The sequence below is a fragment of the Nomascus leucogenys genome, chromosome 7b (assembly GCF_006542625.1).
Source record: "Nomascus leucogenys isolate Asia chromosome 7b, Asia_NLE_v1, whole genome shotgun sequence".
Taxonomy (NCBI): Eukaryota; Metazoa; Chordata; class Mammalia; order Primates; family Hylobatidae; genus Nomascus; species Nomascus leucogenys.
Window position 1 is genome coordinate 86,217,385 of NC_044387.1, and position 576,716 is coordinate 86,794,100.

At 36.0% G+C, this 576,716-nt stretch overlaps 1 protein-coding gene across 3 annotated transcripts; it reads left to right on the forward strand.

Annotated features, from left to right (window-relative positions):
* Positions 1 to 61,984: 61,984 nt before the first annotated feature.
* TLL1 (tolloid like 1) lies at positions 61,985 to 299,692 on the forward strand. Of its 3 annotated transcripts, XM_030816299.1 has the most exons (22): positions 62,365 to 62,821; positions 109,875 to 109,980; positions 177,421 to 177,531; positions 181,032 to 181,112; positions 182,607 to 182,759; positions 183,286 to 183,403; positions 191,619 to 191,797; positions 196,185 to 196,290; positions 202,712 to 202,836; positions 213,519 to 213,634; positions 227,485 to 227,587; positions 230,184 to 230,300; positions 231,443 to 231,588; positions 243,020 to 243,215; positions 245,117 to 245,242; positions 247,964 to 248,124; positions 254,083 to 254,263; positions 263,404 to 263,529; positions 266,429 to 266,556; positions 286,369 to 286,582; positions 294,538 to 294,788; positions 295,985 to 299,692. In XM_030816299.1, the coding sequence occupies exons 2-22, from the start codon at positions 109,959 to 109,961 to the stop codon at positions 296,117 to 296,119; spliced, it is 2,895 nt and encodes a 964-aa protein (XP_030672159.1). In that variant the 5' UTR covers positions 62,365 to 62,821; positions 109,875 to 109,958; the 3' UTR covers positions 296,120 to 299,692. The 3 variants fall into 3 exon arrangements, with proteins under 3 accessions (XP_030672158.1, XP_030672160.1, XP_030672159.1); XM_030816298.1 differs by lacking the exon at positions 109,875 to 109,980 and having other exon boundaries at positions 61,985 to 62,821; XM_030816300.1 differs by lacking the exons at positions 109,875 to 109,980; positions 227,485 to 227,587; positions 230,184 to 230,300; ... (8 more) ...; positions 294,538 to 294,788; positions 295,985 to 299,692 and adding an exon at positions 218,628 to 219,128 and having other exon boundaries at positions 61,985 to 62,821.
* Positions 299,693 to 576,716: the final 277,024 nt, after the last annotated feature.

Genomic DNA, 576,716 nt, shown 5'->3' on the forward strand with positions numbered 1-576,716 from the left:
GTTCCAATAAAACTTCATTTACAAAAACCAGTGGCCAGTTGATTAGGCTGTAGTTTGTTTAATCTACTGTGGTTTTTAACACCATAAATGATCAGTATTTGCCCTTATTTTTAATATGCGGGTAGAATAGAACTTGAAAATAGTAAAAAACTTAAGAAATGGAGTCTATATCATTCCTGCATATTAATTTCTCTGTGACTCCCAGCTGTTCTTAGAACCTAGAGCCTGGCTGAATGCCAGCTTGTCATTATTAAATTACTGAGTACTTGCCATGAGATGGCACTTAATGTGTACGATTTCATTATGTCCTCACCTCATAGTGAGAAGCTGAGTCATAGTGAACTTGGGTTGGTAACATGCTCAAGACTGTGTAGCCGATGAGAAACAGAGTATCTAACCCAAATCATTTGGTCTTGGAAGCCTAACCTTAAATGTCTTTCCCCCAGGTCTCCGTTAAACTCAGCTTAAAGATAGTCTTTTAAGTATTAAAAATGCCATCAGAAATATTTCTAGAATAATATGAGGCAAAATGATATATCCTCAATCTTTAATTCTAAATATTAAATAATGCACTCTCCAACCATATCCATGACTTTGCTTTCTGGGTTACTAATTACTGAATCAGAAAGAGTCACCAGAGGTTGCTCCATTCTCAGCGAGTACAGAATCTTAGTTAATCCTCTTTTATTCTCTTCAATAAGGCTTGTTATGACAACAGAAATTAATAGTAAAACTAAGACTGCCAAAATTATGATGTAGTTCAGAAAGCATCTTTCATTTTATTTTTCCGTTAATACCTATTAAACATTATTAAAATGGGCCTACCTACACACACATAAACAGCATTGTAAAATCATGAAAACCTAGTGGTTTTCCATATTGGAGATCTGTCACCTAGGACTTAATAATACAAAAGAATATTTTCCACCTTTCTTTTTTTTGTGGGGGGGTGGGGGGAATAATGTTAAATACCAAATTCTGTTTTAGTTCTTCACAACTTAATTTTCGTTTTCATTAGCCTTCAAGTAGAAAGTGCTTGGGCAAGATAGAGGACCAAGAAAATCCCAAAACTTGTTGGTTTTCATGCTTCAAGTCTAGTGATAGAAAAAATGATAATTCTAGTTGCCTCCTAGGATTGAGCAAGGGAAGGAGAATAGAAGATTCAGCAAGAGAAAGTTGTTGTTACTCTCGAAGTATCGAGAAAACAGAGAGACAGAGTCAAGCAGGCTAGACGTCACTATACACAGTTTGACTCTGGGTTAATCTAAACTTGTTCTTTTTTTTTTTTTTCCAATATGACAAGATCCTGTTTTTTAAAAGTATTTACTCATAAGATCTACTTTCCCTTATATTGACCACTTTGATTGATTATTTTAGGAGCTGTGTCCAGTTTTCCTATATGCCTTTAAGTTTTCTGAAGACAAAACGCACCCAAAGGAAATTGATATTGGCTGCTAGAAATACAGGACAATATTCACAAGGTGTGTGGACTAAGCCCCTCATCTTAACATTGTGTTCTCAGAATCCCAAGGGCTATTTTGATTTGGTTTTGCCCAGATGTTCTATTTCCTTATTCCTCTGATGTGATCTTTTGTTAGTTTGCATGGTGTTTTCTTCTTTATTTTTCAAAACTAATTTGGGGTTCTTTTTATAATCTGGATATCCATGCATCTTCCATTATAGGTGTTAAAACTGTCTTCTCCCCATTTGTGGGTTGCCTTTCTTTAAATTTAGGGGTTTTAAAAATATACTTGAAGTGCTGGGGTACATGTGTAGAACATGCAGGTTTGTTACCTAGGTATATATGTGCCATAGTGGTTTCCTGCAACCATCACCCCGTCATCTACATTAAGTATTTCCCCTAATGCTATCCCTCCCCTAGCCCCCTACCCTTATAAAGACACATACACATGTTTATTATGGCACTGTTCACAATAGCAAAGACTTGGAAATTTGAGTTTTTTTTTTTTTTGAGAAATATGTTTTTGGATAAACAATGGGGAAAGGATTTCCTATTTAATAAGTGGTGCTGGGAGAACTGGCTAGCCATATGAAGAAAGTAGAAATTGGACCCCTTCCTTACACCTTATACAAATATTAACTCAAGATGGATTAAAGACTTAAATATAAAACCCAAGACTATAAAAACCCTAGAAGAAAATCTAAGCAATACCATTCAGGACATAGGCAAGGACAAAGATTTCATTACAAAAAGGCCAAAAGGAATTGCAACAAAAGCAAAAATTGACAAATGGGATCTAAGTAAACTATAAAGAGCTTCTGCACAGCAAAAGAAAGAAACTATCCTCAGAGCAAACAGACAATCTACAAAATGGAAGAAAAATTTTGCAATCCATTTGACAAAGGTCTAATATACAGAGTCAACAAGTAACTTAAACAAATTTACAATAAAACAACAAACAACTCCATTAAGAAATGGGCAAAATGGGAGGGGAGCGAGGGATAAAAGACTACAAATATGGTGCAGTGTATAGTGCTCCGGTGATGGGTGCACCAAAATTTCACAAGTCGTCACTAAAGAACTCACTCATGTAACCAAATATCACTTGTACCCCAATAACTTGTGGAAAAATAAAATACAAAAGGGCATGAACAGACATTTCTCAAAAGCAGACATTTATGTGGCCAACAAACCTGAAAAAAGCTCAATATCACTGATCATTAGAGAAATGCAAATCAAAACCACAATGAGATACTGTCGCATGCCTCCAGAATGGCGATTATTAAAAAGTTGAAACAACAGATGCTGGAGAGGTTGCAAAGAAAAAGGAACACTTTTACACTCTTGGTGGGAGTGTAAATAAGTTCAACCATTGTGGAAGACTGTGGCAATTCCTCAAAGATCTGCAGGAAGAAATACCATTTGACCTAGCAATCCCATTACTGGGTGTATACCCAAAGGAATATAAATCACTCTATTATAAAGATACATGCATGTGTATGTTCTTTGCAGCACTATTCACAATAGCAAAGACATGGAATCAACCTAAATGTGCATTAATGATAGACTGAGTAAAGAAAATCTGGTACATATACAAACATGGAATACTATGCAGCCAAAAAAAGAAATGAGATCAGGGCTTATTCTTTTTCTTTATTGTAAAGACCTGTTTGTTTTTATTTCAAGTTTGTGCCAGACTTAAAAAAAAAGTGTGGGGAAGTCTGTGAAAAATTGCTGCCTTTTCGATGTTTTAAAATTATTTTGTCTACTTTTAGGATAATTAAGTCCTTGAGTGTTTGTTAGTATATTCCTAGAAAACCATGTGGGTCTATGGTTTTTTTTTAATGCAATTATGTTAATAGTTATAGGACAGCATGGGTTTTATATTCTTGAGTTAATCAAGTTACACTTAATTTTTTTCCAATTTAATATTTCAAATTTATTGGTATAAAAGTATTGATGACATATGTTTTATCTTCTCTGAATCTGTTAGTATCTACAGTTAGATATGTTTATTTATTCTTTGTCATAGATCCAACTTTGGGGTTTTTGAATTTTCTCTATTGTATGTTACTGTTCTATATTACTGCTTTATTATTTTCTCATTTTTACCTCCTTAGCTTTATTCTACTGTCCTTTTTCTAACTCACAAACTGAGTAATTATTTTAATAATTTTTCCGCTTTTCTTCTTTTCTAAGGAAAATGTTTAAAGCTATAAATTTTCCTTTAAGAATTGCATCAGCAATTATCTCTCAACTTTTGGTATGGGTACTTTGAAACTTTTGTTGGGTTTTGAAGTATTCTGTATATGTTCTACTTTCAATGAGTTCTTATTTGACTATGAGTTGTTTAGGATTTTTTTTCCTTTCTTCTTTTTTTAGTGATCATTTTATTCAACTCAAAGAAGTAACATCTTTAATCAATTATGGAAATTTAACCATTTAATTTGATCATGGCCTCTGCTTTATTCTTTCTCTTTGTTAAAACTGATTTTGTATATGTTACTGATTTTTAACCTAATTGGATTGTGGCAGATAATATAATATGGAACATTCTAATCCTTTGATATTTGTTAGGATCTGTTGATGGCTTAGTTCATGGTCACTATTTCTGGGCCTAAAATGAATATGTTTTTCTAAGTACAAGGTTTATACACACAGACACACACACACACATATACACACACACACACCCTTTAGATAAACCATGTTTATTACACTATTGCAGTCTGAGATATCTTCCCAGATTATTTCTTCTTGCTTGGTCTACCATTTTTTGAGAGATCCTTCAGGTATCACCACACTGTCTTCCACAATGGTTGAACTTATTTACACTCCCACCAACAATGTGAAAGTGTTCCTTTTTCTTCACAACCTCTCCAGCATCTGTTGTTTCAACTTTTTAATTATCACCATTCTGATAGGCATGAGATGGTATTTCACTGTGGTTTTGACTACAAATATGGTGCAGTGTATACTGCTTGGGTGACGGGTGCACCAAAATCTCACAAATCGCCACTAAAGAACTTACTAATATAACCAAATACCACCTGTACCCCAATACCTTACAGATAAAATAAAAAATAAAATAGGGCCAGGCACGGTGGCTTATGCTTGTAATCCCAGCACTTTGGGGAGGCCAAGGCAGGTGGATCATCTAAGGTCAGAAGTTCAAGACCAGCCTGACCAACAAGGTGAAATCCAGTCTTTACTAAAAATACAAAAATTAGCGACGGGTGGGTTCCAAGATGGCCGAATAGGAACAGCTCCAGTCTACAGCTCCCAGGGTGAGCGATGCAGAAGATGGATGATTTCTGCATTTCCAACTGAGGTACCAGGTTCATCTCATTGGGGCTTGTTGGACAGTGGGGACAGGACAGTGGGTGCAGCCCACTGAGCATGGGCTGAGGCAGAGCGAGGCATCACCTCACCCAGGAAGCACAAGGGGTCAGGGAATTCTCTTTCCTAGCCAAGGGAAGTGGTGACAGACAGCACCTGGAAAATCGGGTCACTCACACCCTAATACTGTGCTTTTCCAACAGTCTTAGCAAACGGCATACCAGGAGATTATATCCCATGCCTGGCTTGGAGGGTCCCATGCCCACGGAGCCTCGCTCATTGCTAGCACAGCAGTCTGAGATCTAACTGCAAGGCGGCAGGGAGGCTGGGGCAGGGGCACCCACCATTGCTGAGGCTTGAGTAGGTAAACAAAGTGGCAGGGAAGCTCGAACTGGGTGGAGCCCACCACAGCTCAAGGAGGCCTGCCTGCTTCTGTACACTCCACCTCTGGGAGCAGGGCATAGCCAAACAAAAGGCAGCAGAAACCTCTGCAGACTTAAATGTCACTGTCTGACAGCCTTGAAGAGAGTAGTGGTTCTCCCAGCACGCAGCTGGACATCTGAGAACGGACAGACTGCCTCCTCAAGTGGGTCCCTGACCTCTGAGTGGCCTGACTGGGAGGCACCCCTCAGCAGGGGCAGACTGACACCTCACACAGTCAGGTACCCCTCTGAGACGAAGCTTCCAGAGGAATGATCAGGCAGCAATATTTGCTATTCAGCAATATTTGCTGTTCTGCAGCCTCCGCTGCTGATACCCAGGCAAACAGGATCTGGAGTGGACCTCCAGCAAACTCCAACAGACCTGCAGCTGAGGGTCCTGACTGTTAGAAGGAAAACTAACAAACAGAAAGGACATCCACTCCAAAACCACATCTGTACGTCACCATCATCAAAGACCAAAGGTAGATAAAACCACAAAGATGGGGGAAAAAACAGAGCAGAAAAGCTGAAAATTCTAAAAATCAGAGCACCTCTCCCCCTCCAAATGAATGCAGCTTCTCACCAGCAACAGAACAAAGCTGAACGGAGAATGACTTTGACGAGTTGAGAGAAGGCTTCAGACAATCAAACTTCTCTGAGCTAAAGGAGGAAGTTTGAACCCATTGCAAAGAAGTTAAAAACCTTGAAAAAAGATTAGACGAATGGCTAACCAACCAGTGTAGAGAAGTCCTTAAATGACCTGATGGAGCTGAAAACCATGGCATGAGAAATACATGATGAATGCACAAGCCTCAGTAGCTGATTCGATCAACTGGAAGAAAGGGTATCAGTGATTGAAGATCAAATGAATGAAATGAAGTGAGAAGAGAAGTTTAGAGAAAAAAGAGTAAAAAGAAACGAACAAAGCCTCCAAGAAATATGGGACTATGTGAAAAGACCAAATCTATGTCTGATTGGTGTACCTGAAAGTGACGGGGAGAATGGAACCAAGTTGGAAAACACTCTGCAGGATATTATACAGGAGAACTTCCCCAACCTAGCAAGGCAGGCCAACAATCAAATTCAGGAAATACAGAGAATGCCACAAAGATACTCCTTGAGAAGAGCAACTCCAAGACACATAATTGTCAGTTTCACCAAAGTTGAAATGAAGGAAAAAATGTTAAGGGCAGCCAGAGAGAAAGGTCAGGTTACCCACAAAGGGACACCCATCAGACTAACAGCGGATCTCTCAGCAGAAACTCTACAAGCCAGAAGAGAGTGGGGGCCAATATTCAACATTCTTAAAGAAAAGAATTTTCAAGTCAGAATTTCATATCCAGCCAAATTAAGCTTCATAAGTGAAGGAGAAATAAAATACTTTACAGACAAGCAAATGCTGAGAGATTTTATCACCACCAGGCCTGCCCTACAAGAGCTCCTGAAAGAAGCACTAAACATGGAAAGGAACAACCGGTACCAGCCACTGCAAAAACATGACAAATTGTAAAGACCACTGATGCTAGGAAGAAACTGCATCAACTAACGAGCAAAATAACCAGCTAACATCATAATGACAGGATCAAATTCACACATAACAATATTCACTTTAAATGTAAATGGGCTAAATGTTCCAATTAAAAGACATAGACTGGCAAATTGGATAAAGAGTGAAGACCCATCAGTGCGCTGTATTCAGGAGACCCATCTTACATGCAGAGACAAACATAGGCTCAAAATAAAGGGATGGAGGAAGATATACCAAGCAAATGGAAAACGAAAAAAGGCAAGGGTTGCAATCCTAGTCTCTGATAAAACAGACTTTAAACCAACAAAGATCAAAAGAGACAAAGAAGGCCATTACATAATGGTAAAGGGATCAATTCAACAAGAACTAACTATCCTAAATATATATGCACCCAATACAGGAGCACCCAGATTCATAAAGCAAGTCCTTAGAGACCTACAAAGAGACTTGGACTCCCACACAATAATAGTGGGAGATTTTAACACCCCACTGTCAACATTAGACAGATCAATGAGACAGAAAGTTAACAAGGATATCCAGGAATTGAACTCAGCTCTGCACCAAGCAGACCTAATAGACATCTACAGAACTCTCCACCCCAAATCAACAGAATATACATTTTTCTCAGCACCACATCGCACTTTCTCCAAAATTGACCACACAGTTGGAAGTAAAGCACTCCTCAGCAAATGTAAAAGAACAGAAATTATAACAAATTGTTTCTCAGACCACAGTGCAATCAAACTAGAACTCAGGATTAAGAAACTCACTCAAAACTGCTCAACTACATGGAAACTGAACGACCTGCTCCTGAATGACTACTGAGTACATAACAAAATGAAGGCAGAAATAAAGATGTTCTTTGAAACCAATGAGAACAAAGACACAACATACCAGAATCTCTGGGACACATTTAAAGCAGTGTGTAGAGGGAAATTTATAGCACTAAATGCCCACAAGAGAAAGCAGGAAAGATCCAAAATTGACACCCTAACATCACAATTAAAAGAACTAGAGAAGCAAGAGCAAACACATTCAAAAGCTAGCAGAAGGCAAGAAATAACTGAGATCAGAGCAGAACTGAAGGAGATAGAGACACAAAAAAACCCTTCAAAAAATTAATGAATCCAGGGGCTGGTTTTTTGAAAAGATCAACAAAATTGATAAACCGCTAGCAAGACTAATGAAGAAAAGAGAGAAGAATCAAATAGATGCAATAATAAGTGATAAAGGGGATATCACCACCAATCCCACAGAAATGCAAACTACCATCAGTGAATACTATAAACACCTCTATGCAAATAAACTAGAAAATCTAGAAGAAATGGATAAATTCCTCAACACATACACCCTCCCAAGACTAAACCAGGAAGAAGTTGAATCCCTGAATAGACCAATAACAGACTCTGAAATTGTGGCAATAACTAATAGCTTACCAACCAAAAAAAGTCCAGGACCAGACGGATTCACAGCCGATTTCTACCAGAGGTACAAGGAGGAGCTGGTACCATTCCTTCTGAAACTATTCCAATCAATAGAAAAAGAGGGAATCCTCCCTAACTAATTTTATGAGGCCAGTATCATCCTGATACCAAAGCCTGGCAGAGACACAACAAAAAAAGAGACTTTTAGACCAATATCCCTGACGAACATTGATGCAAAAATCCTCAATAAAATACTGGCAAACCCAATCCAGCAGCACATCAAAAAGCTTATCCACCATGATCGAGTGGGCTTCATCCCTGGGATGCAAGGCTGGTTCAACATACAAAAATCAATAAACGTAATCCAGCATATAAACAGAACCAAAGACAAAAACCACATGATTATCTCAATAGATGCGGAAAAGGCCTTTGACAAAATTCAACAGCACTTCATGCTAAAAACTCTCAATAAACTAGGTATTGATAGGACGTATCTCAAAATAATGAGAGCTATTTATGACAAACTCACAGCCAGTATCATCCTGAATGGGCAAAAACTGGAGGCATTCCCTTTGAAACCTGGCAGAAGACAGGGATGCCCTCTCTCACCACTCCTATTCAACATAGTGTTGGAAGTTCTGGCCAGGGCAATCAGGCAGGAGAAAAAATAAAGGGTATTCAATTAGAAAAAGAGGAAGTCAAATAGTCCCTGTTTGCAGATGACATGACTGTATATTTAGAAAATCCCATCATCTCAGCCCCAAATCTCCTTAAGCTGATAAGCAACTTCAGCAAAGTCTCAGAATACAAAGTCGATGTGCAAAAATCACAAGCATTCTTATATACCAATAACAGACAAACAGAGAGCCAAATCATGAGTGAACTCCCATTCACAATTGCTTCAAAGAGAATAAAATACCTAGGAATCCAACTTACAAGGGATGTGAAGGACCTCTTCAAGGAGAACTATAAACCACTGCTCAACGAAATAAAAGAGGACACAAACAAATGGAAGAACATTCCATGCTCATGGATAGGAAGAATGAATATTGTGAAAATGGCCATACTGCACAAGGTAATTTATAGATTCAATGCCATCTCCATCAAGCTACCAATGACTTTCTTCACAGAATTGGAAAAAACTACTTTAAAGTTCACATGGAACAAAAGAGGGCCCGCATTGCCAAGACAATCCTAAGCCAAAAGAACAAAGCTGGAGGCATGACACTACCAATCTTCAAACTATACTACAAGGCTACAGTAACCAAAACAGCATGGTTCTGGTACCAAAACAGAGACATAGACCAATGGAACAGAACAGAGCCCTCAGAAATAATACCACACATCTACAACCATCTGATCTTTGAGAAACCTGACAAAAACAAGAAATGGGGAAAGGATTCCCTATTTAATACATGGTGCTGGGAAAACTGGCTAGCCATATATAGAAAGCTGAAACTGGATCCCTTCCTTACACCTTGTACAAAAATTAATTCAAGATGGATTAAAGACTTAAATGTTAGACCTAAAACCATAAAAACCCTAGAAGAAAAGCTAGGCAATACCATTCAGGACATAGGCATGGGCAAGGACTTCATGTCTAAAACACCAAAAGCAATGGCAACAAAAGCCAAAATTGACAAATGGGATCTAATTAAGTTAAAGCGCTTCTGCACAGCAAAAGAAACTACCATCAGAGTGAACAGGCAACCTACAGAATGGGAGAAAATTTTTGCAATCTACCCATCTGACAAAGGGCTAATATCCAGAATCTACAAAGAACTTAAACAAATTTACAAGAAAAAATCAAACAACCCCATCAAAAAGTGGGCAAAGGATATGAACAGACACTTCTCAAAAGAAGACATTTATGCAGCCAACAGACACATGAAAAAAAGCTCATCATCACTGGCCATCAGAGAAATGCAAATCAAAACCACAGTGAGATACCATCTCATACCAGTTAGAATGGCGATCATTACAAAGTCAGGAAACAACAGGTGTTGGAGAGGATGTGGAAAAATAGGAACACTTTTACACTGTTGGTGGGGCTGTAAACTAGTTCAACCATTGTGGAAGTCAGTGTGGCAATTCCTCAAGGATCTAGAACTAGAAATACCATTTGACCCAGCCATCCCATTACTGGGTATATCCCCAAAGGATTATAAATCATGCTGCTATAAAGAAACATGCACACGTATGTTTATTGTGGCACTATTCACAATAGCAAAGACTTGGAACCAACCCTAATGTCCATCAATGACAGACTGGATTAAGAAAATGTGGCACATATACACCATGGAATACTATGCAGCCATAAAAAATGATGAGTTCATGTCCTTTGTAGGGACATGGATGAAGCTGGAAACCATCATTCTCAGGAAACTATCACAAGGATAAAAAAAACAAACACCGCATGTTCTCACTCATAGGTGGGAATTGAACAATGAGAACACTTGGACACAGGAAGGGGAACATAAGGGGAACATCACACACTGGGGCCTGTTGTGGTGTGGGGGAAGGGGGGAGGGATAGCATTAGGAGATATACCTAATGTAAATGAAGAGCTAATGGGTGCAGCACACCAACATGGCACATGTATACATATGTAACAAACCTGCACGTTGTGCATATGTACCCATAACTTAAAGTATAATAAAAAAAAAAGATTGGATAAAAAAGAAAATTAGCCAAGTATGGTGGCATGTGCCTTTAATCTCAGCTACTAGGGAGGCTGAGACAGGAGAATTGCTTGAACCTAGGAGGCAGAGGTTGCTGTGAACCGAGATCGCACCACTGCCCTCCAGCCTGGGTGATGGAGTGAGACTCCATCTAAAAATAATAATAAAATAAAACAAAAAAAAATTGAAAAAGGACATGAACAGACACTTCTCAAAAGAAGATTATTGATCATTAGGGAAATGCTTCTACCAAAACTAGACAAATACGTTTTCTTGCTATATATCTCTCTTCTCAGTTTTATTTTGGGTTTCCCTTATTTCAAAAGCACACAGTTCTTTGTGTTCTCCAGTTTAGTTCAGTGTTTCTGTTAGCCATTTTGCATTGGGAAGCCTATAGAAGTTGTTTTCTCAGCCTTTTAACACAAAACCAGTGCCAAAAGTCTTCAAGAATTGGTGAATGGTCTCAAGTTAGAAGCCACCTTCAGAGCTCACTTACCTCTCTGGATCCCTGCTTTTACCTTATTTTTGTCCTCTTGCATTTCCTTCCTTTTTGTCAATTTAGCAATAAATTAAGAATCTTTTTAAATATTCTGTCACTAGCATCACTTAAGCAAGCAAGAAAGAAAGTAGAAAAAAAAAAGGAAAATATTACAGGTAAATTTCCATTCCAAAGAATGACTGAACTAGGCAGAAGAGAGAAACAATGAAGTACAAAAGGAAAATTTGCTGTGGAATATCAAGTGATATGGTTTGGCTCTGTGTCCCCGCCCAAATCTCATCTGGTAGTTCCCATAATTCCCACATGTCGTGGGAGGAGTCCAGTGAGAGGCAATTGAATCATGGGGGCAGGTTTTTCCTATGCTGTTCTCATGACAGCAAATAAGTCTCACAAGAGCTATTGGTATTATAAGAGAGAGTTTCCCTGCGCAAGCTCTCTCTGTTTGCCTGCCACCATTGATTTAAGATGTGACTTGCTCCTCCTTGCCTTCTGCCATGATTCTGAGGCCTCCTCAGCCACATGGAGCTGTGTGTCCAGTTAAACCTCTTTCTTTTGTAAATTGCCTAGTCTTGGGTATGTCTTTATCAGCAACGTGAAAATGGACTAATACATCAAGTATCAGTGTTCTTTAATCTGTCCCATTTCATAGTGGAGAAATATTCCTAATGAGACTGCCATTGATCTGTTTATCCTACAATCTTTACTCCACCCACAGAACTCACATAGATTTCCCTTCAGTGTCCTTGTGTCTTGCACTTGAGCATATCTCTGGGAGCTGTGGCAAAGCCTGTGGTGTACCCACAGCCACTCTCTGCTGTTAACCCTGTAATGTTGGACTTAGAAAAACAGAGAAAGCGTGGAGGGGGTGGAGGTGGAGGTACTGAGAGAAGAAAATGAGTCACATGTAGGTTTTCAACCTTCGTACTATATTTATTATTTAACCTCAATGTTCCTCCCTCCCTCCCCGCCTTCTGTCCCACCTATCCCATGTTCTCTGAGACCTCTAGCTCCAGGGATTATTCTCTTGACTACACCCCAATTTAAGTCTATTTTGCATATCTAACCTGACCAGAGGAACACATGCTGCTTTAAAATATTAACATAGTCCTTGTTTCTGTTTTCTTTGATGTCTCATAATTTTTGAGATTGTAGTTATCTACACTGAAATTGGAAAGAAATGTAGAGGGATTTAGTCCAGTGGACATTGCCTCCCCACCTCCTTCCTATTTTCCATTTTATTTTTATGGGATGTGTAATGTTTAATAAATAAAAAAAAATCTGCATTGTTTTGTTTTGTTTTTGTGTTGTTAACCATTTCTTTAAAATTCTAACTAGCAATTTTACATGTTTTGGGTGGCAAGGTTTTCAGGGACTCTAACTCTCCTTATTACTTGAATCAGAAGTCCCCGCTACATTTTTCTCAAAGAGTGTTGCTTGTCCCCACAGAGAGTATTGACTCTCCCAAATGTCATTTTGGAGACCGTGACTTATATTTATAAGGAACTTACCAACTGGCAAATATAGAAAACACCGACATGGATAATTTAACTGGGTAGTTCTGGTAGTTCTTCCAATTACTTAAAAAGCCATCAGAACTCAGAAGGGCCCTGAGTAGATCCAGTCCTGTGGAAGTTACTATATTTCTGAGGTTCCTGTTAGGAACAGGAACACCCTGAAGCCATTTGGGAGCTACAGGGACGCAGACCTGTCTGACAGCAAGCACTGAGGACTAAGAAGCTGAGATTTGACCCCAACTGGGCCTTTTTGGCACTCTGTGTTCGTGATCTCATGCAGAAAAGATCGGTTTACCTTGATTTATTCCTTTGTAGCAGAGAGTTGTTACAAGAAACAAATAAAATAATAATGAAAAACACTTCGGAAAAGGAAAAAGTTCCACAGACATGTAAAATAATACAAGAGCTGTTATAAATACAAATGAAGTCCCTTCAGACCATTTAAACTACTGCAGGGGCCTATGGAATCCAACCAGCACTGAGGTGACTTTGGAAACTCAGCCAGGTCAACAGTTCCTCAGCAGCGGCAGCCTGGGGTGGCTCAAATCTTGCTTGCATTTTTGTTGCCCTTCCCTGTGAGCTGGGGGTTGTTAGGCTGGTTAAGTTTAAGAGTTAATTTCTAAACACCTTAAGAACAATGTAACAGTTTGTTAAACTACTGTTTATTAACCAGTAGTGTAACACTGTTTAATAAACTACTGTTTGTTCTCCAGCAAATGGAAATTTCATTCTAATGTCCTCTGTTCTCCAGTCCTTTGCAATGATCATCTGAACTGATTCTCTAACAAGCACTAAGCAACAAGAGCAATTTCCAGGGCACTTCCCAGATTGTTCTGTAATGTTACAATTGCTACTCAAAGATTCTAGATTTTGGTTAAAAAGGAGTTTCAGCAAAAACTGGTTTGCACTGCACATACATTCAACCTGCCAATAGCCTTGTTTTTCAACTAGTTACTGTGTACACAGATACAGAAAGAGGCAGAAAGAACATGGTGCTGAGGAAGGGGGTGCCTTCCCAATAGAGAGGAAATTGTCAATAATTCACAAAAGTGGAGCCTTAGAAAGTTGAAAAGGTCACTCTCCAGGCTGTGACAATAGGAGGCATTTGTTTTATACAGGAGTTATGCTCAGTGTTATCTGTTATATGCTATCTGTATAAATCATTTTGACCCATGTTACTTCTTGAACAAAATTATCTGCTTTACAGTTGCTTCCTATCCTGATGTCATCAATATTTATAGCTTTTTCTTAAGTTAAAATTGCAGTGTAATTTTAATACACTATTTGTGAAGCTACAATTTTTACTCTCAACATTTTCATGTAATGTGTGAATTTTAAGGCAAATTTGGAAGTTTTATGAACCAGATTTTAGGAGTAGGAGAATTAACCTCTTCTGTGGATAAAATAGAAATAGAAGCTTTCCAAAGCTACTGCAGTTATTGTTAAGGTATTAAAATATTAATTCAATTAGGAGTCAGTTTTAAACTCAGAAGCAGCACAGTGCAGATTTAACACTTAAAAGGCCTTAAAAACTATTCTACCTAGTAAGTCATTTACTGTGAACAACAGTGCTCCTACCAGATGATGGTATACATAAAGAAGTATTTATTAACTTGGAAAACTTTCTGCTTTTTTTTCAAAGAACCATATTAAAAAGGTATCTAATATGTAAATTTGATTATAATTACTAAAAGTAAAATTGAAAAAGAAGAAAAGTGTAGTTATCCTACAGTAGTCATTTTCTCTGGATATGTATAAATTGTCTTTAATACCTCTTGTAGAAAACATATGTCACAAAAAACTCTTGACAAGTGCTTGTCAGAATAGTTTACAACAAAGGCACATTTTCCTTTATAGAAATATAGGCATTGCCTAAACTGTTCCTTCTAGAAATCGTTTTATTGCATATTATCTTCAAATGTTGTGAGAGTAAACACCTCAAAAGTAATGTTTTGTTACCTATGTCATTTGTCTATTTCTTCTCTATCTTTTCATTGAATGTCAATTAGGCTATCCCCTAGACTGTAAGTGTGAACATCTTCCTCGAGGATAGGATTCTGGCCAAGTGCCACCTTCTTGAGCATGCTCTGACATATTCTAAAATGCCTTCTGATCTACCAAGCCTTGAGTTCATTTCATGAGAATTATTGCTCTCTTTTATGTTTGTTTCTTAATTTATCTTTCATAGGCCCTTCAGGACATATTGTTCATTAGACCATGACTGAAAATAATGTGATTTCTGGTATAATTATATTTTTTTCACATGCTATGTTTAATGTCCTTTAAAGAGCATAAAGAAGTGCTCCAAGACTTTCTTTGTTTTTTTTTTCCTTTCTCATCTCTTTATATCTTATGTCTTCTTCCAAGCATAATATAAACAGGCTGAAAATTGAGCCAAGTATTAATAACATCCAATAATAATAAGGTAATTCTATCATTGTTAGGGTTTTTTGTTTTGATTGTGTTCTGAAATCCTCCATCTTTTATAACTAGTTTCTATTGCAAAATTTAACATATGTGTTTGTGTATATGTGTGTAGATGTATTTAATGGAGACATAAACAGAAATGTTAGAACCATTCAAATGCCCACTGATGTAATCCGCATAAGATACCCTTATAAATCTGAGGAAAAAAACGGGAAGAAAAAATCCATTACAGTGTCTCAACAGGATCATCAATTATCTGTTGAACATAAGGAATTTAGGTCATAGCATTTATCTTGTCCTTCTTCATGTCCTTCTCCAAAAGATTTATTCAGTTTACTTTGTGCTTAGCAAAACTTAAAAACGCAATTTGAATTGTATCTGCTTGGCAATAAATACCAAAGGGAAGAAATTTGGATTACTAATTGCAAACTACCAGCCAAACCTAAATTTAACAGACAGGGTTGTTTCTGTGAGTTTTGTTTGCTCCAAGTTTGTTTGTGGGGACAGGCCAGATAGAAATGAAATGTTCATTGTTGATAAAAATAAAACATTTATCTAAAAACGGAGGCAAATAGAAGACTCAAAGAAATGTTATATTTCAAGTGACTAAACTATCAGACCAAGTTACACTGCCCCATACTGTGATCAGCAAGAAGATAAGGTCTTCACCATCTGTTTTCTGGGGGTCTTGAGTTTAAATCTCAATGGGAGACTACTGCAGGATGCCAGGGAAAGGAAAAGGTAATTTGGAAATTTTGGATTTTTTATGCCAAAGCAATAAGGATTCTTACATATATTTATTTATAAGAACAGATAGCATTCCATCCCAACACTAATATTAAACAGGCTACCATTTAATAAAATATGGAGATCCATTTCAACTTACATTGTATGTTTCAATTTTCACTTACAATGTCTGGGATATATCATGTACGCACAAAATAGGTATCAACAATTATACTTAAACTGTTTAGTTAGTCCAACCATAATGCTGTTGGATTAACAATGTTCAAATTGGAACTAGCTGATCAACTTTAAAAGCATTTTAAACTTCATCAAATGTGATCCTATATTTTTTCCTCATGTCTGATGATGGGATAAGAGTTCACAATCAGGTTGAAGTCACTTTAGTATTAAAGCAAAGCAAACACTTTTAGATGTGATGTGAAATAACCTCAGAGACGTTGGCATCTGGTTCTATCTAGACTATAATACAGCAGAGTGATGCAGTTGCAGTGGTTGTTATAGGTACTCAAAAGGAGAGAGTGCATACATCAGGTTCTTTGTATCATGTCTATTTTAGTTTTCTATTATTTCTCCTGGTTTCCTGGGGAGACAGCTTTTATGTCTCAAAAAAATCTTCAATACTGAAAGCATTTATGGAAAGCATAAATAACATTTTCTTTCTCAAAACAATAAATGCCCTCAAAATGCAAAAGCCTACTCCTCTTTTCCTCTTCTTTCATAACTCACATCCCTCTCCTACCTCCATGCTACAAGTAGTCATTTCATAACAAATAAAATGATTGTGTCCAGACAACTACGTTGGATGTTTAAAGAAAGTGTTTACTGTCTGTACAACCCAGCCCATCATGCAGTCCCTTACACAAAGAAACTAAAGGAAAGGTCTAATCTTTCCTTTGTCCTGAACACTGCAACCAAAACCACCTTAGTTTGGTAGCTCTTTGGTCAAAGCCTTATTTTTGCACTGCCTACTATATTTAGTACATTCCTCCATACCTGCAGGGGATTGGTTTCAGGCCCCCTCCTTGGATACCTAGGCTTTCATATAAAATGTATTTGCATAGAATCTACACACATTCTCTCATATACTTTAAATCACCTCTAGATTACTTATAATAACTAACACAATGTAAATGCTATACAAGTAGTTGTTATACTGTATTGGTTTTTTTTGTTTCATTATTTTTTAGGGTCATTTGGTTATTTTTACCTATTTTTTTCCCAAATATTTTCAACCAGTGGTTGTTTGAATCTGTGAATATGGAACCCAGTGGATATGGAGGCTGACTGCACAGACATTCAAGGCCTTCACAGTCTGGCTTCACTCGCTCTCTCCCAGGCTATTTCTAACTTTTCACAGACGATTCTCCTGCCAGCCAGCCATCATTACTGTAACAAGTTATGGCTTATCCTTCCTTTGTGATTTTGCTCAAATTTATTCTTCCTGGAATGTCCTTAGGACCTTTCTAACAGTTCTGGTGATTGACATTCTAAAAATTTTTCAAGGCCTAGGCCAAATACCACTTCATCCATGAAGACTTACCAAATCCCAAATGAGAAATGATTTCTCCTTTTTAAATATTTTTAACTATCTTTTCTTTCCTCGTAACTTTCATTTTAGGTCCAGTGGGTACATGAACAGGTTTGTCATGTGGGTAAATTAGGTGTCCTGCAGGCTTGGTGTACAGATTATTTTGTCGCCCAGGTAATGAGCATAAGTAGGTTTTCAACCCTCACCTTCCTCCCATCCTCCACCCTCAAGTAGGCCCTGGTGTCTTATTTTTTCTTTCTTTGAGTCCATGTGCACTCAATGTTTAGCTCCCACTTGTGAATGAGAACATCCAGTATTTAATTTTCTGTTCCTGAGTTAATACACTTAAGATAAGCAAATTTCCATGTTGCTGCAAAGGACATGATTTTGATCTTTTTTATGGCTGTGTAGTATTCCAATGTGTTGTAACTATCTTTTAGCATTTGTCTTGTGCAATACTATTACAGTAAACTATACATAACTAATTTCATTAAAACAAGTTGGCCAGGCGCTGTGGCTCATGCCTGTAATCCCAGCACTTTGGGAGGCCGAGGCAGTCGGATCATGAAGTCAGGAGTTCAAGACTTGCCTGGCCAAGATGGTGAAACCCCATCTCTACTAAAAATACAAAAATTAGCTGGGCATGGTGGCAGGCACCTGTAATCCCAGCTACTCGGGAGGCTGAGGCAGGGAATTACTTGAACCAGGGAGGCATAGTTTGCAGTGAGCCGAGATCATGCCACTGCACTCCAGTCTCGGTGACAGAGCGAGACTCCATCTCAAAAAGAAAAAAAAAAAAGTTATTCCATTCATCTTAACCAATTGTTTTCTATTACCTTGCATATTCCTTTATGAGAAAGAACTCAATGATTTTTAAACTGAATTTTCTAAAGATGAAATAGATGTTGCCTGTGAGGTTCTAAGTGCTAAAAGTATAGAGGGCAATCCTGGTTTCTTGTCTCGGTTGTCATTCATTCATTCTTCCAGCAAATATTTATCAAGTGCTTGCATGCCACTTTGTGAAGCAATAGGGATACAAGAATCAATAAAATAGATGTGGTCACTCCTTTCACGGAGCAAGCCTCTCTGGATTTACAGATTTTATAGGATTTCAGTTTCTTTATCTATAAAATAAAAAGTTTATATAATTTCAAAGGCTCCTTCCAATTTGAAAATTATGAAGACTCATAAGCAAGACACACTTTGTAATATTAAATATCTATATTAGAGACACGAACTAAGTTATACATTATATAGAGTTTTCTATTATGTGTATGTTTTTCACACATACTATGTCATAAAACATGATAATGATAAAACTTGGAGTTTGGGAGTGGAAAACTCACTTGTTATTTAGGTATGGTAGTCAAAGACATTATCAGACATTCCCTCCATCTTTTTGAGGTTTTGGATAAAAAATACTACCTTTCCTTTTAGGAATCAAGAATTTAGATGACGTTCAAAGATGGGGAAATTTGCATATTATCCGTTTTTGTTGTTATTGGGTGTCTGTAATCTTTCTAGGCATCACGTCAACTTCACCATCATATTAAAGTCCTTTTCTGATACGTATTTTACAAATAGCACTGAGAATGTTTCTGGTAGAAAATAGGGTAATGTTCTTGATACAGTGGGATCTGATTTAGCTCTTAAATCACTTATTTCAAGTAGAAGTTACATGTCACCAAGTCTTCAACTGAGGAGACTTTGTAAATTTTCTTCACGCTTTTTTTTCATTATACTTTAAGTTCTAGGGTACATGTGCACAACGTGCACATTTGTCACATATGTATACATGTGCCATGTTGGTGTGCTGCACCCATTAACTCATCATTTCTTTTACAGATGACAGTGTCTACCACCTTGGATGTGGTTAGAAATACCCTTCGGCAATGAGATTTTCTTTAGCCAGTTAATCTTGCTGTATAATATAATGACAGTTAATCCTTTTAAATCTTTTAAAACACCTTCCAATGGGAAGACACAATGCATTTCCAGCTATGTATTAATGCTGATTTCCCCATTGTTCAAAAACCTTTAGATGACTTCAGTATATTAAAAATGAATAAAATTATTATTTTGCGAGCTCCATAATCTTAGAACTAGGCAAGATGAAGAATGGAGATCCAGAAATGTGATATCATGATTATTTTATCCTGTATTGGAGGAATGTCTTTGGGGAGAGCTAACTTTGCTTTTGATTGGGTAATCTGGACATAGCATATTCTCAGTGGAAGCGAGGTAAAGTAGCTAAAGAAAAACAGTGAAAAGGGTAAAATGGAAGAATTACTTCAAGTCAAAATAAGATCAAGATAATAATTACATTGTTATCATTTAAATATAATATTTACACTATTATGAGAAATGACCAGACTGAGTGAAGGGTGAATACATGTTTATGCAGATGTGAATGTGCTGTCCAGGCCCACTATCCCATCGCAATTCAGTAAAATCATACTCTCAAAGGAGAGTGATTTGTTATATTTGTGAACAGGTGGCAGCTTCATCTATTCAGAGACCAATTATGTAAAGCAGCATGAGAATAACCAGGGTGCCAATGTTGGCAGAGAGAGAGGGAGGGAGAGAGAAGAGAACAAATCTGTCACATGTTACAAAAGCAATAGTGATTTAACTCTTGAACAAGGAAGATTCTTGAAAATAGAACCAGTGAAATAATTCCCTGCATAAGTGTCTATCATGTGAAATCCCTCTGAGTACCTGATAGTGATTCTATTAGCGCAGGTAGTAGGAATGAAGTTTACCTCCATTATATTTCAATGATATTTTGCTTTAAAGTATGTTACTGGAACTCATTTTGAGAGGTGACAGCGTGCCGGCAGTCCTCACAGCCCTGGCTTGCTCTCGGTGGTGCCTGGGCTCCCGCTTTGGCGGCACTTGAGGAGCCCTTCAGCCCACCGCTGCACTTTGGGAGCCCCTTTCTGTACTGGCCAAGGCGGGAGCCGGCTCCCTCAGCTTGCAGGGAGGTGCGGAGGGAGAGGCGCGAGCGGGAACCGCGGCTGCGCGCGGCGCTTGCGGGCCGGCTGGAGTTCCGGCTGGGCGTGGCTTGGCGGGCCCTGCACTAGGAGCAGCCGGCCGGCCCTGCTGGCCCCGGGCAGTGAGGGACTTAGCACCCGGGCCAGCGGCTGCGGAGGGTGTACTGGGTCCCCCAGCAGTGCCAGCCCACCGGCGCTGCGCTCGATTTCTCACCGGACCTTAGCGGCCTTCCCGCGGGGCAGGGCTCCGGACCTGCAGCCTGCCATGCCTGAGCCTCCCACCCCCTCCATGGGCTCCTGTGCGCCCGAGCCTCCCCGACGAGCACCACCCCCCGCTCCAGGGCGCGCAGTCCCATCGACCACCCAAGGGCTGAGGAGTGGGAGCACCCGGCGCGGGAATGGCAGGCAGCTCCACCTGCAGCCTCTGTGCAGGATCCACTAGGTGAGGCCAGCTGGGCTCCTGAGTCTGGTGGAGATGTGGAGAACCTTTTAGCTTAGGGATTGTAAATACACCAATCAGCACCCTGTGTCTAGCTCAAGGTTTGTGAATGCACCAATCGACACTGTATCTAGCTACTCTGGTGGGGCCTTGGAGAACCTTTATGTCTAGCTCAGGGATTGTAAATACACCAATCGGCACCCTGTGTCTAGCTCAGGGTTTGTGAGTACACTAGTCCACACTCCGTATCTAGCTGCTCTGGTGGGGCCTTGGAGAACCTTTGTGTGGATACTGTGTATCTAACTGATCTGATGGGGACGTGGAGAGCCTTTATGTGTAGCTCAGGGATTGTAAACACACCAATCAGCACCCTGTCAAAACAGACCACTCGGCTCTACCAGTCAGCAGGATGTGGGTGGGGCCAGATAAGAGAATAAAAGCAGGCTGCCCGAGCCAGCAGTGGCAACCCACTCGGGTCCCCTTCCACACTGTGGAAGCTTTGTTCTTTCGCTCTTTGCAATAAATCTCGCTACTGCTCACTCTTTGGGTCCACACTGCCTTAAGAGCTGTAACACTCACCGCGAAGGTCTGCAGCATCACTCCTGAAGCCAGCGAGCCCACGAGCCCACCGGGAGGACGGAACAAACTTCAGACACGCCGCCTTTAAGAACTGTAACACTCACCGCGAGGGTCCACGGCTTCATTCTTGAAGTCAGTGAGACCAAGAACCCACCAATTCCGGACACAGTTTCAAAGAATGCTGACCCTTAATATATTAGACTAGATGTTAAAATTAGGAAAATACTGACAGATCAGAGTCCTGACTGCATTGTACCTTCCTTATTTAGGGTTAAAACATAGTTCATCAGTAGCCCACCAAAGCTACTATTTATATGCAAATGTATCTGCTTAATAAATATTCACCATTAATTAATTAATTAATTTATTTATTTATTTATGACAGGGTATGTGTCACCCAGGCTGGAGTGCAGTGGCTCAATCATAGCTTGCTGCAGCTTCAAACTCCTGGGCCGAAGTGATCCTCCTGTCTCAGCCTCCTGAGTAGCTGGGACTACAGGTGCACACGCCACCACACTCAGCTAAATTTTATATTTTTTTGTGGAGACAGAAGTCTCACTATTGTCCAGACTTTTCTCAAACTCCTGGTATCAGGCGATTCTCCTGCCTTGGCCTCTGAAAGTGCTGGGATCACAGATGTGAGCCATCACACCCAGCCAAATTTGCTTATTGAATTAACTACTTATCTCCTGGAAACGTTGGGAGAAGAGCCCCTAGAGAAATAAGGAACAAGTTTAGTTTAATGTGTAGATGGTACAATGATCAGAAAAGATGCTGGGAGATTGACGATTTCCTAGGAAATAGGTGCAGGGTTGAGTGAAACTGCCTTCAGTTAGAGGAAGAAGTCAACTGTTTCCCAGAGTCAACAATGACTGGATCTGCAGACAATTAAAAGAAATCTTTCTATATTTTTTCTTGGTAAAGGCTGTTTATATTAAAGTTTGTAAGTTTTGGTGGGGAATTAATTTATTTCATTGTCTAATAATTTTCCCACAAGCCCAAAAATGAGATGACGAAAAGCTACTATTATTCATTAAGCCTTGAAATGACTTAGAGAATGGTAAACAAGTTAGAATTGTAAACGTATTTAGATAATTGAGCTTTGACCTAACATTTTTTTTTTTCTAGTTGCAAAGCTTTCCTTCAGGAAGCAAAAATATGAGCAATAATCAAAACACTGTTTGTTGTGAATGTTGGGTAAATAATGAAGTTTCTCCATTTTGAAGAAAGTATTTATTTCAATATTTGTTTGGGATTCAAATTCTCTACTAAATATATTGGTTTCATAGAGTCAGCATCACTGAATTTTGGCCAACATGATATGACCACATAGGATATTTAAAATGTATCAGGAATCCTTCTGATTGAGGTCATCTTGACTTTGCTGTGATGTTGTGTGTAATCATGAGCTTCTAGGCTTGGGAAAAAATTGAGTTTCTAATGGAAAATTTTTTGTGAAGTGAGCGATATAATTGCAAACTTCTCTGATGACAAACAGTTTCTTCTGGCATTTGGGAATGAGGTACAGCTGAGTCTGGGAATAAACATCCAGGTGCACCTATCTAAACACGTCATTAGCCTGCCTGAGAAGTCTTCAGGGTGATCTGCATTAACTGAGTGTCTGTGTTGTAGCTAGTGTTGACTAGCTCCTTAAGGTCTTATGTGTCTTTAAGCTTAGGTTAATAGGCCACTGGTTAAAGCTCCTTTACTATACAGATGTTTATACATCATTTAGATTATAGCCTACATTCAAGTTTAATTTGCCTGTCTCTGAATGAATCAAAATTTCTATCTATATTTGGCTTACATTTAGATGTATTTTTTGTAACTACTGTTGTCTCAGCTTTGTGTTTGCTTTTCCACGATGCTTACCAGAAGTCTCCCCATGTGGCTGTTTCTGCATAATTTGGGATAAATCCCTAAGATCTATTAGAGATATAGCAGAGGAAATGTACAGAATTGAGAATGTGAGAATAGAATGTTTTTCAGTCTTTAGAAGTTAGATTAGTCAGACAAGAATTATTAAAACAGCCTTTTTAATCTGCCTACAAAATTAGTTGGGGTGGAAAGCAAGCTAAAAACCTTTGGGGTTTGTAATGTCTGTTAATTTCGCGTTATTTATAAATTTAATTAAAGTGCTGCTTACCTTTTTAGACAAATTTAAATACAATTAGGCTGCTCTCATCCCTCTGACAGCACCTAATTATCCCCTCATTTTTCATTACCTATTATTAAGTCCTTCACTCCAGTCGTTTTTACTCATCATTGATGGTTTAGACAATATACCTTCTTTTTTTCAAGTCTCTTTTATCTTTTCATTATGTTCCATTTCAAATAATTAATCTTTAGTTACATATGCCAATCTCCAGTCTACCGGTTTGTTAATATGCAGACCACTCATTCATTTGAATTCTGTGCATACTAGAAAACTGTTCTAATGCAAAAAACAATCAAACAAAAAAACTAGCAGCAAATACCTGTTATAAATATGTTTTGTTTATTTATTTACTTATTTTGAGACACTATTTCACTCTTGTTGCCCAGGCTGGAGTGCAATGGCACGGTCTCAGCTCATTGCCACCTCCGCCTCCTGGGTTCAAGCGATTCTCCTGCTTGAGTAGCTGGGATTACAGGCGCCTGCCATCACGCCCGGCTATTTTTTTGTATTTTGAGTAGAGACAGGTTTCACCATGTTGGCCAGGCTGGTCTTGAACTCCTGAATCAGGCGATCCACCTGCCTCGGCCTCCCAAATTGCTGGGATTACAGGTGTGAGCCACGGCGCCCAGCCAGAAATATGTTTTGTTTACAACACCAGAGCAGGAAACTCAGGCTACTGTGGAATATTTTTTCAAGTAAAGCAATTGTGAGCTTTAAAGTATTCTTCAAAGTATTTTAAGTTTCTATGAGTTCTAAACTTTCTTTTGTGGGAAAATGGATATAATGTGTCAGGGAATAAGGAGGAAAGAAAACTTTCCGGGTACTGCTTTTCTCTCCTGAATCTGTTTGCCTGATTCACCAAACTGTCTTTTTTTTTTTTTTTTTTTTTTGAGATGGAGTCTCGCTCTGTTGCCCAGGCTGGAGTGCAGTGGCGCGATCTCGGCTCACTGCAAGCTCCGCCTCCCAGGTTCACGCCATTCTCCTGCCTCAGCCTCCCGAGTAGCTGGGACTACAGGCATTCACCACCATGCCCGGCTAATTTTTTCGTATTTTTAGTAGAGACGGGGTTTCTCCGTCTTAGCCAGGATGATCTCCATGTCCTGACCTCGTGATCCGCCCACCTCGGCCTCCCAAAGTGCTGAGATTACAGGCTTGAGCCACCGCGCCCGGCCCAAGCTGTCTTAATGCCTCATGAAATACAATCAAGACCTCTGTACAGCTCAGGTCAGGTTTTCTAGCTGGAGTCTGTGACAGGCATGAACATTTAGATTTAACATACTCTCTCTTGTAAATACAAAGAATGACAATGAGTATGCTGGTAAGAGAAAACTTTGCTAGGGATTTAAACATATTCAGGATTGCATGGATAATATTATATATGCTAACCCTTTTATCTTGTCAAGTAAGTTTTGTGCATATACAAATAACATTTTCCTATCATTCTGTACATGAAAAGTATCTCTTTTCTTATACTATGGATACCCTTCCCTATAAAAATTAATTGCATGGAGAATCCAAAACAGTCTTTTTCAACTTATTAGACAACAATGGAATATAAAAAGACATATATTATAGCATTTTTATCAGGAAAAAGGACAATTTCCACATAGTAAAACAACAATTTTTCTCAAGTTGTGGAATCTCATTTATCAAAGAACCAAGGATCTAGTAAGCCATGAACTAAACATATCAATGTCTGAAAATTCAGTAACTAGATCAATTTAAAAAATTACATAGTTAAAAAAATTACATTCTAGATGATATCCAGGAGTATTAAGCATACTATGACTTCATACAGATCTGAACCATAGCTCACTTTCATATTCAGTCTCATCTTCAAGTTGCCCTCCAAACACAAAGTTTAACTGAACTCCATTATCCATTCATTTCTCATAATTATTTATAGCTGCAGATATGGGAGAGCACAAATTTCCAATGCCTGCATTTCCACAATTTATACTTAGCCTCCACTCCAACTTTTCATTTTTCTTTATTTTCCTTTTTTTTTTAAACAGAGTCTCAGTCTGTCACCAGGCTGGAGTGCAGTGGCGTGATCTCAGCTCACTGTAACCTCCACCTCCCGGGTTCAAGGGATTCTCCTGCCTCAGCCTCCTGAGTAGCTGGGACTACACTAATTTTTGTATATTTAGTAGAGATGGCCATGTTGGCCATATTTAGTAGAGATTCACCATGTTGGCCAGGATGGTCTCAATCTCTTGACCTCGTGATCCGCCTGCCTCTGCCTAACAAAGTGCTGGGATTACAAGAGGGAGCCATCACGCCCAGCCCATTTTTCTTTTTTAACAGCAGCAACAACAACTATAATAACGATACCCCTCCATTATGGGAAAACGTATACATATTACGATATGTGTATATGTCTGTGGGGTACACATACACACAGTGTCCTAAGATGTTTTTATTCATAAGCTTTTTTTGTGTATATATATTTCTTGCCCTTTTTTCACCAGACATCTAAAACTCTCAGAAAGTGAAAGACTGATTTAACTATTTTATTTACTGCACACTAGAGCTCCATCTCATAATGAAACACACTTTCAGTTCATTTAAATGAGACAATGCCTTTATTCAGTCTGGAGAGGATATACTATCATGGAAAGCAGCCAATTGATTCTGCCAGAGAATTCTAACTCCACAGTCATTGGAAATTTCTCAGATAGAGATACCAGTATCCCCAGTGAGGACAATGATGACCTGGCTTAAAAAAAATGCTAGCTGTGATTGGTCAGATTCGGAATATATCACGCTGTTTACAAATTGTTCTACTAATATATCTTCCATGAGCATAATTGGGAAGGAAGTTACGCAGGCTAATAGAAGTTTCCAGGATTTCCCTGTTCTCCTTTGTTTGGCCTTTGCCTCCATATTTGTTATTTTTTTAGTTGCTCTGACTCCTGCCTAAGACTTTTTTTAAATGTAATTTAAAATTCTCAATGTAAAAATCTTGGGTTGTTAGATTTGCTTCTAATTCTCTTTTTTAATTTACTTCTCTGTGTCAAGATAAAACGAAATTATACATCACTGTATTTATGAAGTCTTTTATATTTTATTTTCTCACCCTAGGATTTACCTCCATTCTTCTTTCTGTATTTAAGATGATTACACTCTTTTATTTTCCACATTCTTTCCCTTTTCTAGGCCAAAAGAATGATACTTTTTCTTAAGTTTTTCATGTAATAATCACCCATTCTTTACTATCATTATATTAATAACAATAATTTCTATTTTTGCACCACTTAATATACATGAAGCTAAATGTTTTGTGTTACTTCCTTCAACCTCCGAAGCAACCCTTTCATGTGGGCGCCGTTTTAAGATGGCAACACTGAGGCACAGAGCATAAGCCATCCACCCCACATGTTCGGTTGTTCTCCAACTCACCTATTCGTTGGTTCGATTTTTGCCGAAGCTCTCTTTTAAACAATGATTTTCAACCTCTGCAGCTGTCTGGGGCTCCTTTTCCTTTGCTGGCTGTCCTCTATCTTTTTCCTGCACTGACTTTTCCTGACATGATTCCGTAGTTATGCTTAGTTCCTTCCAAATCCCCTTTCCACTTAACTGATGAGTGCGTGTGTGTGGTTTTTTTTTTTTTTTTTTTTTCCATCTCATACATCCTCAGCATTATCTGGGAATCCACACTAAATCTGGAAGTACACAAGGCCCCGTTTACAGGTGTGTTATTAGATCACAAGATAACTGGAAGCTGGGAAATTAGTCATAATGAGTGTTTCTGTCAGTAGAGGGCAGGAAAGCATGTTCCCTCCGTCATGATCATGTTGATTACGACCGCCTGGAATTCTTGCTGGTACACAAGGCAAAAACAACAAATTGTTATTTGATTCATCCTTTTGGCCAATTAGAGTTGTCTTCCATTGAAAATGTTTGTTATATATGAGTCTTCCCTCTTGTTTGGTAAATGGTGGGAATAGGGTGAAGAGAGGGGAAGTAAGTTCATTTTGTTGTCTTTCCCTTCCTCCAAACCTGGTGTGAAATTCCACTTGGCATAGTCTCTAAAGTTTGGCCCGAGTAGCACACACAATGATACATAGTGTATACAGGAAGCAAAATTCAACAGAGCACCTTTGGCTACCACCCATGCTTATACAAAAGAGGAAATGGGCCATTATCCCACTCTCTACTTGCTGAACTTTGGCTACCATTGCTGTGAGGACAATATTTATCCTCATCTCACTTCATTCAAACTACTGTATTGTTTTCAAGACACAGTGAGAGGCAACAGGAGCAAGACCCAAGGAAAACAAAAACCTTACCTACCACAGCCAGACAGCAAGTAAGACTAAGAGAAACTAACTTTACTAAATCAGATATACTTAAACCTTGCTGGCATTTGGAGACAAGGTAGTTTGTAACACAGGAGTGGATAAACCACCAAGATTTACTCCCTCAAGGCATTTTAAGTTTCTCACATCCTGGCATTTATAAAGGGAAAGGACATTAGGAGTTGTCTAATTATTAGATAGTTTATCGATTTTACAGATGTTCAGAATACAGAAGTACAGAAATTCAGATTCAAAAGGATGAAATCCATTACTCGGTGCTAGGAGCTAACGAGACAGAAGCAAGACCTGGACCAGGATCTCTGGATGCTGAGACTAACATCGTTCACACATCTTCTGTGCTTCCATATTGCTCTCCGGAGTAAGTGACAGGCAGTCTGAGTAGCTATGGGATGTAGTCACCTTTTGCTTATCCACATTTAACACATCCCATTTGTAAATTTTCTACCACAAAATTCTAATCCTGTGCTAATCTCCATGACGGGGCGCACATCATACCACCTCCAACTCCAACTAACATTATTTCATTGTAACAAAATATTATAATTAATATACTCCTTCAGCAGAAATACAGAAGGATTATTTCTGTCTGGAGGAAATTGAGGGAGCTCTCATGGAGTCTAGCTCAGGATTCAAGAAGAGAGGAAGTTTAACAGAATAAGAAAGAAGGGAAACATGAACTGAGTCAATATTTTGTGTGCTTAAAGTCTAGGACGATGGCCAGCCCGCTGTAGGTGTTAATTGGAAAAACGCAAGGTTGTAAAAAACTACCTTACTGGAGGAAGGGAAGAAAGGGGGAGAAACACAGATAGAGATAGGATTACTAAAGGGGGTGGAGGGAGAGGGAACATATGAGAGAGAGAGAGAGAGGTGAAGAAAGAGGAGGAGGAGGAGGAGATGCAAGGGAGAAGAGAGGGAGGGGGAGATCACTGAAGAGAGAAGACAAGAGAAACAACAAAAAATCCAGAATGTTGTGGCAGAGGGAGAAAGCAGCTATTTCAATCATTGGTGATAGAATCACTCTTAGTGAGAAAACCTTATGGTTTATTAGTATATTTGTGTATTATCAAACATTTTCTTGGGTTACTTCAGTGTGAAATTATTGACCCTGTGAGACTAGTTTCTAGAAGGAGCTGGCATAACATTATATTCAAAAGTAGGTATAGTTACACTGCCTTAAAAAAGAGAGAAAAAAATCACAAGAGGTATTAGACAAGAAAAAAAATCTTAGAGGAATCCAAAGTTTAATTTATATGATAAAGTCAATGGAGAACTGAGCAATGACAAAAAAATAGTACTGCAGTGTCATTTCAGTTCTGCTTATATGTCTAACAATATTATAAAATGCAGCAATAACAATGACATCAAATTAGCATTATTTAAATTCCCGTGTAACCAAAGACACTCAATGATATTTAGCTCACATCTAGGATTAGAAGGCAGAAAAACGTCATTCACATACTGAATGCTTGTACTGTGGAGTCATAACTATAGTCTCATGTGACCTATGAGCAGCAAACAGTTGTTTCTGTGGGATTGTATAATACAGCATGATAGGCAGAACTTCTAATAGCCATCATAATAAATTCTAACAGAAGCTCTTTGAATTTAAAACACTGTGCGCAAATAACCTTCTCTATAACCCTTAGTTTATTTAACTATAAAATGAAGATTATAATGCTTACATGTTGCTTTTCGGAGAACTAAATCAAGTAAATTATGGGACGCATCTTGTGCAATTCCTGGCATACACAGAGTATGTTCAAGTGTAAGCTCTCTTTCCTCTTGCCTGTCTAATCTAAAAACTGATATTCATTTTTTTCCTATATGGAGAAAAACATAATTCAAAAGACTCATGAAATTGTTACCTAGTAAATGTAGGCTGGAGAAGTATTCTTCTATCTTTAAGAAAATACAATTGTATCTAGTATTAAAAAATCAATGCCAAACATCCAGCTAACTTGGTGCTGCATAAATCCTCAGGTTATTTTTCCGAATGATCCCATAGTCATTGGATACTAATGCAATTTTCTTTGTGACTAAGAAATTTTGCCCTTGAATTAATGCACTAATCAGTGTAAGAAACTGCCAGGAGGGACAAACATAAGCAAACGTAAAGCAGGCAAAGTACCTGGTAACCCGATGTCGTAGCTTACCTCCCTTTCCAAATGAAATAGATTCCAAATACATGGGCTTATATTGGCCTATTGCTCATTCTTTGTAAAATCGTGAGCAAGAAAGCACTAAAAATAGATTCAGATCCTATGTAGGTAGTTTCTCTGTTAAATGGATATTTCACAAAATGTTGGCTCCTCCCCATCTCTACTCCCCACCAAAAAAATAAAAAATAAAAAGAATAAGAAAGCCTCCTCTGCTAATATTTACCTGAGTTTTTTTTTCTGACTATTAATTCAGCTTAGGTGAATGGAATGGATCATCAGCAGGTTAATGTCACACAAGGGCACTCTAGATCTCTGAATACACTTCCATCACTGTCAAGGAAGAATAAATGCCCTCATGGAAAGTGACATTTTTGCTGTCTTGACTGTTTTTATTCTAAACTCAATTGTTCTGAAGGACAGAAAAAGGGTGTCTGATTTCTCACTACGGGTGTTAAATATTTTATTGACAATTTTGTAGATTACATTTCTGGTTAGTTACCATTCTAAGAGAAACGAAACTCCTAATATCATGTGTGTCCATTGGATCAAGACTCCTGCAAAATTCAAACCTCTCTTTTTATTTGTGTAAAGGTTTATAATGAAAAATCAATAATGGTAACAATAACCATATTGAAAATGCTATACAACTAACCTAATAGGTTTTCTCCTCTGTATTTTTTCAAGTGTGAGTGATAGTGAGTGAAAGTGTGTGTGTGTGTGTGTGTGTGTGTTTAAATGCCTTGGTTTAGGCTTACTAAGCCTCCTCAAAACAAATAAGGTTGGAAAATGAGAGCCACAAGAAATGTGAAAGAAAGACTGAAAGTTATTATTGATGGGATAGAGGAATTCACAATATACCTTCTGGATCATGGTTTGACTTCCTGTTATCATTCTCGGAACTACTTAGATAAAGAAACACAGTCTTCCACATCTCACATACCATATGCCTCACCGCAAACCAGGACTAAACACCTTCTCTGTTAGAACCATTCAACTCAGAACCAATTAGTTCACTTTTTCTCCCAGAAGCAATACCCCTCTGTTATGGGAAAGCTCCACTCTTGTTAGCATGATGTCTGTGCCACTCACGGCGTGCCTGCTGGCCTCCAGCACCTTCTGCACCTCGGAGTTCCCTTTCCTAGTGCCGCAGTATCCAGGATTACCCAATAAGTAAACTGTGCTATGCCAGGAGCAACAGCAAAGCACGGGTACCGTTTTTAAAATTTGATATTTGCTATTTCAAAAAAAATAAAATGTTTTATTTTTAGAAACAAAATATTTGATGAATATGTTTAAATTAGTTTGGGGTGACTATTCACATTTAGTATTTTCAGGCCTTCATTTAGCCCAGTTCCTGCTCCTGAATGCCAGAGAAGCACTTGACTCCCTCACTTCAATCTTAAGTCCTATTCAGAACGCTCTGTTCTTTTGTTGACACCCCATTGTATCCTCTTCCTAGCATGCAAGCCCTTCTACCTCCCATTATTGCCTTTTAAAAAATTTACACTGGATTCCAGCTAATTAAAATAGAAAGATTTATTTGTATTATATTTTAATTAATTTTATATACACATTGCTTGAAAAATGCTTTCCTTCCTACATAGACATTTTTGGAACATTTCTCAATCAAATTTTAAAAATTTCCTAATAATGTAAATTCTGTGCATCCTTTTTCTTTAATGTGAAAAACATCAAGCCTGTTTTCTGACTTGTGTCTGGCCCAATGAATAAAACCATGTTTGACTCTGCACTCTAATTAATGGAGTTCATTTTCCGGCCAGGTCTCTATTGGCAGCCCAGGATGGATCAGAGCCAAATTTCTGAGGTTGATTGTTCGTTGAGTATCCTACACAGACACACACACACGCACACACACACACGCACACACACATACGCTCACATACACACACTCATATACACACACACACACACGGCATCAGAAAATCAGTTTTAAGGTGGTAGTATTGCAACAGCTTCGTTGCAAATGATAATTTCTTCCTTCCTGCTCTTCAAAAGCTCTACTTTAAGTTATATTTAGGTATAAAAACCTGCTCCTAAGCTCTCATGCACAATCAGAGGAGATACTGAAAACTTGCAGTGTATCTCCTCTCACTTACCCAGATATTTGTTCTGAGTAATTTTGGACTAAACTGAAACCTTTAGATGGCAAGGAACAGGGTGGTGGTGAGGAGTGCAGGCTTCACAATGGACAACATTTGCTCATGATTCAACTGTTTTTCGCTATATGATGAGGGCTGTTACTCAACCTCTATAAATATTAGCTCTCCTATCTAAAAAATGGGAAAATTTTAGTGCCTACTGCATAATGCTGTTACGTAGATTAAATGAGATATAGCAGTATCTAAATACTCAATAAATAGTAGTTGATATTTTATTATTACTATTATCATTCCTGGTTTTTAGTGTTATCTTTATGATGAAGACAAGGACTACAATTAAGTGTGTATTGTTTTAACCTGGCTAAAAGCGATCATCAGTCCCATCTAACTTAGAGATATTTTAGCTGCCAGGATCTCTGAAATATTTATAGCAGCTAGGGAAATTCTACCCAGACCTTCCAGGAGACAGGAGCACAGCTCCATGCCTCTCTGACAGACACCATAACCTGCGATGCTTTTTGTTGTTAATAATTTGAAAAAAGGCTATGTCCTATTTAAGAACAAAAATATTTAATTTTTTTCTCTCAGCAAAACCATTTTAGAAATTTTACAAGGCAAAACATTTTTTTCTCTCAGCACAAATGTTTTAGGAATATTGCAGCTAAGTTAGGACTTTAGTAAATGCGTTATTTTGAATCAGAATCAAAGATAATACATATTCTTGGGGGAAAACACCTTAGGTAACCGTATGGAACAGTGTTTCTGCAGCAACATGGACAAATGTATAAGCAAACTTGTATCCCTGAAAGCTTCCAAAGACAGTGAATTCAGGTGATACATCTTCAGATACAGTGTTACGGAAGAATGGCTTGCCAGAGTTCAATGTAGTCTTGTACACAAAAGTTTGGTGGCTGAGGCAGGAGAATTGCTTGAACCCTGGAGGCAGAGGTTGCAGTGAGCCAGGACTGTGCCGTTGGACTCCAGACTGGGCGATAGTGCGAGACTCCATCTCAAAAAAATGAAAGTTTGGAATTAGCACAATATACCAACAGGCAAAAGTTTCAAAATATATAGAGAGACTTCTAAGATGCACCATTGTAATTATTGGTCCTTCCCAGAGGGTACTCAAAACATAACCATGTGAAATTGAATGCTCCTGAAATTTCTTTATCTTCAAAGTAAAGATTTGAAATGAGTCTTTTCTTATTTATTCTCACTATTTTCCAAGATCCTTCTGTCTCTGGAGTATCAAATTTAAGGTTTTAAAATATCAAAAATATAGCATTTAATTATAAAATGATAAAAATAACTTGTTCTATTTCAAGCACAAACAACAGGACAAAAAAGAGAATGACCTAACTAAAATTTATCCTGAATTTCAGTGTGTAGACTCAAGAAACATGGCAAGAATTTACTTATTTTGAAGTCCTAAGCAACAAAATTTTTTAGTACTTAACTTCTTCCTCCCCTGCTTTCTTAACCATTAGCCAGAGTTCTGAAACTTAAGTACAATCAAGAGATATATTTTAAATTGTATTCAAATTTGGAGACATTAGGAACTCCAAATTCTATCTTCCATAATAAGTTTAATTCACTATCTCTTTTGGAAATTCCAGATTTTGTAGCTAGAAACTAAATAACACATTGAGATGTAAACTATTAACTCAGGAATGGTCATTTATAAAAAGTAATAAATAAAACGAAAGCGAAGTACTAGGTTTTATATATTTTAAAAATTGGTCTATACTTTCAACCTAAAAGGAAAGGCTTGTACTTTAAAGAATCTGTTACTGATCAATAAAACATTCATCCTCTGCATGAATTACTGCCATCATTAACATTTTCATTCTAATGAAAGAGATACTTAAAAAGGTTTTATTTTTCTTAAGCAATAAGACATAGAGGTACTTGTCAAATCGTACTGGGAAATAATTAACTCATATCACTAATCTAGGTCAGACTGAAAATCTTTAATAAAACAGTAACGACTCAAGATCATGGATTTGAAGAAGCAACATTTAACATTTGATAAAACTTGACATTTTGGCATAGAAAATAAGATTAAAAATACTCTTAAATTAGTCACTTTTCTTTCCAATAGCATCAGGAAATTGTCCTCCGTGGTGTCATCTCCACCTGCATCTGGACTTTAGGCCTCCAATCACATTTGGGAAAAAATCCATTTCCTTGATGCCATACTGTTCAGGCTTTGACAATATTAAAGTCCAATTTTTTGGAAGAAAAAATGTTTTGTGAGTGGAGGTGAGGAGGAGTGGACATAACTGACATTTAAGATTTTCAAGTGTCAGTCGGGCACGATGGCTCATGCCCGTAATCCCAGCACTTTGAGAGGCCAAGGCAGGCCGATCACCTGAGGTTGGGAATTCGAGACCAGCCTGATCAACATGGTGAAACCCTGTCTCTACTAAAAATACAAAATTAGCCAGGCGTGGTGATGCATGCCTGTAATCCCAGCTACTCGGGAGGCTGAGGCAGGAGAATGGCTTGAACCCAGGAGGCAGAGGTTGCTGTGAGCTGAGATCGCGCCATTGCACTCCAGCCTGGGTGACATGGCGAGACTCCATCTCCAAGAAAAAAAGATTTTCAAGTGTCAGTCTCCATGGCTGTTATCATTTGCCTTCTCTCATGCCTGACCTAGGTCTTCTATCAGTGGCTGTGTTCACAGCATGAACTCAGTATTTTCAAAACTCAGTATTTTCATCTGGGGCCAATATGCACTCGGATTTTATCTTCTGGCTTCAATCATGTGTGGGTTTTGACTACTTGAGGAAAGAATAAGAAAGTGAATTCAATACACTTTGCAAAACATTTTTATAAAGGATGTACATCCATTTTGATCCTGGTTTGTTATCAGATCTTCTTGAGCCAAAATGTAATCATTGATCTTAGAACAGTAATACCCTCTTGAAAACTCCAGAAGACTGTAGGCAAGCTAGTGAGAACTGCCTGAAGAATATCTGACTGGCTCCTCCGCGTGAACCACACATGACTGTTGACAAGTCTTCTGTTTGTGACTTATGCACATACGCACTCACATGAACAATCACAAGAGTGCACACACTTGCAAAACCATAGGGATGCCCAGCCATGGGAATCTGTTTATATGTCCTGTAGATCACACACGCACACACACGTACGCACAATCTGCTTCCCTATATGGACATTTGAAAAGTTAGGCTTGCTATTATTCCTTAAAAGACCTGTAAATTAAATAGATTAGATAACAAAATAAAACAGGAAAGAAGTGTACTTGACATTCTTCTTTCAGCAATTCAACCAAATTCAGTGTGAGGTGCTGGAGTCTTGGTTGTGTATGATGTGGATTAATCATCATCACTGAGAATTCGTCAAGTACCTACTAAGGACATGGCATTATTGCAAATTGCTTTTCTTCAGGCCGTGGTTCCTTAAGAAAACCTTTAAAAGTATCATAAACAAACAAAAATAAACAAAACAATATTCACTTAAAAAATCCTACTTAGTCTAAAAAAGTTGATCTCATGGCAGTAGCAAATAGAATGGTGGTTACCAGAGGCTGGGAAGGGGGCAGTGAAGAGAGGCTGGTTAATGCTACAAAAAATACAATTAGATAGAATAAATAATTTCTGGTGTTTCATAGCACAGTAAGGTACCTATAGATATCAATAATGCATTCTGTATTTCAAAATAGCTGGAAGAGAAGAGGTGGAATGTTGTCAACACAAGGAAATGATAAATGTTTGAATTCTAATTACCCTGATTTCATCATTATACATTGCATACATTGTATGCATTTTTCAAATCACATCTACCCCATAAATATATACGATCATCATTATGCATCAATAGGAAATGTTTTGCCAGAAGAATTTCAATTTAGAATTGTATTACCTTGCCTTTTAAAGAAAATCTCAAAATTTTTAAATCAATTTATAAATCTTCTGTTCTCATGGGTACAAATAAAGTAACAGTTTTGAAAATATGTTTCTATTATACCACAACTCTATGAATAAATAAATGTATGTAGAGAAAAATATTTACAATAAATTTGTTGTTATCTTTAACTAGGTCAGAAGCTTCTGGCTTCAAATTTGCCAACTTTGGAGCAATTATTAGTCTCAGTTTTTCCAACAGATAATTAGCTGATGTTGAAGGCTAGAAAATAGTGTGTTCTCAGCATAGTCTAAAACATTTTACAGATTGTGAAAATGGATTACGATTTGCTATTAGATATTTAAATTAATTAGATCTAGAATTATTTCTTAGTGAAAACTTAGCCATGCGGAGTATGTTAATTGAAAGAGTCCCTGTCTTTCCAGAATGGACTAGCCGGAACTTAAAAGCAGAGAGAAAAACAACTACCTTGTTGAATATTCTAATTTAGTAGGTTTTTGTTTGTTTGCTTGTATGTTTTTTTAGAGACAAGGTCTTGTTCTGTCATCCCGGCTGGAGTGCAGTGGTACCATCCTGGCTCTCTGCAGCCTTGGAGTCCTGAGCTCAAGCGATTCTCCTGCCCCAGCTACCTGAATAGCTAGGACTACAAGCACATGCCACCACATTGTCTAATTTTTTATTTTTATTTTCTGTAGAGATACTTCTCACTATCTTGCCCAGGCTAGTCTCGAACTCCCGGGCTCAAGTAATCCTCCTGTCTCTGCCTCTCAAAGTGCTGGGATTACAGGCATGTTTTATTTTACATAGAATAGAATAGATTTTCCCATGTTCATTAAGTTAAATTAAAACAAGGTCACTTCTCTTATGTTAGGCTAACTTACAACACATTCTCAAACATAATTTTTGTCAATATATAAATGTACAAATAAATACTATATTGATATACATTTAATATAGTGTGCACATACAATTAGTATAATACATGTTGATAGACATATTAATATAATCAAGGTTTATATGATAGGAAAATTCCTACTTTGAAATATCAGAAGAAGCTCTCTAACCCTTCCTTACTAGACTTCAACAAAAAGATAACTATTCATTTTGTTTGCAGCAGAGTTGTTTGATGCTTATGGACATATGGAATATTACAACTATGATTGCCTAATTTTCTAGAAAACTTAAGCCCAAAGTGTCCACTTTATCAACTCCCAAGTTCAGAGTATCTACCTCTCCTTAGCTAAGCAGTGAGTTGGAAAGCAGTGGAAGGGAAAAATGATGCCAGGATTTCTCCCTGTGGCCTGGATGAAAGCCTAGGGCCCACTATTGAGAAGGTTCAGAGCTCAGACCAAAAAGGTGTAGATCCAGGGAGCAGGTACACCCACATGAATTTAGGAACTTAAGGCGAAGGCCAATTGTCTTAGTCCATTCTCACACTGCTATAAAGAGCTACCTGAGACTGAATAATTTATAAAGAAAGGAGATTTAATTGGCTCGCAGTCCCTCAGGCTGTACAGGAAGCATGGGTAGGGAGACCTCAGGAAACCTTCAATCATGGCGGAAGGTGAAGGGGAAGCAGGCACGTCTTACATAACTGGAACTGGAGGAAGAGAGTGAGGGGGGAGGTGCCACACACTTTTAATCAGCTAGATCTCATGAGAACTCACTAACTAGCCTGAGAACAGCAAGGGGGAAATCTTCCCCCATGATTTAATCATCTCCCACCAGGCCTTACCTCCAACATTGGGGATTACAATTCAAAATGAGATTTTGATGGGGACACAGAGCCAAACCATATCACAAAGTCGGTTGCACCCAAGTGTGTCAGGACTACCTGGCTCCCAAGGAGACCACAAGGAGCCTTAAAGGGAAGACCAAGTGTGCACAGATTTAAAAAATAAGTTAAAATAATAATTAAAATCTTAAAGAAAGCATTAAGATAATTTAACTATATAGCTTCTATTTAGTAATCTCTTAGATATTGCGATACTCATCTTTTCTTGTTTTTTTTTGTGCTTTACCTAATCTGGATACCTCACCAGATTAGAATTTTCTCTTTATTATTAGTATTCATTTTCATAATTCTGCTTAGAGTTTTAGTAACTTAATGAGGGTTGAAGAATACTGAAAATCATGCAGGCTCAATATTGGGCAACAATCTGAGAAAAGAATACACTTAAAAGAGGCCAGGTCATTTGCTTGATGCCATAATTTCTGGGCCAAGCAATGAAGGCAGTGTCACAGGCCATTCAAGTATATAGCTTTGTTTCTCCTCTTTGCACTTAGGGAAGCTGAATCCCAGTATTATCTCTTTGAAATGCGAGGTCCTACAAGTGCATATCCTCATATTAGCCTTAAGTTTAATTAATCAAATGGTCTCTCCAGTGTATGGCTTGATTGTATTGTAATTCCTTGACAGAGATGATATTTTATTTATAATTCGTTATTAACTGTAAGGAATTTAATTTTTTCAGGTTTCTAATTGAATTCTGAAAAATCATACAGTCCTCTAATTGAGTCTCTTATGTGACGTTGATATGGCACCAGTCAAATGAAATATTTTATCATGAATTTTCTTAAGCAATATGAAAAATTACATATAGATTCTTTTTTTATTTAAGGATATATTATACCAAAACTATTACTGTACATTAACATTTTAATTGTATTAATTTTTTCTGTCATTTGTATCTTCCTTTGTATCTTCCAGCTTGGAAGGGAAATCCTTTTTTCCTTTTAAATCATTTCTTGCTCCGTGAGCTACTATGGTGGTTAGGTTGGCAAGAGCCATTCCAGGTATGTGAATATGGTTAAAAGCTTATTTTTTCTTTCTCTCTCTTTCCCATATACACACTGTCACATATAGCCATACACTACACACACACACACACACACACACACACAGAGAGAGAGAGAAAGCCACTATTAATCTGTAATGATCCGGAGGAATTCTAGATATAAGAATGTTTGGGGCCGGGCGCGGTGGCTCACGCTTGTAATCCCAGCACTTTGGGAGGCCGAGGCGGGCGGATCACGAGGTCAGGAGATGGAGACCACGGTGAAACCCCGTCTCTACTAAAAATACAAAATTTAGCCGGGCGTGGTGGCGGGCGCCTGTAGTCCCAGCTATTCAGAGAGGCTGAGGCAGGAGAATGGCGTGAACCCGGGAGGCGGAGCTTGCAGTGAGCCGAGATTGCGCCACTGCACTCCAGCCTGGGCGACAGAGCGAGACTCTGTCTCGAAAAAAAAAAAAAAAAAAAAAGAATGTTTGGAATGCCCCTAAGATAATGAATTTTTCATTCATGATCTTTTGTGCCAGGACTGCTGTGACTGCTAAGACACGCCACACAGCTTCATGGGAAGAAACAGTGCCCCTTTGCCAGAGCCCGGTTAGCAGCTTAGTATTATAATTATTATCAGCCATCTTACAACATCCGGCAGCAATTGAGGTATCATTTTTTTCTCCTAAACTGCAAATTAAACTGCGTAATTACATATGGTTCTATGAATTATCTTTTACTATCAACTTCGATCATCTCCAAACCTCAAGTTAAATAATTCAAGATTATAAGCTCAAGTAACTTAATATATAAAAATCAACGTATTACTAATTTTTAAAGTAGTCCTGACAGAGAGCCTGATGTAAACGAGTTATTTTTACCATGCTTTTTGCCGACTGTACTGTCTGAAGATGCTGGCCAATGTTTGAAAGCTCTTTTAACTCAGAACTCCCTCACATGTTCTTTTATGATAAGGAATAAAGGAAAAAGCAGAAAAGCTTTGTATCTGTGGTAATGAAGGAAGGTCAGAAACTATAGCGCATAGATTTTTGGAAAAGAGTCAGAACTTTTTAGAGAGAAAAGACAAAGATTATTAGCAACACTGACCTTGCAATCCACTGTAATCATTCCTAGGCTAAACTGAAGCTTTTATGGAACAAATAACATGTTGACCCCCAAAATAACCTCATTATGACTATGAACAATAGTAAAGTACATAGGCAGAAGTGACAAGAGGTTTTGTTTTAAATTATAGCAGCAATATCAGACTCACATAAACTCTAAGCAGAACCTCCTCCATGTTTTACCTTTTTTGAACATAGGAGGATTGTATATACTGTACTTTTCTTGTTTGCATTATCACTATACTGATCATATATTATCATCTTTTGATAGTGACAGGGATGCTATTATTACTATGCAAGAAGAGGAAGAAACCGAGCCTGTCTACGGGAAGTGAGACTACATAGTCATCCTAGGAATATATTCATGATGAAGAAAAGATGTTATTACAGCATATGTGCCCTCTGGGATTTGAATAGTAGGTTCTAGTTTGTGACACAATCTAACAATAAATAAGTTCAACTGGCAAATTGGATTAACAGAGATTTGTTGCCAGGAAAAAAAAAGTGATCTATTTTCACCCAAGTTTTAGCCACAATGTTTTAAAAGTTATGTTCAATGGAAAGTGATAATATGGTCTAACGAGTATCAGAAATGGAGTCTCCTGTATGAATCGCAAGTATAATAAAACATGCTGGTGTCAATATAGGTCTATCAGTAGAATTCTCTTCGGGTGCAGTTTTTGTTTTTAAAGACCTTCAGAACATCGTGGGAATTCCAATAAAATATATGTATGGATCCCCACACAGAAATCCCAGTATGTTTCTGTTTTATAGAAGGATATTTAACAATCAGTCTAGAGAATTCAGTAGTCATAATTAATGCTATTGAGAAATCATTTAGGAAAAAAGAAATTTCTGTCAAAAATAGTATTAAAATACACATAAACACCAAATATTAGGCCCAATTTAGTTATTCCTCCAATTGTTACCTTAATTTTTAAGGCTCCTTTTATGTGAAACTGTGGTATTTCACTAAAATATTCCAAAGTTAGTTTATTCTATCTAAGGGACAACTAGTAAATACGTACATCTACTTTGAGTTTTAATTGAATAAATTATTTAAAACACCTAAACCCGTTGTATCTAGTGGTACAATCTGACTCTGTTTAGACATTCCAAGTCTAAAATTGATCGATAGGTTCCTGGGATCAATGAAAATAATACTGATATAACAACCAGGAGGCCTAGCTGGACAGAACTAGTCTTGTGAAACTGTGGCTGAATGGTTAAGTCTCTTTGAGAGTTAGTTTTCTAACCTATAAGAAGGAAAGAACTGGATTAGATTGTCCCTTAGGTCCTTTCCACCTCTGACATTGTATACTTTCTGTCCCAGTGATTCAAACTACCAAAACTGTTTTACTGTTATCTGACCATTAGTCTCTAGAAGATGATCCTCTTACCTTGTAAGCGTTTATGAGTCAGAAAATGGCTCTCATGAAAATGCATCAAAAGTTAACTGTATTTAAATGAATACTAGAAAAAAAAGTTTTTTGGTTTGGATTTCAACCTAGAATGATAGTACCTTTCCAATAGTTTCCCTCCAAATACCTTCTTGTTGGCAACCAGCTGCTCTGAGTGGCATTATCTAAATACTGTGTTTCCGTATGTCACATTTTTTAATTTCACTTTTCTATGAGAAAATAATCAAATTTGGTTCATAAGGATTCAATTTCTGGGGAAATTTGGCGGAAATTTCTAATTTTTTTTTCTTTGCAAAAGCATCTCTGCCAGCTACAAGTGAGAGTCCATATGTTGTGTGGTATATAAAGAGAAACTGCTCCTGATTTTTTTTCACACCTGAACTACTCTATTGCAGATGTTCCAAAGAATGTCTACCTCAGAAGGAGCTGCAAAATAGATTATAAAATTATTCTGGCATAATTTACTGAAGAAAAAATGGATAGTATTTACTAACATTTTCTCACACCACTACATAGAAGAAGGCAGCTAGTAACTTTGCTAGTTACTAGAGTACCGTTTAAAGAAACTGGGTGAACAGAAAGGCTTATTGTCCCTTACTAAAAATGATTTCCACACTGAATAGTTACACCCGGCTATGTGCTTTCTGAGACCTTGATTTTTCTCTGTTACATTTTTAATTACAGTAGTCATTTACAATTTATATTATACAATCATTTACAATTATAAATACCTGTAATCTTAGTTTTGCAAGTTGGGTTTCTTGTAAGCATTGTGCCTCCATAGTAATTCCAACATGCTTGTATTATCCACCATCCTGTAGAGAATGAGAGCCATGGCCGGGCGTGGCAGCTCATGCCTGTAATCCTAGCACTTTGGGAGGCTGAGGCAGGCAGATCACGAAGTCAGGAGTTCGAGACCAGCCTGGCCAACATCGTGAAACCTCTACTAAAAATACAAAAAAGAAAAAAAGAAATTAGCCAGGCATGGCAGTGTGCACCTGTAATCCCAGCTACTTGCGAGGCTGAGGCAGGAGAGTCACTTGAAACCGAGAAGCAGAGGTTTCAGTGAGCGAGCTGAGATTGCGCCATTGCACTCCAGCCTGGGTGACAGAGCCAGACTCTGTCTCAAGAAAAAAAAAAAAAAAAGAGAATGAGAGCCATGTACACAATGAATACAGGTCTCATGACAGAGGCTGTCCATAGCAGGACTGCTTGCAGGTGCAAGTTCGTATGCACAAAGCATTCAGATTCTACCACTTTAGGATTTTATTCATCTAAGTCTCTGAATCAGAAAATTGCCCCAAGGATAGATATCCTCCTAGTGTGAACATAAATTTGTGTATGTCTTTCCTTCTTAAATAAACACTCCCTATATTGAATTCTAATAATTTTATCCAATAAAAAGTCTGTGTATAATTAGTTCAAACTGTGAACACAGTGATGCAGTGGTGTCTGCAATCTAAATCACTCCGTAGAATGCTATGTTAACTGTTCTCCCAACAATAAATAATGAATGTCATTTTAAAATATGCCAAATAGAATTAGGTTCTGTGTATGCTGTATTGTATATTTTCAAAGCATCTTATTTTAATATCCAGAGGATGCCACGTAAAACCTTGAAAGTATTTATCCATGCCTAAAGAAAGACAATAAATATCCATTTTTTCCAAGCTGAAATTTAATCATTCAGTCACATTTGTGATTAAGAAATACAAAATAATCCAGGAGATGTCTTAGAGACTTAGAGAGGCCCTTCTGGTGTTTAACTAGAATTTAACATGAAAGTTACATCCTATGACATGATGAAAACACAGTTCTGTGCATAAGACTATTACAAAGCAATGCTGACACCTACAGAGAATGTATGCAAATATCCAAGTTTAATTGGTATATGATTTACTGACTGGTGTTAATACTTTAAATCACAACTACCTCGATAAATAAAAACAAGACAAATTAAGTTTGATGTGGTACATTTAAAATGACATTTAATTTGTAATGAAAATGCTCATTTTGTTATCCTTTCAATAAACTTCACATTGTAACATTATTGTTTGTCAATATTTTAATAGTCAAGGGTGGGGCCTACCTGAACAGCTCCATTGCTGTGGACCCATCTGCTGACGCAAACCGATGATATATGTAAAAGAGATAATGAGAAACAAATATGTTTTTTCCTTTTTCTCCTACATTTGTGTAGTATTTCTAGCAAAGGAGAGTTATTGTCTTCTCACTGGGAGAGCTAAGATAGAATGTTCCAGAATAAGTAACTGGAGGCCAAGGAGAAGCACAAACTACCCTTGTCCAACGTCTCCTCTACTGCCTCTTAATTCAATATTGTAATAGAACTAGTCTCGAGAAACTTAAGGCAGAACATGAACTTGGTCCAAAGAATACTTTTTTGTGTGTAAGCAAAACTCACTACCCTTTTAATAAGCATTAACTAAAGGAAGGCAAAAATCATATCTTTTATTATTTATTGAGTGCCTCGTAATCACATGAAGAAATCAGGCTGTGACAATGATGAAAAATCAGAGTCCACAGATTGTAATTTAAAGCTGAATATGCTACCAGCAATTCTGTTAGAAAATATCCCACATATTTGCAATAAAAATTCCTAAGAATAACTTTAATCAAGAAAGTTCAGTGACTCTATGAAAAAAAGTATGAAATTTTTCTGAGAGACAATAAATCTCACTTAAATGAAGACAAGAAACATGTTCCTGAATAAAAATATTAGAATAGGGATGTTGATTATCTCCTAATTAACTGTAGTTTTATATAATTAAAAAAAAACTCCATGGATACTTCAATAGCTTAAACTTGTTAGAAGTTCAGGGACAAAACAGCTAAACGCATTTTTAACAAGAAGATTAAAAAGTGAATAGTGCTAGCAAATAACTATATACTGAATAAAATGTATATTCTATAATATATATGAAATACCAGTGGTCCCCAACCTTTTAGGCACCAGAGACTGGTTAATTTTTCCACAGACGGGGTGGAGATGCTGGTTTCTGGATGAAACTGCTCCACCTAAGATCATCAGGCATTAGTTAGAGTCTCATAAGGAGTGTGCAACCTAGATTCCTCACATGTGCAGTTCACAAAATAGGGTTCGTATCCCTGTGAGAATCTAATACCCCTGCTGATTTGACAGGAGGAGCTCAGGCAGTAATGCTCACTTGCTCTCCCCTCACCTCCTGCTGTGCAGCCAGGTTCCTAACAGGTCACAGACAGGTACTGATCCACAGCCAGGGGATTGGGGACCCTATATATATTTTTCATATATATTTATATTTATATAAATATAAAAATATATATATATATTTTTTCAGATGGAATCTCGCTCTCTCGCCGAGGCTGGAGTGCAATGGTGCAATCTCAGCTCACTGCCACCTCCACTTCCCGGGTTCAAGTGATTCTCCTGCCTCAGCCTCCCCAGTAGCTGGAAATACAGGTGCCCACCACCACGCCTGGCTAATTTTTGTATTTTTAGTAGAGACGGGGTTTCACCATGTTGGCCAGGCTGGTCTGGAACTCCTGACCTCAGGTGATCTGCCTGCCTCGACCTCCCAAAGTGCTGGGATTACAGGTGTGAGCCACCACGCCTGGCCCTGTATACCATATTAAACATGTATAATATGAAGCCAAAATAATTAGAACAATATAGATCCAGAATTATATGGGCAGGTACTTCCAAAGAACAGGATCTATAGTTGAAAAGTAGACTTTAATGTGACAAACTATAGTGAAAGGAAGAATATTTAATAAAAATGTGTTAGGAAAATTGATTTCTCAGTTTATTCAATTAGGAAAAACACAGAGAATGCAGAAAGCAAAGTGCACATGATATTTGAACTTTAGCAATGAACATTTTACTTTCATGAAGTAAAATGAAATCACAAAGTAAAGAGCAATTAAATGGAGATCACAAATGAAAATTTCTGTATGTCACAAATATGTCACACAAATTAAAAAGAAAATAACAAACATGGGGAAAATACTTGCAGTGATTATGTAAGAAGTACAAGTCCTTAAGGAAAATCCAAAAAATTCAATTGAAAACTAATCAAGGATTATTAAAAAAAGGTCATTTCCGGAAGAACTAATACAAATGTTCAATCAATAAAAGAAAACATTGAGCGTGGTGGCAGGTGCCAGTAATTCCAGCTACTTGGGAGGCTAAGGCAGGAGAATCTCTTGAAACCAGAAGGCGGAGGTTGCGGTGAGCCGAGATCGCGCCACTGCACTCCGGGGTGAAAGAGCAAAACTCTGTTTCAAAAAAATAAAATAAAATAAATTTTAAAAATAAAAGAAAACATCGTTCAACATTACTGTTTTTCCCAATATACAATTCTATTCCAGAAAACCTGTATCATTAGATTCGGCAAACATTCATTATATTGTCACAAGCCCATCGTTATTTGTTCTCATGGGCTGTAACTCCTCCTTTTCTGTAATCTCAAATGCTCCTATTTTAAATCACATAAAATATCTTGTCCTATATGGTGCCTTTTTCCAATCCCCACAGACAAATTTTTTTTACAAAAATTTCTTGTTCCCTATTATTACCTTTTCAATTAGATTTACCTCACACCAGCCTATATTTTGCTCATATGCTAAATGTTTTACTTTGTTTCTTAAGTGTAAGTCATTTTTAGCAAAATTGGAGACATTTACATGTCCCTGTCTTTAAAAGATCTGTCATGCCCAAAACAAAACAAAACAAAAGGCAACAACAACAAAGCAAGACCAAAAACAACGGTGCTGACAGTTTGATTAATGTAAATAAAGACATTCACACATACAAATTCAGTTTTTTATGCTACTGCAGAAAAAGACCTGTTCCATTCACATGCCCATGGGGCTTCTGAAAAAGCTGGTTGTATTTTGACTACAAAGGAAATGTAAATGTATTCCAAACACGCAAAAATGTGCAAGACTACCTTATTTGATTACAACACAAAATATAATAAAATAAGAATTAATAAATTGGTAAAGAAAACTTAAAATTTTAAATGCAGTACTTGGAAGTTAAAAAAATAAGCTCTCTGGAGGATTAAAAAATAAATATTCTAAATAATTTTGGGTAAATAAAATAAAATTAGAATAAAACTACATAGTATCAATGATCATTGCAATGAGAAAACTAAGTTTTAAACCTCGTGAAGTATTGCCCGAATTTTTTCCTAAAAAATACTTCATGTGGGCCGGGCGTGGTGGCTCACGCCTGTAATTCCAGCACTTTGGGAGGCCGAGGCAGGCGGATCAAGAGGTCAGGAGTTCAAGACCAGCCTGACCAACATAGTGAAACCCTGTCTCTACTAAAAAAATAAAAATAAATTAGCCGGGCGTAGTGGCAGGCACCTATAGTCCCAGCTCGGGACCTATAGTCCCATTCTCCTGCCTCGGGAGGCTGAGGCAGGAGAATGGCGTGAACCCAGGAGGCAGAGGTTGCAGTGAGCCAAGTCCGCTACTGTACTCCAGCCTGGGTGACAGAGCGAGAATCTGTCTCAAAAAAAAAAAACCCAAAAAACTTCATGTGGAAGATATAGTGGCTTAGCACACTCAATATATATCAGCTTCCAGTTAGGGGGATTTTTCTGAAAGACAGAAACTAGAAGACTAAAATCTACTTTTCCATGACTTCGTTGCACCTAAATTTTTAGGTGTGAAATTAATTTGGCTAAGAGATGTGTTCTTATGAGCTCCAGAACAACACTGCCCAGTTGAAATATAGTGTGAGCCACCTATACAATTTTAAATCTTCTAGTGGTCACATTACAAAAGGTAAAAAGAAAACAGACAAAATTAATTTTAAGAATGCATTTTATTTTACCCAATATATTTAATATTGAATACATTTCAAAATATTTTCATTTCATTATGTCATCAAGATTTTAAAATGGGGATATTTTACCTTCTTTCTTTCTTTTTCCTCATTATGTCTTTGAAGTCTTGCGGTATTTTAAACTTAGAGCATGTCTCCGTTTGGATTAGTCCTGTTTCCAGGGCTCAGTAGCCACATGTGGTTAGTGGCTGCTGTGTTGGGCAGCAGCGGTCTAGAAGATGAAAGTCGGGGAGGCCTTTTCCTGGTGCTGAGGCAGTTTCTCAGGGTAGAAACGATTTCTACAGCAGTACTCTAGAGTTCCTTCAGAGGAAGATGTGATGGTAATAACAGCTTCCTGATTTTCTGCATCAAGGCTAAAGGGGTGTGTTCTTGAAGTCAACCTTTCCAGTGATAGCTTAATTCTTCCTTCTCTGAGTCTATCCAATGGGTGCCTCCCTTGGCAGGCCAGGTTTGTGATCTTATTCTGGGGTCATTCTTGAATCAGAATCAAGCCTGTTTCTCCACGCCTTCCAAGATCTTTCTAAGCATACAATTCCATCACATTTCCTTCTGCTTAAAATAGAACAGTTTTTGCTTCCTGCAACTAACTCCAAATGTATACTACATCATCATAAATCTGCTCATTCCTGAAGAAATGGAAATAAATGAACTGGAGACTTAAGATGTTGAAAAAGTTCAATAAAATGAACATGAAATTAAAAAGAATTAACAAAGAAATAGATAAATTAACTAGAAAAAGAACATTTTTTTGACTAGTTTAAAAAGTAAAATAGGAAATTTATAAAACTGGGAATGAAAAAGGCATGAGAAGTACCAAAACAGAGAAATGATAAAACACTGTACATATAAGTATTTACAAACTTGAAAACATTGATAAAACAAATGAATTGGGGTCCATACTTTTCTAAGAAAAATAAAATTTTGAAATTTGATTCAAGTCATGAGGAAATCCTAAATATCTGTGAAAGAACCAAGCATCTCAGATGACAAAGCATCATCTTTCTAAAAAAGAACTTCCACTGGTGGAAAAATCACTCTTCTTAATCCCTGTACAAAATGAAAAAATCTGAAAAAATTAAAAAATAGTCAGCTAAGTCTTTAAATTGTTTAGATTCCATATTGCTAGCCTTGACACTTAGTACACTTAGCACTTAGAAATATTTATCAAAGGTAGCAAATAAGGCCAGGCGCGGTGGCTCACGCTTGTAATCCCAGCACTTTGGGAGGCCGAGGCGGGCAGATCACGAGGTCAGGAGATCGAGACCACGGTGAAACCCCGTCTCTACTAAAAATACAAAAAAATTAGCCGTGCATGGTGGCGGGCGCCTGTAGTCCCAGCTACTCGGAGAGGCTGAGGCAGGAGAATGGCGTGAACCTGGGAGGCGGAGCTTGCAGTGAGCCGAGATTGCGCCACTGTACTCCAGCCTGGGCGACAGAGTGAGACTCCGTCTCAAAAAAAAAAAAAAAAAAAAAGAAATATTTATCAAAGGTAGCAAATAAAACCATAATTTTAAGTGATAAAAAGTATGATCCAAACAATCAAAAAAAGGCTGAACATTTTATTTTTCTTGTAGCTGTTTAATACTTATGAGCAAACACTGTTTGACAGATTAATAGAAGCAAAATATTTTCTCCAACATTGTCAAATTGAGTGCACCTTTCAATTTAGCTAATCAACAAAGTAGATGATAAAATTACTCTAGAAGGGAGATTGGATATCTAGCATGTGATTTATGTAGCATAATGTTTACGAACTACTCTTTAATTATGAAGGATGTAATACAGAGAGCCTGTTCTACCTAGTGTTGTGTTCATGAAAGAACGAATTAAAACAGACATAGAAAACATCAAATTTAAAACATACTTTTCCTTTTACTCTTCATTTTATGGTGATGAATCCATTCTGGATTTCCATGGCAGTCAAATAATTAGCTACTAGGTGACTATTTCTATGTTATAAAAATGTACTTTTCTTTAGGTCAGAAACCATGTCCATGCTGGTTGACTTGAGTTGGAAATAAAATAAAACTGAATTTACTTCACAGTATTGGTTTACTTTATGGGTCAGTTTCTTCATAGAGCAGTAAAATAACTACAGGAACAAATTATGCCATATAATCTTTGAATAGCATTAAACTTGTTATCAATTTCTTTCTGCATCATAGAGAGCTTGCAAGTGACCAATTCTGTTTCAGGCATAAGATGACTTAATAAATATGAGAAATAGAGAATATAATGCCATTGCTCAGTTGTCCCTTATCAATCATATAAAAGAAAATATCTTTATCCACCTCTTTTTGCATGTGGAGACATAGCTAAGTAATGCTGCTCCCTATGGCAGGCTGCATTGAGCCTCAAATAATTTCGAATATTCACGTACATTATAAAGAACTTGTGATGAATGAAGACTCAGTCATCTAGCTCAGATCCTGACTCATAAACTTAAAGGAAAAAATGGAGCCTAAAACCAAAGAACATGAAAATAGCTAAGATTTTTACTGGCTACCTGCCACTCTTGCAGATCTAGAAGGTATTAACAGGATTTCAATCATTTTAGAAATGAGGAAGTTGAACAAGATCATTTTAATTGCTATGATTCTGATGATCCATGATAAAAAATTATTAAAAGAGTCAAATAACTAATGTTTTTAATTTAAATGTAACTTTTGATTCTATGTCCCCTCATTACATACATTGTAGTTTAGTTGAATTATATTGGGTGATTAATTGAAATTATTTTCAAAATTACTAATTACAAAATTGGAAACCAGCTCAGTACTGCCAAATATTATAAAGAAAACAAATGCAAATCTCTACTGTTTCTTACAATATTCTTATTTAGTTTAAAACTGAATTTTTAAAAAGTTTAGAATGCTAGAGCCAAAAGAATATCTCTAGAACTATTTAGACTAAATTCCTTACCAAAAAAGAAAACTAAAAAAGAAAGGAAAGAAGGAAGGGAGGGAAGGATGGAGAAAGGGAGAAAGGGAGGAAAGAAGAAAGAAGAAAGACAAAGCACTCAAGTCACAATATGGCCCAATTTAATCAATAAATTTTGTATTCTATTGATTGACTAAATGATAAAATATTTTGTCATTATATTGGTAGCGTTTATCTAATAGAATCTTTAGGACATAATGATATCCCCATGCTCAAGTCCCCTATACTGAAATCTAAGCAAAATTACATTTCCAGTAATAACTACATACCTACATACATATACGTATCTATTTTTACTTAGTTATATAATTATATCAGAACATTATAAATATATTGTGTCATATGTGTACGTGAGTATAAAATATTACTGCTGTGTATAAATATCTATAGGCATGTTTCCCAAAAAGTCATCACTGGAACAGAAATTTTAAGAGATTGTCAAAAAGTTTGAGATAATTAAATACATTTAATGTATATAATACCTATTAAATATAAAATATATATCTTATGTATATTAAATATATATATCTTACAAATTTCCAGGACAAGGTTTATTTGACTAAGAAATCTTACCTTTTTTCTGGAAAAATCTTTGAACTCATGTTTTTGGAACACTGTTAAATGTGATAGCACTAAAGAATAGGTATGAAGTGTTCCAGTTTTTCTAAGTGAAGATAACATTTATAATTTCCATAGCAACTGTAGTTCAGAAACATTGAAAAACTATTTTTAAGTGTTTAAGTGTAAAATCCATTTTCAATGTGTATTATTTATACCAAATGTCCTGGTGCACACAATGCATTAATATGTTCACTGTTATTAACAACAAAAAAGTGAAAATGCAGAAAGTTGAGAGTCTAGGTAAATTTGGGGAAAAATATATGATTAGTATCCAAGGTATATTTTCCGCATTTATCTTACAGATTAAGTGAGGCTAAAATAAGGCTGAAAAGGATGAGCAGAATTTAGAGAGCATCAAAGAAGGCAGAAAGTTACTTGCTGCCGCTTGTTTCATTCTCCCTCATTCTCCTTAGTCTCTATTTAGGTCCAAGTCATGTAGCACCTGCTATATAAATCCTTCCCTCATTTCCTAAAGTGAAAATGATCATTTTTCTTTCTTTCTTTGTTTTTTTCCTCTTTTTTTTTTTTTTTTTTTGAAATGGAGTTTCGCTCTTTTTACCCAGGCTGGAGTGAAATGATGCAATCTCGGCTCACCGCAACCTCCTCTTCCCGGGTTCAAGCGATTCTCATGCCTCAGCCTCCCGAGTAGCTGGGATTACAGGCATGTGCCACCATGCCCAGCAAACTTTGTACTTTTAGGAGAGACGGGGTTTCTCCATGTTGGTCAGGCTGGTTTCAAACACCCGACCTCAGGTGATCCACCCGCCTCAACCTCCCAACGTGCTGGGATGATGCCCGGCCGACAATGATCATTTTTCATAGAACATACAGAATTCTTCATTTGTTCCTCGTGTCAGGTATTTATCACATTCTGTGAAGTTATATCTGTCGTCCACCCATTAGATTGTATGTTCAGTTTGGGTGTTGATCATGTGTTATTCATCTTTCTGTGTCTATATTTTATTGTTAATAAATACACGTTGCCTTTAAGCAACTAGGCATTTTTATAAAAGTTATAGCTATTGCAAGGAAACTTTTCAGAATGAGCAGTATATCAGGTACTATGCTATACATGCTTTGGGAGTTAAAGTCAGGACAGTCTCATTTAATCTTACGTACTTACTTTGTATTGAAATCCACTTGTTTTGTATCTTATTTTCAGTTAATAATACTATGCTTTTAGGATTAATCAAAAATATTGTATAATTGAACCATTCTAAAATTTGAGCATATAATTTGTAAAAATGTTTACTGAAAAACATACGTGAGATAACAGTCTACTTTTGCTTATTTGTAGTATATAGTTGAGACACATTTTTTTTTACCCTTAAGACTTACTTCATGTTTTCATTGGACTTTTCACCCTTTTTTATTTTTACTAACTTTAGAGTAGTAATTGAAAGTAGTGAAGTAATAATTGAAGGTACTGAAATAGTAATTGAAGGACTGCAATAAAATTTCTAGAGATTTTGAGGAAAAAATTTAAAGGTATTTAAGAAAATAGTTTCACCCTCTCAAACCCAAAAAAAAACGCTGTGATCTGAAAAAAAGCAAAAGTATTCTATGAGCCTAGCTGAGGGGCTTTTCTTTATCTGCTGCTCCTATAGAAACTCAGACTGGGCAAGGAAATTTATGTTGGCTGACAACTTCTGGTTCTCACTAGAGGTCGCAGGATGTCAAAAAACTGACCAGCCAACAGGGACACAGCTGCCAACCTTAGTGTACATAAAGCATCGTTTTTGTACATCTGGGTAATGCCTCAACAGCGTGCCAATTAGAACACCATACTCTAAAACACATTAGGGCCAATTAGTGTCCTGACTCCTGAACAGCTTCTTTGAAATTCAGAGTTTCAGTGCCATGCAGCCTTTGAAGGCCCAGTAGAAAAACAGGATCTGAAGGATTGTTATAACATTCTCCAGAGCAAATGCTTCAATCTGGGTAAGGTTATCTGATGACTTAATTATTATCATGTTCTCTCCCTTTTTAGGGAGTGTTAGAGACATTTAATTAGCATCACTCTCAATGTTATAAGTTCAACACTTACAAAATCAGTATTTCTTTAAGAGTTCTAATCATTTTGCTTGAAGAAGAGATAATATTGTCCTGTCCTTAACACACTTAGGTTCCACGCGCAAATATTAGTATTCCTTTGGTAATCTTAATTTTCAAGATTCATTTTATACTGTATTTTCAATATTCAAACTTTAATGTGGAGCTCATACTTTTAGTTTTTTGCTCATCATATTAATTAGAACATTAATAAAATATTGCTTAAAACCATACAAAAATCCCTCACGATTGTGATATAGAAGTATAAATTATAAATATAGAAGTAGAAATGATAAATTATAAAAGTACAAAGTACTTTTCAACAGAGAAATCACTTTGAAAACTTACCCTGAGTGACATAGTTAAATAATTAATCTTATGAAAAAGTATATTATAAAACTTGAGGAAAAAACAGATTTTCACCTTTGGTAGAAATTCAAAAACCATAGGGAATCTTATAGTTCTAAAATATAACCATTACTTTAGCCTATAGTGCTTGATATTTGAAATAAGAAGCAACTAATTTTGCAATAAAATACATTCTATTTCACTAAATTAAAATTTATCATCCCATTATTCACTTTGATGTTTATTATTTTGGGAAATTATTTATTAGTAATGAGTCAGATACTGAGGTCAGAGCAGTAAATGTTGATTTAGATAGGAGCAATTTTAATTTAATTTAATTTTAATTTAATTTAATTTAATTGGGGTGTTGGAAGAATTGAAGTTAGAAACTGATCTACTGTGTCATGCTTTTTATATAGTTAAGATCATTAACAGATATGTTTGCCAATTTTATGAAGTGCTTCTTGTTTCATGATAATTCTATTTATTTTTGCTGGGCATGTCCTGTGAAGGGAAGCATTTATTTACTATATTAGAATAAAAATGGCTAATAAAACGTCCCACTACATATTGAATTAATTGCTCTAATAATTGCTTTACTAGTAATTAAGAGCGAACAGCTTCAGGTTCTCTGCATGTGGTCTCATGGTTTTAAAAGAGTAAGCCATAAACTTTGCACTGATTTTATAGCCAAACACATGACAATTTCCATTCCTCATAGCAATTATTACTATAGAGCAAGAAAACAAAGGAGAACCAACTAATTTTTACAGGTTTTCTAGAAATGTTTCAATCTAATTCCTTGAAATTATTAAAGTGTTTTATTTTTAAATGACAGCTGTAGTAAAAAATTATCCTAGCAAAGGATTTAATTACTTTTAATGTTGATGTTGGAACCCAAATGAATGAGCAGACTTTTAAAAATTCTTCTAAAGAGCAGTGCGCAAGAGAAAAAAGACAGCAACGCTCTGCTTTTATGTTACAAGCAGAATACTTAATAGTGAGGTGTGAGATATGAGGCTCAGACTCACAGATGAACTGTGACCTCAACTCACAAGTGGTGGTGTTTTTAGAGGAGTGGTAATAATTTACAAAGCACCGGTATAACCTTCTGTTGAATACACGCGAACTAAAGTAGAAAGCTGAGGAAATTATCCAGATATGTCAGCACTTTCTTGCTAGGAAAAATTAAAACACCACACCCGTTTTCATCTGAAATAGCTAGATAATTGAGGATCAAAACCTTGTCTGAGTAATTAGCTCTTGATAACCCAGTCTCTTGTGTACCCTGGCAAAAGCACTGTGGATGTGCTAGTGATCTACTGACCTGCGAGACAGTGGGAATCCACTGTTAAGATGGTTGACATCCCTGCTGGCCCAACTGTGCCTCTATTTTCAAGATCTCTTTCTTTCTCTCTCTCCCTCTTCTTTTTTTTTTTGGTTGTCAGACCCAGAGTAAATATGAATGAATTCTTTCCCCAAGAGGTGAAGAAGAAGAAAACGATGAAGGAAATTGTTCCTTCTGAGTTGTAGCCACTTCAATGTCTCAGGCTTTTAGAGTCGATGTAATGAGCCTAGAGAAAACCATCTTCACCTATTTTAGGGACCATTAGTTCATGTTGTTAAAGTGCTTTGGAGATGAAAAGCAATAAACATATAAATAAACACACTTCAGATGTTTCATATTGATTGGAGGCTGGTTTTATAGTGCAAAACTATTGCTTTAATGGTTGGAAAAGCCACCCAAAGTGAGTTATAATGCTGGAAGATGAGGGCCAAGGTCATTAATTATTGCCACCTGAAAGCCCAGTGCAGCTTACAAAATAAATTTGGCTGGATCCCGGAACTAAGCCCAGAGCATAATGGGGAGTTCAGAAATACAGAAAAACTGGTGTTCAAGTGCAGCTGCAAATTATGAATAGAGTTAAATTAGTTATAAAATAACTTGGTGATTTTACAATGCATCATAAAAAAATGAAATCACACAAGTTTTAAATTTATGCCAACCAATTACCAAACAACGTATTCAAGAGGTCAGTAAACAATATCAGCCTTTTCAGTTTAACTTATTTCAGCACACTGTGTTTTTATTTACTGACTGTTAAGATGTTTGTTCTCATAGATCCAGAACAAAATTTATTTTATCAACTTATTTTCACAAGGTTTATTTTGTGAAGGTAAATTAATAAAGTTAGCAATAGGGTATTACTATTATTTGGACATCTAGTTATTTATGGGTGGGAATGGAAAGGAGAGATGAAATCCTCAAGTGAATGAGTCCTGTTAGAAATTTAAACCTTCTACTTTCTTTACTGCTTTCTTCATAATCTTTTATTACCTGCCAAGGAAAAATCTTGCTTTTCTCAACCGTTTCATAAATACTTATTAAAAGTTTCATAAATACTTATTACAAATTTCCTTTCAGATTGGATTGCTGGTGCTCTGGAATTCCGCATCAGTGGGCAGAAGAAGAGGTGAGGACTTCATAGCTACGGGGTCCTGTCACGTGCCAGGCTGCATGTGAAGTGATTTACATACTTGATGTGTTTGCACTGCAAAATAACCATATGAGGTAAGCATTTTATTTTATTTTATTTTAAAGATGAGAAAAATTGAGCTAAGAAAGGATAAGTGTCCAAAGACATCTAACAAGGAGAGCAACAAGGACTTAAACACGTTTTCCCATCCCAAACCCTGCTTTTATACTGAATGTATAGATTTTTTAAATTAATTTTCACTGGTATTCTAGTGTTCAATGTTTCCAGTGATGGAATCTTTTAGAATACTAGTTAGATTATAAAATCGAGTTAATTTTATTTTTGTCCATAAAAAATTATTTTGCATCTTGTATGTACAAAGTATTTTGTGGGATTCATTTATGGAAAAGATGTGGCTCCTATCCTCTATGAGATGGACAACTTGAATGCAAGGCAAGAGTAGAGGGACTTCCTTGTAGACTATCATCTGGGGAGCCAGGAAGGATACAGTGCAGCCAGGCTGGAAGGAAGAATGGGCTTTAGCTGGGGATGGAGGTCATTGGCCATTGTCAGGCCCATAGCTCTCCACTGCCCAGCACCTGTTTAGCAGGATTAGTAGAACTGCAGGCTTCCAAAAAGTGGCCAGCCAAAGGAGCCAGGGGAGGGTCAGGGGTTATAAGGCAACCGTAATATGTCCATGAATCACTCACTCATTTCAACTCCCTTTCCCCATCTTCAAAATAGCTTAAGACCTTAAAAACCTTGGCAAGTGATTGACCTGGATAATGTGCCTTAAGGAGTTGAGTGTATTCCTTTCTTCCAAGAAGCTGATAAAACTCCATTATTATAGTTTTAAAACTAAATTATTCTCATTGTGTTGGAAGTATATAATACGATCCATCAAAGGTTTCAGAGTCTATTTTTTAATCACCTATGAAGTAAGTAAAATAAAATACAAATTCCATTTTATAGGGAAATTGCTTAGGAAATCTTGGGAGACATACTTTATGCTCATAATATAAAAATATGAAAACAGTACTGTATTAGCTAAATAAAGGGGACAGAAAATGGCCAGATGAGAGGCATTCTAATGTCAGTCACTATATTATTGGGGAATTTATAAAGAACACCACTAATGTTTATTTCAGTTTGAGGGGTTTTGTATTATTAATGGAATTTTTCAAAGAAAATTGTCCTAGTTTTATTTAATCTGTAGCCAGATTTGCGTGTGTGTGTGTGTGTGTGTGTGTGCTGAATTTCTTGCCTGCCAGTGGAAAAACTATGTATAGGTTTTGCCCGATCACTAGAAAAATACCAATTAATAATAATAACCAACTTTTTAATGTTGCTAGCTTACATCTGCTAGGGAGTACATTACATGCATAATTTTATTTAATTCTCAGTTTAACCCTATTAGGTATTTCATTTCTGTTTCAAAAACCAGGAGAGTGTAGTTAGGGAAGTAACTTGCTCAAGGCAAGATAGCTACTAAATGGGAAAGTCAGTATTAAGTCTGTGTTTTCTGTGGCTGAATTCTGTGCTGTTAACCAATTTGTTCATTGCTTCTCTCCAGCATCACTTTGAGTAAGTTATTCTGCTTTAGGTCAAGTGAAGAAAGAGAAGCCTCTTTTCAAATAATGTAGTTAGAGGGACTGGAAATAATTTGACTTTTTAGAACTCACTTAAAATGATAATGATAACAAACAGTTACCAAAAGTTCTTATGTACTAGGAACTAGTATGCACATAGTTTCTATATATGAGGAACCATAAAAAGTATCACATATATTAATTAACTTATTCCTTGTAACAACTCTATGAAATATCATTATCCCTAAAATTATCTGCGTTTTATGAATGAGAAAACTGAGGACACTTGAGGTTACAAAAGCAGGTACAAAGTTACCAAGCTAGGAAGTAGAGAGCTGGAAATTGCACTGAGGGACTGTTTCCAAGCTCCATACTCTTGTGCCTCCTTAACTAGGTGTTCAGGGCACAACAGTGAGGATTCAGTAAAGGAGCAGAAGTTACATAATTGGAAACCTACTAGTGGACTCAAGCCTTTGAGTCCCATTAGGTTGGAAATGGGAAGACCTCCTTGTTATTCCATTCCATTGCCCCCATTTTACTTTGGCCAAGCTGTTGCCCAAAGGAAGAATGCAATCATTTCTGGATGTCATTAAGCAATTATATATGTTTTTTTAATACACAAGTCAGTGGATATTCTAAAGAGTGATACAGCAAGTGATTCCTAAAACAGCAAACTAATCCAAAGTGTCAACAATGAATACATGCAGCTTCCCTGTCCAGACTCAGACCTTTTGTATTGAAGGACTGGGAGTGAAAATGAGTGATAAGCAGGTATGAGAAGGAAGCAACTGTGGGACGGGTGTGACGGAAGAGGCAAATGGCAGGAACCCACAGGCAGTGTGGTGTAGCAGAGGACAGGAGCTGAACTAGATCAGTGTTTACCAAACATTAGTCAACCTTCACCTGCTACCTTCATCACTGGCTTAATTTCACAAAGCAAGTGCCTTGGTTTTTAGCTTAAGCATGATTGTAAGAACTATATATGCAATGGCAAATTTAATAACTATTTTTTTCTGATACATATACACATCTATATGTAGTTTATTACTACATTACTTAAAATCACTTCATGTACTCTCAGCAATTTAAGTACCACACTTTGGGACACTGAACTCTAGAATTAGGAGATGCCATGTAGAACTGAAAGAAAGCTCATGAAATAAAGCTGTATGTATCCAGTAGAGGGTCACATCAGAATGGGGTGAAAATAAGAGTTAAATGTTCCGGAGTAGCTAAAAGCCATAAAAACAAAGGACATCTCTGTTTCCCATAGTGAGGGCCAGTCAGGGCATGGTAGAGAGAAAGACTGGTACAGTAAACTATTAAAGAATAACCAGAAATTCAGTTTAGGGGCCCCTATTCAGATTAGAATCCAGAATCCATTGCAGAAAGAAAGCTCCTTTTATCCCCCAGGGGAGGTGTATGTCTTTTTCTTAACAAACAAAACTTTGTTCCACACCTTTGTGAATGAAGCAAATATGGCCCTCTGATTACTTCTTTCATTTTTTCTCAGATACTGTATTTGTTCTTTAGGAAATAGCAATAAGGGCAGATTTTGATTACTGTAGGATCATCCTAATTCTGAAGAGTTGGGAGCATTCATCAGTGGTGAGATATATATATATATAATAATGCAATATAAAAATCATATAATGTAAGATTTTAAAAAAAGAAAATGTGGAAGTCAAAGTCCATCAAGTCTCTAAGAATCATCTCTTCACTTAAAAGTATTTGACTGAGTTGCATATAGATTCATTCAGAATAACAGTAGCATTAACACAAAGAGGACTTTTTAAAGGTTTGAAGTAATATGAAATTGCCAATATTTGCTGTTTTTGAGAAGTCAATCTATATACATGCTATTTGGTTAACAAGTTAACAGTTTTTAGTTCAGAGGAGGGAGTGAGACCAGAGGGAAGAGGAAAACTCACATTTTATTTCATATATGTCTGAATTATTTTTTTTTCCAAGGAACAAAAGGGAAATATATTCATTCATGGATTACTTGGTTTTATAACACAAAATGATCACATCTAGCTTTGCCCAAATCTAGATTAGAAAGCATACATGTCTAATTGATATTTTCTACAAGGGAAATTTATTTTAATTGGTATTTCCAATGTGATATACCAATTGGCATAGAGCTTGCATTTTGCAGCACTCTTGGTTGGCTTCATTCCCTATTATTGCTGAGAGTGATGGGGTCCTGTTGCAGGTGGCAATGGTGATCAAGAGAGCTTGTCAGCTAGAAGCCAGGGCAACATCAGCACATGTCTTACTAAGGGAATCAATTTCTCCTTTTTGTCTTCCTGAGATTGAATTCACCTACTGCGTGTCTGCAGCTGTACTATGATAGAGCAATTAACTCCTTGCTCACATACATATTCTTGCAAGTTTATGTTTCTTTCATGGACAAGGAAAAATCTATTTTTAGTTTGTAATCATAACAACTATAGAGACAAAATTAGTTTAAAAAATGAATTTTCTTATTACAAACCTAGAGTTAGATTTAATATTTAAAAATAAATCAGGGATTAAGCCTGGGTATTGCGATGTAGGTATTCTCTGCAAGTATATTAGCTGTAAAGAAACATTCCTGTATTTTGACTTGAAGTTCTACTATGATAATCATTCTAACTCTCTGGACTACAAATTCATAAAATTATAAAACCAAATAATAGGTGTCATTATACGTAATGAGGCTATTATCCCTATACAGTACTTTTTCTCCCAGAACAAATGAATAAAACATATTTATTCCTGCAAAGTAAGTGATGTTTAGGCAAACCACAGGTAAAACTTCTTGCAAATTTACGCATGATAAAATAGTCTAAGGAGATGTTTGCAGGCATTTAGATTAACAAGGGACATTTTTAAGGTTTGGGATGGGGAATGGGAACACTGTCAGCAGCTCAAGAGCAGGAATCCTCTAGATGACATTTGCATTCTCTAGGCTTTTAGATGGGCTAAGCAGGATACATTCTTGTTGAGCTCTGCACTAGGGCAACACTATTATTAATTATGCAAACTTTTTTTTTTTGGATAGGTAAGAGAATTTGAGAATGACTCAGCAAGAGATTTCAAAATCAAACGTCTCTACCTGCTTATTGAACATGTTCTTTTTAAAAATCTACTTCTGCTCTGTATCGTGGGCATTAAAAGCTTAAGATCTATGGAAGGGAAGCTCCATCATTGCAGTGGCCTCTGAGAAAGACCCAGTTTTGCAAAGAACATTTGGTCAGTTCAGTTCCACCTAGCCTTCCTGTACTTTTAGTTTAAGTTGAAAATACTTCGTAATTTTTCAAGATTGGCTTCTTACTTTTCTCTAACAAACATGAATAAAACCTAGTAAAATCTCCAAACCAAAGATGACTTTATCTGTCAAAGTTGTGTGCGCGCGCGTGTGTGTGTGTGTGTGTGTGTTTACCTTCATACATTCCTCTAGATGATGACTTGGATGGGGGAACACTAGTCAAATAAGATGTAAGGCTTTTTTTTTTTTTTTTTTTTTTTTTTTTTTTTACAAGTCCTTGCTAAAGTGACAGTTTTAAAGATTTAGTTGGAAAAGGAAAGCTCCTAATCACCAGTCCCTTGGAAGCTTGTTGGGGGAGAAGTCATCTCACCTATTTTGGAAACTACTTGCAGATGTGGGGAAACCTCGGAATTGCTCACAACAGGGGTTTTGCAGAGATTTCCTCTGATTTTTTTCCTCCCCAATTTCCCACAACCTGTGTTTGTCTTGAGTCTGCTCGGCTGACATGTGGTTTACCTCGCTGACCCTCCTGCCAGGTTTTACACCCTCTCCTCTGAAGAAGTAAAACATTACTGAAGCCGAAGGATACTGAGCAACTCTGCTCATGGGCGCCAGAACTGTCACAGAAAATTTGCTTCCCGAGTATTCCATCCAGCTTCCCTTCCTGCGCCCACGTGAGCCATAGCGCCAGCCCATCGGCAAGGTCTCAGCGTTTCCTGCTGCTGCAATCTGTAACTCGATTTTGGATTTTTTTTTTAATTGCAGTTCTGAGGATCTTAGTTCTTAGCAAAACTTTGTTGGTTAGGAGACTTTTACAGTAGTCTGTTTATTTTCTTACCAAAATCGTGAAGACTCGCACACTTTTCCTCCATTCCTGCACTGCTCTAAGGTTAAACAGCAGCAAAGGAAAGAAATACACACTCGCTGTTTATTTGGGGGGAGGGGAAATACGGATTTGCAGCTAAGTTATCACGATCCTTCGCTCCACCCCCGGTCTGGCACTCTCAACTGACACGTACATCATCTATTAATTGCTGTTTGCGTACACAGACACATAATATATTCATTTTTATCTTTGGTAAAATATAAATGGAATTGTCAGCACGCTCCTGTCTGTTTGTTTGTCTAAGGCTATCAAAAGAAGTCAAGAGAGGAGGCTGTGGCCCGGATCCTGACCCTGATTGTATGAATAAGTAAGCAGGATGCAAGTGATTGGGTTAGATGGTGCGAATATTTTTTTTTTTTTTCAAGTTAGGAAGAGGGTAAAAAGACAGGCTGGCGGGGGGAAGGCAAACAGTGCATCCCCAAATCCTCACACTTTTGCTCTCTTGCAGTCAGTTGCTTTGCTGGCTTCTGCAGGCTTTTAAGGTCTCGCGGCGTAGAAATGCCTGGCCCCCACCCCCTTCCTCGGTCTCCCCTTTCAATTCAGATGTGCTGATGTGCAGACGGGATTCATCTTCTCGGAGCTGCGGCGGCGGCTTTGGGCTCAGGCGGCGGCGGCTCGCGCTCGGCCGCGGAGTCCTGGCAGCAGCGGGGACGCGGCGCGGGAGTCCGAGCTCTGGTGGCAGCTGAGCCCGCCGGGCGCCGCTCGCCGAGCCGCGGCCGCGGGAAGTTCGGCAGCCAGAAGGACGACCTGGCAGGCTGCGAGCGCCAGCGCCGCCAGAGCCGAGTTTGCCTGCGCCCTTCCCGCCTCCGAGTGCAGAGTTCCTTACCTGCCCTCCGCCCACCCGCGGGCCCCTAGCCAACTTCTCCCTGCGACTGGGGGTAACAGGCAGTGCTTGCCCTCTCTACTGTCCCGGCGGCACCCACATGTCTCCGGACACCTGAGCACCCCAGTCCCGCCGAGGAGCCTCCGGGTGGGGAGAAGAGCACCGGTGTCCCTAGCCCCGCACATCAGCGCGGACTGCGGCTGCCTAACCTCTGGGTCCCGTCCCCTCCTTTTCCTCCGGGGGAGGAGGATGGGGTTGGGAACGCTTTCCCCGAGGATGCTCGTGTGGCTGGTGGTCTCGGGGATTGTTTTCTACGGGGAGCTATGGGTCTGCGCTGGCCTCGATTATGATTACACTTTTGATGGGAACGAAGAGGATAAAACAGACACTATAGATTACAAGGACCCGTGTAAAGCCGGTAAGTGGCTCTCCAGGTTGGGACGGTGGCGCGCCGGGGGCCGCTGCGCTGGGTTTCCGATGGGTGGCGGTGGGAGCTCACCTGTTTCCTTCCCTCCCGCGTCAGCCCCTCGGCCGCCCCTCCTTCTCTCCCCCTCCTTTTCCTTCCCTTCCCCACCCGCAAGTGGCAGCCGCTGCGGCCCCAGTTGACTAGAGTTCTGTGCTAGTGGGATCCACTGCCAAGCTCCCATCTCCCAGTTTGGGAATAAGGTCCTAGAGTTTCTGATCCCTCTCCCCTCCCGCAGCAAAACGAAACAAGTCGTAAATACAGCTGGCTGCTGTAGGTTTTAAATTCCAACACTCAGAGGGCTTTATGTATCTGGAAGGGACACTGTCTTCTTTCCCCCGCCCCAGGGCGCGGTTTCCCAGCGCTTGTTCGAGAGCGAGTTGGCAGGGTTCCCCAAAAGATACAGGAGGATGGCACTGCTACCTCGAGACACCGTGGCTCCCTCTTTTACCAGGAATTTCAAGTGTGGGTTCCAGGCTAGAAAGGGATTGTGACAATCTCGGAAGAACTCACTTCTAGATGGGATTCTGATGCATTTGCCCATTTAAAATAAACTGAAAAGAAAAATGTTTTTAAGTTGCTATCCCATTCAAATTTGTGTCTTCCTTCCTGCTAACACCCCAGGGAAATGCAGTCGGACCGGCACTGCCTGAAGCTCAGCTTCTCGCCTCGCAGGTTCCCCGAATGTCCCAGGTCCTTCCCCTCCCTTCTACGCCTCTGGCGCCGCTGCCAGCCTCTCTCGCGCGCAGGGCGGCGCTTCCCTCTCGCCGCCTAAGGTCGGAGACGCACGTGCCCGGGGCCGGTACCACGTGAGCGCAGAGCCGGGGGACGCCCAGCATTGGCCGCGGCTCCTGTCTGGGCTTCGGGGGCTCCTGTCTGGGCTTCGGGAGCTCCTGGTTCCTTGCTCTATTGGGCTGTGGCTGAGGTGATCCGCGCTCAGTGTGGACGCACGAGTAACTTCGTAAAAGTTGCACGGAGGTTGGAACTAACCTAGTAGAGCTGTTTGTAAGCGGAAGGCACGTTGGGTTCCATCCCAAGAGGTGTGGGCTTTAGCGAAGCGTAGAGGAAGGGAGTGGACAAAGTCAAATATATCTAGGGTTCTCCAGATTCCGTGCGGGGTTGCTCTGTGACTAGGTTTTCTTCCATAACTAGATAAGCATTATTCACCCTCTCTTGGGCCTGGAGGAAGGAGAGGTGTACACAATAAAGAAAAATGCTGGAAATTCCCTAGTTAATTTTTACCTTTGATGACCCATTGTTCTAACAAAAAGAGTATGTGTGTTGTGTTCACATTATCACGTCTTTCTCGGTGCATCCTTAAATGCAGGTACTTATTCAAAACTCAGAGTAGCTTAGCAGGAGCCTGTCAGGCTGGAACTCAGAATTCCGATTTAATTCAGTTTTGCTGATAAGTTCCCTGCTGTCACTTTTAATAACTGTATCTATTATCCCACTGAAAGTTTCTTGGGCCACCCCGGATGGTTTGGAAAAGGAGATGCAGATTGCTGTGGTGGGTGACAAGTGGCTGGGCATTTAGAATCTGTTCTCTACAACTCCTTAAATGTACTTTTTGCTAAGAAATTTATTTTGAATAATGTTGTAACTTGCTGAAAATTGTGCGTTTTCTTGTTTGTGGTAAGGTAGAGATGAAGTACATTATTTCAAAAGATTTCCTAGGAAAACATCTACTTTGATACCCTCTTCTGTGAAAGATTCAAGCAGATAAGTATTTGCACCATGTGTATTGAAACACACCTCAGACATTAATGTTTAGATTCCCTCAGCAAATAAACATCTAGGCAAGGAAAAAACTTTAATAGCATTTACTTTTTGGTTCCCCTTTGATGCTGGTTTATTTTTGAATGTAGCTGTTGAAGGTAAAGCAACAACAAAACCAATGTGGAACGGATTATTACCCTAATCTTATTTCTTCTCTGTTTTTGAGAAGAGGCATACCAGTGCACACCTGTGTGTGTGTTCACACGCATGCATGTGTGTGTGTAATAAGAAAGAAATAAGAATGGAGGGCTAAGATGTATGCACAGAATGTGAATCCCTTTTAAAATTATCCACCCTGTTTTGAATTTAGGCTTCAATTTACCATCTTGGCTCAAGACAGGCAAAATTTTAGTGCCTCCTTTTTAGCACTGGGAAAGTCAAATCAAAGTTCCAATAACAGGAAAAAAATGAAATAATACATTGAAATCTCAAGCAAGAGTCAAAAAAAAAAAAAGATCACTGAAACAAGGAAGATGGGGACGGGTCTGTGAAAGAAAGCCATGCAAAAGCAGAAGAGAAGGTACTTTCCAGACACTTGGGGCACCTTTGATCTTCCCTTTCCAAATAACAGATTGGAGCGCATGGCCCATGAAATAAAAGGCCCTTTCTGAGCTTCTCTAACAGGGTCTTCATATTCCTCAAAGTACACAGAGGCTTGATATCACAATGACAATCATGGCTTTGTGGTTTTAAAGCACTTTTGAGTGCTGGTGTTCACAACAGCTCAATATGGTAAGAGTTTGTTACTCTTCCCATTTTACAGATAGGAAAACAGAGGCCCAGTGAGGTTACATGTCTTTGTTAGGATTACTCAGAACTTGATTCCAAGTTTCCTGGCTGAAAAGTCTAGCTGTATTTAACAATTACACTGCATTCTTAGTTGGCCTTTTGGAGGCTTTCATTGAGATGATAACAATAGAAATTAGTCCAGGTTTACCAGGAGTCCAGACTAATAGAGATGCAATTACTTGCATATCTGATATAGGTGAAGCGAAGAACATAGCTTCATATTTTTGAAACTCAAATCCTTGGGGACAGAGATCATAACTGGTTTTTAATGTTTATCACAGGGATGGATTACTACTGTTAGGAATTTAATATGTTCTCAATACCTTCTCGATATCTAGAGACTGTTGATACTGCCGTTTACAAACCTTTTTTCTAAACAAGATCAAATGTGTGTTACCCAATGAGATTTGTTTCTGAATTACAACTTTAAAAATTGCACTATCCTCAACACATTTGGGAAGTAGAATACAATTTGTTTACCTATTAGAACTCTGATTTCAAGTTCATGAAACTATAGGGTAGAAAGGAATCTTTGTGTTAATTTGATAGGATTTTTACTCAGAAAGACATTATAGGTATAAGTGATAGTAGGTGAGTCAGTGCAGCACAGCTGCAGATATATTTATATAGCCAAATCCATTAGGACAAAATATAGGTACTTTATTTCTCTATGTAAGTAGATAAACACAAAGATACAGATAATTCAAATGAATATCTGTCTTTCATCAGTGCAGTACACAATCATCTGAATATACAATCAGGTTTATCTTACTCTCTAGGTCAGGAGGGTCCCAAAGGACATTGGGAAGCTGATGCTGCAAGAGCTCATTCCAGAACAGAGACTGAGGTGTCCTGTTTCGTTGTTGTACTATAGAAATAAGTGTTAATCTGAGTATTAATATCTGTGAAGAGCCTGGGCAAATTTAGTTTGTAAGTTAATCTTCTGCCAAATATGTGTACAGATTACATGGGAAAGCAGATACCTGATGAACTAACTGTGTGTTAACACATACCCTTCCTTCTCTTCTCTCCTTCTCTTCTTCCCTCTCTTCCATTCCTTGCTTTTTCCCTCCCTTCCCTTCTTCCCCTTCTTTCTTTCTCTCTCTCTCTCTTTTTTTTTTTTTTTTGGTATTTATGGGAATAATAGGAAAGCTCAGGCAACTGCAAATGGAATATCTAATAGGAGAAACTGAAGAAATTAGTATTTTTAATTTTGGGTAGAGGGGTATAGAATTGGTGGAGTAAGATGTTTATGCAGAATGATATCCTTATTCTCTGTAGACATTTGTGAACACCTGACAAAAGACTTTCTACCTAGAAGCTCCTGAGTAAGTGACTCCTAATCTTGGAAAAAAAAAACAAACTCAAGTATGATTAAAGGTCAGTGCCTTGCAAGGTGAAATTTGCCTGCAGAGGAGCATCTGCAAGCCTGTCTATATAGAAATAGGCTTTTGGCATTTTAGAAAACTCTTCCACTTTTCTTTATAGTTGGTGTGCCAGGGTCCTATATGCTAGGCCTTGTGATAATTTTCCTCAGTGTATAATTGCTAGGTAACATTGCCTCATTCTTTTGGCCCTCAATGTTGCACTTTCTAGCTGAACTGGCCATTTTCGAATTTGATGTTCTTTTCCCTATCTTTATTCCATCATAATTTTAGATATCCAAACATTTATTTCTTAGTCGGTGCCTCTCTAGACTGCTGCACTCTCATTTAAAAATGCATTTCGTAGAGCTGCTTCTCCTAATCAGTTTCTTCTGTTGTAGTTTTCATTTCCTCAGATCTTGATTTCTTTTTTCTCTTCTTGCCTTGGGTGCCAACTCAGAAGTGGCCAAAATACAGTGTTTGCAAAAGGGATGGATAAGGCATTATATTCCATACACTTGAATTCTGCTCCTGGTTTGTCAGTAGTAATTCCTTAGTCCTTGTGTTGAGGGCCCAGATCCATATTTGGTCCACAATGGCAGTTACTGTTGTTAGGTGTGAAGAAGATAGATTTTTTTTTTTCCTAAATATATTCCCTCAGACTGAGCAAGGTCAAAAGCTCTTCTTTTCTTTTCCTTTTTGTTTGTTTACATAGTCTCCTGAGATCCTCCCACGTTTTGCTTCTGGGTAGTGTCATTCACAAATTCAAAACCTAAGTGGAACCTCTTCTCTTAGCTAGTTGGTGTAATAATGCATAGAATTCTTAATTCAAGTAGGTGTCCAGTCAACCCTGCTTGACTCAGTGTAGGCCTCCTTAGACCACGGTGAAACAGTTCGTATGTGTAGAGCCTAGAAAAGGCTTTTTGAAAAAGTTAACATAATTCCACAGCTTTCCCTCTTACCCTGATGATGGCTTCCCTTTTTTTTTTTTTTTTTTTTTTTTTTTTCTGAGACACGATCTCACTCTGTCATCAGGCTGGAGTGCAGTGGCACGATCTTGGCTCACAGCCTCGACCTCCTAGGCTCAAGCAATCCTCTTACCTCAGCCTCTGTAGCAGCTGGGACTGCAGGTGCATGCTACCATGCCCAGCTAATTTTATTATTTTAATTTAATTTTATTTTTTTGTAGAGACAGGGTTTCACCATGTTGCCTAGGCTGGTCTTGAACTCCTGAACCAAGTGATTCTCCTGCCTCAACCTCCCAAAGTGCTGGCATTACAGGCATGAGCACCCGGCTGACAGTTTTCTTTTCTATGAAAGCCTAATATAAGCCATGTATGGTTCCTCTGTCAGAAACCATATCGTCTTCCTCTATTGTGTATGCAGGAATCCTATTTTTGAACATCTTAGCAAATTTCTCTCATGTGAAATTGAGACTTACTTGCCAATAGTTAAAACCATATTCTTTGCAAACCTTCTTATGGCTATTAGTCACCTTAATCATCCTTCAGACCTTTCAATTATTAACGCCTTGATATGATCACTTACAGAAAAGAGGTTAGCCTTTAAATTCTTCTGGAACTCAGGTAGGTAGTATCAAGTGCTGATAATTTACCATCATTCATTTTAGAATATTACTTATTCTAATAGTTCCTTAGACCCATCTGCTTAAAATATTTAAAACTAGGACCCTCCTTAAGCTTTTCTAAGAATGCTTAGAGAAGACAGAGGCAAATAATCCATTTAAAATGAGGCATTGCACATCCTGCTGAGACCATCTGGTGTCTAGGGAAGTGGTGGGGGTGGGGGAGCCATGTTGCTCCCCTGAACTGTGAGAACTCCGCCCTGCAGCATCTTGAGCTCAGACTTAGGCCAGGACTCAGGGGCCTGGCAAGGTTCCTGAGGATGTAGGATTTCCTCATCCTCAGGATGAGGGGAGTTTGGAAACCTCTTACAGTTCTTTCATATTCCAGGATCTGGAATTAATTGTGGACTTATCCTTCCTAAATTGAGGAGTGCAGAGTCCTCTCCCCAACCCTGGATATGGCAGAATGATTTAGCAATATGGCTTTAGTGGTTTTTGTCTTTAATTATCTACTGAATACTAACACTTGGGGAGGAAAACTTAAAAACTATATAACCTCAAAGGTATGGAATGAATGACATAGATTGTGTTCTTTTCCAGAAAGCAGGAGGAGGGAATCCCTTGCTTATTTATTTCATTCTTGTCATTGTGAGCCCTAAAAATGGAATACTGACAATTGCACTTTGAGATATTGTGGACTGGCTAATGGACTGCTAGTTTTGTCAACTCTTTATAGAATGTGTGCTAATCCTGTCAAGCTGTTCTAAAGAGCTCAACTACATATTTTGTATTAAGAAGTCTAGTAAATTAGGTGTTAATTGAAATCCAGAAAGTGAAGCAAGGTGGTATTTATCTTACTCAGCTCTTCTCCTGCCACTTACATTTAGAGTTTAAGCTAAAACAAATGCTATCCATTATATTTTTTAAAAGAACTTCCTTGAATGATAATAATTCTAAAAACCATATATTAAATGGGTCAGAAGTGCTCTAAATATATTATTTTTTCACAGCCAAAATCTAGTTTTATGTATTGGTATGCCACTCAAAGCATTTGACTCAGTGTTTAAAAAAGACTTCAACAGTTTTTAACACACCGTACCATTTTACAAGTCAGGGGAGTTGTTACGGATGTGGAGATAAAAGCCATATATTTACTCTCAGCGTTTTAAATATTCTGTGTTGTTGAATTTTCCATTGACGACATTTAATTTGTGTGATGAGGGAGGCAGAGATGGAGGGGTAAAAGGGTGGAATAGTTCCCTCATTCCTCACATTTCTCATCTATGTTAAACTGTCAGCACATGGATTGTGTACCACAGAGTCACCTCTGGTAGCTCCTGGCCCAGTTGCTGCTCTAAGTGTCTTCTGAGCTCTCTTCTTTGGCTCTGAGTGTATTTGAAGAGTTTATTGGGATAATCTCAGTTTCTTGTAAAGTGTTGGAAACCACCTTGGCATTAGTTCAGTTGACTGACCATCCAGAAAAGATGGAACTTTGTTCCTCTGCCCTATTCTTTTCAGAGCACAAATACCTAATAGTTGAGGCATATGGTATTTTGTGTTTTGTACTCAGATTAAAGATAATTAAGTATATGCCTCATTGCATGGAAGTTAAAATCTTTCAAATATCCCCGGGAGGAACACCACGAATAATTAGGAAACACCAAATGGAGAATATTAAAGAAGGGAATGAGTCCTCACCTATCTCAAGTACCTCGCATAACTAGGAAGTCTCTTCATGGCTCGCATCATAACATAGTTTACATTTTTGTATTGAAATATCTAGAGTCTCCTGTCTTCACCATATCCCCATCAATTAACATTATCACTCCTTCTGGATACGTGAGGAAAACGGGCAAGTGGTGAGGGCTTGAACCTGAGTTTCTATATTTCTGATGACTTTCCTTTTTCAAATTTCTCCCACTTGGCTCTGCAGCCAGCACAAATGTCGTGAGACTGTTGATTTACATGGTGGTGGACATCCATTCGTTGTGATTTCTTTGTTGAGAATGCCTCTTGCTTTTCGTGTTCTTGCATTTTTATAAGACATGTACTGTGTTGTCAGAGTAAGACCAGTATTTTATAATCACATGGAGTTTAGTGCAGTGCCTCCTCCCTCCTGAGAGCATTCTCTTAGTGTGAGAAGTTATGAATGAAATACCTACTTATGGATGAAACAAACAAGAATGCAAATGACTAATTTTAATAGGATTAGAGACATGTTTGAGGGTGAATAGTGTAGGGGAGGCAATGCTGTGTGTAGCCTCAAGTATATGCATTGTGACAGCAGGCTTTCCATGTCCATTAAGACAGGAGCTGGGTTGGATGTGGGTAGAATTTAGTCATGAGTGCCCTGCTGCTGGCACAGGCTCTGACATTTTGTGTGGTAATGTGTTGTTTCACACTTTAAATTTACTCTGAGTATTCATTGAATTCATGATTATGAGCCCATACAGAGTGCAAGAACATCCTTTCAAATGCAGGTGAAAAAAATTCAGGAAAGTGGTTTACGGTGTACACTATGTATGTAAATTATGTGTGAATGCCTTTGAGGAAACAAATATGCTGTGTGAAGTTACTTAAATAACTTCACCTTTTTCAATCCTAACTTGTCTAAAAGCCTAAGGTCAAATGCTTGAAAACTCCTAGAGATAATAGGATCAAATAAACTTCTTGGAACTCTGGCCTGGTTTCCTAAGAGGAGGAAGTCTGGCAAATTCAAAATATATACCATATGTAATATTTACTATACGGGTATTATAATTTTTTTGAAGAAAACATATTATTATTTAGCAAATTATCATGTTTTCTAGGATGAAGAATTCCTGCTTGTACTTGTTTCCTAACAAGTGGTAGAACAAAATCTGGTAAAACAGGCTTCTCATTATTTTCTTGCCTCCTTCTTTTCTACCTAAGACCTAGTGGAAAATTTTCTTTTATATATGTATATTCTTTAGTCCCAAGAGAAGAAATAGTATATAACTAAACCTGAATGCAGTGTAGCTGGCAGGCAGTCACCAGGGTCAGAATAATTGGGTTTTGATATCTGGAACAGGTAAAGGAAACAATGACCTAAATCAGGGTCCCTGTGTTGCTTTATGTTTCTTTCATTTTTTTTGAGACGGGTTTTGCTCTTGTTGCCCAGGCTGGAGTGCAGTGGTGTGATCTCGGCTCACTGCAACCTCCGCCTCCCAGGTTCAAGGGATTCTCCTGCCTCAGCCTCCCGAGCAGCTGGGATTACAAGCATGCGCCACCACGCCCGGCTAGTTTTATATTTTTAGTAGAGACAGGGTTTCTCCATATTGGTCAGGCTGGTCTCGAACTCCCGACCTCAGGTGATCTGCCTGCTTCAGCTTCTATTTGGAAGGAGATTTGTGAGCAGTTTGCTGGGTGAACTCCTGACCAAGAGTTAACACACAGAAAGAAGATACATGTTCAAGGATGAAAATAGTTACAGTAAGAACAGATGAACTAGTGACCAAGAGTTAACGCACAGAAAGAAGATATTGATTATAGGATATACTTCCAGTTTGTTCCAGGATGAAAATAGTTATAGTAAGAACAGATCTCTGGCACATACAATGGAACTCAGAAGTAGCATGGGGCTTCATACACAAAACTGTATGCTTCAAAAACAAGTGTCCTATATTAAATCTTATTCTTGTATTGAATGGCACTTGTAGCTGAGTGTTTTAAGGTAACTTGGTTTATATCTCCCAGTGATAGAATCAGGTTTTGAATTCAAAACCCTGGACTCCATGAGCTGCCATGGTCTGCCTTTCATTTTCTTTCTTTTTTTATATGGGTACTTGTTTGCAAATTGGAGTTGGTTTAAAAAAAATACTATAGTATGAACTAGCTTTATATTAAATATGACAGTAATATGCAGTTCTAGAAGGTATTGATTTAGTATTTTAAAGGTTATGAAATTACAAAATAAAAATTTTTAGGCTTTTTATGCTATAGAAAGGGATGATATCAGAGAAATATGTTTATGTTTTCTGTGAGATAGGTTCTGTGAGAGAACCATAGTTCTGTATTGTACTAGTTTTTACTTATAACCTATTAACCTTATAAATTGTTTTGTACATAATAAATAAGACTAATATACTTTTTTTGCTTATCCAGTTAGAGGCTTTTTAAATATGTCCCTTCTCACCCCCTAATGATCAGTATTCCCTTCCTGTGTTCATTCTTTTGATGTTTACTGCTGAATTAACCAGGTTTTAGTCTTTAAAGGTCCTTTGGCATATTATAGAAACAACTTCTGTGATAATGTCATTGAGGTACTTTTTGCAGAGTGGGGCAAGGGAAGGATATATTGATGAATAACTCTTAGGAGAGTTGCATAAAATATTTTCTCAACCTATTGAAGTTAGTTTCTAGTAATGTCTTTCTTAAGGAAAGAGTTTGAGCACAGTAAAATAAATGTTTGCACTGGTTTTATATAAATTACTAAGATAAAACATTAAAATGGTCAGAATGCTTGTGTCCTCCTAAAATTTGTATGTTGAAACCTGATCCTCATTAGGAGGGTATGAGGAGCTTGGAATCTTGGGAGGTGATTAGGTCCCGAGGACTTCAGGAAGGGGACTGGTCCATGATGAAAAAGAAGGCTCCTTTGCCCCGGCTGCTGTGTGGAGACTCAGGGAGCACAGGGCTGTGTCTGAACGAGGAAACGTGCCTTAGTAGACACTGAATCTCCTGGCACCTTGAACGTGGATTTCCAGCCTGTAGAACTATGAGATAAAAATTTCTGTTGTTCGTAACCCACCCCGTTTATGGAATTTTTTTATAGCAGCCCTATCTAAAATATGGGGCAAATAAATAAATGATTTTGCCAAAGTCTTAGGGAATTAGAAATCACTCCCCCAGCTATTTATAAAAGAGTATATGGCTAGAGTCTTCAATTCAATTTAATAAGTATTTACTGAGTACCTGCTATGTTTCTGACATCAGTGCTTTATTATTAATAATATAAGATACAGGAAATTCACTACTAACTATATACAGTGTAGTAAGAAAGTAAAAGCAACAGTTTTTATGATACTGTAGCTCATATAATTTAATAAATATTGACCAGTTACATATACAAAATTATTTTTTCAGGTTTCAAGGAGGCAGAATAATGATCTATTAAAAATGTGGGCTTTGGAGTGAGAGGGCCATGAGTTCTAATACTAAATCCCCCACATGATAACCATGTGTGGCTTTCAGCAAGTTATTTAACCCCATTAAATTTCAGTTTTCTGAGCTATAAAATAAAGGTAATATTACAATCCTCATGATGTTGTTATAAGAATGAAGTAATTGTAAAGTACACATCACTTTTTCTGGAAGATAACAAACACTGTATTATTTTATCCACAGGAGTATAAATATATAATATGTGGAGGATCTTTAATCACAACTACTTATTTGTGGAGAGATGATCTTTATGAAACCATTTGTGGGGTAAAGGTCTTTGTTTCTTCCCATGAGTAAAAACATTTTCATATCTCAAGTCCTCGGAACTTTTCAATTGAGAAGATAAATCCCCCAAATAGACCTTGTTTTAAAAGATACCAGAGGCAACTAATAGAAACATTTTCCGTGTGTTGTTCTCTTGGCTATTTGCTCATATGCCTAATACACTCAAAATATATTGACAATTTTCAATTCACGTTGACTAAAGTGTGAATAGAATCTTGGCTATATATATAGTCTTTCGGTAATTTCTGGTTCAGATTTTGTTTGCCATCTGGATCAATTTGAAGAGCTTAGATATTCACAATCAATGTTTACTCAGAGCTAAGTTTGAGCACATGGCTCTAAACTACAAATATTCATTAATTCATTAAACATTTTTTGAACATTCTTATGAAGGAAACATAGATTTATCCTTGGGGTTTATAGAAGTATCCCTCATCTAGTATAGGCTTCACATTGCCATTTGCAGGTACATGATTGCTCATGTGTAAATAGTTGTTTATGTATTAATCACATAATTGCATGCTAAAGTTATTTTAATTTAGCATTTGAAAATAGATACTACTATAAATTATGATAATCTGAATATGTGTTCTTATACATTTTTGCTGGATTTTTCTTTACTCAAGATAAATGAAGATTAATATAATATTAATATAATGCTTTGTGGGGAGCACTGCAACTTTTAAGTAAGTACTTTGTAGGCTTTGTTATTTGGCAGTGGACTAGTACAAGTGTAACCAATAATTACTTATGCAGATATTTGGAAGCAGTCTGTGTAAGCAGCTTGGTTTTAAAATCACACAACTTGATTTTAAAATTTCAACTTGTGGCCGGCCGCAGTGGCTCATGCCTGTAATACCAACACTTTGGGAGGCCGAGGCAGGTGGATCACCTCAGGCCAAGAGTTCGAGACCAGCCTGGCCAACATGGTGAAACCCTGTCTCTACTAAAAGTACAAAAATTAGCCAGGTGTGGTGGCGAGTGTCTGTAATCCCAGCTACCCTGGAGGCTGATGCAGGAGAATTGCTTGAACCTGGGAGGTGGAGGTTGCAGTGAACCGAGATTGCACCACTGCACTCCAGTCTGGGTGACAGAGTGAGACTCTGTCTCAAATAATAATAATAATAAAATAAAATAAATAAAATTTCAACTTGTTTCTCGTGTTCTCCCATATTATTTGGTGGAGCACAATTCTGTTCTTCACACTATATCCTTATTCTTAAATACATTTGAAGTTACCGGGTTCACTTTTTCTACATTTACCGGTCAGTGGAAGCAAAAATGAACAGTAAAATGAATGTTTATTCTTTTTACTTCTCCTGTTCTACTGTGATTTTGAAAACTAAATATAAGCTTTGCTTTTTAAAAAATAATCGTAACTGGGTAGTGATATTAAAACTGGAAAACAAACTAGACTGGTAGTCAAGAAATGGAAATTCCAGTACTGGCTCTGTGACTGTATTTGTGGTGCCCTCAGGGCATCCTTTGGTTTTCCTGGGCCTCAGCTGCTGAGGCTTGGAAATCTCTAAGGCTGTTTGAGGCCTAAAGCAATCTGAATCCTGGTGTCTCTGACATCAGAAGCAAGAGCTCCTCTCAAGTGGTACCAAGAAGTTGCAGTGCCAGGGGGCATACGCTGTACACCGAGAGGAAGGGGAAGGTGTTCACACCTCTCCTGGGGTCACTCTTGATAAACCCTCAGGTTTCTGACGGTTTTGTTCATATCATGGCAGCCACCATAGGCCCTGAAGTAGGCCATGCAATTTCATGACTTGTCTGCCAGAATTAGCCCCGAAAGAAATTTATGCCTAAATTGCCCTCCCTCTTCCTATCTCATTACTTCTGAAAACAAACAAACAAAAAAAACTACCAAAGATAGCAAGGTATGTGAGAATAGCAGATATCTTATGTGTGTATCAGAGCATGTTAGTGTCACATTACCATCACAATTGAAGGTTGTTCAGTCGGATTTTTTTCACAGGAAAAAAATGGATTGGTATATTGGGATGAGGGAAAGCCTATTCTGTCAAGTTTGAGGTCAGTGTTCATAATGGAGAGAACAAGAACTATAGGCAACAAAACTGCAGGAAAATTGTTCTGGCTGAAAGCATTTTACCAAGTACATGACATGTTAACAGATATATCCTTATATTAATTAATTACTTGAATATATCCTTGAAAATATACTTCTGCTTGGCACAATTGGATATTGTTATTTATCTTCATAAAATTCAGCTCCACAAACCTTTAATTTTTCTTAAAGTGTCTAGTAAGGAACTATTCTTGTTAACTCATTTTATGTATATATTTTTTGATGAGTTTAAATTTTCAAATCATCACCAAAGCAAGTTTCACTTTTGTGGCTTTTATAATAGTAAGAAGGAAGTCCAGTAGAAATCAATAACATGAATCTAGGTAGTGTAATTGAATTAGAAGAGCACTGGATATTCTGTAGGAGACTTAGGTGCAAATGTTGGCTGTTCTGTTTAATTATATTATCTTGGTCTACCTACACAATGCTTCAGAGCTTAAGTTCACACATTTGTAATGTGGGGATAGTGATCCCTAGTCTATGAAACATGTAATGTTTACATGTGTAAGGTCTTGGTAAACTATGATGCACTGTACAGATTTAAATTAATACAAGCACTATTTTGCATATGATATGTTTCAGGAATGTGCTTGGGGGGTACACAAATAAGATGTGTTCTCTTCCTAAAAGGATTTCAAAATCTACTAGAAAAAAAGTAACAAATACTTTAACTATCAATATAAAAATGCAGTAAACAAAGTACAGTCTCCCTTGGTATTCATGGGGGATTAGTTCCAGCACCCCTCCAGGTAGCAAAATCTGAGAATGCACTAGTCCCATATATAAAATGACGTAGTATTTGAATATAAACCATTCAATCCTCTCATAAGTTTGAAATCATCCCTAGATTCCATAAAACACTTAATACAATATAAACGCTATGGGAATAGTAATACTGTATTTTTTTTTTTTTTTTTTTTTTTTTGATATGGAGTCTCGCTCTGTCGCCCAGGCTGGAGTGCAGTGGCGCAATCTGGGCTCACTGCAAGCTCCGCCTCCCGGGTTCACGCCATTCTCCTGCCTCAGCCTCTCCGAGTAGCTGGGACTACAGGCGCCCGCCACCACGCCCGGCTAATTTTTTGTATTTTTAGTAGAGACGGGCTTTCACCGTGGTCTCGATCTCCTGACCTTGTGATCCGCCCGCCTCGGCCTCCCAAAGTGCTGGGATTACAAGCGTGAGCCACCGCGCCCAGCCGTAATACTGTATTTTTAAAATTCATAACTTTTAACCATTGCATTTATTTATTTATTTTTGAATATTTTCCATCTGTAGTTGGTTGAATCTGTGGATATGGAGGGCTGATTGTTTTATGGTAGCACGGAGGAGGGAATGCATTAATTATGCATCTCAGGGAAGGTGACATTTAAGCTGGATCTTGAAGTCCTGTAATGTTCTTCGTGGAGAAAAGATGGGGCAAAACTTTAGAGTCAAATAACTAAGACAAAAGTTGAAGCTGTGAAAGTTCTTGAATTTTATGAAAATACAGGAAGTGGCAAATGGTCTAATGTGGACAGAGCAAAGGATGTGTAAGAGTTAATGCTTTGGCAAGAAATGATTCTGAAAAATAGTGTAAAGGGATCTTTAAAGCCCAGGGTGTGACCTTGATCCTGTTGGCAGTGAGAAGTGAGCTTACTGAAAATTTAAAGCAGATCGTTGGCTTGATTATAGTCATATGGTATAAAGATATGTTAGGAGGTAAAGAGTGAGCTGGTGTAGTTGGTGGAAGAAGTAATGAGAAAGTGGGAGGAGGGAGGCATGTTAGGTTATAGTAGAAGTAGAGGCAAGCACTGGATGAGTGCTTGCGTTTGCACCGTGTCAGTAGCCACAGAGAAGAGGGATTGGAGGTAAGAGACCAGTGACCAGCTGGATGGCCTTGGGGTGAAGGTCAAGAAAGTAAAAGAAAAGAAAAGAAAAGAAAAGGAGGAGTCAAAGATGACTTCATGGCTTCATACTTTAGTGACTGGATAGACAGTGATACAGACGAGCAAAGTATAAAACAATAAAAAACTAAGTTTGTGTTTTGTAAAGCAATTGAATTTGGTTTTGAGAACCCTTTGACTTGCATATAATCCTTTATTTGGTATCACAGGTCCCCTCATGTTGTTTTTCAGGTGTATATAGGTTAAATTTGGACTTTGTGTGCCATATTAACTTTGAAATCAACTTGTCAAGCCTCAACATATACATTTTGATTGCCATGGCATTGAATCTATGGGTTATTTTAAAGAGAATTATTTTTATAATATTGAACCTTCTAATCCATTAACATGGTATATATCTGTATTTGTTTAGGCATCCTTAAATACTGTTTAATATTTAATATTTTTATCTGTAATTTGTGCATGCTTTTGATATAGATTTATTCATATATTTTTATTTTTTGATGATATAATGTAGCTTTAAAAATTATTGTTAAGACCAGTTGTTGCTATTATGCAGAAATGTGTTTGATTTTTTATATTTTTACTTTTTATCCAACATTCTTGACAGTCTTGTATGTTTTAATAATTTATATGTATATTCTTCATATAGGCAATCAGATTATCTGCAAATAAACATGTGATTTTATTTCTTCCTTTATAGTCCCTCTGTTTTTAATTTAATTTAATTTTTTTTTGCTGTGCTGACAGCCTCCCAGTGTTGCACAGAAGTGCTGACTGAGGGCTAGCTTGCTCTGTTCTTAATTTTAAAGGGAATGCTTTCAATTATTTACCAATTATTCTATTTGGTATTTTTTTAAACATAGGCACTTTTATCAAATTAGGAATTCTGTGTTTACTACAAATGATATAATTATCCTTATTTCACCATTTAAAGTGATAAATTAGAATAATTAATTTACTAATATTAACCTACCTTGCATTCCTGGGAAGAAGACAATTTAGGCATAATCTATTCCTTTTCTTACATCTCTGGATTCAGTTTATTGTTACTTTGTTTCTGTGTTTATCAGTTTAATTGACTTAAAACTCTCCTCATTCTACTCTTCCTGTTGGGTTTTATTTATTCCTTTAATACATTTGAAAATATTTTTATTTTGCCTCCGTAACAGCACAAGATCACTTTAAACTAAATTCTCTGCTTGAGTGTATTAGGCTTCTGTCGTAATATCAATTCAGAATGCAGACATATTACCTATTTTGGGTATGGTTCTTGCTTATGTGGTCTCAGAAGATATTTGTTTTTCTCCCCTCTACTTAGTTTCAAGCTTCCAGAAAATTATTGTGTGCAAGTACCTGGGGTGGTATGAGTTTAATTTTCATTCTTCCTTATACTTAGAAGCCCCAGATGCAGGAATCCCTGATTTTTGGGGGATTACTGTATTATACTTTCCAGCCTGGGTGGGCCTTGCTCTATGTCTTCTATCCTTAAAGCCCTATGAGACATCAAAATTCAATGGTCATGCCAACAAATTTTGGCAAATGCCCTCAGTTGAAAGCTGGTTTTAGTCTTCTGCTTATCTCTCTGGATTCTCTCATTCGCTCAGCGATGAATATATTTCACTCTTCTGTCATCTATTGATACATTCAGGGCTTTAAAAAATACTTTATCTAGCATATTGAGTTATGCAGGAAGCTCAGCGCCAGTACCTAGTCTGTCATTGTGACAGAAACAGCAGTCATTAACATGGACTTTTAAATGTTAAACATCATCAGGGCATTTTGTTACAGAACTTAGATGTTATGATGATTAAATGGCTTTATTTGAAACTCATTTATCATTATATATCAAATATAACCCTAAGGTCCTCTATGAAAATATATCATAGATCTAATTTGCTTAACATGGGGATTTTATAATAATCAAACTACTATTTGTTTAAGCTGACTTTTGAGGATATTCATTCAGTCCTGTGTATGTGTGATAAATCCAGAAGTTTCTTGAATTATTTGTAAACATTTCATTGTAAGGGTAAAAATTTTTGTACCTTTCACTTGAAAACATTCAATTCAAATTTCTTGGGAGAAGAACATCCAAATGTAACTCAAACTACCCATTGTGATTTGCAAAGGAAAGACAGTGTTTGCATAAAGTGGTATCACAAGTTACCTGTACTGACTTGCTGCTTTCAGGGAGATTTGATTATTCTTTAACTTTGTAGAACAGCTAAGTCGGATTATGCTTTTCTTTGTCAGTGAGGTGGATTGGAAATATGTTTCTGCATCTTTTGATGCTTATTTGATACTTATTGCATTCTGTTTTATTGATATTAATAGAGAAGCAGCTCACCATCATCAGTCATTTCAGTTTTTTGAAAACAATTAATAAGGTTTCCATTTTTCTTTATTCAAAATAAGTTGAATTGATTTACCTTGTTGAATGGTTATTAAGACTTTTAATAATACAACTTTGACCTCAATTAATGTTTACACTCTATTAGTCTGTTCTCATGCTGCTAATAAAGACCTACCCAAGACTGAATAACTTATGAAGGAAAGAAGTTTAATTGACTCACAGTTCATTCAGTATGGCTGGGGAGGCCTCAGGACACTAACAGTCATGGCGGAAGGGGAAGCAAACACATCCTTCTTCACATGGCAGCAGCAAGGAGAAGTCCAGAGCAAAAGGGAGAAGGCCCCTTATAAAACCATTAGATCTCGTGAGAACTCACTATCATGAGAACAGCATGGAGGTAACTGCCCCCATGATTCAATTGACTCTCACCAGGTCCCTCCCATGACATGTGGGGATTATGAGAACTACAATTCAAGATGAGATTTGGGTGTGGACACAGCCAAACCATATCATTCTGCCACTGGCCCCTCCCAAATCTCATCTTCACATTTCAAAACACAATCATGCTTTCCTAATAGTCCCCCAAAGTCTTAACTTATTCCATCATTAACTCAAAAGTCCACATTCCAAAGTCTTATCTGATATAAGTCCCTTCTGCCTATCAGCCTGTGAAATCAAAAGCAAGTTAGTTACTTCCTAAATATGGCGAGGGCTCAGGCATTGAGTGAATGCACCACTTCCAAATGGCAGAAATTAGCCAAAACATAGGGGCTATATGCCCCATGCAACTCTGAAATCAAGTGGGTTAGTCAAATCTTAAAGCTCCGAAATGATCTCCTTTGACTACCTGTCTCACATCCAAGTCACACTGATACAAGAGGTGGGCTCCCATGGCCTTGGGCAGCTCTGCCTGTGTGGCTTTGCTGGGTACAGCTTCTCTCCTGGCTGCCTTAATGGGCTGGTGTTGAATGTCTGCACCTTTTCTAGGCACAAGGTGAAAGCTGTCGGTGGATTTACCATTCTGGAGTCTGGGGACTCCCTTCTCACAGTTCCACTAGGCAGTGCCCCAGTGGGGACTCTGTGTGGGGGTTCTGACCACACATTTTCCTTCCGTACTGCCCTAGCAGAGGTTCTCCATGAGGGCTCTGCCCCTGCAGCACACCTCTGCCTGGACATCCAGGCATTTCCATACATCTCTGAAATCTAGGTAGACGTTCCCAGACCTCAGTTCTTGACTTCTGTGCACCCCTAGGCACACCACCACATATAAGCCACCAAAGCTTGGAGGTTGCACCCTCTGAAACAATGGCCTGAGCTGCATATTTTTGCCTTTTAGCCACGGTTCAGATGCAAGTCACTAAGTGTTGAGATGCACAGAGCAGGAAGGCCCAGGTCCTGGCCTGTGAAACCATTTTTTCCTCCCAAGCCTTCTGGCTTGTGATGGGAGGGGCTGCCATGAAGACCTCTGACATGCCCTGGAGACATTTTCCCCATTGTCTTGGAGAGTGACATTTGGCTCCTTGTTACTTATGCAAATTTCTACAGCTGGCTTGAATTTCTCCTCAGAAAGTGGGTTTTCTTTCTCTATATCATCATCAGGCTATAAATTCTCCAAACTTTTATGCTCTGCTTTTGTTTTAAACATAAGTTCCAATTCCAAGCCATATCTTTGTGAATGAATAAAACTGAATGCTTTTAAGAGCACTCAAGTCACTTCTTGAATGCTTTGCTGCTTAGAAATTTCTTCCATCAGATACCCTAAATCATTTCTCTGAGGTTCAAAGTTCCACAGATCTCTAGGCTGGGGGCAAAATGCCACCAGCCTCCTTGTTATAGCATAGCAACAGTCACCTTCGCTTCAGCCCAATAAGTTTCTCGTCTCCATCTGAGACCAATTCAGCCTGGACTTCATTGTCCATATGACTATGAGTATTTTGGTCAAAACCATTCAACAAGTCTCTAGGAAGTTTCAAACTTTCCCACATCTTCCTGTCTTCTGAGCCCTCCAAGTCTCTAAGAGTTTCTAAATTTTCCCACATTTTCCTATCTTCTTCTGAGCCTTCCAACCTCTGCCAGTTACCCAGTTCCAAGGTTGTTTCCACATTTCCAGGTATCTTTACAGCAGTACCCCACTCTACGAGTACCAATTTACTGTATTAGTCCTCATGCTGCTAATAAAGACATACCTGAGACTGGGTAATTTGTAAAGGAAAGAGGTTTAATTGACTCACAGTTCAGCATGGCTGAGGAAGCCTCAGGCAGCTTATAATCATGGTGGAATGGGAAGCAAACACATCCTTCTTCAAATGGCGGCAGCATGGAGAAGTGCAGAGTGAAGCAGGGGGAAAGCCCCTTATAAAACTATCACAGCTCATGAGAACTCATTATCATGAGAACAGCATGGATGTTACTGCTCCCATGATTCAATTACTTCCCACCAGTCCCTGCAATGACACATGGGGATTATGAGAACAACAATTCAAATTGAGATTTGGGTGGGGACACAGCCAAACCATGTCAACACTGATTCAAAATTTCCTCTAATAACTTTCAGTTACAGGGCCTCAAAGGAAATCTTACGCTTCAATTTATGGCAATGTACCTTTTAATGGACTGTTAGAGATTATAACCCCAAATTCCTCATGTAAGAGGCACCATAATGTCATTCTGAAGTCATAAGCCAATTCCAATTATCATGCTTGACTTGTATGTATGAATAGAGATGCCCTACAAGGTGCCATTCACTAATTAATTGTGGCTTCCTGAAAAATATGCCATTATTGATTTTTTTTTGAGTTAAGCATTGATCCCTTTATGCCTCTTTTCTTTTAAAATTCAAATACTCTTTTCTGAAAAACTATTAAGTCATTAACCTGAAAATCAGGAATGTGAAAGATCCGGCCCATTTCATAAATGTGCTAAGAACATATTCACTAGGAAGGCAGGAAAGCAACCCTGAGAATTATTCTAAACTACTTCACATGTTTGTTTTGGGACAGCTTACAGTCTGAGCACCTCAGTGACTCTCTTATCCTTTAAACTCTTGCATTCCTTATATTGAAGCCTTTGCATTATGTTCATTCTTTGTTAGCCTTTATCTGGTTACAGAAATTTTTTTTCTGTAAAGAAATTATTCTGACCTTATATTGGATTTCATTTTCAAGATGGTAGCTATTTCCCTCAATGCCATTCTTTGATGTAAATCCAAATTTACTTGCACTGAGTCATTAATGACTGCATGTAAGTCAGCACTGAGCATTTGAGTGAGACTGTCACTCTATAGGCACATTAGCTCCCAAAGAATGATGATAATTTTTAAACTCTATCTTTAATAAGGATTTGTAATTGAGTGTTTGCTAAAGATATTTGGTCCAAATTGAGTTATTATATTTCTTGATATAGGACTACATAAAATCTTAATAAATCCAAGCAATGTGAACTTCTGCTTCTGTACAGGATGGAGTAAGAGGGACTACATTTATCATTGTGACTGAAACAACTAAGAAGCTGGACAAAATATATGGAGCAATGGTTCTCAAGACACTGGGCATCAGGCAGCAAAGAAAAGTTATTGCTGGGAGATGGAAAAGAAATAAAGTGAGCCCTGTGATTGCCTCAGTTTACTGTCTATAGAACAGCGTTGAGGAATCCAGGCAGAGACCAGAGTCTCCTTCTGTTGAAGATGTGGAGCTGGAAATTCAAAGAATCCAATGCAGCTAGAATTTCCAGGGTGAAGTGTCAGAGCTGCATAGAGAAAGAACTCTGGAGACATGCAGAGAATCCCTACCTTGTATTCAGAATATCCAACCCAAAGATTTACCTCACTACTGATTAGTACGTGCATGGGAGAACACTCCCTATGGCTGAGGAAATAACTACCAAAAGAAAAAAGAAAAAAAATTCCTTGGGGCTCACCCAGAGCAGGTAATGGTACCTATTCTCATGCAGTACACTTGTACAACTTCATAATTTATTGAGCATCATGTAGAATATTGAGAAGAGTTTGCCACAGTTAATGAGGAGATCTTAGCCCTAATTTAAACACTCTGGTCCCACCTAAAAAAGCTAGAAAAAAATACAGAAGGGATTTAAGCAACTTTACTGCTTCCTAGGATAAAACTCAAGAAGATTTATTGAAATATAAATATTTCCAGCAACCAACACATTGAAATTCAATCATTGTTGTCTTGCACCCAATTAGTATTATAGCATCATTTTAAGAGTCAAAAAATCCTGGAAACAATGGAAATGTTTATCATTAGACAAATGGTGGCTAGAATATCTTATAACACTGAAGTAATCAGAGTTTCTGGAGAGGAGATAGATTGGAGCAGGGGAGGACAAAGTATAGAAAAATGTCTGAAGAGATAATGGCCAAAAATTCCTAAATTTAGTGAAAACAGTAGATCTGTGTGATCTAATGATCTCAACAAATCCCTAAGTACAAGGAACATGAAGAAAACTGCACCGTGTCACATTACAATCAAGTTGATTAAATTCAGTGATAAAGAGAAAATATTAGAAGAAGCCAGAGGGAAGAACACACTACAGGGGAACATACAGAGGAGTTACTCATGGAGAATAATAATGACAGCAGATTTCTTATTGTAAGCAATGCAAACTGGTACATAGTGGAGTCACATCTTAAATAATGAAAGAAATGCACTGTCAACTTAGAATTGTCTACCCAGCAAAAATATCTTTCATGAATTAAAGTGAAATAAATACTTTTCTAGATATACAAAATCTGAAAGATTTCATTGCCATCCAACTTAACCTATGAGAAATGTTAAAAGCAGTCCCTTACGTTGTGGCAAATAACAGATTAATGTAGATGTTAAATAGATTAGAACCATGTTTATTGTTGAATAGAAGTTGTGAGAGCAGACATTCTTATTCTTTTCCTTATCTTTAGGGAAAAGCATTCAGTCTTTCATCACTAAGTGTGGTATTAGCTGGAGAGTTTTCATGGGTGACCTTTATCAGGTTGAGGAGGTTCCTTTCTGTTACTACCTTTCTGGAGCTTTTAATTAGGAATGCTAGATTTTGTCAAATGATGAGTGTGTGTGTGTGTGTGTGTGTGTGTGTGTGTGTGACATTAACAGCTTAAATGTAAAATGTGATGTATACATGCACATGCTTTTTGTAAAAATTGACTATATAATTTTAAAATTATGTAATAAACAGATTGTGTGACCATGATTCAGTATAACTTACCACATTTACATGTTTTATATGTAATCTATTAATGAGATAAATTACACTGATTGGTTTTCACATGTTAATTTGTTAAGGCCTGCTTGCATTCCTGGGAAGAACCACACCTGATCTTGTGAATGTAATAAGTCAAGTTCTAGTTAATGCAGTAAGCCAAGAATAAGAAATCAAAGGAATACAGATTGGAAAGGATAAAGTAAAATTCTGTTTGCAGTCAGTGTGATTGTCTATGTGGAAATCCAATGGAATTCCCAATAGAGCAGTTCTTATAAACTGCTATGTGAGTTTAGCAAGATTGCAGGATATATGATCACATACAAAAATTGGTTTCACTTCTGTATAATAGGAGTGATCAGAAATGGAAACTGCCAAAACTGCCATTGACAATTGCATTAAAATATGTGATTTTAAGGATAAATCTTTCAAAGTATGTGCCAGGTCAGTACACTGAAAACTACAAAATATTGCTGAGAGATTTTAAAGAAAACCTAAGTAAATGGGAAGATACACTTTGTTCATCAATTGGAAGACTCAATATTGTTAAGATGTTAGAGACAATGTTCTCTAACTTGATCTATAGATTCAACACAATCCCCCCAAAAACTCAGTAAGACTTTTTGTAAAAAAAAAAAAAAGACACTGTAATTCTAAAATTCATATAGAAATGCAAGGAATCTAGGATAGGCAAAATAATCTTATAAAAGAAGAAAAAGTTTGGAGGACTTATAGCTCTTGCCTTCAAGACTTATTTTACAGCTACAGTACTCAAGACAGCACGTTTTGGCATCAAGAGCGACAGATACGTGAATAGAATGAAAGAGAGAATGCAGAAATAGGTATATACTTCCATTTCTGTTGCTTTCTGATAAAGTTGCAAAGAAAATTCGGCAGAGAAAGTATAGTCTTTTCTTTTTTATTATTATTATATTTTAAGTTCTGGGATACATGTGCAGAACCTGCAGGTTTGTTACATAGGTATACGTGTGCCATGGTGGTTTGCTGCACCCATCAACCCATCATCTACATTAGGTATTTCTCCGAATGCTATCCCTCCTCTAACCCCCTAACCCCAACAGGCCCTGGTGTGTGATGTTCCCCTCCCTGTGTCCATATGTTCTCATTGTTCAATTCCAGCTTATGAGTGAGAACATGTAGTGGTTGGTTTTCTGTTCCTGTGTCAGTTTGCTGAGAATGGTGGTTTCCAGCTTCATCCATGTCCCTGCAAAGCACATGAACTCATCATTTTTTATGGCTGCATATTATTCCATGGTGTATATGTGCCACATTTGGTTTATCCAGTCGATCATTGATGGGCATTTGGGTTGGTTCCAAGGCTTTGCTACTGTGAATACTGCTGCAATAAACATACATGTGCATGTGTCTTTATAGTAGAATGATTTATAATCCTTTGAGTATATATCCAGTAACGAGATTGCTGGGTCAAATGGTATTTCTTTTTTTTTTTTTTTCAGACCGAGTCTCACTCTGTCACCCAGGCTGGAGTGCAGTGGCATGATCTTGGCTCACTGCAAGCTCCGCCTCCTGGGTTCACACCATTCTCCTGCCTCAGCCTCCCAAGTAGTTGGGATTACAGGCACCCGCCACCACGCCCGGCTACTTTTTTTGTATTTTTAGTGGAGACAGGGTTTCACTGTGTTAGCCAGTATGGTCTAGATCTCCTGACCTCATGATCTACCCACCTTGGCCTCCCAAAGTGCTGGGATTACAGGCGTGAGCCACCGCGCCCAGCTGTCAAATGGTGTTTCTGGTTCTAGATCCTCGATGAATCACCACACTGTCTTTCACAATGGTTGAACTAATTTACACTCCCACCAAAAGTGTAAAAGCATCCCTATTTTTCCACATCCTCTCCAGCATCTGTTGCTTCCTGACTTTTTAATGATCACTATTCTAATTGATGTGAGATGGTATCTCATTGTGGTTTTGATTTGCATCTCTCTAATGACCAGTGATGATGAGCTTTTTTTCATACGTTTCTTGGCTACATAAATGTCTTCTTTTGAGAAATTTTCATATCCTTCACCCACTTTTTGATGTTTTTTTCTTGTAAATTTGCTTAAGTTGCTTATAGATTCTGAATATTAGCCCTTTGTCAGATGGACAGATTGCAAAAATTTTCTCCCATTCTGTAGGTTGCCTGTTCCCTCTGATGTTGCTGTGCAGAAACTCCTTAGTTTAATTAGATCCCATTTGTCAATTTTAGCTTTTGTTGCCATTGCTTTTGGTGTTTTAGTCGTGAAGTCTTTCCCCATGTCTATGTCCTGAATGGTATTGCTTAGGTTTTCTTCTAGAGTTTTTATGGATTAGGTTTTACATTTAAGTCTTTAATCCAGGTTGAGTTAAGTTTTGTATAAGGTGTAAGGAAGTGGTCCAGTTTCAGTTTTCTGCATATGGCTAGCCAGTTTTCCCAACACCATTTATTAAATAGGGAATCTTTTCCCCAATGCTTGTTTTTGTCAGGTTTGTCAGAGATCAGATGATTGTAGATATGTGGCATTATTTCTGAGGCCTCTGTTCTGTTCCATTGATCTATATATCTGTTTTGGTACCAGTACCATGCTGTTTAGGTTACTGTAGCCTTATAGTATAGTTTGAAGTAAGGTAGTGTGATGCCTCCAGCTTTGTTTTGTTTGTTTGTTTGCTTGTTTGTTTGTTTTTGCTTAGGATTGTCTTGGCTATATGGGCCCTTTTTTGGTTTCATATGAAATTTAAAGTAGTTTTTTCTAATTCTGTGAAGAAAGTCAGTGGAAGCTGGATGGGGATAGCATTGAATCTATAAATTTCTTTGGGCAGTATGGCCATTTTCATGATGTTGATTTTTCCTGCCCATGAGCATGGAATGTTTTTCCATTTGATTGTGTCCTCTTTTATTTCCTTGAGCAGTGGTTTGTAGTTCTCCTTGAAGAGGTCCTTCACATCCCTTGTAAGTTGTATTCCTAGATATTTTGTTCTGTTTGTAGCAATTGTGAATGAGAGTTCACTCATGATTTGGCTCTCTGTTTGTCTATTATTGGTGTATAGGAATGCTTGTGATTTTTGCACATTGATTTTGTATCCTGAGACTTTGCTGAAGTTGCTTATCAGCTTAACAAGATTTTGAGCTGAGACTATGGGGTTTTCTAAATATACAGTCATGTCATCTGCAAACAGACAATTTGACTTCGTCTCTTCCTATCTGAATATGCTATATTTCTTTCTCTTGCCTGGTTGCCCTGGCCAGAATTTCCAATGCTATGTTGAACAGGAGTGGTGAGAGAGGGCATCCTTGTCTTGTGCTGGTTTTCAAAAGGAATGCTTCTAGCTTTTGCCCATTCAGTATGATATTGGCTGTGGGTTTGTCATAAATAGCTCTTATTATTTTGAGATACATTCCATCAATACCTAGTTTATTGAGAGTTTTTAGCATGAAGGGCTGCTGAATTTTATTGAAGGCCTTTTCTGCATCTATTGAGATAATGATGTGGTTTTTGTCATTGGTTCTGTTTATGTGATGGATTATGTTTATTGATTTGTGTATGTTGAACCAGCCTTGCATCCCAGGAATGAAGCCCACTTGATCATGGTGGATGAGCTTTTTGATGTGCTGCTGAATTTGGTTTGCCAGTATTTTATTAAGGATTTTGCAATGATGTTCATCAGGGATATTGGCCTGAATTTTTCCACTTTTTTTGTGTTTCTGCCAGGTTTTGGTATCAGGATGTTCCTGGCCTCATAAAATAAGTTAGGGAGGAATCCGTCTTTTTCTATTGTTTGCTATAGTTTCAGAAGGAATGGTACCAGCTCCTCTTTGTACCTCTGGTAGAATTTGACTGTGAATCCGTCTGGTCCTGGGCTTTTTTTGGTTGGCAGGCTATTAATTACTGCCTCAATTTCAGAACTTGTTATTGGTCTATTCAGAGATTCAACTTCTTCTTGGTTTAGTTACTTTTTTTGTCTTCTGCTAGCTTTTGAATTTGTTTGCTCTTGCTTCTCTACTTCTTTTAATTGTGATGTTAGGGTGTCAACTTTAGATCTTTCCTGCTTTCTCCTATGTGCATTTAGTGCTATAAATTTCCCTCTAAACACTGCTTTAGCTGTGTCTCAGAGATTGTGGTATGTTGTTTCTTTGTTCTCATTGGTTTCAAAGAACTTATTTATTTGTGCCTTAATTTCGTTATTTACCCAGTAGTCATTCAGGAGCAGGTTGTTCTGTTTCCATGTATTTGTGCAGTTTTGAATGAGTTTCTTAATCCTGAGTTCTAATTTGATTGCACTGTGGTCTGAGAGACCGTTTGTTATGATTTCCATTCTTTTGCATTTGCTGAGGAGTGCTTTGCTTCCAATTATGTGGTCAATTTTAGAATAAGTGTGATGTGGTGCTGAGAAGAATGCATAGTCTGTTGATCTGGGGTGGAGAGTTCTGTAGATGTCTATCAGGTCCACTTGGTCCAGAGCTGAGTTAAAGTCCTGAATATCCTTGATAATTTTCTGTCTTGTTGATCTGTCTAATATTAACAGTAGGTGTTAAAGTCCCCAACTGTTATTGTGTAGGAGTCTAAGTCTCTTTGCAGGTCTCTAAGAGCTTTATGAATCTGGGTGCTACTGTATTGGGTGCATATATATTTAGGATAGTTAGCTCTTTTTGTTGCATTGATCCCTTTACCATTATGTAATGCCCTTCTTTGACTCTTTTGATCTTTGTTGGTTTAAAGTCTGTTTTATCAGGAACTAGGATTGTAACCCCTGCTTCCCCTGATTTTTTTTTTTTTTTTTTTTTGGTTTCTATTTGCTTGGTAAATATTCCTCCATCCCTTTCTTTTGAGCCTATGTGTGTCTTTGCTTATGAGATGGGTCTCCTGAATATAGCACACCAATGAGTCTTGACTGTTTATCTGATTTGCCAGTCTTTGTCTTTTAACTGGGGCATTTAGCCTGTTTACATTTAAAGTTAATATTGTTATGTGTGAATTTGATCCTGTCATTATGATGAAAGCTGGTTATTTTACCCGTTAGTTGATACAGTTTCTTCATAGTGTCAGTGGTCTTTACAATTTGGTATGTTTTTGCAGGGGCTGATACCAGTTTTTCCTTTCCATATTTAGTGCTTCCTTCAGGAGCTCTTGTAAGGCAGGCCTGGTGGTGACAAAATCTCTCAGCATTTGCTCATCTGTAAAGGATTTTATTTCTCCTTTGCTTATGAAGCTTAGTTTGGCTGGATATGAAATTCTGGGTTGAAAATTCTTTTCTTTAAGAATGTTGAATATTGGCCCCTACTCTCTTCTGGCTTGCAGGGTTTCTGCAGAGAGATCCTCTGTTATTCTGATGGACTTCCCTTTGCAGATAACCCGATCTTTCTCTCTTGCTGCCCTTAACATTTTTTCCCTCATTTCAACCTTGGTAAATCTGACAATTATGTGTATTGGGTTTGCTATTTTCAAGGAGTATCTTTGTGGTGTTCTCTGTATTTCCTGAATTTGAATGTTGGCCTGTCTTGCCGGTTGGGGAAGTTCTCCTGGATCATATCCTGAAGAGTGCTTTCCAACTTGGTTCCATTCTCCCCATCACTTTCAGGTACAGCAATCAAATGCAGATTTGGTCTTTTCACATGGTCCCATATTTCTTGAAGGCTTTGTTCATTCCTTTTCATTCTTTTTTCTCTAATCTTGTCTTCATGGTTTATTTCATTAAGTTGATCTTCAACCTCTGATATTTTTTCTTCTGCTTGGTTGATTCAGCTATTGATACTTATGTTTGCTTCGCGAAGTTCTCGTGCTGTGTTTTTTAGCTCCATCAGGTCATTTATGTTCTTCTCTAAACTGGTTAGTCCAGTTAACAATTCCTCTAACCTTTTTTCAAGGTTCTTAGCTTCCTTGCATTGGGTTAGAACATGCTCCTTTAGCTCAGAGGAATTTGTTATTACCCACCTTCTGAAGCCTACTTCTGTCAATTCATCAAACTCATTCTCTGCCCAGTTTTGTTCCCTTGCTGGTGAGGGGTTGTGATCCTTTGGAGGAGGAGAAAATACATTCTTGTTTTGGGAATTTTCAACTTTTTGCACTGGTTTTTCCTCATCTTCATGGATTTATCTGCCTTTGGTCTTTGATGTTGGTGACCTTTGGATGGGGTTTTTGTGTGGATGTCCTTTTGGTTGATGTTGATGCTAATCCTTTCTGTTTGTTAGTTTTCCTTTTAGCAGTCAGGCCCCTCTGCTGGAGGCCTGCTAGATTTTGCTGGAGGTCCACTCCAGACCCTGTTTGCCTGAGTATCACTAGCGGAGGCTGCAGAACAGCAAAGATTGCTGCCTGTTCCTTCCTCTGGAAGCTTTGTCCCAGAGGGGCACCAGCCAGATACCAGCTGGAGCTCTCCTATATGAGATGTCTGTTAACCCCTGCTGGGAGGTGACTCCAGTAAGCAGGCACAGTGGTCAGGGGCCCACTTGAGGAGGCAGTCTGTTCCTTAGCAGAGCTGGACTGCTGTTCTGGGAGATCCATGGCTCTCTTCAGAGCCAGCAGGCAGGAACATTTAAGTCTGCTGAAGCTGCGCCCACAGCCACCCCTTCCCCCAGGTGCTCTGTCCCAGGGAGATGGGAGTTTTATCTGTAAGCCCCTGACTGGGGCTGCTGCCTTTCTTTCAGAGATGCCCTGCCCAGAGAGGAGGAATCTAGAGAGGCAGTCTGGTTATAGTGGCTTTGCTGAGCTGTGGTGGGTTCTGCCCAGTTTGAACTTCTGGGCATGTTTGTTTACACTGTGAGGGGAAAACCGACTACTCAAGCCTCAGTAATGGTGGATGCCCCTCCCCCCACCAAGCTTGAGCATCCCAGGTTGACTTTAGACTGCTGTGCTGGCAGCAAGAATTTCAAGCCAGTGGATTTTAGCTTGCTGTGCTCTATGTGGGTGTGATTTGCTGAGCTAGACCACTGGGGTCCCTAGCTTCAGCACCCTTTCCAGGGGAGTGTACAGTTCTGTCTCACTGGCGTTCCAGGTGCCACTGGGTTATGAAAAAAAAAAAACTCCTGCAGCTAGCTTGGTGTCTGCTCAAATGGCTGCCCAGTTTTGTGCTTGAAACCCAGGGCCCTTGTGGTGTAGGCACCTGAGGGAATCTCCTGATCTGCAGGTAGGCAAAGACTGTGGGAAAAGCACAGTATTTGAGCCAGAATGCACCGTTCCTCACCTCATGGTCCTTCATGATTTCCCTTGGCTAGGGGAGGGAGTTCCCTGACTCCTTCTGCTTCCTGGGTGAGGCGACGCCCCACCCTGCTTTGGCTTGCCCTCTGTGGGCTGCATCCGTTGTCTAACCAGTCCCAATGAGATGAGCTGGGTACCTCAGCTGGAAATGCAGAAATCACCCACCATCTGCATTGATCTTGCTGGGAGCTGCAGACTGGAGCTGTTCCTATTAGGCCATCTTCCTAGCCACACACCAAGTATAGTCTTTTCAACAAATGAGGCTGGAACAATTGGATATCTATGTGTAAAATCCACCCCCAAAATGTTGATACATATACAGCACCATATAAAACATTAATTCAAAATGAATCAAAGACTTAGATGTAAAACCTAAAGTTCTAAAACTTGTTTAAGAAAATATTGGAGAAAATGTTTGTGACTTTCAGTTGGGCAAAGATTTAAGATACCAACAACACTGTGCATAATTGATAAATTATACTTCATCAAAATTAATAAGTTCTGCTCATCAAAAGATACTTTTAAGAAAGTGACAATAGGCCAGGTGTGGTGGCTCACACCTGTAATCCCAGCACTGTGGGAGGCTGAGGCAGGCGGATCACCTGAGGTCAGGAGTTCGAGGCCAGCCTGGCCAACATGGGGAAACCCCATCTCTAGTAAAATACAAAAATTAGCCTGGTGTGGTAGTGCATGCCTGTGGTCTCAGCTACTCAGGAGGCTGAGGCAGGAGAATGTCTTGAACCCAGGAGGTGGAGGTTGCAGTGAGCCAAGATTGCGCCATTGCACTCCTGCCTGGACAACAGAGCAAGACTCTGTCTCAACAACAAAACAAAACCAAGAAAGTGACAACACTGTATTGTACACTAAAAATTTTTCTAAAAGGGCAGATCTTTTTTTTTTTTGAGCTGGAGTCTCCCTCTGTCACCCAGACTGGGAGGCAGTGGCACAATCTTGACTCACTGCAACCTCCGCCTCCTATTTTCAAGCGATTCTTCTGCCTCAGCCACCTGAGTAGCTGGGACCACAGGTGTGTGCCACCACGCCTGACTAATTTTTGTATTTTTAGTAGAGACGGGGTTTCACCATATTGATCAGGCTGGTCTCAAACTTCTGACCTTGTGATCTGCCTGCCTCTGCCTCCCAAAGTGCTGGGATTACCGTTGTAAGCCACCGCGCCCAGCAGAGGTTAGATCTTAAGTTCTTATCTCACACACACACAGACACACACACACACACACACGCAAATAACAATAAAAAATAATAAGGCAGAAGGACACTTTTGGTGATGACAAGAGGTTTATGGCACATATTGTGGTATAATCTATGGCACAGGTTTCATGGGTGGATGCTTACTTCCAAATTCATCAAGGGGTATACATAAAATATATAGGGATTTTTTTGTATAAAAGTAAATAAAATACATTTATCACCATTATATTTCAGGAAAAAAATCTCATTTAGTCTTTTTATGTTATACGTTTAACAAACGGTAGTTTCTTGCTGCTAATATGTTAGAATTTTGCATGTATCTTTCATTATTTTGTGATTTTTCTTTTTATATGGCATCTTTTTTAAAAAGTCTGTATTAATGTTACAGTCGAGTTTTCCTTCATTCTCTATGCTCTGGAGTCTAGAACAGTTAAAATCCATGAAATGTTTCCTAGAAAATGGAAGAACTTGACTATGAATACAATCTTATATTGATTACTCAGCCAACTACTTGCTGTGAAGTCTAATAAGATTATTACCTCATGATTCCTGGAAAAATGCCATGTTTTCTCAATCATCCATTCCTACCTGTGTCCAGGTCTCTTGGTTTCTAATTTGGTTTCTGTCCCTGTTTGTTTGACTAGTTCAGTCTTGGTATTACACTAGCTCTTGTGGCATTTGTTCTTAGTTCTGTGAAGGTGAAGTTCATAAACTTTATCGATATGATGGGCAGGATATTTTGCCCAAAGTGTACCCCTTATAAGCAGGCAGGGAAGAAGGAGGAATTAGAGGAGACAGAATGAAGATGTCAATCATTTGAAACCTTAGATAATTCTATGATAAATTATAATTTGTAGAATATTTTCTGATATGTAGATTTATCTATCACCTAATTAATTACTTCTTAATTCATAAAAGCACCATGTTTTGTTTTCCTGTGTAATAACAAATATTTTCTAATTTCACAAATTATTTCAATAAATGCAAATGTAAGCCATGGATTTAAGAAAATCTTTTCAATTCACATCTTTGATGAAGACTTGCATATGCAACCTATAAAGAATTCTCAAAATCTAATAAGAAAACTAGCAACTTAATAAAAAATAAGCAAGGTATTTAAATGCTTTACCAAATACACTTCATCAAAAAGAGAAATTGGATGGAAAATAAGCACGTGGAAATAAGCTTAACATCAGCCACGAGGAAACTGCACATTAAAGCCACAGTGAGATACTTCTTTAACCTATTAGAACATCTCAAATAGACAGACCATTAAGCAAAAGAAGGGCAATTTACAAAATACTGGACCAGTACCCCTCAAAATGCCTGATAATAAATACCAAGTGTTAGTGAAGTAACTGCAGTGCATATACAATACTGTGGGAGTGTAAAACAATACAATCTTGGAAAACTATTTGGCAATTCCTAAAGAATTTAAACTTATACCTGCTATGCGATCCGGCTATCCCATTCATATACATTTACCAAAGATAAATTAAAGCATATGTCCCTACAAACCTTTATTCACAATAATTTTATACCTAATGGTCCCAAATTGGAAACAACCAAAATGTCCATCCTTAAGTGAATGAGTAAACAAAACGTACACTTTAGAATGCGGATTACTTTATGTTGATTTTATTCAATAAAACTGTTAAGATTGAAATTCAACTTATGTTGGATTTTAATTGAACAAAAATTTACATATTTCCCTCATCTGATTAAACTTATATTAAACTTTCCTTTAGCCCTGTATTATAATGTCTTGATTCACAAAGGATTTCGTGTACTAAATTCTTCCTGGTTATTGTGATGTTCTGTTGACTTCTGTTTAGATCTTATCTCCTGGGCCTTATTCACCTCGTCATCTTCTCCTCCTGTTGTCTTCCTGTTTACTGGCATGCCCTGCTTGCACCTCCTCCCTGGAATTACACACACTCCTACTTTTATAGAGGTGAAATTTGGTTGAAATTAGCATCACATACAACTTTGAAGTGAGCATAGAACAATTAAGAGTGATAATTTTGGAACTGGTTAGGATTAGGGGTTGAAGTGAAGAGAAAGTGTCTGAATGTGTTAAAACAAACATTAGGATTCCTAATCTATTTTTGAAAAGCATCATCGGTTGCTTTTCTGACTCATTTCCCAGTCCCTCACCAGTGAGACACCCCACACATGTCTGGTGAGGCAGATACCATCATTACATTCTAAGAATGATTCTGCTTGCCTTTTGAGAGTCGTAATGGCATAGTTCATTTCTAGGATAGGAGCAGTTTTATATACATTATAATTCAGGAGTCAGCAAACTAAGGCCCGATGCCTGTTTTGGCAAATAAAAGTTTCATTAAAAAAGTTTTATTGGAACATAGCTGTGCTCATTCTTTTTTGTATTGTCTGTGGCTACTTTTATGCTACAACAGCATATTTGAGTAGGTGCAGCCACTATAGATAGTGTGAGCCTCTAGAAAGCCTAAAATATTTATTTTTCGGCCCTTTAAGAAAATGCGTGTTAACCTCTATAGTTAATTAAAATTAATAATAACAAACACTTAATACGCACTACGTGCCAGGTTGTTGTTGTATATTAAGTAAAAATATTAGTTTTAATACTCTTAATAACCTTATAAGGTACATATTGTTCCAATACCAATTTAACACATGAGGAAACTGAGACACAAAGAGGTTAATCTTCCCTGTCACAAAGTTAAGAAATACAAGGGCTAGGATTTGAACAAAAGTGGCTTGACTCCAAGCCTGGGCTTTTAATAGCTTCTTGCACTGCTGCTCCATTTGGAGAAATAGAGGAAATACAAACTATTTTAATAAACAGTGAAATTATAATATACAACCAACCAGTTTGGTGAAAATCTCGGAAATATTTAAATTATAAGAAAGGAGATAAGATATACTTAATTAGTTTTAGATTAATTATTGCAGTTTTTCAGGCTCATCCATGAAAGAATTGTGAGTAGACAATTCTTTTAAAATTTGGTTTTATTTACTCTTAGTAAATTGTCTCTTTGAATTAGGCCTGTATCTTAGTATAGTGATTTTATAGGATAGTAGACTACAGATCCTTTTGTCAGCTTATTTCTCCAGTTTTTTTTTTTTGATTCAGTCTCATATCCAAGGAACTGTTCCACCAAGGAATCAGAATCATTTCCAAATTTTTAGTTTCATAACTTTGATTTTTCTTTAAGCCCGTTTTATATTTTCTGCATCATTGTAATAGAGAAATCAGTCAGCATTTATTTCAGTAATTGTTTGCAACTAAAACATGTGAAACAAAACAGGCTCAAGAGATTCTGACAGCTTGCTTATTTTTCTTGAAACTTCAGTTTGTTTTTGACATACATATATCAATGGTCTCAAAAAAGTTTAAAAATTAAGAACATACAGTTTTGTGTTTGTCCTCATGAAGATTACACTTGTGACCCCAGTTTAGCATGAACAAATATTTAAGAGTATGTCATAGTAATGTTTTTGTTAAAAGACTGTCTTTGGACTCAAGCCACATTTTTTTTTTGTTTTTTTAGGGCCATAGTAGACATTTCTTTTAACATGGGAAGCATGATTTTGCTCATCATGATACATTGAATCCAAATAGCCTGTTCATTGAATTCAAATAGCCACAATGGCTATAAAAATGTGTGTATTTTATTTTACTAGGTATGTGTGGAATAGGTGAGGAATTAAAAGGGTAACTTGTAGAAGGCATCTTGTCCTATAAAAAGAGTGTGTCTGGTCAGGAGTAACACAATAAGTATACAGATTAGTTTAATAAAATGTAGAGTAAGATTAATTTAATGCAAAACTTTTTTTTTTTTTTTGAGACGGAGTTTTGATCTTGTTGCCCAGGCTGGAGTGCAATGGCACGATCTTGGCTCACTGCAACCTCCGCCTCCCGCGTTCAAACAATTCTCCTGTCTCAGCCTCCCGAGTAGCTGGGACTACAGGCACACACCACCACACCTGGCTAATTTTGTGTTTTTAGTAGAGACAGGTTTTCACCATGTTGGCCATGGCCGGTCTCTAACTCCCAACCTCAAGTGATCCACCTGCCTTGGCCTCCCAAAGTGCTGGGATTACAGGCGTGAGCCACCACTCCTGGCCTTGTAAGGCACTTTTATAAACTTCTGATAAGCAGCATTCTAATATTGAAAAATCTGTTCAGGACAATTATATCAATTGATACAAAGTATAACAAATGTTTCAACAAACAGTGCTCTAGGCCTGTAGGAAGAGATACTCTTTACCAGTTCACCAGGGAAGTGCTTCACAATAGGTGTGAGCTGGGTTTAGAGTAGACAGGAAGGATGAGATTACAATGAATACTAAATATTTCTCTGGCACTTGATGTTTTTCAAAGCAATTTCAAATATGTAATTTGATTTTACAGCAACTTGATAGAATAAGTAGTAATTATTATTCTCATTTTAAAAATAATTTGACATTTAGAAGAGTCAAATGACTTTCTTACACAGCTGGTAAGTGGTGGAGGTGCTACTTATACCCAGGTCTTCCAACTCCAAATCATCTAAGTTTCGCATTGTAGCACCCCTTAAATAGAAGGAGGGGTCAGGCATGGTGGCTCATGCCTGTAATCCCAGCATTTTGGGAGGCCAAGGCAGGAGGATCACTTGAGCCCAGGAGTTCAAGACCAGCCTGGGCAACATGGCAGAAACCTCATCTGTACTAAAAATGATCCAGGTGTGGTGACATGTGCCTGTAGTCCCAGCTACTCAGGAGACTGAGGTGAGAGGATCAGCTGAGCCTGGGAGTGAAAGGCTGTAGTGAGCCATGGTCGTGCTGTACTCCAGCAGCCTGGGTGACAGAGTGAGACCCTGTCTCAAAAAGAAAAAAAAAAGGAAGCGTGGAAAGCACTAAACTAATAGCAGTCTGCATGGAATTCAGGTAAAGGAGGTTGGAGATACAGCGGCAGAGAGGGACTCAATTTTTAGCTTTTTAAATGGCTGAGAAAATACCTGCGATGGGAAGGGGTAGGTCAAGCACAGAGGCAGGAGAGACTGTGAGTAGGCAGTAATCCAGGCCAGGCATGGTTGTGGCACGGGCCAAAGTGTTAGTTATGGAGTTGGAGGGAAGTGTATGGATTCTGGATGTATTTTGAAGGTAGAGCCAACTGGATATGTTGATGAACTGATTGTAGGGCTTGAAGAGGAGGAATCAAGAATGGCTCATGCCTGTAATCCCAGCACTTTAGGAGGCCGAGGCAGGTGATCACTTGAGGTCAGGAGTTTGAGACCAACCTGGCCAACATGGTGAAACCCCATCTCTACTAAGAATACAAAAATTAGCCGGGTGTGGTGGCACATGCCTATAATCCCAGCTACTCGGGAGGCTGAGGCAGGAGAATCACTTGAATCCAGACAGCAGAGGTTTCAGTGAGCAGAGATCGTGCCACTGCACTCCAGTCTGGGTGACAGAGTAAGACTCCGTCTCAAAAAAAAGAAAAAAGAAAAGAACAGCTCCAAAGTTTAAAACATGAGCAACTGGAAGTATAAAATTATGGTTGAATGAGATGAGAAACAACTGAGAAATGAGGAGGCCAGGGGTGAGTTAGACATGTAGAGTTGAGATGCCAATTAAACATTCAAATGGTAGGTTCAAGTAGGCAAGTGGACACCGATTTAAAGTTCAGAGGAGAGTCATGAATTTAGAAGCCGTCAGAATGCAGGTGATACTTGTAGTGGTAAGATTAGGTGGCATCACTAGGGGAATGATTGTAGACAAAGAAAAGAGTTCCAAGGACGTACATCTGGGACATTTCAGCGTTTTGAGTTCTTGGAGATGAGGGGGAACCAATAAGGAGCCTGATACTAATGCAGTTGCTTTAGAATGAGCCGAAGTGAGGCCACTGAATGTGAGAAAAGCTATAAGGGTTTGTTGAAACATAACTTCAAAGCAACCCAGTGAGTTTTGTCTGTAGACCATGCTGTGGGCCTCATGGTATGATAGGCATTGAATTGTTCAAGAAAAGTCCATAATAAAACACTATAGTGATCAAACATTTTTATTTAAGGGATTAAACCGTTATTTAGTTCTCATAACAGCAGAGTGAGAAGTAAGTAACAGGGATCATTATCCTCATTTTTAACATAAAGAAACTGAGACTAGAGGTGAGAAGGTTACATGTAGTTTTGCGAGTAATAGTAGCACAATTTTTTTCCCCAAATACCTACTGACAAAGATCTTTATAAATTTCTAGAGTGATATATTTTATAAGCAGGAAACAGAAGCCAGAACAAACTAGAGAAAAGGAGCTGCCATTAAGGAAAACAGGAGAACACTTGGAACCCAAACAGAAGCATGATCTACAAGGACAGGAGGAATCACGGTGTGGTGAAAAGCACTAGCTGAGACTCAGGAAACTTGGATACCAGTCCTGGCTGTTTCACTTTCAGAAAGCCTGGAAGCCAGTTTCTTAAGGCTTAGTGAGTTTCTGAGAACATGACTTTCTTACAGGATGGATTCGTAAGCTCATTAAAAAGGTCTGGGAAGATGCCTAGATCCAGGAGTAACTTCTTGGGAGCAGACGAGCTTAGAGGGGGCAACAAATGCAGGGTTTTTTACTTTCCTCTTCATTATTGTTTGAATTATTAATAATGTGTATGTGCTACATTTTTTTAGTTTCATCAAAAATTGAAAATGGGTAAAACTGTAAGACAAAATTCAATTAAGCGATTTCTAGACACCAGTCGAAAAATGTGGCTCATATCCATTGATTTCTAAATCTTAGTTTCCTCTGCTATAAAATTAGGGAATTTTCAAGTGTCCCTAAAACCAATTCCATCTCTGGCATCTTGTCATCCTATGTAGAGCCACACATTTCAAGATGTGGGGCCCTTTTGTAACTAGTATATAGAAGACAATCTTTGCACTGATGTTTTCATGAAAATCAGATGCTCTGATAACACTATAAGGCTAAAACTGGAATTTGCACCAGTACTAAGTAATTTAATAAAACAATGCATTACGTCAAATAACTATGCCCATCACTTGAATTAGTTAATGTTATTATAGCCCATTATCCAATTTTACACATGAGAACACTGGGGCTTATCAAGATTAAGTAACATGCCCATGATTATATAGCTGCCAAGTGATGAAACCCAAGCCTGAGTACTATGCCTAAAATCTTTGTCGATAGACACATAATGTTGGTACATATTTATGGGGTACATGTGATACATTGTTACATGAATAGAATGTGTAATGATCCAGTTGGGGCATTTAGGATATCCATCACTTGGGGCATTTATCATTTCTATGTGTGGAGAGCATTTCAAGTCGTCATTTCTAGCTATTTTGAGATATATAATGTATTATTATTATCTATAGTCACCCTACTCTACTGTCAAACACTAGAACTTATTCCCTCTATCTAACTGTGTTTTGTTACCCATTAACCAATCTCTATTCATCCCTCTTACACCCACGTTCTTCCCAGTCTCTGATAATTGTTATTCTACTCTCTACCTCCATAAGATCAACTTTTTTTTAGCTCCCGCATGTGAGTGAGTACATGCAGTATTTGTCTTTCTGTGCTGGACTTACTACACTTAACATAATGATCTCCAGTTCCATCCATGTTGCTGCAGATGATGTGATTTCATTCTTTTTTATGGCTGAATAGTATTTCATTGTGTATATATACCACATTTTCCTTATCCATTCATGCATTAAGGAACACTTAGGTTGATTCATCTCTTTGATGATGAGAATAGTCTAAGCCTAAAATCATAATCACTAAATACATCTGCTCTCTCAGTCTTTTTGGTGGTAAATGACTTCCTTGATATAGAAAGCAGTGATTTATTTTGGTTTACAAAGAGAGAAACCAGAATCTGCTTGATTTTTGTCAAGTGCCCTCATTTCTGAACCCCCTCTTTTTAATTTTCACGTTAACTTTTTAAGTTAACTAAGTAAACTGCTCAATGTTCTTCCTGTGTCTCATACTGATATAACCCTACCTTCATGTATTTCATTCATAAAATGCATTGCCCCAGCTTGAATGTTTCTGAAACCCAAATGTCTCATAATTAATGCATCTGTTTAATGTGACAGTATTTCTTCGTGCTACAGGAAAAATTAAGTCAATGGTGTTTTTTGTTTTCTTTTGTTTTGTTTTTTGAGATGGAGTCTTGCCCTGTCGCCTAGGCTGGAGTCCAGCGGCACAATCTTGGCTCACTGCAAGCTCCGCCTCCCGGGTTCACACCATTCTCCTTCCTCAGCCTCCCAAATAGCTGGGACTACAGGCACCCGCCACCACGCCTGGCTAATTTTTTGTATTTTTAGTAGAGACGAAGTTTCACCATGTTAGCCAGGATGGTCTCGATCTCCTGACCTCATGATCCGCCTGCCTCGGCCTCCCAAAGTAATGGTGTTCTTAAACATGGTATTGTCCCTGGAGCCAGAAAATAAGACAATAGTCTTTCTGTCGGAAGCACTGTTGCCTTGTTTAACAATCTAGGGGCCCATACACCTAGTTTCCTGACCGTGTTCCTGGTCTTAGCACACTGTGTTATTCAGATGTCCAGCTTGAGTGTCTGACTTCCACTTCTGTCTTCATTGTCAGCCACGGAGCCCTCTCAGATCTGATCCACTCCTTCGTTGCTTCCTACTTTTCATTCTAAAACTTGATTTGGTTTGCTTACTGTTCTGGTTTCCTACTCAGTGTCTGTGACCCATGTGAACAGCTCTCAAAACTGCCAGAGTGTTAGAAGCACCTGGAGAAATTTCTTGAAATTAAAGACTCTAAAGTACACATCAGAAGTGCAAAACCAGTTGCTTGGATTGGGATCTGGAAATCTATATTGAAAAGAGCACTTTCAGGCTCTGATTAGAATCCCTGCCCATGTGACAGCTTTACTGGAAGCAGGTTGCCAAGTAGATTTCCTCCTCGTTCCATAGTTGTTGAATAGAATGTGAGAAGTTAGGGACTCAGGTATGATTCTGTCAGGGTATCTTGATTAGGAACTTTTTTACTGAGAAATAATTATAACAAGACTGCATTCTATTCCCTTTAAAAACGTATCTGTTTATACTTACTGTTGTGTAAACACATCATAGAAAATTACATTTGAAATTACATTTCCCATAGAGGTGCTTATCTTACCATAGAATGAAAAAAAAAGCTTTTGGATTGAGTTCTTTTCTTTTTCTCATTTTTCTTCTTTAATCAAATATAAAATACCTTAATTATGCATTGGAGTTCACGAGCAAATATTTGAAAAAATCATCACCATGCCACATGAGCTATGAAGCAATTACGTGTTTATTCCAAGCAGGTTTTGAAATAAGAGATTTCGGCCAATTTCCCAATGGATACTTTTCCTATTTAAATAACAAGTCAGATCATTGACTTAAAAAATCACCAACGAAACTCCCTTAGTACATGATAGTTTGTTATGATTAAAGTCTTCTGTGAAAATGAAATTATTTATGCTTATTAACTCAATGAATCTTTAATACATGTCTCTGAAATTCTAAGAATCTTAATAGGTTCTAGAAACATAGTTTATATCCTCATGTTGCTGAATGTTGTTTATTTTTATTGTGAGAGAAGGCCTTAGAGCTAAGTGTTTTTGTTTGGCATCTCATACTGTTTCTCAGAGACAGCATATATATGTTAGTTTTTGACATATGACTTAATTAGAAAGAACTCCTTAAAGCAAATCAATGATATGTAGCTTACTCACTTGAGAAATTCAGGGCAAAGCTGATCCCTTTTAGGTATGAAGGTCTAGTTGAAAATATGCAAGTGCTGTGTTGCAAAACAGAATCCTGTATCACTGAGCCTTTCCATTCTGCATCTTGTCCTTAATTTGCTGTCATGCAATTTAACAGCTGTCTCTTAATAGCCATTTAAACTGAGATACTATGTAAGACAGTTATATTTTAGTTCATAATTATTTATAGCATCCCCTGGGGAAGTTTAGGTACTACAAGAAGGGAGTGTAGGCTGGGCACCGTGGTTCACACCTGTAATCCCAGCACATTGGGAGGCTAACACAGGTGGACTGCCTGAGACCAGGGGTTCGCGACCAGCCTTGGCAACATGGTGAAACCCTATCTCTACAAAAAATACAAAAAATGACCCGAGTGTGGGTGGTGTGTGCCTGTAGTCCTGGCTACCCAGGAGGCTGAGTTGAGAGAATCTCTTGAGCCGGAGAAGTCGAGGTTGTAGTGAGGCATGATGGCCCCTGCACTCCAGCCTGGATGCCTGGGTGACAGAGTGAGACCCTGTCCCCCCAAAAAAAGAGAAGGCAATGTAGTAAATCTCTAGAATCCTCTAATTCTTTGCTTTCTTTGGTTGCTTCTAGCACCATCAAGAAATGATGTTTAAACTCTTTTCAGGAACGCTTACCTATTTTTCACAATCATTATGTTCATTAGATAGTATTTCCTGTTTGACTTTTTTTTCTATTACCATGTGAAAAATATTCATATGTTTTGTTTATCCATCACTACCCCAGAAAACAATAGTCTCTACTAAAAATGTTATGTTTATATAGATAGAAAGAAGTCTTGAACTTATTCATGCTATTTTTTCCCCAGAATTTGTTTTCTAAATAAACATTAATAATTGTTTGATTCTATGAACTGCAATTTGTCTGTCAGGAAAGTTATGTAGAGGCATGATGTTTAAGCCAGGTCAGTGTTACCTGAAAGACTGAATGATTCTTCAGATCAACAGAGATTGCACTGAGATAACAAGCATGGATAATGACAATGTCCTTGTGAAGAACTGTGACACTTAACTTGTTAGGCTGCCACAATTTCACAGATGCTCACAGTAGCTCTTTCTTCAGAGATAAAGACTTTTATTATGTCAGCATAGCAAACGGTATGAAATTCATTTCTGTGATGAGTTCCTCTTGCACCCTAAGTCCCTTGGGGGTGACATGGAGTGGGAAGGTGGATACCGTGAATGCAGAGGACCCTTGTCACAACTGAGGACCCTGAACTTAGGGAACTCTTTTATAATAGGCTGGAAGCAAACCTGTCCGAGATTTTCCCCAGAGAGAGATGTTACACTAATCAGCAAACAAATCTGCCCTCTGCTGTATCTGGCTAGTTTGTCTCTACACAAAAATGTTTAAAAATATAATCTAGAACAAAGGACATCAGATCATTACTTCTACTGACAAGATGTGCAGAAACCCAAGAGATCCATGGAGAATTGTCTGTCAACAGTCCTGAGCAATGAATATGCTCATGGTTCAAACTCTTCCCACTGGAATTGTCTCCCCAGTCTACTAATTCTGATTTACTTGAGTTACCCATGGAGTGTGTCTTTTTATATTACCTTTATCATAGGCATTATTGATGATCAATAGACTGGCTAAAACATAAACAACAAGAAGTACAGAGGAGAGCTCATCATTGATTGGGCTCCGTTTCATACATATGTACTATGTTATAAGTAATACTGGCCTTTTTGAAGTTCTAGAAAATTCATTAAATACTAATAGCTCAAACTGGAATTCTTTTTAAGGAAGATAGTCTGGGAAAAAAAAAAGAGACTTTTGTATCGGAGAAACAAGAATCAGCTATTTAAAAGATCTCTATAAATACTGAGAACAGGATTAAGTCTTCCTGCAGTCTGAGTCAAATCTGTGGTTAGGACTGAACGTTTATGATTGAGTGATGTGATGAATTTTAGGTTTATAGCTTTCTTTTCCAGGTACTTAATTGTCTGCAGGAAGCTGGCTTTTTTGAAGTGAATTTTGTGTTCACTGTTCATATGATTGAAGTTATTAATGCCGAGGATTATTTAGTCACCCCTCCCTCAGTGTTACCAACCAGAAAACTGAGGCCCAAGATAGCTGGGAGACTTGCCTAAAGTTACACGTGAAGGAGGAGCAGGGCTAGCCTCTCACATTTCCCTGGAGGGGCTTTGTTTATTCAAAGGGTACAGCTTATGTTAAGGTCAGAGAGACAGAGGGAGCGTGCATGCTCCCAAGACTGATTGATCTCAGCAGGAATTGTAATTCCTCTATGTATAGAAAACTCCACTCTTCACTGGAAATACCAACCCATAGTAGTATTGTATTTGGTAACTGGCCATAATGTATGAAAACTCATTCCAGTTTGTGACTAGAGCTTGGCCCTAGTATAGAAAAATATTAATTACCATTCAAAATCACTTAAAAAAAGATGACTATCCAAGATGCAAACCCGGGGTTGCCTTAAGCATAATAAACAAATAATTAAACCAATTATAACTTACCAGTGAAACTTGCAAGCTTTGAGAAGTTGGCCTTGTTTCATGTTTGGTGAAAGGCAGAGTGGTTTAATTACTTTCGTCTGTGGTCAGAGGCATTTCCACAGAGAGCTGGAAGGGATCTTTGAGAGCATCTGATCAGATGATTTTCACCCTTTTGAAGAACTGCGAGATCTTGGAACCCCTGAGGTAGGGTAGAGGGACCCACCGAGGGTGAAGATCTTCACTCTTACTTATTTCTTATAAAGCCATTTTGCTTATACCTGTTTTATATCTTGGTCTCTGCTACTTAGAAAACATATTTTAAAACACACTAATACAGTATTTTATATTTTGACAGGCATTGGGTGCATGCATTTATTAAAACTAATTGAGTGCACACTTAAGATTTGTAAATTTTATGTAAAAAGACAAAAAAAATTACTGAGCTCAATTATGGCACACTGAAATATTTAGGGGGAGGTGTGCATCAGCGTCTGTGAATTACTTTGAAACGAACCAGAAATAAGGTGCATTGATGGATGGATATAGGGTGGATACACAATGAAGCAAGTATAGTAACATAGTAATGGTAGAAGGTAGGTAAAGGATGTATGTAGGGGTGCTTATTGTATGATTCTTTCAGCTTTGCTGCAAGATTGAAAACTTTCTTAAAATATTATATGGGAAAAAACTCACCAATCTAGTTTAGCCCTCTCATTTCTGTAAATAAGGAAAGTGATGCTCAGGGAGAATATGATTAAATCATTGGCAGAGTAGGACTGCGTTCCAAAAAATCTTCAGAGAACTGGTTCAGCTGCCTGTCTATACATTCCGATTTGAGCATTTGCCTAAGAATTTTTGCATGAATGCCAGAAAAACCATGTGTTTTTGATGAAATAATAGTATTATTAATGATGAAAAAAGGCATTTTGCAGGATTATTGGAACTCTTACTTTCATGATGCTATCTTCTCATGCCCACTTGGTAATTTTTATTCTGGTAACATTGAGGCAATTTTTATGCTTCTTGTAGTTTAATACATTAGAGTTTATTGTGAATTTCTATATTATATAGTATTTATGGCTTAAATTTTCATTGTTTTCAATTCAGAAGTACATAAATGCATGGTATTTTATGATGAATATTTTCCTTTGAAAGTACAGAAATGAAGGTAACATCTTAGAAAAGGTCTATGAACGTTCTATAGATTATTTTGATGTCTTTTCTGAAATTTTAAAAAAAATGGCCTTGCTTCTAGTGTTTGACTAGCATGTCGTGGTAAAGGACAACCTAAAAGTGATTTCTCCATTACTCTTGTACTGTTCTAGAACACTTACAGGGTAAGAATCTCTGGAGTCAAGCCTGCCTTAGGTTTGAATTCTGGTTATGGTATTTCCAGATGTGAGAACATGGGGAAGTTACTAAACTTCTTTGAGCCTTTTTTCCCTGGGTATAAAATGGGAATAACACTAGTATCCTATGGCTCTTAGTATTTAATAGGTATCAGGTGTAACTTTTATTAGTAGTAAACTTAGACTTTGCTAGTGAATGACATATCTTTGTCATATTATATTTGTACTTATAACATCTACTTATATTTTTATATTTTATTTTATTATCTTATTTTTATTTATCGTTGATACTCATCTCTACATGGGATTGTGCTTCTGCATATTTACAGGATTTACATCTTGCCTGTGCAGTGTTCGCTCTTAGAGTTGTTTGCCCCAAAGCATGAGTAATCTACAAAGCACATTTTAGTTAAGATTGGGCGTATTTATCTCCCAATTCTGTTGTCCTTTAAATGACTCTTTTGGCCTTCTTTAATTTTGGCATTGATTACTGCTTTTCAGTTTCCCCCCTAGAATCCAAAATGTAAGAATTATAGAATTGTAGCCTTGCATAACTCAAAATGTGAGAAATGTATAAGGCCAAATTAGTGAGTAATTAAATTTTTTATCATTAGAGTAACTTTAAAAAATTGCAGTGCAAAGATGCTACTTTTTCTTATTAAGTTGATAAAAATATTGGTGTTATTTGAAGATGTAATTTTAGACAAATAGAAATTTTAGTTGGAAGATTATTGGATACATATCTTACCCACCACAGCATACATATACACATGCATAAGATGATAGTATAATAAGTAATATACATGTAAGATAATAGTATACCATTTGAAGGAAAAATTGTCAAGGTTATATTTATTACAGTTCAGTAGTTGTGTAATGCTGTTTTTGGTCCATCATTTGAAATCCTTTTTTAAAATAATGTGATACTTCTTAGATTTAAGGGTGACAGAATGAGCTTAAGGTACAGCATCATAGAATTTGGAGGCTCACAGTCATAGAACACTTACAGGCTAAGAATCTCTGGAGTCAAGGAAGATTCTTTGAGCTCATTTGGAATTTCAGATTTGTGGTTTTTAACACTTGCTGCACATTAAAATTATTTGAGGGAGTCTTAAAAATACTAATATGTAGGTTGTATCCCAGATGCATGAAATTAGAATCTCTGTGAGGGGTCCTTAATATTCCTAGTTTTTAAGAGCTCATCTGGTGATCCTACCATGATATCGATTATAAAAAACATTTTCTGGGCTTTTTTTTTTTTCTTTGCCACTGTTTCAAGAGGAAACAGATCACTGCTCTAAATCTTGGTAAAGTCATAGAGCTATTTATCTTTAGAATTGAAATAGCATCTTGGTCTCCTCTTACACAGTGGTTTCTGCCCTCTCCCGTGATGCTTTCATTTTCATTTCCTCCAGTTTGTGTTTTTTATTTTGAGTTTGTGAGGGTCCCCAAAACCATTGGGGTAGGAGCTACACCTGTAGCTCAGCCTGGTTTTGGTGAATGACCCCAGATGACTCACCCATTGGCATTTCCTGAAACACTGGAGAGTAAATGAAGACCCTGGCGTAGCTCCAGTGTACCTCAAGTGGATTAGTCAAACTGCTCTATAAATAGAGTTCTTCTGTGGTCAGGAGAAAACCCTGTGGCATTTCTAGTTGGTTACTCTAAATCTTATGCACTATGTATTAATTAAATTATATTGTACTTTATTCAGTAATAAGGGAATATATGTGTAATAGAACAGTTTTAGTTTCGGGCATATATTAGGTTTTTTGAAAAGATGGAAGAATAGGCCAGGCATGGTGGCTCACACCTGTAATCCCAGCAGTTTGGAAGACCAAGGGAGGAGGATCACTGGAGCCCAGGAGTTTGAGACTAGCCTGGGCAATGTAGGGAGACCCCACCTCTACAAAAATAATAACAAATTATCCAGGTGTGTTGGTGTGTACCTGTAGTCCCAACTACTTGGGAGGCTGAAGCAGGAGGATCACTTCAGCCTGGGAGGTCAAAGCTGCAGTGAGTGGTGATCACACCACTGCACTCCAGCCTGGCTGACAGAATGAGACACTGCCTCAAAAAAAAAAAAAGAATAATAAGCAAAAATCAATATTATTTTGTAATTGGAACTTAATTACTTAATTAAAATAATTTTACCTATTTTATGATATTATTACAATTTTGTTGTTATTTCATATCGTATATATATAATTAACTGACTTTCTGTGTATTCCATAATTATTTGGAATATGGAGTTGTAATATCACGCCATCAAGGCTAACCTCCCAATGAATGGCAATATGGAGAAATGTGTTTGTAACTCACTTAAGATACATTCGTTGGATAAATACAGCTTGTTCTAGGCTTTCATCCCCATTTCTTGCTGTGGCGGGATAATGTTGTAGTCTGAAATGGCATGTGGCCAGACGTGGATGCAGTATTAGTGCCTCTTGCAGGCCTTGTTTAAAACACTCACTCTGGGATACTACTGTGCTTCTTTACTTCCAGACTGACCACTGCTCTAAGCAGTGTTGGGGCAATGCCTGGGCTGCCCGAGCCCTTGAAGTTCAAGAAGAAGCACCTGGACTTCTCATGAGGGGAGGTCAGAGTCAATGTAAGTGACTTCCTAATTTGGGGGGCTAAATCCCTTCAGTGATTGAGGTCTGTATGAAGTCAGCCATATAAATAGCTATTTCCAATGTGTTTTATGTCAGCATCATACCCCAAAATACTGCCATTGGCCTAAAATAAAATTTCAGAAGTGTTTCTCAAGTAATAAATGCCATGCGTCTCCTGTGAAAAGCCTCATTTCCCTAGAGTTATCCACTGATATTCTCAATTCCATGACAATACTACTTTGAGGACATTGGAGTTGCTTTGCACGTTGGCATCAATTAAGAGAAAACTTAGAAAGTCTAATTTAAAAATTTCTTGGACTTTAGAGCTAAGTAGAGAGCTTTATTTGTCAGGTAGAAATGCATATGTGGGCAAAGGTGAAACATTTATAACTTTGAGAATAGTTTTAATTTTGCTAGAGTTAGAGAATTGTTGAGCATTGTTGGTTAATACAGCTTTATACCATTTCAGTGATGTTGCTTTAGGAACTCCCAATCATGTGATAATTCTCAAAAGTAACAGTTCAGTAAATTGTATCAGAAAATGCTTGCCATGTGCACAAATGGACAATAGAAACGGTAGAAATAATGTTTATTTGTGAGAAATTATAGGGGAATAGGATTAGGTTTCTCCTATAAGGCAACCTAATTTGATGCTTGTATTAAGATGGAATTTTCATTAAAAACCGAGATAGATGGGAAAGTGATGAAAGAATAGAAAATATTACAATCCCATCAAGTTTCATTCTCATCAAATCCTGAGGATCTAAATCTCTTTTCAAATACTCTTTTTGTTTATAAGTTATATGGTAATGGTGTTTGGAGATCATGTGAAGATCATTTATCTAGTACAGTTCAACTTTAGAACATTTTGCATAAAATTATAATAATTTGAATAGGAGGGAAAACAAAGGTCTACAATAAGTAAAGATTCAAATTAGCTTATTTTTTTCCTTTTTCATGGCTTAGATCTAACTTAGATAAATTTGAGCAACAAATATTACACAAACAAATGTTTTACAAATAGTACTTTCCTTAATTGTGTCTATCCTGTAACACATTAAAATCACCTGTATTGGGAAGAGCGTGGAACATATAGTTCAAAAGCTTCAGGTATACTCTAAGTTCAGACTCCCCTGTTTACTACAGTGTCATTTAAGTTCTCTCAGCATCAGATCTGATAACCTGTCCTGCCTACCCTCCTGGGTTGTTGTGGGTCCCAAATGAGACAACATATGGCATATGCGAAAGTGCCTTGCTAAGCATAACAAGCTATATAAAATTCATTATTCTTTTGGATGCAGCATTTAGAACAAAACTTTTACAAAAATCAGGATATTTTATCCGACAACCTTAGAGATGGTTGTCTTTTTTATATGTGTATTTTGGCTAAAGCAAGAAACAAAGTAATTAATATAGAATGGGCTAAAATGCATGGCACAGCAACATCAAAATGCAAAATAGCTTCAGTTACCATGGCATATTCTGGAATCAAACCGTTTTTTTTAGTTCCCTGTCTCCCTTTCTTTAACTTCTCCTTCCTTCTCTTTCTTTCTCAATACCATTTCTTCCAAAGTTGAAAAGATTTTTCTGTTTATCTCCTGACCATAAGCTTTATACCCTGGGGACCCTTCTTTCCAAGTGTTATATCACTTAGTTATTCTGGCAGATTTTGTATAAGGTATTTTTGACACCCTTTCCTTGACGTCTCATAGTTAGACAAGGTGACGTTCTAAGGCGCTGGACCAGAAACAGGAAAAGCAGTGTTTGGTCCCCAAGGAGTGATAAAACTACAGGTAGTGTTGACAGGTGTGTAGAGTCACACTTCAGCTGAGACTGTTCTGTGGTTTGAAACTCTTTAGCTGTATCTGTCATACCATTTACAATTTTTTTTTAAAGTTTAAACATTGCATCACTGCATGTTTAGAATAAAGTAACTCAGAGCAGAACCGTAGAAAAGTAATGCATACAAAGGAAAGGAAACAGAGCATGAGAAGAAATACAGAGAAACCTGAATTATATAATGAAAACAGCAAAGGTGAATTTTAGGTTGGGAGATGAGGGGAAGACTTGGATGAGAGAGAAAGAAAAGAAAACTGATTTTACCAGGATTGCTCTAGCTTTTCAGGGCTTATTTCAGAAAAGCTGACTAGGGCTCTGGAACCCAGGGAATCAGTGCTCCCCAGTTGACCTATGCCAAGAACACTGGGAAGGGAGAAAAAGCCAGAAGTGAATGGGTAGCAGAAGGTAAGGACTCATTTATTCTGGCATTCATAGTTTAAACAGCATAAACTTAAGAGGAGTATCTGTTTTGAAACTATTGAAACTTGTTAGCATCAAATACTTGCTATGATTCTTTGTTCTTAGTTGGTTGTTTTTGAAACCTCTAGTTGAAAAAGTGGTTTAGAAAGCTCAATATTTCCGTAGCTATGGTTTGCCATCCTGTTATTACCCTAAGGCAGAAAATTGGGGTTGCTTCTTCTCTATTATTCTTCTTCCTTCGTTTCTTTAATATAATTATCCCTTTTCTTCCCTGCCTTTCTTCCCATGTCTCTTTCTTCTTCCTTTGCTTACTTGCTTTCTGTTCCCCTCCCTACTCCAAAATTTTAGAATGATTTATTCAGACTTACAAGTCTTTACAAGACACTGTAAAATCTCAGAAATATTTTTCTTCAGGCATTTCAATCGTAAGTAATATCAACTCAAAGAAGATTAATGTGCCACTTTGAATTCTCAAATTTTTCCTACTGTGAAAAGAGACTAGTATTTGAGAAAAACATAAAAGTTAAAAACAGAATATTCAGAAATTTGGGCTATTTTTGAGCATTAGCTTATGATTCTCAGAATTTATATGTATGTAAACACTGGAAATTTTGGACTATGATATTTAGATAGAGCCTAATCTTACTGAGTGTTACTATCTGGTAGCCAGCACAGGATTTGGGAAAATCAGTCTCTGATTCCTCGAGATTTCTTCATTTACCTGGTTTCTGCATTTGAGTGGTTACTGAGCTGCTGTAGTGTACTTCTGCCTCTCAAGTAGGGATATCATTAGCTGGCTTGTACTTGTCTTGGAAACATTACAAAAAAAGTGCCCCTTCTGAGCCAAAGAATTATAAACCACTTTTCAGTTTGGCTTGGCATTGAAATTGGGCTGAGTTTAGGCCTCTCATGCCACCCAGGAACTTCTGCACATAAATAAACAGTACAATCATATGCAGTAATCCCTAGGGAAAATGTGATTTTTTTTCCCTAAAAATGATGGTGCTTTATAAATCATCAAGTCTTCAAACCACAGCAAAATTTTTTTCAGTCTTAGTCAATAATCAGACACTGCTGACTTTTGTAAGTAAGAGATTATCAACATTTTATCTGTCAATTATTCAAAGTTTAAAAAATGTAATATTGTAGCAATATGATATAAATAGGGAAGTGCATCGGAAATATAGGTATACCTGTTTTTTGTTTTGTTTTGTTTTGTTTTGAGATGGAGTCTTGCTCTGTTGCCCAGGCTGGAGTGCAGTGGTGCAATTTCGGCTCACTGCAAGCTCTGCCTCCCGGGTTGACGCCATTCTCCTGCCTCAGCCTCCTGTCCTGAGTAGCTAGGACTACAGGCGCCCGCCACCACACTCCACTAATTTTTTTGTATTTTTAGTAGAGACGGGGTTTCACTGTATTAGTGAGGATGGTCTCGATTTCCTGACCTTGTGATCCGCCTGCCTCGGCCTCCCAAAGTGCTAGGATTACAGGCGTGAGCCACTGCACCCGGCTGGTATACCTGGTTTTATTGCACTTTGCTTTATGATGCTTCACAGATACTGCATTTTTTTTAACAAAATTTAATGTTTGTGGCAACCCTGTGCCAATGCCATTTTTCTAACAATATGAGCTCACTTCATGTCTCTGTGTCACATTTTGGTAATTCTCACAATATTTCAGACTTTTTCATCATTATTATATCTGTTATGGTGATCTGGGATTGAGGATCTTTGATGCTATTCTTGGAATTGTTTTGGAGCACCATGAACCATGCCCATATAAGACAGAGAACTTTATCAATGTTGTGTGTGTCTTCTGACCGTTCCACTTACCAACCATTTTCTAGTATCTCTCCATTTCCTTGGGTCTTTCTATTCCATGAGACACAACAATATTGAAATTAGGCCAGTTAATAACCCTACAGTGGCCTCTATATGTTCAAGTGAAAACAAGAGTCTCACATCTCTCACTTTCAATGAAAGGCTAGAAATGATAAAGCTGACTGAGGATAGTATGTCCAAAGCCAAGATAGGCCAAGAGTGAGGCTTCTTGGGCCACAGAGTTAGCCAAGTTTTGAATGCAAAGGAAAAGTGCTTGAAGGACATTAAAAGTGCTACTCTGGTGAACACATGAATGATAAGAAAGCAAAACAGCTTTATTTCTGATATGGAGAAAATTTAAGTGGTCTGGATAGATCAGTCAACCACAACATTCCCTTAAGCCAAAGCCTAATCCAGAAGAAGGCTCTACCTCTATTCATGGCTATGAAGGCTGAGTGAGGTGAGGAAGCTGCAGAGGAAATGTTGGAGGCTAGCAGAGGTCAGCTCAGAAGGATTAAGGAAAGAAGCCTTCTCCATAACCTAAAAGTGCAAAGTGAGGCAGAAAGTGCTTTTGTAGATGCTGCAGCAAGTTATTCAGAAAATCTAGCTAAGATCATTGATGAAGGTGGCTACAGTAAGCAACAGATTTTCAGTGTAGGTGGAGCATCCTTCTATTGGAAGAAGATGCCATCTAGGACTTTCATAGTTAGAGAGGAGAAGTCAATGCATGACTTCGAAGCTTCAAAGGACAGGCTGACTCTTTTGTTAGGAACTAATGCAGCTGAAGACTTTAAGTTAAAGCCAACGCTTATTTACCATTCTGAAAATTCTAAGGCCCTTAGGAATTATGCTAAATCTACTCTGCCTGTGTTCTATATATAGAACAACAAACCCTGTATTGCAGAACACCTGTTTACAGCAGGGTTTTTTGAATATTTAAGTCCACTGTGGAGACCTACTGCTCCAAAAAAAGATTCTTTTCAAAATATGACTGCTCATTGGCAATGTACCTTGTCACTCAAGAGTTCCGAAAGAAATGTCAGTGCAGATTAATGTTGTTTCCACGCCTGCTAACACAACATCCATTCTACATCTCACAGAGGAGCAATTTTGGCTTTCAAGTGTTATTGGTTAAGAAATACATTTTGTATGGCTATGGTTGCCATAGATAGTGATTCCTCTGATGGATTTGGGTCTGAGCAAAGTAAATCATAAACCTTCTGAAAAGAATTCACCATTCCAGATGCCATTATGAATAATGAGATTCATGGGACTAGATCAAAACAGCAACATTAACAGGATTTGGAAGAAGTTGATTCCAACTCATATGAATTACTGTGAGGGGTTCAGGATTTTTAGTGGAGGAAGTAATTGCAGATGTGATGGAAATAGTTAGAGAATTAGAATTAGAAGTAAAACCTGAAGATGTGATTGATTTGCTGTGATCACATGATAAAACTTGAGTGGCTAAAGAGTTGTCTCTTATGGATGAGCAAAGAAAGGGGTTTCTTGAGATAGAATATACTCCAGGTGAAGACGCTTTGAGCATTGTTGACATGACAACAAAAAATTTAGAATGTTACATAAACTTACTTGATAAAGCAGTGGCAGGGTTTGAGAAGATTGACTTCAAGTTTCAAAGAAGTTCTATTGTGGGTAAAATGCTACCAAACAGAACAGCACGATACAGAGAAATTCCTTGTGAAAGAGTCAATTGATGTGACAAATTCCATGTCTTATTTTAGGAAATTGTCACAACTACCCCAACCTTCAGCAACCACCACTTTGATTAGTCAGCAGCTATAAATGCTGATGCAGGACCCTCCACCAGCAAAAAGATTACTCTTTACTGAAGGCTCAAATGACTGTTAGCCATTTTTAGCAATAAAGTAATTTTAGATTAAGGCATATACATTACTTTTTTAATGCTATTGCACACTTAACAGACTACAGCATAGTATAAATATAACTTTTATATGCACTGGGAAACAAAAAAGTTTGTGTGACTCACTTTATGGTGACATTCACTTTATTGTGGAGGTCTGGAGTCAAACCTGCAATATCTCCAAGGTATGCCTGTATAAGAATTGTTTCTATGGTATTTAATGAGATTTGGGGCTAGGAAAGCAATTCAATTTAAATGAAAGATTGAAATTTCGGAAAGTATATATTGAAATAGAAGTACTATACCAAATAATGTTTCTGTCCATCTGTCTATTTTTTGACACATTCATACAGTTTTAAGACAATACAGAGGAGGTAGAAACTAGGATGGGGAAGATTTCGGGTTGAAAACTTCACACTTGAAGTCGTGATACTTGAATGCATTTTAAACATGCGAGTGACTGTTAAAATTTGCATGAGAACTGGAATTTGGATATAGTATGATTTTCAGTTTGTTCTTATCTCTGGTAAAAGTTCTTATCTTGTGGGGACAGGAATTCCACAGAGAAGTAGATGCGGATAGGAAATGGGATACTACTCTGTCTCAGGAAGCAGAAGGCAGAGGGGCGAGTCCTCTGTCTTAAGTACCTTTTGGGTCTAATTTGCACAATCTGATGATAAAATCACTCGAGTTCCATGTATCCCTGCTGCTGTCTTGGACATCAAAGCTGGCATTAGTGCCAGGTATCATGTTTATTGATATTTAAGCCAGAGTGGACAGTTGCTACCCAGTGGTGCCATACCAGTCAGGAGCTAGAAGCCAGACTCCAAGAATTCCCAGCCAGCTAGCTTGACCGGCAACTCTGTCGTTTCATTAACTTTGCAGTAATGGAAGCTCCTGGTTTGTGCAATTCAACAACGGTGGTTTTGGACTGTATCTACTTGTAATGATGAAGTTTTATTGCACTAGATGGATAAAATATCATAGGTTAATGTTACTCCTTTTTTCAAAAAACAGTCTCAGCTTCTTTTTCGAAAATAAAAAGTACTAGCTCTGGCCATTGACTATTTATGTTTGTTCCTACAGTCCTGAAATGTGAATTTGATGTTATGCTGCATATTTAGAAACTAGAGTAGAACTCTGCAAACTATGAAGCAACTTTAAGGGTTAAAGAGAGGAAATCCCAAATTCCTAAAATGCAGAAGTATGTATAAAAATCTCAATTAGAAAGCTTTACATACCATAAAAGAATAGATAGTTTTTGGAAGATATATACTGAAAGCAAATGAAGGACATTCAATTACTCTCTTAGTAATTTTATTTCCTTAAGCGATGTTGTGTAGCAATACTGAATTGGTGGTTCTTATGCTGAATACCGAGCAAGGAACGTTAAGTAAGTTTAAAGTCAAGCTAAAGTAAAAATTATTAAGATTATCTTTAGAACTTGTTAAATGTGTTTAAATTTTTTATGAACTGGAAGTTTTAGTTAGTTTTTTTTCCCTTTAGCTGTTGCATTAGCAGCCATAGACCAAGTGACAACATCGTTGTTTTTAATAAAACGGATTAATAAAAATGTAAGAGGATTAAGCATTTCAGGTTCTGGCTTCTATGCTTAATATGAGAGTATTGGTTTGAAGCCAGTGTGCCATACATGCTAATTGATTGCTACTTTGCTTGAAGTAATGTAGAAGATTATCTCCTCTAAGATTGTTCATCTAGGGCAGTTATTCCCAACCAGGAGCAATTTTGCCTCCAGGGGACATAAAGCAATGTCTGGAGACATTTTTGGTTGTCACATTTTGGGGTGGAGTGTGTTGATGCTGGCTTCTAGGGAGTAGAGGCCAGAGGTGTGGCTAAATAACCCACTCTGCAAAGGAAAGACCTCATGACAAAGAATTATCTTGTCCAAAATTACAGTAGGGCTGAGGTTGAGACCCCTTTGTTCTAGGAGTATTTTCAGTTTGGTTTCTTCTTTATCTCCTTTTCCTTTCCTTCCTTTCCTTTCTTTTTCCCTTCCTCTTAGTTAAATAGGTATGTGTCACTTGGTATGGAGATGAGTAAGCGTCTCTCTGCTTTATGCTAAATGTAATCTTTTCAGAGTGATTTCTCAGAGTGTGGTTTTGTACAGAGTGGAAAGGGAGTCAAAAGCCATGCATTGTAACTGTATAACCTTGGGCATGTCACTCATGCTTTCATTTCTTTGTTTCTAAAAATCAGAATTAAATGAGATCTAAGGTTTCTTTTACAGCAACAAATTCAAACTAACTTGGTGAAATCGTTGACTCAACTGGACTTGAGCACCCATTTTGTCAAACAATGTGTTCTAAGATTCATATGATACAGAAGACATAGTTCCTGATTTCTAAATGCCTGAATCTAGTTGGGGAGACGGCAGGCATGTAAACAGAAGTAACCATACACTGTTATAATAGTTCTAATGAAAGTTCTACAGTAGAACAGGGTAGGAAAGCCACTCTCTATAGGAGAGTTGGGTTAAGTCCTCTGAGAGAGGATGGAATTTGAATTGGCTATTGGAGGAGAGTAGGGATTTGCCAGGAGAAAAGGAGGAAGAGCATTTCAGGCAAAAGGAACAGCAAAAGCAAAAGCTTAGAATTACAAAAAGCCCTGGGATGTTCTGGAATGTTGAAAGCTTCTGTATGTCTGGAACATGAAGATCACTGAATAAAAATATTCTTTTTGTATTGCTTTAACATATCAAAAATTTCCAAAAGAATCTAAAGCCAGGAAAATTAAATATTCCCATCTAGCCATTGCTCTTAGACTTTAGCTGTTCACTCCTCTAGAGTGTGCGTATCACAAGCACAAACAACCTCAGTTACAGTCCCGAGATTCCTTCAGACTTCATTCTCCTACTTTGCTTGTCTTAACTTGTGCCTCATTGTTTATACTGGGACTTGTGATGCAGACAAGTTCAAGTACAACAAATCCAATTTTTTAAAAAGTGTCTGATTTTTTTTCCTCATCAAATTCTCTTGAAGTACTTTTGAATTTTAATAGCCCCCTTGGGGCAGTGGATTTGGGTAATTAAAAATGCTGATTTAATTCACAAACTCAGGAGAAGCAAGTGTCGGGCCATCCCATTGAGCCCTTCTACACTAAGTGGAGAAGTTGATGGCAGAAATAGTGCCAAGACTTCTGGCACAATCTGATGACAGGCAGCACTAATCTCTGGCTTCAGGCAATCAAATGCTGCTCAGCATTGTCTAACAAGAGGTTCTTAGTGTGAACTAAGCCACCAACACGATTTTCTTTGGTAGCCATGAAAGTCAGCTTAGAGAATGTCACAAAAGGAAATGGTGTATTCTGAGGGAAACTCATCTTTCTATTGTTTAAAGAAGTAGAGGGAGCCCAAGGTGGGCAGATCACGAGGTCAAGAGATTGAGACCATCCTGGCCACCAGGATGAAACCTCGTATCTACTGAAAATACAAAGAAAAGTAGCCGGGTGTGGTGGCACATGCCTGTAATCCCAGCTGCTCAGGAGGCTGAGGCAGGAGAATCGCTTGAATCCGGGAGGCAGAGGTTGCAATGAGCCAAGATCATGCCACTGCACTCCAGCCTGGTGACAAAGCAAGACTCCATCTCAAAAAAAAAAAAAAAAAAAAAAGTAGATAAATTTTGCCTGAGTTTTCCCTCAGCAAATCTGACTTTTCTCAGGAGAAGGGAGTTTAAGTGGAATAGCTCTGTTGGTTTCCTTTAGAAATATCCAGATATAAAAAGAAGTTTTGTAGTAGATATCACTGTGACTTAAAGAAAGTTCAGGAAATCTGACTCCTATTTCCAGCCTAGCAGATGACTTTTTGTGACACATTATTCCTTGATGTCTGAGATTCTTTCTAGACATCAATCTAATAATACCTGCTGTTCGTTGCTCAGGACTTCTGAATTAATGTCTGCAGACTATGTGAGAAGAAAAAGGTTCTATCACACAAAGTATTTTTCCACTCTTGATATCAGCTCATTCCTTGTTTATATGATTAAGTTTGAAGTAGTCTGACATTTGGCAAACTCTTTTTTTTTCCCCACCAGAAACTAAAATTCATGATTAACTCACTGCTCACTATGAATTTGTCACAACTTCACTTAACCTAATAAATATCCCAGAAAGAGCAGACTTGGCTGGAGTTGAGTCAGTACAGCTTTACTGATTTGGCCACTAAGTTAAGCCCATACTTTTTAATCTGGATTGAGCTAAGGGGGAATGTTCAGAAATCAAGGTCTGGGTGCATTCTCCCAGAAATCACTGGAGCTCAGCTGGCTTTATTAGCCTGGTGAGAGGAGGGGGAGGTATAAATAAATGCACAGCAGACACCACTTTTTCGTCTGGTATGTGTATAGACCTTTGGCGGTAGTAGTAGAGGGGTTATAATGAACAATTAATGGATGATCAATCTTGAGTATGATATAGGAGAATTTAAAGTATTCTGAGTTCTTAAAGACTATTCACTATATAACGTGATAACTTACATTCTTTTATTCTGTTAGATTTTGCTTTCTAAATGAATAATCATATACTGCATGTTTTAGAGCAGGGATAGCTAAAATGTTACTGAAACACAGTAAAATTTACTGTGCTTTTGTGCCACAAAGGCAGAGTGAAGTACCTCCAATAGAGAATTTATGGTCCACAAAGACTACAATAAAATATGTACTATCTGGCTCTTTACAGAGAAAGTTTACTGACTCCTGCATTAAATAAATACCTTTTTAAAACAAAAATGAATTTCTGCAATTGAGATCAGTTCTCTCAGGGTCATTATTCACCTAGACAAATGAAATTCTTCTTTTGAAAAAGTGATAACAAATACATTTTTCTCATCGTATTTGCTTTATAATACTTGAGAAATTCTTTTAAAATGCAATTGTTTAAATAATGTCAAAAGAAACACTTCTTATGATTTATAAGCACTCCAGAAAAAAACATATGCATATATGTAGTATAGTGACTGTAAAGTGATCTTGAATAGTATGTTATTGGTTGTGTTAGGGAAATGAATAAATAACAATAACGATAGCAAATGCTTCTAAAGTGCTCCTTGAGTGTCAAGCACTGTTCTAAGTACTTTTACATTTCTTTTTTCAGCAACCATTTAAAGTAGGATAATTGTTATCTCTCTTTCATAGATTATATGTTTTGTTGTTGTAAATAAAGTTGAAGAATATAATAGGTAAGAAAAACAACTAATAAAATATCATTTGTAATTTATTTCATGGGTTTATGGACACAACAATAATTATATTTATTGAGATCATAAAGCCAAGGCATTGACTATATTCCATAATTAAAGCATTAAAAATGATAGAGAATAGTTTTAATAGCATAGGAGAGTTATCTTGAATAGTAATTTGATAGTTTTCAGTTCTGAGCTTAATTTAATTTTCTCAAGCTTCTTCTATGCCTAATTTAACTTTATACAGTTAGGTTTCTTTTGGGTTTACTTTTCCCATCCTTTAAAGTTAAAAACATTCAGATGTGATTAGAAATTGCAGTGATTGGCCAGGTGCAGTGACTCACGCCTGTAATCCCAGCACTTTGGGAGGCCAAGGTGGGTGGATCACGAGGTCAGGAGATTGAGACTATCCTAGCTAACACGGTGAAACCCCGTCTGTACTAAAAATACAAAAAAAATTAGCCGGGTGTGCTGGTGGGCGCCTGTAGTCTCAGCTACTTGGGAGGCTGAGGCAGCAGAGTGGCGTGAACCAGGGAGGTGGAGCTTGCAGTGAGCTGAGATTGCACCACTGCACTCCAGCCTGGGCGACAGAGTAAGACTCTGTCTCAAAAAAAAAAAAAAAAAAAAAAGAAAAGAAAAAAAAGAAATTGCAATGATTAACTTCAGATACTGCACGGGTTAGTTCTCCATTGAGCAGCTCATTTCACGATACCACACTTGCACTAAGAGGAAGTGCCCTGAGGCAAAGACAGATTCTTAGCAGGTGGCTTGATAATTGATAAGCAGATGTATGGCATTTAGTAGTAAAGTAGAAGCTATGCTAAGTTGATTAGCAAGGGGGGTCAGGCGAGTGACTCGGAATCTGGCTGTGAGTAGAAGCCCTAGTGGGGACTTTCCTTTGCTGGAAAGCTAGGTGATGGTTGGACATTTGGGAGCAGGTGATGAGCAGATGTTTGCAGTTCCGTATGTCACACCACTTCTTCGCCTACTCTGGAATTTGTCCTGAGAGAGCACGAGGGATACAATAAAAAGAGGTGAGAAGCAAAGGTAAGAGAAACCACCAGAGACATTCAAAATCAGAAGATCTCCTAGTTAGGCAGTCCACACTTACGAGATTCACCCTACTCTGCCTTTTTGAACCCAAGCACTGCTGTTTCAGCTATTTGACATGTATTATATGCTTTTAACTCTGAAAACGCTGTTTGACTTGTTCCACATAGCACCATCTCTTCCAGGTTGTTTCTTTATACTGAGCGTTTCTCAGCTGATTAAAAAATGTTGTGTGAACAGGAAGTATTTCTAATAGAAAGTATTCCTCATTCTTTTTGCAAAGTTCTACCACTGTAACTGTTTACATCAAGGCAAAAGGCAGGCTAGTGAATAAGGATGACTTATAAATCTTTCAGACTGGGAATGCCTATCAGCATCTGCAATAACTGTGTGTAACTGAGGATGGAGCTCAGTCATGGGGCTAGAAATGAAGACAGAATGGGAAGTTAGTACTGCTTTTAACTGGACTTTCTGATATTTAAGCTTCAGATTTCCTTCTTTTGTTTTTTTAGAGTTTGTTTGTAATCTGTTGTTATTGAAGAGATTTGGAATTTCTTGTCAGAAAAGTGTTTTAAAACATAAAGTCAGTTGCATTCCTTGTTTTCTTGACTCTGCAAAAAAGGCCTTCTATTTTGTATGCATTGATTTGACCATTTAAACTTCCTCCGAGACAATAAACTTGCTGAACTGTGGAATAAATTGTGATACTGAATTGTTCAATGTATGGAAAAGAGCTGTTAAAGCTGCAGTGTAAATTCCAGGTGGATATAATACCACTCTCATCAACTATACATAAGACACTTATGTTACCTGGGTACATTTACAGCTTCCGATTAGAAAGTTAAAACATCTTTAAGTATATGAACTTTCTCAAAATATTCTTGCATGAGACATCACAATTTTATACTGCACTATATGTGCAAAACCAATACTCTAGCCTATCACATGTATTTTTCAAGCTTACTTTGTTTGCTGCTGGTGGTGTTGATTGCAGTAATGGGTACTTAAAGCATCAAGTTATCTCTGCCTCATTTTGCATGATTGTTCAGTGGGTTCACTTCCCTGTCAGATCTATTTCCCCCATACACTCCCTGAGATGTTATCTGGGTACACAGAGCCCAGTGTTGTCCTGTGATGTCATGGTCTTGGGGGAGAGGAAGCCCCAGATCTGAGTGTTGTTCCCCAGGTTCTCTCTGGCCTCCCCTGGGAGGCAATGATTCCGGTGTTGTGCCCGTACAGTTCACTATGGAAATCACGGATGGTGGGTGTGTGTTCCAGCTGAGGCAGACTGCACAGACCGTCATCATCATGGCGCATCTCGAGGTCTGCAGTCCATTCCATCCTGGCAGCCTGTCCGTCAGCTATTAATTTCAGAGCCACTTTCACTCTGTTGCAGTGACCATCCTTGGAAATTTTATCCAGCCATATCAGGTACCTTCTGCCTCTTGCATAGGACTTAGAGAAGTATCCCAAATGTCATCTTTGCCCATGGGAGTTGAGGAGGGCCTGGGAGTGCTAACTTGGATCCCTTCTTACCTAGAACAGTAGCCCTGTCTCTTTATTCTGACATGACCACACCACCTCGGAGCAGGTCCGCCTCACAGACACTTCCCTCCCAGATTTTTCAAGCACTCTCCACTTCTGCTTTTCTTCCAGCGTGTCCGAGCATCTCCCCTCCGCTGCAACCTTCGCCATTTCAACACGTGATGTGGGAGCTGGGACACATTTGAATGAGTCCGCTGCTGCTCCTCTTATCCCTCAAATTGTTATGAACTCCTTTTAGTTCTCCTTTCTGTTTTACTGGAAATTCCTCTGTGTCTCATCCACCTTCCATTGGTGACGTTTATCCTCCCTTTCTTTTTTTTTGAGATGGAGTTTCGCTCTTATTGCCCAGGCTGGAGTGCAATGGCACGATCTTGGCTCACTGCAACCTCTGCCTCCCAGGTTCAAGTGATTCTCCTGCATCAGCCTCCCGAGTAGCTGGGATTACAGGTGCCCATCACCACGCCCGGCTAATTTTTTGCTTTTTTTTTTTTCTTTTTTAAGTAGGGATGGGGTTTCACCATGTTGGCCAGGTTGGTCTTGAACTCCTGACCTCAGGTGATCCACCCGCCTCAGCCTCCCAAAGTGCTGGGATTACGGGCATGAGCCACCATGCTTGGCCTCATCCTCCATTTCTAAGTGCACAATGCCTGCTGGGAAACACTTTTTATGACAGAAGAAATAAAAAAAAATACAATGATGTTTTTAAATATTAATCTCTTGCCTTTCATATGTGACTTAAACAACTGACTACATTTATCCTGACAACTAGAAGTTGGAAGATGAGGCCTCTGTGTCAAGTGGTGATAAAATACCTTGTAAAGATGACAGAAAGTGGTGTTTACAAATCAGACACGAGACCCGACATCCTCCTTTAGGGAAGTGTCCCCGTGTGCTGATGGCAGTGAGGAAGAGGTTCACTTAAAGAGAAAAGGGCAGAGGTAAAGGAACAGATTTTCTTCTTATTCTATACCACGTTCTTTCTTTAACACCTGGGTTGATTTGATTTCAACAGACTCCCTGGATCACCTGTAACCCATCTCCTGGTGGCCTTTGTGGCTCCTTAGTGGCTCCAGGAAACTGATACATTTTGACATGTTTGTCGCAATGGACATAGGATTCCATAATAAAAAGAAAACTAATATTTCTTACTGATTAAAAATACCCGTAAGCCAATCATAGAAATTGGAGTAAAAATATTAAGATTAATTAACCTTAACCAAAGATCTGTGTTTTCTTTGTTATAGAATACTGCTGGGGAGAGTCAGTATTTTGGGGTTGGTTACTTTGTTACAGCGAATACTGGGATTATAAAAGGAATTTCTGTAATCAGAATAGCAGATAATATTTCCCGAGTGCCTTAACTGTTTCTAGGCACTTTATATAAAATGTTTTTAAAATAATAATAATATGCAGTAGTTACTCTCATTTTGCACATAAGGAGATGGAAAATCAGAAAAGCTAAGTCACAAAACTAAAAGGAAGTGGAGTTGGGATTAAAATTTAGACCTGTTTAAGATCAACATCCATGTCTTTTCAAGTTAATAAGCCTCAGTAAATAAATCATGCTAGAAATACCTCTGTGACAGAAAACCTTGTGAGAAAAAAATAATGCTTAATGCTTAGTTACCTTAGGAACACACTTGGGAAGTTTTGCTGAAAGAGTCAGTATTACCTGTCTGGCATCTGTCTCTTTTGCTCTAGCAGCATTTAAATTTAATGTAGTACTAATTTAATGCACATAATCTATGTTTAACCTTTTTAGACCTTAGTATTATAAAATAAAACTCAGATGGAGGAAAACAGACAAAAATAAAAAAAAAACAGCTTAGCGAATTACAAGCTGAATACCCATGTAACTACCACCCAAGTCAAGAAATAGAACATTTCCACTGGCTGCAAAAGCTATTCATGTGCCCTTCATGATCACAGGCCTTTTCCATTCTTCAAATGTAACTGCAATCTTGATTTTTATAATGACCACTTTTCTCTATGGTTGTATCAGCTAAAAGTGCATTCCTACACACTATAGTTTAGTCTGGCCCATTTTAGAAATCTGATGTCTTGTAAGTCTTTTAATCTACAGGTTCTTCTTCAATCTCTTTCTTTTCCTTATAATCTATCTGAGGGAGAATTTGTACTTGTACCCTTTAACTAGTATAATTTACCTTAATCTAGGTGTTGCTGACTTGGATACTTATAATGCATTCAACCTGTTCCTGTTTTATATTTCCAGCAATTGGCAGTTGGATACAGAGATGTAATCAGATTTGAGTTAATCTCTTGAGTGGTGGTGTGTTCTTTTATCAGGACACACATGTCTGGTTTTAACTTTGTCTTTTCACGTCAGCAGCTGTTGATTCTTAATGGTTAGAAAGATTGTTGATTCCTTGAGAGTTGCAAAATGATGATACACTATCATTCTTTTTAATTTATATGATTTTAAATATTTGATGTGTTCTAGCCCACTATAATTAAAATAATTAGAAATTCATTTTGCTTCATATATATATTTTTTTCTTTTTCTTTTTTTTTTTTTTGAGATGGAGTCACACTCTGTTGCCCAGGCTGGAGTGCAGTGATGTGATCTCAGCTCACTACAACCTCCACCTCCTGGGTTCAAGTGATTCTCCTGCCTCAGCCTCCAAAGTAGCTGGAATTACAGGCATGCACCACCATGTCTGGCTAATTTTTGTATTTTTAGTAGAGACAGGGTTTCACCATGTTGGCCAGGCTGGTCTTGAACTCCTGACCTCAAGTGATCTGCCTGCCTCGCCCTCCTAAAGTGCTAGGATTACAGCTGCGCCTGGCCTATTTATATTTTTTTATTGTATTTGTTTGTATAATTTGATTGTATTTGTTTGTATAGTTATAATATAATGCCCAGAGCAACTACAGTATACATATGTAACTGTATACACAGTCTGCTGGTATCGACGTTTTACAGCATTGAATGAAATGTAGAAATCTGCCGGTCGTGGTGGTGTAATCCCAGCACTTTGAAAGGCTGAGGTGGGTGGATCACCTGAGGTCAGCAGTTCAAGACCACCCTGGCCAACACGGTGAAAACTTGTCTCTACTAAAAATAATTTTAAAAAATTGGCTGGGCGTGGTGGCAGGTGCCTGTAATCCCAGCTACTCGGCAGGCTGAAGTAGGAGAATAGCTTGAACACGGGAGGCAGAGATTGCCGTGAGCCGAGATGGCCGCACTGCACCCCAGCCTGAGTGACAGCGTGACACTCCATCTCAAACAAAAAACAAAAAATGAAAAACACCCAGAAGTGTAGAAACCTTATTTCCACTTAGGTCTCTTTATTGTCCCTACTTTTATTTTATTTTATTTTATTTTTTTATTTACTTTTATTTTTTTTTTTGAGATGGAGTCTCGCTCTGTCGCCCAGGCTGGAGTGCAGTGGCGCAATCTCGGCTCACTGCAAGCTCCGCTCCCGGGTTCACGCCATTCTCCTGCCTCAGCCTCTCCGAGTAGCTGGGACTACAGGCGCCCGCCACCACGCCCGGCTAATTTTTTGTATTTTTAGTAGAGACGGGGTTTCACCGTGGTTTCGATCTCCTGACCTCGTGATCCACCCGCCTCGGCCTCCCAAAGTGCTGGGATTACAAGCGTGAGCCACCGCGCCCGGCCATCCCTACTTTTAAATATCATTATCTTGAGTATCAGAGATGGTGTTACAATTTTTGTTTCAATTATCCGATATGATTTATGAAACTCAGGAAAAGAATAGACTATTATGGAACCCCAAATTTCTGCTACTTCTGTTCCTCTTTCTTCCTTATTCATGCTCCAAGATCCCTTCATTTATTATTTATTACTGTTTCTTAGTCTATTCTGGAAGAACTAGGACATATCTATTTATTTTTAACAATAAAAAAACCTGATGTGTTTGTTCAAATACATCCAATTCCAATTTTGGATGACTGGGTTTTTAGTTATTCTCTTTATTTCACTTTGGCTCTCAAGGACACAGGGACCATTAGAATTAGAATATTCCATAATGATTCTATCCCACATTTCACATACACATTCTCAGAATAACTATGCTGGTACTATTACTACCAATTCTGATTACTGAAAACAACAAAACAAAATGACTTTGTATATGCTACATCTATTACCTACTACTTTTTAATTGTCAGAGCTTATAGCTGTCACATACAATATTTTCTTCTCTCTAACCCTCATTTATTTTTGTTCTGCAAGTTATTTTTTTATTTAATGCTCTGCACAGTTTCTTCTGTTGATCTTCCTGTTGTCATTTTGATGTTTTTTATGCAATTTATTTTAATTTTTTGAAATTTGTTCTCAGTAGATTTCTTAAGAAGGACTAATAGCAACCACATTTTCGGATCTACTTAATGTTATGAGCAGTTTTTGTCCTTTACATTGAAGGCTGTTTTACTTGGTATAAAATCTTTGACTCACATTTTTATTTTTCTGGGCATCTTAATTATACTTTCTGATTTGTTCCCCCCCCCAAAAAAAAAGCATTGCCCTCAAAGAAAATTATTTCTTTTTTCTTTTATATGTCATATGCTCCTTTTATCTAGATACCCATAGGATTATTTTTTCTTTCTTTAAAGAATTTTCATTTAAATTTAAAGAAAATTTAAATTTTATTTTAAGAAATTTCAGCATTTCCTAGATTAGGTATTAATGTTGGCATTACAGATTGATACTTTCAGGTACACCATGTGCTCTTTGGATACACAGTTTGATATATACTTTAGAAAAAAGCTTTTTGAATTATAGTTTTAGTGTTTATTTGGTTCCCTTCAGGGCCTAGATAATAGAGTGGATGCGTTTTTCTTTAATTATTTTGAAAGTACCATCCCACTGCTTTTTAGCATCTTATGTAAAACTTCAGAAGCCATTTCTGAGTCATGTTTTATTGTATGTTTCTCTTTTATTTCTGATTCTTTTTGGTGAGCCTTCATAATTTTGATTTTATTCCCAGTGTTCTGCAATTTCTCAAACAGGTGCCTTAGTGCAGGTCTTCATTCTTTCAGTGGACTAGGCACTAGGTGAACCATTTTTATCTAGAGAGTCTGGTGTTTCCCCTTGAGAAATTTTCTTCCATTATTTCTTTGAAATTTTCTCTTCCTTTCCTTGATTTTCTCATTTTACAACTCATTAGATGTTGAGTGAATCTTGGTCTTCTGGATGAATTTTCTAATTATTTTTGTCTTTATTTTTCTACTTTCCATCTTGACACCTTTTTTAAAAGTATAATCACCCTTTTTAAGTACACAGTTTTATATGTTGACAAATTATAGTCATTTAACTACCACACAGTTGTTGCAAAAATTCCCTGTGCTTATTTGCAGCCAGTCCCTTTCCCTACCTTTGGCTCCTGCCAACCGCTGCTTTCTGTTCCTAGAATTTCCCCTTAAAATCTTTTTTTTTTTTGTACTCCTTTCTGTAGCTTTCCTCAACCTGTAGATAATGTTTTAAAACTACCCTTCCAGTAAGTATTTTACTTTAAGTTACATTTAAACCTTTTTAAACATCTGTTCTTGCTTCATGGTTGCAATGTCATTGTATCTCTTTGTGAATATTAATTATGATTTCCTGGAAGATCGTTTCTGTGTTTCCTCAGAATTCTTTTTCTCTCTTTGTTTTGCCTTTTTTTTTAAGTTGAATATGTTTCTCAGCTATCTGATGGTTCTTAACGATGTAATGATATTAAGTTTGAAGTGCAGAAAATCTGATCAGAAGCTCTATGTGCATGGGTGGATCTTGCGAACTTTGAGGCTTCATTGTAGAGTGATTGAATAACTAGCTGGTCATTGATTGGTGACCCCCAAATTATCTATAAATGTTTTTCTTGGTGTGGTTTTCTACTTTCAGAGAAATGGCCACCAATGTCCTTCTTGGTTATATAAGCTGCCAATCTTATTGATATGGGGCAGGTAAAGGGGGCTTTGAATCTTACTGATGACTATGCAGAATACCACTTAACCTTCTTGTTGTGACTCTTATGCCTCGTGCAGGTTTATTACATACTTAGTGTTCCTATATCTTGCGTTTGACTACTGCATTTCCTCTGATATCTGTAAAACTTCTTTATTCTATGTAGCTTAATAGATCTGAATAGGGTAAAATCTGGGCATACAGACATTTTTTCCAGCAGATTTTCAAATGACCCACTGTTTTTCAGAGCCAGCCTCATCTCAGCCTTCCATTACCCTTGGATCCTCAACCTATTGAAGCTTTCTAGAGTTCTACAGGGCAAATTGGTTTGTTTCTTCTTCATTATTACTGCAAGGTTCATTCTTCACCTCTACTAGGCCACTAATTCTCTGCCTACTCTTTCTTTGAGTCACAGGTATTTTTTAGTTTCATTTAAGATAGTGTCTAGATTTTGGTTTCTTGTTTTATTTATTGCTTAAGGGAGGTTTTTGAGAGTAGAAAGGTATGGAAGTGTCTTCACATCAATCTTGAAATAGGAAATCTACAGCAGTTATTTACTTAAATATTCCTATGGACTTCTTGTACATAGACTGCAGACTTTTGCCACATTCGACACACTTATTTTTCTTGCTAGAATTTTCTTTCCTTCGATTTTCATTACTCTCTTTTAAATTTTGCATTCTCTTTTGTCTATTTTTATGGTGCCACTTTTTATCTATTCTACCTCTTATACATGGATACAATTCAGATTTTTATTATTGTCCCTCTTCTATCTTTTCATCAGTGATCACTTTTACTATCACATCTAGCACTGACCTAACTAAAATTCCATGTATCTATCTTCTTTCTGGACATTTTCATTTAAGTTATTTTTCTGTTTTCATGACAGCACAATTTTTCTATGTAATTAGGCTTGACATTTTGGAATTACCTTTAACTATACTTTATGTATTTAATTGGCAATTAAATCAATCTGTTTGGTTCATTCTTCAAAATTGTATGTGATTGCACTCAATGTTTCCATTCCATCACTGCTGCTTGAATCCAATTTGAACTATTTTTTTATTCTAATAAGAGCTATACAGTACACATTCGTATACTAAAGAAATCTACTGAGTGTAAATTTCATAAAACTGATGTAAGGAAATTGGAATTTCTAAGAACTTAAAAATACATACGTGTATTCATATTAAATTCAACACACACACACACTGATACATAAGTACATTCATTAGGCATAAAATTCATCAAAGAGGTTGGTAATTTTATGGTGTTGAATTCATTATATGAAAAGGAGAAATTTATTTCTTAATTGTTCAAAAAAATAAGGTTTCTCATTAATATGCACATATGCAAAGTAGAAATGGTTCCAAGCAAAATACCATGAGATTTTTTCCCCCTAGATATTCCTTCCTATGTTATTGTTAGGAAAAACATGATGAGGATATGTGACTTTTTCCTTATACCGTCAATTTTATTAGAGAGCAGAATGCACACGGCCAACCTTTGTTATTTAATTTCTGGACTGAATATGATATTGGGCAGAGCCAGACTTGCTTTCATTTGGTAAGCCTTCACCATTTCGGGGGTTATTTCTTCCTAGGCTGTTCTACATTCTGCCATTTAGCTGAAAATGTCATACATTTGTTCAACTCCGTCTCTTAGATTGCTTATTTTATTATTTGTACAGAATAACTCAGAATTTAACATAATTCTGTTATATCAGAGATTTTATGATCATTTTACATCATTTAGACCTGAGACAGATAGGTTTTCTCTCTCTTCAGGTCTTCATAATTGTGTCAAGCTCATATAAAACTTAAAATGGATGCCTTTTGGTGTGTAAGTTTGAAAGACGTGATTTGTTTGTTTATGACTCGCGCTATTGCCTTTACTTCTGAACACAAAGAATTTACTTAATGGGTCCTTGCTGTGTGATGATGCAGAAATGATTTCTACTCCTTATTTATCCGTTTATAAAAGAGAGACTTTGAGAAGGGGTAATTTTTCTGATGTCCTACAGAATAAATTGAACTTGTTGTAATGATGAGGCAAGAATCCCATTTTAGGAAAGAGTCTAGAGTTAAGTGGAAGAGAAGATATCATTTGAAAGCATAGATAACGTGTACCATGAATGGATGAACCAAAAGTGCAAACCATTATAGCGTAGCGTAGAGTTTATGCAGAAGGCTAGAGAGAGAGGACAAGCTTGTTGAATGGATGATAAAACTAATATAGTTTGATAATTCAATGTTGCTGAGATTTAGTAATTGATCTAATTTGGCATTACTCCTTAACAAATTGTTTGGATATTTAGTGCCCAGTGTCAACATGAAAATGTACCTGATTTGAAATATATTCATTTGAAAAAAAAACTTAAAATTAATCTAAATGTAGGAAATAATTGTCTAAACAAAGCACTCCCACATACAAGGACTAAATCCTATAACCAATAGCTGTTTATTAGTGTTTATGTTTCTAGATTATAAAACATAATTACTGTATTTTGTGGGCCACTAGGCTTCAGGTAGTGTGATAATCAATGACTTTAGGATTCCTTCAATCTGATTTTAGGTCTTGGCTAGTACACTTACTAGCTGTGTGGTCTGGACCCAGTTACTTTTCTTCTATTAGTAATAGCAAATGATTCAATGTGTAAGGTGTCCTAGTCATTCTTGTGTTTTGATTTTTGGATATTAACTCCTTTATTCCTCACAGAAACTCTAGATATAATTAACCCATTTTACAGATGGAAATGGGTACTCAGAGAAAGATTAAGTTGCTTTCCCAAAAGAACTCAAATCATGGTTTCTTCATCAGGAACATTTTGCTGATATATTTTTATTTGTTGGCCATTTCTCTCCACAAGCATTATGCTCCCAACAACACTGGCATTTGCAGTTGCTGGAAGAAATGAGCCATTTTATATCTGCATGGCTTTGTCATGCACTTGCCTCCAAGGTACTTCCCACCACCCTCCTTATTTTTTTTCCTAGCTAACCCTCTATCCTCCGCCAAGACTCAGTCTGAACAACAGCATCACTTACAGCAGGAAGCCTTCCTTCTCTGTCCACCTTAGGCTGAGCTAAAAACAGTAATGTGGGCTCCCATGTCATTCTTCATGTTTTATCCTTTCATTTTGCATTGCAATTACTGTTTTGTCTATCTCCATGATTGGGTTGAGGCAAAAGTAACCTCCTATCTGTATTTGTATCACCAGAACGTAATCTAACTGAATACCTTCCAGTATAAAGTAGTAGGGAAGTAATTGAGAGCAGAATGTGTGTGTGTGTGTGTGTGTATATATTTTACATAATTATATATATACTATAATTACTATATATTAATTATAAGCTGTAGAATTTGAACAAATTATTTATTTTTAGCTTCTTCTTCTTCCATTGTAAAAATAGGTTCAGTACTATTCCACCCTCATGGGATAACTGTGAGAATAACGATAATATATGTTAAGTGCATACATGCCATTAGAATGCTTACTTAATAAGTGAGAGCTGTTTTTATGATCATTATTAGTGTCTTAGATTATATGGAGACTTTTCATATAATCACATATGGAGACTTTCTTAGGAAACCAAAATGTGTAGTTTATCACTGGTCCTGGATCATGGGCGCCATTTATTTTCATGTCAGATATTTTCACTGAGAGTATTTCAGTTAATTGTTGAAAAGAGCAGAAAATAATTCTTCAGTTACCAAAGGCGAATAGGACGTTCAAATTCCCTTTATTCGCCTTTAAATTTGCAACATTTTTCTAGGTACCTTAAATCAAAATTAATTGCATTGAAAGATTAACTCCATTATTCATTTCCTTTTCTCAGCATATAAGTAAAGATTGCTAGCTCATTCAAATAGAATCATTGCTTAAATGGATTTTTCTTCTTTGCAGTCTAATTTAGTGGTTTTAAAACCTGTATTCAAAACAGAAAATTTTAAGCTTTCATGCAAAAAAGCAAAATGTTTAATTTCTTAAGAGTCATCTCCACGATAGGATAGAAAAACTCTCTTCATTATTTGTAGGTACTGTAATGTTAATTTTATTTACGCTCTTATAAACCTTCTTAGAGAGCCTTGTGAGTTCCAAATTTTAAAAGATCAGAAGTTTTTCCTCCTTGGTAATATTTTGTATTTTTTATTTCTTTCTTGTACTCTTCAATATGATTTTCCTTAAGCATAGATTAAATGCACGTAAAAGAGAATGCTTCCTTGAAATAAAACTGCTTTTCTCCTTAAAAATTGGACCTTTAAAATACTCATGCCAGGGAATATTAAGTAAATCATGAGTCTGAGTTCTAGCTGTGGTTATTTGGAAATTATTTCCTATCGTCTTCCTAAGCCACATTTGGAAAATGTGAAGCAAAATACTTATTACTGACCTCATCACTTAAAGCCATGAAAAAAAATGCATCTACGATATAAATAAAGCTGCTAAATTAGATTGGAGTTATTTTTTATTTCTGACTTCTTGCTCTATATTTTACTGGGAATTGATCATTTATAGTTAGGGTATTTTATTGCTGCTACATGTGCACAGTGTATATTGGCTTCTGCTCATCACAGTATTATTAGGTTTTTCCTATTCCACCTTCCTTTTGGGAATTGACCTCTTTGTGGTTGTACATACACATTTTTAGTAGTTTCAAATAAAGTCTTGTTTTATGCTTTATGGGCTCAGCTATTTGAGAATAAGCTGTCTTCTGATATATCTTTATAATAAAATAATGAAATGCCCCTTTGGAGGTACATGTAGCATTTGAAGATGCTTTTATTATTGGTACTTCCAACAGCTGGTTTTAAGCTATGTCTGATGAAGAGATTTTTTTAAATGTACTGTATTAAAGTTATTTTTGTACATCAAATTTTGTCACTCTATTGCTCTTTAAGCAACAGAGTCTAAATTATTTGTCTTCTCTGACCTACATGGTAGACTTTGAAGACCTGGAATTTCTCTGTATTTTTAACAGCAGTCTATGCATCTAACACAGTGATTAGCACATGATTTATACTCAAACAATGTAAGAAAAAGAAAGAATGAGTGGTTAAGAGTATATTCCTTCACACATAAATAACACTTTATGCAAAGTTCCTGAGGCAGGAAGAAGCGTGATGTGTTCCTGGACCTTAAGGAAGACCAGTGTGTCTGGAGCATAATGGGTGGCAGGACTGTGGCATAAGGTGAGATTATCAACTTTATCAGGGACTTAAGGCCATATTTTTTAAAAATTGGATTTCTTTCACAGTATAAAGAGAAATAATTACGGGGTTTTAAGCAGGAGATGACAAAGTGAATTTTAGAGTGTTTAAATTTGCTGTTGTTGGAGACTGGTTTAGATGTGGGCAAGAATGAAACCAGGGAAAACCCAGTAGGAGGTTTGCACAGTATCCAGGGGAGAACACGGCGACTCTTGTGGTGGTGGTTAGTGGAAAAAAATAAGATTGAAACTGGGAGAACATAAAATCTGTGAGATTTCTGAAGACGTGTAATTCTGGCATTAAGGCTACACGTTAGAGGTGTAGTAGATCAAAAGATTTTAGATATGCTATGTGGAAGATATCTGAGACATCCAAGTAGAGATATCAATTAGGCAGTGGATATGTGAGTTGGTAACTCAGAAAAGAGGTTTTAATTCAAGAAATGAACTTGGTAATCTTTGATATATCACTATTATTCAAATACACAGACATGGGTATAATAATCTGGGAGGCAGTATTGAGAAGGAAGCAAGTCCAGGGACAAAGCTTGAGAAATTCAAACATTTAGGAAATAGAATTTTGCAGAGTCAGCAAATAGACTGATGAGGAATAGCTGATGATATAGGAGAAAAAGTAGGATTGTGAGGACTGAGAATGAGTGGTGAGCCTTGCCTGATGCCACTGAAATATCACTAATCTTGGCAAGAGGAGTTTTAGTGATGTGAAATGGACAAAAATTGAGTAGGATTTGTTAAGTAGGAGAGGAGGATCTAACGGCAGCATATCTAGACAATTTTCAAAAATTTATCTGAATGCTTAGCAGATAATGGTATAGAAGTATTAGGGACATTTGGGATCAGGGGATGACTTTAAAAAGAATGATACATATTGAAGCAATTTATATGTTGACAGAAGTTGTCTAGTAGAGAGAGAATGGTTGGTGATTCATCAGAGAGCAGAGATAATGGTAGGGCTTTCAGTGTGATGTATATGACAACATCATAGTGAGAGAGGGTAAGGGAGCTATGTACTTGTCATTTTTTAAAATTTGAAATGATAAAGTTATTCTAAATAGGTGATATAAAGTATGAATTGTGTATTGTAAACACTAGAACAACAACTAAAAAGATTATGTAAAGAACTGTATAAATGATTATAATAAAAAAGCCAAGAGAAAAATTAAAATGGAAATGTAAAATATATTCGTATATCTCAAAAAAGGGCAGGGAATGAAAAACAAGAACATAAATGTGTTAGGCAGATTCGAAAGATGTCTTCCCACCTCCACCCCAAGATACCTGTCCACAGGCTGTTCAGTCAAGCTAATCCAGGTATAGTACTGCTCTGAAGGGACTTTGCAGATGGAATTAAGTTTACTAAACAGCACACGTTAAAATTGAGGGATTATCCTAGATTTTTCAGGTGAGCCCACTGTAATCACATAAAGCTCTTAAAAGCATAAGAAAACAGAAGAGTCAGTTGGAAAGATGTAGCAGAAGAGGAGAGAAATCAGAGAGAACTGAAGCCCAAGAAGATCTCAACTTGCTGTTGCTGGAGTGGCAAGGTGAGGAGGAAGGCACGTGGCCTTAAGGAGCTGAGAGAGGTTCCCAGATGACAGCCAAAGAACTGGGACTTCACTCTCAAACTGCAGGGAACTGAATTCTGCCAACACTGAATGAGCTTGGGAGCTGAGCCTTTTCCAGAGCCTCCAGAACGGAATGCAGCTCTGCTGACACCTCAAGATCAGCCTTGTAAGACTCTAAGCAATGAAAACAGCTGAGCCAAGACTGACAGGAATTGTGAGATAAATAATGTGTTAAGCCACTAAATTTGTCATTCCTTTTTTTTTTTTTTTCTGAGACAGGGTCCCACACTGTTGTCCAGGCTTGAGTGCAGTGGCATGATCATAGCTCACTGCAGCCTTGACCTCCCAGGCTCAAGTCCTCCCACCTCAACCTCCCAAGTAGCTGGGACTACAGGCACATGGCAGCATACCCAGCTAATTTTTTTTGTTTTGTTTTGTTTTTTTTGTAGAGACGAGGTTTTCCCATATTGCCCAAGCTGGTCTGGAACTTCTGAGCTCAAGCAATCAGCCCACCTCATTCGACCAAAGTGCTTGAATTATAGGCACGAGCCATGATGCCCATAAAAATTTGTCATTCTTTATTAAGGCAGTAATAAAAACAAATGCAGATATTCGTTTCTGAAGTAGGGTGCTTCAGCAACAAATACCTAAAAATGCATGAGTGGCTTTGGAATCAGACTATGGGAAGAGACTGGAAGAATTTTGAGGAACATTATAGAAAAAGCCTAGATTACCTTGAACAGGACAATGGTAGAAATTTAGAATCCTTCTCATGAGGACTTAAAAGGGAATGAGGAACGTGTGACTGGAAACTGGAGAAAGAGGGACTATTGCTATATGATGAAGAGAGATTGGCAAAATTATGTCTTGTAGTTCTGTTGCAAGCAGAACTTTTAAGTGATGAACTTGGATATTAAGATTTCCAAGCAAAATACTGAGAGTATTACCTAGTGTATTTGTCTGCTTAGGCTGCCATAACAAGATGTCACAGACTGGGTGGAATAAAAACAAATTTATTCTTCACAGTTCTGGAGGCTGGGAAGTCCAAGATCAAGTAGGCAAAGTATGTTCATTCTGAGGCTGCTGTCTTGGCATATGTGTGGCCATCATCTTACCATGTACGCATAAGACCTTTCCTTTGTGTGAGCTGGTGGGGACGGAGGTGTTCCTGGATGTTTCTTCTTTTGAGGATGCTAATCATATCAAATCAGGACCCCATCCTTAAGACTTCACTTAACCTTAATTACTTTCTTACTCCAGATACAGCCACACTGGGGGTTAGGGCTTCAAGGTATCACTTTCCTTGGCTGGGGGCATGGAGGAAGAGGCACAAATATTCGGTCCGTAACACCTGGCTTCTTCTTGCAGCTTAGAGAAATATGTGAGAGGAAAGAGATAAACTGAGGGGAAAAACTGTCAAACAAAAAGGAGCAAAGACTTAATGATTTTAGAAATTTTCACTTTACCCAGCAAAAGACTAAAACTAAGAGATTCATTGTCAGCAAAGAATGCACTGGAGAAATGGCTAATGATGTGATTGTGTGATTCTTCTCTGAAATCTCAGAGAGATTAAAAGATCAGAATATTTAGTTACATAAAAGACTCTTTAAAGAGATTAAGGGTGTGACTTACAGAATCATTCAAACCAGGGTGCTTCTAGAAATCTGAAGGGTGTTGTCGCTTATCCATGTCCGCAGAAGCCAAACAAGAAAGATTATCTAGGAAAAATCTGTAGGAAGGCATCTTGTCTAATAGAGTGAACCCCTGTTAAATTAATGCCAAACTCACAAGATTGTTGAGAATTGTATACCAGTAAAACACTGCCAGCATGGACAGAAAGGGACAGAGGCTATAAAATGAAATAAGGCTATTTGAACCTTCAAATTCTACTGGTAAATAAAACTACTGATGAAACTCTTAGCTGCCAACACGTGCTACCTTTCAAGAAAAAAGATGACTCAGAAGGCAGAGTAGCTTGCCCAAATCGTGGAATTTTGAGCCTAAAGGATGGAGTTGTGATCCACAGAGGAGTTTTCCCAGGCCTAGAAACCTAATGTATTTTGCTGACCTGTACATGGATACTGCTTTGTACCTGTCAGCTTGTTCTACCATCCATGTTCCCCCTGTTGGAACTGGTGTATTTATAACTGACATCCAATGCCTGTCTCACAATTGTATGTTAGGAGCAGATAACTTGTGTCTTTAATTTCACAGGTCCACAGATGGACAGAAATTGTTCCCAGGAGTTATACCCAATCGATTATTCAACTAAACTAGATTTAGTTGAGAGATTTTAGATTTTTGAGCAAATGAGATTTAAATGAGATTCTTATGCTTTGAGTTGTTGCTGTAATGGAATGAGACTTGTCTTAGTCCACTTTCTGTTTCTTATAACAGAACACCTGAAACTAAGGAATTTATAAAGAAAAAGAATTTGTTTCTTACAGTTATGGAGGCTGAGAAACCCAAGGTTGATGAGCTACAAGTGATGAAGGCTTTCCTGCTGATAGAGACTCTGCAGAGTCACAGGCAGTGCAGGGCCTCACGTGGTGAGGGGGCTGATTATTGCTAGCCCAGGCTTCTCTTCCTGTCCCAGTTTTGTGATAATCCATTAATGCATTAATCCATGAATGGATTAATCTATTCATAAGGGCTCTTCCTCTTAAAGTCCCCACCTCTCAATACTGCCACATTGTTGATTAAATTTCAATAAGGGTTTTGGAGGGGACAAACATTCAAAGCATAGCAATACTTTTGGAAACACTGAAAGAAGATGAAGGTATTTTACATTTGGGAGGGTCTTGAATCTTTGGGGGCTAGAGGGAATACTGTGGTAGACATAATTCGAAAGATATTTCCTCAGGCTTCCTCTCTTCTTGTTATTCAATCAAGTGATAATACAGGTATAGCTGTGAAGGGACTTTTCAGATATAATTAAGATGTAATCAGCTGATATTAAAATAGGAAGATTATCCTGGATTATCTGAATGGACCCACTGTAATTAAATGATCTGTTAAAAATAGAAAAACACGGCAAAGAGCTAGAAAAATTCATCAAAAGGGGAAGTAAGAGAGACTGGGAATGTGAGAAAGACCCAACCCACTGTTACCAGAGGGCAAGTTGAGGAGAAATGCAGGTAATATAAAGATTTGAGAAATGTTCCCAACTGATAGCCAGTGAAGAAACAGGCACCTCCACTCTGTTGATGCAAGGAACTGAATTTTTTGAATTCACTTGAGTGAGATTAGAAGCTGGTTTTTCCCAGAACCTTCACAAAAAAATGTAGCCCTACTAACACCTTGATTTCAGTCTTATGAAGCTCTAAACAGAGACACTAACTGAGCCACACTGTCTCCAGACTTCTGACCAACAGAAACTATGAAATAATAAATGAGTATTGTTTTAAGCCACTCTGCTAATTTGCTACAGCAGTGATAGAAAACTCATACAACTGTATTAGTCTGTTTTCATGCTGCTGATAAAGACATACCCAAGACTGAGCAATTTAGAAAAGAAAGAGATTTATTGACTTACAGTTCCATGTGGCTGGGGAAGCCTCACAATCATGGCAGAAGGTGAAAGGTATGCTCACATGGTAGCAGACAAGAGAACAGTGAGAGTCAAGCAAAAGGGGTTTCTTCTTGTGAAACCAATATAGTCTCATGGTACTTATTCACTACCACAAGAACAGCATGGAGGAAACCACTGCCATGATTCCATTTTCTCCCACTGGATCCCTCCCACAATATGTGAGAATTATGGCAGATACAATTCAAGGTGAGATATGGGTGGGGACACAGCCAAATTATATCAACAACAAAACATAAATGTCAAGTAGAAAAATAATAATAAAATAGCAGGCATAAATCCAAACATATTAATAACCACATTAAATGTAAATGATCTAACCACACCATTAAAAGGCAGAGATGATCAGATTGGATATAAAAGAAAGGCACAATTGTATGCTTTCTACTGGAAACTTCACCATCATTATACTATTAAGTTAAAAATAGAAGGATGGAAAAAATATACCACACAAACTCAAAACAAAAGCTAAAGTGTCAATATTAATATCAAATAAAGAAGACTTCAGAACCAGGATAATTACCAGGGAGAAGAAGGAATATTATGTAAAAAGGGTCAACTTAGCAAGTCAGAACTATTTATGTAGGTTTTTTTGTTTGTTTGTTTGTTTGTTTGTTTGTTGTTTTATTTATTTTTACCACAAATTATCACAAGATATGAAGCAAGAACTGAAAAGAGAGAGAAATACACAATTACATTTGGAGACTTTAGCATTCCCTTTGTCACTTATTGGTAGAACAAATAGATGAGAAATGAGCAAATACATTCGGAAAACTTGAGCATCATCATAATTCAACATGACCTACTTGATATTTATAGAACATTTTACTCAACAACAGCAGAATAGAGATTCCTTCATGTGTGAATGGAACATTCACCAAGATAGACAACATTGTTTGTAAAAAATATCTAAGTTAAAAATCGAAATTATTCAACTTTTACAATAATAGAATTAAAGTAGAAGTTGACAGCAGAAGGATATGTTAAAAATCTCACATATTTGGAAATATTAAATGTATATAACATATCAATAAATACTCAAGTGGTCAAAGAAGAAATATCAAAGGAAGTGAGGAAATATTTTGAACTGAAAGAAAATATATATGCAACATCAATATATTTGTGATGTTGCTAAAACAGTTCTTAGGGGAGAATTTATAGCATTAAATGCTTATATTTAAAAAGTTCTCAGATCAATAATTTTAGCTTCTAGCTACAGAATCTGGAAAAAGAACAGAAAACCTAAAGCAAGCACAAGGAAGGAAATCATAAAGATCAAAGCAAAAGTCATTTAAGCTTGAAAGAGACAGACATTAGAGAAAAATCAATGAAACCAAAAGCTGATTCTTTGGGAACAAAATCAGTAACATTGATAAAGTTCTAGCCAGACTGACCAAGTGAAAAATAATGCAGAAATTGCAAATGCCAGGAATGAAAAGAGGGGATGTAATTACTGATATTAGCATCACAAAAGATGGAAAACTATGAAAGTTCTGTGCACATAAATTTGACAGACTAGATGAAATAGACAAGTTATTTGAAAGATATAAACTAAAAAACCTTACCCATAAAGAAATGATAACCTGAATAGCCTACACCTATTAAATAAATTGAATTACTGTTTAAAATCTTACAAACAGAGAAAATGTCAGATGCAGGAGGGTTGGGATTAGTGTAAGGAATTCGAGTGAGAAAAATAATGGCCAGATGAGCTCTGGTCAGTCTGTGATGTAGTACTAAACATAGGGGAATCTTAGACTCAGACTGCTGGCAGGAATGGAATGGAACCCCTAACAAAAAGTCTGCCTTGGTCATAATTGGCCAGTGCACAGCTAATGCCAGTTATTATCTTCATATAGACAGTTAATGCCATGGCAGTGAATGTGGTCAGTGGCTATATTCAAGAAGGTCTAGGTGATCTTTCAAGAAGAGAAAGAGTCTCAAGAGGACACCATGTCATGTTAAAACGAAAGAGCTATATTAGGTGTGTTGCCCTAGTGACATAGTACTTACTTAGAGGAGAAGAATTTGACTAAGCTGTGTATGACTTCAGGTCTTGGTGCTACTGGTAGTGGAGACAGTTCCTGTGGGCCTGAGTGCTTTCATAAGCTCCCTACTCAGCCATTGTGTTCTACACTGGAGTGAAGTTTTCCAGGCAATGAATATAAACATCTTGCTATATTCCAGAACTCTATTGTAATCATGGATCTATTATTACCAAGTTAATCTAATTTCAGTTGTTGATGCTTTTTTTTCTTTTTATAGCAATGTTGTTGATCTTAAAAGAGCACGGTGCTAGAGCACTACTAATCTACTTTGTACCATACTTTATGTGGCATTATACTTATTTTTACCCTTTTGTTATAAATCTGAAAAACTGCTCTGTTATGTTTTATGTTGAGGTAGCTCTTAAGGGATGGAAATAAAAAGTTGACTTTTCAAAATTACAAATAGTACTTGTGGTACAAATATTTCCCATGTGATTAAAAATGGAGAATTTCCTGCTCACCAAATTATTCCTACAAATGCCAAAATTTTGGCCACGTCAAGGAAAGTGTGAAATGATGCTCTTCTAAATCTGAAAAATACTAAAGGATTATACTACATTTCTACAGTACTTTATAGTTCCTTGTCCATATTGTTGACCTATTAAAACTACAAAATATTATAGATTCAATATAACTTTTAAACATTTTTGTACAGCTTCCAGAAAGCATTTGGAGCATTAAATTATATTGTATTCTGGTTTTGAAGAAAACTTGCTTGAGAGTTAATTCTAAATTGTGCATTAACTTGAATATTTTAAACAACGGTTTGAATAGTTATGGGATAAAGTAGACAGGGAAGGAAATCGTGGGTTTTAAATATTGATTTTCAGTTTATGAACTGGGACCCCTCACTTAATAATTTCCCTTGCATCTCACAGATTTATTTTTAAGACTGATGAGAATGGATGAATTCAAAGTTTTGAAAATATAAATAAATAAATGAAGTTATAGTCCCAGAATAGTGTACACCTTCTAAGGACACCAGCAGTTATTGTTTTCATGATTCTAATGTGTTAGTAGTCAGTGGAAGGCATGATAAAATTGACACTGCCAAAATATTCATTCATTATATTTCATATTATTGGTGGCTGGGGGGGTAATCAATGTTTTCAGAAGTCAAAAAAATTAAAAAATTTAAAGAAAAAATGTCATTTTTCCTTCAAATTATAATGGACAAAGCATCCCCCCACTAAAGAGCAAGAATGAGTTTAAAAAGAAACAGAAAACTTGAGGTGTTACACAGCTTCAATTTCCAACGTCACTTGTGTACGTTTACTTACCTGTAACCCTGGTGGATTCAAACTTTTTTGGCAGATGTTTTCAAACACAAAACAAGTCTAAAGATATCAAATCAAAATGAAGGTCAGAATAAGATGTTAAAAGCAGTTGTTGTCCTGTTGAAGGCATAGTACAAAAAGTATTAGGTTTGACATCATGATTATCAGAGTGCCACAGTGAAAGGATGAGTGACTTCTACATGTTGAAACTAAACTATAGCTTTAGGTCATGTGTGGGAGGCGGGTCCAAGTGAGTGTATATAGTATTTGTCCTTTGGTATTTATTGTTGTTGTTCGCGTTGTTGCCCAACCTGCAGTTTTCAGGAACCGTGAGGTACAGCCAGATGGACAGCCTGTGCTTTCACATGCTACAGCTCCCCCATGCTTCCCTCTCCATCTGGAGTCTGGTGGACTTTGCCAACACTGCAGCACCAGGAGCTAATTTCTACCTGCCTCTCCTCAGCTATGTTCTCTTGACGGAGCATCTATTTATATATCACCTCATGCTGCAGCACCCAGCTGGTTTTGTTGTTGTTGCTTTCCATTTGCAGAGATGTTAACTGCAGTGGTATTTCTTTTTCATTTAGAAAAAAAAAAAAGAAAGAAACACCTTCGAGATAGGTCATCTATTTGCTCTGTCATATATATATAAATATTATGTACAAATGAAGAGAGTGAATTTCACTCAGTCTAGTCAAGGACAAAATGCCATTTACACACCTCTTTATTTAACACTGGAGTGTAATTTTCTTCAAATCTCCTTTTGCAGCTTTTTAAGGGAGAAGGGGTTTCTGAAATGGAATTATGTGAATGTTAGCATTTTATAATTGAAATTATAATTACATTGGAAACATAAGGTTCTAAGCCCAAGAAGGGATCCTGTGGCAAAATCTCTTGTAATAAAGAGTGATAATATTTTCTTATATTTTTACTTTTCAAAAGTGATCTTTGTTTTCAAACATTGGTGCTCACCTAATTTATTTATTTCTTTTCAATTTTATTCTGACGGCTGAATTCCTAATTTGGATATTATCTTACTGTTTTTACTTTTAAACTCAAGATTTACTTTTATACTCAAGATTTACTTTTATTATGTCTTTTTTGAGATCTTTATTTAACTCCTCAAATAATGGCTGGCTTCATTCAAATATTCACTAATTGGCTGGATATCAGAATATTGCCAATGGCTATACAACATTACCCAATAATAAGAAGGGAAACAAAAGGATATGAGGAGAGGAGGATTTTAAGAATGTTTTTGGGTGAGATTGACTATTTGTCTGAAATACCCAGAACACATACATGCTTGAGAGGAGTGGAAGGGATAAATACACTTAGAAGGAGTAAGTAGGTTCTCCAAAATGAAGATTTTTTGTGATTCCAGAAAATATTGATGGGCTTATAAAAAGATAAATGGAAAAAATTATGACCACAAACTTAATAATAGTACTGGGGGAACAACACAGTAAAGTACAGCATTAGGAGTGTGAGAGCAAAAGAAAGAAAAGAACTGGATTCTGGGTTCTTCTTCATGGCTCTGTGTCCTCTGCTTTTGGATGCCTATGTAACTTTGCCAGACCTCTCTTGCCCTGTGACCTGCAGGTATTGGGAGAGCCACAGCTAAGTTGTCAGGACACCCTGGAAACCAGAAAATGCACACATTGCCTATGAAACCCAAGTCAGGAATCTAGCTGGAAATAAATATCCCATACAGAGCCTTGGCTCTCTGAAAGCACCCAGCAACAAAGGCAATTGACTATACTCAATATAAACTATGGTCAAACCCCAAGAGAAATAAGGAATATAGAAACAAAAAACCCCATCCAATTGACAGCAACTTCACAAAGATAAAGGAATATCAGCCCTCTCAGATGAGAAATAATGAATGCAAGAACTCTGGCAATGGCAATTCAAAATGTAAGAGTGTCGCCTTACCTCCAAGCTGTCACACTAGGTCCCCAGCAATGGTTTCTAACCAGACTGAAATGGCTGAAATGATAGACAGAATTAAGATTCAGGAGAAAGTTGAAACACAATCCATGTAAGCCAGTAAAATGATACAGGAGTTGAAAGACAACATAGCCATCTTAAGAAAAAACCAGTTGAACTCTGGGATTGAAAATTTCATTGCAGGGATTTCATAATAGAGGTGGAATCAGTAACAACAGAATAGAGCAAGCTGAGAAAACAATCATGGAGCTTGCAGACCAGTCCTTCAAATCAACCCAATCAGACCAAAAAATTAAAATAAAAATAAAAAGAAAAAAGAAATTAAAAAATGAACAAAATCTCCAAGAAATATAAGATATAAAGAGCCCAAACCTATGACTTATTAGCATTCCTGAGAGATAAGAGAGAGTAAGCAATTTGGAAAATGGTATTTGACGATATAGTCCATGAAAATTTCCCTAGTCTCACTGGAGAGGGCAACATGAAAATTCAGTAAATTCAGAAAACTCCTGGGAGATATTGCATAAAATGATTAATTTAAAGACACATGGTCATCAGATTCTCCAAGGTCAATGAGAAAGAAAAAATTCTTGAAGCTAGAGAAAAAGGGCAGGTCATTTACAAAGGGAAACCCATAAGGCCAACAGCAGACTTAGCAGAAAGGCTGCAAGCTAGAAGAGACTGAGGACCTATATTCAGCATCTTTATTGAAAGAAATTTCAACCAAGAGTTTCACATGCTGCCAAACTAAGTTTCATAAGTGAAGGAAAAATAAAATCCTTTCCAGAAAAGCAATGCTATGGGAAGTTGATACCATTAGACCAGCCTTACAGGAGTTCTAAACATGGAAATGAAAGAACACTACCTGATTATCAGGGTAACCCACCCCCAATATTTCAATGTAGGTTCTTTCTATTTTCCATAAGTATTGGCCAGTTGAGAAATAAAGAGAAAGGGTACCAAGAGAGGAATGTTACAGCTGGGCCACTGGGGGTGACATCACATATCAGTAGGACCGTGAGGCCCACCTGAACCTCAAACCAGCAAGTTTTTTATTAAGGGTTTCTAAAGGGGAGGGGATGTAAAACAGGGAGTAGATACAAAGATCACGTGCTTCAAAGGACAAAAAGCAGAACAAAGATCACATGCTTCTGAGGGAACAGGACAAATGGCAAAAGCAGGACTACTGATAAGGGTCCAACAAAGGTCACAAGGCAAAGGGCAAAAGCAGAACTACTGATAAGGGTCTATGTTCAGCGGTGCACGTATTGTCTTGATAAACATCTTAAACAATAGAAAACAGGGTTCGAGAGCAGAGGACAGGTCTGACCACAAATTTACCACGGCAGAGTTTTTCCCCACCCTAATAAGCCTGAGGGTACTGCAGGAGACCAGGGTATATCTCAGTCCTTATCTCAACCATGTAAGACAGACATTCCCACAGTGGCCATTTATAGACCTCCCCCCAGGAATGCATTCCTTTCCCAAGGTATTAATGTTAATATTCCTTGCTAGGAAAAGAATTTAGCAATATCTCTCCTACTTGCACGTCCATTTATAGGCTCTCTGCAAGAAGAAAAATATGAACCTTTTTGCCTGACCTCGCAGGCAGTCAGACCTTATGGTTGTCTTCCTTTGTTCCCTAAAAACTGCTGTTATTCTGTTCTTTTTCAAGGCACACTGATTTCATATTGTTCAAACACACATGTTTTACAATCAATTTGTACAGTTAACACAATTATCACAGTGGTCCTGAGGTGATGTACATCCTCAGCTTACAAAGATATCAGGTTTAAGAGATTAAAGTAAAGATAGGCATAAGAAATTATAAAAGTATTATTTGGGAACTGATAAATGTCCATGAAATCTTCACAATTCATGTTCCTCTGCTGCGGCTCCAGCGGATTCCTCTGTTCAGGGTCCCTGACTTCCCGCAACACCTGATACCACAAAAACACACTAAAGTACATAGCCCACAGACCCTATAAAGCAGCTTCACAATCGCATCTACAAAACAACCAGCTAACAACAGACAGAATCAAAACCTCAGATATCAGTATTAACCTTAAATATAAACAATCTAAACAGCCCACTTAAAAGGCACAGAGTGGAAGATGAGGCAAAAAAATAAGACCCAACCAGTTGCTGTCTTCAAGAGACCCATCTCAGATGTAATGATACCCACAGGCTCAAAGTAAAGAGAAGGAGAAAGATCTATCAAGCAAATGGAAATTAAAAAGAGCAGAGGTTGTTGTTCTTACATTAGATAAAATGACTTTAAACCAACAATAGTCAGTAAGGACAAAGAAGGGCACTACATAGTGATAAAGGATTCAATTCACAAGAAGACTTTACTATCCTAAATATATAGGCATCCAATGTTAGAGCACCCAGATTCATAAAACAAGCACTTATAGACCTATGAAAAAACGTAGTCACACAATAATAGTGGGGGAACTTCAGCACCCCACTAACAGCTTTAGACAGATCATTGAGGCAGAATACCAACAAAGAAATACTCAACACTTGGCCAGTTGCACCTAATAGACATCTATAGAACATTCCTCCCAACAACTAAAGAATATACATTCTTCTCATCTCCACATGGAACATACTTGAAGATCAACCACATGCTTGGCCATAAAACAAGTCTCAATAAATTTGAAAAAATTGAAATAATATCTAGCATACTCTTGGACCACAGTGCAATAAAAATAGAAACAAATAACAGGAATATCTTTCAAAACCACACTATTGCATGGAAATTAAACAACTTGCTCCTGAATGACTTGGATGAAACATACAAGGCAGAAATAAAAAAGTTATTTGAAATTATTGAAAACAGAGGCACAACATACCTAAATCTTTGGGATGCAGGAAAAGCTGTGTTAATAGGAAAGTTTATAGTGCTAAACACCTACCTCAAGAAATTAGAAATATCTCAAATTAATGATCAAATATCACACCAAAGGAACTAGAGAAACAAGAACAAACTAACCCAAAAGGTAACAGAAGAAAAGAAATGACTAAATTTGAGCACAGCTGAATGAAATCAAGACCCAAAAATCCATACAGAAGTTCAACAAAATCAAAGTTAGTTGTTTGAAAGAATAAACAAGATTGGTAGATCACTAGTTAGATTAACAAATAGAAAGAAGATCCAAAATGGCCCAATTAGAAATGACAAAGATGATATTACAGCAGATCCCAAGGATAAACAAAAAATTCCTCAGAGACTATTATGAAACCTCTATGTTCACAAACTAGAAAATGTAGTGGAAACACACAACCTCCCAAGATTAAACCAGAAAGAAATTGAAACTCTGAACAGACCAATAATGAATTGTGAAATTGAATCAATAGCAAAAAAACTGTAAACAAGCAAACAGAAACCCTGGAATAGATGTATTTACAGCCAAATTCTACCAGATGTACAAATAACTGGTACCAGTTCTACTGAAACTATTCCAAAAGTGAAGGAGGAGGGACTCCTCCCTAACTCATTCTAGGAAGCCAGCATTATCCTGATACCAAAATCTGGCAGAGACACAATGAAAAAAGAAGACTTCAGGCCAGTATTCCTGATGAACATAGATGCAAAAATTCTCAACAAAATACTAGCAAACCAAATCCAGCAACGTATCAAAAAGTTAATTCACCACAACCAAGTAGGTTTTATTCCTGGGATGCAAGGTTGTTTCAACATTTTCAAATCAATAAATGTGATTTACCACATAAACACAATTTAAAAATATATATGATCATCTCAATGGATGCAGAAAAAGCTTTTGATATAATCCAGCCTCCCTTCAGGATAAAAAGCCTCAACAAACTAGGCATCAAAGAAACATGTCTCAGAATAATAAGAGCCAACTCTGACAAACCCAGAGCCAACATCATACTGAACAGGCCATACTGAACAGGAGTACTGGAAGCCATTCCCTTGAGAACTGGAACAAGACAAGCATGCCTACTCTCACCATTCCTACTTGAACATGGTACTGGAGGTTCTACCTAGAGTAATCAGGCAAGAGAAAGAAATAACAGGCATCTAAGTAGGAAATGAAGGCAAACTATGTCTCTTCACCGGCAATATGATTCAATACCTAGAAGACCCTAATGATCCCACCAAATGGCTCCTAGAACTGATAAACAACTTCAGTAAAGTTTCAGGATACAAAATCACCATAAAAAAATCAGTAGCATTTTTATGCACTAACAATGTTCAAGCTGAGAACTAAATCAAGAACACGGTCCCATTTACCTTAGCCACAGAAAGAATAAAATATCTAGAAATACACCTTACAAAGGAGGTGAAAGATCTCTACAAGGGGAACTACAAAACACAGTTGAAAGAAATCAGAAATGTCACAAACGAATGGAAAAACCTTCTGTGCTCATGATTGGAAGAATCAATATTCTTAAAATGGCCATACTGCCCAAAGTAATTTACAGATTCAGCATGATTCCTGTCAAACTACCAATGTCATTTTTCACTGAATTAGAAAAAAAACTATTCTAAAATTCATATGGAACCCCAAAAGAGCCTAAATAAAGTAATCCTATCCAAAAAGAACAGAGCCAGAGGCATCACATTACCTGACTTTGAACTATACTACAAGGCTACAGTAACCAAAATAGCATGGTACTGGTACAAAAACAGACACAAAGACCAATGGAATAGAGCAGAGAACCTAGAAACAAAGCTGCCTACCTACAACCATTTGATCTTCAACAAACTTGGCAAAAATAAGCAGAGGGGAAAGGACACCTTATTAAATAAGTGGTGTGTGGATAACTGGCTAGCCATATGCAGAAGAATGAAACTCGACCTCTACCTGTCACCATATACAGAAATTAACTCAAGATGGATTAAAGAATTAAGTGTAAACACAATTTAAAAATATATATGATCATCTCAATAGATGCAGAAAAAGCTTTTGATATAATCCTGCCTCCCTTCAGGATAAAAACCCTCAAAAACTAGACATCGAAGAAACATGACCTCAAAATACAAAAATCCTGGAAGAAAAACTAAGAATTGTTCTTCTTGACATTGGCAAAAAATATATGGCTACGTTCTAAAAAAAATTGCAATAGAAACAAAAATTAACAAGTGAGATCTAATCAAATTGAAGAACTTCTGAACAAAAAGAGAAACTGTCAACAGAGTAAACAAGAAGCTTATGGAGTGGGAGAAAATATTTTCAAACTGTTCATCTAAAAAGGACCTAATATCCAGAATGTACAAGGAGCTTAAATCCATAAACAAAAAATAAATAACTCCATTAATATGTGGGCAAAGGACATTAACAGACACTTCTCAAAAGAAGACATACAAGTGAACAAACATATGAAAAAATTCTCAACATCACTATTCATTAGAAATGGGAAATCAAAACTACAGTGAGACACCATCTTACACCAGTCAGAATGGCTTTTGTTAAAAAGTCAAATAATAACAGATGTTGGCAGGGCTGGCAGAGAGAATGAAACCCTTACACACTGTTGGTGGCAATGTATTCGTTCAGCCACTGTGGAGAGCAGTTTGGAGATTTCTCAAAGAACTGAGAGTCAAATTACCACGTAACCCAGCAATCTTATTACTGGGTACATACCCAAAGGAAAATACATTGATCTACCAGCTATAAGCATCCACATGATAATTGCAGCACTATTTACAGTAGCAAGGTAACCCAGGTGCTCATCAATGATGGAATGGATAAAGAAAATGTGGTACATATACACCATGGAATACAACACGGTCATAAAGAAAAGAAATAAATCATGTTCTTTGCAGCAACATGGATGCAGCTGGAGGCAATTATCCTAAGGGAACAAACACAGGAACAGAAAACCAAATACCAAATTGCTCTCATTTGAGGTCAGGAGTTTGAGACCAGCCTGGCCAACATGGTGAAACCATGTCTCCCTAAAAGTATAAAAATTAGCTAGGCATGGTGGCATGTGCCTCTAATCCCAGCTACTAGGGAGACTGAGGCACCAGAATCACCTGAACCCGGGAGGCTGAGGTTGTAGTGAGCTAAGATCGTGCCATTGCACTCCAGTCTGGGTGACAGAGCAAGACTCTGTCTCAAAAAAAAAAAAAAAAAAAAAAGCAGTAGCTAAACATTAGGTACTCATGAGTGTAAAGATGGGAACAATAGATCAATAGATAAATACTGGGGAATCCAAGAGGGAGATGGAAGGAGATAGGCAAGACAGGCAAGGAATAGAAAACTATCTATTGGGTACTATGCCAAATGCCCGAGAGTTCTGTCATACTTTAAACCTCAGAATCATTCTATACATTTTTGTAACAAACCTGCACATGTACCCCCATCCCCCAGCCAGAATCTAAAATAAAAGTTGAACAAAAAAAGAAAAGAACTGTTGAGTTGGAGAATCTAGGTTTTTAAGATTCCATATTCGTGAACAAAGGCTGGAATGAGCAAATATTTGGATTATAGTTTCTTTTCATGATGGCATTTTCAGTACTTTATGCTTTTCATATATCATTTTTTTCTCTCTTTATCAGGTAAGTGGGCGAGATTATATTCTCCTTACAGCTCAGATATGTTGAACTTAAATGTTGTAATTTTAAGATTTTTTAATTGAGAATTGAAGAATAATAAATTAACAAGGAAAGGTAATCCAGGGGAAGGCAAGAAATACACAGAATTTCTGGAAGACTGAAAGGATCATAATTGTCTATAATTTATCATAAATTGTGAGGAGTACAAGTGATGCTCAATAGATAACACACTCTATCTTCACCTGGTAGGGTAGAAGAGAACGTGTTTCCACGGTGACAGTGCTCAGGTTTACAGATTGGGAGCAGCTGTGCTTGGCTCAGTATGGACCTGATGAAGTGAAAATGTGTGGTTGGGGAGAAGTGGAAGAATGGAAGACGGGGAGATATCAGTCCAGCTGCACATTATTAAAAATTTCAGCAATTACTGAAATAACATATGTTAAACCATATCTTCATGAGAGGTGTGTTTCATTATCTCCTACTGCAAATCTCCCATCTGCCATGCTGTATACTAGAATCTCAAAATTTTAGGCTACATTTGGCAGAGTCTCATTAAAATTTTACTACCTGATGGGGAGATAAATCTTAGCATATAAATTAAAATGAATTAACTGCTACAAAAGAAAGATACTAGGAAAGTCGTCATGGTTAAATACTTGGGCTCTGGAATCAGACTGCCTGGGTTTGAATCTGTTCTGTGATTTACTGGCTGAATTTCTGAGTTTCAATATCTTCATCAGTTTCTCAAAATCAGGGGAAAATAACTGAATGATTTAATAGGCTATTGTGTAAAATTATTTTCACCATACTAACTTTGGTGCTAGTTACACATAGTAAATTAGTTATGAGGATAATTATGCATAAAATGTTATGAGAGCAACATTGTAATGTACAAGCTATAAGGTATCAAAATATCAAAACTTAATGCCTCTAGGTATGTTTGTCTGTGACTGTATGTGTTTGGGCATGATGCACCTAAGAGCTTTGACTTTACATTCATCACGCAGATCTGGGTTCCTCCAGCCTTGACGTTTGAGATGTAACTCTGGAGAGTCGTTAAATCTCTCTTATATTTAGTCCCACATGTTGCAATTCCTACCTCCGAGGGTTGTTGTATGAGTATTCAAAATACTTTCCAAAAGTACATTCAAGGCCAGGTGTGACAACTCACACCTGTAATCCCAGCATGTTTAGTGGCTGAGGTGAGAGGCTAACTTGAGGCCAGGAGCCAGGAGTTCAAGACTAGCCTGGGAAACAATAAGAGACCCTTGTCTCTACAGAAACAAAAATCACCAACAACAATTAGCTGGGCATGGTGGTGCATGACAGTAGTCCTAGCTATTCAGGCGGCTGTGGTGGTGGTGGGAGGATGGCTTAAGGCCAGGTGTTAGAGGTTAGCGTGAGCCATGATCACACCACTGCACTCCAGACTGAGTGACAGAGCAAGACCTTGTCTCAAAAATAAATAAATAAATAAATAAATAAATAAATAAATGCAATAAAAATAAATAGATCCATCTATCTTAATTACCCATATATAATTTTAAGCATTTATATATTTTTATTTTTAATATATTAAATTATGTTGATTGATGTTATCTGGTTATGTTCAAATCATTTAGATTTCTAAAACTGCATTTTTAGTCTGTCCTTGACTTTCTATGTTAAATTAGAATAATTAAATTCTAAATATAGGTATATCATGTTGGGATAGTATTTAGACTCTGAAAAGACATAATATGTTTCTTTGTAGATAAGTTTAGATAATTTTTGATGAGGTTATATTTACTTTAAAAACTCTACATTCAAAAATCTCTTTGCAAAAGATTTTATATCAACACCCCTTTACTCTAAAGTCAGATTTAGAGCTATTTCAACTGTGTGGAGCACAGCTTTGAATTTTGCAATAAATGTAGGACTCCAATATCCAGCACAAATCTGTGTCACAAAACCCTGTTAAACTGGGCACTTTATTTCTTGGATTTTCTGTCAGAGTCTTATTGATTCTTTCTTAGCATAGTATTTTTAATAAGCTTACTTATCAGCTGTATTAACCCACAGCATATTGAGTCTGAGAACTAGAAAAGGACTGAGAAAAGGTTTTGGAGGTAAATAGCAATGGCTGGAGAGAAGTACCCTACATGATCAGAGGAGGAGATGGGCACCTTCATGTCAACATAGATACGTATTCCTGCAGTTTCCAATAACGTTCACATTGCCTACAATGAGTCACTGAGAAAGAATGTTAACCACTATTTACGAAGACAGGCACATATATCTTCTATTCATACTTTACTATATTGCCATCTAAGAATTTGATGTGGAATGCTCACTTACCTGAAATACTAGAGCACATCATAGTATTAAGAGTGGTAGCTTGAAGGACATTGAGTTGAACTTAGAAAATACAAGGACTAGGCTGGGTGCAGTGGCTCACGCTTGTAATCCCAGCACTTTGGGAGGCTGAGGTGGGTGGATCACGAGGTCAGGAGTTCAAGACCAGCCTGGCCAGAAGGCGAAACCTTGTCTCTACTAAAAATACAAAAATTAGCCGGGTGTGGTTGTGGGCGCCTGTAATCCCAGCTACTTGGAGGCTGAGGCAGAGAATTGCTTGAACCTGGGAGGTGGAGGTTGCAGTGAGCCGAGATTGTGCCACTGCACTCCAGCCTGGACAGCACAGCGAGACTCCATCTCGAAAGAAAAAAAAGGAAAGAAGGATTAGAGGACAGGGAGCACTAGCAAACCACCTGAATAAAGACAAAAGGGTAGAACACAGCCATGATCACTAGATGATTGGAAAGCTGACAAGACTGGAGCAAAGGATCAAACCAGACTTTGAGGGGTGGGGACCTCTTAACTTTATGGCTTATGGAAATCACCCAGCATTCCAGTTAAAATGCAGATTTATGAGTTCTGTCATCAGACTTATGTTCCAGTGGCAACAGGTTAGGCTCAGGAATCAACATTTTTTTCTAACTTTCCAATTAATTCTAATGTTCACACTCTGAGAAATCTTACCAGGAAAGATGTATCGGGGGAACCAGCCCCCAATATTTCAATGTAGGTTCTTTTCTATTTTCCCTAAGGGTCGGCTGGTCTGAGAAATAAAGGGAAAGAGTACAAAAGAGAGAAATTTTAAAGCTGGGTGTCTGGGGGAGACATCACATGTCGGCAGGTTCCATGATGTCCCTTGAGCTGCAAAACCAGCAAGTTTTTATTATGGATTTCAAAAGGGGAGGGGTGTACGAATAGGGTATGGGTCACAGAGATCACATGCTTCAAGGGCAATAAAATCTCACAAGGCAAATGGGGGCAGAGCGAGATCACAGGACCAGGGCGAAAGTAGAATTGCTGATGAAGTTTTATGTCCCACTGGGCACGCATTATCATTGATAACATCTTATCAGGAGACAGGGTTTGAGAGCAGACAACCGGTCTGACTAAAATTTACTAGGCAGGAATTTCCTAGTCCTAACAGGCCTGGGGGAGCTACAGGAGACCAGGGCTTATTTCATCCCTTATCTGCAACAGTGTAAGACAGACATTCCCAGAGCGGCCATTTTAGATACTTTCCCCTAGGAATGCATTCTTTTTCTCAGGGCTGTTCCTTGCTGAGAAAAAGAATTCAGCGATATTTCTCCTATTCGCTTTTGTAAGAAGAGAAATATGACTCTGTTATGTCTGGCCCCTCGGGCAGTCAGGCCAATGGTTATCTCCGTCATTCCCTGAAAATCGCAGCCATCCTGTTCCTTTTGGATGCCCAGATTTCATATTGTTCAAACACGCATGCTCTACAAATAATTTGTGCAGATAACACAATCATCACAGGATCCTGAGGCATCATACATCCTCAGCTTATGAAGAAGATGAGATTAAGAGATTAAAGACAGGCCTAGGAAATTATAAGAGCATTGACTGGGGAAGTGACAAATGTCCATGAAATCTTCACAATTTATGTTCAGAGATTGCAATAAAGACAGGCATAAGAAATTATAAAAGTATTAATTTGGGGAACTCACAATTTATGTTCTGCCATGGCTTTGGCCGGTCCCTCCGTTCGGAGTTCCTGACTGCCCACAACAAAGATGGAAATGTTTGTTGGCGATTTTGCAAAAGAGTGATGTTAAAAGCATTCCAGAAAGATTAATCTGGTTGAGTGGCATGCCCGAGGCCAATATGAAAGCTACTAATTAGTTCAGCTCAGAGGTGGTGAGAGCATGATGGGACATGCTGACAGGAACATTAGAAGGGCAGAAAAGTTACTAGGGGTGTATAGAGGGCACAGTCAGTGGAATTTGATGATTCATACTGAATATTGGATAGAGAAGAGGAGTAGAGCAATGCAAAGCTGATGTACTAAGATATAACTGGAAAGGAAAACAATTTTAAGGCAATAGATAGACTTTATATTGAGTGTATCCTTTATCTGGTCATGATTAGCCTATTTAAGGTTTATTTGGATGTTTACATAACATAATGATACAATGCCTAGGTTTGAATTCCACTTTCTAACTTAGACAAGTTTCTTCATGGCACTGAACTTCAGTTATCTTTACGAGGGGTGAACCATCCTCACAGTGTTGTTAAGAAAAATAAGTGCACATGCAGTGCGGTTTTTCATCCCTTCTCTGAGTTGTAAACATCAGAGAAAACTTTCTATGAGCGTTTTACCTGGCTTTGGTCTCCAAATTTTGTTCCCTGAACAAGAGTTTTATGTTTACATGTCTTTTTCTTTTACAACATAACATTTCTAAACAAGAAGTAAATATCTAAATTTCTGAGGTTGTTTTGACTATTTTTGAAGAAATATTACATTAGTAGCCATCATATGGTATACCTAAAGCACTGCCATTCTTGTAATAGTAAACAAACTGCTTGTCATCCAAAGGATTTCAGAATACACTTTTTCTGTTCCTATTGCCAATTCTGAATTCTTATCCCTGATTCCTAATTTATCAATTCTCTGCATAGGAATACAGACTAAGCAAGTGATTGGTGAAAACACTTTTTTCCCCACTATTCTATAGAGTAAGGTTATCTGTTTAAGGTTCAATCCTTACTCTTTTTGGGCTAAGGACTATTTTTGCCAAAATAGTTAGGTACATGAATATTTAACTGAATGTGGAAGTATTGACTTTTTCCCAGAGAACAATCTAAGTCAATTTTACCACGTTCAATGGCCTAAAAAGGGGAGATGATGAGTTTTGTCATGTCAATTTCTTTTAAAGAAAACTATTTCAATCATAATGTTTTCTACCAAAATGTCATTTTTTTCTATCTGTGAGATAGAATTGTTGTAGTAGTTCATCTTTTAAATTAAAAGTCAGAGTTTCTCTCATTCTGTGATTGTAGCAATAGTTACGATGAGCTACATAGAGAACTGTGTTACCTTGAGTCAAAGAAATATTGATTGTGGTTTAGAAAGCTACTTTTATTGCTGCCTGAGTGGTGAAAAGAAAGAATATAAATGTGTATGTGTTAAGCCTTGTAGAACCTGGAAGTGTTTTGAGCTGGGAAAAATTGAACCTCACATTGAGATGCTTTGCGTTTAGCAAAACTCAAAACATATTTTGAAAACTTCTTTCTCCCTTAAGTTTATACCTCCGAGTATTTTAAGTAATATTATTTTTGTTTCTGAGTTATTTCCAACATGTTATGAGAGATTTTTGATAACCATGGGACGTTTTTCTTTGAACCTGGAAATTTTATCTTGCCAATATTAAATTGTATTCTATTCCAGAAAGCCTGATATCAGTTTACAGTTTTTAATTTGTTTCCTGATGGTTGATCAGATATCTTCAGTCATTCATTTTATGTTTGTATTTAATTTTATTGAAAGGCTTAAGTAGTCTATCTTATCATTATAAATGTAGTTTTACGTTTATATATTTCAGTAGACATTCATTTAGAAAAAGTTTACAACTCTAAGCCATTAAGCACCAGGATTGCTGTATCTTTTATTTGATGGAGGTGGAGTGTGTAACATAAGTATTTATACGTACACACATTTTTGAAAAATGCTGCATATATGTTGTTTATATTCGAATGGGTTCCAGTGTCTAGCTTTAAACCAAGTTCTGAGAAAAATAGATGAAAAATGTCTTCTCTTTCTTCAAACCAATAAAAGTTATGGTAGCAGAGAATGTCATAAATCGGTTGTGGGGTTTTTTGGTTATTATTTTAGGGATAACCTAACGCACATTATTCAGGGCCTGCTTTTCTCTCCCTTGAGGGATCTGTAGCATTCTTGATGTCATGAAAATAGAGCACAGGTTGGAGTTATTAATCACTGTACTTGAATGGACTTTTTCTTACTAAAATGTTAACATAGTAATTTTTATTAACTTATTAAAGTTTAACTCATCCTTTGAAGAATCTTGTATGTATTCTCACTTGGACACATTCTTATCACATCAAGTATATTAGAAGTTGTTACTGCCAGGTAGGGTCTTAATCTGTGTAATGTTGTAAGTATAATTTTACAGAAATTTGTAGGTCCTACATGGATTTTCATCCTGTGTAACTCTAAGGAAATTCATTAGCCTGAAATACACAAGCTGCAAAGGATGCTAAATAAGTCTCATTACTTTATAAGATGTAAAAATTGAGCTTCAGTGAGTGTTCTAAGGCTGTAGAAGACCTCTTTTTTGAATTAAATTTGTTAAGAATGTTTTAGTCTTTGCTTTTGTCTGTTAATGTTTATAATTAATCAGATGATATTTATGTTTATTATTTACTTTTGTGATTAGAGATGCTCTATTCTATTTAAACATATTTTAAAATTTTGTAAACATTGCTGTTTTCTTGTGGAACCTTTTTTTCTTTGATTTCTAACAAAATCAGGAAGGAATATAAACATAAACATTCACAGTGGTTTTGGAAATGAACCAGTGGGAATCTACCACAACAGAGTGTTTAACTGAAATATGACTACATAAAGCAGGTGAATTGTTTGAGACATTTAAACTCTATTTGAGAATGTTAATTCCCATACTCAATATTTATTTTCTCCTGGCAAGTGAAAGTGGAGGAGGAGGTTGGGTTAAAACCTTTTTTCTTCACAGGAGGCATAAGAATGCTAGCATTTAAAATAGACATTATTCTTTTGACCATGTAGAACTGGACTCTAAGAGTCTTTCCCTTTACTTTTTTAACCTATTCAAATTTCCTGCATACTCTAAAATAAATAAATAAATTATTATTTAATAATAAATAATACATGATAATGATTCTAAAGTCCTTCCACAAAGGTGCCAACAGTCATATATTTGGATAACCATATACAGGTATTTTAAGGACTGTTGGAAACAGGGTCATTGACACTGATACGTGGAAAATCAAAGAGCTTTCATGAGCTTTTCTGGAACTTAAAAATTGAGTCTTATCCCAGGTTTGACTCATAGTCAGTTGACTATGTCTGTGATCTACCTAATGGTTATTTTCCCGGTCACAAAATATATAAGTATGATTCACACAGGTGGCTGGCACAACTTCCAGATTGCCTCCTTAGCTCAAGCAATCTGTCCTAGAGGGAAAGCCTCTTGGACTGCAATCCACATTTCCCACCCCAGGCAAGGTATCAACTTAAAAACAATTATCCTGATGGTTCTACTTGTATGCAAATAATTAAATTATTTAAGTGGTTGTAATTATTCTTCACTGGTAATCTATCATGTACAACAGGAATTGGAATTCATGGGGGTTTTCCCGCCCAAGATTATTCAGTGTGTGTTGTCAGTATTAGATTTCGTTGGCCAGTCCAGGCAGCTTAGCTAGTGATATCACCCCCATTCATGTCCCTAAGGACTCTAAGCCACTGCTTGCCATGCCCCTTGTAGATGTGGCCATAGGTGCTGCATCTACAATCAAAATTGATCAAGAATATCATGAGGGTGCCCAAGGGCTTCATTTGATGCCAGACATATTATCCATTCCCATTGTTGTGTGACAGCACCCCAAATCCTCTGATGATCAGGTTAAAGGATTCCGCCAAGAGGGTGACTCCTTATCTTGCCTGCTGATTTTTTTGCAAAAAGATCCCAAAGTGCCCAGCATTAGCTTAAAATTCAGTGGCATTCTTGCCATGGCTTCTGGTAGAAAACTGCTTTTCTGTGAATCAGGATCTCTGAATGCTGAGAGTCCAGAAACATGGGGGATGAGAAGCCCAAATTTCTCAGTGGGTCACTGGGAGTGCTGGCTTTTCCCTTTGGCATTTTATTCTAATACAAGTCTACACTCAGCCTTTTAAAATTTTTTAAAAATTTTAGATGTTTTCTTTTTATCCACTTTTAGGGTGTTGCCTCTTCCTCTCAAGCTCTGCCAGAGGCGAAATAGTTGCTATGTCCTGTCTCTTTTTGGAGGGGCTTGCCACTAGATGGAATTCAGCAGGACTTTGTAATGTTAGCTCTCTGGGTTCCAGAAAAATTACAGTTTTGTCAGTGATTGGTTTTTTGTTTTTTATTTACAGGGTTAGAGTGACAGCAACATTCGCTTCCAGCTTTGTGTAGCCTACATATAAGTAGAACCATCAGGATAATTGTTTTTAAGTTGATATCTTGCCTGGGGCGGGGAATGTGGATTGCAGTCCAAGAGGCTTTCCCTCTAGGACAGATTGCTTGAGCTAAGGAAGCAATCTGGAAGCTGTGCCAGCCACCTGTGTGAATCATACTTATATATTTTATGACCTGGAAAATAACCATTAGGTAGATCACAGACATAGTGGACAGACTATGAGTCAAACCTGGGACAAGACTCAATTTATTAGTTCCAGAAAAGCCCGTGAAAGCTCTTTGATTTTCGACATATCAGTGTCAATGACCCTGTTTCCAACAGTCCTTAAAATGCCTGTATATGGTTATCCAAATATATGACTGTTGGCACCTTTGTGGAAGGACTTTAGAATCATTATCATGTATTCTTTTCATGATGCTTCGTGGTTGTTCCTCCTGGAAATCTGTTTTTTCACTTCAGCATATGGGTTCCAGGTTTGAAAACTGGCTCATATCCTGAATCTCAGTAAGATATTTTTGGATGGTAGGTGGTGGGGTGGGGAGTAAACACACTCTATCTTCTGATCATCCAGCATCCATTCTTTTGATTGTACACCCCGAATAATACTCTTGGTTGGCTGTCTATCTATTTTGCTCCTTGGACACCATGTTCTATTAACTATCTCATAACTCTCTAAGGGTCAGTGTTCCTACATGTGACTACAACCTTGACAAGCATTATAATTACCTCTACCTGGCTTATAATAATTGGATATTACCCCATCTATCTTTTCAGGATTCCATCATGTCCATTGTTGTCGGTGAGCCCATTCCATAACACCACCTTCTACCATCAGTCTTGGCCTTCAGAGGAACATCAAGTCTGAACTTCTTAGTGATGTTGTTTTTCCTTTCACCAGTGTGTTCCTTGTAGCCTTGGTAAATGGTCTATCTTTAGGGCCTTTGTATGAAGTATAGTCATCTGATGGGCATTCTGGCTGAGAATAGTATATTTGTTCAAGCATGCTTACTTCTCTGAGACTTTTAATCTCCCTGGCATTTCTCTATTACTTAATGCAGGTCTATGCTTTATTATTTCTTCCAGGAGCTGTCTGTATTAGTCAGGGTTCTCCAGAGGGACAGAACTAATAGGATATATGTGTATAAGAAAGGGAGTTTATTAGAGAGAATTGGCTCATACTATCAAAAGCTGAAGTCCCACGATAGGCCATCTGCAAGTTAGGGATGAAAGAAGCCAGAAGTGGCTCAGTCTGAGTCCAAAAGCCTCAAAGAAGGGAAGTTGATAGTGCAGCCTTCACCATCTTAAAGCATGTTTACGTTGTCTTTCAGTCTTCTTTTAAGGGCATCAAATCCTGTATCCCAGGATGGTGCTATCAAATAAATAAACTATCTTATACAACTTCATGTTCTATCTTTGGAATTGAGTCCTTGAGTATTCTCTGGGCTACAAGTAGGCAAGGTTTTGTAGATCCTTTTGGCTACAGTCCCTTGCTTCCTGTTTCAGGTGCAATTCATTCTGCTTGGGTTATGTTGTGATTTAACCCTATTATTGGTTTAGTGGCTGGAAAGGGGAGGTAAGGGCAGATCTTGAGGGGTGCATTTTGTCTTTCAGGGGAGAAAATATTGCAGCACTATCCTTAACAAGGGAGTAAGCATTAGTTCTTTTTTTTTTTCTTTTTTGAGATGGAGTCTCGCTCTATTGCCCAGGCTGGAGTGCAGTGGTACAATCTCGGCTCACTGCAACCCCCACCTCCCGGATACAAGTAATTCTCCTGTCTCAGCCTCCCAAGCAACTGGAAATACAGGTGTGAGCCACCATGCCCAGCTAATTTTTGTATTCTTAATAGAGATGGGGTTTCACCATATTGGTCAGACTGGTTTCAAACTCGTGATCTCAGGTGATCCACCTGCCTCGGCCTCCCAAAGTGCTGGGATTACAGGCATGAGCCACTGTGCCCAACCAGTGTTAGTTCTTAATAGGATCAGAGAAGTCTGGAGTTTCAAGATTATATTTTTTCATCCCATGTGTCTGGGTTTCAAAGTAGAACTGTACCCTGGCATAGCTGACCTGCTGAGATCGAGAGGCCAACCCTATCTGGCACTCTGTAACTCTTCGGATTAAGTCCTGGACCTCATCTTTAGTTTTCTCTGCTATCAAGCTGTAGGAGGTGACAGTATTTTTGTATATTACTGAGAAGGTTATCTGGCTTTCACTCATAGCTTTTAATGATTCATTAATTGTGACCAATCTTTTGTTAACTTTTAACAAGCATTAATGGATTTTAGCATTAGCTACCCAATTTACTATCCTTAGAGTTACTATTTTCCCTGTATTGCACAAATACCGGATATATAACACCAGCATTTATTTTTACAATTTACCATCAGTACAAGAGAAAGATTTAATAATTATACTGATATTATATCCCAGAGGATATTTTTTGCTCAAGTTCCAACAAGCCAGGATGGGATTCTCATTGCCAGCTCCAAATCTCCATTGCCAAAATACCATTGCAGTGCCTGCTTATGTGGACCAGTATTGGCACCAACTGTCACAGGTTGCCTTGTTTAGGAGGCAGACTCTGTGATAGAGATTATTATGTTGGGGGTTCTCAGGGACAGTTCTCAGGATCATCACTTGTGAAAAGGAAGGGGAGGAAGCAGGTGTGAGAAGAAGAATTTATTGGGATTCAATGTAGTATCAGTGTGGGTCTTAGACAAATCTGAAACCTTGATGCTAGGATGACCCATCAGAGATGTCTCATGTTGGTTGGAAGGAGCTATGCCCTTATATACCCTTCTAGACCAGTCATTAGAAGCTGGCTACCCACAGGAAGTGGGTTTGGCTATGGATGAGGCAGCTTTTCAGCCAAGAGAGCTGACAGCTGAAGTCTTTCAGTCAACAGCCTTCCCAGAATCTGGGAATAAATTATTCAGTCTTGAGGTTGGAACTGGGCAGACCATCAAAGCATCCTCTAAAAAACACCATGGAAAAAACTCTAGTAGTAGTACCCCTTCCCCCTCCCCTACCCCACCCAACCCCTCCCCATATTTATAGGGGCAGTAGAGGCAGGGAACATCTAAGATACTGTATAGGAAAAGAAATCTGCCCTTAAATATGATGCTGTGCCTAGATACATTTACAAACAATTTCTGCCAGCTGTTTAAGGAAAAAATAATTCTAACTTATACAAATTGTCTGAATGACTAAAAAAGAAATAATGTCTTCCAGCTCATTTTATAAGGTGAATATAACTTTGATACTATAACTGGACAATGAAAATAAAAGAAAAAATATCATGGGTTAGATCTCTTATAAAGCTAAATGCTAAAATCCAAAATGGGAACTAAGGGATTTCTTTGACTTGATAAAGTAACTGCCAGAATCTGTTAGCTAAAACCATAGTCAATGGGAAACTATTAGAAGCCTCTTTAAAAGTTGTAAGACGGCCGGGCATGGTGGCTCATGCCTGTAATCTCAGCACTTTGGGAGGCTGAGGCGGGTGGATCACACGAGGTCAGGAGTTCGAGACCAGCCTGGCCAATATGCTGAAACCCCATCTCTACTAAAAATACAAAACTTAGCCAGGCGTGGTGGCGTGCGCCTGCAATCCCAGCTACCCCGGAGACTGAGACAGGAGAATTGCTGGAACCTGGGAGGTAGAGGTTGCAGTAAGCCGAGATCATACTACTGCACAGCCTGGGTAACAGAGTGAGATTCCATCTCAAAAAAAAAAGAAAAAAAAAAGGTTATAAGGCAAGTATTCCTGCCATCACTACTTATATTCAGTATTATGATTTGGATTCTAGCATTTAGCTAAAACACACATACCCACACAGAGCAACTGAAGAGAATGAATATGACAGCACTTTCAGATGGTAAAAGTGACTTCACAGGAAATGCAAGAGATCTATTGGAGCCAATGGAAAGGTTCAGGATATCTGATGAATACAGGATCAAAGTCTAACAATTCTTTTATTATATACAAGGAACACTTAGAAAATGTAGTTTAAAATGTTAATATTTGTTACAGAAATACAGTCTGAAAGTTTACTGGAAATAAACTTAACAAGGCATACATTAGGAAGAAACTTACATTCCCTTTATGGGAAGATGTAAATAAAACCAAAATAAGTTGAACTATGATCTTTAAAATGACAATTATTCTTATATTAATTTACATAGACAGTGCAATTCTAATCAAGGTCTCATTGGGTTTTTCTTGTAGCTTGACTGTCTGCTTCTAAAATTTATATAGAAAATCATATTGCTAAGAAAAACTGAGAAAATTTGATAACATAGGTATGGGACTAATTCTATTAGATATAAAGTTTCATATAAAGTGATTGTTACCAACATAGAAGGGTATTAAACCTATACACCAATGAAACAGAATAAAAGGCTTAGATATATGACAGAGACAGTATTTAAAATATTTGGAAAAGGGATAGAGGTTCTTTACATGGAACTGGGACAGTTAGCTATCCATGTAGATCAATCATGTCCAACCCGTAGCCTGTGGGCTGTATGCGGCCCAGGATGGCTTTGGATGAAGCCCAACACAAAATCATATACTTTTTAAAAACATTATGAGGTTTTTTTGCATTTCTCTTCTTTTTAGCTCATCATCTATAGTTAGTGTTAGCGTATTTTATGTGTGACCCAAGACAATTCTTCCAGTGTGGCCCAGGGAAGCCAAAAGATTGGATACCCCTGATTGAAAAGATATTTAATCTTTAACTATAACAAAAGAAAAAATAGGTTAATGTGGACTAAAGACATAAATGTTAAAAGTTAGATTTTAGCAGTTTTAGGAAATATAGGCTATATGGTTGGCTCTGTCCCCACCCAAATCTCATCTTGAATTGTAATCTCCACAATCCCCACATGGGACCTGGTGGGACCTGGTGGGAAGTGGTTGGATCGTGGGGGGCAGTTTCCCCCATGCTGAAAGTTTACTGAGTGAGTTCTTGTGAGAGTGAGTTAGTTCTCATGAGATCTGATGGTTTTATAAATGTTTGACAGTTCCTCCTGCACACACTCTCTCGCCTGCCTCCATATAAGATGTGCTTGCTTTCCCTTCCACCGTGATTGTAAGTTTCCTGAGGCCTCTCCAACCGTGTGGATCAGTGAGTCAATCAAACATCTTTCCTTTATAAATTACCCAGTCATGAATATTTCTTTATAGCAGTGTGAAAATGGACTAATAGAATAGTTAACCATTTTTATGGTCTCAGGAAAAGATATGTTGCTTAAATGGGACTCAGAAGCCCAAAATATAAAGGAGAAATGGTTATAAAATTTATTGCACTAAATTAAATACATTTATTTAAGTTGAATGCACTAAATAAACTACATCCAGTGTAACCCAAAACCTGTACTGAGAAAAGCTTCTTCAATGAGAGAAAATTAATATCTAGCAACACTTATAATCAATAAGCATAAGACAAATCTTACAAAGAAAATACATCCCAAAGGATAGGAATAGGTCATTCACAAAAGAGGAAGGATTCCAAGAACATAAATACAAATGTCCTTCTCACTAGTTATGAGGTAACGTGTTGTTTAAAATACATTTCTGTCTATATATGTTTGCAAAATAGATGAGTTGATTTCCTAGCGTCCTCTAATTGTATTTTTAGTGTTACTATGAACTAATGGGTTTAAACATATTTGATAATGTGTTTCAATCCAATCAATTATTCTCTTTATTGATATTCATTTTATCGTAATTTAGGCCAGCAGGAGCTTACACAATTTTTCCTAACTCTTTTAACAGAACACTTTCATACTTAGAAGCCTTACTGCTTTCTGGTATTACAATAGCCAAGGCTTATTTTACTCAGATTCTACCTCAACCCTGAAATCATTTTTTTCCAAAAAGCTCTGATTTTTTTTATTGGTGAGTTTTTTGGGTGCCAGTGGTTTTTATTACCACTGTGTTGGTTGTTCATTGTTTCCAGGCTTTTTTTATTAGTTAGAAAGAGGAAATATATGTACATACAATTTTTAGTTATAAAATTAATCATAATTTTATATAGATAATTCCAGTTCATTCTTTGGGGTCCAAAGCTTTTAATTAACCTCCTCAATTTCAGAATCAGCCTTCTTCAAACATAGTAAAAATGTGAGTTCTTAAAGTTAACAGTTTTTGCTTTTTACACTTTATCTTATAACACATACACAATCTCAAAATAGTATCACCATCACTGCCTACCACCAATAATATGATTATTGAAAAGTTTACTTTTTAAAATTCTTTTGCTTTTAGGATACATTTCAATGAGGATATATATATTTAAGTTGCTGTTTTTTGTTTTTGTTTGTTTCCAAAGAACTTTGAATGGTTTCTGTCTTTGTGGCTATGCCACCAAATATGTGCAAATGTTCATTTTTTTCTTTGCATTAAGTTGTAAATTGGATTCTGCAAAACTCTCTCCCAATTTTAGCTGTTCTCAGGTTGGTCTGCTGTGCTTTCCAATGAGTATCTTGTCAGTGATTTTGACATATTCCTGTCCCCAGGCCCATCAGTTGTCATCCTTTTTTTCCTTACTCATGTGCTGATACTGTGTGGTTCTTGTAGCTGTTTTCACAGCAGAAGAGTTGTAAAATAGTTTGTTCCCATCCACTTGTATTTGAAAGTTTGAGGTGATACTTTGTAACCTAGATCTATGCTATATATTGTCCAAGGGTCTTTGGGTTTTTTTTAAACTGGTTGTTCTGTGTTTTTATAGCAGGATCAGAGAATATTCCATTATTATGTGGCTGCTGCTGCTGCCATTATTAGTCTGTATTCAAATTCTAGGCAATTTCTAAAAAAAGGTGTATACATGCATATCCTATGACCCACTGATTGACTACCTAGATATATATCCTAGACAAGCCTTGTGCAATACCTGGTGTTTACTAGAGCATTGTTTGTATTAGGGAAAAGTTTGATGCTATGGAAACTTATATTAATAGAAAAAGATACAAATAAATGTTATATTCATATAAAAGACTAACTTAGAAGTTAAGAAAAGCTATAGTCAAATGTGTATAACAAACATTTTATATTCAATATTGTGCAAAATCATACAGAGGAAAAAGAAAACATAGAGTTTAATGATATTTATATAATACTTAAAATTAATAAGCAAAAAGAAGTACTATACTTTTCCACAGATACATATGAGTTTGGAAGAATAGAAACATGTACGGGAGTGACAAATACTGTATTTGTGATACTGGTTACTCTGAGAGAACATGGGGTCATGGTAATGAGAAGGGAAACATAGATAGTATAAGAACTATTCTAATAATAAAGATCTGAAATAAAAAATTTACCAGGCATGGTGGTGTGCGCCTGTACTTCTAGTTACTTAGGAGGCTGAGGCAGGAGAATTCCTTGAGCCCAGGAATTTGAGGCTTTCCTTGAGCCCAGGAATCTGAGGCTTTCAGTGAGCTATGATTGCACTGTTGCACTCAAGCCTGGGTGGCAAGGCGAAACCCCGTCTCTACATAAATGAACAAATAAATAAACAAAGATGTGAGGCAAATTTTGCAAGCTGTTCAGGTTTTTGCAAAACTCCGTGGTGAACATGCTTTTCTATACGGTTGAAATACATCATGATTTCTAAATAGAGAGGGAGGACCAGTCTGGTTGACTGACTGTATTAACATGGATAATGAACGTGACAATCAGAAAGGTTTTGGTTAGATGTGAAAACCAGGATAAAAAGACAGTTTCAGAGGCAAATGTTGAAAGTGCCCATCCAAACCGTATCCATGTTATCATTAAACATTGGAAGCATGTAAGTAATCTTCCTTGTACTGGCTCCATGTTTAACAAGCACTCTTCCGAGCGTGGTTTTTCTTCACATATTTTTATTTATATTGAGAATATGTTGGGCAGATACTCTGAGTGTCCAATCCCCTTTATAGTTCTTAGTGTGAGCTGGCACTTTATTTTCATGATAGCAATCTCATATGCGCTGTCTCAGAGATGTCTGTATTTCCAAGTGTAATGGATTCTGGAACATGGATAAGACCAAGTTTCTGACTCTGCAAGGCTCAACCCAGACCTTAAATTCAAGCAAATTCATCAAAAGTTTGCATCTCCCCAGAAACATCCTTCTATTCTCTATAGCATATTCTTCTTGAATTTAAGTTAGTGGCCTCTTATGAAGTAGAAAATTAATGGCTGTTGCAGGCACAGTCTAAGAAAATAAAGTAATTCAAATGTGCAGCCAATTGTAGTGATAAGCTGTCATTCAGAAATAACTCAGGATTGTGTGTAGTTAGCACCAAATATACAGAACTGGTAAAACTAGACACCTTGTGAGCAGTTGCTACGGTAATATGATTAATTTTGGCAGAGAAGTCTACTTTTAATATTCAAAGTAGCCTCCAAATACCTGAGCCTACAGGAATTTTTTCAATGGTAAATAGAAGGCAAAATAGTCAATTTAAAATGGACTTCAAGTTGTTAAGAGAGCCTACTTGATGTTCTAAGTTATTAATCTCTAAGGGACATTGCCTTATTTTTGAATTCCTGTTGCCTAGCACAATATCAGACACAAAATATAAGTTCAACACATTATAATGATAATTAAATTGTCTCAGTGTCTGAGTAAAATAAAATGTTTTAAACAGTTTTTAAAAAATTCTATTCTTTTTGGAGGGCTTCATTTTAGACATTGGTTTGTTCTGTAAGCCTCCATGGCTCCATTAAAGTGACTTACTATAAATGAGCTCTTTACAAAATTTTAGGCCCAATTGGTAAACTACTGTATTTCTAAAATTTTGCACATGAGAGAGTAACCAATATAATTATCTGAAACTCAGTTAAGAACAGCAGCAGATGATAATTGCCTTCATCCTCTATAGAGTTTTTCCCCCCATAATTCTTCTTGTTTTACTGAAAAGGAGGTTATCTTTCAGTTAACCAGATAGTTCAATATATTTTGACACTCACTCCCCAAGAGACAGTGATTACTGAAACGTTTTGGATGTTATGTTGTTACAAGCAAAATAAAATGCATAGAAACTTGTGGATTTTTTGTTTGTTTTCCAAAGATTACAAAAGGATACCTTCAACAATTTTTTGCTGTGAATAATTTAAGTGGAAAATTACAGTTCTATCTTGAGTCCAAGATTTACAGAGTTGATAAGCTTTGAGTCAAATTATGCATTTTAAATTAGTTAATCAGTAATGCTGCAGGGAGATTGGAGGTTTGGATGTGCCAAATTTCCGATTTATATCTACTAGCTAAAACTTATCATGTCAGTTCTAAATATGTAAATTTTAAAAGGACACACCAAGGACTGTGATTTGCAGTTATTTATAAAGATTTTATTTACTTAGTATTCATGTGTATATGGATTCCAATATCTTTTCCTTTATTATCTCAAACAAGCTTTGAAACAACACTGGCAGATTACTTAACATTGAAATTACACCTAGAACATGGGCATAGCCCTAGGTGGTTTTGTTGCTACCAGGATGTAAATTATGATGAACTCCATTTTCCTTTAGTACGTGTTTTCTTTGCAGATTGCTTTCATTTTTCAATAAAGTGTATCATCTCTATGTGCCATTGCAGACACCATCCCTGTTTCTGCAAACCCGAAAAGAAAAGAATCATCTATTTCTTCTTTCCCTATACGAGACTGCTGTGTTTAAGATGGATCATCAGCATGATTTTAAAGGGAAACTCTTAGTCAGACGATGTTTCTGACTCGGAATAATTTTGCTTTAAGAAATGACCTGTCTGTTATCAGCGCTAACAGACTCTGCTATATTAAGCAAAGTGTAGACACCAAATAATATTATTGATGGACAATAAGAGAATGGGAAGTTTTTTCAAATGTAAATTGTATCAGCAAGTTAACAGTATTAATATCACTTAATTTTCTGTGACTCAAATAGAATAATGTCAGTGAGGATGCCTTATTAATATTAAGCATCATGCATTTAATAGCAATATGTGTTACTGACACTATGAAACTTCTAAAGTAAAGCTGTAAAACATTACAAATAATATTGAGAGGAATATTTCATAGATCTTCAATTTTGTGCTTGTTTTAGAGTGAGTAAAATTATCTTTATTCTTCCCATTGTTTAAGGTCTCTAAGACTATGAAAAGAAGAAATAGAAATCAATATATTAAGTCAAGTTTCAGAGAGTCAGTGAGTTTTTAAATTTTGTAAAGTTTATTTCGCTGAGGCCATGTTGTTTTATGGCTGTGCAGTGTGAGGTATTAACCAAAGAGAAAGGACTCCGGACTTTGATTTGTGCCGAAAGGGAAATATTTTACAAAGAATAATAATAACCAGAAAGGTTGTAGTACAGTTTTTCTCGAAGTATCATAAAAGTAAACTAAATAAAAATGGGGAAAAGTGGGAAAAAAGTTTCTTGTGTTTGTGTGAAGAAATGACCATCCAGTGGGTAAACCATAGAGCAATGTATATAAAAAAAGAGCAAATTTGCATGAACTGTCTTACTTCCAGAAAGAGATCAAGATTTACTCCAAGATCTAGTGTCAATATTTAGAAAATAAGGAAACTTAATTCAAAAAGACATATCAGGGTTGACTCCCACCCTGGCCACAAACGTAAACAATTACAGGCATAAGGGAAGAAAAAACAAATGTTTGCCCCGTCCTTACAAAATGTATGACGTGGGAAATATAAATAAACCAAATCTTGCTAGTGGTTGATTGTATACTTAATATTTGAGCAGTGTAAGAATGGAAATTTTTAAAAACTTCTGAACTACTATAATTTATTTTCTTAAAGCTCAGGAGAGAAAATATTGGGCCATACACACAAAAAAGTTTCAATATTTACTTTTATGTTTCTGGATCAAAGCACTTTTCTGTCAATGTTTTCTCTTTTGAGACAAAGAGTTCAGAATGAATATTTGTGGTATGGATGATATTTTAAAAATGTCCTGAGAAATCCTATCCACAGACATTGTGGGCTATAAATGCAGATTGATATGATATTTCAATGGATCTTTTGTTAGGGGAACAATTTTGTTTTCTGACCTAAATAGAAAGGTATGTTTATTTGGAAATTTAGCATTTAATCATTTCCATAATGTAAAATTATGTTAAAACAGAAAAGGACTGAAAAAGGCAACATGCTGCTTGTGTTTAAGTTCAGAATGGATTGATCAATTTTGATTCATCTTGAACCTAATAAATATCATGAAATATTTTCATATTCTGGCAGAACAGTCCTTGTACTAACAGAATGTGTCTGTATCTGTATATGTATATAGATTTGTTTGTCTTACACTTCAGATTCACATCTGATTGTGTATTGAGATTATATTCTATTTCCTGATTTAAAAAGTAATTGAAGAAGACTGTGTTTAGCTTGAGGAGAAGTTCTATGCTCTTTGAAGGAACTTCTAAATTTGAAGTATGTTTGGACAGTTTCTTTATTTTTTCTTCCTAGAGTCAATTATCCAAAGTCTAGCTTTCTTATATGGTACTCCTAGCATCTTTCAAAAAATCTACACTGGGTAAAGACATATTGTTTTCAAATGGCCAGGTAAAAATCAGGTTACCTAGATGCACCTTCCAATACAGTGTGCAAGGAAAGGATGAGTGAACAATTTTATTTAACTCATTAATAGTACTTTACTGAAAGCACACTTTTTAATTGTAGATTAGATGATTTTGTTGATTTTATATGGTAGTATATGGTAAAAGTGGAAAAGTAGACTTTGAAAAAAATGATAATGTTTTAAATAAAACGTTGCATGGGATGCCTTTGAACAAACACTAAAATAATGGACTGCAAATACTTTCTTTTCTATTATTAGAAATTTAAGAAAGACACATAACTACCTTAAAACGTCTTTTTCTGAAGAATATTTCTGATTCTATATAAAATATTTTTGTATTTATTTTTCTATTGTATCAAGAGCTTTTAAAATTTTCGATAATTGTTTCTCAAATTTGGAATTTATAATAACTTTGTGTGTCATGTTGGGGGAAATTTATTCTATGCACATGAAGTGCTACCAGAAAATTATTTTCTCTTTTAACTGGTGTAACACTCGCTAAAATGTATGTCTTAGAACTTTTGCCAAGTCTTACTTTTCCTTGGGAATTTGCTCAGTGGTTGTCAATCATGTAAAAATAGTTGACTTTTGAGACTTCACTGTTGCCTTCGTCTGAGAAAATTTTCATTATGCCTTCACTGTGAGCAAGAACAGTCAGAGTAGCCTTCTCAGACCTTCACATGACATCATCTTTCCTCCCTAAATCCAGTATCAGTAAAAGCAGAAAGCTTAAACTGTATATGGAAAAAGTGTAATGAACAAATGCTCTTGGCTATTGTTGAATCTTTGAGCTATCTCTTCCAATCCCATAAATCTCAAGATAACGAATCTTCTAGCTCAATCATGTATTTCCTGGGCATACAAGTGTGGTGTTTGGAGAAAAGGGGACACAATTCCCATAATTACGTTTAATAATATATGCCACTAAAATAAAAAAGAAAGGCAGCTGTCTTTTAATTGCTTTAAAAATGTTTATAACAGTAATCCACTAGAGATTGAGGGGCTTGTAAATATTTATTCTTGGAATAGTTAAATATCTAGTATTTTGGTTCTTAAAGCAAATTTGTCAAATAGGTAGCACAAGCAGCCTAATAAACTCTTATATGGACTCTTTTGTTACACACAACTCATACTCCAATTCGTGGTATATTCTCATTCACATTTTTGTGCCTCAAAATGTGTATATTGAAGACCTATTTGTTTCTGGTACTATGGCATTAAGGATATTAAGGTGAGCAATACATACTTCCTGTTGTCAGTATTTTCAAAATTAGATTGAGGAAGCCGACTGAAAACAATTATGAAATCTTGTGTGTTGCCTTATTATTGGCAGAAGCACAGTCAGGACATGAAAGTAGAGACAATTAGGGCAAATGGGAAGAGCAGGTTTCTGGGAAGGTTTTTTCTGGGAAGGCCTAAGGAGACTGAATTTTCTTGTCAGTGTGCTCTCGACTGGTAACCAGCTATCAGATATCTTAGTGTTAATTCAAATAAATGTATTCATTTTCTTGAGGATATTTAGTTTTCAAGTATTTTCTCCTGAGTGGACAGAAAGACTTCACCCTTGGCAAAAGTAGTGGTTCTTTACTTTGTGTGACCCCTTTTGACAATCTACTGTGGACTTGTCCCAGAAAAATAGATGGTGTTTGTGTTTATAAATTCATAGAAATTTTTGCATGTAGTTTTTCAGAAATCACAAACTTAAAGCCTCCTTAAAGCTGACGGCCTCAGCTTCAGACTGAAGAGTTAGAGCTCACTGAGGAATTGGGGACATGGGTGGAAGTGGCATTTTTTAAAGTTAAGGCCTAGGGTATCACAATCTTGAATTGCTTATTCTCATCATACGTTATTTTATAAAATGCACTTATTCTGCGTGCTATAATAAACGCAGTCTTTCTGCTTTAGTCTCTGATTAAAAAAATGTTTGTTGTGCATTAACGGCAAATAAACTTTAAGGGAAAAACAAAACCTGTGGTTTTCCATGTAGCTTAAAAATTGTTCTCTCTGACATTTAATTTTGGCTTACTGGTTAGCTCCAACCCCCTATTTGACCATAAGAATCCAAGCAGAATTCCAAACAGATAGTAAATATTCTAATTGCACTTGGGCATTTTCCTAGTATCGTCCCAATAACCATTTTCCCATTTTTTTTTTTAGTTCTGATCTCACTAACCTCAAATCATGTATTAAATGGGCCAAATGAACGATAATTCATACTTTTAAGACTATTTATCTCCAACTTTGTTTTTTGAGGTAAAATAAATAGAAAATACCACATAAAAACAAAAACAAAATTCCAAAGTGGATTCGAGAATTTCATATGTATTTTTGCACCTAAGTGTCAAATATATATTAGATTATAATGCATCCTAATACATATGAGTATAAATTGTCATGGTCCAACTTACTGTGCCAATACATAAGTAAAATATTTTAGCATACAGAAATAGGACATAGATTTAAATAAAGACGAATTACGGAACTCTTCAAATGTGTGCAATATAAAGAAAGAAATGCATTTTAAACTGTATGACAGGTTGAAAGTTCTAACGTGCCTTTTTTTTCTTCTGAGAATATCAAGATTTAAAGATGTATATGGGCTACAGTGCGTCAAGTCTGGCCGTAAATGAATTGGCTTAGTCACTCACTATTGCTTTCTTTCAAAGAAATATTTGGCTTTTTCCTGAAGCAATTTATGGTGTATTCATCACTGCCAAACTATTCTGAAGTTATTAGTTTAGAAAAAATAATGATAAATAAATGGGCTTATGTCCTCCAGAGCTGTTTTTTCTCCTTTTAAGTACCATCTAGCCTGGTGCCCTTTCTTCTCCCCAGAAGTAATGTTTTTGCTTCTGTGAAGTGATTTATCCTTGGACTATGGATCTGTGTTTGATATAATCCATCAAGACATGGATCCTGCTGCATATAAAAAGCCATTACAAGAAAATAAAATCTAAAACACATCTGAATTTTATTTTATGTGTACTGCTTTTATCTGAAATGTAGTATTGACAAAGTACATTTTGCTTAGTTGAGTGCCTCAGTTTTCAAGTCAACCATCTGACTCAAAGAAGAGTGGGAATTTATTCTTGCAGAAAAAAAGTTAATACTAATAAAGATGATGACAATGATAATCATTTGTAGTGATTGGGAGCTTGTTAAAAATGTAGAATCTGAGGCTCCTCTCCAGACCTACCGAATCAGAGTCTGCACTTTGGCCAGATTCGCTATGATTCTTAGGCAAATTAAAGTTAGGGAAGCACTGCTTCAGTGTCTAGTGGCCAGCACACTGCCAGCACTAAGAAAGGAAGAGACAGGCTGAGAGTCCCTGCCAGTGGATGATCACAGCTATTTGCGTTGTAAACGCACCTGTGGAAGTTTCAAATAACTAGTCAACTTGGATTTACCTTACAGTCTTAAAAAGTGTAAAATGTATTTTTGTGAAAACCAACAAGCCTTATATTATAATTGGCAAAATATTTAACTTGGGTAAGTTTCTTGAGGGGGTCTGGCTTTAGGGACGCTGGAGCATTAGTGTTTTCTGCTGCATCTGTACGAAGCTGATTAGAATCTCGATTCAATTTCCGGCATCAAAACCACCCTCTTAGCTAGTGTTATAAACTATTCTGTACACTCTTTGTGGCTTTGCTGCTATGAGAGTAAACGAAAGTAAGCATTTCTTTGCTTCTTTAGACTGCCTTTCCATTGGAAATAGGGCCAGTGAGGGGTTAAAGGGAGAAATCTAATTATAGTAAAGATTTATCCATATGTTGAAATGATAACCTACATTTTACTAATTTCTATTTTCTTCCTTTTTAGATTCACACATAAATCTAACCCCTTCCTTCTTATCTCATGTCAGTTTTGCACTGGATGAATAATTTTATATGATAAACCTTTGATCAAAGCCTAAAACATTGAACAGCTTTTAGGACTGAAGTTTAAACTTCATAAATAACTAATTCTCTATAGTGGAAAACTTCATAAATATTAAGATTTAAATCCAATGAAAGACAGTAATTTGAAAAGCATGGATTTTGTTACTTTCTACGATTTTAATGTATTTTCTTTCTTTTCCTTTTGGTTTCACAGAAGAAAATCTGAAGAAAGTTTTAAAAATAAAGAAAATTGGTAAACCTGTAAAAAACAAAAATCCCTGTATTTCCAGGCATTTTTCAATGTTCTACTGTCTCATGATTAATTTATTATTTCTCAAGTTTCTTGTGCTTCCTGAAGTTACTGTGCTTTGACTCTGGCAGTACTAAGGGATTGGTTGGTGTAGCTTGTATTCAAATAAACAGGGAGACTATTTTATTGTTGCACTAATATATATAACCAACTTCAAAAGAGAAATTCACATACTGGTTATCAATGAACTCTCCCATGGTTTCACAATGGTTTATAGAACTTTGCTTTATTAAGTAGCATAATACACTAGGTAAAAAAAGATAGAGTCAGATGGGGAGCAGTTGCTCACTCCTGTAATCCCAGCATTTTGGGAGGCTAAGGCAGGAGTATTACTGGAGGCCAGGAGTTCGTTATCAGCCTGGGCAACATGGCAAAACCCTTTCTGTACAAAAAATGCAAAAATTAACAGGCATTACAAAAATTAGCCCAGCGCAGTGGAGTGTGTCTGTAGTGGCAGCTACTTGGGAAGCTGAGGTAGGAGGACTACTAGAGTCTGGGAGGTTCAGGTTAAGGCTACAGTGAGCCGTCATCACACCACTGCACTCCAGCCTGGGTAACAGAGAGACCCTAACTCAAAAATAGTAATAATAGAGTCAGAGTGTTTTCAGGTTTTAGGGTAATGACTTGGTGGCTCTTGAAAATATGGACCATGTTATATTTGTCATTAAAGATAAAAAATCTGGCATCTAGTTGTTGCCTAAATAAATGTTGACTTAAGTATTACTTTTGGTAGTTATATATCCATTTTACAGAGACTCAGGGGCAATGCCATCTTTAGATAAAGTGTATTATAAATTGTATGAAATATGGTGAATGAATTGCTACAATAGCACTATATTCTTTTGTCTTGATTGCACCTTGCATTATAAAATTATCTTAGTTTATAAAATATCACATGGTTTAGTTGTTACTGCTTTTCCTTTTTCCTCTCGGCGAAGACCTGCTGCTGTTCATAAGAATCCACAGAAGATGCAGACATTCTTATCCGATTTTCAGATATTTGCGAATTAACTCAAGATTGCCTATTTCTCTTTATTTAGAATCTCCATAATCAGTAACCTTCTTATTCAAGGAAACTACTTTTCCCCTCTCCACAAGCAACAATGTAAAAAAAATGGAGTTATGCCCTTTTACAGGTGGCTAATATTTGTCCTGTAACAGTTCCAGTACATTCAGTTATGATTACTTTCTGAAAGATCTGTCTCTATCCAGACCATGTTTCCATATTTTTAACAATGCTTTTTTAATTAGCTTTGTTTGTATTGATTTCACGAAAATATTTTACATTTTAATTCAACTTTTCTTTTTTTAGCTGTATTTTGGGGCGATATTGCCTTAGATGATGAAGACTTAAATATCTTTCAAATAGATAGGACAATTGACCTTACGCAGAACCCCTTTGGAAACCTTGGACATACCACAGGTATGGTTGATTGTTTCAGAAAATTTGTCTTTATTTTGGAGAAAATATACTCTTGAAGTGCTATAAATATTTTTGGATCATTTTTCATCTCCTGTCGATCAACTTTGACTTCCTATACACAAATATACATATTTAGAAATGCAGGTTTTATTCATAGTTTTCATTTTATTAATTTATTTTTTTACCAAACAGGTTGTGGTATTTGCTACATACTAGGTCTGGTTTAAGTGCTTTGCAGATATTAACTCTCTGAATCTTCATAACAACCCCCTCAGGGTAGTTACTAATATCACTATGATTTTAGAAATCAGCAGATTGAGATTTAGAAGGCTATACAGCTTTCTTATTGTCACATCATCAGGAAGTGGCCATGTCAGAACCAGAATTCAATTCTGAAAAAAGCTTGATTTCGTCCTCTTGAGTATTATATTAAGTTGCCTCTCATTTGGATATCGAGTTGCAAAATGTAAATTATTCTTAGAGAAATTATATAGGAAATATATTTGAAATTATATAGGAATAATATTTGGAAAATTTATATATCTATATAATTTTTGTAAAAACCCCAGAAGGCAATTTTAATTTTATTGATTTAAACATGTTTGAATTATGCCTGTAAGAAACTTGATATATGTAAAAGATTATTTCAGTTCTCATGTAACAATTTTTTTAATTAAAATTTCAAAATTCTTTATAGTATCTTGGTAAAATTTTGATCTGTGTATTATTTTGGAGAAAATTGCAAGGTTAGAAAGTTAAAATCTCTTTCTGTAATTGTATTAATAGCTAAAATATTTATTTCATGTCCTGCTTTTGATTTCATTGCATTCTCCCTTTTAGTATTTTTATTTTCTCCTATTCTATGGAAATACAATATGTAGTCCTTTCTGGTATCAAATGCACATATATATTATGGACTTAAGACTTTTTACTGTGACTTTTTACTTTGCCCAATTTACTTTCTTTGCAACTTTTTACTATGACCAGTTTTAAATATATCGTAATATTTCTACCTATTAGACTGTAGAATAGTGGTATTCTTACTTGTTAGATTCAGCAGTTTTTAACAGTTTATTATTTTCACTGAACGTTTGTGTGTGTATGTATGTGTGCATACATGCGTAAGTATGTTTAAAACAAATTTGAAGTCAGCTGGAAAAAACACACTTTAATATTATTAGGTAGTCTAGCATGCACTTTGTAAGAATAAGGATATTATTCTATATAATCAAAATACCATTATCAGATAGAAAAATTTATTTAAAGTAGGAAGTATATAAGAGAAAGCCTAAGGAATTCATCTAAAATAATAACACATACTATTTAAAAATAGTGTGCTTTGGTGTTTGTTATGCATAGTGACAATCTTTTCTAAAACATATATCAATATAGGTGCTAATATTGCTGTGCAGTGTCATCACAGAGAGTGTATCCCTGTAGATTATGTTTCTTGGCCAAATATCCAGTTGCTGTATCACCTGTAACACTGTCATGGAGGCAACGCATTCTGGACAGTAGAGCAATGATACAACAGTAAAATGCTAGATTTATGATAAGTTGCATTTCCAATTTTTATTAAAATTTTCATTAGCTCTAAGCTTTAGATCACTTATTTGACCTCCCTTCTCCCATTATTTTGAAGGCATTAGTTCTCTATGATTTTAAATTTTTAAAGTGTTGTTATTTAATTTAATTTTATTTATTGTTAAACTCTGAGACCATAATAATTGGAAGAAAAATAGCATTATTTTAGACACAGAATAAAACAGATTATACTGATAATAATAAAAACACTTATTCTAAATTTTTCTGTGGAAGGTACATGTTTGAAAGTTCAACAGTAACTTGCACTATTCAGTTGAATTTCAAACAATGTAATATAAATATAGTTGTTACATAATGGTCATTTCAAACATCATTGATGCCATACTTTTAAAATGTTTCTTCTAATTGCCTAGGAATGAATGTATTTAAGTATTACCTCATCTTTCTAAAATGTGCAATGAAAAAATTTCAAAAATGTTTCTCAAGATGCACAGCAAAAATGTGGCCATGTAATGCAAGTAATTAAGTAGATTATTAGTCAGTGAACAAGCACTCTAACTTATTTGCCTTATAAGGACTTATTTGATTTTTCCTTTAAGAGACTTATATAGCAATAGATTTTATCATTATTTTTTAGCTTCAGTCTAGGTAATTAGATTCAGTACTAATTTTAAATTAAAATAGATATTGGAAGGAAATAGTTCAAGTTATTTGTGAATAGTTTGTTGTCTTCGTGGAATTACGGCTTTCTTTGTCTTAGCCCCAAGATACTCTATGAACCATAGATACTCCTTGTTACTAGAAATTCATAGGTATTTGTTAAGATGTCATTAGTGATTATATTGGTTGTTTGCTCATTAATAACATTTTCTTACTTGTCTAATAAAAATTCAAGGAGAATAGAGAAAATAGGTGCCAAAACTGAGAGTAGCATTTTGCAAAAGCCCTGGAATGAAAATCTGGAGACTTGAATTTTTGCTAAATGCTCTGCTTTCTGACTTATGACAGGAATCTACCTTTTCTAGGTTTTGTTGGTAAAATTGCAAGAACACATATTTCCTTATTCCTACCATTTTCTATTCCTTTTGCATTATAGACTTTTTTTACACTCTGTTTTTTATAAGTTTTTCAAATTACACAGTGTAACAGAATATATTTTGCAGCTGAACGTTCGTTTGGATTCCTGTGGCTTTTTCCAAATTATGTTTTTGATTTCTATAAATTCAACTAAATTTTCAAAATGTAGTTGAATATATTGTTAAAATGTGATATGCTTCATGTATACATATGTAACAAACCTGCACGTTTTGCATGTGTACTCTAGAACTTAAAGTATAATAAAAAATGCATATATATATAAAATGTAATATGATTTAAAAAGTTTTTGAAATTCATGGAAGCTTTGGAAGAAAATGTGCATTACACATTTGCTCTTCTAATGTTTTCATTTCCATTTGCTGATTTGGCCTCCGAAAATATTCAGTTTGCACTGGGGAAATAGCTGGCGTGCAATCAACAGGGCAGAACAACTTGCTGTCATTCTATATAGCACTATGTGATGTCAAGGTCACAGTAAAGAAAAATGTTTCAAATTATCAATAGATGACTGAATTGTTATGATGTCCAAATAAAGCCATTTACATTGCTCTCTGAGTCTCCCCATCCCCTTGTTTTAGTTACCATCAAATTATCAATAGATGACTCAATTGTTATGATGTCCAAATAAAGCCATTTACATTGCTCTCTGAGTCTCCCTGTCCCCTTACTTCAACAAGTAACATTGGTTACTGTAGAGTTTTTACCCTCTTCAAAGATTCATGGATATTCATAATTTCAACACTTTAAGACCACATAAAAAAATGACCAAAGAGAAATCATTGTTGCCTGTGACTGCTTTTTATTTGCAAGAACTTTAACATATTTTGAGTTTAACTCGTTTCCTTTTATTCTTTAAGGTGGACTTGGAGACCATGCTATGTCAAAGAAGCGAGGGGCCCTCTACCAACTTATAGACAGGATAAGAAGAATTGGCTTTGGTATATCAATGTTTAAAGTTGCAGACGCTTGACTTGATGTACAGTAAATATTATACTCATAGCAGTTCAGTTTATTAAAATCAGTGTGCCATTATGATGTAAAGTATGTAAAGGATATATTCTAAAAATTTTTATTTTGCTAGCTCATATCTGATCAAAGCCTTTTAGAACTCATTTGGAATAATTTGAAATGTTCCTTTAATTTATTTTAAGCTTCTCTCTATTAAAACATGTATCAGGTGTTTATTTTATTATTGATACATATTTCCAGGCAATTGGGCATCACACCAAGGTATTTTTATAAAGCCCGGAGTTATATCAATTTTAATCAAGTGAAAAAATATCATGGTTATTTGTTTTGAAATAAATCTACTTAAAGTAAAATGAAAAACTAATTACTGGATTTAAAAAGTTAAAATGTTTTGACCATTCAAAAAATAGAAAATAGTTATAAATATAAACATTCAGAAAAACTGCCTCTGGTTCATAATTAGTTAATATTTACAATATTGAATGTATTAAAAATTATTTGTAGATTTGAGAGGTTTGTTTAAAATCCCATATGCATAGCTCATATTCTAACGTTCCTTAAATTGATGGATTATTAATTAAATACTTGAAGTATGTATTTCCAAGGAATAATTTTTCCAAGCAAAGATGCTTTGCTCCAGGCTATTGAAAAGACAGACATGTTAGAGACAGAGTCCCTATTTGTTGTGTCAAAGTATATACCAGTGGCAAGATATTCATATTGACAGTGGTAGATAAGAAAGAATAATCATGTAAATTTAGGAGAAACAAAAACAGCAACAAAAATATTATGAAAGGCCGTTAAGAAAAGGAAAAGACTATAGACTTGAAAGCTGTTCCAGAATAGAATGCATTTTGTTCGTGTTGTGTACTGACCTCTAAATCATGCTGCATTCCTCAGTATGAATCCTGAGGAAACTGGAATGGAGATAGCTTGTTGTACGGGAGGCTGAGACCGTATCTGTCTTAATGTTACTTCATTTACTACCTGTATAATACGGTATTCTTAATTTTAGACGTACTATAGAATATCAGTTCAGATTTGAAGGATTAGGAAACTAGCAGGAGTAGCAAGAATCTTAAATACCATGGGACCTTATTAAACAATATCTGTTTTAACTGTTGGTGAATTGGTAGTGACTAGCAAGACAGGAAACAGAAAACAAATTTTCTGTGGCCTATAAGCCTAACTGACATCTATCCACTTTAGGCTGTTGTATGGATATCCATCAAAATTCACTCACAGAACATTAAAAAATAGTATTTTGACATGAAAGCCTTCAATATTTTAATGCTTTTGTTCAAGTATGTAATATAACTGAAGTTTTTCTTTAATGCATTTTGACTTCTGGCACTTATACAAAAAATATGTAAATAAGACATTTTAACTTTTGTCCTTTAAGAGGTAAATGATTCCCTGACCAAGAACTTATGTTTCACAGAATGTTTTAAATGTCACTGCAGGCTTGGAGCAAAACAACACAGTTAAGGGAAAAGTACCTCTACAATTCTCAGGGCAAAATGAGAAAAATCGAGTTCCCAGAGCCGCTACATCAAGAACAGAAAGAATATGGCCTGGAGGCGTTATTCCTTATGTTATAGGAGGCAACTTCACTGGTAAGATACTCCCAGCATGTCTGTTTTCATAAAGAAATAAAAACTATCATACAGATTAAGTGTCTATTTTTATAGAATATTAACATAGGATACATAGTATTAAGTCAAGGTTGGAAAACTACTTCATTAACTTAGGTTATTAGTGTAGAGTGTCTTTGAAATTGAAAAAATATCTTTGGTCTTGTGTTCTAAGAGTTTAAAGCACTGTTCTGGTTTTTAAACAGAGTTTCAGATGTGCCTCTTAAATTTGGAAGCTGATCTCTTCAACTGACAGAAAGAATGTATGCCTCATTTATAGAGCCTTGTAGACACATATTTGTAGAGATAGTGAGCTTTAGCCCTCTGATTATAAAGTGAGTGTCCGTTCTTAACAATGACTCATTTGTGGTGCCATAAACTAGTATTCTTTGGTTGATGATAGAGGTGGCATTTTGCACTGCTCAGCCAGACTTAGGGTAGAGGATCCAGCAAGAAGCATTCTTCCTGGGGCAACCACCCTTTCATTAACATCACACATTTTTTCTAGGCAGCCAGAGAGCCATGTTCAAGCAGGCCATGAGGCACTGGGAAAAGCACACATGTGTGACTTTCATAGAAAGAAGTGATGAAGAGAGTTACATTGTATTCACCTATAGGCCTTGTGGGTAAGTAGAACTAGGGACTGACTTAAGGAAAAAAAAATTAAAAGGAAAACAATTAAATGTTCATAGGTAAAATTTATTTCTTAAGATTTGCTTTGTATTTTGGCCATGAGAAAGCCTGGATTTTACGTAAAAATATTACATACTAGGTATGTGTATTCTTTGATCACAGTCCTCTGTGCCTCTACTGCAAGTGTATTCTTTTCTACCCCCTCAGTTACTTTCTAACAATGACATTACCAACATCCTACTCACCTGAGCTAGAAACTTCAGTATAGTCAACTATACTGTTGTGCTGCCTCTAAAATAGTGCAGTACGTTTTTATTGATAGTCACTGTATCTTTTGATTTCAACTTCTATTCATGTTAATGCCCTAGTTCATTCACGTATTTATCATCTCACACCTGGTCTGTTTATAGATCATTAACCTAGATGTTTTTGGATAGTTCCATAAATTATGACTTATTCAGCAGTGTTCCCTTCTAAATTAATTTTGGCTTGATATGTTTTGGTTACATTTGAAATACTTCCTGCATCTTATCTATTTAATATTTAAGAGATCCAAATCCAGACCATCCTTGTATCTTTCTGGCTATCTAATAGGAAAGGTTATAAACTCATCTTGCATATTTCTAAATCCATAATCTATTCAGATCAGTACATCTTTCCTCCTTCCCACATATCAATTTTGTAAAACACATCCAAAGTTCCGATCACTTATTATTTTATTGCCTAATATCTGTTTGCAATAAATTTATATTTATATAAATTATCTTTTATTTTTGAATAATTTCGCATTTCACTTGTTTTATCCTGCCAAACTGTTTTTCCTCATTCACTATCGTATCTTCGTGGTTTTGCTCATGATAGTTTTGCTGCTTGGAATGCCTTTACCTTCCTTTTCTTATCAGTGGAAATCTTTCACATCTTTCATTCTCACCCATTCCTGAGCTGCCCACATTGGGATTTTGCTCTATCCATAGCTGTAATCGTAATATTACCACGGTTTATCCAAATGTCTGTCTTTCTCAATGATGAGGATGGGTAACTTACCTCTGTGTCCCTCATGACACCCAGCCCACTACTTTACATGTAGGCGATCAAGAAAGTACTGACAATTTAAACATCAACTAAGGAACCGGGCACGGTGGCTCATGCCTGTAATGCCAGCACTTTAAGAGGCCGAGGCAGGTGGATCACTTGAGGTCAGGAGTTCGAAACCAGCCTGGCCAATATGGTGAAACCCTGTCTCTACTAAAAATACAAAAATTAACCAGGCGTGTTGGCGTGCACCTGTGATCGGGAGGCTAAGGCAGGAGAATAGCTGGAACCTGGGAGGCAGAGGTTGCAGTGAGCTGAGATTACGCCACTGCACTCCAGCCTGTGCAACAGAGGAAGACTCCTCTCAAAATAAATAAATAAATAAAAAATAAATAAATAAACATTATGTAAGTACATTGAGCATATTCCTCACACGCAATAAAAGAAGGTTAAGAATTTTTCTTTTATGTTACAAGATTGTGAGACTTTCAGGGGATATTTAAGGACATGTATTTCAATTATTTTAGAAATGTGAAAACTGAAATGTGGCTTGCCCAAAGAAACTCAAATCTGCAGTTGCACTCCTGAAGTTAGCCCCTTAAGTATTGATATGTAAATATATAGTATTAATCAATATGTATATCTATATATAGAAGTATATAATTCCTATAATGTGATATATATGTATTAGTATGTATTTGTACATGCATATACATGCACATACCTATATTTGTGATTTTTATAGTAGTAATGCAGTAATGCTGAATTTTGGTAATTTATCTTGCTACTCATTTTACAGTTCAAACTTTTCTCTGTGTTGTGTTTTGGTGCTAGGAAGGATGATACTTGTACAGGAATTCATCACTGGCTGGCAAAACATTATAATCATTCTAACTTCATTTGGAATCACCATTGTTGACACAATTTCATAAAACATCACATTTCATGATGATTTTCCTAAGATAATGCTTCACTTAAATCTCATAAAAATTCATTTAAATTATTAAAGAGCTTGGTAGTTGGTGTGCATAAAGTACTTCAGCTCAACTAGAATAAGATACTTGTCAAGTCAAGCACATTAACACTCCTATTGGGCTTCAATATTGGGTCTTTCATCTCATAAAAAAAGACAACAATGTGGCAATAAATGTGTAGCATTTAACGATATCTAGTGTAATTGTTCATTGAGAGCCTGCAAGGTAGTGTCATTGATATTGATGGCAACATACATCAATTCTATTTCTAACTTTAATCTGATAAGAAACACATCTTACCATTTAATAATGCTTTTATCACTTTCATTTACCTCTCCCACAAAGTTAGGCAACTGGCAACTCTTGAGATTTTTTAAAATAAGAGCTAAAATAATCTTGCCCGTATTTATAGGAAGGTCTATTATACATGAAACTACCTGTGTCTTTTAGAACATTAACTATTATTTCCCACCTTATTCTACTATAGTCAGCTCTTATTCAATTAACATTTATTGGTACATTTTCCGTATCAGGCCTTTGGTAGATGGGAAAATAATAAAGTATGATAAACAAAAGGTGGAGGTCAGAACTTTTTGCCACTTAGCTCCAGTGCATTTCCTCTTCTTAAATTGTATTATAAGTATAGTTTATGTATGACTGCAGACATATTTGTATATATAGGCACGTGTATGTTTCTAGATATATGATCTCTTTGATTCATCTTCAGTGGGACGTAGGCTTTAACCTTCACCCTTATATTGGTAAAAGGTTTGAACTGAGCTGTAAGTATTTTATTTACATTTGCATTTGGTACAACAGTATGAGAGAACTCTGGTTGTAGCTGATTAGCAGGCTGCTCATCAGACTTTCTCAGCTACTTATCCTTATAGAGACAGGTAAGAGAGGAGGTTCTCTAACTGACTTCTTATTTATTCTTTTCCTTATTTTTTTCTTCAACTAAGTATTTTTCAGTGAATGGTTATTGTCATCAGTGGCATTTATTTATTTTGCAAGATGATTGATTATTATTAGCAAAATGTGAGATTATTTTATGATAGAGATTGATTTCATTCTTTGTGAGAGGTTTATATATTTATTACCTCAGTCTATTATGTAGCCTTTTATAGCTAAATATATTCTATTTACATGACTTCTCTTCTTTTATTTGATAATTTTTGTGGAACAATATTACTTTTTTAATCTACTTATCTTTAATGATTGCCAAAAAAGTAAATAAAAAAATTACAGTTAACCTGTTTAACTAATCTTTAAATTTTATGATTAAATGATATTTAACTTTGGTCTATTTGATTATTCAGGTTATAAAAGTAGACACTTTTGAGCTGGGCGCAGTGGCTCATGCCTGTAATTCCAGCACTTTGGGAGGCCGAGGTGGGCAGATCACGAGGTCAGGAGATCAAGACCATCCTGGCTAACATGGTGAAACCCCGTCTCTACTAAAAATACAAAAAAAAATTAGCCGGGCATGGTGGCGGGTGCCTGTAGTCCCAGCTACTCAGGAGGCTGAGGCAGGAGAATGGCGTGAACCCGGGAGGTGGAGCTCGCAGTGAGCCGAGATCGCACCACTGCACTCCAGCCTGGGGGACAGAGCGAGACTCCGTCTTAAAAAAAAAAAAAAAAAAAAAAAAAAAAAAGGTAGACACTCTTTCATCCTATGCTTGTTGAATTCTCATTTTGCCCAGTCACTTACATACTAAGTTTTGGGAACGTAAAGTTGAACATAAGGTGTTTTCTTTCCTCAAGGAGTAACGTTATATAGTTAGGCAGAGGGGGTGCGCTAGCCAGGATTCTTCTTTGCAAACAACAGAGACTGGCTAACTTAAGGAGAAAAAACAATTTATTAGAAGGTCCTTGTCTCCTTTTGAGACCACCTTAGACTGGACTTTGTTGTCCATATAACTATCAGCATTTTGATCAAAACCATTCAACAAGTCTCTAGGAAGTTCTAAACTTTTCCACATCTTTCTGTCTTCTGATCCCTCCAAACTGTACCAACCACTGCCCGTTACCCAGTTCCAAAATTGCTTCCACGTTTTCAGGTAATTTTTAGCAGTGCTCCACTCCCAGTACCAATTTTTTGTATTAGTCTGTTTTTACACGGCTATAAAGAACTACCTGAGACTGGGTAATTTATAAAGAAAAAAGGTTTAATTTATTCACAGTTCTGCATGGCTGAGTAGGCCTCAGGAAACTTACAATCATGGTGAAGGCAAATGAGAAAGCAAGTACCTTCTCCACAAGGCATCAGGAGAGAGAGAGAGTGCAGGGAAAACTGTCACTTTTAGACCATCAGATTTCGTGAGGACTCCCTTATTATCACGAGAACAGCATAGGGGAGACCACCCCCCTGATCCAATCACCTCCCACCAGGTCGGTCCCTCGACAAGTGGGGATTACAATTTGAGATGAGATTTGGGTTGGGACACAGAGTCAAACCATATCAGCCACAAAGTCCCGCTAATTTTTTTTTTTTTTTTTTTTTTTTTTTTGTAGAGATGAGGTTTCACCATGTTGCCCAGGCTGGTCTCAAACTCCTGGGCTCAAATGATCCACCTGCCTCAGCCTCCCAAAGTTCTAGGATTACAAACATGAGCCACCATGCTCAGCCCTGGAAAACTTATTAAATCAAAACAAAAAAGAAACTGAGTTATTTTAATGAAAAGGTAAATGGTGATTAACCTAAATAATTGAAACTATTTCAAATACAGCACATGAAAAGGCAGAACCAGTTCCACCTTCATGGTTAATCTAATAGATTAGCTTCCAAAGGGGTTTTGTTCCAAAAGGGTTTGGTCTATGAAATAATGTTCCAAATGGGTTTCGTTCTACCAAACCAAGGCAAAAGTAGGAAGTAGCATATTTTGATTTACCTGATTACCATCTATAACTTATGGAGAGGTGAGGCTTTTCTGTTGATAGGGAAAGTTTTGTTCAATGCTACAGGTAAACCTTAAAGTGTTCAAACTTTAAAAGTGGCACACAAATGAGAAAAAAAATCCAACAGCCGTATACAGGAAAACAGCATCAAACCTGGATGACATTAGAAACTAAGATAATATTTAGACATTTTAAAATCACATTAAAAATACATATTACCCTTGTCTTTCCATGACTAATATTTGCCCAAGCATATATGTAGTTATTTTCTTAATCTGAGAGTCTAGAATTCATCTGTCCCCAAGACCTTTAATTAGTTGGGGATCAAAACACCACATTTTTGTTTTTTCACAGGACCATTGTAAAATAATACCTCTGAATAAGGCAGTGTGAAATCTATTTTTCCTTTCCAGTATAAAACCCCATCTTATAGGAAATTGCTATGAGAGCAATTATGCTAGAAAGGATGTTTTAGATGAAATAAATTGACCACATTGCTTTACTGTCTCCCACATTTTGACTTGCAAATAACTTTATTCCCTGAATAAAGCCAGCAAGAATGACTCAATAGGGGCAATTTAGTTGCTGTATAATCATCAGATGCTTCAGTTTCCTTACTATTGACTTAAGGTAGCAAATATTTTAGTTTAAATATCTCCAAAATTTGAAATTTTTTTTGTTTTTTTCTTCATCGAATACATTTTTAGGCATGTAATTAATATTCAAATATATAGTAAGTACCTATATATGAATTAAAGCATATTATTTGTAAAAAAAAACTACCTGGGGCAAAAACAAATTTCATTGATTCCTCTTTTCACCCAGCAGCCACCTCTTTCTTCTTTCTATTACTGATTTATTAAACTCAGTTAACTGCTATAATAAATTTATAACTGATGAGTACAAATTAATTCATCTAACTGGCATAGTATGGATGAAAATTCTTAGGCGTTTAAAGCTTACAGAAACAATTTGAAAATGAAGAAAAATGGCAGGGGGAGAGGGATTTATAATTGTAGAAAATCAAAAGGGCTGTCAAATGTACTTACCCCGGAAATTGAAATAGTGAAATTCCTTTTAATCATCTGGTCAATTGGTTTTTGGCATTTTTCTCTTCCAATTTAATATACCAGAAAAGGCGTTTGGCAATGTCTGGTGCATCATGATCCCAACTATTCAAAGCCAACCATTTAGTGCCCTCTGTTGCTGTGCTGTTGATGTTATTTTAATTTAAACTCTAATTATTAAAGTTTTAGATATATTTATAATTGTAGCTACTATAATATGATGCCATTTAAAATTTATTTTAAAGTGGGCATCCTGTGTGCTCAGTCTTTCCCACTCTGTATCCCAAGAATATTTGGGACTGTCATACACTCACACACTTACACTTGCACACACATCCAATGACTAGATGGAACTTCTATATTTTGGATAGAAAAACATCACTGAGGCTGGCCACAATGGCCCACACTTGTAATCCCAGCACGTTGAGAGACCAAGACAGGTGGATCACCTGAGGTCAGGAGTTCAAGACCAGCCTGGGCAACACAGTGAAACCCCATCTCTACTAAAAATACAAAAATTAGCCGAGCGTGGTGGCAGGTGCATGTAATCCCAGCTACTCTGGAGGCTGTCAGGAGAATCACTTGAACCTGGGAAGCAAAGGTTGCAGTGGGCCGATTGTGCCACTGCACACCAGCCTGGGTGACAGAGCAAAACTCCATCTCAAAAATAAAAAGAAAAGTGTCATTGAATATGTATAAATATCAATCAATTGATGAAAATTTGCAGAAAGACATTCCTGGATGTTTCACATTCTATTTGACAGTCCAGAAGATTCTTTCAGATGATGAAATAAAAAATCAATCTCAATTATTAGACTGCTCATTGGACACAAATCATAAATATCATTCATTATACTACTCCCAGTTGTTGATTGTTCTTTACTACTTGTCTTAGTCTGATCAGGCTGTTATGACAAAATGTCATAGACTGGGTGGCTTTTAAACAACAAACATTTATTTCTCACAGTTCTGGAGATGGGGCACTGCAGAATTGGTGTCTGGTAAGGGCCTGGTGCATAGATGGATGTAAGATGTGTTTTTGCTGTGTTCTCACATGGCACATGGGGTCGGGGAGTTCTCTGGGGCCTTTTTATAAAGCCAGTGATCTCTTTATAAAGGCAGAGTCCTCCTGATCCCCAAATCACCTTCCAAGGGCTCTGCCTTCAAATACTATCACCACAAAGCTGAGGTTTCAACATATGAATTTTGGGGGGACATAATATTCAGTTCCTAACACCAGTTAACTGTTAACCTTACTTAATTCGTCTTTTGAAAATAATGTTCTTTTCTTTCTTTTTTTCTTTTTTAAGAGATGGGGTCTTACTCTGTTGCCCAGGCTTGAGTGCAGTGGTATGATCCTAACTCACTGCAGACTCAAACTCCTGGGCTCAAGTCATCCCTCCACCTCAGCCTCTGAAGTAGCTAGGATTACAGGTTTGCGCCAATATGCCCACCTAATTTTTGAATTTTTTGTAGAGATGGGGTCTTACCATGTTTCCTAGGCTGGTCTCAAACTCCTGACCTCAAACAGTCCTCCCAGGTTGGCCTTCCAAAGTGCTAGGATTATATGCATGAGCCACTGCAACCAGCCAAAAGTAATTTTCTTTAATTAACTTCTTCTTTGAAATGTTTCTTTTATTAACAAAATTCTTCCATGAGTAGAAAAAGTAATTTCTTTTTTTTGATAAACCAACATCTTTCATAAATAAGTTTAACTCTCTTTTTCTCAAAGAGGAAAAATAAACTTTCTTTACTTTTGTATTTAATACTGAAATAATATTGAATTATTGTCAGATAACCACACTGACAAAGTAGTAACCTAAGTAATTAATATGAATTCTGAGGATAAAATTATATTAGAAATAAATGTGTATTGATGTCTTCAGCTTAATTATATGTCTTAGAAATACAACATCATCATCATGATATAATTGTCATCATCATGATAATTATTTTATTTTCTGATTTATTTCTGAATGCTTCTAAAAATGATACAAGCATATTTTCTAATACATAGATAATTACAAAAGCACTTGAGCTGATTATTTGGATACTTTTATTGAACTTAAATTTGAAAGGATACCAGAAACTAGTCATATGTAGGAATAAGAGGTTGTTCTGCTCCTGAATGTGTCGGACTTTATAGCTCATCACTATTCTTTACTAAAAATTCACCATATTGTCAGTTGTCCAGCACCACCTTTCCACCACCATCTCCACTTTCTCTTTTATTCCAGATGCTGCTCCTATGTAGGTCGGCGAGGAAATGGACCTCAGGCAATCTCTATCGGCAAGAACTGTGATAAATTTGGGATTGTTGTTCATGAATTGGGCCATGTGATAGGCTTTTGGCATGAACACACACGACCAGATCGAGATAACCATGTAACTATCATAAGAGAAAACATCCAGCCAGGTGAGCGGCATAGAATGTGTTGGGTTTAAGGCTGACTGGGTATCTTTGAATTGTATTTATGCAGTTTATTGTTTCACTTTCCCAAAAATGTAAACTGATATTTTTGATATGATAGAGTAACATTTTGCTTGATTAAAAATCACCCCTGATGATTTTATATTTTAATGTTTTTTTCCTGGAGACTGTGATTTCATGCATTTTTTAGACTTGCTTTCTTTTTTAAGATTTAGCTGTTTTATTTCTATACTTTGGTGCTTTCCAAGAATGGGTGTGAGCTATTGAGCCATAAATTAATATTATTAAATGTTTCTTTTTTACTTAAGCATTTTTTGTACTTAGTTCTATAATTTATGCTATAAGGATTTTAAAATGGCCCGAGGTTTGCCATAAAACGTGCTGCTACCATAGGAATCTGTGTTATACCAGGTACAATTTCTGGAGAAAATCCAGTGAAATGAGTCATTTCCAAGCTAATATAAATAGTTTTTCTGAGATTTTCCTCTTAAACTTGACTACCCTAAAGACAAATTCTTAAGAAAATTTTCAGTAATTGAAATATAATTTCTACTTAAAACCTATTGTTCTCCAATAGTTGATATTTGATAATGGCCTCAGTGTAAGACTTTTTATTTAACTTTTACGTGCATAAAGATCAGTATATTTCAGTTGCCAAAAAATATTCCGTTGTTTGGAATTTTCTTGTAAGGTATTTTAAGCATGTATTTTAAGCATAAGCAAAGTAAAAATGTGTTTTTATTTTCCTATTCATGATGAGTTTTGTTATAAACATTGAATTCCTTCTGTAATTAACAGTACCGATCTCTTTATTTGCTCATTATATATTTGATGCCAATTACTTATTGAGCCAATGTTAGGCGTTGAAGATACTGTCATGGAAAATACAAAGTTTAGTGTGGGATATGTGCATATATATAAATGATTGCAAGTGAGTGAGAAAAGTGACAGTAGTTAGTAATATATGTTGAGAATACTGTAGAGTCCAAGCACGGCGTGACGAAAGTGACTTAGTGAGTCAAGGGAGTTGTAAAAGAATGGAAATTTAGAAGTAAAGTAGAAGTATTTCAGGCGGACAGAATAGTGATTAAATTTCAAGCGAAAAGAACTTCATGAGCAAAGCTACAATTACAGAAAAATGAATTATTTTTTATGTGACCATTATGGTTGATGGTAAGTTACAAGTGGGAGATTAGTTGGTATCTTATCCTTTACTTAGAAAAAATTCTCTATGATGTAAACCTGGGGAGGAAATTCAGGTTTTATTCTCTAGCTAGTGGGGAATAATTAACGGATTATAAGCAGGAAAAGTTCAGATTAAAATAAAGAGAACTCATTTTCCCAGTCAGACTTATAGTGATCGTTAACTGGGTGTTGGGGGGGATGTGCCTGAAGTCCAGGAAACCTAATAGAAATCTAAATAAGTAGGTATGAGAGGTGACTAAGTTCTTAGGGTAGTACACATCAAGAGGAAGAAGAGGAAATAGTCTTTCAAAAATATTTTAAGAAGAATATCATCATGTGAGGGGAAATCTTCAAAAGTTTTCTCTTTAGGCAACAAGATGAATGTTGGTACCATCACATGAAACATTTGAAATATTAAAATATTGATAAAACAGCATGTTTTTGAGAAAGAGAAGGACAAATAATGATTCAATTTAGCATATCCTTGAATTTAAAAGGCGTTTGTATGATCTTTATTTTGTAGAGAAAGGAAAGGTGAGTCTGGACTTCAGGATGTATCTAAAGATAAAAATTTGACATAGATTTGACTAATTAGGGAAAAACTGGATGGAGAAGAAAAAAAGGTTGAGACTATAAAATGGTTAAAAACAATATTTAAAAAATACTTAGTAGAGTATATCCTAAAAGACTAAGAAGGTATTGCCTAAAAGGTAAGAGAAAAATCAGTGGATTGTGGTGTCCTGGAAGCCAAGGAAATAAATAATTTGAAGAATGGCGAAGTGATCTGTAGGGTTAGATAGCAAAATAAATTTAAAAAAAGTATACTCCTCTATATAGAAGACTCTAATGAATGAGCCGACTATCAAGATTCGTCCTATATATCACTAGGAGGGAAATAAAGAGGAAATAAATCTGAAAATTATTTCAACTACCACATAAATGAGAACTTTGCTGTTAACAAGACTTATCAGTGTTTTCTGTTTGCCAAATATTTTATTATGTGGAAAAAATTTATAAAAGACGTAACTTTCAAAAATGGTTTTTACTCTTATAAATAGGATCCTGTTTCAATATAAATATGTACCTGAAACAAGGAGAATTGTATATAATATGTGGTATAAATAAATGTACAATCCTAAAACAGTGCTAAGGAAATTATGGTTTGTAATATTTTCTTTCGACTAAACATTATGGCCAATAGAAAAAAATAATCTATTGGGTGAGATTTCCTGAATCATGGGAACCACTGTAACAGAGCAATTCCAGTATGAAAGTGTTCATGTTGAAGATTAATCTTCAACAAATTTATGATTTGCTGTCACTCAGAAACTTAAGATCAAGTCTTAGTCAAGGGTGATGTCTAATAAGCACAAAATTTGGCTTTGCATTTATATGCAAAATCAGTGATTAGGATAGGAACCAAATTGGTATAAGGATTGGGCTACTCTAATCCATGTTAGAATATGATTTCAAGAAGGAGGCTTGCCATTTTTAAAGTTGTCAAATGTGGTTTCCCTTAGTGCTATGTATTCTGCTTCTCTTTCCTTCTTTCATGTAATAAGTCTACTTTTCTGTTATTTGGGCTATGTATGGCTATGTTGTTTTTAACAAAAAGTATAGTGTCATATACATGTTTTCTCAAGTTAGACACATTAAAATGTATTGCTGAAGTTGCGTAATGTTCTACTTTCAGAAATTTTTATGGAATATTTTACTTTAGTTAGAGAATCTGGTCCCATATTAAGTTCTAAATTGAAATCTTACAGGTTAATGAGTATAAAATTAGATCCATAGCTTTTTGAAAATCTGATCATAGATTTGTTATATTAGACTTCAGATTCCTTATGAGACAAATGTTTTAACAGTTGCCTCTATCATGGGTTGAAGAGAATGTTGAATATTTCCCAAGAATGGTTATAACATAAATAGACCTATCAGAGATTTGTGGAGCACATATTTCATTGTAAGGTCTGGTTAGTTAATTTTAAATTATGTGTTGTGTAAATTCATTCAAAGATGGACTAAAACACTTTGGTCTGGGACTTGGGTTCTGTAACTCCAGGTTGATTCTTCATTCTTAATTCTCAAGTGAATACCCCAGATTTCCTTTATCACATATAGGAGAGACATAACTCAATTTCTTTATTGCCTTTAGAAAACTCTGTATTAATGGGATCTTTTTATATTTGATTGAAATATGACAATGGGAATTAAAAACCTAAGTAGACGAATGGCATAATAGTTCCATTTTTAGCTCCAAAAGTGAATTTGGAATTCCTGTAGCTCATCTTTCTTTGTATTTTGATGTTTCAAAGCTTTTTGTTGCATAAGTGATATGATTTCTACAATCTTTGGGTACTTAAATTGTGAGAACTGAGTCACCAAAGCTTAAACTCTGTTTTAAGAAATGTTTCTTTCTGGAATCATTGAATTTAAGTCTGTGTTCTTTTCAAATTTCGAGAAATAATACTACACTACAGATACAAACAGGCAATTGAAAAATCTATTAAAAATGAAGATGTCCAGAAGTGAAACTAACAGATGTGGAAATTTAAAAAAGCATTTACGTTCTGAAGCATGTTCTTCTTAATCTCAAAGGAGAACTGCCTTTTCATCAAGAATAAACTTGTTTCATTTTTAAATGAAAGTAGAGAATTTGCTGTTATTATTTTATCTTGAGTGATGAAATCGTGGAGCTAAAGCCTGCAGAGCTCTGTTTAACTAATATTGCTTTTATATCTTCTCCCATTGTTTCATAGAAAGGATCTAAACGAAATAAGATGATAATTTTTGTGGGACCTGGCAAACCTAGTCATAAAAATAGGAAACTCATTAGATAAAAACATAACTTCTTGTAATTATTTGTACATTACCAAAAGTACAGTAAGATTTTAAAGAAATAAATATTATGAGGTGGTAAAAGAGCATACATATAAAACAAAGTATGCTTTTTGGTAGTCCACCTTTTTGCAGAAATTAACACTTTGTTCCAATTCAATATTGCTTTTCAGTATGATGGCAGAGTGAAGACAGATGCTTTTTGCATGTGCCTGTGTGTTTTGTATGTAAATTCGATAAGCAAGATCAGTCATTTCACAAAGAACAGATGCAGGTGTAGGAAAGGCCTTCTGGTCTATTTTCTGTCAGTTAAAAGGCTTCTGAGATTTTGTTTATCCCTGGTTCTTAGGTCAAGAGTACAATTTTCTGAAGATGGAGCCTGGAGAAGTAAACTCACTTGGAGAAAGATATGATTTTGACAGCATCATGCACTATGCCAGGAACACCTTCTCAAGGTTGGAGTCTCAGGTTATACCTTTTGACTTTTAATTCCTTTCCTCCATGTGGCTCCTCACAAAGCTATGCCTGACATTAGAACTAGAATTACTTTCAAATATTGCTACCTCACTGCAGAAAGTAGAAAAATAATTCATGAACATTTATAGCCAAGAGCAAGTATTTCAAAGGCACTTTAAAAATATATTTTTACATTCTCTACCAAATATATGAATTTAAAGTGATAAGATGGTATAAATTATGTAAACAATTTTATATTTCTAAATCATTAAAAAGTTGAATTAAAAGCATTACCAAACCAATCAGCATGTTAAATTGGCAAAGCATTGTTTAATGAAAATTGGATATTCATAAGAATATTCATAAGCTAAATAGGTTATTTAGCAGTTCAGTTAAAATGTCACAATCTGGGCGACTTGTGCTTTATACTGTGTATTTTCTACTGCTCAAGTACAACTTACATTCAAAAATTGATATTACTAAATGAATTGTCAAATAACAGATTAGAAAGATATTTTATCTCATATAATTTAGAATTATAGTTCATCATTCATTAACCTTAAAATTATGTCATTAATGACTTAAAGCTACTTTTAAAGAATGCAATAAATTTGGGTTTTGATCTACTTCATTCTAAAGATGATGTCATCAAGCAAATAGTTCCCAGGTAAGGAATTTGGAACTGTTAAACCATTGAATTCACCCTTTTTTCCATTTATGCCCATTTTATGCTTGTATGTCATTTCAACTCTTTTTTTTTTTTTGCCCCCTTATGTCCATTTCACAGTTCATTAACATCTATTTCTGAAGGCAAGGTCAGGAAAAGGGAAAAATATTCAAATTTATTAAGCTGCTTTTATAAAACTTTCTTGGTAAAAAGTAGAGAAGGGTGTGTAAATGAAACCTTAATACTTGGACACATTTATTAATTATCCATTTTTTCCAAACCAAAGTTTATTATTTAAAAAATTTGTGTTAACTGTATTTTTAAAATTACGCTTTTCTAAAGTACATTATTTATAGACATACGCATTCATTTGTTAAAATATAATTAACTGTCCAAATGTTTATTTTTTCTAGAATACAAATTTAAGTTTTGATAGAAATACATACCCAGTAATTTGACCTGAAATTAATCATAAAGAGTTACAGAATTTTATTTTCTGGTTAATGCTTGGAATGGAGTTTTCCATAAAACATGTAACAAATGGGTATTTAGGTTCCAGTTCAGTCGAAGTGCCTCTCTTCTGCTACTGAATTATATTATTTAGAACTAACCTGAGTTTTGGTTCCTTGGAACAGAGAAGGTACTGGAGAGTAGAGAAAAACAATTTATTCTTTTTGTCCTTCACAGATGATAAATCTTTAGCAAAGTTCTAAATGTATGTGTCCCCTTATTCTATACTTTTTTCCATGTTACATTGTGTATTTTCCCATAAATTAATCTGCTCTTGTTGCCCGTAGTCCACCTCACCCACACCTGCTTATGAGTTGAATGCCAATCAGCCTTTATTACTTATCCTATTGTTTCAAAACCATCCTATGCATTTTTCATAAATAAACTCAACACTTCTACAATACAGGAGATCATATCCACCTGTTAGAAGGATAGCCTGATTGTTTCATTCACATTATTTTATTTTTTAAGTCTTTAAAGAAGCTGTTTATTAACTTATATTTAAATGATTTTCAGGAAAAGAAAAATTTGACACAGGTCTCATTCTGCTTCTCCCTCAAAGTTTTTGAAATTTCTTTTTTTTTTAATTATGGAAAAACACAAAACATCAAATTTACTGTCCTAAGCATTTTAGGCATATAAGTCAGTAGTAGTGTTATTTAAGTATATTGACATTATTGTGAAACAGATGTCCATAACTTATTCATCTTGCAAAACATAAACTCTACACCTATTAAAAAACTTCTCATTTCTACCTCTTCTCAGCCTCTTGCAATCACCATTCTACTTGCTATTTATATATTTGACTACTTTTGATATTGCGTATAACTGGAGACATATAGTATTTGTTCTTTTGTGATTGGCTTATTTCACTCAGCATTATTTCCTCAAGGTTGGTCTATGTTGTAGCATGTGAAAGTATTTTCTCACTTTTAAGGCCAAATAATATTCCATTGTAAGTATATATCACATTTTGTTTATCTTGTCATCCATCATTGGGCATTTGTGTAGCTTCTGCCTCTTGTGAATAATGCTGATATGAACATGGGTGTGCAAAGATCTCTCCAGCACATTATTTTTGTTATTTGAGTAGTAGCCATTCTGAATGTGATGTCATATCTCATTGTGGTTTTGATTTACATTTCTCTGATGATTAGTGAACATCTTTTTATATGCTTGGTGGCATTTGTATATCATCTTTGAAGAAATCCTTATTTAAGTCCTATGCCCATGTCTAAATCAGGTTATTTTGTTGTTGAGTAGTAGAAGTTCTTTATATATTCTGATTAAACCACTTATTTTATATATATACAAATATATATATTTATATAAAATTTGGAAAATTTTTTTCCATTTCGTAGGTTGCCTTTTCATTCAGTTGACTGCGTCCTTTGATGTACACAATGCTATATGTTTGATGTCATCCTATTTGTCTATTTTGGTTATTGACTGTGCTTTTTGTGACATCCAAGAAATCCTGGTCACGTGCAACACCATGAAGCTTTCCCGTTGTGTTTTATTCTAGAAGTTGTATAGTTTGGGTCTTCTGTTTATTTATTTAATGCATTGAGTTAATTTTTTAAAGTGCTTTTTTAAAAAAGAGCCCAATTTTATTATTCTATATGTAGATATCCGGTTTTCTCAGTATCATTTGCTGAAAAAACTGTCATTTCCTAATTGAGGAATCTTGGCACCCTTGTCAAAGATAATATGATCTTGTACATGATGGTTTACTTCTGTGCTCTCTCTTTTATTTCACCAGTCTATAGGTCTGTCTTTATACCAATACTGCACTGTTTTGATTACTGTAGCTTTGTAATAAGTTTTGAAATCAGTTCTGCAAAGTTGGAGTGTGAATTTTTCAAATATTTTTTCTTCTTCAAAACTGTTTTAGCTATTTGGTATATCTTGAGATCATATAGGATTTTTAGTATAAATTTTTCCATTTCAGCCAAAAAAAATGTTGTTGGGATTCTGATAGAAATTGCATTGAATCTGTAGATCACTTTGGATGTATTAACATCTTAACAGTGTTAAGTGTTTCAATTCAGGAACAAGGGATCTTTGTCTCTTCTTTAATTTCTTTCAGCAGTGTCTTTAGTTTTCAGTGTAAAATCTTTCACTTCTTTGGTTAAGTTTATTTCCAAGTTTTTTTTTATGCTGTTGTAAATGGAATCAGTTACCTTTTGGATTGTTTGTTGTAAATGCATAAAATGCAGCTATTTTTGCATTTTGATTTCATATCCCATGGCTTTGCTTAATTCATTGATTGGTTCTAACAGGGTTTTGTGTGTGTGTGTGTGTGTGTGTGTGTGTGTGTGTGTAGAACAGTTAGAATTTTCTCTGTATAAGATCAAGTCATTTCCAAACAGTGAGAATTTTACTTCTTCCTGTCCAATTTGGATGGCTTTTATTTTATTTTATTTTTTCTCGTTGCCCTGGCTGGGGCTTTCAGTACTGTGTTGAATGTAAGTGACAAGGGTGGGCATCCTTGCCTTGTTCCTTATCTTAAAAGAAATTATTTCAGGTTTTCACCATTGATTATGACATTAGGTGTGGGATTTTTATATGCAGTTTTTATTATGTTGAGGTAGCTTCCTCCTATTCCTAGATTTTTGTGTGTTTATTATGAAAGGGTGTTGAATCTGTAAAATGCTTCTTCTATATCAACTAACATGATCATATGGTTTTTGTTCTTTATTCTGTTAATGTAGGTATTTGAAGTTTCTCAGTTTTAAAAATTCTGAATCCACAGAGTCTATAAAAGTTCCAATTGTTTTTATGATGTTGCCCATCAATAGATTTAGGAAATCACTTATGGGAAGAATAGGAATGGATCTATAGGGTCTTTATATGAGTGACTATTTTGTAATATACATGCTTCTGAACTGTGGACTGCCCATTTTCCATTAAAAAAGTTGTAAAATTTTACAAATTTTTGTTAAAAGTATAGCTTATTTGCTCTTTCAATGTAGTTAGAACAAATCAAGAATGGTAAGTGAACCATGATATGATCTGTCTCTGCCTATTTATAGTGGCTCACTGAGGAGGTTCAGTAAGATCTTGCATTGCTTACTTGTCAGAATATGGAGAAGAATAATTGTTAACTTCCTGACCACAAAAAGAAGGAAAGAATGAGTGTCTAACTCCCTTGAAATGGAAGGGAGATTACCTTAGTAGACAGAATGAAATAAAATTCATAATTCTGTTGTCCGAAATTGAATATATTCTTTCCAAGATGTCATTGACCTTTTTAAATTGAACCTTTTTTGAAAGTTAGGAAAAAATCAAGCCCCAGAGACCACAAATTTGTTTTTAGAAATAGAAAAAGAAAATGGTGAATACTTTGTTAGTACTGAAGTACTACAGAAATTTAATACTCCATTAATTTGGGTTTATGTAATTAATGTATCTGTTGACTCATGCCTCAGGTTACAAGGCCTTTCTCAATGCTACCTTGTAACTCATTTCTTTTTCAATTACATTGGCCTACCTGGAGTGGTTTCCTATAAAATATGCACAGATCTCACTTTTGATGGTCAATTCCCATAAATCACTAGCTCTACTTCTCTACTCTCTTTTCAGACAATGTACATATGGAGTTCTGTAGATGTTTAGATCTTGTAGTAAAGCGTTCCAGTCTCCCTCTTTGAATTAGTTGTACCTATAGATCAGTGCCCTTTCCCTTACCTAGGAGCTAGGGCAGTTAGTAATAAAATTGCTCATAGATCGTATTACTCCTCTGCTTACCATTTTCCTATAGATTGACAGTTGTCCTCAGAGTAAAAGTTAAATTATCTGGCTGGTGCTCAGAGATTTTAGGGGTCCTTTCATTTCTGAGCTGTTGTGTTTCTTGTTCTTTCTGTTTGGAAACACTCTACTGCCAGTTACCCATATTTCTCTGATCTTCACTTTCTTCATGTGTGACTAAAATGTCAATTTTCAAGTGAGTTTCACTTTGATCACTCTATTTAAAAGCAGCCCATCACTGCACAATCAATCAATATCCATCTTCTCACCTTTATTTTTCTCCAGAGTACCTATTACTACCTGGATTATTAATCGTTTGTTTAATGTTTTTTTTCCTCGCATTTGAATATTAGAATCATAAAGGAAGGAATTTCTGTTTGTTTTATTTACTGCTATAAATCCAGACCTAAAACAGTACCTAGTAACTATTTCCTAATGGAAGCTAAGTAGAGCTGAAAATGCTGTTCTTTTAATGCAAATGTTAGTTTAAATGCATTAAATTCATTTATAAGTTTTGGAAAGAAGTGCTCCATCATTATCTCAATTTAAAAGATATTATTAAATCTTATTTCTTAATTTAAAATATTTTTATAGAAAGGTTTTTTGTTGTTGTTTGTTTTTGGTAAATCCACAAACACACAATTCATACTTCTCAAACCCTTGGAATAGCCTCCCAGTTCATTTAACTTTTAAGCTCCCACTTCTTTAGGGCTATAAATGTTTGACATACATTAAAAAAATTAGAAAGTATTTTTAGGGCACTATATTCAGAACTTTAGGTCATGCGTATTAGGAAAAATTAGTGAATCTTTTACCACTATCTTGAGTCTCAAGCAACTCACTATCTGTAGTTTAACATTATTAGGGCATTGATTAGATTTTCTTATTTACTAGTTTTAGCATGGAAAAATTGAAAAAATTGCTTTAAGCTTCCCTAAGTTTTGGCATTCTTTGTTTCGTTTTCTTTTTTTTAACATATGCTGTAATACTTGGACTTCTAAGAATACTTAGGTTAAATTAGTAGTTTAATTCAGAAAAATTAACCTATGTATATTTTGTTTTACTCTTACAATTTTAGTAACTTCAACATTATTTGTTGTAGTTGTTATTAGGGAAATAGACCTCTATGAGGAATCATTGTTTTACAACCTGATAATCTAAGGAATTCTTAGATCTGCTTGGGAAACCAAAACAAATGTCATGGTGTACTTTGTGGGGGATTATAAGGTATTCCATATTTTTAAGAACATACATGTTTCAAGGAAACAAATGAATGTCATCACTGGGTTTACACTAGGCATACACATTTAACATGCATATTTTTTTTCTACTTTGATAAAAGTGTTTTGAAAGCCTGATACACTGCTTAAAGCACACAAGGTGTAGTTCCCCTTTGATTGACTTGAGTTTGAAATAAATAACCTTATAAATGTAAGGAATTCATGAGTTTTCATTTGGTGACTTAGGTGTGGTTTGCTTCTGCTTTTTTTCAGGGGGATGTTTCTGGATACCATTCTCCCCTCCCGTGATGATAATGGCATACGTCCTGCAATTGGTCAGCGAACCCGTCTAAGCAAAGGAGATATTGCACAGGCAAGAAAGCTGTATAGATGTCCAGGTATTGCACTACACAAACACAAGAGCATGATTGTACTTGATTGTGCTCTTCCAGATGAATAAGCCATGATTTACTCAACTGTTTATTTGTCTCCCTCCCTGTTGGCAAGTGATGTGTACAGTTCAAAGTCAGTAATCATAAAATGAGGCAGGAGGGAACTCTGGAACACCTAATTGCTGTAAATAAAAACAAGTTGTTGAAATCAAAGTTCAAACACAGGGATAGTATGTCTTATTTCTTTTAATTTAATGAGTGAAAGAGCAAAATAGAATGGTTGCTTGATAGTCATTAATTAAATAGTTGCATGATTTCGTAGTCAAATGCTGAATTTCCTTTCTAACATAAAAAGAATATCCTTTATTTGAACTTCAGAATTGGATCCTGGATGATCTTTTCTCACAAGTACCATCATTAATGACATATAAATTACAATTTTATCAGTAGGAATTTATAACTTGGTTGTAAAAAAAATGTTCTAACCAGTTGCAAGTGAACTACTCTATGTTTTGCCCCTAAATAAAGTTTCAAAAGCAGATTCATTAAAGGTCTCAATGTTCTAAGGGAACACTATGCTTTAATCGTCCAAGAAAGAAAAAGTTTCTGTTTTCCACATGAGAAATCTAGATTCTATGCACCTCCAGTATACTCACAATATTTGAAGTATCCTACAGCAAAGAAACATGTTTAACTTTGCATAACACAGTCTCTTCCAAATTATTTGTCCAAGGAAACCTCCTTTTACTCAATACTTACTTGTAGAATTCACTTTTGGAAGTATTGTTCTAGATACTTAAGGTTGCAGATGTAATAAAACAATAACTATAAAAGTTTTAATTGGCTGCAAATCTGATAGTGTTTGCAGAAAATCAGAGAAATGATGGATATCTTAATCATTGGAGTTTTACATAGATAATTGCTTATGTTTATTTATATATTAAGTTATTGGGAAATTCTTATATTAATTAAATTTTTATGATTTCTGGTGTCAGTCCAGGGAACTTTTAGGCTATAGAAGAGGGCTAGCTAATTCATTCATAAAAATTTAATATGTACTCGTTGACATATGGTATAGAACCCTTCTGGTGGACAGATAAAACTCAAGTGCAAGCAAGAAGTGGGTTGGTTGAATAATCCCAGGAAACACCTGGAAACTTCCCAGGGAGTTCATAATTCTGAATGTGATGGTACTTAATTCATTGATTCAACCCAGTGGATTCTGTTGACATTCCTGCTGAGAGAAGGGATTTCCTATTCCTTAATACTAGATTTGCTAAGGAAAATTGTAAGAAAGTATGGTTTTTTTTCAATTTTACTGTGATTGTTAGTTTTCTTGTAACTTAGGACTATTAAGTTTTTAAAGAGCCAGTTGATATTTTTGGAATTTAAAGCTGTTTGTAAAACCTTTTACATCATAATGATTCAATAATGAAAGTGAGTTTTCCAAATTTTTTTGCGTATAAATACATCTGTCTGCCTAATTTTTCCATGTACCAAAAGACATTTCTACTTAATATTCATTAATTATTACTTCATGCTGTTTGCTTAAGTTGCATTCATATTTGCATAAATCCCTTTAAAATGTTTTACATATGTATGTAAAATACACATGTATATGTGGTATATTTTTTAAATTCAAATTTCCACAGGAAAAAATGAATTTTTAAAAGAATGATACTGCTCTGACAAAAGATATGGATGATCCTTAACTAATGTCTGGTAACATTGGGCACATACTTTTCAACTTTTAAAAAGTGAAAATTATTTGATTAATAGCAACTAAATAAATGAACACTTGGTGTATAAAACTATCTTGATTATATCTCTAAATGTACATCTATATACATTACATTTGAGAAGCACACTGGAGATTTGTATACATACTGAATTGTAGGAAAGTCAGGAAGAATAAAAAACTAACCTTATGATATTGTAATTTATTTTTTAGCCTACAATTCTTGGATATTTCAGTTATAAACAGGAAGGTAATTAGAAGTATAGTTTCTACTATAGATTTCAATTGTGTAAAATACATTAGTGGGCCATTTTCTTAGTTGAAATATAGAAATAATGTGTACATTATTTTGTTTAATACAATAAAACCACATTGAAGAAAGCAATATGATCTGTGAAAAAGTTATTTTGTATTTCTGAAACAGTATGAAAAGCAAATTACTGTACTACAGCTAATAAAGTACCTGGAGTAAGGGAGAGCTAAAAGACATATATAAATATACATATATAGAGAGAGATATATAAATATACATATATATATATATCTTTTAGTGTTAAATTTTAGTTCTCCAAATCTTTGGGAATGACTTTTTCTTCTATCTTGGCCTTTTTTCCAACTTTTATCTTTGACTCAGTGGTTATATGTGCAGGTTTGTTACATGGGAATGTTGTGTGATGCTGAGGTTTGGGCTGCGAATGACCCTGTCACCCAGGTTCTAAGCATAGAACCCAATAGGTAGTTTTCAACCCTTGCCGCCTCCCACTCCATCCCCTCTAGTAGTCCATACTGTTTATTGTTCCCATCTTTATGTCCAAGTATACTCTATGTTCAGCTCCCACTTATAAGTGAGAATATGTGGTATTTGGTCTTCTGTTCCTAAGTTAATTCACTTCGGATTATGGCCTCCAGCTCCATTCATGTGGATACAAAGAACATGATTTCATTTCTTTTATAGCTGTGTAGTATTTCATGGTATATATGTATCACACTTTCTTTATTCAATCTACCATTGATGGACACCCAGGTTGATTCCATGGCCTTGCTATTGTGAACAGTGCTGTGATGAACCTACCAGTGCATGTGTCTTTTCGGTGGTACGATTTATTTTCCTTCGGATATATGCTTAGTAATGAGATGGCAGGGTTGAATTGTCGTTGTGTTCTAAGTTCTTTGGGAAATCTCCAAACTGCTTTCCTCCATGGCTGAACTACTTTTTATTCCCAACAGCAGTGTGTAAACATTCTCTTTCTCTACAGCCTTGCCAGTGTCTATTGTTTTTCATTTTTTTAATAACAGCTATTTTGATTGGTATGAGCTGGACTTTTAAATGTTCAACAAATAGCCCCCTCCCTTCCTCTTGTTCTTTCTCTTTTTCTGTGTTTCTTTCTCTGCCCCTCTCAGCCACTCTGTGCATGTGGATAAATCTGTCTCCCTTTTTGCTTCTTTCTCTTTCTGAAATAGTTAGCTTTGAGCCCTACATATAATTACCTGTTTAAGGTTCTTCTTTTCCTTAAATGAAGTGCAGTCATGACTTATCAGGATAAGGACAATGATATTGGCATAAAATACTTACCACAAGCCAAATAACATTAAGCTACACTGATGCAGTAGGTTTACCAATAACTGCAAGTATATAAATGGAATAGAGTTAAAGATTCATAACTGTACATGTAAGTCTAAATAGGGTGACTTATCTGTGAGTGACCCAGAAGAGAGTAAGAGTTTATAAATTGAGTTCGGATTGTGTTTGGTTTTCATACAGAGAGGAGGGTGTTATAAAGCTGAGTATTCCTTTGGAGTTTGTTTTATTCTTACTCTTTTATTAGAAATTCCTGGTGGAAAGGCAGACAAAAACAAGCAATGGGGAAAGGACTTCCTATTCAACAAATCGTACTGGGATACCTGGCTAGCCATGTGCAGAAGAGTGAAACTGGACTCTTATCTTTCACCATATATAACCATATACCAATTAACTCAAGATGAATTAAAGATTTAAATGTGAGACCTCGAACTATAAGAAGGCTTAAATAAAACATAGGGATCACCATTCTGGACATCGGCCTTGGGAAATAATTTATGACTAAGTCCTCAAAAGCGATTCGACAAAAATAAAAATTGACAAGTGGGACTTAATTAAACTAAAGGGCTTCTACACTGCAGAAGAAGCTATCAACAAAGTAAACAGATAGCCTACACAATGAGAGAGAATATCCACAAACTACGCATCTGACAAAAGTCTAATATCCAGAATCTATAAAGAACTTAAACCAATCAACAAACAAAACAAATAACCCCATTTAAAAAATGGGCAAAGGATATGAACAGATACTTCTCAAAAGAAGACATACAATCAGCCAACAAACATATGAAAAAATGCTCATCATTGCTAAACATCAGAGAAATGCAAATCCGAACTACAGTGAGGTGTCATCTCACGCCAGTCAGAATAGCTGTTATTAAAAAGATGAAAAATGACAGATGCTGCTGAGGCTGTGGAGTAAAGGGAACACATACACTGTTGATGGGAATTTAAATTACTTCAGCCATGGTGGAAAGCAATTTGAAGATTTCTCAGAGAACTTAAAACAGAACTACTACTCAACCCAGCAATCCCATTACTGTGTATATATCCAAACGAAAATAAATTGTTCTGCCAAAAGGGCACATGTATTCTCATGTTCATCACTGCACTATTTACAATAGCAAAGGCATGGAATCAATCTAGGTGTCCATCAATGGTGGGTTGGATTTTTAAAATGTGGTAGCTATAGACCTGGAATACTAGGCAGTCATAAAAAAGAATGAAATAATGTCCTTTTTAGCCACATGGGTGGAGCTGGAGGCCATAATCCTAAATCAACTAACACAGGCACAGAACACCAAATACTGCATGTTCTTGTTTATAAGTGGGAGCTAAATATTGAGCACACATGAACATAAACATGGAAACAATAGACACTGTGGACTACTACAGGGGAGAGAGTGGGAGGCGACAAGGGTTGAAAAATTACCAATTAGGTTCTATGCTCACTACCTGGGTGCAATATGCCTATGTAACTATCTTATACATGTACTCTTTGTATCTAAAATAACAGTTGAAATTACAAAATAAAAGAAATGCTGGCAAATGCAGCCAATAAAATATATTTGGCTACTTTTAATGCCAGCTTTTTTTCTCATCAGTTTTTGCTCACAGCTTTATTAGATCTGCATTTTATGGCACTGTTTTGTAGAGGTTAATCTTGAAAAAAGTACTGACCTGGTAAAGAATATAGTTAGATATACAAGACTATGGGTTTTATGGTCTGTGATAAGTGGGGCCTTGAGTCCAAGAGGGCAAGTTTCTAACAGGCAGGCTATAAATACTGCTGAACTCTACTAAATGATATATAAATTTTTTAATGTATCAAAAGAGTGATGGCATTAAAATGTATATATTTTAATTTTCCTTAAAATCATACTATTAGTTTTTGAAATTTATAACTGATAAATACCTTGTAATATATTCTTATATTTATTCACATATGCCAAAAATATAAATTAGGTTGGTATATGAAACCTCAATTAGTTATTACACAGTCAATGCATACTCATCATGAAAAAGCTCAATACAAAAATAAGGTTAGGAAGGGGATAGTATGAGGATATGTTTCCTTCAGTTTGCAATTGTTTTCATTGCCATTTCTTGCTCTTGGCTTTAGAGACAGGAGCGTAAAGTCTCTTTATGCATTGCTGTGTTAAGAAAAAATACGATCCCTTAGAGCTCTGGCACTCTGCTACTGTAGGACACCCTCATTCATTGCCACATCACGTAGCCACAAGCGGGTGGGAAAGGAAGGTAGAGCTGCTCGACGTTGGGGTTGAATAGGTTTCTGGACACTGCTTCCTTTGTCTTTATGATGGTTTCCAAGCCTTTCAAGCATAAGGCATTTTAAAGGACAACTAGCAGCTAATGCTACTTGCCTGTCTTATAATCTTTTTGTATTCCTGTGAGGACAACAGGTGTCCACATAGGGAGGAGAATGGTTATTATTACAACACTTCATCTTCCCATTAACCCAATAATTAGCAGTTTATTTGTGAAGGAGATCATTTCTAAGGTATACGAGTGGTAACGTATTTTCTCTCATCTTAAATGATTGATTTGTTCTCATATTTTCTCTCTTTTGGGGTCCCCTTCTTCTATGATTCTCATTTTCTAAATGCGTTGACCTCCACTTTACCCTACTCATAGGATTACTTTCCCTTCCTACTACTAAGATGCTTAATTTAACTATTCTTTTGTTTTTATCTGCATTTTATCTTAATTTAGTTTTTCTATAATCCCGTGACCTTTTGCTTATAACTGCTTAGTATTTAGACCAACTATTGTCCCTAATATTCTCTCAGTAAGTCTTCCTTAATTGTGTCAAGTAACATAGTGAAATTTTTAAAAGTATAACATAAATTGATAATCTAAAAATAAAGGGATTTTGAGGATTAGAATCTCTATCATTATGTAAAAGTGTTGCCTATTCCCACAGGAACGTATGTACAACCTATGTTCCCAAATATACAAGTGTTTCCACTTTTAATAAAGAATACTTATATAGAGTGTACATATCTATGGATGCACATTTATGTGGAAGCTGTAGGAATGGCAGGCCAGTTTCAACATGCATGGAGTTTGAATGCATTGTTTTAAACCGTTGCTTCATTTAATTTAGCATTAAAATGAATTAAAGCTTCTTTTCAATTACTTAAATCATAGTTACTTATATTTTGAGAGAATTCTCCTAGATTCTGAATGGAATATATTTTATATAACTGCTTTTGTATATGTGATTCTTGGCTAAACTATATTGCCAAGATGCAAAAAAAAAAATGCATTTAGCTATTTCTTTTAATTTATTCACGGATATGTTTATTCATCTACCCAGCAGATATTCCCTCATTTAGTGAATGGTAGCCAGGGCCATCCAACAGCCCAAGCCAGAACTGTGGGGAAAATTGTTGCCTCCTTCCTCCGTCTGCTTCCCTCCTGATACTCAATGAGTTTCTGGGTTATTACTATTATTTTTGCCTTTTTTTTTTTTTTTTTTTTGAGACAGAGTCTCACTCTGTCACCAGGCTGGAGTGCAGTGGTGTGATCTTGGCTCACTGCAACCTCCGCCTACCAGATTCAAGCAATTCTCCTGCCTCAGCCTCCCAAGTAGCTGGGACTACAGGTGTGTGCCACCATGCCCGGCTAAATTTTGTATTTTTAGTAGACATAGGTTTCACCATGTTGGCCAGAATGGTCTTGATCTCTTGACCTCGTGATCCACCCACCTCGGCCTCGCAAACTGCTGGTATTACAGGTGTGAGCCACCGCGCCTGGCCGATTTTTGCCCTCTTAGTATCTCACATTCCTGTAGTGAATCCCTTGTCTAGGTGTCATCTTCTCTTTTCTGGACAGCTCTCAGGCCTCCCGTTGGCCTCTTGCCTTTATTTTTATATCCTATCTGTTCTCCAGCTATGCTGCTTGTTGTCCGGGCTGCCTACTGGATGAGAAAAGCTTCCTGGAGTTGATAATGGGGCTTCATTGTAAAGGATGGTTTGGGCTTGGCTATGCAGTTATAACGGATATGTATTTTAAAATGTTCTAGTAATTTCTCTCTTTTAATATTTCCTTATTTAAACATAATTTTAAACCAAAATTGCATTTATGATATTTAAAAATGGAAAGGAACTATGGATTTATGAATAGTTTAAATTTACCAACTACTAAGTTGATTCAACATATTTTTATTTCTTTCTTTGCCCTAAAGATTCCTTTTTCTTTTCTTTTTTTTTTTTTTTTTTTTTTTTGAGATTGAGTATTGCTCTGTCACCCAGGTTGGAATGCAGTGATGCAATATGGGCTTACTGCAATCTCTGCCTCCCGGGTTCAAGCGATTCCTGCCTCAGCCTCCCAAGAAGCTGGGATTAAAAGTGCCTGCTGCCACCACGTCTGGCTAGTTTTTGTATTTTTAGTAGAGACGGGGTTTCACCTGTTGCCAGGCTGGTCTCGAACTCCTGACCTGAGGTGTTTTTATTTTATTCAGCCCGCCTTGGCCTCCCAAAGTGCTGAGATTACAGGCATGAGCCCACTGTGCCCGGCCAAGTTTATCTGTTTCTTTGGAGACTTACCTAATACAAATTATTGTGTGTCTACTTATGTTATCATTACTCTTAGTAAAATTATAAATGTGTTCCTACAGAATATGGAGAAGGGGAAGTTTTCAACCTTTGAGATACGATGGGAGCTATAGACATTAGACAGCAAAAGTATTTGCAGATGGATGTGGAGTCAGCTATAAAAGTAACCATGTAATTAAAATAATGAGAGCTTATTATAATAATTCTTCAACAATGCACAATCTAAGTGGTGTTTACGCAATTCAGACACAATTTTGTATGCTAGAAGGAACATATATATGGATTATCTAACTTAAAAGTAAGATGGATCACATGATAAAAGGTTTTGTAAGTTTAACTTCTCAGTTGTTTTATTTTAAATTTCTTGTGATTAGAACATTGGTATGTTTCTTTATATTAATAATTCTTTATGCTTTTACTTTCCCTAATATTATTGCAGAAGTAATTGTATTGCACACACATTATTACTCTCACAAGAAACACCATTATGAAGTTTATATTATCATGATAGCCATTTTACAGAAGAGAAAACTGGGATCAAGCTTTTGAGCTTTGCATGTGATGTAATTAATAAGTGACAATGACAGCATTTAAACATGTCATCTTGGCCAGGAGCAGTGGCTCACGCCTGTAGCCCCAGCACTTTGGGAGGCCGAGGAACTCCTGAGGTCAGGAGTTCAAGACCAGCCTCTCCAACATGGTGAAACCCCCATCTCTACTAAAAATACAAAAATTAGCTGGGAGTGTTGGTGCACGCCTGTAATCCCAGCTATTCGTGAGACTGGGGCAAGAGAATCACTTGAACCTGGGTGGTGGAGGTTGCGGTGAGCTGAGATTGAGCCACTGCACTCCAGCCTGGGTGACAGATTGAGACTCTTTCCCCAAAGAAAAATAAAAAAACTTATGTCATCTCATCCACTCACCTTGCTGTCAATGAACAGTCTAAGCATTTGGACTTAGTAGTGCCCACTTTTTTGTTTTGCTAATTTTCCTTTAGTTTTTTAAATAATAAAGTTTGACTTTTATATCTGAGAATAAATCAACAAATTCTGAAACATCTTATGTAGTAGGGGTCAGCTAGCCTGGGACAATCACATTTATTGAAGAAAATTCACAAGTAATTACCACAACTTGAATATACATGTTTCCACTTCTTGCGTTATAATCAGACACTATATTATCTGGACTTATTAATTTTTAGTGTATGTTGTATTTTGTTTAGCATGTATTTATCTTCTTAATCAGAAAAGTATTGTATGCATACATTTATGGATTAAGTATATTTAATTTATTTAATTGCACTTGAGGAAATTCAGTACTGGCATTCTCTGTGGCTTAGTGGGGTTTTAAATTATTACAGAATTTATTTTTAAACTGCTGTTAATAATAGTTTTGTTTTTTTTTATAGAAACACACTCAACTCCCAAATCATTGTTTAGCATTTAACTGGTCCTCCTTAGAAGCACATTGTTTGCATTAATAAAATCTTAATACATTTTCATTTTTCTAAGACTTCTTTTAACCTTACATTTATCAAGTGCCCTGGATGATTTATAGAACAGTGCTGATTTATGTATTCTTGACCTTGAGCTTTTTTGTCCTAAAGTTGCTTTTGTCTGCCTGTTCATCAGACTAAACATTATTTACTCCTACTTTAAATATATTGTGTTGTACAAACACCATACCTATTTTTCTGAATAAACATTTATAGCATATCTGACTATTTTTAGAGCTCTATGCTTTGTTTTCGTATTCACTATCTTTATTTAACACAAGCTATACAGATCCATTTATAATTTATTGAGGAGTTGATGAGGTGAGAGTTCACCTGCTGGTAGCTAAGGCCTTGTAATATGATAATAGCTCCCTTTTGATTGCAGTGTCCTTCAGAGGGAAGGAACTGTTCTTTCAGATTGTTGAGTGAAGGTTAGAAAGAGGACTGGCTGCAGTGGAGGAATTATTCTTAAGTTAAGGATACTTCAAACAGCCTAGGTTCGTGGCACATAGCATGTCTTGCAAGAGCAACGGGGAAGCCCATTGTAGAATGGTGCTGAGAACTAGCCTTGGGTGAACACAGATCCTCATGCTGTGCAGCTAATAATTTGCTGTTTCAAATGACTGAAAATTGGTTCCAGGGAATTAGACAAGCTTAGCAAGAGGAAAATTCACAAATTGCTTTTTTAGCAATTTCTACTTAACCTCAATTGAGAAAAGTAAATGTTTACATCTTTTTGGAAAATGGGAATCTTCCATGATGTTTATATATATATATATATATTTTCTTATTTTGAAAAAAAGTTTATTGTGTTTGACATTTTGATATTACCTTGGTTGACTACTCATTAGTTATTTTTTAATATTTTTTAAACTTGATATGGTATTCACTTAAACTTAGCCTCAATTTAAATCAAATATATTAGTGAAATGTTTCACGTGGTCCCAGAACCATATCGTCCAGGTATCACTGGCCTGAATCTGAACACGGGTGTGCTTTAGAGGGGCTACTGGCTCCTTGGAAATGAATGAGAAAGGTTTCCATGAAGAAGAGTTTTATGAATGCCACGTTATTTATCTTATAATCTTATGTGGTGATTCACCATAATGATGCCATTAAATATACTGGAATTACAGGAAGGGACATAAAAAGAAATTTACTTAGAAAGGAAACATCTTCTATAAAATACAAACATTTAGTCTTGTCTAATACCAGAAAAACCCTTCAAGGCTTTATTTATGATATTCATGTCTTTTATACAAATTAACCAATGATCTTATATTTTTTTCCTTTCAGCATGTGGAGAAACCCTACAAGAATCCAATGGCAACCTTTCCTCTCCAGGATTTCCCAATGGCTACCCTTCTTACACACACTGCATCTGGAGAGTTTCTGTGACCCCAGGGGAGAAGGTAGTTTATACCGTCAAGCCCACTATTTTACTCTTATATAAGTACAAAAGTTCATCATCCTTCAAATATAAATTCGCTTTATCCTTTATTCTTGTTTGATTTTTCAAATAGACTAAAAAGTTCAGAAAATTCATAATGGGAATTGCTTAAACTCCAGGAATTTTTTTGAAAGATATAATTTTAAAATTTTTAATGCGATAGGAGGGTTGAAATAATACAAATTATATTCTCAGACACAAATGAAATTGTGGTAAAAATCAGTATCAGAAAGACGCTTAGAAAAATCCCCATATATTTTAAGATTTAAAAATATACATCTAGATGTCCAGTTCAACCAGGAAAAAATTATAATGAAAATTGTAAACTATTTTCAACTATAAGAAAAATATTGAATACCAACCCTGTAAAATGCAAATAGAGTAGTACTTAGTGAAAGAAAATTTACAGACTTAAATACTTACATTAGGAAATATGAAATTCAGACCCCAAGTTAATGAGCCCAGACCACCATATGAAGAGGTTAGAAAAAGAGCAATAAAAGATATTTTAAAAGTAAATAGTAAAAGATAAAATTAATAACATGAAAATAACATATGATTGGAAGTATGAAAATGTTGATAATTTGAATTGATTAAAAAAAAAAAAAAAAAAACAAGGAAATGGGTCAGGCGAGGTGGCTCACGCCTGTAATCCCAGCACTTTGGGAGGCTAAGGTGGGCGGATCACTCCAGGTCAGGAGTTTGAGACCAGACTGGCCAACATGACGAAACCCTGTCTCTACTAAAAATACAAAAATTAGCCTGGCACTGTGGCACACAGCTGTAATCCCAGCTATTCCGGGGGCTGAGGCAGGAGAATCACTTGAACCCAGACAGGGAGAGTACAGTGAGCTGAAATCCCACCACTGCACTCCAGCCTGGGTGACAGAGCAAGACTCTGTCAAAAACAAAAATAAGGCCGTGCGCGGTGGCTCACGCCTGTAATCCCAACACTTTGGGAGGCCGAGGAGGGTGGATCACCTGAGATTAGGAGTTTGAGACCAGCTTGGCCAACATGGTGAAGCCCCGTCTCTACAAAAAATACAAAAATTAGCTGGGCGTGTTGGCATGCACCGGTAATCCCAGCTTCTTGAGAGGATGAGGCAAGAGAATCACTTGAACCCAGTAGGCGGAGGTTGCGGCGAGCCGAGATGGCACCATTGCACTCCAGCCTGGACGTTAAGAGCAAAACTCTGTCTCAAAAAAAAAAAAAAATAGACAAGAACAAACCACAAGGAAATAGATGAAAACACGTCTGATCAAGAAAGATGAAGAATAATAGAGAAAGCACAATTTGGGAAAAAAATTTAAAAGATTATTAGAACCATAGAGTCTTTAGACAACAAAATGAGAATAAAAGAATCTTTTGAACATTATACCAATAACTTAAAAACAATGAGTAAAATGGGCAAATTTCTATAAAATATTACAACTAAATTCTTATTCAAGAAGAAATTAAAAAGTATTCACAATAGCAAAAACATGGAATCAAGCTAGATGCCCATCGATGGTGGATGGGATAAAGAAAATGTGGTACATATACACCATGGAATATTATGCAGCCATAAAAAAGAATAAACTCATGTCCTTGTAGCAACATAGATGGAGCTAAAGGCCATAATCCTAAGTGAATCAATGCAGGGACAGAAATTTAAATACCACAAGTTTTCGTTTATAAGTGGGAGCTAAACATTGAGCACCCATAGACACAAATATGGGAATAATAGACACTGAAGACTGCTAGATGGAGGAGCCTGAAAAGAGGGAATGGGTTGAAAAATGACCTATGGGTTGTTCGTACTTTGTCTTTGATTTTTATTTACCTGGAAGAATGTAAGTACTCTCATTAGCTGTGGTGGGAATGCAATTGCAATTTTTTTAATAGTTTGATGTTGTTGATGATAACCGAATGGTATTAGGAGATAATCATGGGTATGGAGTTGTCCAGGTTTTTATAATATTCACGGTGGAAACTCTGAATGAAACACTCATGAAACATAAATAATTTTTAGATGCAAAAAATTACAATTGACTTAGAATACATGAATGCATGCATAGTTCTTGACAGTTATTTTTAATTTAAAAATTATAAGTCTGTTGTAATATGGTTATAGGTGTCAATCAATTTTTATTTAAGTTCTTTTAATAAGAGTCAGAAAGTATATTATGAAGGTCATTCTTATGAAAACACGGAAGAGTGAACTTTAAAAGACACAAATTTTGAGAACAAGTTTAAAGTATACATGATTTTAAAAAGAAAACCTCATAGAATATGAAAAGTTGGGAACAAGATTAATCAAATTAAATTGTTTCATAACAGCAAGTTAATATCTGGGAAAAACATTTCTCCTGTCCAATTCCAAAACTCTCACCATTAGCATTCAGAGTTAATTCATTTTTCTTGTATGTATGATTATCTATAAAACTGTATTTCCAAAAATGTTGTAAATAGGAAGAAAAAAATCTATCATCTATTATTTTTCTTAATATTATTTGTAATGATTAGCAAATACATTGGAGTGTTATAAGAAGCCAGTGAACAATTTTAACTCATTATAATCCTTGTGTCTTTATTATTTTCTTATTTTCTTTCTCCTAATATTTGATTTCATTCTGCTGGGTTTTTTTTCTTACTTCTTGAGCTGGGAATTTAATTCACTAATTTCAAGCATCTTTTCTTTTCCAAAGCAGACATTGAAGGCTGTAATTTTCCCCTCAGAACTACTTTACCTGAATTCCACCAGCTCAAAATAGAGAATTTGTTATGTTTCAATTCTACTTTTTTCTATTGTTATTATTTCTTCTTAACCCACATATTTTTTCAGTAACGTGTTTTTCTTCTTTGCAAACATTGTTTCTTCAGTCATCCTTTTCCTATTTATCTCTCCTTGAGTCACCTTTAGGGAAAGCACTATCTTTGTGTATCAGTCTTTGCAATAGCTTCAGGCTGATATGACCTTGGAAGTGACTAGTATTCATAAGACTAATCTTTGCTTTAAAAATATGTTTTGTGCAATGGTTGGGTGCATCATCTTAATTGTGATGCTCATAGATTCTCTATATTATTGTTTTGTCTGTTTATCAGATATTTACAAATATTTGTCACTATGGTAGATTTGTTAATTTCTCTTTATAGCCTTGTTAATTTTTGTTTTATATATGTTTATGCTATATCATTTTATATACATGTTTACAACACTTTATCCCCCTGATGTATTAAACTATACATAATGAATTTCTTTATAATGAATTTCTTTATTTCTAGAGATGGTTCAGGTTAAAACTCTATTTTGTCTATTATTAATAAAGCTACACTTATATTTTGATTAATATATTTGCCAGGTATATCTTTCTCCTGTTCTAGACATCTAGACATTCAATAATTTCCAACCTTTTCTTTCAAGTATCCAATTCAGTTTATTTTTATTTAATCAGTGGATGGCAGGTTTTGTCTTTAATTATAGTGCTTATTTTAATTCTATTTATTGTGACTATTGGTGTGTTTTAGAGAGTATACAGTCCAGTTTATTTTTTGTTTAACCCATGATGGCAGGTTTTGTCTTTAGTTAGAATGCTCATTGCAGTTCTATTTATTGTGACTGTTGGTGTGTTTTTATTTCTTATTTGCATTTTAATACATCCCTTTTTTGTTCTCCCCCTTTTCCTTCTTATGCATTGAATTATTTTTTTTTATCATTTCATATTTTTCTCTCTACTGGTTTGAAAGTTTTAAATGTATACGCTATCATTTGGTACTCTCTACCAGCTTTCTTTCTTAATCAAATTGTATTTAATTTGTATCTTTAGCCTCTTCCCAATTCAAAAAAGGATCTTAAAACATGTAAGATTATTCCCTTTCTATAAGATATTGCTTTGCATATTTGTTGATACCTTTTTTTAATCACACAAATGAGACACTGTTGTCTTTGCACTTAACATTAGTTTTACATGTGCAAATGCTACCATGGATTTTTATTATTATTGTGGTAAAATAAACTATAATATTATTGTAGTAAAAACTACATAGAATAAAATTTACCATCTTAACCATTTTTAGTGTGCAGTTCAGTATGTTAAGTATATTCACATTGTTGTGAAACAGATCTCCAGAACTTTTTCATCTTGCAAAACTGCAACTCTATACTCATTAAACCCAACAAATCCCTTTTCCTTCCATCCCTTTGTGCCTGGCAATCATCATTCTACTTTCTGTTTCTGTGAATTTGAGAAACCTCATATGATTGGAAGCATAGAGTATTTGTCCCTTTGTGACTGGATTATCTCACTTAACATAAGGCCCTCAAGGTTCATCCATGTGACATTATTTACATTTTAAGCCTGAATAACATTCCATTGTATGAATTCACCACATTTTCTTTTCCTTTCATTCATTGGTAGACATTTAGGTTGCTTCTACCTCTTGGCTATTGTGAATAGTGCTGATATGAACCTGGGATTGCAAATATCTCTCAGAGACCTTGTTTTCAATTATTTTGGTTATCTATCCAGAAGTGAGGTTGCTGGATCATATGGTAGTTCTATGTTTAATTTTTTAAATAATCTTTATACTCTTTTCCACAGTGGTTGCATTATTTCACAGTCTTCGCTAAGACTGCAAAAGAGTTCCAATTTCTTTCCATCCTCACCAACACTTGTTATTTTCTGTTGTTTTGATAGTAGCCATCCTACTGGGTGTCAGGTGATATCTCATTATGATTTTGATTTGAATTTTTCTGATGACTAGTGAACATCTTCTAGTGATAACTTGGGCATCTTTTTGTATGCTTACTGGACATTTGTATATAGTCTTTGTAGAAATGTTTATTCAAGTCTTTTGCCTATGTTTAAACCAGATTATTTGATTTTTGTCTTTCAACTGTAGAAGTTTTTATATATTCTGGTTATTAAGCACTGATTAGAGATATGATTTGCACATATTTTCTCCTCTTTCACAGGTTGTATTTTCACTCTGTTGATTGTGTCTTCTGATGAACACAAATTATAAAGTTTGATGTCATACCGCTTGTCTACTTTTAGTTTTATTGCCTGTGCTTTTGGTGTCATAGCCAAGAAATCATGGCCATATGTAATAACATGAAGTTTTTACCCTGTGTTTTCTTCTATGAGTTCTATAGTTTTATAGTCTTATATTTAGGTCTTTAATCAATATTGTGTTAATTGAAACCATTCTTGTATATGTGGATATCCAGTTTCTTCAACACCATTTGTTAAAGATTTACTAAATGTTTTTATTCAGCATTCCTGCTCATGTTTCTGACTTCCATTATGGCTTATTTTGGTCCTGCCTATAGCTTACATTATAGATTATTTTTTAAATTAACGTTTTTGTTTTTGTCTGTTTGAAAATGTGGATTTTTTACATGAATTTATAAAACTATAGTTTCACTGGATATAGTTGGCTGCACATTTACCTTTGCTTTAAATAAAGGCTTGCAGAAATACCTTCATTTCAAATATTTTTAATGTACAATTTTGCACATTAAAGTTATCAAAAGTGATTTAACAAGCACTAAAAATTTAATAAGTTAATACCCATATAAAATGAATGAACAAAGAATTACTCATAAGATGAAGCTGCTTAAGATGATTTTCAAGGCAGTTTCCCAAATTCTTGGATACCTCTCATGTAATAAAATGTATCTTAAAAGTATTGTAAGTCTATGTGAAGTCTATTTATTTATTTTTTAAACAAGTAAAATTCTGAAAGGCACACCTCATGCAATCCAAAAAATAGAACTATATACAGCTTATTATATGAATATAAACACATGGCTGTTATATAAAGAAGTTAAATCAAGCTGTATCATTTATAAATTTTATAAATTATGGCAATTGCAAGGTCTTTTTTTTTTTTTGACATGGAGCCTTGCTCTGTTGCCCAGGCTGGAGTGTAATGGTGTGATCTCGGCTCACTGTAACTTTTGCTTCGCAGTTCAAGCAATTCTTGTGCCTCAGCCTCTTGAGTAGCTGGAATTACAGGCATGCACCACCTCACGTGGCTAATTTTTGTACTTTTAGAGGGACAGGGTTTCACCATGTTGCCCAGGCTGGTCTTGAACTTTTGAGCTCAAGTGATCCACCTGCCTCAGCCTCCCAAAGTTCTGGGTTTACAGGCATAAGCCACCATGCCCGGCCTTAAGTTTTTTTGATTCCAGTAATATGAGAGTATTTCAATGTTATAAAATATGTTAATTTGAAAAGTAATAGGTCAAAATCTAACAAAAACCTGTCTCAAAATTTCCACAAATACTGAATGAATTAGAATTCAATATATAATGATAAACAATTGAATAAATAGGAGTAGAAGGAATTTTTTAAAAATACAATAAATAGAAAAAACCTGGGATTTCTTGAGTGCCTACACTATACCAGGTGCTGTGCCAAGCTTCTCTAATCTTCTCAGCACCCTCCTGAAGTTAGTACTAGAATTATCTTCATATTACAAAGAAATTGAAGTAGAGAAAGGATTGAGTAACTTATCTAACATCACACATGTGGCATCTGACATTTGCCAGAGCTAATTATTAAATTTTTCTTCAGTTATAGAGAATGTTTTCTTTTCTCTAAAATCAAAATAATCAACCAAAAGTTAAGCAAGACTAGAGGTATTCAAATATATTAAAATATAGCATATTTTAGAAAACTAGAAACTTTACTGTGGGACTAAAATAAGCAGGAATAACGTCATGAACCGAAATGTAAAAGTGTAGTATTATAAATTATCCGTTATTGTCAAATTAATGTATAGTAATTCCAAATTAAATTCCAATAGATTTTTGTTTTGTACCAGACCAATTTTTTCTAGAGTTTATCTTAAAAATAAAATAGTTGGCAAATTCACAGACAATGGTAATATGGGGGAGTGGGTTGCACTATAAGATAGAAAAACATTATGAAGCCTCAGGAATTCAAATTCTGTGGCAATGTCAAAAAGTCTTCTGTATGAATGGGCAAACTAAAAAGACCAGAATTATGCGTGAGGGCATAGAAAACTTCTGTCATGTATTTGTAAGGATCATTTTTCAAATAAATTGGGAAAATGGATTTTCTCAGTAAATAATACTTAAATCATTTTAGAGGATATGTGAAAAAATTAAACAAGTTCTACTTCATATTGCATAGTTTTCTAAAGAAAACAATGCTTTATTTTCTTTCTGAAAAAGATATGTTGAATACACGAGTTGAAAATAAGAAAATTTAAAATAACTTGTTCAGATTATCCACGCAAAATTGTTTTTATAAAAATACAAAAAAGCACAAATAAAAATGAAAACGGAGACTATTATAACACATAAGGATGAGGGACCATTGGGTCATTCATATGTAAAGAGCTGTTATAAACTGATAACTAAAGATTCACCCCACAGCAGAAAATGCCTGAGAAAGTAGAAAATTTAGTGAAGTATCAATGCGAGTATTCAATGAATATATGAAATTCTTTAATCTCATTTTTGTCAGAGAAATGCTATTTGAACTAACAATAAGTTGTCATATTTCACCTGTCATATTGGTAAAGATAGAATTGAATGTTAATATCAAGTGATCATAAAGATATGCAACTCCTCAAAGTAGAAATTTAAATAACCTTTTAGGAGCACATTGGGTAATTTGTATTACATTTTACAAAATGTACCTGCACTTTTGCCCAGATATTTATCCTAGAACAATTATCTGAGTCTGTGCAAAGGTAACTGTTTATTATAATAGTGAAAATTGGAAACAAAATAAATTTTGAAAACTTAAAGAAAACTCTGATTTGAGAAAATGTTTACAATATATTATGAAATATTTAAGGCAAATCAAAAGTTAGTGGCATGAGAAGTTCTGTATTTTAAATTATGTACATTGGAGACAAATTTATGGAAGAATATATAACAAAATGATGCTTATTTGTACCTGCTGAGTTTGCAAATAGTTTTTATGTCTTCTTTGTTCCTTTAAAAAATTATCTGCAATAAGCATATGTTATTTTGGGCAAGAGAAAAATATTCTCTTTAAAAAATACAGTCATTGTTGGACAATTATGTGAATGTACTTAATGCACAGAACTGTACACATAAATATGGTTAAAATGGTAACTTTTACATTGTGCACACATGTTATGCCACAATCAAAAAATAAGGGTTTCAGTTCACACACATATCTTTCTTAGATTGAGCCAAGGTACAGAGGGATTTCTGTTCGATTTAAGGCTATTCTTTGATGTTGCATGGTTCATGCTGGCAACAATCCAAAATATGCAGCTAAGAGGGGGTAGCTGTGTTGAGCTGATAGAAGCTCATGGTATTGATTCTTGCATGCCTTAGAATTGACTAACCTTTGAACAAGGGCAGATTGCTTATGTCTTGAATAGTCTTAATATTTTCTGTTTTCCTATATAACCCATTTAGAAGCTATTGACTATTTTTTGCAGATATTTCTTTTTAATCACTCATCTATGATTTACACATATGGAGTCAATTCACAATAGCGTATTTATATTGCCAAAGACATTGCTTAAATTTAGCAATTACTACATGAATACATTTTTATTCTATTAAAATAGATGTATCTTTTGATGTGTGAAATAAATTATTGGTATTATAAACTTATAACCTAGTAATACAATGGTTAAACTTTGAAAAATAACTGAAAAAAGAAAATACAATTTATCATGGACTTTAGGAAAGCTCAGATCTTGTTGGAAGATCCATGCATGACTAAAGAGATGGTAGCATTCAATAAAGATTTTGAGCGATATGAATAATTTCAAGGAACAAGGAAGGGGAAAGTAGAATCCACATAGAATTATGTTCACTTTAAGTAAAGGAATGGGAATAGAGCTGAGATTGGAATATTTTGTCAGAGCACAATAGCAAGAAGTTAGGGATGAGTGGGATGAAGTTTATGTGCTTGAGATAATGAAAGATTAGGCAGCAAAATTGGGTTATGACTAGAGTCGTTGATTCCAAAACCTTGATGGGAAGCAAACTCTATTGAGATTACTATGGCTATAAAGTGTAGGTTGAAATGGAGAAGAGTAAAATTAAAAGCCAAAGCACATCTCGTGAAACTATTACATTATATTCAGAAAAGAAGTACAGCCAGCATTGACATGAAAAAGGAAAAAGAAGCGGAGGAGTATTTTTAGGGATATTATAGAATATCATCTACAGAATTTGACAGTTAACTAGATGTAGGGGTGTAGTGGGAATTTATGAAAGAGAAGTCTCAGTCCATTAATGCCACTATAACAAAGCTCCTCAGACTGAGTAATTTATGGACAATAGAAACTTATTTCTCACTCACAGAGGTAGATGCTGAGAAGCCCAAGGTCAAGATGTCTGTAAATTCAGGTATCTGGTTAGTTCTCCCTCTCTGCTTCTTCTTGCATTCTCACTTGGCTGAAGGGTTGGAAGGGACAAAGGGATAAAAGGATGAAATTGTTTCCTCAAGCCCTTTTATAAGGGCACTAATCTCATTTCTAAGGGCAGAGCCCTCCTGGCTTAATCAGCTTCCAGTGGTCACTTCTTAATACCATCACTCTGGAATTTAATTTCCAACATATGAAGTTTGGAGGCACATACACATGCAAACTGTAGCGAGAGGTATAAAAATGTTCTGGTGAATAGTGAGTGATGATTCATCAAAATTTCAAAGTCAGATGTTATCACATAAGTTTAAGCAGAAAAATTATTTTAATAGAATAATTCAACTGCTGGTTTCCACCTGTCATCAAACTGATGTTTGTATGTTTCAGAGCATAGATGGAATAAAGAAATGGAGTAATACTTCATCTTATATATTTTTTTCAGGGTTTATATTGTGAGGAATGTCTGAATATATACCATGAAAATAATAATACGTAAGAATCTTAATAGTGCTTTGGGATTACCTGAGTATTTTTCTCCACATCATTCAATTAAAGTCTTGTGAGTTAATTCTGGTGAGATAAGCCTGATATGGTGACCTCCCATTTACAGCAGTAAGATTCAATCTCAGAATGTTTAAGTAAACCAGCAAACTGATAAGTTAGAACTTGAAACCAGGTCTTCTGACTCCCAATCAAGAATAGCTTCCAGATGTAGAAAAAGTTGTATTTTTTTTCCTATAACATGACACAATTTCAGAGCTGAACAAAACCTTAAGGATCAGTTATTCCAGAGACTGGCAAACATTTCTGGAAAGAACATACAGTAAATATATTTGTTTTTGCAGGCCATACAGTATTTGTCACAAATATTGATTTCTAACACTGTAGCATTGAAACAGACATAAACAACATGTGGTAAAGGAATGGTTCCGATAGAAATTATACAGAAACAGGCTTCAGGCAGAATTTGATCCATGGGTTATAGTTTACTGATACCGGATTTACTCTCTCTGAGCCTTATTTCTGAGGAAAAAAAAAATATTGCCACTCTAGAAAGTTTACTAGACTTGTCCAGGCTTCTTCTGGCCATAGCATAGCAATCTAGTTTATCTTGCTCTTTTTTCAGTCTAATTGGCAAGGTTTGTACATTCTCTATCTTCAGCCTTATAAGGTATGGTGCAAATATTACACTAATTGGCCTTTTTTGTGGTGCTCATGGAATTTGTTTAGGTAGCCAATAATATCTTAATTGTGCTGAAAAAAGTTCATTGATTATATCTTTCTCTGGAGACTCGCAGACATCCAGTCCCTTGAACTGTTGATCTGCCTTTCTTCAGGATTCTTCACTCTGCAGCATTGGAAAACAAAGTCTTTAATAAGCACAATTGGCAGCAGTGACATCTATTGAACGTTGCAACTTAGACTCCTAACAGATTACAGGAAATCTTAAAATTGTTCCCTCAATCTCATACTCTAAGGGAGCTGTAATTAATTTTGAGTTGTTACTTATATTTACGTCAAAAATAAAATATTTATATAGTTGTGTTTTGTATTTTTCATTTGATCATTCTTTGGGGAAAGATGCAATATGTTTACATAAAATAACATAATGTAAAACAACCAGATATTTTCCAAGTGTGTTTGATTTGTTATTCAAGTACGAATCCTGCTAGCAACCTTAGTCAAAGGCCAGAATTTTATGTCTATAATCAAGAGCCCTATGATTTGATTTTAGAAAACCTATCTTTATTACATTTTCTGCTTTTAAAGGACTCTGTGTTTCATGTTAATGTCAGGCCGGTTACGTTCCTCCATGGTGCTTGGTGTTTAAACTAGAAGATTAAAAACAAGTTAGAAAAATTTTCTGCTTAGAGTTATCCCCATCCAACTGTGTGTGTGTGTGTGTGTGTGTGTGTGTGTGTGTGTGTGTGTGTGTGTTTCAAGAGATCAAATATTAACTATTTCTTTGCAATCCAAACACACTTTTTAATTTTGGATGAAATTGATAATACACATACTTCTAATTTAGCTTTATTGTTTCTCCTCATGAAGAAGGCAGTAGAAGCTATTTGCATATCATTATAAAACTACCCTTTCAATCTAAGAGGGAAGCCAGAATGTGAGCCTTGGGGGAGTCTCTGTTAGTGTCTATATTCAAGTTTTGCTATCCCTGCTATAATAAATGAGTTCTTATATAATCATATCGAGTTGAAATCTTGGTGGGTTGCTATAGGGAAAATATAAATGCAAAATGAAACGTAGTATCAGGCAGTGATAGTATTTGGAGCAGACTTAAAGTAAACACAAAGTTATAGGGAAAAACCAGATATTATTTCCTAGTTATATCCTGAATATAGTCTAATGTTGCATTGGTATTTAGAGATGTAGGAGAAAATATTTTGGGAAATTTATAAAAATAAATTAGATACTAAAGCATTTTGAAAATCAAGTATTGAGATTATTGGGAAAAAAATGATCAATGCTTTGCCTTTGGATATTTTGAAAATTTTTGTAAACATTTAAAAAACGGAACCTTACAATGAGGTGAAGAAAAAGAAAAACAGAAAGAAGATAAACTACAAACAAGGAAGATAAAAATAAATGAACAATTCTATTAAAACCTATTTACGGCCAGGCACGGTGGCTCACGCCTGTAATCCCAGTGTTTTGGGAGGCCGAGGCTGGTGGATCACCTGAGGTCAGGAGTTCAAGACTAGCCTGGCCAACATGGCGAAACTCCATCCCTACTAAAAATACAAAAATTAGCTCGACATGGTTGCAGGCGCCTGTAATCCCAGCTACTCGGGAGGCTGAGGGATGAGAATCGCCTGAACCTGGGAGGTGGAGGTTGCGGTGAGCCAATATTGCTCCACTGCACTCCAGCCTGGGCGACAAGAGCTAAACTCCATCTCCAATACAAAAAAAAAAAAAAAAAAACTTATTCCACAACTTAATGTACTACATTTAAAAAAATTACATCCCTATTTTCTTATCCTTGGCAGATTTTTTTCTTTGTTACTAGGAAAGTACATGTTAGTCTATACGGATATTTGAAACCAACTTTGGTGTACAGTTTCACCACTGATCACTATGGTACCTAGATATGAGATGCCATGAGAAATATTTATAGTTATCCTGTGTCATTTGGGAAAGAAGTAAGTTCATTCAGCATTGATTTGCAATAATTAGTGCTTACCTTTAGGTTAAATATTGTGTTCAAGAAAGGGGAGAAGCACATACTTTCCAGCACAGAATTGGTAATACTTTTCTGGAATATAGATTCAGTATTGATTATGTTTTTATTTTCCTTCTTTCCTTCCTCTGTCCTTCTCTCCCTTTCTTTCTTCTTGTTTTTCTTCCTTCCTTTGTTATTCCTTGAGACTTCTTTCACTTCAGCCTTTTGTATTTTCACAAAAGGGATTTTTGAATATTGCTACAAACTATAGTTTTGTAGTAGGAGCATTTCGAATACTCATAATTTGTTGTTTTTGGCCAAAGTCCATCACAATTTCTAGAGAAGAGAACTGGCTTACTATGAGCCTTAAGCATCTCCGATGTTTTAAGCAGAATAGAGTTAGAATGAGTTTTTGAATGTGAAAAAAAATCCAAATGAATTTCATTGCATTAGATAAGCACATGTCTCGTGTAAGTTTGGCTTTACTTTTGGTGTAATCAAGTAAGAAAAAAAAGAGTTGTTTGAAAAGTGAAGTCCTTTAATAAAGCAGTAAGAAAGTCGTCTTTCCTAGAATTGTCTCTTGAGTTATCTTTACACAACAGCATCATTTTGAAACAAAGCACAGAATAAGGGTCATGTACAAGATGCTCTAAATTGAAAGGTCTTTGTATATACATATTTGGATCTAGAGAAACATAGTGACATCTGCCTTTGATTATCATTAGATGGATAAATTCTAATTCTAGGGCTGTATTTAAAACATTTCAACATACACAATGATATTATATGTTCTGGGAATGTGGCACATGGTGGTTATTTTTAACATAATTATAGATGTCTGACTGGTCATCTCTGAAATAAATTATTTTTAAAAAGACTTTCATGGAAAAATTATAATTCTTCATGGCTCAAGTCATGCTTATCTTGGGAAAATTCAAAATAAACTATTTGAATAAAAGTTTGTTTGCTTTACAATTGTCCAGATTAACTTTACAGAAACTTTTTGTTAATTGCTAAAATATCTAGTTTGTTCAACTACTCATATTGTACTTCTCCTGTCATTGTAAAACAGTTAAAGAAAATGGGAAAACATGGTTTCAAGGTTTGGTTCAGAAAAAACTATTAGGATAATTATAACATAGAAAAATAATTAGCTGTACATGCATTTTTACTGCAGACCAGGGTTCCTTACCTTTAGGAATCAAATCACTGTATGTAGATACAATCATTTTTACTCTGTGGGTTGCTTACCTCCGTTTTGCAGATTGTTTTAAATTTTACAACGATGGATCTATACAAGAGTAGTTTGTGCTGGTATGACTATATTGAAGTAAGAGACGGGTACTGGAGAAAATCACCTCTCCTTGGTAAGATATCTTTTCCCTCTTATGTGGCTATGTATCTATTCTGTCCTGTCCAAAAAAAACCAACCGATTCTCTCAAGAGTCATCTTAGAGTTAAAAATGTGTGTGACTAACATTTTTTTATGTTAGTTATACTTTTTTCAACCATACCAAAAATACTCCAAGACAAATGGATAAATACATTGACTGATTAATTTGAGCTAGCTTAAGTTATAAGGTAGATACTAGGATTTGAACATAATGATTGAGAATAGCTTTCTCATATATTGTGCCTATCATGAGTACTCCTCACAGTGTTTCTGTATTTTTGCTTTAAGAATCAGTTTTTGATTTTAAAAAAACTAATTGTGGGTGTACATGTTGTGTGTTTGTGTGTTTTGTTTTGTTGCTAAGCCAGTAGTGTAAACTGTTAGGTACATGTTTGGTAGCTGGCTTCCTATGCCAAGCATATTAACTCTTATTATATTATAGACATCACAATTTTGCTTCTCAGAGAGTTTTCTGTGGCTGAGAAGAGACATTTGTAGTTTGTGTCATAAACTGTAGCTCAGATCTGGTGCTCATGAAAGTCTGCTGCCAACGTTTAACCACAGACCACACTATTAACTTGCACAGGCAGTTTACTGTTGCCCTCTGTTTTACTTAAAGGTGAGAGCTGTTTGGAGCATGCAGGCATCTACTCTATATTGATCTTTTTCTGGGATTGTAACTTTTTCTTTACTTTTAGAAGTAGTTTTGCTCAGTTGCGTTGATGAACTGTACAGCTCTTTTAACATCTAACACCTACTGAATGGGCACAATTGTATTAAAAGTGACAGCAGCCATAGTAAATCCAAGAGATACGTAGAAATATTTAAAAATGAAGAATTGAACTAATGTGGTAAGTCAGGTTGAGGAAAACATTGTCTTCTATATTTAGTTTCTTAGCCTAGATGAAGCAATTTTTTACATATGTATGCACAAGCCAAAGAAAATATTTCATTAAACTCATATTAGAGAAACAAATCTAGAGCTAAAATTCTGAACGACACTTCTTTTTAGAGCACCATCAGCATTACATGGCTCAATGTATAATGGACCACCAGAGAGAGGCCGTGTGATCCTGGTTTTTATGTGAAAAGCTTTCCCTACTGTTTCTTCTAAGACCTTGCTCCAAAAAGTGCAGCACTTAGATTGGTAGCATCGAAATCATCTGGAAAGCTGTTAGAATTGTAGAAACTTGGCTCTCACTCTACATCCTCTGAATTAGGGTTAGCATTTTAATGGATTTCCTAGAAATTCAGATGCACACTACAGTTTAAAACACACTGCTCTGTGTTACCTGCCTCTAATTTGCTTTGCAATTTAGGAAGATATGTCTTCACCTATTAGCTGTTAGTATGAACTTGCTTTATGCAAGTCGGCTACATTTTTCATACACTAAAACTATGTACGCCATTTCTAGAGACACATAAAAATGGATAACATGTTTGTAGAATTATTGCATGTGCTTTGTTATATTTAAGCATTTTGTGATCATGTGAAAGCTTAGAGCATAGAGGCAGACATAAGCATAAATATTTGTGGAAAGATGAGGAAGGAAGGAAGGAATGACAGGTATTATATTCATTTGCTGTTATTCATATTTCTGGATACAGAATTAGAAGAAATTAGAAATTATGCTCAAGTCTTCTGATAGTATTAGTTATTCTGCCTATACAGATATAGTCTACAGATTATAGCTTTATAGATGAGATGGAATGTGTGCAGTGATAAAAGGTACCAAGAGTAGCCTTGGGGTTTTCCTCAGGAGTTACTGTTGAACCTGGGTGAATAAAGAACTCTGCTTTGAGCTGAGGGCATATTCTTTCTTTCTTTTCTTTTCTTTCTTTCTTTCTTTTTTTTTTTTTTTTTGAAATGGAGTCTTGCTCTGTCGCCAGGCTGGAGTGCGTTGGTGCTATCTCGGCTCACTGCAACCTCTGCCTCTCGGGCTCAAGCGATTCTCCTGCCTCAGCCTCCCGAGTAGCTGGGACTATAGGCGCGTGCCACCACGCCCAGCTAATTTTTGTATTTTTAGTAGAGACGGGGTTTCACCATATTGTTCAAGATGGTCTCAATTTCTTGACCTTGTGATCCCCCCACCTCGGCCTCCCAAAGTGCTGGGATTACAGGCGTGAGCCACTGTGCCTGGCCGAGAGCACATTCTTAACCACGTCATTTCCCTGCTATTGGCCAGGTGACAATTTGAAACCACTTTCTTAGGGTGACTTGCACCTTTTTTCTGTTCCCCATTAAATAATATTCCCCACCTTGATGCATCATTTGACCTTTTTCAAATATTATTTTTAAGTAAGCATCTTACATCTACGTATGGTAACACTACTGACATCAGTCAGCTACTCTGAGGCTGATGATCAAATACTTTATAAATATATATGAAGACATTATTTTGTTTATCTACCATTAGTAAGTAAATATTAAGGCATAGTTGTGGCTGCAATCACTTGGAATGGAAATGTGAACTAAATCAGTTTTACATATTATTTGTGGCTAGTACAAAAAGAACGTAGAATACAGAGTCCTATTTAGGAGTTTCTCTTTATTCTTTTATTTGTTTTAGGTAGATTCTGTGGGGACAAAGTGCCTGAAGTTCTTACTTCTACAGACAGCAGAATGTGGATTGAGTTTCGTAGCAGCAGTAATTGGGTAGGAAAAGGCTTTGCAGCTGTCTATGAAGGTAAGTCACATTGAATTTTAGAGAGTAGTTCATCTTATATCTCAACAGAAATGTTTGTTTCTTAATTTCATTACAATGACATTGTGACCATATTTTAAAATTGTGAATTTTTCTGAATCTGTATTATAATATTCATATAGATAATTTTAATAAAAATACTCAGTAAATTTAAATTGCAAGAACAACTTGTTTTCTAGTATCAGTGATGCAATAATATCTAAATGTGTTCAGGATGTGTGGAGAAAATAGCAAATGGTGCAAGAATTTTTAAAGTTTAATTGTTTCATGATAGTTTTAAAACATTGTGAAGAAATTATCATTTTCCTTTGTACCGATTTTGTGTCTGTTTGGTCCCTGTATTCCTGAAATACTTTTTATTAGAGGAAATTGCACAGAAAGTAATTGTGCCGATTTCTGAGGCATGCTTTATCTAAATAAGAGAGTCAGCATTTGAGGAAGGACTTATTAAATGCTTTGTTTTATGCTTCTCTAAAACAATAAACCGGCATTGTGCTTTCTTGGCTTTAAAACCAGCTCCTTTCTTGCCAGGTTGTGGGTGGACAAGACACTTCCTAGTTACAGCAGTTAAAGTAATTTTGAAGACAGAAGATTTCTGCTTCCCTTAAACTTTTAAGTAAACGGAAGCATTTTGTTTTAAGGATTAACTGCCTAGTAGTGAAGAGGATTATTTGGAGGGAGTCACGGACGCTGTGCACATGACACTAACTCACTGCCAGAGACCCAGTGAGTTCTGTTCAGGATGAGGCTCCTCTTCTGATGAGCTATTTTACCTGTGGTCAAAAGACCGAAGGAAGCAGCTCAGAGAATCACAGAACAAACTCACAGAGAATGAATTCACAAAGCCACTAAAGGTTTTTAAAGGTTAAAAAAATACCTTTTTGTTAAGATAGGATTAAAATTTATTTATTCCTTGACCATTATCTAATATTTGTAGTTACTTGACTAGGTTTTTTTTACCACATAAATATTTACTACATTACAACCAGTCAACTTTGATTTTTATAGCCTGGTCTTAATGTACTGAGCTACAGGAGCTGAACTTCAGTGTTACCCTAGAAGAAAATGAAAACGAAATGGCATGTCCAGGCTTAGTTATTTGTTTGTTTTTTGGCTTTCTTCAGCAATCTGTGGAGGTGAGATACGCAAAAATGAAGGACAGATTCAGTCTCCTAATTACCCTGATGACTATCGCCCGATGAAAGAATGTGTGTGGAAAATAACAGTGTCTGAGAGCTACCACGTCGGACTGACCTTTCAGTCCTTTGAGGTAAAGTCTTTTAGGCTATCTTCCTGGCACATATTCTCCATAAACGACAATGGCATTTAAGAGAATCCTCATTAAATCAGCAAAGAAACAGAGAGTCAGCCTTTTAATCAGCAAAGAAGCAAAGGATCGCTCATAAAATGCAACATCAAGAGCAAAAGGGTTTTTTTTTCTTCTTTCCTCGTTTGCAGACATTTTCAAGAAGATTAAAGTGAGTTTACATTATCTGTGCTATTTGAATTAGAATGTTTGAAGTACTGACAATAGTTTCTTTTGACAAATGCACAGGCCTATTTCACAAGAGGGTCCATTAAGTAATAGAACTTTAATTCTCTTCTAAACTAAGAGGTTAAAAGGTAGAAAGTCTTTTTTGTAAGAGGAACAAAACATTTTTCACCTTTTTTTTTTTTTTTACCATAACACAGATAATTGTTTATATCAAAAATAGGGATTTTAAGTGTTCTGACGAGCTTTCAACCTCCTTAAAAATATTCATCAGGGAGATCAGCAGCATCGTTGTGTTATTAGATGAAGGGCCAGAAGAAACCAAAGGCCAATCAGAATTTTTGGATCAAAGTCTGGGTCCAGAACTAACACGCTGGCCCATGAGTCATTTTTGTGGGATGAAAGGAACAGAGTTAAAGATTTAAAGCCGAGAAATAGAGGAATTTCTCAGGAACTCCAGAGTATATTTAAATCAGAGTTGGTCTAGAAATTGAGAGCCCAAGCTGAAGTGGAGAAGAACAATGAGATGCAGGTGGTAGGTCCCAGCCAGGGTTAGAAATTTAGATGCGTGATTGGAGATGGAGTCTTTACTGATTGGAAGACTAATTCACTAAGTGATCAGAAGGCAGTAATGAGCCCTACTACCCAGTGGGTAGTAATGAGCACTATGAACACTACCTACTGAGGGCAGTGACCATGGTCATGGTTGTGTGTCTGTACCTGCAGCAGGAGCACCAGGAGAATCCAGGCATTGCCAGTAAACCCAGAGACTCTCTCATCCTCATCTGCAAGCCTGTACATTCTGTTTCTTCAGTACTTGTCTCTGTCCCCTTGCATGAACCATTTAACTTCCCAGATGTATTTTCTTTTGTTACCAAAAAAAAATATACTTTCTACTTTAATCATTATGTTGTATTTTATGCTCCTGACCATTTTTTTTGAACTTTTGGAAACTTTGGTTCTACCATTACTTGATTGACAGTTGAACTTTGTTAATTTAAGGGACTAATAGGTTTGCAAATACTGTTCAAATAGACCAGTTTATTGTGGATAGTTAACTAAAATTGAGTAGAAAAATTTCACCCATGATTTAGACAAAAAAGACTCATAAAAATTATCCACCCAATGTATTTGCTTTGTTTTGTGATATTTCAAGAATTAAGAGATTAACTGTCTTTTAATATGTAATTCAGTTTTTTGTGGAATTCTATTATAGACGTGATGTCAGAAAATGCATTCATTCCATCAACCTGAAAACCGATGCATTCAGTTGCTACCTTAGTTGATTTGTAGTTTATGTTTTTATTTATCAATGCAATAGCAGTGATAGTTCTTCAAAAATAAGATAACATAAGGACAAATGGAAAAGATTTGCACCTCAGGCACTTAGAACCGTGCCTGACACACAGTAGTCACTCAATAAATACTTGTTTACTGAGTGAATGAATCAGTGATGACTATGCTTTATGACCTGGGAAAAGTCATGTCATAGAATGGCTGAGAGTAAATTTTATTTATTGTCTCTAGTTTCCTGTCCTGTCTTCATATTACTTTATTTCTATATGTTTCTGCCTCCCTTATTTATATGTTAGACATATTTTGATATCTGGTAGATCTCTTGTCTTTACATGACCAAAACTGAACCCTTGCTTATTTTGTCTTACTCACTACACCCACTCTTCTTCTGTTTATTCAGTACGATTTCAGTACTTTCTGTCACCACTTACCCAAGGAACATCCTTAATTCTACCTTTTCTCTTAAGCCCTGCAGCCAATCTATCAGCATATTTCAGTTGCTTTGTCTTCAAACTATACCCCATACACGATGACTTTACACCACCACTGTTCTCACCATCCCCCCTTTGCTTGGAACTCACAGCAAGAGCCTCATGTCTCTACTCTTGCTCTGCATATCCCGTTCTTCACCTCACAATAAGAGTGACGCTTTTACAATGTATGTTAGATTATGACACTGCTCTAGTGACAGGGGATTTCCATCACACCTAAAATAACATCTAGACTCGATTATCGTGGGCCACGGTACTTGTGATTTGCTCTTTGGCTCCTCCTCACCGCCTCTGTGTCAGCTCGTCTCGCCCTCTTTCTCTTTCTCAGAAACACCAGCCTTACTCCCACATCACAGCATTTACCACTGATGTTCCGCTGCCTCGGGTCCTTGCTTTTACTCTGCCGTTACTTTATTTGGATCTCTGCTTAATTACTGCCTTCTTAAAAAGTTCTTGGCTGATAACACTACTTAAAATATTTTCTTACCTACAATTATCTCCAAATCATCACTCTGTTTTATTTTTAGTAAATTGCACTTCCAACTACCGGAATTTATGCTACAGATCTCTTTATGTACATGTTTATTATCTGTCTCTCCCACTAGAATATGTCCACCAGTGGGCTGGGATCTTACCTGTGTCTCTGATCATTTTGCTGGGATCTTACCTGTGTCTCTGATCATTTTTTCTCCAGCAACATTGTTTGTGAGATTAATGTTCGGTAATAGATGATATAAATGGATGGATAGATTACATGTAAGTCAATGTATGAGTGTGTGACGGTTGGCAGATGGAAATGAGTATATCCTTTCTTTATTAAAGCCATGTAAGTTTCCATGCAGAGGGAAACAAGCCTGGATAGATAAGAAAGATTTAGATTATGGAGTACCTGGTATGGTGAAGTTAGACTGACTTTAGACTAGAGATGCTGAGTTTCAAGAAATTCACAAGGAACAGGATTTAAAGGTGCCTAATAAACATCTAAATCTTCTAGGTAAGGAAACTCAGTTTATGCCACTAACCCAGTGTCACACCGGTGAGTACTAAAAGAGCATTAAAACCCAGGTACATTTGATCCTGATTTTATTTGAAAATATGCCTATTTACTAAAATTTTGGAAGCCTAAAATTAATATTTGCAGTGCCTTCTGGGTCATTCACGGACGTGTACACAGCAGCAAATTTTGAGTCACCTAATGTGCCCATTGCCGGCTGTGATGTGCCTTACTGAGAAAATACGTGTCAGATTATCTTCTTTCAGACATGTATGGTGTATATATAGTGCTGTTGGGTAAGAGTTCAGTATTAATAAATAGGCAACCTGTATTAATGCGTCTTTAAACAGAAACGCACAAAACAAAATGTTGTGACTAGAATCTCACAGGAACTCTAACCCTAGGTGCAATGAATCAGTACTTGCTAGTTCAGTATTCTGAGCAACTTAATAGAATGTAACTAGTATGAATATCAAGAATCAGCTTTATATATTTTTTTATTTGTTCTAATAGTCATTAGGTGGTTGTTTAATTTAGTCAGTTATCTGTTTATATCAATTTTTTTGTTTACATATGTTCTCAATATGGGTATTATACATTTTATACATATTTATGTTGAAAATGTATAATCAAAATGTTTTCATAAATTTCCAATATTATGTGATTTTATCTGACAAAGTACAGTTTTTATTCACTGATGCTAGTCTTTGCCTTGTTTCAAAAACTGTTTATATTTTTGTTTATTATTCTTTTTTTTTTTTTTTTTTTTTTTTTGAGATGGAGTCTTGCTCTGTTTCGCCCAGGCTGCAAGGCAGTGGCGCGATCTCGGCTCACTGCAACCTCCACCTCCCAGGTTCAAGCGGTTCTCCTGCCTCAGCCTCCCGAGTAGCTGGGACTACAGGCGTGTGCCACCACGCCCAGCTAATTTTTTGTATTTTTAGTAGAGATAGGGTTTCACCATGTTAGCCAGGATGGTCTCGATCTCCTGACCTCATGATCTGCCCTCCTTGGCCTCCCAAAGTGCTGGGATTACAGGTATGAGCCACCGCACCTGGCCTCGTTTATTCTTCTTTATATTACTGTATTCCTCTTCAGATATAAGGACTATGAAGATAAACTTGTCTATCATGCTGTTGAAATCTACTTTAAAGAACTTCTTGGCTGTCCATCATTCATGCTTCTATGTGAATTTATGTCATGGCTTTACCCTTGCCAGTGCCATTTGCATTTTCATGAAAGTGCTGAAATAAAGTCTATGTGTCTTTGTCAATGAGTTTCAGGAATCTTTGAGCAGGAAGGAACACTATTTGGCAGGTAATAGAAACTCGATGCTTCTGTAATTATACCATTTGGGAAGTGATGTGGTCTGGATGTTTGTGTCTACCCAAGATTTGTATGGTGAAACACTAATTCCAAAGGTGATGGTATTAGCAGTGGGGTCTTTGGGACGTGATTAGTCATGAGAGTGGAGCCCTCATGAATGGAATCAGTGCTCCTATAAAAGAGGCCTAGGGGCTAGGTGCTGTGCCTCACACCTGTAATCTCAGCACTTTGGGAGGCCTAGGCGGGTGGATCACCTGAGGTCAGGAGTTCAAGACCAGCCTGACCAACATGGTGAAACCCCGTCTCTACTAGAAATATAAAATTAGCTGGGTGTGGTGGTGGGTGCCCCTAATCCCAGCTACTCAAGAGGCTGAGGCAGGAGAATTGCTTGAACTTGGGAGGCAGAGTTTGCAGTGAGCCAGGATTGTGCCACTGCACTCTAGTCTGGGCAACAAGAGCAAAATTCCATCTCAGGAAAAAAAAAAAAAAAAAAAAAAAAAAAAGGCCTAGGGAGCTTCTACTATGTGAGGGCAAAATGAAAAGGCAACGCTTATGAAGAGGGCCCTCACCAGACACTGAATCTGCTAATGCCTTAACCTTGAACTTCCAGCCTTGAAAACTATGGAAATAAATTTCGTGGTTTGTAAACCACCCTATCTGTGATATTTTCTCATAGCATCTGGAATGGACTAATACAGGAAGCTTTCTCTCCTCTGGTAGTTATTGGATACATTATTTCTTAAGACCAGTATACTGAAGTGAGTTTGTATATGAATATAGATCCCCTCTGAAAGTAATTTGGAAAGCTTGTTCTCTATTTAGCAGCAGAGTCATTTGTAAAGAAGCTTCTAGTGCTATTATTTTATTTGAGAACTTTCAGTAAGAAGAAATACAAAAGAGAAAAATTTGGAAGGCTGGAAATGTTTACAGTAACAACTTCAAAGGAATGTCACCAAAGCAGAAGTGAAATAAACCTGGAGCTTACTTTTGTTTAAATTGAAATTACCACATACATTAGTTCAAATGGTATTAAGTTTGAGGTACTTGTCAACATTACTACACATTCTGATTTGGTGATACTTTCCTTATGAAAACCAGAGCTGATTAATACCCTTAACCACCACAGCTGCGAGCTGAAACATTCTAAACTATGTACATAAGTTTTTATCTTGGTACTTGGTAGATTGCTTATATAAAAGTAATCCTTTAAATCCTTTAAATATTTTTTATTAATTTAATGATAAGTAGACTAGTCTTTGTGAATGAACTAAAAAGCCGAGATAAGGAGGTTTTAATTAGTTGAGGATTTTCTGCTTGCCACGTACTATTTCTGGGAATTTAGCTGAGAATATATTTTAGTAATGACTATAAAACAGAGGAGTTACGCAGCTCTTCATGAATTACGGTCTAGGCTATCATTGTGTCTGAAAGATTAGCACTTCTTAGTTTCAATAAACTTGCCCAAGGTTGCACAACTGGTAGCACTATGATCGAAAACAAGCCCTGGCTCTGTGCATTTATGTCACCAGGTCTAGTAGTAAAGAGAAGCGTCAGTATTCTATTAATATACTATTATGGCATTCAAATCTTTCCTTTTGTATCTATCTTCACTTATACATTTTTGTTGTTTAATCATTATGTGTCAGTCCATCAGAGGCATGTCTGTTTTATTCGCCACTGTTCACATACTGTCAAGTGAATATTATTTGGCCATAGCAGGTTTACGATAAAATTATTAAATTTATGAGTAATCTAAAAATACTTGTATCATGAAGAAAAAAAATGAAGTGGCAGCAGTTAAATAAACCATTCATGTGAAAATAAACCTAAGCAAGACCTATGATGTTGCTTTTAACATGTTTGAACTTTTTTTTGAGCTGTAATTATTCATGTGTTGTGTCAACTTAATTTTAAATATTACTACTAATAAACATTATTAAATAAACAAGATAATATAATTTAAAATAATCATATATTAAGCTTTTCACCTTTTTATTCAATGTTCCTTTTGTTTATACCGTTATTTCCTAGACTTTACTAGATTTTTCTCATTATAAAAATTATTTTTAATTTTTAATGATAAACGCTCATTTGCATTGTTTTTATTAATCAGTTTTATTTAACATTTTCCCCCAAAGCATAAAACAGCTTTAACATTGCTCCAAGTGTATATCGTTTAAAATAATATTCTCTATACAAGTTGCATCATTTAGATTGCATTAATTATATCTGATTACATTAGCTATGTTTTAAATCTACATTGTAAGTCATGAGAGCTATCTTTGGTTATAGTAAAATATACATAACATAAAATTTCCCATCTTAACCAGTTATTAAGTGTACAGTTCAGTGGTGTGAAGTAGATTCGAAATATTCAGGCAATTTCCAGAACTCTTCATCTTGCAAAGCTGAAACACTATCTCCATCACACAAAAACACCCTAATTTTTTCCTCCTTCCCCGAATTCCTTATGGCAGTGTCCATTCTTTCTGTCTCTATGAATTAGAGAACTTTAGGTACCCCTTTTTAAGGTGGAATAATATTCCATTGTATGTGTATACCACATTTTATTTATCCATTCATCCATCAATGAACCTGTGGATTGCTTCCACTTTTTGGCTATTGTGAAAATGCTGCTATGAACGTAAGCATGCAAATATCTCTAAATACTGTGCTTTCAATTCTTTGGGGTATTTAGCCAGAAGTGGTATTGCTAGATCATATGGTAATTCTATTTTTAATTTTTTAGGGAGCATGGGATACCTTTTACTAAAAATTATTATCTAGAAATTTCTAAGTTTTCAGAAATTTTTATAAATAACTAGATACTGCAATAGATATTTGTGCAATGGTATTTTGATTTGGAAATTTGATTATCAAATGAAGGCAAGCATGTGAGTGGGTCCCAAGCCTGGGCCTAACCCCTACCTCCAGGGCTGGCTTTCCTTCAGTGCCAGAGCTCACCCACATGCACTGACCACTAAACTCTGTACAGGTTGGCAGGTTTAGAATAAGAAGTTGACCACTTTGGGTTAAATTTATTTTAGTTCTTGCTAAATAAAAATCACTTACTTTTTCTATGGTTTCTCTTCATTCTGCATTAAAGATATGAACCCTCAGTAGTGAAATGTACTATGAATCCCTCTGACTAGTCTTTGTACATGTTCTTCCCTCTTTGTGTGTTTGGATCTACTTCTGATATCACTTACTTATTAGTTTTCTGAAAATTGTTCAGAGCTTACTATCACTTTCCCTATATTCTCTATGAAGATATTAGGTCTGTTTACATTATGATAAACTTGTCATATTAATACATGGTTTATCCTCTGCTTACCTTAAAGTGTATAAGAAATCTGTATCATCTTTATTTATTATATGTTTATTGTGTGTTTAATTACACATGACATTGAGTTCAGCTCCCAGTTATCTGAACTGTATCCATGCTTTAACTCAAAAAGAAACTGCTCTTTCTTTCTCTTTTCTTTTTTCTTTTTTTCTCCTCCCTCTCTCCTTCCCTTCTTCCCTCCCTCCCATCCTTCCTTCCCTCCTTCCTTCCTTCCTTCCTCTTTCTTTCCTTTCTTTGTTTCTTTCTCTTTCATTCTTTCTTTCTATAAATCATTGCCTTTGGTGTTCTTTTACTGATGAAGCTTAAAGTTACTGGCATAACATCGATGGACTTGATTCACATTTTAGTTTCAACCATATTTATTTCTATCCATTCCATGTAGTAATTGATGAAGTAATTTGATATAGCTCAAGAAAATGTTGCACAAATGACACAAAATAACTCAAATATTCATTTGTGCTCATTGTTATCACTCGTGTGTTGATGTAGCTGATGAAGTATAATTATAATTAGTACAAATGGAGCAAATTCATTGTGCAAGCCTTGCATTTAGGATTAAACTGGAAAAATAAGTAACTGAAGACCATTCAGGTAATTGATGAGATATCTCGAATTGTTGTCGTAGAGATATAATGTATTTCCAAATATCATAAATTCATGTAGATGAGGCATATATTATTTTCTAGGCAACTCAACATCTGTGGCATTCACTATGTGAGAATGTTGTTACCCCAAATACCAGGTACATATTTAATATGTAAATAATATGTAATGCATAAGTATGTACTAGTGAATTTAACTCTATAATTAGCTATTTTTACCTGTGAAATATTTACTCTCTATCATATAAAATATTTAAAATTCCAATTTTTACTAAGTAACCAGTGAATACGCTGTAAACTAAAATGTAAAGTGAATGATTGTATATCTCTTAAAGGAATAAAGTGAGTTTCATAGACCAGGCAATTTAAATTATCCTATTTCTTTTTAATCATTGAAGAAATCTGAAATTTTGAGTTTCATTTTCAATAGGAACTGTGTTGTCTTCCTTGTTTGTACCATAATTTTTAATAATAATCTTCTTAAAATAGTAATTAAAACCCTTTTTAATTAACTTTTTTTTAATTTTTACACTAGCCTGGTTTCTAATTTGAAGCAATGTAATATTATTTATTTATTTATTTATTTATTTATTTATTTATTTATTTTTGCGATGGATTTTCAGTCTGTTGCCCAGGCTGGAGTGCAGTGGCACGCTCTCGGCTCACTGCAACCTCCACCTCCTGGGTTCAAGCAATTCTCTGCCTCAGCCTCCCAATAGCTGGGATTACAGGTGCCTGCCACCATGCCCAGCTAACTGTTTTGTATTTTTAGTAGAGACAGGGTTTCACCACCTTGGCCAGGCTGGTCTTGAACTCCTGACCATGTGACCCACCTGCCAAGACCTCCCAAAGTGCTGGGATTATAGGTGTGAGCCACCGTGCTTGGTCGTGATATTATTTTTATTAATGGACCCTCTACTACAAGATGTTGCTTCCTTCATTGTGTATTCTCAATTCTTGTGGTTTTCTATCTCATTCTTTCTCCCCCTCTTCCAATAGGATTTGTGAATCAGGAGCAGTTCATTCTGTGCTGCTTTAGCAGGGGAGGATAGTTTGGTTTGCCAAGACCTTTGGCTATTTTGTCTACAGTTTTGTCATTTATTCTGTTATCAAAGTCTATAACTTGAAATCTGAGATACTATTTTCTGTGTTGTCCCATTGACCAAGAACAGCCTTTGGCCATCTGGAAATGTTCTCATATTTATAGAGAACCCTGATTTTGAAGGGATTCTATTAAAGACTGAGATAAGAGGTTTTATATGTATATATATATATGTGTGTGTGTGTATGTGTATATATATATATATATATATATATTTGGCCAAATTGGACTTGTCACCCCTGGTGACCAATTGAGTTAGTTTTTAAAATGTGCTTTTAGAATTAGATATTCTTTATATAAATATTTTCCATTTATTCCCATAATTGCACACACACACAAATAATTTATTTTTAGGAAAAATATGGATTTATGAAAAGTACCCAATGAGCACCTACCTTAAAATTACAGCCTTCTCTCCCACACCCAATTTCTGATACCTCTCTCATCCAGATACTAACTAGGCCTGTTTTTAATTAATTTCTGAGATCAGATCATATCAGGAACCTTCAGGGTGGTAAGGCCATAGGCATCTTCTCACACTTCTTATCTTGCTACACTTTCTACTTTTCCATTGAATTGGTGACTTTCTAACATTTTATTATTTAATTATTTATTTTGTTTATTGTTCCTTTTCTGGCTACTCATCAGTAGAATGCAAGCACCAGGAGGGCAAGGTTGTCTGATATTTTTCTGAATGATGCATACCAAGCAGGGAGAGTGCCTAGTGGAGAGTAGGCACTGAGTATTTTGTGATTAGGAAGCAGCAAATGTACTACCTAGTTCTAACTAAATCTGTGTTTCAAAGTGTATTTTTTTTATTTGTCTTTATACTATCCTAATTTGAAAACTATTATTGTTAGTGTATTGATAAGGCAGAAAACAGATTTTTCTACCAACTATACCAGCAGTTTCATGCATTCAAGTTGCAGTTCCATGGACATTCCCCGATATTCCATGACATTCTACATATTCCTTAACACTAGTAACAGAGTTCCGTAAATTAACGAATTGTATGTTGAGTGACATTGACAAGATTTGATACTTTTCATGGTGTTTTAATTGTAGATATCTCTGCTTTCTGCTTTTAAACACCTAATAAGCAGTTGACTCTATGAAGACTTTAGTTCTAGTGGTCAACTTCTGTGAAAGGTGAAAAGCAAGAATTTTACATAAAAATTGTCTTACAATTTTTAAAACAGTTTATAAATTTTGATTTTTGGGGGGTTTGTTTTTAGAAGCCCAGGGCTGAAACACGGGTCCATGAACATGTAGTTCCCCATAAAGTGTCATAGGCCAATAGTCTGACCTGGTATTTGCATTCATTTGTTAAGGAAAGAGATTGAGTTTCCCCTGATTATCTGGGCTGAGAGGAGTGTGTTGAGGTAAAAAACCTCATCCAAACAAGGCCATATTTCCTTGGGAAAGAGAAAACCACTGTTGATTCTACTATATAGTAGTCTTTCTCTACACAGCCAGGTTAATTATGGAGAAAGAATTCAATAGACTAAGGAAGAACAGTGATCCCATATTATCAGATTTTCCTTTCAAAAAGATTTATAACCAAAAATAGTGCTACATTTGTTCAGATAATTTGAATCCAAATTTTCTATGAATAAAATAATGATTTTATTGAAATATTGTGGAGCAATTTTTATAACTATGATTCAGAAAAAATTATATATTACTTGCAGCAGCATATCAGGCCCAGATTTTTAGTGATAATTTTTAAGTTTGAATTTTTTTCAGCCTCTATTGAATGAAGAATTTCTACTTGTAGTTTAATTTTCTTTTAAAAGACAACTAGTTTCTGTTGATCCTGACTCATGTGGATGTACTGTTTCATAGTTATTTTTTATCCTTCCCTGTCTACTAGAATAACGTTCTTTGTTCATGGCTGTTACAGTGTACACTCATGAGAAACATTCAAGTACACTCATTTGATACAAACAACTTTTTATATTAACAAATCAAAAGTATGGCACTGAGAAGACATCTATCCTCCTATAGATGTTTTATCTATAAACATATATGTTCACATATTTTTTTCTGTTGCAGATTGAAAGACATGACAACTGTGCTTATGACTACCTGGAAGTTAGAGATGGAACCAGTGAAAACAGCCCTTTGATAGGGCGTTTCTGTGGTTATGACAAACCTGAAGATATAAGATCTACCTCCAATACTTTGTGGATGAAGTTTGTTTCTGATGGAACTGTGAACAAAGCAGGGTTTGCTGCTAACTTTTTCAAAGGTAATTTGAAATAATTTTCAAACGTGAGATTTTCTTTATCAAGGATAATTGTAGTGTTTAGCTTTGAGTTAGGGGAGAACTAGAGAAAGTTGTATTAAAAGTTGAATATGAATATGGATATTTTGGAGAGTTTTGATAGAAAAGTTTATTAATAAAATACTAGAGTTTAGAACTTTGTAGCACAGGGTAGGAATTCCATTAGGATATTCTACCATCTGTTTTTTATGAAATAGTCAAAACAGCAAGTTCCAGAAAAGGATATACAGACAGAAAGAAAATATTTGCAATGCAAATAACCAACCAAGAATTCATGAACAGAAAACGGTTACTGACATGAAGTTTATCTATTTGTTTCCAGGTGCCAGCATTACTCCCTTTCAGACTAGTATTCCCCCACATTGAAAATAATTTATGGCCTCCTTAGCAGAATATTCTGATATCTAAAATGTCTTTTTGACAAATAATTATCTCTGATCAGCTTTGATTTTGAATTGCATAACTACATTTCAGTTTATTCTTATGTCCCGTATTTTGTATGTATTGTGAGGTGAAAAGAAAGCAAATATTCTGGTGAAAATATTAACATCACATATGCATTTAGGAAATTCATTGACACTTATGTTGTGTGTCATTATAGAATAAAATGTTTCTGTGGGAAGAGAAAACAAAATTTTCCTCTATATTGATTTTATAGGATAAATGATATAGGATAGGATAAAGGATTCAATTGTGTATTGCAAAACTTAGAGTGATAGATATGTAAATATTGTCAAAATTTAAAGAAGAACAGTATAATGGATTTTCCCTGAAAGCTATTTTATTCATCATATGAAATGAAAGATAGAAAAACTTGGCACTTTTACTACAGGTGTTAAAAGAATTCATTAAAATCTCCATTTACATGTTTGAAATTTTCTGTATGTGATATATTTCGTAGAAGAAACATGCTATCAAGCTTCTTTCATGTGATATTCATATATTTACTTATTAAAATCAAGTGTCTTATTGACACATAATTTCTTCAGAGACTGTTTACTATTTGTCTAACTCATATTAGGTTATTCCTGAAGAATGAGATTATGGAGTATCCTGTCATATACATTTTTAAAAATAGTATATATTATATATATATTTTATGTATATTTTTGTGTTTGTACAATTATACAGTATGTATATTTATTAAAATAGGGGGTTATCATATTTTCTGGAGAAAAATGTCTATATAAGAAACACAGTATTTTAAATTTAAAGAGATCTAGTCAATTTCTGAGTTTTATATCTTTTATGTTCACCACAATCCATTTCTTAATAATGATATTTCTTTAAAAGCATTTTTGCGGATATTATCTATCAAACTATAACGTAAAATCAGCGTTGCTGAAGCTATGCTTTTTAGTAAGTTTTTAAATTTCATTCTGAAAAAAGCCTGGGCTTCATTATCCTCATTTGACTTCAAATTCAGAAAAACACACCCTGTGTCTGAGATAAGGTGATCTTCAGTTGGCCCAGCAATAGGTTTCCAGGCCTTCTGTGGGTTTTTTGACGATGCTTAGGTAGCAGCAACATGAATTTGTATACGTTATCCATCAGGGGCTTATACGTTGTTCCTGCTCCTTTGTTGATGGAAGCAATGGAAGCAATGAATTGTTTCCATTTTATTTGGAACCATTAAGCATGGTAGTTTTTTAGAAAGATTTACACCCTCATATATATATGAATAGCATGGAAAAGAACCCCCAACCATGATTCAGTTACCTCTCACCAGGTACCTCTCATGACACGTGGTAATTATGGGAGCTATCATTCAAGATGAGATTTGGTTGGGGACACAGCCAAACCATTTCATGTACATACACAAATATATATGTATAGTTGTTCTATAACTATGACCATTTTCATAGAGGAAGACGAGTGTGCCAAACCTGACCGTGGAGGCTGTGAGCAGCGATGTCTGAACACCCTGGGCAGTTACCAGTGCGCCTGTGAGCCTGGCTATGAGCTGGGCCCAGACAGGAGGAGCTGTGAAGGTATGACAGCGCTCCTTCCTGGACCCCCATCCCCCACAATTCTTTATTTCTTATATTCTCATTCTCTATCTGTCTTCCTCTTTCCTTCCGTTTTTCCTATAGTGACCTCTTTCCTCAATTAGTAAGACTCAATTCACAGTCACAGTTGATGTGAAACCTTACCTGAATTCTTGTTATAGAATCGGTCCTTTCCTCCTTTAATTGCCAGGCCACCTTGTTTATATATGTATAACACACCATATTAGTCCATTCTCATGCTGTTAATACAGACACATTAGCATATTTATTATGCTAATGAAAACATACCCAAGACTGGGTAATTTATAATAGAAAGAGATTTAATGGACTCACAGTTCCACATGGCTGGGGAGGCCTCACAATCATGGGAGAAGACAAAAGAAGAGCAAAGGCACATCGTATATGGCAGCTGGCCAGAGAGCATGTGCAGGGGACTCCTTTTTGTAAAACCATCAGATTTCGTAAGACTTTCTCACTGTCGTGAGAACAGCATGGAAAAGACTCCCCCCAACCATGATTCAGTTACCTCCCACCAGGTCCCTCCCATGACATGTGGGAATTATGGGAGCTGTCATTCAAGATGAGATTTGGGTGGGGACACAGCGAAACCATTTCACACATGTATAAATAAATGTATCTATATTTGTTTCTATCTAGATTCATCTATATATAAATCTACATCTAGACCTAGATTTATATCCATCCTTCTTTTCATCCATCCATCCATTCACCAGGCCACTGTGTTTGTACATATTAATATATCTGTAAATATCTCTGTCTAGATCTAGATTTTTATCTATCCATCCTGCCATCATTCATTCATCCATCTGTCATACCAGGCCACCATGTATATGTATGTTAATATATCTAGATCTATTTCTGTCTCTATCTAGGTCTAGATTTTCATCCACCCATCTATACATCTATTCATCCCTCCATTTCTCCATCCATCCATCTATCCACCATTTCTTTTTATCTTTTTCTTAATATAGTCTATAGGTATGTCTCCCTTATTAAAATGAGAAATCCTGAGTTAGAATCATCTTTGAATCTCTAACATCTAGCACAGTCAGACATAAAGCAGGAGATAAATATGTGTTTTATCAATAAATGATTGATTTTTTTAAAAAGACGTTTTTGTCGTGGTTATCTGCATTTCATCTTTACATTTTAAGATGAGGTTTCTTGTACAACATTTTGTTACCATTATCTGTGATCTCTTCCTTCAGATTTTAAAGCTAACTCTTTTTTATTTTCCCTGCCTCCACCCTATTACAGGCCCCATACCGCTATTACAGGCAGGATGTATTGGAAGATCTTTCTTCCTCCAGTCTGTTCCTCCTTTATTCCTCTTTTAAAATTTCTGCAAAATTCATCTTCATAGAATGTGTAGCAGTTTAACATTATTTATATTTACGTATTTGTTGGTTTACTGTTGATGTCTCCCACCAAAATATTAGTCCTCTGAAAATGAGCACCTGTTCTCTACTATACCTGTAATGGAGAATATAATAAGTGGCAAAGGGGAAAGAATTATTTGCTTAATGCACACCCCCCTGCTGACCTATTTAGCGAAAGTCAGAGATTCCCTGTTTCTTCTTAAAAGTCTGAACTTCCCTGTTTGGCTTCCAGAAGCCTCTATCCCACCTATTAACCTACTAATCTTCCCCCTTTACTAGAATAAAAAAGACCTAGTAATGAAGCAGTGTATTTTTAAAGGAGGACATTGTATATGAGACAATCAAAAAATAACAAGACTACTGTTTCTGTGGAGCAACTAGAAATACTTACTTTATCATAATTTACTAAGAAAGTGGTAAAAGTAACTGTACAGGTAGTGTTTGTATATACTTATAAATATAGCATATATGTATATGTGTACACACACACACACACCCACACACACACGTGCACAAAGACAAAAAAGGGACCAGTTATTTTAGGTAACTCTTGACTCCTTAGGAATTAATTATGAACTGTGTACAATGTATGTTCTTTTCATTCAGCTTGCTTTAGGATACCATGATTTTGCTAATTTCACTGTCAATAAGGAAGAGATGAAAATTAAATAGAACCTTTTTTAAAATAGATAATCATAGATCTATTTAAAAAGAAAATCAGTATTTAAATTGGACTTTTCGGGATAACAAATTTGTTCTATTTACCATAATATATCTTGTCTGGTAGCTCAGGTAATATTGAGTTACTTGTCTTGGAAAAATAGTTTGAGGAAATGAACAATTGATTTGGTTTTATTACATCAGCCTAAACTGTGCTTTACATGTATATTTTCCTTAAATCTCCTAACACCCTTCTCAATTCCGACAAAAAATATTATTTTTTCCTTTATTCTGTAGTGGCCAAGGCACTACAAGACATTATTAGACCAACTCTAAAGATAAGAAAACTGAGACCCAGGTTTTTAAATTTTTTTAAATTGCTCCCCCTACTTTAAAGTTACTAAAATTTAGTACAGCCATAATATTCTCGGCTCCTAAGCTACAAAATAACACTTTAAAAATGAGACTTAATGACCACAATACTTGTATAAAGACTAAGGAACAGAGACTGCCATTTCTGGATTTTAAAATCCAGATGGTTGAAATTTAGTGCTGAGATGTTTGGGTATTAATTAATGGACAGGTGCTAAGAAGTGGGTGACTTTATGGGGAGAATATACCTTTTTCTTTTCTTTTCTTCTAGCTGCTTGTGGTGGACTTCTTACCAAACTTAACGGCACCATAACCACCCCCGGCTGGCCCAAGGAGTACCCTCCTAATAAGAACTGTGTGTGGCAAGTGGTTGCACCAACCCAGTACAGAATTTCTGTGAAGTTTGAGTTTTTTGAATTGGAAGGCAATGAAGTAAGTGAACAATAACTGTAATTTTTTTTAATCATGTTTTGGAACTCCCTGAAGGCAAACTGTCAAATTAAAAAAAAAAAAAAGAAAGATATAGTAAAATAGTATAGACATCGTATTCTTTCTTTGTCTTACTGCTCATTTCGGTAACTGCTTATGAATCTTGTTGGCATTGGATGATAGTTTAGACTCTTTCTGGAAGATTGAAAATTACCTAGAGGGAGTTTTTATTTAGTGTATTTAATATTTACCATTTTCTTGATTTATTAAATAACTATGAAGTATTTAGGGTCAACTTCATATGACATAGACACTTCTAGAAAAAAATAAACCAAAACCCTCTGGCTGAGTCATACCAAAATTTCATTTGGAAGAACCTGGCATATTTTACTCATGGAAATGGGTATATTTTCATTATATATGTAGCTTTTCGTTATGAATGTGTTCATGGTTCATAAAGAAAGAAAGATTAATTTTTTAGCCTCAGTAAAAGATGTATTTAAAGCTATCCTTTTTTTATACAGAATATAGCTTACTCTACTAAACGTACAGTTTCTGTCAGGTGACTACATTTAAACAAGTGAAATCATTTATTTGAAAATTCCTTTGTGCTAGTGCACATACACACATCAAATTCAAATGGAATGTCAAGCCTGAAATGGGAACTTTTAGAAAAATGTCCTTTGTGTGATTGGTCAACACTGGTTTAATTCCAGAGGAAAGTTTATAAACATTTGTTTTGTTTAATCTTCTGTACGTTCTCTTCTTTTTCTAACTTCCTTTGCATCCTTTTCTCCCAACAACGTTTTTAATGTTTATTAAATGAACATGATTTTTATCCATCCATAAAATAAAATTAACCCACAAAAAATATTTTGCCTTTGATGTACATCAGTTGGACACTTTTGTCTCTGATGTATATGAGAGAACAGAAATGTAATGTATCTGTGCCACTGAAGCAGTAATTGTTGATAATATTTGTGGGTTTTATACCATAGTTTGGCTTTTGTGTGTCTATTTTGCTTCTTCCTTTATTACTGCCTACTTTTCCCCCCCTTCCTTTTTTTTTTTTTTTTTGAGACTGAGTCTTGCTCTGTTGCCCAGGCTGGAGTGCAGTGGTGCTATCTTGACTCACTGCAACATCTGCTTCCCGGGTTCAAACAATTCTTCCTGCCTCAGCCTCCCAAGTAGCTGGGATTACAGGCATGCATCGCCACACCCAGCTAATTTTTGTATTTAGTAGAGATGGGGTTTCACCATGTTGGCCAGGCTAATCTCGAACTCTTGACTTCAAGTGATCCACCTGTCTCGGCCTCCAGAAGTGCTGGGATTACAGGCATGAGCCACCGTGCCTGGCCTCTTTCCTTTAAATTACATTTTCCTCTTAATTCTGCTTGTACTAACCAAGGAAGTTTTAGCTTTCTACTAGTGGCTTTTAGGTAAAAAAGAGGTAGCTGACTTCTGTGTTCCCTTAAAGAAAATTAAAGTTTGAAATGTGACGAACTTTTGGTGTGCAGAAGCTCTTTAATTTAATTAGATCCCATTTGTCTATTTTGGCTTTTGTTGCCATTACTTTTGGTGTTTTAGACATGAAGTCCTTGCCCATGCCTATGTCCTGAATGGTATTGCCTCGGTTTTCTTCTAGGGTTTTTGTGGTTTTAGGTCTAACATTTAAGTCTTTACTCCATCTTGAATTAATTTTTGTATAAGGTGTAAGGAAGGGACCCAGTTTCAGCTTTCTACATATGGCTAGCCAGTTTTCCCAGCACCATGTATGAAATAGGGAATCCTTTCCCCATTTCTTGTTTTTGTCAGGTTTGTCAAAGATCAGATGTTGTAGATGTGTATTATTTCTGAGGGCTCTGTTCTGTTCCATTGGTCTATATCTCTGTTTTGGTACCAGTAGCATGCTGTTTTAGTTACTGTAGCCTTGTAGTATAGTTTGAAGTCAGGTAGCATGATGCCTCCAGCTTTGTTCTTTTGGCTTAGGATTGTCGTGGCAATGTGGGTTCTTTTTTGGTTCCATATGAACTTTAAAGTAGTTTTTTCCAATTCTGTGAAGAAAGTCATTGGTAGCTTGATGGGGATGGTGTTGAATCTATAAATTACCTTGGGCTGTATGGCCATTTTCACAATATTGATTCTTCCTATCCATGAGCATGGAATGTTCTTCCATTAGTTTGTGTCTTATTTCATTGATCAGTGGTTTATAGTTCTCCTTGAAGAGGTCCTTCACATCCCTCATAAGTTGTATTCCAAGGTATTTTATTCTCTTTGAAGCAATTATGAATGGGAGTTCACTCATGATTTGGCTCTCTGTCTGTTATTGGTGTATAGAAATGCTTGTGATTTTTGCACATTGATTTTGTATTCTGAGACTTTGCTGAAATTGGTTTTCAGCTTATGGAGATTTTGGGCAGAGATGATGGAGTTTTCTAGATATACAATCATGTCATTTGCAAACAGGGACAATTTGACTTCCTCTTTTCCTAATTGAATACCCTTTATTTCTTTCTCCTGCCTGATTGCCCTGGCCAGAACTTCCAACACTATGTTAAATAGGAATGGTGAGAGAGGGCATCCCTGTCTTGTGCCAGTTTTCAAAGGGAATGCTTCCAGATTTTGCCCATTCAGTATGATATTGGCTGTGGGTTTGTCATAAATGGCTCTTATTATTTTGAGATACATCCCATCAATACCTAGTTTATTGAGAGTTTTTAGCATGAAGGGCTGTTGCATTTTGTCAAAGGCCTTTTCTGCATCTATTGAGATAATCATATGGTTTTTGTCTTTGGTTCTGTTTATATGATGGATTACGTTTATTGATTTGCTACCACCAGAGTGAACAGGCAACCTACAGAATGGGAGAAGATTTTTACAATCTGCCCATCTGACAAAGGGCTAATATCCAGAATCTACAAAGAACTTAAACAAACTTACAAGAAAAAATCAAACAACCCCATCAAAAAGAGGGCAAAGGATATGAACAGACACTTCTCAAAAGAAGACATTTATGCAGCCAACAGACACATGAAAAAATGCTCATCATCACTGGCCATCAGAGAAATGCAAATCAAAACCACAATGAGATACCATCTCACACCAGTTAGAATGGCGATCATTAAAAAGTCAGGAAACAACAGGTGCTAGAGAGGATGTGGAGAAATAGGAACACTTTTACACTGTTGGTGGGACTGTAAACTAGTTCAACCATTGTGGAGATATTGTGGCGATTCCTCGGGGATCTAGAACTAGAAATACCATTTGACCCAGCCATCCCATTACTGGGTATATACACAAAGGATTATAAATCATGCTGCTTTAAAGACACATGCACATGTATGTTTATTGTGGCACTATTGACAATAGCAAAGACTTGGAACCAACCCAAATGTCCATCAATGATAGATTGGATTAAGAAACTGTGGCACATATACACCATGGAATACTATGCAGCCATAAAAAAGGATGAGTTCATGTCCTTTGTAGGGACATGGATGAAGCTGGAAACCATCATTCGAAGCAAACTATCCCAAGGACAGAAAACCAAACACCGCACGCTCTCACTCATAGGTGGGAATTAAACAATGAGAACACTTGGATACAGGGTGGGAAACATCACGCCACACACCGGGGCCTGTCATGGGGTGGGGGGCGGGGGAAGGGATAGCATTAGGAGATATACCTGATGTAAATGATGAGTTAATGGGTGCAGCACACCAACATGGCACATGTATACATATGTAACAAACCTGCACGTTGTGCACATGTACCCTAGAACTTAAAGTATAATAATTTAAAAAAAAAAGAAATGTGATGAACTTACATATTTCAAGGAATTGTAGAATCCTGGAACTCAATGGGCCACTTGAGCTTCTTTTTAACATTATGTGTAAGTTTTATAATGAGAAAGACTGCAATTTATCATTTTAACATACTTTATCTACACGAAATATAATTTTCTTTTAATAAGAAAATTATTTTTATACTGTTTTTAGAGAGGTTTTTTTTGGGGGGGCTACACCTTTTGAAAATGCGAATGTCCCTACCAAATCTGCGATTTGATATGAACTTACTGTTGAATGACATCTACTCCCATAGGTTTCCATTAAGCTATTACTGTGTTGGGTGTGACATTTTGATTTATTAATTGATAGATATTTGTAATAAGTGTAGAGGTTTGCATTCAGGAAAAAGCAGGGGAGTTGGTTTTATATAACTGAGGTGTTGTGTTATTCTCATAGTCAGGGCCACCATTCATAGAAGGGCTCTTTACAGACTGTGTTAACATATTCTTGTGTTCTTTAATTTATAATCGTATTACTGTGTAGAAAGCTGTTACAGAATTCTCTGTATTTTCATAATTTGATATCTTAGCTATTTAAAATAAAAGGCCTGAGCAAAAACTTGACTTACAGAATAATGGGTTAGGCTTAAAACATCATTATTTTATTCATTATATTGATATTCCAAAGGAAAGTCAATGACAACATCTTTAGCCTTGGAAACAGTCTTTTATACTATGTTGGAACTCTCCAAACAAAAATTGCAATTGTACCCAAAGGACTATAAATCATGCTGCTATAAAGACACATGCACACGTATGTTTATTGCGGCACTATTCACAATAGCAAAGAGTTGGAACCAACCCAAATGTCCAACAACGATAGACTGGATTAAGAAAATATGGCACATATACACCGTGGAATACTATGCAGCCCTAAAAAATGATGAGTTCATGTCCTTTGTAGGGACATGGATGAAACTGGAAAACATCATTCTCAGTAAACTATCGCAAGGACAAAAAACCAAACACCGCATGTTCTCACTCATAGGTGGGAATTGAACAATGAGAATACATGGACACAGGAAGGGGAACATCACACTCTGGGGACTGTTGTGGGGTGGGGGGGAGGGACAGCATTAGGAGATATACCTAATGCTAAATGACGAGTTAATGGGTACAGCAAACCAACATGGCACATGGATACATATGTAACAAACCTGCACATTGTGCACATGTACCCTAAAACCTAAAGTATAATAATAAAAAAAAATTGCAATTGTAAGAAAGTAAGTAGAAAAGTTATTTCATTTTCCCTAGCAGCACTTTGCTTATTTATCACCTAATTAATAGCATAAGAACCAGTAATTTGAGTTGACATATTTCAAAGCACAGATCGTGCCCCAGGGTTCAATCATATGCGTTGTTAAACCTTGCTAATTACACATTTATGTAATAAGGTCATTCATGCAAGATTTGTTCTTGAACATGTGCCCTGTTGGAACTTTGGGAAAGTGTATTATGGAAACATCTGTTAGTGGCCATAAAATTGCTTAAAAATACCTGGCATTCATTTAGCTTCTTCCATTTTAGTGTTGTTAGTATATTATATATAAATCAGAGTGAGGCTACCTTATTTTAACATAAATTCTTACCTCCTTTGCACTGAATAGAATTCCTATGTGTTTGCAGTCCTGCAGCAATCCTACAGAGTAACTTCACAGCACTCAGCAACAAAAAGAAATTAAGACATATCAGTCCTTTTAGTAAGTTTAAAAAGCAAATAATCTTTTTTATTATACAGCAAGTATCCATCTTTCTCTTTTAAAGTTACTAATGGTGCTGTTCTCATTAGAATGTGGTGTTTCTGGGAGACAGCACTGGACTAACCACAGTGCCATGTATGACAAGTATCATTTTGGACAAGCTATATAAAAATCTCTGAACTTCAGTTTTCTCATCTCTACAATGGAAAGAGCTATTTCTATTGCTAGCAGTTGTGTGCTGGGATTACAGGCGTGAGCCCCTGTGTCTGGCCTGATTTTTTTCCTTACCTGTTAGTTCCAGTTTGACTACCATAAGAGTAAAATGGGAAAAACGAGACATGTTTTTTTAAGATAAATGTCAATCATCTTGTACTCACAAATCTGGCAACTGATAACCACATTTTTTTCTAGGTTTGCAAATATGATTATGTGGAGATCTGGAGTGGTCTTTCCTCTGAGTCTAAATTGCATGGCAAATTCTGTGGCGCTGAAGTGCCTGAAGTTATCACATCCCAGTTCAACAATATGAGAATTGAGTTCAAATCTGACAATACTGTATCCAAGAAGGGCTTCAAAGCACATTTTTTCTCAGGTATAAGTATTCACATGTTGTATGTGTATATTACAAATTTTCAATGTAGATTGGATTAAATTGTATGTGATCTATTTTTCATAGTTTTCTGTAAATGCAACTTGAAGATAAGTAGGCCTTACCATTTGACATAGGTTTAGTAATATTTTACTTAAAATTAGGATATTAAATAATAGGGGCCCTGATGAAATGTTACCTCCAAACAATTAGATCTTATATAAAATTTAGTCAAATATTATAAAAGCTTGTACAAACAACACAAAAATAATTATAGCAATATTTTTATACAGTGACTTTACTCTTCACGGGTGGATGGGAATAATGATACAAGACCTCCAAAAAGGGGCAGATTTTTCAAAATAATTTTTCTTTGTGTTTGGAAAATGTAGTCTTATTTTAGCAACACTTTTATATCTTTTTATTTAGCAATGTATCTTTTATTTTAATATATTTTCATTATTATTAAGTTAATATGAAAATTGTGCTTAGCCTCATCGTTATAGAAATGGTTGCAGTAAGAAACCTAGGAACATGGAAATTATAATTTTACTAAATATAATATATTGTCACCTGTATTTAATGGTTTGCACTTTTGTGTTTGGAATTTAACATTTAGTTTAAGCAGCTCAAAGTAAAATTTCCTTCCTAAAGAGCTGAAATTTTATAAAACTCCCCAAATTTTATGGAAATATATAAAAAAACAAGAATTTTTTTTCTCAATCTCAGAATCATGCTTTATAAAAATATTATTTTGAAACTTCCCAAGTAGATAAAACTATAATAAACCTTAGTATAGCAATCTGTCTTTGCAACTAGCAAGCAATTTAGAGCAACTGAATTCCAATTATGTTTTAATATTAGGTAATTTGGATTGAGTTAATTCAAAGGCCATTTAGTCTGGTCCTCACGTGTTTAAAATTAATGAGATTTACAATGTCTAGGGTTTGTTTGGGGCTTTCAGTGTAATTGAAGTTAATGGTTCACAAGCTCCATTGAGTTCCAAGTCATACAGAAAAGAGCCTCCAGAATACAATGGACCTCGGCTCCCGTGTTCTCATTCCCTTCTTTTTTCCCAGGTTAAATGACCTTTTACAAATGCTTCTCAGGTATTCATTTAAGATTTATGTTATTCAAAGTATAGTTTTAATATTTTAATGAAAATAAGACTTTTTAAGACTTCACTATTTTATAAATATTATGTGTTTTATGAAGTTTAAATGATCCAGTGGTTAGGTAGAGACAAGGTTACTTATCTTAAAGCTATCTAAATATTTATTTTAAAAATTGAAATTATGAAGTAAATGAATTTTGTCATTATAATTAAGGTTACTAGTGAGTACTGTGTTCACTATTTGGGTGATGGGTTCAATAGAAGCCCCAAACCTCAAAATTATGCAATATACCCATGTAACAAACCTGCACATGTACCACATGAATCTAAAATGATTTTTAAAAAGAAAGTGTTCAGGATCCTTTTTATGTTACTTTAGTCATATATTTAATTTTGAATTTTTTTAAGAAAAGAAACATGCTGCAAATACTGACTACAAAGTACGATTAAATTTAGTTACCAGAAAATTTAAAATTCCCTTTCTGATATTTTTGGTCAGAAAAAATTTTCCAAATTATAAAAACAGATTATTCGTGTCCTTAGAAACAGTACTGCTGAAATATAAGATGTGCTTCCTTAATTATTTGAAATACAGCTCTGAAGCCTTGTGCAGAAGATGCTATTCTCCACCACATGAGCATATATGGTCTTTATTCTTCATCTCTGTGGAACTGTGATTTGTAAAATTAACTCAGCACCTTGGTAGTACTTGAGCCAATAACAGGTAATTTGCTATAAACCACGTTCACTGATGCATACTTAGAACATGGATGATTTCAGAAAATCATCCATGTTTTAAGTATTTATCAGTGCACTTAAAAATATATATATATTTAAATCAATTGACATGACGATAGTTTTCAAAGAGTCTAGCCTAGATTGTTTGATGGAGTATAGGTAGTTAACTAAACTGAACAACGAAGTTCATGAAGAAATTAAACCCCAAAGTTTCATTTTATATTGTTATATTCATATATTTATATGACAGATGAGGCAGCTGAGGAGTTAAGTAAGCTGCTTGGTGTCACAGAGCATTTAAACCTAGTATCTCTTGGTCCAAAGACCATTCTCTTAACCGTAAGAACTGATCATGACCTTGGCAAATGGCATTAGTTCTTTTCCTTATGACCTGGAAAACAACAGCAGATATAATTTTCACTTCTTTATTAGATTATTGTTTTGTAAAGTCCAAGACAATTATTATTAAGTATAAATTTTCAGGGTTCACTTTGTAAATCATTGAAAAGTCTTGGCTGCTTGTCAGATTGATATTTAAAATACTGTGGTTCTGGATGAGTGATTAGATCTATTTCACATTTAATTTCCTGGGAGTTTCTGTTAGCGGGAAAGATGTTTGCCCAGGAAAAGGGAAGGTTAAAAATATGTTTGCAATAAATTGCTGTTGTATTATCAAGAGATGGCAGAAAATAAGAATTTAGGTGAATAAATATCCTCATTATGATGATCTTATGAAGTCATAATTTACAAAAGATTATCCATTTTAATTGATGTCTGTTCACATTGCAAATATTAAATTTCTAATAATGCTTTCAGTGTGATAATATATAATCATATGTCAAAAGCCAAGTAATTCACTGTAACTACATTATTATAAAGTAGGTATGTCAACTATAAAGATATTATACTTCACAAACAAAATTGAAGTTTTCTTAAATGCTAAAACTCACTATGGGGGCTTTGATAAAGTTTGTTACTGGATTTATTGTCACAAATTCTATAGAAATAAATTTAGCATAGAAATCAAGAGTCATTAAAATGACTATTTGCCTCAGAAATCCCATTCATGGGACTTTTGCATTAAGAAATATCTCAAAATCCAGAAGAAGAATTTCAAAATAATGTGATAGTGACAGAAATTTGGAGCTACCTAATATTGCGACAACAGGAAAATCGAAAATAAGTTATGGCAAATGCATTTTGTGGACTCTTCTGTGCTACAAAGATGGTTCAGTGATTCCACAGTGTAAAATGTTGTACGTGGTAAAATATCAATGGAAATCTAGGCATAAAACAGTGCATGCAGTGTGTCTATACAGCTAAGCATGCAGGTTGGAACAAACCTGAAAGTTGCCATATAAAAATACCAAGAATGCTTAGTTAGGGTGGAAAGACCATGCATTATGGTTTTCTCCATTTTCTTCTCAGTTTTCTTTTAATTTAAATATAAAAATAAATATAAAAGAAAAAAACTCCTATCATGTTTCTACCTATTACTGTTAGCCAAATATTTCTAGTTTGCAAACACTGCCTTATAGACACTTATTTCTTCATTAGTTAATAAATATTAATACAAGTGTATTGAATTGAGTTAAATTCCCAAATATTTTATTACCGGCAATCTAATAAGGATGTTAATATATTATATACATTAATCAAGAGATATTTTATAGACACATAGCCTTAAATGGTTATGTTTATAGCCAGTGTTCTAAAAATTTCAGAAGTAGTTGTGGCTTTATGAAACCTTAACACAAAATATAACATATTCAGCTATTTGTTCCACATTCTTTTTCCAAGAACTTCTAAGAATTTTCAAGGAAACTCAATAATAGTAAAAAATAATATTTGGTAAAAAGTGATTCTATAGTATTTGGAAAAGAAAGCTATTAAAAATAAAACTCTAGCTTTCAGTTAAGTGATACATCAGGAAAAAGACAAATATATTTAAGTTTTAACATACAATGAAATAATATATTTATAGTATTATTTTCAACATATCATTGTCTAATAAAATAATTGCATAAGAGGTTTTAGCTATCCTTGCACATAGCCTCAGATTTTTAAAACAAACACTTTTTCGATTTAAGAAATAACATTGAAGGGATGTCTCTAAGAACTTTTTAGCAGAATAATTCACATCACTTCCATGCTCATAAAATTAAGAAATTCTCATCTATCAATTATGACTAAATATCATAAATGAGTCATAAAAATGCCGTAGCTTAAAAATTAAGAAGTCGTTGGATTTTAAAGCAAAATAATTTATAAGCTGCTCTATAAAAATCAGTGTAATACGCTACACTTATTCCAGGGTATATTTAAAGAGCAATACAATGAAGTAATATTATATCAAATAAAGAAGTTAGGAAGCCAACATAAGACCATTTGGACATTATGTAGAATTATGTGTGTATTCATTTCTTTTCAGGTAATTGAGAATATAGCGCCATAGACATTTTCTAGAAAATACATAGTCCAACAATAGATTGGTGTTATTTTCTTCGACTAAATGAGATTTGTTGCTAGATTAACAATAATGATTTAGTTTATATGATAGTAAAACCAAACTTAATTTTATATGATATATTTGAGCACAAGTCTGCAAGTCTGCAAGTCTGCATAGGTATACATGATGCAATTTACTTAATTTTAAGTGAGGGAGCAAAGCTAAGAGTATTCCGCTCAGAAGAGTTTCTTTTCTTTAAATGAGTTAAGCATAACAGAAATATTAGTCAGACTTTATACCTGAAAAAAATAGCACATTTGGGAACTTGACATCTTTTAAAATTTTAATTATAGCATTTATTATTTGGGAATAGTATAACAATGACTTCAGGCAATGAGAGTTGAGCATAGGCATTCCGCCTTTTATAGGCAACCCTGTATTAATGAAAAGATTCAGTTATGACTCTGCAATTCTGAGAACAGAAAATGTGAAGAATAATAGCAGTCTCCCTCGGGGAAAAATCTATTAGGAATGTGATCTAACTATTGCTGATAAGCCTAGGGACTTGCTCAAGGACAGAAATAGACTAAAACTCATTTTCCGACTCCCAGTTCATTTCTGTCTGTAACAAATGGAGGAGTCACTTAAAATAATGTGTACATTGCAAACTGTCTAGCTCTAAATTCAAGTGATTTCAATTGACATGCTCCTCATCTTATCTTTCTTTCACTGTGTCTTGATATTTGTAAGTGTCCTTCTTGTCCACTGTTTCTCTCATGGAATGGTTGTTGATATTTGCAAATGAAATTCGACATGATATTACTCTAACAAAACTTAAAAGTGATTAATTACACACAGTAACACAACTACAACTTTCTTGTATGATTTTGAATCCTGCTTCCAAGTTTTCATCATTATTGAAATTTAAATATTTGCATGTTTATGGAAAGAGAAAATTGTCTCTGTTGTAGCTCTTGTAGTGTTTATTGGTGCTTTTTTGTAGGTGATTATTTACTGGATAGTTTTATGTTGGGCCTGTGTGTGCTGTGCATGTGTCCATTTATTTCAGATCCTGAACATTTAATTTGAGAATACCTGCTCTTGTATGTTTCTGTTCTGTTGCATGGACCATTGACTTCTTTTTCCTACAGATAAGGAAGCTTCCTGCAAAGAGAAAATTTTTATTTTTGAATCTTGCAAGAACTTGATACAGGTTGCAACTTCAGTTCCATCCAGTATGTATCATTCATAGGCTGATGACCTATGATAGTCTCAGAGGTTCACTGCAGGCCTCTGATGGAAGAATACCCTCTTCCTTTTTCCTAATGATGGGCCTTTTCTTTATCTTACATGAAGGAATGGAAAGCAGACATGTCCATTCCAAAGAAGGGGGCTAATTTCCTTCTGCAGAAAATAAATGCTTTTATTTCTCCTCAATAAAACATTTATTTCTAGCACTAAGGAAAACACTTTTTTCTTTATTTTGTGTCTAGTGTATGAAAATGCCAGAAAATTTCAAATAAATTATTGATAGAAATTTCAATTATTAAATGTGTTATGCAGACATTATGACAAATGTTTAAATGTCTCTCTTTCTCCCTTTTCTCTTTCCTTGGATTTGTATTCTTCAAAACAGAGTTTTTGTCTTAAGAGCAGAAATGGAAAGTGAAAACAGAAGTTAATTATGTTTGCTAATAGCTTTTTCCCAAGTTTGATGACCTTTCATAAATAAGAAATCTATAATATATTTGCAGAATTTATCTTTTATGAAGTTGCCATTTCTCATCAACATAAGAAATCCAAAATTGTATTCACTTTAATTAGAATAGTCTATTAACTCCCGTTCAAACAAGTGGTTTTAAAACAACCACACCATATTTACTACTCTGCAGACAAATTAAAATATTTTTCAAAATATAGTGCAAAATACCAAAATTTTTTTAGCCTGCATGATGTAAAACATCTGGATAATTTTAAGTATTCCGATGATTTCCTGAAATTTTCTCTTTTCATATAACTATTTGACACATGGAGGCACAGTTTTACATGCTACATTTCAGGATATAATAACTTTCTTCTGCTGCCTTTAGATGCTATTTTGATTAGTTCAGTTTTGAATCTTAGCTTAAATTTAGACTAACTCATAAGTATATTCTAGCTGCCTAACAGATAACTTTTCATTTTCATGCACCCTTGATTAAATTATGCTATATCAGATGTGCAAGTGAAGGCATGAAACTCTGATAAATTGAGAAAGTAAAAAATGACAGATACTTAGAGAATAATGACTATATAAATAAAATAATAACTCTTCTTCTTCCCTTTCTTATACTTGTTCTCTTTCTTTTCCTTCTTCTTCTTTCTTTTCTTGTTCCTTTTGCTCCTCCTCCTCTGCTTTCTCTTCTTCCAAAAATTATTCTGAAATCATTATTATTATTATTTTTAGCACAACAAGAGTATTAATGGTTGGCTACAAAATCATTGAAATATAATTGGTTTCATTTTTAATTGTATCTCTCTTTAGTTACTATTACTATAGGTCAGTTTATTTTTTAACAAATCTTGAAATTAATTATTCTCAGAAATATGAGCAAAGGACTTAACCTTTCCACTAGAATGAAGTTTGGATATTAGGGATATTTTATGTTTTGGAATTATTTTTATTATAAAATGACTGGATTTAAACACAGCAATAATGCATGTGTTATTGAATAACACTTGTGTTCACATTTGTATTTTAACATTTTTGTATCTTTCATGCATGGCAATCCAAATAGGTACCAATAAAAGGGTGATTCAGGCCATCTCTGCCTCCACGCTGTTCGTCTCTGAGCAGTTCATCTGTTTATTAGTCAATTGCAAATGTGAACTAATTTTCTCTAAGCTGCTTTGCATACAGTTGTTAGGTTTCCAAGTTACTCTCAAAAGCCTGGTTGACCCACGGCACAACTAAAGTTCACTCTATCAGGTCTTATATTAAGTATACCAAACCATCATTATATAAACATTTTCAAAGGAAATATGTGTCTATTTCAAAATAATTCTGCCACCAGCATTTTCTTAATTGGTTCTTCCATTTAGCAGAGATAAATTCTACATTCACTCATAAAGAAGCATTTTTCTGAAGTTTCGTAAGGTAAAGAGCCTCTAGAAAGTCAGAGTGAAAAACAAATTCAAGCAATTTACTGCTTAACTGTCTGCATTAGAAAATGCAGGCAGCTGATACCATGGTGGTAGGAAGTATGGTTTACTATCCACCCATTCTGTGTAAGTCATTTGTAATTCATAAACTATAATCCTCACTGTCGATACAGCTAATGGAATAAGAGTTCAGAATTATGGTAAATTTCTCTAAAATTAATTTTACAAATCTAATTTTCTATTAACGCCTGATTTTTTTCTACATTTTGGTGTTTGATGCTCTTTCACAGAATAATTTTCTTTATTCTGCTTTCATTTTGTTTTGCTTTCGGCTTATTCTCCATAGTAAGTGTTGAAAGAATAATGGAAGTGTCAAGGATAGGTGGAGAACACATAAATCACAAATACACTAATTATGATATATTCTTTAAAAACTGAGATTGCCTGTATGTATTTAAAATATTCAGGTATTGCCAATGCATTCATATCGCCTGTAAATGTGTGTCATGTAATCCATCTTCAAATGTAACAAAATAGATGCACCTTTAAAATCACTATCAGATTCTTTGATGAAAATATCTTCCCTAAACCTTTTTCCATGGAATGAATATTGAATTGATAAGAAAGCAAAAATAGTATAATTTCTATGCCACCAAGAGCTTGCTAGTGCTCACTAGCAAAATCAGCTGAGAGTGTACAATTTGAATTCAGCCTAACTCCTCTTATGACTGTAACACATCCTTTTCATTCTCGATGTGTGGGACTGATGAAAGTCTGAGTGACGTGCCATCATGAATGTGTGTCAGGAGCAATCTGCCAGTTTTGACGTTAATGGACAGGCCAGCTATGGAACGACAGCTGAGTGACATAGACTGATGGTTGATGCCTCACCGAATTGACTGCCTGTTAATCTAGTTTGGCTTTTTTCCCTGTAGTGAATTTGTTGGCTATTTCTTGGGGCTCATATTTCCTAGTCTAATCTTTACCTTACTTCTAGCACACTAAAAGCCCTTTTAGGGGATGACTTATTAATAAACTTGTCTACCAGAGTAGATTTGTTTAAAATATATCAATTTCATTTCTTCTTTCGAGTAGTTTAATTATGCCTTTTTTTCTGTTTGGAATGCTATGAAATGTCCGAATTCATTAATGCTAAGCATCACTGCAGAGTTAATGGGGAAAAAAAATCAACTACAGTAATTATACTGAGTGATTTTTTTAAGTGATTACATACAAATCTTGGAACCTTGTTTAGCCTCTGTCTGTATACCATGGTTAATGTATTGAAGGATATCCCTCTACTTAAATGCTATTTCTTGCCCCTATTCAAACTATGCACAATTTTAAATTTATTTTTTTAAATTGGCAATAAATGTTTAGGGTTAATTTGAAAAAAGATCTGTTGATTCCCTCTTTCTACTACCTAAAACTTCTACTCCAGCATAGGAATAAAAGAGGATTACAAGTTATTATCGTAGCACTAATAGTCTTGGAAACTCGATTCATGGTACAAGGCTTCAAGCTAAACAAGGAACGGGTAAAACTAAGAGATCATACATTTTTGTTTGTTTTATATTGGGAACAGGAGAAACCATGACTTAGTTTACCCTTTGGCAGTGTTAACCACAACTAAATGATTCCCTTTGATATCCTTTGTTTTTAAAGTTACTTACTAAACCATGGGATTGATCTCTTTGCTAGACAAAGACGAATGCTCTAAGGATAATGGTGGATGTCAGCACGAATGTGTCAACACAATGGGGAGCTACATGTGTCAATGCCGTAATGGATTTGTGCTGCATGAAAATAAACATGATTGCAAGGAAGGTATGGAAAGGAATACACTTTTCTTGACAACATGTAGAATTTCACGTGGTTTGAGTAAAGCACTGCTTCCAAGTAGAGTTAATCATTTCGATGAGTGATATCATGGTGGGCTATCCAAATGTCAAAAAACAAAATTCTGTGTAATGTTCAAAGATCCAAGGCAAATGACTGGATCTGTACTTCGCACATAGGTGGCATTAGAGTAGCTTCGTATAACAGACATAGTAGCTGCTAGGATACCATCTGGTAGCCAGAAAAGCACCAAGTTCTCCCCAGGTCTTTGTGGAGCAGACCTTATAACACTATGCATATTTAAACTTAACTTCTGCTAAATGTTTTGCATTTGATGTAATATTCCTCCCAAAAATATCTTGTATATCTTGTGCATGTGCTACATAAGTGATGTCCCTTTAAATACCAGGAGCATCAAACTCAAATGCCTACCAAAGGGAAGACATTTGAAAATGGTAGACACTGTGTCATTTAAAGTTTTAAGTCATGGTTTTGGTCCAGAAAAGCTTAATAGTAGCACAATCACACCCTACCAGATTTTGTCCCCAAGGCCTTACAAAATTCCAAAATTTTTTTTAAAGCAGTAATCCTATTCCCCTTAGCCACTATGAACTAGATGAGAACAATAAATAGTTATTCAGCTCTTATTTCTTCCTTTGACAGTCTGTTCCCAAATTTTCTACTTAAATTGGATTTATGCATGTTTTGAGAGGAGAATTACTAAGGCAAATTTTATAACTTTAGTCACCATATGTACACTGGAAGGTACCTGACTCTAACCACAGTTAGATAAGAATGTTTTGTGTAAACATTGGGATAATAGAGAATATCCTGAGTTGACCCTTGTTCCATTTAGCTCCTTTGAAATATGGTTATGTGTCAGGGATTTTCTTTTTTTCATTGAGCTGATTACATTGTGCAGAATCATATACAAACAGGAATTTTTCTTTCTCTACTTTCATGTATAAGCATAGTATCTGTAACTTGGTAAGATATGATATGCTATTAAATCAATAGGTTAGGAAATAGGCCCAGGTTTTTGTGGGTTTTGGGGTTTTCATTTTTGTTTTTGTTTTGAAACATGGTCTGCCTCTGTCACCGAGGCTGGAGTGCAGTGGGGTGATCTCAGCTGATTGCAGCCTCGACCTCCCAGGCTTAAGCAATTCTCCCACCTCAGCCTCCCAAGTAGCTGGGACTACAGGTGCACACCACCATGCCTGGCTAATTTTTTGTATTTTTTGTAGAGATGGGTTTTCTCCATGTTGCCCAGGCTGCTCTTGAACTCCTGAGCTCAAGTAATCCACCTGCCACAGCCTCCCAAAGTGCTGGGATTGCAGGCATGAGCCACTGCACTTGGCCCAGGTTTTTATTTTTTGTTTTGCAGACATTGAAGATCATTCAGAGGAAAAAAAACAAGACAGCTTTTATAGATTATACATGTAGCCTGTGGATCACAGGTAGCAAATTTGTCTGTTCATTACATAAATGATATAGGAAACTTCATAATAGATAAAACAACATCCAGATGCACCTTAATAAACTTGTCCTATTGCCTGGAAAGTGGTTGGATTATATTTTACCTTCACTATAGTACATGCTCCTTGTACAGTTTAGCAACGAGCCTCTCAACCTAGTCTCAGTGTCATCGCCACATCCTGCGGAGTTCACGTTTCATATTGTGAGGCAGAGACAGGGACAATGGAATTTAGAAAACCCTTGTCATGACTGCACCCAACTTTCCAGGCTATGTCTTGCTACCATAATCATAGATTATTAGACAGGAACTGAATTTTACCTTCCACTTTATTGTAATCTTCTGTTGCAAATACAAATCTCCCTATGGAAACCTAGCACAACTAAGGTGAAGGTCTGGTATTAATGATTGCAGCCGTGGGGCCAGCAGCAACTACAGCAGGTGCACTAACTAATGTTGGGCATGTTACCCTTGTTGTGTGGCCCCAAAGGGTATAATAGCTGTGTTGTCCATTGAATAAAGTATTTCACCATATATATTGCTCAGGAAATTTTAGCAAGTTGTTTGTATTTTAGAATGGGATACACAATACATACCAAATAATCCCAGTCCAAACAAGGATGTGTGTTATAGAGCTTCCTAAATTATATAGAAAGAGCACAGCTTGAGGATGTTAAATGTTTTTGAAATTTAACATTAACCATGTGGAATGATCTTGTCTAAAATGAGGTTATTTTAATTGTAAAAAAAAAACCCTTAAATAATTATACTGATTGAATGGGGTATCCTTTGAAGTTAGTTCAGAAGCATCTCCAGGGCTAGTAGCTGTTCATTTATCTTTCCCCTTAGTGCTTCCATTTGCTTTGATAAAATTAGGGCTAATTTATTTTAGAAGCTAAAATTATGATGTAGGTATTCGAGTGTATATTTAACTGAGGGAGAAAGAAAATGTAAATACATGATTCATAAGGTGCCTTAATGAAGTTAATTAGCAGTAAATGATGTCTCTTTTAATAGGAAAAAAATTGAAAATGGCATAGTCCAATGATGTTTGTTTGTGACATTGGATTAAATACACCCAGTGTTGATATTCTCGACTGTCAATATATGTTGCACTGTTAAAGTCTGAGCTACAGACCCATCAGTTTAAAATAAAAGTTCATTTTCTTTTAGGCATTTATTTGATTTATGGTAAATACTTAATTTCATGTGAGGCAGACAACAAACATTGCCTGATTATTCTCAGCAAAGTATTTTCCAGAGCAGATGAATATAATAACCGACACGGGAGTGAAAATTAGCTGGTATTCAGGAAAATCTTTCAACAGGGCAGTGGGTAAATAGGCTGCTTGCTTTCTGCCTCAAACCTGGGCTGGATTGCCACACTGTCTGATATTATGGTTATTGGTGCAGCTGAGTGTGAACAGAAGATCCACAGTCCAAGTGGCCTCATCACCAGTCCCAACTGGCCAGACAAGTACCCAAGCCGGAAAGAATGCACTTGGGAAATCAGCGCCACTCCCGGCCACCGAATCAAATTAGTAAGTGAGCACATCCTTTTTCTTTCCATTAAGCTGACTGCCCTTGTCTTTCACTACAAGCACTTGGAAATAAAATGGAGATTTATCTAATTGAATCGAATCATAGGCAGCTGGAAAAGATTTTTTGTCTCATGCTTTCCTACTTGCACTAAAATCCTTGACTTCCTAGATCAAGGTGACTGCCACATTGTTCTCCTCTAGGGTTTCTTATTCTGGATGTTTTAAAAGGCATTACCGAAGTTGCTGCAAAACAGTAGTCTTTACTTCCTAATGTATTACTGGTAATTATATTTCCAAATTTGGAAAATAAGGAACAAAAAAATCGGAAATTTGCCAGAAAGCAATAGAATAATAATTCACTTAAACCCAGCATAACATATTCTACTGGTTACACCAATTCCCTATACATATGTATTTTTCATAATAGAATCAATTCTGTCTTGTGGTTTACAGAATATTACTTTTGCATGATGTATTGCCCTCTGTACAAAGATACTGATTTCCTTAGATTTTGCCCACATTTTATTCAGCATGAGTAATTCAAATATAAGTATAATGTCTCATCTCTCCTGCATTCTTTGCATTTTGCATTCTGGCCTGGTCATAAATAATAACCTGATGATAAATGTTAAATTTCATTATAGGCCATAGAGTGTTTGAACAGTATAATCTAAAGAAATAAAATTATAGAAATGTAGAAATGTTAGCAATTTCCTGCAATATGTTGTTTTTAGAAGCAGAAGGCAGTGCCAACTAACAAGGCTCAGGAAAGAGCCTAGCAGGCACCATAATAACAAAAATTGTCTGAGGAGTGAGGCTACCAGTCCAAGGTAGCTCACTAGATCAATCCAATCATAAGCTTAATTTTTAAATTTCTTGTTTTGACTCTTCCCTTCAGTGACTATTATTGACCAGTAAAAGGCCTTATTTATATACAACATTATAATAAAATCAGAGACAGTCGCCAAGAAATTCTATTCTTAGTATGGAGGTCCTTCCGATCTCCATAGGTGTAAGTGACTTCCCAGACAGAGATATCAATTCATTTCAGCCACAGTGTTGAAGGATACTAAATGCTGAAATGACAGCACTAGAGGAACTCAACTGCTCTCCAGTCCTGTCCAAGGTCCTGATTGAGAGGATGATTCCCTGAACCTTATGGTAACTTCCTGAGCCTTATGGGCTGAAATATAGAGGCTGCATTCTTTTACGGAGTACATTTTCTTACGAGAGTTGGAAAAAATGATTTTCATGAAGACATTTCTTTGTCTCAATCCAAATTTTTTTGGGGTATCATATTCCTTCTTTCTGAAGAACTTATTTTTATATTTTGTATAAAGTATGTGCATTAGCACTTTTGAAAGCTGTTTTCATTGCATATACAATTCTAGGATGACAGTTTTCTTTCTCTATCTTGAAAGATTCCATTTTTTTCTGGTTTACATAGTTTTCCATACTTCTTTTGTAAATCTTATCTTTATTTCTGTGTAAGTCGTGATTCTGTTTCCTATGGCTGCCTTCAAAATTTTCTTGTTATCAGCAATTTGAATATAATGTATGGAGGTGTATGTGTTTATGTGTGTGTATGTTTCTAATATTTTTTGATATTTTTTCCTTCTCAGAATTCTCCGAATTTCTTGCATCTGTATTGTGGGGTCTGTCATTAATTTTTGAAAATTCTCAGTTGTTATTTCTTCATATAATTCTTCTGTGCCATTGTCTGTCTTCTGGGATTCAAATTACTTATGGGCTAGATTGTTTGCTGTTATTCCTCAACTGTTGGATGTTCAGTTCATTTTTTGCCCTTCTTTCTAAGTTTCAGTAATTTCTATTGACCTATCTTCAAATTCAGTAATTATTTCTTCAGCTGTCTTAAATCTACTGATGAATTTGTCAAAAGCATTCTTTATCTCTATTACCATGTTCTTTATTTCTAACATTTACATTTCACTTAGTATAGTTTCCATTTGTGTTAGTCTGTTTGGGTTGACATAACAGATTATCACAGACTTATGGCTTAAACGACAGAAATTTATTTTCTCATAGTTCTGGAGGCTAGAAGTCCAAGATTAAGTTGGACTTAACAAGGGTTAGTGTCTGGTGAGGCCTCTCTTTCTGGCTTGTGTATGGCCTCCACATCACTGTATCCTCACATGGCATTTTCTCTGTGTATTCATAGAGAGAGACAGAGCTCCAGTGTCTCTTACTCTTCTTCTAAGAATACCAGCCCTATAGGATTAGGGCTGCATCCCTATGGTTTATTTAACCTTAATTACCTCCCTAAACATATCACATTGGGGGTTAGGACTTCAATGTTAATTTTAGAAAAACAAAATTCAATCCATAACAACATTTATCTGCTGAAATCTCCCATCTGTTCTTGCATATTCTCTACATCTTCACTAGAATCTTTATCAATGTTAAATTCATAGTTCCTTTAAATTCCATTTAATATAAACATAGGGGGCATGTGCTAGTCTGTTCTGTTGATTGTTTTGTCTCTTAACAGTGTTGTTTTTATTTTTCTTACCTTTGTGTGTCTCTTTTTTTTATTAAAATAAGACATTATATATGCAATAATAGAGACATTATGTCTGGAAACGGATGCATCTCTTGTGTTAGGTTATTAGTGTATTTATGTGTATGAAGGAGGGTGTTAGGTGGATCTAATCAGGAATTAAGTCAAGATTGGGTTTTCTTGTTCTATTATTATCTTCATTGCACCACTGGCTTCAAATTTCTTTTTCTTAGGGTGGAGGCTGGGATTTAAGAGGTGTTTTCTCAATGCTTCTATTTTACCCTTACCTTCTCTGTTCATCCCCAGTGCAAATATTGTTCCTCTCCACCCTTTTTTGTCTTTATCAGTGGTAGATGGCAGTTGCTTGTTACTTGGTGCTTGCTAGTCTGGTGTTGAAGGCAAGGGATTCTTTATTATTTCAGTACAGACTCCACCTTAGGCAGGCCCTGCATATTCAGGTCTTGGTGTTGAGCTTTCTCAGTGATCCTATTTCTTCTCTTCATGGCAGTGCAACTCTGTCTATATATCTTATGAGTCTTCCATGGGAGAGAGTTTCTTTTCAATCTCCTAGTGGTAGAAGATCTCTGATATTACTGGTATATGATCCTGAATCCAGGACTTCCCCTAGGGGTAGTAGGTTTTGTTTTTGGTTTTATTTTGTTTTGTCTGTTTTGTTTTGACATTTCCTCTGCCTCCAGTGGGTCTGTACCTTTGTCGTAGGGGTGGCGGGGTTTTCTGCTTCTCCTTCAGAGGCTTACGGCTGTGTTTTCTGAAGGATTACAGTGAGGCTTCAGACTTTTCTCATGGCAGTGACCACTTCCCTTTCTCAAGCCTGAAACACCAAGGAAGGCACTCATGCACCTCCTGCTTTTTCCACAAATATTCTTGTGAGCAGGAGATGGAGGTCAATGGAAAAGGATCTGTGAGTGTGTGCAAGCTCCCCTCATATCTGCAGTTTCCATTAGTTCTATCCTCTTCCCCTCATCCACACATGACCTTCACCAACCCATCACCAATTTTATCAGAATGCTTTTCACCCAGCTGTATGATACCAACATCTCTTGCTCTTGTAGTCTGCCACTATCACATCTTTCCGTGGAAGGACCTGACATTCAGTAGACTTCAGACTACTGTGATTTCCATACTCTGATGTGTTCAATCAAAGTTGTTATTTATGTATTTTTTTACACTTTACATCATGGCTTTTTCTTGTTACCAGGGTAGAAGCAAAACTAGTTCCAGCTTTCTATATCGAAGGGGAAGTAGAACTCCTGATATACCCTGGTTTTAAAAATAGCAATACTCAATCCATTCTCAATTATATATCTTTCAGCTTGAAACATCCCATCTAACTCTAGGGCAATCTGTTCCTTCACACATTGCAGGATTTATCTTTCTTGCCAATATTCAACTTGAGAATTAGGACATAACGCATGTCTGTTTAACAATGGTCATACCTGCTGGTATCCTAAGAAGGTAATATTCAGAAGCAAAATGAGAGCTTTAACACAGTATTAAACTTTATGTTAGGAATTGGAATTTGTGTTTTTGTGGAAGTAATTACAGTGTAAGCCAGGTTTTTTCAAATGCTAGCATGTGTCAGAATTACCTGGAAGGCTTGTGAAAACACACATTGCTGCCACACCAGAACTTCTGATTCAGAGCATAATATTGATTCCCACCATCCTATCCCATGGATCATGTTCATATAAAACCTGACTCTCAATATCATCCTAAGGGCCAGGGTTAGTAGAAAGTGTGTCACAAAAGATTAGCCACCAACTCCAAGTAACATTTTTGTTCTATATTTTTTAACTCTTGCCATTTTGACATTATAATTGCTTGTGTTTCCCCAATTGACTTTCTGCATGTAATGTAACTGTTATCTAGTGTTATCTACTTTGAAACTGAAATCACTACTATTGCGGATATCAGCCAATAGTCATTTAGTGAACAATACTTTATAATAACAGTTCAAACCATTCAATCACCTACCCACGTACTTTGACATTTGTAATACAGGAAATTTCATCAAGATGTTACAATGTGTAAAATAAAAGCATTTTGCTTGATTTCTTTAGGATCTTTAATTTTCTTTTGTTTTTGTTTTGTTTTGTTTGTTTTTTGGAGATGGAGTCTTGCTCTGTCACCCAGGCTGGAGTGCAATGGCGCAATCTTGGCTCACTGCAACCTCCAACTCCCAGGTTCAAGCAATTCTCCTGCCTCAGCTTCCCGAGTAGCTAGAATTACAGGTGCCTGCCACCACGCCTGGCTAATTTTTGTATTTTTGTAGAGATGGAGTTTTGTTATGTTGGCCAGGCTGGTCTCGAACTCCTGACCTCAGGTGATCTGCCTGCCTCAACCTCCCAAAGTGCTGGGATTACAGGAGTGAGCTACCGTGCCCGGCTAGATGGAAGAATTTCAACCAAAACTGAAATTTAGAAAACTGGTTCAATGAAACTTGAAAAATTATGAAATATTTTAATCTTCTTAGGTCAAGAACTCCTGATAGATACTTGGTTACCAAATGGCTTCATTATGGGCAAGGGCAGCGATGAAAGGCAAATAAAACATTTGGGTCCCTATGTATACAGTAGAGCTTTCTTCACAATTCATGGATTGATACCCCTTTTTCTTTAGGCAGGGTGGGAAAATAAGAAAGAAAGAATTTTTTTTTCTTTTTTTTAATTTATGTTTTCTAATTGACAGATAAAATTGCATGTATTTACCATGTACAATATGATATGTTGAAGTATATGTACATTGTTTAATGACTAAATTTAGCTAATTAATGTATGTATTATTCATGTTTTGATCATATTTGTGGGGAAAAACACTTAACATCACTATCTTAGCATTTTTAAGAGTATAATATATTACAGTTGCTTAGATAGGGTGGAGCCAAGATGGCCAAATAGGAACAGCTCCGGTCTCCAGCTCCCAGACCGAGCAACACAGAAGATGGGTGATTTCTGCATTTCTGCTTGAGCTTTGAAGAGAGTAGTGGTTCTCCCAGCACGCAGCTGGAGATCTGAGAACGGACAGACTGCCTCCTAAAGTGGGTCCCTCACCCCTGAGCAGCCTAACTGGGAGGCACCCCCCCAGTAGGGACAGACTGACACCTCATTCGGCCAGGTACTCCTCTGAGACAAAACTTCCAGAGGAACTATCAGACAGCTGAATTTGTGGTCTCACGAAAATCCGCTGTTCTGCAGCCACCGCTGCTGACACCCAGCCAAACAGGGTCTGGAGTGGACCTCTAGTAAACTCCAACAGACCTGCAGCTGAGGGTCCTGTCTGGTAGAAGGAAAACTAACAAACAGAAAGGACATCCACACCAAAAACCCATCTGTACATCACCATCATCAAAGACCAAAAGTAGATAAAACCACAAAGATGGGGAAAAAACAGAGCAGAAAAACTGGAAACTCTAAAAAGCAGAGCACCTCTCCTCCTCCAAAGGAACGCAGTTCCTCACCAGCAGTGGAACAAAGCTGGATGGAGGATGACTTTGACGAGTTGAGAGAAGAAGGCTTCAGACGATCAAACTACTCTGAGCTACAGGAGGAAATTCAAAACAATAGCAAAGAAGTTAAAAACTTTGAAAAAAAATTAGAAGAATGGATAACTAGAATAATCAATGGAGAGAAGGGCTTAAAGGAGCTGATGGAGCTGAAAGCCAAGTTTCGAGAACTACGTGAAGATTGCAGAAGCCTCAGTAGCAGATGTGATCAACTGGAAGAAAGGGTATCACTGATGGAAGATGAAATGAATGAAATGAAGAGAGAAGGGAAGTTTAGAGAAAAAAGAATAAAAAGAAATGAACAAAGCCTCCAAGAAATTTGGGACTATGTGAAAAGACCAAACCTACGTCTGATTGGTGTACCTGAAAATGATGGGGAGAATGGAACCAAGTTGGAAAACACTCTGCAAGATATTATCCAGGAGAACTTCCCCAATCTAGCAAGGCAGGCCAACATTCAGATTCAGGAAATACAGAGAATGCCACAAAGATACTCCTCGAGAAGAGCAACTCCAAGACACATAATTGTCAGATTCACCAAAGTTGAAATGAAGGAAAAAATGTTAAGGGCAGCCAGAGAGAAAGGTCGGGTTACCCACAAAGGGAAGCCCATCAGAGTAACAGCTGATGTCTCAGCAGAAACTCTACAAGCCAGAAGAGAGTGGGGGCTGATATTCAACATTCTTAAAGAAAAGAATTTTCAACCCAGAATTTCATATCCAGCCAAACTAAGCTTCATAAGTGAAGGAGAAATAAAATACTTTACAGACAAGCAAACGCTGAGTGATTTTGTCACCACCAGGCCTGCCCTAAAGAGCTCCTGAAGGAAGCACTAAACATGGAAAGGAACAACCAGTACCAGCCACTGCAAAAACACGCCAAATTGTAAAGACCATCGAGGCTAGGAAGAAACTGCAACAACTAACCAGCAAAATAACCAACCAACATCATAATGACAGGATCGTATTCACACATAACAATATTAACGTTAAACGTAAATGGGCTAAATGCTCCAATTAAAAGACACAGACTGGCAAACTGGATAAGGAGTCAGGACCCATCAGTGTGCTGTATTCAGGAAACCCATCTCACGTGCAGAGACACACATAGACTCAAAATAAAGGGATGGAGGAAGATCTATCAAGCAACTGGAAAACAAAAAAAGGCAGGGGTTGCAATCCTAGTCTCTGATAAAATAGACTTTAAACCAACAAAGATCAAAAGAGACAAAGAAGGCCATTACATAATGGTAAAGGGATCAATTCAACAAGAAGAGCTAACTATCCTAAATATATATGCACCCAACACAGGAGCACCCAGATTCATAAAGCAAGTCCTGAGTGACCTACAAAGGGACTTAAACTCCCACACAATAATAATGGGAGATTTTAACACCCCAATGTCAACATTAGACAGATCAACAAGACAGAAAGTTAAGAAGGATATCCAGGAATTGAACTCAGCTCTACATAAAGTGGACCTAATAGACATCTACAGAACTCTCCACCCCAAATCAACAGAATATACATTTTTTTCAGCACCACACCACACCTATTCCAAAATTGACCACATAGTTGGAAGTAAAGCTCTCCTCAGCAAATGTAAAAGAACAGAAATTATAACAAACTGTCTCTCAGACCACAGTGCAATCAAACTAGAACTCAGGATTAAGAAACTCACTCAAAACTGCTCAACTACATGGAAACTGAACAACCTGCTCCTGAATGACTATTGGGTACATAATGAAATGAAGGCAGAAATAAAGATGTTCTTTGAAACCAACGAGAACAAAGACACAACATACCAGAATCTCTGGGACACGTTCAAAGCAGTGTGTAGAGGGAAATTTATAGCACTAAGTGCCCACAAGAGAAAGCAGGAAAGATCCAAAATTGACACCCTAACATCACAATTAAAAGAACTAGAAAAGCAAGAGCAAACACATTCAAAAGCTAGCAGAAGGCTAGAAATAACTAAAATCAGAGCAGAACTGAAGGAAATAGAGACACAAAAAACCCTTCAAAAAATTAATGAATCCAGGAGCTGGTTTTTTGAAAAGATCAACAAAATTGATAGACAGCTAACAAGACTAATAAAGAAGAAAAGAGAGAAGAATCAAATAGATGCAATAAAAAATGAAAAAGGGGATATCACCACCAACCCCACAGAAATACAATCTACCATCAGAGAATACTACAAACACCTCTATGCAAATAAACTAGAAAATCTAGAAGAAATGGATAAATTCCTCAACAAATACACCCTCCCAAGGCTAAATCAGGAAGAAGTTGAATCTCTGAATAGACCAATAACAGGTTCTGAAATTGTGGCAATAATTAATAGCTTACCAACCAAAAAGAGTCCAGGACCTGATGGATTCACAGCTGAATTCTACCAGAGGTACAAGGAGGAACTGGTACCATTCCTTCTGAAACTATTCCAATTGATAGAAAAAGAGGGAATCCTCCCTAACACATTTTATGAAGCCAGCATTGTCCTGATACCAAAGCCTGGCAGAGACATAACCAAAAACGAGAATTTCAGACCAATATCCTTGATGAACATTGATGCAAAAATCCTCAATAAAATACTGGCAAACCGAATCCAGCAGCACATCAAAAAGCTTATCCACCATGATCAAGTGGGCTTCATCCCTGGGATGCAAGGCTGGTTCAACATACGCAAATCAATAAATGTAATCCAGCATATAAACAGAACCAAAGAAAAAAACCACATGATTATCTCAATAGATGCAGAAAAGGCCTTTGACAAAATTCAACAACGCTTCATGCTAAAAACTCTCAATAAATTAGGTATTGATGGGACGTATCTCAAAATAATAAGAGCTATCTATGACAAACCCACAGCCAATATCATACTGAATGGGCAAAAACTGGAAGCATTCCCTCTGAAAACTGGCACAAGACAGGGATGCCCCCTCTCACCCCTCCTATTCAACATAGTGCTGGAAGTTCTGGCCAGAGCAATCAGGCAGCAGAAGGAAATAAAGGGTATTCAATTAGGAAAAGAGGAAGTCAAATTGTCCCTGTTTGCAGATGACATGATTGTATATCTAGAAAGCCCCATTGTCTCAGCCCAAAATCTCCTTAAGCTGATTAGCAACTTCAGCAAAGTCTCAGGATACAAAATCAATGTACAAAAATCACAAGCATTCTTGTACACCAATAACAGACAAACAGCCAAATCATGAGTGAACTCCCATTCACAATTGCTTCAAAGAGAATAAAATACCTAGGAATCCAACTTACAAGGGATGTGAAGGACCTCTTCAAGGAGAACTAGAAACCACTGCACAATGAAATAAAAGAGGATACAAACAAATGGAAGGACATTCCATGCTCATGGGTTGGAAGAATCAATATCGTGAAAATGGCCATACTGCCCAAGGTAATTTATAGATTCAATGCCATCCCCATCAAGCTACCAATGACTTTCTTCAAAGAATTGGAAAAAACTACTTTAAAGTTCATATGGAACCAAAAAAGAGCCTGCATCACCAAGTCAATCCTAAGCCAAAAGAACAAAGCTGGAGGCATCACGCTACCTGACTTTAAACTATACTACAAGGCTACAGTAACCAAAACAGCATGGTACTGGTACCACAACAGAGACATAGATCAATGGAACAGAACAGAGCCCTCAGAAATGGTGCCGCATATGTACAACTATCTGATCTTTGACAAACCTGACAAAAACAAGCAATGGGGAAAGGATTCCCTATTTAATAAATGGTGCTGGGAAAACTGGCTAGCCATATGTAGAAAGCTGAAACTGGATCCCTTCCTTACACCTTACAAAAATTAATTCAAGATGGATTAAAGACTTACATGTTAGACCTAAAACCATTAAAATCCTACAAGAAAACCTAGGCAATACCATTCAGGACATAGGCATGGGCAAGGACTTCATGTCTAAAACACCAAAAGCAATGGCAACAAAAGCCAAAATTGACAAATGGGATCTCATTAAACTAAAGAGCTTCTGCACAGCAAAAGAAACTACCATCAGAGTGAACAGGCAACCTACAGAATGGGAGAAAATTTTTGCAACCTACTCATCTGACAAAGGGCTAATATCCAGAATCTACAATGAACTCAAACAAATTTACAAGAAAAAAACAAACAACCCCATCAAAAAGTGGGCGAAGGACATGAACAGACACTTCTCAAAAGAAGACATTTATGCAGCCAAAAAACACATGAAGAAATGCTCATCATCACTGGCCATCAGAGAAATGCAAATCAAAACCACAGTGAGATACCATCTCACACCAGTTAGAATGGCCATCATTAAAAAAGCAGGAAACAACAGGTGCTGGAGAGGATGTGGAGAAATAGGAACACTTTTACACTGTTGGTGGGACTGTAAACTAGTTCAACCATTGTGGAAGTCAGTGTGGCGATTCCTCAGGGATCTAGAACTAGAAATACCATTTGACCCAGCCATCCCATTACTGGGTATATACCCAAAGGACTATAAATCATGCTGCTATAAAGACACATGCACACGTATGTTTATTGTGGCACTATTCACAATAGCAAAGAGTTGGAACCAACCCAAATGTCCAACAACAATAGACTGGATTAAGAAAATGTGGCACATATACACCATGGAATACTATGCAGCCATAAAAAATGATGAGTTCGTGTCCTTTGTAGGGACGTGGATGAAACTGGAAAACATCATTCTCAGTAAACTATCGCAAGGACAAAAAACCAAACACCGCATGTTCTCACTCATAGGTGGGAATTGAACAATGAGAACTCATGGACACAGGAAGGGGAACATCACACTCCAGGGACTGTTGTGGGGTGGGGGGAGGGGGGAGGGACAGCATTAGGAGATATACCTAATGCTAAATGACGAGTTAATGGGTGCAGGAAATCAACATGGCACATGGATACATATGTAACAAACCTGCACATTGTGCACATGTACCCTAAAACCTAAAGTATAATTAAAAAAAAAAGTAAAAATAAAAATAGCAAAGCAATAAAAAAAAGAGTATAATATGTTACTAACTATGAGTCACCATGTTATATGATAGTTCTATTGAATTTATTCCTTCCATCTAACTGAAATTTTGTATTTTTTGACTAACATCTACTCAACCCTTTCCCATCTCAACCACCCTAGCCTTTGGTCAACACCATTCAACTCTCTGCTTCTTTAAGTTTGATCACTTTAGATTCCACATATAAGTGTGACCATGTAGTATTTATCTTTCTGTGCCTGGCTTATTTCACTTAACATAATGTCCTGCGGGTTCACCCACGTTGCTACAAATGAAAAGATTTCCTTCATTTTGTGGCTGAATAGTACTCCACTGTGTATATATACCACATTTTGTAATCCATTCATCCACTGATGGACACTTAGGTTCATTCCATATCTTGGCTGTTGTGAATAGTGCTGCAATGAACATGGGAGCAACAGGCATTCCTTCAACATCCTGATTTCATTTCTTTTTGATATAAACCCAGTAGTGAAATTGCTGGACCATACAGTAGTTCTATTTTTAACTTTTCGAGGAGGCTCCATACTTTTTTTGAGTGGCTGTACTAATTTACATTCCCAACAACAGTATGCAAGGATTCCCTTTTCTCCACGTCCTTACCAGCACTTGTTATCTTTTGTGTTTATGATAATAGTCACTCTAGCAGGTGTGGGGTGATATCTCATTTTGGTTTTGATTTGCATTTTCTGGATGGTTAGTGATGTTGAGCATTTTTTCAAATACCTGTTGGTTATTTGTGTCTTTTCTTTTGAGAAATGTCTATTCAAGCCCTTTGCCCATAAATAGGTTTAGTCGTTTCCTTGTTATCGAGCTGTTTGAGTTCCTTTTATATTTTGGATATTAGCCTGGTATCAGATGTATAGTTCATAAATATTTTCTCCCATTCTGTAGGTTGTCTTTCCACTCTGTTGATTGCTCCCTTTCCTTTACAGAAGCTTTTTAGTTTGATGTAATCTCATTTGTCTATTTTTGCTTTCATTGTCTGTGTTTTTGGGGTGAAATCCAAAAAGTCATTGCCCAGACCAATGTCATGGAACTTTTCCCTATGTTTTTCTCTAGTAGTTTCATAGTTTTGAATCTTATATTTACGTCTTTAATTCATTTAGAATTGATTTTTCAATATGGTGTGATATATGGGTCTAATGTTATTCTTCTGCATGTGGATATCCAGTTTTCCCAACATCATTAGAGGAGACTGTCGTTTCCCTATTGTGTGTTCTTGGCATCTTTGTCAAAAATCAGTTGGCTGTAAATGTGTGGATTTATTTCTGGATTCACTGTTCTGTTTTATTAGTTTATATGCCTGTTTTTATGTCAGTATTATGCTGTTTTGGTTATAATAGCTTTGTAGTATATTTTGAGATCAGGTATTAGGATGATTCTAACTTTGGTTTTTTTGTTCTCCAGTTTTTGTTTTGTTCAGGATTGCTTTGGCTATGCAGTCTTTTTATGGTTCCATACACATTTTAGTGGTTTTTTTTCTATTCCTGTGAAAAAATGTTATTTGTGTTTTCTTTCATCAATGTTTTATAGTTTTCAGTGTAGAGATTTCCACTTACTGGGTTAAATTTATTTCAAAGTATTTTAATTTTTGGGGCTGTTGTAAATGGTATTGTTTTCTTGATTTCTTTTTCAGATAGTTTATTGCTAGTAAATAAGAATGCTACTGATTTTTGCCTATTGATTTTATATCTTGCAACTTTACTGAATTTATTTATTACTTTCTAATAGGTTTCTGGTGGAGTCTTCAGAGTTTTCTCTGCATGAGATTGTGTCATCTGCAAACATGGATAATTTAACTTTTTTTTTTTTTTTCAATTTGGATGCCTTTTCTTTCTATGGCCTAATTGTTCTGTCTAGGACCTCCGGTACTATATTGAATAGAAGTGGTGAGAGTGGGCATCCTTGTCTTATTTCAGATCTTAGTTGATTATGATGTTAGCTGTGAGTTTGTCATACATAGTCTTTATTGTGTTGTTGCACATTCTTTATATGCCTAATTTGTTGAGAGTTTTTTTTTTATCATGAAAGGACGTTGAATTTGCCAAATGCTTTTTTCTATTAATATGATCAGATCATTTTTGTCCTTCATTCTGTTAATGTCATGCATTACATTTATAGATATGCATGTGTTGAACCATCCTTGCATCCTTGGGATGAATCCCACTTTATCATAGTGAATGATCTTTTCAATGTGCCGTTGAATTCAGTTTGCTAGTATTTTGTTGAAGGCTTTTCATCTATGTTCATTAGTGGTACTGGTCTTCAGGTTTTTTGTTGCTGTTGTCGGGTAATTGTCTGGTTTTGGTATAAGGATAACACAAGATTTCTACATGTTCCCTATTCAATTTAGAAGCAAGGAAAAGAAAATTGTCACTGAAGACAATTTTATGAGACAATTTTTTTCAGTCATAGTTTATGAATTTTGAAAGCCTACTGTACTTTCTAACCCAAATTGTCCTCTAACTTGATATATGGTTTCGTCAAGTGACATGTAGGTAGTGGCTGATAGGTATAAACAAGCCTTCTTTCACTGTGTCTGAGATAACAATTATTTTGGTTAATTTGGGTTATAAGCCTATAATCTCAAAAAGATATTTAGATGATCTAGCAGTTATAGATAATAGGAATTACAATAAAATTCCTGTGTACCCTTTGTGAGATAGGAGCATTTGTGTGCATGGTGTTCATTCACCATATGCATATTCAGTTTACAGTATGATTATCTAAATCTAATATATATTCCCACCAACAGTGTAAAAGTGTTCCTATTTATCCACATCCTCTCCAGCACCTGTTGTTTCCTGACTTTTTAATGATGGCCATTCTAACTGGTGTGAGATGGTATCTCACTGTGGTTTTGATTTGCATTTCTCTGATGGCCAGTGATGATGAGAATTTTTTCATGTGTTTTTTTGGCTGCATAAATGTCTTCTTTTGAGAAGTGTCTGTTCCTGTCCTTCGCCCACTTTTTGATGGGGTTGTTTGTTTTTTTCTTGTAAATTTGTTTGAGTTCATTGTAGATTCTGGATATTAGCCCTTTGTCAGATGAGTAGGTTGCAAAAATTTTCTCCCATTCTGTAGGCTGCCTGTTCACTCTGATGGTAGTTTCTTTTGCTGTGCTGAAGCTCTTTAGTTTAATGAGATCCCATTTGTCAATTTTGGCTTTTGTTGCCATTGCTTTTGGTGTTTTAGAAATGAAGTCCTTGCCCACGCCTATGTGGTGATTCCTCAGGGATCTAGAACTAGAAATACCATTTGACCCAGCCATCCCATTACTGGGTATATACCCAAAGGACTATAATTCATGCTGCTATAAAGACACATGTACACGTATGTTTATTGCAGCACTATTCACAATAGCAAAGACTTGGAACCAACCCAAATGTCCAACAACGATAGACTGGATTAAGAAAATGTGGCATGTATACACCATGGAATACTATGCAGCCCTAAAAAATGATGAGTTCATGTCCTTTGTAGGGACATGGATGAAACTGGAAAACATCATTCTCAGTAAACTATCGCAAGGACAAAAAACCAAACACCGCATGTTCTCACTCATAGGTGGGAATTGAACAATGAGAACTCATGGACACAGGAAGGGGAACATCACACTCCGGGGACTGTTGTGGGGTAGGGGGAGTGGGGAGGGACAGCATTAGGAGATATACCTAATGCTAAATGACGAGTTAATGGGTGCAGCAAACCAACATGGCACATGGATACATATGTAACAAACCCGCACATTGTGCACATGTACCCTAAAACCTAAAGTATAATAATAAAAAAATAAAAATAAATAAAAATAAATCTAATATATATTACTGTACATTAATATGAGAACTAAACTATCAGAGTCAGTTTATTATAGGTTTATATCAAAACTTAGGCATTATACTGCAGTTATTACCTTTTATGGACTGTTCTAGTTGTTGTCTACTGCTGCATAGCAAATTAGCCCAAAACCTCATGGCATAAAACAAGCACTGTTACATCTCATAGTTTGAGGGAGTGGCATATCAGTATTTAAGTAGTACTTTGCTGGTGACTTTTCTGTTGCATGTGACATTGATTGATTCACCTGGGAGCATATGTAAAGGGTCAAGGTGGTTGCAATTTTATGTCTGTCATCTTGATGTGGAGGGCTAAAAGGCTGACTCAGCTGGGACAGCCATAGCACCTACACATGACCATTGCAACATGGCGGTCTCAAAGGAACCAGACTCTTTTCTGTCAGTCCTGGATCCCCAAAGTGTCCCAAGAGGCCATGGAAGCCTCAGAAGCCCTTGAACATTACTTCGGAACATTCTGTTGGTAAAGCAGATCACTAAGGCTGGCCAGGATTCAAGGGGAGAAGAATTAGACTAGAAACACACAACCTTGCCTTCCCAATTTAGACAACTGACCTCCACATCTGTAGAAGAATAAATTTGTGTTGTTTTAAGGCATTAAATGTTTGGCAATCTGCTACAGCAGGGACACACAAAAAACACATTTGCTTTGTTTTTATTATGCGTCTGTGTGTTTGTTTAATCATGAGGTACTGACTGCATGATTATAGCTTTAAAGTACAAAGAAATTGCAGTCAAAAGATGCTTGGGGAAAAAAAATCTTCTTGCTAGAAAAGGGACAAAGTTCTAAATGCATAAGTACAAGTATCTGTTATCCCTGTTTTTATCCTGTCTTGGTTCTGAAAGACTCAACTGATAATTAAATTTGGGGGTACCTTTTTATACTTTGAATTAATGTTCATTCAAAACAAAATACAAACAAGCAAAGTTCTAGGCATCCGAGCATACTGCAATAAGCTAATGTGCTTATATCATTTTTAGTTGATTTATCATACCCTTGAGTTTTGCTATATAACATACAGTTACAAGTTATAGCTTTATATATGGGATATTTAAAAAATGAAAACATCTACAACTGTTAAATAATTATCCATCATAAATCCATAAAAAATATATTTGATCACAGTTATAGAGGACTCATGGAGAAGAAAGGTTCTTTTGAATCAGGAGACTGAGGTTTGTACTCCATGACGCCATTTTTTTCCAGTGGCCTCTAATCCTTCAAATATTTTGTGGGAAACCAAATGCCAGTTTTTATCAAACAGGAAAAGGTGAAAGATGGCTGGGACTAGGGACCTCTAAAGCTTATCTTACAGTTGCTCAAATTGCATCAGTCTCTTTAATTCTTTTAGTTTAAATGTTCACCCTTGCTAAATTTTATTTCTGCATTAAGTGCTATCATTTTACTATCTTGTCCTTTGTGAATATATGCAGTTACTCTGCAAGGCCTCATTCTTTAGCCATTGCCTGTATTTTCAATAAAAGAACCTCTACAGATGTTCATATGGGTGAACAGCGTCTGGAAGCCTGGCCAGGGGCCAGCCAGGTAGATTAGACTTGCTTGGGTGTTCCAGAAATAAAGTTATTATTTCCACAGCCTATAGCGAGAGTTCAATTTTATTTCTTTTGAATTGGACTCCTTAATCTCTTAGCTTGCTTGTCTTGTGGGAAATGCATTCAGATTTCTGACTAGGGCCCATGGTTATTCACTTTTTTTTTTGGCCTTTCTAAAACCCAGATTAGTAACCCTAAAATTATAGAAATATAATCATGGAATGAGTATGCTTTAAAGTTTTTTAATACCCAAATACTTATAAAGTCTTAAACACTTAGGAAAAATATTTAAGTCTACCAAAGGAAGATAGTGTTTTTGAGTGGAAATCCAAGTTCCTTACAGCTTTATACATTCAGCCTTGCTGGCTATCCTGTCTCCATTGTGAACTTGCAAGACTTTTCGGGAACCTAAGTGTCTTCTGGGGACATTTCTGTGGCATTGGTTCCTGGTGGTTGGAAGTGTGCACATTCTTTATTATTTAGATATTGAGATTCATGGTGCAGCTTGTGTTGTAGAATAAAGTGATAAATGGCATATCACACCTTATCATCATGAACTCTGAAAAATATTTTAGAAGTTTTTCGTTTCCGAAGAGTTCCTATAATACATTTCTGTGGCCTGGAAATATTTTCTGTTGATGTAAAGTCACTGCGTATGGAAGGTTCTCTGTGTGGGTATCTCTACTGTATAAGGGGCAGACTTCCGAGATCTCAGCCTGTGAATTAGTCACACCTTTGCTTGTGTGTGGTGGAGCTTTTAGTTCAGGCTGATTTCTGGAAAAGGACCACCCAGCTTTGGCATTTGACCTGACAAGTTGCTACCTATTCCAAAAAGAAAATTCATTAATGAATGAGAGTTGTTTGCATCACTAGAGTATATGTCAGCTATGGAACCTTTGACTAATATGACTCTTACAGACTCAGTCTGATTCCACCAGCAATTTGATAAAGAGCTGTAGCCAGTTGGCTCCAGACCAGCTGTCAGTATGGCCCCCAGCCCACCAGCTCAATGCTACTTTGTGCGGTGTTGCTCCGTTCTGTTAAACAGATGTTATGATTTACGCCAGACATCCTGCATTTCATTAGGAAGAAAAATAGTCACCTATTTATCTCATTCATTCAGTCTTCAATGGACCAATCAATGGACTGAACACATGTGTGGTCTGTAAATTCTGATCCCAGCTTTAGCCATTACTTATAGCAAATACTTTAGAATGCCACTACCTGCAACTTTCTTAAAATACTCTCTTCTATGCAGCAGGTTTCCCTGGTTCTTTGCTCTTTATATTTACAGATTAATGACTTTAAATCACAATCAAAAGAGATACTTGCTCAACTTGCAGTGGTTTTCAGATGTTCTTTTCCTGAACCAATGTTTTTCCTCTTGAAATAACATTATATTTATAATTCAGAAGCTTAGTTTCATATTTAATAAAGAACTCTAGGTGCGGTTAAGCCAATTTTCTCATAGTGGTTTCCTATCAATTACAAACTGATGTTAGGAATGTATATATGTACACAATGGTAATAGAAGCAGACTGCTATTTCATGAGAGGCAGAAAATGAGATTTAGTAGGCCCTGTCTGTAGAATTTTCATATTTGAGGTTGGCCATAAACGTCAGCTAGGTTTTTGGGTAAATACATTGACAGATTTAGGCAGACATCCATATACTTATTCAGAATCTTCTGCATCCTATGCAATGTGTGCACTCCACTGGGTTACAGAGATTAACAAGTGACACATTCCTTCAGTTATCACCTGCTTTGCATGTTGTGCTTCAGGATAAATAGACTCTACTGATGTCTCCTTGTTCACTGTATTTCCCTACACTGTCTTCTCTTTCCAGTGAGATTCTTTGTGGTATGTTCAGTCTTTTTGTACTAGCCAGTGTCTTTGGTCAAATGAAGTAACATTCCTTTTCATCCATAATGATTATAACAAACAATTACTCTAATGCTTATTGGTTATAATTTTTTTTATTTCTACTTTTGAAGTAGAGTGCAGTGGAAAGAGACAAAAGAGAGATCAGCTTTTTTTCCCCCTTTTCTTTCTTCCGTTAAGTAACTCCATTCCTTTCTTCTACTCCCTAGTTAATATGAATTGTTTATTTCATTTCTTTCCTCACTCCTCCGAAGTCAGAAGTGATAGTGGGTGATGTAGTGTGGTATGGAATAGATAGTGGGTTCACACTGAGACAGAGCAATTTTTAGTTTTTTTTTTGTATGTCTTCAATTAGACTGAACATTATGATCACTTCAGTAAAACTGTATCAAAGAAAATAACTATATTAAAATTCATGTGCCAATATTTTGTTGGAGGGATTATAGCAAATTAACCAAATTTGAAATATATTTCATACTTTTTCATGTTTATTTGCTTTATAATATTTTAGTTTTCTTCTATAGACTTAAGTAGGAATGATGGCTTTATTTCTTCAATGTATGATTGTTTTTCTGGGGAAAGGAAAGAGCCTTTGGCAATAGCAAATAACCTGTAATTTATGTAATTATTAATAGCTTGGACAATGTTATTTTCATCCATCTCAATTAAACTTTCCTTTGTGATCTATAGTGTGTTATACATTTAATTATTTTTTATTTTAAATGTGCTAAGTCACACAGATGAAAATTACAACACAGATAAATTAGAATAGTTTATAATTTCATAAATAAGAGCAAAGCATTCAAATTCTCCAAGATGTCCAATATTAAAATAAGTGTACCATCTACATGAAAAGTAAATTAAAAATATTTTAGCATTAAGTATTATCAGTGTTTGCTAATGATATGGTTTGTAAGAGCTAAATAAAGAAATAGATAGTGAAAGTTATTCTTTCATTTATGCTATGAAGATTTGTTGCATTTTAGTTTTGTAAAAATATAATAATACTTTATTGAGTTTAGTTTAAGTGCCTAAGGGTAGGATAATGTTCAATGGGTTCTACGATTATCAAACCCAGAAGGACCCAATCTTTTAATATGATTGTTTGAAATTTTCTGATGAATCCTTTGGATTAAATTCAGAATAAAATACCATTTTTTTATATTCTGTTTAAATTCTGAGATTGAATTGCAATAGTAGAATTGGTTTTAATAGCCAAATAGTAGAATTTCATATGAAGTTATTACATTGTTTTCTTCATTGTGTCTTTTCAGAGATTACATATTTTATTGATTTCACATCTTTCTCAATTATGCTGTAGATGTATTAAATTATTAGTATGCCCTGAACATATTTTTTTATTGATATGTATTTCTGTCCCAAAAGTTATCTCATTTTGAGTGGTTTTTTTTTTTTAAAATTATTTCTTCTTTTTAAAAAAGGCCTTTAGTGAATTTGAGATTGAGCAGCATCAAGAATGTGCTTATGACCACTTAGAAGTATTTGATGGAGAAACAGAAAAGTCACCAATTCTTGGACGACTATGTGGCAACAAGATACCAGATCCCCTTGTGGCTACTGGAAATAAAATGTTTGTTCGGTTTGTTTCTGATGCATCTGTTCAAAGAAAAGGCTTTCAAGCCACACATTCTACAGGTCAGCAAATTTTAGTCATGCTTCTCTTTTTTTGACTAAGATCCAGGTTTCTCTTCTGGTGAATTTGATTCAATAATAGGATTGTAAATAAATCTCCAAGCATAGCAGATAAAATTTCATTGAAGCACTTTGTGAAATATTTGCAGAACCACACAGTATCCTACCTAAAGCTCTTTGCAGTTGAGCATTTAGGAAAACCCAATAGTTTTTGCCTGATTTGTGATCAGTGCAGTTTGCTTAAGTGGAACAGTGCAGTTTGTTTAAGTAGAACTGTACCTAAATATCTATATAATGTATTTCATATTAACATTAGCAGTTTGATTTATATGTTATTTTTAACAGATAGAAATCTATGGCTTGATAGTAAAAATGTTTGTTTTATCTAATAACCTATGTGATTAGCTAGATTTTACGTTAATATATTTTTATAAATAAGTGTAAGACTGATCTATTTGACAGAGCCTCTATTTTTCCTTTGTTTATTTGGTATGCAACATGATCTTTTGCCTAATCCTACTCTCTAATTTACTCTTACAGATTTCAACTAACTGCTCTGGAAATCTCAAAGAAATAGAATTTAATTTAGAAAAATATGAAAAATTTTAGACAAAAATATAGAGTAACATTATTTATAGTTTGGAGACAGTTTAGTTATGTGTTCCATAAAATATCTAGAGAATGTCCCCTTTTCGTTCAGTTAAGACAATGTATCAGTTAAATGTAGATATTAGCTGGTCATTTAGCTTATACTGACACCTAGTGGCACTGCTGATACATGAATGATTGATACACGGGAGAAATTTGCCTTGGTGGAAAACACGGTATAAAAACAAACAAATTCATCCATGAAATAATTTTAATGAAATTTTGTCATGAATTTCTGCTGACTGTTTTTATTCTTTCACTTGATTTTGTAATTCATAATTTTAACTATTCCATTATCCAACATTATTTTTCACTCTAGTATATTTTATTATGAGCATTAGATTTATATTGAAGTCTGTGATAAAGATATTGTCAGGATACTAATCTGATTAATAATAGTAATCATTGGCCTTCTATCAATAACACAAATTAATTACTTCTTATGATTAATATAAATATAAATATTATGGCATGAGGAAAATCTTACATGGACCAGAGAAATGTCATGCTAATGAGAGATTTTCCACACATTTGACATTTACTCTTTGAATATTTTTCTTATAACTTGTCACCTAATGAAGGGGTGGAAAAATAAAATCCTATTACTTAGTCAATATTTCACTGATAGCGCAGAGTTCATCACATTTTAGAAAATATCATCATAAGTTCCAAGAAGGTAGTGTGAAAATATGCTGTCAAAACTGTTTAAATAGTTGATGATATAGTATTTTAAGATTATCTATTTTTTTCTTAGTTTTATAAAAACTTACTTTTATACTGTCGCTTTTTACCCCTTGTAAGTGGGATAACTGAGGTTCCAGTATGTCCCAGTGTGTCGGTACATCTGGATTCCTGCTACAAGTGAACCCTTAACTAGCAGGAAACTTTCGAAAAGATCATTTCTTTGGATCTCAGTTTTCTCGTCTGTAAAATAATAATCCCAAGGTTACTTACAGCAGTAAAACTCCATAACTCCCTAATTTGCATGACTTCTGCCCATGCATGCCATTTGCGGTGTTTGTATTATGATTAACATTCCATTGAGAGGATCTAATTTTATCTTAATAGAGGTCATGTGAAGAGGTGGCCTGCCCCTCCACACCTGTGGGTATTTCTCGTCAGGTGGGACGAGAGACTGAGAAAAGAAATAAGACACAGAGACAAAGTATAGAGAAACAATAGGGGGCCCAGGAGACCAGCGCTCAGCACACCAAGGACCTGCACTGGCACTGGTCTCTGAGTTCCCTCAGTTTTTATTGATTATTATTTTCACTATATCAGCAAGAGGAATGCGCTAGGAGAGCAGGGTGATAATAGGTCAGCAAGAAAACGTGAGCAAAGGAATCTGTGTCACAATTAAGTTCATGGGGAGGTACTATGCCTGGATGTGCACGTAAGCCAGATTTATGTTTCTCTCCACCCAAACATCTCAGTGGAGTAAAGAATAACAAAGCAGCATTGCTGCCAACATGTCTCGCCTCCTGCCACAGGACGGTTTTTCTCTTATTTCAGAATTGAACAAATGTACAATCGGATTTTACACCGAGACATTCAGTTCCCAGGGGCAGGCAGGAGACAGTGGCCTTCCTCCATCTCAACTGCAAGAGGCTTTCCTCCTTTACTAATCCACCTCAGCACAGACCTTTTCTGGGTGTCAGGCTGGGGGACAGTCAGGTCTTTCTCATCCCACGATGCCATATTTCAGACTATCACATGGGGAGAAACCTTGGACAATACCCTGCTTTCCAAGGCAGAGGTCCCTGTGGCTTTCCGCAGTGCATTGTGCCCCTGGTTTATTGAGACTAGAGAATGGCGATGACTTTTACCAAGCATACTGCTTGTAAACATTTTGTTAACAAGGCACATCCTGCACAGCCCTAAATCCCTTAAACCTTGATTGCATACAACACATGTTTTTGTGAGCTCAAAGTTGGGGCAAAGTGGCTGGGGCAAAGTGACTGGGGCAAAGTTACAAATTAACAGCATCTCAGCAAAGCAATTGTTCAAGGTACAGGTCAAAATGGAATTTCTTATGTCTTCCCTTTCTCCATAGACACAGTAATAGTCTGATCTCTCTTTCTTTTCCCTACAGTCATGTATTGTGATCCAATGGTAGAGAATGCACTGGGCATTTTAGGCATACACACACAGTTTACATAGATTGAATCCTCAAAAGAACTCTATGACATAGATATTATCCTCATTTTGCAGATGAAGACAGTGAAAATCTGGATGATTAATTTTCAGTTTCTAAAATAGTGTCAAAGCCTGGATTTTATTCTAATTCTGATTGTCTCCGAAGATAGTGTACTTCCTACTATAGTAATATTTTCTCATGTAAAACTTTTGGATTAGGAAAAAAGTGAATATAAAACTGTCATTCTTATTAGGTGAAGATTGAATGCTTCTTTATGGAAACATTAAGTAAATCTCTTCAAAATATATAAGTGACTAGGCTTATTTTATTTCCCTGTTTCATTCACAACCATTCACACCCACAACGTGAGGAACCCCAATAGCAATTTGTTAGGCAAAACGGGCCATGGATATTCTTTAAGCCTGCCCTGTCATTTCAGAAATGAGAAATTTGAGGCTAAAAAATTTAATGGTAACTGAAATAGCACAAGAAGTTAATAACAGTTGAAATTAGAGTCCTGGCTTCCTAACTCCTGTTCTTTTATTATTCTGAGAATTTTTGATGTTACTTGTTTGTTTTTTCAGCTAGGTTGGAATTTTTCTGGTAGATTTCTTTTTTTCTATTTCTAGTAGTCATACATGCTGAAATACTCTTATTTACATCTGCTTTTATTTCTCCTCAAAGTCTCTTTAACAGGATCATTTATTCTACTCTTTCATCAAATATTTATTTTGCATCTGCTTTGGACAATGTAAATGTGTGGGAATTTTTAAGACAATAGAAGGAATTCCTGCCTATTGACAGCTTACAGTCTGATAAGTTAAACTTATGATTTTCAATTTATCTTTCAATTTCTGCTGACAAGACAGCCAAGTCCAGTACCATATCTGTCAGCATTTGCTACATGTATAAAGCATTTATTCATTATTTACTGTCTTCTAGAATATGGATGGCTATTTTTGATGGACCCTTAAGTATACAGTTTAATTTGCTTAGGTAAATTTATATTTCTGTATACAATTTTAATTTTATGCACAAGAAAAATTTCTAACACTATGAATTTTTAAACTAGGTGATTACAAATGTTGTAATGTGTAATGATGGCTGCTTTTCTTTACAAGTTAAAAAAAAAGTCCACGGAAAATGGACTTGATTGGAAAGAGTTCTTTTTTCCTCTGAGAGTTTGCTCAAATTCTAATTCCAAATTTATTTTAATAGGTAACAAGCGGTATTACTCCAGCCTTAAATAAGTTAATTAAAGGAAACAAATCTTTAGTAAAAAAAAGTCCTGTGTCTTTTCTAAGAGGATATGGCTACAAAACAGAAAAACAGGAGAAACAGGGAGAGAAAATAATTTTTAAAATCAAAGCATTTTCTCTTGGGACTTCTTTTCTGTAATATAAAACATCATGCTCTTTGTCAATGACATTTAAAAATAAAATATTATTAAACTCTTTGGAAAGGAAATTATTTTGATCTAAATCAATTAAATTGGAATGTTCACTAAAAGCATTTATGGGTCAAATTACAAGATTTCTCCTGGAGTTTAATACTTTACCAGGAAATAAACAAACTTGTCTTTCCAAATTAAAATGAAGTTCACCCTAGGCTTCTCTTCCCTTCTTGTTACCTTTCTTATTCAGCTTCATTTTCCATTTCTCAGAATTCTATAAGAACTGCTTTGGCAGCGGTTCTTTAGTTGATGTAAAAATGCTATTGCCAACATGCTAAATAACTGGTTTTATGTTTTTCTGACTTGGTAAATGAGTAGGTAGATTTGATGAAATCTGTGATGAAAATGTGTTCACCGTATTTAAAAATCATCTTTTAAAGTGACCTATTAAAATAAATGACCTATTGACCATTGCTTGAGTGGCCGGGAGGATTCTGGAAAACACCCAGAAGCAACTGCCCTCAGGCTGCCTATTTTATTCTGGAATTTCTTTCAGGGCATATTATAGGTTGGTGCAACAGTAATTACAGTTTAATAAAATCACACCTCTTTTGCATATAGCATTCAAATGTTCGTTCTTTACAAATTCATCCTGTGGACTGAATTCTGTCATGGAGTGTGTGTGTGTGTGTGTGTGTCATGGTTAGAGATTAATTCCAGGTTTATTAGTTTGAATGGTGATCCATAGGAATGAGGGTGTGCACTGCAACAGATAAACGAAAACGGAAGCAAAACCGGCGGTGGGGGGTCTTCTTATTGTCCTTAAATGCAATTTAAGGCATTTGTTTTTAAATGTAGGCCATTTTTCTAGAAGTTTTTAATAAAGTTCCATAAAGACAACTTCCTGCGATTTTCAGATTCAAAAATCCTCTATGAAGTCATGTGAGCAAAGGAATCTGTGTCACAATGAAGTTCAAGGGGAAATGACTATGAAGTCATTTTTCCTCTTCTGTTTAATTTCTTCAGTTCTTCCTTGATTTTTATTCCAAGCTGTGGCTGGCAGAGGGTTGCTTCTTCTGGATCCTGGTCTTTGTGATGCTACCTTGTATCTGTGAGGCAGACACACAAAAGGCTGCCTGCAGCAGATCTCCAGGTCCTCCCCTGCAGCTCTTCCTGGGCTGTGGAATACAAGTAATGCAAGTGCTGAAGCTATTTTAAAAAGCTGAAAGCAAAATATATCAGTCAATTCTCAAACTTGGAGAAGAGGTAGAATTTTTAAAAATCTGTAAATGAGATTACACTGATTTACATATTTATATGTTGAATTCAGAAATATTTTTCACAAAATATTTTACTGGCCTTCACAAATAGAATTTTTCCTTTCTAATAGAGGATTAATAGTGCTTTAAATTGTTGTTCAATTTTCCTGGTTTTTCATTTCATACCTGAGTGGATCCTAGAGTACAGATGATGGCATTTACATGTGCTCATAGGAAAATAATAACAATAATAATGGTAGCTTAAATTTATATGGGTTTTACTATGCCAGGCACCTTTCAAGCATTTTTCATATATGAACCTATGCACTCTTCATCTGGACCCTATGATGTGAGTACTATGGATGATTCCCTTTTTAGAAAAGAAGTTGTGGAAAGAAGTCCCCCAGCTGGTAAAGAACAGAGCCAGATTTGCACCTGGGCAATTTGACTGGGAAGGAACAAATAATTCTTGGAGTAACTGAGATAAGAAAAGCACCGTAGTGGGAAAGGGAGGATGCTTGGCTTCCAGTCTGTGGGACTTGAGAGATAAAATCCCAAGGCTAATTGGTATTCCAGCTTTCAGGAATATTTCCTCACATAAATACATTTGTAATAGTGGCACCTCTACCAGTAGGTTGTGTGAGATGCTCATCTACCATTTGGAAGATGGAGGGACATTTACATTCACCGTGTAACACAGCCCAATGGGGAAGTCATTCTTGTCATTGGAACCCTAGCTGGAAGTTCCTTCATATGTTAGTCACACAAAGGTCTCTGAATTTGCTGTTGTTTATGACAATGCCCATAGATTTGCTTGGGCACACATGAATTCAGACATGTGTGAAAGGGGTTCCATACCCGTAATTCAGAAATATTTTGTTATTTAAAAGTCACCAAACCACAATATGGGTAAACTATATACAAATCTGAAAAGTCCAGTTTAGAATTTCAGCTGCCTAACCATCTTCACTAAGGACTATCTGGTCACAGACTACCATGACAGTATTACAATTGTACTTGGCTATCCAGTGGTTTTGCTTCTCCAGATCTTACCACATTGGATTTCCCCCGGGATGTTCCTCATTTTAGCAGTGAAACTCCTGCTTCCCAGAAACTCTTTCAATCCTTGACAAACAGGGACAGAAAGAAACTCTATTTTCTCCTGACACTTTTCATATCCCATTCTTTTATCTCCCTCCTAACCACTGTGCTTGCTTGGATAGGTTGGTGGGGCATTGTAGGCTTTCTGCCTTTATTTAATCTCCAGTAATTAAAAAGTTGTAGGGCTCTGGCCAGGTGCGGTGGCTCATGCATGTAATCCCAGCACTTTGGGAGGCCAAGTCAGGTGGATCACTTGAGGTCAGGAGTTCAAGACCAGCCTGGCCAACATGGTGAAACCCTGTCTCTACTAAAAATACAAAACATTAGCCACATGTAGTAGTGAGCGCCTGTGGTGCCAGTTACTTGGGAAGGTGAGGCAGGAGAATCGCTTGAATCTGGGAGGCAGAGGTTGCAGTGAGCCAAGATCACGCCACCGCACTTCAGCCTGGGTGATAGAGCCAGAGTTCTCAAAAAAAAAAAAAAAAAAAAAAAAAAAGCGCTTTGGGGGCTCTGACCACAAAGTGTTCCTGAGAAGAGTGTTTGAAACCTTTTATTTTCTAAATTATACTAACTAAAAGGTTTTATGCACACTTATTTATTTCATTGGTGTATTTACCTTGAGCAACAAAGGTCACTCAAAAATAACTCGTAGAGCCTATGCTTATTAACTTGTCTTTTTTAAAGGAGCTGTGAGGAGCATTTACAATTTTTTCATGTAATAAACACAGACTATCGTTGGATAGGTTATAGAACTGCAAAGATAATTATAATTAATGATATATGTAGGTTTTTCCCCATCAAGTGAGATAAATATTTCTATCAAAGTAAAATACTACTATTGTATCTATTCTATATAGAAAGTTCTATATAACACAAACACATGCAGAGGGGTTTTATATCTATTGTTGAATTTTAAGTTACTTCTTACTTCTTTGCATTTGGGGTTCTTAAATTGTTACGATTAAACTTGAGTTAATACTCTGGCGTCTTCTTTATGAAAATAGTTATATGAGACTAGAGACAGTATTAGGTAGAACAATTTTAAAAATTATTGAGTTACCAGGTGGTAGATTCTACGTGATTTTCAGGTTTTAAATTCTCAAACCTCACTAAAATTGGTACCATTATTTTCATCTGTATTTTACCCTTGAGAAAACTATGGCTCAAAGACGTCACTTACCCAGAGTCACAGGGCCAGCAGGCATTGGGACTGAGATTCCAAGCCAGGTCGTCCATATCTGGGGCCTGGGTGGGCACCCGTGACACTAGCTGACTCTCCAGTTGTGGAAAACGTATCTGACTCTGGAAGTAGAAACAGAAGTTAGACAATGGCTAGGCTACACTGAAACTACACTGAAATTTAAATTGGACCCGTTAAAGCTCATTGATCTTACTCATTTTATTTTTCTTTCCTGGGCAGAGTGTGGCGGACGATTGAAAGCAGAATCAAAACCCAGAGATCTGTACTCACATGCTCAGTTTGGTGATAACAACTACCCGGGACAGGTTGACTGTGAATGGCTGTTAGTATCAGAACGGGGCTCTCGACTTGAATTGTCCTTCCAGACGTTTGAAGTGGAAGAAGAGGCAGACTGTGGCTATGACTATGTGGAGCTCTTTGATGGTCTCGATTCAACAGCTGTGGGGCTTGGTCGATTCTGTGGATCTGGGGTAAATATACCACCATCAGGATATCCTAGACACAATTAAAGATGCCTATTGATTCGTGATCGATATGTGTACCGTTCACAAGTTGGCATTGCTTTTGCAAAAAAAAAAAAAAAAAAAAAAGGCTACATTGTATTATAAATGGCTTGACAAAATATAACATGTCTCTACCCTTATCACTTCTCCACTTCTAATGAAGTTGCCTGAATAATATCAGGTGAAACCGATGAAATCAGTAGGTATAATTTCTTATCACTTTTCCATTGTTCTAACTTCTTATTATGCAATAAATATTTAAATAATCTAACAGCAGCATATTTAAACGCACACCATAGACAATTCTGTCACGTTTCTAAATTAAAGCATAAAGGAAAAAAAGAACATGCACACCATTCTAATTCACATTCTCTTTTTAACAAATGTATTTGGCGGCAGTGGCAGGGTCAGCCACTGGTGTGTGTACACAGGCAGTGCTACAGAGATACTGTTCCATTGCAGAGTGTCACTTGTGCAGGTGCAGAGTGCCAGGTACAGGTCAGAAGAGGTCCCCATGAGAAATAAGAAAAGGAAAAACATAAGGTTTTCTCAGTGCTTTTCCCCCAGGATTCACTGCATTAATATTTATATATTTATAGTCTTCTGAATACATATTTTGTCCTGAAGATATTAGTCCCAGTTTTTCAAACGTCTACCAGTAGCTATTGCTTCAGTAATACTGTTGAACTCCTGCCCAAATGGCAACTGAAATGTAATGAAAAAGCTTCTTGGTGCTTAGATTATTAAAACAAGAAATAATGGAGGATTTGGATTTTGGAAGTGGCTCTGGAACACACTTAGTATCTCTTTACTCTCTCTGAACCTCGCTTTACTGATTTGTAAATCAAGAGAACTTGGCTTAAAAGTTTAGGGAAAAACACTCAAGTTCCAAAGAGAAAAGTGCCCAGAACTTAGAAAATGTAATGTATGTTCAGAGCTCAGCTACGTCACCGGCTAGCTGCGTGAGCTCTAGCATGTCACTTTCTTCTCCGAATCCCATTTTCTCCTCTATAAAGTGAAGAAGTCGATTACAACTACTCTCCAAGGTTGTTGGGAGGATTAAATTATATTCCAAAGAAAAGTATTCCCAAACACGCGTTACACTGAAGAAAAAGTGATTTGTTTTATTGCTTGTTTACTTGCTTGTTTTTGTTTTCCTTCAGCCACCAGAAGAGATTTATTCAATTGGAGATGCAGTTTTAATTCATTTCCACACTGATGACACAATCAACAAGAAGGGATTTCATATAAGATACAAAAGCATAAGATATCCAGACACCACACATACCAAAAAATAACACCAAAACCTCTGTCAGAACACAAAGGAATGTGCATAATGGAGAGAAGACATATTTTTTTTAAAACTGAAGATATTGGCACAGATGTTTTATACAAACAGTTTGAACAAAAAATCCCTGTAAGACCAGAATTATCTTTGTACTAAAAGAGAAGTTTCTAGCAAAACCCTCATCAGCATTACAAGGATATTTGAACTCCATGCTTGATGGTATTAATAAAGCTGGTGAAAGGGCGTCATATACTTCAAGGAAGACTCTACAAGCTTTTGTTCACAGCTTGAAATAGATGCCTCACAATTCAGACAGTTTAATTCAGGAACTGTGACCCTGCAGTGTTCTTTTTGACAATTTGTCAAGATTTAGGGACATAAAACGATCTTGCAGGTCATAAACTGGAAAACAGTATTCTGGTTGTCTTAGGATAATTGCTGACTTTGTATCTTGGATACAGTGTAAACCAGATCCACATAAGGTGAATGTGAAATGGGAGTCTTTTGAGGGTGATTTGTACTTTCCATGTGTATGTGTGTGTCTGGTGTTTGGAAACTGGGATATTTCTGCTTCATTATTTCCACTTGCAGGCCAGCTTAACCTCTGAAACACAAATGATCTTGAGACCACTTTAGTGTACTTACATTTTGATGAGTTTGAAATGTCAATGGTGTCTATTATTGCAGTTAAATTCTAGACATCAGTTCTTTAAGTCTCAGAAAATGCCCAGTGAATTGGTAAACTTAGTTCTTTTTTTTGGAAGTGCTGCCTTTTCACAACAAATCCAAGAAGCCTGTGATGTCTTATGAACCTTATGAGAAAACTCCGAAGAGGTGTGAGCAGGATTCTTCTGAATGACTGTCTGGATGGTTCATTACTCAAGTTACTGCTGCTGCTATTGTCTTTCCTTTGTTGTCGATCTGTTATTGTTGTAGTTATTATTGTTGATGTTGTCATGGTTAATCTATTTTTTAAAAATGAAATGAAGCAGAAGTAGGTCTTGTGAGAACTGAAAGATCTCTTTCATTTTTCTCTTCCTGGGATTCATTCATTTTTTTCAAAATGCAATGCTGGAAAAAAAGATTTGTTTCTGAAAGACTTCTTATGGTGCTATTCCATAAACTTTTTTTTAAACAAGTTTTTGACCTTTGAGCCAACCCACCTGTAGACTACGAATGTCTCCCTATGGCTGGTGGCATTTGAAGACTAAAGACTTGTCAAATATATCAAGAGTATATCATTGCAAGGGCAGCACTTGTCCTGTGGAACAACTACTTATAATGCCTTAGAATTCTTGCACATGATCAAACAGTTCCTCCTAAAACACACCTTTTGAAGTGTTGAACATAATAGTGTATGTTAATTAACAGCTCTATGAAGAAAATCCATTTCCATGACTGAAGCATTGGATATAAATATGGTGTCCTGCTTTTTTTGTAGAAAATGTAATTTGAGGATGAATTTTCTGCTTTAAAGGCATGTGTGTTTTTAAAATTAATGAATGTAGATGCGTGATTGTCTGAGTGAGTGAAACTGCAAGAGGTAAAAAATAACGGGTGGTTGAAAAGTTAAAATGTATGTGCCAAGTTCTACTAGAATTCCATTTGAAATAGCACCTTCCTTAGGTTTCATGGACAAATAATGGGAACTTCTAATTTTGATGAATCCCATTAAAGAAAGGCTCTTTCCTTCAGAGAAACTCTATTTTGATGTCAATATAGATTACTGTATGAAGTAGCCTTGTTTCTGTTACCTGTCCATGAGCATACAACATTGAATACAATTGGGTATATTCTTTCAGTTTTACAAAATTAAACTATACACACAGATGTAGCTTATCTGTTTTTTTCTTAAATTGTTGCCCTGAAAAAATTTCTTGCATATGAATTGTAAAATGTAAATACATTTTTATAACCAACGTTTTGATCTTATTGAATGTTACTTTGAAAATGTATAACTATTGCCTGCAATGTAGATGAGGCTTTTAGTAGAGCTGATTTATTCCAGTAACTTCTTCCATATTTTCTCACTAATCTCCAGTTAGTCAAAATATGCCAGAAATGGGAAAGAGAGGAGAAAAAGTCATTAACATTAACACCTATACTCTTCTATACTACCCCTGTGCTGGGAATGTGCACTAGCTCTTTTTAAATTCCATGCTACACTTTGAGGACTGTCATCATGGTCTCGTTTTGTAGTTCAGAAAGTGAGGCTCAAAGAATTTATGTAACCTTCCCAGAGTCACAGTGTAAAGTTAGATGTTGAAACCCAGTTTGTCTTATATAAATGAGTCTCTGCTTCTTCTACAAAGGTAGTAGAATCAATCTTGACCTATATAAATAGTAGATTTTTTATGGTGAAACTTTCCCACATAAAGTAAATTTTAGGGGTGAATTAGAGTAAAACTTTCAGGATAAGCATTTTGTTCTTTTCAAAACAGCATGAAATTTAGAATATCATAAAGATAGCTATCTTTAAGAATCAGAATTAGTACTAGAAATTTTAAAAAAACCTATAGTTTGGAGTTAGTATGAGCCTTTTGTGAAAATAAATATATTAAATTATTTTGCCTGATGTGGTAGGGGAAATGTATTGCTCTATATTAAGAAATATTCTGGATATTCTGATTGACATCTTATTAGACCACAGTGAGCTATGCTCTGCACAACTGAGAAATTAGGTATTTAGAAGGCATATAGAGATGTTGTCATAACTAGGTCTTCAACGTGAAAATTAATTTTTATTGTATCATGTCAGATATCAGTTTACCACATATTATTTTTATATTAATTCAACATTTGCCTTAAATGTGTTGTTAAATGAAAATACAGACAGCTTCATTGTTGTGTTGTTAATAATTGTTAGTTACTGCTCCAGGCATTTTATTAAATTAATTTTTTAAATTATTTTCCACCCTACATCAGTATATTGGTTGTGCTTTTTATTTGCCAAAGTCCCAACTGACTATACATAGAAAAAAAAAACACTGTTCTCACTTGATTTTATTAAATTATTTTTAAAAGTTAATTTTGAAAATAACTGTAGTTTATTAAGGAGATCGTGACTTAAATGGGCAAAATAACTTTTTAAAAGAAATGGATGAGAAGTAATTGTGTTTCCAAAACCCTCAAGTATCCCATTCCTATATTGGCTGGATTTTTGCTATCTATGACTCATTTTAATATGTCACAGTATAAGATTCAAATTCTGTTTAACTTTGTTTTAAAATAGCTTAGTCTCTTTTATTTGGTTTGTAATACTGCTGTATTTTTGGTGGTAAGCTTCAAGTATCAAATTTTGTTCTGCCATATAGAAAAATCTCTAAAAGCATCAAATGACTAATTTTATTTTTGTAAGGTTAAAATTTATTTTTAAAAGAAACATTAAATTATATCTTTATGTAGGTTTAGAAGGACTACAACCCTATGTGACATTATAAATTACTTAAAACAGTTATCAAATATTTGGAAACTATTATTTACTAATAAGAATAAGACTTGCCTTATGGAAAATTTTTGATGCCACTTGTTAAATCAGGCATGGGAGGAGGAAAGCAGAAAATATAATTGCCTTCTAAAGATACATAATTCGAATTGCAGTAATGCTTTCTATTTTACAACAACGAATGTGTAATAAGAACTTGTCAAAAAGAGAAAAAAGGTGGCCTGTGAATGAATTGAAAGTTTTTATGCTTCAGTGCTTGGTAATTGGTTTCCAATGAATATTTAGCTTTTGGTCTTTTATGTTATTGTTATAAAACTGAGAAACTTTGTCATTAGATTAGGAAACAAGAAGTGGAAAGGCTGGCCCTGATATTTTGTGAAATAGTATTATTTGTCTCCAAACTTTCTTCTGACATCTACATTTTCACTGTCTAGTTTCCAACCTGCCTAACTTTCCCTCACTCCGGTATATTGAACCTGAATCCAAGCTGGTCACGTGGCTCTAGTTCCAGCCATGACACCCTAATGCAAGTACCCATGCAGGATGAAAACAAAGGAATTATAGGGCTCTGAGCACATTTCACTACATATAACCTCCCTCTCATCCAGTATTCTAAGCAGCAAATGAATACAATGAATATCAACTTCTAACTTCAAAAAACTTGTAGGTGGAAATGTATCTGCATAAAAAGCAGTTGAAAAGAGATCCATTAAACTACACACAGATTGAGGCACTTAGAAGGTCCTAGTGATCAGGGCTTATCTTTATTTATTGCCAGGTTGGAGGTATATGAGTAAATATTGACATTGCTTCTGTTGTAACGGTTTCACCAGTCCCTCTGACCTTACTTTATCTGTCTGTCTGTATTGTCCTTATATCTGGAAAGTTACTTATATAACATTTCATTTTTGCTCAACTATCAAATTTTCAGAGCATACTTGCATCTGAAAACAAATAGCAACGAAGTTTACTAAACTGATTTACACTATTTTAAACATGTGCTCAATGTTTCAGTGTATTTTGCAAATTACATATTTAAAAGTAGATTCAACGGTGCTTCTATTGAATAATATTATAGGATGATTATATTAACCATAATATTTAATTCTACAACAAATCTAAGGAAGAAAAAGTTGCATTATCATTCAAAAGCTCTGTTAGGTTTTTTTTCTTTTTTTTGGAGAGCAACTGTAAACATTTAGCTAAATACAATAAATTTCCATCAAAATATAAAAATGCATCTATATTCCCTTGTAATACTTTTATGTTAGAATTAGTGCCTCACAAAAGTGATAGCTGACTTTGAAAACACAGTAGTGATGTCACTGCGGTAATAGGGGTGTAAGAGGAATTACTTTAAGGAATGATGTTAAAAATATTTAAACAGAAAGATTGCCCAGAAAGGACAAAGTGAAAGGCTTATAGGTAATAAGGCTTCAGTATGTAAACCTCCCCTAAGAATTATTTAGTGGATATTCCTGAAGGGACTATAATTGAGACTAAATGTAAATAGTAGGAAAATTTTCCTCGGGAATCATAAATTTTTCGACGTTTCTTTATGAAAAATTTTTTCATAAAGTTTTCAATTTTTATACTTTTACTATATGTGTATTAGATGTGTTTGAATTCCCTGGGATTAAAAGGTTGCTCATAATAAGTTTTGCCATTTTCAAACCAAAACGCATAGTACAACAATGTATTTTACTCACTCATTTATTCTGTTTCTTCACTGAACAAATATTTGCTTAATGCCTGTTAATATGCTTCATATTGTGCTAAGTACTATGAATTCGAGATAAAAAAGAAAAAAGTAGCAATCTTTGCTCTCGTGAAGTTTACATACTAAAGAGATAAGCATTAATTTAAAGTAACCCCCCAAAGTTGAAATTTCGGTAATGAAACATGCATGTGTATTCTACTGCCATTTGGGAGCATTTTGCCAAATTGTGTGGTTTGTATTTTGAGACTAGCATCAACATAAATATCCTTGGTTCTGCATTTGAGCATTTAAAAAAATTCAGTTGTCCTATAAAAGTAAGTTTTTCTTTGCATGTGTTACTTGTATTTTTAATTTATAAATTACTGAACCTCAGGATGGACAATTGAGGCTTTTTGTAAACAATATGTTTTACAAAAAGGGCCACCTAATACTAGCACCAGCAGCACTTGATAAATTGTAGTTCTAGATATGAAACACATTTAACCCATTATCTCCAATCAGTGCTGACCTAACTGGTGGAAAAAGGAGGTTTTTCACCAATAGTATGATTGCAGGACAGTAAAATGCCTCACTGTCTCACTATTTGCTTCCCTTCCAAGTCAAAGAGTGATTTTTTAAAGGTGAGTAAAGTCCCTAGAATGCCCGGCTCTCTCAAGAGCATGCGTACAGGTGCATGCACACACACACACACACACGTGTGTGTATATATACAAAAGAACTTTGGAAGCACATACCTGCAACCTAGGCAACATATTATGCACACAGATAATGCCTCATAGAATATGATGCCACAATTTAGAAAAATCTATAGAAAGATCAGGTAAGAATAATCCCAAATCATAAGTAACAGAATTAGACTCTAAGAATTTTAAATGCTGGAATGATCAAATGTAGAGTATAAAGAAAAGCACATTAAAATGATTAAGGAAAGGAAATCAAAATATGTGGAAAAGCTATAGACACTTTCAAAATATTGAGTAGATTTTTAAAGAATAAATTAAACTTGCAGAAATGAAAAAAATACAGTAATTGAAATAAAAAATGTAGTCGATATGGTTGATGATATGATTTATGAAGTGGAAGCACGTAAGAATCACAGAACACAACAGAGAGACAAACAGATGAAAAAATATTTTTTAAGAAACATGAGAAGTAGATGTGAATGTTCAATATGTATTTTTAGGAGTTATAGAGGAAGACAATATAGCGAATGGAGGAGAATAAAGTATTCAATATAAATATCTGAAATGCCCTGAAACTTTTGGGAGACATGTGTCCTCATATTCAGGAAACACAAAAAATACCCAAGGAAAATACATAAAAATAAGGCTGCACTTAGAAAACACATAAAAATAAAGCTGCACTTAAATACATAAAAATAAAGATTAGACATATAGTACTGAAACTGATTAATACAAAGTTAAAAAAAATCTTAAAAGTAGTCAAAGAAAAAGGCAGATCATCAAGAAGAAGGTACTTTTAGAAATATAGCAGACTTTCCAATACAGAATATAGTGAAATCAAGTCTTCAAGATATGAAGAGTAAACAATTGTCAACCTAAATTTTTATATCCTGTTAAATACCACTTACAAATAGGAACTAAATGATATGCAAGAAGGATTAGTTATTCAAGAATTGGTGGTTAGGTGTCAATTTAAAATATCTACTACTATAAAATAATGTTCATTATCTCGTTACAATTAATGTGATTATTAATGATTTTAAAAGAAAGTGGAAGTAAATATAAAACAGTAATATAATATCATGTACAACTAGAGAGGATTAATTGAAGTTGAAAAGTTCTAAGGTCCTTGTAGTGTTTAAGAAGAGGATTACTTTCATATTTTCTTAAATGTTCATGGTAAAGTGGTAGGCTAACCAAAAGAATAAAAGGAGGATATATAACTTCTAAACCAGTAGAGAGAGAAAGATAGCATAAAAATAATAAATCTTAAGGATTTTATAAAAGGAAGGTTAAGAGGCATAGAAAAAGTGAGAAACATGGACAGCACAAAGTAAAATGGTAAAAAGACAGTAATAAGTAGTATTTAAAATGTAAAACACATCTTCCAGGCATTTTTCTAAGCGTCTGGGATATTAATTCATTTAATTCTCACAGATATGTGAGTTAGAATTTATTGTCCCCATTTTATGAGTGAGAAAATAAAAAATACACTAGTAATTGTAATAAATGTAAGTACACTAAAATTTCCAATTTAAGAAACGGCATATTCAGATTGGATTAAAGTGTCATCCATAAGCTTTTAGAAAAGATGCTTGTAAAAAAGTATGAGAAAAGCTGAAAGTGAAAAAATATATTGGGCATATTTTAAGCTAATGATAGCTGATTTTTTTTAGGAATAAGAGACTATTTGGAATAAAATTAGCAACTCCAGTGATAAAAGAAACAATGCATCTAGAACATTTTAAAAAATTTGATTAATGTAAATCTAGAGTCTCAAAATATATACAATTATCAAAATCATAAAAATGTAATTCATGATGATAATATGAAGATATTAAGATCTTAGTAAGAGAGATAGTATGATATAAAGTATTTGCAAGATATATATCTGACAAAGGATTAGGAACCAGATTGTTTTTAAAAACCTCAAATTCAATGAGATACAAACAACCCCATCGATCAGGAATTGGCAATCTACATCTTATGAGTCAAATTCAGCTCACTGCCTATTTGTGTCCACTCCATGACCTAAGAATGATACATAAAATGACTGTTAGCCTTTTGGCAAGAAAAGTTAAGACTTGAAGACATTGTCTGTTGGCCTAGAAATCCTAAAATGCCACTTGATCCTTTAAAGAAGAAAATAGGCAACCCATGTAATCAATAAATGTGCAAAGGATACACACAAGCAATTCACAGGAGAGGAAAGCAGAATGGTTAAAAAAAAAACAGATGAAAACATGTTTGACATTGCTGTTATTTGGAAAATTCAAATTTAAAGAATAGTATACTATCTTATATCCATTGCATTAGTAACTAAAGCCTTAAACACTATCAAGTGTTTGCAAGGATGTATAGCACAGAAACATTTACACACTGCTGACAGGAATGTAACCAGTAATGCATCCAAAATGCAAACATTTTGGATAACTATGACTCTAATACTTGCAGATGCTCTTTTTCATTGACCATAAATTTAATTCTTTGGTATAGAAAAACTCTCGTTTTGAACTGGTTTTAGGAAGTCACCTGAACTCCAGTAGCTGGGCTACAGGGAAGCTGTGCAGTCTTCCAGAGCCTGCTGAGAGAAGCAGAGAAGGACACCAGAATCAGGAGGAGAAGCCCCTTCCTCCAGCAACATCCTGCATGGTTCTGTACTGATGCAGCTTCACATCAGGAGAGCAAAGGACAATTGTTCAAAGGGACCAGCTCCATTTTCTACAGCAGGCAACGAAAAACATATTTAGAATTAAGAAGCAATAAATAGACAATTGGTACATATAATATGACATAATATTAGAATATAAATGCACATTATGTATTTATGACCTTTACACAATTTTAATAAATCCACAATCATAAGAATTAAATATTTGGCTATATTAAAAACAAAAATTTATATGTACCATAAATTAAAAATAAATTACCAGCTAGGAATGCCAATCTCCTCCTCCTTTCTCTTTTTTCCCCTTTAGCTTTTTACAACATGATCTATGATTTTTTAAAAAATATGTTTTCCAGAGATTTTAAGATAAAATATTGTGATTCATGTGTATGTAGATTTTTAATTCAGATTAGCATTTATAGAGTGCACAATAACCTTGTGAGGTAAGTATTATTATTCCAATATTACAGATGGGAATCTTGAATATAAAATAGATACAAGATCACATGATGTCTGTGATGAAGAGACTCCCTTTAAAGAGGGGTAGATATATAAACTGTATTTAAATGTAAAAAGTAATCATAAATTCAGATTTTCACTTTGCTCTTTATAGTATGATTTTAAATGCTAATATGTTCAAAATTGTCTCACTTAAAAGCAAGGAAACCATTAGCTTTCCCATTAAGTACATGATTTTACGCAGTTTGATTAAATTTTGTTGATTTCTATTTAGAATTATAATAGAGTAGCTTGCCTAAAACTAATATATTCCATCAAGAATAAACAGAAAAGTGGGTTAAAACTTTTAAAAAGAAAATAATTCTATGTTAAAGGCATCCTCAAGCTTCCAACAGAGCTAGGACTTGAGGGATCAGATGCTCAGATAGAAAGGAACCTGTTAAAAATGTAGTAACATTTTATGTTGTACTTTTACTAGCCAGGTGTAAGCTCATTCTTGATGCAGAGTGAAGGGCTGTGAATCTGTGCAGAGGTTGACTGTTAATCTTTGCCAAAATGTACTTGACAAAAATGCTGAATCCATAATTCAATTAAATATCTAATTACAGAACACTGTAGGAAAATTGGAAATATTTTTAAACAATTATTTTTTGAAAAATCACAAGAAATCCATATCCTAAAGGCACTATCATATATTAGAAGAAAAAGGACAACAAATGATGTAGTTACTAAGAAACAAGAAAAGATTTTAAAAACCTAATAATTTTCAGTGGAAGATAATTGTCAATAAATACAGTTAACAACTCAAATGAGAATCCAGAAGTAAAAATGTATTTGAGTTATCTTTAATTTTAGCCTTCTACAGAGGATTGTCCTAACTTCAAGGAACATTATTAAAATGATAATTTTATAAATCATTTTTATTCATGTTTTCTGTTTTATTAATTTTAATGTGATCAAGATTGTACTTCAATGTGAGAAAAATATTCCAAATGCCAGATATTATAAAAGATTTCTGTTAGCATGTTATCTATGAATTATAAAAATAATATGCATTTTATGCTAGTTTCCTTTAAGTAATTCTCTACAGAATTACTTAAATTACTCGTACTATATTGTGCATCAAATATATAGCTTTTGTTATAAGATAATATGCTTTAGAAAGCACTACAGAAAAGGTTTTGAAAATTATCTTGAGTGCACTTCTCAGTATGCCCCCAAATTACTTGTCATGCTGATTTCATTTGTTCTTATGTTGATACTTTTTCTGTGCACTGTTTTGAGATCCTCAAAAGCAAATAGATGCTATTTATTTTTTTCTGTACTTACACAGAACTGCACACTAAAAAGACCTCCTATATACATTGCTTAAATTGAATTGAATTGAAATGAGATTGAATTAAATTAAGTTGAACTAACCTAATATGCTAAAAATTACGTAATTCAAAAAATGAGTACTTGTCACGTTAAGATCTGGAATATTTTCTGAGTAACACTGATGTGAAGTTAACAAACCATATGACTAATACAGAAAGAGATTGTTGTTTATAATAATGAAGATGAAATATGTTATTCTTCTTTCTTCATAAGTGTGTTTAGTCTGGTTACGTTACAAAACTGCGAAATTACTTTTTTAGAATAAAAAAGAGACGTCTCTCTTTCTCTCTCTCTCCAATTTGTCTCATCTGTATTTTAAAACAAATTTGGGTTAAGATGCTAAAGTCATTTTATAGCAACTCAAATAAATTAGATTTTCAGCAGTAAGGAAAACTTGTATTTCAATTTTTAAGCAAGTATTTTTCTTAACTAACTTAAGCTACCTGTATGAAAAGATAAGTCATTTTTTAATCCCTTAAAAAGACTATCTTATCAACCTATAATTTAATCTGTAAATGTAAGAGTTGTTTAATGCAGAAGAATGATGCTAAACTTGTACATGTTTTACTTCCACTTAATAATTTGTTTTTTCAAAATGACATCTTTTGTTCCTTTAAAATTTCTGAAAAGAATAAGGATCTCAGTATAACAGGTAACCTTGCAAATTCAAAGAGATAGGACGTTTGAGATGAAGAGAAATTCCATTTTTATTCTACCTTAATCTTCAGCAAACCTGAACCCACTTTATCATAGATTGAGAGCTATTAAATACCTCTATTCATCTGAAATGAATAATATTGGAGGAAGTCTTGCTTTTGTGGAGTCAAATGAAAAGACTAAGAATTAAATTCTGTCTAGAGGTGGAGAACTGTGCCAGAAAAAGAGATTCTTAGTGATAAAAAGGAAGCAATTAATACACCTTTTTAGTGCTACCAAGCGTTATTAATGTAACCAAATTAACTGCATGTTAGAGTACTACATAAAGGTGACCATGTATAAGTCTATTATAAAAATGTAAATAGATACTGTATATATTTTTTGAGAAATGTCTATGCAGGCCCTTTTCTCATTTCCTAATCAAGCTATATTTTCTTCTATAGAGTTGATTTAGTTTCTTATGTATTTTGGATATTAATTCTTTAACAGATATATGGCTTACAAACATTTTCTACCAATCCATAGGTTGTTTCTTCAATCTTTCAATTGTTTCCTTTGTTGTGCAGAAGCTTTTTATTTTGGTGTAATCCCACTTGCCTATTTTAGTTTCTGTTGCCTGTGCTTTTGTTATCAAATCTAAAAAAAATCATTACCCAGACCAATGTTGTGTAATGTTGTGCAGTTTCTCACCTATGTTTCTGTTTTAGCAGTTTTATAGCTTCAGGTCGAAATAAGGGTCCAATTTCATTTTTTCTGCATGTAGATAACTACTTTTCCCAATACTATGTATTGAGAGACTGACCTTTTCCCTTTGTGTATTCTTGGCAGCTTTGTTGAAAATCAGTTGACTATATACATGTGTTGGTTTCTTTCTCAGCTCTCTATCTTTGGGTTCATTGATCCATTTTTATGTTAGTATGATGCTGTTTTAATTACTATTGCTTTGCAATATAGTTTGAAATCAGGTAGTGTGAAGCCTTCGGTTTTGCTTTTTTTCTCTTGTTTATGATTGCCTTGGCTATTTGAGATTTTTTTATGGTTGCATATGAATTTATAAAAAATGCTATTGGAATTTTGATAGGGATTGTATTGAATCTATAGAATGCTTGGGGTCATGTAGACATTTTAACAATATTAATTATTCCAGTCCATGAATGTGGGATTTTTTCATTTATTTGTGTGTTCTTCAATTTTTTTCATCAACATTTTATGGTTTTCAGTGTAAGGTCTTTTACCTATTTGATTAAATGTATTCCTAAGTATATTAATTTATGTAGCTGTTGTAAATGGAGTAGTTCTCTTGATTTCTTTTTCAGAAAGTTTGTTGTTACTGTGTAGAAATGCTACAATTTTTTGTGTTGATTTTTTATCCTGTAACTTTACCATATTTGTTTATTAGTTCTAACAGTTTTTTGCTGACATCTTTAGAGTTTTCTCTATATAAGATTGTATCATTAGCAAACAAACAATTTCGCATCTTCCTATTCTATATGGATGCTTTTTATTTCTTTTTATTGCCTATTTGCTGTGGCACAAATTTCAAATACTATGTTGAATAGAAGTGGTGAGGGTGGGTCTCCTTGTCTTGCTCCAGATCTTACTGGGAAGAGTTTTAATTTTTCATTATTGAGTATAATGTTAGTTGTGGCTTTATCACAAGTGACCCTTATTGCATCCAGGTACATTTTTTTTCCTAATTTCTGGAGATTTCACTAATAATTAGGGAAATGCAAATTATAATTATGATGAGATATCACCTTATATCTGTTAGTATGGTGATTATCAAAAAGACAAGAGATAAGAAGTGTTGGTAAGGATGTGGAGGAAAAAATACCTTTATACACTGTTGGTGGGAATGTAAATTAGTACAGTCATTGTGGAAAACTATATGGAGGTACCTCAACAACTAAAAATATGACTCAGTCATCCCACTTTTGGGTATTTACCCAAAATATTTGAAATCAGTATGTCAAAGAGATATCTGCACTCTTATGTTTACTGCAGGACTATTGAGAATAGACAAGTTATGAAATCTACCTAAGTGTTCGTCAACAGATGAATGGATAAAGAAAATGTGGTATATACACACAATGGAATATGAGTCAGCCTTATAAAAGAAATTTTGTCATTTGTGACAACATAAATAAAATCAGAGAATATTATACTAGGTGACATAAACCAGGAAAAGAAAGACAAAAAGTCATATATCCTCACTTACATGTGGAATCTAAAAAAATCAAACTAAAAGAAAAATAGTAGGATGACGGTTACCAGAGGCTGGAATGGGATGGGATGGGCAGAATGTAAAGATTATGATCAGAGAGTACAAAATCTTGGTTATTCACAAGAAATAGTTTTTTTTTTGAGATATATGGCACATCACGGTGTATATAGTAGGTAGTAATGTAATGTACATTTCAAAATCATTAAGGGAGTAAATTTCAAATCTTCTCACCATGAAAAAATAAAAAAAATTGAGGTAATGGATATGCTAATTAGCTTGATTTAATTGTATGTGCATCATATTCATAAATTGTAACATCAGTTCAGGCCCAATAAATATATACAGCTATAATTTGGCAGTTTACAATTAAAAAATACAAATTTTAAAAAGCCACCTGCTCAGGCCATGCCCAGGTAAAGTAAATGCCTTATCACACCACGCCTAGCTGTAGCCAGTCAGGTGATTTCTCTACTTTGCTTTTGTTTCTGGATTATCAAAGCTTGCTGCTCACACTACTGAACAGAGCTCTTGAAGCTCTTCTGGCTCTTGGCGCTGCCCAATTCATGAATTGTCCCTTGCTTGAATAAACTGTATTAAAATTAAAAATAAATAGATATTGGAAAAAACCCAATAGATATAGCACCTGCTTTTTATAAGTATGAAAAGCATGAGTCTGAGTTCAGCATAATACTTAGAAGCTATGTTGGATATTTTAAGCAAAAATAGAATTAATTCATGTATTTGTAAGAAGAGTAGAGGGGGTACGTACTATTGTCTCTCTGAGATCACAAAAGTAACCTGCTAGAGAATTGCTACCTGTGCCACAGTCTGAAAGGCAGAAACTCAGAAGACTGCCTGTTGAGTTTTCAGGTTTAAGAACACATGGCTGTTGCAGATAGAAGGAGATTTTCATGGCTATTAGTGCCTCCTGACCCCCTCAAAACTGGAGAGTAGATACAGGAACACTGCTGGAGAAAATCGTCACAGACCCGTGACCAAGCTGCTGAGCTGAAAACAGCAGCAGAGAGATGGCTTCTACCTCATTTTGCCTTCCAAAATTCACACATTTGCTTCTAACTATCAGAATTTAATTATGTTCAATCAAAACCTCAGCTTGCAAGGAATCCTAGGAAATGTAGTTTTAAATTTTGTAGCCTAGAAAGTATGCTAAGTTATGAAGAGATGAGAATAGATTCTAAACAGATATCCATCCAAAATATCTAATACTTTTGCTGTTGGCATCTATATTAGTTATCTATTACTGTGTAATTAATTACCCTGAAATGAAGCAACAACAAGTATTTTTTTTTCTACCTTACAGATGCTGTGGGTTAGAAATAAGGTGATGCAACCTGGGTGCCTCTACCTTAAGGTCTCTTGCAAGTCCCCAATCAAGGTGTCTATTGGGCCAGTGATCTCATCTGACAGCTTGACTGGGGAAAAGTCATTTCTAGCCTCATTCATGTGGTTGTCAGCAGGATTCAATTATTCACTGGCTGTTGTACAGGGGCCTTCCTCAGTTCCTAGATATGAGTATTTTTCCATAGGGCAGCTCACAACATGTAGCTTCAATAGAAATGAATGAATGAGAGACAGAAAGAGAACAATCAAGATATACATTACAGCCTTTTTATAACCAATTTCAGAAGTGGCATTCTATCACTTTTGCCATATTCTATTTGCTAGAAGTTATTCACTAGGTCCAGCCCATACTCAAAAAGAAGGGATTATACAGGCAAGCATCAATCGTGGTTGCCTACCACAGTATCTCTCTGACTTTCACTACCATAATATCATCTTAAATTTTCTAAAGAACTTTCAAAACAAAAAGAGCTGTTGAATTTAAAATTGTTAGATTTGCTTTCAGTAATTGGCATTTTTTTCTTTTTATTTTAATTGGGGTATTGATGTATTTCAAATGGAAGTTACCAAATGAAGATATCCTTTGTGGCACAATCCCAGGAAAAGATGAAAACAAACTAAAAGTTTGAAGGCATTGCTTATGGCTGGTCTACTAATTATAGATGTTTACCATATATTGGACCTGGAAAATGTCATAGTGGTAGGATTTAAATTTCCGTTCCTATTTGCTTCTCAGGGTTCATAAGAGAAAGAAGTTTTAGTAGTAAACACATGCTGTTGCCATCTAGCATGTCTAAAGCCAAGATCCTCATGTTTTCTAGATTTTTTTCCACCACCTTTTCTTAAATATTCCTTAACATGTTTCTGAGCCAAATAGAAACAAGAGAAACACTGCATTTGTTATCATACAATTTGTAGCTAAGTGCTGATTTTTGCTATGAGATCACTGAGTTCCAGCTGTCTTTAATATCACAAAAGAAAAAAAACCCAATGAATCAAAAATAATCCTGTGGAAAATAGGCGTTGTAATTAACACAGTAAGAAAGCAAATCCCTCGAAAAATATCAGGGCAATGCCAAACAGCTGAGGGCAGTAGTGGGTGGAGGAAGCAAGAAAGGGAATCCCTTTTCAGGCACTTGTTTGGTTTTTGTATTTTGGAGTTTTGTTGTTGTTTTGTGTTTTTTTGTAGCTGTTGTTCATTTGTTTGTTTTGCTAGCTGGTTTGTGTAATTTCTCGCATTTCTGCAAACTTCTAATGAGATTTTGAAGACAATTTTTTGAAATGAAGTACATAAGAAAATATATGTTTAAAGCAACTATCAAATATCACTTTTTAAATAATTTAAAAATATTTAGAATATTTTAGAAAATCATCCTTGAAAAATACTATTTTTTTCCATTAACTACATTTCTTTATGGCACAATATTATGAAATACCCTTTAATTAAAATGTGGCTAAAATACTTTAATTTTATATAATCTACAACATTTACCTTTGTTTTTAATCTTAGGTGCTAGGTAAAATCCAGCCTATTAGTATAATTTTTAAAGCTGTTATTTCATTTTACAGTCTCTCTTCTTGAGTTATGCCAATGTAATTAATAGGAAAGACTTAGAAATACTCATTTTAAAATGATGTCACTGAAGGAACAATGAGTTTTGCAACAGTTTTCATCCTGGTGCCAAAGGGGAACTTGGAAAGAAAAATAAGATTAGGCAGGTGCAATGTAGAATGCTTGCTATGCTCACTTTCCTTTCCCTGCCCCGACCAAGGTTAATTTGTTCTTTCTGTGTCTATAATAAAATTAACTCCTTTCCATGCTCTATTTTGTATCTCTTCTCTCGTATTCTATTTTCATTTTATCACCAATTGCTACTTTATTTATTTTTCCTTATTTTGTGTATCTTTGTAAGCAGACTATTTTTTGTCGTTGAATTCAGAGTAAATAAGAAAAGACCAGAAGACAGAAAAAGAGTTAACCTCAGGTTTTTTTTTCCATAGTATAAGTAATTTCAAATTTTCAGGATTGAGATATAATGCTAGGCTATTATGGCTGGAAATTATAATGTGCATCATGTTAAGTTAAACAAATATTGCATTAAAATCAGTATATATAGGCTGGGCGTGGTGGCTCACGCCTATAATCCCAGCACTTTGGGAGGCTGAGGCAGGCGGATGACCTGAGCTCAGGAGTATGAGACCAGCCCAGCCAACATGGTGAAACCATGTCTCCACTAAAAACACAATAATTAGCCAGGCGTGGTAGCAGATGCCTGTAATCTCAGCTACTCGGGAGGCTGAGGCAAGAGAATCACTTGAACCCTGGGGGCAGAGGTTGAGGTGAACTGATATCGTGTCACTGCACTCCAGCCTGGGTGACAGAGTGAAACTCCATCTCAAAAAAAAAAAATCAGTATATATAAATTATAATAAAATTTTATATATCTATATCCATATTTATTTTTATCTGTATATCTATAAAATACCTGTTGGTGCATGTGGTTATATGTGCATATATTCATATAAAATATCTGGAATTTAGGAGAATATGAATGAATGGGAGAGTTGAGACAGCAGAATCATTGTAAATTGGTTTTGTGGGGCAGAGATGGAAAAAAATGGTTGAGAGCAAGAGAATTTCCCTGAAATATAAAGTTTTGGAATATTCGTGAGTAAAGAAGATTTATTTTAAATGTTTGAGTATTTTTTAATTCTAATTTCTCCATCTGCTACCTTTTAAGAGTTTCTCTTGTTTAGGCTTTTAAATTTGAATTTGTGATTTTTGGAGGCAATCTTTTGCTAAAATAAAAAGGTGAGAGTAGAAAAGTTTATATATACTCACATGCACTATTTTGAAACAAATGGTAATTGAAGAAGAATCTAATTTATAATCTATTTGGAATATATAAAATGCTCATTTTAGTACAAAAGTACCAAAATGAAGGTAAATTCTATAATGAAATATATTTTCTTAGAATAATGTAGAGTTTGAGACAAGGGTTTGCATACAAGTGTTGTATTAGGATCGTGTTCCCAGGAGAAGCCTGGGAAAGAGAGTAGGGGAAACTGAACAGGGAAGGGGAAGAGAACAAGTAACAGATATGACTTCATGGAAGTTGTGGAATATAAATTACATTTCAGAGTGGTTCTCACCCTGAGTCAAAGGAACTGTGTGTCCACACTGGCCCATTGATTAGCCATTAGGTAAGGGCCATCCTAGCATGGTGGTAATGGGGAGATCAACTCCAAGCACTTCCGGTTCTTGATTTTCTGACTTTACTTGTTTGCAAGTGAATCTATAGCCAAGGGCCAATTCTTGGAAGATAGTAGCTGGTATGGGTCATGGAAGCAAAAGCCCACAGAAGCAAGAGAATAGGCTGCAGAATGGGTAAAAGTGATCCAAGGAGATTTGGGCAGAGAATCAGCAGTGTCCATAAGATTTTTATGTAACTGGTTAAATCCCAAATGAATCTGTTAAATAGGTATTGATGTAATAGATGGTAACTAACAAAAATGAGTATTTCTGGCTGGCCCCAGTGGCTCATGCCTGTAATCCAAGCACTTTGGGAGGCCGAGGCAGGTGGATCACCTGAGGTCAGGAGTTCAAGACAAGCCTGGCCAACATGGTAAAACCCTGTCTCTACGAAAAATACAAAAATTAGCTGGGCATGGTGGCACGTGCCTGTAATCTCAGCTGCTAGGGAGGCTGAGGCAGGAGAATCACTTGAACCCGGAAGGCAGAGGTTGCAGTGAACACAGATTGTGCCACTGAACCCCAGTCTGGGTGACAGAGGGAGACTCCATCTCAAAAAAAAAAAAAAATTATTTCTTAAGCTTCTGCTTTGCATTGTATTGTACTAGGAGATGTAATGTATAGACAGAAAAAATTACATTCTAAGAGAAAAGATATTGTCCTTTAAGAAATATTAAATTGTTGTTAATACAAATAATTTAATAAAGTAATAGAACATGACAGATTGGCATAGTTTTTGGAATAAAATTGTGCCATTTATTTTGTTTTATTGTGTTTTACTTTACTTTGCTTTATTGTCAGATTCACTAAATGTTAACATTTGACCACATTTAATTTCTCTTTCTTTGTGTATATGTTCACGTGTGTAATTTCAGGGTAAGTTACAGACATCATGACATTTCATTCCTAAGTATTTCAGAATTTATACCCTTAAAACAAAGACATTCTCCTATAATGATTATAGGACAAAGGCATTCCCCTATACTGATTATACTGATTATAACACAATTCTATTATTCAGAAAATGTAATATTTATACAATGCTGTTATTTTACATAGTCAGTGTTCAAATTCTCCCAATTATATCTATTATAATAGCTGGTTATCTCTAGAGAAATATCTACACCTACATCGATATCTATCTATACACTTTTGTATCCATGTATTAATCTACATATAATTTAAGAATAATAAGTTATCCCTGTAAAGCAGTTGGTCTATTATGTCTCATTTTCTTCCTCAATAAATTCTCATATTAATGATCACTCATGCATTTAGTCATCCAAATGAATTTAAATTTTTTTTTAAATTACCCACTATAATTTACCCTTTACTTATTATTTTATTTTTAGAAAAGTTCAGTGCTATCTCTAACTGTTAATGAATTGGAGCCAACTTTGTTTCTTGACTATTTTCTTTCTAAAATTAATTTCTAAGTAAATAAGAATTTTAACAATATAATTTTTAAGTATACATCAGTTTACTCAAAAGTGTGCCAGATCTCTCAATCATATAATTTATACTAATATTTATTAAGCTCATCCCATATGCCAGGTACTAGTTTAAGATCGTTAGTTGTATTAACTTTTTTAATTCTCAGAAGAGTCCACGAGATAAATACTATTATATTATCAATTTTTACAAATAGAAAAATTGTGGCATATTTAAGATAAAAAGTTATGACCACCTCATTCATTCTGAGTCTTCCACAATCTTTTGCAGAATATAATTTAGCAATTTTGTCTAGGATAATCACTTAACTTTATGCTATTTTCTTTTTTCTTTGGGACTTACTTGCATTGATGGTCTATATCTGCATTGATATTCTGGTTATTAACCAATTAAAGTTTATTTAAGATACATGTTCAAAGTAAGAGTGAGTCTTGAGAAGAGTGTTAAGGAAATCAGAATTTATTTTAAAATGTATTTGGGAATAATAAACCAAATGAAACCCAGTTGGGAATAATCAGATAATTATTTATTCATTATAGATTCACCAAATTGAGGTCACTTGGTATGATGGAATATGTCAAGAATACTATCCTTAATAGTGTTACTGTTAATTATCAAATGTGTTGGATTTCTCAATATTATACTTAATTATTAAATAACATTTATATTAAAGCTATTTTATAACATGCTTTGAAATGTCTTGCTTCTTTCAGTTTGGGATTATCTGTGTCTACAATCTTCACTTCCTGTTAACAAGGATTTTTAAGAGTTGACTTAAAAAGATATAAAGTACATGTATTAGTTTCTAAAAAGTATGGATTAGTATATTAGTGTGATAATGTCATAATGCCTTTGAGAGTGCCTCAGGTCTCAGTCCTAGGTGTTTTTTTTTAATTAATTTTTTTCTTTTTTTGCACACAAAACAATAAACATTTTCTAAAAATACATACAAACAAAAAGATGTATATCAAACATATTAGGAAGGTTGCACATGGGAAGACTGGGAATAGAAATGGGGGGTGGGAATGAAAGAAAATAAACGAGAGAGGGACTTTGTATGGATCAATGATAATAACTCAACCCTCTATGTCTTTGACAAAGAAGAAGGAGAAGGAAGAGGAAGAAAAAGAAAGTGGGATAAAGGATCAGAAAGGAAGGAAAATAGAAAAAATTAGAGTATGACTCCAGGGTAGAGCTGTTTTGTTGTTGCTGGGTTGGTTGGTTGGTTGGTTTGTTGTATTTTTCATATGTTTCACCATGTTGGCCAAGCTGGTCTCGAACTCCTAGCCTCAAGTGATCAACCCGCCTCGGCCTCCCAGAGTGCTGAGACTACAGGCGTGAGCCACCATGTCCAGCCCCCACACTGCATCTGGCCTCTGTGGTAGACCTCCCAGAAGGGGCGGCCGGGCAGAGGCGCTCTTCACTTCCCAGATGGGGCGGCCGGGTGTATTTTTATTTGAAACTGTTTCCCTCTCCCCCTATCCTGATCTGAAACTGTTAATGTCCACATGTATAAAGCCAATTTAGACTGCTTTACGAAGTTTGAGATCTGAATATCAAACTACCACCTATTTCAAAAACCTTTCAAACTCAAGATATATAAACTGAAGTTAGGATCTTACCCCCTAAATGTAATTTTCTTTCAATGTACTGTCTCCATGAATGATATCATCTCTCCTCCAGTTGTTAAGCCCTAACCTAGGTGTTATATTAGATATCCTTCTTCCTTTTTACATTCCATATCCATTTCCATACCAAGTCCTGTCAATATTATCTCCTAAATCTCTAAAATCTGTCCACTTTTCCCCATCTTTATTGCTACTTACCTAGTACAAATAAGAGTCATTTTTTTTGCCCTTTTGCAAGAGTTCACTATGTACCAGTCACCCCAAATCTTTATGTATATTAACTTATTTAACCCTTATCCTAGGAGGCCAGTACAGTGATTATTCTGATTTCGCCCCAGGAGGTAACCTGCTAAATATCCGGTGAGTAGAAGAGCTGCAATCTAAGCCTATTAGACTCCTGAGTATTACACACCATACTGTAAAATCTGATTTTGAAAAACAAATATTTTACTGGCTTTGAATTCTATGAAAAACAGATTGTGAATATTTAAATCACATTTCTCTTGTCTTCAATTTAACCTTACAAAACAGAAAGTAATTATTTTTCATATTGAAATTCCTTAAACTACAACTCTGAGCAAGATAGAGAATATAACATCAAAATTTTTGTTCACTAAAATTCTTTCTACAGGAAATTATAATGAATCTGATCTAGACCTTATTTTTTTTCCATGTATAATCTGACATTTGACTTAATACAGAGAAAGAGTTTGGAGAAAGTTGAGGAATAAAGAGCTAGCCTGTCGTTAGTCTGTGCCTATCATATATCAGCTCTCTCCAGTAAGCCTCAGGCAAGTGCTGCATCACAGCCTATTTATAGCTGCATCCTCTGACAAGTGCCTGAAGTACAGCTCTTCTACCACTGTTGATTATAGAAGTATCCATGTGATTTAAATTCCAGATGAACAGGAGGTATACGTGACATCTTGTTTTGACAACTGAGGAAACTGACCTGCATTACCTTCTAAAGTCCATCTCAAATTAACACAGATGGACTCCATGACCGTATACAGAGCTATTTAATTAGCTCCTGCATTTTAAAATGACTTTATTTTCCTAGGTGATGTTCTACATTAGGATGCAATGGAAGGGTTTAAAATCAAAATCTCTGTGGTTGAATTGACTATATCCAGAGTTACAAAGCCTTGAAACCCAAAAGTTTACTGGAGGAAACATTTTATTTTCTCTCCAAAAAAGGGACGTTTTGAAAAACATTGACAACGTATATTGTCTTTCCTGGTGTCATGTTTTCAGCCATTATTGGATGAAGTTAAGTCAGCTGACCTTGATGCCTGCCATCTTTGAGAGCTCCCAGTTGGAAGGCCATCTTTTAACAACATTTCAAATATTGGCTCTTCCTTTCCCCTCAGTTCCAAGGTCTGCTGAAGCAAGCAGCAGCTCTCAGTAACTTTCTTTACTGTCAGTTGTGACAGCTCTTAGTAGCTGCCTTTCATTGAGTTAGTCTTTCTGATCTCTCTTATTTTCAGGCAGGTTCTAGGTTACAAATGTAGCCTCTAGTTTATTGTCTCTATACAACTTACAGAACATGGTAAAAACTTGACAAGCTCCCCAGTGACATTCATGCAAGCCCTGTGTAAAACTAAAAGGACATTCTGAATCTGTGTCTCTTTGGAATTTTCTTATTCTTGTTGACCCCCTCAGGCATAACACAGACCCCAGATACACTGACTTTCAGCAGAGAATGAAGTTTCATGCTCAAAGAAGCTACTATATACATTTATGAAGTCACAATTTTTATTGCTTAGGGTCCCAACTTAAGATAAAGGTGTTAATCCATAATCTATGGCATTTATGCGAGAAACAGTTACAGGAAACTTGAATATTTCCTCACCTCATTACCTCTTCTGCACCAAGCAGTTGTGATGACTTGACATAAGAGTGTTTAATAATGTTTCCAACTTTGGAAAGAGGCAAGCTTGAGGTTAACACTTATTTGATTGCTCCTCTGTTTGTTGATGGAAACATTAGTTTTGTAGAGATAGGTGAAGGGCGTATATGTAAAACCAGGGCTGCCTTTTTATGTAAAAGTAAAGGTACCATTTTATAAAGAAATGTTAGCTTCAGAGATGCAAAAGAGAGGAGCTCCAGAAGTTACGAGGTTATTTCCATCCCAGACATAGAATATACCATTCACTATGGAAAATGAATCTTGGGAGACAGCTGTTCCATTGCAGAACATTGGACAGAGCCCCATCCCACCAATAATCAAAGGGACCCAGTTCAGCTCTCCCTTTTTCCTCCAAAAGAATATAACCCAAGCTAAGCCCTCAAACTGTTATAGCCAGAGAATACTAACAGCTCTCAGATCATTTGGAAATGGAGTCTCATAAAAGGGAAAATTCTGCCACACTCTATAAAAACAATTAGAGATTCTGAACAGAGCTTCAAAGTTAAGCATGAGCAACATAGCAAGAAATGATCTGGCAAAATGCCATACAGTCAAAAGAGCAACCTGCAGAACAAATGAAATCTCAAAGAGGAGAATAGGCCCAGTTGAACATTAAATTGTTAAAGTAGAGGAAAAGATTGAGATGATCACGATACAGAGGGAAAAATATAAAAAAGATTAAAGTAAAAATGGATCATAATAGGGAAAGACAGGTGCAGTAATATGACATAAAAGAATGAGTGTCTCGGAAATACATAACCTACATAAAAGGGAGACGTATTAAAGATACATCACAGAAAAATGTCCCTGAAATGAAGAAATCACTGAATCTGTAAATTGAAAGGGCACACACTAAATCTTAGTAAAGCTATGGAATTTTACAAGAATGAAAATATAATCATCCATGCATTCATTCTCATTAAAGCAAGAAGCATGAAAAAGGAAAAATCTATTTGGTCTCAGACATCTTCACAATGGCCATCAATGCCAAAAGAGAATGGAAATGTGTCTGTAAGTATCATCTGGATAATATCCAAGAGAGCAGGAACCACTTATTCACTGTTATACACACAGCACCTGTAGCAATCCATAGCATATAGTATAGGCACATTCTGAAACATGAAACAACTCAGAAAATGCACCTGCTAGTAAACATTCTTGGAAAAAGTCCAGTCAAGCAATAGTTGAATCAAAACAAGAAGCTTGAGAATGAAGAAGGTGTGATACTGCAACACTTTTACAAAATAATACATTCATTGCCCCAACAGAAAAGCTGGAAGAGCCTAAGAAAGGAAGAAAATTAAAACTCACCAGGGATAGAAAATTGAATGAGTTGGAATACAGGACCAAGAGTGAAGGTTTCATAGAATGAGAAATAAGAACAGTGTTGAAGAAACTAGAAAAAAGAGAAAGGGAATTTTAATAAAATATTATGGGAGATCTGAAAGTAAATATCAGCATTAGTTAATATTTGTTGTTTTGGAATGCATTCTTTAAATGCAGCATCTTCCTGAAACTTAGTCATATTGTGCCCCAACTGTATGTTTGAGTGTGTATGTGTGGGTGAGTGTGTAGTTAGAATGTGAGATTCATGACTGCAGGCGTTTTTATCTTTTCACTAGTATATTTACAGCACCTACAACAATAGACTATCACCTACCTTGTGGCAAAGTAGTTGTTTATAATACTGGTTGAACAGATATTTATTGAATAAATGATATTTTATTTTAGTTACTGCATTATTATGCAGTAAGATTTTCTTATTATAAGAGATAATTATTTCAAAACTAGTGATAAGATTTATTACTAAATATTTCAGGAAGCCAGCTTTTATTTTGGTTGTTACTATCAACTATGATCTTCATATTTAAGCAATTATTCCTTATCTACAACTTTATTTCCCTGCAGTTTCTATCTGTTACCTCTTAGAATTATAAGATAAATATTTTGTATGCAAAACTACTTATATCAGAAATAATTTTTCAGAAGTGTATTTATTTTTGAACTTATATCAGTTTAGATGTGTAGGAGAGACATCACAGATAATGCAGTCCAACCATTTCATTGAAGAGAAATGATGAGGTAATCCATGTTTCTAAGTGAGCCGCCCAAGGTCCCACGACTCTCCATCCAAAGTTCTTTTCCTTCTATTTTAACTCCTTGCTTTATTGTTCTTCTTAAATGTTAAGGTACTATAGCATACAGTATTTCAATCATTTCAAAATATTTCAAATAAAAGTATTTTATTTGAGTATTTACTTTCAACATGAAAGTCTAAAGGGACTTTAATTCTCTAAACATCAGCTTCTCACTTTCCTCTCTGATGCTTGGGTATGTGTAGTTATATACCTACTCATTTGAACTCTTATGAACAATCTGCCAAATTCCAGGACCTATCCTCAAGACTTTGTTTACACAATCAATTTCCTGGACTCTGCCTTAATTCAATATCCTTTTTTTTTAAAAAAAAATCACCCACTTAAAATCCATAGTGGATATGAAAGGAAAAAGAAGACATGTGCCTCATGTACAAAATTGTGCCCATTATTGATATTGTGGTAAGAACACTCTTCTAACAGTGGGCAATTTTCCCAAATCTAAGCTTCTTGGACCATTCTGCATGCAAAGAGAAGCAGCAGAGCAAAATGCCGATAAAGAAAAATATGGTTTGGTAAGTGTGAGACAAATGCATTATTTTAATCTTGGGGGAGTCTAAGGAAATTTTGTTCTAACATTTCTCTTATTGAATCTGAAGTTAAGATCTCATATATGAACAAGAAGAGTCTAATCCAGTATAGTGACCACTATTATTACATTAATAATAGTGTTACTTTAAATTACTTATAAATTAAATTTGAATAGATTTCAACATCATTTTTTATATAAGAGAGTGAGTTCTTTAAACTTTAAGAAGTAAGGAAATTCAACATCATGTTTATCTATTTTTGGTCTAGATTAAGGGACAATGACTTAATTCTTGTGGATTTTCATGCAGGATGAAAGCGATGCAGACTGTGGGTAAATGTGTGTGGTCTATTCTTTTTTTCAGATCCCCCTTTAATATCAATGACAGTTTGAAACTTAGGACTCACCTTTTCTACGCATGCTGAACGTGCCACTCATTTACTCTTTCCAGTTTTTCTGTCTGTAAACAATCGCTAATATATAATTCCACTGAGGGGGTTGATTAGGAATCATGCTTCATCAGTAAAATAAAATGTTTCTTGACCAAAGCAAAACCATAATGACTACAATAAGTATTAATTTCATGAGTGAAATACTTCATTATCATTAAATTCCATCTCGTTTGGTAAGATGTTGAAAGTAAATACAGAACTGTTTTAATTGGACAAAAATATACTAAGTAGCTAAAACAATAAAAAGTGTATTACAATATTAATACAGTGTTAATCCTAGCTCCTGAATTACTTTATAAATATAACCTTAATTATCTTTTGTAACTCTCTTTTTTTAATTATACTTCAAGTTTTAGGGTAGATGTGCACAACGTGCAGGTTTGTTACACATGTATACATGGGCCATGTTGCTGTGCTGCACCCATCAACTCGTCATTTACATTAGGTATATCTCCTAATGCTATTCCTCCCCCTTCCCCCACCCCACAACAGGCCCCGGTGTGAGATGTTCCCCACCCTGTGTCCAAGGGTTCTCATTGTTCCATTCCCACCTGAGTGAGAACATGCGGTGTTTGGTTTTCTGTCCTTGTGATAGTTTGCTCAGAATGATGGTTTCCAGCTTCATTCATGTCCCTACAAAAGAAATGAACTCACCCTTTTTTATGGCTGCATAGTAACTCTTTTTTTTTCTTTTTGAGACAGAGTCTTGCTCTATCTCCCATGCTGGAGTGCGGTGGCACAATCTCGGCTCACTGCCACCTCCGACTCCCGGGTTCAAGCAATTCTCCTGCCTCAGCCTCCCAAGTAGCTGGAATTACAGGCATGCACCACCATGTCTGGCTAATTTTTGTATTTTTAGTACAGATGGGGTTTCACCACATTGGCCAGGCTAGTCTTGAACTCCTGACCTCAGGTGATCTGCCGGCCTTGGCCTCCCAAAACGCTAGGATTACAGGCGTGAGCCACTGAGCCAGGCCCATTTTTTAACTCCTAATGAAAATAACACTGTGAATCTTGCCTAGAGCTTGATGACAGGGCACAAGTGTTGTAGAGTCAGACAATCTGCAATGAAATCCAGTTCTACTACTTAAATTTGAGTTTTGTTATTTAGAAATAGGACTGAAGATTCTAGCTTTTTATGTGCTATTTATTGTAACTGATTATATGCAACAAAAGAGGAAGAAACAACAGGTAGTGTATGATTGCTGTTCCTGCCTGGTATATGGATAATAAATGAGATAAGATTAGAGAGAAAAGAACAATCTTTTCTGCCTTGGGTTTTCATGGGGTTTTGAGCAAGTTTTAAATTATAAAAAGGAATTGAATAGGTTCGTAAGTAGAAGAGAGGCATTCCAAAAGAACGGAACATTATGATCCAAAGTGCTGAGGTTAGATACTAGGCTATTATTCAAGAGAAGGCAGTAAAGAAAGACATTAAGGGAAAGAGGGAAATTGCATGGGTTGGAAAGCTTTTGTGAGGCAGCAGCTGGCAGGCAGGGCCAAACTTGGTAAGTATTTCTTTCTAATTCTCCTTGAGAATATTAAATTGTCCTAGAGCTACACATTATTTTTTAAAAGTACATGTTAAAGTTTATTTTCTTCAGAGTTCAAAGTTTTAAACAATTATTAAGCAGAGTATATCATATATATATATATGAATATATACATATATTTATAGCTACTGTATTAATGGATGAGACAACTGAATACTTTTAATTAAAATACTTGAAATGTTGCTATTCCCCTCTGTTAGCTGGCTTATAAATCTAGGTGAAAAGTTATCACAAATACAATTCAGGCTTATATTTCATGTGTTTTTAAAATGAGTTTGGTATCTATTTATTCTCTAGAGGTTAGAAACCTGGTTTTAATTCAGAGCAGGGCCTACTTTCCAATGTAAGATTATGCACACTGGCAGATTTCAGTAGTAAGCAATTTATAGATGTTTCAAGTTTTCAAGCACTAAATAATTTAATCTTTTTTTTTCTAGATGTGAAGACATGTTTGGTGGTCAAATAACCAGGAAAACTATCATTTATCAACAGAAGGGCTTCATACAAACTAATGACTATAAAAGATGACACAGCGTTTTTGCAACATGCCCACTTTATTTCATTTTTGGCACAGCAAGTTGATTTAGGAATCACTAGGTTTTCTCTGTTAATAATAGTTTGTAGAACTCAAGGAAGAAACATGATCTGTAGCCACACCTCTGGAATTGTTCCCAAATAAAATAAGCTCTGCAGGAAAGATTTCAGGAAATAATGTAGAGTCACACAAGTTGGTTCTATAGCATTTATTTGGTTCTTCCTATTCTCTACTCCTGAAGAGGGGAAAATTCACAGAGTCTGATTTGGACACGATACTATTTGTCACAGTCTGATTTAAGTACTCTGTGCTCTTCGAACATATTCGTTTCCTGCTTCAGAGAAGATAAGCTTCAAACTCCTCATAATATGCTTGGCTAGCTACAGTTCTTTTTAAAAAGTGCTTTGGAGGAGTTATTCAACATTTTCTTTTTATAATTTAATTTAATTTTCAGAACAATGGTACATGTGCATGATGTGCAGGTTTGTTACATAGGTAAACGTGTGCCATGGTGGTTTGCTGCATCTATCAACCAATCACCTAAGTATTAAGTGCAGCATGCATTAGCTATTTTTCCTGATTCTCTCCCTCTCCCCACCATCTCAGTATAGACCCCAGTGTGTATTTTTCCCCTCTCTGTGTCCATGTGTTCTCATTGTTCAGCTCCCACTTATAAGTGAGAACCCACTTATAAGTGCTGAGGATAATGGCTTCTAGTTCCATCCATGTCCCTGCAAAGGACATGATCTCATTCCTTTTTATGGCTGCATAGTATTCTATTGTGTATATGTACCATATTTTCTTTATCCAGTCTATCATTGATGGGCATTTGGGTTGATTCCATGTCTTTGCTATTATGAATAGTGCTGCAACAAACATACGTGTGCATGTATCTTTATAATAGAATTTCTATTCCCCTGGGTATATACCCAGTAATGGGATTGCTAGGTCAAACAGTATTTCTGGTTCTAGGCCTTTGAGGAATTGCTACACTGTCTTTGACAATGTTTGAACTAATTTACATTCCCACCAACAGTGTAAAAGCATTCCTATCTCTCTGCAGCCTTACCAGCATCTGTTGTTTCTTGATTTCTGCCCTTCTGACTGGCATGAGATGGTATCTCATTGTGGTTTTGATTTACATTTTTTTCTGATGATCAGTGATGTTGAGCTTTTCTCATGTCTGTTGGCCACATGAATGTCTTCTTTTGTAAAGTGTCTGTTCGTGTCCTTTGTCCAGTTTTAATGGCGTTTTTTTTCTTGTAAATTTAAATTCCTTGTAGATTCTGCATATTAGACTTTTGTCAAATGGATAGATTGCAAAAATGTTCTCCCATTCTGTAGGTTGTTTGATCATGCTGATGATCATTTCTTTTGCTGTGCAGAAGCTCTAGTTTAATTAGTTCCCATTTGTCAATTTTTGCTTTTGTTGTAATTGCTTTTGGCATTTTTGTCATGAAATCTTTGGCCATGCCTATGTCTTCAATGGTATTGCCTGGATTTTCTTCTTGGGTTTTACATTTAAGTCTTTAATCCATCTTGAGTTAATTATCCTTTCCTCATTGCTTGTTTTTGTCAGGTTTGTCAAAGATCAGATGGTTGTATAGTTGTGCGGTCTTATTTCTGAGTTCGCCATTTCATTGTTCTATGTATCTGTTTTTGTATCAGGACCATGCTGTTTTGGTTACTGTAGCCTTGTAGTATAGTTTGAAGTTGGGTAATGTGATGTCTCCATCTTTGTTCTTTTTGCTTAGGATTGTCTTGGCTATGTGGGCTGTTTTCAGTTCCATATAAATTTTAAAACAGTTTTTTCTAATTCTGTGAAGAATGTCAGTGGTAGTTTAATGGAAATAGCACTGAATCTATAAATTGCTTTGTGCAGTATGGCCATTTTCATGATCTTGGTTCTTCATATCTATGAGCATGGAATGTTTTTCCATTTGTTTGTGTCCTCTCTGATTTCCTTGAGCAGTGATTTGTAGTTCTCCTTGAAGCATTCCTTCTCTTCCCTTCTTAGCAGTATTCCCAGGTGTTTTATTCTCTTTGTAGCAATTGTGAATGGGAGTTCATTCCTGATTTTGCTCTCTGCTGTCTGTTGTTGGTGTATAGGAATGCTTATGACTTTTGCACATTGACTTTGTATCCTGAGACTTTGCTGAAGTTGCTTATCAACTTAAAAAGCTTTTGGGCTGAGACAATAGGGTTTTCTAGATATAGGATCTAGATAAATGCCTCTTATTATTTTAAAGTATATTTCTTTAATACCTAGTTTTTTTGATAATTTTTAATATGAAGGAATGTTGAATTTTCTGCATCTATTGAGATGATCATGTGAGTTTTGTCTTTAGTTCTGTTTATGTGATTAATTATGTTTATTGATTTGCATATGTTTAACTAGCCTTGCATCCCAGGGATGAAGCCAACTTGATCGTGGCAGGTAAGCTTTTTTATGTCCTGCTGGATTTGGTTTGCCAGTATTTTATTGAGAATTTTTGCAGAGATACTTGCCTGAAGTTTTCCTTTTTTGTTATATCTCTGCCAGGTTTCAGTATCAGGTTAATGCTCACCTCATACAATATGTTAGGGAGGAGTCCCTCCTTTTCAATTGTTTAGAATAGTTTCAGAAGAAATGGTAACAGCTTTTCTTTGTACCTGTGGTAGAAATCAGCTGTAAATCTGTCTAGTCCTGGACTTTTATTTATTTATTTTTTTTGGTTGGTAGGCTATTTATTACTGCCTAAATTTCAGAACTCGTTATTGGTCTGTTCAGGGACGGATTCAATTTCTTCCTGGTTCAGTCTTGTGAGAGTGTAAGTGTCCAGGAATTTACCCATTTCTTCTTGGTTTTCTAGTTTATTTGCATAGAGGTGTTTATAGCATTCTCTGATGGTTGCTTGTATTTCTTGTATTTCTGTGGGGTCAGTGGTGATATCCCCTTTATCATTTTTTATTGTGTCTATTTGATTCTTCTCTATTTTCTTCTTTATTGGTCTAGCTAGTGGTCTATCTTTTTTATTAATTTTTTCAAAAAAACAGCTCCTGGATTAATTTATTTTTTGAAAGGTTTTTTGAGTTCCTATCTTGTTCAGTTCTCCTCTGATCTTGGTTGTTTCTTGCCTTCTGCTTTGGGGTGTGTTTGTTCTTGGTTCTCTTGTTCTTTTAGTCGTGATGTTAGGATGTCAACTTAAGATCTTTCTAGCTTTTTGATGTGGGCCCTTAGTGCTATAAGTTTCCCTCTTAATACTGCTTTAGCTGATTCCAGAGATTCTGGTGTGTTGTCTTGTTCTCAGTAGTTTCAAAGAAATTCTTGATTGATGCCTTAATTTCATTATTTACCCAGGAGTCATTTAGAAGCAGGTTGTTCAATTTCCATGCAGTTTTGTGGTTTTGAGAGTGAATTTCTTAATCTTGAGTTCTAATTTGATTGTGCTGTGGTCTGAGAGACTGTTATGATTTCAGCTCCTCTGCATTTGCTGAGGAATATGTTACTTCCAATTATGTGATCAGTTTTAAAGTGTCATGTGGTGCTGAGAAGAATGTGGTGCTGTTGTTTTTGGATGGTGAGTTCTGTAGGTATCTATCAGGTCCAACTGATACAGAGCTGAGTTCACTTCCTTAATCTCTTTGTTATTTTTTTGTGTCAATGATCTGTCTAATATTGACAGTGGGGTTTTAAAGTCTCCCACTATTATTCTAAGAGCTTGTTTTACGAAACTGGGTGCTCCTCTATTGGGTGCATATATGTTTAGGATAGTTAGCTCTTCTTGCTGAATGGAGCCCTTTACCATTATGTAATGTCCTTCTTTGCCTTTTTTTTTAATCTTTGTTGGTTTCAAGTTTGTTTTGTCAGGAACTAGGATTGCAACCCCTGATTTTTTCTGCTTTTCATTTGCTTGGTAAATCTTCTGTCATCCTTTATTTTGAGCCTATGTGTGTCTTTGCATATGAGATGAGTCTCTTGAATAAAGCACACCGATGGGTCTTGTGTGTTTATCCAGCTTGCCATTCTGTGTTTTTGCATTGTGGCATTTAGCCCATTTACATTTAAGATTAATATTGTTATGCATGACTTTGATCCTGTATCATGATGCTGGCTGGCTATTTTTCAGACTTGTTAATGCAGTTGCGTTAACAACTGCACAGCACAGCACTCCCACTACACCAAGGGGCAGCCAGGCTGTTTCTTTAAGTGGGCCTAATCTCATGCTGCCTGACTGAGTGAAACCTCCTAACAAAACAATAACTTAAAGATAGGCTGATGTATTTTTGAGAATATATTAAAAGTCACAAAAGTTAATTTCTAAGAATTAGTAATCTGTTAAACTTGATTTGAACAGACAGATTTGAAGTGCCTTGGTTTTATTCATAAAGAAGTAAAAGGTATGTATTTAAGCACTATTGGTTGATGTAACATTGCAGGTTTGAATTCAAATGAATTGAAAAAAATAACCTAAAAAGTTATCCAAGCATTGTTTTCAGTAGTACAGTAATGGAATATTTGTTTATTCTGAAGAGCACAGGGAATGGAGCCTAGAGGCTTTGTGATATTAAGAAGCAGGTAGAATGAATGACCTTTTCCTGAGGCAACTCAATATTTGGTGTTGTTTTCTTTTGGACATTTTATAAAATATATTAACAAATGATGAAAAAATGTGCAAACCACGTGGGAATGAGGGATTGAGGAGGCCATTGCATGAAGTGTTTAGAGTGTGATCATCTATGATACACCCACCTGTTCCTATTAGAAGAAACAAGATGTTCTCAAGTGCTTCAAAGTTAAGTGAGTTAGGAAACTGTTACAATTATGTATTAAAATTATTGGTTACCAGGGGCAATATTCAGATTATTTTCCCTATCTTCTGCTTGGGTTTGCTACCACCTCCCAATTCCTTCTCATGCTATCAGAGCTCCTGAGGGCTTGAGGCCACCAGATCATCACTGGGGAAATTGTTGAGATACAAATTGGATTTACAGCTACCTACTGGCTTTCTTGATATACTAACAGTAATTTAGTCATTAGTCTTTTAACCCGTGAAAACCTGCAGTTATAACATCTGTTATACTCAAAGCTAGTTCTATCTAACACCTGATATTGACTGAAAAGGAGAGCAAGCAATTATATTTGCGGGAGATTTCGGCTCTCTCTCTCTCTAGCTCTATCTATATATCATGCCAGTATCCATTAAAATTGCCAATGAAAAAACAAAAACAGATAAGTTGTTTATATTATCATTGACTTTCAGAGCTACTTTGAATCAGCGTGAGTGGTTTGTTGAACTCCTTTGTTTCATTTTCTCTGAACAGCTGAGGAACATAGAACTAATTTGCATTATCATCGAAATGTACTTTAATTTGAAGGCACACAATTGTCAAGTTACAGGAATTATGTCTTCAGGTTTTAAAAGATGCCTTGTGTCCCGTAAGAGCTGTCAATTTTCTTCACTCAAAGATGCATGATTATCATCTTCTTCCTGAACCCCATGTTTCCTCTGTGCTCCAACACACTTAATCCCATTCACCTTCATCCAGTCACCCAAGCTACAAACCTAGGCATTCTCTTTGCTTCATATCCCATTCTTACATTTAATGTTTAATCAGATTACTGTGTACTGCTTATTTAATTCCATAAACAGTTTTTGAATCAGTCCCTAATTTTTATTCCTGCTAAAAGAGCTCTGGTGTAGACTCTCATCATCCTTTTTCTGCATTATTGCAAACAGTCTCCCTGCATTGAGATTCTAGACTTCACTCCCCTCAGAGTTGCTGAAGGGGTTAATCTATAGTCTGACGAGTCCTTGAAAAGCTAAAAGCAGAAATACCATTCAACTCAGCAACCCTATTACTGGGTATATACCCAGAGGAATATAAATCATTCTACCATAAAGACACATGCATGCGAATGTTCATTGCAGCACTATTCAGGATAGCAAAGACATGGAATCAGCCAAAATTCCCATCAATGACAGATTGGACAAAGAAAATGTGGTACATATACACCATGGAATACTATGCAGCCATAAAAAGAACAAGATCATGTTTTTTGCAGGAATATGGATGGAGCTGGAGGCTATTATACTTAGCAAACTAATGCAGGAACAGTAAACCAAATGTCACATGTTCTCACTTATAAGCAAGAGCTGAAAGGTAAGAACTTATGAACACAAAGGAGTAAACAACAGACACAGACACTGAGGTCTACTTGAGTAGGGAAGCTGGGAGGAGGGAGAGGAGCAGAAAAGATAATTGTTGGGTACTGGGCTTAATACTTGGGTGATGAAATAATATGTGCAAGAAACCCCCGTGACACGTTTTTACCAATGTAACAAACCTTCACATGTACCCCCAAACTTAATTTTTTTAAAGGGGCTAATGTAAAACAAAAATCCGACCATGAAACTCCATCTTAAACTCTTTTAGTAATTGATTTCCATTTTCTGCAGAGTAAATATGAAGCTACTAGACATGATCCTTCATGAGGACCTTTACCTATAGCTTTAGTTTTTGTAGGATTATTAGAAGTCTTTTCCATGAAAGTTTCTCTGTCTATATCTATGTTGTAGTATGTTAATAAGATCATTTTTTATTGCTCCAGATTAGACTACAGGTGCAACCTGCCCCACCTCTAAAAAGTGACTACTCAAGTAAAAAGTAATGCATTACCAAATAGAGCATATATTCTAAGGCAAACATCTAGTAACACTTGTTGGCTTTTGCATGAAATTTTGCTTCTCTCATCATCCTTTCTTTTCATTTGTTTAAAATCTCACTATTTACCATCACAGATATATCTATGTTTATGTTTGCCTCTTCCCAAATCACAGTTGAGTTATGCATGTATATGAAGATTTAAGTAAATAGATAGAAAATATATTGCTCAGTCATATGGATATTGTCATACTGAAAAACTGTAAAAATCTATAGCTCTGGCTACAAGAAAAATTATGATTAAAAAACTGTTCCTACTTATCTTCTATTTAGTCATGTTGGAAATTGATTTAAATCCATCTTTAAAACCATAACTAGGATATTCTCTTTCTGTAATATACACATATCATTCTTGAGCCTGAAGAAATATTAAACATATGCATACAGAGAAGAATTGTTTGAATATGAGCACTTTTAGATATGGAGAGTCTGGGTTTTACACTGCTTTACTAATATCTCCGCAGTTATTCATTCATTCAACCTTCACAGTTTGAACATCTACTCTATGCTTCATGTTGAGATAAAATATAAAGGACTTACAGTATCTTTGTTCAAGGAGCAGTGAGAGAGAAAGTTGTAGATTTTTTATAAGGATTCTCAAATCAGTGATACAAATATAAAATTTCTCTCTTTTTTTCTAGTGAGTCCCATTATGCCATGCAAAATCTCTTTCAATTCATAAAGACAACTAGAGAAAAAATTTTAAAATTTTCTGATAACTTTGTCATAAAATACCCAATTTAAAACTTTAAGATGATTTTGAATTTCTGTTTCTCACATCCCTCAATCAAAGGATTGATTTGTCACCTGTGGTTTGAAAGAGAGGCCTCCCTTTGTGCCTCTGTGTCATCTCTTCTACACTTCCCACATCTGGGTCCAGGCTTTTGAGAACGAAAGTATATAGGTGAGTGGGGAGGCTACACCAGCCATTGACAGGTGTCCATGTCCCCACTCTGCTTCCAATTGCTCCAGTTAGTTCCTAGTAGCCCTGTAGAAATGGTGATCTCCTGGTAGGTGACATGTATGGTTTTCTTGGGGCCTTGCTCTTGCTCTGCTTCCCTCCAGCCCACTTATTCACTGAAGACCTCTTCAGAGAGGACCAGGTAGGTCCTCCTTCAGGAATTCTGTGCCCTCCATTTGGGGCACTCCCTAATGTGGGAAGCTGAAAAGCTTCCACGGGGTGATCTTCTGTGCTTCATCACCTGGACTCAGGAAAGTCACAGAAGTGCCCTCCGCACAAGACAGACATTCCCAAAGGGAAACTCGCACCATTATTTGTTTCAAATATCATCAAATAATAGTTCCTGTGTTCAAAAGAGATTAGTCAATGATAAATTATGTAAGAGTAAATGGTTTACTACATTGTAATGATCCACAGAGCTTATTATAATTTCTATATTCTAAGTCTTCAAGAGAGTTATATTAAGTAATGATTTTACATTTACTTATGACTATTCTTCAGAACATACTTTAAGAAAAGTTCATCAATGCAAATTCTGAATTTCCTATTAGGATAAATAAAAATTAGAAGATTAAATAGCATAGGATATAAGACACCTTAGCAGAGGATACTTTCTTTATACCCAATTTTGTCATTTACAGAAGTTTAAAATAAACATTTTCTCATCAATTTTCCTGATTTAGACCCATACAACTAGCTTCAAATTTCAAAGGCAAATCATAGGGAATTAATACCTACATTTTTCTGAATCAATATTATGTCCAGGTTTACCCAGTATATAATTCTATCAATTTGCTTAATTCTTTAGAAAGACTGCCTTTGAATAATGTAAAATTTGGTATGGAGTTGAATTAAATAATTATAGCATTTAATGGGATTGCTTTGGGCTTGAAATTTTGTATTTTTTATGGTTTCGAGTAAAATATTAAGCCATAAACTAAAAGTTTTTTTAAGAAAATATTCGCATTTAGTGTCAAAGGCAATTGGGTTATATTAACAAAAGGCTTATGTTACTATGGGTTTTGATCCAAAAATTAATGTTCTCTTCTTAGGGTTAAAAATGCATATTGAAAAAGAAATGACTTTTGAACAATATAGCTTTCTTTGCAAGCCTATTATAACAATCAACCATCCCTTTAGTCTATCTGTATATAGAAATAAATTATCCAAGTCATAATATGAGAATTATTGACCCAACAAAGAAAAACTTTATGACAATAACGAGAAAATTATCGTAGTGAGAAGGCAAACATACTGGAATCTGATCTTGCTTGAACTTTGTGATTGGACACTGTATGATTATAAATATAATAATTTCATTGAGTTTTGCAGGGCTGATTAAACTTTATTGGATGTTGTGAAATTGAAATATCAATTTCTAGTCTCGTGGAGGCACAAAGAATGGTACAGAAATGTTAATTGTGGAAGTCTTCATCAAGAAAATGCCAGTTGAATTAGACTGTGAAGGATGAATAGACTTAGGCAATTGCCTGTGGAGAGAAGAGAATTCAGAGAAGATAAAACATGAGGAAAGAAGAATATGCATCGATTAATGTGGGTTCAGGAAAATGCTCAGTATACCACTGAGAAATGTTCTGTGTGTGCGTGTGGAAAAGGCAGCCTAGCTATGGAGAGTGCAGATTATACAGGTCCTGGAATGCTATGCTAAGGTATGCAGACATCATTTTGTAGACGATGGGGACATTTTAAAGGTTGCAGTAAGGTATGCCATGAATGATATATATTTTAGCTGGTAGCACTGTAGCCCATGTTAAGAATATATTTGAAATTATGCTAAGAGAAATAACCCAGACACACAGAGACACATACCGTATGTATTACTTATTTGTGAAATCTAGAACAGTTGAACTAAAGGAAACAGAGTAGAATGGTGGTTGCCAGGGGCTGAGAAGTGGGGAAAATTGGGAGATGTTGATGAAAGGGTACAAAATTTCAGTTATAAGATGAACACAATAACTTATAACACTTATAATTTATGAATTATAACTTCTGGGCTCTGATGTACAGTGTGCATAGTACTGGCTGTGTTAATTAATTTTATTATAATAATTATTACACAATCTATATCAGGCCATCGGATTGTATTCCTTAAGTATATATGATCTCTATTTGTGAATGAAATCTTTTAAAATTAAGAAAGGGAATGTATTAAACCTGAAACTACTAACAGTGCTATTACGGTACACTCAGTAAGACACGAAGGTTGCCTATGATTGGTGCTCATTTTGAACATGGAATTTAAGTATTTTAAGTGAAAGTCATTCAGTGGCAGGAAAAATGATTAGTGGAACTAAAAGAGAATTCTTGTAAAATAGTAGCTTGATCTTTCAGAACTTAGAGGCTTGCAAGGTATAGAAAAACCGTCACTCCGCTTGAATGTCTCTGCATGGTTACCTGTGTCTTTTTATGTTCTCATCTTCTCTCTGAGTCTCTCTTTGGATTAGCTTTCTCTGCTTGCCAAATTTCCAGGCAAGAAAATTTTATTAGTATAAGCTTTATTAGTGTTCAACCCTGTTCCCGTTTTATTGGAATAGTGAGGTCGTTGCTTCCCCTCCCCACCCCCCACAGGGCTGTTCTTAGTGGAGAATAAGCTGGGCAATTTCTCTAAGGTGAGATATATTGTTCCAGTAAGTAAGTTACAGACTGAGAAAATGAATGGCTTCTTCAGTTTAGAGGAAATAGGTTAGAAAGTAATAGAATTAGAACAACTTGATGGTAAACTAAATGTTAGATGAAGGACAAGAAGTTGTTAAAATTCTCAGTCTTGGGAAGATAGGAGGAGTTCCTTCTGAGACAATGAACTCCTTGAGGGAAGAGACAATCATGTTTCCAGACTAAGCAATGATTGACACATAGAAGCATTAAATAAATATTTATCCACAGGGAGAATAGATCAACTAACTTACCTAATGTGGAAGGTCAAGTGTGTTTCTGTAAATAGAGTAGGAACTTTGGGCCCATACCTGGCCATGGAGACAGTGGATGCCCTGGAAGAGAGGGAACAGAACAACCCCCATTCTTCCTAAGTCCCTGTGAGTAGGAAGGCCACTGTCACAGGTGCAGGTGCAGATCTTGGTGGCAGTAGCCAATATTCAAATGAGAACTTTGAAGGCTGAAGAGGAACTGGGTCCCATGTGAACAGCAATTGAAAGGGGGAGTCAGTGAGTCCTGAGAAAGGGGCAAAAGCTGCTCAGAAGGCCATGGAGCAATAAATGTTGTCTTAGCTCAAGCTGCTCTAACAAATTACCATAGAATGGGAGACTTATAAAATACACACAATTATTTCTCATAGTTCTGAAGGCTGGAAGTCTGAGCCCAGGGTGCAAGCATGGTTGGGTTCTGATGAAAGCCCTCTTCACGGTTGCAGATAGGTGACTTCTCATTGTATTCTCACAGGATGGAAAGAGAGCAAGTTAGCTCTATGGCCTCTTTTTATAAGAGTAGTAATCATATTCACAAGGGCTACACCCTCATGTCCTAATTACCTCCCACAGTCCCCACCTCCCAATACCAATGCACTGTGAATGGGGGTTCAATACACTAATTTTAGAGAGACACAGAAAGATTCAGTTCATTGCCAAGGCAGAAGTTCCTGTCCAAGGTGAGATCTGGAGGCATCTCCAGCCCAATGCATACATCTTGTGTGGAGGCAGAACAGGATCCAAGAGATAGAAGTTGTGCCTGGGAAGGGAGATGCCAAAGGGCTCTTCACCTGGAGATTCCTACAGATCCTGACACAAACCTGTCATCTCAGCTCCTTGTAGGGGAGAAAGACTGATTGAACCACCCAGTAGCTTGCTCCTCTAGTGTTTCCCTCAGAATATCTGTGGTACTCACCTCAACCACACGTTTTTATCTGGCAAAGGAAGTGATTAGAGCTTGTCTTGAGGCTGAAATGATCTCAGTCTGTTCTCCACTATTTAAATGGGTAAGAAGCTCAACTTGATGACATGGAGCTGCGTTTTGAATGCCAGTGTCTTGTGGGCTGCTTTTGATATAGGCAGGACATCAAGCAATTACATGAAAATATTTTCAAGAGGAAATTTTACATACATGTAAAGTCATCCTTCGGTATCCCCGGTGGATTGGTTTCAGGACCCCTGCAGATACCAAAATCCGAGAATGCTCAAGTCCCTTTATATAAAACGGTGTAGCATTTGCATATAACCTATAAACGTCCTCCATTACACTTTAAATCATCTCTAGATTACTTATAATGCCCAATACAATGTAAACGTTATGTAAATCGTTGTTATACTGTATTTAAAAATTTTTTATTATTGTTGTATTGTTATTTATTTTTCCAAATTTTGTTTTGCTCGTTTTGTTTTAACTTAAGCATACCCTGAGATTCCCAAATATATTTGATCCAAGTTTGATTGAATCTGCTGATGCAGGGAGCATGAAGACCAAAGATTGACTATGTATTTACACATACAGACAGTCCCCAACTCACAAGGATTTGAGTTACAATTTTTCAACCTTACAATGTTATGAAAGTTATATGTATTTAGTCAAAACCTACCCCAAGTACCCATGCAACCATTCTGATTTTCACTGTCAGTACAGTACTCAATAAATTGCATGAAATATTCAATACTTTATTGTAAAACAGGCTTTTTGTTAGATGATTTTGTGTCCAGAGTTGGTGGGTTCTTGGTCTCACTGACTTCAAGAATGAAGCCGCGGACCCTCGCGGTGAGTGTTACAGCTCTTAAGGTGGCACGTCTGGAGTTTGTTCCTTCTGATGTTCGGATGTGCTCGGAGTTTCTTCCTTCTGGTGGGTTTGTGGTCTTGCTGGCTTCAGGAGTGAAGCTGCAGACTTCCGCGGTGAGTGTTACAGCTCATAAAAGCAGTGTGGACCCAAAGAGTGAGCAGTAGCAAGATTTATTGCAAAGAGCGAAAGAACAAAGCTTCCACAGTGTGGAAGAGGACCCGAGCGGGTTGCCACTGCTGGCTCCGGCAGCCTGCTTTTATTCTCTTATCTGGCCCTACCCACGTCCTGCTGACTGGTAGAGCCAAGTGGTCTGTTTTGACAGGGCGCTGATTGGTGCATTTACCATCCCTGAGCTAGACATAAAAGTTCTCCACGTCCCCATCAGATCAGTTAGATACAGAGTATCCACACAAATGTTCTCCAAGGCCCCACCAGAGCTGCTAGATACAGATTGTCGATTGGTGCACTCACGAACCTCGAGCTAGATACAGGGTGCTGATTGGTGTGTTTACAATCCCTGAGCTAGACATAAAGTTCTCCACATCTCAACCAGACTCAGGAGCCCAGCTGGCTTCACCCAGTGGATCCTGCACCAGGGCTGCAGGTGGAGCTGCCTGCCAGTCCCCTGCCCTGTGCTCGCACTCCTCAGCCCTTGGGTGGTCGATGGGACTGGGCGCTGTGGAGCAGGGGGTGGTGCTCGTCAGGGAGGCTCGGGCCGCACAGGAACCCGTGGAGGGGGTGGGAGGCTCAGGCATGGCGGGCTGCAGGTCCGGAGCCCTGCCCCGCGGGAAGGCAGCTAAGGCCCGGCGAGAAATCGAGCGCAGCGCCAGTGGGCTGGCACTGCTGGGGGACCCAGTACACCCTCCGCAGCCGCCAGCCCGGGTGCTAAGTCCCTCACTGCCCGGGGCCGGCACGGCCGGCCGGCTGCTCCCAGTGAGGGGCCCGCCAAGCCCACGCCCACCCGGAACTCCAGCCGGCCCGCAAGCGCCGCGCGCAGCCCCGGTTTCCGCTCGCGCCTCTCCTTCCACACCTCCCTGCAAGCTGAGGGAGCCGGCTCCCGCCTTGGCCGGCACAGAAAGGGGCTCCCAAAGTGCAGCGGTGGGCTGAAGGGCTCCTCAAGTGCCACCAAAGTGGGAGCTCAGGCAGAGGAGGCACCGAGAGCAAGCCAGGGCTGTGAGGACTGCCAGCATGCTGTCACCTCTCAATTTTGTCCAGCTGTAGTCTATTGTAAGTGTTCTGAAAATATTTAAGGCAGCTGGGCTAAGTTATGATGTTGGTAGCTTAAGTGTACTAAGTGCATTTTCAACTATTATATTTTTACTTTATGATGGGTTTATTATCTGGACATAACCCCACTGCAAGTTGAGGAGCATCTGTGTATTTCACAATCATATCCCAGGCAGGAAAGAAAGCACAGAGTATAAGCAAAAATATAAAAACATTTTCAAAATGAGGGAAATAGTTGCTAGCATTTATGTTAAATAAAAGATCTTTATAAAAACTAAGTTTTAGTGGAAATGTAGAGAATTTTCCTCCCTCTGTACAAAAGCTATCAACCTCTCAATTATTACTTTTTTTTTTTACCTACTCTTAATGCTTCTAACTGCAGAATTTTGTGAATTTGTGAAAACGCTAACTTGAGTGAATCATATAGCTCAGTTTGTAATTTTGATAAAGAAGGTAGATTTTCTGCAATTTATAGTTTTTTCCCCTCTGTTTGAATTGCTAAATTGGTTCTTTTTAAGAGCGTAAAATGTATTATAGACTTGCTATATCCTGACTCATTCAAAGTTTGTTTTATTCTCTACAACAGCACAGGAAAATTTCTCTTCCCTACCCTGGTGCCAACTCCCCCACATGCCGAGAATACCTAAGGAGAGTGATTTTTCCTTTCTCCTCGGCTTTTTTTTTTCTCAGTCTATCTGTAATGGTGAAAATGAAACAATCTACTGAGATAGATTTGCTTTGACAGGGAGACCGTATGCTGTGGTAGAAGGAACCAGGATTGGATTAGGAATCCAACTATTTGAATTCTAGCTCTGTTATAGAGATCTAAAACGGTGATAATTATCATAAAGCTATCTTGTGCACAGAACATCACTCTTTTGGGACTCAGTAATTCTATCTGTAAAAGAATAAGATAGGGCTAATAACCTCTATAGTATTTTCTGACTGTATTCCAACAGAATTCTAGGAATACTTCTCTTATTCTAAGTATTTTATGTCTTTTTATTATTATTATTATTTTTTTTTGAGACAGGATCTCACTGTGTTGTCCAGGCTGGAGTGCAGTGGTGCTATCACTGCAGCCTTGAACTCCTGGGCTTAAGTAATCCTCCCACCTCAGCACCCTGAGTAGCTGGAACCACTGCCTGACTAATTTTTTAAGTTTTTGTATTTTGAAAATTTTTTTGTAGAGAAAGGGCCTCATTTTGTTGCCCAAGCCAGTCTCGAACTCCAGGGCTCAAGTAATCTGCCTGCCTCAGCCTCTCAAAATGCTGGGATTACAGTTGTAAGCAACTGGGCCTGACCATATCTTCATTTACACATAATTTATGTAGTAGTTCATCTCCATAGCATGATTTTAATAATCCTGGTAGTATTTTCCACTTCTCACATACCCCTAAATCACTTGTTAAAATTCCATTATTAGCACGTTTATTTTGGATTAAGAAGTTATTCTTTAAAATACAAATGACCATTGATACTCTTGATGGAGCAATTGTAGGGCACTGATGAAGGAAGAGATACTCCCAGGAGGGGACCCTAGGGAAAATTCTGAAAGCTCAGAGGGAGGGGTACAGTTTTTCTCATGGTCTGCTTTTCTTTTTCAATGGCATGGCCTTGCCTATGTGTTCTGCTTGTCTGATGGCTCTTTACATCTTCCCATTGCCCCCATCTGCCTTCAGGGTGGTTGAAGGAAGTAAGACGGGAGCTTGAATGTCCTGTCTAATCACAATTCTTGTAAGAACATTCCCTCAATTCAACTATACAAATGGTCATCACAAAACTCTTAATATTAGATACTGCTCTAACTCTGGGGGATGGACCAGCACATTATAATTTAGCATCATCTTGGAGAAGTGCTCATTTTAACAGAATCATTTCAGAAATATTTATGTGCATTTGGTTAATTTTAACTGACAACTCTATTAATTTCTTTAAAAATGTGAATGTCTTTAGTCAGCACAGGCATATTGCAGTATAGTTTATCTTATACCTAAGCACTCCTGTTGGATTTCATCTGCTCCTTTTCACTTAGGAATGTCACCCTGATGACTCCTGAAGTAAATAGAATCTGTGAACCTAGTGGAGTATAACATAAGCAGGTAATGCCATTTGGTGCTTATAGCTCACTACAGTGGTGTGATGATGTGGTAGGGTGGAAAATGACAGGGGCTGCATCTCAAAGACCTTCCTCACCTCCTTCTGAACCATGTATCTATTCTCAGAAACTCCCAGGCCACCAAGTTTATACTTACAAGGTACTGGTATGTGCAAGGATAAAAAAATCATCCTTCAAAACTAACTATGAGCTTGGAATGTTCCTGGAGAAGAGAACTTAAATTTGTGGAACGTATCTTATTTTAAATTACATTTTGATATGGTTGTCATTTCAGTAATGTTTTGATTCAATCGTTTATATTTACGTTCTCATCCTTATGTCAGGACACTTTTGGCATCAGGCAATATGATGGACAGTGCATTAAATAAGGCAGAGATTATAAATTCCATATCCTGGATTCATGCCTTGAAAAACATAGTTTAAAAATAGAAAACTCTTATGGAATCAGATTATTACCTTAATCCTAAATCCTGCTGGATTTCTGTTTTGTTTACAACTGTGTAACCTCAATTCTTTTGACATTCAGCTTAACAATGTTGCTTTCAGTTATGGCTCTATAGTCCAACTTCCAGCCTGGAACACAGCTTATGGCTAATGTGATTTAGAGTCTGCAGAAATGTGTTTTATGGCAGAAGTGATGATAACACAGGCATGGCTACAGTGGCGTGCAAAGTGCATTCACCATCCTATTATATTTGTCATCATTTGTGGTCTCTGATAGGATGTCTGTTTCAGATTGCATGAGGGGAGTGGACATACCTGCGTGATGCTTTGTTACACATTTCCTGGGGAAAGAATTGCTGTGTTGGCATCTGCCGTGGGAGCTATGATAAGAAATTTTCCTTTCAGAACCTTCTCTAACAACTATGCTTGCTTTCAAAAGACCAGAAATGCTCGTTTGGAAGGGCAACCATTATTTCTTGCTTTACAGAAAGATTTTTCTGAAGGTTATAAAAAGGAAAAGCAAATAGAGAAAATGGGTAGTTTTGGACATCTTGTGCTTAGAGGTCAGCCAAACCCATCAAATCTCAGCCTGTGGACATGCTTTCTACTTAACTCTCAGCAGGGAGCATAAAACCAGGGCAACAAACAGGTAGGTCTTCCCTTGCAATCTGTGCAATCAGCTGGGTACTACCATTTATACACTGATTTCCTGGACTCTGAGTCTGATTTATTCATTTAAATTCTCATTGTTTACCTGCTCCTTTTGTTAATTATTCAAATTTTGGGCACATGTGTTTGTATTATTTGTGTATGTTTTTAAGGGATTAAAGTGATTCTGTTGACAGCCCATTCCAGTTTGTTCAGAACTATAACATACGCCGTGTTATTCTTGTTCACCAGGCTTTTAGGCCTGGTTTATTTGATTGGGTCTCTTGTTTGCTCTTTATAGCTTAAAATGACAGTCCTCAATCATGGACAGCCTCTCAAAAATTCTGAGCTTTGGTTAAAGTAAAATTACAGTTGTGACGATTAGAAAAATAATCCAGAAACTAGGCTGAGGTAATGCAGCATCACTATCTTCACTTTGACACCTGAAATATGGCACTTTTGAGTGTGTGTCTTTTTAGCCTCATAACCTCAAAGACGTTTGGCTAATGTAGATAAAAGACCCCAACCTGTACTGTGTGGCATCTATTGATTTTCTCAAGGACGTCCATTTATTTAAAATGTTATGATTATAATTAACAGCAGAAATCCTGAGGGACATTTGTAATATATAGAAAGAAAGGTTATTATGCATAGCACTTTATGATCTTCTATAAATCAATGATAAAAATTAAAAAGTGCTTAATTTAAAAAGCAACAACACACTAGAAAGATCACCAGAGAGAAATAAAAACTAAAACCATAATGAGATAACATTTTTCACACATTATATTAGTGAGAGTAAGATAGTAACTTCCAGTATTCACCCATAACCATTGCTGCCCTCCTTCATGGCACAGAAGAAAATTACGTTTCCCTACTCCTTTGCAATTAGATGGGGCAGGTGATGAGTGCCAAGTCTGGCAAGAGGAAGCAATATTCATCACTGCTGTGCCTGGACATTTAAACATCATCTCTCTTCCAGACTTCTGCAGCAAATTTCAGAAATATTGGTTCCAGATGGCTTAGTGACAAGGTTAGGAGGAGAGAAAACTTTGGTGATAAATACATAAAATTTAGATTTTGTTAAACCATTGGGATTTGGGGAGTATGTATTTATGTAAAGTTCTATGCCAAGGTACCACTATCTTGACTGATGCAAAAAGTAAAATCGATTGGTAGTATCTGGTGTGGGTGGCTGTGTGAAGAAATGGGCACCAGTTGTGGGAGTGCACATTGCTTGATATGATTTAGCTATCTCCCCACCCAAATATCATCTTGATTTGTAGTTCCAATAATTCACACATGTCATTGGAGGGATGTGATGGGAGGTAAGGGAATCACGGGGGTGGTTACCCCCATGCTTCTGTTTTCATGATAGTGAGTTCTCAAGAGACCTGATGATTTTATAGGGGCTTTTTCTGCTTTTGTTTGGCACTTCTACTTCCTGCCATCATGTGAAGAAGGATGTGTTTGCTTTCCCTTCTTTTATGATTGTAAGTTTCCTGAGGCCTCCCCAGTGATGCAGAACTGTTAGTCAATTAAACCTCTTTATTTTATAAATTACCCAGTTTCAGGCAGTCCTTTATAGCAGCATGAGAATGGACTGATACAGTAGACTGGTACCAAGTAATAGGGCACTGCTGTAAAGATACCCAAAAATGTGGAAGCGACTTTGGAACTGGGTAACAGGCAGAGATTGGAACAGTTTAGGGCTCAGAAGAAGACAGGATGATGTGGGAAAGTTTGGAATTTCCTAAAAACTTGCTGAATGGCTTTGACCAAAATGCTGATAGTGATATGGACAATGAAGTCCATGCTGACGTGGTCTCAGATGGAGATGAGGAACTAACTGGGTACTGGAATAAAAGTAACTCTTTTTACGTTTTACCAAAGAGACTGGTAGCATTTTGCCCTTGCCCTAGAGATCTGTGGAACGTTGAGCTTGAGAGAGATGATTTAGGGTATCTGGAGGAAGAAATTTCTAAGCAGCAAGTATTCAAGAGGTGATTAGGTTTTGTTAAAAATATTCTGTTTTATGTATTCACAAAATATGGTTTGGAATTGGAACTTACAGTTAAAAGGGAAGCAGAGCATAAAAGTTTGGAAAATTTGCAGCCTGACGAGGTGATAGAAAAGAAAATCCCATTTTCTGGGGAGAAATTAAAGCCTGCTACAGAAATTTACATAAGTAACAAGGAGCCGAATGTTAATCACCACGACAATGGGGGAAATGTCTCCCGGGCATGTCAGAGACCTTTACAGCAGCCCCTCCCATCACAGGCCCAGAGGCCTAAGAGGGAAAAAATGGTTTAGTGGACTGGCCACAGGGCCCCTCTGTTGGGTGTGGCCTAGGGAGTTGGTGTCCTATGTCCCAGTCACTCTAGCCATGGCTAAAACGGGCCCAAGTACAGCTTGGGCCATGGCTTCAGAGGGTGCAAGCCCCAAGTATTGGGAGTTTCTATGTGGTGTTGAGCCTGCAGGTGCACAGAAGTCAAGAATTGAGGTTTGGGAGCCTCTGAGTAGAATTCAGAGGATGGCCCCCCCAGCCATGTGGAACTGTGAGTCAATTAAACCTCTTTCCTTTATAAATTACCCAGTGTCTGGCAGTCTTTTATAGCAGCATGAGAATGAACTAATACATTGATACATTCTTTTGGAAACAGTTTAACAACTTGTATAAAAATACAAAATAACCAACAATTAGTCTGCCAAATAACCAACAATTTTACTTCTGTTATTTTATCTAACTATAATACTCTTCCAAAGGTAAAAGACAAAATTTCTTGCAGAAATATTATAAATAAATGACCAAAAATAAGTTAACCATCTATGAATAGACAAAGTGAATTTTTCCAAAAATTAAAAGGTATGCAACATTCTAAATAATACATAATGCTTATATTTACTACCAGGGTGAAATAACCTTGAAATTTTTGTGTGAACAAACAAGGTTTAAAATGATAGAAAGCTTTTTGTAGTCTTCTGTGATATAGCTAGCTATATGTAGAATAGAATACAATTTTAAAAACTGAACAGAAAAATCTGTGATAAATGAATAGATGTGAGAAATAGAAAAAACTTGAGTAATACTCACTAAGCTGTTGAACAGTTGTAGTTGACTATAAATAGGAGCAGGAGAGAAAGAAGAACAGTGAGATTTATATCATACATTTCTGAGTCATTCAGATTTGTTAAGATAATCATGTAGTATTTTATAAGTTCGAAATCTACACATGGTAAAACATTTACATATTTTTATGATTTTTGAGGTGATTCATACATTAGCTTTTAATAGTCATAGTAGGAATCTGACTATACCTTTTGGTTTTATTGCCCACAGATGCAATGTGTTGGTGTTTGTGAATATTTTAATTTCCTGGATATAAACAAATCTAAACCATTCATTTGTAAAACCAAAATGAATGAAATCACCTATTATATGGGACACATTTCTAGCTCAAAAGGTTATGGGCGCATGTGTTTATCTCTTGCCCTCTTCCAAATTTCAGTCAAATGACACAAAGAACAAAAAACATTATAAAGCAATTTGGTTTTTGTGTTAAAACTAGGATTGGCTATCCACCATGAGATGGACATAACAGGTGACACTATTAGGGGATGAATACCCCAACAAGGGTGTTAGGGGAAAGAATCTTCAGAGCAACACCATTAATGCTCCCTGGGGCTGAAGAGAAGAAGAAGGCAGCAAAGAAGATGATGAAGAAAAAGAAGAAGAAGGAGAAGAAGAAGAAGAAGGAGGAGGAGGGGGAGGAGGAGGAGAAGAAGAAGAAGAAGAAGAAGAAGAAGAAGAAGAAGAGAAGAGAGGAAGAGGAGGAGGAGGAGGAGGAGGAGGAGGAGGAGGAGGAGGAGGAGGAGAGTGGGATGGTTTATAAAGTGCAAGACTTGATCTGATCAGTGTCTTCAAAATATAAAAATTCTGTGGTAGGCCTCACTTTCACTAGATGTAAGGAAGAGGGTGTCTTAGTTCATTTTGTGCTGATGCAACAGAATACCACAAGATATTCTTATGAAGTTAGAAATGTATCTCACAGTTCTGGAGGCTGGGAAGTCCAAGATCAAGGCATCAGCAAGTTCAGTTGTCTGGTAAGACAGGTATGCCATGTCCTTACACGGCAGAAGGCAAAAAGTCAAGAGACCCTAATGTGAAGCCTTTGATATAAAAGCCTCAGTCCCACTCAGGAGGGAGGAGCCCTCATGAACTAATCATGTCTTAAAGCTCCCACCTCTCAATGCTACCACATTGGCCATTAAGTTTCAAAACCTGAAGTTTGAAGGGGACACATTCAGACCATAGCATGAGATGTGCCAAATGAAGCTTGAACAGTACTTGAACTGGCCCCGAGCAAGGAGAGTTCTGACTGTTAGAGAAAAGTTGTCACTGCCAGCATGTAGGATTCTAGCCTAGGTGACACATGATAACATGCCTTGGGAAACACCTGACTCCTGGAAAGCAGATCTTGTTTTTAACAAATATTATTGGCTGAGCATGGTGGCTCACGCCTGTAATCCCAGCACTTTGGGAGGCCGAGGTGGGCGGTTCATGAGGTCAGGAGATTGAAACCATCCTGGCTAACACAGTGAAACCCTGTCTCTACTAAAAATACAAAAAATTAGCCTGGTGTAGTGACAGGCACCTGTAGCCCCAGCTACTTGGGAGGCTGAGGCAGGGGAACGGTGTAAACCCGGGAGGTGGAGCTTGCAGTGAGCCGAGATCCAGCCACTGCACTCCAGCCTGGGTGACAGAGTGAGACTCCATCTCAAAAACAAACAAACAAAAAAACAAATATCATTGTAGTGACTTTATGTCCAATACATTGTACTAAATGATTGGTATATGCATGAATTGTTAAAGAAACTAAATTATTTGGTATGTAAAAGAAATGAGTAAGAGGTAATCATATAATGATCTTTGGGAACATCTTTTTTTAATTTTTTCTGTTTTATACAAGATGGTGTTTACTGGTGGAAGGATTAGTCAGTTATCTAATGACTAATCTACTTCTAAAAGGTCTTTTTAAATACTTTTGAGATTTTAAAAAATTGATTATTGGAGTCTGTAGAAATAGCTACCTTTAAGCCCTCTCAAGTTACTGCTAGGCTATTAGAAATTAATTATTGTATTATTTATTTAAAAAGAACAAAAGAAATATACAGCTAATATTCCTATCTTATTGGAGTGTTGGTCAAATTGTATTTCAATAATGGGTTTTCTAAGAAAAAGTTCTCCAGCCAATTGCTTAACCATCAGTTAATTTGTTTCCTTTCTATAGATCAAATCAGAGCATTTATTTTACTTACATGCATTGTGAATCTGTAGGGAACTTATGGGACATGCAATTTTCCCATATTGTTTAATCATGGAGAACTTCTTAGAATCTCTTACCATCTCATGGTATTTTAGTGTTTCACAAAATAGTTTTAAAAATTGCATTAAAATATTTTGCTAAAAGTACCAGATGGTATAAAAAATGGAACCTTTAAAAATATTGGATTTGTTTTTTATACAATATGCTCTTTATCTTAAAGAAATGTCCCTCTTGTATAAAATGTATTAGTGTTAAAGAAATTATATAAAAAAATTTTTAGCGAACTTTTTTAGGAAAAATAATTGATTGAAGATTAACTGATTGGAGTATAGGTTCTCCCTGATAAATACAGTTATTAATTTTTACATTGGTTCTTCCTTTTTAAATACTGAAGACTGGGAAAAGCAAGCATAATATACTTTAAAGAAGGTATGCTGGAGGGGAACCTCATTTCTTCTGATGTCAAGAGATACATCCGGTGGTATAAGATACATGACATAGATACACAGACACATCTAAAATGACCTACCCTCTCTTCACTAGATGGATGAAACTATTTTATAGAAACTATTTAATAGAATTTTATAGATGGATGTAAAGCTTAAAGGTTCCTGGAACAATGGTGCTAATCTAATTAGCTGAACCTGCATAGGGATGTTTGTAGGGGAGAAGAGAGGATGGAGCAAAGGATATTCATGGCATCAAATAAAGAATGCTGCAGTTGTCAAGCAGATGTCATATCAGTTCAAACAGGTCAATGTAGACAATGCATCTGTCATTACAGTTAGATGCAGTAGTTGCCTCTAATTTTTAAGTTCTAAATGAAAATGGAAAACACTGTGGCCTTGTACCAGCTCTTACAAGAGAATTTGAGTAGGTACAATTCTAATCTCAAAGGTTGGACGGCCTTTTAGGTAATTTAAAAAGAAATTAGTATGTCAGTGAATTTTTCCTGGAAAATAGAAAACAAAGTTAGCAATGACAAGCTGACCTTGATGCTTTACTCAAGAGCAATCTGCCTAAAGCTATTTACAACATGAATATGTGCTCCTCCTCTGTTGGTTTGGCTCATGAGTCTCTCATGAGAATGAGTTATTAAACTTGGATTTAATACACAGCCACACTGTGTCAGTGTGTGGGCTGCAAACAAAGCTGCTAACATAACCTCACTCCACCCTACCAGAGTTTTTCAGTGTGAGGCCAACTCCCATGAGGAGAAATCCGCCAAGTTCAAAGAAGATGAGGGGAAAAGGAAGAATGTCTTTTATGTTCATAACTGTTCAAATCAAATCTAATTTTTAAATGTTACATGCCAATTTACTAGCAAACACTTTCTTAAATGGAAATGGCACGGCCTTAGGAGCATGGGTTTTTATCCATGTATTTGAAATGAATCTTTAGTAATGGATCTCAGACAGAAACAGAGAGTATTTTAAATGAATTTTTCAACAGGGAGGTACCTTTCAACTAAGATGGAAATATCTTAAAATAAGCATTCTCCATCTCTTTTGCATTTCTCCTAGGCCTTTCTCACATACAGACACTGCATATTTCCCACAGACTTTAACTTAAATTCTTGGAAGGTTAAGTTTATGAAATGACATAATTTTCTATGGTTGTCTAAAGAGTAATGGCATTTTGTTTTTCCTCCACACATTTTGAAACCTGATTATATGTATGACAACAGTTCAATGAAATCTTTGGGAAAATTTATATATAAATTGGTTCGTGAGTGATGTGTAAATTAAACACTAACGATGGGGAAACTTTCCCTCATTTTCGTACATATGACATTTTGGCATATATGGCATTTTAGCAAAAATGCTCATCTCTAGCTTCAGCCTTTTGAAAATAAATGTCTTGCTAAACAGTGAACCAAATGTGAGCATGTATTATTTATAAGATTTTTGAAATACTTTCTGATTCTTCCACCTTTCTTCATAATATGCCTGTTTACATTAAAATCCAAAAAAAAGGAGACTGGGAAGGCTTGAGAAAAGGGGAAAATCGGCAGAGTGGAGTGTTTGGGAAGTGCAGTGCTTTAACAAAGAGGGATTGGTTTACTCTGCCCAGGGCTACAAAGAGGTGGAATCAAAATATGTGGACTAAAAGTTGACCACTGGAACTGGTAAAATAGAAATCAGTGGAACTTATAAAAGCATATTCAGTGAATCAGACTGGAGGGGCCAGAGGCCTTAATGTAGTGGCTAAGAGGAGAGAGGAGGGTCTTGTGCATAAGCAAAAGAGTTAGCTCTAGATTAGAGTAGGGTGGATGTGTAATCTATTTTTTTAAACATGTGGGAAGTGAGAATACGTGCATATAAATGCATTTGTGCTGACTGGTTCATAGATGTGGTGGTGAGAAGATGAGAAAATCTCTTTGGAGTGATTTTATTTCCCCAGTGAAATAAGAAGCAAAATCATGGAATTGAAGAGAGAGAGAAGAGTGGATGTTGAAAATTTAAATGGAGAGGGTAATAATGAAATGATCATCCTGAAGAATGAAAGGATGAATTGACTAGGATCCTGGCTAGTGCTAAAGTTAGAGATTCAGGTGGTGAGGAATCAGAAAGGTTGGGCTAATGGATTAGAGATGCTCATAGTATCAGGGAAATGCTATATCTACTGGAGTAAGTTAGCTAGGAAGATCGGGGAGGTCATGACCAGAGAGTGGGAGCCATGCAGTAATTAAAAATGACAAAACCACAGAATGGCCATTGAGTGAGTTCGATAGTTATCTTTTGAACAGATATAAAAGCCACCCAGAATGATGACATGACTATTTGTGGAAATCCTATAATCTAGTACTGCAGTAAATGAGGGAGGATAACAAGGAGGTCAGTAGTTGACCTCTTTAACACAGAGGAGATGTCAGTGATATTATCTGGTAATTTGAACTTCAAGGGGTTATGCTTTTTCAAGGAAAAGAAATGTTCTGGAATATGCAGTAAAGTTTAATGAGGTTACCTCCTTGCCTTTGGGAGGTATTAAATCACAGAGATTTTTTTCAAGGATGAGCTTGGAATCAAATTAACTGATGTCACTCAGTCAATGTGGTGATCTTGGGTAAGTTACTTAAATTCTCAGGATATAACTTTCCTCATTGGTAAATTGAGAAGGACATTTTCTATCTCATAGGGTTATTTTAGGGATTAAGTGAGTTAAGCCTAATACAAAGTGATTGTTTAATAGGTTGGCTATTACCCGCTGTCAGTCTATAGTTAAAAGGAGTATCAGAGGAAAATGATGTGTCCAATCTTGATAGTACTGCAGGGTAAGTTATGCCTTCAGAGAGTAGTTTGATTGCTGATAGAGCAGTACAATAAAATGAATATTCAGAATACCTTGAGGATGTTGAATATTTTGCTGACAGCCAACTCAGAGTCAACAGGGTCCAGTGGAAATGTCAGATGTGTGAGGAAATTGGGTCACCATTACATAGACAGAAGAATCTTAGTGGTTATGGAAGAAATGGAAGTCTTCCATCAGTGTCTGTGGCAAACAGCTTTATAACTTGTGGTGAGGTTATTCTAATATTATTTTCAGAAGTATTTTCTAATTATCATCTCCTTCTCAATTTGACCTCTCAAGCAGTTGGTAGATGTGGGATAATCATGATCTAGCATCTCGAACATTTAAAGTATTAGCTGGCCTGATACTTCTAACTGAATGAGATAATAGGGAAAACAGGAATATCTTAGCTCCGCCAAAATACTGTGCATTTATTTTGATACACCTGGAAAAATTTAAATAAGAAAAGCAAAACATTATTAACTTAGAACTATAAACAAACATGGGTCTAATTTACCCAAACAAATCCAACTATGTAAACCATAAAACAAAAAGATAATTGAATAACCCTGAGTTATGTAGTGATCTGGAGAATTTCACTTAAACATGTTTCCAAATTTGGATTTTACTTAGCACTTGGAAGTCTTCAGCTTTTTGTCAATTTGTCTTATAATTAGTACACTGCTTATCTCTCCTGGAAATCAGATGCATTCATGCTTCTCCCAATAAGAGAAGTTATAATAAAGAGTAAAACACATAGAATTTTGCAATGAATCAATGAAGCAGTTGGGATGCATAGTAAATCTTAGGGGAATGCACAAAGGTACTACCGAAACAAGAGGAAATGATCACAGACAAGTAGAAGAGGTAAAAGATTTGCAAACGGATCCTTGTAATAAATGCAGGTGCCAGCCAGGTGCAGTGGCTCACCCCTGTAATCTCAGCACTTTGGGAGGCCAAGGTGGGCAGATCATGAGGTCAGGAGTTTGAGACCAGCCTGGCCAATATGGTGAAACCCTGTCTCTACTAAAAATACAAAAATTAACCGGGTGTGGTGGTGCACGCCTGTAGTCCCAGCTACTCGGGAGGCTGAGGCAGAAGAATCACTTGAACCTGGGAGGCGGAGGTTGCAGTGAGCTGAGATCACACCTCTGCACCCGAGCATGGGCAACAGGGCAAGACTCCATCTCAAAAAAACAAACAAACAAACAAACAAACAAACAAACAAAAAACAAAAAAACAGGCAGGTGCCAATAGAGCTCAAAACTTTCCAATCCCCTAAATCTCTGAGGCTTTAGAGTTTTACTTTGGAGATCTTGTTAGTACAAGTGTAGGAAAATTTCGTAGTTGTCTAAATTGTAAACTTTTTTCTAGCTCTTATGCTCTTAAGGATCCATACACCATGCATTTAGTAGGAAGTGAGTGAAAACAAGAAGAGCCAAAAAAAGTACATGTGAAAATCAAAGAGTAATAAAGAAAACATATGAGAGTCATCACAGATGTTTGCACAAATTAGAAACCCCACTGAGTTTTTAGAGCTTTTCTAGGTCAGCATAAATGAAATATCACATTAGGGATAGTTTTCCCCTTGAGGAAATTTCGTCCTAAATTTATCAGCTGACCTAATAAGCTATACTTCACCATAAGCAACTATTAAATACTTATGGATGTATCTTTTTCAGGGAATAGTACTGTTTGTGCAAAAACAGGATTAACATTTATCAGGTTGCCATCCATATCTTACTAATAAAATCAAAATTTTAAAATCTTATTCTTAAATTGTTCTTGTTCTCTTCATCTTTTCATTTTAATGCCAACCTGCTTTGTCCTTCTTTATTTCTTTATGTTTTTTTGCTTTTTATATTTTATGCTTTACAATGACAGTTTTACTGTGACAGATAAATATGAAAATGAAAAATGTCAGTCATGTTTAAGCCACATAACACTTTCTTTTAAAGACTAAGCTTGCTGAAACTTGGAAGATGATCCAATAAAAGAGTAAAAAAAAAATGTCTAAAAGGGGCTTGACTTTTCCTGATATCAACAATTGCATTCAAAATCATAGGAAGGGAATACAGGGAAGCAAAGAGAATTTACATATTTAATGATGACCACTCTGATGTTAATACAGGTCACATAATGTATTAAATTCACAATCAGAAATTTAAAAAGTAAAAATGTTTAGTGGAGATAAAATCTGAGCTCTCCCACAGTTATGCAGAATTCAATATCTTAGTAAACTGCCTAAGTGCAAAGTCTGTCAAACATTCTTTAACCTCTGCATAAACACTCAGATGAAGTAAAATTAAACAGACCAAAAAGAATTTGGTGCACAAAAATGAATTAACACTGTTAAAAGCAAATCTGAGAGAAACGGCTAAGAGTACAGTGACACTGGCAGCATAATTTTTTATCTTTCTGAATCCTTACGTTAAAACACACAGAGAGACTAGAGGTGAAAACACAAATGCATATGGAGAATATTTACCATAAAGCTAGAAACAAGACATTCCAAAACTACTAATGGGAGGGGAAATGCACCATCAACCACACAACCTATGTTTTTATCATTTGCTCTGGAGAAAGCAAAGAGAATCTGACAGGCCTGAGAAAAGGAGAATCCCCAAATTTCTAATGGATATTCACTGAAATAAAAGTGGTGCAAATTTTAGAAGAGCTGATGAAACCAGGTGGGAATTTGCCCACTGGGCTAGTGGGTAAATGCAGGTGTTTTTAAATAAGAACTAAAGTCACTGGAGCAGTCTAGCTGCCGTGAACTTGGAAAGTGAACCACTAGACATTTATTTCAGAGTGAGGCCTCCTCACTGAGCAGAGTGTAACAGCAGCAGAACAAACGAAGAAGAAGGTCCAGATGAAAGTAGGAACAGATTGCAAAGTGAGGGAATCTCAGAAGGCAAGACTTTATGTTTTTTAACACTACTTAAATATAACAGAGGAGGAAGCTTTGTGAAGTTAGAAAAGCTGTCTTAAACTTCACTCTAAAATTCAGAAAAAGAAATTTGCATAAAAATGAACTACAGGAAATATTTAAAAAAACAAAATTCAATTAATGTTAATATATTAAAAATATTAAAGAGAAGAATCACCTTCTTACACAAAGTACAAGCTTCAAAAAGACAATCTCTCAAAACAATTCAGAAAAGCTGAAAAATTTAAAATGATATAAATTATGAAAGATCATAAATCAGAATCACAAAAACTCTGAAATGAAATGATAAAACCTACGAAAGAATTAGAAACAAACAAAAAATATTTTAAAAATTAAGACCTCAATAAAAGAAATACAAAAGCAAAAAAAAAGTCTTTAAGTAGATGAAAAGGAGAACTTTAAAGAAAATGCTAAAAAGGATTTCAGAAGAAGTGGCAAATATTGAAAATAGCTGAAGAAGGTTCAAGATACAGAGAAAGTCAATATTTAATGAAGAAAACCAAAGTAAGAGAACAATAAGAACAACAAAATACTATGAATGTTCATTATATAATAAACAAAATTCATCCTAAAATAAAGGAAAAGATTTAACAAAACATATTAGAAGAGCAAATGGGAAGACTAACATCAGCACTTAATCTAGTAAAACTACTGGACTTTAAAGAAAAAGCCAAAAGATTCTTAAGGTGTCTGAGTAAAAAGAATATGTAATTTATAAAGAAAATGCAATTTAGCATCAGACTGTTCAACAGTAATATTTTATGACAGAAAAAATGGAGTAATATATTTAAGAGTCTCAAGGAAAAAAATTGGAAGCAAACAATTTTATATCCAGCAAAACTGACCCCCATCTAAAAAAGAAAGTGTTATTGACATGCAGTAACTCTTAACATGCACTAACTCAATATATTTTAATGGGGTTTTTTAAAGGAATCTACTAAAAAATGAGCTTCACACAACCAAATTGACAACAGAGTCATCAAAAAATGACTGGTGGTTAGCATTGCTTGACTATGTAGTTACTTACAGAATTAAGAATGAATAAGGGAGAAAGGGACAGATTTTGGGACATAATAACAATATACGTAACAATGGGGATACAGAATAAACACTAAAAAGGATGGCTTGGGCAAAATAATCATTTTTATTAATTGAAATGAATCTTGTTAGCATGAGAATTGTTATTCTGACTGTTCTACATTTATTGCATTTTAAAGCAAATTGGTCTACATGGAATGCTCTAGTTCTGTCATTTCCTTTGCCCTTAATAACAAGGACCCCTGGTGTGAAAAAAGAAGTTATCAATGCCATACAGAAAATGTTAAGTAGTAGAAAATGTTAATAGTATATCTACTGTTACTTCTGCATGTTATAGTGCTGACTTAAATTGGAAATTAGAGTATGATTTCTTAAGTTATTTTCTAACTCTGTCCATTCCAATGACCTAGAAATGATGTGTAAATGGCATCCTTGGTATGCAAAATGTGAACTTTTAATTCTATTTATTGTTAAAAGAAACCAAGAATTCTTGGAGAAATAGCTGATTTGGGTTGGAGACCTAGGCAGGAAATGGACAAGATGAAACTAGAACAACTTAGTGTAGCAAATAATAAGGTAGCTATCAATGATTATTAAGATCATCCCCAAAAAAAGAGACAACTTAGGAATCTTTATAAAGATGCATCCATTTCATCTTCCTATTTTTTTTCCTTATTCCTAATGACAAAAACCGCAATTACTTTTGCCCCAACCTAATACTTTAATCGTATATTTTTTTCTGCTGTATGAACAAGGAGTTCCGTGTTTTCATTTTTGTGCTAGCCTTGGAAACCACGACAACATATCGTTCCATTCCCCCCAAAAGTTTCATCACGTCCCTTTGCAGTTGATCTCCTCCTCTGTTCAACATCTGGCAAACACTGATTTGTTTTGCACCCATATGGTTTTGCCTTTTGCAGAAGGAATGAAATCACACAGTAGCTTTTGGAGCATAGCTTCTTTCACTCAGCATAATGCCTTTGAGATTGATATACTACACATTGTTGCATTTATTAATAGTTCATTGCTTTCTATTGCTAAGCAGTCTTCCATCTTTTATCCATTCATCTGTTGGTGAATGATGATTTCTAGTTCTTGGTGATTATGAAAAATGTTGCTATACATGTGATTTCTTTCTCATTTTTTGATAAAAGATCAAACAAAAAGTCCTGAGGATCTTAATCACCTATAGTGCTATATTATATACATTATATCCTGAAAAACATAAATGTCTATGTACAAAGGAAATATTATGTCCAAATTTTGCCCAAAATATTACTGTCTTAAAAGTATGTAGATTCTATTTTTCTATTTAATTTTGGGGATAAAAGATGGTAGGGTAAAATGAAGAAAAAACTAAAGAACAAAATGAGGGTGAGATGAAGTACCTGATAAATATATACATCTATATTAATTTTACCCAAATAAGTATAAAATATGACATTTGTATGAATATGCTAATTTATTCAAGGGGCTGAAATAGTTATCACTTTCTAATCTTGTCTACTCTGTTCTTCTACTGTGTATTTCTGTTTTGATTGAACTAATTATAGAATTATATATTACTGTTCTCAAAAAAATTGTTAGTGCCATGAGTACCAAGTCAGCAGCACCATAATTAAGAACTACTATTTGTTGGATATGTGGTACGTGCTGCGCAGCATACTTCGTGTTTTTCATTTATAGCATAGATCTGTAACAATACCTCATGGTAGGTTTTATTATCCCCATTTTATAAATGAAAAACTGAGGTATAATTAATTAAATCAATATAATTACTGCTGAGATCCGGTATTAAAATCCAGCCCCATCTTTATCCATGGCTAGCAAGTAGAAGTGTTGGACACAAAACAAACAAGAGTTATACAATATACTTAGATATGTAAGTAATTTAGCTTTTCCTTACAGTAATTTTTCGATATAAAAGCCAAAGAAATTTCCTCACTTTTTTTTTTCCAAGTTTATACTTCAACTCTCTTTCAGATCTAGAATAAAAAACAGACACACTGGCCTTTTTCTGTTTCACTGATATGATTTACAATTTATAGTAAGTGACTGGACACTAGGCTTACATAAAATTGTTTCCAAGTAAGGAACAACATGAAAAAGGTGTTACAAGCCCCTCTCCTGGATTATGCTCAAATCCCACCTCTGGGCTTATTAGTTGCACAACCTTGAACATTTTATCTGAATCTTCAGTACTTCAGTGTGCCCTCAGGAAAATAAAAATAATGTTAATAAAACTAGCTCCTAGGCTCATTGAGAGAATTAAATTATGTGAACAAAGCTTATGGAAAAATGATATCCCATAGCAAAAATTCAATAAATGCTTAGTTATTACTCACACATGAGAATATACTAAATATACTATCACTGTTTTAGATTTTTCTTCCATCAGATTTACTACATGAAAGTAAAATATGTAAAATCAACACTAAGGTGTGCAAATAATTATCTGAATGTACTATAAACAAAGACTTTGAAAACTGCAAGTCCTATCTACTTAACGAACACCTGGGTTGAGTGAACTAAATGGTATCTATCAGAGACATCGATGACTTGCACTGAACTTTGATCTTGTCACTAAATGTCACTCATTACTGGCAATATTTCACACACCATTTGGATTTGCTTGACAAGCTATCCTAATGGAAATCTGTACCTTGCTCCTTTAGCTGCTCTCAGAGTAAGAGTGCTGTTACCTAACATATTATTATTTTTTCAAAACCTTGTATTCCTGGAGGTTATAAAAATAGGTAGGTGTCTGACTTAAAATTGAAAACGAAATGTGGAGCTGTTCTTACTTCCAGGCATAAAAATTACGATAGGCAATTTCCATTATTATTTGAACATAAAATTTCATTTCTTAAGGCTTTAAGCTTTTTTTAAAAAGTGTATTGCTGAATTTATTACTTTAGAGATAGAATTGCCCATTTTCTTTGTATTTGTCATCAAATACTATTAAGTAGTTAATTTTGTCAGAAAAGGTACCAGACATTGTTCAGCATAAATAAGGAGACTCAGCCTGAGCTCTTCATTAATTTCTTATTTAATTCTGTCAACTCTCAGGAACTCAGATAGCACAAATTTCAAAACAAACTTTGGCATATAGGATTTAGCCGTTATACTTCATTTTGTGTTTTGTGGTGAGTTTCATTTTAATGAGGTAGGCAAAGAGGTTTCACTGGATTTTTACAGAGAAAACCTGCACTTTGTACACAATTCAATCTATGTCTTTTTCTTGCCTTAAGCTCCATTTTTAAAAACATCTCTGAGTTTGCTTGTGAATTGCACATAAATGTAAATTCAATGCAGGCTTTTAAAGTTATGTTTCTCTTGAGTCCTAAAAACATATTTCACCTTAATTTTAACATTTTGGGTATTTTTAATCTCAAGATTTTATGCCCTTTGCAATTTGCATACTTTTAAGAATTTATTTCCCTACATCCCCACTTTAAAGTTATTTAACTACATTTGCAAAGGGGTGGTTGCAAATGCCAAATGCACTCTATACTTGGAGTGTGTGTGTGTGTGTGTGTGTGTGTGTGTGAGAGAGAGAGAGAGAGAGAGAGAGAGACAGAGAGAGAGAGAGAGAGATTTCCCTATCTTTGAAATTTTCTCAACATCTTCTTGCTCCTAAAATGCGGGCTAGGGGCTGGGTGCAGTGGCTTATGGCTGTAATCCCAACACTTTGGGAGGCTGAGTTGGGAGGATTGCTTGAGGCCAGGAGTTTGAGACCAGCCTGGGCAACACAGAACCTGTAAAAGTCAAAAAAAATAAAAAAGAGAAAAGAAAAAGATAATGTGCTGTATAGGATGACCTGCCCAAGCTGTCTCTTGCCTAGTAGGCTGCTTATATCTTTAGCTGATTGTTCAAGGTGCTTATATACTGTCCCTCACACCTTACATTATTCTATGAAAGAATAAGTTAGATAGACCTCCATCTTTGATGAAGATAATAAATACCTTCTTCCAAGGCTTGATTGGTAGAGCAGCAGCATCTTGTTCTTCTATCGTCAGGGTCATAATTATGATTTTTACTCACTTCCCTTGAAAGTTTCCTATTTTTGTGTCCCTTTCCCTTAAAAACCATCATCATTGTGTTTGTTTATATTTTAATAACAAAAGAAGGTTCTCTGAAATAATGACTATTAGCATCTGTTCACAACAATATTTGTGCCAGATATTGCTTTTAAAAAATGGAGCAAATGTATTAGGTAATATTTGTAGAGACGCACTATATATCAAGGACTATCGTCAGGTGATTCTTTTGATTCAGAGCCCTCTGTGCCTTGCCAAACAGGGGGAATTCTTTAATAGAACTTTCGTGAGCAATTGGTGATCACCTTCCAAATGTAATCTGATTCAGAATATAATAGTTATTCTGTTTAATTATCGGATTGTAACCATGGAAGACACATCTAAACTCAAGAAGAGAAACGTCTGTGAGATCTGAGAATTACCTATGTTCATTATGAAGAAGTAAATAAAATACAATGATTAAGAAAACATACACAACTTTCCCTACTACAGAGCAATTTCATGTATGTATTTGATTTCAGTACATAGTTCTCATTTGTCGTTTTGTTTCTAGCTGCCTCAGTTAGGGTGGAAACTTGACTGTATAACTTTCTAAGGTAGTATAGCCAAACATGGGGATTTAGGACTGTTTTGGAGGCAGGAAAGTAGAGTTCTTGTTCTCAAGTTTCCTTCTGGCACACTTAATGATATCCAGTGCAGGTATATACCTCAATAAAACCAGAGCCAGAGAAAATAAATGTAGACAAGTTGTTCTTGAATCATACTATTTTTTTTGTAGATGTCTCTAGGAAAATTTAAAATGGGTGAAATGGAAATTCCTGTGTATCCAGACTATGCTTCCTCATGGCCTCATTTAAATGATAACCTGGCCAGTAGCTTCTTTCTGATGCCTTTCCTAAATAGTGACAGCAGATGAAATTATTCAAATGTCTATTGAAGAGTTCTGGAGTATGCAGGAAAGCACTGCTGTGGAATAATGCCTAGAAGGCAGGGTAAATTTCCACTTAAGGTCTCTTCCATAGCAACTATTATTCTTAAGGCAGTGGAATTATTTGATCCTTTGAGGGAATAGAGTTTGCAGCTAGCTGAAGTGAGTAGATAAGTCTTCAGAGTTGGCATTTCTGGGCTGTTGTACTATATTTTTATTTTACTTTAGGTTTGGGATACATGCACAGAACCCTCAGGCTTGTTACATAGGTATACATGTGCCATGGTGGTTTGCTGCACCTATCAATCCGTCATCTAGGTTTTAAGCCCTGCATGCATTAGGTATTTGTCCTAATGCTCTCCCTCCCCTTGACCCCAACACCTGACAGGCCCAGGTGTGTGATGTTCCCCTTCCCGTGTCCATGTGTTCCATATATTGCAGCACTATTCACAATAGCAAAGACATGGAACCAACCCAAATGCCCATCAATGATAGACTGGATAAATAAAATGTGGCACATATACACCATGGAATACTATGCAGACATAAAAAAGAATGAGTTCATGTCCTTTGCAGGTACATGCGTGAATCTCGAAGCCATCATTCTCAGCAAACTAACACAGGAACAGAAAACCAAACGCCGCATGTTCTCACTCGTAAGTGGGAGTCGAACAATGAGAACACATGTTGGACTATTTTAACTTCAGTAGCTTCAGCAGTTGGCATCTCAGGGATGCCTACCACTCCAGGGATTTAAAATGAATGCTTATGTCACAACCTCTACCATGTTCTTAGCTTCTCTTTCTGTTTACCCAGTACTAGCTGTCTTCACTTGGTGGGTGCAAAAGTCTGAGCCCACATAAACTGACTGTGGACATCTAGTTGCTTTTTTGTCAGCAGTAAACAGTTGTTTCAAACTCTTGTTTTTTTCACGAATATAAACACTTTGTTAGATGATTCAGAGGTTGTGTCATGAATTGGCGCTGATTATTTTACTTGTCTACAAGGGGGTCTCTGCCTATTCCCTCAATGTGATACATGCTCTTCGTTAGAACGCATGTTTTTAAAGTGAAACATCCTCCCTGTCTTATAACTCATGAACACTAGATGTCAGAATTGCTCTTTTTCTTCCAAACCAATGCCCTTAGTGAATGATGTCATAGCCTGCTCGGTCTTTCAGCAACATTGTAGACACAGAAAAATTTTCAGTCTCTTACTGAAACAGTTGGAACCATATACTCTCTGGCTCTGTATGATATGGTTCATGTTGTTTTAAGGAAACATTATCATTTCTCTTCTGCAAAGAGCAGTATTCTTATGAAAAAATTAAAGGTAGAATCAAAATAATAGAAAAAATGATATTTGTCAAGGCCTTTTTAATAATAATGGTTTTATAAAATGCAGCTGCCACTAATCACTTTTGGATATAGCTAAATTGCAAACATCTCTGAGATCTTGATGGATGAATAGCAGAAGCTATAATACAAGTAATAGCATTCAAGAAGGCAAACTATCCAATATTTTCAAAACTATATATAATTTGTTTATATTGTCTCATTTGAATTATGCATCTTTAAAAAGGTTATTAGAAAGCAATATTTAAGCATTTTGTCTTTGCCAGAAAAAAAAATCAACAACAGAATATCTTGAGACAAAATCCTCCAAACACCTTTATATCTAAAGCCACACGGTCATTGTCAGTTGGCAAACTCAGATTTTTATATTACCATGTAAAATCTTCTTTAGGGGCAACATGTTACTCAGGGTTTTTACCGTCCACTTGCTTCTATCAGAAAGTTTCATTTGGCACTCATTCATTCAGTCAGTCTTTATTTCATTCAGCAAATAATTATTGAATACCTACTCTATGCTCTATGCTATATGGTGTTCTACGCATTGGGGCTACTGAACAAAAACTATATTATCATCTTCATGGAAATGACATTTAAAGGTAGGAGGCAGAGACTGACAAAAAAGGATACAAGTAAGTACATTATCTAATTTCACAAATGTTAAGTTCCATTAAGAAAAACAATGCAGAGCGGGGCTCGGTAGCTCACACCTGTAATCCCAGCACTTTGGGAGGCCGAGGCGGGTGGATCACGAGGTCAGGAGATCGAGATCATCCTGGCTAACACGGTGAAACCCCGTCTTTACTAAAAATACAAAAAATTAGCCAGGCGTGGTGGCGCGCGCCTGTAGTCCCAGCTACTCGGGAGGCTGAGGCAGCAGAATGGCGTGAACCTGGAGCTTGCAGTGAGCCGAAATTGCGCCACTGCACTCCAGCCTGGGCAACAGAGCGAGACTCTGTCAAAAAAAAAAAAAAAAAAAGGAAAGAAAAAAAAACAATGCAGAATTATGGGACATCAAATAGTATAATTAGGACATCACATAGTATAATCAGTTTCACAAGAGGAGTCCTGGAAGACATACATGTGAGGGTGACATTTATTTATTACTATTATTTTTTGAGACGGAGTTTCACTCTTGTTGCCAGGCTGGAGTGCAATGGCGCGATCTCGACTCACTGCAGGTTCTGCCTCCTGAGTTCAAGCAATTCTCCTGCCGCAGCCTCCGGAGTAGCTGGGATTACAGGAACCCATGATTACGCCTGGCCAATTTTTGTATTTTTAGCAGAGATGGGGTTTCACCATGTTGTCCAGGCTGGTTCCGAACTCCTGGTCTCAAGCGATCCACCCGCCTCGGCCTCCCAAAGTGCTAGGATTACAAGCATTAGCCACCACACCTGGCCTGAGCCACCAGTTGAGCCTAGACCTGAACTAAGTGAGGCAGCGATTAAGGAATTACAAGGCAGGGATCAGCAAGTATAAGAACACTGAAGTAGAAGTAAACTTGCTGTATTTGAGGAGGCCCTGGTAACATAAATGTTATAGACTGAAATGAGATTGCAAAAGTTCAGTCTGAGAACATAGCAGGATTGAGGCCATGGAATCTACGACGATGATGATGATGGAGATGATAATGACAGTTAACATTTATTAAGAGTAATATATGCCACGTGGTTTTATAAATACTCTACATATATTATTAAATCATTTAATTTTTACAACAACCCAAAGAGAGGGACAGTATTTTTCCTACTTTGGAGAGAAGAAAACTGGGTAACAGAGAGTCTACGTTCACAGGAAGTAGTAGAAGCTGGTGCAACTGGCATATATATTAAATCATTTTGGCTCTAGAGCCTGTTCTCTCAACCGTTAGGTAATTGTAAGCAATGAACATTTTTTTCTAGTTCTTTACTCATGTGTCATATATCTACTGCTTTGCTGCAGCATAAAGGAGGTGATACCATAAGGTATAAAAAAAAGACACTAAAACAGCAGGTGAGTAATACTGAGATTCATGTTTTAGCTCTCCCTCTAACTTGCTTTTTGGACTTAGAATATTTCTTTGCCTCTTCGGATGTCGGTTTCCTCAACTGTAAAATAAGTGTAAAGATGTGGACTAGAGTTCACAAGTTGGCAATCCTGAGGACAGTGATATTTCTCCATATGTGTTTCCACTTGACCTTTCATTAGACAACAGTGTTGTCATTGCTGTTATTGGAATGAAGTTGTTTAAAACACTTGAAATTGAAATAACTCGTATACGGCCAGACGTGGTGGCTCACGCTTGTAATCCCAGCACTTTGGGAGGCCAAGGCGGATCACGAGGTCAGGAGATCGAGACCATGGCGTGAACCCAGGAGGCGGAGCTTGCAGTGAGCCGAGATTGCCCCACTGCACTCCAGCCTGGGCGACAGAGCGAGACTCCGTCTCAAAAAAAAAAAAAGAAATAACTCATATACGATTGTAGATTTATGGTTTGAATTTTAACATCTGAATATGTAACACTATTGAACTTGTAATTCAGTGAGCTAGGTGGTCACCTAGACAATGGGTGGACCTCCAGAAGAAGCATGAACTCTACTTCCACAGTTACACTGCGACAGCCATTTATGTCACCTGTCAGGCCGTGGGATGTATTTTTAATGGAATATCCAGGTCCAACTATTCTCTGAGATCTTTTCTAGCTCTAAATACTATGTCTCTACTTAATTTTCTTCAGTGATATGAGATTATGGTGTAAAAGGGGCTGATTGAGGCCGGAGAGAGATAGTACAGAAAATACCAATTGTCATTCCAAAGTTTTGCAACCTTGTTCTTTTGAAAGAGACATCCCTGTTCAACATGCAGAGGGAAAAGAATGAGTTTGAGGTAGACCAGAAGTTTTGAGGTAGAGAAGATGGCGTTCTTTATGTCTCCTTCTATTGGTTCTTTGAAGGTTTCTGACTTCAATTTGTTTAAAATATGAATTTACAAACTATCAGCATGTAGGTGCGAATATAAACATAAAAATATAGTCCAAAGACAAATAAAATTATTTTACTTAGTTGCTATTGTAAATTACCAATTTCTCAGATTTTTCCCACATATCTTTTTATTGAATGAATCTGCATCTATAAATTAATTCCAAGGCTCTACGGTAGACTCATAATAATCCAAATAAAATTCACTCAGAATCTATAGGATGAAAATGTATTGCTGTTTCTATCTTCATACCCTGTTTCACTTTCATGTTCCTCCTCTTTGGGGCACTGTAGTTCACTTTGGTGAGTGTTCAGCCTCGTGTACACTATTGGAAGCTGGAGAGACTTAGTTGCAGAATGAAACACACAGAGAAGTGTGGGATTATTTTTTTCAACTTTTTTTTTTGTTTGTTTGAGATGGAGTTTCACTCTTATTGCCCAGGCTGGAGTGCAATGGCGTGATCTCGGCTCACTGCATCCTCCGCTTCCAGGGTTCAAGCGATTCTCCTACCTCAGCCTCTGAGTAGCTGGGAATACAGGCATGCACCACCATGCTTGGCTAATGTTTTGTATTTTTAGTAGAGACGGGGTTTCACCATGGTGGTCAGGCTGGTCTCGAACTCCCGATCTCAGGTGATCCGCCTGCCTTGGCCTCCCAATGTGCTGGGATTACAGGCATAAGCCACCACACCTGGTCCATTATTTTGTTTTTTAACCTTAATTTCCTTTTAGTGCTGCATTTTTTTATTTTCTCATTTCCCAGGTAACAGTCAAGGTGAAAGATAAGAGAAAAAAAATCCATCTGCCCATATCATTTACAAAGGATAAGAAGTAAAGCATGTTATGAAAAACAAATCTAGTATCAAGACATAATAAAAATAGAGCATAAATATGTAAGCATCCCCCACCCCCAGATATAAACTATACTGTTCTAGTTGACTTTCCTCAAATTCCCTTATTTAATTCATTATCTTCAGGATTGCCACAAACTCACTTACTGGAAGGCACAATGTGATACATAAAAAAATATGTTTCTGTGAATATTCTGGTAATATCTTCTTTTTAATCACAACTGATCTTTGTTCCGGGTTAAGTTTATAATAATCTATGTTTTTCCTTACAACTGATCTTTGTTCTGTATTAAGTTTATAATAATCTGTGTGTTTTCCTCCAAGGATCTTTCCAGGATAAAATTCCTGGAAAAAGCTACGAATTTTACAACTAGGTCAAACAGAAAAGTACATTGACAAGTTTCTTAGAGAAAGAGAAATTGAAAAAATTTTGTGTTTTTCCAGAGATCTCAGCAGACATCTGTCTAAAAGCCAGAGCAATCTAGATGAAAGTAGCATACATAAGATTCAGACTCCTATTCAGGAAATCTAGAAGAGCACATGGTGACTTTGCTTTTTTTTTTTTGGAGGAAATATATGAATAACATTTTTGTGATTGTCCTCAGGTGTCATATTTTCACACATCAGTACTGAAAGTATCCTATTAGGCTGGGAATTAACTCAAACTCTGAAACTATATAAGTTCAAATCCTGGTTTTGGCCTTTGCTAGCTGTGTCACCTCGGGCAGGTTACTAAATCACTCTGGACCTCAGTTACCTCGTGTAAAACTGAAAATTATATGAGTTAATTTTTGTAAATCACATCAAACAAGGATTGTCAAGTAGTAGTTAACATATTTTATTATATTGACAAAACTTTATGCTTTAGTGTGTATATTTCAGATATATTGCTTGGAAAGACTTTGAATGTTTCTTTTTATTAAATTTTCTCTATAAAGTTCTTCAAAGGATTGTCAAATTTAAGAATGCTTCCCCCATTTGAATTATATTTGATTGTAATTTGTTTAATTTATTGTTTTTATTACAATGGCATGAGCATTCCAGGACAGGAGGCAAACACCAGTCAGAGGATTTTACAAATCCTCTATACTCTTTCAATTCTGTAGAGATAGGAAAAAAAAACATTAATTGCAGAGAGCTATATATTACATTATTTAAAATGAAAGAAATATGTAGAAAATTGGCCCAAGTGTGTGTCTCAGTAATTGTAAATACCAGGACTAAATATTCCTAACAGGATCATAAATTACTGTAAACCACTAGGCTTTAGGGAAAGGTTGTACATACTATTTTGAAAGATTAATTCAATCTTACGTTTGGAGAAGAGTGACCTCTTCAAAGGTAACACATGTAGATCACTAGGATGAGAACTTTGAAAGCCCCACATCACTGCTCTTTCCCATGTGACATAGTATTATTTGTCAAATAAACTTTGAAATTCATACTTGATATAATTTTAAGAGCAATACAGATAATACCAACATTTCTGTTTGACTTTGGAATACATCTTTTATATTTGCTCGTAATCTGTTAAGTAATAAACTTATGTGTTAAATAATAATATTTTAAATAAAATGAAGCAGTCACAGGGTTCAGAGACACCTGGAGGAGATGTGAATACTACCCAGCTCCTTTATTTGCTCACTAGTCTAGGTGGGTTTATCCAAATCTCACTTTGTGTTGAAAGAGCTAGTTTTGTCCAATAGTGAAATATCTGCCAATTATTTTATTTTTTAACCTTGTATCCTCTCTTTTGATGTATATTTTTATTGACCTATCTTTAAATTCACTAACCCTTCTTCCTCTTGTATCTAATTTGCTCTTAATCCCATTGAATATAACTTTTATTTGAAATATTAGTATTTCTAGCTCTTGAATTTCCATTTTTAGATATAGTTACTTTTTTTCTGCTAATATTTACTAGATGTTTATTCATTATGAACATATTTTATTTTATGTCCTTAAAGCATGGATATAATAGCTGACTTAAAGTCCTTGTCTACTAATTTTAGCAACTGAGTTATCTTAGATTTGATCTCTATTAATTTATTTGTCCCTTAAGAATGGGTGTCATTTTCTGATTTCATATTGTAAATAGTAATTTTGAACTATATTCTGAACATTTCAATGTTATCTGTTCTGACTATGGATTCTGTTATGTTCTTCTTGAGAGTGATTTTTTTTTTTTACAGCAATTGGTTAACTGGGCTGAACTAAAAAATCCATGCTTTGTCTTCCCTGCAGTCAAAACTGCTGAAATACCTGTTTTTCTATTTTGGGCTTCACTGGGCTGCTTGAAGTCTACTTTGTACATTTATAATTCAGGGGTCATTCAGAAATGTGGCTAGATTGTATTTGCACAGTTGGCCTTCCTCTCTGGATCTCTGTCATTTCTCACATTTCTTCTCTACTTCTAGCTATTATGGTAGCACTGACTTCTGTCCTCGGACTCTTCAAGCCAGTAAGGCTAGAGCATGATCAGAATCAAACAGCCTTAAAAGAAAGAAAGTGCTGGACCTTTCTTCTAGTGTTGACTCCCTTCCAGTTTCTGCATTTTTGTTTCTCGACAATTGCTTCAGAAAATTGTTTGGTGTTTTGTTCAGAGTTCATAATTATTATATGTAAGAAAGTTCATTTTTTGTTATGCAATAATCTCTACTGCTGGAGTTGGAACTTTTATATTTGATGGCTTTTAGTGGAAAACCTGAGGACCTAAATTTATAATGCTTTTCTACATAGAATTTGCATGTGTTTTTGCTTGTAAGGGGAAGCTACTAACCTTGTGTGATTTTGGTCTTTTTTGGGCTAAGAATATGTTCCTTCATATTGCTTCTTGTCCAAAGACTGGCCTTCCTTCCCCTGGGAAGATTTATTTCCCCTTTAGGTTTACAGCTCAAGTTCAGGTCAAATTCCAATTCATGTTTCCTTTCACTTTCACTCCCTAAAAGCCTGAGCCCAAGAACGCAACAACAACACACCTAAGAGGGTATCTGTTTTGTTGTAGCGTGAGAGCCCTTTAGACTATTAAGCTGCCATACTGCTAGGTATGAAATTCTTAATTCTACAAATTTTTATACTTCATTTACAAATAATACTTCACATTGAATCATTTGGTTTCTTGCACAGCTTAAATTCTCTCGTGCCAGTTTTGTTCATACTTTTGAATTCTTATAAATATTCTACTTTTGTCTTAAAAAATCATGTCAGTCAATACACACTCATGTACATTTTATAGATACCCATGATTCAATTAACTATCAGGAAAGGCTATGATCCATCTCTTTGGGTCACACTCTTGTGCCTGTGTAAAGCCAGTTGTGCAGTAAAGAGCAGGTGTGAGACCCACCTTAGAGTCTATTGGGATAATATTCATCTTTTCCCCCTATATTAAAAGCTTGTTGTTAACTCTTAGGTCTTAATGTGCCCTATACAACTTAGGTTAAAAAATATTTTATGTAATATATAATAATTTCCCCTTCAATTTAAAAGCAGAAATTTTTAAAACTTGCCAATGAGTGAGGTTGATAAAAGGCAACAAGAATAAAAGCCATAAAATTCAGGCAGCTACTGAATCTTCAATAGTGTTAATCACAGTTTCAGCTGCTTATTAATTGAGAATCAGATGTCAAGAATGCACAAAAGTCGCTCAAAGGCAAGAAAATATTATGACAATTATTAACAATCATATCATCCTTTAGGTAACACTAGTGAAGAGTTGTAGAAGGGACAAGACTCAGGAAGTAAACTCTATTAAAATGATTACATAGACAAACTGATTGACCCATTAATTTATTTCCAATATTTAAAAATCTAGTGAAGAAAGTTTTAAAAACATTCTGCAGAAGTATTTTACACTTTTCTGTTTCTACTTCTCTTATTCTCTTTTCCTTTTCTGAGCCATACAATCTTTGGCATACATGTTCCAAGGATTTTATCTACATATTTTGCTAACAAAGTACTCATTCTAAGGAAAAACAGAATGTTTGATTATATTTAGTTTCATACTTTTAGCTAATGGAAGGCAAACACTCATGAAAATTAGTTTATGATAATTAGGTCAAGACTGGTTAGAATCATTTTGTAAAATTAAGGTGAGCCTAATGATTGATATGTAGCCAGGTGCCTAAAATTGTCAAGAGCTTGATGATTTACTACAGCAAATTAAAACAAATCAGGTTGAATAAACACATATAATTTTCAACTTCTTTCAGCATAAATTGAACTGCGTAATATGATATTGATAAAACTTTATGTAAACAAAATTAAATCTGACAATGAAAATGCATTTTAGCATCATTTGAAGTAAGCTAACAGAGAAGTACAAACTATTGGCAAAAAGATTATTAAGAGTTGTGCTATTGACATTACAACTAGAATCATAGACTAGTGGGCTGTTACAAAAAATACAGTTAGTAGCATTGTCTAAAAATGAAGCCGAGAAAAAAATTCTAGCATTATATCCAAAGTGCTTGATGAATTACTTTGGAGGCTGAGATTATGTAAAATCTCTATAGAGTTCAACTGGATGACAGTATAGACTTTGTGAATCTCTCCGTGTTTTTGTATGGTGTGTTCAGGCAGGTGAATACGAGGAAGATGTATTACATTTTAAAATGCTTGTCACATAAATGTAACTGGATAATGGAGCAGTCTGAACTTTTATCTTTTCCAATCACATCCTTCCACTGTGCTCTGTCAAATCTCATTGAAAGCCCCTTAACAGCATTCCAGGCAGACCTCATAGCCTTCCTTTCATTTCCAGTTATCTTAAGTTCAATCCAGTTGAAAACTCCAATTTTGTCTCTTCTATGCTCAAGCAATGGCTTAACTCTTTACTAAAAGGACCTGTACGAAGAAACATCTGCTTTATAAAACATCATCTCCCTTTTTTTGATTGAATTCTAGCCACTGTGGAGACAGGCAGGCATTAGGGTGGATGGGCAAAAGCCTTCTTGCATAATGGTGCATGTGATTACACTCCATCTTTCTGCTGCTTCACTGGCTGGCACTGTCTGAGTATGAATGTCTTCTGTGAGGCAGGCATCTGGGTGATGGCTCTTTTATGCAGAGCCTTTGGGTCTGCCCCAGTGCCCAAGTTCCTGACTTGGGAACACCAATTCTGATTAAGTCTTTTCTACCCATTTACTTCAGCTCTTTATCAATGGTACAAACTTTCACCTTTTGAAGTTTGATTACCTTACATGGGGAGTCAAGCTTTTGTGTGGGGCAAGAGCAAAAGGGAGCAAACCTGGCTACTTTCTAAGCTGAAACATTCCTTCTGTGAAACAAACAAACCCTTGCAAACACAAATGGTGAACACGCAGCCTTTTCTATAGCTGTCCTGCTATCTCCTCTCATTTCTCCTATTCGTTATTTGCACAGATTCCGAGAAGACTAACAAATGCATTGTACAAGTAGGCATTCAGCCTTTCCTGAGAGATGTTCATTTCCTGTTGAGTCACTCCTAATTTTTATGAGATTTGTTCTTAAGTTCCCTTCACTTGACTTTACAGGACTTGGGTGCAAGTTTCTTCTCCACGGATATTAATTTTAGTAGAAACTTTAAGGTTTTCGTTTTCCTCTCCCCTTCCTTTTTTTTTCTTTTTTAAAAAAATACTATCAATCGGCCGGGCGCGGTGGCTCACGCTTGTAATCCCAGCACTTTGGGAGGCCGAGGTGGGCGGATCACGAGGTCAGGAGATCGAGACCATGGTGAAACCCCGTCTCTACTAAAAATACAAAAAATTAGCCGGGTGTGGTGGCGGGCGCCTGTAGTCCCAGCTACTCGGAGAGGCTGAGGCAGGAGAATGGCGTGAACCCGGGAGGCGGAGCTTGCAGTGAGCCGAGATTGCGCCACTGCACTCCAGCCTGGGTGACAGAGCGAGACTCCGTCTCAAAAAAAAAAAAAAAAAAATACTATCAATCGTCGGATGCAGCATTATCTTATGTTGTCACTAATTAAGTAAGCATCGATACTGCCAACTGAACTGTGCCACAATGGGACAGGAATGTGTGCCATACATTGGTTAATATATTTCTAGAACTGTCTCATAGCAGGATTATAGTCATCAACGTCCATGTTGTTCATTTATTATTGTACTTTGTGTCATCAGGAGTTGTGGGGATGAGGTACTTTTAATAGAATCCATAAACAACCCAATAGCCAGTGTCCTATACTCTTAGGTAGGCTTTGTGATTATACATATCTGGGGAACTATGGATTCTCCCTTGCAGCTGTCTCTATGATTGACTTCTGTATGTACCTGTCCTGTACAAACAGTGTTAACAGTGTTCCCCTATTGTCTCCAGGGTCTTCTTCCACATCGCTAGTACACATTCTGCAGTTGTGGTGCTGGCTCTTTTGTACTCCTTGTATCATATGAACAGCAGTAGTAACTATATCTGAACTTCTGCCAGGCCTAAGTAACTCTACAATGGTATTGAACATAAGAGCACTTGATTTCAGACATTTTAAAACATGAAAGAATTGTGTATCAGATAGACTTGGGATGTGCTGCTGGGATCTGCTGGGATGATTATTTCTGAGCTACACTGGCCATCTGTCTTTAAGTCCTGCAGGCATTGTCTGGTCATAATTGCTGAAGACTTTCTTTAGAAATGTTCTTCCCTCTGATTTAAGCCCCATGTGCCCATTTGGGGGTGACAAGAAAAATTTCATTTTGTAGTATATTACACATACAAAAGGCACTGAATTTTAAAGATTTTAGGGGAATTTTTAAGATACTATCAAATAATGGCAATTCATTAACAACCTGTATGCTAACAATGAAATAAAATGGCAGTAGAAAAGAAAACCTGCATAGGAAGAGTCATCTTAAAAATTTATTCAAATCATTGTGTAGTTATGATTTGTGGCCAAGGCAAAACACAGACCGCTAAAGAAAGGACAGCAACTTTCAAAAACCTTGTATGCTTATATAGTAGCTTGCCTTAGAGAATGGAGACATTTGTAGTTTAAAAAGATTCAATTAACTTAAAACACGGCACATGATTTTATTATGCTGTGGCAAGATGGTATTTTTGGGGTATTCATTTACATTTGTTGCTTACTTTCTGTTGCCCATTGCTTCTTCTTCCCGGTAAGCATTGGAATCTTTCTGTAATCTTACATCAGTGCAAGAATGTGATTATCTGAAAACAGGGTGAAAAAAAGATTCCTGCCTTTGGTTCATAAAAATCAAAGTCATACAGAGGCCAGTGGGTGGGAGTCTTAAAATTAACAAAATGTTTGAGGGCAGAGCACTTGAAACTGGTAGGTTATTTCTTCTCCATCTGCTGCCAGCTCCCATTGACCATTCGCCTCCCAGAACAGACTCGAAGAAAATTTCTCAGCCTGGAGAAAATGAGAAGAGCTACTAAGGAAGGGGAAGCAATGCTTTCCCTCACTGCACTATACCATTCTGTAAGGTAATTCATTATATTATCAAAATAAAGAAACAAATCACTTGAGTGTACAACATACTAAAAAATATTTCCTAAAATTCAATGTAATGGAGAGATCAGGTGCAGGTGTGAGAGGCAGCTACACAATTTGCATGACCCAGTACAAAAATGAAAACATGGGACTCCTTGTTCATACAGCAGAAAAAAATATGATTAAAGTACCGAACTATAAAGATTTTTCTTCTGCAAACGCTCTTTTAGTTTCTTGTGTTTTTGTATGTTATTTCATGTTTTAAGTAGGGAAAATTAAAATGTAAAGTTATTTCGATGACTTTTACTGATCATCTTTATATTGTGAAGTTCCAGTTATAAATGCAAATATAAGAATATTTAACTCATGTAAAGAATCACCAAAATTACATAATTCATATTTCATAGCTCATACATGCACAAACATTTTATTCCTGCCAGAAGAATAGAAGCATGACACAAGATTCAGTAGTTTCTTTTAAAATTTTATTTTATTTTATTTCTATTCTTTTTAGACAGGGTCTTGCTCTGTGGCCCAGGCTGGAGTGGAGTGATACAATCATGGCTCATTGCAGCCTGGAGCTCCTGGGCTCAAGCAATATTCCCACCTCAGCATCTCGAGTAGCTAGGACTGCAGGTGTGGCACACCACACCCAGATAATTTTATTTTCATATTTATTTTTTTGTAGAGACAGGTCTTGCTATGTTTCCTAGGCTGGTCTCCAACTTCTGGGATCAAGTGATCCACCCGCCTCGGCCTCCCGCAGAGCTGGGATTACAGGCATAAGCCCACTACCCCCAGCCTCTCAGTTTTTACTTCTTCATACACACATGTTCTATGAACACTCTCCAACTCCAGCTTGCTTATGAGCAAGGAGAGACTGAAAGGAAAAGGTGCTATGAGTTTCTCCGTCTTTCCCTTTTTCCCATAGCATCATTTTTAGTGTTAATGATTGGCTAATAGATATGAGTAAGAATGGACATAATAAAGTTTCTTGCTCACACATAGTTCTCAGAATGTCATTGCCTTCCTATTGTTTTGGAAGCAAATTATGGTTTAAAGAAAAATACGTCCTCTTGGAGCTGTCAGCAACCACTGCACCTCACTTACTCAATAGTACATGTAAATGCTTTTCCTTTATGGGCTTCAAGTGTCACCAAACAGCCACACATCCTGGTCCACTGAAATTCTGTGCTCACGTGGTATCACAAACATTATATGCGAATTGGAAGACAGGAATGGTGGACATATGTCTTGCACATATCCGTTTAGCTCACATGCATGCTCTGTTGACCCATCAGTACTGGAAAACACAAACTTACAGACAAAAGGGTTTAGAATTTTAAGATGGCAACAGCAGAGCACTAAACCAAGCATGAGGTCCTTCTGTACTTAGGGCCCTGTGCAACTGTATAGATGGCATCCCCACATACCCAGTGCTAATAATCAACAGGCCTTGTCTAAGTTCCCAGCCAACAGTAGTATTAATCGGCAGACATATGAGTGAAGACATCACCCCAGGATACTAGCCAGGAGCTGTTGACTACCCCTTAGCCTTCGAGTATTTTTGGCTGAAGTCCCAGACACCTACAGATTACCCATTTGAAAATGTTCCCATTTTAAAAGGGCACATTAGACTGAGTAGCCTTCAATTAGTACAAATGAAGAGGAATCAGCAGGGTAAAGATGTTTAGATGTATCTAACACAATTTCAGGCTTTAATGGACAGTATGTTTGGGTGCATGCACTTCTCATCACCTAGAAATATGACCCTGACTGATGCAGAAATGCTGTTAAATGTGGTAGACTTTCATACTTGTGTTTCGCCTTCTTTTGGATTGAGGAAGTTAATTTGGAAAAGCAGTATGGTAAATATACATTTTAAGGAAGTGGTAAAGTGTGGACCCTAAACCCAGACTTTCCAGGGTTTGAATAGTGGCTTTATTCCTTACCATTTAGGTGACCTTGGGTTCGTTACTTTATTTTTCAGTGCCTGAATTGCTTTCTTCGGAAGAATGGAGACTATGGTAGTACCCACCTCATAGATCTGTAAGTAATAAATAAGTTACGCTTGCAAAAAACACTTAAAAGAGCATCTGCTGCATGAGAAGCACTCATATGCATTAGCTACTCTCATTATTAGTTTAGTTACAAGTTTAGTTAATTAATAATTTAGTTATTTTATAGAGGAATAAGAGTACAATTTGATATGGAGTTGTGTCTGAGAAGATTGTTTTTGGTTTAGCAAAGATACAACATATGCTTTATATATTTCAAAAAATAAATAGTCCAATATATAAGAATTTCTACCGACAATTTATAACTGATTCTCAAATTATAGTATGTTATGATCAACAAATACAATAAAATCTATAATTATAAAAACATGACATTAAATAAACTTTATTATTTGAAGTCTACATGCACTTATAAAATGTTCTCTGGACCTTCAGATCAAACCTAAATCAATATCCATTATTTGGACAAATAACCCATGTAAGAATAGCAAGCAGAGAAAATTACTGAAAAAATACCCAGTGACAACTATTACCCAGTCTCTACTAATCCACAGGGATGAATTTAAACCTGTTGCTTTAAATTTTAGCTACTCACCACTGAATGACCTTGAGAGCTATGTTAGAGTGGTCATTTTCTCCTGACTGTCTCTGCTGATTGCCTGACTTAACACTTTCTATTGCTACTGACGTGTCTGTAAATGACCACAAACGATGCAAGGATTTTGGTCTTTTTAATAACTTCAATTGCTATGCATTTATTATTATAAGTCATTTTCAAATTAACTGGTGAGAATAGCCATCAAAACTCGTTGTAGTTTGTTCACAGGGTGGCCTTCTTAGGCTTCCTTGTCACTAACTGTGGTAGCTAAGCTGATGGAGAGAGGTACTAGGGGCCCGTGCAGTGGCTCACGCTTGTAATCCCAGCACTTTGGGAGGCAGAGGCAGGCAGATCATTTGAGGTCAGGAGTTCCAAACCAGCTTGGCCAATATGGTGAAGTCCCATCTTTACCAGAAAAAAAAAAAGAAAAGACAATTAGCCAGGCATGGTCGTGCACGCCTGTACTGGCATGTACTTAGTAGGTCGAGACAGAGAATCGCTTGAACCTGTGAGGCGGTGGTTGCAGTGAGCTGCGATCATGCCACTGCATTCTAGTCTGGGTAACAGAGCGAGATTCCATCTCCCCTGCCACCCCGCAAAAAAAAAAAAAAAATTAAAAATAAAAGCATCAGGGAGTTAACTAGCTTTGTGCTCTGCCTGGGAGTGTGGGTGAAGAATGTGGCAGGTATGTTTTGGTAGAAGGAAGGAGGTTCAGGTTAGGATACCATTGAGACTGGTTAAACATGTTCAATGAGAAAATGTTATTAAAATGAATAAAAACAGCATCTTGTGGCTGTGGAAATCATTACTATGGGATGTGGGAAGTTATTATATTTGTGTGTGGCTGTGGCTGTTGTTTTTTTTTGATCAGGTACAAAATGAAACTCTCAGAATTTTTGGAATATAGAGACAGGCATGAAAAAAAACATCCCTGTGTTTAAAGGAAATAAAAGACACCCCACAGAATATTACGATATGATTTTAGCTTAGATTTCTCTTCACAGCATTTGGTTGTTTCTTTGTTTTCCAATTACTTCCTTTTCTGTGTTGCTTTCCTGATCTGGATCTATGTAGCAAGCTATGTTGCCTCTATCACTGAAATGGACAAGATAGGAAATTGTATTCCTAGTGAGAAACTAGCAGCTATCTCCCCCTCCACACACACGTGAACCTCCAAAAGGTATTATTCTACACTGGAGATTATTTTGAACAATAACTAACTTCAGTGAATTAAATTCATTTTTCCCCTACTCCTACGGCCACTTAGCTGCAGGTTAGCAGCATCTGAAAAATACCTTATTTCAGGCAGTTGGACTGTCTATTTCTTATCTCATGGAGTGCACAAACAAGAGCCAAAGATCATAAGATTTCTTTCCTTTTCTTTTCGGTCTACTAGGTTGTTACTTTGTAATTCATCCTTTGTAGTTACCTTAAAAGCATAATAATGATAATTTGCAAAACTTTCGTAAAGATAAACCAAGGAAAGTTTATCCCCACATGTTCAAGCTTACTATTTCCCCTCAGGTTACATAGTTTGCAGCAACACAGCAGGTTGTAATATCCATGAAATAAGAATCCTATGAGTGGAGGAAACCCATTTCTAAGGACAGTTGGAAACTGCTTGCCTGAGATGCTGCTGCTTAGAATCAAAGATACCATGTGGTGACATATTTCTAAAGAATGAGATCCTTCTGTTTGTGGAACTTTACACTGTTTGACAATTTATATTTATTTAAAAAAAAATTGAAAATGGAAGGCAGTTTGATCTCATAATTTAGGGTAGTAGTCTGAAAGGCACCCTCCCTGTCTCCCACGGAATTTTGAAGTCAGTAGGGTTGGTAAAAATGATATGGGTATGGGAAAGTGCTGCATTATCAAACTTCTAACTAAGGAGCCAGATGGTGTTTACATGAGTCAACTCCCACCCAATCGGCTTTCTCAGCTGTATTTAAAGTAGAAAGATGAAGACAGCAGAAATTACCAGAATATAGTTTGAAGAAGAGATTTAACTATGTCACAGCTTATGATGAAGCAATTTCAAGATAATGTTTCTGAGGATGTATCTTCTGCTGTCTTTCCTCTAGGAAATGCTTGGAATAGACAAAATTTTATATATATTTATATATATGTGTGTATATATATATACACACATATATATGTGTGTATATATATGTATGTATTTCCAATCACTCCTACATATATCTAATCAGTATTTCATATACATATAATGATTGTGTTAAAAATAAGATCTAATTATAAAGAAACGCATCTATTAACATATATCCATGGCATTGATATTGAAGAAACGTGATGTTGAAATATCCCATGTTTAAAAGTGAATGTGCTTTCAGAATCAGCTAAAACCAATGGGAATTTGTGTTGAGAGAGGGCACAGTGTGATTCTGGAATTTTCTGAAATCTTATAGAATGCAGATATATGATAAAAAGCTTTTCAGAGGAAGTAGAGCTTTAGTATTAAGTAAAGAAAAGATGAAGCAAAATAGGAATATTAGAATGGTGAGATATACATATGAGAAGGTTTAAAAATTGTGCCTGGGAAAGGGTATTAGCACAATCATATTAGACAGAATGTCTGCGTCAGACTCTTCTTAATGCCTAGAGGCTCTGATTTATTAAAACTTCCTGGAAATTAGATCTTGCCTTAGGCCATTGGAGTAGCTAACTTCTTTGTCAATCAGATAAAGCAAACCGTATGAGGCAGAAGAATAACTGCTACTTAAAAAGAGCAAGAAAATAAACCATATAAATTTTAGTTAGGTTTTTATTGGTAAAGCATAAGAATATACCAAGCCTGAGATTGTGAGCTTTTTAGAGTGACAATTGCCAATTTACGGTATAGCAGCTTCCCTTTTTTATTTTGTCATTTTGTAATAATTCGTGTGTAAGGCAATAGACTTTGAAAATAGGGGATATGTGAGATTTGGAAATGCAAACCTTGCACAAGAAATTAAATTAGCTCTTGGTATATAGAAGTTTTCTGGTGGTAGTATATTTTTAAGAACCATAAAATTGTCAACTTTTCTTATGTATTAAAATTAGCTATTTTAGTTTCCATTTCTAAGTTCCTGTTGAATTGTATTTTGTTTCAAACTTTCTTCCTTGAATTACTATATATGCCCTATACTTTGTTAAATGTTGTAGCTTTGCATTTTGTAAAGTGCATACTATTCTTAAAATTGACATGTGTGTATTTTAAAAATGAGTAAAATACTTTTTGATCTAAAATAAATACGTTGTATATTAAAGATGAAATATTTAAAATTAAAATTAATCATTGATTTTATATATATATACTTACATGTATGTTCACAATTTGGAGTATTAGTAGCTAAATATATCTATATCTACATATAGATATAGATATGAGATAAATAGCACACAGGCAGAAATATATCTTATTTTAGCAACATTCCATTAGAAGTATTGCTCATTTGATTTTTGCTTTTTTGCAAACTAAAATCTTGACTTTAATACAAATAACTGATTCTTTCTAATAAAAAATACCTAGGAGTTCTTTACTTGGGCTTTTATGAATAGAACAAATGGATTTGTAGAGAATGACTGATCCTAAATATGCATTGAGAAGCATGTGCATTTTGCTTTATGGTTAGTTTAATATAATTCACATACAGCAAACTACAGGTGCTTTGTACCAGCATACTGACATTTATGTCCAGTGAGCCTCTTTTGCACCTATCTCATCCTCCAGATGGGTCACTAAACAATTATTTTCTAAAAAAAAAAAAAAAAAAAAAAACTGGATATGGTTAAAATTAGTTTATTTTTTCGTCTGTAGTATATATTTATTTAAAAATATAGATCTTTATTTTAAGTATAATCAGTGGATCCTATTCAGTATGTCCCAAGATTTTCTCACTTGTTTGCAAAAAACAATTTATCACTCTACAGAAAAGTTCCCAAATTTATAATTTTAATGTTAAGAAGGCTTTGTTTCCCTCCAGTGAATCTGAACATCATCAGCTTCCTCTTTGCCTTTGTAGCTAGGAATGAATGTGCAGTGTCATAGCACTGCTATCTCTTTCTATCTCAGAGGCCTCTGTTCTTTTCCTTGTTTTTGTCTATTGCCTTGGGGCCATAGAAAGTTTTAAATGCAGAGATAAGTTAGACACTAATTTGTACAATAGTAGCTTCCCATTCAGCAGAGAAAACAAGACACACTTTTAACTACTAATAACACAATATGGAAATTAATACATGCCTTAGAATACTACATTATAAGGAGCTGTAGAAATTGACAGATGGAGAATTTGCTTAAATTTAAAGAAAGGGGGTTTTCCCAGAGAGCGAGAATTTAAATAGAGCTTTGAAAGATTTGAACATATGCTCTCATGAGGGGAATGTATGAGCTAAGGTACAGAAATACACTATGTTTACAGAAAACTAAGCTGAAGTGTAGAGTAGGTTACATAATAGAAAAAAGTTAGTGAGATAATTCTAAAAGCTATGGTGAGACTGGAAGATAGAAGATCTTGATATAATGGACTGAATGTTCATGTTTCCCCAAAATTCATATGTTGAAATCCTAATGTCCAATGTGATAGTATCACCAAGTGGGAACCTAGGGAGGTGATTAAGTAATGATGGTGGAGCTCTCACGAATGGAATTCATGCCTGATATGGTTTGGCTGTGTCCCCACCTAAATCTCATCTTGAATTGTAGCTCCCATAATCCCTACATGTCTTGGGAGAGACCTGGTGGGAGGTAATTGAATCATGGGGGTGGTTACCCCCACACTGCTGTTCTCGTGATAGTGAGTTCTCAAGAGATCTGATGGTTTTAGAAGTGGCTTTTCCCCCTTCGCTCAACACTGTTCTCTCCTGCTGCTTTGTGTAGAAGGACATGTTTCTTCTTCTGCCGTGATTGTAAGTTTGCTGAGGCCTCCAAGCCATGTGGAACTATGAATCAATTAAACCTCTTTTCCTTATAAATTACCCAATTTTGGATATTTCTTCACAGCAGCATGAGAAGAAAATAATACAATGCCCTTATTTACAAAAACGTCCCAAAGAACTCCCTCACCTCTTCTACTATGTCAGGTTACAGTGAGAAGAAGGCAGTCTATGAACAAGGTAGTGGGCCTTCACCAAACACTGAATATATTAGCACCTTGATTATGGACTTCCCAGTGTCCAGAACAGTGAGAAATAAATTTTTATTATTCATAAGCCACCCAGTCTATGGCATTTTTTTATGGCAGCCTAAACAGACTAAGACCGTTGATAAGAATCTGATAATTGTATCTAACACAATAAAGAGAAACAAAAGGTTTTTGAAAGAGGAAATGATATTTTGAACACCCTAAAGACATTAATATGGTAAACCTGTATAGTTTGAGTTGAAGTTAAACATGACAAAAGGAAACTAAATTAGAAGAATATTTCAAGAAGACAGATTATACATAATTGGTGGCTAATCAAGATCATTGTGTAAGAGGATTTGAGTTGACATTAATAATATTCCATATGTTAAATAATTTTAAAATAGAGTAATATATGTGAGCTATTAAAAGCATGTTGTTAATAATTTCAAATGTTTTGCCAGTTCAGAAGATATTTAGGATATTATATTTGTTAAAGACTTGTTCATCACTTTCAAAAATATATTAACAGGTAATTTGGTGAATCAATTATATCCTAGACACTGTGCAAGGCTTTGAGTATATATAGAATCATAAGACCCATTTTCTGTTCTTAAGGAACGTATAGGATAATGGGGAGAGAGGGGCATACTGATGGTTATGGGACAGTATGGCAAGAGCTCCAATACATTTATATGGAAGATGATCATCAAATAGGAACTTTTCTCAAACTGGGGCTGGTTGGTGGTGCTTAGATAGTAAGTCTAACATTATTTGTAAAATATGGAAAGCTCGTCATTGCATGAAAAATGTAATGTGGTCAGTCTGGGCAGAAATAAAATTCTATGCAAAGGCACAATGACAAGGAAATCCGATGTGCCCTATACAACTGAAGTATGATGTATGATTTAGGGAAAGGGGGTATCAGACTTCACAGGTAAGTAGCAATGTTGAAGTGTGCTAAGATCTTCAGATTTTGTCTTAAGATCTATCAGAAGTTCTTATGTATGAGAGTGACATCATCAGCTATGTAATTTAGAAATTCACTAAAAGAGATAATTTAGAGTATAATTGGAGCATGGAAGATTAGAGGGAGGAAGATCGCTTCTGAGGTTGTTGAAGTAATCAGAGCAAAATTTGATGTGATTCTGAAATAAAGCAAAAGCTGACAGGGTTTAGTAATAAGAGACATGTCTGAGAAGAATTAGTGGAATTTAAGAATTGATTGAAAGTGGTACACTGAAGAATAGAGAGAAATCAGTGACAATTCCTATGTTTCTCATTTGGGAAATTTCTTATTTGAATGTTTTATGCACTGAGAGAGAATATAGAAAGATAAAGTTTGAGAAGATATATGGGTAAAATCAGTTCGTACATGGTTTGAGTGACGATGGAGCAATCGTGTGGGAATCTCCAATAGACAGTTGGATGTAAAGATCTGGCACTCCAAAGAATTGTCTAAAGCTTTGCTAATCAAAGCATGGTCTTTGGAAAAATAGCATTGGCACCACCTGAAATGTTATTAGAAATGAAGAATCTCAGGACCTAACTCAGATCCACAGAATCGGAATCTTCAGTTAAATCAGATCCTTATGATTTAAATACATGTTAAATTTTGAGAAGCACTTACCTAGAATATGTGCACACACCAGCAAACATGTACCCAGTTGCAAATATATGTTGTTAACATTTAGGTCATAGTTGGAGCTATGCAAATGTATAAATTGAGCAAAATGATAAAAATATAAAACTTTAGAGAACTCCAATATTTAAAGGAGGAAGATAAAGTATGAACCCCTAAAATACAACTGAGGTGTATTTCAAAATGAAGACAAACCAGGAAAGGAGTGTATAAATGAAATTGTAGAATAAAAGAATTTCAAGTTTAAGGAATGATATAAAAATAAAAGCAGCATTAAGCATGGAGGTAAATATCCCCATTTATCCAAATTTGCATTAATTCTTTAGAAGTTAAATGTTCAGTCTTAAAAGTAATATTACATTCATTTTCTGTGTAAAAGACCAAGAAGTATACATTTTCCTGTTATTTTTCATTTTTATTTTGTTCTGAAACTTTCCAATTTTTTTCTCTTATTTACCGTATTCAAGATTCTTGCCCCCAAATGTTTATCTTCCAACCTTTTCTACATCCTATTCTTTTTTACTTGTTGTACACTTAAAAATATAGATTATATTGTATTGATCTAAAGAAATCAATCTTTATTTTCTCTTTATTCTGGTATATATATCCAATATTCATAATGGAAAATCCTCCATAGAAATGTCTCTTTCATTTTTTGTAGACCAAGTGAAAATAATACAGTCTTTTCTACTGGTTAGCAGTGTGTTTATGTGTGTGGTTAGGCATATGTGTATGTAGAGGAGTCAACAGTATGGCTATGCCTCATTGCTCTGAGCTACACAGTAGAAACATAAACTAGAGCTACATTTAGCCCTCTCCTCTATGCTACCCTCTTTCTGCTTTCATTTTTCTTTAACCTGCGGTCTTGTCTCTGTCTTGGTGAAAATTCCTATAGTAAAAACAGCTCTGTTGTAATTTACATTACTGGTTCCCTAAGGTACAACAGAACAAATTGGAAAGTCCGGCTATAAAATCAAATCCATGTGATAATTTGCTATATGTGAAATACTTGTCTTCACACTATCATCAAATATGGATTATAATAACCGCAAGAAAAATGTTAACTTAGATATCTATCTCATATCTAATACAAATGAGTTTTGATCATATTAATAAATATATATTTATATTATATTGTAAATTATGGTTTCACATATAGTCAGTCCTTCCTGACTGGGTTATATTAATAAATATAAAAGTATAAACAATATTTTCATAATTTTATAAAACCACAGTATGGGAAAGGGTTTCTAAGTTTAAAGCTACACCCAGTAACCACAAAAGCACAGTGAATTTTACTTCATAAAAATACAATTTTCCATTTGGCAGAAAATACCATAAACATAGTCAGAACACAAAAAACACACTGGAATAATACACTTTCAGCTCATCCTAGGCAGCAAGTTAATCCATCAATCTATTAATTTAGAATTTGTAAAAATTAATACGAAATATATCAAGTACAAAAATGAAGAAAGGACATAATGAGAAAAGTCATATGATAACTCAATATGTAATGAGATGTTAATACAAAGAAAAATTAAAATGCATCTCACACCAATTTCAAGTGCATAAGAAGCCTGCATGAAAGGGAAAGTGATCACCTGTAATCCTAGTTACTCGAGAGATTGGGGCAGGAAAACACCTTGAACCTAGGAGGCAGAGGTTTCAGTGACCTGAGATCATGCCATTGCACTCTACCCCGGGTGACAGAGCAAGATTCCACCTCAAAAGAAAAAAAGAGGCAAAACTATAGAGTCTTTAGAAGATTGTATAGGAAAAATATTTGTAACCTTGGGGAGAGAGGTGTTTTTAAAAACAATACATAAAATTTACTAAACCTAAGGGAAAAGAATTATAAGAGTGGTTACATTACATTAAAAGTATATATTCATCTAGTACTTTAAAGAGAGTAACAACAGAAGCCACAACTAGATGCTTGTATCAAAGAAACTGAAGTGATACTACTTCTAAGGATGCTAAGGTCTAGTATTATATTGTGAATATATGTAGACTCATATTAATTTATAATGAGAATTATAACAACCAGGTTGTTAAAAATATAATTTTATCAAATGTTGGTGAGAATTTAGAGCAATGCAAACCATCTTAAGCTATTGATGGGATGAAAATTGCTACCAGTCTTTGTCAAACCATTATATAGTAAAATTGAAGATCTACATCCAGTGACCCAACAGAGAAACTCTTACTCGTGTGGACCAGGAGATATGTATACGAGTGTTTATTGAAGTATTATTTGTAATATTTCCTAATTAGAAACAGCCCAAATGTCAGTCATAGTAGAAGGAATAAATAATTTGTGACATCTTCATTCAATGGAATACAAGAAAATGTGGAAGTGAACGAATTACAGCTACACACTTAACAACATGTACGAATCTCACAGTGTTGAGTGAAAGAACCCAGACAGGAAGGACTGACTATATGTGATATCATAGCATTTGTATACAATCTCAAACCTAGGCAAAAGTAAATTATATTTCTTATAAGCACATATGTTGCAGCTCCAGTAGTTTGGCAAGTGGGAGGGAGTGGCGCCCAGCAGCCTTTTCACTCCTTCACTCCTGTAGCTTGGCAAATGAGTGGAAGTGGTGCCCTGTGGCTCTTTCGCTCCCATAGTTCAGTGAGCAAAAGGGAATGGCACCCAGTGGCTTCTTCTTTCCCATTGTTCAGTGAGCCGGAGGGAGGGTTACAGTTATTTTATTCCCACTGTGCACAGCTCAGTGAGCAAGACGGTTACAGCTCCTTTTTTCCTGTTGCCTGCAGCTTGCCAAGTTCCAGGTTCTTGTCTTACAACCAAGAAGAATAAGGTATGCAGACACCAGAGATGGTATAAGGCAGAGAAGAATTTTACTGAGTGACAGAAGGAAAACTCTCAGCTGCAGGAGGGGACACTGAAAGAAGTAGCCATCTGTGAGGTGAAGTCCAGGGTTTTTATGGGCTTAGAATGGGGGAGTGCATGCTGATTGGTGCATAGGTGGTCTTGGAAAAAGCACCATTCAATTGGTTAAAGGGCATCATTCAAAAAAAAAAAAAAACAGTTGAGAGAGAGTGGGTAAGGTGGGGATGGAAGTTCTCACTCTGTCATGGACTCTATCTGAAATTGGCATTTCAATTTTCAGGCTTCAGGCTGTCTTTGGCCTGAAGGTCAAGTTTCACTAGGGAGCCGTCCCTGTCTACCTAAGAATTGTTGCTATCACATATATATATGGTGAAACTATAAAGTTTGACCAAAATGCTGAGAATGATATGGACAATGAAATCCAGGCTGAGGTGGTCTCAGATGGAGATGAGGAAACTATAAAGCAAAACACAGAACTGATGACAATAAAAGTCGGGATAGGCTTACTTCTGGAGCAGTGATCCCCTTGAGGATGGGGGCTGTCTTTTTATTTTTATCTTCAGCATCTAACACATGCCAGGCATACAAGTGTCACTGAAGAAATTTTCGCTGGGTGTTACGTTATTTAAATATAAATTACTGAAGTTTATTATTGACTAGCCTGTAGTCTAACATTGTCTCTCTTCCAGGCCACAGGTTCCAGGCAGGACAATGACAAAACAACTCCTTTTCATCACAATACCCTCATGCAGTGTTTGCTCTCTGTGCCTACTATCATTTCTCATGCTCCTTAGGCAACAATGTATTTTAGGAAATAGGCATAAGACCCACTGATCTTTCCCCAAGGTCTCACATCATGAAGGGGAGACAGGCAAAAAAAGAGATGATGGCAAAAGATTGTAGGGCATTAAAGCATTGTTAATGATTGTTTATATTATAGTTCCATGCCATTTTTATTTATTAATTTGGTTGATGATATGATTCACTGTGTCCCCACAAAAATCTCATGTTGAATTCCCACATGTTGTAGGAGGGACACTGTGGGAGGTAATTGAATTATGTGGGCAGATCTTTCCTGTGCTGTTCTCATGATAGTGAATAAGTCTCACAGGATCTGAAGGTTCTATAAGGGGGAGTTTCCCTGCATAGTCTCTCTCTTTGCCTGCTGCCATTCATGTAAGACGTGACTTGCTCCTCCTTGTCTTTCACCATTATTGTGAGGTCTCCCCAGCCATGTGGAACTGTGAGTCCATTAAACCTCTTTCTTTTGTAAATTGCCCAGTTTCAGGTATCTCTTTATCAGCAGCGGGAAAAGGAATTAATACAGTAAATTGGTACCAGTAGAGTGGAGTGCTGCTTAAAAAATACCCAAAAATGTGGAGGCAACTTTGGAACGGGGTAACAGGCAGGGGTTGGAAAAGTTTGGAGGGCTCAGAAGAAGACAGGAAAATGTGGGAAAGTTTGGAACTTTCTAGATACTTGTTGAATGGCTTTAACCAAAATGCTGATAATGATATGAACAATGAAATCCAGGCTGAGGTGGTCTCAGATGGAGATGAGGAACTTGTTGGGAACCGGAGGACAGGTGACTTTTGTTGTGTTTTAGCAAAGAGACTGGTGGCTTTTTGCCCCTGCCCTCGAGATTCGTGGAACATTGAACTTGAGACAGATGATTTAGAGTGTCTGGCAGAAGACATTTTTAAGCAGCAAAGCATTCAAGATGTGACTTGGATGCTGTTAAAAGCATTCAGTTTTATAAAGGAAGCAGAGCATAAAAGTTTGGAAAGTTTGCAGCCTGACAATGCAATAAAAAAGAAAATCCCATTTTCTGAGGAGAAATTCAAGCCAGCTGCAGAAATTTGCATAAGCAATGAAGAACCTAATGTTAATTGCCAAGACAATGGAGAAAATGTCTCTAGAGCATTTCAGAGGCCTTTAAGGCAGCCCCTCCAATTACAGGGGAACTGATGAGAAAAAGATGGTTTTGTGGTCTGGGTCCAGGTTACCCATGCTGTGTGCAGCCTAGGGACTTTGTGCCCTGTGTCCCAGCTGCTCTAGTCATGGCTAATAGGGGCCAAGGTACAGCTCAGGCCGTGGCTTCAGATGTTGCAAGCCCCAAGCCTTGGCAACTTCCACAAGGTGTTGAGCCTGTGAGTGCACAGAAGTCAAGAATGGAGGTTTGGAAACCTCTGCCTACATTTCAGAAGATGTTTGGAAATGCCTGGGGGTCCAGGCAGATGTTTCCTGCAGGAGTGTGGTCCTTATGGAGAACCTTTGCTAGGGCAGTGCAGAAGAGAAATGTAGGATCAGAGCCCTCACACAGAGTCCCTACTGGAACACTACCTAGTGGAGCTGTGAGAAGAGGGCCACCATCCTCCAGACCCCAGGATAGTAGATCCATCAACGGCTAGCACCATGCCCCTGGAAAAGCCACAGATACTCAATGCCAGCCCATGGGAGCAGCCAGGAGGGAAGCAGTAACCTGCAAAGCCACAGAGGCAGAGCTGCTGGAGACCACAGGAGCCCACCTCTTGCATCAGCATGACCTGGATGTGAGACCTAGAGTCACAGGAGATCATTTTGGAACGTTAAGATTTCACTGCCCTGCTGAATTTCAGACTTGCAAGGGGCCTGTAACCCTTTTGTTATGGCCAATTTCTCCCATTTGGAATGGCTGTATTTACCCAATGCCTGTACCCCCATTGTATCTAGGACATAACTAACTTGTTTTTTATTTTACAGGCTCATAGGTGAAAAGCACTTGCCTTGTCTCAGATGAGACTTTGGACTGTGGACTTTTGAGTTAATGCTGAAATTACACTTTGAGGGGCTGTTGGGAAGGCATGATTCGTTTTGAAATGTGAGGACATGAGATTTGGGAGGGGTCAGGGGTCGAATGATAGGGTTTGACTGTGTCCCCACCCAAATCTCATCTTGAATTCCCACATGTTATGGGAGGGACCCAGTGGGAGGTAATTTAATCATGTGGGCAGGTCTTTCCCATGCTGTTCTCATGATAGTGAATAAGTCTCACAGGAACCCATGGTTCTATAAGGGCAAGTTTCCCTGCACAGTCTCTCTCTTTGCCTGCTGCCATCCATGTAAGACATGACTTACTCCTCCTTGTCTTCCACCATGATTGTGAGGCTTCTCCAGCCACGTGGAAATGTAAGTCCATTAAACCTCTTTCTTTTGTAAATTGCCCAGTCTCAGGTATGCCTTCATTAGCAGTGTGAAAATGAACTAACATAGTAGACAAAAAAGTTTAATTTTATTAAAGTTATAGGAAAGTAGGTATTCATTTATTATTGGAATGTAAATTGATACAATTTGAGAGAAGTTGTGAATGTCTCAATTTATAAAAAAATAAGATAATTGACAACATAAAAACTATTAAAGACATTTTTGGGTCAAATATACTTTTACCTGATAATCTTCCTTTCAACAATTTATTCTTTATATTCATTTTATATTTATAAAATACTTTCATTTACATATGGAAATGTAGGATGCAGAATGTTAATTAAGAGGAATATTTAAAATCAATTATTGTACATCAATACATAAAATAATAATGATATTACAATAAGGGTCTTTGTGTATGGATATAAGAGTAGTTCAAAGATATTGTTAAAATGAACATGTAAAGAAGCATAAATATATTACATTATGTTGTTATTGTATATTTTAAAATACAATACAATTAGTTTACAGCATATATGTGCATAGAATGTTGTTCATTGAATATAAACACACAAGAAGTCCTTGTGGTCATTGTGGCTTCTATCGCAAAATAGAATTGAATGGCTGAGGGACATTGATAGTAGAGTGGCAAAGTTAATAAAGATTCCAAATACTACAAGATATTAAAAAATGAATACAGAATTCTATATTATTGTCTATTTTATTAAGACTATCAGTTTTTAATTTGTATTCATTTTTTAAGTGAGAGTTTTGAAGGAAAAGAAAAAAATACAGTCTATTATAGCTGTTAAGAATGTGGAATTATTAAAAGACCACTTTGGCTTGAAATAATAAAACAGACACAGAAAACATATTTAACATTTCTAACACGATCACTGTTTTTTCAATTTTTTATATTGTCTTGAAAAAACATTGGATGATAATTTCAAAATAGAAGTTGATTACTATTTCTATCTATTGTGTCCGTCTCTCCATAAAGAAATCAGTTTACTGTTCAGATAATTCAGTAACAACTAACCATCAACTGGCTAAACAACATAAGTTCTGAATGTGTTTATGCAGTTTATGTTAACTAAATTCATTGAAAACTTATAAAACTTTATATCTGCTTTTTTTATTTAAACAGAGCTGGTTCTCAAAGTTTTAATATGTAAGATACAATGTATTTCTAGCTTTAAGAGTGTTTTATAGATGCAAATGCTTCCTTAAAAAGCACTGAATCTGATCATAATGAAATCATATAGCAAATCCTAATGTAAAAACTTAATGTTGCAAACTGTTTTCATTCCTAAAAGCTATTAAAATGGTACATTTAGAACTACCATTGTCTCTTTTACACGTTAATAAAGTGGCATAGATAATGAAATGCAATAAAATCATTACTTGCTTCCATTAACACTGGTTAGTGGGAGAAATGTGACTGGGTTTTGCTGCTTGACAAGGTGGATAGGAATTAAATATCTCATGAACTGGATAAATAATTTTTTTTGGTCTAAACACAATTTCAAAGTTAAACTCAAGACTCCTTCTCTTCCGATAGCACGTGATATAAGATCAGTACCTCATTTTGGCAGAGCAGTTGATTGGAGATGAAGGGCATCCTGTATCTTTTACAAACTCCATAGCCAGATGGGTGAGAGGTGGTAAAGGTTCCTTTTACTTTCCTGCCCAGGAATTTATTCACAACTGGGCTGCCGTAGATGATTAAAAAAAAAATCATAACAGCTTCGTTGGGATATAATTCACATACTATAACAGTCACCTTTTTAGACTGTAGAATTTTGTGGGTTTTTTTGTTGTATATTCTTGGAGTTGCACAACTCTCACCACTAATTCATTTGAAAATATTTTTATCACTCAAAAAAGAAACTACATACTCTTAATGGTCACTCTCCATCTATCTTGAAAATCACAAATTTACTTCTTGTCTCTCTTTGTCTCTTCTGTGTAATTCATTTAAATGGAATGATACAATGTCATCTTTTGCATCTGGATACATTTATTTAACATAATGATTTCAAGGTTTATTCAGATATCAGTACTTTATTCCTTTGTTCATTGCCAAAAATGATTCCATTGTACGGATACATGTATTTTGTTTATCCATTCATGAATTGATGGGCATTTGGTTGATTTCCTCCCTTTGGCTATTCTGAGTAATGCTGCTATTCATGTAGTGGTTGTTTTGTTCTGCTTGAAGCTTACATTTTCCTTTATTGGTTATACACCTAAGGGTGAACTTTTGGGGCCATGAGGAAAAGCCAAACTGCTTTTAAAATGGTGGCATCATATTGCATTCTCCCCAGCAGTGCTGGAGGTTTCAATTTCTGTATATCTTTGTCAATTCTTGTTATTATCTGATTTTTAAAAATTTTAGCCACACCGGTAAATGTGAAGAGGTATTTCATTGTGGTTTTGATTTGCATGTCTTTAGTGACTAATAGTGCTGAACATTTTGCCTCTGGTTATTGGCCATTTGTGTAACCTCTTTGGAGAAATGTCTATTCAAATCTTTTGCCAATATTTAAAAAAAATTCTGTCAGTCATTTTATTTTTTTTAAACTGAGGCAAGAAGATTTAATATGCAATCTGCCCAGGTTTTTGTTCCAGTACACGGTTTCATTCTGCTGCCCAGGTTGGAGTACAGTGGTGCTATCAGGGCTCACTGCAGCTTCGACCTCCCAGGGTTCCAGTGATCCTCCTTCCTCAGCCTTCTAAGAAGCTGGGACTGCAGGCAGACACCACTATACCTAGGTAATTTTTGTAGAGACAGGGGTTTGCCATATTGCCCAGGCGGGTCTTGAAGTCCTGGGCTCAAGCAATCCTCCTGTTTTGGCCTTCCAAAGTGCTGGGATTACAGGTATGAGCCACCATGCCTGGATGTTATTAACAAAATTTGGGTGTACAATACAATTTCATTTATTACAGGTGCCATGTTGTAGTGCAGACCTCTAGAACTTACTCTTCATCTGCAACTGAATTTTTATACCTGTCCTTTACAGTTTTTTTTAAATTGGGTAATTTGTCTTTCAATAGCTGAGTTGTAAGACTACTTTACATATTCTGATATAAGGCCCTTATCAGATATATAATTTGCAAATATTTTCTTCCATTCTGCATTTTCTTTTCATTTTCTTGATCGTGTCCTTTGAATTCCAAAACATTTTATTTTTGGTGAAATAAAATTTATAAATTTTTTGTGTGTGTGTCTTTGGTGTCTTTTGTAAGAAACCAAGGTCATAAACACTTATTACTATGCTATTTTTCTAAGAGTTCTACAGTTTTAGCTCTTACATTTAAGTCTATATTCCATTTTATGCTAATGTTTTACATGGGGTGAAACACAGATCTAACTTTATTTCTTTGCATGTGGATATTAAGTTGTTCCTGCACCATTTGTTGAAAAGGCTAATATTTCATCATTGAATGCTCTGGCAACTTTGTCAAATATCAGTTGATTATAGGGATTTACATCTGGATTTTTAATGCAATCTCACCGATCTGTGTGTCTATCCTTATGCCAATATGACACTATCTTGTATACTGAGGTACGTTTTCAAATAGGAAACTCTGAATATTCCAACTTTTTCAAGATGGTTGTGGCTAGTCTTGAGTCCTTTGCATTGTCAAATGCATTTTAGGAAGGGTTTGTCAGTTTTTGCAAAGAAGGCAGCTGGGGTTTTTGTTAATCATTGTGTTAAATCCATAGATAAACCTGGCGAATTTTAACAATATTGTCTTTTTAATAACATACGGGCTGTCTTACCATTTACTTAGTCCTTCTTTAATTTCTGTCAACAATATATTGTAGTTTTTAGTGTACAGACTTTCATTCCTTTTGTTAATTTTATTCCTTAATGTTTTATTTTTTGAGACTATTTTAAATGGTTTTCCAAATTTTACTTTGGTATCATTCATTGCTAGTGTATAGAAATGCAGTCAATTGTTATGTAATCATGTTGTATCCTATAACCTCCTGAATTTGTTTTTCAATTCTTAGTAATTAGCTGATTGCTTAGGTTTCTCCATGCACAAGAATGTTATCTGTGAATACAGGTTTACTTCTATCTTTATTTTCCTTCTTTACCTTGCCTAATTCCCTTGGCTAGAACTGCCAGTATAAGGTTGAATAACTTTCCATATAGTCTGCTGTATAGCCATATTTACAATACAAGACAGTTATTGTATTGTTTAATATAACTATTAGATAAAAATTCCTGAAATCACTTTTCAAATATGACTTTGGGCAAAAATATTTTGCTACCTTGATTCTTAACAGAAAACAGTGTGATACAATGTGAAAGTATTTTCATGCATAGATAACTTATTTTGGATTTCCATGGAAACATTCTTTTTATTATGCCTATAAAATATATGGAAGTCTTTTGGAACATCAATTAACTCATAAGGAAAGTATCTGAAAAAAGAAGCTCAAAGTTCATAGTGAATCAGAAACAGACAACCTGTCTGTCTGTAGAAATATGCTTTTAAAAAGCATGACTAAAGGAAATAGGCCCCACTTAAGGGAGAAAAAAGTTATGTATCTCAACCAGTGCCTCATGACTCATTACCTGAACAATAACTATGAGAGCTGATAGCTGTGCATATTCTCTTTCTAAATTGTTATGTATTTATAAATTGAATATATATGTAAATTAATTTCTTATTGCCTCTCTCCTTCTTCTGATTATGTAAGTATTGTTATGGGTTGCTAACTTCACAATGTAGTCTTTACACAATGAAATATTCAGGTAGGACCTCCATCTAATTTGAGGAGAAGGTATCATCTAGTCATGGATACTACACTGTTGCCCATAGATGCACATCATTGTTATTGGGACTTTGTGTTTCCTACTGGTTTTGGAAGTGAGAAAATAGTCATGTGTATGAAACATGATTGCTTATTATTTAGTGATAACATAAGATTATTATCATTGCTCTATTCAAATTTGTGTAGCGAAGTAGCCAAAAGAGCGGACTGTGCCAATTCTTAATTGCTTCTTAGCTCTAAATCTATCTTCCTATCCTGTGCACTATATGTAGGAGCCATTCTATTTGGTTGGTCTTCCACTCGGTGTGGTCCCAGCCGATGGCTCTTCATCCTGGTAGTGAAAGTGGATTCGATTTTCAGCGCTTTTTTTTTTTTTTTTTCCACTCCCAGAGGCAGTCTGTTTGTGCTTCGTTAGTATCAAGAGGCAGTGTCCTCTCCTTAGAGGTATAAGTTCCAACCCCAAGGGCCCCTCCTCTAAATTTCAAGATTCTAAAAGTCCTCAGCCTGTGACTTTTGTTTCTCCAGTGAGATAGCCAGGTGGAAGGCATTCTCTGGAGAAACGCCAACCAGCCTGCCCACTGGGGTGGAGCCTAGGGAAGTTCACTGACATTTGCAGCTGGGAGGAGCCTGGCTCCTCCTCTTCCCGTGTGGAACCCAGGGTTCAAATGGCTGAGCGGGAAGCGCTCTAGTAGGGACTCTGGCAACTCTGTTTCCTCCTTCTCTTCCTTTTCACCCGATAATACCCTGTCTAACTCATTATTCAAATTGTCTATGAGCCTGAATTTTCGTGGCTCTAGGACAAAGAACCCCGTCTTTAACTGAACTAAGGAAAAGTCCTGCAACATTTTTGGCACGCATTGTGGGAGCTCCAGAAGCGGTGAGTGACATGGGGACTCAAAACCTGTCAATGGTTTCTAAGCCTTTTCATCTTTGGACTTCTGAGCTTACAGAAAACTGCACCCCCACCTCCTGTTGCTCCTGGGGGTTGGGGGACTTTTCATGGACTTTCCTTTCCTTTTTCAGGAGGGACTGGCCAGCAGCGGCTTCCCTCCACCCCCTACTCCCTGCGTAGCTGGGAGGTATGGCTCAAGGGCCCCACACGGTGGCCACACACAGTAGTAGCAGCCTTCCCCTTCCCTAGCCAAGGGGTTTTACTCCATAGGACGGTAATTAAGTTCTCCCTGGTGGAGGAACCAGCTGCATAAGGATAAGAGGTTCTTCTCCAGGCATTTTAAAACTGTTTTTTCCCTTCTCATTTTCACCCTGTTGGCAGTTAACTTTTAAAGTTTTTTTTTTTTTTTTTTTTCAGGAAATGTTTTACTAAGCCAGACCCCCTCTCGGCCCTCCCGCGCCCTACTTTCTCCCAACAAACTATGACCGTGAGTATTCTCTGCAAAGTTTCAGTTGTGAAATCAAGCCTCCATCTTGTTTTGTATCCTGAGGGCATGGCTTGTAACTCCAGTGGCAAGGCTTTGTTTAGCAGTCCTGCCTTAGGGAGTGTTTCTTTCTGGTTCGATATTTGTATGTTTTCCTACCTCTAAAAGTCCCCTTCCTGCGACTAGATTTTCTTTTGTCTGCCTTTGTGTGGCCTGTATGTAATGTCTGTCAAAAAAGCTCTAATTAATTTGGCCTAAAGAAAGACAAATGCTTGGATCTAATATTTTTTAAAGGGAAGATAAAATCTATGGTACTTCACGAGGTCAGGAGATCAAGACCATCCTGGCCAACATGGTGGAACCCCCATCTCTACCAAAAATGCAAAAATTAGCTGGGTGTGGTGGCGCGTGCCTGTAATCCCAGCTACTCCTGAGGCTGAGGTGGGAGAATTGCTTGAGCCAAGGAGTCGGGGTTGCAGTGAGCTGAGATCGCGCCACTGCACTCCAGCCTCGCGACGGAGAGAGACTTCACCTCAAAAATAAAAAAATAAAAATAAATAAAAACAGCCCTAATGACTGTTGGTAAAATGCATGTCAGATACAAGGTTTGCTAAGTGTTTTAAGGTTAAAAACTGCTTTTTTGGTTTTGAGATCTGTTTGACTTGCCAGCTTCACAATTGGTAAGGCTTGGGGACATACGGAACTAATCACGTCTTTAAGAAGGCAAACCTTGGCTTTAAGAAGGCAAACCTGGCTGCAGTTAGCACACAATTAAAGCAACTTACCAGGTTTTACCTTAAAGTTAAAAATTGGTAGGAGTTAATTGAAACTACTGGAAGTAGATTTACATGCAAGATGTGAAACAACAGTAAAATATGTTTTTTAGTAAAAGGTTATAAGAAGGCATAGAAATGTAAACTGCCTGGGGTTAAAGGATTGTTTTAAATTAGAAAAAAGCTGAAAGTTCAAAGAAGTGGTGGAAAAATTGTGGAAATGAATCTTGCAGAAGAGGTTCTCTGTGTGAACATACTAATTCAAAAGGGTATTATATGGTTTTTCTGTAAATTGTGCATTGAAATAAAGCATAACAAGGTTTTCCTAAGGCACTAATCTGCTCTTTGGCAAAATTTGTAAGGGATTATAAAAGGTTTCTGGTTCTTAAAATTTCTGAGTCATCATTTTGGCAAAATAAATAAATTTTGGTAATCTGAAATTCTATTTCATAATATCAAGTGCTTTAAACATATTTAAAAGGCTTCCCCAAATCAAACTTCAGTTTCAAAATTGTTTTTCCCGACATCTGGCTTTTCGGATAGTTCAAAGGGCCCCTGGAATGTCCAGAAAAAAGAGGTAAATAGGATTATTTGCCATGTTCAGGTACATGGGATTGCCAAAATAATGTTAATCTTCTTTAGGTTAAATCTTGGGAAATAATGCTAATATATGTTCCAAAATTGTGTGAGATTTCTAAAATTTTAATGTCTAAGTATATGCTATCATAATTACAACTTTCATGTTAAGTTATTGTAAACCATGGATATAACCAAACTTCTTTGTCAATCGTGTTCTTAACTGTAACTACCCTGGACATTTTGCTATTCACAGACAATTGTTGTCTTGTTTTAATCCTTTTTGAAGATGGTTTATAATGAGCTATAGAGCTCTGACAGGTGCTCTCAAATGCAATTTCTGATTTTATTTGAGACAATCAGGTTTCTGATAACTTTGGAGATTGTGACATTGGAATAAAGGAAAATGTACAGAACTCACAAAGAGTGAAATGTTCACGAATATCAAGCAAAACCAGAGTTAACTAAATGGACTGAACTCAGAAAGGTGAAGCAAATCTTTTTGACTTTTGGTTGGACTATTGGTGATTCTTGTTTTGTTTCTCAGAGTCCAGGAAACTTACTTTGTATATCATAGGTATACTCCTATACATAGGTATACTCCTATGATCAAAATTTGGAGCATGTTTGTTTCTCTCTGCTCCCCTCTTTCTAGATGGGCAGCCATTCATCTTCAGTCGTTACCCCATTCAAATGCATCCTTAACCCCTGGGACTCCTTTAAAAGGTGCCTTCTTTTTCCCTCTCTCCTCCTTGGTGTTGTCTTTACTGATTGTGTCTCCCTACTATGGGACACTCGCCTCAGATGCATCCTCCAAACTGGAAAGAGTTAATTTCCCAAACCTTAAACTAGTTGGTTTAGGATTGGACTCTGGGAAGAAAACCCAGAAGCCTGATATGCCAGCAAAAGGGTAAAGTTTTTTTAACCAGTTGGGCTTTTGGACTTCCTCTCCCTTTGCAAACTGGTAAAAGCCCTCCGGATTTTTGAGCTGTCCTTACCCCTCCCCTTGTTTCCTTTTGATACATATTTTCTAAAACCATGTTTGTCTGTTCTTGCTTTCGGGCCATCAAACTCCAGTCATGGCAACCAGAGCCTCTGATGGTGGCCCCTTTTGCTGGGAACCCATAGATAGGCCTCTGAGGGAGATCTGACTGCTGTTTTCCCTAAACAGCACCCCAGTCAGCAGGAAGGAGTTAAGATTGGTCTTTGCCCTTTCCCTTAATCTTACAGCAGTTAAACGTACTTCCTCAGAGGGGGAATGGGCCAGCCAGATGGGAGGGGGTCCCTGGAGAAACTCCAACCAGCCTGCCCACTGGGGTGGAGCAGGGAAGAGCCTGGCTCCTCCTCTTCCTCTGTGGAACCTGGGATTTGAGCAGCCTGGTGGCAGAGCTCCAGCAGGGACTCTGGTCTTGCGAGAGTCCCTGTTTCCCTCCTTTCTTTCCTTTCATCCAGTAAAATCTTGTCTTACCAATCAAATTGTCTGCAAGCCTGATTTCATGGCTGTGGGACAAAGAACCCCACCTTTAGCTGAACTAAGGAAAAGTCCTGCAACACCAGCACCTGGGGTAATAGCTCTTCCTGCACTTACTACTTGAAGTATTTATCCATGTTGCAGTTTGCATTTTTAGTCTTCAGATACCTGTCTCTTTAGCCAGTTCACAATATCAAATTGTCCTCCTTATTTTCTAAAATTGTGGTTTATGCTTTTTTGTTTTCTGATAAAATAATTTTTTCAAACATTGCCAAATTTTTTTATATTTAAGAATAAGCTATATTGAAGGGTGGAGGAATCCTTCGTTTTTAGGCGTAAAAATTATTTGACATGAAATCACACTGTTATAAAGTACTATAGATATAAAAAACTTGTGCTGTTAATATTGTACTTAGTATTCTATTTAATAGCCTTTAACATATTTCATTTTAAAATGTGCTACACATACATGTCAAAATTGAATTTGGCTTTACAAAATGAGAGATTTGCTTGCAGTCCTTCCTTGGCTTTCTAAGACAACAATTTTAAGAGAAACAAATACATCCTTAGAAATGAAATAAAGAGAGTTATGCACAAACTTCACTTTGTCCTTAAAAATCCCAATATCTTTCTAGTTTTTTTTTTTTAGGTAAGACATGATTTTTTTTCTATTCTATTTAATTTACTTTTAAAATTTGTTTTAAAAGTAAATTAATATCAATTCATTAATACTCTAAACATTTTAAAGGACTTTTATTCCTCTTTGTCCTAGTGGGAAGATTTTTGCATGAAATTTCACAAAATTAGATGAAGAACTCTATAATTCCCTAAGCAGAATTCTTATAGGTTCTTATTACACAAATTAGCTTTTCAAGTGAGGTGAGGTAGTAGCTGCAGCACTAGGTAGGGGCTTCATGCCGCTTGGCAGGTAGGGGAGGGCTGGAGAAGAGGAGGAAGAAATAGTCTCTTGTCTTATTCTTTTAGTTCCTAGGGTTTGTGCTAGTGTAATTCACAGGAATCATCAATATATTTCTGTCTGCGTATTTCTTAGCAGATCATATAACTCCTTTTGATATGGTATCCTCTTGGGTAGTAGTTTGTTCTTTGTATAGACTTACAAAGCTTAATAAACAGGACATGAGGGAAGGTTTAAATGTTATTATGAGTTCCCAATGTCAGTGAATAGATTATGATTTTTAATAGATTTAAAATAGATTTTGATTTGTTTGGGGACTATCTTAGGATGCACAGAAATGCTGTTCTTTGTGTTAAGATTGTGGATGCTTCCTCATTTGTAAAATCTTAGCAGTTGTAGCTTGTAGAGCATTTATCTTTCCTAAAGAGATTTCTACAAGGAGAGGAACCACTAGATTGTTAATGATAAGGTTTGCTTCTTTTCCTTACATACATGTGTTTCTGGTATAAATACCTGAGTTGCTGGTGTTCCTTGCAGAATGAACATGGTTGCTCATTGACTATTAATAAATGTTACTCTAAACATTCTAAATATTAGAACAACAGTTTTTAATGAAAATAAAATACTGTATAAAAGAAAAATCCACCAATAAAATGAATAAAGTTTTTTTGGGTTTTTTTTAGGTTACTCTCTCCACTGGGTCTTAAATTTATGATGGGACAAGGCATCTCATGCTAGATATTTTGAAAAAATGGTGTTTTTCCTAAGAATTAATTTCTAGTTACATTAATTCATTCAACAAATTAACTAACTGGGTTCCACTTTTTTTTCAGGCTTTATTAATGTTGTACCATATTTTTTTAAATGATTATTTTTACGCCTTAAAATCCCATGTATCTGTATGATTTTTTTCATGGAGTTTTCATTTTGTTTTGTTTTAGTGATAGAATTGAGCTTTTCTTTTATCTGCTTTTCCAATATTTTCTTACCATTTAACTTTGATGAAAAAAATTTCATAATTGGATGTCATTTTCATATATCAAGTAAGGAGCTATTGAAAGTAGCATATACCCACATAACAGGAGTTTACATTATAAAAGATTTAATTATCTAATGTAACAAAAATTCTACTTTCTGGGTTGTTTGTGTCTCAGTGGCGTCTGGTTGCAGCATCCGCATTTAGATGGATTCTTTTTTTTTTTTTTTTTTTTTTTTGATGAGGCGGAGTCTTGCTCTGCCGCTCAGGCTGGAGTGCAGTGGCGTGATCTCGGCTCACTGCAACCTCTGCCTCCCTGGTTCAAGCGATTATTCTGCCTCAACCTCCCTAGTAGCTGGAACTATAGGCTCACGCCACCACGCCCGGCTAATTTTTTGTATTTTTAGTAGAGACGGGGTTTCACAGTGTCAGTAGGCAGGATGGTCTGGATCTGCTGACCTCGTGATCCGCCCGCCTCAGCCTTCCGAAGTGCTGGGATTACAGGCGTGAGCCACGGCGCCAGGGCCTAGATGGATTCTATTGACTTTTTGTCTCATGGTCACACTTGACTGCCAGAGCAATCTGCATCATATCTTCTCACAACCATGTAAAATACAAGAACATGAAAAAAGGTTTCTCTGTCTCTCCCTATTCTTGCCTCCCTTGTTCCCCGTTCCTTTACAAAGAGAAACATCTTTTCCTTAGTACTCCAGCAGACTTTCTGACTCGTATCAAGGCCGAAAACTGAGTCATGTCTAGCTTTAGCCCTAGAGGAGATTGGGGAATAAAATACCTCTCTCACATTTAGCCTCTTTAGTGAGAGACAGGCAAGAAAAAAAGTCAAATGGAAAAATTTGCTGGGTAAGCTACCAATGGGGTCTGCTATAGTTGGTTCTTGGAATAACAAATAATGGACTAAAGTTCCATACAAACACATTCAGCCAATAAGATAGTAAGGCTGAAATTAATGCCATACAGAGGAAGGGTTGTTCAAAGAATTTGCTCCAGGTGTCAAATATTCTACATGTGTCACTGAAATACAGTGCAGTGTTCTTATGAAAACATGTAAAATATGTCAAAATGATTGGTACAGTCCCTGCCACACATTAGTTGCTCAATAAACATCAGTCTCTAACCTTTAATATATCATTTTTTGCAACATGTCTTCTAAATTTTGCCCCCAAAGGTGGCTTTATCAGATCTAGTTTGGTTACTTAAGAAACAAAACAAAAGCAACAAACAAAAAGAACACCTAAAATTCCAATATTCATAGACAATTTTACTTTTATACTCAATGTGAAAACCTTTTAGCTATTATTTTAATTAATGTGGGTAAGATCTTTCTCCCTCTTCTCTCTTTCTGTTTCATATTTTTCATTCTATAATTTTGCCCTGTGCCTGAGAAACAATGTATATCTACATATACTTTTATTTAGATGTAAGCATAAGGTTGGAATTTATAATTTAAAATCCAGCAATAAAATAGTCATACAGTTTTCTACTTGTTTTAATTACTTCAAAACATTTAGTTTTTTTCTAAATATTACACATAAATTTAGTCATAATTCTGTTTTATTTTAATATAAAATTTGTTTCTAGACATAATTTTGACTGCTTTCTGCATTTATATGAACATGTAATATTTATTCTATTCCTAAATAATTGTACATGTATTTTGAAACCAGGAAGAATATTTTAGGCCATCTACATATCAATTTATGAGTTATGAAACAGAGCACTCCCTCAGAGAGGTGAAGCATTTTGCTCATCAGCTAGTTGGAGGCGCTGTTGGCCTAAATCATAAATTATCACAATGCAAAAGAAAAACTTTTGGTTTTGTTTGCTTCTACTAAGAAAATCTTTCCAGAATCTCTTATTACACAAACAGAAGTTCTTCATCAGTGCTCTATATTTCAAAGTACATTTATATATATATATATATATAATTATTATATATGTATATATTAAATAATCATACCAGATGTTAGCCAATAAAAATAACAAAATCATTCTGGAAAATCCAAACAGCAAAACAATAAGCAAAACAGAAATGAAATACAATATATCATATTGGATAAAATAATGTTTGTTACTGTAAATTTAGTGTGGTGTTAAAGTTCTTGTTCTCCTAGCAAAAGTGCTTGGGTTCAAAATCTTACCAACATGATTATGACATGATCAGTTATGACATGATCAATACCTGTAACCTCTCTGGGACTCAGGTTTTATGTGTAAAATGGAGGTATCAATAACATATACCTCATACAGTTATTGTGGGATTAACTTAGTTTATACATGCAAAGCATTTAGAATATGACTTAGGAAGTAAAGAAGTAGGAAGCATTAGCTATTATTCTACTAACACTACTACCATTATTATTGACACTGGTGATAATACCTGTCATTTTTGTGTTTATAACTGGCTGTCTACATTGTGTACACTTTACACACGTATCTCAATACTCACAAAAATGTTTAAATTGGGATCTCTAATTTAGGAATAAATAAACTCAGTTGCAAAGTTATTCAAATACATATCCAAAGTCAAAGAACTATACTCCTGACTACCAGCCATACTCTTCATTAGTGTCCTGTATTTAAAGGGCAACTCAAGGTGAATGGGAAGAGTAGGTGTTAATAGGCAGAGAGGCTGGAGAAAAAAAAATCAGAAAAATAGTGAGAAAAAAGAGGAAAATGAACAGAAGAATAAGTAATAATGAGATTGTGAGTGAAGATAGGGCATGATATTGTGTTAGAGAATGCCAGTTGGGGGCCATTAAAAAACTAAACCTGCCCTATGGAGTCCTCATGTGCCATATTTTAAGAGCATAAAGAGTGGTAACATGTATTAATCTATTGAAATTCTTAAAATATGACAAAAAAGTATTGATAGCTATAGTCCCATTTCATCTGAGAAAGTCAGTTGAATGGAGAAGATTATTCCTTAACTTCCTGTAATGCTAAATAAAGGACAGTAGAAGATATTTAATTTTAGTTATATTTAAAAAGATATCCACCTATAACCATATAGGTTTTTAAAAGACAGCTTAACTCCTTTTATTTATATTCAGTTTTTGATTGTTAAAGTCTGATTTAAATATTATTGACATAATTTAAATATTAAGTAGATCACATTACTTTGAAATCATTTTAATTGTTGAAATTAAGATGTTTATAATATTTGCTGACTTTGAAGTATATCTTGCTTACCAGCCCAATGGATATTTTGATCATAAATCCAACAAAGGCTGGAATTGATGTCTATACTATCTCCTTAACAATGTTTATATCAGTTTAATAATTTATAGTCTTTCAGACCAATTTATAAGTATTAATATTAAAATCAGTAAGAATATTATTCTTTGGAAAGCTGATCAGTGAGATCAATGCCAACTATATTCAAAACACTTATTTTTAGTTTTAATAGAAATAAGAAATTCCATACCTAGTTTTTTTGTTTAATTCTTCTACCCATGAATGAATTTCTCAAAGGTCATATTTTCTCTCTTATCTCTTATTTGAAGACTTAATTCTTAAGATAGATCAGCTTCTTAAACAATCATCTTTATTCAACATAAAAATCAAAACCCAGTGAGTTCTGACACTTTGTGGTTAAGTCCCTGAACACTAGAAATGCAGTTCCTAATATAGAAAATAAATGATAGCCTTTTATATCAGTGTGTTTGCCAGACCATTGAATCTTATTGTAAAACAGACAAACTATAAAATTCAGTGGCTTGCATAATTATACCTCAATACACAATGAACAAAATTGAACATCTTTAAATGCTCTTGTTCAAATAAATAGTTCAGTATTGTGGAAGATGTAGGTAGTAATTGTGCTGAATGCAGTTGAATTTTAAATTTAGTCATCCTAAAAGAATATATTTAAATACACAATGTGCCATAGTACCAAAAGATACTAGCCAAAAATCTTAAGAAGAATTTAAAGAAAATACTGTGGATTATATTTCCAGTACAAATGTTCTTTATTCAACCTATATTTCTTGGCTACCTGATGTACTTAAATAAAGGTATATGGAAATTATATGGCCCTTTCCAGAGATAACTGTTTTATATTAGATACTGTAAAATAATGACCTTTTACAATGTAAACTGAAAAAGTGCAAACTACTCTTTCAAGAAATTTGCTCTTGAGCCAAAATGAATTCTTTGGTAAATTTTAAGAAAATTTTGCTATGTGTAATCTACTTAATTCAGTGAATCATCATCAGCAGATATGTCATTCTGTTTTTTGGAAAGAAGTAAAATGGGGATTCAGACCTTGTTATTAGCATGTCACATGGCCATGGCCATGGATAAGCCACTTGGGAAGGGTGACCTGCATGCTTTTCTAGATCCTTTTCTGCTCTAACATCCTGAGTCTACAGTTTGCACCCCCTATGTAAAATATTGTACATAATATTTCAATATATTTGATCATATTGTAATCTACTTAAGGGAATTAACTACTTGATAGTTTATCAAGTGATAGAATTCTTTTTACAAAGTTAAGAATATTTGTTCGAAATCTATCACTGATTTTTGCTTAAAGTAAAACTATTTTTTTTTTTTTTTCTTGACATGGAGTCTCGCTCTGTCACCTGGACTGGAGTACGGTGGCACGATCTTGGCTCACTGCAACCTCTGCCTCCCAGGTTCAAGCAATTCTCCTGCCTCAGCCTCCCAAGTAGCTGGGATTACAGGCACCTGTCACTACACCCAGCTAATTTTTTGTATTTTTGGTAGAGACGGGGTCTTACCATGTTGTCCAGGCTGGTCTTGAACTCCTGACCCTCGGGATCTGCCTGCCTCGGCCTCCTAAATTTCTGGGATTACAGGCATTAGCCACCCTGCGTGGCCGAGTGTTTTTTGGCTGAAAATTATGTCAAAGAATCTTTATTTGGGTGTTCAGACACTGTTTTTGCAGTTAAAAATTTAATTAAAATTTATCTCTGGAACAATAATTGAATAACAATATAACCTCTTAGCTTTTCACAGCTCATCTTTATCTCTAAAAGTTTTCAAGCCATGTTGAATATAACATCCAACCTTTGAAATACGAGAAGAATTCTGATATCCATTCCTCATCTGAGAATAGATGAAAATACAGATGCTGCTTGTCTTAGGATGGGGTTACATCCTGATAAACCCTTGAAGTACATGTTTTTCCAAATGTGTATCTTTCTTACCATCATAAATGCAAAAATTGTAAGTGAACCCTTGTAAGTCAGGGACTATCTATATTGCTTTATCTTGGAAGTTTAGAAGCATGTTTTAAGCATTACACAATAGATTACAAGCTGTATTAGTCCATTCTCATGCTGCTGTGAAGAAATATCCAAGACTGGGTATATTAGTCTGTTTTTATGCTGCTCATAGAGAGATCCCAAGACGGGCAAGAGGAAGAGGTTTAACTGGACTTACACTTCCACATGGCTGGGGAAGTGTCAGAATCATAGTAGGAAGTGAAAGGCACTTATTTCAAGGTGGCAGCAAGATAAAGTGAGGAAGAAGCAAAAATGGATAAACCCATCTGATTTCATGAGACTTATTTACTATTACAAGAATACCACAGGGAAGACTTGCCCCCATGATTCAATCACCTCCCCAAAGGTCTCTCCCACCACACTTGGGAATTCTGGGAGATACAGTTCAAGTTGAGATTTGAATGGAGACACAGTCAAGCCATGTCATTCTGCCCCTGCCTCCCCCAAATCTCATGTCCTCACGTTTCAAAATAAATCATACCTTCCTGACAGTCCCCCAAAGTCTTAACTCATTTCAGCATCAACGCTAAAGTCCACAGTCCATTGTCTCAACTGTGAGAAGTTAAGTCCCTACCACCTATGAGCCTGTAAATCAAAAGCCAAGCTAGTTACTTCCTAGATACAATGGGGTTGCAAGCATTGGGAAAATATGGCTGTTCCAAATGGGAGAAATTGGCCAAAATAAGGCAGTTATAGGGCCCATGCAAGTCCGAAATCCAATGGGACAGTCAAATTTTAAAAACGTTAAAATAATCTCCTTTGACTCCAGGTCTCACATCCAGATAATGCTGATGCAAGAGGTGGGTTCCTATGGTTTTGGGCAGCTCTGCCTCTGGCTTTTCAGGGTGCAGCCTCCCTCCTGACTGCTTTCATGGGCTGGCATTGAGTATCTGCGGCTTTTCCAGGTGCACGGTACAAACCGACAGTGGAGCTACTATTATTCTGGGTTTCGGAGGATGGTGGCCTTTTTCTCACAATTCCATTAGGCAGTGCCCCATAGAGACTCTGTGGGGGGGGGGGCTCTGACCCCACATTTCCCTTCTGCACTGCCCTAGCAGAGGTTCTTCATGAGGGCCCCACCCCTGCAGCAAACTTTTGCGTGGGCATCCAGGCATTGCCATATGTTTTCTGAAATCTAGGCGGAGGTTCCCAAACCTCAATTTTTGACTTCTGTGCACCTGCAGGCTCAATATCATGTGGAAACTGTCAAGGTTTCTGGCCTCCACCCTCTGAAGCCACAGCCCCAGCTGTACATTGGCTCCTTTCAGCCATGGCTGGAGTGGCTGGGATACAGGGCACCAAATCCCTAGGCAGCACACAGCATGGGGGCCCTGGGCCCAACCCACAAAACCACTCTCTCCTCCTGGGCCTCTGGGCCAGTGATGGGAGGGGCTGTCGTGAGGGTCTCTGACATGGTCTGAAGACATTTCCCCCATAGTCTTGGGGATTAATATTAGGCTTCTTGCTACTCATGCACATTTCTGCAGCCACGTTGAGTTTCTTCTCAGAAAATGGGATTTTCTTTTCTACTGCATCGTTAGGATGCAAATTTTCTGAACTTTTATGCTTTGTTTCCTTTTTAAAATGGAATGCTTTTAATAGTACTCAAGTCACCTCTTGAATGCTTTCCTGCTTAGAAATTTCTTCTGCCAGATACCCTAAATCATTTCTCTCAAGTTCAAAGTTCCACAGATCTCTAGGGGCCAAATGCTGCCAATCTCTTTGCTAAAACATAGGAAGAGTCACCTTTGCTCCAGTTCCCAACAAGTTTCTCATCTCCATCTGAGACCACCTCAGCCTGGACCTTATTGTTCATATCAGTGTCGGCATTTTTGTCAAAGCCATTCAATAAGCCTCTAGGAAGTTCCAAACTTTCCCACATTTTCCTGTCTTCTGAGCCCTCCAAACTGTTCCAGCCTCTGCCTGTTGCTCAGTTCCAATGTCGCTTCCACGTTTTCAGGTATCTTTTCAGCAACCCCCCACTCCTGGTACCAATTTATTCTATTAGTCCATTTTTGCACTGTTTATAAAGACATACCCGAGACTGGGAAGAAAAAGAGGTTTAATTGGGCTTACAGTTCTTCATGGCTGTGGAGGTCTCAGAATCATTGCGAGAGGTGAGAGGCACTTCTTATATTGTGGCAGCAAGAGAAAATGAGGAGGAAGCAAAAGCAGAAACCCCTGATAAACCCATCAGATCTCATGAGACTTACTATCATGAGAATAGCACTGGGAAGACTGGCCCCCATGATTTAATTACCTCCCCTTGCGTTCCTCCCACAACACGTGGGAATCCTGGGAGATACAATTCAAGTTGAGATTTGAATGGGGACACAGCCAAACCAAATCACTGGGTAATTTATGAAAAAAAGCATGGGAGAAACTGCCCCCATGATCCAATTACCTCCACCTGGTTCCTCCTATGACACATGGGGATTCTGGAAACTACAATTCAAAATAAGATTTGGGTAGACACACAGTCAAGCCATATAATTACACCACTGGCCCCTCCCCACATCTCATGTCCTCATGTTTGAAAACGTAATCATGCCTTTCCAACAGTCCCCCAACGTCTTAGCTCATTCCAACATTAACCTAAAAGCTCAAGTCCAAAGTCTCATCTGAGAAAAGGCAAGCCCTTCTGCCCATGAACCTGTAAAACCAAAAGCAAATTAATTACTTCCTATATACAAAGGGGGTAAAGGCATTGAGTATATTTACCATTCCAAATGGGAAAAATTGGCCAAATCAAGGGGGCTTCAGGCTCAATGTAAGTCCAAAATCCAATAGGGTAGTCATTAAACCTTGAAGTCCCAAATTAATCTCCTTGACTCCATGGCTCACATTCAGGTCTTACTGATGCAAGAGGTGGGCTCCCACAGCCTTGGGCAGCTCCACTCCTGTGGTTTTGCAGGATACAGCCACACTCCTGACTGCTTTCATGAGCTGGCATTGAGCAGCTCCAGTTTTTCCAGGTGCACAGTGTAAGGTGTTGGTGGATCTATCATTTTGGAGTCTGAAGGACAGTGGCCCTCTTCTCACAGCTCCACTATGAAGTGTCGCAGTGAGGACTCTGGGGGCTCTGACCCCACATTTCCCTTCTGCACTTCCCTAGCAGAGGTTCGCCATGAGGACTCCAAACGTGCAGCAAACTTCTGCCTGGACATCCAGGCATTTCCATAGATCCTCTGAAATCTAGGGGGAGGTTTCCAAACCTCAATTCTTGACTTCTGTGCACCAGCAGGCCTAACACCACTTGTAAGGCACCAAGGCTTGGGGCTTGCACCTTCTGAAGCAATGGCCTGCACTGTACATTGGCTTCTTTTATCCATGGCTGGGACCTAGTGTACCAAGTCCTGAGACTGCACAAACCAGCAAGGCCCTGGGCCCAGCCCATCTAACAATTTTTTCCTCCTAGGCCTCTGGGCCTGTGATGCAAGGGGCTGCAGTGAAGACCTTTGACATGTCCTGGAGACATTTTCCCCTTTGTCTTGGAGATTAACATTTTGCTATTCATTATTTATGCAAATTTCTGCAGCTGGCTTGAATTTCTCATCAAAAAATGGGTTTTTCTTTCTACTGTGTCATCAGGCTGTAAATTTTCTAGACTTTTATGCTCTGCTTCCCTTTTAAATGTAAGTTCCAATTCCAAACCATATCTTTGTGAATATATAAAACTGAATGCTTTTAAGAGCACCCACGTCACATTTTGAATGCTTTACTGCTTAGAAATTTATTCTGCCAGATACCCTAAATTATTTATCTTAAGTTTGAAGTTCCACATATCTCTAGGGCAGGGTCAAAATGCCACCAGTCTCTTTGCTAAAACATAGTAAGAGTCACCTTTGCCCCAGTTCCCAACAAGTTCCTCATCTCCATCTGAGACCACCGCAGCCTGGATTTCATTGTCCCTATCACTATCAGCATTTTAGTCAAAGCTATCCAACAAGTCTCTAGGAAGTTCCAAACTTTCTTACATCTTTCTGTATTCTTTTGAGCCCTCCAAAGTGTTTCAACCTCTGCCTGTTACCCAGTTCCAAAGTTGTGTTCACATTTTCGGGTATCGTTACTGCAGGGCTCCACTACCTGGTACCAATGAACTGTATTTTTCTGTTCTCATGCTGCTATGAAGAAATACCTGAGACTGGGTAATTTATAATGAAAAGAGGTTTAACTGACTCACAGTCCACATGTCTGGGGAGGCCTCAGGAAACTTACAATAATGGCAGAGGGCACCTCTTCACAGGGCGGCAGTAGACAGAATGAGTGCAAGCAGGGAAAATGGCAGATGCTTATAAAAACCATCTGATCTCATGAGGCTCACTCACTATCATGAGAACAGCATGGGAGAAGCTATGCCCATGATCCGATTACCTCCGCCTGGTCCCTCCTTTGACACATGAGGATTATGGAAACTACAATCCAAGATGAGATTTGGGTGGGGACACAGCCCAACTATATCACCAACATTACTGTGAATTAGGCATTGTACCAGGTGTTTGTTATAGTTGCTCACATATTAATTCATTTAATACTAACAATACTTATCTAAGAAATGCACTGTTTTTATTTCAATTTTAAAGATAAGGAAACTGAGACACGTCAACATTTAAATTATACAAGGGTTAGGAACTAGAAAGTGGCAGAACTAAAATTATAATCCAGACAATTCGCTCTAGAACCTACCCTTCTAACCACTAATTTGCCTCTCAGTTTGTAAGTTCTAAACATACATGACTCCAAATAGTTTTTCCCAAATGATCACATGGTACATGTGTTCCACAAAACCCACTACTGAAAAATGTCCCAATTTTAAATCACTGTATATTTGACTTTACTTGGACATCTTTTCAAAACTATATGTTAGAATAAAACTACTATTACAAATTGATCTTCTGTTAAAATATAGAGCACTTCATGATTTAATTAATAGTTCCTTTTTTATTTTTAAGTATTTGGTCTGCAGTTAAGTTTTAATTGTCAATTTATATTTGGCTCTATTCATTTTGTTAGTGAATACCAAAGCAGGTTAATAAGCATTCCACACCTTGTGAAAAACTTTCAAACTGGTCCTTAAATTTATTATAACTATTGTCCTGACAGTGCATCAGTCAGTTGCTTTTAAAAAGAACTCTTTAAAATGAAATCAAGCTGCTTATGCACAATTCAGAGTCTTATCTTTTCACATTCGCCCTGAGGAAACTGAGATAGCTTAGATTTATGCATGTCTTATTTGGTTATGTTTGTGAAGTATTTGATAGTGTTTCTGAAGATCTACAATTGCTTTTGTAGTGCAGTCAGGTGGTTTATTTTCTTCACTTTAGAAATGGCTGTGATTTATGCAACTGATATAAAACTGCTTTCAAGTTAACATATATAGAAAAGAGCATATAAAGCTAATAGCCAGAACAATCTGCCAAAAGCCATTGCTTTTTCAGGATAGTTGGAACCTGTCAAGTTGAGGAAGCAATGAATATATAAGTTTTGCACAATTCAACTTTAGATGTCTCCTGAGACCAGGGCTAACATTGTTAACAGTGAACTTTGATAGATAATAAAGTTTATAGATAAGGCTCATTAGAATTAGTATGCACTTAGAAATACATTTAAATTATATATGCCTACCTTCAATCTATATGAACATTAGTTGCATTACTAATGAATTGCAAGAAAAAAAAGTCATATCAGTCATATCTTCTATGCCAAAGTTTTAGGTACTTAATATGATCTTTCTTTTGAATGTTTGCAACAAAGTTCCTCTATTAAAAATATTTTATTTTCTTCATTTTTCTCTATGTCTTCTCTTTGTGATAAGGTATGTGCATTTGAACAATGGTTGTCACCTAATTAGGGGGTCAGTATTTCATCCTATTTGCCATTTAATCTAATTAAAAATAGCTAATTGTAGATCTTTGAATGTTTATGTTTTCTTAAAACATGATATGTATCCTAATGTTATGCTTTTTCACTCACTTATTTTTTCCTTATGTTTATGTACTCATAACAATTTCCTAGACTGTTTTAAGCATTTTATATTATTTTTGAAATTTCTTTCTAATATCTTAATTTACTGAATGTTCTCTATTTCTCCCATACAGTAATCAGGTCTCATTGCTTGGCAAAGAATCTCCAAAAAAATCTCTTCACAGATTCTATTCCTTCATCACAGTCTAGCCTCTATATGTTCTCGATCTAGTTGGATAGACATTTGCATAGTAAATTCTACACTTAAGGATCTTTCTCTGTTAATTTTACATCTACTATAATTGTACTTAAAACGTCTATTTTAATAGCCCATTGTATGTGTTTATAATGTTTTACATGTATAGGATCTCGTATTTAATATCCACCTTTCTCTTTCATTGGGGTGTGAAATAGAAAGATGAATTATTGAAGTATCTCTCAAGAATGAATTTCCATTTCTTTCTACCCTTGCTCCTGGACAAGAAAGAAGCCTGTTTTGAGTCACATGCTTTATAGAGGTTACCTATATACATTGCTTAATCTATGCAATAATTCTTGAAGTATGAAATATTTTCCAGTTATACAAAGCAACATGTCCTTGTTTTCTTTGTGTTTCAATAGGAGTCTAACAATATTTTTGAATTGACTCGTTTTACCCAAAAATTGCTCCTACCACTTAAGAACATTAAATTTGAAACAACTCATATGTCCTGTAAATAAATAATGTGTGTTTTTGTGTGTATATATATATGTGTATATTTCCTCCATCTCTTTAACATTTTATAAATATATTACTATATTTATATTTAATCTGTATATATGTACATCATTACCCTTATCTATTTATAATTGAAAAATGAGAGGGGCATTAATGCTAGATTTGTGAATATCTGTATGAAAATATAAAATACTATAAACATAAATATAAAATATTAAGTGTAATGTTAATTACAATTTCAAATATTTTGAAGAAATCTAAATAATAAATAAGCTTTATTAAAACATTCATTTAATTAGTATTTTGCCTTTATATTTTCACAGATAATTTGGACTTTTAGAGGAAAACTTTCTTTTTAAACATGTGAAGATAATTTACATTTTTTATTTTTATGTTAAACATTTATTTATTATTATTATATTTCAGGTTGTATCTAGTATTGCTGGAGTGCAGTTGCGTGATTTCAGCTCACCGCAACCTCTGCCTCCTGGGTTCAAGTGATTCTCTGGCTTTATCCTCCCAAGTTGCTGGGTTTACAGGTGCCCACCACCACACCTGGCTAATGTATTTTTAGTAGAGATGAGGTTTCACCATCATGGCCAGGCAGCTCTCGAACTCCTGACCTTAAGTGATCCTCCCACCTACGCCTCCCAAAGTGCTGGGATTACAGGCATGAGCTACCACTCCTGGCTAATAGGTATTCTTAATAGGAGGCTTTCTGCACTACCATGGTCTACCATTTGCTTGTATCAGAAATCACAATATAATACCTGCCAGTGGCACCAAGTACCATTTAATGAGAGCTCTAAGTAAACCATCTTAAAATTTGAAGGATATATTTCAGAATACCTCTAAGGGTACGTTATTTGTCTAAGTTCCTTTTTACTTCCTGAATCTCTTATGGGAAGTTGGTTTAATACCTATAATACCCATTGGATAAAATAATATTTTCTATTAATTTTGATTTTAGGCTGACTCTTAGTTTGGTAATTACAAGATGGAGTAAGAAAATCTATATTTCTCATCCTATTGTATATTTTATTTGAAGTTATTGTGAAATAATTTAATTATTATTATCCAGAACTGAGTTCTGGGTTTTTTTTTGTATATATGCTAATTTTTCATATAGTCTTCCATATTCTTTATAATTTTGGTCTGCATTTTGTTAATCATTTTCAGATTTGAATAAATTCTTAGCTCATTAGCTTCAAAAACCCCTACTTCCCCTCTCTGTGTGAAATAAGGACAATAAAATGTAAAACCCTCCAGTCTTTCCTCAAAAAAAGTCTAAAAATAAACTTCAGTTTTATTAAAATAATCATTTATTCATTTAGTATTTTTTCTTTATATTTACAGATTATTACATATTGAAGAGGAGAAATGTAGATAGATTATTTTCCATCATTTTGTTCTTTGTTTTTCTCTTGTTGTCCTGTCTATTTACTTAATAATAGATAGTGTCTGGATGTAGAATCATAATTGCTAAGTCTCTTCAAGGTAAAATATTTTAACCTTATGAAATGCATTATACTTTGCTATTTTTGGTAAATATATGGAGACTAAAATAATGCCAAAGAGAAACAAACTGTATTTTTTAATAGAAAATGACATTTTGACCAAGGGACTTATAGGGTTTGGTAGGGTAAAATAAAAATAAATATTTTTTTAAAATCTTGGATATACTCTAAGAACATATATATTTGCATGTGTATAACTACACACATATATTCTTAGAATAGAAGGCATGGTTTTGAGTATGACATTTATTGATCAGTAACTTGCAAAATATTTGGGAAATGTTTACCACTAATTTGGGGACTTTGGCCTATTTTTCCCCCTGCTTTGCCTTTCTGGAAATAATGAACATATTGATGGAGTAGCACTTACCCACCTGAGGTTATGTATTAAGATGTTCCTGTAAATGAATACATAAATACTGCTTTTTAGCACATTATGAAACAAATTTCACATTTTAAATACTATATATATATACCAGTCCTTTGAAACGGGCTCAAGAGAAAACTTTTTTTTTCAAGATTATAATGTTGAGGGTAAATCTGCATAGTTCTACATATTTGTGGCAACAGCTTGTAGCACAGCCTGAAAATTCTCTTCAAGCTAATATTTTTACATGAATAAAAAAACTTTTCCAATGACATGCCAAAAAATTTTGATCTTGAATGTACTCCTTATTTATAAATGTATATAACTCCTTCGAGGAAATTATTTCCTATTGCTGTATTGGCTGAGATACGATATTCTTGTTTGTGAACAAATGAAATTCACTGACTCCTAGACAACTATTCTTTATCAATACTAACAGTTGAACTGTAAAGTCTAACTCTAAAGGTAATGGTTTTCTGCAGCTTCATGCCTCCTTAAGTTGAAAGGATTCTCCAAGAGAAACATTGTTATATGAAAGATTTTAACTGACTTTAAAATTTTACGTACGATTTTTGAAGTACTGACAGGAGAGAGGCAGATATTCCGTTTATAAAGTGCTGCAGATCTCTGATTTCATGAGGGTTCAAGATGTAAAATTCAGACAAGAAAAATTTTCAAGGATCTGTTTCTCATCCTTCCCAGAATCACCTTGGGGATGTGACATTGCTCCAGGGAAATTCTTTAAATAAGTAGAATAGAAAAATACTTAGGGATACATGTTGTGTCCTTCCTTCTGTGGGCTTAGCTAGAAGTAATGCCTTAGTAATTTTCAACCAGTTCAGGCTTTAGATTGGAAAGATTAAAATGGCATTAAATGATCTGTTTTTTTCTAAAAGTTGACCAGATATAAGATACCTATGTAAAAATAGTGGATTTTTAAATCTTTCCAACAAACCACTAAAAATGCAATGGAAAAATATCAAACTCAAACAAAGGAGGAAACTTATGACATAATTAGGAATAAACATTAGATGTGCTCAAGGTTTATTAGAAAAGTATAAAACTTTAATAAAATATTTTTAAAATCTGAATAAATGAAGAACACAAAACTGGAAGACTCAACAATAAATCTAACATTGATTCATGTTTTCCTCACTTAATAAACTTATTTAATTAAAAGTCAGTCATCAAATAGGAAAATTTTTAAATGAAAATTTTTTTTCCTCCCTAGTCAGGGAGAATTCTTTGTTTTGTTCCAGAGACAGCCTCAACCTCTATTTTTCCTCTCTTCCTTCAATATTTTAATTACTGAAACTTTCTAGTATGTTCTAACATCTAATAAAGTACGTACTCTATTCGCTGATTTTTTAAAAGAAATATTTGTTTTTGTCAAATAAAATTTAGGCTTCATTGTTTTGACAATAAAATGTATATTAATTTTAGGGTTTACTATGAATTTATACATTAACTTATGGAGGATTGACATTTTTATCATGTTAAAATTTTGAAAACATGGAGTCTCAGTTTTTGACAAAAAATAGTGTGTTCTTTGTGAATTTCAAAAATATTTGTAATGTAGTGGGTTTGTACACTTTATATAATCTTCTGTATTCCATATATTTGATTTTCATACCATTAAATTTGATCAATCTTTCCTCAAGTTTTGAGTATTATAGTTAATTCTAAAAAATAACTTTTTAGTGTTTTTCTATAATTTGCTCTATATAATTTGTTAGAATTTCTTTATAAAATCAAGTAGGCATTGAACTTTGTGGGAAATTATAACTTTATAGCTTTTTCCATTTCTCCAAATTGAACATTTTTCTCTTCTCTCATCTAGTTTTCTTAAATTATATTTTTCTATAAAATTTTATATTTGTCCATCTTTTCAAGTGCATGTGCATGAAAGCATATAAAACAGTTTTTAATGATTGTTTTAATGTTGATATTTCTATGCTTAATTTCATGTATTTCTGTTGATTATGGTGGTAGTTGCCTGACTCTGCACTTGTCATATCTCATCAAATTGTACTTTTAAAATTAGTGACTTTCATGTATTTAAGTTAGATCCATCTATAGCTGATAAATTGCCATTATTGGTATTTCATAATTTGTCAGTTTGATATAGTAACTTTGACTTCCCTCTTTTACAAATGTGGCCACAAGCATTCTAACTTTCTTCTTTCTCTTCCAATTTTTTAAATCTATTTCAGTATTAATATTGCATGCAAAACTTTTATTTCATTTTATTTAATCTTCACTTTTATGTGTTAAATAAAACACATTAGTCTTAGTGTGAGTTGGACTGTTAAATATATTCAATGCTCACTCTGATTCCTTTTGTAGTAAGTTATTCAGTCACTACTTGGTTGTCCAAAATGAAATGTCCAGTAGTTTTTCCAATAAGTACCCATAGGAAAAGCAATTCATGAGATTTTCCAGCTTTAAAACTATTTGTAACTGGTCTTTATACTTGAGAGTTTGGCTAGGCACAAAATACTTGACTTATGTATTTTTTCTCCTTGTGTGCTTGTTAAGTGCCCTTCATGGCCTAATGGTGATAAATGTGGCTCTGAGAAAATTGAAGTTGGGTTGGCTTTCCCTCCTAATAATTCACTGATCAATTTTCTTCACTATCTGTAAGATTATTTATCTTTTGGGACCAGCAATCTTAGTGTTGAATGTTCTGGGTAGCTTCTTCCCAGATTTTCTTCAATGTGAAGTCATATGTCTACTTCATTTTAGAAGGCTCTCTTAAATTATAATTTTAAATAGTTGCTCTACTCCATTCTTTTTTTTATTATTATACTTTAAGTTTTAGGGTACATGTGCACAATGTGCAGGTTTGTTACATATGTATACATGTGCCTTGTTGGTGTGCTGCACCCATAAACTCGTCATTTAGCATTAGATATATCTCCTAATGCTATCCCTCCCCCCTTCCCCCACCCAACAACAGTCCCCAGAGTGTGATGTTCCCCTTCCTGTGTCCATGTGTTCTCATTGTTCAATTCCCACCTATGAGTGAGAACATGCAGTGTTTGGTTTTTTGTCCTTGGAATAGTTTACTGAGAATGATGGTTTCCAGTTTCATCCATGTCCCTACAAAGGACATGAACTCATCATTTTTTATGGCTGCATAGTATTCCATGGTGTATATGTGCCACATTTTCTCAATCCAGTCTATCGTTGTTGGACATTTGGGTTGGTTCCAAGTCTTTGCTATTGTGAATAGTGCCGCAATAAACATACGTGTGCATGTGTCTTTATAGCAGCATGATTTATAGTCCTTTGGGTATATACCCAGTAATGGGATGGCTGGGTCAAATGGTATTTCTAGTTCTAGATCCCTGAGGAATCACCACACTGACTTCCACAAAGGTTGAACTAGTTCACAGTCCCACCAACAGTGTAAAAGTGTTCCTATTTCTCCACATCCTCTCCAGCACCTGTTGTTTCCTGACTTTTTAATGATGGCCATTCTAACTGGTGTGAGATGGTATCTCATTGTGGTTTTGATTTGCATTTCTCTGATGGCCAGTGATGATGAGCATTTTTTCATGTGTTTTTTGGCTGCATCAATGTCTTCTTTTGAGAAGTGTCTGTTCATGTCCTTTGCCTACTTTTTGATGGGGTTGTTTGTTTTTTTCTTGTAAATTTGTTTGAGTTCATTATAGAGTCTGGATATTAGCCCTTTGTCAGATGAGTAGGTTGTGAAAATTTTCTCCCATTTTGTAGGTTGCCTGTTCACTCTGATGGTAGTTTCTTTTGCTGTGCAGAAGCTCTTTAGTTTAATTAGATCCCATTTGTCAATTTTGGCTTTTGTTGCCATTGCTTTTGGTGTTTTAGACATGAAGTCCTTGCCCATGCCTATGTCCTGAATGGTAATGCCTAGGTTTTCTTCTGGGGTTTTTATGGTTTTAGGTCTAACATGTAAGTCTTTAATCCATCTTGAATTAATTTTTGTATAAGGTGTAAGGAAGGGATCCAGTTTCAGCTTTCTACATATGGCTAGCCAGTTTTCCCAGCACCATTTATTAAATAGAGAATTGTTTCCCCATTGCTTCTTTTTGTCAGGTTTGTCAAGGATCAGATAGTTGTAGATATGTGGTGTTATTTTTTAGGGCTCTGTTCTGTTCCATTGATCTATATCTCTGTTTTGGTACCAGTACCATGCTGTTTTGGTTACTGTAGCCTTGTAGTATAGTTGGAAGGCTCGAGAACTATGTGAAGAATGCAGAAGCCTGAGGAGCCGATGGGATCAACTGGAAGAAAGGGTATCATTGATGGAAGATGAAATGAATGAAATGAAGCGAGAAGGGAAGTTTAAAGAAAAAAGAATAAAAAGAAACGAACAAAGCCTCTAAGAAATATGGGACTATGTGAAAAGACCAAGTCTACGTCTGATTGGTGTACCTGAAAGTGACAGGGAGAATGGAACCAAGTTGGAAAACACTCTGCAGGATATCATCCAGGAGAACTTCCCCAATCTAGCAAGGCAAGCCAACATTCAGATTCAGGAAATACAGAGAATGCCACAAAGATACTCCTCGAGAAGAGCAACTCCAAGACACATAACTGTCAGATTCACCAAAGTTGAAATGAAGGAAAAAATGTTAAGAGCAGCCAGAGAGAAAGGTTGGGTTACCCACAAAAGGAAGCCCATCAGACTAACAGCTGATCTCTTGGCAGAAACTCTACAAGCCAGAAGAGAGTAGGGGCCAATATTCAACATTCTCAAAGAAAAGAATTATCAACCCAGAATTTCATATCCAGCCAAACTAAGCTTCATAAATGAAGGAGAAATAAAATACTTTACAGGCAAGCAAATGCTGAGCGATTTTGTCACCACCAGGTCTGCCCTAAAAGAGCTCCTGAAGGAAGCACTAAACATGGAAAGGAACAACCGGTACCAGCCACTGCAAAATCAGGCCAAATTGTAAAGATCATCGAGGCTAAGAAGAAACTGCATCAACTAACCAGCAAAATAACCAGCTAACATCATAATGACAGGATCAAATTCACACATGCCAATATTAACTTTAAATGTGAATGGACTAAATGCTCCAATTAAAAGACACAGACTGGCAAATTGGATAAAGAGTCAAGACCCATCAGTGTGCTGTATTTAGGAAACCCATCTCACGTGCAGAGACATACATAGGCTCAAAATAAAAGGATGGAGGAAGATCTACCAAGCAAATGGAAAACAAAAAAAGGCAGGGGTTGCAATCCTAGTCTCTGATAAAACAGACTTTAAACCAACAAAGATCAAAAGAGACAAAGAAGGCCATTACATAATGATAAAGGGATCAATTCAACAAGAAGAGCTAACTATCCTAAATATATATGCACCCAATACAGGAGCACCCAGATTCATAAAGCAAGTCCTGAGTGACCTACAAAGAGGCTTAGACTCCCACACAATAATCATGGGAGATTTTAACACCCCACTGTCAACATTAGACAGATCAATGAGACAGAAAGTTAACGAGGATACCCAGGAATTGAACTCAGCTCTGCACCAAGTGTACCTAATAGACACCTACAGAACTCTCCACCCCAAATCAGCAGAATATACATTTTTTTCAGCACCACACCACACCTATTCCAAAATTGACCACATAGTTGGAAATAAAGCTCTCCTCAGCAAATGTGAAATAACAGAAATTATAACAAACTGTCTCTCAGACCACAGTGCAATCAAACTAGAACTCAGGATTAAGAAACTCACTCAAAACCGCTCAACTACATGGAAACTGAACAACCTGCTCCTGGATGACTGCTGGGTACATAATGAAATGAAGGCAGAAATAAAGATGTTCTTTGAAACCAAGGAGAACAAAGACACAACATACCAGAATCTCTGGGACACGTTCAAAGCAGTGTGTAGAGGGAAATTTATAGCAGTAAATGCCCACAAGAGAAAGCAGGAAAGATTCAAAACTGACACCCTAACATCACAATTAAAAGAACTAGAAAAGCAAGAGCAAACACATTCAAAAGCTAGCAGAAGGTGGCCGGGCGCGGTGGCTCACGCTTGTAATCCCAGCACTTTGGGAGGCCGAGGTGGGCGGATCACGAGGTCAGGAGATCATGGTGAAACCCCGTCTCTACTAAAAATACAAAAACTTAGCCAGGCGTGGTGGCGGGCGCCTGTAGTCCCAGCTACTCGGAGAGGCTGAGGCAGGAGAATGGCGTGAACCGGGGAGGTGGAGCTTGCAGTGAGCCAAGATTGCGCCACTGCACTCCAGCCTGGGCGACAGAGCGAGACTCCGTCTCAAAAAAAAAAAAAAAAAAAAAAAAAAAAAAGCTGGCCAAAGGCAAGGAATAACTAAAATCAGAGCAGAACTGAAGGAAATAGAGACACAAAAAACCTCTCCAAAAATTAATGAATCCAGGATCTGGTTTTTTGAAAAGATCAACAAAATTGATAGACAGATAGCAAGACTAATAAAGAAGAAAAGAGAGAAGAATCAAATAGACGCAATAAAAAATGATAAAGGGGATATCACCACCGATCCCACAGAAATACAAACTACCATCAGAAAATACTACAAACACCTCTACGCAAATAAACTAGAAAATCTAGAAGAAATGGATAAATTCCTCAACAAATACACCCTCCCAAGACTAAACCAGGAAGAAGTTGAATCTCTGAATAGACCAATAACAGGCTCTGAAATTGTGATAAAAGTCAATAGCTTACCAATCAAAAAGAGTCCAGGACCAGATGGATTCACAGCCGAATTCTACCTGAGTTACAAGGAGGAACTGGTACCATTCCTTCTGAAACTATTCCAATCAATAGAAAAAGAGGGAATCCTCCCTAACTCATTTTATGAGGCCAGCATCATCCTGATACCAAAGCCGGGCAGAGACATAACCAAAAAAGAGAATTTTAGACCAATATCCTTGATGAACATTGATGCAAAAATCCTCAATAAAATACTGGCAAACTGAATCCAGCAGCACATCAAAAAGCTTATCCACCATGATCATGTGGGTTTCATCCCTGGGATTCAAGGCTGATTCAACATACGACAATCAATAAATTTAATCCAAGATGTAAACAGAACCAAACACAAAAACCACATGATTATCTCAATAGATGCAGAAAAGGCCTTTGACAAAATTCAACAACCCTTCATGCTAAAAACTCTCAATAAATTAGGCATTGATGGGACGTATCTCAAAATCATAAGAGCTATCTATGATAAACCCACAGCCAATATCATACTGAATGGGTAAAAACAGGAAGCATTCCCTTTGAAAACTGGCACAAGACAGGGATGCCCTCTCTCACCACTCCTATTCAACATAGTGTTGGAAGTTCTGGCCAGGGCAATGAGGCAGGAGAAGGAAATAAAGGGTATTCAATTAGGAAGAGAGGAAGTCAAATTGTCCCTGTTTGCAGATAACATGATTGTATATCTAGAAAACCCCATTGTCTCAGCCCAAAATCTCCTTAAGCTGATAAGCAACTTCCGCAAAGTCTCAGGATACAAAATCAATGTACAAAAATGACAGGCATTCTTGTACACCAATCACAGACAAACAGCCAAATCATGAGTGAACTCCCATTCACAATTGCTTCAAAGAGAATAAAATACCTAGGAATCCAACTTATAAGGGACATGAAGGACCTCTTCAAGTAGAACTAGAAACCACTGCTCAATGAAATAAAAGAGGATACAAACAAATGGAAGAACATTCCATGCTCATGGGTTGGAAGAATCAATATCGTGAAAATGGCCATACTGCCCAAGGTAATTTATAGATTCAGTGCCATTCCCATCAAGCTACCAATGACTTTCTTCACAGAATTGGAAAAAACTACTTTAAAGTTCATATGGAACCAAAAAAGAGCCCGCATTGCCAAGTCAATCCTAGGCCAAAAGAACAAAGCTGGAGCCATCACGCTGCCTGACTTCAGTCTCCTCCATTCTTGTTTATTTTCCATGGGAAATTAACTATGTGCATGTTGGATCTATTCTATCTAACTTCAGTATTCTTATTTTGTCTTTAACTTATGTTAACTGTTTTCTCATAACTGTTTCAATTGTTATATTGTTTTATGTATATCTTCTGATGATTTCCCCTAATTCTATTCTTCCATTTAATATTTCTAATACCACCTTGTATTTGAGATGGTTTTATATGATCTTTCTTTTCCTTTCCCTATCTTTGCTCAAATCTCATTTCATACCCTTCACTCTCATCATCTTTTTTGAATAGTCATCTGTTCTAATGTTCAGTGTTCTTTATGGAAGTTCTCTCAGTAAGTTTTGGGTTAAAAAATAAACTGGAAAATATTTATTAATTATTTCAATTGCTTCATAGCAAATCACCTCAGATATACCTTTTCCAATTGTTAGGATCCTATCTGATAAAGTAGATAGTATCTTAAATATAAAGTTTTTACATAACTTGGTAAGACTGTTAAATCATGGATTCTGTAATTTAGCAGCACTTAGGTTCAACCATAATACTTGTATGTTGGTGATCTCAGCTCTAAGGGCATATTAATAAGAGCTTAACATGATGAGAAACTTCTATGTTAAGTTTCTCTTAATATCTAATTTCAAACTAGAATATAGAGATTCTGCTGTTTTTAAAATTTTGCTTTGATTTATACAATGCTATAAATGTAATCAACATGACACATAGTTCAAGATTTTTGATCATTTAAAAAATGTCTATTTTGAAGTGAATACATGGGTGACTCATAGCAAACAGAAATAAACCTCTGTTCTTACTTCATGTTTATAAATTAGTATCACTTTCTACCCTGATACTCTATTGTGACATAGCTAATTAAATTATTAATTTCTCTAAAGATTTATTTCCTGAAGTCTGTTCTGGCACAAATATGTGTTATAGCTAAAGTTCCTCTTTTTTTTTCAAGAAAGAGAAATTGACTCAGAATAATGTACAAAAGAAAAAATATGTGTATGTAGATATATACATACATATTATATACACATAGATGTGTATGCTTGTGTGTAAGGAAAGATTATAAAAATTACTTCATGAGAATATAAAAACAATTCCTACAGATTTATGCTCAACCAAAGACTCTTTAGGACACCAGTGTTAAGATAAATTAGGCCCAACCTTTTTATCTTGTTGTTTCGTTTTTCAAGATACAAATTTCTGGAAGTAAGTGCCAAATTGAATTATTTCTGAATGGATGTTCACTCCTTGGCTAGGGAAGAGAATGCCATCCTTTACAATGGAACAGTCGTCACCTGATTAGATGAAAAGTGTTTCTCCAAATCATAATTATAATGCTATTATAAGAAGAGAGAATAAATTCCAGGCAGACAAAATCAGCAAACATCTATTGTCTCAGTGTACTCTTTGACTGTCAATGAAAATAAAATAATAAAATTTTGGGTTTTTTTTGTTTCTAACAATCATTGTTACTCAATAAAAACTTATTTGATCTTCACAATATAGCCATTAGTACAGTAATTCTCATTGGCTTCACATTAGAATCAACGTAGAAGCTTAAAAAAGTTTCGATTTGAATGGTTTAAAATTGGGGGTAAGGTTTTCTTTTTAAATAGTAACTATTTTTTTTAACTGCTATCCCTGGCAATTATAGTATGCATTAGGGATGAGACCAACCAGCTTTGCGGTTATGAGCCAAGGTTCTGGATGGAGTCAGACTGCATGAATTCAGATCCCAGCTAAATGTCTCATTTGCCTGGTAACATTGAGCAAGTTATTTAAACTCACTTGTTAATTGGACTTCTTGCAACGATTACATGAAATAATATATTTAAATGCACTTAGTAGAATGCCTGGCACATTATAAGCACTCAATTACTGTTAGTTATTATGATTGGTGCTCAGTTTGGCTTCCCTCTTTCGAGATGTTTATCTTCCTCATACATCTTGTACTGCTGTATATTCTCTTATAAGTTCAACTGCAATAGGTAGAAGGACTTTCCTGCAAGTGTGCTCCTGGAGCTGGTGGGCATTGGGCTTTGTTACTTGTGTCAGTTCACAACAGGTGGTCTTCTCAATGAGAGTGGAGACCACTAATAAGATGTTGAGAGGGTTGAACCATTCATCCCAGTTGCTCTACCAGTACCATCATGATGGTAACTTAAAAGTTTTGGATACATTTGTAAAATGGCTTCTGGATTTAAACAGGTCTGTATCTTTTTTATATTGATTTAATCATTTCAGTATGAAATTTAGGAAGGGGTTAAACATGTATATTTTGTCAAATATTGATTCTCTTCTGTATTTGTCCATTTTGTGCTGCTATAACAGAAAGCCACAGATTATTGGGTAACATATAATGAATGAAAAAGTATTGGTTGACACTTCTGGAGGCTGGAAAGTCTAATATCAAGGTACTAGCATCTGGTGAGGACCTTCTTACGATGTCATTACATGGCATAAGGTGAGAGGATGAGAGAGTGGGAGGGGCTAAACTCACCTTTTTATTATGCCATTAGGCATAGGGAAGAGTCTTCAGTCTGATCACCTCTTAAAGGTCCCACCTCTTAATACTGTTAAAATGGCAATTAAATTTCAACACGAGTTTTAAAGGAGACAAACATTCAAACCATAGCATTATGTCCCTGGCCCTTCAAAACTCATCTTCTCATATACAAAATACATTGATTCCATCCTAATAGCCCCACAAGTTTTAACTTGTTCCAGCATCAACTCAGAAGTCTAAGTCCAAAGTCTCATCTAAATCATACAAGGATGAGACTTAAGGAGCAGTTAATCCTGAGACAAATTCCCCTCTAGCTGTGAGACTGTGAAATCAAGCATGGTAGTTACCTACTTCCAAAATGCAGTGATAGCACAGACACAGAATAAATATTCCCAATTTAAAAGGGAGAATTATGCAAAAAAAAAAAAAAAGGACAAATAGGTTCTAATTAAGTCCAAAACCCAATAGTGTAAACAACATTAAATCTTTAGCCTGTAGAAAATCTCTGATTCCCATCCTGCCTTCTGGGCTCTTTTGGGTGGGGTTTGGGCTCCCAAGGCCTTAGGGAGTACTGCCTCTACAGCTTTGCTAGGCTCAGCCCATGCAGTAGATCTCACAGGTTGCCCATACCTCTTCCAGGCTGGTATTGTAGTTTAGTGTTTGTATAATCCTGGGTCTCAGGTGGGATGCAACCCCTAACCCCCACCGCTGTGGACTTTCTGTGGCAACTCCACCCTTGTTTCTGGTCTCCATAGCATCCTTTGAAATTCAGGTGGAATCATCTACTACTCCCCAGCTTATGAACTCTGTGTGCTCACAGAATTAAAACCATGTGGACACAGGTGAGGTTTATCACCTGTACCTGCCAGAGCAACAGGTGGAGCCACCCTAGGATGGTTGGAGCCATGGCTGGGATGGCTGAGGAGTGCTGTACTAGAATGTGGGGAGCAGTTACTTGAGGTAGTACAGGGCAGTGAATGCTAAGCTTCCATGGGCATGTTAAGGCTCTCCTTTGAAATTTTTCTGCTCTCAGTATCCTAGCATTCCAGGCTTATGATGGGAGGGCCAGCTTTGAAGATTTCTGAAATATCTCTGTGATCATTCTTCCATTGTCTTGAAGAGTAGCACCTGGCTTTCTTCTATTCAAACTAATCTTATCAAAAGGCTGCTTGGTCATACCCTTGGTTTTCTCTCCTAAACAAGCCTTTTCATTCTTTATATGGCCAGGCTGGAAATTTTCTGTATCTTTATATTCTATTTTACTTTTAATTATAAATTCCATCTTTAAATCATTTCTCTCTTCTCACATTTTACTATATGCAATTAAAAGGAGTAACACATGCCCTGAAAGCTTTGCTGCTTTCAGATTTCTTCCATCAGATACCCTAGTTCATTGCTCTTCAATTCTGTCTTCCATAAAGCCTTTGGGCAGGAACACAAACCAGCTAATTTCTTTGACATTTTGTAACAGGGTGACCCTTTATCCAGTTTCCAATAAGGTATTCCTCATTTCTAAGACTTCATCAGAATGTTCTTCAATGTTCATATTTCTGTCAACATTTTGATATTAACCAGTAATGTAATCTCTAAGAAGTTTGAGACCTTTCTTACACCACTCCTCTTTTGAGCCCCGAATAGAATTACCCTACATGCTTCATTCATGGAAATACAGGTTTGTTTGTTTTTTCCAGTGTCTACTCACTACCCAGTTTCATAGCCATTCCTGCATTTTCAGGTATTTGTTAAATCAACACTCTACTTCTCTGGTATCAATTTCTGTCTTAATATAGTTTGTGCTGTTGCAGAATACCACAGATGGAGTAATTTATAATAAACAGAAATTTATTGGCTCACAGTTCTGGAGGCTGATGCCATCCAAAAGACCACCAAGATGGCTAAATAGTAGAAAGGAAAGCTTTATTGGTGATATTAGTTTGCAAATGGGGAAGAAACCGTCTTCAGCATGTGCCAAAGGTGCTCTCTCTTTGATGAGGTGAAGAGCAACTTGGTTTTGTGCCTCACATAAAACATACATCCCATGTTCACTTTGGGGTGGAGGGCAATAACATGAGGTAGAATTTGGCTCTTTATGTCAAAAAGTGAACTACAGAACATAAAGACAGTTTGTGTACACCCTCTATAAGCTGGCTGAAACTGGCTTAGGTCTGCAGTAGCTTATCAGAAAAGAACGTTTTTAAGGCTGGTCCTCTGTCTGATCAGAGTTGTCTGATCAGAGTCGTCTGCTCTGGGTTGTAAATCAGAGTTAGAAAGGGCTTGATAGTTTCTATTTTTAGGGAGTTTAGCCATTGGAGTTTAGGGAGCTACCATGCTGGATGCCTTGAATCTTCAACTGATAGATAACTTTGTTTCCATAACCTTAGTGTCCATCTGACCTGATAAAGGGGCATGTATTTTGGTCTCGCAGATTGCACTGGTAGGTCCGATATCTTGGTGCTGGCATCTGGTCAGGGCCTTCTTGCAGTGTCATTGCATGCCTGGCAAAGACGAAATGGTGACAGCAGGAGGGGGTGAACTCACCCTTTTATAATGGCTTTAATACCACAGTGGGAGGGCACAGGCCCTCATGGCCTAATCACCTCTTAAAGGTCCCACTTCTTTTTTTTTTTTTTTTTTTTTTTTTGAGACGGAGTCTTGCTCTGTCGCCCAGGCTGGAGTGCAGTGGCGTAATCTCGGCTCACTGCAAGCTCCACCTCCCGGGTTCACGCCATTCTCCTGCCTCAGCCTCTCCGAGTAGCTGGGACTACAGGCGCCCGCCACTACGCCCGGCTAATTTTTTTGTATTTTTAGTAGAGACGGGGTTTCACCGTGGTCTCTATCTCCTGACCTCCTGATCCGCCCGCCTCGGCCTCCCAGAGTGCTGGGATTACAAGCGTGAGCCACCGCGCCTGGCAGGTCCCACTTCTTAATACTGCTACAATGTCAATTACATTTCAACATGAGCTGAAATTTGGAGGGGACATTCAAATCATAGCACCTTCTTAATTCACATTTTATCTAGTACAAAGAAGTTAATGAAAATGTCAAAACTATAATTGCTTTTTTCAAGAATTGCATATTTATGAACTTCAACAATAGTGATGGTGACAACGGCCCATATTGGAGTGGCCACTGTGAGGATACTGGCTGCAGTGGGGGAGGCACAACTGGGGCTGTGTACTCTGTGGAACCAGTGGGAGCTGGGAACAGGCAAGAGCCCTGCCTCCTACTGAGTTGGCGGGGCAGGAGTCTGTGCTCCCTGGCACAGCCACAGTCACCCCAGCATCCCTGAGCTCCTGGGGGCCCAGGAAGCCCCCTGCACCCGCAGGCTTGAAAGTACCTGCTCTTGCTCCCTGACTCTCCCTGCTCCCGGCACCCACTTCAGGGCAGAGCAAAGTTGTGACTGTCACAACCTGGCCGGGTGTGTGTGCACTCAGGGAAGTGCTGACACACCAGCCCACTGCTGCCTTGGCTGCCTCTGGACTTTGAGCACCAACGAACATGGGAGAGGGGCTGGGGATGCTGAGGGTGGCTTGGTATAGGCCTGCGGGCGCTTCTTGGTGCAGACAGCCTGGACGCCATGGATTGCATGCTAAAGGCAGACGGGTTCCCAGGCAGGAAGGGGCGGGTCCCTGGTAAAACCCCACTTCAATCCAGGGATGGCCTGAAGGCTGGGGGCCACACTATCAGTTCCAGGCAAAGTCTGCAGCACAGAGTGAGAATTTCATTGATGACCATTTGGCCAATTGAATGGTACTTTTTCTCGGCCTGCCCATGGCCATTCATGGACCAGTCAATATGCACTTCCTCAATTCTGAGCATATAAAACCCCAGATTTTAGCCAGACTCACACACTCGTTGGGATGGCCTGCCTGAGAAAAGGAGCTACCCACTATGAGTCTCCTCTACACTGAGAGTTGGACATTCATTGGGACATCCTGCCTGTGGAAAGGAGCTACCAACTTTGGGTCTTCTGAGAGCAGTTCTGTCGCTCAATAACGCTCCTCTCCACCTTGCTCCAGTTGTCCACGTATCTCATTCTTCTCACACATGGGACAAGAACTTGGGACCTGCTGAATGGAGGGACTGAAAAAGCTGTAACACAAATGGCTGATACATACACCTCCCCTGCTTGCCATGTTGCTGGTGACGAGAAGGAAAGAAGAGCTGTTGCCCTTCAGGGAACCCAGACCTAGGGGCTCCCCGAGCCAGGGCTATGACATCCTCTTTGGGGCTCTGCAGTTCTTGGTGTCTCCAAGCTGCCAGGTGCCTCTGTGTTCCCCTTGTCTAGATGTGAGTGCCCACAGTGGAAGCTGCTTGCAGCACATCTATTCCAGCTGTATCCTTGCACAGAGCCAGCATGGGTGCTAGTGCCTGGGACCACCCATCCTGCTGCAGCAGCTGGCATGCCTGGCTGTGTGCAGTCGCCGGACTCTGCGCTTACTTGCTCACACACCCCTTGCCTCTCGGTGCCTGACATGCCTTTGGGAGGCATGGGATCCGGGCCAGTGGTGCAAACCAAGCTCAGCCAGCTTGGGTCAAGTGGGCAGAACGAGGCTAGCGGTGGTGAGCAAAACTTAAGTACAGGTAGTGTCAACCAGAGAGGTTTCCTGCTGGTGAAGTGACACCCTAAGAGTCCTGTCAATACTAAACTCTTTTTTAATCCAAGAATGTTCTTAGTGATATAAACTCAGTTAGTGACTAGGAAATATATGCAACTATCACATGGCTTGAATGATAATAAGCTTAATTATGTGATGATTTTATCTCTGAAGTCATACAATATGTAATTATTTCAATAATAAGATTTTTTACTTGAGTAAAAGGGAGAAAATGATTACTGAACACTTTTAAATAATTTGATGGTATCCTGTATGGTGTCAACGATATTCTTTATTCTAACTTTTTGATACTGAACTTACGGTTGTACGTAGACAGCAAAGAACCAGATAATGGATAATAGGATCCTTTGTTGTGTTTGTTTTCTGAAGAAGACAGATATAGTAACTTAGCATGAAATATACATTTAATAATAAAATTTGACATAATAACAGCTTCATAGATTATTTTCACCAAGAATAAAGTCAACGATTCTAAACTAGATTATCATTTTACACTCAGTATGATATTAAATATTTTGCAACCAAGTAGTGACCTAGAGATTATGCAATGTCAAGCTTAGAACATGCTTTCCAGCTGGGCGCAGTGGCTCATGCCTGTAATCCCTGTGCTTTGGGAGCCCAAAGTGGGCAGATCACTTGAGTCCAGGAGTTTGAGACCAGCCTGGCCAACATAGTGAAACAGCATCTATACTAAACTACAAAAATTAGCCAGGCGTGGTAGGGGGTGCCTATAATCCTAGCTGCTTAGGAGGCTGGGACATGAGAACTGCTTGAACTCAGGAGGCAGATGTTGCAGTGAGCTGAGATTGTGCCACTGCACTCCAGCCTAGCCTAAGTGACAGAGTGAGATTCTGTCTCAAAAATATTTATTTTCTGTATTTGATCATGTTAATGTACTATTAACATTATTTATAAATAAAAAGGTATAGAACAGAGCTCTTAAGTATTTATCCCCAAGACATTATCTTAGAACATTAATGATATTCTTCTTCCTTTTCCCCGTATACCTCAGTCTCTTATGATTACTTCTTCTCAGGTTGGGATCAATGCCAATAAGAAATTCCTTTAACTCACTTGCTGATAGCCTCTAGGTTCCTTTAGTCTTACAGGTACTCTTGGACTGTGTTCATGGAATCCTGCCTTTACTGTTCCCTACCCTTTCCTCAGCCTCATCAATAAAAAATACTGAGTATACACAATTCAGCTCTCAAATAAGTATGTACATTTAAAAATAAATATAAAATAACTGGTCAAAGAGGTAGAACCACAGCTGCCCTGTCTCAGGGAGCATGTATACAAAAATGACAGTTTTTATATGAAGCATCTGATACTCTGGGGGGAACAGGAGACAATAAGGGGGTTGGACATGCCAATTTGAGAAGCCATGGCTTTAACTGCCCTTGTTCTGTTTTTAGAATAATAAAAGTTCTAAATTGCACCCAACACATACATATATTATCACGTTTTATTTATTTATTTATTTATTTATTTACTTATTTTTGAGATGGACTTTTGCTCTGTCACCCAGGCTGGAGTGCAATGGCGTGATCTTGACTGACTGCAACCTCTGCTTCCCAGGTTCAAGCGATTCTTCTGCCTCGGCCTCCTGAGTAGCTTGGATTACAGGCACCTGCCACTATGCCCAGCTAATCTTTTGTATTTTTAGTAGAGATGGGGTTTCACTATGTTGGCCAGGCTGGTCTTGAACTCCTGATCTTGTGATTCAGCCTCCCAAAGTGCTGGGATTATAGGTGTGAGCCACCGCACCTGGCCTATGTTTTCTAACTTCCTGTTTCTTTGGAAAGTTGAATTGCCTCATCAAGTAAATTTGATTTAAAAAATTCTTGCATTTGTCTTTCTTTGCTATACAGTTTATGAGAAGGAAGACTTCAATGAAAACTTGTTTATTTTAAGCAATGAGATCTTTTATTTAAACTAGTATTTTTAGAATGTCTTGCTTTTTGTATATCATCCAATTAATGGAAAGCATCTTCTTACTAGCTCCAGTGTTTATGACTACATATTATCTTGAAGAAAAAAATGAAGTAATCTATCCCTTTTAAAGAAAAACATAATTTGAAATGTTTGACATTTTTATTTTGTTTTGATTATCTTCCTGAATTTCATGAAGCAAAAACATGGAATATAAAATATTACTTTTCAATGGAAAAACTTCCATAGAGAGTTAACTAAGAATCAGAACTTTTTCTTAATTTCAAAAAGATTATCTACTTTTTTACTTTAGTTTCCCTAAGGCTTTTTCTTCTGAATGAGAGTGCTTAAATATATTATTAACTTTACATAGAACTTTACTATTTAAAGACAGTGTTTTGCAGCCTCAGGAGACAACATAAAACTAGTGTGAGGAGGTTGTGAAGACTCAGACTGAAGAAATGGTTACACAAGGTCTGAGTTGTCTTTACCATTCCTATCGTTTTCATTCATCTAACTTCTGGACCCTGAAGCTACTGCTTTTTTTCTCCAAGTAATACTATCTTTATGAGAAGTATAGGATGATGTAAGCAAAGCATTCAGAGGCAGAATTGCATAAGAAAATTGTTTTAAAAATATGAATCATTGTTAGGAAGCTCTCTAACATATGGTCACTTCAGGCATTCTAGCAAAGGAGGTCTTATTTGCTTGAATTGTACAGAAATTGTTTCTCATCTAATAATTTTATCTTTAGACAAAGTGTCTCCCTTCTCCTTTTAAAAATGAAATCTACTTGTTTTTCTACTTATGGAAGCTATCTACAGATATACCAACTTTATATATGCTTTAAAATATTGATTATGTTCAAATAAAATTAGATGAGTATCAATTCCACAGGGGCAGCAGATGTTTTATTTTTCTATCTCCAGAAACTTACGGACACAAGGTTACTTGACAAAACTAGACCCAAATTATTGTGATAAAACATTCTGAACATTTCTCAATATGGTGTTTCTTTGTTCTTGTTTTAGTTTTATAAAGTTTGAGGAATTAAAAAATTTTTAAACAGTTTGATAACCATGGAAACTTTTCTAAGTTAATAGTCTGTCCACAAATTATCGTTTTCCTCTATAGTATCCTAAACTGAGAGCTCTAGGAAAGGGTGGGATTGATTACATCTGTTCATAAATATCTTTGCAAATCTGAGTTGTACTGAATGGCATGAGTTGTATTGCATGGCATGTATGACATGAGATAAAATTATTTCTAGTCCATCTTAACACAATGAATGATCTATAAAATTATTTCAGCACCAGTTATGGGAGAAAAAGTGACAATTTTTTTTTCTGTAAAAAATGTCATGAACGCATGAACATACTCTGATACTTTTTTCCTGTGGCACACACAACAAATTGAATCTATTATAGAATATCATTGGTTTTCAGTTTTATTTTCTAGAAAATATGACCACATTTTAACCAAGGGGAATGTTATCAGAGTTGTTTCATTACTTTTATAGTACCTGCAGTTTTTAAGTCTCAACATTTATATTGCAAAGGGACTCTTCCGTCTCTAGTACTTTAAAATGTTATCACATCCATTAGGTAAATCAACATTGCTTCATACCAGGCTAAGAAGTTTTATTGTTGGATATCTGGTTTTTGTGAATTCAAAACATTTTAATGGTTTTATTTTTCTTATGATTTGGTTATTTTATGAACTTTTCTTTCAATTTTGGAAGTTATCGGTAAAGAAAATTTCTTTATGGAGATACTTTTTTGATGTAGGGGATATTTCAACCTCAACAATCCTCTGGATTTCTGCATCATTTATATGTAGTGCACAGATACAATTCCATCTAGTTACAGTTGAAATGGCATGCAGTTCTATGATATTTTTATACGTTACATAAACTTAGGCACAAACACTCTGATACCTTGGCTTGATGTGTAAAGTCATTTTCAAACCTTTCAGTGACTTTCAAAGTAAGACTTACTGACCTCTGTGCAGATGCTTCAGCAGCTACTGCCCAGAAAATGGAGGGCTTTCCTTGTCAACTTTCACCCTCTCCATCAGAGCAGTTCTCCTTTTATTGGTTGAATATATGTCCTTATGCCTGAAATACGTTTGAAAACTAATACATCCCCTTTACTTCATGAAGCAATTCATATATTAGGTAATGCCTTTAAAGGTAATGGCAAAACCACAATTACTTTTGCACCAAAATAATACAATGACTATTTATTTGAGATTTGCATGAGGTGTGATTCAGGCAGTGAATTAAAGTTACTTGTAGAGGGTAAAAACAATCTAAACATTGAAAGGTATCTTACTTTCTTGAGGGTTCCCAAAACTGCCCTTAGGCTCAATTCTTTGCAAAAAGGACTCAAAAGACTCAGAAAAGTTATTAGGCTTATACAGCACCTCCTCACCACTGACACATACAAATTTCCTTCCCACATTAAATGTGCAACCTTACACTGTCTAGAAGGATGAAAGATTGAAATCCTATATGCTTTTTTCCCCTTTTCTTAGAGAAACACCTTTTTTTCTCTACTTGGTTGGGAGAGGATATAAGATGGTATTAAATTTAGTCTCATGCTTGTGAGTCATTTTTTTTTCTTGTGTAAAGTGCCGTGCTTAGGAAAATGATTGCACTTCTAGCTCTACTTCTAGCAAAGTTGTTCTCATTTAGACCATTAAATACTCCCAACGGAATAAGTCAAGCTTATATCTCTAAAGAAAGAGGAAAAGAATATTTTAAAGGAGTACGTTTTTTCCTACCTGTCTTGGCTTCATAAACATCTCTTGGCATTTAAGTGCAGCCAGAACACGACATTATCTATCAATATTTATATTTTCTCCAGGAACACCTGTATTCATTCATGAAGAAACTCTTATGACAAAAGGCAGGACTTTGATAAACAACATGAACAATGTGTACCAAGAAATAGATGTATAAAACAATATGGATTTAAGGCACCACAACCAGTCCTTTCTTTTTTTTCCTAGAGAATACTAGAGAGTACTGCTAGAGAATTCCTAGAGAGTACTGCTGGGTAGGTGGCATATGGATGGCTTTTCCAGGATGGCTTTAAATGAAGTTTGCATAACACGAGGAATTCAAGACTTTATGACCAGTTATTTTCTGCTTGCCACCCTGCAGAGACAATACTAGAAGCAAGGGAAGGTTAAAGTTTAGAGAGAAAATCTACATAAGAAACCAGTTTTCAGTTTAGGTGTGTAAGAGTTAAAGGTCAGGTGCTAGAGTCAGAGAGAACTTTCTCTGCCAGGTTGATAAGGGATTAGAGAGAAGAGAGAGACAGGGCTGAAATCTTGGGCTCTAGAACAATTTTTGACTCAAAACACTGGTAAAGCTCAGTGAGTAAAAGGTGTGGTGGCTCGTGCCTGTAATCCTAGCACCTGAGGTCAGTAGTTCAAGACCAGCCTGGCCCACATGGTGAAACCCCGTCTCCACTAAAAAAAAAAATACAAAACTTAGCCGAGCATGTTGGTAGGTGCCTGTAAACCCAGATACCCAGGAGGCTGAGGCAGGAGAATCGTTGGACCTGGGAGGCAGAGGCTGCAGTTAGCAGAGATCGCACCACTGCACTCCAGCCTGGGCAACAGAGCAAGATCCTGTCTCAAAAAAAAAAGAAAAAGAGTTTCTGCTTCATTTTTGTGGTTTGATCCTCCAGAAGTGAGTTCCTTTAGTTTCCTATCCACATGGTCCCCAATTTACAATGGTTTGACTGACGATGTTTTGACTTTAATATGGGTTTATTGGGAGGTAATGCCATCATAAATCAAGAAGCATCTCTGATTGCTATGTTATGCTATGTTTCTGGAAAATGAAAAATCCCAAATATAGGATGTGTCAGTATTATTACATGTCCCCAAAGCAATCCTAACATTAGTAAAATTTTCTTGGTCTGCTTCATAAATTGACATAAAATGACTTTGAAGAACCTTTTCCTAAAACATTTGCCATCCACAAGTATTGACTAATGCCTACAAGTTCCTTAAGGGGGTCAGATTATTTCATTCCGCAATTACTCTTGCAAATTAATTTGTAAATAGTCTGGAGAATAAATTGAACAAAGTTTTATTCATGTCAGTTCTATGATTAAGCCAAATTTAAATAGCAAGATAATACAGATTACAGAAATTGAACAAGTAGTTCTAGGCCAAAGATGCAATATATGAGGACACGGAGAGGGGATGGAGAAAGAACATGCAGTTCACCAATTTGGAACGATTTTTTCTAATGTGTTAGAGAGTCTAGAAATAGGTAAATTTTTTAACGTAGTTACACAGATTATGTCATTTCTAGAATTTAATTTAGCATGATAATCAGGAGATGAACGACTTTCTGCGAATCATCTGAGGAATATACCCGAGAAAGTTAAAAAAAACTGTAGAAATGTTCCTTGACTTTATGATGGCATTAAGCCCTTATAGATCCATGTATGCTGAAAATATTTTAAGCCAAAAATGGATTTAATACACCTACCTTAATAAACATCATAACTTAGCCTACCTTAAATGTGTTCAGAACATTTATATTAGCCTACACTTGGGCATAATCATCATATACAAATCCTACTTTATAATTAAGTGTTGAATATCTCATGTAATTTATTGAATACTGTACTGAAAATGAAAAACGGAATGGTTTCTACTGAACATGTATTGTTTTTGCACCATCATAAAGTCAAAAAATTGTTAAGTAAAATAATAAGTTGGAGACCATCTGTAGTTGATGAAATCAAATTTTTGATGTTTACTTTTTGAAAAAATATATCTATATACTACATTGTTGAAAGAAAATAACTTTATGATGAATACTCCTTAGCATGGTATTTGTTTTATATTATTGTTTAATGGAGGATGTTAGATCTTTAAGTGATTTCTGATAGAGTTTTAATTAATCTATTTGTTATTTGTATATTAGTCATCAATAATGGATTAAGCCTGATTCATTAAACACCATTAGTTAACTTTCACTCAAAGCAGTGGCCAATACGGCTGCAGATGCATTCAGTTGCCTAGTGTTCTAAATTCCATTGCCAATTTCTATATCATTATATCATTTCTTAAAGCCAATTAAAATGCATATGTTAAGAATTTTCTCTAAAGGGAGATATCTGTTAGTGCAAAGGCCAATTACAGTTGTTGCCTGTGGACATCAGTTCCTAGAATTATTGCAATATGCATTGTTTTGATCTGTTTCAGTGTCATGTTGTGCATACACTGGTCAGCTTCCAGAGATATTCAGTGGGATTTAAATTAATAACCAGTTGATGAATTGATATTGAAAAACAATTGGGACTCAAATCTAACAAAACAGAAAATTCATCACTGTCGAGATAGACAGTGAAAAGAGCACTGTATTTTAAATGAGACCACCATATTTTAAATAGTCTTAAAAAGCAGGTCTAAAACTCTAAAGTAAAATAACACAAAATAATAATTGATTATTAAAAAGCTAAGCACCCAATGGTAAAACATTTCAAAATTCAGAAAAGTAAAGTGTTTATCTCCCTTCACAGAGGAACTCTGGAAACATTTTTTCACTCATTAATAAAAAATGATGCAAAGAAAATTGCAGACTGTGCAAATACTTCCAAATTGTCTCAGTAACTTTCAAAGCATGTCATATATTATGAACTAATCAAAATTATTAGCTTCCTAAAAGCCATACATTTTCTTGATTGTATAGCAATACAGTAGAATACTTGAGGCTAAGATACTTGAAACATTTTAAAATATATATATCTGTGCAAGCTTGGTTTAAAATTTTCTGCTAACCATAAAAAGCAATACAATCATGTCTTTTGCAGCAATATGAATGGAGCTGGAGGTAATTATTCTAAATGAATTCACGCAAGAATAGAAAACCAAATACACGTGTCCTCACGTATAAGTGAGAGCTAAACGTTCAGCACCTATGGACATAATATGGGAACAATAGACACTGTGGACTACTGGAGGGGGAGGGTGGGGGGAGGGGACATGGAGTGAAATCTATCCACTGGGTACATGTTCACTATCTGGGTACAATATACCCATGTAACAAACCTGCACATGTACTCCTTATATGTACAATAATAGTTGAAAATAAAGAGAAAAAACTTTATATATCATTGACTTTAGCTTCTTTGTTTCACAGAATGTAAATGGACATGCAGGGAGTTAAATAATTGGATTATAATTTAGATATCTTCCACTCAATAAAGAAGTCTGTCCCCCCAGGAACTTTAATTAGCTATGTTCAGAAATGTGTATTTATTTATTTATTTATCAGTGTTTCATTTTGTTAAATCCATTCAGTAAATGTAATTGAAATTGAACTTATTTCAAAACATTATGAAGTAAATAATAATTCAGAACTTTCATTAACTTAGTCTGGCCATTCCAATTGTCATCAAGATATTAATATATTTTTACTCTCTTTCTCTTTTATTTATTTATTTTTTATTATTATTATACTTTAAGTTTTAGGGTACATGTGTACAATGTGCAGGTTTGTCACATATGTATCCATGTGCCATGTTGGTGTGCTGCACACATTAACTCGTCATTTAGCATTAGGTATATCTCCGAATGCTGTCCCTCCCCGCTTCCCCCACCCCACAACAGTCCCTGGAGTGTGATGTTCCCCTTCCTGTGTCCATGTGTTCTCATTGTTCAATTCCCACCTATGAGTGAGAACATGCAGTGTTTGGTTTTTTGTCCTTGGGATAGTTTGCTGAGAATGATGATGGTTTCCAGTTTCATCCATGTCCCTACAAAGGACATGAACTCATCATTTTTTATGGCTGCATAGTATTCCATGGTGTATATGTGCCACATTTTCTTAATACAGTCTATCGTTGTTGGACATTTGGGTTGGGTCCAAGTCTTTGCTATTGTGAACAGTGCCGAAATAAACATGTGTGCATGTGTCTTTGTAGCAGCATGATTTATAGTCCTTTGGGTATATACCCAGTAATGGGATGGCTGGGTCAAATGGTATTTCTAGTTCTAGATCCCTGAGGAATTGCCACACTGACTTCCACAAAGGTTGAACTAGTTTACAGTCCCACCAACAGTGTAAAAGTGTTCCTATTTCTCCACATCCTCTCCAGCACCTGTTGTTTCCTGATTTTTTAATGATGGCCATTGTAACTGGTGTGAGATGGTATCTCATTGTGGTTTTGATTTGCATTTCTCTGATGGCCAGTGATGATGAGCATTTCTTCATGTGTTTTTTGGCTGCATAAATGTCTTCTTTTGAGAAGTGTCTGTTCATGTCCTTTGCCTACTTTTTGATGGGGTTGTTTGTTTTTTTCTTGTAAATTTGTTTGAGTTCATTATAGAGTCTGGATATTAGCCCTTTGTCAGATGAGTAGGTTGCGAAAATTTTCTCCTATTTTGTAGGTTGCCTGTTCACTCTGATGGTAGTTTCTTTTGCTGTGCAGAAGCTCTTTAGTTTAATTAGATCCCATTTGTCAATTTTGGCTTTTGTTGCCATTGCTTTTGGTGTTTTAGACATGAAGTCCTTTCCCATGCCTATGTCCTGAATGGTAATGCCTAGGTTTTCTTCTAGGGTTTTTATGGTTTTAGGTCTAACATGTAAGTCTTTAATCCATCTTGAATTAATTTTTGTATAAGGTGTAAGGAAGGGATCCAGTTTCAGCTTTCTACATATGGCTAGCGAGTTTTTCCAGCACCATTTATTAAATAGGGAATCCTTATCCCATTGCTTGTTTTTGTCAGGTTTGTCAAAGATCAGATAGTTGTAGATATGCGTCGTTATTTCTGAAGGCTCTGTTCTGTTCCATTGATCTATATCTCTGTTTTGGCACCAGTACCATGCTGTTTTGGTTACTGTAGCCTTGTAGTATAGTTTGAAGTCAGGTAGCGTAATGCTTCCAGCTTTGTTCTTTTGGCTTAGGATTGACTTGGCGATGCGGGCTCTTTTTTGGTTCCATATGAACTTTAAAGTAGTTTTTTCCAATTCTGTGAAGAAAGTCATTGGTAGCTTGATGGGGATGGCATTGAATCTATAAATTACCTTGGGCAGTATGGCCATTTTCAAGATATTGATTCTTCCAACCCATGAGCATGGAATATTCTTCCATTTGTTTGTATCCTCTTTTATTTCATTGAGCAGTGGTTTCTAGTTCTCCTTGAAGAGTTCCTTCATGTCCCTTGTAAGTTGGATTCCTAGTTATTTTATTCTCTTTGAAGCAGTTGTGAATGCAAGTTCACTCATGATTTGGCTCTCTGTTTGTCTGTGATTGGTGTACAAGAATGCTTGTGATTTTTGTACATTGATTTTGTATCCTGAGACTTTGCTGAAGTTGTTTATCAGCTGAAGGAGATTTTGGGCTGAGACAATGGGGTTTTCTAGATAAACAATCATGTCATCTGCAAACAGGGACAATTTGACTTCCTCTTTTCCTAATTGAATACCCTTTATTTCCTTCTCCTGCCTAATTGCCCTGGCCAGAACTTCCAACACTATGTTGAATAGGAGTGGTGAGAGAGGGCATCCCTGTCTTGTGCCAGTTTTCAAAGGGAGTGCTTCCAGTTTTTGCCCATTCAGTATGATATTGGCTGTGGGTTTGTCATAGATAGCTCTTATTATTTTGAGATATGTCCCATCAATACCTAATTTATTGAGAGTTTTTTTAGCATGAAGGGTTGTTGAATTTTGTCAAAGGCCTTTTCTGCATCTATTGAGATAATCATGTGGTTTTTGTCTTTGGTTCTGTTTATATGCTGGATTACATTTATTGATTTGCATATGTTGAACCAGCCTTGCATCCCAGGGATGAAGCCTACTTGCTCATGGTGGATAAACTGTTTGTTGTGCTGCTGGATTCGGTTTGCCAGTATTTTATTGAGGATTTTTGCATCAATGTTCATCAAGGATATTGGTCTGAAATTCTCTTTTTTGGTTGTGTCTCTGCCCGGCTTTGGTATCAGGATGATGCTGGCCTCATAAAATGTGTTAGGGAGGATTCCCTCTTTTTCTGTTGATTGGAATAGTTTCAGAAAGAATGGTACCAGTTCCTCCTTGTACGTCTGATAGAATTCGGATGTGAATCCATCAGGTCCTGGACTCTTTTTGGTTGATAAGCTATTGATTATTGCCACAATTTCAGAGCCTGTTATTGGTGTATTCAGATATTCAACTTCTTCCTGGTTTAGTCTTGGGAGGGTGTATTTGTTGAGGAATTTATCCATTTCTTCTAGATTTTCTAGTTTATTTGCGTAGAGGTGTTTGTGGTATTCTCTGATGGTAGATTGTATTTCTGTGGGATTGGTGGTGATAGCCCCTTTATCATTTTTTATTGCATCTATTTGATTCTTTTCTCTTTTCTTCTTTATTAGTCTTGCTAGCTGTCTATCAATTTTGTTGATCTTTTCAAAAAACCAGCTCCTGGATTCATTAATTTTTTTAAAGGTTTTTTGTGTCTCTATTTCCTTCAGTTCTGCTCTGATTTTAGTTATTTCTAGCCTTCTGCTAGTTTTTGAATGTGCTTGCTCTTGCTTTTCTAGTTCTTTTAATTGTGATGTTAGGGTGTCAGTTTTGGATCTTTCCTGCTTTCTCTTGTGGGCATTTAGTGCTATAAATTTCCCTTTACACACTGCTTTGAATTTGTCCCAGAGATTCTGGTATGTTGTGTCTTTGTTCTCATTGGTTTCAAAGAACATCTTTATTTCTGCCTTCATTTCATTATGTACCCAGTAGTCATTCAGGAGCAGGTTATTCAGTTTCCATATAGTTGAGCGGTTTTGAGTGAGTTTCTTAATGTTGAGTTTTAGTTTGATTGCACTGTGGTCTGAGAGACAGTTTGTTATAATTTCTGTTCTTTTACATTTGCTGAGGAGAGCTTTACTTCCAACTATGTGGTCAATTTTGGAATAGGTGTGGTGTGGTGCTGAAAAAAATGTATATTCTGTTGATTTGGGGTGGAAAGTTCTGTAGATGTCTATTAGGTCCGCTTGGTGCGGAGCTGTGTTCAATTCCTGGGTATCCTTGTTAACTTTCTGTCTCGTTGATCTGTCGAATGTTGACAGTGGGGTGTTAAAATCTTACATTATTATTGTGTGGGAGTCTTTGTAGGTTACTCGGGATTTGCTTTATGAATCTGGGTGCTCATGTGTTGGGTGCATATATATTTAGGATAGTTAGCTCTTCTTGTTGGATTGATCCCTTTACCATTATGTAATGGCCTTCTTTGTCTCTTTTGCTCTTTGTTGGTTTAAAGTCTATTTTATCAGAGACTAGGATTGCAACCCCTGCCTTTTTTTGTTTTCCATTTGCTTGGTAGATCTTCTTCCATCCCTTTATTTTGAATCTATGTGTGTCTCTGCATGTGAGATGAGTTTCCTGAGTACAGCACACTGATGGGTCTTGACTCTTTATCCAATTTGCCAATCTGTGTCTTTTAATTGGAGCATTTAGTCCATTTACATTTAAAGTGAATATTGTTATGTGTGAATTTGATCCTGTCATTATGATGTTAGCTGGTTATTTTGCTCATTAGTTGATGGTTTCTTCCTAGCCTCGATGATCTTTACAATTTGGCCTGATTTTGCAGTGGTTGGTACCGGTTGTTCCTTTCCATGTTTAGTGCTTCCTTCAGGAGCTCTTTTAGGGCAGGCCTGGTGGTGACAAAATCTCTCAGTATTTGCTTGTCTGTAAAGTATTTTATTTCTCCTTCACTTAAGAAGCTTAGTTTGGCTGGATATGAAATTCTGGGTCGAAAATTCTTTTCTTTAAGAATGTTGAATATTGGCTTTCACTCTCTTCTGGCTTGTAGGGTTTCTGCCGAGAGATCAGCTGTTAGTCTGATGGGCTTCCCTTTGTGGGTAACCCGACTTTTCTCTCTGGCTGCCCTTAACATTTTTTCCTTCATTTCAACTTTGGTGAATCTGACAATTATGTGTCTTGGAGTTGCTGTTCTCAAGGCGTATCTTTGTGGCGTTCTCTGTATTTCCTGAATCTGAATGTTGGCCTGCCTTGGTAGATTAGGGAAGTTCTCCCGGATAATATCTTGCAGAGCGTTTTCCAACTTGGTTCCATTCTCCCCGTCACTTTCAGGTACACCAATCAGATGTAGGTTTGGTCTTTTCACTGAGTACCATATTTCTTGGAGGCTTTGTTCATTTCTTTTTACTCTTTTTTCTATAAACTTCCCTTCTCGCTTCATTTCATTCATTTCATCTTCCTTCACTGATACCCTTTCTTCCAGTTGATCGCATCAGCTACTGAGGCTTCTGTATTCTTCACGTGTTTCTCGAAACTTGTCTTTCAGCTCCATCAGCTCCTTTAAGCAATTCTCTGCATTGGTTATTTTAGTTATACATTCGTCTAATTTTTTTTCAAAGTTTTTAACTTCTTTGCCATTGGTTTGAATTTCGTCCTGTAGCTCAGAGTAGTTTGATCATCTGAAGCCTTCTTCAGGTTTTCTGCTGTGTTGTCTCCCAATCTTTGTATTTTTTTCTACTTTTGGTCTTTGATGATGGTGATGTATAGATGGGTTTTTGATGTGGGTATCCTTTCTGTTTGTTAGTTTTCCTTCTAACAGACAGGACCCTCAGCTGCAGTTCTGTTGGTGTTTGCTAGAGGTCCACTCCAGACCCTGTTTGCCTGGGTGTCAGCAGAGGTGGCTGCAGAACAGCGGATTTTTGTGAACCACAAATTCAGCTGTGTGATCATTCCTCTGGAAGTTTTGTCTCAGAGGAGTACCCGGCTGAGTGAGGTGTCAGTCTGTCCCTACTGGGGGGTGCCTCCCAGTTAGGCTGCTCGGGGATCGGGGACCCACTTTAGGAGGCAGTCTGCCCATTCTCAGATCTTTAGCTGTGTGCTGGGAGAACCACTACTCTCTTCATAGCTGTCAGACCAGGACATTTAAGTCTGCAGAGGTTCCTGCTTACTTTTTATTTGTTTGTGCCCTGCCCCCAGAGGTGGAGCCTGCAGAGGCAGGCCGGCCTCCTTGAGCTGTGGTGGGCTCCACCCAATTTGAGCTTCCTGGCTGCTTTGTTTATCTAAGCAAGCCAGGGCAATGGTGGGCGCCCCTCCCCGATCCTGGCTGCCACCTGCCTTGCAGTTTGATCTCAGACTGCTGTGCTAGCAATCAGCGAGACTCCGTGGGCGTAGCACCCTCCAAGCTAGGTGCAGGACACAATCTCCTGGTGTGCCATTTTCCAAGCCTGTTGGAAAAGCGCAGTATTAGGGTGGGAGTGATCTGATTTTCCAGGTGCCGTCTGTCACCCCTTTCTTTGACTGACCCCTTGCACTTCCCGAGTGAGGCAATGCCTCGCCCTGCTTCGGCTGGGCTCGTGCACGGTGCACTAAACTGACTGTCCTGCACCCACCGTTTGGCACTCCCTGGTGAGATGAACCCGGTACCTCAGATGGAAATGCAGAAATCACCCATCTTCTGTGTCGCTCATGCTGGGAGCTGTAGACCGGAGCTGTTCCTATTCAGCTATCTTGGCTCCACCTCTTACTCTCTTTTTAAAGGTAATATATATTTTAGCTTTTTTAATCACAAATTTAGTTACTGATCATAACCATAAAGGTTATGCGTTCCTGAGCTCTGATGAACTCTTTCCAACGTGGGGAAAAATTATAATTATATATGCATATTAAATTAAAAATGTATATCAGTAAGAAACAATTTCTGCTACTTATTATTAAATGAAAATAATAGAAAAATACATGTTTAAGAAAATATATAAGCAAATAATTCACTTGGTCACTTTAAGAAAGGGGTCACTGGGGAGTTTCTATATGAAGGGCATTTTGATAGAGGAAATTGCAGAAAATATACTATAAAATGTTTTTATCAAAGACTAAAGCAGTCAAAAAAAAACACCTAGAATAAATGTAAATGTTTTTGTTTTTTATTTTTTGACTAATACTTTGGAAATTCTAATAGCAACACTTGAGTTAAGTGTTAATTTATAGGTAAAGGAAATATTTATCATTAGCATTAATAGTAGGTGTAGATGGATTATCTGCCCCCTGCAGGAAATGTGTCCTAATGCAGAGCTCATAGGTGCTATATTTGAACAGTTTCCTCAGTAGACTAGCAGCACTTTAGCTGCAGTTTTTGTGTTAGCCTTACTTCAAGATGGGTTACACATCAAGTAGTATCCTTTTCTTCAGCCTATCATTTTAATATTTATGAGTTAATTTGAACTCTGTATCTAACTAATGCTAGACTGTAGAAAACAGATTAATTTTATCTTAGGCATAACTAATCATTTACTAATAGAATTCACTTGATTCCTTCTCTCCTGACTCCAACATGCTAATGGCTAAATGTTGAATAGATGAGGTGTCAGTGCATTTGAGCTGCAACAGTGGAAATTTATTTCTCACAATTCTAGAGGCTGGGAAGTCCAAGATCAAGGCACACATTTTTTTTTTTCTGTTTGATTTATCTCATTTTAGATTTCCAATTGATAGAAGTTTTGTTATCCATTGTATTTGTTAAGAAATTAGTGTCAAAGAGGAAATTACATGACTGTCCCTTCTCCTTCAAAAAAAGAAGACTAGAAAGAGAGGACAGAAGGAAGAGAGGAAGAAAAATTGAGGAAGGAAAAGTAAGTAAGAAAAAAGAGAGGAAGAAAAGAGTAAACAGGATCATGGCCCCTACTTTGGGCCATTAGGGCTGTTAACAGCAACTGTACAGTGTGTCATTTGGAAGATCATTTGCTAGGTGGCATTTGCTATGTGGTATATTCCAAAAAGAACCCCTCTTTTACATACTCATCAAAAATAGTCTCTCCTCTTGTCCTTAACCTATGCAGATGCATTTTGTGCTCTGTAGCGAGGTGCTTAATATAAAGGCATTTTCTGTGAAGTGGGGCCAAAAGTCAGCTCAGGCTTTCCTACCCCAGTACCTTGTGTGAGGCTGCTTCAGGCTGGAATCAAGGGCCACTGGAGAAGGCATCTGGTCATTCCTGTGAAAGCCCAGGGTCTGTCCTTCTTTCTGCTCACTTGCTTTGTGTCTGCACCCTTCTTTACTGGGGTCTGCACTACTCACATCAAAGAAAATTGATTTGAGCTGACAAAACAAAACAAACAAAAAACGGCAATACCCCTTCTGGGATGTATTGCAAAATTACGCTCATTTATCTTTTAGTTAAAGGGATCTATATTAAAATCAGGTCCTAACATTGTTTACATTTGGATAGTAGGTCTGGCTTTTGAGGAGAGATATGTTTGCTTCCACCACCATACCTTTTGGAATTTCATTTCAAGTGCATTTTGTTATTCCCGTATAATCATAATGACAAAGCACCATTCAAAAGAAAAGACAAATAACAGAGAGAAGAGACTCCCGTGTGTTATGTCTAGTCTGACAATGGAAACCTCTGTGACCCTGGTACGTTATTTGTTTTGCTATACACTCAGTTCTCCGTTTGTAAATTGAGTTTTGCTTTTTTTTTTTTTTTTTTTTTTTTTAACTTTAAGGACCTCTTGAGTTCTAATATTTGTGTCGCATAATATGCCAGTTCCAAGGAGGCAGAAGGAAAAAAGAAACAGCCTATGGAAGCAGCATGAGCTTCCAGATCTAATAAATTCAAATAAAGTTCATGGTTAATAAGGCAGGGGTTAGTATATAATTTATCTTCTAAAAGAATATGAAAATAAAATATTGAGAGAAAAAAGAGATAAAATAACATAATTGAAATATTTAAATTGGTTTTATGTTATAGTTAGACCCTTAAAATTGATATGTTCAAAATTATTTTCAAAAATATAAAATCTTTAGAAAATTTTAATAAAATTTTGTAGAGTACAGCAAATTAGAAAAACTATTTACATTAATGATTTCAATATGTAAAATAGCTAAAGCAGAAAAATTATTTTTATCAGATGATAGGGTAGTTCAATTTTTAATTTTTTGAGAAAGCTTGATATTATTTCCTATAGTGGCTGTACCATTTATATTCCCACTAATAATGTATAAAGGTTTCCTTATCTTCACATCCTCTCAAACATTTGTTAAATTTTGTTTTTGTTTTTGATAGTAGCCATACTAACAGTTGTGAGGTGATGTCTCATTGTGTTTTATGTGCATTTCTCTGATAATTAGTGATTCTGAGCTCTCTGTCGTATACCTGATGGTCATTTGAATGTCTTCTTTGGAGCAATATCTACTCAAGTCCTTTGCCTTTTTTTTATTTTATGGGTATTTTTGTTTACCATGTATAATTTAAATTAATTTATTTAAATTATAAATGTATAATTTATTTTATTTAGGAACTGCTTATATATTTTGGACACTAATCCCTTGTCATTTAGGTAGTTTGCAGTTATATTTGCATATTCCTTAGGTTTTGTTTTCCCTCTGATGAGTCTTGTCTTTGCTATGCAGCAGCTTTTTAATTTACTGTAGTCCCATGTGTCTATTTTTGGTTTTGTTGCCTGTGCTTTTGGTGTCAAATCCAAGAAATCATTGCCAAGACCAGTGTCAGCAAATGTTTCCCCATGATTTGAGGAGTTTCACAGTTTTAAGTCTTATGTTCAAGTATTACGCCATTCGAGTTGATTTCTGTGTATAGTATAAGATGGGGATCTAATTTTATTCTTTTGCATGTGAATATCCAGTTTTCCCAACACCATTTGTTGAAGTGATTGTCCTTTCTCCATTGTGTATCATTGACATTCTAGTTGAAGATCAGTTGATTATATATGTGTGGGTTTATTTCTGGGCTTTCTATTCTGTTCCATTTATATATGGGTCTGTCTAGATACCAGTACCATACTATTTTAATAACCATAGCTTTGCAATATATTTTGAAAGCATGAAGCATGATGCATCCAGCTTTGTTCTTTCTCAAGATTGCTTTGCCTATTTGGGGCCTTTTCTGGTTTCATATAAATTTTAAGACTGTATTTTCTGTTTTTATAGAAAATGCCATTGGAATTTTAATTGAGATCGTATTTAATCTGTAGATTGCTTTGGGTAGTATTGACATTTTAACTATATTAATCATTCTAAACTAAGTATGGGATGTCTTTTCATTTATTTGTGTCTCCTCAAACTCTTTCAAGAAACTGAAGAGGAAGGAACACTTCCAAACTGAATATTACCTTAATGCCAAAGCCAGACAAAGATGCTGCAATAAAAGAAAATAACAAGCCAATATTCTTGATGAACATACATGCCAAATTCTCAACAAAATACTAGCAAATAAATGAATCAACACATTAAAAGGGTCATATGCCATGTATTAGGGCTCTCTAGAGGGACAGGACTATAGGATAGATGTATAATTAAGGCGTATTGACTCACATCAGTGACGGTGAGGTGAAGTCCACAATAGGACATCTGCAAACTGAGGAGCAAGGAAACCAGTCCAAGTCCCAAAACTTCAGAAGTAGGGAAGCCAACAGTGCAGCCTTCTTTCTATGGCTGAAGGCCCGAGAGTGCCTGGCAAACCACTAGTGCAGTTCCAATAATCCAAAAGCTGAAGAACTTGGAGTCCAATGTTCCAGGGCAGAAAGCATCCAGCACAGGAGAAAGATGTAGGCTGGAAGACTCAGGCAGTCTCGTCCTTTCAAGTTCTTCTGCCTGATTTTATTCTAGCCACACTGGCACCTGATTAGATGGTGCCCACCCAGTTTGAGGGTGAGTCTTCCTCTCCCAGTCCACTGATGAACAAAGGATGTTAATGATCTTTGTCAACACCATCACAGACACACCCAGGAACAATAATTTACATCCTTCAATCCAATCAAATTGACAATATTAATCATTACACACCAGGATCAAGTGGGATTTATCCCTAGAAAGCCCGGATGGTTCAACACCTGATGCAAATCAATAAATATGATATCCGATTTTAACAGAATAAAAGATAAAAAGCATGATCATTTCACTAAGTGCCAAAAAAGCTTTTGACAAAGTTTGATAATCATTCATGATAAAAAAAAAACACTCAAAAACTTAGGTATAGAAAGAATAAAGTATATGCTTATTGCTGCAGAACTATAATTGGTACAGAAAGAATGTGCTTTCATTCCTTCTGTAATTTCATAATAAAGGCTATATATAATAAGCCCAGAGCTGATATCATACTTATCAGTGAAAAGCCAAAAGTATTTATGGCATGAGCAAGACAAGGATGCCCACTCTTACCATTTCTATTAAACATAGGACTGGAAGTTTTAGTGAGGCAATTAGACAAGAAAAGGAAATAAAAGACATTAGAATCAGAAATGAAGTAAAATTGCCTCTGTTTGCAGATGACATGATTTTATATATATATAAAACTCTGAAGAGTCCACAAAAAACTTGTAAGAACTAAAAAACAAATTCAGCAAAGATGCAGCATATATCAGGTTTGTTTCTGTACACTAATAATAGCATTACTCCAAGAATACTTTATTCATTCATTTATTAAACTTATGACATTGCAATAGAATTATTTATCTTATTTTCACCACTGCAAGGTAAGAATGCTAGGAGTGGCCAGAGGCACAGCATATAAAAAGGGCAGAAAAAATGTTTACTGATTAGACAGAGGAAGGGTAAATATTCAGTTGGTTTGCACTGATACAGTTGTAAGAGTTATTAACATGTTGATGTCTAGGTGTACTGGTTGTTAACAGACCACTTAGTTCCCTATGTGCGTTCCTGCTGCTTTGGTCACCCAAACCCATCCCTCTGCATACTTGGTACCTCCCATAATCTAGCAACTAAGGGATTATTTTGGGAGGGAGGAAAGGGAAGAACAACAGGCTGATAAATATTTCAACTGTATCATATGGGCGGACAGGATTATGGACATATGGATTGATGGACGTAGATATGGATGTATGGATGGATGGAATTCTGAAAACAAACCCTACTCTGTGAGACTCTATATCTAATTGTAAATTCAGGATTTCATTTCTTGCTGCCACAACAAAATCACAATTATCTGCATCAGGTACAACACTGAAACATTAAACTATGGGATTCAGAATTACTATTTCAAGAGGCTCCAAGAAAAATAAAGAGGGTGATGGGGAAGACATTTCAGAGGAAAAAAAAACAACTCTGACTTTGTTTTCCTGTTGGAGAACGTGTATTCTTTAATGATACTATTTTTTGTTCTACATAAAACAATTCATTTTAAAAGAAATCTTTCACACCAAAATAGTACATTATTTTTCCCTGTATTTGTTGTTATTTGATTTCAAGAGTGCCGTATTATTCAGCATTAATGTGATCCTTTCTGTAAACAAACAACAGCAAAGTAAAGAAAATAAAATTACTTCCTTTTCTGATGATTAGGGCATATATGTGAATAATACTCCATTTTGCAAATCATAATGCTTTGGCACTTTACTAGAAATCTAACAAATGCTTTTTTCACAAACTTACGTTTCAGAAATCAATTTATAGTATAATTGAATGCTCTCTCCAGGAAGTATGGTCTATAACTTTGATGATGAGACCTATTTTGAAAATGTTTGTAAAATACTATTGAAATATAAAGTTGATTATTCAACTTTAATATTTAACATGTTTATTCAGCTGTTAATCTAACTGCTTTCTAAAGAGTGGGTTAATCTGCTCATTGTCCAAGTGATACATACCACTCTGTGCAAACAGTGAGTTGTGCATAGATCTGTGTTAAAGGAAAAACAGCATATTCACTATTGGGGGAAAATATGTGTATATGTGCAATGTCTCTGAGTATCTACTTGGGAAAGAGAAAGAAGGATTAACTTTGAGCCTAAATATTTTAGATTCTTATAACTATTTAAAAATGCAATGAACCCAACAAAATCAAGCAATACGCAATTCTGTTTCCCCTCGGAAGTATTTCTGGTAGTCTGGCTGGCGGCATAAAAAACATACATTTATTTTATAACCAAGGCAAGCAACAAACAAGAAAACAAATCTAAACAAACTTAAGGAGATACATTCACAACAATATAATCTATTAATTTACTGAGTCTATAATAAAGATGTTTAATGCACACAAAAAGCATTTCAGAATATTTCTACCACAAAATACCCAATAATAGCATGGTTAAACTATACATCTTTCTTCACACTCTTAGGAATAAGTTCTTAAATGTCTTTTTAAATTGTGTATTTAAAAAAATTGCTAGAGTCATGAAGCACAAATGAGCAATCTACACTATCAATTAATCTGTACTCAATGGTTTTGTCACTGTGGATTTTACAGAAGAATGATTTTTATGTGGCAACAACAGAACAGTTTTCAAAGAGCAACAGTGAAAGATAATTCTAATAAACTCATGTTTCTTGTAATTTACTGGAATGTTCAAATTCCTAAATTATATAGAATTACCTTTGTCTGAGAAAGTAACAAGATCTTAACCATTTGCTTCAAAGCACTTCGTGATTTGTTAATCAAAAGTCTGTAAGTAACTTCTAGCAAACAAAATTGTTTTTTTTTTTTTTTTGGTTTGTTTTAAATTAACTTCTGTGTATTACAGCTAGCTGAGTTAATTTTGAGGAAGTACATTGAGCTGTTTTTATGCAATTTTCCTCTTTTTATTTAAATAAAAATAGTATTTCCTTTGTATTCTCCACTATGCTGAATGGACAATAAATATCTTGATAATTTATATGAATTTAGTTTTTCAAAATGTTCTTGTTACAAAATCACTTCATTTATTCAACAAACACTATTTACAATGTGTCAGACCCTGGGCAGAAACTTTTCCTTTTCTCATTAAAATTTAAATATGAGGGTTGAGGCACAAATAATTGAACAAATAACACGATAGTTTAAAACATATATTAAGTACAGTTTAAAAGGATAAACCTCAGTGCTAAAAAATCCATACATGAGATCTATAATCTCCTTAAGGTAGGAGGAGGTAATGGAAGGCCCTAATGGCATTTTTTTTCTAGATAAAGTCACATCTGTGTTGAAGACTATTTAATAACAGGAGCCACTCTGGGAGAGACAGAGTTTTATCAAAGAGTATAGGCTAGAAGTATCAAGAGAGAGGAAAAATTACGAAGAGATGGATGTAGAATGGTACACAGAATACCAATTTTGAAAAGATTTCTAATCACCTTAAGAAATTTAATTTTTTTCAATAATAATAATGGAAAAGCAAAGATCGATTTTATTTAGGATAGTAAAATAGTTAGATGTCTATTTTAGAAACATTCTGAATAAATTTCAGTGATATTGACAGTGGAATTTTCATAGATCATTTTATTTTCAATATATTTGCTAGCCCTGTCTTCTGCTACTGACCCTGGAGGAGAATTAAACATAATGAACAGTGACATCAGACTCAGCCAGTTTAAGGAGAAGCAGTGAATGTGTGGCTTCCAAGCAGAAGCTGTATGTGCCACTATGGGGTTGTATTATCTTTCTTTTACCTCAATTTCAGACAGAAGACACTTTTTGAGCTTAGATACCAAATGAAGAAGTCATAAAACAAAGACAAAGCTGACCTGTGAGGGAGAAGAATGTAAGAAAGATGTAAATCTTACTTGTAAGACACAAAGATTTGGGGCAGTTGCAACACCAAAGTTAGTAAGACCCCACTAAAATAGAGGGGGGCAAGATGCTTGGAGATCTGTTAAAAGACTATGGTAGTAACCAAGGCATAGAATGTTGATGACCTGGACTTCGGGAGTAGAGATGGGAGTGAAGAGAAATAAACAGGTTTGGCAGATAGGAAGTGAAAACAGGATTTGTAATTGTTGGAATGTGGAAGAGTGAAGGAAGCCTGACAGATTTATGGATTAAAAAAAATAGGTGGGCAATAGAGGATCCACACTTTTGGAATAAAGCAGAAGGACTAGGATAACAGTGAGAAAGATGCCCTATGTCATGCTGTTGAACCTACATGCCTATCTCTGGGATTTGTTCTTGCCATTTCCTCAGCCTGGAACAAGCTTCCTCCAGATAGTCACAGAATTTGCTTTGTCATGTCCTACAGATTTCCACATCTTTAGAGATGCTTTTTCTGACAGCCCAGTGTAAAACAGTGGGCCACAGCCTCATTTTCTCAATAGCACTTATATTATACCATATCATATTTATTTTATTATTCAGCAGTGGTGTCTATCAGAATATAATGTGAGCCACATATGTAATTTTAAATTTTCTAATGGATCCATGAAATGCTAAAAGAAGTCGACAATACTAATCTTATTAATATATTTCATCTGATCTAATCTGTCTAAAATATTTCAATATATAAATGTAAAATTATTAATAAAATATTTTACTTTTTGCTTTTTGTGTGAAATCTCAGTTTAGATGAGCTATATTTCCATTTCTTAATTGTCGTCTTTGGTTAGTGGCTACCACATTGGGTAGTGCAGAATAAAGTACTAAATTGTCCTCTAATGACTGCTTCCCCTAGGATTGTGTTGGTTCTTCCTCAGTGATAGGAGAACTAACATACATAACCTAAAGAAATAACTTTAGTAAGCACAGAACATTTTTTGAATTATTAAATGAATGAATATAAAACTCAGGAAAAAAACCTGGGCCAGATTTACGGGAATCATCAGCAGAGTGATACTTTAATCCATAGATGAGAATGAGTTCATCTACAGTAAATGTGTGTAATGAGCAGAAAAAATATTAAAAATTACCCTGCAATAATTTTGAATAAATATTTCACACATTTTATATTGGCATCTAAAAATTTGTTATCACAGATTCAGTTGCAAATAATGAAATTACCAGCTGTTATAAATATAAACCTAAAAATTTAAATAAACTAAAATATTAACCTAAAAATTTAAATAAACTAAAATAAATATTAAATATCATAGCTATATTCGCCAACATTCATGTGTAAAACACATGAGCAATTTTTTCAAGTCAGATGCTATACATCATTCTTCAGTCTATTGAAGGTTTCTTAAATTTATATTTTCATTCCATAATAAATTTTATCTAACATCTTGAAAATGGATTATATGTTAAAAATTTTAAGACAATTTAATTTGAGTAGAGGGCACAAATACCCAAGGAGAAGTCTATTTTCCTAACACAGATCTTTAAAGATTGCATTGCTCAAAAGTAGAGATTTTAAAAGTACTGTTGTCCCAATTCTGGTTGAAGATGAAATCTTACTGAATTATATAATTCACAACCTCATTTTTGAGGAAAAAATATTGCTGATAAAATGGTCAAGCAAGACATAATTTGAGAAACATGTTACCCACCTAACCAATTGATTATTGCAGCCTAAAGGTCAAGAGTCAGGTATGTTTTAACCAAATATTTTCTTTTGTCTACAAAACTGTTAATCTTTTCCTATTAAATTTTTTTTTAAATAGTAAAAATTTGGATTAGTCTACTAGTGGAATTACACCTTACATTTGAGATAGACAAAACATTTCTGATGTTTTTTCACGTTAGTATAAGAACAGATATTATTTATACACTCTTAAACTTCCTTGTTATATAGCCAACAAACTCAGTGTAACATGATATAAAAGAACCACTAAGATCAGAGAATTTAATTACATGCCCTTAAGGATCATTTATTCTATCACTTCTGCCATACCAGAAATATTTTTAACTGCCCACTCCTACCTGGAGAGCAGGAACCAACCTTGATTCACTTTATTTCCAGTTGATTTCATCTGCAGTACCTTTAGCCATGTGGCGTTTCTCTTTCTGACAATCTCTTCAGTTCCCCCAATTTCCTGGTTTGCCAGGGAGAGATATTCTTAAATGCCTGTAAAATGGGGGTGTTGTAGGACATAGAACAGGTACTGTGCTAATTTCTTTATAGCCTTTTGTATGCTTTGTTTCTACAACATATTGGTTCCTCATAATGAACTTATGATATCAAATTAAATAAAATGTATCTTTAAATAAAAAATGTGATCATGCTTTTTCCCCCAAACACATTCTGTGAAGGAGACACAATTGTAATGAGCTTATCCAAACAGGTACACTGTCTTAAAATACTGCATGTTCTCACTCATAAGTGGGAGCTGAACAAAGAGAAAACAAGGACACAGGGAGGGGAACATCACTCACTGGGGCCTGTTGGTGGGGGGCGGGGCGGGGCGGGCATGCGGGGCTTAAAACCTAGATGATGGGTTGATAGGTGCAGCAAACCACCATGACACGTGTATACCCATGTAACAAACCTGCATGTTCTGTACATGTATCCCAGAACTTAAAAAAAAAATAGTAAAGAAAAAATGAAGTCTCAATAAAGGAATTTTACATAGTATGTGACCATTTTCAATAGTTTTGCAGCTTAAGACAACTAATATATGTCACATTTTTTTTTCAGTATGTACATAGACTCTGCCACAACATCATTCATGTTTTGATTGTTCAGGTATTTAAGGAGTTAGAATTAGTAAAATTTAACTTCACGTCCATTAAAAATGGTAGCTATGATTTTTTTCGAAGGATTACACATTTTAAATCTCTCCTTTGAGAATTAATTACCCTTTAAAAGTACATGGAAATTCATTATTTATTATAAGGAACTCTAGTATTCCACATGAAAACGTTCTGTATAATAACTTTTCTCAGTCAGACAATACAGGAAATTTCATGCATTTGTGGATTCTGATGGCATGGATTCATTGGGCAAAGTATTCTGAAGAGTTCGTTCTCTCACTCCCTCATCGCATCAGATGGTTACTCAGTGTTATTAATATTATCATTAATTTTGAGATAAGAGCTTAACAATAAAAAAATTCAGGAAAGATTTGATTTTAACTTGGCAATTATCATGGAAATTTAGGCTATTTCTTAATAGGTATTTAGAGAAGGAGTTCATTCCTTCTTAAGTTAGAGTTATAATTAGAGGCAGAAGGAAGAAAAAGGCTCTTTGTCTAAAAATAGATCCTTAAAAATAATTTTGTGATTAATAATCATAATTACTTTTCACTGAATTACCTTCTTATTCTGCTGATCTTGAATTAAAGTCTATTTCTATAATGCATTTATTTTTGGACTAAAATATTCCAAGAAATCTTACATTTTAAAAGCTTTGGTGAAATCTCACAGTAATAATGTCAACTTAAAATAGAATCCTTAGAACTGAATTATCTGGTAGTGTCAACAGAAAAAAGTTATCCTTCCATATACACAGGGGATTGTTCCAGTACCGGGCATACCCTGAAATCTGCCTGTACTCAAGTTCTGCAGTCTCCTTTGCAGAACCGGCAAACAGGAAAAGTTGGCCCTCCAAATACGGATTTTGAATCCCATGAATACTGTATTTTTGATTTATGTTTGTTTGAAAAAAATCTTGCATATAAAGGGGGGGCACACAGTTCCAACCTGTATCAGTTTTACCTGATATATTTGTTTTCACTGAGATTCTGAAAGTGACCTCTTGGTGCTTCACATAGAAAAATGTGTTTTTTAGAAGGGGGTCTTCAAGCAAATTGTAAAGCAAAGCAAGCCACGTGTTGACAAAACTAAATGGCTTTGGTTAAATTATTTAAAAATACCAAAATGGAGGAGAGTGGAATTTCCTATCAGGATGCAATACATAAGCAAATGAACCCACCCATAATTACTTAATAAGGATTTGGTCATTGATTGACATGAAGTAAAGACTGCACTGTGGACATTGAAGGCATCGATGTATTAACATTTATCTGGTAAACTTTGTGTCATAACACCTCCAATTGTCAAGGATATTTTAAATGTGGAAAAAAAGTCATCTTAGGAGGAATATTTTTGATAGTGTCAGCATTTATAATAAATATGAATGTGATTCTATGCATTCCTAAATGGTATACAATGTGTCTTCATTATAGGAAAGTAGGTCAGTTTCAGGACAGATTGAATCCTTTCTTTTTATTTTGACAACACCCCCGTGAAATATCCCCATATGGTAAACCTAATAAACAGAGTACCTTATTTTCAAGTTAATTAAGAAAACATGAGACATAGCAATAATGCCTAATTACTGCAGCATCCCTGTATCTCCCCATCTCAGTGCAAAGTCTTAATTAAAGATATAAGGAAGCAAGCCCTTGATGCCACTTGGTGGTCATCTAAGCAGCATCAAAGCTGGTTCTCGTGTGTAAAACCTCGTCCTTTTCATGACTCCAAATTTCAGGCTTGCTCCTGGGGAAAAGATATATCAAAAAGAGTATTCAGATAAGAACACAAGAGCCCAAGAAAGAAATATGGCCACAACTTTGGCTTTTATTAACAAAAATAAAATTACTCTAAACATCATAACAGGATGATAATGCTAGGAGAATTTTAGGTTAATTTTTATTACATATTTTTGAGGTATACAACATGAGGTTTTGGTATAAATAGTAAAATGATTACACAGTCAAACAAATTTACATATCTATCACCTTCCATAGTTACCTTTCGTGTGTGTGTTATGAGTACTAAAAATCTAGTCTTTTAGTAAATTTTCAGTACACGACGATACAATCTTATTATCTTCAGTCCTCATGGTAAACATTAGACTTATAGGCTTATCCTGCCTAAGAGCAAATATATAACCTTTGACCTACTTCCCCTACACCATCATACTATCTGTTTCTATGTATATGAATTTTTAAAAGGATTCTGCATACAAGTGAGATCACAGAGTATTTTTTCTTTCTGTGTCTGTATCATTTCATTTAGAATAATGTTCTCTAGTTTTATTCATGTTGGCACAAATGGCAGTATCTCTTTTCCAAGGCTGAATAATATTCCATTGCGGGTCTATATGTACAGATATATACACACACCCATTCACATACACAATGTGGAATATATACACACACATAATATTATATATATATATATATATATATATGCATGCCAGAATTTCTCTATCCATTTATCTTGAGAAGTCATGTGTTTGCAATTATTGGAACTGGTGAGGTGAAAAAAATCTGTCATGCTGTAGAAAGCAATTTTGTTATTATCTTTTACCAAGAATTGAGTGTATACTCAAACAAGCACTATTTTTATTGTTAGTATTTATCTGTATTTTATTATATATAAATAATTTTATTATAACTAATATGCATATATTTTAAACACAAATATAAATATACAAAATAGTAATGGATGTCAATGCGGTTTAATTTTAAAAAATTTGATAATCTTGAATATCTAAACAGTTCAATCTCTTAAATGATACTTGAAGAAACTGTTTTTACCGTATTTATGTTTTTTCAACTTATTTTTTCACCATTCATTTTAATTTCTAATTTAATATTATGCTACAGTCTTAAAGATAATTTGGGGTCTTGGAATTACAATTTGAATTAAGATTAAAGAACAACACAGTTTATTTTAAAATCTTATCAGTGAATATGGTACCTGACCGTCTTTCTCAGGTGACTTAGTAGAGAACTTTAGGCCACAGTTTGTAGCATTATATAACAAATACATGAATTGTGCTTTTAAATGTGGGTCAAAGTTAATATATTTTACATTATATCATTATACATTATATTTGTTATAATATGAACTTTATATTTGTGCAATCTCATAATTTTTGGTGTTAAGTGATCACTTACCTGACTTAAGACAATTATAAGGAATTTAAGAAATTCTTAATGCATTTCAATTCATTAAGATCCTTGTCAATAATGAACAGAAGTGCTGAATGAATGAAAATGTTATGTTTACATTACATGCCACACTGTAAGAAGATCAGAAAGAAGATATACGTAGGTGTCTTTCAAAACCAATTTAATAGAACAATTTAAATTAGTAAAGGACACATAATGATTAGGAGTATTGGTTTATATGAAATTTATACAGATTTATACAATTCTGTAGATTTGCTTTTGAATCCCTTTTAAAACACTTCCTATCTTGGTTTAAAAGTCTTAATATGATTATAAAGGCTTACCCTATCTATTTGACTGCGGTCTTTCTCCCTCATTTTATCTTGGAAACTGATACAAGACCTGACTCCATTGTTTCCTTTTAAGGTCTTAACGAAATGCCCTGAGCCCTTTTTTGGAGAATCAGGTACAATTTTTAAGACCTTGTTATTTAATATGTAATAATGAGTATTATTTCATAGAGCAATCAAAATACTAACTCAATTTTCAGAAAATGTACAGTTTGTCTCTAGAAGCAATAACTTTCAAAACCACTTATGCAGTACTCTTTTTTTTCAGTTATGCAGTTTTCTTATTAAAAATGTTTAACTAGACCCAAACCCTGTGGGAAAAATAAGACTAATCCAGAGAATGAGACATTCTACAATATGACTGGCCAAACTCTTTAACAAAAGAGTCCATGTCATGAAAGGCAACAGTAAAAAGAAAAATTGAAAGAGCAAGGGCTGTTCTATTTGAAAGAGACTAAACTAGCATAACTCCTAGGTGGACACAAAATGCTAAAAATTACATTAACGAAATAATCCATCTAATTCCTGTTCATTTGCAAATTTCCCTGAACGTTCTCCAGAAATACAGAGTTTCTTCAAAACACGACCCTAGGATCGTTCATACTAAACACTGGCCAGAAGTTAGTTTCACTACATCCAGTTCCTATCCTGGAGGCTCTTGATTTTACTTAGGAAATAACAACAACAAAACTTAAAACAACAACAACAACAAAAACGGAAAACCTCTCTAGCCTTGCACCCTGCAGGATGGTGGGCTTAGAACCCAAATCGTGAACACAGCCAGCCTCCAGGCCCAAAGCAACACTCTAGACTCATTGGGAGGCCAGATGTCTCACAACTAATAAAGCAATTCTATAAGATTATTGTAGCAATTGATAATATTTTTATCACTGGATCTGGAATACCAAAGATGGCTCAATGAATCTCCAGGCTTTGAAACAAGCTCTACTCTTTTCTGATAACTGAGCAGCAACCACAGCTTCTCCTGGAAATCAGACTTGATTATCTCTGCCTATACTACGGCTTCTTTATTTGCCTGGTGGTCTCTTGACTAGAGATGAAAGTGACTGGTAATTGCATCTTCACGTCCAGTGGAAATTTTATTGTGATCTCTGGTAGAATGATGCTTCCCTGAGAACCAGCAGAGTTTAAGTATGCAGGCTCAGGCAGGATACATTTTACAAGTAGCGGAAAGGGAGTGTTGGTAAGAGTGGTCAGTCATCACAGCATCATATGCAAGTTATTAGATTACCATAAGCCCTTGGATAGTCGCTGGGGTAACCATCCAATATCTGGACTAGGTGGTGATTCTAATAAAGGCAAATTGCTGATCACCCAGGATAGAAGCAGTCTGCTGAATTGAATTGGAACCTAGTGGGTGCCTGGTTTTCTTAAGAAGACATGCCCTATCAAAGCTTCTGGGTCAGTCTCTGCTGCTTTGATGTTGACTCATTAGCATTGGTTCAGGTATAACAAACACAATTGTCCAGATAAATTACAAGTTGCAGCAATACTTCATTAATTTTCATTACATTATGGTATCCTGTTATATGGATATACTATATTTATCCAATCTGTCCTTGCCAAATTTGGTGGCTTCCGTTTAAGGATTACTGACAAGTTATTATGCTTTAAACTTTTTTACATATCTTTTGTTGTACATAAGTAAATACTTCTTTTTGTAGATTCCTAGCAGTGGATATGTTTCAACTTTAGTAGATACTGCCAAATGATTATTCAAAGCATCTGTCTATTCAAAACTCCTACAAGCAATAGATGAAATTTCCAAAGTATGTAATTTTCACAAAAGCTGAGTTAAAATGATCAAATACACAGGAGTAGGGACTACTGATTTTATTTATAGAAATTTCAAAACCAGGCAAAACATATTTATGGTGTAAGTAGTCACAATAGTATTTACCTGACTGGTTGCTTCCGGGTGTTTGGCAATGCTCTGGGTGGCATATACACAGATACAATCACTGTGAACATTCATTTCATTGTACCACTATGATGCGTGCATTTTTCTACATATATATGAAAGTTTAATAAGACATCAATTACAAAGCATAATTCTCGAAATAGGACATCAATGACAAAGCATGATTCTCTGAAAAAGACCTTCATACTCTTCTTAGAAACACATTCCAACTAACCACCACATGCCTTAAAATTAACACTTTAGGGGTAGCCAAGTTGTAGTACAAGAAATCTTGTGCTTGGTGTTGAAACCTATTAAACAAGCAGTCACTTGTAAAGAATTTTAAAGACTGTCGAGGAAGGAAAATGGCAGCTTAGAGTTCAGAATCTGTAACCTCTCACACTCCAGAGGCTCTTGTCTGTGCTAGGGCAGTGCTGTGTGCGCCTCCCAAGGAGTTGTGGTTCATGAGCACCTCCTTTCCCACAGCTCCCGCTCAGTGGAATAAGAGCACTACGTTGAGGGAAGGGCATCCTCTTTTCTGAGAGAAGTGTGATGCCAAGGCCGAGCCCTATACAAGCAACATGTGCAAACAACCTGGCCCCAGATACCAAGTCGCACACACTGACACCTTTCTTGGAGGCAGTGCTAGACACTGCAGACAGCTTTTCTTCCAAAGGCAGCTCTCCTGGGCCACCAACAATTCAGTCTAGGTGTCTGATGGCAAATTTCCCATCCCGAGGCAGCACTTTTCACGATGGTTGTGGTGTGTGTTCTGGAGTCCCAGAGGGCTGGCTTTTGAGTTTCCTGAAGTGCAATGACAGGAGCAAATAGGACCAGAGACCAAATTCTTTGCAACATAAACATATGACATATAAAGGGGGAGGAATAGACTTATGCGGGATTCATTGGTTTTTTTGATAACAGAAAGGTTTAGAAGCATCTTAGCTATACATGTAATTCCCAGGTTGATGCTGGTAAAACTACATGATCTCTAAACATCTCTAATAATCTTTCATTACTTCAAAGTACATTTCTTCAACATTTACCCTATGAACAAGACAATGTGATTCTTGTCCTAAAAAAACTATCTTTACTCTCACTTCACTAAAGAAAAATAATGATAACAGAGGCCATTGGAGAAAAATTCATCAACTTCCAGCCACAAGACCTACACTTTTTCCACCCACCTATGTCTACCCTCCTTCTTATAACCTTAGAAGAGGCAGATTTCTTGTGTTTGGGGCCAATTCTGTCTTACATGTTTTCTTGATATTTACTTTTTCCCTTCTCATTTTCTCTTACCTGATGTTGCCCCTTCCTGTGAGAATTTAAATGTGTTCAGCTATGTACCCTTTACAAATATGTTTTTGATTTCCTAATTGATTAATGTTTTATTACTTACACTTGAAGGCTGCAAAGTGAACACACTTGTGTTCACTTTTTAAAAAATTCATCATGTATATATGAATATTATATAGATATATGTTAATTTTAACATCACATATTTATGATAAAAATGAATTAATGGGGAATTTCACAGCAGTTGTTAGTGATATACCAGGGTCCAAGTTTGATAGTAGCCTCTATAGCCACTGAGCTTACAAAGTTCAGCAAGGGACAGTGCCGTTAAACCAATAAACACACAATAATTGTGATTTGTGGTAAACTCCAGAATGGAAGGATGTAACCAAATATGTGAGTTTGGGAAGCTGTCACAGGGATATGATACTGAGACTTGAAGCCTGATTGCAATTTGGGCAGGAAAGAGCTGAGAGACTGAACAGGGCCAGGAAATATCATTCCTGGCAGGGAGTTGAGCCAGTGAACAGATCCTGAGACAACGAGGAACCTGATGTTTTCTTGGATTCAGGACTGGAGCTCAGTGAGCAGAGGGGAGAGCTGCCAACAGGGGAAGAGAACCACACCAGGTGGGGTCTTGGGAAGGGACATTTTGCTCCTCATTTTACTTGACTTCTTCATCACATTATTTTGTCATCAACCTTTCATTTCATGACTGCACTTTACTGATTTTCCTTCTAGCTTTACTTTCTCAGTTCCTCCTAATCTGCCCGTTTTCCAAATGCTGGTGTCCTTTATGAGCAAATTGAAAATGCTGTGCAGATACCATCTAGGAGTACAGAAAGATTTTACAAGGACAGTGGGACAACTATAGTTTTAATGACTCTATTTGCAGATTTTAGAATTCCATGGCACTAGTATCTAAAATTTATATTCCTGAGAACTACCCTCTGAGCTAGTGTAACCTTTCATAGTGTCTTTCATTTTTTACAAGGAATGGCATCCCTATCATACAGTGCTAATCTTACTATATACCACATTACCTGGGTAGAAATATTTCTGAGTCCCCTATGGAGCAACAGTGTGAAGTATTGCTATAGGAGTTCAGAAATGAGTAACTTTAATAACTGGATATTAAACACTAAGAAACTTAGTGGCTTCCAATTTTCTTTCAGTAGATGAAAAGGGACTGTAAAAAAGTTGGCAGCTGACAGCTCACAAAAAATGTCACTTGGTATCGAATCCCCATTTTCATATTAAAGGGATCAAATAATTTTGTGACATTAGCATAAAATAAGTTTCCATTCTGTTGCACTTATCTTTATGGACAGTGCATCCCAGCAATTACATCTTATAAAATAAAAAAATATACAATTCATGCAGCACCCTGTCTTATTCTAGTTGTAGGTACCATTTAATCAATACTGCATGTTTATTGGTGAGCTGCTCTGCAGTGTTCCCAGGTTGGATCGGTTTCTTTGTGGGATATCTCACTTTCAATGTCTCTGAGCTTCTTTTCTTGGGTTAACGAATTTTGCAGGAGCAATAGTTTCTAGTTCCTGAATATAAGTTGAAAAACTGGCTGCCAAAATTTGTTTTGGGAGCCAAAATAGGTACTAATAATCAAGGACACGTGGCAGGGAAGGGGAGGGAGACTTACTCTATTCATCTCCTGGGCTTGCTGGGGGATCTGTCAAGCGTGTGTTCCTTCTGTCCTGTTGGGCTGTGGTGTGGCAGATTCAGTTATATCCTTCAGAATTTTTGAGTTTATGTCTAAAGAGAAACTCAAAGAGCAAAACCTCGCATTGCTTCATAATATGGCAAATGCTTTGAGGGTGATTCTAGCCTTGTGTTTATGTTAGACTCTGTCCCTCTAGTGGTCTTCTCCTAGGTTCCATAAAATGTGAAGGTTGTTCACCTTCCCCTTCAGCTTCGGCTCAGCACTCCAGCTTCATATGCCATCTTAGAATTCAGTAATTAGCCCATTGGGAAAATTAGCTGCATGTTTGTGACTCTTCAACTTTCTGATTCATAATGCCAGTGCTGCTAAATATAACTGCAAAAATATATGCTGGTTTTCTTTTCTCCTAGCAAAATCCCTCTGCTGGGCTAATCCTGATCCTAAGAAATTCCCCTAAGGAATAAAACACTGAACAATTGTCTGTTCACCTCAGAATGATGATAATATTTGTGGAATCCAAGTTCTGTTGTTTAAAGGAACCAGAAAATACTGAATATATATAAAGTTGTATAGAATTTATTGGAAATAATTATTTTATGGCCAAAGTCTACAATTTTTTAAATTTTAAATTGTATTTTTAAATTTTTAAATTGTATTACAATTGGTGATCACTTGAAAAGTAAAGTCTTATTTTAGTTATCAGGATGAACGAAGTTTAGTGTAGAGAAAGGAAAAGCTGTGATGGGTTAGCAGAAAACTATATTGGTGTTCAGACAATTTTGAAATCCGAGTTTTATATAAGGAAAAAAACATGTCACCAAGAAGAAGGAATTTAGCTTTTATGTTTTTTGTAAAATATCTTTTCACTGAAAAGTGCTTAAGGTTTCACTTATTGCGTTCATTTGTGTTTACATTTTCAGAAGCAGAGCTATTCTCTTTTTTCTTTTACCTTAGCTATAAAAGAATATTAAATGTTCTCAGTGACAAAACCACTTTCAAAGAAAGTAAGTCTGTGAATCAAATAATAAATGTGCAGCCAAGAATTTCAGAAGTATTCCAAATCAACAACTTATAAAATGGTATAGTTGGTTCATATATGGTTAAGAGAGGAAGGAAACATGATATTCCATTTTTGGAATAAAAATTTATTAATAAAAGTTGAGGATTGGATCCTAAGAACACAATGATATCTGTAGAGGTACCCAAAGTCAAAACTGCTCTTTAGTTTCTGGGTCAAAGAACAATAAAGGTCAATATCTTTACTTCATTAGGTTTATGTTGTATTTTCTTTTCATTTTGGAATGATTAAATGGAACATAAACTGCACAGATTGATTGAAAATAGAGTAAAAGTCAATAAACAATTTGTATCTAATAATAAGCTACTATATTAAACCCTTGATTTTTACCAAAGGAATCTAATTATTGAGTTTACTAGTAGTTATCTTGCAGTCTTGAGACATTAGTTTTGTCTGACTTGTTAAAATGACTGGTTGGATTACACTAATTTGAATATTAGTGAACTTTTCTGATGATGCTAATATTTATCCCAAGAAAAGTTTCCTATCCTTTTTAAATGACAACACACAGAGATTAGTGGTTAAGAAAAACAAAATCATGGGAAGAAAAACTGCTTGCACTTAACATAGAGAGTAAACTCTCACGCCAGTTTTGCCAAATGTGAATTTCAAATACCATGCTTTATACATATATATGAAAATAAAATAGGTGATTATATTTTATCTTTCTCCTCTTTTTACATTACCCTTTATAGTCCCTATTTTTGTTTCACTCAAGGTGGAAAAGAAACAATAGTTGATGTCACTTTCTTTTCCTAGGAACTACACTTACTTGCAAATACATGAACTATCATCACCTCAGATTTTATATGTGCTACATATCTGTTGGTGGGCTGCACTGCAATGTGCCCAGGTTCAAATATTTTTTTTTGTGTGTGGCAAATCTCATTCTCAATGTCTCTGTGTTTCCTCTCTTGCATTAGCAAATTTTACTAGTGAGAAATTCTGTAATTCCTGGACATAAGTTGTAAAAATGGCTGCCAAAATTTTTTTGAGCCAAGTGAAGGTTCGAGGGTAGAAACCACACTGTTCCATGTGCAGACTTTTCACTTAATTCCCTACTTCGCCCAAGTGCCACCACTTGCAATGACACTCACTGTTGCAGAGTTTAGAGGGACTGTGGTTCAAACTTTCTCAAAGATAAAACTTTGACTCTTCTCCCAAGATTGTTGGAGTGGGAGTTATCCAGCTGCATGGGAAGGAAAAGAGGATTTTGGAGGGAGGCAGGTCAGCCCCAGCTTTCTCTGTTTTGGAGAAGCAATAGATGCTTCTGGATTCTGAGGCCTTAGGTGACCTCAGCACCAGCCAGCTTGCTTCTGGTCTTCATGCAATGCCAGCACATGTTTTAGTGCTCTTGCATGCTATGTTAGTTATGCCTGCTTTCAGCTTCCAAAATATTGGTGCTGCTGTCCCCTCTCCTTACTTCTTTGGTTGATGATGTGCACATCATGTTGGGTTGGGCTTTGGAAGAGATTGGTTATAAACACATGTATGAACCCCTGACATTATTTAAAGGAAGTCCCTTATTACATTATCTTTAATGACTATATTATCTTCTAAACATAATTTTTATGATAGCTTTATATCCCTTGCCAGAGTTTTTTCTCAACTATGCAATATTTTTAGATATACAACTCCTGAGGTTGAGAAGAGTTCACTTGTAGGGCTGTTAATTTGGGAGACAACTATGGCAGTGGTAAAGACTACACTTTTCTAGACTAATGGCAAAAGAGGATGATACTCTAAAGACTAAAACTTTTCTAGACCAATGGCAAAAGAGGATAATACTCCTAATTGAAAAAGAGTCCACCTTCAGAGCATGAGTTTGTTCCCTCCAAAATATATTTTAGAGGCAAATGGAAAATCATGTTTGACTATTGAAAGTAAATCAATAGAAATGGGTCATTACCAATACACAGAGAAAATATATTATAAAATAATTTAATATAAAATTTGGTGAATGTGGCAGATGGCCTTCAGCTGTAAGAAGCTAAGATATCAGATTATCTAGAGGTACTTTCTGGAAATTACAAAATACGGAGGGAGGAAATATTAATGGAGATACCATGCTGATGTTACCTGGTGAATTTCAGAGTGAATGTTGTGAACTTGAGGTGATCAATAATCTGATTTGAACTAGACCATTCCAATGAGATCAAAGGGAAGGAAGCAGAACTACAAGGCCCATTGGCTATGAACAGGAATTGAGAATAGAATTTGGAGGAGTACTGGGGCTCATAGAGACAATCTGCAACCTCTGATTGAGCTGATGTAGGGGCCCAGTTATCTATGCCTTCCTGCTACATCGTCTTAGCTTCTTCCAGACTCCACTTATGCACTCTGAATGAGATCTTAGTAGGGAAGCTTCTAGTCTCACTTCAATAAAAGTGGCATTTTGCACTGTGTTTAGATTCCAGGTATTCTGTTTCATTTGTTCATTGGATGGGAGAAAGGTTAGAGAATAAGAGAGTCTCAGGCAATCCAAATATAAACTTCTTGATGAGGACTTACTGGACTGCTTCTTGGTGCCTCAAACAAGGATGGTTTCTAACCTGTTGTAAAAAAATATGGAAAACTCATGTGCATGCAAATTACCACATTAGCGACCCAGACCCCTGAAACATCTATTTTGTATCCATGATCTTCATACCTGTTTGGAAATAAAACAATTCAGTGAGACCAGGTATTTATGGTTCCGGGGTCAATGGAAAACAAGTTTTGTGGGAGCAACTTCCGTCCACTAAAGCCAAGGAATTTCAACAGCTATTTGCATAAGCCTATCCTGAGACTCTCTGGAAAGAACTGTAGAATTTGAGCCTCAAGATAGGTTCTCTGTTCAAATATAACACATGTCAGATGTTTTTCCTACATATTTAGCCTTCTGATGTGAGAATATTGTTTAATTCAAGTTCCAATTTCAACTCAACAATATGATGAAATGGTTTTTGAAACTACTCACCTTGACTTCTCCTTGATTGTTGATTCATTATTTTCTTATTCTGCATTCATTCTTCCTTCAGCTAGAACTGTGCTAAATGATACTTTTCATATTGTTTGATTAGTAGTACATAACGCCCTCCAAGGAAGAACATCATAGTCAACATATAAACAGAGAAAAACAGGGCCACAGAGTAAAGACATATAACTAACAAAAAGTACACAGAAATTGGAATCATATGATTCAATCTCAGATTTCTGATTTACCACTTACTAGTTATGTAACATTGTCAAGACAGTAATACCTATTAATAATATCTTTCCATAAATGTAAAATGTCAACCTTTATAACCATCCCTATGTGTTATTGCAAATATCAAATTAGATAATGCCACTTTAAATCACCTACTCCTCAGTAAACTCAAGACAATCAATGAATAAATGCTGACTCCTTTCATTCTTTTAGATCTGTAATTTTTTCTTATTGCCACATAATAATTGTACATATTTATGGGGTACAAAGTGATGTTTTGACAAATGTATACCATGTGTAACGTTGAATTCAGGGTAAGTAGAATATCCATTACTGCAAATCATTATTTCTTTGTGTTGGGAAGATAGAAAATTCTCTCTTCCAGCAATTTTGAGATATGCAATAATTTATTGTTGACAGTCACTCTACTGTGCAATAGGACACCAGAACTTATTCTTTCTTAGTTCTAATTGTAACTTTGCACTTATTAACAACTTTTCCCCATCTTACCCTTCCCCTACCATCTCCTGTTTCTGGTAACTACTATTCTATTTTCTACTTCCACATGAGATGCATTTTTTTTCTTTTTTCTTTTCTTTAGCTCTCACTAATGAGTGAGAATGTGCAGTATTTGTATTCTGTGCCTGGCTTATTTTACTCAATATAATACCCTCCAGGTTCATCCATTTTGCTGCACATGACATGCTTTCATTCTTTTTATGGATGAATAGTTTTCCATAGTATAAATATATACCATATTTTCTTCATTCATTATGGAACTATTTTTATAATTTCTAATTTCTATATACACATCATTCTTGTTCTTTCATGTCTGTTATTTACATTAATAATCTCTACTCCTTTGCATATAGGTATTTCTAAAGTTGAGAGTGTGGGAGCAAGATGAAGAAACAGTGTTATCTATTTCTGGGTATGAAACAAGCACTATTAATAAGAACTAATTTATTTAAACTGTTTCACATAACATCTTTGGCTGACTTATTCTTTGTAACATTATTTTATAAAATATACTGGCAATATAATGGACAAAATCATTTGATTTAATATAAAGTAAAAATACTTTTTAGGAAATACTCCTTTATTGCAGTGTGATGCACCTTTCTGGATATTTGTATGCCATTTTATTTAAGAATTATTGTTAAAATTTTTAATTCTGAAAGAAAAATAATAGCAAAAGAACTTGTCCCTGAGGACATCTAAATTGTAAATGAGCAAATCTTTGAACAAAAAAAGCCAGCACCATTAAAACAAGGCATAATACATTCCCTATAGCACATATTAGTTTTTCCAAAATTAACATTATGACTCATTTCCTTTAGCTTCAGTTATTTGTTGATTAATATAAATATATATTTTTAAGTTCTCAGTTGGTAATTACTAGATCTTTCCTAAATTATGAATTTCTTAGCCATAAATCATATATTTTCGCATGATGGACTGGATTATTTCTAAAAATTGCTGTCAGGCAGAGCAAGCAGAGTCTTAAAGCTTAATTCTAGCTGCAGGTCATGTTTTTTTTTTTGTTTTTTATTTTATTTTTTCTTTTTCTTTTTTTTTTGAGACGGAGTCTTGCTCTCCGCCTCCCGGGTTCACGCCATTCTCCTGCCTCAGCCTCTCCGAGTAGCTGGGACTACAGGCGCCTGCCACCACGCCGGGCTAATTTTTTGTATTTTTAGTAGAGACGGGGTTTCACCGTGGCCTCGATCTCCTGACCTCGTGATCCGCCCACCTCGGCCTCCCAAAGTGCTGGGATTACAGGTGTGAGCCACCGTGCCCGGCCCATGTTTTTTTTTTTTTAAATAGATGAGTATGTTGATGTAGAAAATGTCTTTTTATGTCAACTTAAAACATTAAAAGTCCAGTTTTTTATAATGTCAATTTCCTTTGCTATTTCAAAGAATTAAGATCTTCATATGCACCAATCATTATAAGAAGTCATGACTAAATTATGATTTACAAAACTGAAGTATTTCTTCTTTTTCTTTTTCTTTTTTTTTTTGGAGACAGAGTTTCGTCCTGTTGCCCAGGCTGGAGTGCAATGGCACGATCTTGGCTCACTGCAACCTCTGCCTCCTGGGTTCATGCGATTCTCCTGCCTCAGCCTCCAGAGTAGCTGGGATTACAGGCACCCGCCACTATGCCCAGCTAATTTTTTGTATTTTTAATAGAGATGGGTTTTCACCATGTTGGCCAGACTGGTCTCAAACTCCTGACCTCAGGTGATCCACCCGCCTCAGCCTCCCAAAGTGCTAGGATTACAGGCATGATGCCACCATGCCAGGCCGAAATATTTCTTCTAATCAAGAACGCTTACGATTATCCATTCAAAAGAATTTAAAAATTATCATAAATCCCAATTTGGAAGCATGTTATGGCAGGAATTTTTCAACAAAGTAAATCAAATTCTCTATTATACTGATGAAGAAAACGGAAACGGTTTTTGATAAATGGAACACACCATCATCTTGTGACACTAGAGTTCTCACAAATAGAAGTGTATATGATAAAACTGTTTTACTCACCAAAACTTTGCTGATTTGCTCATATGTAAAAATTGTTTCTTTTTTTAGGATCAATATATTTACTGTAAAACCTACTAGTTTCTTTATTATAAAAGTTTTCAGGCCAGCCGTGGTGGATCACACCTGTAATCCCAGCATTTTGAGAGGGCAAGACAGGTTGATATTAGCCTGGCCAACATGGTGAAACCCCATCTCCACTAAAAATAAAAAAAATTTCCCAGGTGTGGTGGTGGGCACCTGTAATTCCAGCTGCTCAGGAGGCTGAAGCATGAGAATGACTTGAACCCTCGAGGCGGAGGTTGCAGTGAACTGAGGTCGCGCCACTGCACTCTAGCCTGGGCGACAGTGTGAGACTTCGTCCCAAACAAAAAATAAAAGTATTCAAACATCATTAATATAATATTGACACAACTTTCACCATGTCTGCATGTCACCTCTATGATTATTTACTTAGTATATTTTTGTATTAAAAGTTCTTTCTTTACAACCAAATCAGTTTATTTGCGTAGAAAACTTTATAGCATGTCCATAAAAATGACTTGGAATATACAAGAAAACTACTAAAATAATGAAAACCCATAGTGTGCATTCCCTATGCCTGTTTAAGAGCCCTGTGCTCATTTAAGGTGTCCCACTGTGGGTTCTGCGGTATAGTTTTCTAAGTCTTCCTGCTGAGAAAAATTTAAGTTACATCAGGTGCTAAGATTTGGTTACCATGATCTTGTTGGTTGGTTAAACTGGGTTTATTTTGAACATGGGAGAAGAAAATTGTTTTAATGAGTGAAAATGTTTTCATATGAATACAAAAGTAACGCAGACAAAACCAGCCTAGGAAGAAACTAAGCTATTTGGAGAAGGAAGATTACTTTATGAGCACTGATAAAATGCAATAAATTGATCCAGAGTCTAGCAAAGTGTGGGTACTGGTGAAAAAGTTCAGAGGGATTCATTGTTAAGGCGCTTGTAGCTTATTCTGAATAATAATTCATTTGTTAAAATATATTTAAACACATTGAGTATCAAATATGTATCATGCACTATGTTATGCAGTCTTCGAAAAAATGGTCATGAAAAAAGTTAGACCCCATGTCTACTGGAGGAGGCAGATGGAGAATTGCTGCTTTGTGGGGAATTAAAAAAAAGTGTAGAACATAGAATCTAGGAGTCAGGGAAGACTCCCAGGTGATGTAAACTGGGTCTTCAAGGATGCATAGGAGTCAGTCAAGACGAGGAGGAAGAAAGGATCCAAAACAGTGGTTTGTGTGGGAAAGAGAGTTTCTGGGGTGCCAGTTAAGTTGGTCTCCCCTGGGTGAGACACCCATGGGGACATGGGCGGCCTCTGAGGAGAAAAGTCTCCTTATTGCCTTCATGTCTTTATGCCCCCAGAGCATAACCGCTCAGCGGCATTCCGCAGGTCGCTCAGGGAGGTAGCACCCCCTTGAAGCAGTGGAGTATAATCAAACATCTTGGCTCCTCCTGAAACCCGCTCCCACCCGTTTTGAGTAGTTTAAACACATGCCTTTGCTCAAGGAAATTCACAGAAACCGCCACTGCTATACGTCTTATCCAGTGACTCACCAGTTCTCCTTCACTGATTAATCATTTTCCTCATCCTTTCCTCCCCGTTCCATGTGCCCTAAGAACAAAGAGCTTGTAAACCAATAAATTGGGCGGAGCCCGAGAGCTCTGGGACCTGAGCAAGCCTGAGACGCTCTGGTCCCCAGGAACCGCATTTTAAACGCTTCTTCTGCCTCTTTCTAACTCCTTTGTCTCCGCCGGACTCGGGGTACCCGCTTGGTGGCGTGGGGCTGGTTTCCCCAACAGGTTTGTGCAAAGCAGGAGGTACATTGAAGGACATACAAAGAGCATCACATAGCCTGAAGCACAATGTGCATGTGGTGGAGTGGCTTGGCACAGATTCTATGAAAGAAAGACCTCAGAGACGTAGGAGCAGCGTCTTTTTAAAAATGTGGAATTAAACTTAACCACCAGGGTAATCGTTAGAGATGGTAATTCCTTCTTAGCAAGTCTACTCAAATTTTTATATTTAATATTATTTTCAAAAAAGTGATGCAATTAATTGCAATATTTTGCAAATAAAACCTGATCATCTTGCTTTATACACGGGATAAATGGACTTTGAAGGAGACTTTGTTAGGAAAACGGACATGATGATGCAATAGATGCATGGTCAGTGTAACTAGGGGCTAAGAGTGCAGGTATGAAAATAGAAAAGAAAGAAAATATCAGAAAGATCACAAAGTATGTGATCAGAGTCAGGCATTATTCTGGAGTAAAAGAGAGATTTGGTTCTCTAGTACATTAAATTAACTGATATTTAAAGTCAACAAAGAGAGGGGATGCTGTTGGAATTGAGGGAATGAGGGCAAAATAGCAGTTTTTGAGTGAATTTAGGATATAAGAATAACAAAGTGAAGAGAAAAATGATTGGATGTCACAGAGTTTTACAATAAAAGTTATACAGATGATTGATTATTAATCTTATCTCTTTAGCAGTAAGTGGCTTGAAAAAAATTGATCTCGAAAGTAAGGTTCTTGTTACTAAAAATCCAAGGTTAAAATTGTGCTACAATTTGAATATGGAAATGCTCATCTGAGAATGTTTGGGTAATCAAACATGTGTGTACTTTACTTTGTTTCTGGACCATCTGTTATTTTTATTCGTAAAGAAGCATTTAGCTGATTCTTTCTAAGATAATTATGTCTAATTAAATATATCAGATATCTACAACTTATTAACTTTAAAATATTTCCAGTGTATTGCCACTTGTATACTGAAATGATAGAGGTCTAATAATCAAATTACAGGAAGAATAAGTAAATAATTGGCAAGGTTGAGAAATTAAAGTGTAATACAAATATTCACATTTCCTTTTCCTACTCTGGAAAACTTTCAGATCAGTTACTCTAAAATACTCAGTGATAACACTCAAAATAGTTCTTGAACAAAAACAGTAATTGTCTATTAATTAAGTGAAGATAAATGAATGAATGGCTCAGGTTGTCTGTGATGACTGATATTTTCAGTCAATAAAAATTCATATGTTCCATTTAGATCTGAAACAAATCAACTTTCAAGATTTTAATATAATCTGTTTGTATAGAAATTATCCTACTTTAAAGCTTTTTATTATGTTCTGTGTTGAATACACTGTAAGCACAACCATAGTGAGCATGTCTTGTCTTTTTTCTTTTAGAAAAGTTGTAGAAATATAAGAAAAATAACTTTTGTACATTTAGAGAGTCATAAGGATGATAGAGAGGAAAATAAACTATATATTAATAATATTCTTCACAATGGCTTTCAGAAAACCAATGCCCACATTTTTTTTCTGCAAAAAGAGGAGTGTCTCTTGAATCAAAGTAGTTTATATGAAGTAAGAATTATTGATAAAAACTAAATGTTCATTTACGGAAATGATCGCACTGTTTTCTTAATTGGTTACCATAAAGAGATCCTGAAAATATCAAATGATGAGTTGAGATTTTTGAAATAATAAAATAGGTGACAGTATGACTTATATGGACATACTTTAACTTATATAACAGAAATGAGCATCTTGTAAAACACAGTGGGTGATACAATTTGTGAATAATTGCTATCTCAGAGGGGTATGAATAAAGCTGGATGATTTCAACTCATGGTAGAATTTATAAAAGCCTTATTTGGAGCAGGCATTTCTCACAGCAAGTAGAGATAGAAAATGCATCAATTTCTATAGTCTTCAACTGCCCTATAAACAATATCAAGATTACACAAAGTATTGGCTTACAAATCCAAAGAATAAAATAAAAATGTCTCTTGTAGCTCAAAACAATATCTGAGAAATGTAAGTTAAATAAAACTTTGGCAAAATCAGAAGTGATTTGTGTAGGTATACAAAGCGTGTTGGTCGAGGAACTAGAATTTGAATGCCAAGTATTCTGATTTTTTATGCTTTACTTAGCCACCTTCACTATTAGTTGGATAGTAACTATACAAGGCATGCATTTGTATATATCTCTATTTAGATATATACATACATGCACATGTAACATAAAACAGATAACATGACATACATAATATGTTGTTATATAATCATTACATATGTGTGCAACAAAATGAGGAATATAATAGGCTATAATTTTGTAAGTTTGTGACAATATTTGAGTAACAATGGAATTTAAAAACAAAATTCTCACTATATATTTGCTGCAATTTCCTTAAGAATTTCCAAACAGTTCAAGTTTCAGTTAACATACCCACAAAGTCAAAGAGGTACAAACAAGATTACAATACTATTTTTTCTGTCATTTCCTGGAACGTTCATTAATGAAGAATACATTATCTTTTTTTTTTTTTTGCCAAGTGTTTTACAGGGCGCTGATTGTGGTAGCAAGAACCCAAAGAGGTCTTGATGTTTGCAAATTAAGTTAGGTAAACCTTTTCTGATAAAAATTAATACAGTCAGTGAAAATGGCAAGTGGTTTTCAATTCCTAGATTTTGAGTATTGCCTTCAATGTCTATTGTATAAAATGCATAACTAAATTTAAATGCTTCCTGTGTTACATTATTTATTCCTAAAGAATATTGTCTGCACATGTTGGACTGAGGGTAGGTTTATTTGAATGTTGTTTAAATTAATCAGTGTCTTCATGCTTCTTCTTCCTTTTTCATTGGGTATTGTGTGTTTTGAAAGTTAAGCTTTTAAAGAAAGTCCTTTGGAAGTGTGCTATCAGATTTTTGCAAAACCAAAAATGAATGACAAAGACTGTGTATGTATTCCAGGAATGTGTGTGTATTCATAGACCCATATGCTTATGTGACTGGTAGTATACAGATAAAATGATAATACTGAATATTTTTGGTGTGAGAAATCTTAATGATTGTTTTCTTCTCCTGGTGTGTGTTTTCTGTAGGGAACATGAATTATATTTTGTTATAGAGGGAATATGTATCATTTTTTAGACACAAAAAGCTATGGCAGATCAAACAATAGCAAAAAAAAAAAAAATTGGCTGTTTTTGAAAAAGAAAATTCCCTGAAAGGTAGGACTATTCTAGTTATCATAAATAATGTAAAAAGTCTGGTAGGCAAAGAAAATTTTTGTATATCTACGTAGGATAATGAAATATAAAAATGCTTAGGAAGATTAATTTAATGAGATGATTCAGCTGCTGAAACCTATATAAATGCAACATGCTGCGGTTGGCTTTAATATCTGATGTATACAAATTGCTGATGAGTAAAAAGAATAACTGCATCAACTTTTAGCAACTTCGAAATTTATAGTTAGTATGGATATCTTTGATAAGTACTTTAAATGCCATGAAATGTCCAGTTATGAAGTAATGTTCTGTTTATACAGTCTCACACTCACTAGTCAGAATTAGCAATATCTTTCAGGTTTGAAATCCACTTAAATTTTATTTCTTAGCTATAGAAGATATTTTGCTTAAATCTTGCACTTTGGTACTTCAAAATTTCATGTTAAGTGTCAGAGTTAAACAACTGAAATATCATAACACTTCATATTCACTTGGGACATTCATTTGTTAGGAATAGGAATTGTCCCAGAGTTGGTGCCATTTTCTGGCTCGTGTCCTGGGTACTCACAAAAGATTTTTACCAGCCTCCCTTTGGTTAAGTTGGGATCATGTGATCAGGTCCTTGTCAGTTAAGAGTTGATGTGAGATTTTAGGCATACCCTTTCCTCTCTTGTGACTTGAAGTGAAGTGTTCTGAGGTGCTACAGTTTCTGTAGAAATGCAATCTGGACTCCAGAGTGAGTGGAAAGCTGTAAAGGAGGGTCTCCTGACCCACAGTGAATCTTAAGTGGGCCAGCCATAAATCTAAGTTTAATAAGATTCCAGGGTTGATTCTCTGGCATAGTTCACCTTACCTTAATGAATACAAGTACATTAATTAATAGTTAAGAAAACGATGTGCTTCTGTTATTCCCCTAATACTAAGGTGTTTGGTAGCATCATGCTTTTTTTCATAATAAAGTTTATTTTTCAACACTCGGCGAACTTATTTGATCCTTTCTTTGTCCAAAGCATGCAGAAGTACACCCCATTATTATACTCTTTCTTTCCCCAAGGAATTGTATTAGGTAGGAAAAATATAGCCCATTCAATAAAAGAAATTGCTGTTTCTGCCTTCTAAGCCATAGTGTATCATTTATTTTAGCCATGATTCTACTGTTTGGGAAATATATTGATCAATCTTTTTTAGGCTATTCGGGAAGGGGGAAAAGTAGGCATAGTATAGTAGTCTAGAGAAGTTTAGACAAAATAACTTACTGTGTATAATAAGTAACAGGAATTTGGGGTTTGAGAATTTGGGACTGGTAGTCTGAGTAAAATCAGATGAGACATCTGATAACTAGCAAAAACGAGATCTCCAGAGAGGGCAGATTTTCAGAGTGAAAAGAAAGGTAGAAGTAGCATCCAGTTTTATAACATTTTCCTGTTTTAAATTATTCTCATTTAGATGAAACCTTCTGTTGAAGTCTACCACACATGATAATCTCATTACTGAAAGTGTGAAGAGTAAAGGAAGTGGTTTGGTATCCAGTGGTGAGACAGTGGTATAGAAAGAGGGCAAGGGTTCCAGGAAAGAAAAAATGGTTTTTTACTAGGCAATCATCAAGAAATTGACTGCAGTGTGGGCTGGCTCAGAGGTAAACCAGAGAAAAGCTCTCTCCTGACAGACAAGTAGAAGGTAGTTATTGAGGGAATAAGAATGCAGGAGGATGCAGGCTGAAATTCTCACAGCTCCTAGAGTATTTCCTTTGTGTATTAAAGGAAGAAATGATCTCAAAGCTGGAGGAGTTGGAGATATATAGGTAAAAGTTCTGTATCTCTTTTATTTTTATCCATGTATTTTGTTGCTTAGTGACATTTGCCACTTTTTAAAACCTCATTTCATAGTGACCAATTTAAGAGTGCATTTAAAGGAATTATATTTTAAATTTAATACCATTGTAAACCAAAAATAACTTATAGAATTTATATATTTTATATATATACACACACACATGCATAATGTATAATATATATAATAGGTAGACTATATAATTAAATATGTTTTTATGTCCATAGAGCAGGGAATTCTGTATGTAATTTTTTCCCACTTTTCAGTAAGAATTATTATATATAAATCTTTTTCTTCTACAATATACAATTGACATCTATTTCACTCTGTCTAGGCAGCCTCAGAATAAAGTAAGAGCTCAGTTTCTGGAGTCAGGATGTCTATATTCAAATCATAGCTACATGACTCAGAAAAAGTTATTTAACTTCCCACTGCTTTAATTTCTTCATCTGCAAAATGAAGATAATGATAGTACATTCGTCTTATGGATTTTGTAAGGATTAAATTGAATAATGTTTATAAATATACATTTCCTGGTATAGTCTCAGTTTTATACCAGTTTTCCCTGTGTAAAGTTTAAGAGCAACAGCTTTCATTTTCTGAAATTTAGTATATACACAGCTACATATAAAGGTTTCAGAAATATGACTAGTCCAAAATAAATACTTATCTATATTAGCTAATTTATTACTACTACTATGTATAGATTGATTTTAAGATTACTAATACTATTAATATCTCTTTTTTAATAATTGCATTAAGTTGAAAATTTAAGGATGCTTTTTTCTACCTTTCCTAACTTGGACATCGTAAGCCATCATATGAAAGGAAGTTCATCTACATGTTATTTCTATTTTGAATGATTCTTATCATGTGTCCTAATTAATATTTATAAATGTATTTCCTGCTTAAGTAACCAAAATATATGAAGATGGTTGCATCAGATAAGATTGCATGCTGCAAACATAGAAAAACACAAGGCAATTTGGCTTATAATGAGCTAAAGACAAATATATCTAATAACTGGAAAGCTTAGAATAAGATCTAAATCTGGATAAAGCTTGTTCCAACCAGCAAATCAAGATTCTTCACCAAGAACCTTGGTTCTGTACACTTCTGAGCTTTCATCAATATTGACTTCATCCTCAAGCTTGACTTAGTGGTTTGCAGCAGGTCCAACCTCCCATACAAGGCCATTGCTGAAGAAACACATTTCAACACTTGAACACTCTAGTATTCTCTCTTCTTTATGTTAGTATTTGCATACTTTATAACTAAATTTGCAGTCCTGATGATACTAAAGTGAATAATGTTATGTCTTATAGGCTCATGACCTGGTAGCATTACAAATGGCCTCAGTTCACTTTTTTCACACTGATACTTAGCTTTGTTGTTTTCCTCTTATATTCCACTTTGACTTACCCTCCCTTCTGAATGCAGCAGGATGTCTTTTTTAATCTGTTGCTGTGCCTTATATTTTGATTTTAGAATCATGTACAATTGCTCCAATACATGCTGCATTGTGTCCTTGATATTTATATTTTGCTCCTGGAATTTCTTCAGTTATTTTGTAGAATCTTATTTAGTATTTGTGGGAAATATTTTCTTCCATAGGCTGAATCTCACCCACAAAATTTTCCTTAAGAATATGTGCAAAGGCAGAGTATTGGCAACTGTTTCAAATGTTTCGTTCATATCTATGCCTCACTGCTCAACTCTCTCCAAATATTTAGTGTATGATTCAATGTTCAAAGGTGCTGAATTCTCATTAATTATATTATCCTATCAACTAGTTAACCATCATTTTATAGTATTTCATCTAACTCTGAAGAAACAAAACTTACATAATTAAATATGTGGCTACCAAAATTGTATTATGAACCAGTAATATATTCCAGAATATATTTATGATACAATATGTGATATAAACTCTCATTAAATATAGCATTGTGAACAGTGCATTTTGCAAGACGTTAAAGAGCAGTATTAACTTCCATCTCACAAGTCAGCCCTTATGTTTTCTTTTTTTGGTTGGTAATGTTACAAATTTGTCTATCAATATCTGAGTGGTGCAGCAGTATAGGAAGATTCTAGTAACACAAAATGCAAGTCCTACTTATATGTGTTTACTAAACAAAACAACCCTTTGATTAAAGATCTTTAAAGCATCAATTACTTGATTTTCAGCATTCATGAGAAACATTCTACATAATTTCTTCCAAGGCCAATAACAGTCTGCACCATATAATAATATTTCCGTCAGCAATAGGCCACATACACCATGGTATTCCCATAAGATCATGATGGAGCTGAAAAATTCCTATTACCTAGTGCTGTAGCTGTTTTAGTGTCATCACACAATGCATTACCTTTTCTTTGTTTAGATACACAAATACCATTGTGTTACAATTGCTTAGTGTTCAGTACTGTAACACACTGTACAGGTTTGCAGCCTAGGAACACTAAATGATACCACCTAGGCTAGTTGTAGAGTAGGCAATGCCATGTGTAAGTACATTCTGTGATGTTTGCACAAGGACAAAATCACCTAATGATACATTTCTCAAAATGTATCACTATCATTAAGCAATGTATGACTGTACTACATAAAATCTCATGTACCTTTATATTGATAGGGTAAACATTTTATTTACTCTCTCAATACCCATTTCAGAACTTAAGTTTAAAAATCTCAATATGGTTCATTTAATATAAAACCAAGTAAATTCTTGAATTTTAAAATGTTATAAAAATACTAACATATATGTATGTGAATATTTATGCTGCTCAATTCGTGGAAACAAGTATTTGGAAGTTAAGCAATCTTGTTGAAATAAGGACCCATGATTATTTTCCTTTTATGACTCATTATAACCAGAGTGTTGTAAGTTGTAGTAAACTAGTTTACATTTTAGTTTATATTTGTTCTAATATGTCATTCTCATTTTGGTGGTAGTTTTCATTTCAACTATTATTCTAGTTATGAAATCATTTTAGTTTTATTTCTAGCTAGATGAAATAATTGTGGATTCCTATATGAATTCTTATTGTTGAATCTAAACACAAAAGATGGTTATAATACTAGTAACCAACAAATTGCAACAAGTAATAACTTGATGACAAATTGTAACAAGTAATAACTTGCAGCGATGGGAAATAAAAATATTGGATTTATATTAGGTTTCATTTGTTGTCATTATTGCAAATCAAAATTGATATTTTGGTTTAATTTGTTTTAGAACAGCTGCCATTAATTATGTTAATGAGCAGTTCTCTTACAAAACTCAGAAAAAGTTATTTGATGACTTAGCTGTAACCACCATACTCATCATTATAGGCAACTGAACTCTCTAGGGAATAAACACTAATGGAGCGATTCATTTTATCTCAGCCTTTAGACCCACTATGTAAGAATGTTTCCTCAGGAGAACTCACTGTATGCTTAATTATTCTTAATCCCATAGCAAAGGGGAAAACAAAATGAATGGAAACATGAAATAACTAAATGTGTATTCTACCATTTAAAAACTCTAGTCTTTTTTTTTATTATACTTTTAAGTTTTAGGGTACATGTGCACAATGTGCAGGTTTGTTACATATGTATCCATGTGCCATGTTGGTGTGCTACACCCATTAACTCGTCATTCAACATTAGGTATATCTCCTAATGCTGTCCCTCCCCCCCTCCTCCCACCCCACAACAGTCCCCGGAGTGTGATATTCCCCTTCCTGTGTCCATGTGTTCTCATTGTTCAATTCCCACCTATGAGTGAGAACATGCGGTGTTTGGTTTTTTGTCCTTGGGATAGTTTACTGAGAATGATGGTTTCTAGTTTCATCCATGTCCCTACAAAGGACATGAACTTATCATTTTTTATGGCTGCATAGTATTCCATGGTGTATATGTGCCACATTTTCTTAATCCAGTCTATCGTTGTTGGACATTTGGGTTGGTTCCAACTCTTTGCTATTGTGTGAATAGTGCTGCAATAAACATACGTGTGCATGTGTCTTTATAGCAGCATGATTTATAGTCCTTTGGGTATATACCCAGTAATGGGATGGCTGGGTCAAATGGTATTTCTAGATCCCTGAGGAATCGCCACACTGACTTCCACAATGGTTGAACTAGTTTACAGTCCCACCAACAGTGTAAAAGTGTTCCTATTTCTCCACATCTTCTCCAGCACCTGTTGTTTCCTGACTTTTGAATGATGGCCATTCTAACTGGTGTGAGATGGTATCTCATTGTGGTTTTGATTTGCATTTCTCTGATGGCCAGTGATGATGAGCATTTTTTCATGTGTTTTTTGGCTGCATCAATGTCTTCTTTTGAGAAGTGTCTGTTCATGTCCTTTGCCCACTTTTTGATGGGGTTGTTTGTTTTTTTCTTGTAAATTTGTTTGAGTTCATTGTAGATTCTGGATATTAGCCCTTTGTCAGATGAGTAGCTTGCGAAAATTTTCTCCCATTTTGTAGGTTGCCTGTTCAATCTGATGGTAGTTTCTTTTGCTGTGCAGAAGCTCTTTAGTTTAATTAGATCCCATTTGTCAATTTTGGCTTTTGTTGCCATTGCTTTTGGTGTTTTAGACATGAAGTCCTTGCCCATGCCTATGTCCTGAGTCTTTGTTTTGGTTCTTCCCAACTCACCCTTTGCAATAGTGCAACAAATAAAAGTGATAATAATGGAGCTTGAAGGTACATCTGAGAAGGCTAGGTCCTCACAGAATCTTTAAATCCAATAATGGGTGTAAAAAGTCATTATTGCTGACACCAAATGATAAGAGAAAACCCTGCAAAAGAGAAGCCATAGAAAAAGACTGTTTACTCCAGGTGAGCAATGGGAGTGAATTTAAATGTTGTCAATTTAGGAAGACCATAGGAATCTCCACTGGCGGATCAAGATGCTCCCCTATTTTACAGTGTCAGAAGGCTTTAGTTTTGCATTGAGAACTCTAGAAATAGAAACCTCAAACCCAATCCCCATCAGATAGTAGTAACTGATTAAAGTTTTTGGTCCACAACATCAGAAATAGCAATACATTTCTATGTAGGTAGTCTGTCACAGAACAAGAGATGCCAAACATGAGATTTGAACGGGTATTTGATGATGTTTGAGGAAAAACATGCATGAACATGTAAAAAGTAGAGATTCAGTAAGGGGATGAATAAAAACAAATTAAAACTTAGTAAAGAAAGATCCTGTGGAATCAGCAACAATGAAACTCAAGAAAATTTTAACAAGAAACAAAACAGATTTCCAAGGATTTTTGATTATAGCCCTCAAGGTCACATAAGACAACAATAACAAAACAAAAGCAAACAGTCTTTTGAAAGAAATGTGTCATAGCTTGGAGAAAAAGCCGAATGTAATCTAAATTAAAAGTGAAAAAACAACTACTAATTTCAAGGACAAACCCCAGAAAACGGTAATTTAAGTATAAGAAGTCCTAAAAAGATACAAATTAAAGAATGGAGAAGTAATAATTCAATAGATAGTTTTAAAATTTCTTTGAACTGCAACATGTAAATCTTTGTGTAAAAGGTCTCCCAAGTCTTGAGGAATACAAAGAAAACATATAAATCAACATATATGACTAACCATAAAAGATAAGCAGAAAGTTTTACAAGTTTCCATACAAAAGGAGCAGACTTCTGAAAAAGGAAAAATAATTCTGTTAATAATGCTTCATTTGCAATACTGACAGCTACATGAAAAAGTGCCACCTAAACATTATTGCACAAAGAAGAACTACAATTCAAAGGTTATGAAAAACAATATGCACTACCAATGGTAATAAGTATGATAGTAACAAGCCTTATTTTTAGGAAGCTCATAGTCTTTAAATCAGTATTCTGCTTTTAGCCAATAATACAATGGAGGCACAAAGACTTTTTGCTGTATTGTTTATAAAAGGAAAAAGTTAAAATCTAAATGTTTGCTTAACATTAATCCTTTGGACTTTCTATTCATGCTTCTCTCTATGAAGTGAATACTCCTGTACTTTCAAACAGCATAATGGATCTGCTTAAATTTACATTTTAAATCCTTTATGTTTTCTTGAAGATTTTAACTGTTTTCACCAAAATGCACAATTTCATTCACCATTTCTGGTGTTCTTCCATTACTTCTCTTGCCACATTTTATTGCAAGTTTTTATTTTCAGTTACATTCTCCCATTGGAAGAATGTAGAGAAAAAGTAACTTTATTTCTAATTTACTAGATTCCTGCCATTTATTACTATGTTGGGCTTATTTTAAGATGCTTGGCTGGGCGCGGTGGCTCGCGCCTGTAATCCCAACACTTTGGGAGGCCGAGATGGGCAGATCACAAGGTCAGGAGATCGAGACCATCCTGGCTAACACGGTGAAACTCCATCTCTACTAAAAATACAAAAAATTAGCCAGGCGTGGTGGTGGGCGCCTGCAGTCCCAGCTACTCGGGAGGCTGAGGCAGGACAATGGCGTGAACCCAGCTGGCGGAGCTTGCAGTGAGCCGAGATTGCGCCACTGCACTCCAGCCTTGGGGACAGAGCAAGACTCTGTCTCAAAAAAAAAAAAAAAAAAAAAAAAGATGCTTAACAAACACTTGTTGAATTAATACATTACAATTTATTTAACTGAGTGCCTTTTAGGGAAAAAGTTTTAATTCAAATGTTGCTGTTACAGATATTGATGGATTCTACTCTTGTTCGTTTAGTTATGTTTTTTCAAGTTTCTGCTTTGCCACGTGGGTTGAATTCATATGCATAAAGTATATATAATAAATTAAAATCTATTATTTGAGTAATTGTATGCTAAATATTGGATACATAACTTGATAAAATATTAATGCTATCTATTTTATAAAATTATATCTCTTCCATTTATCATTTAGGGTTTTGCCTGATGTCTACACAAATGCCTAAGACTAAAAATAGTCAACTTTTTGTTGGCTTTGCAGATCAGTTAGACAATACATTATTTAAACCACAATGAAATTTTATATTGCAATCCAAATGTATATTTTTATTTAACTTATTTTTGAGTTCTCCTGATTAATCTCTTTGCAAATTGTACTAAAATGACTTTTTTTTTTTTTTTGAGACCGAGTCTTGCTCTGTCACCAGGCTGGAGTACAGTGGCATGCTTTTGGCTCATTGCAACCTCCGCATCCTGTGTTCAAGCGACTTTCCTACCTCAGCCTCCCAAGTAGCTGGGACTGCAGGTGCTCACCACCACCCACAGCTAATTTTTTGGGAATTTTTTTTTTAGTAGAGACGGGGTTTCACCGTGTTGGCCATGATGGTCTCGATCTCCTGATCTTGTGATCCACCTGCCTTGGCCTCCCAAAGGGCTAGGATTACAGGTGTCAGCCATTGCGCCCGACCAAGATGCCTTTTTAGATTATTCTCTCTCTCTTTCTCCAAGGGTTTTGCTTCTGTTAATTCCTTATAGTGGAAAATGAAAAAAAGTTATTAAATGCAGCTATTTTCCAGAGCAATAATAATATCTATGACCAATATCGAAAGGTAATTCAACTACTACATATAAATATTTATAAAAAAGATGCTCAAAGTTTTGATTCACATCTTCTGCTTTGGGACCGTGGAGTTCCAGGACCCCAAAATGCTGTTGATTACAGAATGGAGAGAGTCAAAGGTGCCTTCTATTTCCAACAGAAACAGAGGCCAAGGAAAATATTATCTATACTTTTATATTGCAAACCTATGTCATTTCACATGCTCATTTTTATACGTGATGATTGGACACTGTAAATGCTTTGAAAAATGTACTGACTTTGTGGTTCAAAGAACACATGTTGAAACTAAAGTAAGTCTTAATTACCTTATTTTCCAAAGTATGTAACATTATTGCTCTATTGCAATAAAACCAGGATTGTTGATGGTTGAGAAAAGGGCAATAAAAATAAAACCTGAAGGTCATGCTAAGGCCAGAATAATGAATTGAAGTGAAAGTATATGATCCTGGCATTCATATAAAATAAAATCAACCATGGAAATTCACAATAAGCCCAAGGCTATGCACAAAGTATAATAGAGAAAAGCTGGCCTTAAATGAATCCCAGAGGAGATTGTGCAGAATCGCTCTCTGGATGAAAGATGAATTCCAAAATAGTTTTATTTGTTGAAATTATTTGAAATGATTGAAACGGCAAGCACACTTTGGCATATATTTAGTCACTTCAGGATACTGACACGTTATTAGTATTCAGCACTAATACCAGTGGACACATTTGTACAGTTATTTTCCTTTTCTTGTCATGTGAATGTAGTATTGTTTCCACATGCATACATCCCTCTATAGGCTTAATGATTGCATTTGTCTGTTGGCAGGTGCATGCAAATATTGTTAGATTGAATATGTGATTGTTTCTTTTTCAGAAATGTAAATTGAATATTTTAAAAGCATTTTAGGTTCACCTTCTGAGTATGCTAGGAAGTGAACGTTGTGTGATTCATTCCTTTTGTAAGGATAATGCAAACTAAGAGCCATTTCTCACCAGCACATAGCTTAATATCTGAAACTCTAGATTCAGCATTTGGGATTATGCTTCTTTTTATATATAGCTAGGAGGAACAATGCATATTTAGTAAAGGCACGTCACGTAAATATTATTTACATGAGCACCAAGGAATACGTTTTCATAGTCATCAAATGTTTATTGAATACTTACGTGGCCAGTACTATTATATGGTCATAATAATCAATGTAAATGTATCAGTGAACAAACTATAAAATTCTTTACCCTTACGGAGATTACATTCTAATGGAGATTGAAGAGAGAAAGTAAATCAAAGAAGGAATTGATACAAAATATTAGATAATAAGTGGTATGAAGAAAAATAAAGCAAGTAAAGGAAAAGGGTGTTGCCCAAGGTGAGATGTATACATTCAATAAGTGAGACCGTGTTTATGAATGAAATAATATCATGTTTGGCATTTTCTTGAAAATACTCTATGGTCCAGTGCAGGTAAATAGAAAGGACCATGGATGAAATTCGACCATGAGTTGATATTTTTTTTTCTCTAGATGATATATGCATGGGAGTTCATAATCCTGCTCTCTCTGCTTTTGAAAATGTTTGTGAGTGTTCATATTTAGTTAATAAAAACAGCGTTCACAAAGAATTTCCCCAGGAAGATAACATTAAAGAGCCAAATTGGAAGAAGTGAAAGATTCAGGTGCAGGAATAGCAGTTACAAGCTGTTGAAATCATTGCATGCCTGGAAGGTTCTAGAAATAGAAGGTAAGTGTTGCTAGACTAGAACGAAACAAATTGAGAATATTAGGAGATGACATCATAAAGGAGCCAGGTTGTGTAGGTCATTGTAAGAATTTTGCCATGTGTAAGATGGGAAGTCATTGGAGAGGTTCAGCAGAGAAAAGGTAATCCAATTTGAATTTTAGAAGCATCACTGTGGCTGTGCTGCTTAGACAACAGTAGAGATAAGCATGGAATTCCTGAGACTAGTCAGTTGGCTATTTCAAAATGCAGAAGATGGTGGCTTGGGGTAAAGTGATATCAATGGAGTTAGTGAGATGTGGTCAGCCCCTGAATTTGTTAGCAGGTGGCATCAATAGGATTTGCTGAAGGAAAAAATGTGGGTTGTGATTTATGAGAGAAAGAAAAGACTCATGGATGATTCCAAAGTTTGGGCCCATGCAAATTGAAAGAAGAATTTTTCCATTAAGTGAGACAAGGAGAACTGCAGGAAGATTAATTAATTAGGGGGAGATTTTGTATTGTTGGTCTTAAGAAAGACAGTGGTGAGAAGACAATTAATGTTTTAAGATAAGAGATGATATTTCAGTCTCTCTTATAGACGAGAATTGAAGCTATAGAGTAGCGATAGGCTTATAGTAAGCATGTAGGCTTTCCCTTGAAAAAATATTTTGGAAAAAGCAGAGTGTTTATATTTCCCAATAGTATTTTTTATAAAGGTTTCAAAGAGTTCTAGTTCTTGATTGTTTCCATTTAGTCACAGAAATTTATAAACTTGGTTAGTGCTTTATAGTGCCCAGCAGTGAATTTGGGCAGCAAACTGTAATCATAATCCATGACACTACATGCATTTCTTAATCTGCAAAAGCTACATTGCAAATAATGATATAAAATCTATAGAAATGATTATCACTTGGGCATTAATGTCACATCTGTCTGATTATTACCAAGACTTAAAAAAATTACTTGTCTCCTTAGCATGGAAATAATTTATCTTAAAACGAATATTTCCATTTACGAAGTGCAAAGTGCTTACATATATGTTATATGTTTTGATGCTGATCGCATAGGACCTTTGCAAAAACATTGTTTTCCGTACTTTAAAAATGTGAAACTTGATATTAAGAGGTTGACTCACAATGAGGACTAACCTGCACACAACTAAAACTACAATCTAGATCACCTTACTCTTAACTTATATCACTTGTTAATATTACTTTATACTTGGCTGTGTGTATGTGTGTATAATCATATTTAAATATACACACATATGTATTTACACAAATGCATTTATGTATTAATATATGTATTAGCCCATCCTCACAATGCCATAAAAATACCTGAGACTGGGTAATTTATAAAGAAAAGAGATTTAATTGACTCATGGTTCTGCAGGCTGTAAAGGGAACATAGCAGCTTCTGCTTTTGGGGAGGCCTCAGGAAGCTTGCAATCATGGCAGAAGACAAAGGGGAAGCAGATGTCTTACATGGCAGGGGCAGGAACTAGAGAGAGCTATGGGGGAGGTGCTATACTTAAACAACCAGATCTCATGAGAATTACTGTAAGGAGGACAGTACCAAAGGGATGGTGCTATGCCATTCATAATAAATCTGCCCTCATAATTCAATTACCTCTCACCAGGCCTCGCCGCCAACACTGGGCATTACAATTCAATGAGATTTGGCAGGAACACAGATCCAAATCATATCAGTGTATATATGCATACACACACACACACACACACACACACACACACACTTCATTTAGCTAATGCTGTGTGTAAAGCTATCCCAAAACCTAGTGGGATTAAACAAAAATTATTGTATTATGCTCAGAGATTCTGGTCCCATTAATGTATTCCTTTATTCCATGATGAATGGGATCTTGGATTGAAAGCTTCAAATGCCTGGGGTGACTTGAACACCTGGGGGCCGGAGTTATCTGGGTACTTTTTACTCACCTGTCTGGTGCCTGGGATGGTAAGACTTGAACTCATTGATCAGATTGTCTTTTCATTGCCTCTGTACATAGATTGGGCTTTCTCCAAACATGACAATCTCTGGGTTACGGGACTTTTTGCGTAGAGGTTCGGGGTCCATGAATGAATATTCCAGTGAACGAGGTCTTTACAGGATAGCCATAAAAGTCACCTAATGGTGTTTATGCCATGCTCTGCTTGTCAAAACAGTCACAAGATTCAAGGACAAGCAAAACAGACTTCATTTCTCAAAGGGAAGGGTATCAATGCGTGGCTGTGTTTTAAAGCCACCACAGAGACCAGAATGTTTAGAGTTTAGTTCTTACCAAAGTTTGTTAATACTTTCTAAAAATAAATACATTCAGTAAGTCTGAGTCAATATGAATGTGCTATAGAAATAGTATTTCTGTTGAATTTGGGTTTTTAGTTCCTGAGTCTAATATTGAGGCAAAGGTCCCAACATTCTCTCACAGTGCTGGGCAACTAAAGTCATATTCCCTGCTCAGTGCAGGTCGTTTGACCTAGAAATACAAACAAAAAACCAAAGAAAACCAAGAGATAAATTGTATGGAGACCCATTAAAGTAGTACATTGAAATAAGGGCTGTAATAGAATGTTACCAATAAAAACAGCAACAAAATATGTCCTTGGTGTTAAAATTGATTTATGTAATCCTTTTGCAATTCTATCCAAGTTGAAGATCCAAAGCTGACGCAAATGCAAATACAGCCTCAAGCTATTGAGCAAAAGAATAGCACGTATTTACAGAACAGTGCTTCTTAACTAAGAGTGCTATTGCCTCTTTTCTCTCCAGTGGGCAATTGGAAATCAGTGTGATTGGGTTTTCACAATCACTGGCAGTGTTACTGGCATATAATCAAGATGGAGTGCCCATAAATTTTAAACATCTTGAAATAAAGCCAGTCCCATTCAACAAAGTATCATCCCAACCAAAATTGCAATAGAGCTCTAGTTGATAAATATTAATACAGTGGACAATCTAGAATATATTAACTTGCTTTAAGAGATAATATATATATATTATCTCTTAAAGCAAGTTAATATATTCTAGATTGTCCACTGTATTAATATATATATACACACACACACACACACAAATTAATTTATTTATCATACTGGAAAATGGCAGCCATTCTTACTGTCAATCCCCATGAAGGGATACCATAGTAGAAAATATTTGCTAGTCATTTCTTCTAAGAAGTTTCAGAAATATACATATGGCTCCTTTAAAAAATTATTGTAATTTCCAGATAATATAACAGAATTTATTTTGCTAATAAAGTCCAAGTTTTGTTGTTGATTGCTGAAGGGGAAGTGAAGTAGAAGAAAATGTAGTCAATTGCAGCAATGTGGTAATAACTACTATGGGTTTAATTTCAAAAATTGATGAAAGTACTTAGGAAGAATGTATGACCTGGTCTTGATTTGAGGGAAATCGGGACTGTCTTTCTAGAGATTGAAGAAAAACCCTCGAGTTACAGGAAGAAGAATGTATCAAGATAATAATTTGGTGTATGTCAGTTCTGGCCATCTGAACAGGGTTCAGCATTGTTGGCGCTTAATGCATATAGTAAATGACCCAATTAGGTCTGCAGCAAGAAGGACCTTCAGGATCTGACAGTGAAGTGTTAAGCAGGGGAATGGCATTGATCTTTTGGCTGTAAGAAATCACTCTGCCTACATATAGGGAAAGAAATACGGGAAAACAAACTAGAAGCTGGGACCCAGGTAAACCAGGCAAGAGACAATGATGGCACAAACTAAGCGTGGCATTAGGGATGGCAATCAATTGAAGTAATCAAGAGATAATAGGATGTATAAGGGGTTAAGAACTAGGGAATCAGAGGCCTCTAATATGTAGTGGCAAGGAAGGAAATTGAGATGGGGAATATAAGAGGAAGATCAGGTATTTTGTATTTTGTGGGAAAGGGGAAGAGTAATAAACAGTGAGCCTGCTGAACATATTGTAGCTTACTGTGCATGTTATCAGAGATGCACAGTAGGCAGTTAGATACACAGGTGTAAAGCACAGAGAGAGAGCTGGTCTGCAGATCGAGACTTGGCAGTTTGTTGCATATTGTATTCAGCCACCATAATATGAAAGATTCAGAATACCTTACAGATACCATGGTAGGGTCATTTAGGGGACTTTCTGCTTATTTTCTTTAGAGAGGAATATGACCACTGGGGAAATTACATATCTAGCATTCAATTGTAACCTAAATCAAAGAGAGCCAATTGGAAATTTCATCAGATTTAAATGTTTCGAAAAATAGATACCAGCAATAAAGATTACATCATCAGATAGAATATCTATCGAATATCTATCTGCTATCTGTATTTTTCCTATATTCTTATTAATAAAGCTCTGAATTCTTTACATAAAGTCCAGTGTTTCAGTCTAGATTAAAATCCAATTCAAAAGCTGGGCATAATCATCAGCAGTTTTCTTTTTCTGTTTATGAACTTGGCTCAAAGAATAAGATTTTTATATTTTTGGCAAGGTTGAAAAGTTAATTAGAAAGTGTTACTATGGAGAAAATAGATTGTGGCAGATGTAAATAATCAATAATTGAGGAGGAAAGTGAAAGTGTACCAAAAGAATGTCTAGCAGGATGTGCCTCTGTCATGGGGAAATGAGTAATTAAAGTAGTAAGATAATTTGCCCTCTTCATACTTTCTCTATAGTCCTATAGATTCTTATAATGCTATTTTACTGAGGTTTTGAGGCAAATTTTCATGAGTTTTATAATTGAATATTTAAAAATTCAATAAATTTTGGCCTTCAGAAATATCAGTATCAAAGTAAGGATGATCATAAGCATGATTGCACATCTATCTATCTGCAGAAAGGTTAATGTGGGATTAATAAGTAGAATAAAAAATGACCACTAGTCTATATCATGAAACTTGTGTTTAACTCACAGGTGTAAAAGATGGGGCTAACCTATAGACTATCATTTAATAATGATTTCAGAATGCGGGAATTGTTAGATTAATGACAATTTTATGAATTCATTTATTCATTATACATGTACTTAACAGATTAGTATGAAGCATCTATTATTACATGTCAGTCGCTCTTGTATGAGCTGAGGGTACAATAGTGAATAAGAGAGACAATGTGTTACCCCTAAATAACTTATATTCTAGTGATATGGGGGAGATAAAAACCTAGTTATAGGTAAGTATTCTGATAAATATAAAGTTTTCAGTGAAGAATAGGTGATTAATATCCTGGATCCAAAATTGATTTGCAGATTTCCATTTTTGTCAATACACTAGAATAGATTATCTCAAAAGTTTTTGCTAATAGTATTATAGACCACCAGAATGAAATATTAAAGTTGCCTCCATTATCAAAATGCTTAGTTGAGTTTACAGGAAAGTAGTGAAATCCTCAGGTGCTAAAAAGTGAACAGGGACTTGGAACCCAAAGCATTAACATCAGGTAGAGACAGAAGGTGAAACCTTGCTCCTTTTGAAGTGGTATAATGGAATTAAGATTCATGAATAAAGATGAGATCTCAAAAGGCTCTCTTCTGAGGAAAAGGCTGTAATGTAAAAAAATTCTGCTCATGAATACAGAGAGACGTGAGACAAACTTGTCTGTCTTGGTCTGAATTCCAAGTCAGAATAATCATCATTATCCATAAGTATGGGCCTGTATGTGCTGATGTTTTGGATTGAGTTTTTACTATTCATGACATTAGGAATCTTCAGTGAGAGATATTAACAAAAACAATTTGTCTGTTTATGGCAAATCCTACTGGATTTCTTATCGCTAGCAAACCATGTCTATCTCTGAATAGATGCAACTTGATCCAGGTCATATGCTATTTATACAGATAAAGCTCAGCTGAATATGAGTTCATAAGTCAAAATCACAAAATATAACAAACATGAAAATCCATCATGAATGAGTCAGTAGCAAAAAAGTCACAATATTCAAATCCACCCCTCCTCCCAAACCTCACATACCAGATAAATTAGACTCTAAATTAAATGTTTGGTATTGCTAAGGGTATAAAGAACTAGAGTGCATAAAAGTATTAGAGGCTCTGAAAAGTAAAAAACAGCTTTGAAAGAGAACTAACTCAAATTTTTATAAATAAAAATCATTATTCATTTAAAATAGACAAAACCCTCAATGTATAGATTAACAAGTAAATTATACACAACTGAAAAAAAAACATAGGTCTAAATGTCTCTAATATAACATAGAGAAATAAAAAGAAGACAAAAAAGAAATAGAATTTAAGTCACTGAACATGGATCAAGGATTGCACTAATCATTAAGGTATTTCAGAAAAAGCAGATAGAGAATAGGGAAGCAATACAGCTGAAAGAAAGTATCACTGAATTTTTATGAATTCATAAAATAAATAGATCCTTGGTATGCAGAGTTATAAAGAGTCTTGAGCAAGATAAAAAAATTAATGCACACCTGGGCGTGTTGTACTGAAATAACAAAACTCAACAGCAAGGACAATATTTTAAAAGTAGTAAGAGGGAAAAGGACAGAGTACTTAGAAGTTAATGATCATGAGAATTAGGCCTGTTTTCTCACCTGAAAAAGACTAAACTATAAGATAGTAAAATATCTTCTGAGTGGTGAGTTAAAATAACTGTCAATATAGAATTGTATGTCTAAATGTGCCATCATGCAAGAGAAAATTGTTTATAGACACACATAGAAAGGGGAAAAATCCCATGCTGAAAGAAAGTAGACCACTAACTTCACAAAATACGACAATGAACCCAGAGGGTAACGGTAAAATCCCAAAAGGAATAGTCAGTGCAGAGATTGATGTGCATATGGGTAAATCTAAGCAAAGATCGATAGTATAACAGATAATAAGAGTGATGATAGTTACAATGATAATGAAATACTAATAAATCATCCTGGAATTATAATAGCAAAGAGTACTACAATTTTGGATAAAAAAAGGCCAGAAGCTAGTTATGAGTTCCAAAGAACTTCACAAAGTTATTTGTACTGTTCAAAAATGGATGAGAGATATTATTAAACTGTAGTTTGGTTTAATCTATAACATAAAGATCAATTTAAAAAACTTGAGGTTGCAGAAAGACCAAAAGAAAAAACTGTGTATTGTGGCAGCTATACAAATATCAGATTAAGTAGACTAAAAGGGAAAAAGAAAAATCACCACATATTATCAATGATACATTTGCTAAATTGACAAAATAAAGCAACATAATAGAATAATTAGAATTTTTGTGCATCTGATAACATAGCTTCAAAATACATAAGGCAAGTACTGCAAAATTGCAAGGGCAAACTTTGTGCCTTACCACCATGATGGGAGAAGAGTTAAATAAACAACATAACAACAAACTAACTTATATACTCTGGTGAACACCTCGATCTCATGATAAAAGGAATATACATTATTTTCAAGAACTGATTAAACTTTTACAAAGTTGACCATATATTAGTTAATAAAGCAAATCTGAGAACATATTAAAACAATTATCATATAAAGTACACTCTTTGATCAGAATGAAATTAAATTAGAACTCAGTATAAATAAAGAACACCAAATAATGTGCAAGTTTGGAAACATCCTTCAAAATAACCTATAGGTCCACCAAAAAAAAAAAATCACACTGAAGAAATGTATATTTAAAATTCTATACTTTTAAATAAAAATTATGTTTAGATAAATATAGTTGGTATTGTGTTTGTAAAAAATAATAAAAACTTGATTGCAGAATCCATAACATTAGGGGAAATGGCATTGAAGAACATATATTGGAAAAGACGGAAGGTTGCATCTTAGCTAATCATGCAAATCATAAAGTTTGTAAAACAGCATACCTAAAATGTAATAGAAAGTGTAAAAAATAAGAGCAGAAATTAATAAAGTAGAAAATAGGAATCAAATGTAGGGTAACGGTAGTTAAAAATTGGTTCTATATAAAAAGATAAAATATTTTAAATTTCATAAACAAAGAGATTGTGAGAAAATTGTTATGTATGTTTATATATACACATATATGCATGTTGTATATTATATATATACATATATACACATGCCTACATATGCGTATATGTGTATACATGTATGTAAATATGAAAATTGTGTGTGTATATACATATATAGAGAGATTTATTTTGAGGAATTAGGTAATACAATTGTGGCAGATATAAAATCTGTGGAGGAGGCTGGCAGGCTAAAAACTCAGGCATGAGTTGATTCTTCCGCCTTGAGGCGAAGTTTCTTCTACTCTACAAAATCTTGGGTTTTTTGAGCTTAAGACCTTCAACTGACTAGATGAGGCCTACCCATGTTATTGAAGGTAACAAAATGTTTTCACAGCAACCCCTAGGTTAGTGTTTGACTAAACAGCTGGGTACTATAGTCTAGCCAAGTTGGCACATAAAACTATTTAAATAACTAATTGTATAAATTCACAATAAATATAAATAAAAATGAGTGGTCACAAAGGGAGATATATGAATAAGCACATGAAAATGTGATCATCGTGATTAAGGGAAATGCAAACAAAAACCATAATGACATTCCATTAAAATGTTTAAAATAAAGACTGCAAACAAATGCTGGAATAAAGAAAAATGATCTGTCATATATTTTGTGGTAATATAAAATGGCTCAGTCACTGGGGCTTGGCAAATTTATTTATAAAGTGAAAATGTACACTTATTATTGGAGTCAGCAAATCAACTCCTAGGTACATACCCTAGAGAAACGAAAATATATGTAGAGGACTGAAATAGAAGTCCTAACCCTTTCCAAGAAACTAACAGACTCCTTTGGCTTAAAAGGCCCCCAATTTTTAAGTTCCTTGCCATGGTAGGACAGAGACTGGCCACATCACACTGACTGCCATCCTCTTTCCTTTTACTAATTGTGATTAGATTTTCTCAAAAGATTGGCTTGAAAGAACAGAACATCCAAGACCTGGACCACTTGATGCCTTCCTCCTCTTTTTATGGTTCTGACATGACAGCTATTCTGGACCACATTTTTTTTTTTAAGAGACAGGTTGCTGTTCTGTTACCCAGGCTGCAGTACAGTGGTATGATCATGTCAGCCTTGAACTCCTAGGATCAAGTGATCTTCCTGCCTTAGTTTCCTGAGTAACTGAGACTACAGATGTGTGCCATCACGCTTGGCTTAGTTTTGTATTTTTTGTTAAGATGGGCTCTCAATATGTTACCCAGGTTGGTTTCAACGCCCAGTCCATTCCATTATTTTTGAAGGATTTTTTTAAAATTTTGCTTGCATTTGATGCTCCATAATCTTTGTAACTTTACAGATTTTGCCATATTTCTTGATATTTTGTCTGTTCACAACAAAATCTATTGCTTTTTATTTTGGTCCCCATTCTTGATAATTGTAGCCTTTACTATTTCAGTATCTTCTTTTATGTGCATGTCATTGACAGACCCATCAGTTTGAATGACCCATCAGACCCATCAGTTTGACATAGGATTTCAGATGCCATGACTAATAAAAGTAGAATAATCAGTTTAAGTCTTAGTCTGAGAGCATGGTTGGCTAACTACTTCAAATCTAATGCAAAATAAAGTATGTGAGACCCCTTATTTCAAAATCAGATATAAATATTTTATAGTATACTAAAATATAAAATGACTTTTTTCTATTTTCCATGGCTGCTCTTTCTCTACTTGTCAGGGCATTTGTAACATTTTCTATCTAACGACATAAGTTAAAAACATACAGTTTTAAATTGTTAACGTTAATTTTATCACTCATCTTTCTATTTTGCAATGTCAGTGTCTAATGCAAATATGAGGTCATTTACCTAATTTGTGGAATTACTAGATTATTATAATTCATATTTTGTGGCTCATGTATCCTTCTGTATTCCATTCTTATTAGAAGAGTAAAAATCTCACACGAATTTAACTCATTTGATTTTATTCTACTTCCTGATATGTGTACATTTTACCAAAATTTTCTGCCTTTACCTTGCTGGTGAGTAATGAAGGACCAAAAGGTAAAGGTACTATGGGGTGTTCCATGTACGTCATGAATTTATTTTAAGAGATTAGCTAATTCAGGGAAGTATCACAAGTAAAAAAACATATGATAGGGTTCCTTGGTCATTGATATTTCTCAGAATGCCACCATCTTTCTGAGTTCAAGTTCTAGTTCCAGTGGAAAATTTGGCCCCTTGGGACTATCAGCAACCAGCACTTCAGTCATAGACCTCACGATATTTACCTTGTGCGTGCTTTGAGTCTTGTTGAAGTCAGTTGGGAACACATCATAGGTCCATCAAGATTCTATGCTTAGGAGACATGGCAAGCCCTATTTGAGAAGGGTGGCAAGGAATGGCATATATGGGCATTACACAAAGCTCCTCTTCTCACATGGGTACATGCTCAATTGTCCCACCAAACTTCACATACACAAGGCACAAATTCAAACATAATGATCTCGAGAAAGCTACAGAAGCACATTGAGCCAAGTACTGGCTATTTTGAGTCTGTCATATGCTTATGAATGAGCCCTGTTTGCAAAGCATACAGTTTCTTTTGCTACTGTATTGTTTGAATCGGGTTACCTTAGCACAGAAAGGACACTTCTGCCCCTAGGATTTTTCGCTTATAGTTTTTTTTGTTTTCTGCACAGACTGTAAAAATCACTAAACTGTGAACTGTGGAGTGACAATAAAAGAGTGTTCATTCTATAAATAAATATCAAGATGTTATCTTACAATATTAAAATGTTATCCAAGGTAACAATTTTGCATTTTCAACCTATTTTATAAATATTTTACTTTGTATCTTTAAATAATCTGCTATTCTGTATAACTCAAGGATGCTTATGTTTAAAAAGTTACTTTAGTTAATAACGATTTTTTAAATAAAACATGCTTAATTTTGACATTAATCAGAAATTTAACTTCAATATTAGTGAGTTTTTAGTAAATATTCTGTCTTTTTTAATCTGAACATGAAAAAAGTTATTTTTACTTTCTTCAAAGATTATTTGATTTGTTGGCAAATCTTTGATAATAATCTCCTACATGCTACAGCTTTCCAATCATTTGCAATTCTTTTATTCTAACCTGTAATGATTTCTTGCATAGCACTTTCTTTTGCTTTGATTAATTTTGTAGAAAAATTCCTGTCATATTGTTGAGAACAAATTCCCTGGTGATTCTATGAAATAAGATAGTATTTTATATAATAATTTAGAAACCAATTTTTCTCTGTCATCTGAAGTTACATTTCTTACCTCTATTTTATATGAAATTAATACTCTATGTTTTCTCACTTAATTTAAATCCCGTCTCTAAACTGTCATGAATGATATGAATTAAATAAAATAGAGGAAATATCAATTGTATTATTCATTCATTCACTTAACAAATATTTATTATAAGCTTATTGTATGAAGGAGAGGAGTTATTATTTATTCCAAGGAATGCTTAACTAAATCATTATTCTATAGCAAAAGTCAAATGTTAAAAAGAAAGGAAAAAAATAGAGAAAAGAAAAAAGGAATAAAATTAAGACATAAGGTTACAATAGAGTGAATTAATCAAATTCACTACTGATTTATCTTTTTTAACATACCGTTTCAAAACAAGGATTTCTTATGAAAAAATTGTCTTTATCAGTCATTACTTTTTCTCATGTTACTGTTTTTTATGCACTAAATAGATATGAGTTCTTGAAATATTGGTACAGCTCTCTGAATATATAAAAGTATATTAATAAAAATAGCTGAGTTTAGCTTTCTTTTTGTGACTTTTATATTTAATAACTCCAATGTATTTGATGAAACACAAATAAATCAGCTCAGAAGAATTTAACTGTAATATGTATGCTAATATTGTTTGCATTCAATCTGTAAGGGAATCAGAAACTGAAGTGACCAAAAGCTGAATTTTATATTTCCTAAGGGAACCCTTGGAATAAACAAGGCATACAATGACTATTTGTAAAACATGTCAAAAACCCAGTGACCCGAGTACCCTGCCTTTCACATGGATGAAAGAAAAAAAAAACACAAACTTTTTTTGTTAATAATATGACATACAGTCATATCACTTATTTTTCTATGATCAAAAATGTATATGTATTATTATATTTTGAAAATTAAATATTATAAAGTTTTTATTCATTTCCAATGTACCTGTGGCCTCAGAATCCAATAACATTGGAATGTGCTGAATAAATTTATTCAGCAATTTATTTTTGGTTCTGTCACTGTCATTCAAAAAGAGAATTAGCTTCTCTCTATGAGATGAAATAAGAAGAGGGAATAAAATGTTTGGTTGCTGCCATCACAAATGTTGGGAAAAGTGGACCCCTATTACAATACTGGTGGGATAATAAATTTGTAAATCATTTCAATGGAGAAATTTATTCCATCCCATTTAAATATGTGTGCAATTTGACCCATACATTTCATTTCTAATAATTCATTATTGAAAAATAGTCTTACATACTCTTTCCTTTATATAGAATGCTTATAATAGTATTGCTTATATTGTGAAAAAAGTTAACTAGGAGATTGAATAAATAAATCCATGTGACAGGGAATTGGCAGGCATTAATACATATATATTATGTATTAATCTACATAGATTAATACATAATATATAATAATTATAGATTAAGACATAATATATAATAATTAACTATATTAGTAAGGTTATATATTAGTAATATATTAGGTAGATTAATACATAATATATAATAACATTTAATTATTTTGTATGTAGCTTATTAAAATATATGTGTAATTAATGACATAATGATAATAAAGTAATTGGTATTAATACTAACAAAGGAAATATGCATGGTATGTTGACAAACTGTTAAATAGGAAGATAATTACAAAATGTTATTTCATCATGCTTCGGTACAAGCAGAGATGTGTCTATATATTATGCATATCATAATAAAGTGAGGTGAGTGTAGAAAAAGACATTCAGTATCTGTCACAAAGCTTATGGTAGTATTTATGTTTTGTTGAGGTCACAGAGCTTTATATTTTCTTTTTTATTTTCCAAATGCTATATTATAAATTTATTAAAATTCAAATATTAAATATTCTTTGTATATAGGAGGAAAACTACTATGCCATAAGCAAATTTTGGGATAGAAAGTACCAAAATGAATTTTAACTTCACTATATTCCCTCAAGTGAAACATGAATTTGTATTAAATTTTCCAAATAGCTGTTAAAGCTTGATTATTTAATATACAACAACCTTTTCCTGTTAAGAATGCACATAGTACTCTACGTAGGTGAGATATGGCTAAAAGTTAAAATGTGTTGATTACAAAGCAAAAAACAAATAAAGGAACTCCGTGCAGGACAGATCTGAACAGCATTTGAAACAGAAAATTTAACTTGACTTCATATTTAGATCTCTGGGCTAAATCCTATATTTCTTGGTAACCTGCATAACCTCCACTATTTTGCATTTCAAAGTGAGAAATCCAGCAGCTATAATCCTGTTTTGGCTTTTAACACTTAGAATGCAATGTTAAATTCATTTTATATCTTTACTCCTTAGTTACTCATATATAATGTAATGCTATTAGCACTATTTAAAATGTTTAAAAGGAATGAGTAGGGGGGAGATGGTGGATAGGAGACAGGGCAAACATGTAGCTCCCACATGGATGAACAGAATAGCATGTGGAGATTCACACCATGATATTTCACTCCAAGAACCACCACAGGAACGTACCAGGAAAACCAAAAGAATTCACAGATCCTTTGAAAGAGCAGCACACTGCTGCAAATTCTGTGACGGGTAAAAAAATGCGAGTTTCCAAAGTGTGAGAAGGGGAAAACCTACCTCGGAACACACAGCTGCACTGGGGAATCTGAAAATCCAGATCACAAAAGAAGGATTTAACCTTGCCTGGAGATGAAATGGGTTTACAGAGTCCCAAGAAATATAAAAGTAAAAGTAGCAGTGGGAAGTGCCTTGAATACATTCCCAGTCTCCAGCTTGAGCTGTGGGAAGCAACCTCTAACTATATCTCACAGGGGCTCTTGAGGAAGGCAGCCAGTGGAATTGCAGAGGGGTTGCTGGGCAAAGGAAGCTCCCAACTAAAACTGGTAGTGCTTTTTTGACTAGGCATCAATTTTCTTGAGCAGAGTCTGGGGGACAAGTGGGAGCTGCTGTGGATATAAGCAAGCTAGTACAGGAGCTCAGAAGTTGCCACTGACAGAGAGGGCAGACAGAAAGAGGTGAAGTCTAAAAGCCAAAAGCCATGCTTGCTTTCTCGGCAGGGATAGTTCATGGCCTGGGTCAAGGGATCAACCCATGGGACATGAGAATGTGAATAGCATCCCTTGAGTTTCAGACGTCTTCACTGAGTTAGTCTACCCAAATTAGAAGGAACCAGAAAAGTGATTCTGGTAATATGACAAAACAAGTTTCTATAACATCCCCACAAGATCATACCAGCTCCCCAGCGATGGATCCAAATCAAGCAGAAATCTCTGAAGTGCCAGATAAATAATTCATAAGGTTGATTATTAAGCTACTCAAGGAGATAGCAGAGAAAGGCAAAAAAAAACTTAAAGAAATGTAAAAAACTACAGGATATAGATAAAAATTCTCCAGAGAAATAGATACCATAAATAAAAAAATCACAACTTCTTGCAATGAAAGACAAACTTGTACAAATACAAAGTTTAGTGAACAGTTTCTTTGTTCTCTTTTTTCTTTTTCTTTTTTAAGACAGAGTCTTCCTCTGTTGCCCAGGCTGGAGTCCAGTGGCACAATCTTGGCTCACTGCAACCTCCACCACCCAGGTTCAAGATATTCTCATGCCTCAGCCTCCCAAGTAGCTGAGACCACCAGCCCGGCTAAGTTTTGTATTTTTAGTAGAGAAGGGGTTTGTTGCCCAGGCTGGTGTTGAACTCCTGGCCTCAAGTCCTCTGCCCCCTTTGGGCTCCCAAAGTGCTGGGATTACAGGCATTAACCACTGTGTCCAGCCAACAGTTTCAACAATAGACTGAAACAAGTCAAAGAAAGAACTCCAGAGTTTGAAGACAAGGCTTTGGAATTGACCTAATCAGATGAAGACAAAGAAAAAATTTTAAAAAATGAACAAAGCCTCTAAGAAATTAAGGATTATGTTAAAAATTAGGGATTATGTTAAACAGCCAAACCTAAGAATAACTGGTGTTCTTGGAAAACTTATTTGAGGGAATAATTGAGGAAAACGTCCCTGGCCTTGCTAGAGATCTAGACATCCAAATATGAGAAGCTCAGAGAACTGCTGGAAAATTCATTGCAAAAAGATCATCACCTAGGCACATATTCATCAGGTTATTTAAAGTTGAGACAAAGGAAAGAGTCTTAGGAGCTGTGAGACAAAGCATCAGGTAACCTATAAAGGAAAACCTATCAGTTTAACAGCAGACTTCTCAGCAGAAACCTTAGAAGCCAGAAGGGATTGGGGTCTCCAGACCCCTGAAACAAAATAATTGTCAGCCAAAGATTTTGTATTTAGTGAAAACAAGCTTTTATAAACAGAAGAGAGATAAAGTCTTTTTCAGACAAACAAATGTTACTGCTCCTAAGCCAACACTACAAGAGATGCTGAAAGGAGTTCCAAATATAGACAGAAAACCTTGAAATATGCCAAAATAGAATATCCTTAAAGCATATTATCTCACAGAGCCTGTAAAACAATATCACAATGAAAAAGAAAAGTATTAAGGTAACAACCAACATGATGAATAGAACAATACCTCATATCTCAATACTAACTTTGAATGTAAATGGCATAAATGCTCTGCTTTAAAAGATACAGAATGGCAGAATGGATAAAAATCCATCAACCAAGTATCTTCTGTCTTTAAGAGACTCACCTAACACATAAGGACTTACATAAACCTAAGGAAAAGGGGTGGAAGAAGATATTTCACCCAAATGGAAAGCAAAAGCAAGCAGCAGTAGCTATTCTTATAGCAGACAAAACCGACTTTAAAGCAACAACAGTAAAAAAGACAAAGATGGGCCGGGCATGTGGCTCATGCCTGTAATCCCAGCACTTTGGAAGGCCAAGGCAGGCGGATCGCCTGAGGTCAGGAGTTCGAGACCAGCCTGGCCAACACGGTGAAACCCCGTCTCTACTAAAAATACAAATATTAGCCGGGCATGGTGGCAGGCGCCTGTAATCCCAGCTGCTCGGAAGGCTGAGGCAGGAAAATCACTTGAACTTGGAAGGTGGAGTTTGCAGTGAGCCGAGATTGTACCACTGCACTCCAGCCTGGGCAACAAGAGCAAGACTTAGTCTCAAAAAAAAAAAAAAAAAAAAAAAAAAAAAGGACCTAAGAAATGAGATAGATGGCAACACAATAATAGTGGGGACCTTCGATGCTCCACTGACAGCACTAGACAGGTCATCAAGACAGAAAGTCAAAAAAGAAGCAATGGACTTAAACCATACCCTACAACAAATAAATGTAACAGATATTTACAGAACATTCTACCAAACAACTGCAGAATATACATTCTTTTCTTCAGCACATGGAACATTCTCCAAGATAGGTCATATGATAGGTTACAAAACAAGTCTTAAATTTAAGAAAATCAAAATTATATCAAATATCCTCTCAGACAACAGTGAAATAAAACTGGAAATAAAATTTAGTAGGAATCCCCCAAACCTCACAAATACATGGAAATTAAATGATCTGCCCTTGAATGATCTTTGGGTCAACAATGAAATCAAGATGGAAATTTAAAACCTTTTTGAGCTGAATGATAATAGAGGCACAACTTATCAAAACCTATGGGATACAGCAAAAGTGGTGCTAAGAGGAGAGTTCATAGCATTAAATGCCTACATCAATAAGACTGAAAGAGCACAAATAGACGATCTAAGGTCACACCTCAAGGAACTAGAGAAGTAAGAACAAGCCAAACCCAAACCCAGCAGAAGAAAAGAAATTAAAAAAAAATCAGTGCAGAACTAAATAGAAACAACAACAAAAAGTACAAAATGTAGATGAAACAAAAAGCTAGTTTTTTGAAAAGATAAAGTTGATAGACTGTTAGTGAGATTAACCAAGAAAAGAAGAGAGAAGATTCAGTTAAGCTCAATTAGAAATGAAACAGGAGATATTACAACTGATACCCCAGGAATACAAAAGATTATCCAAGGCTACTATGAACACCTTTATGCACACAAACGAGAAAATCTGGATAAGATGAAAAAATTCCTGGAAATATACAACATTCCCAGATTAAATAAGGAAGAAATAGAAACTCTTTACAGACCAGTAACAAGTGTTGAGATTGAAACAGTAATTAAAAATTTGCCAACAAATAAAGTCCAGGACCAGATGGTTCACAGCTCAATTCTGTTAAGACTTTCTAAGAAGAATTCCTACTAATCTTACTGAAACGATTCCAAAAGATAGAGAAAGAAGGAATCCTCTCTAAATCATTCTATAAAGTCAGTAAAACCCTAATTCTAAAACCAGGAGAGGGCATAACAACAACGAAAACAACAGACCAATGTCCTTGATGAACATAGATGCAAAAATCCTCAACAAAATACTAGCTAACCAAATCCAACAGCACATCAAGAAGATAATACACCATGATCAAGTGAGTTTTATACCAGGGATGCAGGGTTGGTTTAACACACACAAGTCAATAAATGTGATACATCACATAAACAGAATTTTTAAAAAATCATACGATCATCTCAACAGACACAGAAAAAGCATTTGACAAAATCCAACATCCCTTTATGATTAAAACCCTCAGCAAAATTGGCATAGAAGGATCATACCTCAAGGTAATAAAAGCCATATATGAAAAACCCACAGACAATACTACATTGAACAGGGAAAAATTGAAAGCATTCCCCCTGAGAACTGGAACAAGAGGAGATTCCCACTTTCACCACTTCTGTTCAACATAGTATTGGAAGTCCTAGCCAGAGCAATCAGACAAGAGAAAGAAATAAAGGACATCCAAATCAGTAAAGAAGTCAAAGTGTTGCTGTTCGCCAAGACAGCAACAACATATGATCGTATACCTAGAAAACCCTAAGGAATCATTTACGAGGCTCCTAGATTTGATAAATGAATTCAGTAAAGTTTCAGGATAACAAAAAATGAATGTACGCAAATCAGTAGCCCTGCTATACTTAGGAATCTACTAACAAAGGAGGTAAAATATCTCTAAAAAAAAAAACTACACTGCTGAAAGAAATAATCAATGACTCAAACGAAGGCAAATGGATGGGTAGAATCAATATAGTGAAAATGTCCATACTGCCAAATGCAATCTACAGATTCAACACAATTCCCATCAAAGTACCAAAATCATTTTTCACAGAACTAGAAAAAAAATCCTAAAATTCATATGGAACCAAAAAAGATCTCACACAGCCAAAGCAAGACTAAGCAAAAAGAACAATCTTGAGGCATCACATTACCTGACTTCAAACTATACTACAATGCTATATTTACCAACACAACTTGGTACTGATACAAACATAGGCCACTGGAACAGAATAGAGAACCCAGAAATAAAGCCAAATGCGTAGAGCCAACTGATTTTTGACAAAGCAACAGAAAATGGGAAAAGAACACCCTATTCATCAAATGGTGCTAGGATAACTGGCTAACCACATGTAGGAGAATGAAACCGGACCCCCGTCTTTCACCTTATACAAAAATCAACTCAAGATGTATAAAAGACTTAAATCTAAGACCTGAAATCATAAAAGTTCTAGAAGGTAACATTGGAAAAACCCTTCTAGACACTGGCTTAAAAAAGCCTTCATGACCAAGAACCACAAAGCAAATGCAACAAAAACAAAGATAAATAGATGTGACTTAATTAAAGGAAAAAGCTCCTGCACAGCAAAATAATCAGCATAATAAAACAGACTACACACAGAATGGATGAAAATATTTGCAAACTGTGGCTCTGACAAAGTACTAATATTCAGAATCTACAAGGAACTCAAACAAATCAGCAAGAAAAAAAACATCAAAAAGTGGGCAAAGGACATGAATAGACAATTCTCAAAAGAAGGCATACCAATGGCCAATAAACATGAAAAAAGGCTCACTCAACATCATTAATTATCAGGGAAATGCAAATAAAAGTTACAATGTGATACCAGCTTACTCCTGCAAGAATGGCCATAATAAAAAAATTAAAAAATAATAGATACTGGCATGGATGTGGTGAAAAGGGAACACCACATCCATTTTAAGCTGCTTTTGGAAATGTAAACTGGTATAACCACTATGAAAAACAGTATGGCGATTCCTTAAAGAACAAAAAGTGGAATTACCATTCAACCCAGCAATCCCATGTCTGGGTATTTATCCAAAGGAAAAGAAGTCATTATATGAAAAAGATGCTTGCACACACATATTTATAGCAGCACAATTTGTAATTGCAAAAATATGGAACCAGCCTAAATGCCCATTGACCCACAAACTGATAAAGCAAATGTGGAATATATACACCATGGAATACTACTCAGCCATAAAATGAAATGAAATAATGGTATTTGCAGCAACCTGGATGGAATTGAAGGTGGTTATTTTAAGTGAAATAAATCAGAAATGGAAAACCACATACTGTATGTTATCTTTTGTAAGTGGGAGCTAAGCTACCAGGACAAAAAGGATTAAATATGATATAATGGATTTTGGAGGTGTGAGGGTAAGGGTGGGAGGCGGGCGAGGGATAAAAGACTACACACTGGGTGCAGTGTACACTGCTTGTGATGGGTGCACCGAAATCTCAGTAATTACCACCAAAGAATTTCTCCATGTAACCAAAAGCCACTTGTTCCTCAAAATTATTGAAATAAATAAAAAAAGAGGTTAATTTATTTTCCCAAGTTCATATAGTTGGGAGATATTGGAACCATTAACTAATAAGGGTGAAGAGAAAAATAGAACTATGATACAGGATTTAGTGGTTTTAGACACCTACATTGATGGTATCTGCCTCGAGGAATGAGATATACAACAGTCCAATGTGTTTCTTACTTCAATTTTGGAGATGCACAACAAAAAAGTACTTGTAGAATCAAAGCAGATAGTTATTTCCCCCACTTAAATGTGAATAAAATATAATTAGAAGAAAATTAGAAGAGAATAAACATTATGTTGTACATATGACAAGTCATCGAAAGTCCACATTTTGAAAAAAAAATGCATATGTGCTCTGAGTCTCAAGTTTTAAAAAATATTTAAAACACTGGGTCTAAATGCAATGTAGTATTCTGGATTGGATCCAAAAACAGGAAAAGGGCATTCATGGAAAGACTGATGAGGGAGCAGAAACTTCAGATGTATTGCACAGAGACTGAGTAATGTGAAGGAGGCAGCTTTGCAAAGACTGGGGAGGTGACATTCCAGACAAAAGGGGCACGATAGAGAAATAAGACTGTCATTCAAAAATCAGAAAGAAGTCCAAGGTGCTAAAACCTAGTCAATGAATAAATTGTGTGTGTGTGTGTTGGTGGGGCGGGGGGTTGTCTTGACTTACACATTTTCTTCAAATTTACTTTAACTAGAGTATTTGCTAATTAGAGTATTAACGAAATTTTTGCTAATTATAGTATTGAGGAAATTTTGTGCCCTCCAAAATGTTATACTGTGTTCTAGCTTTAGTTGGAGAGACTTCCTCTGTATTTGTTCCTGGTCAGTGTCTCACTCTGAACATCCTTGGGCAACTTCCTCTGTGTTCTTCCCAGTGTGTTCTTCCATATGGGAACCACGTGAATGGTTATAGAACTTTCTTTTTAGTGCAGAAGGAAATCTACCATTTTAGACCAGAGTGAAAATGGATTTCTAGTCCCAGTGAAGAGGCATATTTGCTAAGAAGAATACCTCTGGTATGAAACCATTATATATACTTTCTAGCTTTAGAGTAGGAATTTTTTGTGATAATGTAGACCACCACATGTGAGAAACGTTCATGAATATTACTGAGATAAGACTGAACTCTTATAAACAATGTTTTGCTACATAATGGGAAAGGACAATTAAACTTGACATGTTAGTAGAAAAATTTTCTCTCCTACTTATACTTTAGCTTTGTGACATTTCTATGTCACCAAGTGTATAAATTGACAACAGTTTCAACTGAATTTTCTCTAGAAAACTTGCTTAGCGAGTATTTACTCATCCATATTAGTTTTCCCGCCTACATTCACTTGTCTTTTTCTTATACACCCTTCATTTCTTCCTAAATACCAATACCCTGAATGAAAGAGGAATCTTGCAGAGCTCTGCTTTCCTTATTGAACAAATTATTTCTCCTAATTCTTTCACAGGATATGCCCAGGAAGCCAAACTCTTTCTCTTTTAATTCTAATGTTATCTGATTTAGTACTTTTTAAAAAATATGCCATTTATTTATTTTCATATAAATTTGCAGGGTACAACTACGATTTTGTTACATGCACATATTGCATAGTAGTCAAGTTAGGGCTTTTGGTGTATCCATCTATTAAACATCATTCCCACCCGAATAAAGTTATCTAATAATATTGCTAAAAGGGATTTGGAGTTGGGCTTTCTCCTTACCTCATTTCACTCCGTAAACGCAAGTAAAACCATAAAGAAAAAAACAGTGGACAGTTAATGACAGGAACAGCAAGAAATGGCTAGCTTGATCAATTTCATAACTGATTTTTATATTCTAGTTACTTGTTTTGATCCCTTATATTTTGTTTTTATCATTTTCTTTATAGTAGTATTTTGAATACTGAAAAAAATCAAATATAAGAGTCACTGCGGAACAACCATTAACTTTTGACTCTGCTAACATGAATGTTGCTATATGTATGTGAAGACAATTATTTAAATTAATGAATATGAGCAAAGTCTAGGAAATTCTCTCCAGAGAAACGTGATTGGCTCAGATTTGCATGGCTGCTAAAAATGTTACGGAGGTTGGAGCAAGACTTACAATCATCAGACATAGTTAATATATGCTATAATACTTATCATGGCATTGAGTTACTCTCAGTCAGCCAAGGAGAAAACTGTAGGTAGTTGAAATGCTTCCAGAAGACAGCTGCTTGGACATGTCAGAAACTAATTAAAAAGTACCAGGACCAGCATGATGCTGACAGGCCGAGCTGAACATGTGAGAGCCCTGCCGAGTTTGTGATGGCAGGATCACTAGCAGCTTATTCTTCAGTAAGAAAAGCTCTCCATGATTACAAGGGCAATGACAGCCCATAAGGGAGCATCAACCATAAAGCAACTAAAGCCTTCAATGGGAGTCCCCCTGAGGAACACTAAGAAATAAGGCTTTTGGGTAAACACACCATAGATCATCATCATGACAGATAAACTCTCTGGAACTGTCTAGTGACAGATTGCTTGTTAATGAATAGTTTGTTAATAAGCAGGGCAACTGAGAGTTGAATGTTGATGTTGAGTCAAAGGTCGTATCTGTCAATCTGTTTATGCCGAAATGTTTGTCCTTCATGGAGTTGCTACACGTTTTCTTTAAATAAAACATGAAGAAAATGTACATTCTATATTTGAAGCAGATATTAATAGAGGAATTTTCCTTTCACTAAAGCCTAGGGTAGGGAAGTACCATATAAACTATAAAATACCCTAATGTATCATCCAGCCAATGTATACCTTAGATGCAAAGAAAAAATATTCTTTAAAATAATTTATCTTCTTTAGCCTATCGACATTATAATTACCATGGATAATTTTACTAAGTGGTCTGAGACTTGAAAGTATTCCCAACCAGGAGGTGACTAATGGAAGTAGAATTTTTGATGAGCTTTAATTGGTTGTTGAGCTTGAGGAGTTATTTGAACTGAAGTTAAATAAGCAATTTCAAATATTTTAAGTCCAAAATGGCCATCGATATCCACAAGGTCATTGAGTGAATTTATTCACTTAAAAGCTTGGAGAATGCATTTGGATAGAAATGCACAGTGCTGTGTAAAGAGACTTCTTTTGGCCATTACAAGGTTTAATGTGCCCAGCTACAATAAACACATTAACACTTGCTGGCCTCTGTCAGAAAATCTGGCTTTGTTAGTCATGATTCAGCCAGGTTGAAGATATACATTGAAAAAAGTTGGGCAAAAAAGTTAAGGAAAAAAGATATCACATTTAGATAGATCTGGAAAGGAGCCAACTAGCTGATAAGTTTAGGACATCGGTGTAAAGTCTACCTTTGAGACTATAATGTAGGTGGTGCAGAGAGCTTGCTTCACTAGAACTTCTTCCTTTTGATGTATTTGCATGTAACATATATTAATTTACAGCAATGTCATATGCATATATCTCCTCTAAACCACAAATTTTTCACTACACAAATATAACCCTTTTATATATCGTTATCAACAGATCATAAAATTTACTTGAAATTAATGTTAAACAATTAGGTAACGTGTACAGTATTTTTCAAGTGCAAAATAGGACTGAATCTGAAATTCCGAAATTTGATCAAATTCATTGACAAAAGTAGTAAATTTGTATCCATCTTGGCTGAAATGACTTGACCGAAATGCTAGAGGTAATCATATTTTCTTTATTATACCTCAGAAATCATTTGTTATTCCAATCTTTTGCCAGTGTTAATTGTTGCAGGAGGCAGACACAATACTTCTTTTACTAAGTATTTTTAAAAATACTTAGTAAAAATTGTTGGGTATATTATTATTCTATGATGTAAATGTACTGCCAATCAGGATGGTTTGGCCACCATATTTGGAAAATTGCAAGTAGTTTTGAAAATAATTTTAAAGTACGTATTTCAAAGTACTGTTGACTTCCTACTCACAAGCAATGGAATGGGAAATTAAAAACATCACAGCCACAAGCAGAGGTAAGATTTTGATAACCTTGGAAGAGGATGCATAATGGATAGGATACTTTTGTGCTTAGATATACCAGAAACATATTGATAATCTGTGAGTAGTATCTATTAGAATAAGACCTGCAAGAGTCTCCAAGATGAGAAATTAAAATGGAATTAAGAAAGACCTTCACACCTTCTACTCCTTTTAGAAGAGATGGTAAAAATTATAAACAACCTTAGTCATTAGTGTTAGTGGTCAATCAGTCAGATGATGAGATATTGTGTGTGTGCTTTGTTGAAAGAGATTTATTTCTATGTCTTTATTAATATTTGTGATTGAAAAAAGGTGCAAAAACATAGAATAAATAAAATCTAGTATTTGATAGCACAACTGGGTGAGAACAGTCAACAGTAATTTAGTTATTTTAAAATAACTAAAAGAATGGAATTAGAATGTTCCTAACACAAAGAAGTGTTAAATGCTTGAGGTGATGTTTACCCCATTTACCCTGATGTGATTATTACATATTGTGTGCCTGTATCAAAACATCACAGGTATCCCATAAATATATACAGCTGCTATGTACTCATAAAAATTTAAAAAATAAAAAAAACCCTAGAAAAGAAAGCGTTAGAATCTTAACTTGGGCTTTCCCCTTTTTTTCCAATCACAAATATTAATAAAGACATAGAAATAAATCTCTTTTAACAAAGTACACACACAAATCATGGAATACTGAGAAGGAAATGTGTCCCAGTACAGTGAAATTTCTGGCTGATGTAACTGAAAGCTAAGATTTTAATCTACCTGTGACAGGCTCTGAAATCCCTGACCTTTATTTTTACTTCATCATTGCATGTCTAAATAATTATAACCATTGCTGTCAATTATTACATGCCTACTGTGGCCAAACACCTTGTGTTTATGGCCGCTAATTCACACAATGGTTCTGTGAGGTGGACAGTATTATTCTCATTTACATAGGAGAAAATGGATATTCGTGGGATTTAACTTGACCCACGTCTCATAGCTAGAGGGGGCAGAGCTGAAATCCAGCTTAGTTGTCTCACTGCCTTGCCTTTCAGGAACTTGCCTCTCAGGAACTTGCCTTTTAGGAACTTGTATCTTGCTTCTCAGGAACTTGAACTCAGGAAAATTAATGTTTGAAGAGTTTTCTCTCATTTTTCAAATAAATGAAAATGATAGTATTTTAGGAAGCAGACTAATTTTATAATTTTCCTTTATGCCAACATGCAATAAAACAAATGGAAACTTTGTCAGAGAAATAATTTGACAATTTTGTTAGGCTTTTGAAGGCAAATTTCTATTAATCTTTTCAGAACAAATTAAAAACAAAGAATAACTCAGTAAGTGGAAGCTCATTAACACTTGGCTTAGAGAGTTGAGTCGTCCCATTAAGACCAGAGTTTGCAACACTTTAGCAATTATTTGTGCAATGCCACATCCTGCCAGGGATGAACTGCTTCAAGGGTCACCGGAAGGATACACTCATTGTTAGAGAAGGCTTTTGAGTGAAAAAACTTTCATGTTTAAAATGATGACTCAATCAATAATCAATAGAGACTGGGAGTTGGAGCATAATCACAATAGGAGCCACTTAACCTGAGTGATTACAGTGATTATCAATTTTATCTCTGAGATAATGATATGGGGGAAGAAAAGAACCTAGATCTGCATCAGCAGTTTCACTTAGGGAAGTGCTAACAATTGGGAAAAAAGACTTCTAAGCATAAATTATAGTTTTAAAAACTCCTTCAAAATGAGACCTGGTCCTCTTAATGTATTTCAGTTATTTAAACTTTATTAGTGTGTAATGCTGTCACTGAATGTCAAAGATTTATGAGATTGCTCAGGAATGCCTGGTATGGTCTTTGATTGTGGGCTACAGGAAATTATTCAAAGGGGACTTTTGGAACAAGACTTAAAAACATCTAAGTGCAGGCATAAATAAAGCACAGGGAAGGACCTTCCCAAAACCCTTTCTTCTTTTCTGGATAGAGAGCAAGAAGTGGAAACAATTTTATTAATCATCATTCTAGTTAGTTATTTGGCAAGTTTATAACAGCAAATTAGCAAGCCAGGATATAGGTATTCCTATAGTTTTCACTATAAGGGCAGCAAGATGTTTGTTCAAATAAACTATCCCTGAAACATTTTTCTATGCCTCTTTTTTTGTTGCCTTTAAATTTTTACCTTTCAGACAAGATTAGAACAAATAAAACCATTTGAACAAATGAAAAGCTGTTTTACTGTTTTTATTAAGAAAGCTCAACATAATGTTAATTCTACTAAAGAAAATCTATATATTTGCTGCAACACCAATAAAAATAACAGCATTTTTTTCCTGAAATTAGACAGGTTGACCTTCTTGTATTTAATATGTATATTTTATTTATTGCAGAATAGGACGTTATTGTTTATTTATTTTTTAAGGCTAGTCAAGTGAAACTAGGAGTGGAAGAGGAACAAATCTGTTAACTTTTTGTGATCAATTCGTTGTAAATATCACTGCCCTTGGACCAGCCTGCATGTGTTTTTATTATGCAAATATAAATATCTATTATATTCTTAATCTTACTTTTTAAACTAAGCAGTATATTTTTAAATTCAAGGCATATAATTCTTTCTATACATCTAATGTGTTGCTTGTAACTGTTGCATAATACTCCGTAGTGTACATGCACCAAATTTAATCTATCTACTCTGCCAAAACAGGGGCAGCTACATTGACTAGAAGGCCTTCCTGCCAGATGTAATGCGTGACAATATCCTGGTACATTATGCAGTTAAGCATTTCTATGTGATATATCCCTAAATATATATTTTCTGGTCTACAAATGTGCCAGAATATTCTTCACAATGGCTCTATCAATTTACATTTCCATTACTTAAATATTTTTAGAATCTATACTCTTGTTTTTATCCCACTGCTGTTAACTTTGTTTAGGTCCTGAATTACATAGGTAATACCCTCCAAGTTAGTTTTCTATATGCTATCTTATCTCTTCAGATTCATTTCCATACCAGTGCCAGAGTGATCATTGCAAAGCATGAATTCTAGTATCTTGTCTTGTTTTCTCTCTTTCTGTGGATCTTTTACAACATCTTTGTATTATAAGTAACTCCTTTAAAACTTTCTAACTCCTCACCCCCCAACCCACCAGTCTCCGCCAAGCACAAACAGACAAACCTAAATGGCTATTAGCCAAGCCATTGTAAATGTCTTGTATTCATAATTAAGTAAATATTTATTACTTTAATAATTTATTTCTAATATTATTAATTTGTTCTAGACAATATGCTAGTTAAAGAGTATGTAATCAAGAGTTAGCTAGAGAGGGTCTGTTTTCTCACAGAACTTACATTTTACTTTGGGAAACTGGTAATAAACAAGTAATCTACCACGTAAAACAAAAGATTACAGTGCTCAAGTCCAAATGTATGTATGTGTGTGTATATATATATATATATGTATGTATGTATGTATGTGTATATATATATATATATAATCACATTCTTTTCTTAATATTCTGTACATACGGTACCCCCTTCCTGAAAATTCCATTCCTTTTTCATGCGGTGTTTCTCTTACTCTGCTGGCATAGCTTTAATTTGTTTTTCTCATTGCAAAATGTTTAAGGGACTATAAAAGGAATGATAGTTTTTCACTGTATGTTCAATGTCCAGCATATATATCATAGAAAAGTTACCCAATAAATTTTTGCTGAAGTAATTAGTATATAAAATAATCTGTTAGGATATAATTGCATATTTTATTAATTACCTGTTATATGCTTAACACTGCTAGACATTATGGTAAATGCATCAAAAAATGAGAAGTTACCCTTTTTAGGAAGGTTATAATCTACTTCTGGAAACAACTAAAGGTCATAATACTATATTCTAAATGCCAAAATATTGTAGAAAAAAGAAAAGATAGCTATGTATAACAGTATGCAAAAGTGTTAGAGATAAGTTGGAAACTAGTGAGCTTTAAAAGCTGAGTAGAATTTAGGCAAGCAGGATATAAAATGAGTTCATTCTAAGGGTGAAAATGTATAGAGGTTCCCTAAGCATGGCATTTGAGAAACACATGGAGCTCTGTGTAATAAACTTGGACTGAGTCCAGAGTATGTTCTAGGGCTTGGGTTAGTCTCTGTTAGTACAATGATGAACCCAAAGGCTAGTTGTGAGACCATTTTGACTTGTGTGGTTAATTCAAGATGGAGAGTGAGAAGATAGGAAGTAGGTCTGATAAAGTGTCATGGTGTGCATGTGTGTGTGAGTGTGTGTGCTTGAGAGAGGGTGTGTGTGTGTGTGTGTGTTCTTGAAAGCCAAGCAACAAACCTGAGTGTTTTCTTTGTAGACAATATGTTTGAAGCTAAGACATGATAAAATCCATGAAAGAAAAAATAAGCTGTATCATAGGTGTGCACAAAGAATATTAGATATGAACAATTAAAATGAAAGCTACCAGTTAGGAAACCATTTTCAGTGGTAGAAGCTTTATATATGATGGGAACAGTGGAAATATGAAGGAAAGAACAGATGCTAGAGTTATTTTTAAGAAATATGTCATGCCTGATAGGGTATTAAGACTAAAGTACAGACATGAGCTAAAATCGCCCAAAGATTTGCATTTTTAGGGCCTAGAAATTGGTTACCAAAAACATATAACATTTTTTCTTGGAGAAAATGGTGTGTTTATTTTTATACACACTGAGTTGAAATGGAAATGTTCTGTAGTTAGCTGAACATATGTGAAAAGTAAAAAAAAAAAAGTTACAATAAAAGAAAATGCCAATATAAATAAAATAAAAAGGATAAAAGGAAATCAGTATATTTTATGCATCACTAGGCTGAATATATTTGTTAATGCACCAGGGCCTTTTGAATATGCATATACACATTTTCTACTTACTATGTTTCATGCTCAATGTACTAAATTTATATATTTTACAGCCAAAACTTGTTCTAATGAAACTATTTTTAACATTTTATACTAATCACAAATTTAATTTCTTAAATTTTCTTAAAACTTAATTTTGCAATGACACTTATTTTGTCTGATTTTTAAATTTCCCTAATATTTTGAATAATAATAAACCTACATTATGTGAAAATACTTAAACAAAAATGTGTTCTAAACTATAATACCATTGGTTTAATCCATGTTATCTTTTTCTTTGTTCAATTTTATACCCCCTTGGAACTTAGAACCTTCTTACTATGATACATTCCAGGTAATCTTAAAGAACCCCTCCCCACCGAGAAAAAAGACCCTCTCAGTTCAGATCATATTATTTACGTGAATTCTCAAAAAATTTTATCGCTGATCCTAAATATTTTATATCTGATTCATGTTTCCTAGATCAGCTTTCTTTCTAGAGCACTGGTCCCCAACCCTCAGGCCATGGACCAGTAGTGGTCCACGTCCTGTTAGAAACTGGGCTGCGCAGCAGGCGGTGAGTGGTGGGAGAGTGAGCATTACTGCCTGAGCTTCGCCTCCTGTCAGATCAGCAGTGGCATTCAATTCACATAGGAGCAGGAACCCTATTGTGAACTGCGCATGTGAGGGATCTAAGTCGTGTGCTCCTTATAAGATTGTAATGCCTGATGATCTGAGGTGGAACAATGTCATCCCAAAACTATCCTCCCCTCCATCTATGGAGAAAATTATCTTCCACAAAACCGGCCCCTGGTGTCAAAAAGGTTGGGGACCACCAGAATACACATTACTTGTTTGAGAAGTAAGACTCTTAAACCTAATCCTTTCATTTAAACCTTAGGTTATCACGTGATCTTGCCCCTCCCTCTCTCCTTCTCTCACTAAATGTTTTATTTTTAATGGGCATAACTCATTTCCTTGTCAACCTAATGTACCTTCCTGATTTATTATTATTTCAAAAAATTACCAATGCCATGTTAATACCAAGCATGTCCTGGGAGATAAGGACCTTTGTGCCTTTAGTCCCACTCATTAGGACACTGAGCTAATGTGTTATCTTGAAATACACCATTGAGCACTCTATTTCATTAACGAGTAAAAACTGGTTCCTGACTCAAGTCATGGAAAGAGCTACCTTGCAAGGAGTCCAGTTGGTTTTGGCTGAATAATAATATAAACCATGATCTGCATGGTGGCATGGTGGATACGCATGTGCACTGGTGGATGCACACTATTAGTAGTGCTGGTACTTTTGGGACACTTCTACCATCATAAAGTGGGAGGATGTATACTGTCAAGATTATGAGTTCATCTTGAGTTTTCTAATTCTACATCTAATGTTAACCCCATCCTTATCGTCAGGGTTTCATCCACATGAAGGCTTTCCTCCTATACTCACAATCTCCATCATATGTACCATCTGAATAAAAGTTGAGAACAGTATTCAAGAATTTGATAAAGCAGAACGACAAAACTTGGTTTCTCTCTTTAGTAACTGATCAGTGTTAAACAGAAAGAGACAGGAAGATTGGATAGTAAATGAAAATGGCAGTCACATCATGTATTTCAAAGGCAAATTGGCAAGAAAGAGAAATACTAAGGATACCCATGCACATGGAAAGGCAGAAGAGATTTGCCCAATAGGGGAATCATGCTGAAAAACTCTGGAAAGGGGATGGTCAAAACTTAAGATATGGGGATTAAGTGAGATGTAGAGAAAAAAATAAAAACTGGCTTTGTAGAATAGCATAAACAAATGTTTCAGTATAGAGTCATATGTATTATAAAGTTAGATGTGAGGCTAAGATAGAGATAAAGTACTATTCTCTTTGTGAAGAATCTGCTAAGATTTTTAAAAAGAAGTTTGGAGAAAGGTGTGGAAAATATTCTTTTGCTTACGAAATTTTTAAATGAAAATAAAAGTTTGCTACGAAGAATAGCTTAAGATAGAATAAAAGCACTTTTCAAAGGTTGAGTTTTGGATTTGCCTCTTTAATCAACAGTAATTGTTTGATCAAAAACAGTCACAGAAAAAAGTACGAGAGTACAGCATTGAAGCCCAGATGTTTATACATGCCAGATATCCTTCCAACTGTCTATGTGAAGCTGAAATTCAGTAAACGGAGCTTTGATTATCTTAATGTGTTAATAATAACCTGACTATTGCAACTGATTTTTAATCAGAATCTCCTAAAGACATTAAAAAGAATACACCAGGTATAACACATCAGGAATCATTCAGTTCCCTGAAGGCCTGTTTAGGAAATGTTTGTGATTGTGCCAATTACATTGGAATTGCACTGGGTTTTAATGTTAATTTTAATGGACAAAAGTCTAATCCCCAAAGAAACTTTGAGTTATTTTTCAACTCTCTTATTCTAAGAAAGGTTTAAAACATCAAGATGGTGAATTTGCTTTCTGAACTTGTTCCCTTAAGTTGTTTAATTATTGGAGAAATCTGACTCAACAAATGATTTATAGCTGCTACTGATACAACAAAAACATGAGATAAAATAATTGTTTCTCCATGTTATTCTGTCAGTAGAACTGTTTTGTATCCCTTAATTTCATTTATCTGTAATGTTACCTGGTAAATAATAGGCACTCATCAGTATTTGTTGAATGAATAAATGTCTCTCATATCAAATAATTCTGTCTGCTAGTCTTCTATTACACACAATAGTTTTATGGTTTCCAGTTTACTTCCTTCATTTTTTACTGTGTAGTTTATAAATAATACAGAAGCAATTACAGTGTACAGGTGTTTCTGGCAATGACATTTTGCATTAATTTGTACATTCCATGATAGCTAAATTAATAATAGCATTTTCCTGGGCAAGGAAAGAGTGACCCCTTACTGGAACATTTCTTTAACTTCGTCATATGTTATGAGAAACTAAGACAAATGAAAATAATTAATTTTCCTGTCTTTTTCACAAACATAGTTCTGCTTTAACTAAATTAGTAATTTTTAGGTAACTTTCAAGTTACGTAATTTAAGCTGCAGTAAGCTTGCCATAGCTACATTACAAAATGACTTGTGCTAAGAAAAAGGTATAGTAATACATGTTAGCTTGAGGAGTAATACATAACTTATTTATCCATTTTCAACATAACTTCTTGTATGTGGGATTAAACTTTAATATTTGTAGGAGAAAAACAATGAAGCATCTTCAGAAGCTTTAATAAACAGCTTTCTATCTTCAAATGAAATTACTACTCTCTTATGAAAGTATTACCAAGCTAAGTGGTTTCTTAAGTTGAAGAAATATTATGGTTAAATATTTACTTATTCACCTAAGGTTTATAAAATATCGGATAGATAATTCTAATGACTTCTATGTTTTTAAATTGTTCCTTTATGTGTACAAAAATGTTAAATTTTGTTAAGATTTTCTAAAATGAACTCCTAATCTCTCTTCCTAACTGGCTATATTCTTTTTTTGTTTTGTTTTGTTTTGTTTTCCATTTCCACTTTTATTTTCCAATATCTTTGCCATTGTATCTGCACATCATAGGCACTATACTGAATTGATAAAGGAAGGGCTACAAAGATACATAAAACACAGTTCCTGTACAAGGACCTTCTAGTCTATCACAGATAGCAAATGGATGGTTTCCTATGGTTGCTATAACAAATTGCCACAAACATGGTGATATAAAACAATGGAAATGTACTCTCTCAAAGTTCTGGAAACCAGATGTCTGAAATCAAGGTGTCAGCAGTGGAATGCAGACTCTGGAATTAGATTACTTGGCTATAAATCCCTCATCCTATCCCCATCATTTACTAGCCACATGGCCTTAAATAAGTCTTGCCTGTGAAGTTGGAATTATAATCGTACTTGTTGTGAAGATTAAATGAGCTAATACATGTAAAGCATTTAGAACAATACCTGGCACATAGTAAGCACTTAATATGCATTAACTATTATTAGAGCCTGCATTCCACTGTCCTTCCAGGGGTGGGGATGGGAGCTGCATATTAAACTGGCTGTATTCTTAGTTCTTCTATCTCACTTAATTCCAACACTATCCTTCCCCGGCTCAGGCTAAAAACACTAGGGGCATTCTTGAATCCTTTCATAATTCTCACACTAACCATCCAAAATATCAGCCAGTTCTGTTGGCTGTATTGTGAAAATAGCCTAACATCACACAATGTGTCACCACCTACTCAAGTCTCTTCCTCAGCTGAGTCACATTAACTCTCCTGGATGAGCAGTACTTTCCTAACTAGCCTCTCTTCTATTCTTACTGTCTTCTTTCTATGGTCTATTCTCAACATAGCAGTCATGGTAGTCTTTCCAAAATGAAAGTTATTCACTCTTCTAATAAAAAACAAAACAAAACAAAACTCTCCAGTGGCTCTTTGTTTAACTCAAAATCAAATCCAAAATTATTTACTTGATCTATAAAGCCTAGCCTATAAACCTATACTCGTTTACAAGCCCTGACCTCCCTGTGACCCTCCAGACAGAACCTCTTATTTACTCTTCATCTCTTTCTTACTCACCCACTTGCAGCCATACCAGCCTTATATTTTCAAACATGCTGGATACATTCCCTCCTCAAATCCTTTGCACCGGCTGTTCCTGTTCCCAGATATACGTACTGTATCTCTTTCAAGCCTTTGTTCAAATGTCTTCTCATTTGAATCACAGCCTTTCTACATATTTTTTATGCTGCATCTTCATTGCTCGCTTTATTTTATTTTTCTACAGAACTTCTAATCTCCTGACATATAGTAGCATACAATGTAGTTTATATGTTTATTATATTCTGTATGTCTCCATCCAGAATATAAGTATTATAGCAGCAAGAATTCTTATGTTTGCTTAATGATATAGCATTAGCACTAAAAAGAGTGTGACACAAAGAGTAGGCACACAATAAATATTTGCTGAAATAATGAATGAATATATGAATGAGTCTCAAACACTGCAACAGGTTCTTTGTATATACCTCATTTAATACTTACAACAGCTTTCTGAGCTAGTTACTTTATTTTCTTAGTTAAAACAATTCAAAATAACTATGCTACTTACAGATGTGCCTCAGGTTCTCAAAATCATACAGCTGGTAATCAACACAGGCACACAGTCATAGTCATAATACAATCTTACTCCTCTCTTTCAGAGTCCATGTTACATCACTGCCCATATGCTACACACTGGAGGTCACAAATCTCATAAAACTTTTGGCAACAAGAAACCTAAAGTTTGTTTGTTAAGACAACCCCTCTGCATTGACAGTGAAGCTGGACAGCTGCGCAACTCAGGGAGTGAGCTGTGGAGCCAGATCCCAGGGCTCACCTCTTTCTTCTCCTGCCTATTTGCTATTTGCCCTTGGAAAAGTCACTTACTTTCACTTTGCCCATGGTTTCTTGCCTGTAAAGTGATAGTAATAATAGTAGCAATCACATCAAAGATAGTTGTCAGAGTTAAGTAGCTAGGGTATAAGAAAAGTATTTAACACCTTAGCACAGGGCTTGGCATGTGTGTCATGAGCTTTTCAATTTTTTTCAAATTAAGATAAAATTCACATACCATAAAATGTATCATTTGAAAGTGTACAATTCAGTGGTTTTAATATAGTCACAAAGTTGTGCAATCATTATTACTTTCAAATTTCAGAATATTTTCATCATTCCGCCCCAACAAACCCTGTGTCTCTTAGTAGTCATCCTCTAATCGCTTCTACCTCTGGCCTCTGGCAACCACTGATCTACTTTCTTTATCTATAGATTTGTGTTACTAGACATTTCTTACAAATGGAATTGTATCTTACATGGTGTTTTATATCTAATTTATTGCACTTAGCAAGTTTTAAAAGTTCATCCATGTTATGGTATGTATCAGTGCTTCCTTCATTCCTTTTCATGGCTGAGTAACATTCCAGTGTATAAATATATCATATTTTACCTATCCATTCAGTAACGAACAGGCATTTGAGATATTTTCAGCTTTCATATATTAGGAATAATTATTCTATGATGAATTGTGTACTTTTTTGGGGGGGTGAATGCATATTTCAACTCTCTTGGATAAACACCCAGGAGTATAGTTTTTGAGGTCCTGTAGTAAATCTGTTTAGACATTTGAGAAACTGTCAAACTGGAAGTGGCTGTAGCATTTTACATTTCCATCAGCAAAACATGCAGGTTCTAATTTCTCCAAATCACTGTCATTACTTGTTATTGTCTGTCTCTTTGATAATGGCATCCTAATGGGTATAATGTGGTATCTCATTGTGGTTTTAATTCACTTGTCCCGAAAAACTAATGATGATGTGATAGACAGAATAATGGGCCCTCAACAATGCTCAAGTCCTAATCCCTGAAATCTATGAATGTGTTATTTTACATGGCAAGGGAGAATTAAGGTTGCAGAAAGAATCAATGTTGCTAATCAGTTGACCTTACAATAAGGAGGTTATGCTAGATTACCTGGATGGACCTAATGTAATCACGTGGATCCTATAAATGTGAAAGAGGGAGTCAGATGAAGGTCAAAAGAGAGGGAGAGAGAGAGAGAAATTTGAAGATATTAGCTTGGTGCAAAAGTAATTGCTATTTTTGCCCTTTTCCTGGTGTGTATAAACTATGACAGATTTATGTAATTTTTGCCATTACTTTTAATGGCAAAAACAGCAATGACTTTTGCACCAACATTAATACTATGAGACTTCCTTTGAAGATAGAAGAAAGGGACATGAGCCAAGGAATGCAGGCAGCCTCTAGAAGCTGGAAATCAATAAAATAGATGTTTTCCCTGGAGCGTTACTCCAGAAGAAGCATAGCCTATGAGAACCATTTTGGACTTCTTAGCTTTAGACCTATAAGCTAATTAATTTGTGTAGTTGTCAGCCACTAAATTAGTGATAGTTTGCCACAGCAGCAATAGGAAACTATACAGATGTTGCACATCTTTTCATGTGCTTACTTTGTAGAAATGTTTATTCGAATCTTTTGTCCATTTTATAATTGAATTTTTAAATTAAGGAGTTTTAATAGTTCTTTATTTAATCTAGAGCTTTATCATACATTTGATTTGAAAATATTTTCTCTGATTCTAGGTTTGTTTTTCCACTTTATTGGTGGTATAATTTGCAACACAAAAAGTTTTTTTAAATTTTGATGAAGCCTAATGTTTCTATTTTTTGTTTTGTTGCTTGTGCTTTTGTGGATTAACTAAGAAACTATTGGACAATCCAAAGACACAAAGATGTATTCCTGTGTTTTTTTCTAAGAGTTCCATACTTTAGGTCTTGCATTTGAGTCTTTGGTCCTTTTTGAGTTACTTTTGAATACAGTGTGAGGTAAAGGTATGTATTAGGATTCTCTAGAGGGACAAAACTAATAGAATAGATACATATGTATAAACGGGAGTTTATTAAGTATTAACTCACACGATCACAGAATTCCACAATAGGCCATCTGTAGGCTGAGGTGCAAGGAGAGCCAGTCCAAGTTCCCAAACTGAAGAATTTGGAGTCTGATGTTCAAGGGCCACAAGTATCCAGCACGGGAGAAAGATGTGGGCTGAGAGGCTAGGGCAGTCTCTTTTCACATTTTTCTGCCTGCTTATATTCTAGCCTCACTGGCAGCCGATTAGATAGTGTCCACCCCGATTAAGGGGTGGGTCACCTTTCCCAGTCCACTAATTTAAATGTTAAACTCCTTTGGCAACACCCTCACAGACACACCCAAGATCAATACTTTGTATCCTTCAGTCTAATCAAGTTGACACTCAGTATTAACCATCATGAGATACAACTTTATTCTTTTTCATATGAATACCCAGTTGTCCCATCACATGCTCTTACATTTGAGCAGTTACTATTTTTGACATAGCTTAATATATAGTATGATAACAAAAAGTATGGTGAGGGAATTATTAAGTTAACAATGAAGTCAGTAGAGAAGATGTTCTACAAAAGATGGTATATGAGTTGAGTTTTAGAAAAGACTAGGAGTTAGGTAAAAAATGGCAGAAATTTTATTTAATGAAGGAAGCTTCATGAATAAGCAAACAAAGGAAGTGAATGTACACGTGTTTCAGGAACTGAAATTGATAGGAATACCTGGCAGTTTGAGGACCTTGGAGTGCAGTGACCACAAATAAACAAGAAGAGATGGATAGTACCCTTAAGAAAAGCTCTCTGTACTCCTAACCCTGGCTTTACCCTTTATAGGGGCACTCACGTAGAATTTAAAAAAATAGGCTGTGTTTTTTAAAATATCTAATTAGTGGAAACTTACTACGCCTTCTTTTCAACAATTGACTCCCTTATCAATACATAGAGGATGAGATAATTGTTTAATAGACAATTGATTTAATATAAAATATTACGATGGGAATGTTTCCACATTGTGTCCCAAAAATGTAATTACTCTTCCCAGTGTTTTCAGAGTTTCTTTACTGTCCATAATTTCATATTCATTTTTCTTCTTTTAAATACGATTTATCAATTCTTACGTGCTCTTGTAACTACCTTCACATATGTCAAGCTGTACTGTCATTTGATAATAGTCGCTTTGGAGTTTCATGGTGTGTATAAACTGTGACAGCTTTACCTAATAAATAAAACTGAAATGTCTTCAGAGATTTCACAACTGTCAAATATCATGGCTCTGTTGGGAGATGTTTAGTTTTGCTGGCATTTAATCTCCTATTTTCCAAATGTCATTCTTTGGACATTACTGTTGTTTCAATGTACAAAATTTGAAAAGCTGCTTTAAGACATCACATAATAGAATATGCATAATTTAAACTAAGTTTTAAAACAAAGTTTCAAATATTTTCTATTTTTTCATAACAAGTGTGATTATCAATTTTTTATTAGCCATTCTACATATATGTATCCTGCCTTCGTCTAAAGTGCTTCAAATGTGTGAGGGGAGGGAAGGATGGCTTCCTCACAAATATATTTCTATGAGGTACTTGGTAGCTTCTGGGGAAGCATGAATTGGAAACAGTATGATTAATTCAGGAACAAAATATGACTTGCCAAAAGAGAAAGGAAAATAGGATAGCATGTGTATTGAAAATAACCAATGTTTTCTGTTGTTGTTGTAATTTTAATTCATTTTTTTCTGGTTTGATCTCAAGCATTTAGTTTTTAGCATTGTGAAGAGACAAAACATTCAACAACAAATATACAGTTCTGGCCGGTAAAAAAATGGAAAGCCATCATTCACAACCTTACAATAAGTAAAAGGTGAAACACTGAAAATTAACTATTTTTCTCGGACCCATCTGAGAACTGAGATCCCAAGTTCTGAATTCAGACCACCATTCTGAAATCTAGACTGATGGGCAAATCCAGAGAGCCATAGCTGAGACCTTATCTGGAACAGTCACTGGAGTCATACTGAGCATTCTCTAAAACAAAAACCTTTTCTCTCTCCAGTAAAAAGACTTACCAGAGTCTTATCCCACCTAGAGATAGGGTGCTGTTCCAACTCCAGCCTTCTCTAGCGTTCCTGTCTAGCCATAGGTAGGGAGGAGAGAGGAAGCTATATCGCTGGAGAAAACACTTGTGAAAGTCACAGGACAGACATGGGCAAACGAAAATATTGACATTTTATCATACAGTGATAGAACACTTGTCACCCACACCTTAGCGCCAAACCAACAGAGGGCGCTGGTATAACAGATTACAGTGGAAAGGGCTATAAAACCACAAATCAAAACCAGTTTAACAGAAATCAAGAATGTCTCTGATTGGCTCATTGGTAGACTGAACATGTCTGAGGACAGTATCAGTAAACCTGAGGATATGCGCATAGAAACTTCTCTAACTAAAATACAAAGACAATTTTAAAAATAATGACAATAATATAATAAAAACAGAACATTCAAGAATTGTCAGTTTCCAAAGATATTAAATATGACACATATATTAGGAATACTAGAAGCTGAAGAAATAGACAGGGAACAGAAGAAATATTTGAATTAATAATGACCATAGTTTTTTCAAAAGTAATGATAGAAGCCAAGTCACAGATCCAGGAAGCTCAATAAACACCAAGACGAATAAACACCAAAGCATCTACCTATAAACATATTGTATTCAAACTGCAGAAAAACAAAGACAGATTGAAAGTAGTCTCTTGAAATCATACTATTGAAAGTAGTTAGAGAAAAACAAAACAAGACAAACACCTCGCTAATAGAGGAACAAGGGTAAGAATTGCATTAGCCCTCTCATAGAAACAATGCAAGCAAGAGAGTTGAGTAAAATATTGAGAGTTGAAAGAGGAAAACTACCAACCTAGAAGTCTATATCCATGAAAATTTTTCATCGAAAGTGAGACAGAAATAAAGACATTGCCAGAGAAACAAAACTGAGGGGATTCATTATCAGCAGACTTGCCCTGGAAGAAAGGTTAAAAGAAGTACTCCAGGGAAAAGAAAAGTGATAAAGATCAGAAGCTTAGATCTACATAAAGAAAAGAATAATGTCAGAGAAGTAATGAATATAGGTAAATTTTTTTCCTTATGTTTAATTGATCTAATACAGAACTTTTCAAAGTAATATTAGTAACAAGGTAGTGAATGATTATAGCCTATGGAGAGAAAAAATGAAAAGCTGAAAGTGTTTTTACCTAGGAAAAACTTGGGAATACTCTCTAATAAGAAAACTACACTAACAGTGAAGGAGAATAGGTTATTTGAAAGTGGAATTAGGTTAGTTAAAAACATACATTGTGAAGTCTCTGGCAACCGCTAAAATAATTTTTAAAATGAAATATTGTTATTTTAAAGAAGAGAGAAAATTGAGTTATGAAAAATCACATAAAATCTTATTTAAAAACCAAAGAAGGCAGAAAAACAGGGAGAGGTTAAAAAAGAAAATAAATAAATAACAAGTACAGTAAATAGAAAATTGTTACAAACATAGTAGATATTAATAATTACTTTTAATGTGAATGGCCTACATACACCAATTAAAATGCAGAATATCCTTAGTAGAAGCAAACAGGACTGAAATTTTTTAGTGTACTTGTGCTTAGCTTCCTGAGCATCTCTTGAGCCTTACAGGAATCTCTTGGTTTTTAACCATTTGCTAATTCTTGTTCTCTAGTCTTCTGTTGATTTTATGAGTCTCTCAATATTATGATTCTAACATATTCCTCTTCTGCTTGTGTTACCAAAGGCCTCATTCTGTGTCTTCCATGAAAATTCTTACCAGACATAGAACTTGTGACTATTTTTGTATCTGATAAAAATAAGCTGACACATTAGAAAAAAAACGTATTTGGCAACATTTCCCCATAAATAAAACTCTGACTTTAGCAAAACATGTTAAGACATGCTATATTTTGAACGTGTCTCTGAAACATCATGTCATATTTTGAAATCAAATTTACTTTAGCACAAACGATTGTTAATTCAAGTTTATCTTTCAGTAACATTAGGCAATTTGTTTACCTTACGATTATGGTATACTTCAGTGTCTTGATGATCGATGTATTGCTAATGAGAATGAAAGAAGAAAAGGAAAATGAGCCACTTTAAGAGGTGAGGTAACAATCCGTAAAAATCACAGTAGCAAATTCACAAAGGCATTTATTGTTGAGATCCTGTCATTAACTACTTGTGAAATGAGATCAGCAAAACAACTGAAAAACGCTTTCAAAGGAAGCAACAAAACCATGCAACAAATAAATTAAAATACAAATCTAAGCAACAGAAATAACCCAAAATACTTCACAAAAGGTCTTCTGGGAAGAGATGTTTAGTAAGTTGGTGTTCAATGAAACTTCTTTGTAAATCATAGATATGAAACTGTCTATGTTTTACACAAAGCTTAAATGTTGATAAATTTAGTGTTTTATGGTTAAACATAATGAAACCTTAGAATAATTGCAATTTTATGGATTTTCAGTTTGTTAAAACTACTGGCCAATTGAAGCAGGTTAACACATCCATTTTCTCATTAAGATCTTGTTGATCTGTGTTCACAGCTTGGTACAAAGCAAGCATTTTGAATCCATTTGAGTGATTGTTGTGGCAAAAGTAAGGACATAATTTTATAGCTGCTTTTATTACTGACTTAAGGCAAGGGTTCAATTTAAAGACTATGAGGCAACAGTTTCATTCTCCTATTAAAATTCTAAACTTAAAAGTTTACAGATTTTTGCTTGTTTGTTTGAACAGAGTTTCGCTCTTGTCACCCACGCTGGAGTGCAAGGGCATGACCTACGCTCACTGCAACCTCTGCCTCCCATGTTCAAGCGATTCTCCTGCCTCAGCCTCCTGAGTAGCTGGGATGACAGGCGCCCGCCCCCGTGCCTAGCTAATTTTTTTGTATTTTTAGTAGAGATGGGGTTTCACCATGTTGGCCAGGATGGTCTCGATCTCCTGACCTCGTGATCTGCCTGCCTCGGCCACCCAAAGTGCTGGGATTACAGGTGTGAGACACCACACCTGGCCTAATATTTGTTATTTCAAAATTACTTTTAAAGGATGCTTATCAGATTGCAGGAGGCAATTTTTAAAATCTCATCTTCCCATAGACCTTAAGCTCTTGAAAGCTGTTCTTTTGTGATAATTTACTCTATATTGGTGGGCTTTGTGATAAGCTTTGAATGACCTTAATGTATTAATGCAATCTATGCATAATTTAATTGAAATAATAAATCTGAGCTGTTCCATAAAACTATTTTTCGTGAGACAATTTTAAGAGATATTTTTTCTGTATATGGAAATTGAAATGGGGGTCTTTTTTTTGCCCAAGGAATAAAAACACGAGTGCTTATCATTTAATAACTGTAACATTTGTTTATAGCTACATCGAATACACAATACATAAATCTTGAGGCTGCTAAGCTTTTTTGCACAAAAAGAATATTTATAGCATAATAATAGCATATTGCCTGTCCTACTTCATTTCTAAGACTTCTGAACATATTAGAGAGTTGGCCAAGTTTAAAGCTTATGACTCTCCTTTCCAGGTTAAAACAGCCTAGACGTTTAACAAGTTACTGTGTTCTACAATTTAAATTCCTTTCTACTGTGAATTTTTACTTACAATGATATGTAATATGTATATATATATATGTATATGTATGTATATATGATATGTGTATATATACACATATTGCATATCTGAATTTGCAGTTTCTTATTTTTACATATGTTAGATGCAATATGTAATTACATATAATACAAAAATTAGAGATTATAAATCAGTATATCTTTCTACTTTCCCAGATTTTCAATTTTATTATGATATTAAATGTATTTCCATTTCATTTACTATTAGTGTTGTGCTTCTTTTTTTTTTCATTGTATAGATACTGTTTTTTTTTATGATTATTATACTTTAAGTTTTAGGGTACATGTGCACAATGTACAGGTTTGTTACATATGTATACATGTGCCATGTTGGTGTGCTGCATCCATTAACTCATCATTTAACATTAGGTATATCTCCTAATGCTATCCCTCCACCTCTTCCCCCACCCCACAACAGTCCCCGGAGTGTGATGTTCCACTTCCCTGTGTCCATGTGTTCTCATTGTTCAATTCCCACTTATGAGTGAGAACATGCGGTGTTTGCTTTTTTGTCCTTGCGATAGTTTACTGAGAATGATGATTTCCAGTTTCATCCATGTCCCTACATAGGACATGAACTCATCATTTTTTATGGCTGTATAGTATTCCATGGTGTATATGTACCACATTTTCTGAATCCAGTCTATCGTTGTTGGACATTTGGGTTGGTTCCAAGTCTTTGCTATTGTTAATAGTGCCGCAATAAACATATGTGTGCATGTGTCTTTATAGCAGCATGATTTATAGTCCTTTGGGTATATACCCAGTAATGGGATGGCTGGGTCAAATGGTATTTCTAGTTCTAGATCCCTGAGGAATCACCAAACTGACTTCCACATTGGTTGAACTAGTTTACAGTCCCACCAACAATGTAAAAGTGTTCCTATTTCTCCACATCCTCTCCAGCACCTTGTTGTTTCCTGACTTTTTAATGATGGCCATTCTAACTGGTGTGAGATGGAATCTCACTGTGGTTTTGATATGCATTTCTCTGATGGCCAGTGATGATGAGCATTTTTTCATGTGTTTTTTGGCTGCACAAATGTCTTCTTTAGAGAAGTATCTGTTCATGTCCTTCGCCCACTTTTTGATGGGGTTGTTCGTTTTTTTCTTGTAAATTTGTTTGAGTTCATTGTAGATTCTGGATATTAGCCCTTTGTCAGATGAGTAGGTTGCAAAAATTTTCTCCCATTTTGTAGGTTGCCTGTTCACTCTGATGGTAGTTTCTTTTGCTGTGCAGAAGCTCTTTAATTAGATCCCGTTTGTCAATTCTGGCTTTTGTTGCCATTGCTTTTGGTGTTTTAGACATGAAGTCCTTGCCCATGCCTATGGCCTGAATGTTAATGCCTAGGTTTTCTTCTAGGGTTTTTATGGTTTTAGGCCTAACATCTAAGTCTTTAATCCATCTTGAATTAATTTTTGTATAAGGTGTAAGGAAGGGATCCAGTTTCAGCTTTCTACATATGGCTAGCAAGTTATTCCAGCACCATTTATTAAATAGGGAATCCTTATCCCATTGCTTGTTTTTGTCAGGTTTGTCAAAGATCAGATAGTTGTAGATATGCGGTGTTATTTCTGAGGGCTCTGTTCTGTTCCATTGATCTATATCTCTGTTTTGGTACCAGTACCATGCTGTTTTGGTTACAATAGCCTTGTAGTATAGTTTGAAGGCAGGTAGCGTGATGCCTCCAGCTTTGTTCTTTTGGCTTAGGATTGACTTGGCAATGTGGGCTCTTTTTTGGTTCTATATGAACTTTAAAGTAGTTTTTTCCAATTCTTTGAAGAAAGTCATTGGTAGCTTGATGGGGATGGCATTGAATCTATAAATTACCTTGGGCAGTATGGCCATTTTCACGATATTGATTCTTCCAACCCATGAGCATGGAATGTTCTTCCATTTGTTTGTATCCTCTTTTATTTCATTAAGCAGTGGTTTGTAGTTCTCCTTGTAGAGGTCCTTCACATCCCTTGTAAGTTGTATTCCTAGGTATTTTATTCTCTTTGAAGCAGTTGTGAATGGGAGTTCACTCATGATTTGGCTCTCTGTCTGTTATTGGTGTGTAAGAATGCTTGTTATTTTTGTATATTGATTTTGTATCCTGAGACTTTACTGAAGTTGCTTATGAGCTTAAGGGGATTTTGGGCTGAGGCAATGGGATTTTCTAAATTACAATCATGTCATCTGCAAACAGGGACAATTTGACTTCCTCTTTTCCTAATTGAATACCCTTTATTTCCTTCTCCTGCCTAATTGCCCTGGCCAGAACTTCCAACACTATGTTGAATAGGAGTGGTGAGAGAGGGCATCCCTGTCTTGTGCCAGTTTTCAAAGGGAATGCTTCCAGTTTTTGCCCATTCAGTATGATATTGGCTGTGGGTTTGTCATAGATAGCTCTTATTATTTTGAGATACGTCCCATCAATACCTAATTTATTGAGAGATTTTAGCATGAAGTGTTGTTGAATTTTGTCAAAGGCCTTTTCTGCATCTATTGAGATAATCATGTGGTTTTTGTCTTTGGTTCTGTTTATATGCTGGATTACATTTATTGATTTGCATATGTTGAAACAGCCTTGCATCCCAGGTATGAAGCCCACTTGATCATGGTGGATAAGCTTTTTGATGTGCTGCTGGATTCGGTTTGCCAATATTTTATTGAGGATTTTTACATCAATGTTCATCAAGGATATTGGTCTAAAAGTCTCTTTTTTTGTTGTGTCTCTGCCCGGCTTTAGTATCAGGATGATACTGGCCTCATAAAATTAGTTAGGGAGGATTCCCTCTTTTTCTATTGATTGGAATAGTTTCTGAAGGAATGGTACCATTTCCTCCATGTACCTGTGGTAGAATTCGGCTGTGAATCAATCAGGTCCTGGACTCTTTTTGGTTGGTAAGCTATTGATTATTGCCACAATTTCAGAGCCTGTTATTGGTCTATTCAGAGATTCAACTTCTTCCTGGTTTAGTCTTGGGAGGGTGTATGTGTCGAGGAATTTATCCATTTCTTCTAGATTTTCTAGTTTATTTGCGTAGAGGTGTTTGTAGTATTCTCTGATGGTAGTTTGTATTTCTGTGGGATCGGTGGTGATATCCCCTTTATCGTTTTTTATTGCATCTATTTGATTCTTCTCTCTTTTCTTCTTTATTAGTCTTGCTGGTGGTCTATCAATTTTGGTGATCTTTTCAAAAAACCAGCTCCTGGATTCATTAATTTTTTGAAGGGTTTTTTTGTGTCTCTATTTCCTTCAGTTCTGCTCTGATTTTAGTTATTTCTTGCCTTCTGCTAGCTTTTGAATGTGTTTGCTCTTGCTTTTCTAGTTCTTTTAATTGTGATGTTAGGGTGTCAGTTTTCGATCTTTCCTGCTTTCTCTTGTGGGCATTTAGTGCTATAAATTTCCCTCTACACACTGCTTTGAACGTGTCCCAGAGATTCTGGTATGTTGTGTCTTTGTTCTCGTTGGTTTCAAAGAACATCTTTATTTCTGCCTTCATTTCATTATATACCCAATAGTCATTCAGGAGCAGGTCATTCAGTTTCCATGTAGTTGAGTGGTTTTGAGTGAGTTTTTTAATCCTGAGTTCTAGTTTGATTGCACTGTGGTCTGAGAGACAGTTTAATTTCTGTTCTTTTACATTTGCTGAGGAGAGCTTTACTTCCAACTATGTGGTCAGTTTTGGAGTAGGTGTGGTGTGGTGCTGAAAAAAATGTGCATTCTGTTGATTTGGGGTGGAGAGTTCTGTAGATGTCTATTAGGTCTGCTTGGTGCAGAGCTGAGTTCAATTCCTGGGTATCCTTGTTAACTTTCTGTCTCGTTGATCTGTCTAATGTTGACAGTGGGGTGTTAAAATCTCCCATTATTATTGTGTGGGATTCCAAGTCTCTTTGTAGGTCACTAAGGACTTGCTTTATGAATCTGGGTGCTCCTGTATTGGGTGCATATATATTTAGGATAGTTAGCTCTTCTTGTTGAATTGATCCCTTTACCATTATGTAATGGCCTTCTTTGTCTCTTTTGATCTTTGTTGGTTTAAAGTCTATTTTATCAGAGACTAGGATTGCAACCCCTGCCTTTTTTTTTGTTTTCCATCTGCTTGGTAGATCTTCCTCCATCCTTTTATTTTGAGCCTATGTGTGTCTCTGCACATGAGATGGTTTTCTTGAATATAGCACACTGATGGGTCTTGACTCTTTATCCAATTTGCCAGTCTGTGTCTTTTAATTGGAGCATTTTGCCCATTTACATTTAAAGTTAATATTGTTATGTGTGAATTTGATCCTGTCATTATGATGTTAGCTGGTTATTTTGCTCATTAGTTGATGCAGTTTCTTCCTAGCCTCGATGATCTTTACAATTTGGCCTGATTTTGCAGTGGCTGGTACCGGTTGTTCCTTTCCATGTTTAGTGCTTCCTTCAGGAGCTCTTTTAGGGCAGGCCTGGTGGTGACAAAATCTCTCAGCATTTGCTTGTCTGTAAAGTATATTTTATTTCTCCTTCACTTATGAAGCTTAGTTTGGCTGGATATGAAAGTCTGGGTTGATAATTCTTTTCTTTAAGAATGTTGAATATTGGCCCCCAGTCTCTTCTGGCTTGTAGAGTTTCTGCCGAGAGATCAGCTGTTAGTCTGATGGGCTTCCTTTTGTGGGTAACGCGACCTTTCTCTCTGGCTGCTCTTAACATTTTTTCCTTCATTTCAACTTTGGTGAATCTGACAATTATGTGTCTTAGGGTTGCTCTTGTCGAGGAGTATCTTTGTGGCGTTCTCTGTATTTCCTGAATCTGAATGTTGGCCTGCCTTGCTAGACTGGGGAAGTTCTCCTGGATAATATCCTGCAGAGTGGTTTCCAACTTGGTTCCGTTCTCCCCGTCACTTTCAGGTACACCAATCAGACATAGATTTGGTCTTTTCAAATAGTCCCATATTTCTTGGAGTCTTCATTCGTTTATTTTTATTCTTTTTTCTCTAAACTTCCCTTCTCACTTGATTTCATTCATTTTATCTTCCATCACTGATACCCTTTCTTCCACTTGATCGCATCGGCTCCTGAAGCTTCTGCATTCTTCACATAGTTCTTGAGCCTTGGCTTTCAGCTCCATCAGCTCCTTTAAGCACTTCTCTGTATTGGTTATTCTAGTTATACGTTCATCTAAAGTTTTTTTTCAAAATTTTTAACTTCTTTGCCTTTGGTTTGAATTTCCTCCTGTAGCTCAGAGTAGTTTGATCATCTGAAGCCTTCTTCTCTCAAGTTGTCAAAGTCTTTCTCCGTCCAGCTTTGTTCCATTGCTGGTGAGGAACTGCGTTCCTTTGGAGGAGGAGAGGCGCTCTGCTTTTTAGAGTTTCCAGTTTTTCTGCTGTGTTTTTTCCCTATCTTTGTAGTTTTATCTACTTTTGGTCTTTGATGATGGTGATGTACAGATGGGTTTTTGGTGTGGATGTCCCTTCTGTTTGTTAGTTTTCATTCTAACAGACAGGACCCTCAGCTGCAGGTCTGTTGGAGTTTGCTAGAGGTCCACTTCAGACCCTGCTTGCCTGGGTATCAGCAGCGGAGGCTGCAGAACAGTGGATTTTCGTGAACCGCGAATGCTGCTGTGTGATCATTCCTCTGGAAGTTTTGTCTCAGAGGAGTACCCGGCCGAGTGAGATATCAGTCTGCTCCTACTTTTGGGTGCCTCCCAGTTAGGCTGCTCAGGGGTCAGGGGTCAGGGACCCACTTTAGGGGGCAGTCTGCCCATTCTCAGATCTCCAGCTGCATGCTGGGAGAACCACTACTCTCTTCAAAGCTTTCAGACAGGGACATTTAAGTCTGCAGAGGTTACTGCTGTCTTTTTTGTTTGTCTGTGCCCTTCCCCCAGAGTTGGAGCCTACAGAGGCAGGCAGGCATATTTGAGCTGTGGTGGGCTCCACCCAGTTTGAGCTTCCTGGCTGCTTTGTTTATCTAAGCAAGCCTGGGCAATGGCAGGCACCCGTCTCCCAACCTCGCTGCCGCCTTGCAGTTTGATCTCAGACTGCTGTGCTAGCAATCAGTGAGACTCCGTGGGTGTAGGAATCTCCGAGCCAGGTGCAGGATATAATCTCCTGGTGTGCCGTTTTTTAAGCCCGTTGGAAAAGCGCAGTATTAGGGTGGGAGTGACCCGATTTTCCAGGTGCTGTCTGTCACCCCTTTCTTTCACTAGGAAAGGGAACTTCCTGACCCCTTGCACTTCCCAAGTGAGGCAATGCCTCGCCCTGCTTCAGCTCGTGCATGGTGCGCTGCACCCACTGTCCTGCACCCACTATCTGGCACTCCCTAGTGAGATGAACCCGGTACCTCAGATGGAAATGCAGAAATCACCCATCTTCTGCGTTGCTCACGCTGGGAGCTGTAGACTGGAGCTGTTCCTATTCGACCATCTTGGCTCCCTCCGTCTGTTGTGCTTTCTTTTAACATTTACTGTGGCTTTCAGTTTTTATTTTTCACTATTTAGCTTTGCAATATTCTGACATGAAGCCACCTTATTATAGATAACTCAATTCATACTATAAAAGCAGTGTGTTTTACCCGAATAAATTTGATACCAACTGACAAGTGTCATAAAGTTTTTTCTCCAATTAACTTTTTGGTGAGAGTCACCTCAGTATTCCCTCTGGTATTTTTCTTTGATATCTGATCCTTTTGGAGGCTCTAAAAATTAATGCTTCATTAACCTGGTATAAATTAGGGAGCATACCTGGCCATCTATATAGATTTTCTACTTCTTGAATTTAAGAGTATGCTGTTTTTTCTGAATTATGAAATATTTCCAGTTTAAAAACATAACAAAAGTTTATTGTCTTCTGAGTTTAATATGAGCTTCACATTTTAACTTTGAAAGCAGACAGATTTAGTGAGTTCCTGTGAAGAATGAAGATAGGAAAAGTTACTTAGAAAATGCCTGTCGGACTTTTGTGGTGTTATATATTTAACATAAAATTGAATACTTGGAAAAATATTTAATAATACTATTGTATCTCTGTCATAAAAAGATACTTCCAAAACATCAAAGTGACCTCTCAGAAAAGCATTTATTAATAGTGTAAAAAAGATTATTTTGCTGTTATTAATTAGTTCCCCTGCAATTCCTTTTTAGAAAGGTATTGAAACAGACATTTTTCTTTGAGGATCTTATTTATTGAAAACTTTCTAGTGAACAGAAGAAAGAAAAAGAAAGGGAGAGCTGAGAAAGAGAGGAAGGGATAGAAGGAGGGAGGGAGAGAGTCAAGGAGCAGGGGAAGGGAGGGAGGAAGGAAGTAAAGAAAGAAGGAGGGAAAGAGGGACAATGAGAATGGGAGATTATACTGGCAAATCTTTAAAAACTAATGGGTAATTTACTCAATCTGCAACTTACCAATATCGGATTTTGTCAGAAAGATATGAGGTGAGAGTAAGCTGTGATTTTTAAATTTAATTCTAGATGTCTTTTAGCAACATACCAGTAAAGAAAACTGAAAAGACCCCCACTCTTCTGAGGCTTACAAGATAGAGGAAGCAGGGTGATCAAAACTAAGCAATAGAGAGAAGATCAATGTATCTTATATGGAACATAAGATATGCTAATATATACATATTAATATATAATTATATTTATGTAATTGTTATATATAAATATATAATAATTATATGATTACATACATTAACATAAGTAAACTATGTTGCATGTTAGAAGCTGGGGAGTGTTGTGGAATAAAAACAGAGCAGGATTAGGGAGAAGAGAGGGCAGAGGAGGGCATAATTTTACTCAGTGTGGTCAGGATCAGGCCATGTCTACCATACCAGTCATTTCTTTAGTGCTTCTTTCAATTAATTCCCATCCCCTACAGGAAGTTTGATTTCCATCACCATAGATCACTTTATTCGGGTCTAATACATCATATAAATGAAATCACACAGAATTATACTGTTTTGTTTCTGATTTTTTCCTGTCAACATACTATTTTGGAGTTTTTTCTATATTTTTATATCAGTAGATAATTTTTCATTGTTGTATAGTATTCCACTGCAGGGATGTGCTACAATTCATATAAACATTCACCTGTAATCAACTGGATTGTTCATAGTTTTCAGCTACTATGAATATAGTTGCTGTAAACATTCTTGTACAAATTATATTATACATATATATTTTCATTCTTAGAAGAGAATTGTTAGATCAGAGCATAGGTGAAGAAAACTAATGTATAAGACACCGTTGAATAGTCTTCCAAAGTGATTGTATTGTTTTCTATTATAAGAATGTATGAGGTCGGGCGCGGTGGCTCACGCTTGTAATCCTAGCACTTTGGGAGGCCGAGGCAGGCGGATCATGAGGTCAGGAGATCGAGACCACGGTGAAACCCCGTCTCTACTAAAAATACAAAAAAATTAGCCTGGCGTGGTGGCGGGCACCTGTAGTCCCAGCTACTTGGAGAGGATGTGGCAGGAGAATGGTGTGAACCCAGGAGGCGGAGCTTGCAGTGAGCCAAGATGGTGCCACTGCACTCCAGCCTGGGCGACAGAGCAAGACTCCGTCTCAAAAAAAAAAAAAAAAGAATGTATGAGAATTAAATTCCTCTTAATTTTTGGCAATATTTCATGTAGTAAGTCTTTTTCATTTCAACTATTTTAGTAGTTATGAAATTGGATGAATTGTATCTCACTGTGTTTATAACTTTCTTTTCCCTGTGGAATCATGTTTGGCAAATTACCTTTCATGTGAATGTTGGTTGTGTGAAAAAAATATCTGTATAGTTGGTATGCCCATTTAGTATTGATTGCTTTTCTTCTCATAATTTGTGGAAACACACCCACCCACCAACACACACACAATATATATATCCGTACACACACACACACATGCACACATTTATTCTGGATACAAGTCTTTTTCCAGTTAAATGTATATCTATTAGTTCCCCACAGGCTGAGGCTGTCTTTTTCTTTTTCTTGTCTTCACAGTTTCTTTATTTTTTTAATTTATTTTTTATTTTACTTTAAGTTCTGGTATACATGTGCAGAATGTGCAGGTTTGTTATACAGGTATACATGTGCCATGGTGGTTTGCTGCACCTGTCAACCCATCATCTAAGTTTTAAGCCCTGCATGCATTAGGTATTTGGATTAGGTATACCTAATTAAAAAGTCAGGGAACAACAGATGCTGGAAAGGATGTGGAGAAATAGGAACACTTTTACACTTTTGATGGGAGTGTAAATTAGTTATTTCTTGTCTTCGGCTAGCTTTTGAATTTGTTTGCTGTTGCTTCTGTAGTTCTTTTAATTGTGATGTTAGGGTGTCAATTTTAGATCTTTGCTGCTTTCTGATGTGGACATTTAGTGCTATAAATTTCCCTCTTGACATTGTTTTAGCTGTGTCACAGAGAGTCTGGTATGTTGTCTCTTTGTTCTCATTGGTTTCAAAGAACTTCTTCATTTCTTCTTTAATTTCTTTATGTGCCCAGTGGTCATTCAGGAGCAGGTTGTTCAGTTTCCATGTAGTTGTGCAGTTTTCAGTGAGTTTTTAAATCCTGAGTTCTAATTTGATTGCACTGTGGCCCGAGATAGTGTTTTTTATGTTTTCTGGTCTTTTGCATTTGCTTAGGAGTGTTTTACTTCCAATTATGTGGTCAATTTTAGAATAAGTGTTATGTGGTGCTGAGAAGAATGTATATTCTGTTGGTTTGGGGTGGAGTGTTCTGTAGATGTCTATCAGGTCTGCTTGGTCCAGAGCTGAGTTCATGTCCTGAATATCCTTGTTAATTTTCTGTCTTGTTGCTCTGTCTAATATTGACAGTGTGGTGTTAAAGTCTCCACTATTATTGTATGGGAGTCTAAGTCTCTTTGTAGGCCCCTAAGAACTTGTTTTATGAATCTGAGTGCTCCTGTATGGGTGCATATATATTTAGAATAGTTCGCTCTTCTTATTGCATTGATCCCTTTACCATTATGTAATGCCCTTGTTTGTCTTTTTTGATCTTTTTTGGTTTAAAATCTGTTTTATCAGAGACAAGGATTGCAACCCTGCTTATTTATTTTTTTGCTTTGCATTTGCATGGTAAATATTCCTGCATCCCTTTATTTTGAACCTATGTGTGTCTTTGCACATGAGATGGGCCTCCCGAATACAGCACACCGATGGGTCTTGACTCTTTATCCAATTTGCCAGTCTGTGTCTTTTAAATGGGGCATTAGCCCATTTACATTTAAGGTTAATATTGTTATGTCATGATGATAGCTGGTTATTTTGCACATTAGTTGATGCAGTTTCTCATAGTGTTGCTGGTCTTAATATTTTGGTGTGTTTTTGCAGTGGCTAGTACCAGTTTTTTCTTTCTGTATTTGGTGCTTCCTTCAGTAGCCCTTGTAAGGCAGGCTTGGTGGTGACAAAATCCCTCAGCATTTGCTTGTTTGTAAAGGATTTTATTTCTCCTTCGCTTATGAAGCTTAGTTTGGCTGGATATGAAATTCTGGATCGAAAATTTTTTTCTTTAAGAATGTTGAATATTGGCCCCGCTCTTCTAGCTTGTAGGGTTTCTGCAGAGAGATCCACTGTTAACCTGATTGGCTTCTCTTTGTAGGTAGCCTGACCTTCCTCTCTAGCTGCCTGTAACATTTTTTCCTTTATTTCAACCTTGGTGAATCTGATGATTTTGTGTCTTGGGATTGCTCTTCTCAAGGAGTATCTTAGTGGTGTTCTCTGTATTTCCTGAATTTGAATGTTGGCCTGTCTTGCTAGGTTAGGGAAGTTCTCCTGGATAATATCCTGAAGTGTGTTTTCCATCTTGGTTCCATTATCCCCGTCACCTTCAGGGACCCCAATCAATTGTAGGTTTGGTCTTTTCACATAGTCCCATATTTCTTGGAGGCTTTGTTTGTTCCTTTTCATTCTTTTTTTCTCTAATCTTGTCTTCATGCCTTATTTCAGTAAGTTGATTTTCAATCTCTGATATCCTTTCTTTCGCTTGATCAATTGGGCTATTGATACTTGTGTATGCTTCACAAAGTTCTTGTGCTGTGCTTTTCATCTCCATCATGTCCTTTATGTTCTTCTCTAAACTGGTTATTCTATTAAGCAGTTCCTGTAACCTTTCATCAAGGTTCTGAGCTTCCTTGCATTGGGTTAGAACATGCTCGTTTAGCTCAGAGGAGTTTGTTATTACCTACCTTCTGAAGCCTACTTCTGTCAATTCATGAAATGCATTCTCCATCTAGTTTTGTGCCCTTGATAGAGAGGAGTTGCATTCAGAGGAGAAGAGGCATTCTGGCTTTTGGAATTTTCAGCATTTTCGGGCTGGTTTTTCCTCATCTTTGTGTATTTATCTACCTTTGATCTTTGAGGCTGATGACCTTTGGATGGGGTTTTTGTGGGGGGGTCCTTTGTGTTGATGTTGATGTTCTTGCTTTCTGTTTGTTATTTTTTCTTCTAACAGTCAGGCCCCTCTTCTGCAGGTCTGCTTCCGTTTGCTGGAGGTCCACTCACCCTGGACCCTGTCTTCCTTGGTAACAGCAATGGAGGCTGCAGAACAGCAAAGATTGCTGCCTGCTCCTTCCTCTGGAAGCTTTGGCCCAGTGGGGCACCAGCCTGATGCCATCCAGAGCTCTCCTGTATGAGGTGTCTGTCAACCCCTGTTGGGAGGTCTCTCCCAGTCAGGAGGCACGGGGGTCAGGGACCCACTTGAGGCAGTCTGTCTTTTAGCAGAGCTTGAGTGCTGTGTTGGGGGAATCCTCCTTATCAGGATCTGCTGCTCTCTTCAGAGCCAGCAGGCAGGAATGTTTAAGTCTGCTGAAGCTGCACCTACAGCCGCCCCTTCCCCCAGGTGCTCTGTCCCAGGGAGACAGGAGTTTTATCTATAAGCTCCTGACTGGGGCTTCTGCCTTTCTTTCAGAGGTGCCCTGCCCAGAGCAGAGGAATCTAGAGAGACAGTCTGGCTACAGAGGCTTTGTGGCTCTGTGGTGGGCTCTCCCAGTCTGAACTTCCTGGAGGCTTTGTTTACACTGTGAGGGAAAAACTGCCTACTCAAGCCTCAGTAAGGGTGGACATCCCTCCCCCCACCAAGCTGGATCATCCCAGGTCGACTTCAGACTGCTGTGCTGGCAGTGAGAATTTCAAGCCAGTGGTTCTTAGCTTGCTGGGCCCCATGGGAGTGAGATTCGCTGAGCAAGACCACTTGGCTCCCTGGCTTCAGCCCCCTTTCCAGGGAAGTGAATGGTTCTGTCTCACTGTGGTTCTAGGTGCCACTGGAGAGAAATAAAACAAACAAACAAACAAACAAAAACAACCTCCTGCAGCTAGCTAGCTTGGTGTCTGTCCAATCCCAGTCTTGTGCTTGAAACCCAGGGCCCTGGTGGCGTAGGCACATAAGGGCATCTACTGGTTGGAGGGTTGCAAACACTGTGGGAAAAGCATAGTCTCTGGGCTGGATAGCAGAATCCCTCACAGCTTGCCTTTGCTGGGGGAGAGAGGCTCCTGGCTGCTTGCACTTCCCAGGTGAGGTGATGTCCCACCCTGCTTTGGCTCATCCTCCGTGGGCTGCACCCACTACCTATCCAGTCCCAATGAGATGAACAATGTACCTCAGTTGGAAATGCAGAAATCACCCGCCTTCTGTGTTGGCCTCACTGGGAGCTGCAGATGGGAGCTGTTCCTATTCAGCCATCTTGCTAATACCCTTCACAGTAACTTTAAAGAGAAAATATTTTTAATTTTGTGGAAGTCCAATGTATCGAAGTTTCTTTTGTGTTCTTTGCATTATTGTGACCTATCTGAGAAATCTTTGTCCAGCCCAACATTGTGAGGATTTTCTTCTATGTTTTCACTTGAAAGTTTTGTAGTTTTACCTTGTATATTGAGGTACATAATACATTTTGAGTTCATTTTTATTTTGTGTGAGTCAGCAGTTATGGTTAATTTTTGTGTGTTTCTATAGAGATATCCAGTTGCCCCAGTAGCACTTTTATTTTGAATGTCAAAATAAAAAACAAAACATATTCCAACTGAATCATTCTGTTATCTTTATAAAATAATCAACTGATCAAATATAGGCTAGTCTGTATCTGAAATTTCAAATTTTTCTTTTATTTTCATGTGATTTGCTAGACTAAAGCCATACTATATTGTCTTGATTTTTGAAGTTAGAGTAAGTCCACCAACTTTATTCATTTTTCTAGGATTATTTTGGCTCTTATGGCCTTTTAAACTCTCCAGGTACACTTTGAAATCAGTCTCATCATTTATAAAAATATTGGTGCTAATATTTCGATAAGATTTTTTTAACCCATAGATACATTTTGGGAAATTTTACATCTTAAAATATTTAGTCTGCCAATCTATAAACAAACTAGGAATGAAATAAAACATCCTCTGACTAATAAAGAGTATGTACCAAAAACCTAGAGCAAACAACTTATAAACATATCTATGTCTTGAAATAGATTTTGGCTTCCCAACCTGACAAAAATAATAGACTTGTCCTCCTGATAAAAACAGTGATAGATTAGACAAAACATATGAGATAACTGTTTAGGTTTTGAAATCTGGATAGTAAGTATTGGGTTTTTGAGAGAAGGGAAAAAAAGAGATGACTTCCATGATTACTCTGGTTTCCTGATTGGGGTACCTTTCTTATTATGACCCAGGGAGGTGTAGCCCAAGCAGAGTGTATGTCTTATGGAGGGGAAGCACAGATACACTTTCTTTTTTTTTTTTTTTTTTGAGACGGAGTCTCGCTCTGTTGCCCAGGCTGGAGTGCAGTGGCGCAGTCTCGGCTCACTGCAAGCTCCGCCTCCCAGGTTCACGCCATTCTCCTGCCTCAGCCTCTCCGAGTAGCTGGGACTACAGGCGCCCGCCACCACGCCTGGCTAATTTTTTGTATTTTTAGTAGAAACGGTGTTTCACTGTGGTCTCAATCTCCTGACCTCGTGATCCGCCCGCCTTGGCCTCCCAAAGTGCTGGGATTAGAAGCGTGAGCCACTGCGCCCGGCCAGAGGCACAGATACACTTTCTAATCTGTGAAGGCAACTGAAATTTACAGGGAGATTTGTCAAGGAGGAGGATGTAAGGGGAAGTTGGAGTGGAGGGGCAAAAGTCCTCATGAGACTCACCTTGGGTCCTTTGAAAATGTCTGAGCTAAGATGGCAGAAGACATTAAATGTTGCGAATGTTAAAATTCTGGCCCAATCAGAAACAAGACAGCTCACTGAGAGGCTCAAGTATTGAGTGGTGAGCTATGAAAATCCACGCCTAAAAATAAAGTTCAAGTTCTAAGATAAAGTTTATGCTTGTCTAGTAAACACGATAAACCCAAGGTTAACGAGGAAGTTCTTTAAAAGCATCCAGGGCAAAGGAAAAACTTCATGTGGAAAACAATATAAGTGATGATCGAATTTTCATTAGAAACATTGGAAGTTGGAAAACAATCGATATTTGATAGCTGCTGAAAGAAAGCAATATTGAGTCCCAAATCTATATTCAGCAAAATCATCCTTCAAGAATGAAGGTAAAACCAGGGCATTTTCAGATAAGTGAAAACTAAATGAATCATCACCAGCACATCTGCAATCCCAGAAAATAATACAGGTAGTTCTTCAGGATGAAGGGAAATATTGCCAGATGTTAATCTGAATATAGAGGAAAGCATTAAATATATCAGAAATGATAAACACATCTACTAGAACTAGTAAGTATGTATAGCAATATTGTAGCATAAAAGGTCAATATCCAAAAAATTATTTCTATATAGTAATAAAAACATGCAAGATGTTATACTGGAAACTTCAACGCATTAATGAGAAAAATCAAAGAAGTGTTAAACAGTTGGATACATATGCCATGTTCATAGTTTGGAAGACTTAATATGTTGTTAAGTTATCGTTTCTTCTCAGATTGATCAATAGATTTAGGGCAAATCCCACTGAATCACAATGAACATTTTTTAGGGAGTAGTAGTAGACAAGATTGCTCTAAAATTTATATTTAATAGCAAATCAACTAGAATAGCCAAAACTATTTTGATAAGAAGAAAAAGTTGGAAGACTCATCCTGTCTGATACTAAAACTTACTACAGTAATGAAGGCAGTGTAGCACTGACAAAGAAATACACAAATATCAATAAAATAAAAACAGTCTAGAAATAACTTACGAAAAGGCACTAAGAAACATAGGGTGAAAAAAAATCTTTATTTCAGATATGTTCATTTGCCAAATTCATAGAGCTGTATACTTAAAAAGAATAAATTTTACCTTATATAAATTTTACCTCAATCAATATAATCTTAAAAAATATAGTTGTTATATTTGATAATTGTTTAATCCTACTGACATTCATCTCATAATCTCTAAACAACCCAAAACTGGCGTAAAATCTGATTCCAAATCCTGACTAATGATAAAAATACAAAACCATATACCATATATCAGGTCACTTTTGAATACTAATATTGATATTTAATCAGTTTTGATATGGTATCAATGAATACTGATATTTGAATATTCAAATTCAAAATATCAACTATTGCTAAAATCCAAAATACCAGTTTTTGCTAATTAAGATAAAACATTTACTTAGAAAAATAAATAGTTGGTTATAAGAATAATATAACCTCAGTAAGAAGAATTCAGCTATTATAATAATAATATTTAGGCAGTAGACATTTCAGTACATGGAAAGATGAAAAATATTGCAGATTTTTATGAAAAGTATTATGAGGTGGGTCAGTAGAAAGCTTTGTATATGTATAGTACACAGGCTGTTTGAATAAGTAAAGTTATTTTCCCCAAACAGTTAACCCTTAAAAAAAATCATTGTGGGTAAATTAGATTTTTCTCATTAGTAAAATCTTATTTCATATTTCCATATTTGGCATTTAAGATAACTTAGATTTAGTTTGAAGTAAGATTCTCTTGGAAGTGAAGTTCTCCTAAAAGTTTTGATCTCTACTTTCTTAGTTTTTCTCAACTAGACTTAGATTATTTATTGTTTAATTTTATGAAACAAAAACTTATGGAACAGTTTAGGCAAGATTTTTCTTTGAATCCGAAGGACAGTTTTTCTTATTCTAAACTATTATCTTTTGGTCAATGAAGCATGAGTCATTTTCTCTGTACATTTTCTGCGTTGTCTCATTTATATAATTTAGAATGTGACTACTCAGTAAATATAATATCATTATTAGGGCAACCATATTTATATTCAAAATATAAACTTTTGTGCTAATATTTTATCTCCCATTAGAACTGAAAGAAGATATTAGAAGATACATTTTCATAACAGCAAAATAATTTCTTAATTTAGAAAATACTTGTTAAATTGATAAGATTTTTCTTTAAAAAATCATTTTATTCTTTTCAGGTATTGTGGGGGAGGCATAAAAGGTAACAAAGATGTTTTTCATGGCAAATAATGTTTATTTCTAATTAACATATTATTTACTGTACGTATTGCTTTCTAGCAGTGTGTCGATGTAAATTATATATGCTGCAAAATAAATAACTCCATTGTGAATGTTTTTGTATTCTTATTTGATGTATTTTCTTTCATTAATATTTGATTAAGAGTTTGGAGAGCCAATATTAGGGAGGAAACAAAGGTTGTGTGTGTGTACGTGTTGCCCTGCATTCTTTCCTTCTGTATAACTATTTGGGATGAGTTGTGTACTAAGCATATTTTTCATTCCCCTCTCAGAGTAGGTAGAGCAAAATCTAAATGTTTCTTAGTGAGACTGTGCAATTTTAAGCAACATTGATGTGTAGAATTATTTACCTACATGGTAAATGGCCTCAAGTGTGCAAACTTAGTCACTTAGTATACTGAGCACTAAGGACATAAGGGAAAAAGAAGACCTGGCCTCTGTTCTTAAGTAGCTTAGAGTCTGGCCTTTTAAATTAACTTAACAGATGTTTATTGGCAATACTCTTAATTTAACAGCTTTGGTCACCTACCCGTTCTACTTGCTAGGATTGACCAGAGGTCAGAGAAAGGATAAAGAATATTGACCTGTTATTTTTGTTTGAGCAAATGTATGTATGTATGTATGTATGTATGTATGTATGTATGTATGTATATAAATATATGAATGAAAAGGAAATGAATGTATGTATAAAGAAAAGTTTATAAGACATTCATACAAAGAGATGGAATTAATGTCTGATTTAACTCAATTTTTGTATGTCAGGCAAAATGCTACGTATTCAGTTTTGAGAGCAAAAAGTGACTGACAAAATGATAGAAGGTTAGTTGAAAAGTACTCAAGATATGAAAGGGTGAACAATGGAAGTTTAATTAAGAGAATTGATGAGCAGAATTTTTAAAGTTTTCTTTGCCATAATAAAAGGGGTGATGCACTGCCTAGATTTTAAATGTACTGACTCTGGATTTGGACTGACCTGTGCTCAAATTTTAGAACTTCTGCTTACAAGTTACATTCTTTAGGGCAGGATGTATCCCAAAGCTAACATTTTCTCATTTGTACCATAAGGAAACAAATGATAACTCCTTGGCATTTAAAATGTTGTTCCTTTTTATTTTACAATACTGTTTAGTTTTTCTTCTCTATATATTGAATCAGTCTGTCTATATGTTAATCTATTAATCTATTTATCGGTATTTTTTTAAAAATGAACTTATGAACCTTTGCTTTCTTAATCTTTTTTTATCATATGTTTCCTTTTTTATTTATTACATAAATATCTTTTTTTTTTTGAGACAGAGTCTCGCACTGTCATCCAGACTGGAGTACAGTGATGCAATCTCGGCTCACTGCAACCTCCACTTCCCAGGTTCAAGTGATTCTCCTGCCTCAGCCTCCCCAGTAGCTGGGATTACAGGCACCTGTCACCACACCCGGCTAATTTTTTGTATTTTTAGTAGAGACGGGGTTTCACTATATTAGCCAGGCTGGTTTCAAACTCCTGACCTCATGATCCACCTGCCTCAGCCTCCCAAAGTGCTGGGTTTACAGGCATGTGCCACCGCGCCCGGCCTCCATGAATATCTTTATCACTTCTTACCATGTAATTTTCCTGAATTTATTCTGCTTATGTTTTACTCATTTCTTAGGTTAAATATTAAATTTGATTTTCCACATTTTTCTTTTGTAAATATTAGCATTAATGGTTGTAAATTTTTGTCTAAATATTTTAGCTGGCTTCTTAAGTGTCATAGGTAGTATGTCAATTATTCATTCGTAAGCATTTTAAATTTCCATTTCAATTTACTCTTTCCTTCATCCATTATTTTGACCACATTTAAATCTCACAAACTTATAGATTCTTGTGAGTTATCTTTTAGTTTTTATTTGTAACTGACTTGGAAAGCTGGTTACAATACATGGTTTATTTAATCCCAATTATTTGTTGCATCTTAATTATGGTCTACAGAAATGTTTCTTCAAAGTTAATTTTGTTAAGGGAAAGATTCTGATTCACAGGTCTAGAGTTGAGCCTGAGAATACACACATAGACACAGATATGTTAGTGCACAAGCAGCAAATATCACTGAATTATTATAAAATTATATATCTGATAAAAAGTATAGTATTTTCAATGCTAAGAGGTATAGGACTTAAAATGTACAGACCAAATTGGCTTAAAGAACCAGGATAACTTACACATGCTAATGAATGCAGTTTCCAAAAAAACCTGACTCCATATTTTGGGACACTTTTTTTTGTTTGTAAATACAAGACAATGAACAGAACCATCTTGAATTAGACTTCCTAACAAAGTCTGTTTGTTTTGAACATACTTCTTATTCTGGAATCAAATTTGGGACTAGCAAAATGCTCTCTAAAAGAGAGAGTAATTATAGTTAAGAGAAAGCAAGAAAACATTATTAGAGTGTATTAACATAAGCAATATTCCCATCTTCACAACAACATCCATTGAGGAAAAAAAGACATTTGTCTACTGGTTCCTGATAAGAAGGGCATGAACTGCTGCCTCCTTCTTCTCCTTCTAAACACTGGAGATGCCACAGACCCATACAAGAAGTTGACAGGACTCTGAGGAAAATGGCTGTGTTTCAGTCAGGAGTAGGCCAAGGTAGACATCTGGTACAGTGTGACACAGCGAGTTTGGAGTGCAGGTGCACAACTCTGTGCATTAGGTAATCACATTTATGTAGCCATTTAATGTAACCTGTTTGTATGAGCTCATATCTGGCTATGAGCCATTATATGTGAGTGATATAACTGCATTGCTGACTCTGTAGAGTGCAGAGAGAATAAAGCCATGTCCCAACTGCCCATGGTCCCTCGAGTGTTCTTTCAGCTACCCTGAAAGAACAGCTAACCTGTCTACTAGCTCCCCTTGGACCCCAGCTTGCATTGGAACCTGACAGTTGACGTAGTTGGCAGGACCCTGAGGTGACTGAGCCCTTTGCTCTTGATTATCCCAGGTCAGCCATGTAGCCACATCAAGGGTTATGGTACCCAGTGGCTGTCATTCTGCTAGGATGGGCCCTGGTGGAAACACGGGGCAGTGGTGAACGGGTCCCCCATGAGCATGGAGAAGGAGCTTCAGTACCTGGAAGCACAGAGCACTGAGAAGGAGTGCACCTTTGCTGGAAGAGGTGGATAGGCATTTTTGGCTATGCTACAGGAAGTGCACGATGAGTCCCTGCAGAATGTAGCACAGTTAAGGACCTCCAGATGCAAGCAGAGCACCTGGAGACCCAGCTACACAGCTTGGAATGTGAATTAGGGACTGCTGTTAGTGCAGGCCTGGGACCAACATCCTGGTCAGAGACCCCTGCTCGGTCTGATATCAAGGAGGAAGAACCTCTGTTGTGGGCTTGCCCAGTGGACCTTCAGAAAATAGAGCATGAACAGCCATTGGGGACCCAGGGGCAAGCTCAGGGACCCCCTAATATGACAGGACACATGTCATACACTGCCTATACCCCAGCTGAGCTGCAGGAATTAGGTAAACAGTGTTGGCAGCGCTCAGGGGAGGCCCTGCCAGACTGGATGCTTCATTTTTGGGATGAGAGAGCCAACAGTATTTTCTGCCCCACCTCTGAAATGGAAAAGTTGGCCTCCATTATGACCCATCCCTCCTTCCATCAACGATTACAGGTGAGCAGGTGGTTAGCACAGGGGCAAAGCAACTACATGCTAATTGAATGGCTGATGTCAGTCATACAAACAGTATGGAATGATGCCAGAGAAATACCAGAAACTGTGAGTAAATGGGAGTTGTATACAGATTTGGTGCAAGTAATTCAAGAGATGGGTATGCGGCAGGCTATGTTTAATCTGAGTACCTGAGGGCCAGATGATGAATTCTTTACCTCCCACATGAGGGACCTTGTGTTGGGCTCTGCACCGACAAGACAAGTGCCTTTGGCTCCCTGGCCACTGTCCTCCCTCTGTATGTGGGGTGCCACATACATGAGATGACTACTGCCATGGCGACCCTTGGGGAAGCAGAGGGCCATAGACAGGAACAAGGAGTCTGTGTCCCAAAAAGCAGGAAGGTATCCCTTCAGCAGGGGACGACCTCATGGGACAAAAAGGGGCCCCAGCAAAGATGTGGGCAGATGTGGATTGATTTGATTTTGGCTGGGGTTGACTGAGAGAAAATTGATAAGCAGCCCAATGAAGTGCTGTTAGCTTTGTGGAGGCAATTGTCCCTGGAGCAACAATTCTGGAAAATGCCCAAGAGGGAGAAGAACGATGCTGCTTGAATTTGTCATGCCTGGGTGCTCCAGCTCAAGGACTACTTTCAGGCAGGTGGAGGTATACAGCCTTTTGTGTTTGATCAGGGAAATGGCTGAGGTCCCCGGCTTGGGGGGACACTGGACAACCGGTGGCCACTTGTGGAATTGGCAATCCACTGGTCCCCCACCAATGTACAGTGGGTGCTGGCACTGGCAGACACTGACATAGATTGTAGCCTCATCTGTGGGAAAGTGGGTAAGTTTCCAGGCAAGGCTGCATGCATAGGCAGCTATGGAGACTGGTCAGTGAAAGTGAAACCTATATCTTTGCAACTTGGCATTGGCTGTTTGGCTTCCCACTTATACACTGTGTATGTCTCTCCTCTACCTGAGTACATTCTGTGGGTGGACATATGCATCACCAGGCCTAGGTCCTGCCACCACCCTAATGGGTAACTTCCACTCATCAGTACTGCTTCCCAGGTGGGCATATGGAGAGAACTGAGATTATTAAGAAGTTAGAGGAGGTGCAGATAGTGTGTAGCTCTCACAGCCCCTACAGTTCTCTCATATGGATGGTCAGGAAGCCTGCCATAACTTGGTGAATGATGGTGGATTATCAAGAACTAAATAAAGCAATACCTTCTTTACATGCAGCTGTACCATCTCTCATGGATTTGATGGACTGCTTGATGATGGAATTGTGACAGTACCACTATGTAGCGGACTTTGCCAGTGCATACTTTTCAATCAACATTGCTCCAGAGAGCCACGAACAATTTGCCATTGCACGGGAAGGGCGACAGTGGACTTTCACAGTCGTGTCACAGGGCTATATGCATAGTCCCACCATATTTCATGGTCTCGTTGCCATGGATTTAGCCACCTGGAAATATCCAAAGGGGGTCCATGTATTCCATTATATTGATGATATTATTTTAACCTCTGATTCTCTTGCAAATTTAGAAGCGGCAGCACCCGTCTTGTGAAAACATTTGGCAGCATGCAGTTGGGCCATCAATGAATCCAAGGTCCAAGGGCCTGGATTGTCTGTTAAATTCTAGGGAATTATCTGGTCAGGTAAGACCAAGGCCATACCAGATGCCATCATCCACAAAATTCAGGCATGTTTCTGGCTCAACCACGGTGAGGTAGCTACATACTTTCGTGGGCTTCTTGGGATATTGGCTGGCATTTGTGCCCCATTTGGCTCAGATGATAAAACTATTTTATCATCTGGGATTGAGACAATGAGGCTGAGATGGCTTTTCTCGCAGCCAAGCGGGCCATACAGCAAGCTCCGGCCCTATGAGTAATTGACCCAGGATGCCCATTTGAACTCAATGTGAATGTAACTACAGATGGTTTTGGCTGGGGCCTACAGCACACACGGAGCACTTTAGAACACCAGTAGGCTTTAGGTCCCAACTCCTGGAAGGGAGTTGAGCTCTGGTATTCATTGATAGAGAAGCAATTAGCAGCTGCATATGCTAACCTTCAGGCTTGTGAGTGAGAGTGTGACGGGATGGGCTACAGTAGTTGTGCGGATGACTGACCCAATGGAGGGGGTACATTCCTGGATAATGACCCCCTGGACTAGGATGGCACAGACATCCACCTAAGCAAAGTTGGGCGCCTACTTAGAACAGTGGAATACCATGAGTACAAGCTCCTTAGCAGCAGAATTATGAGAAGTCTTGGGACCTGTAGTTCTGATGAAAGATAAGGTCATGAGTCGGCCTGAGGCATCCTTAAATCCTGAGCTATCAACATTCAAAGGGTGCCCCCATATTCCCGATGAGGCATGGTATATGGAAGGGTCCACCTGAGGTGTTACTGCTGCCTGGGCCGCTGTTACGGTCCAACCTAGTACTGATACCATATGGTTTGATACCGGGTATGGACAAAGTAGTCAATGAGCTGAACTCAGGGCAGTGTGGACGGTGATCACCAATAGAGGAAACACTTATGGTAATATCTGCACTGATAGTTGGGCCATTTATAGAGGTCTGACCTTGTGGTTAACTACCTGGAAGTCACAAAATTGAATAGTGGTTCACCACCCCCATTTGGGGCCAGGTCATGCGCAAGACCTATGGGAAATGGGCTTCCAAAAAGATGTAACTATTTATCATGTGTCAGGCCGTGTATCTTTGGCTGCCCCCAGCAATGACGACGCAGATGCCTTGGCCAAGGTTTGGTGGATGGAGTCAGCACTTACATAAGATGTAGCCCTATGGCTGCACCGAAAATTGGGCCATGCAAGGGGTAAACTAATGCAACAGGTCAATAAGAACTGGGGTCTATCCTTGCTCATGCAAGGTATCTAGGAGTCCTGCCAAAAGTGCCCAGCATGCTCACAGGCATACCCCAGATGGAGACAGATGCCCAGTGTTACACAAGTGATGGTAGGGGAGATGTCCTTGACTAGATGGCAAACAAACTTCATGGGGCTGCTGCCAAGGTCACAGGCATACGCATGTGCTGACGGCTATAGACAGAGCCACTGGTTTGTTGTTTGCCTACCCTTGCAGGATGGCTGACTAACGACATACCATTCGGGCCCTGCAACACTTGTGTGCCCTATACGGTCATCTCCTGACCATTGAAAGTGATAGGGGAACACATTTTGCTGGACAGCAGGTACAACAGTGGGCACAATGTATGGACATACAGTGGAAGTTCCATGTTCCATGTAACCCACAAGCTGCTGGTATGATTGAGCGATATAATGGACTCCTGAAAATGGGTTATGCTTGCTTGTTACTTCCCTGTCTTTGCAAGGTGGAGTTCAGGGTTGGACCTGATGCTCCAAACTTTGAATGAACAGCCACAGAAAGGCAGCATGGCCCCAATGGAGGCATTGCTACACTGAGCCATTGCCCCCATCCAGTTACAGATACACACCAAGGATGATCTCTTCCGACCAGGTATGTGGATGAATGGTAATCTGTTGTTGCCTGGCCCTACGCCACTATAGGCAGGGAGCAAAAAAAGCTGGCTTTGGCTGTGGACCCTTCAAGTCCCCTAGTGCTGATGGTTGCCTATTGTAACCCCCCTGGGAAGAGGACCTACAGTATGATTTACACGTCGCTCCTTGGGTACTTAATATATGGCCTCTGCGATTGACCATTCATAGGGGAATGGCCAGGGAAGAAACCTTCCTCCTGGGGACATATGTATTGTCTGTGTGGCTTATTATGAGCTCCTCAGTGACTTTGGCATGGATACAAGACCCAAAGGAACCATGGGAGTTGAGAAGGTGTGGTACCATCGCCCAGTGCAGAAGCCCTTGGGGGCATTGTTATCCAGAGATGAAAAGTTGTCTTGTATTTTGCCTGAGGGGCGTGATTTACCGTTGTTAGTACCCGTGCCTGCTTTGTAGTTTTGACCATAGGTTGACATGCTCCAACATCACTGTGGAATGGGCCCACACCTATGTTGAGGTGACCAGTGCTTCCAATTATTGAATCTGCACTGCCCTTTCAGTAGCAGCTGCAGATAGCTTACCCTGGCACATACATCCAGCTTCTGTGGAAAACTGGACATGGTTAGAGACTTGGGGTCCCATGGCTGAAGTAAGGAACGCGACATGGCAAGCTTTGGATAGGGGTAGCCGCAAAACCCATGGCATGCCCGCCCCCTGGCTAACTCATAACTCTATAATGGATGGGGCTGGTTAGTGGGAAAACACATGGTGCCCCCACCACAGGTATCACAAAGTATAGAGCATCACTGGGGTAACGTCACCGTGTGGTGGTTGCCTGCCTTAGTCTTCATAAATATGTCTCCACACCAAATGTGTGGTGAAATAGGCAGCCTCATCAAGGCTGGACCCCAATGGACTTTGTGCCCCCTGGGAGTTTATGGGTTGATGGAGACAGGGGATGGTCATATTTGCCAGCTAACTGGACTGGCTGCTGTACCTGGGGGTGGCCTTATGTTCCTGCCACTGTTATGCCCACATTGCCTAGAAGCATACATAACTGGGAGGTGCTACCTTCCTGGTTTTTGCGAGTGCAATGAGCCCCCTGGTGGCTCTATCCCTTAGCATTAACCATCCCTGGAGCAGGTGTCATAACTGTAGAAATGCAAGTTATGGTCCTTAGGGAATACACTGCTTGAGCCTTGAATTACACCTGAGTTGCCCTCCTTCTGTTGACAGATGAGGTTGATCAAACCAGGAAGGTGGTACTGCAGAACCAGATGGCCCTAGACATATTAACTGCTGCCCAAGGTGGTACCTGTGCTCTTCTGGGGATGCAATGTTGTACCTTCATCTCTGACAATCAGCAAAACATTAACAGCAGCTTTGCAGGAAGTTTCCCAGCATATCAAGGCAGTTGAGAGCCTTATTGACAACCCCCTACAGACATGGTGGGCATCTCTGGGCTCTGGCCTATGCTGGAGCCTAATAATTATGGGCAGCATAGTGGGAATATTAGTAGTGAGTTGTTGCTCTCTGTGTTGCTGCTATGGCCTATGGGTCCAGGGTTCTGCCCTGTGGGCATATCTCCCCACTAGGAGGACTCCTTCGGGCTAGTGGGTGGAGTGTAAGGAAAATGATTGTGTTTCAGTCAGGAGTAGACCGAGGCAGACATCCAGTACAGGAAGACACAGCAGGTTTGGAGTGCAGGTGCACAACCCCATGCATTATGTAATTACATTTATGTAGCCATTTAATGTAACCTTCTTATGTGAGCTCATATCTGGCTTTGAGCCATTATTTTCTGTGAGTTATATAACTACACTGCTGACTCTGTAGTGGGGGAATAGAATAAAGCCATGTCGCAACTGCCTATGGTTCCTCGAGTGTTCTTTCAGCTACCTGCCACCCAGCCACCAGCATTTCTTCTACCCCAGCTCGTGTTGAAACCTGACAAGGACTGAAAAACCTGGCGTACGATCTCTGAGAATTATTCGGTTGACAAGAAGTAGCTGGGTCACATGTAAGGGAAGAAATTGAGTCACAAAGCAAAAGAGGGTGAAATGTCACAGTGAAAAACATTGTGTACCAGAAAATTTTAGTAAAAGCATTTTCCCAAGCATGCATTGGGAAAAGCATTGCCTGATGAACCAGCATTTGCCTGCTGTTTTGGGGAAAAACCATGAAACAGCAATCAGCACCCTGGTGCTGACAGAGTGTGGAAGCAATATCAAGGTGATTCCGTGACTAAACAGGGTGAATAAATATCAGTTTTAGGGAGAGCAATAGGTTTGCTGAGCATTCTCTCCTCCACAGTGGACTTTTCTTATTTTTTCTTATTTTTTTTTTTTTTTTTTTTTTTTGAGACAGAGTCTTGCTCTGTCTCCCAGGCTGGTGTGCAGTGGCGTGATCTCGGCTCACTGCAACCTCTGCCTCCCGGGTTCATGCCATTCTCCTGCCTCAGCCTCCCGAGGGACTACACGTGCCCGCCACCACGCCTGGCTAATTTTTTGTATTTTTTTTTAGTAGAGTGGGGGTTTCACCGTGTTGGCCAGGATGGTCTCGATCTCCTGACCTCGTGATCTGCCCTCCTCGGCCTCCCAAAGTGCTAGGATTACAGGCATGAGCTACCGGTCCCGGCCCACAGTGGACTTAAGATCTGAAAATGGGCAGGGCCAATTCTATCTCTTAATACCAGGGTTTGTGGTCTGCCTCTGGTTTCCTTCTTACACCACACTTAAAGGAGGAGTATGAACTTTGTGTTGGCATCTCCCTCTACATAGATACATCTAACAGTAGAAACTCAGGGAAATGCAAAGAAACGTCTGAGACCTGCAGCTCCCATAACAGAAGACAAAAGGCCTAATTAACTGATACCAGATCATGCCAAATTATAAATAATTTTGTGCCATTCTTGTGATATTGGGAAAGGTTTTCTTTCCTCCTAATTTCTCCACTTACTCTCTATTAGCTTCTTCAAATCTTATAAAGGTGTTATCTGTGATCTTTACATTTTATTTTCTGTGTTTTAATTTGTACATACAAAATGACTCTCCTATAGCTATAAGCATCTTAAAGGCTCTTCTTTCTAATAAAGTCCTCTGTACATTCTATATTTCTCTTGAAATAATGTGATCCTATCTTAATATTTCCTTTTATCACTAAATTTTTTGAAAGAAGAATCAACATGGAATTCAGTATTACATCATTTAAAGAAATCTGGTTTTCATTCTCCAATGCAGATTCATAACCCAAAAGCCTTCTAGTTACCGAGTCCTACAGAAAACTTAATTTATTTGACTGTTTTTACTAGTGTAAAAAGACACCAGTATTTTTAAAGCTTTCTCATTTCTTATTCTGATTATAGTGCTTTCACTTCTTACTCTTTTCTAACAGACTTTCCTATCCTCTTTGTGAGATACTCTTTAATGGTGGTGGGTTTTTTAAAATATATTTTTTATCCTTGGGCTACTACAGTCTACATACTAACCTGGACAATATTTTCTAGGTATCTTGACTCAGATCTCATCTAAAACTCATGATGCATATACAAATTCTCATCTCCAATTCAAATCTCTTTAGTGAGCTTCAGATTCCTATTTATAATCCTGTCCTAAACAACTTCCATCAATGTCCCATATCCACCTCAAATTCAATAGGTTCATATCTAATTGCATTATTTATTTAATCTCCCCTTTTCTGCAGTATGATGCACTGGTCTTTCCCCTACAGTATCTATCTCAAAAAAAAGATTCCCTTTTCATGTGGTCACGCTAGCCACCTAGAATTTTTCCTGAATTTCTTCATCTCTTTGACCTCCCTGCATTAAAATGAGTACCTGATCTTTTCACTTATATTTTACTTAATGTCACTTAAATACCATTCCTATTCTCTGTATGTCACTGTCTGGCTTTAAGTTTTCATTATATTTTACCTATAAGTTTTCATATTGTCTATCTCTAATCCTTCCACCCTGTTCTTATTTGAAATATCTAGTAAGTTAATTTTTCTAAAATAAACAATTGATCATGTTAATCTCATTTTAAAAGTTATTTAGTACATTAAGAAAAAAAATCGTGAAAGATGACAACAGAAAGCTCTTCAGGATCAGCCCCTTTCTATTCTCTTTGTCATGTTTGGGAAACAGAGTGCTTATCCTCTCCACAATTTTCTAGTTTTTAATTCAGTGATTTACTTTAATATATAAGTGTGATGACTCTGAGGTAACGGTTAGGGTTCAGCCTACATTATGGAGAACTCTGTCCCTCTGTCCCTTATATAATCTAATCATTCTGTATTGAAAGTACATCTTCCACTTGGTTGCTCAGGCTGTGAGCAGTTATGAAACATATTTGTCACAGTCTTACTTTTCATTTCATATCTTCAAGTAGCTCTTTCGACTAATTGTCTAAACTATAGGCTTAATTTTAGAAAGCTTTTATACTAATTTAATGTAATTGAAATGGAGGTGTTTAACATTTTCCAAATGCAAATAAATGGTAAAACTGCTTTTTACAAAATGATTTTAACTATTGCTTTAAGAAAGAAGTTTGCAAATATTCTTTCATGTTCATAGCTCTCCTACAATTATGTATTCTTTAATTTGTATTTGTTAGCTGAATAAAGGTTGTTGTGCTTATAATTATTTTGAAATATGGCAGCAATTCCTTGGAATATCGATAATGCATTTTAATTTTAACTAAGCACAGATTTCTTATATATTTGATATTTTAATGTTGTCCTTCTCCACTGGAGGACTAGGATTTCCTGCAAGTTTAAGTGTACCAAGTTACCGGATAAACATGGTACATTTTCTGAAAGCATCCATTTTACACAAAAAAAATTGGGAAAAGCTTATATTAAATGTTTCTCAATTTTACTTTACTAGAATAAAACATTCTAATACCTTTTAAAAACCCACAGTGGGACTTTAAAATGTTTTTTTTTTTGAGATGGAGTCTTACTCTGTCACTCAGACTGGAGTGTGGTGGCGTGATCTTGGCTCACTGCAACCTCTGCCTCCTGGGTTCCTGCCTTCTGCGATTCTTCTGCCTCAGCCTCCTGAGTAGCTGGGAAGACAGGAGTGCGCCTCCACACCTGGCTAATTTTTGTATTTTTAATAGAAAATTTAATTTTGTATTTTTAATTTTTGTATTTTAAATGTATTTAACATTTTTAAATGTTGACAAGGCTAGTCTGGAACTCCTGATCTCATGATCCACCCACCTTGCCCTCCCAAAGTGGTGAGATTATAAGCGTAAGCCACCGTGTCCAGCCATTTAAAAGAAATTTCTTACTTACATTGGACATTTCAAACCACACACCAGGAAATGAGGCAAATATTGACTTAGACCTCTTATATTGAGCTTATTTCCGTTGAAACTATTTCAGACAGTTTGCTATAGAGAAATTATTTTAGTCTTTGCTCAGGCATGTTGGTAAGTTTAATTTTATGTTTTTTTTATGGAGGAATATGCAGTGATAAGGAATTGTTTTTCTAATATTTGATTCAAATTTCAGATTTGGCTTTGAATTTAGAGAAAATGATCACACATATTAATTGTAACTTTCTATAAAAGAAAAGACTTCATGTCAATCTATTATAAGAAGATAAAATAAATTGAATTTCTGGCATCTGAGTCTCCATTTATGGAACTACCTTTGCAAAAATTGTAACAGTGAGAAAAATTATGACAGTGAAATACATATGACCTAACTGACTCCATCTTGCCTTTAACCTTCAAATTGTCCTTGTGTATTCCTGGGCATAGGCCGACCTAACTATAGGAGAAATTTAGTTTATAGTGTAACTGAAACCAAGTTAACAACCCTTTCCTGAAACAACCCCCTCCTTTCCTAGGGACCTGACTGCCTTTGTAAAACTAACAACTAAGCCAAAAGGTTAAAAATTATGGTTCAGGAGTCATGCAGCCAGAGGCTACAAGATTCCTAACCTCCCCAGGTGCTCCTATGGATAGCATCACTATTGTAAAACCTAAGATTGGTGTTCGAGGTATTTTTCAGGCCCTGCTTTCTGATGGACCAGTGCCAAACTATCTTTAAAACCCTAGACTCAGGCCGGGCATGGTGGCTCATGCCTGTAATCCCAGTTCTTTGGGAGACCGAGGCAGGCGGATCGCCTGAGGTCGGGCTCAAGACCAGCCTGACCAACATGGACAAACCCCTTCTCTACCCAAAATACAACAATTAACCGGGTATGGTGGTGCATGCCTGTAATCTCAACTACTCGGGAGGCTGAGGCAGGAGAATCTCTTGAACCTGGGAGGCAGAGGTTGCAGTGAGCCGAGATCGCATTGTTGCACTCCAGCCTGGACAACAAGAGCTAAAGTCCAGCTCAAAAAAAGAAAAAAAAAAAAAGGAAAAAACAGACAAACAAAAAACCCTAGAAAAACTCTAGACTCCAAAATTTCTGAGAGACAGATTTCAGTAATAAAACTCTCGTCTCCTTTTTAGCTGGCTCCACATGTACTGAGTTCTGTATTGCAATTCCGCCGCCTTGATAATTCAGCTCTATGTGGGCAGCAGGCAAGAAGAATCCACTGGATGATTACATTTATGCTTCTTATATTAGACAAGTTATAACGTTGTCATATATCTAATCTAACATTCTACTTAATACATATATTCTCTTTACATCCTCCCTAAAACTTAATCTTCTGTATTTTATAAGTGACATTTTGGTGATGAAAATCACTAATTTTAATTATGTTTGTCCATATTGAATTGATAGAAAATTATTTTTCAAATTAATTACAAATGCACCCTTTGTTCACATTCATTCTTCAATTCTAGTTAGTCTACATTTCCACAGAAATTTACAAGCATCCCTATTCTATTTCATGTATTCAAGAGCTTTTTACAAAGTTGCCATTTCTTTCTCAATCTTTTCTTATCTAAATAACTCCAGTCACATCAGCTATTTTACATGTGAACCACTCTGAATCTTTTTAATGATCCAACATATTTTCCTTTTCATGTGCTTTAGATTGGCAAAAACACTCTTAAATTATAACACCTAAAATGAACATGACTCTCAGAATATGGTTTAACTACTAAAGATTAGAGTTTATATAAGATTTTTCTCTTTCTCATATGTTGAAAAATAATGATTACAACCCTGGTCTCAGTTCAGAATAGTTATCCTTTAATATTCGTCTACATCCATTTTTATTTACTTTAAAGGCTTTTTCCCTCATCTATGATTTGTAAAATGGTCCATTTGTAAGTTGACTTAATGTAATTTAGATTGCCATAGTAGACAATTACTTGACTCAGTTCCAAATTAAAGTACTGGAAAAAAAATGGAAGCTTTAGTAATTTTAGATTGCTCTACCCTAAACCTAGCAATTAAAAATAATTGCCACATTTTCTATTTTTTTGTTATTGTTACTCAGTCTGGATGTGTCTGAGCTTCTGGCCTGTTAAAAAGGAGAAAAAATACATTACTTCTACTTACTACAGAGATTTAAAGTAATTTAAATGGACTGATTTAGGTAAAATTAGGTTTCTAGTTTTTTTAAGTTTGGTTCTACATACTTTTAAAATGCCTCAAAAAGTTTTCATTTCAAAGAAGTTAGTTTTGACCAAAATCTGTGGTCACTAATTTCTAGTAAAAACTAAATTTTCCTCACTAAAAATGTCCAAGCAGAAGTAGAACATCTGTGAGCCATATTGTAGACGAGATTTCAGCATTAATCTGGGGGAAAGCAGGACCTGCTGGGGGTTTGAAAAGTTAGCTTCGTAACTATTATATACTAAGTTAGGTCCATATCCTAGTACAAAATAACCAGTAAAATAACAGTTACCTTTAATGAATAAATTGGTGAGTGAAGGCCCTCATTTTGAAGTCATCAAAAATAAATTAAAACAAGTTATTTGGGTATAACCTGTGCCAGCTATTTTCTTCATCTCTGGAACTTCCCTTAGGTATAAAATTTATTGGAAGCTTAGATATAGCAACATTTACATTTTCCTTTAAAACACAAACAGCTTGAATAGGATGAAAATTCCATATGTAATCCTTAATAATAACATATAAATCATAAATATTTACCTGAGTGTTGAATGTACATTTCTATTTCTTTTAAAGTCTTTATTTCACAACACAAAATGTCTGTAATATTCCCCATACTTGAATGTCATCCATATGTGTTGTATGGCTTTTTCATGTGTTGAAATTTTCTTTTTATCTGTGTTTTCTTTAAAGCATTTTGATCATACCATTCATGAACTAGCTACTGCCAATTCTTGCATTTTTAAAACTTCATATGTATGCAGAGGGTGGAAATAAGTGCCTAAAGCTGAAATGAAAGAACATAAAATTCTGGATATAAATGTTTGAAATGAAAAATAGTCAGGTCCTTTAATCAAACATTTATTTAGGTCCCCATGGGTCTTCCACTCAGTGAGACACTAGATCCCAATGCTTATCATAAGTTTCCATGCAGGAAATGGGTGTGACTTGGGTGTCATTTGTCCATTCACCTTGGTTTTGAAATATATGTATATATATGTATATATATATATGCTTTTGACTCAGCTTTTTATTCCAGTCAAACTGATGATGATTATCCATATCTATTTTGGGAGCTGAAGGAAAAGTTAAACTTTTGTCTTACTTAAATCATTTTTTAAAGGGAGAGAGGTCTGTTAGAAATTTATGGCTGCATTCAACATGTTTGATTATAATAATGACAAATAATTAAAACAATATGTATTATGTCATTTAATCTTCCTAGCAAATCTATAAATTTGGTATTGGTATTATCCCAGTTTTGTAGACAAGGAAGAGGGACATAGAGAATTTAAAAACACTTCACATTTCACAGCTAAGTGGTAAAGAAGGCTTTGAGTGAGTCTGTCTCACTCAAGATCTGATCACCTAATCACTATGGCATGCTTATGATAAATATGCTAAGTTACCTATCATTAATGGCAATTTCCTATTTTCTACCAAATTTATAGATTTGCTAGGAAGATTAAATGACGTAATACATATTGTTTTAATTATTTGTCATTAGTATAATCAAACATGTTAAAATGCAGCCATAAATTTTCTATTGTATTATAAATGTTTTCTAATATATCACCTTTTATGAAACAGATATTCAAGTATATTTTGAAACCAGTAAATGAAAAATTTGAAAGCTGCAGAGAAATGGCAACAACATTAAGTTCAGACTGTACAATTATTTTATGTATATTATTTTACTTTCATCAAATCACCTCATGTCTTTGTTTTCTTGTTTTTTTTCAGATCTTTTTTTTTTAGCATCATGGAGGAAGAAATATAATCATTACAAATAGCTAATCTTTTAAAAATTGTACATTAGAGAAAAATTTTTCAAAGTAAAAAATTATTGAGGCAGCATTTATTTAGAATATATAGCTGAGGAAGCCAAATTACATTGTATTGAATCATTAGGTATTCTAATTACATTATGGGCATTGCAGAAAATGCATTGTATCTGAATATTTTTATGCACCAAGCATACAAAGACAATCCTCAGAAGAAAGTAGAATAACAGAACTATTAGCATTTGAAATTATAGCATCCTTGAAATTTTGGAAACACATATTCAAAATCAACAAAAAATAATTAACTATGAATCATCTCATAATATACTATATTTGTATACATTATTCAAAAAATTGTTCATTTTCAGGCAGATTGTATTAACAACATAAATGCATAATACATAAAATGAGAAATGAAACTGTGAAGAATACATACATAAAATTATTCAAACTTATTAGTAATAAGTAAAATGCTCAATACATGATAGGGGCATGTCAAAATTATGTGAAGCTAGTTTGAAGAAGCTTCCAGTGGCCAAATCTGAAAAATAAATGAGCAACAATAATAGTAATAGATTGTAACCATGGGAAAAATAAATATCCATAAGTCTGTGCTGATATATATAAATAATCGAATGAATAAATAAATGGGAGTGAAAGAATTGTTCTTCCTTACAGTAGAATTCCAATCAATAAATGAAGAAGAAATGATGAAAATATAAAATAAACACTTAGTGAACATTACCCTATTATTTTCTGTAGGCAAGAATTATCAGTAGATGCTAAACTTAATGAATAAAAGTATGATTAAAAATAGGTTAATTGCATAGTTTCAAATGATCTCCCAAGAAAATATGCATAAATTACAAAGGCAAAAATCATAGTGGAGAAACTTGTCAGATTCCACCTTAACCAAATGATCTTTGTTAAATTTACTGCAGAAATATTAATATGACACCTTGCTTGATATTATGCACTGAGAAGGACATGATGTTATACGTGGGGTATCTGCACAATCGGAATGTATTCACAATAAAAACCAAACCCAAATTTAGAGACATCTACAGAATAACTGGACAGTATCATTTAAACATGTCAAAATCATGAAAGACAAATCTCTTCTGGATTGGAGGTGATTAAGGAGACATGAAGTGAAATGCATTGTGGGACTGCACCTGAAAAAGGACATTAGTAGTATAACTGGTAGGTTGAATAAAGTTTGCAGATTAGTTAATACTACTGTCCCAACATTAATTTTGTGTTTTCACAATTGCATTATTTTATAAAGTATTAATATTTGGGGAAGCTAAGTGAATTTAAGTTTGCAATGAGCTATGTTTATGATCATGCTACTGTACTCCAGCCTGGGTAACAGAGCCCCTGTTTCAAAAAAAAAAAAAGAAAATTTATAATTTAACTAGAAATATATTCAATAATTTATATATAGAATTTAATTAGAAATATAATTTATAGTTTTATATATAATTTAACTAGGAATACATAATTTAACTATATAGCTTTGTATAATTTAACTATGTGATATATATATGTAGGAACATATATATATGTTTGTTTATATATAGGATATTTATATGGTTATATATAGGCATCATGTATATATACTATATATAACCAAACACACACACACACACACACACACACACACACACACACACACACAGACACATATATAAAATGTTTGGAAAGTTAAATTACAATATGATGCCAAATATATGAATAAGTACTTTTTGGTTTAGAGGGGAAGAAGAGGTTGTTACACTCCCATATTTCAGGAAAGCATCAAGTTCAAATTGATTTTCCTGAGTAGGATTGAAATTATCCTAAATGTGAATTCAAGATAAAATGGTTTTGAAGATCACATTAGAGACTCAGATATATTTAGAAAACTTTGAGTAGTCCATTCAGGTAGAAATTTTTTTTTTTTTTTGAGACGGAGTTTCATTCCTGTCATCCAGACTGGAGTGCAATGGTGCGATCTTGGCTCCCTGCAACCCCTACCTCCTGGGTTCAAGCAATTCTCCTGCCTCAGCTTCCTGAGTAGCTGGGATTACAGGCACCCACCACTATGGCCAGCTATTTTTTTTTTTTTTTTGTATTTTTAGTAGAGATGGGGTTTCGCCATGTCAGCCAGGCTGGTCTCGAACTCCTGACCTCAGGTGACTGGCCTGCCTCGGCCTCTCAGAGTGCTCGGATTACAAGTGTGAGCCACTGCACCTGGCCGAATATTTTTTGAAATAATTATTACAATACATTCATATATAATTTATCATGAGATTACCATTATCCATTTATCCTTAGAAAATCATTTTATATCATATATAACCAAACATATATATATATATATATATATATATTTGTGAGACTTAGATATATTTAGAAAACTGAGTAGTCCATTCAAGTAGAAATGATTATTTTTTGAAATATTATAACACATTCATATGTAATTTATCATGAAATTGCTATTATCCATTTATTTATCCTTAGAAAATCATTTTGTCTTCACAATAACCTTATTAGATATTTTCTATAATTTTATTCACTTTTATGCATTAGAAACAGGCCTTTAAAGATGATATGAATTGTCAGAGATAAAGTGATGGAGCCAGTTGGTCTGACCCTGGAGCCATATTTCCCTAAAAAGAAGAGATGTTCTACCAGAGATTAAAGTTGTTGTTTTTTTTCCTGATCTATGGAGATGTGTACCAGAGAGGACAAATCTCCCCAGAGACATGGAAGGAATTTATGATGTGAATGCTTCATAAGTAATCATGCTCTTTTGTCAGAGTTGGATGGTAATCACTGCTCTAGTGTTTGTGGGTTATTTTTAAAAAGCTACCAGAACTCTTTATATATAAAAAAAATGCCCCTTGCTTCTGTGGCCTTAGCTCACTTGGAAGCAATCAAACTGAACAATAGTCTAGGCAGACAAAGTAATCAGTTCTTCTGTGTTTAAGGACCTGAAATGAGGGTGCCTGAATGTGGAGAGGGAATGGAGAATTGAAAAGTAGTTGAATCTCCGGTAAAATTATGGGCCAAACCTGGGCACTTCTAGATCCCACTGCCAGGAAACAACAATAGAAACTGAGAGTCATAGGACTGTATATCCAAGGGAAAAGTTTATAAGTTCAGTTTTAGATATATTGAAAGTGAGATTCACTTAAGCCATCCTAATTTAGGTGTTAGGTTAAAACTATTTTATCTCCAGAAAGTGATTTGGGATTTGGATATAGGTTTGGCAGGTCATCAGTAGATTAACAAGTAGCATATTAGCAAGCATAATACAGATTTTAGCAGGCACAATCCAGTTGATACAATGTGATCTGTAAACTCAATGAAGTCCTAGCAATCTATACAATCTTATCCTTCATGAAAGTCTATGTAGCAGTAACACATGGCCAGATAATTGAAAGGACTAAGAAGACTAAAAAGAACTCACAAGACTCCATAGAAAATTCTATAATAAAGCTTGAAGAAAGGTAAAGATACAGTACAGCAGGAAAAAGAATCGTAGTCAACCATAGCAATGTCTGCAGACCTTCAGGTGCAGATCCCAGGACTCTTTCTCATCACAAAGAATAACTTTGTCTTTAGATTGTTACACACCAAGATATGTGTGAGATATCTTGGTCTCAGGGTAACCAAAACCTGACTTTCACAGATAAGCCCTGAACTTATTTATTTATTTATTTATTTTTGAGACAGCGTCTCACTCTGTTGCCTAGACTGGAGTGCAATGGCATGATGTTGGCTTACTGCAACCTTGCCTCCCAGGTTCAAGCAATTCTCCTGTCTCAGCCTCCCAAGTAGCTGGGACTACAAGTGTGAGCCACCATGCCAAGTTTTTGTTTTTTTTTTTTTTTTTTTGTATTTATGGTAGAGACACGGTTTTGCCATGTTGACCAGGCTGGTCTTGAACTCCTGACCTCAAATGATCCGCCAACCTTGGCCTCCCAAAGTGCTGGGATTACAGGCATGAGCCACTGTGCCCGGCCAAACTCTGACCTTTAAAACTGTATTTTATTGATACTTGCTGAGATTTCCTTTCTGTGGAACACTTTTACTCTACTATCCGATCCCTCTCTCTCCACGTTATCTTAGCTCTCCTTCCCTGAGCAGTCTCAATGCACTGTCTGCAAATATGTGCTAGATATATCTGAAATCTTCGTGTATACCACCTCAGAACTTTTTGGTCTTCCTGAGGTCCTTAGCTACTCCCTGTGAAGTCTGCCGTTTCGTAGTGCCTTTGATGGCACACTCAAATTGGAGTCTGCAAAGAATTTTCCTCTTAATAACTCAGTTTCACTGCTCTATTGCAGACCCATTTGCCATATGCAGGGTAGAGCCATAATGTTTCTGCCAGGCATGTTTGTTATTTCTGAAATTCTGTGATTGTAGGACCCATCATTACCACTCCTGTTCCCTTGATTTAAAAACCCTCTGCTCCTGCCATCTTTGGGAGTGACTTGCTACTTTCAAGCCATGTTTTCAGGTGAAATTTCTATGACAACATTTGAAGATGTCATCCAAGTTTGCTGTTTGTTTTAATTTAGTTATCCTAGTTGTTTTATCTGGTGTTTAGTAGAAGAAGGAGGAAGAAAGATTGAAAATGAAACTTCTGCATTCTCCTGCCATAAGCTGAACCACCCACTCAGTCAAATTTGGTAACACACATTGCCCTAGGGAGTTACACATTGCATCAAGGTGTTCAAAATTATTTGATAAAATTGTGTATCAGTCAAAGTGATTTTTAGTCTATGCTTATATTTTATTTCTGAAGGACTGTATTTTATTAATATAAATTAGACTGTAAACTAACTATGCTTTTAATGAATATAAATATTTTGAAACAAAGTAAAAGTACTGCTGTGTAAGTACATGTAGGATGGAGTGAATTCACTTATATGTGTATTCATCTATGTATACATGTTTATTGGTATATGCACATATAAATGTTAGTAGTTAGTAAAGCAAGCTTAGGTAGCATTTACCAAATCAGTAGTCCACAATTAAATAGAGCTATCAGGTATGAAAAAGACAATTTGCCTTTATGGAGTGATGAAGACACACTCTAGCTTTGCTAATGGATCGACAACATTTTACCTAAACATTAAAAGCATATATGTACTTAGAAGAATCTATGTCTTTTATCATATTTCGTTTTTAAAAGAACATCACAGTTGAGCTTTCCAAGTTCTTTAAAAGTAAATGCAACAAGAGACAAATAGCAGTTCACCAAGAAAATCTACAGTGAAGAACAATATCTTTTTATGTTATATCAGGAAGCATTTTTGAAAACAAACCATCCAACCCAGTGCATCGTCAAAGAAGAAACCATTTCAGTAGGATAAATCCAAAAGTATGTAGTGTAACTATCATTACAGAAATGACTCTGCATGGAAAACGAACCTACCAGCCAGGAGCAGTGGCTCACACGTGTAATCCCAGCACTTTGGGAGGCCGAAGCAGGTGGATCACTTGAGGTCAGGAGTTCGAGACCAACCTGGCCAACATGGCGAAACCCTGTCTCTACTAAAAATACAAAAATTAGCTGGGCACAGTGGCGGGCGCCTGTAATCCCAGCTATTTGGGAGGCTGCAGCAGGAGAATTGCTTGAATCCGGGAGGTGGAGGTTGCAGTGAGCCAAGATCGTGCCACTACACTCTAGCCTGGGTGACAAAGTGTGACTCCATCTCAGAAAAAAAAAAAGAAAATGAACCTATCTCACCCCATCATTTAACTGGACAATTAGCTTTGTCAAAAACATACTTTTGTATTTTTTTTAAGATGGGGTCTTGCTGTGTTGTCCAGGCTGGAGTGCGGTGGCTATTCACAGGCATGATCAGTGCACACTATAGCTTTGAACTCCTGTCTTCAAGTGATCCTCCCACCTCAGCCTCTTGAGTAGCTGGTACTATAGGTGAATGTCACCACACCCGGTCTTGCATTTGGTATTTGAGGAATGTTACCATGTGTTAAAATGCATATTATGAGTCATATATAGTACAGATGTACCTCAGAGACACTGTGGGTTCAATTCCAGACCACTGTAATAAAGCACATACTGCAATAAAGCAAGTCACACAGATTTTTTGGTTTCCTGGTGCCTATAAAATTTATATTTACACTATGTTGTAATCTTTTAAGTCTGCAATACCATTATGTTTAAAAAATATATAAACCTTAATTTAAAAATACTTTATTGCTAAAAAAATGCTAACGGTCATCTGATACTTCAGTAAGTCAATCTTTTTACTTGGCGGGGGGTCTTGCCTTGGCATTCATGGCTGCTGATCAATCAGGGTGGTGGTTACTGAAGGTTAGGGTGTAACTCCCTAGGGCAGTGTGTGTTACCAAATTTGACTGAGTTGGTGGTTCAGCTTATGGCAGGAGAATGCAGAAGTTTCATTTTCAATCTTTCTTCCTCCTTCTTCTACTAAACACCAGATAAAAGAACTAGGATAACTAAATTAAAACAAACAGCAAACTTGGATGACATCTTCAAATGTCATAGAAATTTCACCTGAAAACATGGCTTGAAAGTAGCAAGTCACTCCCAAAGATGGCAGGAGCAGAGGGTGATCACAGATCACCATAACATATATAATAACGATGAAAAAGTTTAAAATATTATGAGAATTACCAAAATGTGACACAAAGGCACAATATGAGCACAGGCTGTTGGAAAAATTACACCATCAAGCATGCTTGATGCAGGGTTGCTACAATACTTTCATTTGTAAAAAATGAAGTGTCTGCAAAGTGCAGTAAAACAAAGTGCAATCAAATGAAGCAAGCCTTTGCTTCGAAACACCTTACCTCTAGACTGAAAACAAATTTAGATTAACATCTTTGTTTGTTTCTAAATATCCCAAGATGTCATGCATATACAATTCCCTAAAATGAAAACCCTATACCACATTATCAGAAGTTACATACACAGTGGCCCAGATTGAATGACATAGTATTTACATTTGTTTTTTTATTTAAATCACATCCTCCCAATGGGGTCACATTGAGATATTAAGTTAGAAGCAGAAATGTATTTGAAACTGTACTAGAACACGTTAGGAAAAACATTTTCTTCTGCCTGTTTATTTTGGAGAATGGATATTGTGGTAAAGTGTGAGGAACCCAATCAAAAACTGGGTAACTCCTATGTCTAGAAAATCAGGGCTGTGTCACTGTTGACATATGTCAGTGTTTATGCCTGTGGATGCAACAGCCTAAGAGTAAAAAGCATCACTATCACTTTGCCCACAGCATATTCTGAAACACTTCCTTCCAGTAACATGGAAAGTTTTGAATAATGTGGAGATATTGAGAAAAATAAAGAAAACTCAAGAAAATCAACATAAATATTAGAGCTAGGTATTTTCCAGGTGTTCTTTTACCATATTTACTATCTAGAACTGCTCTTATAAATACGTTTATAAATAATACTATCCTCTATGGTGTCTCAGTAACTCCTTTCCCATGCTTTGTTTCCAAAGTGTTAGAACACAGGATTCATTTGCTCCACTCAAATAAATATGCTTCTTCTCTGAATACCAGGTTCCCCACCACCCACTGCAGCAGGATTACATGAGGAGCAAATGTCTAATGCCTGGCACACAGTAGGCCCTCAAATAACTTAAGTTACTTTAAGCAGTTTCTTCACAAGAATGGCTAAACAGTCATATTATTTTGTTGGGTAGCCTGTTGTGAAAGGCCAGTTCATTATGATTTTTTGTTTTAGTTTTATTTCATTACATTGCTGACTGATATTTTCATAAAATATAATCATTAAACAATAAAAGTAATAATTATCACTATTACTATTTAACAGCCATTATTTCCTAGGTCTTAGGTAGTGCCCTTTCACTCACTCACATATTAAGACTCTGCCAAAGACTCAAATGGACCCCTCTGCAGATTAGTAGGGCACACTAACAGGCAGATCTCTGCCTCCTTTCTAGTTCTCTACCCAGCATATTGTAGCCACCTGTCCAAACTGCAGTCCCTTCCCTTTTCTCTCTCTCCCTATCTTTTTTTTTTTTTTTAACTTAACAAGTTATTTTATCTTTATTGCTTTGTTTCCTTCTGCCAATTCTATTTCTTCTTCTATTTTGTTAACTTTTATTTTAGGCTCAGGGGTACATGTGCAGGTTTGTTATACAGATAAATTCTGTGTCACGGGGGTTTGGTGTACAGATTTTTTCATCACTCAGGTAAAAGTATAGTACCTTCTAGGTAGTGTTTCCATCACCCTGTTCTGGCCCAAGGCTCCTGCGCTGGCCTAGCCCTGCTGCCACCAACTTCCAAGTGGGGCAGCTGCTTAGCATTAGTGAAGGATGGAGGGCCACAGCTTTCAGTTCCTTTTGCCCCTGCTGTTCAGTGGGTCCCAGGTTCTTGTTGCATGTCCAAGAGTGAGATTACACTGACAGTTGAAGGGTGAGGAGGGTGGAGAAGAATTTTGTTGAGCGACAGAACAGCTCTCAGTTCAGAGGGGATGCGAGGGTGGTTCACCCAAAGTCAGTAGTTTTTCGCCCAGTGTGGCTGTGTCCAGGGCTTTTATGAGCTCAGAATGGGGGAGTGCATGCTGATTGGTTTGTGAGTATGCAGAAAAGCTAAAACAAATGCACCACTCAAAGGTGGGTATGACAGTGTTAAAAAAAAAAAATTAGGGAAGGGTAGGTATAGGAAAAATAGGTGGAGGACGAGGCTCAATCAGAGGGAAGTGCACCACTGAGAGGTTCTCAATCTGGTGCATGCATTTGACTTATAGCTTGGCTTTCAGGCTTTAAACTGTCTTGGCTGGAAGATGCGGCTTCACTGAGGACCTGCCCCTATTTGCAAGCATTTGACTACCTCTTGCTGCTATCACAATGTCTAGAAAACACTGTTTCAAACATATTGTCTGGTATTCTAGTTCTTTAATTTAGTTCCTGATATACCACATCAGGGAACAGAAGCAGTTGCCCTCTCTCCTTGCACAGTTTAGTTTGTCTTCTTTTGTTTTTATCCTCTCAGCACTTTAAAGCTGTCATTTTACTCTCTCCTAGCCTCCATTCTTTCTGATGAGAAGTCAACATTCATTGTTATTCTCCCTGCTCTGTAGGCAGTAGGTAATGTGCTATCTCATTGAAACTCTGGTCATTTGGTTATCAGTATTATTTTTTGTTGTGTTTATGTTTGCGTAATTTCTATTCACCAGTCTTTAACTGCATGGATGTTTGGGTAATTTCTGTTCACCAGTCTTTAATTGCATGGATGCTTTATAATTTTGTGTCTAATCTGCTGTTAATTGCAATAGATTTTTAAAATTTAGACGTTCAATTTTTTTGTTTTATATTTTGATTTAGTTCTTTTTTAATATTTTACATCTGTCGTAAAAGTCCATATGTTCACCTGTTATATCTATAATTTTCTGTGAAATCTTTGATATTTTTGTTTTCCTTCTTTTATTTTATTTATGTTAATATTTTGAGACAAGGTCTTACTCTGCTGCCCAGGCTGGAGTGCAGTGGGACAAACATGGCTCACTGCAGCCTGAACATCCTGGATACAAGCAATCCTCCTGCCTCAGCCTCCAAAGGAGCTGGGACCATGGGCACATGCCACCACACATGGCTAATTTATTAAATTTTTTGTAGTGATGGGGTCTCCCTTTATTGCCCAGGCTAGTCTTGAACTCCTGGGCTCAGGCAGTCCTTCCCACTTGGCCTTCCAAAATGTTGAGATTACAGACATGAATCATCATGTGTTTTCCTGATTTTAAATCCTTGGCTTCTAGTAAATATTTCATTCATGGATCTATGTCTGTTGGCTGATTTTTCTCTAGGCTCCAAGTCCAATTATGTTTGATTTTCCATGTCTAGTAATTTTTAAGTTACATCTTGCATATTGAGATGTAGTATTATAGAGGCTAAGGATTCTGTTATCTTTATGTGAGAGTGTTGACCCCCAACCTTTTTTTTATCATGTAGCAGAGATGATCTTGTGCAGTATTGTTTTTAACCTTTGTTATTTTATTTTTGTTCTTAGGCCAGGAGCATAGCCCTAAGTCCAGGCATGTGTTCCTTTCTAAAGTGTGGTGCTTAATGAGATTTCAGCAGATACTTAATGGCTTTTAACTAATCCTCTCCAACTCCATCTGTTCAACAGCATCAGAAATTTCTACTGAACATTTTTAGCCTTCCAGTTCTTGTACTTCTCCAAGCTATTTGTATGCTAGTACCACATATTTATGGTTTAGGAATCAGTCAGGAATTAGAAGCGGTGAGATACCACACCACAGACTCTCTCCTTTCCCAGTTATCAGCCACTCTGGCATACCCAAATACCAAATTCTGACTTTTTCCCAAAAATTTCAACAGATCATTTTTTTTTCCTGTGGAGGTGGAGGAGGGGACAAATATTCAGACCATAGCAAAAGTACAGGCTTCAAGAAGCCAAAACCCATGCTTGTATTTTAATTTAAACTTTATTTTTACTGAAGCTTAGGAATGCTCTTTTCCCCCTTTCTAGTGTTTGATGTACTCTATTAGATATCCTATAACTCAACAAGAACGAAAATTCAAATTTGGCCACTAAATAGAGTATTCATCCCTTTCTTTCCTCTTTTTGGCTCTTGAATCAACTCCTATAAATTGGTACCAAAGAATGGAGGTGCAGATAATCCTTCTAAGTCATCATTTGTGAATCTATTCCCTGGAAACAAAACCAAACCCTAACTTCTATTCAAAACTGAAGTGCAAAATACCTCGCGTCTCAGATAGAATTACAAACAGTTTACTAACAATAGTGGCAGGCAAGATGAACAAACAGAAGTCTTAGGAAATTTTGAATAAAATTAACCTATGTTGTATTTGTTTCAATCATATTTTTGATGACAGTTTTAGTGTTCTTTTCTCACCTTAAAAGTCTATTGTGTAAATAGAGTAAATCCTTTTTTGTCAAAATTAATCTATATTATATTAAAATTATTAGTGCCTTTTAATAAATTTACTTTATTCTCTGGGTTGCTTCTATTCTAACTAGATAGATAGATAGATAGATAGATAGATAGATAGATAGATAGATAGATAAATTTTCAATATCTTTATGAGTTATTCTCAGATATCTTGTATAATTCCCAGAAACCTCCCCTTCCCCACTTTTTTTTGTGTATGAAAAAATATAACAAGTCATATCTAGAAAATTCTAAGAAAAATTTTGCATGATTTAAAATATGACAAGACCACTCTCCCAATTTTGTATTTTGTGGTAACTATGTAATTGTTACAAAGAACAGCAATGTCATTTTCTTCAGGGCAACTTACTGGATATTGAGATTCCCAATTATAGGATATGGTCATGACAAAATTCACAAAAGCTTACCAGATACTGGGCTTCTTATTTGAATCTTAGTTGAGATAAGAAAATAATCTTTTAGAAAATATTATTATAACGTTCATTTTCTGCCAAATTTCTCCATTGTGCCTGGTAGCCCCTGGGATATACTAAGCATATTTTTTCCCAAATCCTTTACTTGCTATGGAAGAAATGTGGGGCTGCTTTTCAAAAAAAGATAACCTCAAATAAAGACTTTAAAATAACAAATAATAGGAAAAAAAAAAAAAAGAAACAAACAAGTTCTTCTCTTTAGACCTGAAGCTTTGGTAAAGCTCCAACATAGAGGACAGAATCAGCCTTTCCTTACTTAATTTAGGTAACTTCAGTCCAGAAAACCATCTTACACTTCTGACATTCTCTTTGAAGTATGAAAGGTATTTACTGAGCCTTTATAGACTGGTTTAGAGATCATTTACATTTAGTATATTTTTGAATGCCAGAACATTTTCAAACTACATGTTTTCCAAATTTTCCCTTATTTTAAATATACCTTCGATATACAAAAAATATTTACTCCCAGAATACATACACATATTTGCTTTCATTTAAGGAAGAATCTAAAAAAAGAATTGTGTTTATATAGTTTTATTAATGAAAAACTCTTGTTACAATTCAATACTTTACACTATTAAATTATGCATATAAGGTTGATATTTTGTCCTGTGAATACTAACTGCTTTCAAGTAAACCTCTCAAAGCCACAGAGTTGAGAAGACAAAATTATCTTTCAGCATGCACAAAAACAGAATTTCTTACAATTAAGTGTAATTCTACATTGGTTCTGATTTTTAGATGGAAAACTAGCAGAGAAAGGGAAAAAGAACACTCAAAAAAGCTATTAGCGTACAATTTTTTAAAAAATGTTTCTTTGTACTGGGTTTGCACATTTCTTTTTAAAATCTTTTCCTACTTATTAAATCTTCTCTGATGCTATTATAAATGTGTTTTTCTCAACCCTTATGTTCTTTAGTTTACTTTTTTTTGTATATAAGACAATTTATTTTGTACACTAAACTTTACCTTACTACTTCACTGAATTGTTTATGACTTTGTGTTATCATTGATTTTCTGAGATTTTCTAGATATAATATCATATCACCTGCAACTACAGATTGTTTTACTTCCTCATTTTGCAATGCCTTTGACTGATTTCACTTTCTAATTGTACTGGATAATACCTCTAGTAAAATGGTGAATAATAATGGGGGTAGTGGGTATCTTTGTTTTGTTCCTAATCTCGGTGGAAATAATTCTTGTGTTTTCCATAACGTTTAACCTCCGTTCAATTACTTCATTTGAATTATTGTGCATTTATTTTTATTAATTTGATATTTTTTCTTTATTTATCCTCCTTGCTCTAAAATTGTGTTTAGGGTGGTGATAAGTTTTTGTTTTTTATAATTTGACTACACACAAAGAATAAAGAGTCCTTTTTTTGCATAATCTTAGGCCCTGAAAAGTCAGTGCAGTGAGTGGAGGGCTTATCATTTTTCCTAACATTATAGTCTGAAAATGGTGTCTTTCCACTATACTCGTGGCATAATCATTTGTCTATCATAAAAGAAAATAGCAGTTTTCAGGAATGTGAGGCTTAATATAATTTATTTGAAATTATATTTTAGGATTAAAGTTAATATTGTGCAAAATAGCTCATCATATCTTATTCTTGTTTTATTATTATTGTTATCTTTTGATTTGGTTATGACAGAAGATGGAGATTTATGATAACCAAGAGGAACATTTGTTATTTAAATAAAGCCATTTTCAAGTAAATACAATGTGAAAATTAGAGTGGCTTGGGTCAGACACATTTAACTAAATTTAATCTCTGCCCATCTCAGCAAAATTTAGTCATTAATCATTTAATTTGTTTCTATGTGAATTACAGATAGTTTAAGCTTTTACATGTGCTCCATTTCAGCCATATTTTGCTGCAAATATTACATTCTATAGTTAATTATTTAAAAGGTGATTTTTGTTGTCTTGGTTTTATCTTGTTGCTTAGATATTCCTTTAGTTTCCTGGATTCTTGAAAAAACACACTTACTTTTTGGGATCCCTTGGTGATCTTTCTAGTATTTTCTATAGCATATGTTATATACCCCTGGTATATGCAGTTCATTTGGTTGGCAACAGTCTCTTAGAATAAGATAAAAAAGGATACAAAACATTTATTAGAATGAATAGTATTTTGTTAATTATAGAAGCAAGCTCTTTTAATAAGCATTTCACTTATTTGTCTTATGCAAAAAAAAGACTCTTTATTCTTTGTGTGTACTCAAATTATAAATAAAACCAAAGGTGCAAGGAATGAAATACACAAAAATAACTAAGAAATTATTTTAATAAACTTAGTGAATTTATAAATATTATTTAATTTTATAATTCTTTTGATAGTTGACTTTTCTCATCTAAAAATGCAAATATTTGTTTTGGTTTTAAGAGAAAATGTACTCCATAACTACAATTATAATTAAAATCAACTGTTTTTTAATTAGGGACAGACTGTTGATTACAAATGTAAATTCCACAAAAATGTGGAAAACATAGTCTTTGATTTTATTGTATAGACAAACTTTTTTAACTTAGCAACTAAAAATAACTTATATTAAAAAATGAATATTTAGCATTTGTGAAATTTCTATTATGTCATTTTCTAAGATTCAGAAAACAATTTTTTAAGCATCTATTTTAAATTGCATTAATGCAAAATATGGTCAACATTTGTTCTTCCTTCCTAGAAATGCTGTGGAGTTTTTCCTTTTCTAGAATGTCTTCTAGTGATAGATTTGATTCTGTGAGCATGGCTTAGAGACAATCTGTGGCCTCTGTTGCTGCTATAAATATAGTAGTTTCTCAGTGAAAGAGGCACACAGCTTCTTTTTTATGCTTAAAGACTGACAGCACTCAATCTCTTATTTTGAGAAAGATCCCTTTACTATGATTCAAACCCGAATATCCAACTTTCTAGAAGACATTTACACCAATGTGTCCCTAAAGCACCTCAAATTTAGTATGTCCAAAGTTGAATCTTCTATTTTTTTAATCATAATTCATCTGTAAGCCATGAGTCTACCACTTCTCCTCCTTCATTCTCAAGTATAGTTTATTTTATTATAATTCATACCTAAAATCTAAGGATTAATTTTGATGTTAGTTAATCTAAAGCTTTGGGTCATTCTAACTCTTCAATTTCTCTCTGATGGATCCATTTCTTAACATTTCTTTCTTTCTAACTCCAATTTTATCCACCCCACTTTGTTTTCCTACCTTTTACTGCTTCTGTGTTGTTATAAAATGACAACAAAAGAGGCAAAGCCACTTATTTGACCCCATCAATCCACAGCATCAATCTCCTGTTTAAAGTACCATGCCTTCCCAATGTCTGCAGAATGTGGCTCATAATTGTAGTGTTGATGGAAGGCCCCTCATACTTGTTTATCATCAGCCTGGCTAATCTCCTGCTGCCACTTTACACATCCTGGCAGAGTTAGGCTTCTTTCAAGTGTCAGGAAATGGAAACACAATTGGATAACATTACATAATAGAAGTTGGTTTTTAGTGAAGGTGAGAGAGACAAAAAACAATCTGAGCATGGAATAACCAGGACTTACAGAGTGTGCGATACATTTCAGAATTTAGAGCATCTCTAGCTCTGCTTCTCTTTATGGGCCAGCTATGTTAACGGCAGGCCCTGATTCTCCCCGTCTCCAGTGCCTCCATCATTACGCTGATACAGCTACTCTGGGTTTCACATATACTGTTTCCATCATTTGAAATAATTTTTGTTTTAAATGTCTTCTCTAGAATTTGTCATTTCTACATCTAATAACTACTGCTTTCTGACTTCTTTCCATGAGTTTTGTTAAAGAAATAGTCTAGAAAAAAAGTATTTTCAAACAAAAGGAAAAAGTATTCTTGCAAAAAGTTGCCAGGCAGATTTCAGAAAGATTAGCTCAAAAAAAGATAATGAGTCATTAAAAGAGAGTATAAGTCACAAATTACCACAGCATGGCCATTTAGCCAAATATAGAATAAGCTTTAAAGCTATTTTTTCTTTTGCTGTAGTAATATTTATCTATAAATTTATTATTTGGATGTAATAACAAGTGAGCATAAAAAACATGCTGTCAGAAATAGTATCAACCATAGAATAACCAACTTTTATTGAGCACTTAATACATGCCAAACACTGTGACTATACCATCATATGTATTCTCATTTGAATGACATAAAAACTATGCGATATGGTATTATTATTTTCTGTGTTTTACAAGTACAGAATGGATTATGTTCCGAAATAATAAGGCATGAGTTAATGTCCTAAAGTCTTATAAAACTTCCCTTGTGCCCAGATAAGAAAAAACAGCCATTTTAATATAGTCTTGCCTTTAGACCATGGTGGGCTATCATCAGAACTATGTTTGGTATGCCCCTAATCCTCCAGCCTGAAGGAACCCAACCTCACCTTATTCACAATAGCAAAGACAGAATCAACCTAAATGCCCATCAGTGATAGATTTGATAAAGAAAATGCCATACATATACACCATGGGACACAATGCAGCCATAAAAAAGAACAAGATCTATGTCTTTTGCAGGAACATGGATGGAGCTGTAGGCCATTACCTTTAGCAAATTAATGCAGGAACATAAAACCAAATACCATGTGTTCTCAATGATAAGTGGGAGCTAAAAGATGAGAACTTATGAACACAAAGAAGGGAAAAACAGACACTGGGGCCTCCTTGAGGGTAGAGAGTGAAAGGAGGGAGAGGAGCACAAAAATTAATTACTGACTTCTAGACTTAGTACCTGAGTGACAAAATAATCTGTACAACCAACCCACTTGACATAAGTTTACCTATATAACAAACCTGCACTGGGACCCCTGAACCTAAAATTAAAAAAACAGTAACCTAAGTGCTCAACATCACATATCATCAGGGAAATAGAAATTAAAACCACAATGAGCTATTAACTTATAACTATTAGGATTAATGTTGGGACTGGGCATGGTGGCTCATTCCTGTAATCCCAGCACTCTGGGAGGCCGAGGCCCGTGGATCGCCTGATGTCAGGAGTTCGAGACCTGCCTGGCCAACATGGTGAAACCCTGTCTGTATTAAAAATACAAAAAAAATTAGCCAAGCTTGGTGGCAGGCACCTGTAATCCCAGCTACTTGGGAGGCTGAGGCAGGAGAATCTCTTGAACCCAAGAGGTGGAGGTTGCAGTGAGCCGAGATTGTGCCATTGCACTCCAGCCTGGACAACAAGAGTGAAACTTAAAATAAAATAAAATATAATTAGGGTTGGCTAGGATTTGAAGAAAAGGGAATTCTTGCACACTGTTAGTGGAAATCTAAATTAATACAACTATTCTGGAAAAAAATACAAAAATTCCTCAAACAATGAAAAACAGAACTATCATATGATCCAGCAATCCAAATACTGGGCATGTATCTAAAGAAAATGTAGTTAGTATGTGGAAGAGATATCTGCACATTCATGTTCTTTGCCTCATTATTTACAACAGCCAAAATATGGACTCAAATGTCTATTAGGAGATGAATGAATAAAGATAATATTTTATATATATATATATATGAAGACTATTCAGCATTAAAAAAAAGTAGTTAAATAATGAGCATGTTTTCCTGTACCTGTTGGCCATTTGTATGTCTTCTTTTGAGAAATTATCTTTTCAGTTCCTTTGCCAGGTTTTTAACTGGGTTATTTGTTTTCTTGCTATTGAGGTGTTTGAATTCTTTATATATTTTGGATATATTAAGTTGTATGGTCTGCAAATATTTTCTCTGATTCACAGGCTGGCTCTTCACTCTGTTGGTTTTTTTTCTTTGCCGTGCAGAAGCTTTTTAGTTTGAGGTAATCTCATTTGTCTATTTTGCTTTTGTTGCCTGTGCTTTTGGTGTCATTTTGAAAAAAACATTGCCCAGACCAAAGTAATGAAAATTTTCCCCTGTGCTCTCTTCTGGTGGTCTCATGGTTTCAGGACTTATGTTAATGTCATCAATCCATTTTGACTAATTTGTGCATAGTGTAAAATAGGGGTCCAATTTCAGTCTGCATGTGGATATCCAGTTTTCCTAGCACCATTTTTTGAAGAGACTCTTCCTTTTCCCATTCCCTGTTCTTGGCACCTTTGTTGAAAGTCAATTGACTATAAATGAAGGAATTTATTTCTAAGCTTTCTGTTCTATTCTCTTAGTCTATGTGTCTGTTTTTATGCCAATACCATGCTGTTTGATCACTGTAGCTTTGTAATATATTTTAAAATCAGATTTTATGATGTCTCCTACTTTGTTCTTTTTGCTCAAGATTGTGTTGGCTATTGGGAGTCTTTTGTAATTCCATATAATTTTAGGATAGTTTTTTTCTGTTTCTGTGAAAATTGTAACTGGAATTTTGGGTAATATGGACATTTTAACAGTATTAATTTTCATTTTGTCGTGGTGGCTTACTTCACGCCTATAATTCCAACAGTTTTGGAGGCTGAGGTGGAAGGATTGCTTGAGACCAGGAGTTCAAGGCTGCAATGAACCTGGGTGACAGAGCAAGACCTCATCTCTAAAAAAAATAAACAAATAAATTCTCCTAATCCATAAACATAAGATGTCTTTCCATTTATTTGTATCTTCTTAATTTTATTCATATATCTCTTATAGTTTTCTATGTGCAGATTTTTTATCTCCTCAGTTAAATTTACTGTGAAGTATTTTAATTTTTAGCTATTATAAATGAGATTGTTTACTTAATTTTTTTCAGATAATTTTTGGTGTATAGAATGCCAACCAATTTTTGTATGTTGATTTTGTATCCTGCATCTTTACGAAATTTGCTTATTAGTTCTCACCGTTTTTTTGTGGCATCTTTAGGGTTTTTTATATATAAGATCATATACCTTCAAACAAATAGCTTAACTTCCTTTCTGATTCAGATGACTTTTATTTCTCTGTCTTGCATAATTGCTCAGGCTAGGAATTTTAGTACTAAGTTAAATAGAAGCAGTGAGAGTGGGCATCCATTTCTTGTTCTTGATTTTATAGGAAAAGCTTTCAACTTTTCACCATTGAATATAATGTTAGCTTTGAGCTTGTCATATATTGTTTTTATTGTGTTGAGGTGCATTTGTTCTATACCGAATTTGCTGTTTTTGTTTTAAAAGAATGTTGAATTTTGTCAAAGCTTTTTCTGCATTTATTCACATAATCTTATGATTTTTGTCTTTCATTCTGTTAATGTTTTATATCATATTTATTGATTTGTGTATGTTGAACCATCCTTGCAACAGGGATAAATCCCATGTGATCATGCTGAATGATCCTTTAAATGCGCCATTGAATTCAGTTTGCTAATGTTTTGTTGAGCATTATTGTATGTATATTCATTAGAGATATTGACAATCATTTTATTTTCTTGGAGTGTCTTTGTTTGCCTTTGTTATCAGAGTAATGCTTGTAAAATGAGTTTGAAGTATTTCCTACTTTTCAATCTTTTTGGAGATTTCAAAAAGTCTTGGTATTAGTTCTTTAAATATTTGGTAGAA

What these genes read in the sequence shown, in the direction of transcription:
- TLL1 (XM_030816298.1), top strand. Translation starts at nt 62,653, where the DNA reads ATGGGGTTGGGAACGCTTTCCCCGAGGATGCTCGTGTGGCTGGTGGTC. An exon ending in GAGAAAATCACCTCTCCTTG is followed by an intron (nt 227,588 to 230,183) that starts GTAAGATATCTT and finishes TATTTGTTTTAG; the next exon opens with GTAGATTCTGTGGGGACAAA. An exon ending in TGACCTTTCAGTCCTTTGAG is followed by an intron (nt 231,589 to 243,019) that starts GTAAAGTCTTTT and finishes TTTCTGTTGCAG; the next exon opens with ATTGAAAGACATGACAACTG.